We start from the raw sequence: 576,716 nt of genomic DNA on the forward strand, positions 1-576,716 counted from the left end.
GCTTAAATACTTTTTCATGAATAAACCCGAGCAAATCCCTTCCAACTCCACTGGTCTGAGACCACCCTCCACCTTTACGCCACTATCCCACATGGTGTGCCCTGAAATCTTGGCCTATGAAAATCGTATCCTTCTGGAAGTAAACCAACTTTTTGACAAAAAAATCAGATACCCAGATAATCTAGATAAAAAAGAACGTTTGGCACTCAACAACCTCGAGAACAATCTGGAATTCCTTATCAAACCCGCCGACAAAGGTGGAGGCATAGTTCTCTGGGCCAAAACACTGTACAATACAGAAGTCCAGAAACACCTGAGAAACACAAAATTTTACAGACAGATTACCACCGACCCCACTACTAGACTGCTCGCCGAAATAGAGAGCCTGATGTGCCATGCCTGGCAAGAAGGCTGGATCGACGATGACGAAAAATTCTTTCTGATAAACCGAAACCCAATCTTACCAGCTTTCTACCTGTTACCAAAAATCCACAAGGACGCCACCAACCCACCAGGCCGACCGATAGTAGCTGGAATAGGATCGATTCTAGAACCACTTTCCATCTACATTGATCACTTCTTAAGACCTTTTATTGGACAAATGCGCTCCTATGTACAAGATACAACGTCAACCATAAAGAAACTAGATACCCTCTCCGTAGGACACAATGACCTCTTGGTCACTTTGGATGTCGAATCTTTATACACCAGTATTCCTCAGCGCGAATGTATAGATGTCCTAGAGACTTACCTGAATCGCAGAACCAATATGGAGCCTCCAACCGCCTTCCTACTCGAATGCATTCGACTTGCCCTCACGGAAAACTACTTTGTCTACGAGAAAACTTTCTACCAACAATGCCACGGCACATCAATGGGAGCAACCTTTGCACCTGATGTAGCGAACCTCTTCATGGATTTTTTTGAAGACAAATCAATATATAACATCAATAACCCTTTCAAAGACCAAATAGGCTTTTGGGTTCACTACATTGACGATGTATTTATGACGTGGAAAGGTAGCGAAACAGATCTGCAAGAATTCTTCATCTGGCTGAACGGAAAAGACTCATGTATCCAATTCACGATACAGTCAGATACAACCTCAATTCCTTTTCTAGACCTCAGAGTGTATAAAACATCTACCAATACCCTAGCTACCACTCTCTATCGCAAACCTTCGGCAAAAAATACACTGTTGGAATTCCAAAGCTTTCACCCAGCAGCACTCAAAGACAATCTACCCCTAGGCCAATTCTTACGCCTTAGGCGCAACTGCACAACCCGAGAAGACTACGACACAACAAGCAAAGATCTCTCACTGCGTTTAAAAGAAAGAGGATACCCAAGCCATATTATTCGCCAGGCAAAGAAAAAAGCGAAAAATAGAAGTAGAGAATCCTGTCTCACACCGACTCCCCGTGAAACCAATACGGAAAAAATAACCTGTGTCACAACCTTCACTCCACTAAGTAACCAAATCAAGAAAAGCATCTTACGTCATTGGAACATCTTGCACACTGAGACCTTCAAACCTCTCAAACCTCGCTTTGCCTTCAAGAGAAGCAAGAATTTAAAAGACAGACTGGTCCACACATATACTGAAACAACTGTTGAAAGACAAAATACCCTATGGAACCTACCCCCGGTAAAAGGTCACTTCAGATGTGGATCCTGCTCCATATGTTGCTTAACAAAAGACATGAAATCCATTGAACTGAACGGCAAACCCTGGCTGTTCAACACTTTCACAAATTGCAAAAGTAAATGGACCGTGTACGCCATACAGTGCCCATGCAAACTTTTCTATATTGGCAAAAGTAAACGAGAGATACGACAACGCATTTGTGAGCATCGCTCATGTATCAGGAATGGCATTCAAGATAAACCAATGGTATCACATTTCCAAGAAAAGAAACACACACACAATGATATTTTTTGGTTCATTCTGCAAACAGCGAACCCTTTTAGAGGTGGAGACAGAGACTTGGCCCTACGGAAATTGGAGCAACAGTGGATATATCGCCTGAATTCAGTCAAGCAAGGCCTTAACGTGGCCATCGAATGGAACCTATTCTTCAAATAACCTACCAGTCCTCCCCTTCTAGTGTCCTATAGGTCATAGTGGCAATCACCTAGATTATCCAACCATGTGTTACTAAAAACAGGTCAGCACTACAATTGCAAACAATGCCTCTGCTGTTTTTGTTATCAAGAATAACGTCTAGACCTTGCACTTACTCTTTTGTACGATGACATAACTAGTGCCTTTATGCAACATATTTTTTGCCAAAACATTAAGAGTCTCTCTTATAATCTCTCTCACTGTTGTCTATCAATTTAATTAATTTGTCTTCTTTATAATGCTTCGAACTGCACCTACATGATTCATTGCTGTAGCTTCTCTAAATAATGTTTTTTTTTGACCTTGCACTTGCCCTTTTGTACAATGACATGACTTGTGCCCTTAAGCAACATATTCCGTGCCAAAACATTAAGAGTCTCTCTTATAATGTCCCTGATTGTTGTCTATAAATTTAATTAATTTGTTTTCATTATAATATTTCGCACATCCTACATGAATCAATGATGTAGCTCCCTATCTCACCATTTGTTACTGACATCCATGTGCGAGAATCAACAACAATACCTGATATACCTTTAGCCCAATAACACTTACTCTTCTTTTGCGATTCATTCCATCGCGCATGCTCCGCTGACTAGCATCACCTACTGCACATGCGCGCGATCAGTTTCACTGCGGCCCTAATACGCGCATGCGCACCTAATAGCTTTTCCTAGCTACCCCAGTCGGAGACAGCTCACTTTTCGTGCACCGCTCCCGGCTCACGAACAGAAGCGCTACTGTTCCCTGTAGCCCAGCTTTAGTTGGTAAGTTTTTACGGCCTCACTATCCGTGTTCCTTGACCCACTTACGTCCCGCGCGGCCCTATTACGCGCATACGCACCTAATAGCTTTTCCTAGCTACCCCAGTCGGAGACAGCTCACATTTCGTGCACTGCTCCCGCCTCACGAACAGAAGCGCTACTGTTCCCTGTAGCCCAGCTTTAGTTGGTAAGTTTGTACAGCCCTAGGCCTCACTAATTGTGTTCCTCGGCCTTTTACTAGGACATAGAATTCCCCCTAGCTTTCCATTAACAAGCGCCATTTTTCATCCCTCACGGACGGCCTTACTACACCGTCCACCTATGCGCTAGTCTTGATAACATCCCACTGTAGACATTTAACCGCGCACTTTTTAATTGTTTTCGGCTGAGCACCTTAATTAATTTTGTCACCATTTTTTCAGTGCCATCAACGTTCGGACACGGCATACCAGTGCCTCCGCCTTACAGCCTCATACCTGTATTTCCTTTTTTGATTAAGGTAACCCTTCAAATTCTATTATATGGTTGCCATCCTGTGGAATTCTTTGCACTTAGATAAATTGTTGTTATCCATTTTCCCTGTAGACTCCAGCTACAGCGTTCCGCCTAGCTCTTTACGCAGGCCTCCTTCAAAAGATTATTCAATCTGACCGTTCATGTTGCACAAGGTAGGCTCCGACCCCGCAGGTTTAGAGGTTCTTCCCCCTCCCCTTGTTTCTAAACACTATTCTAAACTTTCCTATCCTTTTCCAGAAACCCAACCCCTAAAACCTCGTCCTGATGAAAGTCCGGACCCTTCACTAAACTACACCACTACGCTCAAGTGAAGTCGCATTTCTATCCCGGACTGGAAACATATTCATGTGTCGGCAACCAATACTACTATATGTTCAAAGTAGTAATACAAACCTCTTTTTTCACTTAATATGTTACTAACCTCCACCTATTCCATACTGTGATGTCTAAAAACAATTTCAATGTTGTGTTGAGGTTCGACTCAAGAAAACCCTCAAATAGGTTTTGTGTTTAGACCCATTGTTTTAAAAGTGTGTAAATAAATTGTTGTTTTTGCTGCAATCTCCTCAGCTCCTTTCCTCTTTTTTCGCCAGCATTTATACACTGGCTACCTGCTCCCTCTCAGCCTACCTTTTCATATGGTTAGATTAGGGGTAGCCTATGACTCTTCTTTCTTCTTCCTATAATATTAGCCTTTTTGAGTCAGGCCCCCCTCCAACAAAAAAGAAGGCTCAAAGCCCCCCCTGTTTCTACTTATCCACGGACAACCCTTTGGTTGTTGGGCTTTAATCACCCCTCCCCTCCATTAAATGGAAAATGTAAATATCACCGTCTTTTCGGATGATACATACAAAAAACTGTTAACCACACCATCACTGCTCGGAAATAAAGCACCGACAGTTATTCCAGTTCAAGATCCATCCACCAATGATCTCGATACTCTATTCGCAAAAAAGAAAAAGCTTGTAAGGACAGAATCTCACGGACACCTGATGCTCGAATATCTTAAAGCAGGAGTTATCCCTGAAGGCCTTCAAGTCAGAAATATTCCACGTGTATTTCTAGACAATCCTAGGTTTATGAAAAAATTCAGTGGTGTAGGTAATAAATGTTCCCGCGACTGGGTGATTCTAGTCATAGAAACTGCGGAGGAAGAAACTAAGAGCCAAACAGAAGAACTTCGAGTTCTAGAAGAAAAAATCAAAACTGAAAACGTCATACCAGACACCAAAACCCATCTGGAAAAAATAGAGGAAGAAATCAAGAAATTTGAAAAATTTACAATTGACAAAAAAATATGGAAACTACAGAATGATATAAAAAATTACAAAGAGGACAAGACATACCCATACCTCGTACCAGGTTTTTACAACCAAGCTAACCAGAACATCCTGGAGAACAAGCGTAACCCACGCAGACCACAAAAGAAATTTGTCAGTTTTTCAAATAGCTCTAACAGCAGTGGATCTGGTAGCGACACAGGCTCAGCCTCCTCAGTAACATCGACCCCCAACCAACAACAGGGTTTTCAAGGACGTGGTCAAAGAGGACGACCGCGACAGTACCCCCAGCACCCAATGAGAACACGCCAATGGATGTCACCAGGGAACCACACTTGGTAATACCCATCTTCAACTTAAGCCAATATACACCCTCCCATGAAGAGATCAGCATCCTCAGCAAAGGCCTCAGCTTCGTTCCTACAACACCAGCAAACAGATTTCAAACCGAAGTCGAATTACGAAAATTCTTCCGAACCATCAGGCTTAAATACTTTTTCATGAATAAACCCGAGCAAATCCCTTCCAACTCCACTGGTCTGAGACCACCCTCCACCTTTACGCCACTATCCCACATGGTGTGCCCTGAAATCTTGGCCTATGAAAATCGTATCCTTCTGGAAGTAAACCAACTTTTTGACAAAAAAATCAGATACCCAGATAATCTAGATAAAAAAGAACGTTTGGCACTCAACAACCTCGAGAACAATCTGGAATTCCTTATCAAACCCGCCGACAAAGGTGGAGGCATAGTTCTCTGGGCCAAAACACTGTACAATACAGAAGTCCAAAAACACCTGAGAAACACTAAATTTTACAGACAGATTACCACCGACCCCACTACTAGACTGCTCGCCGAAATAGAGAGCCTGATGTGCCATGCCTGGCAAGAAGGCTGGATCGACGATGACGAAAAACTCTTTCTGATAAACCGAAACCCAATCTTACCAGCTTTCTACCTGTTACCAAAAATCCACAAGGACGCCACCAACCCACCAGGCCGACCGATAGTAGCTGGAATAGGATCGATTCTAGAACCACTTTCCATCTACATTGATCACTTCTTAAGACCTTTTATTGGACAAATGCGCTCCTATGTACAAGATAAAACGTCAACCATAAAGAAACTAGATACCCTCTCCGTAGGACACAATGACCTCTTGGTCACTTTGGATGTCGAATCTTTATACACCAGTATTCCTCAGCGCGAATGTATAGATGTCCTAGCGACTTACCTGAATCGCAGAACCAATATGGAGCCTCCAACCGCCTTCCTACTCGAATGCATTCGACTTGCCCTCACGGAAAACTACTTTGTCTACGAGAAAACTTTCTACCAACAATGCCACGGCACATCAATGGGAGCAACCTTTGCACCTGATGTAGCGAACCTCTTCATGGATTTTTTTGAAGACAAATCAATATATAACATCAATAACCCTTTCAAAGACCAAATAGGCTTTTGGGTTCGCTACATTGACGACGTATTTATGACGTGGAAAGGTAGCGAAACAGATCTGCAAGAATTCTTCATCTGGCTGAACGGAAAAGACTCATGTATCCAATTCACGATACAGTCAGATACAACCTCAATTCCTTTTCTAGACCTCAGAGTGTATAAAACATCTACCAATACCCTAGCTACCACTCTCTATCGCAAACCTTTGGCAAAAAATACACTGTTGGAATTCCAAAGCTTTCACCCAGCAGCACTCAAAGACAATCTACCCCTAGGCCAATTCTTACGCCTTAGGCGCAACTGCACAACCCGAGAAGACTACGACACAACAAGCAAAGATCTCTCACTGCGTTTAAAAGAAAGAGGATACCCAAGCCATATTATTCGCCAGGCAAAGAAAAAAGCGAAAAATAGAAGTAGAGAATCCTGTCTCACACCGACTCCCCGTGAAACCAATACGGAAAAAATAACCTGTGTCACAACCTTCACTCCACTAAGTAACCAAATCAAGAAAAGCATCTTACGTCATTGGAACATCTTGCACACTGAGACCTTCAAACCTCTCAAACCTCGCTTTGCCTTCAAGAGAAGCAAGAATTTAAAAGACAGACTGGTCCACACATATACTGAAACAACTGTTGAAAGACAAAATACCCTATGGAACCTACCCCCGGTAAAAGGTCACTTCAGATGCGGATCCTGCTCCATATGTTGCTTAACAAAAGACATGAAATCCATTGAACTGAACGGCAAACCCTGGCTGTTCAACACTTTCACAAATTGCAAAAGTAAATGGACCGTGTACGCCATACAGTGCCCATGCAAACTTTTCTATATTGGCAAAAGTAAACGAGAGATACGACAACGCATTTGTGAGCATCGCTCATGTATCAGGAATGGCATTCAAGATAAACCAATGGTATCACATTTCCAAGAAAAGAAACACACACACAATGATATTTTTTGGTTCATTCTGCAAACAGCCAAGAACCCTTTTAGAGGAGGAGACAGAGACTTGGCCCTACGGAAATTGGAGCAACAGTGGATATATCGCCTGAATTCAGTCAAGCAAGGCCTTAACGTGGCCATCGAATGGAACCTATTCTTCAAATAACCTACCAGTCCTCCCCTTCTAGTGTCCTATAGGTCATAGTGGCAATCACCTAGATTATCCAACCATGTGTTACTAAAAACAGGTCAGCACTACAATTGCAAACAATGCCTCTGCTGTTTTTGTTATCAAGAATAACGTCTAGACCTTGCACTTACTCTTTTGTACGATGACATAACTAGTGCCTTTATGCAACATATTTTTTGCCAAAACATTAAGAGTCTCTCTTATAATCTCTCTCACTGTTGTCTATCAATTTAATTAATTTGTCTTCTTTATAATGCTTCGAACTGCACCTACATGATTCATTGCTGTAGCTTCTCTAAATAATGTTTTTTTTTGACCTTGCACTTGCCCTTTTGTACAATGACATGACTTGTGCCCTTAAGCAACATATTCCGTGCCAAAACATTAAGAGTCTCTCTTATAATGTCCCTGATTGTTGTCTATAAATTTAATTAATTTGTTTTCATTATAATATTTCGCACATCCTACATGAATCAATGCTGTAGCTCCCTATCTCACCATTTGTTACTGACATCCATGTGCGAGAATCAACAACAATACCTGATATACCTTTAGCCCAATAACACTTACTCTTCTTTTGCGATTCATTCCATCGCGCATGCTCCGCTGACTAGCATCACCTACTGCACATGCGCGCGATGAGTTTCACTGCGGCCCTAATACGCGCATGCGCACCTAATAGCTTTTCCTAGCTACCCCAGTCGGAGACAGCTCACTTTTCGTGCACCGCTCCCGGCTCATGAACAGAAGCGCTACTGTTCCCTGTAGCCCAGCTTTAGTTGGTAAGTTTTTACGGCCTCACTATCCGTGTTCCTTGACCCACTTACGTCCCGCGTGGCCCTATTACGCGCATATGCACCTAATAGCTTTTCCTAGCTACCCCAGTCGGAGACAGCTCACATTTCGTGCACTGCTCCCGCCTCACGAACAGAAGCGCTACTGTTCCCTGTAGCCCAGCTTTAGTTGGTAAGTTTGTACAGCCCTAGGCCTCACTAATTGTGTTTCTCGGCCTTTTACTAGGACATAGAATTCCCCCTAGCTTTCCATTAACAAGCGCCATTTTTCATCCCTCACGGACGGCCTTACTACACCGTCCACCTATGCGCTAGTCTTGATAACATCCCACTGTAGACATTTAACCGCGCACTTTTTAATTGTTTTCGGCTGAGCACCTTAATTAATTTTGTCACCATTTTTTCAGTGCCATCAACGTTCGGACACGGCATACCAGTGCCTCCGCCTTACAGCCTCATACCTGTATTTCCTTTTTTGATTAAGGTAACCCTTCAAATTCTATTATATGGTTGCCATCCTGTGGAATTCTTTGCACTTAGATAACTTGTTGTTATCCATTTTCCCTGTAGACTCCAGCTACAGCGTTCCGCCTAGCTCTTTACGCAGGCCTCCTTCAAAAGATTATTCAATCTGACCGTTCATGTTGCACAAGGTAGGCTCCGACCCCGCAGGTTTAGAGGTTCTTCCCCCTCCCCTTGTTTCTAAACACTATTCTAAACTTTCCTATCCTTTTCCAGAAACCCAACCCCTAAAACCTCGTCCTGATGAAAGTCCGGACCCTTCACTAAACTACACCACTACGCTCAAGTGAAGTCGCATTTCTATGCCGGACTGGAAACATATTCATGTGTCGGCAACCAATACTACTATATGTTCAAAGTAGTAATACAAACCTCTTTTTTCACTTAATATGTTACTAACCTCCACCTATTCCATACTGTGATGTCTAAAAACAATTTCAATGTTGTGTTGAGGTTCGACTCAAGAAAACCCTCAAATAGGTTTTGTGTTTAGACCCATTGTTTTAAAAGTGTGTAAATAAATTGTTGTTTTTGCTGCAATCTCCTCAGCTCCTTTCCTCTTTTTTCGCCAGCATTTATACACTGGCTACCTGCTCCCTCTCAGCCTACCTTTTCATATGGTTAGATTAGGGGTAGCCTATGACTCTTCTTTCTTCTTCCTATAATATTAGCCTTTTTGAGTCAGGCCCCCCTCCAACAAAAAAGAAGGCTCAAGGCCCCCCCTGTTTCTACTTATCCACGGACAACCCTTTGGTTGTTGGGCTTTAATCACCCCTCCCCTCCATTAAATGGAAAATGTAAATATCACCGTCTTTTCGGATGATACATACAAAAAACTGTTAACCACACCATCACTGCTCGGAAATAAAGCACCGACAGTTATTCCAGTTCAAGATCCATCCACCAATGATCTCGATACTCTATTCGCAAAAAAGAAAAAGCTTGTAAGGACAGAATCTCACGGACACCTGATGCTCGAATATCTTAAAGCAGGAGTTATCCCTGAAGGCCTTCAAGTCAGAAATATTCCACGTGTATTTCTAGACAATCCTAGGTTTATGAAAAAATTCAGTGGTGTAGGTAATAAATGTTCCCGCGACTGGGTGATTCTAGTCATAGAAACTGCGGAGGAAGAAACTAAGAGCCAAACAGAAGAACTTCGAGTTCTAGAAGAAAAAATCAAAACTGAAAACGTCATACCAGACACCAAAACCCATCTGGAAAAAATAGAGGAAGAAATCAAGAAATTTGAAAAATTTACAATTGACAAAAAAATATGGAAACTACAGAATGATATAAAAAATTACAAAGAGGACAAGACATACCCATACCTCGTACCAGGTTTTTACAACCAAGCTAACCAGAACATCCTGCAGAACAAGCGTAACCCACGCAGACCACAAAAGAAATTTGTCAGTTTTTCAAATAGCTCTAACAGCAGTGGATCTGGTAGCGACACAGGCTCAGCCTCCTCAGTAACATCGACCCCCAACCAACAACAGGGTTTTCAAGGACGTGGTCAAAGAGGACGACCGCGACAGTACCCCCAGCACCCAATGAGAACACGCCAATGGATGTCACCAGGGAACCACACTTGGTAATACCCATCTTCAACTTAAGCCAATATACACCCTCCCATGAAGAGATCAGCGTCCTCAGCAAAGGCCTCAGCTTCGTTCCTACAACACCAGCAAACAGATTTCAAACCGAAGTCGAATTACGAAAATTCTTCCGAACCATCAGGCTTAAATACTTTTTCATGAATAAACCCGAGCAAATCCCTTCCAACTCCACTGGTCTGAGACCACCCTCCACCTTTACGCCACTATCCCACATGGTGTGCCCTGAAATCTTGGCCTATGAAAATCGTATCCTTCTGGAAGTAAACCAACTTTTTGACAAAAAAATCAGATACCCAGATAATCTAGATAAAAAAGACCGTTTGGCACTCAACAACCTCGAGAACAATCTGGAATTCCTTATCAAACCCGCCGACAAAGGTGGAGGCATAGTTCTCTGGGCCAAAACACTGTACAATACAGAAGTCCAGAAACACCTGAGAAACACAAAATTTTACAGACAGATTACCACCGACCCCACTACTAGACTGCTCGCCGAAATAGAGAGCCTGATGTGCCATGCCTGGCAAGAAGGCTGGATCGACGATGACGAAAAATTCTTTCTGATAAACCGAAACCCAATCTTACCAGCTTTCTACCTGTTACCAAAAATCCACAAGGACGCCACCAACCCACCAGGCCGACCGATAGTAGCTGGAATAGGATCGATTCTAGAACCACTTTCCATCTACATTGATCACTTCTTAAGACCTTTTATTGGACAAATGCGCTCCTATGTACAAGATACAACGTCAACCATAAAGAAACTAGATACCCTCTCCGTAGGACACAATGACCTCTTGGTCACTTTGGATGTCGAATCTTTATACACCAGTATTCCTCAGCGCGAATGTATAGATGTCCTAGCGACTTACCTGAATCGCAGAACCAATATGGAGCCTCCAACCGCCTTCCTACTCGAATGCATTCGACTTGCCCTCACGGAAAACTACTTTGTCTACGAGAAAACTTTCTACCAACAATGCCACGGCACATCAATGGGAGCAACCTTTGCACCTGATGTAGCGAACCTCTTCATGGATTTTTTTGAAGACAAATCAATATATAACATCAATAACCCTTTCAAAGACCAAATAGGCTTTTGGGTTCGCTACATTGACGACGTATTTATGACGTGGAAAGGTAGCGAAACAGATCTGCAAGAATTCTTCATCTGGCTGAACGGAAAAGACTCATGTATCCAATTCACGATACAGTCAGATACAACCTCAATTCCTTTTCTAGACCTCAGAGTGTATAAAACATCTACCAATACCCTAGCTACCACTCTCTATCGCAAACCTTCGGCAAAAAATACACTGTTGGAATTCCAAAGCTTTCACCCAGCAGCACTCAAAGACAATCTACCCCTAGGCCAATTCTTATGCCTTAGGCGCAACTGCACAACCCGAGAAGACTATGACACAACAAGCAAAGATCTCTCACTGCGTTTAAAAGAAAGAGGATACCCAAGCCATATTATTCGCCAGGCAAAGAAAAAAGCGAAAAATAGAAGTAGAGAATCCTGTCTCACACCGACTCCCCGTGAAACCAATACGGAAAAAATAACCTGTGTCACAACCTTCACTCCACTAAGTAACCAAATCAAGAAAAGCATCTTACGTCATTGGAACATCTTGCACACTGAGACCTTCAAACCTCTCAAACCTCGCTTTGCCTTCAAGAGAAGCAAGAATTTAAAAGACAGACTGGTCCACACATATACTGAAACAACTGTTGAAAGACAAAATACCCTATGGAACCTACCCCCGGTAAAAGGTCACTTCAGATGCGGATCCTGCTCCATATGTTGCTTAACAAAAGACATGAAATCCATTGAACTGAACGGCAAACCCTGGCTGTTCAACACTTTCACAAATTGCAAAAGTAAATGGACCGTGTACGCCATACAGTGCCCATGCAAACTTTTCTATATTGGCAAAAGTAAACGAGAGATACGACAACGCATTTGTGAGCATCGCTCATGTATCAGGAATGGCATTCAAGATAAACCAATGGTATCACATTTCCAAGAAAAGAAACACACACACAATGATATTTTTTGGTTCATTCTGCAAACAGCCAAGAACCCTTTTAGAGGAGGAGACAGAGACTTGGCCCTACGGAAATTGGAGCAACAGTGGATATATCGCCTGAATTCAGTCAAGCAAGGCCTTAACGTGGCCATCGAATGGAACCTATTCTTCAAATAACCTACCAGTCCTCCCCTTCTAGTGTCCTATAGGTCATAGTGGCAATCACCTAGATTATCCAACCATGTGTTACTAAAAACAGGTCAGCACTACAATCGCAAACAATGCCTCTGCTGTTTTTGTTATCAAGAATAACGTCTAGACCTTGCACTTACTCTTTTGTACGATGACATAACTAGTGCCTTTATGCAACATATTTTTTGCCAAAACATTAAGAGTCTCTCTTATAATCTCTCTCACTGTTGTCTATCAATTTAATTAATTTGTCTTCTTTATAATGCTTCGAACTGCACCTACATGATTCATTGCTGTAGCTTCTCTAAATAATGTTTTTTTTTGACCTTGCACTTGCCCTTTTGTACAATGACATGACTTGTGCCCTTAAGCAACATATTCCGTGCCAAAACATTAAGAGTCTCTCTTATAATGTCCCTGATTGTTGTCTATAAATTTAATTAATTTGTTTTCATTATAATATTTCGCACATCCTACATGAATCAATGCTGTAGCTCCCTATCTCACCATTTGTTACTGACATCCATGTGCGAGAATCAACAACAATACCTGATATACCTTTAGCCCAATAACACTTACTCTTCTTTTGCGATTCATTCCATCGCGCATGCTCCGCTGACTAGCATCACCTACTGCACATGCGCGCGATCAGTTTCACTGCGGCCCTAATACGCGCATGCGCACCTAATAGCTTTTCCTAGCTACCCCAGTCGGAGACAGCTCACTTTTCGTGCACCGCTCCCGGCTCACGAACAGAAGCGCTACTGTTCCCTGTAGCCCAGCTTTAGTTGGTAAGTTTTTACGGCCTCACTATCCGTGTTCCTTGACCCACTTACGTCCCGCGCGGCCCTATTACGCGCATACGCACCTAATAGCTTTTCCTAGCTACCCCAGTCGGAGACAGCTCACATTTCGTGCACTGCTCCCGCCTCACGAACAGAAGCGCTACTGTTCCCTGTAGCCCAGCTTTAGTTGGTAAGTTTGTACAGCCCTAGGCCTCACTAATTGTGTTCCTCGGCCTTTTACTAGGACATAGAATTCCCCCTAGCTTTCCATTAACAAGCGCCATTTTTCATCCCTCACGGACGGCCTTACTACACCGTCCACCTATGCGCTAGTCTTGATAACATCCCACTGTAGACATTTAACCGCGCACTTTTTAATTGTTTTCGGCTGAGCACCTTAATTAATTTTGTCACCATTTTTTCAGTGCCATCAACGTTCGGACACGGCATACCAGTGCCTCCGCCTTACAGCCTCATACCTGTATTTCCTTTTTTGATTAAGGTAACCCTTCAAATTCTATTATATGGTTGCCATCCTGTGGAATTCTTTGCACTTAGATAACTTGTTGTTATCCATTTTCCCTGTAGACTCCATCTACAGCGTTCCGCCTAGCTCTTTACGCAGGCCTCCTTCAAAAGATTATTCAATCTGACCGTTCATGTTGCACAAGGTAGGCTCCGACCCCGCAGGTTTAGAGGTTCTTCCCCCTCCCCTTGTTTCTAAACACTATTCTAAACTTTCCTATCCTTTTCCAGAAACCCAACCCCTAAAACCTCGTCCTGATGAAAGTCCGGACCCTTCACTAAACTACACCACTACGCTCAAGTGAAGTCGCATTTCTATCCCGGACTGGAAACATATTCATGTGTCGGCAACCAATACTACTATATGTTCAAAGTAGTAATACAAACCTCTTTTTTCACTTAATATGTTACTAACCTCCACCTATTCCATACTGTGATGTCTAAAAACAATTTCAATGTTGTGTTGAGGTTCGACTCAAGAAAACCCTCAAATAGGTTTTGTGTTTAGACCCATTGTTTTAAAAGTGTGTAAATAAATTGTTGTTTTTGCTGCAATCTCCTCAGCTCCTTTCCTCTTTTTTCGCCAGCATTTATACACTGGCTACCTGCTCCCTCTCAGCCTACCTTTTCATATGGTTAGATTAGGGGTAGCCTATGACTCTTCTTTCTTCTTCCTATAATATTAGCCTTTTTGAGTCAGGCCCCCCTCCAACAAAAAAGAAGGCTCAAAGCCCCCCCTGTTTCTACTTATCCACGGACAACCCTTTGGTTGTTGGGCTTTAATCACCCCTCCCCTCCATTAAATGGAAAATGTAAATATCACCGTCTTTTCGGATGATACATACAAAAAACTGTTAACCACACCATCACTGCTCGGAAATAAAGCACCGACAGTTATTCCAGTTCAAGATCCATCCACCAATGATCTCGATACTCTATTCGCAAAAAAGAAAAAGCTTGTAAGGACAGAATCTCACGGACACCTGATGCTCGAATATCTTAAAGCAGGAGTTATCCCTGAAGGCCTTCAAGTCAGAAATATTCCACGTGTATTTCTAGACAATCCTAGGTTTATGAAAAAATTCAGTGGTGTAGGTAATAAATGTTCCCGCGACTGGGTGATTCTAGTCATAGAAACTGCGGAGGAAGAAACTAAGAGCCAAACAGAAGAACTTCGAGTTCTAGAAGAAAAAATCAAAACTGAAAACGTCATACCAGACACCAAAACCCATCTGGAAAAAATAGAGGAAGAAATCAAGAAATTTGAAAAATTTACAATTGACAAAAAAATATGGAAACTACAGAATGATATAAAAAATTACAAAGAGGACAAGACATACCCATACCTCGTACCAGGTTTTTACAACCAAGCTAACCAGAACATCCTGCAGAACAAGCGTAACCCACGCAGACCACAAAAGAAATTTGTCAGTTTTTCAAATAGCTCTAACAGCAGTGGATCTGGTAGCGACACAGGCTCAGCCTCCTCAGTAACATCGACCCCCAACCAACAACAGGGTTTTCAAGGACGTGGTCAAAGAGGACGACCGCGACAGTACCCCCAGCACCCAATGAGAACACGCCAATGGATGTCACCAGGGAACCACACTTGGTAATACCCATCTTCAACTTAAGCCAATATACACCCTCCCATGAAGAGATCAGCGTCCTCAGCAAAGGCCTCAGCTTCGTTCCTACAACACCAGCAAACAGATTTCAAACCGAAGTCGAATTACGAAAATTCTTCCGAACCATCAGGCTTAAATACTTTTTCATGAATAAACCTGAGCAAATCCCTTCCAACTCCACTGGTCTGAGACCACCCTCCACCTTTACGCCACTATCCCACATGGTGTGCCCTGAAATCTTGGCCTATGAAAATCGTATCCTTCTGGAAGTAAACCAACTTTTTGACAAAAAAATCAGATACCCAGATAATCTAGATAAAAAAGAACGTTTGGCACTCAACAACCTCGAGAACAATCTGGAATTCCTTATCAAACCCGCCGACAAAGGTGGAGGCATAGTTCTCTGGGCCAAAACACTGTACAATACAGAAGTCCAGAAACACCTGAGAAACACAAAATTTTACAGACAGATTACCACCGACCCCACTACTAGACTGCTCGCCGAAATAGAGAGCCTGATGTGCCATGCCTGGCAAGAAGGCTGGATCGACGATGACGAAAAATTCTTTCTGATAAACCGAAACCCAATCTTACCAGCTTTCTACCTGTTACCAAAAATCCACAAGGACGCCACCAACCCACCAGGCCGACCGATAGTAGCTGGAATAGGATCGATTCTAGAACCACTTTCCATCTACATTGATCACTTCTTAAGACCTTTTATTGGACAAATGCGCTCCTATGTACAAGATACAACGTCAACCATAAAGAAACTAGATACCCTCTCCGTAGGACACAATGACCTCTTGGTCACTTTGGATGTCGAATCTTTATACACCAGTATTCCTCAGCGCGAATGTATAGATGTCCTAGCGACTTACCTGAATCGCAGAACCAATATGGAGCCTCCAACCGCCTTCCTACTCGAATGCATTCGACTTGCCCTCACGGAAAACTACTTTGTCTACGAGAAAACTTTCTACCAACAATGCCACGGCACATCAATGGGAGCAACCTTTGCACCTGATGTAGCGAACCTCTTCATGGATTTTTTTGAAGACAAATCAATATATAACATCAATAACCCTTTCAAAGACCAAATAGGCTTTTGGGTTCGCTACATTGACGACGTATTTATGACGTGGAAAGGTAGCGAAACAGATCTGCAAGAATTCTTCATCTGGCTGAACGGAAAAGACTCATGTATCCAATTCACGATACAGTCAGATACAACCTCAATTCCTTTTCTAGACCTCAGAGTGTATAAAACATCTACCAATACCCTAGCTACCACTCTCTATCGCAAACCTTCGGCAAAAAATACACTGTTGGAATTCCAAAGCTTTCACCCAGCAGCACTCAAAGACAATCTACCCCTAGGCCAATTCTTACGCCTTAGGCGCAACTGCACAACCCGAGAAGACTACGACACAACAAGCAAAGATCTCTCACTGCGTTTAAAAGAAAGAGGATACCCAAGCCATATTATTCGCCAGGCAAAGAAAAAAGCGAAAAATAGAAGTAGAGAATCCTGTCTCACACCGACTCCCCGTGAAACCAATACGGAAAAAATAACCTGTGTCACAACCTTCACTCCACTAAGTAACCAAATCAAGAAAAGCATCTTACGTCATTGGAACATCTTGCACACTGAGACCTTCAAACCTCTCAAACCTCGCTTTGCCTTCAAGAGAAGCAAGAATTTAAAAGACAGACTGGTCCACACATATACTGAAACAACTGTTGAAAGACAAAATACCCTATGGAACCTACCCCCGGTAAAAGGTCACTTCAGATGTGGATCCTGCTCCATATGTTGCTTAACAAAAGACATGAAATCCATTGAACTGAACGGCAAACCCTGGCTGTTCAACACTTTCACAAATTGCAAAAGTAAATGGACCGTGTACGCCATACAGTGCCCATGCAAACTTTTCTATATTGGCAAAAGTAAACGAGAGATACGACAACGCATTTGTGAGCATCGCTCATGTATCAGGAATGGCATTCAAGATAAACCAATGGTATCACATTTCCAAGAAAAGAAACACACACACAATGATATTTTTTGGTTCATTCTGCAAACAGCCAAGAACCCTTTTAGAGGAGGAGACAGAGACTTGGCCCTACGGAAATTGGAGCAACAGTGGATATATCGCCTGAATTCAGTCAAGCAAGGCCTTAACGTGGCCATCGAATGGAACCTATTCTTCAAATAACCTACCAGTCCTCCCCTTCTAGTGTCCTATAGGTCATAGTGGCAATCACCTAGATTATCCAACCATGTGTTACTAAAAACAGGTCAGCACTACAATTGCAAACAATGCCTCTGCTGTTTTTGTTATCAAGAATAACGTCTAGACCTTGCACTTACTCTTTTGTACGATGACATAACTAGTGCCTTTATGTAACATATTTTTTGCCAAAACATTAAGAGTCTCTCTTATCTCTCTCACTGTTGTCTATCAATTTAATTAATTTGTCTTCTTTATAATGCTTCGAACTGCACCTACATGATTCATTGCTGTAGCTTCTCTAAATAATGTTTTTTTTTGACCTTGCACTTGCCCTTTTGTACAATGACATGACTTGTGCCCTTAAGCAACATATTCCGTGTCAAAACATTAAGAGTCTCTCTTATAATGTCCCTGATTGTTGTCTATAAATTTAATTAATTTGTTTTCATTATAATATTTCGCACATCCTACATGAATCAATGCTGTAGCTCCCTATCTCACCATTTGTTACTGACATCCATGTGCGAGAATCAACAACAATACCTGATATACCTTTAGCCCAATAACACTTACTCTTCTTTTGCGATTCATTCCATCGCGCGTGCTCCGCTGACTAGCATCACCTACTGCACATGCGCGCGATCAGTTTCACTGTGGCCCTAATACGCGCATGCGCACCTAATAGCTTTTCCTAGCTACCCCAGTCGGAGACAGCTCACTTTTCGTGCACCGCTCCCGGCTCACGAACAGAAGCGCTACTGTTCCCTGTAGCCCAGCTTTAGTTGGTAAGTTTTTACGGCCTCACTATCCGTGTTCCTTGACCCACTTACGTCCCGCGCGGCCCTATTACGCGCATACGCACCTAATAGCTTTTCCTAGCTACCCCAGTCGGAGACAGCTCACATTTCGTGCACTGCTCCCGCCTCACGAACAGAAGCGCTACTGTTCCCTGTAGCCCAGCTTTAGTTGGTAAGTTTGTACAGCCCTAGGCCTCACTAATTGTGTTCCTCGGCCTTTTACTAGGACATAGAATTCCCCCTAGCTTTCCATTAACAAGCGCCATTTTTCATCCCTCACGGACGGCCTTACTACACCGTCCACCTATGCGCTAGTCTTGATAACATCCCACTGTAGACATTTAACCGCGCACTTTTTAATTGTTTTCGGCTGAGCACCTTAATTAATTTTGTCACCATTTTTTCAGTGCCATCAACGTTCGGACACGGCATACCAGTGCCTCCGCCTTACAACCTCATACCTGTATTTCCTTTTTTGATTAAGGTAACCCTTCAAATTCTATTATATGGTTGCCATCCTGTGGAATTCTTTGCACTTAGATAACTTGTTGTTATCCATTTTCCCTGTAGACTCCAGCTACAGCGTTCCGCCTAGCTCTTTACGCAGGCCTCCTTCAAAAGATTATTCAATCTGACCGTTCATGTTGCACAAGGTAGGCTCCGACCCTGCAGGTTTAGAGGTTCTTCCCCCTCCCCTTGTTTCTAAACACTATTCTAAACTTTCCTATCCTTTTCCAGAAACCCAACCCCTAAAACCTCGTCCTGATGAAAGTCCGGACCCTTCACTAAACTACACCACTACGCTCAAGTGAAGTCGCATTTCTATCCCGGACTGGAAACATATTCATGTGTCGGCAACCAATACTACTATATGTTCAAAGTAGTAATACAAACCTCTTTTTTCACTTAATATGTTACTAACCTCCACCTATTCCATACTGTGATGTCTAAAAACAATTTCAATGTTGTGTTGAGGTTCGACTCAAGAAAACCCTCAAATAGGTTTTGTGTTTAGACCCATTGTTTTAAAAGTGTGTAAATAAATTGTTGTTTTTGCTGCAATCTCCTCAGCTCCTTTCCTCTTTTTTCGCCAGCATTTATACACTGGCTACCTGCTCCCTCTCAGCCTACCTTTTCATATGGTTAGATTAGGGGTAGCCTATGACTCTTCTTTCTTCTTCCTATAATATTAGCCTTTTTGAGTCAGGCCCCCCTCCAACAAAAAAGAAGGCTCAAAGCCCCCCCTGTTTCTACTTATCCACGGACAACCCTTTGGTTGTTGGGCTTTAATCACCCCTCCCCTCCATTAAATGGAAAATGTAAATATCACCGTCTTTTCGGATGATACATACAAAAAACTGTTAACCACACCATCACTGCTCGGAAATAAAGCACCGACAGTTATTCCAGTTCAAGATCCATCCACCAATGATCTCGATACTCTATTCGCAAAAAAGAAAAAGCTTGTAAGGACAGAATCTCACGGACACCTGATGCTCGAATATCTTAAAGCAGGAGTTATCCCTGAAGGCCTTCAAGTCAGAAATATTCCACGTGTATTTCTAGACAATCCTAGGTTTATGAAAAAATTCAGTGGTGTAGGTAATAAATGTTCCCGCGACTGGGTGATTCTAGTCATAGAAACTGCGGAGGAAGAAACTAAGAGCCAAACAGAAGAACTTCGAGTTCTAGAAGAAAAAATCAAAACTGAAAACGTCATACCAGACACCAAAACCCATCTGGAAAAAATAGAGGAAGAAATCAAGAAATTTGAAAAATTTACAATTGACAAAAAAATATGGAAACTACAGAATGATATAAAAAATTACAAAGAGGACAAGACATACCCATACCTCGTACCAGGTTTTTACAACCAAGCTAACCAGAACATCCTGCAGAACAAGCGTAACCCACGCAGACCACAAAAGAAATTTGTCAGTTTTTCAAATAGCTCTAACAGCAGTGGATCTGGTAGCGACACAGGCTCAGCCTCCTCAGTAACATCGACCCCCAACCAACAACAGGGTTTTCAAGGACGTGGTCAAAGAGGACGACCGCGACAGTACCCCCAGCACCCAATGAGAACACGCCAATGGATGTCACCAGGGAACCACACTTGGTAATACCCATCTTCAACTTAAGCCAATATACACCCTCCCATGAAGAGATTAGCGTCCTCAGCAAAGGCCTCAGCTTCGTTCCTACAACACCAGCAAACAGATTTCAAACCGAAGTCGAATTACGAAAATTCTTCCGAACCATCAGGCTTAAATACTTTTTCATGAATAAACCCGAGCAAATCCCTTCCAACTCCACTGGTCTGAGACCACCCTCCACCTTTACGCCACTATCCCACATGGTGTGCCCTGAAATCTAGGCCTATGAAAATCGTATCCTTCTGGAAGTAAACCAACTTTTTGACAAAAAAATCAGATACCCAGATAATCTAGATAAAAAAGAACGTTTGGCACTCAACAACCTCGAGAACAATCTGGAATTCCTTATCAAACCCGCCGACAAAGGTGGAGGCATAGTTCTCTGGGCCAAAACACTGTACAATACAGAAGTCCAAAAACACCTGAGAAACACTAAATTTTACAGACAGATTACCACCGACCCCACTACTAGACTGCTCGCCGAAATAGAGAGCCTGATGTGCCATGCCTGGCAAGAAGGCTGGATCGACGATGACGAAAAACTCTTTCTGATAAACCGAAACCCAATCTTACCAGCTTTCTACCTGTTACCAAAAATCCACAAGGACGCCACCAACCCACCAGGCCGACCGATAGTAGCTGGAATAGGATCGGTTCTAGAACCACTTTCCATCTACATTGATCACTTCTTAAGACCTTTTATTGGACAAATGCGCTCCTATGTACAAGATAAAACGTCAACCATAAAGAAACTAGATACCCTCTCCGTAGGACACAATGACCTCTTGGTCACTTTGGATGTCGAATCTTTATACACCAGTATTCCTCAGCGCGAATGTATAGATGTCCTAGCGACTTACCTGAATCGCAGAACCAATATGGAGCCTCCAACCGCCTTCCTACTCGAATGCATTCGACTTGCCCTCACGGAAAACTACTTTGTCTACGAGAAAACTTTCTACCAAAAATGCCACGGCACATCAATGGGAGCAACCTTTGCACCTGATGTAGCGAACCTCTTCATGGATTTTTTTGAAGACAAATCAATATATAACATCAATAACCCTTTCAAAGACCAAATAGGCTTTTGGGTTCGCTACATTGACGACGTATTTATGACGTGGAAAGGTAGCGAAACAGATCTGCAAGAATTCTTCATCTGGCTGAACGGAAAAGACTCATGTATCCAATTCACGATACAGTCAGATACAACCTCAATTCCTTTTCTAGACCTCAGAGTGTATAAAACATCTACCAATACCCTAGCTACCACTCTCTATCGCAAACCTTTGGCAAAAAATACACTGTTGGAATTCCAAAGCTTTCACCCAGCAGCACTCAAAGACAATCTACCCCTAGGCCAATTCTTACGCCTTAGGCGCAACTGCACAACCCGAGAAGACTACGACACAACAAGCAAAGATCTCTCACTGCGTTTAAAAGAAAGAGGATACCCAAGCCATATTATTCGCCAGGCAAAGAAAAAAGCGAAAAATAGAAGTAGAGAATCCTGTCTCACACCGACTCCCCGTGAAAGCAATACGGAAAAAATAACCTGTGTCACAACCTTCACTCCACTAAGTAACCAAATCAAGAAAAGCATCTTACGTCATTGGAACATCTTGCACACTGAGACCTTCAAACCTCTCAAACCTCGCTTTGCCTTCAAGAGAAGCAAGAATTTAAAAGACAGACTGGTCCACACATATACTGAAACAACTGTTGAAAGACAAAATACCCTATGGAACCTACCCCCGGTAAAAGGTCACTTCAGATGCGGATCCTGCTCCATATGTTGCTTAACAAAAGACATGAAATCCATTGAACTGAACAGCAAACCCTGGCTGTTCAACACTTTCACAAATTGCAAAAGTAAATGGACCGTGTACGCCATACAGTGCCCATGCAAACTTTTCTATATTGGCAAAAGTAAACGAGAGATACGACAACGCATTTGTGAGCATCGCTCATGTATCAGGAATGGCATTCAAGATAAACCAATGGTATCACATTTCCAAGAAAAGAAACACACACACAATGATATTTTTTGGTTCATTCTGCAAACAGCCAAGAACCCTTTTAGAGGAGGAGACAGAGACTTGGCCCTACGGAAATTGGAGCAACAGTGGATATATCGCCTGAATTCAGTCAAGCAAGGCCTTAACGTGGCCATCGAATGGAACCTATTCTTCAAATAACCTACCAGTCCTCCCCTTCTAGTGTCCTATAGGTCATAGTGGCAATCACCTAGATTATCCAACCATGTGTTACTAAAAACAGGTCAGCACTACAATTGCAAACAATGCCTCTGCTGTTTTTGTTATCAAGAATAACGTCTAGACCTTGCACTTACTCTTTTGTACGATGACATAACTAGTGCCTTTATGCAACATATTTTTTGCCAAAACATTAAGAGTCTCTCTTATAATCTCTCTCACTGTTGTCTATCAATTTAATTAATTTGTCTTCTTTATAATGCTTCGAACTGCACCTACATGATTCATTGCTGTAGCTTCTCTAAACAATGTTTTTTTTTGACCTTGCACTTGCCCTTTTGTACAATGACATGACTTGTGCCCTTAAGCAACATATTCCGTGCCAAAACATTAAGAGTCTCTCTTATAATGTCCCTGATTGTTGTCTATAAATTTAATTAATTTGTTTTCATTATAATATTTCGCACATCCTACATGAATCAATGCTGTAGCTCCCTATCTCACCATTTGTTACTGACATCCATGTGCGAGAATCAACAACAATACCTGATATACCTTTAGCCCAATAACACTTACTCTTCTTTTGCGATTCATTCCATCGCGCATGCTCCGCTGACTAGCATCACCTACTGCACATGCGCGCGATCAGTTTCACTGCGGCCCTAATACGCGCATGCGCACCTAATAGCTTTTCCTAGCTACCCCAGTCGGAGACAGCTCACTTTTCGTGCACCGCTCCCGGCTCACGAACAGAAGCGCTACTGTTCCCTGTAGCCCAGCTTTAGTTGGTAAGTTTTTACGGCCTCACTATCCGTGTTCCTTGACCCACTTACGTCCCGCGCGGCCCTATTACGCGCATACGCACCTAATAGCTTTTCCTAGCTACCCCAGTCGGAGACAGCTCACATTTCGTGCACTGCTCCCGCCTCACGAACAGAAGCGCTACTGTTCCCTGTAGCCCAGCTTTAGTTGGTAAGTTTGTACAGCCCTAGGCCTCACTAATTGTGTTCCTCGGCCTTTTACTAGGACATAGAATTCCCCCTAGCTTTCCATTAACAAGCGCCATTTTTCATCCCTCACGGACGGCCTTACTACACCGTCCACCTATGCGCTAGTCTTGATAACATCCCACTGTAGACATTTAACCGCGCACTTTTTAATTGTTTTCGGCTGAGCACCTTAATTAATTTTGTCACCATTTTTTCAGTGCCATCAACGTTCGGACACGGCATACCAGTGCCTCCGCCTTACAGCCTCATACCTGTATTTCCTTTTTTGATTAAGGTAACCCTTCAAATTCTATTATATGGTTGCCATCCTGTGGAATTCTTTGCACTTAGATAACTTGTTGTTATCCATTTTCCCTGTAGACTCCAGCTACAGCGTTCCGCCTAGCTCTTTACGCAGGCCTCCTTCAAAAGATTATTCAATCTGACCGTTCATGTTGCACAAGGTAGGCTCCGACCCCGCAGGTTTAGAGGTTCTTCCCCCTCCCCTTGTTTCTAAACACTATTCTAAACTTTCCTATCCATTTCCAGAAACCCAACCCCTAAAACCTCGTCCTGATGAAAGTCCGGACCCTTCACTAAACTACACCACTACGCTCAAGTGAAGTCGCATTTCTATCCCGGACTGGAAACATATTCATGTGTCGGCAACCAATACTACTATATGTTCAAAGTAGTAATACAAACCTCTTTTTTCACTTAATATGTTACTAACCTCCACCTATTCCATACTGTGATGTCTAAAAACAATTTCAATGTTGTGTTGAGGTTCGACTCAAGAAAACCCTCAAATAGGTTTTGTGTTTAGACCCATTGTTTTAAAAGTGTGTAAATTAATTGTTGTTTTTGCTGCAATCTCCTCAGCTCCTTTCCTCTTTTTTCGCCAGCATTTATACACTGGCTACCTGCTCCCTCTCAGCCTACCTTTTCATATGGTTAGATTAGGGGTAGCCTATGACTCTTCTTTCTTCTTCCTATAATATTAGCCTTTTTGAGTCAGGCCCCCCTCCAACAAAAAAGAAGGCTCAAAGCCCCCCCTGTTTCTACTTATCCACGGACAACCCTTTGGTTGTTGGGCTTTAATCACCCCTCCCCTCCATTAAATGGAAAATGTAAATATCACCGTCTTTTCGGATGATACATACAAAAAACTGTTAACCACACCATCACTGCTCGGAAATAAAGCACCGACAGTTATTCCAGTTCAAGATCCATCCACCAATGATCTCGATACTCTATTCGCAAAAAAGAAAAAGCTTGTAAGGACAGAATCTCACGGACACCTGATGCTCGAATATCTTAAAGCAGGAGTTATCCCTGAAGGCCTTCAAGTCAGAAATATTCCACGTGTATTTCTAGACAATCCTAGGTTTATGAAAAAATTCAGTGGTGTAGGTAATAAATGTTCCCGCGACTGGGTGATTCTAGTCATAGAAACTGCGGAGGAAGAAACTAAGAGCCAAACAGAAGAACTTCGAGTTCTAGAAGAAAAAATCAAAACTGAAAACGTCATACCAGACACCAAAACCCATCTGGAAAAAATAGAGGAAGAAATCAAGAAATTTGAAAAATTTACAATTGACAAAAAAATATGGAAACTACAGAATGATATAAAAAATTACAAAGAGGACAAGACATACCCATACCTCGTACCAGGTTTTTACAACCAAGCTAACCAGAACATCCTGCAGAACAAGCGTAACCCACGCAGACCACAAAAGAAATTTGTCAGTTTTTCAAATAGCTCTACCAGCAGTGGATCTGGTAGCGACACAGGCTCAGCCTCCTCAGTAACATTGACCCCCAACCAACAACAGGGTTTTCAAGGACGTGGTCAAAGAGGACGACCGCGACAGTACCCCCAGCACCCAATGAGAACACGCCAATGGATGTCACCAGGGAACCACACTTGGTAATACCCATCTTCAACTTAAGCCAATATACACCCTCCCATGAAGAGATCAGCGTCCTCAGCAAAGGCCTCAGCTTCGTTCCTACAACACCAGCAAACAGATTTCAAACCGAAGTCGAATTACGAAAATTCTTCCGAACCATCAGGCTTAAATACTTTTTCATGAATAAACCCGAGCAAATCCCTTCCAACTCCACTGGTCTGAGACCACCCTCCACCTTTACGCCACTATCCCACATGGTGTGCCCTGAAATCTTGGCCTATGAAAATCGTATCCTTCTGGAAGTAAACCAACTTTTTGACAAAAAAATCAGATACCCAGATAATCTAGATAAAAAAGACCGTTTGGCACTCAACAACCTCGAGAACAATCTGGAATTCCTTATCAAACCCGCCGACAAAGGTGGAGGCATAGTTCTCTGGGCCAAAACACTGTACAATACAGAAGTCCAGAAACACCTGAGAAACACAAAATTTTACAGACAGATTACCACCGACCCCACTACTAGACTGCTCGCCGAAATAGAGAGCCTGATGTGCCATGCCTGGCAAGAAGGCTGGATCGACGATGACGAAAAATTCTTTCTGATAAACCGAAACCCAATCTTACCAGCTTTCTACCTGTTACCAAAAATCCACAAGGACGCCACCAACCCACCAGGCCGACCGATAGTAGCTGGAATAGGATCGATTCTAGAACCACTTTCCATCTACATTGATCACTTCTTAAGACCTTTTATTGGACAAATGCGCTCCTATGTACAAGATACAACGTCAACCATAAAGAAACTAGATACCCTCTCCGTAGGACACAATGACCTCTTGGTCTCTTTGGATGTCGAATCTTTATACACCAGTATTCCTCAGCGCGAATGTATAGATGTCCTAGCGACTTACCTGAATCGCAGAACCAATATGGAGCCTCCAACCGCCTTCCTACTCGAATGCATTCGACTTGCCCTCACGGAAAACTACTTTGTCTACGAGAAAACTTTCTACCAACAATGCCACGGCACATCAATGGGAGCAACCTTTGCACCTGATGTAGCGAACCTCTTCATGGATTTTTTTGAAGACAAATCAATATATAACATCAATAACCCTTTCAAAGACCAAATAGGCTTTTGGGTTCGCTACATTGACGACGTATTTATGACGTGGAAAGGTAGCGAAACAGATCTGCAAGAATTCTTCATCTGGCTGAACGGAAAAGACTCATGTATCCAATTCACGATACAGTCAGATACAACCTCAATTCCTTTTCTAGACCTCAGAGTGTATAAAACATCTACCAATACCCTAGCTACCACTCTCTATCGCAAACCTTCGGCAAAAAATACACTGTTGGAATTCCAAAGCTTTCACCCAGCAGCACTCAAAGACAATCTACCCCTAGGCCAATTCTTACGCCTTAGGCGCAACTGCACAACCCGAGAAGACTACGACACAACAAGCAAAGATCTCTCACTGCGTTTAAAAGAAAGAGGATACCCAAGCCATATTATTTGCCAGGCAAAGAAAAAAGCGAAAAATAGAAGTAGAGAATCCTGTCTCACACCGACTCCCCGTGAAACCAATACGGAAAAAATAACCTGTGTCACAACCTTCACTCCACTAAGTAACCAAATCAAGAAAAGCATCTTACGTCATTGGAACATCTTGCACACTGAGACCTTCAAACCTCTCAAACCTCGCTTTGCCTTCAAGAGAAGCAAGAATTTAAAAGACAGACTGGTCCACACATATACTGAAACAACTGTTGAAAGACAAAATACCCTATGGAACCTACCCCCGGTAAAAGGTCACTTCAGATGTGGATCCTGCTCCATATGTTGCTTAACAAAAGACATGAAATCCATTGAACTGAACGGCAAACCCTGGCTGTTCAACACTTTCACAAATTGCAAAAGTAAATGGACCGTGTACGCCATACAGTGCCCATGCAAACTTTTCTATATTGGCAAAAGTAAATGAGAGATACGACAAAGCATTTGTGAGCATCGCTCATGTATCAGGAATGGCATTCAAGATAAACCAATGGTATCACATTTCCAAGAAAAGAAACACACACACAATGATATTTTTTGGTTCATTCTGCAAACAGCCAAGAACCCTTTTAGAGGAGGAGACAGAGACTTGGCCCTACGGAAATTGGAGCAACAGTGGATATATCGCCTGAATTCAGTCAAGCAAGGCCTTAACGTGGCCATCGAATGGAACCTATTCTTCAAATAACCTACCAGTCCTCCCCTTCTAGTGTCCTATAGGTCATAGTGGCAATCACCTAGATTATCCAACCATGTGTTACTAAAAACAGGTCAGCACTACAATTGCAAACAATGCCTCTGCTGTTTTTGTTATCAAGAATAACGTCTAGACCTTGCACTTACTCTTTTGTACGATGACATAACTAGTGCCTTTATGCAACATATTTTTTGTCAAAACATTAAGAGTCTCTCTTATAATGTCTCTCACTGTTGTCTATCAATTTAATTAATTTGTCTTCTTTATAATGCTTCGAACTGCACCTACATGATTCATTGCTGTAGCTTCTCTAAATAATGTTTTTTTTTGACCTTGCACTTGCCCTTTTGTACAATGACATGACTTGTGCCCTTAAGCAACATATTCCGTGCCAAAACATTAAGAGTCTCTCTTATAATGTCCCTGATTGTTGTCTATAAATTTAATTAATTTGTTTTCATTATAATATTTCGCACATCCTACACGAATCAATGCTGTAGCTCCCTATCTCACCATTTGTTACTGACATCCATGTGCGAGAATCAACAACAATACCTGATATACCTTTAGCCCAATAACACTTACTCTTCTTTTGCGATTCATTCCATCGCGCATGCTCCGCTGACTAGCATCACCTACTGCACATGCGCGCGATCAGTTTCACTGCGGCCCTAATACGCGCATGCGCACCTAATAGCTTTTCCTAGCTACCCCAGTCGGAGACAGCTCACTTTTCGTGCACCGCTCCCGGCTCACGAACAGAAGCGCTACTGTTCCCTGTAGCCCAGCTTTAGTTGGTAAGTTTTTACGGCCTCACTATCCGTGTTCCTTGACCCACTTACGTCCCGCGTGGCCCTATTACGCGCATACGCACCTAATAGCTTTTCCTAGCTACCCCAGTCGGAGACAGCTCACATTTCGTGCACTGCTCCCGCCTCACGAACAGAAGCGCTACTGTTCCCTGTAGCCCAGCTTTAGTTGGTAAGTTTGTACAGCCCTAGGCCTCACTAATTGTGTTTCTCGGCCTTTTACTAGGACATAGAATTCCCCCTAGCTTTCCATTAACAAGCGCCATTTTTCATCCCTCACGGACGGCCTTACTACACCGTCCACCTATGCGCTAGTCTTGATAACATCCCACTGTAGACATTTAACCGCGCACTTTTTAATTGTTTTCGGCTGAGCACCTTAATTAATTTTGTCACCATTTTTTCAGTGCCATCAACGTTTGGACACGGCATACCAGTGCCTCCGCCTTACAGCCTCATACCTGTATTTCCTTTTTTGATTAAGGTAACCCTTCAAATTCTATTATATGGTTGCCATCCTGTGGAATTCTTTGCACTTAGATAACTTGTTGTTATCCATTTTCCCTGTAGACTCCAGCTACAGTGTTCTGCCTAGCTCTTTACGCAGGCCTCCTTCAAAAGATTATTCAATCTGACCGTTCATGTTGCACAAGGTAGGCTCCGACCCCGCAGGTTTAGAGGTTCTTCCCCCTCCCCTTGTTTCTAAACACTATTCTAAACTTTCCTATCCTTTTCCAGAAACCCAACCCCTAAAACCTCGTCCTGATGAAAGTCCGGACCCTTCACTAAACTACACCACTACGCTCAAGTGAAGTCGCATTTCTATCCCGGACTGGAAACATATTCATGTGTCGGCAACCAATACTACTATATGTTCAAAGTAGTAATACAAACCTCTTTTTTCACTTAATATGTTACTAACCTCCACCTATTCCATACTGTGATGTCTAAAAACAATTTCAATGTTGTGTTGAGGTTCGACTCAAGAAAACCCTCAAATAGGTTTTGTGTTTAGACCCATTGTTTTAAAAGTGTGTAAATAAATTGTTGTTTTTGCTGCAATCTCCTCAGCTCCTTTCCTCTTTTTTCGCCAGCATTTATACACTGGCTACCTGCTCCCTCTCAGCCTACCTTTTCATATGGTTAGATTAGGGGTAGCCTATGACTCTTCTTTCTTCTTCCTATAATATTAGCCTTTTTGAGTCAGGCCCCCCTCCAACAAAAAAGAAGGCTCAAAGCCCCCCCTGTTTCTACTTATCCACGGACAACCCTTTGGTTGTTGGGCTTTAATCACCCCTCCCCTCCATTAAATGGAAAATGTAAATATCACCGTCTTTTCGGATGATACATACAAAAAACTGTTAACCACACCATCACTGCTCGGAAATAAAGCACCGACAGTTATTCCAGTTCAAGATCCATCCACCAATGATCTCGATACTCTATTCGCAAAAAAGAAAAAGCTTGTAAGGACAGAATCTCACGGACACCTGATGCTCGAATATCTTAAAGCAGGAGTTATCCCTGAAGGCCTTCAAGTCAGAAATATTCCACGTGTATTTCTAGACAATCCTAGGTTTATGAAAAAATTCAGTGGTGTAGGTAATAAATGTTCCCGCGACTAGGTGATTCTAGTCATAGAAACTGCGGAGGAAGAAACTAAGAGCCAAACAGAAGAACTTCGAGTTCTAGAAGAAAAAATCAAAACTGAAAACGTCATACCAGACACCAAAACCCATCTGGAAAAAATAGAGGAAGAAATCAAGAAATTTGAAAAATTTACAATTGACAAAAAAATATGGAAACTACAGAATGATATAAAAAATTACAAAGAGGACAAGACATACCCATACCTCGTACCAGGTTTTTACAACCAAGCTAACCAGAACATCCTGCAGAACAAGCGTAACCCACGCAGACCACAAAAGAAATTTGTCAGTTTTTCAAATAGCTCTAACAGCAGTGGATCTGGTAGCGACACAGGCTCAGCCTCCTCAGTAACATCGACCCCCAACCAACAACAGGGTTTTGAAGGACGTGGTCAAAGAGGACGACCGCGACAGTACCCCCAGCACCCAATGAGAACACGCCAATGGATGTCACCAGGGAACCACACTTGGTAATACCCATCTTCAACTTAAGCCAATATACACCCTCCCATGAAGAGATCAGCGTCCTCAGCAAAGGCCTCAGCTTCGTTCCTACAACACCAGCAAACAGATTTCAAACCGAAGTCGAATTACGAAAATTCTTCCGAACCATCAGGCTTAAATACTTTTTCATGAATAAACCCGAGCAAATCCCTTCCAACTCCACTGGTCTGAGACCACCCTCCACCTTTACGCCACTATCCCACATGGTGTGCCCTGAAATCTTGGCCTATGAAAATCGTATCCTTCTGGAAGTAAACCAACTTTTTGACAAAAAAATCAGATACCCAGATAATCTAGATAAAAAAGAACGTTTGGCACTCAACAACCTCGAGAACAATCTGGAATTCCTTATCAAACCCGCCGACAAAGGTGGAGGCATAGTTCTCTGGGCCAAAACACTGTACAATACAGAAGTCCAGAAACACCTGAGAAACACAAAATTTTACAGACAGATTACCACCGACCCCACTACTAGACTGCTCGCCGAAATAGAGAGCCTGATGTGCCATGCCTGGCAAGAAGGCTGGATCGACGATGACGAAAAACTCTTTCTGATAAACCGAAACCCAATCTTACCAGCTTTCTACCTGTTACCAAAAATCCACAAGGACGCCACCAACCCACCAGGCCGACCGATAGTAGCTGGAATAGGATCGATTCTAGAACCACTTTCCATCTACATTGATCACTTCTTAAGACCTTTTATTGGACAAATGCGCTCCTATGTACAAGATAAAACGTCAACCATAAAGAAACTAGATACCCTCTCCGTAGGACACAATGACCTCTTGGTCACTTTGGATGTCGAATCTTTATACACCAGTATTCCTCAGCGCGAATGTATAGATGTCCTAGCGACTTACCTGAATCGCAGAACCAATATGGAGCCTCCAACCGCCTTCCTACTCGAATGCATTCGACTTGCCCTCACGGAAAACTACTTTGTCTACGAGAAAACTTTCTACCAACAATGCCACGGCACATCAATGGGAGCAACCTTTGCACCTGATGTAGCGAACCTCTTCATGGATTTTTTTGAAGACAAATCAATATATAACATCAATAACCCTTTCAAAGACCAAATAGGCTTTTGGGTTCGCTACATTGACGACGTATTTATGACGTGGAAAGGTAGCGAAACAGATCTGCAAGAATTCTTCATCTGGCTGAACGGAAAAGACTCATGTATCCAATTCACGATACAGTCAGATACAACCTCAATTCCTTTTCTAGACCTCAGAGTGTATAAAACATCTACCAATACCCTAGCTACCACTCTCTATCGCAAACCTTTGGCAAAAAATACACTGTTGGAATTCCAAAGCTTTCACCCAGCAGCACTCAAAGACAATCTACCCCTAGGCCAATTCTTACGCCTTAGGCGCAACTGCACAACCCGAGAAGACTACGACACAACAAGCAAAGATCTCTCACTGCGTTTAAAAGAAAGAGGATACCCAAGCCATATTATTCGCCAGGCAAAGAAAAAAGCGAAAAATAGAAGTAGAGAATCCTGTCTCACACCGACTCCCCGTGAAACCAATACGGAAAAAATAACCTGTGTCACAACCTTCACTCCACTAAGTAACCAAATCAAGAAAAGCATCTTACGTCATTGGAACATCTTGCACACTGAGACCTTCAAACCTCTCAAACCTCGCTTTGCCTTCAAGAGAAGCAAGAATTTAAAAGACAGACTGGTCCACACATATACTGAAACAACTGTTGAAAGACAAAATACCCTATGGAACCTACCCCCGGTAAAAGGTCACTTCAGATGCGGATCCTGCTCCATATGTTGCTTAACAAAAGACATGAAATCCATTGAACTGAACGGCAAACCCTGGCTGTTCAACACTTTCACAAATTGCAAAAGTAAATGGACCGTGTACGCCATACAGTGCCCATGCAAACTTTTCTATATTGGCAAAAGTAAACGAGAGATACGACAACGCATTTGTGAGCATCGCTCATGTATCAGGAATGGCATTCAAGATAAACCAATGGTATCACATTTCCAAGAAAAGAAACACACACACAATGATATTTTTTGGTTCATTCTGCAAACAGCCAAGAACCCTTTTAGAGGAGGAGACAGAGACTTGGCCCTACGGAAATTGGAGCAACAGTGGATATATCGCCTGAATTCAGTCAAGCAAGGCCTTAACGTGGCCATCGAATGGAACCTATTCTTCAAATAACCTACCAGTCCTCCCCTTCTAGTGTCCTATAGGTCATAGTGGCAATCACCTAGATTATCCAACCATGTGTTACTAAAAACAGGTCAGCACTACAATTGCAAACAATGCCTCTGCTGTTTTTGTTATCAAGAATAACGTCTAGACCTTGCACTTACTCTTTTGTACGATGACATAACTAGTGCCTTTATGCAACATATTTTTTGCCAAAACATTAAGAGTCTCTCTTATAATCTCTCTCACTGTTGTCTATCATTTTAATTAATTTGTCTTCTTTATAATGCTTCGAACTGCACCTACATGATTCATTGCTGTAGCTTCTCTAAATAATGTTTTTTTTTTACCTTGCACTTGCCCTTTTGTACAATGACATGACTTGTGCCCTTAAGCAACATATTCCGTGCCAAAACATTAAGAGTCTCTCTTATAATGTCCCTGATTGTTGTCTATAAATTTAATTAATTTGTTTTCATTATAATATTTCACACATCCTACATGAATCAATGCTGTAGCTCCCTATCTCACCATTTGTTACTGACATCCATGTGCGAGAATCAACAACAATACCTGATATACCTTTAGCCCAATAACACTTACTCTTCTTTTGCGATTCATTCCATCGCGCATGCTCCGCTGACTAGCATCACCTACTGCACATGCGCGCGATCAGTTTCACTGCGGCCCTAATACGCGCATGCGCACCTAATAGCTTTTCCTAGCTACCCCAGTCGGAGACAGCTCACTTTTCGTGCACCGCTCCCGGCTCACGAACAGAAGCGCTACTGTTCCCTGTAGCCCAGCTTTAGTTGGTAAGTTTTTACGGCCTCACTATCCGTGTTCCTTGACCCACTTACGTCCCGCGCGGCCCTATTACGCGCATACGCACCTAATAGCTTTTCCTAGCTACCCCAGTCGGAGACAGCTCACATTTCGTGCACTGCTCCCGCCTCACGAACAGAAGCGCTACTGTTCCCTGTAGCCCAGCTTTAGTTGGTAAGTTTGTACAGCCCTAGGCCTCACTAATTGTGTTCCTCGGCCTTTTACTAGGACATAGAATTCCCCCTAGCTTTCCATTAACAAGCGCCATTTTTCATCCCTCACGGACGGCCTTACTACACCATCCACCTATGCGCTAGTCTTGATAACATCCCACTGTAGACATTTAACCGCGCACTTTTTAATTGTTTTCGGCTGAGCACCTTAATTAATTTTGTCACCATTTTTTCAGTGCCATCAACGTTCGGACACGGCATACCAGTACCTCCGCCTTACAGCCTCATACCTGTATTTCCTTTTTTGATTAAGGTAACCCTTCAAATTCTATTATATGGTTGCCATCCTGTGGAATTCTTTGCACTTAGATAACTTGTTGTTATCCATTTTCCCTGTAGACTCCAGCTACAGCGTTCCGCCTAGCTCTTTACGCAGGCCTCCTTCAAAAGATTATTCAATCTGACCGTTCATGTTGCACAAGGTAGGCTCCGACCTCGCAGGTTTAGAGGTTCTTCCCCCTCCCCTTGTTTCTAAACACTATTCTAAACTTTCCTATCCTTTTCCAGAAACCCAACCCCTAAAACCTCGTCCTGATGAAAGTCCGGACCCTTCACTAAACTACACCACTACGCTCAAGTGAAGTCGCATTTCTATCCCGGACTGGAAACATATTCATGTGTCGGCAACCAATACTACTATATGTTCAAAGTAGTAATACAAACCTCTTTTTTCACTTAATATGTTACTAACCTCCACCTATTCCATACTGTGATGTCTAAAAACAATTTCAATGTTGTGTTGAGGTTCGACTCAAGAAAACCCTCAAATAGGTTTTGTGTTTAGACCCATTGTTTTAAAAGTGTGTAAATAAATTGTTGTTTTTGCTGCAATCTCCTCAGCTCCTTTCCTCTTTTTTCGCCAGCATTTATACACTGGCTACCTGCTCCCTCTCAGCCTACCTTTTCATATGGTTAGATTAGGGGTAGCCTATGACTCTTCTTTCTTCTTCCTATAATATTAGCCTTTTTGAGTCAGGCCCCCCTCCAACAAAAAAGAAGGCTCAAAGCCCCCCCTGTTTCTACTTATCCACGGACAACCCTTTGGTTGTTGGGCTTTAATCACCCCTCCCCTCCATTAAATGGAAAATGTAAATATCACCGTCTTTTCGGATGATACATACAAAAAACTGTTAACCACACCATCACTGCTCGGAAATAAAGCACCGACAGTTATTCCAGTTCAAGATCCATCCACCAATGATCTCGATACTCTATTCGCAAAAAAGAAAAAGCTTGTAAGGACAGAATCTCACGGACACCTGATGCTCGAATATCTTAAAGCAGGAGTTATCCCTGAAGGCCTTCAAGTCAGAAATATTCCACGTGTATTTCTAGACAATCCTAGGTTTATGAAAAAATTCAGTGGTGTAGGAAATAAATGTTCCCGCGACTGGGTGATTCTAGTCATAGAAACTGCGGAGGAAGAAACTAAGAGCCAAACAGAAGAACTTCGAGTTCTAGAAGAAAAAATCAAAACTGAAAACGTCATACCAGACACCAAAACCCATCTGGAAAAAATAGAAGAAGAAATCAAGAAATTTGAAAAATTTACAATTGACAAAAAAATATGGAAACTACAGAATGATATAAAAAATTACAAAGAGGACAAGACATACCCATACCTCGTACCAGGTTTTTACAACCAAGCTAACCAGAACATCCTGCAGAACAAGCGTAACCCACGCAGACCACAAAAGAAATTTGTCAGTTTTTCAAATAGCTCTAACAGCAGTGGATCTGGTAGCGACACAGGCTCAGCCTCCTCAGTAACATCGACCCCCAACCAACAACAGGGTTTTCAAGGACGTGGTCAAAGAGGACGACCGCGACAGTACCCCCAGCACCCAATGAGAACACGCCAATGGATGTCACCAGGGAACCACACTTGGTAATACCCATCTTCAACTTAAGCCAATATACACCCTCCCATGAAGAGATCAGCGTCCTCAGCAAAGGCCTCAGCTTCGTTCCTACAACACCAGCAAACAGATTTCAAACCGAAGTCGAATTACGAAAATTCTTCCGAACCATCAGGCTTAAATACTTTTTCATGAATAAACCCGAGCAAATCCCTTCCAACTCCACTGGTCTGAGACCACCCTCCACCTTTACGCCACTATCCCACATGGTGTGCCCTGAAAGCTTGGCCTATGAAAATCGTATCCTTCTGGAAGTAAACCAACTTTTTGACAAAAAAATCAGATACCCAGATAATCTAGATAAAAAAGAACGTTTGGCACTCAACAACCTCGAGAACAATCTGGAATTCCTTATCAAACCCGCCGACAAAGGTGGAGGCATAGTTCTCTGGGCCAAAACACTGTACAATACAGAAGTCCAGAAACACCTGAGAAACACAAAATTTTACAGACAGATTACCACCGACCCCACTACTAGACTGCTCGCCGAAATAGAGAGCCTGATGTGCCATGCCTGGCAAGAAGGCTGGATCGACGATGACGAAAAACTCTTTCTGATAAACCGAAACCCAATCTTACCAGCTTTCTACCTGTTACCAAAAATCCACAAGGACGCCACCAACCCACCAGGCCGACCGATAGTAGCTGGAATAGGATCGATTCTAGAACCACTTTCCATCTACATTGATCACTTCTTAAGACCTTTTATTGGACAAATGCGCTCCTATGTACAAGATAAAACGTCAACCATAAAGAAACTAGATACCCTCTCCGTAGGACACAATGACCTCTTGGTCACTTTGGATGTCGAATCTTTATACACCAGTATTCCTCAGCGCGAATGTATAGATGTCCTAGCGACTTACCTGAATCGCAGAACCAATATGGAGCCTCCAACCGCCTTCCTACTCGAATGCATTCGACTTGCCCTCACGGAAAACTACTTTGTCTACGAGAAAACTTTCTACCAACAATGCCACGGCACATCAATGGGAGCAACCTTTGCACCTGATGTAGCGAACCTCTTCATGGATTTTTTTGAAGACAAATCAATATATAACATCAATAACCCTTTCAAAGACCAAATAGGCTTTTGGGTTCGCTACATTGACGACGTATTTATGACGTGGAAAGGTAGCGAAACAGATCTGCAAGAATTCTTCATCTGGCTGAACGGAAAAGACTCATGTATCCAATTCACGATACAGTCAGATACAACCTCAATTCCTTTTCTAGACCTCAGAGTGTATAAAACATCTACCAATACCCTAGCTACCACTCTCTATCGCAAACCTTTGGCAAAAAATACACTGTTGGAATTCCAAAGCTTTCACCCAGCAGCACTCAAAGACAATCTACCCCTAGGCAATTCTTACGCCTTAGGCGCAACTGCACAACCCGAGAAGACTACGACACAACAAGCAAAGATCTCTCACTGCGTTTAAAAGAAAGAGGATACCCAAGCCATATTATTCGCCAGGCAAAGAAAAAAGCGAAAAATAGAAGTAGAGAATCCTGTCTCACACCGACTCCCCGTGAAACCAATACGGAAAAAATAACCTGTGTCACAACCTTCACTCCACTAAGTAACCAAATCAAGAAAAGCATCTTACGTCATTGGAACATCTTGCACACTGAGACCTTCAAACCTCTCAAACCTCGCTTTGCCTTCAAGAGAAGCAAGAATTTAAAAGACAGACTGGTCCACACATATACTGAAACAACTGTTGAAAGACAAAATACCCTATGGAACCTACCCCCGGTAAAAGGTCACTTCAGATGCGGATCCTGCTCCATATGTTGCTTAACAAAAGACATGAAATCCATTGAACTGAACGGCAAACCCTGGCTGTTCAACACTTTCACAAATTGCAAAAGTAAATGGACCGTGTACGCCATACAGTGCCCATGCAAACTTTTCTATATTGGCAAAAGTAAACGAGAGATACGACAACGCATTTGTGAGCATCGCTCATGTATCAGGAATGGCATTCAAGATAAACCAATGGTATCACATTTCCAAGAAAAGAAACACACACACAATGATATTTTTTGGTTCATTCTGCAAACAGCCAAGAACCCTTTTAGAGGAGGAGACAGAGACTTGGCCCTACGGAAATTGGAGCAACAGTGGATATATCGCCTGAATTCGGTCAAGCAAGGCCTTAACGTGGCCATCGAATGGAACCTATTCTTCAAATAACCTACCAGTCCTCCCCTTCTAGTGTCCTATAGGTCATAGTGGCAATCACCTAGATTATCCAACCATGTGTTACTAAAAACAGGTCAGCACTACAATTGCAAACAATGCCTCTGCTGTTTTTGTTATCAAGAATAACGTCTAGACCTTGCACTTACTCTTTTGTACGATGACATAACTAGTGCCTTTATGCAACATATTTTTTGCCAAAACATTAAGAGTCTCTCTTATAATCTCTCTCACTGTTGTCTATCATTTTAATTAATTTGTCTTCTTTATAATGCTTCGAACTGCACCTACATGATTCATTGCTGTAGCTTCTCTAAATAATGTTTTTTTTTTACCTTGCACTTGCCCTTTTGTACAATGACATGACTTGTGCCCTTAAGCAACATATTCCGTGCCAAAACATTAAGAGTCTCTCTTATAATGTCCCTGATTGTTGTCTATAAATTTAATTAATTTGTTTTCATTATAATATTTGACACATCCTACATGAATCAATGCTGTAGCTCCCTATCTCACCATTTGTTACTGACATCCATGTGCGAGAATCAACAACAATACCTGATATACCTTTAGCCCAATAACACTTACTCTTCTTTTGCGATTCATTCCATCGCGCATGCTCCGCTGACTAGCATCACCTACTGCACATGCGCGCGATCAGTTTCACTGCGGCCCTAATACGCGCATGCGCACCTAATAGCTTTTCCTAGCTACAGCTCACTTTTCGTGCACCGCTCCCGGCTCACGAACAGAAGCGCTACTGTTCCCTGTAGCCCAGCTTTAGTTGGTAAGTTTTTACGGCCTCACTATCCGTGTTCCTTGACCCACTTACGTCCCGCGCGGCCCTATTACGCGCATACGCACCTAATAGCTTTTCCTAGCTACCCCAGTCGGAGACAGCTCACATTTCGTGCACTGCTCCCGCCTCACGAACAGAAGCGCTACTGTTCCCTGTAGCCCAGCTTTAGTTGGTAAGTTTGTACAGCCCTAGGCCTCACTAATTGTGTTCCTCGGCCTTTTACTAGGACATAGAATTCCCCCTAGCTTTCCATTAACAAGCGCCATTTTTCATCCCTCACGGACGGCCTTACTACACCATCCACCTATGCGCTAGTCTTGATAACATCCCACTGTAGACATTTAACCGCGCACTTTTTAATTGTTTTCGGCTGAGCACCTTAATTAATTTTGTCACCATTTTTTCAGTGCCATCAACGTTCGGACACGGCATACCAGTGCCTCCGCCTTACAGCCTCATACCTGTATTTCCTTTTTTGATTAAGGTAACCCTTCAAATTCTATTATATGGTTGCCATCCTGTGGAATTCTTTGCACTTAGATAACTTGTTGTTATCCATTTTCCCTGTAGACTCCAGCTACAGCGTTCCGCCTAGCTCTTTACGCAGGCCTCCTTCAAAAGATTATTCAATCTGACCGTTCATGTTGCACAAGGTAGGCTCCGACCCCGCAGGTTTAGAGGTTCTTCCCCCTCCCCTTGTTTCTAAACACTATTCTAAACTTTCCTATCCTTTTCCAGAAACCCAACCCCTAAAACCTCGTCCTGATGAAAGTCCGGACCCTTCACTAAACTACACCACTACGCTCAAGTGAAGTCGCATTTCTATCCCGGACTGGAAACATATTCATGTGTCGGCAACCAATACTACTATATGTTCAAAGTAGTAATACAAACCTCTTTTTTCACTTAATATGTTACTAACCTCCACCTATTCCATACTGTGATGTCTAAAAACAATTTCAATGTTGTGTTGAGGTTCGACTCAAGAAAACCCTCAAATAGGTTTTGTGTTTAGACCCATTGTTTAAAAAGTGTGTAAATAAATTGTTGTTTTTGCTGCAATCTCCTCAGCTCCTTTCCTCTTTTTTCGCCAGCATTTATACACTGGCTACCTGCTCCCTCTCAGCCTACCTTTTCATATGGTTAGATTAGGGGTAGCCTATGACTCTTCTTTCTTCTTCCTATAATATTAGCCTTTTTGAGTCAGGCCCCCCTCCAACAAAAAAGAAGGCTCAAAGCCCCCCCTGTTTCTACTTATCCACGGACAACCCTTTGGTTGTTGGGCTTTAATCACCCCTCCCCTCCATTAAATGGAAAATGTAAATATCACCGTCTTTTCGGATGATACATACAAAAAACTGTTAACCACACCATCACTGCTCGGAAATAAAGCACCGACAGTTATTCCAGTTCAAGATCCATCCACCAATGATCTCGATACTCTATTCGCAAAAAAGAAAAAGCTTGTAAGGACAGAATCTCACGGACACCTGATGCTCGAATATCTTAAAGCAGGAGTTATCCCTGAAGGCCTTCAAGTCAGAAATATTCCACGTGTATTTCTAGACAATCCTAGGTTTATGAAAAAATTCAGTGGTGTAGGAAATAAATGTTCCCGCGACTGGGTGATTCTAGTCATAGAAACTGCGGAGGAAGAAACTAAGAGCCAAACAGAAGAACTTCGAGTTCTAGAAGAAAAAATCAAAACTGAAAACGTCATACCAGACACCAAAACCCATCTGGAAAAAATAGAGGAAGAAATCAAGAAATTTGAAAAATTTACAATTGACAAAAAAATATGGAAACTACAGAATGATATAAAAAATTACAAAGAGGACAAGACATACCCATACCTCGTACCAGGTTTTTACAACCAAGCTAACCAGAACATCCTGCAGAACAAGCGTAACCCACGCAGACCACAAAAGAAATTTGTCAGTTTTTCAAATAGCTCTAACAGCAGTGGATCTGGTAGCGACACAGGCTCAGCCTCCTCAGTAACATCGACCCCCAACCAACAACAGGGTTTTCAAGGACGTGGTCAAAGAGGACGACCGCGACAGTACCCCCAGCACCCAATGAGAACACGCCAATGGATGTCACCAGGGAACCACACTTGGTAATACCCATCTTCAACTTAAGCCAATATACACCCTCCCATGAAGAGATCAGCGTCCTCAGCAAAGGCCTCAGCTTCGTTCCTACAACACCAGCAAACAGATTTCAAACCGAAGTCGAATTACGAAAATTCTTCCGAACCATCAGGCTTAAATACTTTTTCATGAATAAACCCGAGCAAATCCCTTCCAACTCCACTGGTCTGAGACCACCCTCCACCTTTACGCCACTATCCCACATGGTGTGCCCTGAAATCTTGGCCTATGAAAATCGTATCCTTCTGGAAGTAAACCAACTTTTTGACAAAAAAATCAGATACCCAGATAATCTAGATAAAAAAGACCGTTTGGCACTCAACAACCTCGAGAACAATCTGGAATTCCTTATCAAACCCGCCGACAAAGGTGGAGGCATAGTTCTCTGGGCCAAAACACTGTACAATACAGAAGTCCAGAAACACCTGAGAAACACAAAATTTTACAGACAGATTACCACCGACCCCACTACTAGACTGCTCGCCGAAATAGAGAGCCTGATGTGCCATGCCTGGCAAGAAGGCTGGATCGACGATGACGAAAAATTCTTTCTGATAAACCGAAACCCAATCTTACCAGCTTTCTACCTGTTACCAAAAATCCACAAGGACGCCACCAACCCACCAGGCCGACCGATAGTAGCTGGAATAGGATCGATTCTAGAACCACTTTCCATCTACATTGATCACTTCTTAAGACCTTTTATTGGACAAATGCGCTCCTATGTACAAGATACAACGTCAACCATAAAGAAACTAGATACCCTCTCCGTAGGACACAATGACCTCTTGGTCTCTTTGGATGTCGAATCTTTATACACCAGTATTCCTCAGCGCGAATGTATAGATGTCCTAGCGACTTACCTGAATCGCAGAACCAATATGGAGCCTCCAACCGCCTTCCTACTCGAATGCATTCGACTTGCCCTCACGGAAAACTACTTTGTCTACGAGAAAACTTTCTACCAACAATGCCACGGCACATCAATGGGAGCAACCTTTGCACCTGATGTAGCGAACCTCTTCATGGATTTTTTTGAAGACAAATCAATATATAACATCAATAACCCTTTCAAAGACCAAATAGGCTTTTGGGTTCGCTACATTGACGACGTATTTATGACGTGGAAAGGTAGCGAAACAGATCTGCAAGAATTCTTCATCTGGCTGAACGGAAAAGACTCATGTATCCAATTCACGATACAGTCAGATACAACCTCAATTCCTTTTCTAGACCTCAGAGTGTATAAAACATCTACCAATACCCTAGCTACCACTCTCTATCGCAAACCTTCGGCAAAAAATACACTGTTGGAATTCCAAAGCTTTCACCCAGCAGCACTCAAAGACAATCTACCCCTAGGCCAATTCTTACGCCTTAGGCGCAACTGCACAACCCGAGAAGACTACGACACAACAAGCAAAGATCTCTCACTGCGTTTAAAAGAAAGAGGATACCCAAGCCATATTATTTGCCAGGCAAAGAAAAAAGCGAAAAATAGAAGTAGAGAATCCTGTCTCACACCGACTCCCCGTGAAACCAATACGGAAAAAATAACCTGTGTCACAACCTTCACTCCACTAAGTAACCAAATCAAGAAAAGCATCTTACGTCATTGGAACATCTTGCACACTGAGACCTTCAAACCTCTCAAACCTCGCTTTGCCTTCAAGAGAAGCAAGAATTTAAAAGACAGACTGGTCCACACATATACTGAAACAACTGTTGAAAGACAAAATACCCTATGGAACCTACCCCCGGTAAAAGGTCACTTCAGATGTGGATCCTGCTCCATATGTTGCTTAACAAAAGACATGAAATCCATTGAACTGAACGGCAAACCCTGGCTGTTCAACACTTTCACAAATTGCAAAAGTAAATGGACCGTGTACGCCATACAGTGCCCATGCAAACTTTTCTATATTGGCAAAAGTAAATGAGAGATACGACAAAGCATTTGTGAGCATCGCTCATGTATCAGGAATGGCATTCAAGATAAACCAATGGTATCACATTTCCAAGAAAAGAAACACACACACAATGATATTTTTTGGTTCATTCTGCAAACAGCCAAGAACCCTTTTAGAGGAGGAGACAGAGACTTGGCCCTACGGAAATTGGAGCAACAGTGGATATATCGCCTGAATTCAGTCAAGCAAGGCCTTAACGTGGCCATCGAATGGAACCTATTCTTCAAATAACCTACCAGTCCTCCCCTTCTAGTGTCCTATAGGTCATAGTGGCAATCACCTAGATTATCCAACCATGTGTTACTAAAAACAGGTCAGCACTACAATTGCAAACAATGCCTCTGCTGTTTTTGTTATCAAGAATAACGTCTAGACCTTGCACTTACTCTTTTGTACGATGACATAACTAGTGCCTTTATGCAACATATTTTTTGTCAAAACATTAAGAGTCTCTCTTATAATGTCTCTCACTGTTGTCTATCAATTTAATTAATTTGTCTTCTTTATAATGCTTCGAACTGCACCTACATGATTCATTGCTGTAGCTTCTCTAAATAATGTTTTTTTTTGACCTTGCACTTGCCCTTTTGTACAATGACATGACTTGTGCCCTTAAGCAACATATTCCGTGCCAAAACATTAAGAGTCTCTCTTATAATGTCCCTGATTGTTGTCTATAAATTTAATTAATTTGTTTTCATTATAATATTTCGCACATCCTACACGAATCAATGCTGTAGCTCCCTATCTCACCATTTGTTACTGACATCCATGTGCGAGAATCAACAACAATACCTGATATACCTTTAGCCCAATAACACTTACTCTTCTTTTGCGATTCATTCCATCGCGCATGCTCCGCTGACTAGCATCACCTACTGCACATGCGCGCGATCAGTTTCACTGCGGCCCTAATACGCGCATGCGCACCTAATAGCTTTTCCTAGCTACCCCAGTCGGAGACAGCTCACTTTTCGTGCACCGCTCCCGGCTCACGAACAGAAGCGCTACTGTTCCCTGTAGCCCAGCTTTAGTTGGTAAGTTTTTACGGCCTCACTATCCGTGTTCCTTGACCCACTTACGTCCCGCGTGGCCCTATTACGCGCATACGCACCTAATAGCTTTTCCTAGCTACCCCAGTCGGAGACAGCTCACATTTCGTGCACTGCTCCCGCCTCACGAACAGAAGCGCTACTGTTCCCTGTAGCCCAGCTTTAGTTGGTAAGTTTGTACAGCCCTAGGCCTCACTAATTGTGTTTCTCGGCCTTTTACTAGGACATAGAATTCCCCCTAGCTTTCCATTAACAAGCGCCATTTTTCATCCCTCACGGACGGCCTTACTACACCGTCCACCTATGCGCTAGTCTTGATAACATCCCACTGTAGACATTTAACCGCGCACTTTTTAATTGTTTTCGGCTGAGCACCTTAATTAATTTTGTCACCATTTTTTCAGTGCCATCAACGTTCGGACACGGCATACCAGTGCCTCCGCCTTACAGCCTCATACCTGTATTTCCTTTTTTGATTAAGGTAACCCTTCAAATTCTATTATATGGTTGCCATCCTGTGGAATTCTTTGCACTTAGATAACTTGTTGTTATCCATTTTCCCTGTAGACTCCAGCTACAGTGTTCTGCCTAGCTCTTTACGCAGGCCTCCTTCAAAAGATTATTCAATCTGACCGTTCATGTTGCACAAGGTAGGCTCCGACCCCGCAGGTTTAGAGGTTCTTCCCCCTCCCCTTGTTTCTAAACACTATTCTAAACTTTCCTATCCTTTTCCAGAAACCCAACCCCTAAAACCTCGTCCTGATGAAAGTCCGGACCCTTCACTAAACTACACCACTACGCTCAAGTGAAGTCGCATTTCTATCCCGGACTGGAAACATATTCATGTGTCGGCAACCAATACTACTATATGTTCAAAGTAGTAATACAAACCTCTTTTTTCACTTAATATGTTACTAACCTCCACCTATTCCATACTGTGATGTCTAAAAACAATTTCAATGTTGTGTTGAGGTTCGACTCAAGAAAACCCTCAAATAGGTTTTGTGTTTAGACCCATTGTTTTAAAAGTGTGTAAATAAATTGTTGTTTTTGCTGCAATCTCCTCAGCTCCTTTCCTCTTTTTTCGCCAGCATTTATACACTGGCTACCTGCTCCCTCTCAGCCTACCTTTTCATATGGTTAGATTAGGGGTAGCCTATGACTCTTCTTTCTTCTTCCTATAATATTAGCCTTTTTGAGTCAGGCCCCCCTCCAACAAAAAAGAAGGCTCAAAGCCCCCCCTGTTTCTACTTATCCACGGACAACCCTTTGGTTGTTGGGCTTTAATCACCCCTCCCCTCCATTAAATGGAAAATGTAAATATCACCGTCTTTTCGGATGATACATACAAAAAACTGTTAACCACACCATCACTGCTCGGAAATAAAGCACCGACAGTTATTCCAGTTCAAGATCCATCCACCAATGATCTCGATACTCTATTCGCAAAAAAGAAAAAGCTTGTAAGGACAGAATCTCACGGACACCTGATGCTCGAATATCTTAAAGCAGGAGTTATCCCTGAAGGCCTTCAAGTCAGAAATATTCCACGTGTATTTCTAGACAATCCTAGGTTTATGAAAAAATTCAGTGGTGTAGGTAATAAATGTTCCCGCGACTAGGTGATTCTAGTCATAGAAACTGCGGAGGAAGAAACTAAGAGCCAAACAGAAGAACTTCGAGTTCTAGAAGAAAAAATCAAAACTGAAAACGTCATACCAGACACCAAAACCCATCTGGAAAAAATAGAGGAAGAAATCAAGAAATTTGAAAAATTTACAATTGACAAAAAAATATGGAAACTACAGAATGATATAAAAAATTACAAAGAGGACAAGACATACCCATACCTCGTACCAGGTTTTTACAACCAAGCTAACCAGAACATCCTGCAGAACAAGCGTAACCCACGCAGACCACAAAAGAAATTTGTCAGTTTTTCAAATAGCTCTAACAGCAGTGGATCTGGTAGCGACACAGGCTCAGCCTCCTCAGTAACATCGACCCCCAACCAACAACAGGGTTTTGAAGGACGTGGTCAAAGAGGACGACCGCGACAGTACCCCCAGCACCCAATGAGAACACGCCAATGGATGTCACCAGGGAACCACACTTGGTAATACCCATCTTCAACTTAAGCCAATATACACCCTCCCATGAAGAGATCAGCGTCCTCAGCAAAGGCCTCAGCTTCGTTCCTACAACACCAGCAAACAGATTTCAAACCGAAGTCGAATTACGAAAATTCTTCCGAACCATCAGGCTTAAATACTTTTTCATGAATAAACCCGAGCAAATCCCTTCCAACTCCACTGGTCTGAGACCACCCTCCACCTTTACGCCACTATCCCACATGGTGTGCCCTGAAATCTTGGCCTATGAAAATCGTATCCTTCTGGAAGTAAACCAACTTTTTGACAAAAAAATCAGATACCCAGATAATCTAGATAAAAAAGAACGTTTGGCACTCAACAACCTCGAGAACAATCTGGAATTCCTTATCAAACCCGCCGACAAAGGTGGAGGCATAGTTCTCTGGGCCAAAACACTGTACAATACAGAAGTCCAGAAACACCTGAGAAACACAAAATTTTACAGACAGATTACCACCGACCCCACTACTAGACTGCTCGCCGAAATAGAGAGCCTGATGTGCCATGCCTGGCAAGAAGGCTGGATCGACGATGACGAAAAACTCTTTCTGATAAACCGAAACCCAATCTTACCAGCTTTCTACCTGTTACCAAAAATCCACAAGGACGCCACCAACCCACCAGGCCGACCGATAGTAGCTGGAATAGGATCGATTCTAGAACCACTTTCCATCTACATTGATCACTTCTTAAGACCTTTTATTGGACAAATGCGCTCCTATGTACAAGATAAAACGTCAACCATAAAGAAACTAGATACCCTCTCCGTAGGACACAATGACCTCTTGGTCACTTTGGATGTCGAATCTTTATACACCAGTATTCCTCAGCGCGAATGTATAGATGTCCTAGCGACTTACCTGAATCGCAGAACCAATATGGAGCCTCCAACCGCCTTCCTACTCGAATGCATTCGACTTGCCCTCACGGAAAACTACTTTGTCTACGAGAAAACTTTCTACCAACAATGCCACGGCACATCAATGGGAGCAACCTTTGCACCTGATGTAGCGAACCTCTTCATGGATTTTTTTGAAGACAAATCAATATATAACATCAATAACCCTTTCAAAGACCAAATAGGCTTTTGGGTTCGCTACATTGACGACGTATTTATGACGTGGAAAGGTAGCGAAACAGATCTGCAAGAATTCTTCATCTGGCTGAACGGAAAAGACTCATGTATCCAATTCACGATACAGTCAGATACAACCTCAATTCCTTTTCTAGACCTCAGAGTGTATAAAACATCTACCAATACCCTAGCTACCACTCTCTATCGCAAACCTTTGGCAAAAAATACACTGTTGGAATTCCAAAGCTTTCACCCAGCAGCACTCAAAGACAATCTACCCCTAGGCCAATTCTTACGCCTTAGGCGCAACTGCACAACCCGAGAAGACTACGACACAACAAGCAAAGATCTCTCACTGCGTTTAAAAGAAAGAGGATACCCAAGCCATATTATTCGCCAGGCAAAGAAAAAAGCGAAAAATAGAAGTAGAGAATCCTGTCTCACACCGACTCCCCGTGAAACCAATACGGAAAAAATAACCTGTGTCACAACCTTCACTCCACTAAGTAACCAAATCAAGAAAAGCATCTTACGTCATTGGAACATCTTGCACACTGAGACCTTCAAACCTCTCAAACCTCGCTTTGCCTTCAAGAGAAGCAAGAATTTAAAAGACAGACTGGTCCACACATATACTGAAACAACTGTTGAAAGACAAAATACCCTATGGAACCTACCCCCGGTAAAAGGTCACTTCAGATGCGGATCCTGCTCCATATGTTGCTTAACAAAAGACATGAAATCCATTGAACTGAACGGCAAACCCTGGCTGTTCAACACTTTCACAAATTGCAAAAGTAAATGGACCGTGTACGCCATACAGTGCCCATGCAAACTTTTCTATATTGGCAAAAGTAAACGAGAGATACGACAACGCATTTGTGAGCATCGCTCATGTATCAGGAATGGCATTCAAGATAAACCAATGGTATCACATTTCCAAGAAAAGAAACACACACACAATGATATTTTTTGGTTCATTCTGCAAACAGCCAAGAACCCTTTTAGAGGAGGAGACAGAGACTTGGCCCTACGGAAATTGGAGCAACAGTGGATATATCGCCTGAATTCAGTCAAGCAAGGCCTTAACGTGGCCATCGAATGGAACCTATTCTTCAAATAACCTACCAGTCCTCCCCTTCTAGTGTCCTATAGGTCATAGTGGCAATCACCTAGATTATCCAACCATGTGTTACTAAAAACAGGTCAGCACTACAATTGCAAACAATGCCTCTGCTGTTTTTGTTATCAAGAATAACGTCTAGACCTTGCACTTACTCTTTTGTACGATGACATAACTAGTGCCTTTATGCAACATATTTTTTGCCAAAACATTAAGAGTCTCTCTTATAATCTCTCTCACTGTTGTCTATCATTTTAATTAATTTGTCTTCTTTATAATGCTTCGAACTGCACCTACATGATTCATTGCTGTAGCTTCTCTAAATAATGTTTTTTTTTTACCTTGCACTTGCCCTTTTGTACAATGACATGACTTGTGCCCTTAAGCAACATATTCCGTGCCAAAACATTAAGAGTCTCTCTTATAATGTCCCTGATTGTTGTCTATAAATTTAATTAATTTGTTTTCATTATAATATTTCACACATCCTACATGAATCAATGCTGTAGCTCCCTATCTCACCATTTGTTACTGACATCCATGTGCGAGAATCAACAACAATACCTGATATACCTTTAGCCCAATAACACTTACTCTTCTTTTGCGATTCATTCCATCGCGCATGCTCCGCTGACTAGCATCACCTACTGCACATGCGCGCGATCAGTTTCACTGCGGCCCTAATACGCGCATGCGCACCTAATAGCTTTTCCTAGCTACCCCAGTCGGAGACAGCTCACTTTTCGTGCACCGCTCCCGGCTCACGAACAGAAGCGCTACTGTTCCCTGTAGCCCAGCTTTAGTTGGTAAGTTTTTACGGCCTCACTATCCGTGTTCCTTGACCCACTTACGTCCCGCGCGGCCCTATTACGCGCATACGCACCTAATAGCTTTTCCTAGCTACCCCAGTCGGAGACAGCTCACATTTCGTGCACTGCTCCCGCCTCACGAACAGAAGCGCTACTGTTCCCTGTAGCCCAGCTTTAGTTGGTAAGTTTGTACAGCCCTAGGCCTCACTAATTGTGTTCCTCGGCCTTTTACTAGGACATAGAATTCCCCCTAGCTTTCCATTAACAAGCGCCATTTTTCATCCCTCACGGACGGCCTTACTACACCATCCACCTATGCGCTAGTCTTGATAACATCCCACTGTAGACATTTAACCGCGCACTTTTTAATTGTTTTCGGCTGAGCACCTTAATTAATTTTGTCACCATTTTTTCAGTGCCATCAACGTTCGGACACGGCATACCAGTACCTCCGCCTTACAGCCTCATACCTGTATTTCCTTTTTTGATTAAGGTAACCCTTCAAATTCTATTATATGGTTGCCATCCTGTGGAATTCTTTGCACTTAGATAACTTGTTGTTATCCATTTTCCCTGTAGACTCCAGCTACAGCGTTCCGCCTAGCTCTTTACGCAGGCCTCCTTCAAAAGATTATTCAATCTGACCGTTCATGTTGCACAAGGTAGGCTCCGACCCCGCAGGTTTAGAGGTTCTTCCCCCTCCCCTTGTTTCTAAACACTATTCTAAACTTTCCTATCCTTTTCCAGAAACCCAACCCCTAAAACCTCGTCCTGATGAAAGTCCGGACCCTTCACTAAACTACACCACTACGCTCAAGTGAAGTCGCATTTCTATCCCGGACTGGAAACATATTCATGTGTCGGCAACCAATACTACTATATGTTCAAAGTAGTAATACAAACCTCTTTTTTCACTTAATATGTTACTAACCTCCACCTATTCCATACTGTGATGTCTAAAAACAATTTCAATGTTGTGTTGAGGTTCGACTCAAGAAAACCCTCAAATAGGTTTTGTGTTTAGACCCATTGTTTTAAAAGTGTGTAAATAAATTGTTGTTTTTGCTGCAATCTCCTCAGCTCCTTTCCTCTTTTTTCGCCAGCATTTATACACTGGCTACCTGCTCCCTCTCAGCCTACCTTTTCATATGGTTAGATTAGGGGTAGCCTATGACTCTTCTTTCTTCTTCCTATAATATTAGCCTTTTTGAGTCAGGCCCCCCTCCAACAAAAAAGAAGGCTCAAAGCCCCCCCTGTTTCTACTTATCCACGGACAACCCTTTGGTTGTTGGGCTTTAATCACCCCTCCCCTCCATTAAATGGAAAATGTAAATATCACCGTCTTTTCGGATGATACATACAAAAAACTGTTAACCACACCATCACTGCTCGGAAATAAAGCACCGACAGTTATTCCAGTTCAAGATCCATCCACCAATGATCTCGATACTCTATTCGCAAAAAAGAAAAAGCTTGTAAGGACAGAATCTCACGGACACCTGATGCTCGAATATCTTAAAGCAGGAGTTATCCCTGAAGGCCTTCAAGTCAGAAATATTCCACGTGTATTTCTAGACAATCCTAGGTTTATGAAAAAATTCAGTGGTGTAGGAAATAAATGTTCCCGCGACTGGGTGATTCTAGTCATAGAAACTGCGGAGGAAGAAACTAAGAGCCAAACAGAAGAACTTCGAGTTCTAGAAGAAAAAATCAAAACTGAAAACGTCATACCAGACACCAAAACCCATCTGGAAAAAATAGAGGAAGAAATCAAGAAATTTGAAAAATTTACAATTGACAAAAAAATATGGAAACTACAGAATGATATAAAAAATTACAAAGAGGACAAGACATACCCATACCTCGTACCAGGTTTTTACAACCAAGCTAACCAGAACATCCTGCAGAACAAGCGTAACCCACGCAGACCACAAAAGAAATTTGTCAGTTTTTCAAATAGCTCTAACAGCAGTGGATCTGGTAGCGACACAGGCTCAGCCTCCTCAGTAACATCGACCCCCAACCAACAACAGGGTTTTCAAGGACGTGGTCAAAGAGGACGACCGCGACAGTACCCCCAGCACCCAATGAGAACACGCCAATGGATGTCACCAGGGAACCACACTTGGTAATACCCATCTTCAACTTAAGCCAATATACACCCTCCCATGAAGAGATCAGCGTCCTCAGCAAAGGCCTCAGCTTCGTTCCTACAACACCAGCAAACAGATTTCAAACCGAAGTCGAATTACGAAAATTCTTCCGAACCATCAGGCTTAAATACTTTTTCATGAATAAACCCGAGCAAATCCCTTCCAACTCCACTGGTCTGAGACCACCCTCCACCTTTACGCCACTATCCCACATGGTGTGCCCTGAAAGCTTGGCCTATGAAAATCGTATCCTTCTGGAAGTAAACCAACTTTTTGACAAAAAAATCAGATACCCAGATAATCTAGATAAAAAAGAACGTTTGGCACTCAACAACCTCGAGAACAATCTGGAATTCCTTATCAAACCCGCCGACAAAGGTGGAGGCATAGTTCTCTGGGCCAAAACACTGTACAATACAGAAGTCCAGAAACACCTGAGAAACACAAAATTTTACAGACAGATTACCACCGACCCCACTACTAGACTGCTCGCCGAAATAGAGAGCCTGATGTGCCATGCCTGGCAAGAAGGCTGGATCGACGATGACGAAAAACTCTTTCTGATAAACCGAAACCCAATCTTACCAGCTTTCTACCTGTTACCAAAAATCCACAAGGACGCCACCAACCCACCAGGCCGACCGATAGTAGCTGGAATAGGATCGATTCTAGAACCACTTTCCATCTACATTGATCACTTCTTAAGACCTTTTATTGGACAAATGCGCTCCTATGTACAAGATAAAACGTCAACCATAAAGAAACTAGATACCCTCTCCGTAGGACACAATGACCTCTTGGTCACTTTGGATGTCGAATCTTTATACACCAGTATTCCTCAGCGCGAATGTATAGATGTCCTAGCGACTTACCTGAATCGCAGAACCAATATGGAGCCTCCAACCGCCTTCCTACTCGAATGCATTCGACTTGCCCTCACGGAAAACTACTTTGTCTACGAGAAAACTTTCTACCAACAATGCCACGGCACATCAATGGGAGCAACCTTTGCACCTGATGTAGCGAACCTCTTCATGGATTTTTTTGAAGACAAATCAATATATAACATCAATAACCCTTTCAAAGACCAAATAGGCTTTTGGGTTCGCTACATTGACGACGTATTTATGACGTGGAAAGGTAGCGAAACAGATCTGCAAGAATTCTTCATCTGGCTGAACGGAAAAGACTCATGTATCCAATTCACGATACAGTCAGATACAACCTCAATTCCTTTTCTAGACCTCAGAGTGTATAAAACATCTACCAATACCCTAGCTACCACTCTCTATCGCAAACCTTTGGCAAAAAATACACTGTTGGAATTCCAAAGCTTTCACCCAGCAGCACTCAAAGACAATCTACCCCTAGGCAATTCTTACGCCTTAGGCGCAACTGCACAACCCGAGAAGACTACGACACAACAAGCAAAGATCTCTCACTGCGTTTAAAAGAAAGAGGATACCCAAGCCATATTATTCGCCAGGCAAAGAAAAAAGCGAAAAATAGAAGTAGAGAATCCTGTCTCACACCGACTCCCCGTGAAACCAATACGGAAAAAATAACCTGTGTCACAACCTTCACTCCACTAAGTAACCAAATCAAGAAAAGCATCTTACGTCATTGGAACATCTTGCACACTGAGACCTTCAAACCTCTCAAACCTCGCTTTGCCTTCAAGAGAAGCAAGAATTTAAAAGACAGACTGGTCCACACATATACTGAAACAACTGTTGAAAGACAAAATACCCTATGGAACCTACCCCCGGTAAAAGGTCACTTCAGATGCGGATCCTGCTCCATATGTTGCTTAACAAAAGACATGAAATCCATTGAACTGAACGGCAAACCCTGGCTGTTCAACACTTTCACAAATTGCAAAAGTAAATGGACCGTGTACGCCATACAGTGCCCATGCAAACTTTTCTATATTGGCAAAAGTAAACGAGAGATACGACAACGCATTTGTGAGCATCGCTCATGTATCAGGAATGGCATTCAAGATAAACCAATGGTATCACATTTCCAAGAAAAGAAACACACACACAATGATATTTTTTGGTTCATTCTGCAAACAGCCAAGAACCCTTTTAGAGGAGGAGACAGAGACTTGGCCCTACGGAAATTGGAGCAACAGTGGATATATCGCCTGAATTCGGTCAAGCAAGGCCTTAACGTGGCCATCGAATGGAACCTATTCTTCAAATAACCTACCAGTCCTCCCCTTCTAGTGTCCTATAGGTCATAGTGGCAATCACCTAGATTATCCAACCATGTGTTACTAAAAACAGGTCAGCACTACAATTGCAAACAATGCCTCTGCTGTTTTTGTTATCAAGAATAACGTCTAGACCTTGCACTTACTCTTTTGTACGATGACATAACTAGTGCCTTTATGCAACATATTTTTTGCCAAAACATTAAGAGTCTCTCTTATAATCTCTCTCACTGTTGTCTATCATTTTAATTAATTTGTCTTCTTTATAATGCTTCGAACTGCACCTACATGATTCATTGCTGTAGCTTCTCTAAATAATGTTTTTTTTTTACCTTGCACTTGCCCTTTTGTACAATGACATGACTTGTGCCCTTAAGCAACATATTCCGTGCCAAAACATTAAGAGTCTCTCTTATAATGTCCCTGATTGTTGTCTATAAATTTAATTAATTTGTTTTCATTATAATATTTCACACATCCTACATGAATCAATGCTGTAGCTCCCTATCTCACCATTTGTTACTGACATCCATGTGCGAGAATCAACAACAATACCTGATATACCTTTAGCCCAATAACACTTACTCTTCTTTTGCGATTCATTCCATCGCGCATGCTCCGCTGACTAGCATCACCTACTGCACATGCGCGCGATCAGTTTCACTGCGGCCCTAATACGCGCATGCGCACCTAATAGCTTTTCCTAGCTACCCCAGTCGGAGACAGCTCACTTTTCGTGCACCGCTCCCGGCTCACGAACAGAAGCGCTACTGTTCCCTGTAGCCCAGCTTTAGTTGGTAAGTTTTTACGGCCTCACTATCCGTGTTCCTTGACCCACTTACGTCCCGCGCGGCCCTATTACGCGCATACGCACCTAATAGCTTTTCCTAGCTACCCCAGTCGGAGACAGCTCACATTTCGTGCACTGCTCCCGCCTCACGAACAGAAGCGCTACTGTTCCCTGTAGCCCAGCTTTAGTTGGTAAGTTTGTACAGCCCTAGGCCTCACTAATTGTGTTCCTCGGCCTTTTACTAGGACATAGAATTCCCCCTAGCTTTCCATTAACAAGCGCCATTTTTCATCCCTCACGGACGGCCTTACTACACCATCCACCTATGCGCTAGTCTTGATAACATCCCACTGTAGACATTTAACCGCGCACTTTTTAATTGTTTTCGGCTGAGCACCTTAATTAATTTTGTCACCATTTTTTCAGTGCCATCAACGTTCGGACACGGCATACCAGTGCCTCCGCCTTACAGCCTCATACCTGTATTTCCTTTTTTGATTAAGGTAACCCTTCAAATTCTATTATATGGTTGCCATCCTGTGGAATTCTTTGCACTTAGATAACTTGTTGTTATCCATTTTCCCTGTAGACTCCAGCTACAGCGTTCCGCCTAGCTCTTTACGCAGGCCTCCTTCAAAAGATTATTCAATCTGACCGTTCATGTTGCACAAGGTAGGCTCCGACCCCGCAGGTTTAGAGGTTCTTCCCCCTCCCCTTGTTTCTAAACACTATTCTAAACTTTCCTATCCTTTTCCAGAAACCCAACCCCTAAAACCTCGTCCTGATGAAAGTCCGGACCCTTCACTAAACTACACCACTACGCTCAAGTGAAGTCGCATTTCTATCCCGGACTGGAAACATATTCATGTGTCGGCAACCAATACTACTATATGTTCAAAGTAGTAATACAAACCTCTTTTTTCACTTAATATGTTACTAACCTCCACCTATTCCATACTGTGATGTCTAAAAACAATTTCAATGTTGTGTTGAGGTTCGACTCAAGAAAACCCTCAAATAGGTTTTGTGTTTAGACCCATTGTTTAAAAAGTGTGTAAATAAATTGTTGTTTTTGCTGCAATCTCCTCAGCTCCTTTCCTCTTTTTTCGCCAGCATTTATACACTGGCTACCTGCTCCCTCTCAGCCTACCTTTTCATATGGTTAGATTAGGGGTAGCCTATGACTCTTCTTTCTTCTTCCTATAATATTAGCCTTTTTGAGTCAGGCCCCCCTCCAACAAAAAAGAAGGCTCAAAGCCCCCCCTGTTTCTACTTATCCACGGACAACCCTTTGGTTGTTGGGCTTTAATCACCCCTCCCCTCCATTAAATGGAAAATGTAAATATCACCGTCTTTTCGGATGATACATACAAAAAACTGTTAACCACACCATCACTGCTCGGAAATAAAGCACCGACAGTTATTCCAGTTCAAGATCCATCCACCAATGATCTCGATACTCTATTCGCAAAAAAGAAAAAGCTTGTAAGGACAGAATCTCACGGACACCTGATGCTCGAATATCTTAAAGCAGGAGTTATCCCTGAAGGCCTTCAAGTCAGAAATATTCCACGTGTATTTCTAGACAATCCTAGGTTTATGAAAAAATTCAGTGGTGTAGGAAATAAATGTTCCCGCGACTGGGTGATTCTAGTCATAGAAACTGCGGAGGAAGAAACTAAGAGCCAAACAGAAGAACTTCGAGTTCTAGAAGAAAAAATCAAAACTGAAAACGTCATACCAGACACCAAAACCCATCTGGAAAAAATAGAGGAAGAAATCAAGAAATTTGAAAAATTTACAATTGACAAAAAAATATGGAAACTACAGAATGATATAAAAAATTACAAAGAGGACAAGACATACCCATACCTCGTACCAGGTTTTTACAACCAAGCTAACCAGAACATCCTGCAGAACAAGCGTAACCCACGCAGACCACAAAAGAAATTTGTCAGTTTTTCAAATAGCTCTAACAGCAGTGGATCTGGTAGCGACACAGGCTCAGCCTCCTCAGTAACATCGACCCCCAACCAACAACAGGGTTTTCAAGGACGTGGTCAAAGAGGACGACCGCGACAGTACCCCCAGCACCCAATGAGAACACGCCAATGGATGTCACCAGGGAACCACACTTGGTAATACCCATCTTCAACTTAAGCCAATATACACCCTCCCATGAAGAGATCAGCGTCCTCAGCAAAGGCCTCAGCTTCGTTCCTACAACACCAGCAAACAGATTTCAAACCGAAGTCGAATTACGAAAATTCTTCCGAACCATCAGGCTTAAATACTTTTTCATGAATAAACCCGAGCAAATCCCTTCCAACTCCACTGGTCTGAGACCACCCTCCACCTTTACGCCACTATCCCACATGGTGTGCCCTGAAAGCTTGGCCTATGAAAATCGTATCCTTCTGGAAGTAAACCAACTTTTTGACAAAAAAATCAGATACCCAGATAATCTAGATAAAAAAGAACGTTTGGCACTCAACAACCTCGAGAACAATCTGGAATTCCTTATCAAACCCGCCGACAAAGGTGGAGGCATAGTTCTCTGGGCCAAAACACTGTACAATACAGAAGTCCAGAAACACCTGAGAAACACAAAATTTTACAGACAGATTACCACCGACCCCACTACTAGACTGCTCGCCGAAATAGAGAGCCTGATGTGCCATGCCTGGCAAGAAGGCTGGATCGACGATGACGAAAAACTCTTTCTGATAAACCGAAACCCAATCTTACCAGCTTTCTACCTGTTACCAAAAATCCACAAGGACGCCACCAACCCACCAGGCCGACCGATAGTAGCTGGAATAGGATCGATTCTAGAACCACTTTCCATCTACATTGATCACTTCTTAAGACCTTTTATTGGACAAATGCGCTCCTATGTACAAGATACAACGTCAACCATAAAGAAACTAGATACCCTCTCCGTAGGACACAATGACCTCTTGGTCACTTTGGATGTCGAATCTTTATACACCAGTATTCCTCAGCGCGAATGTATAGATGTCCTAGCGACTTACCTGAATCGCAGAACCAATATGGAGCCTCCAACCGCCTTCCTACTCGAATGCATTCGACTTGCCCTCACGGAAAACTACTTTGTCTACGAGAAAACTTTCTACCAACAATGCCACGGCACATCAATGGGAGCAACCTTTGCACCTGATGTAGCGAACCTCTTCATGGATTTTTTTGAAGACAAATCAATATATAACATCAATAACCCTTTCAAAGACCAAATAGGCTTTTGGGTTCGCTACATTGACGACGTATTTATGACGTGGAAAGGTAGCGAAACAGATCTGCAAGAATTCTTCATCTGGCTGAACGGAAAAGACTCATGTATCCAATTCACGATACAGTCAGATACAACCTCAATTCCTTTTCTAGACCTCAGAGTGTATAAAACATCTACCAATACCCTAGCTACCACTCTCTATCGCAAACCTTCGGCAAAAAATACACTGTTGGAATTCCAAAGCTTTCACCCAGCAGCACTCAAAGACAATCTACCCCTAGGCCAATTCTTACGCCTTAGGCGCAACTGCACAACCCGAGAAGACTACGACACAACAAGCAAAGATCTCTCACTGCGTTTAAAAGAAAGAGGATACCCAAGCCATATTATTCGCCAGGCAAAGAAAAAAGCGAAAAATAGAAGTAGAGAATCCTGTCTCACACCGACTCCCCGTGAAACCAATACGGAAAAAATAACCTGTGTCACAACCTTCACTCCACTAAGTAACCAAATCAAGAAAAGCATCTTACGTCATTGGAACATCTTGCACACTGAGACCTTCAAACCTCTCAAACCTCGCTTTGCCTTCAAGAGAAGCAAGAATTTAAAAGACAGACTGGTCCACACATATACTGAAACAACTGTTGAAAGACAAAATACCCTATGGAACCTACCCCCGGTAAAAGGTCACTTCAGATGTGGATCCTGCTCCATATGTTGCTTAACAAAAGACATGAAATCCATTGAACTGAACGGCAAACCCTGGCTGTTCAACACTTTCACAAATTGCAAAAGTAAATGGACCGTGTACGCCATACAGTGCCCATGCAAACTTTTCTATATTGGCAAAAGTAAACGAGAGATACGACAACGCATTTGTGAGCATCGCTCATGTATCAGGAATGGCATTCAAGATAAACCAATGGTATCACATTTCCAAGAAAAGAAACACACACACAATGATATTTTTTGGTTCATTCTGCAAACAGCCAAGAACCCTTTTAGAGGAGGAGACAGAGACTTGGCCCTACGGAAATTGGAGCAACAGTGGATATATCGCCTGAATTCAGTCAAGCAAGGCCTTAACGTGGCCATCGAATGGAACCTATTCTTCAAATAACCTACCAGTCCTCCCCTTCTAGTGTCCTATAGGTCATAGTGGCAATCACCTAGATTATCCAACCATGTGTTACTAAAAACAGGTCAGCACTACAAGTGCAAACAATGCCTCTGCTGTTTTTGTTATCAAGAATAACGTCTAGACCTTGCACTTACTCTTTTGTACGATGACATAACTAGTGCCTTTATGCAACATATTTTTTGCCAAAACATTAAGAGTCTCTCTTATAATGTCTCTCACTGTTGTCTATCAATTTAATTAATTTGTCTTCTTTATAATGCTTCGAACTGCACCTACATGATTCATTGCTGTAGCTTCTCTAAATAATGTTTTTTTTTGACCTTGCACTTGCCCTTTTGTACAATGACATGAATTGTGCCCTTAAGCAACATATTCCGTGCCAAAACATTAAGAGTCTCTCTTATAATGTCCCTGATTGTTGTCTATAAATTTAATTAATTTGTTTTCATTATAATATTTCGCACAACCTACACGAATCAATGCTGTAGCTCCCTATCTCACCATTTGTTACTGACATCCATGTGCGAGAATCAACAACAATACCTGATATACCTTTAGCCCAATAACACTTACTCTTCTTTTGCGATTCATTCCATCGCGCATGCTCCGCTGACTAGCATCACCTACTGCACATGCGCGCGATCAGTTTCACTGCGGCCCTAATACGCGCATGCGCACCTAATAGCTTTTCCTAGCTACCCCAGTCGGAGACAGCTCACTTTTCGTGCACCGCTCCCGGCTCACGAACAGAAGCGCTACTGTTCCCTGTAGCCCAGCTTTAGTTGGTAAGTTTTTACGGCCTCACTATCCGTGTTCCTTGACCCACTTACGTCCCGCGTGGCCCTATTACGCGCATACGCACCTAATAGCTTTTCCTAGCTACCCCAGTCGGAGACAGCTCACATTTCGTGCACTGCTCCCGCCTCACGAACAGAAGCGCTACTGTTCCCTGTAGCCCAGCTTTAGTTGGTAAGTTTGTACAGCCCTAGGCCTCACTAATTGTGTTTCTCGGCCTTTTACTAGGACATAGAATTCCCCCTAGCTTTCCATTAACAAGCGCCATTTTTCATCCCTCACGGACGGCCTTACTACACCGTCCACCTATGCGCTAGTCTTGATAACATCCCACTGTAGACATTTAACCACGCACTTTTTAATTGTTTTCGGCTGAGCACCTTAATTAATTTTGTCACCATTTTTTCAGTGCTATCAACGTTCGGACACGGCATACCAGTGCCTCCGCCTTACAGCCTCATACCTGTATTTCCTTTTTTGATTAAGGTAACCCTTCAAATTCTATTATATGGTTGCCATCCTGTGGAATTCTTTGCACTTAGATAACTTGTTGTTATCCATTTTCCCTGTAGACTCCAGCTACAGTGTTCTGCCTAGCTCTTTACGCAGGCCTCCTTCAAAAGATTATTCAATCTGACCGTTCATGTTGCACAAGGTAGGCTCCGACCCCGCAGGTTTAGAGGTTCTTCCCCCTCCCCTTGTTTCTAAACACTATTCTAAACTTTCCTATCCTTTTCCAGAAACCCAACCCCTAAAACCTCGTCCTGATGAAAGTCCGGACCCTTCAGTAAACTACACCACTACGCTCAAGTGAAGTCGCATTTCTATCCCGGACTGGAAACATATTCATGTGTCGGCAACCAATACTACTATATGTTCAAAGTAGTAATACAAACCTCTTTTTTCACTTAATATGTTACTAACCTCCACCTATTCCATACTGTGATGTCTAAAAACAATTTCAATGTTGTGTTGAGGTTCGACTCAAGAAAACCCTCAAATAGGTTTTGTGTTTAGACCCATTGTTTTAAAAGTGTGTAAATAAATTGTTGTTTTTGCTGCAATCTCCTCAGCTCCTTTCCTCTTTTTTCGCCAGCATTTATACACTGGCTACCTGCTCCCTCTCAGCCTACCTTTTCATATGGTTAGATTAGGGGTAGCCTATGACTCTTCTTTCTTCTTCCTATAATATTAGCCTTTTTGAGTCAGGCCCCCCTCCAACAAAAAAGAAGGCTCAAAGCCCCCCCTGTTTCTACTTATCCACGGACAACCCTTTGGTTGTTGGGCTTTAATCACCCCTCCCCTCCATTAAATGGAAAATGTAAATATCACCGTCTTTTCGGATGATACATACAAAAAACTGTTAACCACACCATCACTGCTCGGAAATAAAGCACCGACAGTTATTCCAGTTCAAGATCCATCCACCAATGATCTCGATACTCTATTCGCAAAAAAGAAAAAGCTTGTAAGGACAGAATCTCACGGACACCTGATGCTCGAATATCTTAAAGCAGGAGTTATCCCTGAAGGCCTTCAAGTCAGAAATATTCCACGTGTATTTCTAGACAATCCTAGGTTTATGAAAAAATTCAGTGGTGTAGGTAATAAATGTTCCCGCGACTGGGTGATTCTAGTCATAGAAACTGCGGAGGAAGAAACTAAGAGCCAAACAGAAGAACTTCGAGTTCTAGAAGAAAAAATCAAAACTGAAAACGTCATACCAGACACCAAAACCCATCTGGAAAAAATAGAGGAAGAAATCAAGAAATTTGAAAAATTTACAATTGACAAAAAAATATGGAAACTACAGAATGATATAAAAAATTACAAAGAGGACAAGACATACCCATACCTCGTACCAGGTTTTTACAACCAAGCTAACCAGAACATCCTGCAGAACAAGCGTAACCCACGCAGACCACAAAAGAAATTTGTCAGTTTTTCAAATAGCTCTAACAGCAGTGGATCTGGTAGCGACACAGGCTCAGCCTCCTCAGTAACATCGACCCCCAACCAACAACAGGGTTTTCAAGGACGTGGTCAAAGAGGACGACCGCGACAGTACCCCCAGCACCCAATGAGAACACGCCAATGGATGTCACCAGGGAACCACACTTGGTAATACCCATCTTCAACTTAAGCCAATATACACCCTCCCATGAAGAGATCAGCGTCCTCAGCAAAGGCCTCAGCTTCGTTCCTACAACACCAGCAAACAGATTTCAAACCGAAGTCGAATTACGAAAATTCTTCCGAACCATCAGGCTTAAATACTTTTTCATGAATAAACCCGAGCAAATCCCTTCCAACTCCACTGGTCTGAAACCACCCTCCACCTTTACGCCACTATCCCACATGGTGTGCCCTGAAATCTTGGCCTATGAAAATCGTATCCTTCTGGAAGTAAACCAACTTTTTGACAAAAAAATCAGATACCCAGATAATCTAGATAAAAAAGAACGTTTGGCACTCAACAACCTCGAGAACAATCTGGAATTCCTTATCAAACCCGCCGACAAAGGTGGAGGCATAGTTCTCTGGGCCAAAACACTGTACAATACAGAAGTCCAGAAACACCTGAGAAACACAAAATTTTACAGACAGATTACCACCGACCCCACTACTAGACTGCTCGCCGAAATAGAGAGCCTGATGTGCCATGCCTGGCAAGAAGGCTGGATCGACGATGACGAAAAACTCTTTCTGATAAACCGAAACCCAATCTTACCAGCTTTCTACCTGTTACCAAAAATCCACAAGGACGCCACCAACCCACCAGGCCGACCGATAGTAGCTGGAATAGGATCGATTCTAGAACCACTTTCCATCTACATTGATCACTTCTTAAGACCTTTTATTGGACAAATGCGCTCCTATGTACAAGATAAAACGTCAACCATAAAGAAACTAGATACCCTCTCCGTAGGACACAATGACCTCTTGGTCACTTTGGATGTCGAATCTTTATACACCAGTATTCCTCAGCGCGAATGTATAGATGTCCTAGCGACTTACCTGAATCGCAGAACCAATATGGAGCCTCCAACCGCCTTCCTACTCGAATGCATTCGACTTGCCCTCACGGAAAACTACTTTGTCTACGAGAAAACTTTCTACCAACAATGCCACGGCACATCAATGGGAGCAACCTTTGCACCTGATGTAGCGAACCTCTTCATGGATTTTTTTGAAGACAAATCAATATATAACATCAATAACCCTTTCAAAGACCAAATAGGCTTTTGGGTTCGCTACATTGACGACGTATTTATGATGTGGAAAGGTAGCGAAACAGATCTGCAAGAATTCTTCATCTGGCTGAACGGAAAAGACTCATGTATCCAATTCACAATACAGTCAGATACAACCTCAATTCCTTTTCTAGACCTCAGAGTGTATAAAACATCTACCAATACCCTAGCTACCACTCTCTATCGCAAACCTTTGGCAAAAAATACACTCTTGGAATTCCAAAGCTTTCACCCAGCAGCACTCAAAGACAATCTACCCCTAGGCCAATTCTTACGCCTTAGGCGCAACTGCACAACCCGAGAAGACTACGACACAACAAGCAAAGATCTCTCACTGCGTTTAAAAGAAAGAGGATACCCAAGCCATATTATTCGCCAGGCAAAGAAAAAAGCGAAAAATAGAAGTAGAGAATCCTGTCTCACACCGACTCCCCGTGAAACCAATACGGAAAAAATAACCTGTGTCACAACCTTCACTCCACTAAGTAACCAAATCAAGAAAAGCATCTTACGTCATTGGAACATCTTGCACACTGAGACCTTCAAACCTCTCAAACCTCGCTTTGCCTTCAAGAGAAGCAAGAATTTAAAAGACAGACTGGTCCACACATATACTGAAACAACTGTTGAAAGACAAAATACCCTATGGAACCTACCCCCGGTAAAAGGTCACTTCAGATGCGGATCCTGCTCCATATGTTGCTTAACAAAAGACATGAAATCCATTGAACTGAACGGCAAACCCTGGCTGTTCAACACTTTCACAAATTGCAAAAGTAAATGGACCGTGTACGCCATACAGTGCCCATGCAAACTTTTCTATATTGGCAAAAGTAAACGAGAGATACGACAACGCATTTGTGAGCATCGCTCATGTATCAGGAATGGCATTCAAGATAAACCAATGGTATCACATTTCCAAGAAAAGAAACACACACACAATGATATTTTTTGGTTCATTCTGCAAACAGCCAAGAACCCTTTTAGAGGAGGAGACAGAGACTTGGCCCTACGGAAATTGGAGCAACAGTGGATATATCGCCTGAATTCAGTCAAGCAAGGCCTTAACGTGGCCATCGAATGGAACCTATTCTTCAAATAACCTACCAGTCCTCCCCTTCTAGTGTCCTATAGGTCATAGTGGCAATCACCTAGATTATCCAACCATGTGTTACTAAAAACAGGTCAGCACTACAATTGCAAACAATGCCTCTGCTGTTTTTGTTATCAAGAATAACGTCTAGACCTTGCACTTACTCTTTTGTACGATGACATAACTAGTGCCTTTATGCAACATATTTTTTGCCAAAACATTAAGAGTCTCTCTTATAATCTCTCTCACTGTTGTCTATCAATTTAATTAATTTGTCTTCTTTATAATGCTTCGAACTGCACCTACATGATTCATTGCTGTAGCTTCTCTAAATAATGTTTTTTTTTGACCTTGCACTTGCCCTTTTGTACAATGACATGACTTGTGCCCTTAAGCAACATATTCCGTGCCAAAACATTAAGAGTCTCTCTTATAATGTCCCTGATTGTTGTCTATAAATTTAATTAATTTGTTTTCATTATAATATTTCGCACATCCTACATGAATCAATGCTGTAGCTCCCTATCTCACCATTTGTTACTGACATCCATGTGCGAGAATCAACAACAATACCTGATATACCTTTAGCCCAATAACACTTACTCTTCTTTTGCGATTCATTCCATCGCGCATGCTCCGCTGACTAGCATCACCTACTGCACATGCGCGCGATCAGTTTCACTGCGGCCCTAATACGCGCATGCGCACCTAATAGCTTTTCCTAGCTACCCCAGTCGGAGACAGCTCACTTTTCGTGCACCGCTCCCGGCTCACGAACAGAAGCGCTACTGTTCCCTGTAGCCCAGCTTTAGTTGGTAAGTTTTTACGGCCTCACTATCCGTGTTCCTTGACCCACTTACGTCCCGCGCGGCCCTATTACGCGCATACGCACCTAATAGCTTTTCCTAGCTACCCCAGTCGGAGACAGCTCACATTTCGTGCACTGCTCCCGCCTCACGAACAGAAGCGCTACTGTTCCCTGTAGCCCAGCTTTAGTTGGTAAGTTTGTACAGCCCTAGGCCTCACTAATTGTGTTCCTCGGCCTTTTACTAGGACATAGAATTCCCCCTAGCTTTCCATTAACAAGCGCCATTTTTCATCCCTCACGGACGGCCTTACTACACCGTCCACCTATGCGCTAGTCTTGATAACATCCCACTGTAGACATTTAACCGCGCACTTTTTAATTGTTTTCGGCTGAGCACCTTAATTAATTTTGTCACCATTTTTTCAGTGCCATCAACGTTCGGACACGGCATACCAGTGCCTCCGCCTTACAGCCTCATACCTGTATTTCCTTTTTTGATTAAGGTAACCCTTCAAATTCTATTATATGGTTGCCATCCTGTGGAATTCTTTGCACTTAGATAACTTGTTGTTATCCATTTTCCCTGTAGACTCCAGCTACAGCGTTCCGCCTAGCTCTTTACGCAGGCCTCCTTCAAAAGATTATTCAATCTGACTGTTCATGTTGCACAAGGTAGGCTCCGACCCCGCAGGTTTAGAGGTTCTTCCCCCTCCCCTTGTTTCTAAACACTATTCTAAACTTTCCTATCCTTTTCCAGAAACCCAACCCCTAAAACCTCGTCCTGATGAAAGTCCGGACCCTTCACTAAACTACACCACTACGCTCAAGTGAAGTCGCATTTCTATCCCGGACTGGAAACATATTCATGTGCCGGCAACCAATACTACTATATGTTCAAAGTAGTAATACAAACCTCTTTTTTCACTTAATATGTTACTAACCTCCACCTATTCCATACTGTGATGTCTAAAAACAATTTCAATGTTGTGTTGAGGTTCGACTCAAGAAAACCCTCAAATAGGTTTTGTGTTTAGACCCATTGTTTTAAAAGTGTGTAAATAAATTGTTGTTTTTGCTGCAATCTCCTCAGCTCCTTTCCTCTTTTTTCGCCAGCATTTATACACTGGCTACCTGCTCCCTCTCAGCCTACCTTTTCATATGGTTAGATTAGGGGTAGCCTATGACTCTTCTTTCTTCTTCCTATAATATTAGCCTTTTTGAGTCAGGCCCCCCTCCGACAAAAAAGAAGGCTCAAAGCCCCCCCTGTTTCTACTTATCCACGGACAACCCTTTGGTTGTTGGGCTTTAATCACCCCGCCCCTCCATTAAATGGAAAATGTAAATATCACCGTCTTTTCGGATGATACATACAAAAAACTGTTAACCACACCATCACTGCTCGGAAATAAAGCACCGACAGTTATTCCAGTTCAAGATCCATCCACCAATGATCTCGATACTCTATTCGCAAAAAAGAAAAAGCTTGTAAGGACAGAATCTCACGGACACCTGATGCTCGAATATCTTAAAGCAGGAGTTATCCCTGAAGGCCTTCAAGTCAGAAATATTCCACGTGTATTTCTAGACAATCCTAGGTTTATGAAAAAATTCAGTGGTGTAGGTAATAAATGTTCCCGCGACTGGGTGATTCTAGTCATAGAAACTGCGGAGGAAGAAACTAAGAGCCAAACAGAAGAACTTCGAGTTCTAGAAGAAAAAATCAAAACTGAAAACGTCATACCAGACACCAAAACCCATCTGGAAAAAATAGAGGAAGAAATCAAGAAATTTGAAAAATTTACAATTGACAAAAAAATATGGAAACTACAGAATGATATAAAAAATTACAAAGAGGACAAGACATACCCATACCTCGTACCAGGTTTTTACAACCAAGCTAACCAGAACATCCTGCAGAACAAGCGTAACCCACGCAGACCACAAAAGAAATTTGTCAGTTTTTCAAATAGCTCTAACAGCAGTGGATCTGGTAGCGACACAGGCTCAGCCTCCTCAGTAACATCGACCCCCAACCAACAACAGGGTTTTCAAGGACGTGGTCAAAGAGGACGACCGCGACAGTACCCCCAGCACCCAATGAGAACACGCCAATGGATGTCACCAGGGAACCACACTTGGTAATACCCATCTTCAACTTAAGCCAATATACACCCTCCCATGAAGAGATCAGCGTCCTCAGCAAAGGCCTCAGCTTCGTTCCTACAACACCAGCAAACAGATTTCAAACCGAAGTCGAATTACGAAAATTCTTCCGAACCATCAGGCTTAAATACTTTTTCATGAATAAACCCGAGCAAATCCCTTCCAACTCCACTGGTCTGAGACCACCCTCCACCTTTACGCCACTATCCCACATGGTGTGCCCTGAAATCTTGGCCTATGAAAATCGTATCCTTCTGGAAGTAAACCAACTTTTTGACAAAAAAATCAGATACCCAGATAATCTAGATAAAAAAGAACGTTTGGCACTCAACAACCTCGAGAACAATCTGGAATTCCTTATCAAACCCGCCGACAAAGGTGGAGGCATAGTTCTCTGGGCCAAAACACTGTACAATACAGAAGTCCAGAAACACCTGAGAAACACAAAATTTTACAGACAGATTACCACCGACCCCACTACGAGACTGCTCGCCGAAATAGAGAGCCTGATGTGCCATGCCTGGCAAGAAGGCTGGATCGACGATGACGAAAAACTCTTTCTGATAAACCGAAACCCAATCTTACCAGCTTTCTACCTGTTACCAAAAATCCACAAGGACGCCACCAACCCACCAGGCCGACCGATAGTAGCTGGAATAGGATCGATTCTAGAACCACTTTCCATCTACATTGATCACTTCTTAAGACCTTTTATTGGACAAATGCGCTCCTATGTACAAGATACAACGTCAACCATAAAGAAACTAGATACCCTCTCCGTAGGACACAATGACCTCTTGGTCACTTTGGATGTCGAATCTTTATACACCAGTATTCCTCAGCGCGAATGTATAGATGTCCTAGCGACTTACCTGAATCGCAGAACCAATATGGAGCCTCCAACCGCCTTCCTACTCGAATGCATTCGACTTGCCCTCACGGAAAACTACTTTGTCTACGAGAAAACTTTCTACCAACAATGCCACGGCACATCAATGGGAGCAACCTTTGCACCTGATGTAGCGAACCTCTTCATGGATTTTTTTGAAGACAAATCAATATATAACATCAATAACCCTTTCAAAGACCAAATAGGCTTTTGGGTTCGCTACATTGATGACGTATTTATGACGTGGAAAGGTAGCGAAACAGATCTGCAAGAATTCTTCATCTGGCTGAACGGAAAAGACTCATGTATCCAATTCACGATACAGTCAGATACAACCTCAATTCCTTTTCTAGACCTCAGAGTGTATAAAACATCTACCAATACCCTAGCTACCACTCTCTATCGCAAACCTTCGGCAAAAAATACACTGTTGGAATTCCAAAGCTTTCACCCAGCAGCACTCAAAGACAATCTACCCCTAGGCCAATTCTTACGCCTTAGGCGCAACTGCACAACCCGAGAAGACTACGACACAACAAGCAAAGATCTCTCACTGCGTTTAAAAGAAAGAGGATACCCAAGCCATATTATTCGCCAGGCAAAGAAAAAAGCGAAAAATAGAAGTAGAGAATCCTGTCTCACACCGACTCCCCGTGAAACCAATACAGAAAAAATAACCTGTGTCACAACCTTCACTCCACTAAGTAACCAAATCAAGAAAAGCATCTTACGTCATTGGAACATCTTGCACACTGAGACCTTCAAACCTCTCAAACCTCGCTTTGCCTTCAAGAGAAGCAAGAATTTAAAAGACAGACTGGTCCACACATATACTGAAACAACTGTTGAAAGACAAAATACCCTATGGAACCTACCCCCGGTAAAAGGTCACTTCAGATGTGGATCCTGCTCCATATGTTGCTTAACAAAAGACATGAAATCCATTGAACTGAACGGCAAACCCTGGCTGTTCAACACTTTCACAAATTGCAAAAGTAAATGGACCGTGTACGCTATACAGTGCCCATGCAAACTTTTCTATATTGGCAAAAGTAAACGAGAGATACGACAACGCATTTGTGAGCATCGTTCATGTATCAGGAATGGCATTCAAGATAAACCAATGGTATCACATTTCCAAGAAAAGAAACACACACACAATGATATTTTTTGGTTCATTCTGCAAACAGCCAAGAACCCTTTTAGAGGAGGAGACAGAGACTTGGCCCTACGGAAATTGGAGCAACAGTGGATATATCGCCTGAATTCAGTCAAGCAAGGCCTTAACGTGGCCATCGAATGGAACCTATTCTTCAAATAACCTACCAGTCCTCCCCTTCTAGTGTCCTATAGGTCATAGTGGCAATCACCTAGATTATCCAACCATGTGTTACTAAAAACAGGTCAGCACTACAATTGCAAACAATGCCTCTGCTGTTTTTGTTATCAAGAATAACGTCTAGACCTTGCACTTACTCTTTTGTACGATGACATAACTAGTGCCTTTATGCAACATATTTTTTGCCAAAACATTAAGAGTCTCTCTTATAATGTCTCTCACTGTTGTCTATCAATTTAATTAATTTGTCTTCTTTATAATGCTTCGAACTGCACCTACATGATTCATTGCTGTAGCTTCTCTAAATAATGTTTTTTTTTGACCTTGCACTTGCCCTTTTGTACAATGACATGACTTGTGCCCTTAAGCAACATATTCCGTGCCAAAACATTAAGAGTCTCTCTTATAATGTCCCTGATTGTTGTCTATAAATTTAATTAATTTGTTTTCATTATAATATTTCGCACATCCTACACGAATCAATGCTGTAGCTCCCTATCTCACCATTTGTTACTGACATCCATGTGCGAGAATCAACAACAATACCTGATATACCTTTAGCCCAATAACACTTACTCTTCTTTTGCGATTCATTCCATCGCGCATGCTCCGCTGACTAGCATCACCTACTGCACATGCGCGCGATCAGTTTCACTGCGGCCCTAATACGCGCATGCGCACCTAATAGCTTTTCCTAGCTACCCCAGTCGGAGACAGCTCACTTTTCGTGCACCGCTCCCGGCTCACGAACAGAAGCGCTACTGTTCCCTGTAGCCCAGCTTTAGTTGGTAAGTTTTTACGGCCTCACTATCCGTGTTCCTTGACCCACTTACGTCCCGCGTGGCCCTATTACGCGCATATGCACCTAATAGCTTTTCCTAGCTACCCCAGTCGGAGACAGCTCACATTTCGTGCACTGCTCCCGCCTCACGAACAGAAGCGCTACTGTTCCCTGTAGCCCAGCTTTAGTTGGTAAGTTTGTACAGCCCTAGGCCTCACTAATTGTGTTTCTCGGCCTTTTACTAGGACATAGAATTCCCCCTAGCTTTCCATTAACAAGCGCCATTTTTCATCCCTCACGGACGGCCTTACTACACCGTCCACCTATGCGCTAGTCTTGATAACATCCCACTGTAGACATTTAACCGCGCACTTTTTAATTGTTTTCGGCTGAGCACCTTAATTAATTTTGTCACCATTGCCATACCAGTGCCTCCGCCTTACAGCCTCATACCTGTATTTCCTTTTTTGATTAAGGTAACCCTTCAAATTATATTATATGGTTGCCATCCTGTGGAATTCTTTGCACTTAGATAACTTGTTGTTATCCATTTTCCCTGTAGACTCCAGCTACAGCGTTCCGCCTAGCTCTTTACGCAGGCCTCCTTCAAAAGATTATTCAATCTGACCGTTCTTGTTGCACAAGGTAGGCTCCGACCCCGCAGGTTTAGAGGTTCTTCCCCCTCTTCCCCCTCCCCTTGTTTCTAAACACTATTCTAAACTTTCCTATCCTTTTCCAGAAACCCAACCCCTAAAACCTCGTCCTGATGAAAGTCCGGACCCTTCAGTAAACTACACCACTACGCTCAAGTGAAGTCGCATTTCTATCCCGGACTGGAAACATATTCATGTGTCGGCAACCAATACTACTATATGTTCAAAGTAGTAATACAAACCTCTTTTTTCACTTAATATGTTACTAACCTCCACCTATTCCATACTGTGATGTCTAAAAACAATTTCAATGTTGTGTTGAGGTTCGACTCAAGAAAACCCTCAAATAGGTTTTGTGTTTAGACCCATTGTTTTAAAAGTGTGTAAATAAATTGTTGTTTTTGCTGCAATCTCCTCAGCTCCTTTCCTCTTTTTTCGCCAGCATTTATACACTGGCTACCTGCTCCCTCTCAGCCTACCTTTTCATATGGTTAGATTAGGGGTAGCCTATGACTCTTCTTTCTTCTTCCTATAATATTAGCCTTTTTGAGTCAGGCCCCCCTCCAACAAAAAAGAAGGCTCAAAGCCCCCCCTGTTTCTACTTATCCACGGACAACCCTTTGGTTGTTGGGCTTTAATCACCCCTCCCCTCCATTAAATGGAAAATGTAAATATCACCGTCTTTTCGGATGATACATACAAAAAACTGTTAACCACACCATCACTGCTCGGAAATAAAGCACCGACAGTTATTCCAGTTCAAGATCCATCCACCAATGATCTCGATACTCTATTCGCAAAAAAGAAAAAGCTTGTAAGGACAGAATCTCACGGACACCTGATGCTCGAATATCTTAAAGCAGGAGTTATCCCTGAAGGCCTTCAAGTCAGAAATATTCCACGTGTATTTCTAGACAATCCTAGGTTTATGAAAAAATTCAGTGGTGTAGGTAATAAATGTTCCCGCGACTGGGTGATTCTAGTCATAGAAACTGCGGAGGAAGAAACTAAGAGCCAAACAGAAGAACTTCGAGTTCTAGAAGAAAAAATCAAAACTGAAAACGTCATACCAGACACCAAAACCCATCTGGAAAAAATAGAGGAAGAAATCAAGAAATTTGAAAAATTTACAATTGACAAAAAAATATGGAAACTACAGAATGATATAAAAAATTACAAAGAGGACAAGACATACCCATACCTCGTACCAGGTTTTTACAACCAAGCTAACCAGAACATCCTGCAGAACAAGCGTAACCCACGCAGACCACAAAAGAAATTTGTCAGTTTTTCAAATAGCTCTAACAGCAGTGGATCTGGTAGCGACACAGGCTCAGCCTCCTCAGTAACATCGACCCCCAACCAACAACAGGGTTTTCAAGGACGTGGTCAAAGAGGACGACCGCGACAGTACCCCCAGCACCCAATGAGAACACGCCAATGGATGTCACCAGGGAACCACACTTGGTAATACCCATCTTCAACTTAAGCCAATATACACCCTCCCATGAAGAGATCAGCGTCCTCAGCAAAGGCCTCAGCTTCGTTCCTACAACACCAGCAAACAGATTTCAAACCGAAGTCGAATTACGAAAATTCTTCCGAACCATCAGGCTTAAATACTTTTTCATGAATAAACCCGAGCAAATCCCTTCCAACTCCACTGGTCTGAAACCACCCTCCACCTTTACGCCACTATCCCACATGGTGTGCCCTGAAATCTTGGCCTATGAAAATCGTATCCTTCTGGAAGTAAACCAACTTTTTGACAAAAAAATCAGATACCCAGATAATCTAGATAAAAAAGAACGTTTGGCACTCAACAACCTCGAGAACAATCTGGAATTCCTTATCAAACCCGCCGACAAAGGTGGAGGCATAGTTCTCTGGGCCAAAACACTGTACAATACAGAAGTCCAGAAACACCTGAGAAACACAAAATTTTACAGACAGATTACCACCGACCCCACTACTAGACTGCTCGCCGAAATAGAGAGCTTGATGTGCCATGCCTGGCAAGAATGCTGGATCGACGATGACGAAAAACTCTTTCTGATAAACCGAAACCCAATCTTACCAGCTTTCTACCTGTTACCAAAAATCCACAAGGACGCCACCAACCCACCAGGCCGACCGATAGTAGCTGGAATAGGATCGATTCTAGAACCACTTTCCATCTACATTGATCACTTCTTAAGACCTTTTATTGGACAAATGCGCTCCTATGTACAAGATACAACGTCAACCATAAAGAAACTAGATACCCTCTCCGTAGGACACAATGACCTCTTGGTCACTTTGGATGTCGAATCTTTATACACCAGTATTCCTCAGCGCGAATGTATAGATGTCCTAGCGACTTACCTGAATCGCAGAACCAATATGGAGCCTCCAACCGCCTTCCTACTCGAATGCATTCGACTTGCCCTCACGGAAAACTACTTTGTCTACGAGAAAACTTTCTACCAACAATGCCACGGCACATCAATGGGAGCAACCTTTGCACCTGATGTAGCGAACCTCTTCATGGATTTTTTTGAAGACAAATCAATATATAACATCAATAACCCTTTCAAAGACCAAATAGGCTTTTGGGTTCGCTACATTGACGACGTATTTATGACGTGGAAAGGTAGCGAAACAGATCTGCAAGAATTCTTCATCTGGCTGAACGGAAAAGACTCATGTATCCAATTCACGATACAGTCAGATACAACCTCAATTCCTTTTCTAGACCTCAGAGTGTATAAAACATCTACCAATACCCTAGCTACCACTCTCTATCGCAAACCTTCGGCAAAAAATACACTGATGGAATTCCAAAGCTTTCACCCAGCAGCACTCAAAGACAATCTACCCCTAGGCCAATTCTTACGCCTTAGGCGCAACTGCACAACCCGAGAAGACTACGACACAACAAGCAAAGATCTCTCACTGCGTTTAAAAGAAGGAGGATACCCAAGCCATATTATTCGCCAGGCAAAGAAAAAAGCGAAAAATAGAAGTAGAGAATCCTGTCTCACACCGACTCCCCGTGAAACCAATACGGAAAAAATAACCTGTGTCACAACCTTCACTCCACTAAGTAACCAAATCAAGAAAAGCATCTTACGTCATTGGAACATCTTGCACACTGAGACCTTCAAACCTCTCAAACCTCGCTTTGCCTTCAAGAGAAGCAAGAATTTAAAAGACAGACTGGTCCACACATATACTGAAACAACTGTTGAAAGACAAAATACCCTATGGAACCTACCCCCGGTAAAAGGTCACTTCAGATGTGGATCCTGCTCCATATGTTGCTTAACAAAAGACATGAAATCCATTGAACTGAACGGCAAACCCTGGCTGTTCAACACTTTCACAAATTGCAAAAGTAAATGGACCGTGTACGCCATACAGTGCCCATGCAAACTTTTCTATATTGGCAAAAGTAAACGAGAGATACGACAACGCATTTGTGAGCATCGCTCATGTATCAGGAATGGCATTCAAGATAAACCAATGGTATCACATTTCCAAGAAAAGAAACACACACACAATGATATTTTTTGGTTCATTCTGCAAACAGCCAAGAACCCTTTTAGAGGAGGAGACAGAGACTTGGCCCTACGGAAATTGGAGCAACAGTGGATATATCGCCTGAATTCAGTCAAGCAAGGCCTTAACGTGGCCATCGAATGGAACCTATTCTTCAAATAACCTACCAGTCCTCCCCTTCTAGTGTCCTATAGGTCATAGTGGCAATCACCTAGATTATCCAACCATGTGTTACTAAAAACAGGTCAGCACTACAATTGCAAACAATGCCTCTGCTGTTTTTGTTATCAAGAATAACGTCTAGACCTTGCACTTACTCTTTTGTACGATGACATAACTAGTGCCTTTATGCAACATATTTTTTGCCAAAACATTAAGAGTCTCTCTTATAATGTCTCTCACTGTTGTCTATCAATTTAATTAATTTGTCTTCTTTATAATGCTTCGAACTGCACCTACATGATTCATTGCTGTAGCTTCTCTAAATAATGTTTTTTTTGACCTTGCACTTGCCCTTTTGTACAATGACATGACTTGTGCCCTTAAGCAACATATTCCGTGCCAAAACATTAAGAGTCTCTCTTATAATGTCCCTGATTGTTGTCTATAAATTTAATTAATTTGTTTTCATTATAATATTTCGCACATCCTACACGAATCAATGCTGTAGCTCCCTATCTCACCATTTGTTACTGACATCCATGTGCGAGAATCAACAACAATACCTGATATACCTTTAGCCCAATAACACTTACTCTTCTTTTGCGATTCATTCCATCGCGCATGCTCCGCTGACTAGCATCACCTACTGCACATGCGCGCGATCAGTTTCACTGCGGCCCTAATACGCGCATGCACACCTAATAGCTTTTCCTAGCTACCCCAGTCGGAGACAGCTCACTTTTCGTGCACCGCTCCCGGCTCACGAACAGAAGCGCTACTGTTCCCTGTAGCCCAGCTTTAGTTGGTAAGTTTTTACGGCCTCACTATCCGTGTTCCTTGACCCACTTACGTCCCGCGTGGCCCTATTACGCGCATACGCACCTAATAGCTTTTCCTAGCTACCCCAGTCGGAGACAGCTCACATTTCGTGCACTGCTCCCGCCTCACGAACAGAAGCGCTACTGTTCCCTGTAGCCCAGCTTTAGTTGGTAAGTTTGTACAGCCCTAGGCCTCACTAATTGTGTTTCTCGGCCTTGTACTAGGACATAGAATTCCCCCTAGCTTTCCATTAACAAGCGCCATTTTTCATCCCTCACGGACAGCCTTACTACACCGTCCACCTATGCGCTAGTCTTGATAACATCCCACTGTAGACATTTAACCGCGCACTTTTTAATTGTTTTCGGCTGAGCACCTTAATTAATTTTGTCACCATTTTTTCAGTGCCATCAACGTTCGGACACGGCATACCAGTGCCTCCGCCTTACAGCCTCATACCTGTATTTCCTTTTTTGATTAAGGTAACCCTTCAAATTCTATTATATGGTTGCCATCCTGTGGAATTCTTTGCACTTAGATAACTTGTTGTTATCCATTTTCCCTGTAGACTCCAGCTACAGCGTTCCGCCTAGCTCTTTACGCAGGCCTCCTTCAAAAGATTATTCAATCTGACCGTTCATGTTGCACAAGGTAGGCTCCGACCCCGCAGGTTTAGAGGTTCTTCCCCCTCCCCTTGTTTCTAAACACTATTCTAAACTTTCCTATCCTTTTCCAGAAACCCAACCCCTAAAACCTCATCCTGATGAAAGTCCGGACCCTTCACTAAACTACACCACTACGCTCAAGTGAAGTCGCATTTCTATCCCGGACTGGAAACATATTCATGTGTCGGCAACCAATACTACTATATGTTCAAAGTAGTAATACAAACCTCTTTTTTCACTTAATATGTTACTAACCTCCACCTATTCCATACTGTGATGTCTAAAAACAATTTCAATGTTGTGTTGAGGTTCGACTCAAGAAAACCCTCAAATAGGTTTTGTGTTTAGACCCATTGTTTTAAAAGTGTGTAAATAAATTGTTGTTTTTGCTGCAATCTCCTCAGCTCCTTTCCTCTTTTTTCGCCAGCATTTATACACTGGCTACCTGCTCCCTCTCAGCCTACCTTTTCATATGGTTAGATTAGGGGTAGCCTATGACTCTTCTTTCTTCTTCCTATAATATTAGCCTTTTTGAGTCAGGCCCCCCTCCAACAAAAAAGAAGGCTCAAAGCCCCCCCTGTTTCTACTTATCCACGGACAACCCTTTGGTTGTTGGGCTTTAATCACCCCTCCCCTCCATTAAATGGAAAATGTAAATATCACCGTCTTTTTGGATGATACATACAAAAAACTGTTAACCACACCATCACTGCTCGGAAATAAAGCACCGACAGTTATTCCAGTTCAAGATCCATCCACCAATGATCTCGATACTCTATTCGCAAAAAAGAAAAAGCTTGTAAGGACAGAATCTCATGGACAGCTGATGCTCGAATATCTTAAAGCAGGAGTTATCCCTGAAGGCCTTCAAGTCAGAAATATTCCACGTGTATTTCTAGACAATCCTAGGTTTATGAAAAAATTCAGTGGTGTAGGTAATAAATGTTCCCGCGACTGGGTGATTCTAGTCATAGAAACTGCGGAGGAAGAAACTAAGAGCCAAACAGAAGAACTTCGAGTTCTAGAAGAAAAAATCAAAACTGAAAACGTCATACCAGACACCAAAACCCATCTGGAAAAAATAGAGGAAGAAATCAAGAAATTTGAAAAATTTACAATTGACAAAAAAATATGGAAACTACAGAATGATATAAAAAATTACAAAGAGGACAAGACATACCCATACCTCGTACCAGGTTTTTACAACCAAGCTAACCAGAACATCCTGCAGAACAAGCGTAACCCACGCAGACCACAAAAGAAATTTGTCAGTTTTTCAAATAGCTCTAACAGCAGTGGATCTGGTAGCGACACAGGCTCAGCCTCCTCAGTAACATCGACCCCCAACCAACAACAGGGTTTTCAAGGACGTGGTCAAAGAGGACGACCGCGACAGTACCCCCAGCACCCAATGAGAACACGCCAATGGATGTCACCAGGGAACCACACTTGGTAATACCCATCTTCAACTTAAGCCAATATACACCCTCCCATGAAGAGATCAGCGTCCTCAGCAAAGGCCTCAGCTTCGTTCCTACAACACCAGCAAACAGATTTCAAACCGAAGTCGAATTACGAAAATTCTTCCGAACCATCAGGCTTAAATATTTTTTCATGAATAAACCCGAGCAAATCCCTTCCAACTCCACTGGTCTGAAACCACCCTCCACCTTTACGCCACTATCCCACATGGTGTGCCCTGAAATCTTGGCCTATGAAAATCGTATCCTTCTGGAAGTAAACCAACTTTTTGACAAAAAAATCAGATACCCAGATAATCTAGATAAAAAAGAACGTTTGGCACTCAACAACCTCGAGAACAATCTGGAATTCCTTATCAAACCCGCCGACAAAGGTGGAGGCATAGTTCTCTGGGCCAAAACACTGTACAATACAGAAGTCCAGAAACACCTGAGAAACACAAAATTTTACAGACAGATTACCACCGACCCCACTACTAGACTGCTCGCCGAAATAGAGAGCTTGATGTGCCATGCCTGGCAAGAAGGCTGGATCGACGATGACGAAAAACTCTTTCTGATAAACCGAAACCCAATCTTACCAGCTTTCTACCTGTTACCAAAAATCCACAAGGACGCCACCAACCCACCAGGCCGACCGATAGTAGCTGGAATAGGATCGATTCTAGAACCACTTTCCATCTACATTGATCACTTCTTAAGACCTTTTATTGGACAAATGCGCTCCTATGTACAAGATACAACGTCAACCATAAAGAAACTAGATACCCTCTCCGTAGGACACAATGACCTCTTGGTCACTTTGGATGTCGAATCTTTATACACCAGTATTCCTCAGCGCGAATGTATAGATGTCCTAGTGACTTACCTGAATCGCAGAACCAATATGGAGCCTCCAACCGCCTTCCTACTCGAATGCATTCGACTTGCCCTCACGGAAAACTACTTTGTCTACGAGAAAACTTTCTACCAACAATGCCACGGCACATCAATGGGAGCAACCTTTGCACCTGATGTAGCGAACCTCTTCATGGATTTTTTTGAAGACAAATCAATATATAACATCAATAACCCTTTCAAAGACCAAATAGGCTTTTGGGTTCGCTACATTGACGACGTATTTATGACGTGGAAAGGTAGCGAAACAGATCTGCAAGAATTCTTCATCTGGCTGAACGGAAAAGACTCATGTATCCAATTCACGATACAGTCAGATACAACCTCAATTCCTTTTCTAGACCTCAGAGTGTATAAAACATCTACCAATACCCTAGCTACCACTCTCTATCGCAAACCTTCGGCAAAAAATACACTGTTGGAATTCCAAAGCTTTCACCCAGCAGCACTCAAAGACAATCTACCCCTAGGCCAATTCTTACGCCTTAGGCGCAACTGCACAACCCGAGAAGACTACGACACAACAAGCAAAGATCTCTCACTGCGTTTAAAAGAAAGAGGATACCCAAGCCATATTATTCGCCAGGCAAAGAAAAAAGCGAAAAATAGAAGTAGAGAATCCTGTCTCACACCGACTCCCCGTGAAACCAATACGGAAAAAATAACCTGTGTCACAACCTTCACTCCACTAAGTAACCAAATCAAGAAAAGCATCTTACGTCATTGGAACATCTTGCACACTGAGACCTTCAAACCTCTCAAACCTCGCTTTGCCTTCAAGAGAAGCAAGAATTTAAAAGACAGACTGGTCCACACATATACTGAAACAACTGTTGAAAGACAAAATACCCTATGGAACCTACCCCCGGTAAAAGGTCACTTCAGATGTGGATCCTGCTCCATATGTTGCTTAACAAAAGACATGAAATCCATTGAACTGAACGGCAAACCCTGGCTGTTCAACACTTTCACAAATTGCAAAAGTAAATGGACCGTGTACGCCATACAGTGCCCATGCAAACTTTTCTATATTGGCAAAAGTAAACGAGAGATACGACAACGCATTTGTGAGCATCGCTCATGTATCAGGAATGGCATTCAAGATAAACCAATGGTATCACATTTCCAAGAAAAGAAACACACACACAATGATATTTTTTGGTTCATTCTGCAAACAGCCAAGAACCCTTTTAGAGGAGGAGACAGAGACTTGGCCCTACGGAAATTGGAGCAACAGTGGATATATCGCCTGAATTCAGTCAAGCAAGGCCTTAACGTGGCCATCGAATGGAACCTATTCTTCAAATAACCTACCAGTCCTCCCCTTCTAGTGTCCTATAGGTCATAGTGGCAATCACCTAGATTATCCAACCATGTGTTACTAAAAACAGGTCAGCACTACAATTGCAAACAATGCCTCTGCTGTTTTTGTTATCAAGAATAACGTCTAGACCTTGCACTTACTCTTTTGTACGATGACATAACTAGTGCCTTTATGCAACATATTTTTTGCCAAAACATTAAGAGTCTCTCTTATAATGTCTCTCACTGTTGTCTATCAATTTAATTAATTTGTCTTCTTTATAATGCTTCGAACTGCACCTACATGATTCATTGCTGTAGCTTCTCTAAATAATGTTTTTTTTTTACCTTGCACTTGCCCTTTTGTACAATGACATGACTTGTGCCCTTAAGCAACATATTCCGTGCCAAAACATTAAGAGTCTCTCTTATAATGTCCCTGATTGTTGTCTATAAATTTAATTAATTTGTTTTCATTATAATATTTCGCACATCCTACACGAATCAATGCTGTAGCTCCCTATCTCACCATTTGTTACTGACATCCATGTGCGAGAATCAACAACAATACCTGATATACCTTTAGCCCAATAACACTTACTCTTCTTTTGCGATTCATTCCATCGCGCATGCTCCGCTGACTAGCATCACCTACTGCACATGCGCGCGATCAGTTTCACTGCGGCCCTAATACGCGCATGCACACCTAATAGCTTTTCCTAGCTACCCCAGTCGGAGACAGCTCACTTTTCGTGCACCGCTCCCGGCTCACGAACAGAAGCGCTACTGTTCCCTGTAGCCCAGCTTTAGTTGGTAAGTTTTTACGGCCTCACTATCCGTGTTCCTTGACCCACTTACGTCCCGCGTGGCCCTATTACGCGCATACGCACCTAATAGCTTTTCCTAGCTACCCCAGTCGGAGACAGCTCACATTTCGTGCACTGCTCCCGCCTCACGAACAGAAGCGCTACTGTTCCCTGTAGCCCAGCTTTAGTTGGTAAGTTTGTACAGCCCTAGGCCTCACTAATTGTGTTTCTCGGCCTTTTACTAGGACATAGAATTCCCCCTAGCTTTCCATTAACAAGCGCCATTTTTCATCCCTCACGGACGGCCTTACTACACCGTCCACCTATGCGCTAGTCTTGATAACATCCCACTGTAGACATTTAACCGCGCACTTTTTAATTGTTTTCGGCTGAGCACCTTAATTAATTTTGTCACCATTTTTTCAGTGCCATCAACGTTCGGACACGGCATACCAGTGCCTCCGCCTTACAGCCTCATACCTGTATTTCCTTTTTTGATTAAGGTAACCCTTCAAATTCTATTATATGGTTGCCATCCTGTGGAATTCTTTGCACTTAGATAACTTGTTGTTATCCATTTTCCCTGTAGACTCCAGCTACAGCGTTCCGCCTAGCTCTTTACGCAGGCCTCCTTCAAAAGATTATTCAATCTGACCGTTCATGTTGCACAAGGTAGGCTCCGACCCCGCAGGTTTAGAGGTTCTTCCCCCTCCCCTTGTTTCTAAACACTATTCTAAACTTTCCTATCCTTTTCCAGAAACCCAACCCCTAAAACCTCGTCCTGATGAAAGTCCGGACCCTTCACTAAACTACACCACTACGCTCAAGTGAAGTCGCATTTCTATCCCGGACTGGAAACATATTCATGTGTCGGCAACCAATACTACTATATGTTCAAAGTAGTAATACAAACCTCTTTTTTCACTTAATATGTTACTAACCTCCACCTATTCCATACTGTGATGTCTAAAAACAATTTCAATGTTGTGTTGAGGTTCGACTCAAGAAAACCCTCAAATAGGTTTTGTGTTTAGACCCATTGTTTTAAAAGTGTGTAAATAAATTGTTGTTTTTGCTGCAATCTCCTCAGCTCCTTTCCTCTTTTTTCGCCAGCATTTATACACTGGCTACCTGCTCCCTCTCAGCCTACCTTTTCATATGAAAAAACAAAGAGGTGATGGCTGGAAGGTTTAGAATTAATCTTAACCACTGGCAATGCTCTGGGCAACCCTCCAGACCACCGTTCTTCGCCTGCCAAGCCATTACAGAAGGGAAAGACCATATGCAAATCAGGCTTGGCCCCACCCCAAAAGGGGCAGTCCAGCCCGAACTGCTAGGCCACATCCCTTCTGCACGAGACCACAAGCATCCCCAAACATGTTTCGCCCTTGTTGGGGCTCATCAGTGAGGAGTAGCTTGGGTTTCTAGGCCCAGCAGGCACGGGACCCACGTCTGGGCATACCCGTCCCACTCGGGGTGACATAGCAAAAACAAAGAGGTGATGGCTGGAAGGTTTAGAATTAATCTTAACCACTGGCAATGCTCTTGGCAACCCTCCAGACCACCGTTCTTCGCCTGCCAAGCCATTACAGAAGGGAAAGACCATATGCAAATCAGGCTTGGCCCCACCCCAAAAGGGGCAGTCCAGCCCGAACTGCTAGGCCACATCCCTTCTGCACGAGACCACAAGCATCCCCAAACATGTTTCGCCCTTGTTGGGGCTCATCAGTGAGGAGTAGCTTGGGTTTCTAGGCCCAGCAGGCACGGGACCCACGTCTGGGCATACCCGTCCCACTCGGGGTGACATAGCAAAAACAAAGAGGTGCCTGCTGGGCCTAGAGACCCAAGCTACTCCTCACTGATGAGCCCCAACAAGGGCGAAACATGTTTGGGGATGCTTGTGGTCTCGTGCAGAGGGAATGTGACCTAGCAGTTCGGGCTGGACTGCCCCTTTTGGGGTGGGGCCAAGCCTGATTTGCATATGGTAGTTTCCCTTCTGTAATGGCTTGGCAGGCGAAGAACGGTGGTCTGGAGGGTTGCCCAGAGCAACGCCAGTGGTTAAGATTCATTCTAAACCTTCCAGCCATCACCTCTTTGTTTTTGCTGTGTCACCCCGAGTGGGACGGGTATGCCCAGACGTGGGTCCCGTGCCTGCTGGGCCTAGAGACCCAAGCTACTCCTCACTGATGAGCCCCAACAAGGGCGAAACATGTTTGGGGATGCTTGTGGTCTCGTGCAGAGGGAATGTGACCTAGCAGTTCGGGCTGGACTGCCCCTTTTGGGGTGGGGCCAAGCCTGATTTGCATATGGTAGTTTCCCTTCTGTAATGGCTTGGCAGGCGAAGAACGGTGGTCTGGAGGGTTGCCCAGAGCAACGCCAGTGGTTAAGATTCATTCTAAACCTTCCAGCCATCACCTCTTTGTTTTTGCTGTGTCACCCCGAGTGGGACGGGTATGCCCAGACGTGGGTCCCGTGCCTGCTGGGCCTAGAGACCCAAGCTACTCCTCACTGATGAGCCCCAACAAGGGCGAAACATGTTTGGGGATGCTTGTGGTCTCGTGCAGAGGGAATGTGACCTAGCAGTTCGGGCTGGACTGCCCCTTTTGGGGTGGGGCCAAGCCTGATTTGCATATGGTAGTTTCCCTTCTGTAATGGCTTGGCAGGCGAAGAACGGTGGTCTGGAGGGTTGCCCAGAGCAACGCCAGTGGTTAAGATTCATTCTAAACCTTCCAGCCATCACCTCTTTGTTTTTGCTGTGTCACCCCGAGTGGGACGGGTATGCCCAGACGTGGGTCCCGTGCCTGCTGGGCCTAGAGACCCAAGCTACTCCTCACTGATGAGCCCCAACAAGGGCGAAACATGTTTGGGGATGCTTGTGGTCTCGTGCAGAGGGAATGTGACCTAGCAGTTCGGGCTGGACTGCCCCTTTTGGGGTGGGGCCAAGCCTGATTTGCATATGGTAGTTTCCCTTCTGTAATGGCTTGGCAGGCGAAGAACGGTGGTCTGGAGGGTTGCCCAGAGCAACGCCAGTGGTTAAGATTCATTCTAAACCTTCCAGCCATCACCTCTTTGTTTTTGCTGTGTCACCCCGAGTGGGACGGGTATGCCCAGACGTGGGTCCCGTGCCTGCTGGGCCTAGAGACCCAAGCTACTCCTCACTGATGAGCCCCAACAAGGGCGAAACATGTTTGGGGATGCTTGTGGTCTCGTGCAGAGGGAATGTGACCTAGCAGTTCGGGCTGGACTGCCCCTTTTGGGGTGGGGCCAAGCCTGATTTGCATATGGTAGTTTCCCTTCTGTAATGGCTTGGCAGGCGAAGAACGGTGGTCTGGAGGGTTGCCCAGAGCAACGCCAGTGGTTAAGATTCATTCTAAACCTTCCAGCCATCACCTCTTTGTTTTTGCTGTGTCACCCCGAGTGGGACGGGTATGCCCAGACGTGGGTCCCGTGCCTGCTGGGCCTAGAGACCCAAGCTACTCCTCACTGATGAGCCCCAACAAGGGCGAAACATGTTTGGGGATGCTTGTGGTCTCGTGCAGAGGGAATGTGACCTAGCAGTTCGGGCTGGACTGCCCCTTTTGGGGTGGGGCCAAGCCTGATTTGCATATGGTAGTTTCCCTTCTGTAATGGCTTGGCAGGCGAAGAACGGTGGTCTGGAGGGTTGCCCAGAGCAACGCCAGTGGTTAAGATTCATTCTAAACCTTCCAGCCATCACCTCTTTGTTTTTGCTGTGTCACCCCGAGTGGGACGGGTATGCCCAGACGTGGGTCCCGTGCCTGCTGGGCCTAGAGACCCAAGCTACTCCTCACTGATGAGCCCCAACAAGGGCGAAACATGTTTGGGGATGCTTGTGGTCTCGTGCAGAGGGAATGTGACCTAGCAGTTCGGGCTGGACTGCCCCTTTTGGGGTGGGGCCAAGCCTGATTTGCATATGGTAGTTTCCCTTCTGTAATGGCTTGGCAGGCGAAGAACGGTGGTCTGGAGGGTTGCCCAGAGCAACGCCAGTGGTTAAGATTCATTCTAAACCTTCCAGCCATCACCTCTTTGTTTTTGCTGTGTCACCCCGAGTGGGACGGGTATGCCCAGACGTGGGTCCCGTGCCTGCTGGGCCTAGAGACCCAAGCTACTCCTCACTGATGAGCCCCAACAAGGGCGAAACATGTTTGGGGATGCTTGTGGTCTCGTGCAGAGGGAATGTGACCTAGCAGTTCGGGCTGGACTGCCCCTTTTGGGGTGGGGCCAAGCCTGATTTGCATATGGTAGTTTCCCTTCTGTAATGGCTTGGCAGGCGAAGAACGGTGGTCTGGAGGGTTGCCCAGAGCAACGCCAGTGGTTAAGATTCATTCTAAACCTTCCAGCCATCACCTCTTTGTTTTTGCTGTGTCACCCCGAGTGGGACGGGTATGCCCAGACGTGGGTCCCGTGCCTGCTGGGCCTAGAGACCCAAGCTACTCCTCACTGATGAGCCCCAACAAGGGCGAAACATGTTTGGGGATGCTTGTGGTCTCGTGCAGAGGGAATGTGACCTAGCAGTTCGGGCTGGACTGCCCCTTTTGGGGTGGGGCCAAGCCTGATTTGCATATGGTAGTTTCCCTTCTGTAATGGCTTGGCAGGCGAAGAACGGTGGTCTGGAGGGTTGCCCAGAGCAACGCCAGTGGTTAAGATTCATTCTAAACCTTCCAGCCATCACCTCTTTGTTTTTGCTACCTTTTCATATGGTCAGATTAGGGGTAGCCTATGACTCTTCTTTCTTCTTCCTATAATATTAGCCTTTTTGAGTCAGGCCCCCCTCCAACAAAAAAGAAGGCTCAAAGCCCCCCCTGTTTCTACTTATCCACAGACAACCCTTTGGTTGTTGGGCTTTAATCACCCCTCCCCTCCATTAAATGGAAAATGTAAATATCACCGTCTTTTCGGATGATACATACAAAAAACTGTTAACCACACCATCACTGCTCGGAAATAAAGCACCGACAGTTATTCCAGTTCAAGATCCATCCACCAATGATCTCGATACTCTATTCGCAAAAAAGAAAAAGCTTGTAAGGACAGAATCTCACGGACACCTGATGCTCGAATATCTTAAAGCAGGAGTTATCCCTGAAGGCCTTCAAGTCAGAAATATTCCACGTGTATTTCTAGACAATCCTAGGTTTATGAAAAAATTCAGTGGTGTAGGTAATAAATGTTCCCGCGACTGGGTGATTCTAGTCATAGAAACTGCGGAGGAAGAAACTAAGAGCCAAACAGAAGAACTTCGAGTTCTAGAAGAAAAAATCAAAACTGAAAACGTCATACCAGACACCAAAACCCATCTGGAAAAAATAGAGGAAGAAATCAAGAAATTTGAAAAATTTACAATTGACAAAAAAATATGGAAACTACAGAATGATATAAAAAATTACAAAGAGGACAAGACATACCCATACCTCGTACCAGGTTTTTACAACCAAGCTAACCAGAACATCCTGCAGAACAAGCGTAACCCACGCAGACCACAAAAGAAATTTGTCAGTTTTTCAAATAGCTCTAACAGCAGTGGATCTGGTAGCGACACAGGCTCAGCCTCCTCAGTAACATCGACCCCCAACCAACAACAGGGTTTTCAAGGACGTGGTCAAAGAGGACGACCGCGACAGTACCCCCAGCACCCAATGAGAACACGCCAATGGATGTCACCAGGGAACCACACTTGGTAATACCCATCTTCAACTTAAGCCAATATACACCCTCCCATGAAGAGATCAGCGTCCTCAGCAAAGGCCTCAGCTTCGTTCCTACAACACCAGCAAACAGATTTCAAACCGAAGTCGAATTACGAAAATTCTTCCGAACCATCAGGCTTAAATACTTTTTCATGAATAAACCCGAGCAAATCCCTTCCAACTCCACTGGTCTGAGACCACCCTCCACCTTTACGCCACTATCCCACATGGTGTGCCCTGAAATCTTGGCCTATGAAAATCGTATCCTTCTGGAAGTAAACCAACTTTTTGACAAAAAAATCAGATACCCAGATAATCTAGATAAAAAAGAACGTTTGGCACTCAACAACCTCGAGAACAATCTGGAATTCCTTATCAAACCCGCCGACAAAGGTGGAGGCATAGTTCTCTGGGCCAAAACACTGTACAATACAGAAGTCCAGAAACACCTGAGAAACACAAAATTTTACAGACAGATTACCACCGACCCCACTACTAGACTGCTCGCCGAAATAGAGAGCCTGATGTGCCATGCCTGGCAAGAAGGCTGGATCGACGATGACGAAAAACTCTTTCTGATAAACCGAAACCCAATCTTACCAGCTTTCTACCTGTTACCAAAAATCCACAAGGACGCCACCAACCCACCAGGCCGACCGATAGTAGCTGGAATAGGATCGATTCTAGAACCACTTTCCATCTACATTGATCACTTCTTAAGACCTTTTATTGGACAAATGCGCTCCTATGTACAAGATACAACGTCAACCATAAAGAAACTAGATACCCTCTCCGTAGGACACAATGACCTCTTGGTCACTTTGGATGTCGAATCTTTATACACCAGTATTCCTCAGCGCGAATGTATAGATGTCCTAGCGACTTACCTGAATCGCAGAACCAATATGGAGCCTCCAACCGCCTTCCTACTCGAATGCATTCGACTTGCCCTCACGGAAAACTACTTTGTCTACGAGAAAACTTTCTACCAACAATGCCACGGCACATCAATGGGAGCAACCTTTGCACCTGATGTAGCGAACCTCTTCATGGATTTTTTTGAAGACAAATCAATATATAACATCAATAACCCTTTCAAAGACCAAATAGGCTTTTGGGTTCGCTACATTGACGACGTATTTATGACGTGGAAAGGTAGCGAAACAGATCTGCAAGAATTCTTCATCTGGCTGAACGGAAAAGACTCATGTATCCAATTCACGATACAGTCAGATACAACCTCAATTCCTTTTCTAGACCTCAGAGTGTATAAAACATCTACCAATACCCTAGCTACCACTCTCTATCGCAAACCTTCGGCAAAAAATACACTGTTGGAATTCCAAAGCTTTCACCCAGCAGCACTCAAAGACAATCTACCCCTAGGCCAATTCTTACGCCTTAGGCGCAACTGCACAACCCGAGAAGACTACGACACAACAAGCAAAGATCTCTCACTGCGTTTAAAAGAAAGAGGATACCCAAGCCATATTATTCGCCAGGCAAAGAAAAAAGCGAAAAATAGAAGTAGAGAATCCTGTCTCACACCGACTCCCCGTGAAACCAATACGGAAAAAATAACCTGTGTCACAACCTTCACTCCACTAAGTAACCAAATCAAGAAAAGCATCTTACGTCATTGGAACATCTTGCACACTGAGACCTTCAAACCTCTCAAACCTCGCTTTGCCTTCAAGAGAAGCAAGAATTTAAAAGACAGACTGGTCCACACATATACTGAAACAACTGTTGAAAGACAAAATACCCTATGGAACCTACCCCCGGTAAAAGGTCACTTCAGATGTGGATCCTGCTCCATATGTTGCTTAACAAAAGACATGAAATCCATTGAACTGAACGGCAAACCCTGGCTGTTCAACACTTTCACAAATTGCAAAAGTAAATGGACCGTGTACGCCATACAGTGCCCATGCAAACTTTTCTATATTGGCAAAAGTAAACGAGAGATACGACAACGCATTTGTGAGCATCGCTCATGTATCAGGAATGGCATTCAAGATAAACCAATGGTATCACATTTCCAAGAAAAGAAACACACACACAATGATATTTTTTGGTTCATTCTGCAAACAGCCAAGAACCCTTTTAGAGGAGGAGACAGAGACTTGGCCCTACGGAAATTGGAGCAACAGTGGATATATCGCCTGAATTCAGTCAAGCAAGGCCTTAACGTGGCCATCGAATGGAACCTATTCTTCAAATAACCTACCAGTCCTCCCCTTCTAGTGTCCTATAGGTCATAGTGGCAATCACCTAGATTATCCAACCATGTGTTACTAAAAACAGGTCAGCACTACAATTGCAAACAATGCCTCTGCTGTTTTTGTTATCAAGAATAACGTCTAGACCTTGCACTTACTCTTTTGTACGATGACATAACTAGTGCCTTTATGCAACATATTTTTTGCCAAAACATTAAGAGTCTCTCTTATAATGTCTCTCACTGTTGTCTATCAATTTAATTAATTTGTCTTCTTTATAATGCTTCGAACTGCACCTACATGATTCATTGCTGTAGCTTCTCTAAATAATGTTTTTTTTTGACCTTGCACTTGCCCTTTTGTACAATGACATGACTTGTGCCCTTAAGCAACATATTCCGTGCCAAAACATTAAGAGTCTCTCTTATAATGTCCCTGATTGTTGTCTATAAATTTAATTAATTTGTTTTCATTATAATATTTCGCACATCCTACATGAATCAATGCTGTAGCTCCCTATCTCACCATTTGTTACTGACATCCATGTGCGAGAATCAACAACAATACCTGATATACCTTTAGCCCAATAACACTTACTCTTCTTTTGCGATTCATTCCATCGCGCATGCTCCGCTGACTAGCATCACCTACTGCACATGCGCGCGATCAGTTTCACTGCGGCCCTAATACGCGCATGCACACCTAATAGCTTTTCCTAGCTACCCCAGTCGGAGACAGCTCACTTTTCGTGCACCGCTCCCGGCTCACGAACAGAAGCGCTACTGTTCCCTGTAGCCCAGCTTTAGTTGGTAAGTTTTTACGGCCTCACTATCCGTGTTCCTTGACCCACTTACGTCCCACGTGGCCCTATTACGCGCATACGCACCTAATAGCTTTTCCTAGCTACCCCAGTCGGAGACAGCTCACATTTCGTGCACTGCTCCCGCCTCACGAACAGAAGCGCTACTGTTCCCTGTAGCCCAGCTTTAGTTGGTAAGTTTGTACAGCCCTAGGCCTCACTAATTGTGTTTCTCGGCCTTTTACTAGGACATAGAATTCCCCCTAGCTTTCCATTAACAAGCGCCATTTTTCATCCCTCACGGACGGCCTTACTACACCGTCCACCTATGCGCTAGTCTTGATAACATCCCACTGTAGACATTTAACCGCGCACTTTTTAATTGTTTTCGGCTGAGCACCTTAATTAATTTTGTCACCATTTTTTCAGTGCCATCAACGTTCGGACACGGCATACCAGTGCCTCCGCCTTACAGCCTCATACCTGTATTTCCTTTTTTGATTAAGGTAACCCTTCAAATTCTATTATATGGTTGCCATCCTGTGGAATTCTTTGCACTTAGATAACTTGTTGTTATCCATTTTCCCTGTAGACTCCAGCTACAGCGTTCCGCCTAGCTCTTTACGCAGGCCTCCTTCAAAAGATTATTCAATCTGACCGTTCATGTTGCACAAGGTAGGCTCCGACCCCGCAGGTTTAGAGGTTCTTCCCCCTCCCCTTGTTTCTAAACACTATTCTAAACTTTCCTATCCTTTTCCAGAAACCCAACCCCTAAAACCTCATCCTGATGAAAGTCCGGACCCTTCACTAAACTACACCACTACGCTCAAGTGAAGTCGCATTTCTATCCCGGACTGGAAACATATTCATGTGTCGGCAACCAATACTACTATATGTTCAAAGTAGTAATACAAACCTCTTTTTTCACTTAATATGTTACTAACCTCCACCTATTCCATACTGTGATGTCTAAAAACAATTTCAATGTTGTGTTGAGGTTCGACTCAAGAAAACCCTCAAATAGGTTTTGTGTTTAGACCCATTGTTTTAAAAGTGTGTAAATAAATTGTTGTTTTTGCTGCAATCTCCTCAGCTCCTTTCCTCTTTTTTCACCAGCATTTATACACTGGCTACCTGCTCCCTCTCAGCCTACCTTTTCATATGGTTAGATTAGGGGTAGCCTATGACTCTTCTTTCTTCTTCCTATAATATTAGCCTTTTTGAGTCAGGCCCCCCTCCAACAAAAAAGAAGGCTCAAAGCCCCCCCTGTTTCTACTTATCCACGGACAACCCTTTGGTTGTTGGGCTTTAATCACCCCTCCCCTCCATTAAATGGAAAATGTAAATATCACCGTCTTTTCGGATGATACATACAAAAAACTGTTAACCACACCATCACTGCTCGGAAATAAAGCACCGACAGTTATTCCAGTTCAAGATCCATCCACCAATGATCTCGATACTCTATTCACAAAAAAGAAAAAGCTTGTAAGGACAGAATCTCACGGACACCTGATGCTCGAATATCTTAAAGCAGGAGTTATCCCTGAAGGCCTTCAAGTCAGAAATATTCCACGTGTATTTCTAGACAATCCTAGGTTTATGAAAAAATTCAGTGGTGTAGGTAATAAATGTTCCCGCGACTGGGTGATTCTAGTCATAGAAACTGCGGAGGAAGAAACTAAGAGCCAAACAGAAGAACTTCGAGTTCTAGAAGAAAAAATCAAAACTGAAAACGTCATACCAGACACCAAAACCCATCTGGAAAAAATAGAGGAAGAAATCAAGAAATTTGAAAAATTTACAATTGACAAAAAAATATGGAAACTACAGAATGATATAAAAAATTACAAAGAGGACAAGACATACCCATACCTCGTACCAGGTTTTTACAACCAAGCTAACCAGAACGTCCTGCAGAACAAGCGTAACCCACGCAGACCACAAAAGAAATTTGTCAGTTTTTCAAATAGCTCTAACAGCAGTGGATCTGGTAGCGACACAGGCTCAGCCTCCTCAGTAACATCGACCCCCAACCAACAACAGGGTTTTCAAGGACGTGGTCAAAGAGGACGACCGCGACAGTACCCCCAGCACCCAATGAGAACACGCCAATGGATGTCACCAGGGAACCACACTTGGTAATACCCATCTTCAACTTAAGCCAATATACACCCTCCCATGAAGAGATCAGCGTCCTCAGCAAAGGCCTCAGCTTCGTTCCTACAACACCAGCAAACAGATTTCAAACCGAAGTCGAATTACGAAAATTCTTCCGAACCATCAGGCTTAAATACTTTTTCATGAATAAACCCGAGCAAATCCCTTCCAACTCCACTGGTCTGAGACCACCCTCCACCTTTACGCCACTATCCCACATGGTGTGCCCTGAAATCTTGGCCTATGAAAATCGTATCCTTCTGGAAGTAAACCAACTTTTTGACAAAAAAATCAGATACCCAGATAATCTAGATAAAAAAGAACGTTTGGCACTCAACAACCTCGAGAACAATCTGGAATTCCTTATCAAACCCGCCGACAAAGGAGGAGGCATAGTTCTCTGGGCCAAAACACTGTACAATACAGAAGTCCAGAAACACCTGAGAAACACAAAATTTTACAGACAGATTACCACCGACCCCACTACTAGACTGCTCGCCGAAATAGAGAGCCTGATGTGCCATGCCTGGCAAGAAGGCTGGATCGACGATGACGAAAAACTCTTTCTGATAAACCGAAACCCAATCTTACCAGCTTTCTACCTGTTACCAAAAATCCACAAGGACGCCACCAACCCACCAGGCCGACCGATAGTAGCTGGAATAGGATCGATTCTAGAACCACTTTCCATCTACATTGATCACTTCTTAAGACCTTTTATTGGACAAATGCGCTCCTATGTACAAGATAAAACGTCAACCATAAAGAAACTAGATACCCTCTCCGTAGGACACAATGACCTCTTGGTCACTTTGGATGTCGAATCTTTATACACCAGTATTCCTCAGCGCGAATGTATAGATGTCCTAGCGACTTACCTGAATCGCAGAACCAATATGGAGCCTCCAACCGCCTTCCTACTCGAATGCATTCGACTTGCCCTCACGGAAAACTACTTTGTCTACGAGAAAACTTTCTACCAACAATGCCACGGCACATCAATGGGAGCAACCTTTGCACCTGATGTAGCGAACCTCTTCATGGATTTTTTTGAAGACAAATCAATATATAACATCAATAACCCTTTCAAAGACCAAATAGGCTTTTGGGTTCGCTACATTGACGACGTATTTATGACGTGGAAAGGTAGCGAAACAGATCTGCAAGAATTCTTCATCTGGCTGAACGGAAAAGACTCATGTATCCAATTCACGATACAGTCAGATACAACCTCAATTCCTTTTCTAGACCTCAGAGTGTATAAAACATCTACCAATACCCTAGCTACCACTCTCTATCGCAAACCTTTGGCAAAAAATACACTGTTGGAATTCCAAAGCTTTCACCCAGCAGCACTCAAAGACAATCTACCCCTAGGCCAATTCTTACGCCTTAGGCGCAACTGCACAACCCGAGAAGACTACGACACAACAAGCAAAGATCTCTCACTGCGTTTAAAAGAAAGAGGATACCCAAGCCATATTATTCGCCAGGCAAAGAAAAAAGCGAAAAATAGAAGTAGAGAATCCTGTCTCACACCGACTCCCCGTGAAACCAATACGGAAAAAATAACCTGTGTCACAACCTTCACTCCACTAAGTAACCAAATCAAGAAAAGCATCTTACGTCATTGGAACATCTTGCACACTGAGACCTTCAAACCTCTCAAACCTCGCTTTGCCTTCAAGAGAAGCAAGAATTTAAAAGACAGACTGGTCCACACATATACTGAAACAACTGTTGAAAGACAAAATACCCTATGGAACCTACCCCCGGTAAAAGGTCACTTCAGATGCGGATCCTGCTCCATATGTTGCTTAACAAAAGACATGAAATCCATTGAACTGAACGGCAAACCCTGGCTGTTCAACACTTTCACAAATTTCAAAAGTAAATGGACCGTGTACGCCATACAGTGCCCATGCAAACTTTTCTATATTGGCAAAAGTAAACGAGAGATACGACAATGCATTTGTGAGCATCGCTCATGTATCAGGAATGGCATTCAAGATAAACCAATGGTATCACATTTCCAAGAAAAGAAACACACACACAATGATATTTTTTGGTTCATTCTGCAAACAGCCAAGAACCCTTTTAGAGGAGGAGACAGAGACTTGGCCCTACGGAAATTGGAGCAACAGTGGATATATCGCCTGAATTCAGTCAAGCAAGGCCTTAACGTGGCCATCGAATGGAACCTATTCTTCAAATAACCTACCAGTCCTCCCCTTCTAGTGTCCTATAGGTCATAGTGGCAATCACCTAGATTATCCAACCATGTGTTACTAAAAACAGGTCAGCACTACAATTGCAAACAATGCCTCTGCTGTCTTTGTTATCAAGAATAACGTCTAGACCTTGCACTTACTCTTTTGTACGATGACATAACTAGTGCCTTTATGCAACATATTTTTTGCCAAAACATTAAGAGTCTCTCTTATAATCTCTCTCACTGTTGTCTATCAATTTAATTAATTTGTCTTCTTTATAATGCTTCGAACTGCACCTACATGATTCATTGCTGTAGCTTCTCTAAATAATGTTTTTTTTTGACCTTGCACTTGCCCTTTTGTACAATGACATGACTTGTGCCCTTAAGCAACATATTCCGTGCCAAAACATTAAGAGTCTCTCTTATAATGTCCCTGATTGTTGTCTATAAATTTAATTAATTTGTTTTCATTATAATATTTCGCACATCCTACATGAATCAATGCTGTAGTTCCCTATCTCACCATTTGTTACTGACATCCATGTGCGAGAATCAACAACAATACCTGATATACCTTTAGCCCAATAACACTTACTCTTCTTTTGCGATTCATTCCATCGCGCATGCTCCGCTGACTAGCATCACCTACTGCACATGCGCGCGATCAGTTTCACTGCGGCCCTAATACGCGCATGCGCACCTAATAGCTTTTCCTAGCTACCCCAGTCGGAGACAGCTCACTTTTCGTGCACCGCTCCCGGCTCACGAACAGAAGCGCTACTGTTCCCTGTAGCCCAGCTTTAGTTGGTAAGTTTTTACGGCCTCACTATCCGTGTTCCTTGACCCACTTACGTCCCGCGCGGCCCTATTACGCGCATACGCACCTAATAGCTTTTCCTAGCTACCCCAGTCGGAGACAGCTCACATTTCGTGCACTGCTCCCGCCTCACGAACAGAAGCGCTACTGTTCGCAGTAGCCCAGCTTTAGTTGGTAAGTTTGTACAGCCCTAGGCCTCACTAATTGTGTTCCTCGGCCTTTTACTAGGACATAGAATTCCCCCTAGCTTTCCATTAACAAGCGCCATTTTTCATCCCTCACGGACGGCCTTACTACACCGTCCACCTATGCGCTAGTCTTGATAACATCCCACTGTAGACATTTAACCGCGCACTTTTTAATTGTTTTCGGCTGAGCACCTTAATTAATTTTGTCACCATTTTTTCAGTGCCATCAACGTTCGGACACGGCATACCAGTGCCTCCGCCTTACAGCCTCATACCTGTATTTCCTTTTTTGATTAAGGTAACCCTTCGAATTCTATTATATGGTTGCCATCCTGTGGAATTCTTTGCACTTAGATAACTTGTTGTTATCCATTTTCCCTGTAGACTCCAGCTACAGCGTTCCGCCTAGCTCTTTACGCAGGCCTCCTTCAAAAGATTATTCAATCTGACCGTTCATGTTGCACAAGGTAGGCTCCGACCCCGCAGGTTTAGAGGTTCTTCCCCCTCCCCTTGTTTCTAAACACTATTCTAAACTTTCCTATCCTTTTCCAGAAACCCAACCCCTAAAACCTCGTCCTGATGAAAGTCCGGACCCTTCACTAAACTACACCACTACGCTCAAGTGAAGTCGCATTTCTATCCCGGACTGGAAACATATTCATGTGTCGGCAACCAATACTACTATATGTTCAAAGTAGTAATACAAACCTCTTTTTTCACTTAATATGTTACTAACCTCCACCTATTCCATACTGTGATGTCTAAAAACAATTTCAATGTTGTGTTGAGGTTCGACTCAAGAAAACCCTCAAATAGGTTTTGTGTTTAGACCCATTGTTTTAAAAGTGTGTAAATAAATTGTTGTTTTTGCTGCAATCTCCTCAGCTCCTTTCCTCTTTTTTCGCCAGCATTTATACACTGGCTACCTGCTCCCTCTCAGCCTACCTTTTCATATGGTTAGATTAGGGGTAGCCTATGACTCTTCTTTCTTCTTCCTATAATATTAGCCTTTTTGAGTCAGGCCCCCCTCCAACAAAAAAGAAGGCTCAAAGCCCCCCCTGTTTCTACTTATCCACGGACAACCCTTTGGTTGTTGGGCTTTAATCACCCCTCCCCTCCATTAAATGGAAAATGTAAATATCACCGTCTTTTCGGATGATACATACAAAAAACTGTTAACCACACCATCACTGCTCGGAAATAAAGCACCGACAGTTATTCCAGTTCAAGATCCATCCACCAATGATCTCGATACTCTATTCGCAAAAAAGAAAAAGCTTGTAAGGACAGAATCTCACGGACACCTGATGCTCGAATATCTTAAAGCAGGAGTTATCCCTGAAGGCCTTCAAGTCAGAAATATTCCACGTGTATTTCTAGACAATCCTAGGTTTATGAAAAAATTCAGTGGTGTAGGTAATAAATGTTCCCGCGACTGGGTGATTCTAGTCATAGAAACTGCGGAGGAAGAAACTAAGAGCCAAACAGAAGAACTTCGAGTTCTAGAAGAAAAAATCAAAACTGAAAACGTCATACCAGACACCAAAACCCATCTGGAAAAAATAGAGGAAGAAATCAAGAAATTTGAAAAATTTACAATTGACAAAAAAATATGGAAACTACAGAATGATATAAAAAATTACAAAGAGGACAAGACATACCCATACCTCGTACCAGGTTTTTACAACCAAGCTAACCAGAACATCCTGCAGAACAAGCGTAACCCACGCAGACCACAAAAGAAATTTGTCAGTTTTTCAAATAGCTCTAACAGCAGTGGATCTGGTAGCGACACAGGCTCAGCCTCCTCAGTAACATCGACCCCCAACCAACAACAGGGTTTTCAAGGACGTGGTCAAAGAGGACGACCGCGACAGTACCCCCAGCACCCAATGAGAACACGCCAATGGATGTCACCAGGGAACCACACTTGGTAATACCCATCTTCAACTTAAGCCAATATACACCCTCCCATGAAGAGATCAGCGTCCTCAGCAAAGGCCTCAGCTTCGTTCCTACAACACCAGCAAACAGATTTCAAACCGAAGTCGAATTACGAAAATTCTTCCGAACCATCAGGCTTAAATACTTTTTCATGAATAAACCCGAGCAAATCCCTTCCAACTCCACTGGTCTGAGACCACCCTCCACCTTTACGCCACTATCCCACATGGTGTGCCCTGAAATCTTGGCCTATGAAAATCGTATCCTTCTGGAAGTAAACCAACTTTTTGACAAAAAAATCAGATACCCAGATAATCTAGATAAAAAAGAACGTTTGGCACTCAACAACCTCGAGAACAATCTGGAATTCCTTATCAAACCCGCCGACAAAGGTGGAGGCATAGTTCTCTGGGCCAAAACACTGTACAATACAGAAGTCCAGAAACACCTGAGAAACACAAAATTTTACAGACAGATTACCACCGACCCCACTACTAGACTGCTCGCCGAAATAGAGAGCCTGATGTGCCATGCCTGGCAAGAAGGCTGGATCGACGATGACGAAAAACTCTTTCTGATAAACCGAAACCCAATCTTACCAGCTTTCTACCTGTTACCAAAAATCCACAAGGACGCCACCAACCCACCAGGCCGACCGATAGTAGCTGGAATAGGATCGATTCTAGAACCACTTTCCATCTACATTGATCACTTCTTAAGACCTTTTATTGGACAAATGCGCTCCTATGTACAAGATAAAACGTCAACCATAAAGAAACTAGATACCCTCTCCGTAGGACACAATGACCTCTTGGTCACTTTGGATGTCGAATCTTTATACACCAGTATTCCTCAGCGCGAATGTATAGATGTCCTAGCGACTTACCTGAATCGCAGAACCAATATGGAGCCTCCAACCGCCTTCCTACTCGAATGCATTCGACTTGCCCTCACGGAAAACTACTTTGTCTACGAGAAAACTTTCTACCAACAATGCCACGGCACATCAATGGGAGCAACCTTTGCACCTGATGTAGCGAACCTCTTCATGGATTTTTTTGAAGACAAATCAATATATAACATCAATAACCCTTTCAAAGACCAAATAGGCTTTTGGGTTCGCTACATTGACGACGTATTTATGACGTGGAAAGGTAGCGAAACAGATCTGCAAGAATTCTTCATCTGGCTGAACGGAAAAGACTCATGTATCCAATTCACGATACAGTCAGATACAACCTCAATTCCTTTTCTAGACCTCAGAGTGTATAAAACATCTACCAATACCCTAGCTACCACTCTCTATCGCAAACCTTTGGCAAAAAATACACTGTTGGAATTCCAAAGCTTTCACCCAGCAGCACTCAAAGACAATCTACCCCTAGGCCAATTCTTACGCCTTAGGCGCAACTGCACAACCCGAGAAGACTACGACACAACAAGCAAAGATCTCTCACTGCGTTTAAAAGAAAGAGGATACCCAAGCCATATTATTCGCCAGGCAAAGAAAAAAGCGAAAAATAGAAGTAGAGAATCCTGTCTCACACCGACTCCCCGTGAAACCAATACGGAAAAAATAACCTGTGTCACAACCTTCACTCCACTAAGTAACCAAATCAAGAAAAGCATCTTACGTCATTGGAACATCTTGCACACTGAGACCTTCAAACCTCTCAAACCTCGCTTTGCCTTCAAGAGAAGCAAGAATTTAAAAGACAGACTGGTCCACACATATACTGAAACAACTGTTGAAAGACAAAATACCCTATGGAACCTACCCCCGGTAAAAGGTCACTTCAGATGCGGATCCTGCTCCATATGTTGCTTAACAAAAGACATGAAATCCATTGAACTGAACGGCAAACCCTGGCTGTTCAACACTTTCACAAATTGCAAAAGTAAATGGACCGTGTACGCCATACAGTGCCCATGCAAACCTTTCTATATTGGCAAAAGTAAACGAGAGATACGACAATGCATTTGTGAGCATCGCTCATGTATCAGGAATGGCATTCAAGATAAACCAATGGTATCACATTTCCAAGAAAAGAAACACACACACAATGATATTTTTTGGTTCATTCTGCAAACAGCCAAGAACCCTTTTAGAGAAGGAGACAGAGACTTGGCCCTACGGAAATTGGAGCAACAGTGGATATATCGCCTGAATTCAGTCAAGCAAGGCCTTAACGTGGCCATCGAATGGAACCTATTCTTCAAATAACCTACCAGTCCTCCCCTTCTAGTGTCCTATAGGTCATAGTGGCAATCACCTAGATTATCCAACCATGTGTTACTAAAAACAGGTCATCACTACAATTGCAAACAATGCCTCTGCTGTCTTTGTTATCAAGAATAACGTCTAGACCTTGCACTTACTCTTTTGTACGATGACATAACTAGTGCCTTTATGCAACATATTTTTTGCCAAAACATTAAGAGTCTCTCTTATAATCTCTCTCACTGTTGTCTATCAATTTAATTAATTTGTCTTCTTTATAATGCTTCGAACTGCACCTACATGATTCATTGCTGTAGCTTCTCTAAATAATGTTTTTTTTTGACCTTGCACTTGCCCTTTTGTACAATGACATGACTTGTGCCCTTAAGCAACATATTCCGTGCCAAAACATTAAGAGTCTCTCTTATAATGTCCCTGATTGTTGTCTATAAATTTAATTAATTTGTTTTCATTATAATATTGCGCACATCCTACATGAATCAATGCTGTAGCTCCCTATCTCACCATTTGTTACTGACATCCATGTGCGAGAATCAACAACAATACCTGATATACCTTTAGCCCAATAACACTTACTCTTCTTTTGCGATTCATTCCATCGCGCATGCTCCGCTGACTAGCATCACCTACTGCACATGCGCGCGATCAGTTTCACTGCGGCCCTAATACGCGCATGCGCACCTAATAGCTTTTCCTAGCTACCCCAGTCGGAGACAGCTCACTTTTCGTGCACCGCTCCCGGCTCACGAACAGAAGCGCTACTGTTCCCTGTAGCCCAGCTTTAGTTGGTAAGTTTTTACGGCCTCACTATCCGTGTTCCTTGACCCACTTACGTCCCGCGCGGCCCTATTACGCGCATACGCACCTAATAGCTTTTCCTAGCTACCCCAGTCGGAGACAGCTCACATTTCGTGCACTGCTCCCGCCTCACGAACAGAAGCGCTACTGTTCCCTGTAGCCCAGCTTTAGTTGGTAAGTTTGTACAGCCCTAGGCCTCACTAATTGTGTTCCTCGGCCTTTTACTAGGACATAGAATTCCCCCTAGCTTTCCATTAACAAGCGCCATTTTTCATCCCTCACGGACGGCCTTACTACACCGTCCACCTATGCGCTAGTCTTGATAACATCCCACTGTAGACATTTAACCGCGCACTTTTTAATTGTTTTCGGCTGAGCACCTTAATTAATTTTGTCACCATTTTTTCAGTGCCATCAACGTTCGGACACGGCATACCAGTGCCTCCGCCTTACAGCCTCATACCTGTATTTCCTTTTTTGATTAAGGTAACCCTTCAAATTCTATTATATGGTTGCCATCCTGTGGAATTCTTTGCACTTAGATAACTTGTTGTTATCCATTTTCCCTGTAGACTCCAGCTACAGCGTTCCGCCTAGCTCTTTACGCAGGCCTCCTTCAAAAGATTATTCAATCTGACCGTTCATGTTGCACAAGGTAGGCTCCGACCCCGCAGGTTTAGAGGTTCTTCCCCCTCCCCTTGTTTCTAAACACTATTCTAAACTTTCCTATCCTTTTCCAGAAACCCAACCCCTAAAACCTCGTCCTGATGAAAGTCCGGACCCTTCACTAAACTACACCACTACGCTCAAGTGAAGTCGCATTTCTATCCCGGACTGGAAACATATTCATGTGTCGGCAACCAATACTACTATATGTTCAAAGTAGTAATACAAACCTCTTTTTTCACTTAATATGTTACTAACCTCCACCTATTCCATACTGTGATTTCTAAAAACAATTTCAATGTTGTGTTGAGGTTCGACTCAAGAAAACCCTCAAATAGGTTTTGTGTTTAGACCCATTGTTTTAAAAGTGTGTAAATAAATTGTTGTTTTTGCTGCAATCTCCTCAGCTCCTTTCCTCTTTTTTCGCCAGCATTTATACACTGGCTACCTGCTCCCTCTCAGCCTACCTTTTCATATGGTTAGATTAGGGGTAGCCTATGACTCTTCTTTCTTCTTCCTATAATATTAGCCTTTTTGAGTCAGGCCCCCCTCCAACAAAAAAGAAGGCTCAAAGCCCCCCCTGTTTCTACTTATCCACGGACAACCCTTTGGTTGTTGGGCTTTAATCACCCCTCCCCTCCATTAAATGGAAAATGTAAATATCACCGTCTTTTCGGATGATACATACAAAAAACTGTTAACCACACCATCACTGCTCGGAAATAAAGCACCGACAGTTATTCCAGTTCAAGATCCATCCACCAATGATCTCGATACTCTATTCGCAAAAAAGAAAAAGCTTGTAAGGACAGAATCTCACGGACACCTGATGCTCGAATATCTTAAAGGAGGAGTTATCCCTGAAGGCCTTCAAGTCAGAAATATTCCACGTGTATTTCTAGACAATCCTAGGTTTATGAAAAAATTCAGTGGTGTAGGTAATAAATGTTCCCGCGACTGGGTGATTCTAGTCATAGAAACTGCGGAGGAAGAAACTAAGAGCCAAACAGAAGAACTTCGAGTTCTAGAAGAAAAAATCAAAACTGAAAACGTCATACCAGACACCAAAACCCATCTGGAAAAAATAGAGGAAGAAATCAAGAAATTTGAAAAATTTACAATTGACAAAAAAATATGGAAACTACAGAATGATATAAAAAATTACAAAGAGGACAAGACATACCCATACCTCGTACCAGGTTTTTACAACCAAGCTAACCAGAACATCCTGCAGAACAAGCGTAACCCACGCAGACCACAAAAGAAATTTGTCAGTTTTTCAAATAGCTCTAACAGCAGTGGATCTAGTAGCGACACAGGCTCAGCCTCCTCAGTAACATCGACCCCCAACCAACAACAGGGTTTTCAAGGACGTGGTCAAAGAGGACGACCGCGACAGTACCCCCAGCACCCAATGAGAACACGCCAATGGACGCCAGGGAACCACACTTGGTAATACCCATCTTCAACTTAAGCCAATATACACCCTCCCATGAAGAGATCAGCGTCCTCAGCAAAGGCCTCAGCTTCGTTCCTACAACACCAGCAAACAGATTTCAAACCGAAGTCGAATTACGAAAATTCTTCCGAACCATCAGGCTTAAATACTTTTTCATGAATAAACCCGAGCAAATCCCTTCCAACTCCACTGGTCTGAGACCACCCTCCACCTTTACGCCACTATCCCACATGGTGTGCCCTGAAATCTTGGCCTATGAAAATCGTATCCTTCTGGAAGTAAACCAACTTTTTGACAAAAAAATCAGATACCCAGATAATCTAGATAAAAAAGAACGTTTGGCACTCAACAACCTCGAGAACAATCTGGAATTCCTTATCAAACCCGCCGACAAAGGTGGAGGCATAGTTCTCTGGGCCAAAACACTGTACAATACAGAAGTCCAGAAACACCTGAGAAACACAAAATTTTACAGACAGATTACCACCGACCCCACTACTAGACTGCTCGCCGAAATAGAGAGCCTGATGTGCCATGCCTTGCAAGAAGGCTGGATCGACGATGACGAAAAACTCTTTCTGATAAACCGAAACCCAATCTTACCAGCTTTCTACCTGTTACCAAAAATCCACAAGGACGCCACCAACCCACCAGGCCGACCGATAGTAGCTGGAATAGGATCGATTCTAGAACCACTTTCCATCTACATTGATCACTTCTTAAGACCTTTTATTGGACAAATGCGCTCCTATGTACAAGATACAACGTCAACCATAAAGAAACTAGATACCCTCTCCGTAGGACACAATGACCTCTTGGTCACTTTGGATGTCGAATCTTTATACACCAGTATTCCTCAGCGCAAATGTATAGATGTCCTAGCGACTTACCTGAATCGCAGAACCAATATGGAGCCTCCAACCGCCTTCCTACTCGAATGCATTCGACTTGCCCTCACGGAAAACTACTTTGTCTACGAGAAAACTTTCTACCAACAATGCCACGGCACATCAATGGGAGCAACCTTTGCACCTGATGTAGCGAACCTCTTCATGGATTTTTTTGAAGACAAATCAATATATAACATCAATAACCCTTTCAAAGACCAAATAGGCTTTTGGGTTCGCTACATTGACGACGTATTTATGACGTGGAAAGGTAGCGAAACAGATCTGCAAGAATTCTTCATCTGGCTGAACGGAAAAGACTCATGTATCCAATTCACGATACAGTCAGATACAACCTCAATTCCTTTTCTAGACCTCAGAGTGTATAAAACATCTACCAATACCCTAGCTCCCACTCTCTATCGCAAACCTTCGGCAAAAAATACACTGTTGGAATTCCAAAGCTTTCACCCAGCAGCACTCAAAGACAATCTACCCCTAGGCCAATTCTTACGCCTTAGGCGCAACTGCACAACCCGAGAAGACTACGACACAACAAGCAAAGATCTCTCACTGCGTTTAAAAGAAAGAGGATACCCAAGCCATATTATTCGCCAGGCAAAGAAAAAAGCGAAAAATAGAAGTAGAGAATCCTGTCTCACACCGACTCCCCGTGAAACCAATACGGAAAAAATAACCTGTGTCACAACCTTCACTCCACTAAGTAACCAAATCAAGAAAAGCATCTTACGTCATTGGAACATCTTGCACACTGAGACCTTCAAACCTCTCAAACCTCGCTTTGCCTTCAAGAGAAGCAAGAATTTAAAAGACAGACTGGTCCACACATATACTGAAACAACTGTTGAAAGACAAAATACCCTATGGAACCTACCCCCGGTAAAAGGTCACTTCAGATGTGGATCCTGCTCCATATGTTGCTTAACAAAAGACATGAAATCCATTGAACTGAACGGCAAACCCTGGCTGTTCAACACTTTCACAAATTGCAAAAGTAAATGGACCGTGTACGCCATACAGTGCCCATGCAAACTTTTCTATATTGGCAAAAGTAAACGAGAGATACGACAACGCATTTGTGAGCATCGCTCATGTATCAGGAATGGCATTCAAGATAAACCAATGGTATCACATTTCCAAGAAAAGAAACACACACACAATGATATTTTTTGGTTCATTCTGCAAACAGCCAAGAACCCTTTTAGAGGAGGAGACAGAGACTTGGCCCTACGGAAATTGGAGCAACAGTGGATATATCGCCTGAATTCAGTCAAGCAAGGCCTTAACGTGGCCATCGAATGGAACCTATTCCTCAAATAACCTACCAGTCCTCCCCTTCTAGTGTCCTATAGGTCATAGTGGCAATCACCTAGATTATCCAACCATGTGTTACTAAAAACAGGTCAGCACTACAATTGCAAACAATGCCTCTGCTGTTTTTGTTATCAAGAATAACGTCTAGACCTTGCACTTACTCTTTTGTACGATGACATAACTAGTGCCTTTATGCAACATATTTTTTGCCAAAACATTAAGAGTCTCTCTTATAATGTCTCTCACTGTTGTCTATCAATTTAATTAATTTGTCTTCTTTATAATGCTTCGAACTGCACCTACATGATTCATTGCTGTAGCTTCTCTAAATAATGTTTTTTTTTGACCTTGCACTTGCCCTTTTGTACAATGACATGACTTGTGCCTTAAGCAACATATTCCGTGCCAAAACATTAAGAGTCTCTCTTATAATGTCCCTGATTGTTGTCTATAAATTTAATTAATTTGTTTTCATTATAATATTTCGCACATCCTACACGAATCAATGCTGTAGCTCCCTATCTCACCATTTGTTACTGACATCCATGTGCGAGAATCAACAACAATACCTGATATACCTTTAGCCCAATAACACTTACTCTTCTTTTGCGATTCATTCCATCGCGCATGCTCCGCTGACTAGCATCACCTACTGCACATGCGCGCGATCAGTTTCACTGCGGCCCTAATACGCGCATGCGCACCTAATAGCTTTTCCTAGCTACCCCAGTCGGAGACAGCTCACTTTTCGTGCACCGCTCCCGGCTCACGAACAGAAGCGCTACTGTTCCCTGTAGCCCAGCTTTAGTTGGTAAGTTTTTACGGCCTCACTATCCGTGTTCCTTGACCCACTTACGTCCCGCGTGGCCCTATTATGCGCATACGCACCTAATAGCTTTTCCTAGCTACCCCAGTCGGAGACAGCTCACATTTCGTGCACTGCTCCCGCCTCACGAACAGAAGCGCTACTGTTCCCTGTAGCCCAGCTTTAGTTGGTAAGTTTGTACAGCCGTAGGCCTCACTAATTGTGTTTCTCGGCCTTTTACTAGGACATAGAATTCCCCCTAGCTTTCCATTAACAAGCGCCATTTTTCATCCCTCACGGACCGCCTTACTACACCGTCCACCTATGCGCTAGTCTTGATAACATCCCACTGTAGACATTTAACCGCGCACTTTTTAATTGTTTTCGGCTGAGCACCTTAATTAATTTTGTCACCATTTTTTCAGTGCCATCAACGTTCGGACACGGCATACCAGTGCCTCCGCCTTACAGCCTCATACCTGTATTTCCTTTTTTGATTAAGGTAACCCTTCAAATTCTATTATATGGTTGCCATCCTGTGGAATTCTTTGCACTTAGATAACTTGTTGTTATCCATTTTCCCTGTAGACTCCAGCTACAGCGTTCCGCCTAGCTCTTTACGCAGGCCTCCTTCAAAAGATTATTCAATCTGACCGTTCATGTTGCACAAGGTAGGCTCCGACCCCGCAGGTTTAGAGGTTCTTCCCCCTCCCCTTGTTTCTAAACACTATTCTAAACTTTCCTATCCTTTTCCAGAAACCCAACCCCTAAAACCTCGTCCTGATGAAAGTCCGGACCCTTCACTAAACTACACCACTACGCTCAAGTGAAGTCGCATTTCTATCCCGGACTGGAAACATATTCATGTGTCGGCAACCAATACTACTATATGTTCAAAGTAGTAATACAAACCTCTTTTTTCACTTAATATGTTACTAACCTCCACCTATTCCATACTGTGATGTCTAAAAACAATTTCAATGTTGTGTTGAGGTTCGACTCAAGAAAACCCTCAAATAGGTTTTGTGTTTAGACCCATTGTTTTAAAAGTGTGTAAATAAATTGTTTTTTTTGCTGCAATCTCCTCAGCTCCTTTCCTCTTTTTTCACCAGCATTTATACACTGGCTGCCTGCTCCCTCTCAGCCTACCTTTTCATATGGTTAGATTAGGGGTAGCCTATGACTCTTCTTTCTTCTTCCTATAATATTAGCCTTTTTGAGTCAGGCCCCCCTCCAACAAAAAAGAAGGCTCAAAGCCCCCCCTGTTTCTACTTATCCACGGACAACCCTTTGGTTGTTGGGCTTTAATCACCCCTCCCCTCCATTAAATGGAAAATGTAAATATCACCGTCTTTTCGGATGATACATACAAAAAACTGTTAACCACACCATCACTGCTCGGAAATAAAGCACCGACAGTTATTCCAGTTCAAGATCCATCCACCAATGATCTCGATACTCTATTCGCAAAAAAGAAAAAGCTTGTAAGGACAGAATCTCACGGACACCTGATGCTCGAATATCTTAAAGCAGGAGTTTTCCCTGAAGGCCTTCAAGTCAGAAATATTCCACGTGTATTTCTAGACAATCCTAGGTTTATGAAAAAATTCAGTGGTGTAGGTAATAAATGTTCCCGCGACTGGGTGATTCTAGTCATAGAAACTGCGGAGGAAGAAACTAAGAGCCAAACAGAAGAACTTCGAGTTCTAGAAGAAAAAATCAAAACTGAAAACGTCATACCAGACACCAAAACCCATCTGGAAAAAATAGAGGAAGAAATCAAGAAATTTGAAAAATTTACAATTGACAAAAAAATATGGAAACTACAGAATGATATAAAAAATTACAAAGAGGACAAGACATACCCATACCTCGTACCAGGTTTTTACAACCAAGCTAACCAGAACATCCTGCAGAACAAGCGTAACCCACGCAGACCACAAAAGAAATTTGTCCGTTTTTCAAATAGCTCTAACAGCAGTGGATCTGGTAGCGACACAGGCTCAGCCTCCTCAGTAACATCGACCCCCAACCAACAACAGGGTTTTCAAGGACGTGGTCAAAGAGGACGACCGCGACAGTACCCCCAGCACCCAATGAGAACACGCCAATGGATGTCACCAGGGAACCACACTTGGTAATACCCATCTTCAACTTAAGCCAATATACACCCTCCCATGAAGAGATCAGCGTCCTCAGCAAAGGCCTCAGCTTCGTTCCTACAACACCAGCAAACAGATTTCAAACCGAAGTCGAATTACGAAAATTCTTCCGAACCATCAGGCTTAAATACTTTTTCATGAATAAACCCGAGCAAATCCCTTCCAACTCCACTGGTCTGAGACCACCCTCCACCTTTACGCCACTATCCCACATGGTGTGCCCTGAAATCTTGGCCTATGAAAATCGTATCCTTCTGGAAGTAAACCAACTTTTTGACAAAAAAATCAGATACCCAGATAATCTAGATAAAAAAGAACGTTTGGCACTCAACAACCTCGAGAACAATCTGGAATTCCTTATCAAACCCGCCGACAAAGGTGGAGGCATAGTTCTCTGGGCCAAAACACTGTACAATACAGAAGTCCAGAAACACCTGAGAAACACAAAATTTTACAGACAGATTACCACCGACCCCACTACTAGACTGCTCGCCGAAATAGAGAGCCTGATGTGCCATGCCTGGCAAGAAGGCTGGATCGACGATGACGAAAAACTCTTTCTGATAAACCGAAACCCAATCTTACCAGCTTTCTACCTGTTACCAAAAATCCACAAGGACGCCACCAACCCACCAGGCCGACCGATAGTAGCTGGAATAGAATCGATTCTAGAACCACTTTCCATCTACATTGATCACTTCTTAAGACCTTTTATTGGACAAATGCGCTCCTATGTACAAGATACAACGTCAACCATAAAGAAACTAGATACCCTCTCCGTAGGACACAATGACCTCTTGGTCACTTTGGATGTCGAATCTTTATACACCAGTATTCCTCAGCGCGAATGTATAGATGTCCTAGCGACTTACCTGAATCGCAGAACCAATATGGAGCCTCCAACCGCCTTCCTACTCGAATGCATTCGACTTACCCTCACGGAAAACTACTTTGTCTACGAGAAAACTTTCTACCAACAATGCCACGGCACATCAATGGGAGCAACCTTTGCACCTGATGTAGCGAACCTCTTCATGGATTTTTTTGAAGACAAATCAATATATAACATCAATAACCCTTTCAAAGACCAAATAGGCTTTTGGGTTCGCTACATTGACGACGTATTTATGACGTGGAAAGGTAGCGAAACAGATCTGCAAGAATTCTTCATCTGGCTGAACGGAAAAGACTCATGTATCCAATTCACGATACAGTCAGATACAACCTCAATTCCTTTTCTAGACCTCAGAGTGTATAAAACATCTACCAATACCCTAGCTACCACTCTCTATCGCAAACCTTCGGCAAAAAATACACTGTTGGAATTCCAAAGCTTTCACCCAGCAGCACTCAAAGACAATCTACCCCTAGGCCAATTCTTACGCCTTAGGCGCAACTGCACAACCCGAGAAGACTACGACACAACAAGCAAAGATCTCTCACTGCGTTTAAAAGAAAGAGGATACCCAAGCCATATTATTCGCCAGGCAAAGAAAAAAGCGAAAAATAGAAGTAGAGAATCCTGTCTCACACCGACTCCCCGTGAAACCAATACGGAAAAAATAACCTGTGTCACAACCTTCACTCCACTAAGTAACCAAATCAAGAAAAGCATCTTACGTCATTGGAACATCTTGCACACTGAGACCTTCAAACCTCTCAAACCTCGCTTTGCCTTCAAGAGAAGCAAGAATTTAAAAGACAGACTGGTCCACACATATACTGAAACAACTGTTGAAAGACAAAATACCCTATGGAACCTACCCCCGGTAAAAGGTCACTTCAGATGTGGATCCTGCTCCATATGTTGCTTAACAAAAGACATGAAATCCATTGAACTGAACGGCAAACCCTGGCTGTTCAACACTTTCACAAATTGCAAAAGTAAATGGACCGTGTACGCCATACAGTGCCCATGCAAACTTTTCTATATTGGCAAAAGTAAACGAGAGATACGACAACGCATTTGTGAGCATCGCTCATGTATCAGGAATGGCATTCAAGATAAACCAATGGTATCACATTTCCAAGAAAAGAAACACACACACAATGATATTTTTTGGTTCATTCTGCAAACAGCCAAGAACCCTTTTAGAGGAGGAGACAGAGACTTGGCCCTACGGAAATTGGAGCAACAGTGGATATATCGCCTGAATTCAGTCAAGCAAGGCCTTAACGTGGCCATCGAATGGAACCTATTCTTCAAATAACCTACCAGTCCTCCCCTTCTAGTGTCCTATAGGTCATAGTGGCAATCACCTAGATTATCCAACCATGTGTTACTAAAAACAGGTCAGCACTACAATTGCAAACAATGCCTCTGCTGTTTTTGTTATCAAGAATAACGTCTAGACCTTGCACTTACTCTTTTGTACGATGACATAACTAGTGCCTTTATGCAACATATTTTTTGCCAAAACATTAAGAGTCTCTCTTATAATGTCTCTCACTGTTGTCTATCAATTTAATTAATTTGTCTTCTTTATAATGCTTCGAACTGCACCTACATGATTCATTGCTGTAGCTTCTCTAAATAATGTTTTTTTTTGACCTTGCACTTGCACTTTTGTACAATGACATGACTTGTGCCCTTAAGCAACATATTCCGTGCCAAAACATTAAGAGTCTCTCTTATAATGTCCCTGATTGTTGTCTATAAATTTAATTAATTTGTTTTCATTATAATATTTCGCACATCCTACACGAATCAATGCTGTAGCTCCCTATCTCACCATTTGTTACTGACATCCATGTGCGAGAATCAACAACAATACCTGATATACCTTTAGCCCAATAACACTTACTCTTCTTTTGCGATTCATTCCATCGCGCATGCTCCGCTGACTAGCATCACCTACTGCACATGCGCGCGATCAGTTTCACTGCGGCCCTAATACGCGCATGCGCACCTAATAGCTTTTCCTAGCTACCCCAGTCGGAGACAGCTCACTTTTCGTGCACCGCTCCCGGCTCACGAACAGAAGCGCTACTGTTCCCTGTAGCCCAGCTTTAGTTGGTAAGTTTTTACGGCCTCACTATCCGTGTTCCTTGACCCACTTACGTCCCGCGTGGCCCTATTACGCGCATACGCACCTAATAGCTTTTCCTAGCTACCCCAGTCGGAGACAGCTCACATTTCGTGCACTGCTCCCGCCTCACGAACAGAAGCGCTACTGTTCCCTGTAGCCCAGCTTTAGTTGGTAAGTTTGTACAGCCCTAGGCCTCACTAATTGTGTTTCTCGGCCTTTTACTAGGACATAGAATTCCCCCTAGCTTTCCATTAACAAGCGCCATTTTTCATCCCTCACGGACGGCCTTACTACACCGTCCACCTATGCGCTAGTCTTGATAACATCCCACTGTAGACATTTAACCGCGCACTTTTTAATTGTTTTCGGCTGAGCACCTTAATTAATTTTGTCACCATTTTTTCAGTGCCATCAACGTTCGGACACGGCATACCAGTGCCTCCGCCTTACAGCCTCATACCTGTATTTCCTTTTTTGATTAAGGTAACCCTTCAAATTCTATTATATGGTTGCCATCCTGTGGAATTCTTTGCACTTAGATAACTTGTTGTTATCCATTTTCCCTGTAGACTCCATCTACAGCGTTCCGCCTAGCTCTTTACGCAGGCCTCCTTCAAAAGATTATTCAATCTGACCGTTCATGTTGCACAAGGTAGGCTCCGACCCCGCAGGTTTAGAGGTTCTTCCCCCTCCCCTTGTTTCTAAACACTATTCTAAACTTTCCTATCCTTTTCCAGAAACCCAACCCCTAAAACCTCATCCTGATGAAAGTCCGGACCCTTCACTAAACTACACCACTACGCTCAAGTGAAGTCGCATTTCTATCCCGGACTGGAAACATATTCATGTGTCGGCAACCAATACTACTATATGTTCAAAGTAGTAATACAAACCTCTTTTTTCACTTAATATGTTACTAACCTCCACCTATTCCATACTGTGATGTCTAAAAACAATTTCAATGTTGTGTTGAGGTTCGACTCAAGAAAACCCTCAAATAGGTTTTGTGTTTAGACCCATTGTTTTAAAAGTGTGTAAATAAATTGTTGTTTTTGCTGCAATCTCCTCAGCTCCTTTCCTCTTTTTTCGCCAGCATTTATACACTGGCTACCTGCTCCCTCTCAGCCTACCTTTTCATATGGTTAGATTAGGGGTAGCCTATGACTCTTCTTTCTTCTTCCTATAATATTAGCCTTTTTGAGTCAGGCCCCCCTCCAACAAAAAAGAAGGCTCAAAGCCCCCCCTGTTTCTACTTATCCACGGACAACCCTTTGGTTGTTGGGCTTTAATCACCCCTCCCCTCCATTAAATGGAAAATGTAAATATCACCGTCTTTTCGGATGATACATACAAAAAACTGTTAACCACACCATCACTGCTCGGAAATAAAGCACCGACAGTTATTCCAGTTCAAGATCCATCCACCAATGATCTCGATACTCTATTCGCAAAAAAGAAAAAGCTTGTAAGGACAGAATCTCACGGACACCTGATGCTCGAATATCTTAAAGCAGGAGTTATCCCTGAAGGCCTTCAAGTCAGAAATATTCCACGTGTATTTCTAGACAATCCTAGGTTTATGAAAAAATTCAGTGGTGTAGGTAATAAATGTTCCCGCGACTGGGTGATTCTAGTCATAGAAACTGCGGAGGAAGAAACTAAGAGCCAAACAGAAGAACTTCGAGTTCTAGAAGAAAAAATCAAAACTGAAAACGTCATACCAGACACCAAAACCCATCTGGAAAAAATAGAGGAAGAAATCAAGAAATTTGAAAAATTTACAATTGACAAAAAAATATGGAAACTACAGAATGATATAAAAAATTACAAAGAGGACAAGACATACCCATACCTCGTACCAGGTTTTTACAACCAAGCTAACCAGAACGTCCTGCAGAACAAGCGTAACCCACGCAGACCACAAAAGAAATTTGTCAGTTTTTCAAATAGCTCTAACAGCAGTGGATCTGGTAGAGACACAGGCTCAGCCTCCTCAGTAACATCGACCCCCAACCAACAACAGGGTTTTCAAGGACGTGGTCAAAGAGGACGACCGCGACAGTACCCCCAGCACCCAATGAGAACACGCCAATGGATGTCACCAGGGAACCACACTTGGTAATACCCATCTTCAACTTAAGCCAATATACACCCTCCCATGAAGAGATCAGCGTCCTCAGCAAAGGCCTCAGCTTCGTTCCTACAACACCAGCAAACAGATTTCAAACCGAAGTCGAATTACGAAAATTCTTCCGAACCATCAGGCTTAAATACTTTTTCATGAATAAACCCGAGCAAATCCCTTCCAACTCCACTGGTCTGAGACCACCCTCCACCTTTACGCCACTATCCCACATGGTGTGCCCTGAAATCTTGGCCTATGAAAATCGTATCCTTCTGGAAGTAAACCAACTTTTTGACAAAAAAATCAGATACCCAGATAATCTAGATAAAAAAGAACGTTTGGCACTCAACAACCTCGAGAACAATCTGGAATTCCTTATCAAACCCGCCGACAAAGGAGGAGGCATAGTTCTCTGGGCCAAAACACTGTACAATACAGAAGTCCAGAAACACCTGAGAAACACAAAATTTTACAGACAGATTACCACCGACCCCACTACTAGACTGCTCGCCGAAATAGAGAGCCTGATGTGCCATGCCTGGCAAGAAGGCTGGATCGACGATGACGAAAAACTCTTTCTGATAAACCGAAACCCAATCTTACCAGCTTTCTACCTGTTACCAAAAATCCACAAGGACGCCACCAACCCACCAGGCCGACCGATAGTAGCTGGAATAGGATCGATTCTAGAACCACTTTCCATCTACATTGATCGCTTCTTAAGACCTTTTATTGGACAAATGCGCTCCTATGTACAAGATAAAACGTCAACCATAAAGAAACTAGATACCCTCTCCGTAGGACACAATGACCTCTTGGTCACTTTGGATGTCGAATCTTTATACACCAGTATTCCTCAGCGCGAATGTATAGATGTCCTAGCGACTTACCTGAATCGCAGAACCAATATGGAGCCTCCAACCGCCTTCCTACTCGAATGCATTCGACTTGCCCTCACGGAAAACTACTTTGTCTACGAGAAAACTTTCTACCAACAATGCCACGACACATCAATGGGAGCAACCTTTGCACCTGATGTAGCGAACCTCTTCATGGATTTTTTTGAAGACAAATCAATATATAACATCAATAACCCTTTCAAAGACCAAATAGGCTTTTGGGTTCGCTACATTGACGACGTATTTATGACGTGGAAAGGTAGCGAAACAGATCTGCAAGAATTCTTCATCTGGCTGAACGGAAAAGACTCATGTATCCAATTTACGATACAGTCAGATACAACCTCAATTCCTTTTCTAGACCTCAGAGTGTATAAAACATCTACCAATACCCTAGCTACCACTCTCTATCGCAAACCTTTGGCAAAAAATACACTGTTGGAATTCCAAAGCTTTCACCCAGCAGCACTCAAAGACAATCTACCCCTAGGCCAATTCTTACGCCTTAGGCGCAACTGCACAACCCGAGAAGACTACGACACAACAAGCAAAGATCTCTCACTGCGTTTAAAAGAAAGAGGATACCCAAGCCATATTATTCGCCAGGCAAAGAAAAAAGCGAAAAATAGAAGTAGAGAATCCTGTCTCACACCGACTCCCCGTGAAACCAATACGGAAAAAATAACCTGTGTCACAACCTTCACTCCACTAAGTAACCAAATCAAGAAAAGCATCTTACGTCATTGGAACATCTTGCACACTGAGACCTTCAAACCTCTCAAACCTCGCTTTGCCTTCAAGAGAAGCAAGAATTTAAAAGACAGACTGGTCCACACATATACTGAAACAACTGTTGAAAGACAAAATACCCTCTGGAACCTACCCCCGGTAAAAGGTCACTTCAGATGCGGATCCTGCTCCATATGTTGCTTAACAAAAGACATGAAATCCATTGAACTGAACGGCAAACCCTGGCTGTTCAACACTTTCACAAATTGCAAAAGTAAATGGACCGTGTACGCCATACAGTGCCCATGCAAACTTTTCTATATTGGCAAAAGTAAACGAGAGATACGACAATGCATTTGTGAGCATCGCTCATGTATCAGGAATGGCATTCAAGATAAACCAATGGTATCACATTTCCAAGAAAAGAAACACACACACAATGATATTTTTTGGTTCATTCTGCAAACAGCCAAGAACCCTTTTAGAGGAGGAGACAGAGACTTGGCCCTACGGAAATTGGAGCAACAGTGGATATATCGCCTGAATTCAGTCAAGCAAGGCCTTAACGTGGCCATCGAATGGAACCTATTCTTCAAATAACCTACCAGTCCTCCCCTTCTAGTGTCCTATAGGTCATAGTGGCAATCACCTAGATTATCCAACCATGTGTTACTAAAAACAGGTCAGCACTACAATTGCAAACAATGCCTCTGCTGTCTTTGTTATCAAGAATAACGTCTAGACCTTGCACTTACTCTTTTGTACGATGACATAACTAGTGCCTTTATGCAACATATTTTTTGCCAAAACATTAAGAGTCTCTCTTATAATCTCTCTCACTGTTGTCTATCAATTTAATTAATTTGTCTTCTTTATAATGCTTCGAACTGCACCTACATGATTCATTGCTGTAGCTTCTCTAAATAATGTTTTTTTTTTACCTTGCACTTGCCCTTTTGTACAATGACATGACTTGTGCCCTTAAGCAACATATTCCGTGCCAAAACATTAAGAGTCTCTCTTATAATGTCCCTGATTGTTGTCTATAAATTTAATTAATTTGTTTTCATTATAATATTTCGCACATCCTACATGAATCAATGCTGTAGCTCCCTATCTCACCATTTGTTACTGACATCCATGTGCGAGAATCAACAACAATACCTGATATACCTTTAGCCCAATAACACTTACTCTTCTTTTGCGATTCATTCCATCGCGCATGCTCCGCTGACTAGCATCACCTACTGCACATGCGCGCGATCAGTTTCACTGCGGCCCTAATACGCGCATGCGCACCTAATAGCTTTTCCTAGCTACCCCAGTCGGAGACAGCTCACTTTTCGTGCACCGCTCCCGGCTCACGAACAGAAGCGCTACTGTTCCCTGTAGCCCAGCTTTAGTTGGTACGTTTTTACGGCCTCACTATCCGTGTTCCTTGACCCACTTACGTCCCGCGCGGCCCTATTACGCGCATACGCACCTAATAGCTTTTCCTAGCTACCCCAGTCGGAGACAGCTCACATTTCGTGCACTGCTCCCGCCTCACGAACAGAAGCGCTACTGTTCCCTGTAGCCCAGCTTTAGTTGGTAAGTTTGTACAGCCCTAGGCCTCACTAATTGTGTTCCTCGGCCTTTTACTAGGACATAGAATTCCCCCTAGCTTTCCATTAACAAGCGCCATTTTTCATCCCTCACGGACGGCCTTACTACACCGTCCACCTATGCGCTAGTCTTGATAACATCCCACTGTAGACATTTAACCGCGCACTTTTTAATTGTTTTCGGCTGAGCACCTTAATTAATTTTGTCACCATTTTTTCAGTGCCATCAACGTTCGGACACGGCATACCAGTGCCTCCGCCTTACAGCCTCATACCTGTATTTCCTTTTTTGATTAAGGTAACCCTTCAAATTCTATTATATGGTTGCCATCCTGTGGAATTCTTTGCACTTAGATAACTTGTTGTTATCCATTTTCCCTGTAGACTCCAGCTACAGCGTTCCGCCTAGCTCTTTACGCAGGCCTCCTTCAAAAGATTATTCAATCTGACCGTTCATGTTGCACAAGGTAGGCTCCGACCCCGCAGGTTTAGAGGTTCTTCCCCCTCCCCTTGTTTCTAAACACTATTCTAAACTTTCCTATCCTTTTCCAGAAACCCAACCCCTAACACCTCGTCCTGATGAAAGTCCGGACCCTTCACTAAACTACACCACTACGCTCAAGTGAAGTCGCATTTCTATCCCGGACTGGAAACATATTCATGTGTCGGCAACCAATACTACTATATGTTCAAAGTAGTAATACAAACCTCTTTTTTCACTTAATATGTTACTAACCTCCACCTATTCCATACTGTGATGTCTAAAAACAATTTCAATGTTGTGTTGAGGTTCGACTCAAGAAAACCCTCAAATAGGTTTTGTGTTTAGACCCATTGTTTTAAAAGTGTGTAAATAAATTGTTGTTTTTGCTGCAATCTCCTCAGCTCCTTTCCTCTTTTTTCGCCAGCATTTATACACTGGCTACCTGCTCCCTCTCAGCCTACCTTTTCATATGGTTAGATTAGGGGTAGCCTATGACTCTTCTTTCTTCTTCCTATAATATTAGCCTTTTTGAGTCAGGCCCCCCTCCAACAAAAAAGAAGGCTCAAAGCCCCCCCTGTTTCTACTTATCCACGGACAACCCTTTGGTTGTTGGGCTTTAATCACCCCTCCCCTCCATTAAATGGAAAATGTAAATATCACCGTCTTTTCGGATGATACATACAAAAAACTGTTAACCACACCATCACTGCTCGGAAATAAAGCACCGACAGTTATTCCAGTTCAAGATCCATCCACCAATGATCTCGATACTCTATTCGCAAAAAAGAAAAAGCTTGTAAGGACAGAATCTCACGGACACCTGATGCTCGAATATCTTAAAGCAGGAGTTATCCCTGAAGGCCTTCAAGTCAGAAATATTCCACGTGTATTTCTAGACAATCCTAGGTTTATGAAAAAATTCAGTGGTGTAGGTAATAAATGTTCCCGCGACTGGGTGATTCTAGTCATAGAAACTGCGGAGGAAGAAACTAAGAGCCAAACAGAAGAACTTCGAGTTCTAGAAGAAAAAATCAAAACTGAAAACGTCATACCAGACACCAAAACCCATCTGGAAAAAATAGAGGAAGAAATCAAGAAATTTGAAAAATTTACAATTGACAAAAAAATATGGAAACTACAGAATGATATAAAAAATTACAAAGAGGACAAGACATACCCATACCTCGTACCAGGTTTTTACAACCAAGCTAACCAGAACATCCTGCAGAACAAGCGTAACCCACGCAGACCACAAAAGAAATTTGTCAGTTTTTCAAATAGCTCTAACAGCAGTGGATCTGGTAGCGACACAGGCTCAGCCTCCTCAGTAACATCGACCCCCAACCAACAACAGGGTTTTCAAGGACGTGGTCAAAGAGGACGACCGCGACAGTACCCCCAGCACCCAATGAGAACACGCCAATGGATGTCACCAGGGAACCACACTTGGTAATACCCATCTTCAACTTAAGCCAATATACACCCTCCCATGAAGAGATCAGCGTCCTCAGCAAAGGCCTCAGCTTCGTTCCTACAACACCAGCAAACAGATTTCAAACCGAAGTCGAATTACGAAAATTCTTCCGAACCATCAGGCTTAAATACTTTTTCATGAATAAACCCGAGCAAATCCCTTCCAACTCCACTGGTCTGAGACCACCCTCCACCTTTACGCCACTATCCCACATGGTGTGCCCTGAAATCTTGGCCTATGAAAATCGTATCCTTCTGGAAGTAAACCAACTTTTTGACAAAAAAATCAGATACCCAGATAATCTAGATAAAAAAGAACGTTTGGCACTCAACAACCTCGAGAACAATCTGGAATTCCTTATCAAACCCGCCGACAAAGGTGGAGGCATAGTTCTCTGGGCCAAAACACTGTACAATACAGAAGTCCAGAAACACCTGAGAAACACAAAATTTTACAGACAGATTACCACCGACCCCACTACTAGACTGCTCGCCGAAATAGAGAGCCTGATGTGCCATGCCTGGCAAGAAGGCTGGATCGACGATGACGAAAAACTCTTTCTGATAAACCGAAACCCAATCTTACCAGCTTTCTACCTGTTACCAAAAATCCACAAGGACGCCACCAACCCACCAGGCCGACCGATAGTAGCTGGAATAGGATCGATTCTAGAACCACTTTCCATCTACATTGATCACTTCTTAAGACCTTTTATTGGACAAATGCGCTCCTATGTACAAGATAAAACGTCAACCATAAAGAAACTAGATACCCTCTCCGTAGGACACAATGACCTCTTGGTCACTTTGGATGTCGAATCTTTATACACCAGTATTCCTCAGCGCGAATGTATAGATGTCCTAGCGACTTACCTGAATCGCAGAACCAATATGGAGCCTCCAACCGCCTTCCTACTCGAATGCATTCGACTTGCCCTCACGGAAAACTACTTTGTCTACGAGAAAACTTTCTACCAACAATGCCACGGCACATCAATGGGAGCAACCTTTGCACCTGATGTAGCGAACCTCTTCATGGATTTTTTTGAAGACAAATCAATATATAACATCAATAACCCTTTCAAAGACCAAATAGGCTTTTGGGTTCGCTACATTGACGACGTATTTATGACGTGGAAAGGTAGCGAAACAGATCTGCAAGAATTCTTCATCTGGCTGAACGGAAAAGACTCATGTATCCAATTCACGATACAGTCAGATACAACCTCAATTCCTTTTCTAGACCTCAGAGTGTATAAAACATCTACCAATACCCTAGCTACCACTCTCTATCGCAAACCTTTGGCAAAAAATACACTGTTGGAATTCCAAAGCTTTCACCCAGCAGCACTCAAAGACAATCTACCCCTAGGCCAATTCTTACGCCTTAGGCGCAACTGCACAACCCGAGAAGACTACGACACAACAAGCAAAGATCTCTCACTGCGTTTAAAAGAAAGAGGATACCCAAGCCATATTATTCGCCAGGCAAAGAAAAAAGCGAAAAATAGAAGTAGAGAATCCTGTCTCACACCGACTCCCCGTGAAACCAATACGGAAAAAATAACCTGTGTCACAACCTTCACTCCACTAAGTAACCAAATCAAGAAAAGCATCTTACGTCATTGGAACATCTTGCACACTGAGACCTTCAAACCTCTCAAACCTCGCTTTGCCTTCAAGAGAAGCAAGAATTTAAAAGACAGACTGGTCCACACATATACTGAAACAACTGTTGAAAGACAAAATACCCTATGGAACCTACCCCCGGTAAAAGGTCACTTCAGATGCGGATCCTGCTCCATATGTTGCTTAACAAAAGACATGAAATCCATTGAACTGAACGGCAAACCCTGGCTGTTCAACACTTTCACAAATTGCAAAAGTAAATGGACCGTGTACGCCATACAGTGCCCATGCAAACTTTTCTATATTGGCAAAAGTAAACGAGAGATACGACAATGCATTTGTGAGCATCGCTCATGTATCAGGAATGGCATTCAAGATAAACCAATGGTATCACATTTCCAAGAAAAGAAACACACACACAATGATATTTTTTGGTTCATTCTGCAAACAGCCAAGAACCCTTTTAGAGGAGGAGACAGAGACTTGGCCCTACGGAAATTGGAGCAACAGTGGATATATCGCCTGAATTCAGTCAAGCAAGGCCTTAACGTGGCCATCGAATGGAACCTATTCTTCAAATAACCTACCAGTCCTCCCCTTCTAGTGTCCTATAGGTCATAGTGGCAATCACCTAGATTATCCAACCATGTGTTACTAAAAACAGGTCAGCACTACAATTGCAAACAATGCCTCTGCTGTCTTTGTTATCAAGAATAACGTCTAGACCTTGCACTTACTCTTTTGTACGATGACATAACTAGTGCCTTTATGCAACATATTTTTTGCCAAAACATTAAGAGTCTCTCTTATAATCTCTCTCACTGTTGTCTATCAATTTAATTAATTTGTCTTCTTTATAATGCTTCGAACTGCACCTACATGATTCATTGCTATAGCTTCTCTAAATAATGTTTTTTTTTGACCTTGCACTTGCCCTTTTGTACAATGACATGACTTGTGCCCTTAAGCAACATATTCCGTGCCAAAACATTAAGAGTCTCTCTTATAATGTCCCTGATTGTTGTCTATAAATTTAATTAATTTGTTTTCATTATAATATTGCGCACATCCTACATGAATCAATGCTGTAGCTCCCTATCTCACCATTTGTTACTGACATCCATGTGCGAGAATCAACAACAATACCTGATATACCTTTAGCCCAATAACACTTACTCTTCTTTTGCGATTCATTCCATCGCGCATGCTCCGCTGACTAGCATCACCTACTGCACATGCGCGCGATCAGTTTCACTGCGGCCCTAATACGCGCATGCGCACCTAATAGCTTTTCCTAGCTACCCCAGTCGGAGACAGCTCACTTTTCGTGCACCGCTCCCGGCTCACGAACAGAAGCGCTACTGTTCCCTGTAGCCCAGCTTTAGTTGGTAAGTTTTTACGGCCACACTATCCGTGTTCCTTGACCCACTTACGTCCCGCGCGGCCCTATTACGCGCATACGCACCTAATAGCTTTTCCTAGCTACCCCAGTCGGAGACAGCTCACATTTCGTGCACTGCTCCCGCCTCACGAACAGAAGCGCTACTGTTCCCTGTAGCCCAGCTTTAGTTGGTAAGTTTGTACAGCCCTAGGCCTCACTAATTGTGTTCCTCGGCCTTTTACTAGGACATAGAATTCCCCCTAGCTTTCCATTAACAAGCGCCATTTTTCATCCCTCACGGACGGCCTTACTACACCATCCACCTATGCGCTAGTCTTGATAACATCCCACTGTAGACATTTAACCGCGCACTTTTTAATTGTTTTCGGCTGAGCACCTTAATTAATTTTGTCACCATTTTTTCAGTGCCATCAACGTTCGGACACGGCATACCAGTGCCTCCGCCTTACAGCCTCATACCTGTATTTCCTTTTTTGATTAAGGTAACCCTTCAAATTCTATTATATGGTTGCCATCCTGTGGAATTCTTTGCACTTAGATAACTTGTTGTTATCCATTTTCCCTGTAGACTCCAGCTACAGCGTTCCGGCTAGCTCTTTACGCAGGCCTCCTTCAAAAGATTATTCAATCTGACCGTTCATGTTGCACAAGGTAGGCTCCGACCCCGCAGGTTTAGAGGTTCTTCCCCCTCCCCTTGTTTCTAAACACTATTCTAAACTTTCCTATCCTTTTCCAGAAACCCAACCCCTAAAACCTCGTCCTGATGAAAGTCCGGACCCTTCACTAAACTACACCACTACGCTCAAGTGAAGTCGCATTTCTATCCCGGACTGGAAACATATTCATGTGTCGGCAACCAATACTACTATATGTTCAAAGTAGTAATACAAACCTCTTTTTTCACTTAATATGTTACTAATCTCCACCTATTCCATACTGTGATGTCTAAAAACAATTTCAATGTTGTGTTGAGGTTCGACTCAAGAAAACCCTCAAATAGGTTTTGTGTTTAGACCCATTGTTTTAAAAGTGTGTAAATAAATTGTTGTTTTTGCTGCAATCTCCTCAGCTCCTTTCCTCTTTTTTCGCCAGCATTTATACACTGGCTACCTGCTCCCTCTCAGCCTACCTTTTCATATGGTTAGATTAGGGGTAGCCTATGACTCTTCTTTCTTCTTCCTATAATATTAGCCTTTTTGAGTCAGGCCCCCCTCCAACAAAAAAGAAGGCTCAAAGCCCCCCTGTTTCTACTTATCCACGGACAACCCTTTGGTTGTTGGGCTTTAATCACCCCTCCCCTCCATTAAATGGAAAATGTAAATATCACCGTCTTTTCGGATGATACATACAAAAAACTGTTAACCACACCATCACTGCTCGGAAATAAAGCACCGACAGTTATTCCAGTTCAAGATCCATCCACCAATGATCTCGATACTCTATTCGCAAAAAAGAAAAAGCTTGTAAGGACAGAATCTCACGGACACCTGATGCTCGAATATCTTAAAGGAGGAGTTATCCCTGAAGGCCTTCAAGTCAGAAATATTCCACGTGTATTTCTAGACAATCCTAGGTTTATGAAAAAATTCAGTGGTGTAGGTAATAAATGTTCCCGCGACTGGGTGATTCTAGTCATAGAAACTGCGGAGGAAGAAACTAAGAGCCAAACAGAAGAACTTCGAGTTCTAGAAGAAAAAATCAAAACTGAAAACGTCATACCAGACACCAAAACCCATCTAGAAAAAATAGAGGAAGAAATCAAGAAATTTGAAAAATTTACAATTGACAAAAAAATATGGAAACTACAGAATGATATAAAAAATTACAAAGAGGACAAGACATACCCATACCTCGTACCAGGTTTTTACAACCAAGCTAACCAGAACATCCTGCAGAACAAGCGTAACCCACGCAGACCACAAAAGAAATTTGTCAGTTTTTCAAATAGCTCTAACAGCAGTGGATCTGGTAGCGACACAGGCTCAGCCTCCTCAGTAACATCGACCCCCAACCAACAACAGGGTTTTCAAGGATGTGGTCAAAGAGGACGACCGCGACAGTACCCCCAGCACCCAATGAGAACACGCCAATGGATGTCACCAGGGAACCACACTTGGTAATACCCATCTTCAACTTAAGCCAATATACACCCTCCCATGAAGAGATCAGCGTCCTCAGCAAAGGCCTCAGCTTCGTTCCTACAACACCAGCAAACAGATTTCAAACCGAAGTCGAATTACGAAAATTCTTCCGAACCATCAGGCTTAAATACTTTTTCATGAATAAACCCGAGCAAATCCCTTCCAACTCCACTGGTCTGAGACCACCCTCCACCTTTACGCCACTATCCCACATGGTGTGCCCTGAAATCTTGGCCTATGAAAATCGTATCCTTCTCGAAGTAAACCAACTTTTTGACAAAAAAATCAGATACCCAGATAATCTAGATAAAAAAGAACGTTTGGCACTCAACAACCTCGAGAACAATCTGGAATTCCTTATCAAACCCGCCGACAAAGGTGGAGGCATAGTTCTCTGGGCCAAAACACTGTACAATACAGAAGTCCAGAAACACCTGAGAAACACAAAATTTTACAGACAGATTACCACCGACCCCACTACTAGACTGCTCGCCGAAATAGAGAGCCTGATGTGCCATGCCTGGCAAGAAGGCTGGATCGACGATGACGAAAAACTCTTTCTGATAAACCGAAACCCAATCTTACCAGCTTTCTACCTGTTACCAAAAATCCACAAGGACGCCACCAACCCACCAGGCCGACCGATAGTAGCTGGAAAAGGATCGATTCTAGAACCACTTTCCATCTACATTGATCACTTCTTAAGACCTTTTATTGGACAAATGCGCTCCTATGTACAAGATACAACGTCAACCATAAAGAAACTAGATACCCTCTCCGTAGGACACAATGACCTCTTGGTCACTTTGGATGTCGAATCTTTATACACCAGTATTCCTCAGCGCGAATGTATAGATGTCCTAGCGACTTACCTGAATCGCAGAACCAATATGGAGCCTCCAACCGCCTTCCTACTCGAATGCATTCGACTTGCCCTCACGGAAAACTACTTTGTCTACGAGAAAACTTTCTACCAACAATGCCACGGCACATCAATGGGAGCAACCTTTGCACCTGATGTAGCGAACCTCTTCATGGATTTTTTTGAAGACAAATCAATATATAACATCAATAACCCTTTCAAAGACCAAATAGGCTTTTGGGTTCGCTACATTGACGACGTATTTATGACGTGGAAAGGTAGCGAAACAGATCTGCAAGAATTCTTCATCTGGCTGAACGGAAAAGACTCATGTATCCAATTCACGATACAGTCAGATACAACCTCAATTCCTTTTCTAGACCTCAGAGTGTATAAAACATCTACCAATACCCTAGCTACCACTCTCTATCGCAAACCTTGGGCAAAAAATACACTGTTGGAATTCCAAAGCTTTCACCCAGCAGCACTCAAAGACAATCTACCCCTAGGCCAATTCTTACGCCTTAGGCGCAACTGCACAACCCGAGAAGACTACGACACAACAAGCAAAGATCTCTCACTGCGTTTAAAAGAAAGAGGATACCCAAGCCATATTATTCGCCAGGCAAAGAAAAAAGCGAAAAATAGAAGTAGAGAATCCTGTCTCACACCGACTCCCCGTGAAACCAATACGGAAAAAATAACCTGTGTCACAACCTTCACTCCACTAAGTAACCAAATCAAGAAAAGCATCTTACGTCATTGGAACATCTTGCACACTGAGACCTTCAAACCTCTCAAACCTCGCTTTGCCTTCAAGAGAAGCAAGAATTTAAAAGACAGACTGGTCCACACATATACTGAAACAACTGTTGAAAGACAAAATACCCTATGGAACCTACCCCCGGTAAAAGGTCACTTCAGATGTGGATCCTGCTCCATATGTTGCTTAACAAAAGACATGAAATCCATTGAACTGAACGGCAAACCCTGGCTGTTCAACACTTTCACAAATTGCAAAAGTAAATGGACCGTGTACGCCATACAGTGCCCATGCAAACTTTTCTATATTGGCAAAAGTAAACGAGAGATACGACAACGCATTTGTGAGCATCGCTCATGTATCAGGAATGGCATTCAAGATAAACCAATGGTATCACATTTCCAAGAAAAGAAACACACACACAATGATATTTTTTGGTTCATTCTGCAAACAGCCAAGAACCCTTTTAGAGGAGGAGACAGAGACTTGGCCCTACGGAAATTGGAGCAACAGTGGATATATCGCCTGAATTCAGTCAAGCAAGGCCTTAACGTGGCCATCGAATGGAACCTATTCTTCAAATAACCTACCAGTCCTCCCCTTCTAGTGTCCTATAGGTCATAGTGGCAATCACCTAGATTATCCAACCATGTGTTACTAAAAACAGGTCAGCACTACAATTGCAAACAATGCCTCTGCTGTTCTTGTTATCAAGAATAACGTCTAGACCTTGCACTTACTCTTTTGTACGATGACATAACTAGTGCCTTTATGCAACATATTTTTTGCCAAAACATTAAGAGTCTCTCTTATAATGTCTCTCACTGTTGTCTATCAATTTAATTAATTTGTCTTCTTTATAATGCTTCGAACTGCACCTACATGATTCATTGCTGTAGCTTCTCTAAATAATGTTTTTTTTTACCTTGCACTTGCCCTTTTGTACAATGACATGACTTGTGCCCTTAAGCAACATATTCCGTGCCAAAACATTAAGAGTCTCTCTTATAATGTCCCTGATTGTTGTCTATAAATTTAATTAATTTGTTTTCATTATAATATTTCGCACATCCTACACGAATCAATGCTGTAGCTCCCTATCTCACCATTTGTTACTGACATCCATGTGCGAGAATCAACAACAATACCTGATATACCTTTAGCCCAATAACACTTACTCTTCTTTTGCGATTCATTCCATCGCGCATGCTCCGCTGACTAGCATCACCTACTGCACATGCGCGCGATCAGTTTCACTGCGGCCCTAATACGCGCATGCGCACCTAATAGCTTTTCCTAGCTACCCCAGTCGGAGACAGCTCACTTTTCGTGCACCGCTCCCGGCTCACGAACAGAAGCGCTACTGTTCCCTGTAGCCCAGCTTTAGTTGGTAAGTTTTTACGGCCTCACTATCCGTGTTCCTTGACCCACTTACGTCCCGCGTGGCCCTATTATGCGCATACGCACCTAATAGCTTTTCCTAGCTACCCCAGTCGGAGACAGCTCACATTTCGTGCACTGCTCCCGCCTCACGAACAGAAGCGCTACTGTTCCCTGTAGCCCAGCTTTAGTTGGTAAGTTTGTACAGCCCTAGGCCTCACTAATTGTGTTCCTCGGCCTTTTACTAGGACATAGAATTCCCCCTAGCTTTCCATTAACAAGCGCCATTTTTCATCCCTCACGGACGGCCTTACTACACCGTCCACCTATGCGCTAGTCTTGATAACATCCCACTGTAGACATTTAACCGCGCACTTTTTAATTGTTTTCGGCTGAGCACCTTAATTAATTTTGTCACCATTTTTTCAGTGCCATCAACGTTCGGACACGGCATACCAGTGCCTCCGCCTTACAGCCTCATACCTGTATTTCCTTTTTTGATTAAGGTAACCCTTCAAATTCTATTATATGGTTGCCATCCTGTGGAATTCTTTGCACTTAGATAACTTGTTGTTATCCATTTTCCCTGTAGACTCCAGCTACAGCGTTCCGCCTAGCTCTTTACGCAGGCCTCCTTCAAAAGATTATTCAATCTGACCGTTCATGTTGCACAAGGTAGGCTCCGACCCCGCAGGTTTAGAGGTTCTTCCCCCTCCCCTTGTTTCTAAACACTATTCTAAACTTTCCTATCCTTTTCCAGAAATCCAACCCCTAAAACCTCGTCCTGATGAAAGTCCGGACCCTTCACTAAACTACACCACTACGCTCAAGTGAAGTCGCATTTCTATCCCGGACTGGAAACATATTCATGTGTCGGCAACCAATACTACTATATGTTCAAAGTAGTAATACAAACCTCTTTTTTCACTTAATATGTTACTAACCTCCACCTATTCCATACTGTGATGTCTAAAAACAATTTCAATGTTGTGTTGAGGTTCGACTCAAGAAAACCCTCAAATAGGTTTTGTGTTTAGACCCATTGTTTTAAAAGTGTGTAAATAAATTGTTGTTTTTGCTGCAATCTCCTCAGCTCCTTTCCTCTTTTTTCGCCAGCATTTATACACTGGCTACCTGCTCCCTCTCAGCCTACCTTTTCATATGGTTAGATTAGGGGTAGCCTATGACTCTTCTTTCTTCTTCCTATAATATTAGCCTTTTTGAGTCAGGCCCCGCTCCAACAAAAAAGAAGGCTCAAAGCCCCCCCTGTTTCTACTTATCCACGGACAACCCTTTGGTTGTTGGGCTTTAATCACCCCTCCCCTCCATTAAATGGAAAATGTAAATATCACCGTCTTTTCGGATGATACATACAAAAAACTGTTAACCACACCATCACTGCTCGGAAATAAAGCACCGACAGTTATTCCAGTTCAAGATCCATCCACCAATGATCTCGATACTCTATTCGCAAAAAAGAAAAAGCTTGTAAGGACAGAATCTCACGGACACCTGATGCTCGAATATCTTAAAGCAGGAGTTATCCCTGAAGGCCTTCAAGTCAGAAATATTCCACGTGTATTTCTAGACAATCCTAGGTTTATGAAAAAATTCAGTGGTGTAGGTAATAAATGTTCCCGCGACTGGGTGATTCTAGTCATAGAAACTGCGGAGGAAGAAACTAAGAGCCAAACAGAAGAACTTCGAGTTCTAGAAGAAAAAATCAAAACTGAAAACGTCATACCAGACACCAAAACCCATCTGGAAAAAATAGAGGAAGAAATCAAGAAATTTGAAAAATTTACAATTGACAAAAAAATATGGAAACTACAGAATGATATAAAAAATTACAAAGAGGACAAGACATACCCATACCTCGTACCAGGTTTTTACAACCAAGCTAACCAGAACATCCTGCAGAACAAGCGTAGCCCACGCAGACCACAAAAGAAATTTGTCAGTTTTTCAAATAGCTCTAACAGCAGTGGATCTGGTAGCGACACAGGCTCAGCCTCCTCAGTAACATCGACCCCCAACCAACAACAGGGTTTTCAAGGACGTGGTCAAAGAGGACGACCGCGACAGTACCCCCAGCACCCAATGAGAACACGCCAATGGATGTCACCAGGGAACCACACTTGGTAATACCCATCTTCAACTTAAGCCAATATACACCCTCCCATGAAGAGATCAGCGTCCTCAGCAAAGGCCTCAGCTTCGTTCCTACAACACCAGCAAACAGATTTCAAACCGAAGTCGAATTACGAAAATTCTTCCGAACCATCAGGCTTAAATACTTTTTCATGAATAAACCCGAGCAAATCCCTTCCAACTCCACTGGTCTGAGACCACCCTCCACCTTTACGCCACTATCCCACATGGTGTGCCCTGAAATCTTGGCCTATGAAAATCGTATCCTTCTGGAAGTAAACCAACTTTTTGACAAAAAAATCAGATACCCAGATAATCTAGATAAAAAAGAACGTTTGGCACTCAACAACCTCGAGAACAATCTGGAATTCCTTATCAAACCCGCCGACAAAGGTGGAGGCATAGTTCTCTGGGCCAAAACACTGTACAATACAGAAGTCCAGAAACACCTGAGAAACACAAAATTTTACAGACAGATTACCACCGACCCCACTACTAGACTGCTCGCCGAAATAGAGAGCCTGATGTGCCATGCCTGGCAAGAAGGCTGGATCGACGATGACGAAAAACTCTTTCTGATAAACCGAAACCCAATCTTACCAGCTTTCTACCTGTTACCAAAAATCCACAAGGACGCCACCAACCCACCAGGCCGACCGATAGTAGCTGGAATAGGATCGATTCTAGAACCACTTTCCATCTACATTGATCACTTCTTAAGACCTTTTATTGGACAAATGCGCTCCTATGTACAAGATACAACGTCAACCATAAAGAAACTAGATACCCTCTCCGTAGGACACAATGACCTCTTGGTCACTTTGGATGTCGAATCTTTATACACCAGTATTCCTCAGCGCGAATGTATAGATGTCCTAGCGACTTACCTGAATCGCAGAACCAATATGGAGCCTCCAACCGCCTTCCTACTCGAATGCATTCGACTTGCCCTCACGGAAAACTACTTTGTCTACGAGAAAACTTTCTACCAACAATGCCACGGCACATCAATGGGAGCAACCTTTGCACCTGATGTAGCGAACCTCTTCATGGATTTTTTTGAAGACAAATCAATATATAACATCAATAACCCTTTCAAAGACCAAATAGGCTTTTGGGTTCGCTACATTGACGACGTATTTATGACGTGGAAAGGTAGCGAAACAGATCTGCAAGAATTCTTCATCTGGCTGAACGGAAAAGACTCATGTATCCAATTCACGATACAGTCAGATACAACCTCAATTCCTTTTCTAGACCTCAGAGTGTATAAAACATCTACCAATACCCTAGCTACCACTCTCTATCGCAAACCTTCGGCAAAAAATACACTGTTGGAATTCCAAAGCTTTCACCCAGCAGCACTCAAAGACAATCTACCCCTAGGCCAATTCTTACGCCTTAGGCGCAACTGCACAACCCGAGAAGACTACGACACAACAAGCAAAGATCTCTCACTGCGTTTAAAAGAAAGAGGATACCCAAGCCATATTATTCGCCAGGCAAAGAAAAAAGCGAAAAATAGAAGTAGAGAATCCTGTCTCACACCGACTCCCCGTGAAACCAATACGGAAAAAATAACCTGTGTCACAACCTTCACTCCACTTAGTAACCAAATCAAGAAAAGCATTTTACGTCATTGGAACATCTTGCACACTGAGACCTTCAAACCTCTCAAACCTCGCTTTGCCTTCAAGAGAAGCAAGAATTTAAAAGACAGACTGGTCCACACATATACTGAAACAACTGTTGAAAGACAAAATACCCTATGGAACCTACCCCCGGTAAAAGGTCACTTCAGATGTGGATCCTGCTCCATATGTTGCTTAACAAAAGACATGAAATCCATTGAACTGAACGGCAAACCCTGGCTGTTCAACACTTTCACAAATTGCAAAAGTAAATGGACCGTGTACGCCATACAGTGCCCATGCAAACTTTTCTATATTGGCAAAATTAAACGAGAGATACGACAACGCATTTGTGAGCATCGCTCATGTATCAGGAATGGCATTCAAGATAAACTAATGGTATCACATTTCCAAGAAAAGAAACACACACACAATGATATTTTTTGGTTCATTCTGCAAACAGCCAAGAACCCTTTTAGAGGAGGAGACAGAGACTTGGCCCTACGGAAATTGGAGCAACAGTGGATATATCGCCTGAATTCAGTCAAGCAAGGCCTTAACGTGGCCATCGAATGGAACCTATTCTTCAAATAACCTACCAGTCCTCCCCTTCTAGTGTCCTATAGGTCATAGTGGCAATCACCTAGATTATCCAACCATGTGTTACTAAAAACAGGTCAGCACTACAATTGCAAACAATGCCTCTGCTGTTTTTGTTATCAAGAATAACGTCTAGACCTTGCACTTACTCTTTTGTACGATGACATAACTAGTGCCTTTATGCAACATATTTTTTGCCAAAACATTAAGAGTCTCTCTTATAATGTCTCTCACTGTTGTCTATCAATTTAATTAATTTGTCTTCTTTATAATGCTTCGAACTGCACCTACATGATTCATTGCTGTAGCTTCTCTAAATAATGTTTTTTTTTTACCTTGCACTTGCCCTTTTGTACAATGACATGACTTGTGCCCTTAAGCAACATATTCCGTGCCAAAACATTAAGAGTCTCTCTTATAATGTCCCTGATTGTTGTCTATAAATTTAATTAATTTGTTTTCATTATAATATTTCGCACATCCTACACGAATCAATGCTGTAGCTCCCTATCTCACCATTTGTTACTGACATCCATGTGCGAGAATCAACAACAATACCTGATATACCTTTAGCCCAATAACACTTACTCTTCTTTTGCGATTCATTCCATCGCGCATGCTCCGCTGACTAGCATCACCTACTGCACATGCGCGCGATCAGTTTCACTGCGGCCCTAATACGCGCATGCGCACCTAATAGCTTTTCCTAGCTACCCCAGTCGGAGACAGCTCACTTTTCGTGCACTGCTCCCGGCTCACGAACAGAAGCGCTACTGTTCCCTGTAGCCCAGCTTTAGTTGGTAAGTTTTTACGGCCTCACTATCCGTGTTCCTTGACCCACTTACGTCCCGCGCGGCCCTATTACGCGCATACGCACCTAATAGCTTTTCCTAGCTACCCCAGTCGGAGACAGCTCACATTTCGTGCACTGCTCCCGCCTCACGAACAGAAGCGCTACTGTTCCCTGTAGCCCAGCTTTAGTTGGTAAGTTTGTACAGCCCTAGGCCTCACTAATTGTGTTCCTCGGCCTTTTACTAGGACATAGAATTCCCCCTAGCTTTCCATTAACAAGCGCCATTTTTCATCCCTCACGGACGGCCTTACTACACCGTCCACCTATGCGCTAGTCTTGATAACATCCCACTGTAGACATTTAACCGCACACTTTTTAATTGTTTTCGGCTGAGCACCTTAATTAATTTTGTCACCATTTTTTCAGTGCCATCAACGTTCGGACACGGCATACCAGTGCCTCCGCCTTACAGCCTCATACCTGTATTTCCTTTTTTGATTAAGGTAACCCTTCAAATTCTATTATATGGTTGCCATCCTGTGGAATTCTTTGCACTTAGATAACTTGTTGTTATCCATTTTCCCTGTAGACTCCAGCTACAGCGTTCCGCCTAGCTCTTTACGCAGGCCTCCTTCAAAAGATTATTCAATCTGACCGTTCATGTTGCACAAGGTAGGCTCCGACCCCGCAGGTTTAGAGGTTCTTCCCCCTCCCCTTGTTTCTAAACACTATTCTAAACTTTCCTATCCTTTTCCAGAAACCCAACCCCTAAAACCTCGTCCTGATGAAAGTCCGGACCCTTCACTAAACTACACCACTACGCTCAAGTGAAGTCGCATTTCTATCCCGGACTGGAAACATATTCATGTGTCGGCAACCAATACTACTATATGTTCAAAGTAGTAATACAAACCTCTTTTTTCACTTAATATGTTACTAACCTCCACCTATTCCATACTGTGATGTCTAAAAACAATTTCAATGTTGTGTTGAGGTTCGACTCAAGAAAACCCTCAAATAGGTTTTGTGTTTAGACCCATTGTTTTAAAAGTGTGTAAATAAATTGTTGTTTTTGCTGCAATCTCCTCAGCTCCTTTCCTCTTTTTTCGCCAGCATTTATACACTGGCTACCTGCTCCCTCTCAGCCTACCTTTTCATATGGTTAGATTAGGGGTAGCCTATGACTCTTCTTTCTTCTTCCTATAATATTAGCCTTTTTGAGTCAGGCCCCCCTCCAACAAAAAAGAAGGCTCAAAGCCCCCCCTGTTTCTACTTAAATCAGACTGGGGCATAAAATTGCCTCGGCACCAATTAAAAAGTGGCCCACCGTTGCAAATGGCAATTTTTTTCCTTTTTTGACAGACTGAGTAGTGCCCGGGGAGGGTGGGGGCGCTGATAAAATGTGATGCAAATTCTTCATTTTAAAGAATATTTATTTACTAACACTGGTCAATACTACTATCCGCATGCTGAAGTAATTTATCAAACTAACCACACTTGCTACATATTTTTAGAGATCTGTTAAGTGATTTAGACAACAACATTAATTTCACACACATAAAGTAAGCACATTATTTTAGAATGAATTGCCCAATTACAACATTTGTTTTCCATACCCCTGATGTATGTGATGTTTTAACGACTGGCTTGCATGCTCAACCTCCTAGAGCTATACATGGATATACCTTTAAGGAGGGAGGCAATAAATGGAGTGTGGGAGGTGGTTTGTCATCCCTGCTTTAAAATGTGATTAGCAGTGAGTGAGCCACACATGCTGGCTACCTGAACAAATAAAACATATCTCTTTATTGATTTTACTCGATAGTAAGAGAACCGCCCCAGAAATGGATATTCGTTCCTATTATTCCCCTGCGACAGTGAAGCGTCAAACAGATAATACTGGAAAGGAGCAGCAGCACGACAAGAGGGAGCAAAATGAGTCTTCTGAGGATGAGGATCAAGTGTTTGAAAGGAAAGATGTGGAATATAGTAACCCTATGAGTGCTGATGCTTTCTCAGAAGGTGTTGAACCCTCGTCATCACAGAGCCCTGGTTTAAGCATATTGCCTCCACCCACCAACCAATACGCTGCTTGTGGAAAAGTATGTAGTGACATTGATCGACCTCAGAGTGGAGTAATGGCTTTTGATGCTGTCAAGGGAAAGGCAACACTAGGTCCCAGTGATATTAGCCAGTGTGCTATTAAAGGGCCTTGACAGCCTGTCTTAAAAACATACCCTGATACAAAACTGGGATCACGCCTTAGATCATTCTGTTTGCATTGGTTTTAGGTATACACATGGCTAGAATACTGCATGTCCCAGGATGCAGCATACTGTTTTCCATGCCGATTTGTTTCTAGGTCCATATCTCATCATGGAGAACTTAAAAAAATATCTTTTTTCAGTGTAGGCTTCACCAAATGGAAACATGCATTGGAAAATGGCAAAGGAATATTGCAGCATGAGAAGTCTGCTTCCCATAAGGAAGGCTATATGAGATGGGAGGATTTTAAAAGAAACATAAAAGACGGCACATCAATTATGAAAGGTCTTGGTGAGGTATATACCAGAGAGGTGACTGAAAATCAGCATTGCATTAAAACAATTGCTCAAGTTTTACTCTTAACTGGCAAAACTAAAATTGCCCAAAGGGAGCATTGCTGCAACTCTGATGACATCAATCACGGAAACGTGAGAGAAATATTGTATGGATTTGCTGAAAGAGACAGTAGTGTAAAAAGGAAATTTAATGGGCCCAAAAATGTACGCTATTTACATCCGTCCATTCAAAATTAACTTCAGTCAATTACGGCTGCTCTCATTAGAAAGGGCATTGCTGAAAGCCTTAAAGGAAGCCCATTTTCTATTCTTGCTGAAGAGACTAAAGATCTCAGCAAAACCGAGCAGCTGTCTGCTGTTGTGAAATTCTTGCATGATAACTCTGTTCATGAAAGATTCATGAAATTCTACAAAGCAGATAGCCTTGAGGCAGAATTGTTAACATGCTATAAATTTAATGCCTATTATCATTGGGCATTGATAAAAAATGAATGTGTTGGTCAAGAGTATTATTAGGACTCAGTGACGAGTGATCGGCTTAATGGTATGCTAGCACGGGTTCAAAAAGAGGTGCCCTCTGCATTTTATGTTCATTGTAAGAATCACTGGCTTAATTTAGTCATTGTTGACACGGTTAAAAACCTATATGCAGCAACTGAGTTGTTTGGGAAATTGGAGAATCTTTATGTGTTTTGCAGTACATCTGTCGTTCACTCTGTGTTTGTAAGTGTTCAAACAGAAATGACAACATAGGTCATACAGTTAAAACACTTAAGTGATACAAGGTGGACATGCCAATATTCTGCCTGTAAAGCTGCCCCCCAAAACCTTGAGCCTCTTCTGGAAACCCTCAATGCAGTGGCAGAAGGGAGACATACAGAGACAGCAATAGGGGCAAATGGCATTCAGCAGTTCATTCACTTCAGCTTCATTCTAGCTTGTGCTTTTTGAAAACACATTAATAAGGACTGAGGCATTATCAAATATGTTACAGCAAGCAGATCTTGACTTGGCCTCAGCTGTCATCCTTGTACACACAGTCATAGAAGAAGTTGAGGAAGTGCGTAAACAAGACAAGGATGCAACTATACAAAATCTCTGGGACTAAGCAGACCAGCTGAGCAGTAAGTGTGGTATAGCAGCAACTACAAATGGTGAGGCTGAACCGCCTCACAAAAAGCGTGATTCTCGACTGCCTTTACACTTAAGAAATAGTGCCATAATGGACACTGTGGGACAGCAAACAAGACTGTGCACAAAAGATGATTTCACTAAACATTTTGTATATGTAGTTCTTGACCGAATAATCTCAGAACTAAAATCACGATTTTCAAAAGATTATTTGCTGATCATGGAAGGTATACAGGCACTAAATCCCAGATCTGATTCTTTTCTCAGTTTTCAGAAATTGTCAGAAATTGTCACATTCTACTCCTGTGATGTGGATAACTTGCTAACAGAACTAAAGCAGGCACTGGTAACCCTAGCAAGGAAGAAGGCATCTGGTGCCATTAAGGTGAACACAATTCTGGAGTTCACAAACTTTCTGGAGCCTTATGCTGTTCCATTCTTCAAACTGTACCGACTGTGTAAAATTGCTTGTGTTTTGCCAGTGAGTAGTGCTTCATGTGAAAGAAGTTTTTCTGTGCTGAAGTTAATAAAGTCATATCTGCGCACAACAATGACAGAGGAAAGGCTGTCAGATCTTGCCACACTGGCAATTGAGTCCAGACTTGCTGCCCAATTAAGCATGGACATTGTAATTGACAGGTTTGCATCGGGTCACAGAAATTCACGTTTGATTATTTATTAATGTAAACAGTTTTCAGTAATTTGAGACCACAAACACGCATGTTCAGTTTCAGCCCTACCTTGAACATTTTTGGCTTTCAAGTTAAGTTACATGTTGCAATTGAGGTAGGAAAAACATTTGACAATAAATTGATTTTAAAAAGAAATCTGATCTTCTAAATCAAGCCAGTTCTGCGTTTGTATGTGCTCAGGAGAAGTACTTTCTGCAGTGATACTAAAGCCTACACATTGGGTACTTAGCAGCTCTATGAAGGCACAATCTTGTAGGGGATTTTAGACTCTACTTTGTATATGATGCATCTACTGCAAGACTACATCTTGTACATGGAGACTTACCAGATATGATTTTATATTCTGGAACATCGGTACCCAATGTGTGCACTGCATGTACTCATCGGTCAATATCAAAACTAGTGTAATTTCTACTGATCTCTGATTCATGGCATGCTGCTTACAGCTGATGCCCTGGCTTAAGAAGTATTACAATTTTGAATCTGTTTCCAACAGAATTGCTTGCTGTATAAATGCACAATGTGTACCTCCCCTGGGCCACTTTGGACTACTTTGCCCATGTCAATTTGACAAAAGCATATACATTGGCCTTTTATAGACAGCCCCCTCACTTTTCTCTGTGGCTCCCTCTGTGACCCCCTAAATTTGATTTCTGGAGACGCCACTGACTGTGACTAAAGAAGGACAGATAACAGCTGAAGAATAGCAATGGTGTGAGAAGATTAAAGCCACTTTCCCTCAGTCTAGAGAAAACAAACAAGGGACTGGGAAGGAGTCGAATAAGTGAAATGTCTGAAGGCTGCTGTCGTGGCCAGGCTTACTGACGGCTGGCAGTATTATTGGTAAGCTGACCAGCAGAAGGTGTGTGGTATGACGGAGGGTATGGCATGTGCATTAAGGACAGAGACGGGCGATGAGAACAAACAAAATAAGTTGAGCAAAATATATCAAATGGGAAACTTGTACCCCTTAGAAGCTGGACCCAATTATATTTCATCTATTCTCTTTCCACATCAGCTTATTGGACCTTTTTCTTTGACCAAAGAAAACTGAGCAGTAGTGATGCTACAATACTTTTTGTATATGGACATTGTAGTGCCATGTTCTGTGCAATGTGTCAAAAAGGATCTTACAGGCAAGGAGTGTGTTGTGCAGTGGTGTGTCAGTAGAGTGACTGCCCCCTCTTCTTACAGGAATACATGAGTGTCTGCAGCTTCCTGCTCCTGCCCTGAAGCCCATTGTACAAGACTCAATGATTAGTAAATAGTTCTGAATTACTAAATTGTTGTCACACTTTGGTTTAATAGGTTACTCATTAATTAATGGTTCTTGCACGTTTGTTGCATATTCATTAGATATTCATGAATGCGTTGTTACTGCACCTTACTAGACATTGATATTGAGATGAGGGTATGAAGTTGATAGAAACTCATCATCCTTCTATTTCTTTTACTATATGTGTGTGGATGTTACTTCATCTTTCATTTTTGTTTATCTCAGTGATGTTAGTGTTGTCACTGGAGCCCCCACTACTACTATGCCTGAAGAATGCCAGAGCACCAGGCTGTTCACTGACACTACCAATAGATACACTACGCAGAAGTCCTTATATAACATTAATATGAATTAAGATGAATTGTGCATTAGATAAATGTTTTAGTTATGAGAGGAATTGTGCACATTATGATTGTACTATGGAGTTCATTTGTATGTAAGATTAGTATTGTGTGATTGTATTGTGGAATGTGTGCATAGATTGTTGTATTTGGTTAAAATACATGTGTTAAAGTTTATGAGACAATATATATTTATATATATATATATATATATATATATATATATATATATATATATATATATATATATATATGTCATTCCAATTGCATTATCATGCATCCAACTATTTAAATATGAATTCACCACAGCTTGCAGCCTTAAAGCCAATTCCAAGATATTTAAAAAAACAAAATATCAAAATAGTGTTTAGAGTAACACCCGCATTTAAAACTCTTGAGTGACAGGAGATTACACGCAGTGCCTTTAACTGAGCATGCCATCTTTTGTGGCCAGTGTACACATGTTAATAACCATGAATAGAAAGGCGTGTGAATTCTTTGGAGGTAGGAAGAGATTACATTATATCCATCTTGATTGCCGGCATGAAAGGCACACTGAAATGTCCAGGTGGGAGTGGGATGCATGTGCCTAAAGGGTGCCTTAGATAAGCTATGATAGCTGCTGTCTGCACAGCGGTAGGCACATTTGTATGTGCCCACTTAAAGGAATTATTGTTGTCTCCAGAAGCAAATGCTGCACAAGAGATAACACAGCACATGCTTCGATATTTAGGTCAGAGGATGAAGCTCAGCGCACTGTCTCCAGCGCAGAAGGTGGAGACGTGAAGATTGCCTCTAGTGATGAGCCAGGGCAAGCAACACACTGTGTAAAGGAGCAGGATAAAGCAGGGGACACACCATTTACTGTAAAGGACCATGAAAAGCTGGAACATCCTGTGCCAGAACACATGTAAAAGGGTGTAGAGGAGCATGATAATCCAGAACAAACACAGAGAGCCAAACAAATTAGAATTTGTTGGGTTCTCCGCACAGTATACGAGACAAGAGAGTCTCATACTGTTATGTTGTGTACATGTTGTCCTGTCCTGCTGGCAATCTATGTATGCTGATGGAAAGTTGTGCATGTGATTGACAGCTCAAGAGAATGTTGATGAGTCTTTGCCTGTGAGTTTTCTGAATGTGTAATTTGGGGGTCTGCGCTGGAGTGCAAAAGGATGACCGGTGGGTGGTCTCATATTCTATATACTTAAGAGTAACTGGAACAATACAGCAACTGTACACATGTGTAATAAAGCACGCCTGCTCTTCATTCTAAATGGCTTGCAGTTGGTCTGTGTATGAACTACCATCTATATCAGGATATGTAATGTTATTGTGACTTCTACCACACACTGCTGCCATTTTTCATGTTCTCGAGGAGCTCAGGCGGATCTAAAAAGGAAGGGGGTTGGGATGGTTAATTAGTTAGTAGGGTTGAGAGGGACAAGCACAAGAAAGCTTTGTTGTGCTGTTGGTAGCTTCCATTTGGAAAAACGGTCACTGCATGCTGGTATGGTTTTAATTGATTGCCATTGTGTGATGATTTGTGGGTGATGGTATGCAGGTGTTTTCATGTGCGTGTTGGGTGTTGTAGAGTTATTAGAGTGCCTGCAGTTTGGGAGTTTTGTGCTGAAGCTGTTGGTTGGGTGTTGGGTATGCCGAGTGTTAGAGAGTTATTATCAGGGTTAGTCAGGGGTTGTCTAGGTTGTTTTGCACTGGGTTAAGCATTTGTCTTATTTGTATTTCTTTTTTGTTTAGCGTCAGATATTTCTTTGGGTGGTCCATTTTCCTAGTGTTTCTTGCATTCCTGTGGTGGGTTTTCTCACTCTGGTGATTTCTTCATCTTGGTGCATTAAAGAGCCATGTTTTTAATAGCTTCCTTAATTCTAGATGATCTTCTGCCGCTCATTTTTCGTTTGGGAGCGAGTTCTGTAATTTCACCGCTATGCAATATTTGTTTTGTGTATTTTTTTTGGTTCGAGGCGGATATCTTTGCTAGATCTTAGTGTTCGTTTTGATTTGTAGATGGTGATTATCCTGTATGATTTCTGGTCCTTGGCCGTATATCACTCTGTATGTAATGCATAGTTTTGAAGATTTGTTTTTTGACCGGTAGCAAACTTAGTGCTCGGTTGATGTGTTCTCTCCTAGTGAGTCTAAGGAGTAGTCTTTCCCAAGATATCGTTGAGGAGTGGCTTGATGTAGGCTGTTTTGAAATCTCATGGCACGGCTCCTGTTGCTAGTGAGTGGTTGAAGAGGTTGACGTAATGTTCTTCCAGTGTTCTCTGGGTGAGGATGATCTTGTAGATATCAGGTGTGCACAGGTCTGCTGGAGAGCCCGCTCTGTTGCTTTTTGTCACCAGACTATTGAATTTATCTGACGTGATCAGCGGTAGGTGGTGTAGACTAGTCAGTGGTTGTGGTGTCTTTCCTGGTGCTGAGCATTTTGTGATGGCATTTATTCTCAGAGTGGTTCTATCCCAGGGAGGGTGCTATCACAGGGTTGGGCTTTTCTCAGTGGTGGGAGTACCTCAGGGGTGGGGGGGTTTCTAGCAGCTATGGCTTGGTCCTGGCTGGTAGTAACTAACCCAAGCAGTCTGGGGCTTGCCTCTCTGACTGAGACTAACCCTGATTGTTGGGGATTAACCCTGGTGGTTTGGTGATTAACTTTGACGGTTGGGGTTACATTTGCATGGTTAGTTCTATTACTGAAAACCTCCCTGTGGAGATATGTGGTTTTCTGCGGTTAGGTCTTTCCTTGAGGGTTGTTGTGGTAATTGTATCTGGTTGTATCAGGCTCATGGTGGTGAGAGCCTCCCGTGATTTTTGGTGGCCTGTATATATATATTTCCTTTGAGGTCATGCTTTGCTGTCTATCCTTGCGGGTTATCACAGTTCTGCAGTTGTATTTGTAATGGCTTCTCTTGTGTGGACCTGCAGGATTGTTGTTGTAGTTGTATCAGCTTCACAATTGTGAGAGCCTCCCTGTGATGCCCTTTGGTTTGATCTTCTCTTGTGGGGTCCTGTATAGTTGTCTCCCTCTCAGGGCTATTTTATTTGGATTGGGTTGAACATTGGTGAAAGCATCCCTGTGGTACCCTGTGATTACTTCTTCCCTTGTGGGTTCACGTTTGGCTGTCTCTCCTTGTGGGATCCCGTGATTTTTAAGTTGTATCTAGTTCACAGAGGCCGCACCAGGTTACAACACAGACATAACATATTTCTGGTGATCGGTGAAAGGTAGTACCTAAACTGAGGACAGATTACGGTCCAACATGGGGACCAAGTGTATTTACACAGAAATGTCAGCAAGCATATAGTGTCAGTCGAAGATTAAGGGGCAAGAATGAGCTGGCAAATTCTGGAACCCCCTCCAAGCATAGGAAATGGAATTGGGGGCTGAATTGTAAGCAAATATGAAACATGTTGCTGGTGTTTTTCATGTCAGGAGGTGGTGGGGGGGTGTCATTGATGAGCCTGTGGCAATGAGAAAGGAGTGGAAATGAGAGAATGAACAGGATGGGTGAGGGACAGAGAAGTTGAGGAAAGTGCTAAATGGTACAGTGCCAGGGAAAAGTGTTGAGAGTAGGAAGCATCCAGGTTGAGGTGAGGGGGGATAGTTAATGTAAAAATATGGAATGACCATACATCTGGTACAGCCTTTGAGGTGATGGACAGATGAGCCTCCAGAGCAGGAAAACAGTGCATTCCCTCTCCTCAGCTGACCTCCGCTCTGCAATGCAAGCAACGTGTGCCTGCTCTCCAACCTTGACTCTAAGACTCCCTCCATCCTTATCATACTTGATCTCTCCTCTGCTTTTGACACAGTCATCCATACCATCTTGCTCAACCATCTCAGTAACAACCTGGGTATCACTGATCAGGCTCTGGCCTGGTTGACTTCTTTCCTTTCTGATCGACCCTCCTAGGTACAACCTAGGTCCTTCCTATCCTCTTTCTCCATCTCTACCTGTGGTGTTCCCCAGTGGTCTAATCTCTCGCCCTGGCTTTTCAACCAGTATCTGGCAACTCTCGCCTACTGCATTTCCATTTTCTGCGCAAACATCCAGTGTTATGCTGATGACAGCCAACTCATTTTCAGGCTTCCCTCAGACAACGCCTCTCCTTCCCTCATCTCTGAGTGCCTAATCACCATTCCTAATTGGTGTGCCGCCAATGATCTTCCTCTAAATGCTAACAAGACTGAGATCCTCCTCATTGGTACTCCCTCACCATCCTTTCCCCTCACTCTCTGGCTGGCCTCCATTGCCCTCCTCTTACCTCTACCCGTGAGGTCATCTTTGACGCCACACTTTCCTTCTCCGCACACATCTCTGAAGTCTCTAAAAAGCCAAACTTCTTACTTCACCTCTTCAGAGGTACTCTGCCTTTCCTCTCCTTCCCTCAGAAGCTCATTATCTCCCAAGCTCTGGTTCTCACAAGGTTGGACTACTGAAACAGCCTCTTTCTAAATCTACCTGCCTCCACTCTCTGCCCTTTACAACTAATCCAGAACAGGACTGCAAGACTTGTCCTTGGCCTCAAGCCCTGGGATCGTATCTCTCCAGCTCTGAACTCTCTACATTGGCTCCCAGTGGATGCAAGGATTACATTTAAAACTCGCTGCATCATCCACAAGGCTTTCTGGGGCCTGGGTCCAAAATACCTTCAACTATCCCTCTGTAAATACTTCCCTTCTTGAGCCCTTCACTCATCTACTTCTAACTCATGCAGGGTCAATCGTTTTTCAAAGAAACAAGCTGGCGGTACATCTCTGTCTGTGGCTGGGTCCTCCCTTTAGAAAAGCCTCCCTGCCACCTTGAAAATTGAGGAGAACCATACCCGGTTCCGGAAGCACCTCAAGACCTTCCTTGTCGCTTCTGCCTCCACCCCTCTTCTCCCCTGCTGATTCTATTTTCTCTCTCTTGCACGGTGCACCTGGCCACCTTCTGTCCTTCGGGCCCAGGTTACCTGCCCACCTTGCCACCCTCCTGCACTGCCTCCAGGCCCCCCTTGCACTGGGGTCTGTGTCTGTACCCATACAGTCCCCCAACCCTCTTTTCTTCTGCACTTATCAGATATACCCTATCTGCTTTGTCAAACTGGATATTAAATTATGCCTCCTAGTGTAAACGATTTGGAATTTAGCCGCCCGGCACCACAGGAGGGATCGCCGGCGTTTACTATGTATTGTAAACATGGCATTGGAAGTGTAGTATTTAATCATATTTGGCACAGACAAACCAGACATGCCTCCGAACTTCAGTGGCCAATCAATGGTAGTTTTGAGATCCCTCGTATTGAATACTTAGAGTCGGTCTTGTCAAAGAAAAAGGCCAGACCTGCGGCATTTGATGTTCTTCAGAAATTGAAAAAAGAAGCGTTGCAGCAGCTTAAGACTAGGGAAAAACATGCGCGCCGTCATAAAACGAACGCTGAAAAGGCGTTGTTATATGATCAGGACAAACAGTCTGAGTCAGTTAAGAATATGGATAGGGCTTTCTCACTCGGTATTCAGAAAATCTGTCCTTCTAAAGACCTTCATGTTTCTGACGAGTTTCTCGACAAATTGTTAAATGAGCGAAGGCCTGGTGCCTCTGCACCACCACCGTATTATCCTCTTCCTGTTGCTTTGCCTCTTCCTGCTGTTATTCCTGCTCTCCCTGCTCAACCTGTTGTTCCTATTATTCCGGCTGTTGTTCCTCCGCCTGCTCTACTACCTCTTCCCATTGCACCAGTAATAACACCTCCATTGAATCTGCCTGCACCTCCACTTCTGAGTGGTTCTGTACCGACTATAGTCGATCAGGGTGCGGGGTCGAAGGTTGTTACTCGTAATGCTGTCCCTACAGATAAAAAGCAGGATTTGTTTGCATGGGCTAAGCATTGTATGGAGAGAGATGATCGAGCTAATGTTTTTGCCACACTGTCTAATATGGATAATTTTCCTGAGAAAAAGTTGTGGATCTCCCACAAGGGCTGAGGGATCTGAATACTTTAGCATTATCCAGAGATACTGTGGAGAAAGTACACAAGCATGTCGAGAGGTTGTTTGAGTATGGGAGAGATTTGGAGAAGTTACGGAATGAGGATGATGAAGAAGAGAGTATATATGTACAGAAACGATTTCTTCCGTGTCGTAAATGGGCATCCGAGGAAGCACAAATTTGTACAAGAGATGCGATTAGATGGATTTCGGATTTATCGATAACTCCGGTTGAGGTATATGACACATATAGTCAATATACGCTAGAAATGCAGAGGAAGGTGATTCAGGTAATGGTAGAGTACCTGCAGGATGAATGTGTGAGGAAGAAGGTTAGTTGTCCCACAGAGTTACTAGGTATTTATAAGAGAGCTTTTTCACTTGACACTTCTTCGACTGCCTTAGCGCTCGACTTAGCTCTGTTGGTTAGTAAGCGTTCGGAGTTGCCTATATCTCAGTTGCCTATGAGAGAGGTACCTCCGACATTTGTCCCAAAAGTTGAGATTGCTGCTAATGCTGCAGCAGATATAGCTGCTGTGGACATTCCTGCACATTATGTATCACAGTTTGTTCACGTCCCGTTTTCGCGACAAGAAGTGAACACTATTAGGCAATCTATTCCCGACATTAGGAAAAACCCGACAGGATTCTATAAAGAGATAGAGTCCGTCTTGCAGTCCTCAGTGTTCACCCTAGGCGATATTGACTTGTTATTCCCTGTACTCCTGCCCGTAGATTTGTGGAAGCAGGTTAGAACAATAGATGATGCACCTGGGTTGGGAGATACGTGGGCTAATATAACTAGGCTTGACGGGGAAAGGCCAGCTGGTGAGAGACCGCCTCAGGTGATACTCACTTTGCCTGACAGAATCATTGCGAAATTAAAACTATAATTCCCGAAAAAATAATTATTTGGGACAGGCTTACGGCCTGTGTCCAAGGAAAATCTGAGGGTGCCACCGAGTTCTTTAATCGGTTTGAACAAGTGTTCTCGGACTTCAGTGGACTGGATTTAGGCACAGAATCTGGGAAAAGGTTATTTGTGGACAAATTTGTGTGTGGACTGCTGCCTGACATCCAGTCACAGATTATGTCTTCCGAGAGCGCTTGGCAGGCAAAATCCCAATCAGAAGTACTGCACATGGCTCAGTACTACGACAACTGTGTCAATAATGAAAAAGATAGAGTAGAAAAGAGAAAAGGAGACTTAAAGACTAAAGTATTGTTACAAAAAATTGTTAGAGGCCCCAGAGGGGGTAGTTCGCAGATTAGAGGTCAGTATGTTCCACAAGGGAATGTGCCCTTGGGTCCTGTGAACATTAACCAGTGTGCCTATTGTTGCCAGGAGGGTCAATGGCATGCACAATGCCCCGTCCTTCAACAGAGGTCGAATAACACATTTGGGAGTATGGGTAGACGACCCAGAGGTCGCCCCGGGGTGGGAGGCCCTGGTAGAGGTCCGTTCTCACAGGATCCTCAGCAACCTTTTTCACAGGACAATCAGACTTCGAGTGTGGATACTAGAAACACATTCGATCACCCTTCTGCTGCTTACCTCTCTGAGGATCTTCCTTCTGATGATATTCTGTTTCGTTAGGATTGCCCGAAGCAGGGTTTGGAACCTACACCTATTCCCGTTAGTCAGAAAGGTCCCTACGTTGAAATGGTAGTGGGAAATAGGAAACATCAGTTCTTGAGTACTCCATTGATCATTCTCGGGTTCCGAACATTTCACTGTCAGGGCAAACAAATGTCTCCGTAGGGTTTTCTGGCACACCAGTCATTTGTCCAGTTTCTTCACCGGGACCTATTTCTTTGGGTCCCTTTACGGACCATTGTCTCTTTCTTTTGACTTCGAATTGTGGAGAGAATTTGTTGGGGTTGAATCTGTTGAAGGAATTAAATGCGGTAATTTATTGTTCACCTGATGGAGTGCGTTTGACGATTTCACCACAGCAGTTTTCTGTTTCACAATTCTTGACTAGACCTTTGCCACCAGAATTCAGTAATGTCCCGGAGTGTTTGTGGGTGGCTGACGACAATGATGTCGGTGTTCTACAGATTGAGCCTGTTAGAATAGTCTTGAAACATGGTATTAAGCTGCCACGTATTCCGCAGTATAAGATCTCAGTTGAAGGTGAGCGAGCTTTGAAGAGCATTGTTTCCGATTTTGTGCATCGTGGGGTGATTGAGGAGATTACGGGAAGTTTGTGCAATAGTCTGATCCTACCCGTGTACAAAAAAGGCGATAATGCTATTCTGTTTCGTTTTATAATTGATTTGCGTGCCATCGCAATAGAGTTGTCGCTCCACAATTTCCAATTGTGCCTGATGTGACGACGATATTAACTATGAATCCAGCTACAGCTACTTACTTCAGTGTTGTGGACCTGAAGAATGCTTTCTTCAGTATTCCTATACACAAGGACAGTAGATATTTTTTCACGTTCACCTTAGGGGGACGCTCGTTCACATTTACTCGAGCACCTCAAGGGTACACCGAGAGTCCTAGCATTTACAGTAGGGCCTTGAAAGAACAGCTTGATATTCTTGAATTAACCCCTACTTGTACGCTGCTTCAGTACGTTGACGACTTGCTTTTAGCAGCAGATTCTGAGAGCTGTTGTAAAGAGGGCACTGTATTGTTGCTCATCCATCTAGCTAAGCATGGTCACAAAGCTTCACTTAAAAAGTTTCAATATTGTTGCCAGGAGGTCGCCTATTTAAGCTACCTCCTGTCAAAGGAGGGAAGAAGATTGACACCTGAAAGAATAAAACACATTTCTGGCATGTCTGTCCCAAGTACACAGAAGGAAGTCAGAGCCTTAATAGGTATGGCCTCTTACTGTAGGTTATGGATCCCGAACTTTTCACTAGTGATAAAACCGATGTTGGCTTTGACAAAGAAGGGCATTTCTTCGCCATTGCCAAGGAAATCGGAACATCAACAATCATTTGAGCTTCTCAAGATTGCATTATGCTCTGCACCAGTTTTGGGTACACCAAATTACAGCAAGGCCTTTGTGTTGTTTGTGTATGAATGTGATGGATGTGCTTTGGCTGTATTAACGCAGGAGCATGGAGGGAAGAATAGGCCGTGCGGCTACTACTCTACCACCCTTGATCCTGTCGCATGCGCTCTGCCAAGATGTTTGCGAGCTGTCGGTGCTGCTGCCACATCTGTAAAGCAGAGTGAGGGAATGGTCCTAGGCCATGATCTAACCCTGATGGTGCCTCACTCTGTAGATGTTCTATTGAACAAAACCCGAACGCAACACCTCACTTCCGCACGACTGATGAGATATGAGTTAATTTTATTTTCTCCCCACATACAAATTAGGAGGTGTTCTGTTCTTAATCCGGCTGAACTCCTACCTTTCCTGCAAAATACTGTTTGCAGTGATGATGAGTCACATGACTGCCTGTAATACTACTGAACAAGAAACGAAGGGCAGAATTGATCTTAAGGACACTCCTTTGGATAATGCGCAAGGGGAGCTATTTTGTGATGGCTCCTGTTTCAAACTTCCGGATGGTACATTCACAGCTGCTTATGGAGTCACTACATTGAGCACGGTTGTAGAGACCAAGCGAATTACACATAACTCTGCGCAGGCCGCAGAGATTATAGCATAAACCCGAGCTTGTGAGTTTTCCGAAGGGCTAACAGTGAATATATATACTGACAGTCAGTATGCCTTTGGGGTGGCTCACAACTTTGGGAGACTTTGGTCGGAGCGAGGGTTTCTAACTTCACATGGGACCAAGATTCAACATGGCCCCCTGATAGTACAATTGCTCTCAGCGCTCGTGCTCCCTAGTCAGTTAGCGATCATGAAATGCGCAGCGCATCACAAGATCACAGACGATGTAGGAAAAGGGAATGCTTTCGCTGATCAGATAGCCAGACAAACTGCCACAGATCTTCGCACAGAAATGTATGCTCTAAGAGAAACTAGGGATGTCTATGTAATGGACGAGGATATTGGGTCTGTGCGGGATATCCAAGCTGATGCCACGATGGAAGAATCTAAGAAATGGGCTGAAGGCTTGGGGAAATTGGATGATGACGGGTGTTGGGTGGACACAGTTGAAGGGAAATGGTTACTTCCTAATGCCTACATAGTCATGATGGTTACTATGGCACACGGTCCCACACGTGTGTGCTCAACAGATTACAAAAATGTTAGAGTAAGTCTGGGTAAATGATAAGATTTCGAATATTGCTCAGCATTATGTCCAAAATTGCATGATTTGCCTACAGCACAATGTGGGGAAGGGGACGGTAACTCCAAGGGGTAGCTTTGGGCCTCCTTCTGTCCCGTTTGAGGTGATACATTTTGATTTTATTGAGATGGAGCGGCGCAATAGCTTAAAATATGTCCTTGTGGTAATTTGCGCCTTCATTAAATGGGTTGAGGCTTTCCCCGTCAAAGACGCTACAGCCATGACCAATGCAAAAATTATGATAAAAGAGTACTTCTCGCGGTTTGGGTTGCCAAGAGTCATGTGGTCGGACAATGGTCCACATTTTGTTGCTGCTGTAATTTTACAGATATGTACGGCACTACATATTGATAAGCGATTTCATTCGGCTAGACATCCTCAAAGTGCCGGGTTGGTGGAGAGACATAACGGTATCCTAAAGAGCAAACTCGCTAAGACGTGTGCCAGTACCAAACTAAAATGGCCGGACGCCTTACTAGGCCCAGTGACATTGAGATCATGTTATTAGCCATGCGCACTACCCCTCAAACTAAGACTGGGCTCTCTCCATTTGAGGTGGTGATGGGGAGACCTGCCAATATTTGGGGTCTTCCGAAACCTAAAGCACTGAGAAATGTTGAGAATGTATTGCTTTCAGACTACTGTAACCAGTTGACTAAACATCTGTATTTCATTTATCATAAGGTACGATCAGCTTTACCTGTACGTTTTGAAGGCCCAGGACACAACATTCGGCCTGGAAGCTGGGTCCTGGTGAGAGCATACGAACGGTCCTCTTGCCTCACGCCTCACTGGAGGGGACCATTTCAGGTCTTGTTGGTCACCCAAACGGCAGTGCGGGTGGCTGGAAAGAAGAACTGGATACACGCGACGCATGTCAAGAAACTTCCTCACCCAATGCCGCACGTTACAGAAGAAACAGAACCCCTCGCTAACGTTGCAATAGCTGATCCTGAAGCAGCAAATAGCACTGTGGGTGAATCGGTTAATCTCTCTGAGCCCGCGGGGCTTGGGGAACCGTCCATTTTGTCTCCACACTCTTTGGAAAAGTCATTTCCAGAAACCATTGCTTCAAATTCTGCAACTTCCGTTGCCTCTGATACGTTGCTTCCCTCAGGGAGTGACGTTACCTTATTTCCGGATCAAACAGTATCGGGAACCACCAGATATAATCTTTGACGGAGAAAATAGACCTGCAGCACGGTTCGACTGCGCATTCGAAAGAAGGAAAGAATCGTCAAGGGCTTGCCTTTTTTCCCAAATTTGAGAAAGGGGGTTCTGACGGCTAGGGTTGGGGAAGGACTAAGAAGCCGCACGACTGGGGGGTCGCCAGCAACAAACATTGGGATTTCCATCCGAAGACTGCGATGCCTGCCACCGCTACTGCCCGTATTGGACTTGTAAATAAGGGGGTGACCAACTTGGACAATGATCAATGTGCCTGGGCCCCGAAAACGTATTGCTGTGTTTTCATGTTAATAATTGGGTTTTTTATAGTAACTGCTTTAGGATTCTGGTACGTCGAGGAAATGTATCCTCTAGAGCCTCTTTTGCCAACTGAAATTGCACCTACTGTTTTTACTCCTTTTGTACACCTGCATACTCTGTCACTTAGGGACTCTCAGCATAGACAGAAGTATCACAATAATATTATGATGTTAATCATGAATTTAACACATGCCATTTTTAACAAAACCAATTGTTGGGTCTGTTCACATTTACCGCAACATGGGGATAAGGGGCTAGGTTGGTATATTCATCCATCACCTTTGACGACTGCTTGTTATGCCTCTCTCAAAGCACTGTTCTTTGGCCGATGGAATGATAGCATCTCGGGGAACTTCGATGGAAGTAATTTGAATGATTTTGAAAAACGTGTTCTTACTCCCCTGGGATGCTCGCTTTTCGCAAATAGAAGCAAACTCAACGTTGCTTCAATTAGGCCTTCTGATGGACTATCCCATCCTTTCCAATCTTTAGTTTCCTTTAAAATGGCTCCGATAGGCAATAAGGATGCCGTGTCTCCTTCTTATTCTGTTAACCATAGCCCCGATTCAGTTTCTTTCTGCATACAGAGGAATGGTACCCGGTCAATGGGAGATTTTAAAAGCTGTGCCAACGTTGCAAATTTGACTGGGGAACACCGACCTCTGTATGTGGGCGAACCTGACTATTTCGTTTGCGGTAATGTAGCATTTCCATGGTTACCCAGGGATTGGCAGGGAACCTGTTATTTAGGGATCCTGTTACCTGGGGTATTCATAGCATGTACTTTAGAATTTTCAAAGGCTCGTCCACGGAGAATGGTGATACCCCCGCACAAGTGATGGGAGATATAGCAAAATCAGTTGTGCCATTTTGGGGGCAGATAGCAAATTCCGAAGACATCAGGAGACTAGCGAGAGTACTGGAGAGAACCATCAAACGGACCACAGATATACTCTATAACATGACATTAGAGCAGAAAGCGATAAGATTAGTAGCACCCCAGAACCGGATGGCATTAGATGTCATTCTGGCTGAACGTGGTGGAGTATGTAAATTAGTGGGGTCCGCTTGCCGTGTTTTTGTACCAGACTCCTCCCCAACCATTTTCAAAGCAATTCAGAATCTGCACGTCCTTAGCTCAGAAGTGCATGTTCCCGAGGGGAACTGGAATCTTAGTGCTTGGTTTTGGGATTTCTTGCGATCTTGGGGTTGGAAGGTACTTTCAGTCTTGTTGATCATTTTGGGAGTTCTGCTATTCCTTTGTTGTTGTATCCAATGTCTGCCTAGTATATGTTCGATGCTAGGAGGATGTTGTGCTCAGGCGATAGGTACGATAAGACACAAAGTAAATGCCCCGGATAAAACTTCCAAGGAGTATGTGTTAAAAGAGATCTTAGTGAACGACCTGATGGCCATAGATATCTCTGACAGCGATTCAGGGTGTATGGACGATGACGTATGGAGTTACTTGCAAGGAGATCAGAAGTAGTCTTAGCACTTGGCATAGGCCAAAAGGAGGGTTTGTCAAACTGGATATTAAATTATGCCTCCTAGTGTAAATGATTGTATGTATATTGGCCTACGCCAAGTCACATAAAACTGCACGCGAATAACTCTCTACGGCAAGGTCTTGACCTTAGAAATTGATGTAAGTCGCCATCTTGAATCAAACCGCCATTTTAGGTTCTCTTGCTGTTTAAAAGTCACCCTGAACATCAAAATGGTGGACGATGCCATTCCGAATAGAACCTGGTCAGCATGACCTCCGTACAGCTAATGTATAACTTGCCTGCTTGCCACTTGTTAGTGTCATGAACTGAGACCGTGTCCTTCTGTTGACCTGCATGTAAATGGATTACCTGTATCAACGGAACTGATCTATGCACATACTAATGAATAAATTAGAGTTGACCTGGCAGAGACCCTAGACCTGTTACACATTCATGGAATGGTTAACCCGTGAAGGGGTTGGACAACAGGCTGGAGAAATGTATAAAAGCCTGAATGTCCCAATGTACAGTCTCTCACTGAATACATCGAACCCCGCTGCAGTTCGTTGTGTTGCACTCAGGCCCATAGCTATCTGACCTGTCATTTGACTTTGTTATTGCTTGACCTTAAAATAAAGTACTTTGTATGTTCCTTTGTAACCAGTGTTTGGTGTGTTTCCTTTGGGTTCCCCGGCCTCACATTATTTTTCTCTTTTCACAGCTTAACCTAGCACTTGCCACTTGCTGGCCGCACTACCACTTTTTTTTGCCTTATTTATTTTACTTATTATTATTTATTCTGTCTCTCGTCTGTTCCCCACTTTCCACCTCTCCCCCCTTGCATGCACTTTCCTCCCTTTTCCCTTTCCCATGCACTTGCGTGCTCTCATAGTCACTGGGCCTATTAAGATCGCTGTTTTGTTCTCCCTTGTTCCCCTCCCTTTGCCTGGTCGTGCTCTGAAACACTTGTGTACGAGCACAATATAAATAAAATATCATATCACATCATACTAGAACAGATGATCATAAGAGCTGCTAATGTATGGCACAGCTACCTTTCCCACCAGAGGTAGGTGGGGAACTAACTGAGGCACACAGGCCTGGCCGATGCAGGCTGTGGTTGTGCCTCTTTTGAAGGCTCCCAAACGCAACTTCATGGCAGGGAATGACATGAATTTCCAGATGGACTAGAAAATGCTTCCTTGGGGCCATTGAAGGAGGTTACCATGGTAGCAGATCTTAAGTGCCATGTTATAATACATCTGTTTTTTCCACAGTAAAATATGTTTTCCACAGTCAAATATGTTTACACTTTCCAGTTGTTCTCAATACAAAATGGTCACTCTTCTTGTTCCAACACCCTGACTGATTGCAGTGCTTGTAAAAAACTGCACAGGACTCTGCTTGTACGTGCGTCTAAGACAGGGGAAAATACTGCCACGTCAAGGAGGGGCCCAGACTAGAAAGTGTTTGGGCAGTCTCATATTATTTGTTCCCTCCTCTGCCCCATCTTGTCCGCCCCTACAGGAAGGAAGCCACCAGAATAAGCAACACTAACCTCGTATTCCTTCTCCGACTCCTCCTCCTGACACTCTTGACAGTTGTTGGTGTAGTGGGAAATTTGTAAGGTAATGTGAAGGAAAAATATTAAACGAAAGCTTTAAGGGAAGGGCTCACAAAGGGGTTAAAAACGTTTTTTATATGTTTTCCCTATTTTCGGAATGGAAGGTGGAAAGTTAAGAGAAAGTGATTAAAACACATTCTCAAAGGCCGTCTTAAAGGGCTCATTTTTTCATTATTTTTTTCTTTTTGGGGTGGAAGGAAAAAAGAAAAAAATTGAATAAAAAATTACCTGTCAGAAAAGGATTGCGTTATGCTGCAAATAGTATTAACATTGAATAGAACACATGAAGTGTCTGAAGGCTTTTATTGGTGTTCAAGGTAAGCAGGGTTCAACAGGCCCTCAAGAGCAGAGATGCATACCACCCAGATCCCTTTTAGAGATGGAACCCCACTTGTGATTACAATGCACTCCCCCTTGAAGGTGCCACAGATGAAAAGTAACTCCTGCACTGCAAAGAGATGGTGTATGTGAGGAATTCGACCATCCGCACACCGTGTGCGCTTGCCTGGGCTTTTCTGAAATTTTAAATGAAAATGAATGATGGTAGATCAACTCCAAAAAATGTGTTGGGCTAACCTGCACACATTTTCCCTATGCTCACCCCACAACAAAAGCATAGACATATGTACTCTGGGTGGACACAGCCTACAGATGCAGTTCCCCCTGTCAAATTTAGTTGGGACCCAACAGGTGGAGTACACAATGGGCCTCATTACGAGGCTTGCGCCCCCGTAATGAAGGGTGCCGGTACCGGACCGGCACCCTTCATTACGGGATGCACAATTACGAGGTTCTCTTTGCGGGACCCTGTAACGACGCCTGGTAAAACCAGGCGTCCTTTCTGGGTCCGGCGAGGGGAAGAGGGAGGTAATAACGGGCCATTTGTAATGTGCCCGTTATTACCACCCTCCCCATTCCCATTGAGCCCTATGGGGATGGGTTCCTGCAAGGAGGAATTACCGGGTCCTCCTATGTCGGAATGACCCGGTAAGTCCTCATTGGAGCCCGGTATGGAGGCAGCCATGGCGCCAATAGCACTATGGCTACCTCCATACTCGTAATGAGGCCCAATGCATCTCCAAAAGGGGAGGGCCAAACCTTTCCCCTGCCATGGCCAGAATAATTAATTAACAAAGGGTCCACGGATCCACCCAGAGCTTTTGTTGAGCCATGTGCTGGTGGCAGCATTCACATACTAATCAGAGTTTAATTCAAACAGGCCCACATGGGGCATGGCTGCCGAGGCTAACAAAAGAGACAGAAAACCCCAACAACCTTTCATATGCAACTGTGTCAACCAGATGCCCTCAGTATCGATTGACAGCTAAATGTAATGTCTGGAACTGCATACTAACAGTCGTCCTACCCGCAGGGGGACCCCATTCAGAAAGTACGAGTACGTGGTTTGGCAGAGCTAGAAAGTCTACTCTCACTGCAGCTTCAAGGGTGAATTGCTGCTTTAATCAGGAACCACAGAGAGACCATTTGCTCCACAACAGGCAAGAAGGTAGGTAGGACTTAGTAGTACATGTTTTCCCACCTTTACCTTTTCTGTTGCAAAGCACTCTGTTTATGACCTCACGCATACAGGGGATTGTTGGTGGGGACTGAGGATTGGTTCATTAGGGTAGACTTAGCCTACACCAATCCCTGCAGTCCATTTGACTTTAAAAGACGGCCAAGACCCTCTTTTGGCAGATCATCTGAAGGATTAACTAGAAGCAGAGAGAATAACGCATCATTTGGACCCTGGCTGAAGGTACAATCTGCTTACATCTTCCACCAGTGAAAGAAGGCCAGGACCTCCAAGAGGGAAGCAAGATCACTCCCCTATACATCTCCCAGGGAACAGAGGGAGAAATCGGATCCAGAGGCCCCTCTAGCAGTTCCAGAACCGGTAACCAGAGAGCACACACTATGCCCTGCTAGGCTCTGTGGCAAACGTCCTAGGTGGGAAGTTCCAGAGAGTCTCTGAACCAAACCAAGGACAAGGCAGCTGCCTGCAACACTCTCCTTAGCTTTGGGCCGTCCTCCTTAAAGGACGACACTACCTCAATGAAGAAGCTAGAAGTGCATCGACAAGCATCTACTGACATCTGCCATAAAGGACATTTTCAAGCCAGTCGAGCTGCAAACAGCTGCAACCAACTGCACCGCTGACTATTGTTGCACTGCAGTCGCTAAAGCCATCCAAGATGCGTTGACCAGTGCTCCAGAACCACCGACTAGAACTGAGACAATCATTTCTGACCCAGAGCCGCCGTGTAGACCAGCCTGCAGCCATCCATCCAGCTTTCCTCACCGAACTGCCTGCCGCCTGATAACCGCAGCTGTCCCCCATCTTCAACTCTGGTGCAGAAGCTGAAAATTGCTGTAAAACCTAAAACCAAGAACTCTGACTGACAGCACAAGGTACATTGTGGTTCTGTCTCCCTGGCCCTTCTCCGAAGGCCTCTAGTGACATATTACGGCACATTGCTCCCTTTATCCTGAAACCAAGTATCCTTGAACTATTCCGATTAATTGTATTTTTGATGTGTTGCAACTAACCAACGTTCCACGACCTTTCGGAGATAAGCCTGCCGTTCCGTCCACGTTAAAAAGATTGGACAAGGAGGTTTATAATTTGTTTGCGCTTCCAATCTGTTTGGATCCCTTCTGTTGTAATAGAGGTGTGGGGCTGATTGATGGTTTAGAAACAGATATTCATCCCTCGACCACTGGTGCCCCAGAAGTTCATTTGTCACAGTGTAAAGACAGGATACAATCATATATAAGCAGATTCACAAGTGGGTTTATAAATCTGGGGATCAAACATTAAGGACCATCTCACAACAAACAGGATAAAAAATAAAATGACACTAACAGCGAGTGAAATGTTGAAAAATATATACACAAAATGCTCTCAGTGGGTGCAGCACAAGCTCTCCTTGATCAGACCAGTTCCTCCCTCTAACAGCCAGGCAAGGCCCACAGTGAACCAAGAAGTGAGCTGGTCCTTTTATCAGTCCTCTGAACCTCACCATAGAGTTGTAGGGTTGGATTGGTCCCAGAACCTCTGAAGGGCACTCAGTGATTGTGATTGGTCAGCTAATTTATGTCACACATGTCAAAGCGCTTGCAGGTGTTTGGGAGTGGTTTTAGGTTGGTGACGGGCCCCTCAAAATCTTGCAGGAAAATCATAAATTGACGCTGGTACCCATCTCTTCCTGCGAGATCAGTTTGACAGATTTGCCGACTCTTACTTGGGAGCCACAGTGTGGGATATGTTGCAATGATCCAAATAGGCCTTTGTTAGAGCTCTAATCAAATCAATGCATTGTTTTGTCTATACGAGAGTGGAAATCCTTCTCTAATCATGAGTTGATCGTTTTGGCACACTGCAAAAAAGTGATCTGGTGGAAGAAGGGTAAATCTAAACCAGATTGCCAGGGATTTCCCTTTCTGAGTTGAGGAAAGAGAAGCTCCCAGTTCTCAAGGCCAGGGGAATGGGATCAGATTGTAGTCATGGTTGCCTTTGAGAAAGGTAGACAGTCTGAAATCTTTTGTTGAGAATGTTAGCACATTTGTTGTCCCAAGTGGTGGTGAATTTCGTCAGTATACATCTGAAAGGATAGCTGACAGTGGCTGAATACTAGTGGTTGCACACACATCTTTAGCATGAGCGTTGACAACAAAGATGGTTGGGGGATGCCGCAAGTTGCCCTTCTTGTCCCTGAAATGATAGAAACAATTCTGACCTATTGACTGTATTTCGTGTGTAAGAGTGGATCCACTGTAGTGCTGGATTTGAAATTTGCATCAACTGTGATTCCTATCAAAGCTCTCAACAATTAGTCGAGTCGGTGTTGCGTTATGCCAAGGTTAAATATACATCCCTCTAAAATTAACTTCTCAATATTGATCCAATCGAGGACCCCGAGTGGGGGGCACCACTCTGACAGTTTGCCTAGGGTGGAAAAATTACTTGCACCAGCCCTGATTTAGTGTACACACTGCTAATAAAAGAGATGTAGCAACGTGAATGTGAAAATGGAGGGGATGCCGGGATCCACTGAGGAAGTATGTGGGACATGGCCAGAAATGTATCTCTATTTGTTGCAGTTTTTATTAGCAGTGAAAGCCAAGGTAAACGTGTCTTTGGGATATGTTTCTTCCATTACATGTTTTTTTGATATACTCACAACTAACCAGAGTTCTCTGTATTTTGCCTTTGTTTTTGTTTTTATTTTCACTTTTGTCTCCATTTGTTGTCGTTTGGGCTCATCACCATCATGACTTGAATTTCATATGACTGAATATGGTTTCTTTCCTAATTTTCTAACCTATTCATGTGTATAAATGAATAGAGGGTTTTGCCCTGATGACAGAGTCTATCCGAAATGCAGAGGCACCTATTTGACCCTTGTAAACGCTTCACGGCCTCATCCCTTTACATATATGAAAACAACACTGTGTTGAAACTGCTCTTGCAACTTTTGATTCTCAAACCCTTATGGAAAATGAGTGCAGAATTTTGCACTAACTAGTGAACAATTGAAACTGTACCTTATCAGCCCAACAGTAGGGCATCACGAGAGCCTGTGGTTCACACAGGAGATTTTCTGTGGGTTTCAGCATGTTGGGATGAGATTTGTGGCCACAATATAAATGGTTGTTAGTTGAAGGGAGAAAATCAAAAAGTTGGTTGAATAATAGTTTAGCTCAGAAATAAAGCAAACAAAAAATACATCAATTACAGGCCCATAACACACCCACTATGGATTTGTGGTTTCATGCAGAGAGGGAAAGTGAAATAATAGGAGATCGGGGGCCGCAAGGGCAGACACCAAAGGCTGCCAAAGGAACAAGACAAGTTGTATGATGTATGGGCTTCAGACAGTTGCGCAGCAAAGGGACTGCAAAGGTGAAGGGCATACTGCCGGTGTTAAACGGGATATCATATCGTGCCTCCTTTGTTGTATATATTGGCCTAAGCCCAGTCGCTGTGCGAAGAAAACCGTGTTTCAAAGTTCCGATCTTAGATCGACTTAGCCGCCATTTTAGGTCTGTCCGCCATTTTGATTTCCACTCCAAAGTAGTTCTGTGTTCTAAAATGGTGGACAGTGTTTCCCGCTTGTAACTGAGCCGTCCTGACTTTGCATACAAGTTAATGTCTAAACTGTCCGTTGGCCGAATGTTTGGGTCAAGTAAAGAGACCTTGTCCCATCCCTGACTTTTAGATAGAGGATTATCAGCACCAACAAGTCTGATCCGCGGACATACATCAACTACAATGCTGTCTAAATACTGAACATGGACACTTGTTGAACTACATTGTATAGAACGTGTGTTAAGACTTACTGTTAAATCCGAGAATACACTGTTGCCATTGTGACTTGCTGTTGTACAAACTGAAGATGATCCACATGCATATAGTTGGACAAACTAGAAGTGAACTCGGCACAAACCCTAGACCGAATATCATTAACCTGTAGGGGGGGGGGGGCTGGACATTATGATCAGAAATGTATAAAAAGTGTAAATGTTTAGACGTCCAGTATCTCTCACTGGTATTCGCTGTGATGTACTGAGGGCCAGATAGCAATCTGATACTTTGTTTCTTTGTAAACTGTACAGTTATAGAATAAAGATCTGTGAATCTTTATAAGCCCGTGTTTGGTGAATTTCCTTTTGGGGTACACAGCCTCGATATTTCCTTTTGCTTTTACAGATGGTGCCCAAATAGGGACCCTCAAGATTGATGCCATCTCATTGAAGGTTGACGCGGCTATCAGACCAGGATCGGACGGTGTAAAAGGGGTCCCATTTCTTGGATGAGAAGCGACACCTCAGCAGCGCTGCACGACCCAATCCCTGGACGGTGAGCCTGCGGTCCGAGTCAGCATCTTGACGGGGGTCCATATATCGAGGCGGGCACATTTGCTGAAATCACCATCCACGTGGGACCTTAGTTAGCTCTTTGAAATTCCGATCGGACCTCCTAAGGATTTGATCAGGTGAGTCGTGACCCGATTCTTAAGTATCGTGATAATCTGTTTTGGCGCATTGCACTCACAAGCACAATTATTGACCAGGTAACACCAGTATTCTGATATGCCTGGGAAATTGTCTGCCTGCTTCAGGGCATTATTCCGCAGTGATAGACAATCTTTGGAATTTGGCCGACAGCACCAATGGAGGGGTCGCCGGCGTGTACTATGTACTGTAAGCACGGCATTGGTAGTATTGTGTTTAATGAGTTTTGGCACATACAAACTAGACATGCTTCCGAACTTCAGTGGCCAATCAATGATAGTTTTGAAATTCCTTGTATTGAATAATTAGAATCCATATTATTAAAGAAAAAGGCTAGACCTGCAGCATTCAATGTATTACAGAATTGGAAGAAAGAAGCTATGCAGCAGCTTAAGAGTAGAGAAAAGCATGCACGCCGTCATATGACAAACGCCGAAAAAGCATTGTTGTATGACCAGAATAAACAGTGTGAGTCAGTTAGGAATATGGATAGGGCTTTTTCACTTGATGTCCAGAAAATGTATCCTTCTAAAGACTTTCATGTATCTGATGGGCTGATCGAAAAACCTTTAAATGAACGAAGGCCTGGTGCCACTGCGCTACCTCCGTATGTTCCTCTTCCTGCTGTTATTCCTCCTCCCGTAGCTCCTCCTGCTCCTCCTATTGCTCCTCTTAATGTTCCTCTTCCTCCGGCTGTTGTTCCTCCTCTTGTCATCACTCCTTCACCTGCTCCTCCACCTTTGCCTGTTGTTGCGGGTCCGGTGGGTTTGCCTGCTGCACCAGTGATACCACCTCTGTTTCCGAATGTACAGAATTTGCCTACTCTCCCTCTTCCAAGTGGTTCTACACCGCTTGTAGTAGATCGGGGAGCGGGATCGAGGGTTGTAACTCATAATAGTGTGTCTTCAGAGAGAAAGCATGAATTGATTGCCTGGGCCAGACATTGTATGGAGAGGGGTGAACAAGCTGATGTTTTTGCCACACTTTTGAACTTAGACAATTTTCCTGAGAAAAACGTTTTTATTGAAGCTTTAGGAATTCATTTATATATAATGTGGAACAGGCTAAATGATATAGATCTCCCACAAGGGTTAAGGGATCTGAATACTTTAGCATTTTCTAGAGATACTGCAGAGAAAGTACAAGAGCATGTCGAGAGGGTTTTTGTGTATAGGAGGGAGTTGGAAAGGTTAAGGAATGAAGATGTAGATGGTGATAGTTTGGATGCTATATTTGTACAGAAACGGTTCTTTCCTTGTCGTAAGTCGATAAATGAGGAAACACGAATTTGTACAAAAGATGCAGTTAGGTGGATTTCAGGCACGTCGATAACTCCTGTTGAAGTATATGACACATATAGTCAGTATACGCCAGAAATGCAGAGGAAAGTGGTACAGGTAATGGTAGAGTACCTGCAGGATGAATGTATAAAGAAAAAGATTTGTTGTCCCGCAGAGTTACTGAATATTTATAAGAGGGCTTTTTCGTTTGACACTTCTTCAGCTGCTTTAGCGCTCGATCTAGCTCTGATGCTTAGTAAGCGTTCGCAGTCGCCTTCATCTCAGTTGCCTATGAGAGAGGTTCCTCCGACATTTGTCCCAAAAGTTGAAATTCCAGCTGATCCTGCAACAGGTGCAGCTGCTCAAGATATTCCTGCACATTATGTGTCGCAGTTTGTTCACGTCCTGTTTTCGAGACAGGAAGTGAACACCATCAAACAATCTATTCCCGATATTAGGAAGAATCCGACAGGGTTCTACAAAGAAATAGAGTCTGTCTTGCAATCATCAGTATTTACCTTAAGTGATATTGATTTGCTATTTCCCATACTCCTGCCTGTTGATTTATGGAAGCGGATTAGGACTGTGAATGATGTACCAGGGTTAGGAGATACATGGGATAACATGGTTAGACTCGATAGAGAAAGGCCAGCTGGTGAGAGACCACCACAGGTAATACTAACTTTGCATGATAGAATAGTTACAAAATTAAAAACTATAATTCCAGAAAGAAGGATTATTTGGGACAAACTTACTGCCTGTGTCCAAGGAAAGTCTGAGGGTGCTACCGAGTTATGTAATCGGTTCGAACAAGTATTTTCAGATTTCAGTGGGCAAGACTTAAGCACAGAGTCTGGGAAACGACTATTAGTGGACAAATTTGTGCGTGGATTTCTGCCTGACATCCAGTCGCAAATTATGTCTTCAGAGAGCGTTTGGCAAGCAAAGTCTCAGTCAGAAGCATTGCATATGGCTCAGTACTATGAGAATCTTGTCAATAACAAAAAAGAAAGAGTTGAAAAGAGAAAAGAAGACTTAAAAACAAAAGTTCTATTACAGCAAATTGTTAGAGGCCCTAGAGGAGGTAATTCGCAAGTTAGGGATCAGTATGTTCCACGGGGAAATGTGTCATTGGATCCTGTAAACATAAACCAGTGGGCTTATTGTAGACAAGAGGGTCATTGGCGTGCACAATGCCCGATACTCCAGCAGAGTTCGAATAATGCATTTGGTAATATGGGTAGATGATCCAGAGGCCGCCCTGGGGTAGGGTGTCCTGGTAGAAGTCAGTTTTCACAGGATTCACAGCAACCTTTTTCACAGGACAATCAGGCACCAAGTGTGGATAATAGAAACATTTTTAATCATCATTCTGCTGCTCACCTTTCTGAAGAACTTCCTTTCAATGAAATTCTGTTTTGCTAGGGTTGCCCGAAGCAGGGTTTGGAACCAACGCCTATTCCCGTTAATCAGAAAGGTCCCTATGTTGAGATGATAGTGGGAAATAGGAAGCATCTATTCTTGATAGCTACAGGGGCACAGAAGTGTTCCATTGACCATTCACGGGTTCCAAACATTCCATTGTCAGGGCAAACCAATGTTTCTGTAGGGTTTTCTGGTACACCAGTTGTCTGTCCGGTTTCCTATCCGGTACCTATTACCTTGGGTCCATTTATGGACCACTGTCCATTCCTTTTGACTATGAATTGTGGAGAGAATTTGTTGGGGTTGAATCTGTTGAAGGAATTAAATGCGGGAATTCATTGTTCTTCTGATGGAGTGCGTTTGACGATTTCACCACAGCAACTTTCTGTCTCTCAATTCTTGACCAGACCTTTGCCGCCGGAATTCAGTGATGTTCCGAGTGTTTATGGCCAATTGACGATAATGATGTCAGTGTTTTGCAAATTGAGCCAGTTAAGATTATTTTGAAACATGGAGTGAAGTTGCCACATATTCCCCAGTATAAGATCTCGGACGATGGTGAGCAAGCTTTGAAATGCATCGTCTCCGATTTTGTGCACCGTGGGGTGATTGAGGAAATTGCAGGTAGTTTAGTCCGATTTTGCCCGTATACAAAAAAGGTGATAATGCAATTCCCTTCCGTTTCATTATTGATCTACATGCCATCAATAAGATTGTTGCTCCACAATTTCCCATTGTGCATGATGTGACAACAATATTAACCATGATTCCGGCTTCAGCTACTCACTTTAGTGTGGTGGATCTAAAGAACGCCTTCTTTTGTATCCCTACACATAATGACAGTAGATACTTGTTCGCGTTTACCTTAGGGGGACGCTCATTTACTTTCACCCGTGCACCGCAAGGTTACACGGAGAGTCCTAGTATTTACAGTAGGGCTTTGAAAGAGCAGCTCGACACACTCGAGTTGCCTACCACTTGTACACTGCTCCAGTATGTAGACGATCTACTTTTAGCTGCTGAATCAGAGAGCGCCTGTAAGGAGGGTACCGTGTTGTTGCTTATCCATCTAGCACAACATGGACACAAAGCTTCGCTTAAAAAATTTCAATATTGTCGACAGGAGATCGCCTATTTAGGCTATCTCCTGTCAAAGGAGGGAAGAAGGTTGACGCCTGAGTGGATAAAAATCATTTCTAGCATGTCTGTCCCAAATACACAGAAGGAAGTTAGAGCCTTGATAGGAATGGCTTCTTACTGTAGACAGTGGATCCCGAACTTCTCCTTAGTGATTAAACCAATGTTGGCTTTGATGAAGACAGGCATTTCTTCGCCATTTCCATGGAACTTGTAACACCAGCAAGCATTTGATCTGCTCAAGACTGCATTGTGCTCGGCACCAGTTTTGGGCACACCAAACTATGAAAAGGCCTTTGTGTTGCATGTGCATGAATGTGATGGATGTGCTTTGGCTGTATTAACGCAGGAACATGGAGGGAAGAATAGGCTGTGCAGCTACTTTTCTTCCGCCCTTGATCCTGTAGCATGCGCTTTGCCAAGATGTTTGAGAGCTGTTGCTGCTGCTGCTGCGTCCGTAAAACAGAGCGAGCAAATGGTCCTAGGCCATGCTTTAACCCTGATGGTACCTCACTCTGTAGATGTTCTATTAAACAGAACACAAACGCAACATCTCACCTCCGCACGATTAATGAGATACGAATTGATCATGTTTGCACTGCACATCCAAATAAAGAGGTGATGTGTCCTTAATCCGGCTGAACTTTTACCTTTCCCGATAGGGTACTGCTTGCTGTGACGAAGAGTCACATGAATGCCTTTACAAAACAGAGCAAGAGACAAAAGGCAGAATTGATCTAAAAGACACTCCTTTGAACAATCCACAAGGGGAGCTGTTTTGTGATGGCTCCTGCTTCAAACTCCCGGATGGTACATCCATAGCTTCTTATGCAATCCCCACATTGAGCACGGTCATGGAGACCAAAAGAATCACGCATAACTCTGCGCAGGCCGCAGAGATTATAGCATTGACCCGAGCTTGTGAACTTTCCGAAGGGCTTAAAGTAAACATATATACTGACAGTCAGTATGCCTTTGTGGTGGTTCACAACTTCGGCAGACTTTGGGCAGAAAGAGGTTTCTTGACCTCACATGGCACTAAAATCCAGCATGGCTCCTTGATAGTACGGTTACTCTCAGCGCTTGCACTCCCTATTCAGCTAGCAATTATAAAATGTGCAGCACATCAGAAGATTGTAAATAATGTAGGAAAAGGGAACACTTTCGCTGACCAAATAGCCAAACAGACTGCCACTGATCTCTCTTCAGAAATGTATACTTCAAGGGAAGCCACAAATGCCTGTACTTTGGATGAGGGTATTGAATCTGTAAGAAACATTCAAGCCGATGCCACGTTAGAGAAATCTAAGAAATGGGCTGAGGGTTTGGCGAAATTGGATGATGACGGGTGTTGGGTGACAAAGTTGAGGGGAAATGGTTACTGCCTGACGCGTATATTATGATGATGGTTGTTATGGCTCATGGTCCCACCCATATTTGTGCTCATAAAGTCACCAAAATATTGCAAAATGTGTGGGTAAATGATAAAATCCCTAAAGTAGCTGAACGCTTCGTTCAAGGGTGTATGATTTGTTTGCAACATAATGTGGGAAAGGGCACATCGACTCCGAGGGGTAGTTTTGGTCCACCTTCTGTCCCTTTTGAGGTAATACATTTCGATTTCATTGAAATGGAGCGTTGTAATAACTTCAAATATGTACTAGTTGTTATCTGTGCCTTTAGCAAATTGGTCGAAGCTTTTCCCGTCAAAGATGCCACCGCTATGACCACGGCGAAGTCCATGCTGAAGGAATATTTTCCTAGATTTGGTCTGCCAAGAGTCATCTGGTCGGACAATGGTCCACATTTTATCGCTGCTGTAATTCTGCAGATATGCGGGGGATTACAGATCAATAAACGGTTCCATTCAGCCAGACACGCACAGAGTGCTGGATAGTAGAAAGACACAACAACATCATCAAGAACAAGCTCGCTAAGACGTGTGCCGGCACCAAACAAAAATGGCCGGAAGCCTTACCGATCGTGTTATTGTCCGTGAGGACGACCCCTCAAACTAAGACTGGGCTCTCTCCCTTTGAGGTGGTCGTGGGTAGGCCAGCTAACATTTGGAACATATCAAAGCCCCCTTCTTTATGTGAAGTCGAAAATGTACTTCTTTCTGATTACTGTGGCCAGTTAACTAAAAATCTGTATTTGATTTATCACCAGGTGCGAGAGGCTTTACCTGTTAAGTACGAGGGTCCCAGTCACAGCATACGGTCGGGAGACTCGGTCCTCACAAAGTCATTTGAGCGATCTTCTTGCCTCGCACCTCGTTGGCGGGGCCCCCATCAGGTCCTTTTGGTCACACAGACCGCCGTGCGAGTAGAGGGAAGGCGGCATTGGATCCACGCGTCTCACATCACGAGGATCCCCTACCCTGTGCCACACGCTACAGAAGACACAGAACCCCTCACCAATGCTATAACCAACAATCACGAAGCAGCAACCAGCATCGGGAGTGCTTCAGAGACTCTCCCTGAGCCCGTGGGGCCTGGGGAAACAGCCACTTCATCTCCACACTCTCCAACAGTTCCATTTTCCAAAATTGCTCTGAATCTTGTGTCCAATCTCGCTTTGCATTTGCTGCTTCCATCAGGAAGTGACGACACGTTGTTCATAGATCATTCAGTACCAGGGATCACAACGTACGATCTGCGTCCGAGGAAGTAGACTTACTGCACAGTTCAGCTGTGCTATCAAAGAAGAATCAGCAAAGGGCTTGCCTTTTTGGCCCTATAATTTGGGCATAAGTTGATTCTGTTGGCTAGTGTTTGTGAAAGGACTAAGAAGATGCGCGGTTTGGAGATCGCCAGCAAATAACTTTGGTGTAGTCGGTTGAAGAAACAATGCCTGCAGCCGCTCCCACTCGTACGGAACAGATAAGAGACTGTGTGACAAGCCGCGAAAACGTATTGTTGTCTCGTGATAATGTTAACTGGTTTTACAATAGTCATTACCTTAGGTTTCTGGTATCTGGAAGAAGTACATCCTCTTGAAAATTTGTTAACTACTGAAAATGTACCTACTGTTTCTACTCCTTTTGTGCATCTGCACACTCTATCTCCTAGAGACTCTCAGCACAGACAGAGTTGCCCCAACAACACTCTATTACTCATTATGAATGCTACATATGCCATTTTCAATAAGTCCAATTGTTGGGTCTGTTCGCATTTACCGCAACACGGGGATAAGGGGCTGGGTTGGTATATTCATCCTTTACCTTTGACAACTGCATGCTATGCTTCTATAAGGGAAGTATTCTTTGGCCGATGGAACGATAGCATCTCGGGGAACTTTGATGGAACTAACTTGAACGGTTTTGAGAAGCGAGTTCTAACGCCCCTGGGATGCTCACTCTTTGTGAATAGGAGCAAGCCTAATGTTCCTTCTATTAGGCCTTCTGACAGACTGCCCCGTCCTTTTTAATCTTTGACCTCTTTCAAGATGGCTCCTATAGGCAATTGGAATGCCACTCCACCTTCTTATACTGTTAACCACAGCCCCGATTCAGTTTCTTTCTGCATAGAGATGAATGGTACTCAGTCAATGGGTGATTTTAAGGGTTGCGCCAACATTGCGAATTTGACTAGTGAGGACAGACCTTTGTATGTAGGCGAACCTGTCTACTTTGTTTGCGGTAATGTAGCATCTCCATGGTTACCCAGGGATTGGCAGAGAACCTGTTATTTAGGGATTCTGTTACCCAGGGTATTCATTGCTAGCACTATAGAAGTTTCAAAGGCTCGTCCATGGCGGGATGAGAATTGGGATACTTCAGTGCAAATTCTGGGTGATGTAGCTAAATTCGTTGTGCCATTTTGGGGACAAATGCTGATCTCTGAAGATATCAGGAGACTAGCGAGAGTACTGGAGAGGACCATGAACCGGACCACTGACATACTCTATAATATGACTTTAGAACAGAAAGCAATAAGGTTAGTGGCACTTCAGAACCGGATGGCATTGGATGTCATCCTGGCTGAGCGAGGTGGGGTATGCTAATTAGTGGGGTCCGCTTGCTGTGTTTTCGGCCAGATTCCTCCCCAACGATTTTCAGAGCAATACAAAATGTGCACGTCCTTAGTTCAGAAGTGCATGTTCCCGAGGGAAACTGGGATCTTAGCGCTTGGTTCTGGGACTTCTTGCGATCTTGGGGATGGAAGCTACTTTCGGTCTTGCTGATTATTTTAGGTATTCTGTTGTTTCTTTGTTGTTGTATACAATGTCTTCCTGGTATGTGTTTGATGTTAGGAGGATGTTGTGCAAAAGCGATGGGTACATTAGGACACAAGGTATACGCCCCAGAGAAAATATCCAATGAATTTGTGCTGAAGGAAATCCCAGTATCTGACCTCATGGCAATTGATATCTCCGATAGTGATTCCGGATATGTGGACATTGAGACGTGGAGTTATTCGTAAAGTGACTAGAAGTAGTTTAGCGCTTGGCTTAGGCCAAAAGGAGGGTTTGTTAAACGGGATATCATATTGTTCCTCCTTTATTGTATATATTGGCCTAAGCCCAGTCGCTGTGCGAAGAAAAACGTGTTTCAAAGTTCCGATCTTAGATTGACGTAGCCGCCATTTTAGGTCCGTCCACCATTTTCATTTCCACTCCAAAGTAGTTCTGTGTTCTAAAATGGTGGATAGTGTTTCCCGCTTGTAACTGAGCCATCCTGACCTTTGCACATAAGTTAATGTCTAAACTGTCTGTTTGCCGAATGTTTGGGTCAAGTAAAGAGACCTTGTCCCATGCCTGACTTGTAGATAGAGGATTAACTGCGCCAACAAGTCCGATCCGCGGACATGCACAACTACAATGCTGTCTAAATACTGAACATGGACACTTGTTGAACTACATTGTATAGAACGTGTGTTAAGACTTACTGTTAAATCCGAGAATACACTGTTGCCATTGTGACTTGTTGTTGTACAAACTGAAGATGGTCCACATGCATGTAGTTGGACAAACTAGAAGTGAACTCGGCACGAACCCTAGACTGAGTATCATTAATCTGTAGGGGGGGCTGGACATTATGATCAGAAATGTATAAAAAGTGTAAATGTTTAGACGTCCAGTACCTTTCACTTCTCACGCCGAAAGGGCTGGTATTCGCTGTGATGTACTGAGGGCCAGATAGCTATCTGATACTTTGTTTCTTTGTAAACTTTACAGTTAGAGAATAAAGATCTATGAATCTTTATAAGCCTGTGTTTGGTGTATTTCCTTTTGAGGTACTCAGCCTCGATATTTCCTTTTTCTTTTACACCGGTGCTAACAGGAGCATTATGAGTGAACGCTACTTAGGTTACATTTAAGCCCATTTTACCCGCAAATTGACTACAGTGGTTTCGCTACCTGATTTGATGTAACCAAGTGGTAATAAACAATAAAATGCAGCAATCATGTAATTGTTAACAATATTGCTGTATGTAATATCAGCTAATTGTTGGATTCGGACAAACAACTGAATCCAAATGACCTACACCACCAAAAGTTATAAAATCGATACTCATAAATGTCCTATTGACTAAATATTCGTAGTACATTTTGTAGTATCTATTTGGTGGTGTAGGTCATTTGGTTAAAAAAAAAGAAAAAAACACCCCGCTCACTATACAATAGAGTAAAGTGAGCGGTGGTTGCGGGGGACATCCCTGCAGCTGACCCATCCAACAAAAAAAAAAAAGGCTGCGGGGGTGTCCCCCGCAACACCCAGCTCACTATACTATAGAGTACATACAGTATAGTATACAGTATAGTGAGCAGGGTTTTCTGGGGACATCCCTGCAGCTGACCCGATAAAAAAAAGAAAAGGCCCCTGCGGCACCGGTTCCCGATCACGAAAGTGAAAGGGAACCAGCGTCGCAGGAACACAGCGCGTCGCAATGACAGGTAAGTAGCGTGGCGGGGTGTGGCTGTGGTTGTGGGCGGGGGTTAGTGTTGGGATAGATTTGGGGTCGTTTTATCGTGGATCGAAATGTACGGACAATTTTGTGTTACGTACATTTCTCATGCAGTCATTTCCGTCGCAGACATTTCATCCGCGGTAAAACAACCCCAAATCTAATTGTTCAATCTGACAGATTAAACAGTGCAGAAGATTGATTTAGCAAGCAAAGGTTCCCATTTCTTTCTTGTCCAACAGGCCTTTAGTTGGCTCTTAAACACTGTCAAAGCCAATAGCCTTGGCATTTTTTATGGACGTTTATGTGTGGATGGATAAAATTGTGAGGATGAATAAAAATGCAAAGCTGGATATATGGAGGAGTACTTCTATGAAAGTGTTGTCAGGTGTATCGACCAACGTTCAAGTTATTATGCTGCAACATTTGGTGCTGTGGGCTTAGAAAATCCAAGATGGCCGAAAATCCCACAATTGCGCCAGAATCCAGGAAAACCGCACAGTTTTTGCGCACACCAAAATGGCCGCCACCCACCAGTGCAAGCGTGATGGGCCAGAAGCACCATGAGTGAAACGTTGTGCCAAAGGAAAAACAGCAGTGCCTGTTAGCTCAAAAAAGCGCTCGGAAATCACCTTTGTTTCTCTGAATGCAAGCTTAAAATGCCTATTTCAAACATTGCAAGATATTCAAAAATCTTACTGAACACCAGCAGACGTCTGGTAGAATGAAGTCTTGTGTGTATACCAAATCTGGAAAGATGAAGAGCCTAAAATAATGTTCATAACCAAACTGGCTGAGCTGTGGTTGTCAGCAGCTTAAGTGAAATGGGATTTAAGGCCACTTAAATCGAAATGTTTAAAATAAATGAGTGACCTACTTTTGGGTGTCACATAGGTTGCAACTGCTTAAATATCATGGTTTTGAACTTAGAATCAGCGTTCTAGCTGCATGTGTCAAAATTGTACGTTTGATTTGAATGAAGAAAAATGGGAACAAAAGTGACCTTTGGCTGAAGCCTGGCTTAAAGGAGATTGAATTCTGCCCGGCAACTACCCCCGACAGTAGTTGAAACTTGCCCAGCAACTGTATTCACAGGCCTGGCCTGCCTTCTGCTGCCCCACCGAAAGGAGATCATACCTCTCTGATTGAATCAGGGGAGGGGTGCCTGGGATTGCAGGGAAACAGAACAATGAACTTCCCTTTGCTCCAGCAATTCCTAAATCAGGGGGTCGTAAATGGCTTCCTCTTGGAAGGACATGGGAGGGGCACTGCCTCTGTGAGCCAGCTGAGCTTGGAGGAAGTGGACAAACCAGAAATTCCCCCATGTGCTTTGGGAAACCACACCCCTCTGGGCTAGAGCATAATTTTAGAAAGATGGATAATTCATCGTACATAATTGTCAAAATGATATCAATAATATCATTATTCCTGTGATTTTTCTGTGCACATTTTAAGAGGTGTTAGGACTCTGTGGTATGTTCTGGGGTGTAGTAGCGGAAAATAGGGTATTACTCCAAATGTCTGTATGTTAAAAATCTGACTCTTCATCATCTGATGCCCATATTCCTTGAGCACATTTGTGTAAATTCTGGAAAAGTTTAGAGATTGTGTTCTGGATGAAAAGGGCAGAATTCTGTCAGAAGTGAACACAACATGTTACAAAGACAGGGATCGGATGGTTTGGCGCTACAGAAAATATGTTAACCGGGCATATAATATTAGAAAAATTGTACATAGATAAATATGCATTCGAATCAAAAATAGATTTGTGTGCAAAGTGACAAGGGGAGTGTTCTTTCTGTATGCCATAAGAATTATGCCTGATGACACAGGATGACTCACAATTCAGTTCCCCAGTCAGGCAACAGAGAATCCTATAACCTATCAGGAGGGTTGGACATAGAAAGTCAGCCTTCTCACCCACTTTCAAAAGACATAAAAAGAACCATTGAAACCCAGATAGGGACTGTTCTTTCCACTTTCTTGCGAAGCACTTTGCCGGACCAGCCAAAATCCAGAAGGACCATAGACTCCAGTTAGACTCCAGAACTTGAAGCAGAGAGGCCTAACCAAAAGCTGAATCCTTCTCAGCAGGCCTCAGAATCCAACCACCTAACCAAACTATTCAACAGCCGGGCTGTGCTGTTCGCTTTTTGGCTAGAACTTTTTCCTGGAACCAGAGACCCAGACCAGACCGCGGTGCCAGTAGCAGACCCAGAAAGCAGAGCTGTATCCAAACCGCAGAACCAGAGATCCAGACCAGCAGAGCAGAGCTGACCCAGATAGCTGTGACTTCAGAACCACCCGCTAGAAGTCCAGTCTAAACCTGTTGACCAGATCTTGACGGCCTATTTCAAATTTATGGTGTGAGTATCCAGCCAGAACTGTGCAGAACCAATCTCTTAGTATAAAATAATCTCCTCCCATCCATTTCAACCTATTTAGAACTGCATAGAAATCGTGTGTCCATTCTGTGATTTCAAACCTGTGAAAGTGTCATTTGTCATTTGAATCGGTGTCCTGACAAGTGGTCGACTGTAAATTGGTCGAAAACCAAATGGTCGAATTTTTTATTTTTATTTATACATGTATTTTTTTGGTTTTCGTTTAGGGAAAAAAAGGGTTTTTTAGAAAAAAAGGGAGTTGGGGGGACCCCCCCCAAAAAAAAAAAAGGGGTGAAAATAAAAAAAAACAAAATTCGACCATTTGGTTTTCGACCAAATTGGTTTGACCATTTGTCCAGTCGACCAATTTTTTTCGACCAAATGTCTGGTAACCAGTTGAATCTTACTTTAGTTCTGAAAATATACCTCCACTAAATTCTCCGTATCTTTTGAACCATACGTGCTAGGAACGAGATTTCATTTTAAAGCTAAGATCCTCCGCTTTCCAACAAGCACACTACTCCTTATAGTTTTTCCGTAATCACGATCGACGCACTCGGGAAATGTGCCGCAAATTGCAATTTGATTTTCTTCACCTGTCAAAAATAGCTGTCTTTTGCTTCCATTGCTGAAATTCATTTTCAACCTGATAATCCCTCATGAATCATTGCTAGTGTTGACCTGAACTAATTCAAAATAGCTGTCACCCACCCTGAATCTCCTATAGGGAATTAAAATCATTTTTAGCATATTTTCACTTCATTGCAAATCACATTAAAAGTATTTTTGCATGTTTTAAAAGCATACAGGTTGCTCTAAGCTTGCTAGGGAGGAACTAGAATTTGTATTGCATTTGATTGTATTCCTGAAAACTGTGTGCTCTTCTTCCATCTCATTATATTGCATAGGGGTGGAGTGAATTGTCACAAGGAAAAGTAATCATATTATCTCTTGTTGAAACCATATCAGTTTATTTCTGTGCTGCATTCTTTTCCATCATTGCATTTCCTTGAAACCATAAAAGTATTCTCTACTACCTTATCCTTTCTATACTAACTCATCACTGATTGACCCATCTGCTCAGATTGAAAAAAGTGTGCTATTGTAATATTATCCATTGCTGATCACTGTCATATTCATAAGTGTGCTATCAAATATTAGTTTATTTATAAAAGTGTGATATATATCTTGTTTAATCTTTTAATTTGCAAAACAAACCTACTTCTTGGCTCAGTGAGGTCGGGGGGATTCAAAGAGAGGGGCGTTATATAAGGGTTTATCATCCAGATTATAACTTGTCATAAAAATATATAAATAAGGGCTTCCCTTGGGCATCCCAGACTAGGCATTGACTTAGTTGGAGTGCTGAATTGAAGTCACTTAACAGTGTAAAGATGGACACTGAATGCACATATGCATGTCTGAGAGGGTGTGATTCAGGGGTGTACTGACCTTCAGCTTTGAGTACGTTTGCAGCCAAATTTTCTGTCAAAAAAGGCTATTCAACTCCAGCCAAATACTAACTCTTTTCATTTTAATGAAATGTAACAACTCTGAGAGGCAAATATGGAGTGTAGAATACAAATCAAAATGCAATTAATCATTGCCTGATGGCTATCGTCATTAAATATAAGACTAAGGTGCATGTGCCTGTGTATTGTAGCAAAGGGTTGGTGAGGATGAGTTAGAGGTGAACATGGTTTGTTCCTATGGGAAATACCAAAGGAGAAACTTGAACAACTTACAACAGATAGTGGAGACGAGAAAGGCTGAGGTAGTTACTTATATGTCAAGCAGAGTGACATGCCCCCACCTAAGAGGAACTTCATGGTGGGAAATTGCTCCAGTTCCCCTGTGGGCTGCCAAAAGGAATATATAGTGATTTGTGCAAGGACTGGGTTTGTATGGGACACCACAGTCAGAGAGCTAGACTCTGCTTTTGAAATCTGTACGACGGATGGATGTTTAGAAATCAGAAGACTTCCAAACAGGCAATCCACCTCTTCTAGGCTCAATACGGCTGGGGATGAGTCTGTTACATGTCAAGCAGTGCAAGATGTGGCTGACTTTTCCCAAACCATATCAGCCTCTTGGGAAATCTTGCATATTGAGAAACCTCTGCAATAACACTGCAGGCTAGTCTGCTCTAACAGAAGAAGGAAGTGTGAATGAGGAAAGTACGTTTTCTGTGGACAGAATGATGCAGGGAGCACTGTATCAGCTAGTGGTCTGGGGAGGAGGCTTGAAGAGTGAGGGACATAGCCTTGCATCCTCTAGTGTGGCAAAACAATGTTTGAAACATTGCTTAGGTAATTCAGCATGTGTTATTGTATATTACAGCTAACCATGACTATTTCCCCTTAAATATGTACAGGTGTCATTGAGATACAAGTTGTTGACTCTAACAATAAAGTAAATGAAAACTATTTTAAAACAATATATATACTGCCATGCTGTTTGGAGAGTACTGCAGACAATTACGTTTCAAATGTATGTATGTGGTCTGTGCACAATTGCAAGATAAATCATTCAAAGTGTGATGTTTTTCTAAATATTTACCCACACATCTCCCAGAGCCGCACTTGCCCACTTCCTCCCCCCCTCTCTCTCTCTCTCTCTCTCTCTCTCTCTCTCTCTCTCTCTCTCTTTCTCTCTATCTTCTTTATCGTAACAGATGCAATACACCTCTAAATAATCCAGCTCTCTCACCACTGCCTAGTAAATGCAGTGATTCTCTCATGCATTTCTTTGGCAACATGTGTTGATGAATTTGCTGATGATGGGCAGCTGTGTGATGAGTTGGTGGTTTGACAGGTCATCCATGTCCACGTGAAGGTTTCTTTAATATAAGAAGAGTCTGACTGATCATCTGTGCATTGAGGATAATGCCTTGTGAGAGGCTAACTTTAATAATGTGGAGGACACGTTAATCCATCTCAGGAGATGAGCACATCTCCCGAGATGGATTTAAAAAAGGATCTTGTCATTGAATTAGGCAGCTGGACGAGAACTGAGAATGGATGACAATTCTCCTGTTGAGAATGTCTTGATATAGTCAATTTTAGCATGTTGTGAGACATGATAGTAGTGATGCTCGTAGGGAGGGCGCTTTTGTTGGCAAGTTGTCTAATCATGTAAGTCTTTTCAAGGACACATGTTCAGGTAGTTAATTGTGGTAGTGTTTGACAGGTTGGAAGACAACATGATTCACTCCCTCAAGGTTCTTGGTGCAGATGTAATATGCAGATGTAATATGAAACTACCACCCTATGACCCATCTGCTCAGCTGTTACCATTCAACCGATGGCCTACATAGAATCAGGTTTCAGAACGCAAATGCATCACCCAACACCCACCATTTAATTGATTAGAGGTATCTTTAACGTTCTTGTCAATAGTGATCCTTGCCTAGTCATCCTGGTGGGCTCTTCTGCTGCTTTCAATACTTTTGATCACCAGGAACTCCTTTATATCTTTTTCTCACAGATGAGCATAGTGAACAGAGTCCAATAATGTGTTTTCTCATTCCTAGACAATAGTCACATATTTATCAATGAGAAAAACTTTGCATCTCTTGTGGACTCCAATCTGTCACTTGTGCTCTACCTCAGGTATACCTCTAATTTCTCATAATATTTAATTTGCACATGAAACACTTAATCAACCTAATAGCCAACCAATACACATACATCAACATGACGACATTACTCAATTATGCATAAACATTTCATCATCGAATAACACCAGCAGACCCATGTCTACACACGTCACATTGAATGTTTACTTGCGTAAACCAATCAATTTTCTTCGAAACATTCACCATTCACCAATTTTAATACAGTTTTCAACCATGCATATTAGAAGTGTCATCCCCTCATTCTCACCCTAATATGGTTTCCATACTGACTGTCATCTCCTTTAGGACCTACATCACCAAGATGACACAAACTGTCTTGTATCAACCAGTTTTCCTTCTGAAGGTAAAACTTCTCAACCCTAAAATTAATTTCAAGGCCATCCGACAAGCAGTTATTCACTCCACCTACACAGAGAAGATGCACTTGTAAATGGACTGATGTAAGGGATTTCAATGAGGCACCCACCCAAGTCTCGCCTAGCATGTAGTGCACAAATGAAAAACTTATTATATTTTTGTCTATAAATTCAATATTCTGAATGATATACCACTCATTTCACACCCTTCTCAAAATACCCCCCAGGTCACACTGAGCCAGGAATCAGGCTAGTTTGTAAAGATAAATATTTAGTTATTTAATTTAATATTCAAAACACACATATGTTTACTATAGATATATATATGAGGCAGCAATCACCCCAAAGGGTGACAATACAATTCAGAAATAAGCAAAGCAATTGAATTCACTTATAATGAGCAGAATAGAAAAACAGGAAAAAGAACGGTTTTGTGTTGTGCACAGATAGCGTTCAGTTTAATGTTCCCCCTGCAAAGTTTTGTTTCAATACCAGTGAGCAGTCCTACACCAATGTGAGTAACCAGCAGGTCTTCAGGAATGAAATACAATGACTAGAGTTATAGGCAATCTTCCCTCCCTCAACAAGAGAGGAAAACCGTTTGGCAAATGACACTTTTGAGCTGGCAGTGAAAAATGGCTTTGTGAAATGCTGCAAAAGGGTGCAAAAATGCTTAATGGATAGAAATTCTAATGAAAGCAACACTAATCAGGTCCTAACATACATGAGCTATAATATAAACAACAATACACACTTGAGGTCAGGATGGGATGGAAAAAGCACTTTAAAATGGGGAAATGACACGTGTAAACTTGGGAATTTTGCAAATTCGCAGCAAACTTTCACTATGCAATATTGAAGAAAAATGGGTCAAATACACTGTTTCGTTTCTATCTTTAAAACTGAAGGAGTTATAGAGGTTTTAATGAGAGGCATTTTTGCAAAATAGGCGCGAACATGAAAACAGAAATGTGCTTTTGAAAATGACAGATGGGTTTGATTACACTATATCATGCCTATGAAAAAGAGAATGCCACTGCCACATATGGATCTTACAGTCACGTTATCAGCGTAACCCGTCCCGTTGTGGATACTCTACTTCTTCCTGGGATTTACTTTAGTTATTCAAAATCACTAGGGAGTTATGGTTTTGGAACACAGGTAAGATAGTGAGCGCAAGAAGGATTCTAACAATAATGAAGTTCTGAATTAAAGATGGGATGGGTTCAAGATTGGGATCATACAATGCAGATATGTTATGGGTCACTGTTCTTCCTATTAATACTTACAGAAGAAGTTATTAAATTGGAGCGTCAGCTCTGGTCAATGAATTGGATCTGGTTCACCGGCAGCAGGGCACCTCTAGCGGGATTGGATCAGCAAGGCAGTTCTGGTCAACGTGGACTGCACCTCAGACTGGATTTGGATGGGCCCCTTCTGGTTACTGGACACGGTAGATAGCAGGATGCAGGTTTTCAGCGGGCAAGCCTTAATGGTAGCGAGCCAAGCTGAATCAGAATTAAATCCCTTCCAGTTTGGAAAGTTTGCAATTGGGTCAGGCTAGCAATAATTTTGCAATGCTAGAGTCTGGATTCTGCAAAGAAATCTGGATCTTTTCAAGAATTCTGGAGTCAGCTACAAGTTGAAAAGTTCTGCAATAAGGTGCTGAGCGGACATCTGGATGGGTCCTGGAGGCAGTGTGTTCTGGAAGCAGTATTCTGGAAGCAGTCTCCCTATGTGTAGTGAAACTCCTATATTTATCCATTACAACCTTTATGGCATGGGCAGAACTTCAAAACACACCCCCATGTCTGTGAGTGGCTACAAGAATGTGCTTTGTTTTGGTTGGCAGCCTGAACAGAGCTGTCATTTTATGACAGGATTTAGGAACTCCCACCTGGATTGTTACCCAAAACATACTTTTGCACAAATGTACATTTCTACCATTATGTACTCTCATAAAATTGGACACATATACTTTATATTCGATTGTCTACATTTACATTCACTTCCCATCTTTGTGAGAGCTATATTGGTAATTTTATGGATTTTTATCAATTTTACCCATAACACTTTGGCTTATTCATTTCTAATTTGATACATCTCTGGGTGCTTATCAGTGGATCGTGTACATACAATTGTAAGTTTGCAACATTAATAGTTTTGCCACAATCAGACATTTTTCATAACTTTGGGTCTTAAGTGGTACAAGTTTCCTCAATGTCTTCAAATCACAAGGCTGAAATTAGTTTAATGTCTACCAAGTTTCAGATTTATCCCTCTTTAGGGTGTTCAGTTAAAGAGTTTTAAACTTTAATAAAAAATAAAGATTTCACACCAAAGTACTCCTGTGTAACCTCCCCTTTTCAGGCAGCAGCGGTCCAGTCCTTTGAAGTTCACTGAGAAACCTCCTCCACATCCTGCCCCTCCTGGCAGAGGTCAATGCTCAGCCAGTCCTTTGTTCTTTGGTCAGCCAGCAGACAAATGTCTAATGCGGCCCCATTGTGTTGTTTGCTGGCATCATGCGGGAACCATTAACAGCCATTAGCCTTCCTGTTCTTAAGGGAGTGTCAACCGGAGATGTCAGTTTTCCCAGGCCAGGCTGTCAGATCAGAATTACATAGTGGATTGGCCCCAGACTGGGCTCCTTGACATTAAAGTCTTTTCATTTCAAATATAAAATATAAGCACAGTTTATAAAGGATTTAAACATTTTAAAAGAATTAGCCCTTCACAAACATGCTTGAAATGGTGGATTTTGCAATTTCGTACAGAAAAAAACACCTTTAAATGGGTTTGACAGCTAGTTTCTTTAAGCAGCTCTCAGGCAGGGAGGCCTGGATTCCTCTGACTGCCTGAGAATACATGATTTCAGCACACTTTCCTTTCCATAATTCTCTGGGAAAATGACTGAATTTTTAAGGGCATTTTCGGATCAGGCCCTTCTGTGGCCTTGTTTCAGGTGACAGATGACAGCAGTGATTCCTGCTTTTAAACCATTTTGCCTATGTATGTGGCAGGGCGTGCAGCTATTTTGGTGGTTTATGAACTCTGCACAATTTTGCAGATTTAGTGCGCACAGGGGTTATTGCCTCCATTTCTGGCAGTTTTCTTTCCCCATTGGCAAAGGGGTGCAGTGTGGCGCAGTCGCGTGGATAAAAATACTCCACACTGACTTGGGCAGCTCTCATAAACAATTCTACACACTACATTTCAGCTTGACTTATCAAATATGCACAAATATAGGCACATTACACTCACTTTAGTTGCTCTCCACTGGGTTGCCCTAGTTTTCTACCTACTCGCTAATGTGTTGTGCATCTAAAAACAGTAATGACCAAGCAGCTCTCAAACATATTCTATCTACAACAGACCCAGCACCATGAGGAGTCACTTTATACAGCAAGGCTGTCAATCCAGAACAGGAAGCAAGCCTTTGTAATCTACACCCGAGACTCTGGAATAGCACTCGCCTCGCAATCAGATTACATTCCTCTTCCTAAATACAGGAATTTATCTCTAATTGCTCTAAGTACCTCTTTCCTCTCCACATGTATCCCATAGTTGTTTATTGTATCTCCCCCCCTGTGGTGTGCCCTTAACCTTACCGCCTTCTCATTTTTATTATGTGTGCCTTCAACATTCATCTTTGTAAATGGTCTCTAAAATATAGTGATATGATAAGTGAAATGAGGGAAAGCGAAGGAAAGAGTATTATAAACCGAATTTGTGGAGACTATTGGAAATGCAGATGCTGAAAGACAACAAGAGAACAACAAGAAGAGTACATTGAATAGGCTACAGAGGAAGAAGAAAACTCTACCAGAGTGAGCGACCTTACATTCTGTCTCTGTGAAAGTCGATTAATTACACTTAGGCCAGGGTCTGACAATGCCAGCAATCCAGCTAAAAAGCCTATGCCACAAATCTAACATGATCCCAAAATGTAATGCATGATGTTAGTGGTCTGTCATGTACACGGTGAATGCCAGACACATGTTTGTTTCACTTTAACTACTACTGCATCGTTGCCCACGTTCTTTTACGCTGTCAGCATTTTCCTCTTCATCCTCTTCCTATTTCTTGATCCCACGATTCTTAGGTGTTGTCGTGACTGGAGGATGTCACACAACTCCTCCCTAACCACAGAAGCCAAATGAAACACGACCCGTCCCACTGTGGTTGGCACAGGTTCCTGATTTTGGATTTAACAGGTCTCCGTGTGACAGCCAGTGGGTGGAAGAGGGTTAGGGAGATATTGTGGGTAGGACAGGAGGATTAGGGAAACTGGAAAGAGGATTAGGAAATTTGAATGGATGGGAATGGGGGAGCACAGGTAAAAACCTCCTAAGCACAGTAATTACAGGCACCTGATAACCAGAAATGTTTAACCTTGATTGTCTTGCACTTCTCTTGAAATGAACAGCCATTACTTCTGCACCTTGAATCCCCCTGACTCACCCTACATGAACTGTCCATTACTCATGCCACATACTGCGCAGAACTGTATAGACAGGAAACAAAGGATTAGCATTACACAAATGGAACACATTTAACATGATGAAATGGTATGAGATGAAACACACAAACACGTGAATGCATGAAATGGTGGCAAAGCACACACAGACTGACCAAATTCCCCTGTTTCCCTCCTGCCAATATCATACATGCCCCAACCATACTCAGAACCTCTATTTCCTTAGAGGTAAGCTCAGTGCATCATAAACATGCCCGTGAGTTATGAGCTCAGGTCCTACTGAAAAGGGTGGGCCACGTAACAACCCCCACTAGTGCCAAGAGTAACAAGGAAAACACAGTCACAGAGCTGTGACTCCAAGAGACCTTATCTGAAGCCCAGGAGGCCTTGTGACAACTTCTCTAGCACGTTGCTGCCAGTAGTAGTAATGCATACTTGCCAACCCTACAGATTTAGGCGGTAGGCTACCGCTATTTAAGCAGTCCTACCGCCTACCGATTTGTCCTGTCAACAATACGGATTTATGGGCCCGTCAGCCTGAGGCCTGGAGTAGAGCACTGCAGCATCCTCCAAGGTGGGTGTGACATGTTAATGGAACTTCATGTTGATTGATGACTGCATGGCCGACGTGAAACAGACATGCAGACTCTGCCCTGCACAGCCCTGATCCAGGAGTGTCTGTGTCAGAGCGTCAGCGTGACGCTGCCATGAGATCCTGTGACTCTATCGGAGCAGAGCTGCCTGCAGACTGCTGTGAGCTCCGAGCCGGTGTAGTCTCTAATCTTCGTTCTGAACTAAAGATTCCTCTGTGTTCGTCAGCTCTGCTGTACATTATACAGCTGGCTACTGCAAACACAGGTTGTCACCAATCTGTGCAGGTAAAATTACTTTAACTTGTGGCAGGCGAGGGCCGTGTGCACTTGACTTCATGTATCAGCTTTCAGCTCTAAAGTATCCCATCTTGAAAGAATTAGCCTATGCTTAGTTTCGTTAAAGCTTTGTAATTATGGTTAGTAAACGTGTGCCCGGTTGCCTGTGGCATTTGATTGTATGCATATTGTGGTGGTTGTGTTAACAAACTGGCCGTGCAAGTGTTGCCAACAGTGAATAAACAGGCCTAAAACAATGAGGCGACTGTGTTTGGTCGCAGAAACCTTTCTAGAGAAAACTGAAAATTGGTTGCTGTAAAAAAAAAACGTCTTGTTCTGGTTATTCGTTTTACATAAATGTGGTTTCACTTGATATAGCTCTACTTTGAGAGGTTAAGTAAGAAAAAAAACCATCTTCCTGTAATCCTGAAGTGCATGGCACGAGGCCCATAGCCATTTTGATATTGCTTGGCATTTCCAGAAGCCCTTATATTTGGAGATGCCTAAACAAAATGAAATGCACATTTCAGTTCCAAGGTTTATATCTTGCAATCAGGAGTAGTAACAGTGCGTGCATTGAGAGAGATCAGCTGAATTGAATATCCATGTGATTTAAGCAAAGCTCAGAACTATCGCAGAGGCATTTTTAGGCTGCTTGCTTTCTTTATGAACTCCCCACCCACAGTCCGTGCCCACTAGCCTTCCCTATGTCAGACACAAGGAGCTTTGTGCCATATATAACACCCTGAAAAATGATGTGCCCACCACCAAGCCAATGTCTTCAGACCCTGCAGCTGCGCACACTAATCATGGACCCATCCTCGCCCCAGTGCACTCGCTCCTTGCAGACACCGTATCGCTCAGCATGTGGGCTACTGAGCTCAGTGCTGTGGAGTATAATACCACTAAACCTAAGGACAGCTAAGTACATGGCAAAAGCTCCGGACTGCGAAGAATATCAGCAGCGGGTTTAAAGGAAGTAGTGTGGCTCCGTGGGTTGATTTGTAACATAAACACACACATTTGAAAGCGAGCAGAATAAACTTACTTTGGTGTGTAGAATGTACAGCTCCCTGAAGCCATCCCTAAGCGCTGATGCCATCACCGAAGCTCTTTTGGTGCATGACATGCACAGCTCTTGAGCAAGGGGCCAGGAAAAGCGAGTACTTTATTGGGACGTGTTCATTCTCATTTGGGACCGTATCTGTTGTCGTTGTAAACACTACAAAACAGTTGGTTTGGCGCTCATATCTTTCACAGTATGCTTGACGAATTGATGACGAAACAGAGTTTGCCCTAAAAGTCGTGTGCAACCTTAGTTTTCAACAGGAAGTGTGGCAGTGCCAGTTACCATGATGATTTTGCATGGTTCCTATGCAATGAAAAAGCAATTCTGCATGAATTGCATTGTAATACAGCGCACAATTTACCCAATTATTCCTAATCCCTGACCAAGTCAACAGCCTCCAACTGTACAAAGAACTCTGCTTTTAACGCCACAGCCAACTCATATCCGAGGCCTTGGAATCCTCTTACTTACTCCGCCCACCGTTTGCAACTACTGCAGTAGGTTGGGGTGACTGCTGCTGCTGCATGCTAAATTTTGGGGCCACACTGTATTTCCTTTGCTAGCTGTGTGCAGACCATTCCTGGTTTCAGTGTGCTCGCTAAGCAGAATGCTCTAGGCCACCACTACTCTGCACCTGCTATGGACACAGTATAAGGCTGCACCTGCTCCACATGTGTTAGGATGCAGGTACACACAACCATCTGATGTTTTATGGCACAGCTGCATTTCCTCTTCAGATGTTTGTGGGTACAGCGGCACAGATGCATTTATTTGTCAGATGTTTTTCTTGTGTGAACAGCATTAATGTGCTGTGGTTTTGGGGCAGTAGTTAGACGCACTACTCCCCCAAAACCACAGCACATTAATGCTGTTCACACAAGAAAAACAATTCTGTGTTTCTACAATGGTTCTATATGTTTTTCACAAATGTTGACTTGAATATGTACACTACAATATGTGAATTTCTTGGCAAACCCTAAATAGAGGTTGGGTTTGTTGTACACACACAACTTGGAGATTGTCCCAAAATATGTTTTGTGGCACCGTGTGTTGTAAATACTGTTTTGTTTTTTGTCATTTTGTTCTGGTTCAGCAAACCACTTTTGATGTCTTATTTTGCTTCAATTGTTGTTTTACATCCTATTTCACACAACTCTGATATATAAAGAATTGAGATTTATCTCCACAATATATTACTGAAGAGTGATTCCTTCTTTAAAAATAAAGAGGTTGATAATACATGAGGAGGTGTTTTTTGAGCATTTTTTCCTTGGACCTATTCACTTGTATGCTTTGTTTCCTAGTTAACCCTCCTGGGTAGAATAGGTTCCATACCAGGAGCCCTATTTTTTGATTATTATGCTAATTACTATGTTTGAAATGTTAAGATTCCTACAGATTTTTGGTCACAGAATGTTAGCATATATGGTAATGGCTCACTAAAGTTTCCAAACGCTTGTCCGCTGAAAGTGGCGTTTCCAAGACTCTCTGCTCGCCGTCCTGGCCAGCCTCAGGAAAGTTACTAGACGCCTCTATTTTCTTGTGCCATGCATGCCAATTAGTATCAATGACTAGCACTGGGCACGGGCGAGGGAGGCACACTTAACGGCTCCTGAGCACAACAGTCGACACCACGAAACACGTGATGCACCGCACCCTCACGCATTATGGGAAATGTAGTTCCCTCGCTGTCTGGAGCCAGAAATCCAACCGCAGAGGCCCCCCGCACTCCCCACAACACCACCATTCCTGACACATGTCTTCTAGCTTGATCACCCCTTTTTCAGTCTGCATCTTTTTGCTAGGTCTCTGATTTGCTTTTAATATTTTCACTCTTATTATTTTTCTCACCTGAATGTCTCACCTTCCCCTCCAACAAATGGTTAAAATATCCCTAATAGTTGGAAAATGACAAGCCGCTGAGAATGTGCGAAAAATAGAGTTGGTTTTAAGATCCTATTTAAGACTGAAAGTATCTTCACTTCCTGAAAACCAAAACCTACACAAACTACATTTCTTCTGATCACATCTTCACAATCTATCCTTACGTCTGTTCCTAGAATCACAGCTATGCCTGTACCCAATTGAATTTCAAGACACACATGTCTAATGTGATCCTGTTTTTTATTAGAATATTGTATGCTCTTTCATCATTTTTCTCATTTTATTTTAGCTCTGTCAAAAAGTGTTTTAATTTGCTTGTTTTATATTTTTGTAACCCTGCAACCCTGTAGTGCACCACTAGTCTCTCAGGGTGAACATGTGACCACTACATTAAAAGAAAGATGTGCAATGCTGCAGTCCAATTGTGTGCAAAGGTCCCAAAGCTTCGAAGTTGACATGACGTTTTGAGACTGTAGATAGTTGGCAGTATTTTATTTCCTTATAATACGCAGTGTCCAGTCAATCCTAATACAAAAGATATACGTATCCTATCCTGTCCCACCAGTATAAGCGCAGAGTGTGTTGCTGAGTGTTTTGGTGGGAGCTGAAGGCAGTGATAGCGAATTTCTTCTTTGGATAGTTTTACATGCTCATCACGGAAACAGATATTGACCTTTTAACTCTGTGATCTCTATATCACCCAGGAGGCAGTGCGAAGCATGTTGCCCGGGGTATGTTGCGGTGTGTTTCGGTGGGATCTGACGGCAGTGATAGTAGAACCGCTCTCCTTTGGATACTTTTACATGCTCAACACAGAAAAAGACATTGGTCCTTTAACTCTGTTATCTCTATATCACCCAGGAGGCAGCGCGAAGCGTGAGGCGCATTGCGCAGGATGTGATGTCGAATGTTTCAGTGTTTGGTGTTTTGGTGTTCTCGTTCTCCGCCAAAGGAAAGACACTGTGCCTCAGTCAACAAGAAAAATGATAACTTATTTTAAACACCAAACACTTGGACGCACTTACCCCTTGAATTTCTTTCACCATGTTCTGCCACAAAAGTGTTGGTCGGTAAATCTGGGATGCTCACCCCTTGGTTTTATTTAGTAGTGGTGCTGCACAGTAATTGACTTTCACCCTTTTTTCGCTTGGTGACCACAACAAACATTGTGCAGTGCACCAGTCCTAAGTAAACATTGTGAACAATGCCTGGAGAGGCTATAACCAAATCCAGAAACCGCAATCCTAGAATCCACAAGCCCTATGGCAAAGGCACTCATGCCGACACACGTTCGAGAGCTTCTCCCGACTAGGGGGGGTGCCCCTTTGGAGCTAAATGACAGAGTAATTATCACCACACATATACCTCCCCCTGTTTCAGGGAGAATTACAGACTAATAACATTCAGACAAAGGAGCAAAGTCCAAAACAGTGGAAAACTGAAAAAAAGCGGTTGTTGAAATTCTAAACGGCACAAACTCGGTTTACGCGCCATCGACAATAATTCCCTTTGGGGGCTTTGCTATTCCCTTAAAGGTGAAATGGGGTCCAGTATCGTGAATGTAGATCCACTGGTGGAAAATGGGTTTCGGGCTTCAAACAAAGAAGTAATACCCGATCACGTTCGCTCTTCTCCACCTCTCGAAGAAATGAACCAGCGCCTTTCGACCTCACCAAATTTCTTTCCTACCTCTACATACAAAGATGGAAGCCAAAATGTAACATGTAGTAGTGGTCATGGAGAACTAATGGACACAAATAACACCTCCACAGGTGTGGTGTACTTCGGAGTAAACTTTCTATTAAAACTCTGTGGGGTTATCCTGGATGAAGTGCAGAAGCAAGGCAGGTCTATGGAGTCACTCGACCACCGATTGGAAGCCCAGAGGAGCCTTAGGTTGCCACAAAGCATTCCTGTAATGCAGCAAAACCGCCCTGAAAATCCAGCCCAATCAGGTTTAATTCAGCCCCCACTTTCTTCCCAACCCGATATAAACCATATGGAAAAAAAACAGGATCTCTCTATTTATGTGATAAGAAAAGAAAGACGGCTTGCCAAGCGAGCAAATATCCTCCATTCCGCTATTTCTACAGTAGACCCACCAACACTGCATAAAACACAACCGTTAGAACAATTCTACATTCTACAACTTTATCCCCCGAGCAGCGCAACACCAAGAACGACTAGAAGAAAGCTGCATCCAAGAGAAACAGATAAACATCTGTTGGCACCCTAACCAGCTGGTTAATTGGGGACGGGGCTTGGCCTGGCCAACCTGACGTGAGAACTGATGTAGCATTACTATCAGCGGTTTTGGACGACCGTGTGCTACCACCTAGGCAAGCTATACAAGTTGGCCCACTGCTACTTCAGCCTTAACTCAGGTCCAGTAAGACAATTTCTCCCTCTCTGCCTAAGATTCCAGCAAAGGTTGAAAGCCCTGAAGGCGTGCCCCCCACTCCGGACACAAAAGCCTTCACATTTGGTCGAGGGTTGCAGACTTTTTCAGATAAACATACCAACATGTCTGACTTGCTGAATATATGTAAAAAAGATCTTGTATTGCATGTACTATCTCCCTCCGATTTCGATTTTGTGAAACCTGTTGAATTAAACGGGGGAAACTTTAAACATGTACATTGTGCAACACCCAAAGTTTCCACCTTTATTAGAGCGCACCAGGCGTCCATTGTGAATGCGGGCCACGTGGTTGATTGTTCCTCCCATGTGTGCCCCAAGAAACAAGCACAAGGGTGGGTAGTCCTACAGGTTGCAAAAGGGGCTGGAGCTGCTACAACACTTGGTGCCCCTGGAATAGGGGCACAACCTGTATCATTGCCTGAAGATGCATTGGGCTGGGAATGGTTTAAAAAAGACCTGCTAAGGCAACTATTGGAGTCAAATTGATCGCTAAAGGTGGCGTCCTGGAATAACCGGGGCTATAGCCACTTCTTGGGTCCCAAAGGCTCTCTCCTTCTCCTGCACAAGTACAACATAATATTCCTGCAGGAGACATGGCTCATGAAACCAATACATATGCAGGGGTACGTGTTGTTCCAGGAACTGGCTGTGAAGGGTACACGTGGGCGTCCCTACGGCGGTTTGATTACTGGAATAAAGCAGAATTTACCAGTGTAGAGGACCAGACGGATTATGGGTACACTAGATTTTGTGGCTATTGAGGTCTGGGGTGGGGGTTTGTTCACGGCAATGCTCTTGGTCAATATATACGTGACGTACTAGAAGGTACGTTCTGGAGGAAAATCCTAGACCTCCCACCAGTAAGTCCTATGGCCTATTTGAGTTTAGTGTTGGGGCTTGTCTCCTTGGAGGCCCAGGCCCTGATCTGCAGAGGATGACTTTATATTAAATGAAGGTCTGACCCTAAATGTCCACTATTGCGTATATTGGGAAATAGTTGCGAAGCTGTGTCCTCGGACAAAATAAGAACAAATGATTACCGGAGGCTGAATGAAGAGTGCTTCCAAATGATTGAGTGGTCACCGGATTTTGAACGTGGTACCGGTTTCGTAACCTTAAAGAGGAACAATAGGATTGATTAAAGAATTACACCCAGTGGGAAACCCTACATAATTACAAATATTTGTCTGGGATCTCCCACAAATACCTACAAACTCAATCCTATTTAATGAAGGGCCCCAGCCCGTCGGTACGTAGCTTTATACTACATCTTCGGGTAAATCAGCTTCCCTTACTTGTGATACGGGGTGCCTACACAAAAATCCCTAAGGAGCAGAGAATTTGCCGTATCTTCAAAAAGTTGGATAAGCTGGAACGTCCTACACATGTTCTAACCCAGTGTGAAAAAATGTGTACGAAATATATGTGTATTCTGGGACAGTTCATAAATCTGTACGACTCTATTAAATCAGATCAGTTTTGAAAATATTGCCTGAACACAGATTCTGAATCATTCCACATAGCATTACATAGCCTTTGGTGCCAGATTAGGTCTTATCTGTGAAACACTAGTGAAACATCAATGCAACCTAATTGCCAAGGGTGGTTCTACATGAGTATAAGATCAATTAACATTGTTTTACTGTTAACTATTTCTTTCACTAAGGCAAGTGTTTAGTTTTTAGTGTTTTGTGTTTTAAGTTTTATGCTTTTTAATAATTAACTATTTTATAATGTTAATGTTAATATAACTATTTACATATTTGTAAATATTCATTCATGAACTAAAACAAATAAATAAATGTCAAAAATATATTATAAACATGCATGTACACCGCAGCAAATTGACATTTTATTTTTAGGTTTGAAAGTAAACTAGTAGTACTTTAACATAATGTACTGACGACTTTTCAAATAAAGCACAATCATTTATGAATATTCTCCGCTCGGATGATGTTATGGCAAGATCGTTATCTAGATCGTAAAGCCCTCCTTGCTCCTTGCGTCATAAAGACGTTGCTTTCCGCACATCTTAGCTGGGGGTAGACCACATTCCCCACTTCCGCTCTGACTGCTGTGTTCGGCAACCGAGTGTCACCTTGTTCCCTTTTCTTTGTTGCTCGTAGAGGGTAACTAAAGTCTTTTCATAAGAGCCTTAAAGTCATAATTAGTCCATAATCATTTTAACACTTTGTTCTGGAGCCAGTGACTAATTGTAGGCTAACACTAACCTGTGAATGATACCCTGTCACTAGAAAATTACACCCTGCTTGTCCAGGAGAATGACTCTTCTCTTGATGACATCACACAGTGGTTATTAATGCAAATTCTTCTACTGCAGAATGATGGCACGACTGACTACCAGCACGTAGGAATACACTTCTTAGTGAAGTAATTTGGTACAAAGCATGGAAAGGTGTATAAGGAAGTAGGGATTAGTGTCTGTCATGCTGAAGGAAAGTGATGAAGCAAAGCTCTTGGGAAAGACACGTACACACATTAAGACTAATAATCGTGGGTCAGAATGGCAAGCGTATGTGATTCAGTGCTGGGCAGAGAAAAGGCATGGTATTGTATGATGTAACTATCCACAATCTAGTCCCTCCTTCTTCCATCAGTCTGATTCAAGGCACTATGGCCCCCACATAGAGCAATCGCATTCCCAGTGGGTATGATTAGTGCAAAGCTTTTCCTTTGTTGCTGTATTTCTGGCTATAGGGAGCCTCAGAAAGTTGAGGGGGGGGGGCTGGGGGGCTGCCCAAACACTGACTGCCCCTGTGCTTGGGGGATCAAACTACATCTCACTTGTGAGGCCCACCCACACCCAGAGACACTATGATTGCTTATGTTCCTGGCTTAACTGCTCCCATTGGCTCTAGGACCAAGACCTATTTGCGCCTGATTGGTCTCCTTCTGTGACGTTGTAGACTGACAGAAAAATGATGGAATGGGAGATACTCAGGGGAGTGCTCACGAATATTTCAAAGCTTTCCCTTCACTCCGTTTTGGTGCTAGCACTATGTGCCACAACATGCATCAATTTGTTTCTGTGCCATAGCGCGCTCGCCTGTCGGTTAATCTGTACATAAAGGCTGCCCATTGACTCGTTTCTTTAATTTAAAAGAAAATATTCTATTTCCCTATTCCCAGTTTACAGGTGTAGAAAAAGAAGGGAACAGATGCGGGAGGTCAATCCTCCTAATGGATCATGGGTGGTTTTTGACAACTATTTGCTACAACTCGCAGGGGAAACGAAGAGAAAGATGCCTATACAAGTAAAAAACAGTAATTGTATAGGTCGGCAGAGAGATCAAACAGTACATAAATAAATGCATTTAAAAAAAAAGAAATAAGAGCCCTCCCCTTCAGCTCCAGTTCCGCAGATTGGGTGCATAATGTTATTCGCTTGTCAGCATGTTTTCAATGCCCACCATATCACATCTGCTTGTTCTGTCCTGGTTTTTGACTTATACATTGTTCTGTCAATTGACGTAATTTCATGTTGTGCGGTGCGAGTAAAATGTGGTGGTGATGCTGCATACTGTTGCATTATTGCACCATCCAACTATGAGTTTGGTGTTAAGTTGGTGAATTCAGCTCCAGCTATTAGCTGGAGGTAAATCTGCCACCCTTCTGCCAAATTTCGGTGCAATTACCACTGGTGGAATTACAGTTGCAGTGATTCTGCCGAAATCCCCCATGGAGTCCTATGGACTCCAATTAAAAGGACACTTGCACTGCTACTAGTAATCTGACAGTAATACCACCAGACCAAGTGGCGATAAGGGCAATTTACTGCCCAGATACCACCAAACGTATATGATATCCAATGTATTCAAACTTTTGAGCTTCACTGGAATCGAGTGAAACATTGTAGTGCAGTCAGGCATATTGTCCCAGGAATTTATAGCAATGTCTTATTTTCTGATCACATCATTTATCTGGTATGTAAGGTTATGTTGTATTATACCACGTGCCGCTACCTTTTGCATGGTCTCCAGGTGCTCACGTAGCTTTGTAAAAAAGTGGGTAGGGTAGGTTAGTGAGGGAAGAGGGATAGGATAGAGGATGTGCTCTTACGATGCTTGCAGAACCAGGAGAAACTGGTGTCTCTGCGTGTCGGCTTTCTGAGTGTGGTTTGATTGTGTAGACTGGGCTTGTGTCCGGAGGAGTAAAGTGCAGTGTCTGGATTGTTTGTTGTTTGCAGCTGTTTGTTCTTGTGGTGGGTGTGTGGCTTGTCTGTTATTGTGTATAGTTTGGCTGGGCCTTTGGGTGTATTTGGCAAACTTCTCAGGGCAGCTAGATTTAACATAGTGGCAGACAGCCAGCTAGGGCAGCTAGATTTAATACAGTGGCAAGGTTCACAGGGCAGCTAGTTTCAAAGTGGCAAACTTCAGAGCATAGCAGGATTTAAAGCACTGGCAAACCTCACAGTGTGGCTCCATTCAACAAAGTGCACAATTCAAATGGCAGCAGGGTCTAAAAAAGTGGGAGAATACAGAGCGCAACTAGATTAAATATAGTGTCAAATGGCAGCAGGATTTAATCAGTGGCAAAGTACACAGGGCAGCTAATTTCAACACAGTAGCAAAGCTCAGAGTGCAGTAGGATTTAAAGAAGTGGCAAACTTCACAGAGTAGCAGAATTTATCACAGTGGCAAACATCATGGCTAGCTAGATTTAACACAGTGGCAAACCTCAAAGCAGAACAGGACTTAAAACAGTGGCAAAAATCCAATCTTAGTATTAAAGTATTGGCAAGATTTCAGAAGTACAGCACTGGCTGTGCGCCCAGTTCTTACCACCTTACCTGATTGTTACAGTAGACTGCTTTGCATGGTGCCCAGGGAGAACAGAAAACAGTCAATGGAGGTGTCGCAGTTATTGCTTGATCTAGATTGTCCCAATATTTTGATTGGAGGCGATTTTAATCTGGTTTATGATCCTTCTATTGATCGCTCAACTCAGAGGAAAGATATTCATTATCGTTCATTTAGGAATCTTATTGAGGATTTTGATTTGAAAGATTGCTGGAGGCTGCAACACCCTAATGTAAGGGAATTTACCTTTTATTCTGGCTCGCATTTGAGTTATTCGAGAATTGATATGCTACTCACGGCGGGTGGAGTGACCGCAAATTTGTTAGACAGCAGCATTGGCTCTATTGCTGTTACTGATCATGCTCCTGTCTTTATGAAGGTAGCTCTGAACTTTGAGTGCTGTAGATCGTTTCAATGGAAAATGAATACATCAATTTTATATGATGATGTCCTTTTGGAGAAGCTCCGGACTGAGGCTGAATTTTTTGTGTTGGAAAATACTTCGGGAGAACTCAGTAAAAGGACTATCTGGGAGGCCTTTAAATGTACAATGCGAGGTCTGGCTCTAAGTTTGTCTAGCAGCAAAAGGAAGAAAATGGATAGGTTGACTTCAGATATTGATGCTCATATTATTGGGGTGACGAGGGAATTGGTGTGTACTCCGAATGATGATGGTAAGAGGAATGAGTTAAGGAAGCTGAAGAGGGAACTAGATGACATTTTGAGTATGAAAGCTAATAACGATTTGTATAGGATCAAGTGTACTTATTTCGAACGAGGCGAAAAATGTGATAAGTGGTTAGCTTACAGATTGAGACAGTAACACTCTGAGGGTGCCATTACTTCAGTTCAGGACGGGAATGGTGCGACTACTTTTGATCCGCGTGAGATTAATGCAGTCTTTAAGACCTATTATGCTGATTTATATAGAGACGAATCTGATGTTACTGGTCAAGGTGAGCATTTTATACACGGGTTGGATGTTCCAAAGATTAATTGTGATGAGGAGGAAGAGTTGAACAGACAGGTCACGATTGATGAAATCAGATCTGCCATTGGTAAATTGAATTCTGGGAAGACTCCGGGACCTGATGGTTTACCGGTTGAGTTCTATAAAATTCTGCCGGAGGGGGTGTTGGGTCTTTTGAAGGATATGTATACTGAATCCAAGGAAGCTGGACTTCTCCCGTCGTCTACAAACCATGCTACTATTTCAGTCTTTTTAAAGAAGGGCAAGGATGGTAATTTGCCGTCAAACTATCGACCAATCAGTTTGATAAACACTGACAATAAGATTTTGGCTAAATTACTTGCTTTACGGATTGAACAACTCATGCCGAAGCTTATTCACACTGACCAATCTGGGTTTGTTAAAGGCCGTAGGACTTCCAGTAATATCAGGAATTTGTTATTGACCATGTCACATGCACAGGATTTAGATGAAGACGTGGCGATTTTCTCCCTAGATGCTGAGAAAGCATTTGATCGAATTAACTGGCAATATTTGTTTATGGTTTTACGAAATATGAACATGGGAGAGGAATACATTGCGTGGGTGGCCCTTTTATATGCTCGCCCCACAGCCAATGTTAAAACTAATGGCTTATTGTCGGAATCTTTTGATTTACATAGGGGCACTAGGCAAGGTTGTCCATTGTCCCCTTTGCTGTTTGTCCTAGCCATTGAACCGCTGGCTATTGCATTGAGAGGTGATTTGAATTTGCAAGGTGTTTCCTTTCACGGTGTTGAACAGAAGATTGGGTTCTACGCAGATGATCTTTTATTAGTTTTGAGGAACTTGGATTTGTCTTTGCATTCGTTGATGAACACACTTAATTGGTTTCATGAAGTGGCTGGATATAAGATTAACTGGTCTAAATCGGAGGTAATGCCGGTGACTGCACTTTGTGATAAGTCTTTGGTGGTGGGGTTTGGATTTCAATGGTGTGAGAAAAAGCTGAAATACTTGGGGGTTTGGTTGACTCCGGATGTTAGTGATATGGTTGAAGAGAACATGGGTATGGTTTGTAAGGAACTGAAATTGAACGTCCAAAGGTGGTCGGTACTGCACCTATCTCTGTGGGGTAAAGTAAATGCGCTAAAGATGAATTCTGCACCAAAAATTAATTATATTCTGAGTATGCTTCCCCTGAAAATTGGTCAATCCTTTTGGAAGTTGATCGATACCACTCTCCAGTCCTTTCTTTGGGATGAGAAACCGCCTAGACTGAAGCTTTGGAAACTCCAGCTCCCGGTCGAGAAGGGGGGACTAGGTGTCCCAAATTTTAAGGCATATCATATGGCCTTCTCGTGCCAATTTTTTCTTCCTTTTCTGAAGGATTCTCCTAGTGAATGGGCGATGGCAGAGGCAAGTGTGATGGGCCCACTCGCCCCAAGAGCGATATTCACGACTGTTAGCAAACGTGGTAATAGATGCCCCTTGACAGAGTTTCTAAGAGACGTTTGGAAGAATATCTATGATATGTGTGGCTCGGTTGCTCTGAAATCGCCTGATGCATCTCTGTGGCTGAATAAAGCTATAACGGACAATGGCAAGTTGTTGTTTTGGCCGGAGTGTTTTCTTGGCGGAATTCAATGGATTAGTGATGTTTTTAAAGATGGAAAATGGATTGACTTTGCTGAGTTAAGTGCTACTTTTATTGTTGAAAATTTTTCTATCTCGGACTTCAGGAAATTGAAGAGATGTATTGGTGAAGTGCATTGTGACGGGGATGTGAATGTTGAACTTTTCACTTCTGGCGTTCAGTCGCTTGCGAGTAGGGTGTATCATCGAATTGTATCGAACTATAAGGTGAATACTGAATTACTAGATGAATGGAGCAGAAGACTGGGTTGTGAAATCAATCCTGACCTGTGGCTTGTGATGTGTGCGAATGTGAAGCTTTGTTCGATAAGTTTGACTGAACGGTCGAGACAAATCAAAATTCTCAATAGAGTTTTTTGGAGCCCGGAAAGGCTTAAAAATAGAGGTTTGTCTGATTCTGATGTTTGTTGGTGTTGTTGGAGTGAGAAAGGCAGTATGGAACATTTGCTGTGGGACTGTGTGAGGGTTCGTGGCTTTTGGCATGAGGTTTGTATTATTTGTCTCGGGGTTCTGACTCAAAATGTTGACTTGGATTTTAAGACTATGGTGCTGGGCTGTGATGATTTACTGGACGACCTTTCACTGTCGGAAAAGAAATTTTTGTTCAGAGGTGCTTCTATTTGCAAAAAAATGATTTTGAGGAGCTGGAAATCGTGTGTCTCACCAATATTGGAGGATTGGATTACAGAAATGAACTGCTTAGCGAATATTGAGAAATTTATATACAGGAAAATGGGGAAATTGAGTCTACATACAAAGGTCTGGGGAGCTTTTTTGAGTAGGTACTAGTTCATTGCTTATTTCTTTCCTTTTTCTATTCCTACATGTATATATCCTTTATGCTGTGTTGTGATATTTTGTGATTTATTGTTCAGTTTTGTTCTAAGTACTAAAATTAAAAATAAAGAATTAAAAAAAAAAAAAAGGAGGTGCCCTTGCCTAGGCTATTAGCCGGCTGCCCAGACAAGACTGCCCTGAGAGAACAACTGATGAGATGGAGGCCCATTCAGCTGACTGAGACCACGGCCAATGGGAAGGAGGGGGTGGGAGGGGCAGTGATGAAAAGAAGGCTGGAGTGGAGAAGGAGGAAGGGAAACCAGCATGATGGAGACAGTGAGGTAAAAGGCCCACTTAGAGGAGGGGGATTGGAGGGAAACCAACGACAGAGCACTTAGCAGGTCGGCAGCAGCAGGTAAATGAGCTGAACAGAGAGTGGGCCTCGAAGGAAGCTCTTGGCTACTTTGTTGCAGGCCCGGTCAGCTGACCAAGAGCATGGCCAATGGGAAGGAGGGGGTGGGAGTGAGTGGTGGAAGGAAGGCTAGAGCGGAGCAGGAGAAACGGAATCTAATGTCGGAGCACTTAGCAGGTCGGCAGCAGAAACTTATTCCTTTATAGAGGGGTATTCAATGTTTTGTATGTGGAAGGAATGGGGTAAAACTTTACATTCTTTAAAAACTGAATAATACTTTAATTTAATTAGGTCCCCATATTTTCTGGGCTGTAGGTTTCTCTGTTTTGATTCTTCTCTCTGATTACGTAGAAGGGGAAATGGTAATGTGAATTCCGCTCGACAATATGTGAGTCTTTATACTGTAATTCAGTGTTATTCAAACTTTTTTATGTTCAGCCCTCACCCTCTTGAGTAAAGATATTGATGCTGAGCCCCCCCTTGAGTAAATATATTGTTGCCAGGCTCTCCCAGATGCCATACCGGCTTATATTTTCTGTTCGAATCAGTCACCATACTCCATATTTGGACATCCTTCAGGCCCCCCCAGGGGAGCCAGCCCCACAGTTTGAAGACCAGTGTAATCACATATCACTTCCTTAATGCATCAGACTATGAAAGGTTAAATAGCGAATGCATTTTTTCCTGCAGTGCGTGTATACCTCCCGATGCAGACAGAGGCTGCTTTCTTGGTGTCTGAAGAGAATGATGCCTCTAGCTGAGCTTGCCGAGTAGTTAAATGTCAAATCGTGTAGTGTGCAGCCTACTTTTAGTCTCAATCTCATTAGACTCTGCCAGGCGATTCTTGTATTTGATGTTTGCAGATACATATTTACCAAGCGTTTGGAATTTTCCCCCATAGCTTAGTTGCACCTTAACCGGTAATTATGTGGATATTAATATTAATTTTGTCTAGTGCAATACTTCCCACTATTGAGAGTGGTATGTCCTCCTCACTTCTGCAGCTAGCTATGTCGCTATCTATCTCTCATATCTGTTCTAACTGCTTCTCTATTTCCTACCCCTATCCTATCACTAAATCTGTCCGGAAGAAACTTAAGAAGGACATACTGGCCTCCAACTCAGGCCTTCCTATTGCAGATACCTATGTCACGCCCTCCGCCATAGAGACTCTCACAGACATCCTCTTTGTCATTCCCTCACCCGACTTGTGGACTCTCCACATGGTCACCTTTCTTTCTCCTATCACCTCTTCTCCCATTAATGGTGGCACCCGCTGGGAGGTCCTCCTTGACCTCTTTGCCATTTCCAGGGTCATCATTAATGTCTATCGGAATGGAACCATCATGGTTCAGGGTCCTCAACCCAACCTCTTCCTCTTTGACAGGCTCCTACTTCACCTCTCAAACCTTACCTCTCCCCCAGGAAAGACTCCCTTGCCTACTGGGCCTTCCTCCTCCTCTGCACAGGCTTTCTTGCCTGCTCTGCCTTCCCCCTCCTCCACATAGGTTGCCTTGCCTGCTGTGCCTTGCCCCTCATCCACACAGGCTTCCTTGCCTGCTGTACCTTCCCCCTCCTCTGCACAGGCTCCCTTGCCTACTGTGCCCTCCTCCTCCTCCTCTGCACAAACACTCATCTGACATCTGCAACCTCCTTGAACTCATGGATCTTGATGTGCTCGCCATCACAGAGACATGGTTCAAGGACAGCTCTGTTACGAGCTTTGACACACTCCTCCCAGAAGGATAAAAGATCCTCTCTGTGCCCAGGCCTAAAGGGACAGGAGGGGGAGTGGCCCTGATCTTCCCAGAATGGATACCTGTGTCCATCATCCCTACTCAGGCCTATTCCTCCTTTGAGTGCCCAGTCTGCAGATTCTCACTCTCTCCTAATTCTTCTCTCCTTAAGCCACCTTCTATTGGCCACCAGGACAGTTCACTCTCTTCCTTTCAGAATGGGCTGACCTGGCCTCCTCTCTACTTTCCTCCTCCTCTCAACTCCTCCTGCTGGGTGATCTCAACATCCATCTGGACTCTCCTGACTCCTCAGGACCCTTCCGCAACCTATGCGATTCGCTCTCTCTCTATCTTACCGTCTGGCTTCATGCACACAGTGGGCCACACTTTGGATGCTTTCATCTCTACCGACATCCATCTCTCTATCCCTTTCACTACCTCTCTCTCTTGGATGGACCACTCTCTTCTCTCATCACACCTGAAGCTCTCCTCTCATCTTTCATCGGCGCACCCGGCACCGCCACTTGGTCTCAAAGTCACCAGACCCATGAAAATAGTGACTGTGGCTGCCTTTGCCTCCACCTACTCTAAGCCTCCTACTCCTGTGGCTGACTCCCACCCTGACACAGCCCTCGCTACCTTCAATCTCTCTATCTCTAACACCCTTGATACTCTTGCCCCTGTCAAGAGGGTCCGACTGAAGTCTTCCAAAAAGTGCAACTCTTGGTACGACTCCGATCTGACTGCCCTTAAACACAAGTGTAGGGCAGCTGAGTAGATAATGGAATTCGTCAAGCGGACCCTCTGACAAACTGCCCTGCTGCCTCCTTCAAAGTTAATATCGACTCTGCATCCACACCAAGAAAAGAGTCTTTATTCAAGCCTGCATCTCTGCCGCATCAAACAACACGGCCAAACTTTTCAAAGTCTGTAAGGAACTGGCCAATCCTGCAGCAGCCTCCTCTTCTGTCACACATACCCAGGGCCCTTGCTCGGCCCTGGCTGCACATTTCACTGCAAAAACCCAAGACATCCTTTCCTCTCCTCCACGCCACCTCATTTACTAACACCTCCGGAGCCTCCCTTGGCCCCTCCACCATTTCTCCTTTCTTCTCTCCCTGCCATCAGACCTAATGAGGTCGCCAGACAAGTCCAGTCTATGAAGGCTTCATCCAAACAGGTGGGCCCCTGCCCCTCCAAAACCATTAAGGACAGCATTGGCTCTCTCGGTCCAGCCTTGGCTGATCTCTGCAATCTCTTTTTTGCCACTGGAGTTTCCCCAACTTTTCTTAAGCACTCCCTTGTGCACCCTCTACTGAAGAAACCCTCTGCTGACCCCTCCATTCCGGAAAACTACTGCCCTATCTCTATCACCCCTTCCCTGGGCAACCTCCTGGAGAAGCTGGCTATCTCTCAGCTCACCATCCACACTGAAACTGCTGGTTGCTTCCACGACCATCTGTCTGGTTTTAGAGCATCCAGAGGCATGGAAACTGCTCTTCTGAACATCCGTCAAGACCTGCTCTCAAATCTCGACACTAACACTCCCTCTGTCCTCATTCTTCTTGACCTCTCCTCTGTCTTTGACATGCTAAACCACAACATCCTTATCGCACGTCTACATGACACCCTGGGAATCACATGTCAGGCTCGGACGTGGTTAATCTCCTTCCTTTCCGACCGCCCATCCCAGGTGGAACTTGGGTCCTTTCTCTCTACTATCACTCTTTCAACCTGTGGCATTCCCCAGGGTTCTAAGCTATCCCCCTGGTTCTTCAATGTCTACATGGCTGCCCTTGCACGTGTGAATGCCACTTTCATCTCTAACTTCCAGTGTTATGCGGATGACACGCAACTCGACTCAGGCTACCCTCAGCCACCTCGTCTACCTCGCTCATATCTGACTGTCCGCAATTCAGTCATGGTGATATGAAATGGCATTTGTAACGGTGTGCTGCAAACAACCTCTGCCTCAACACCAGTAAAACTGATGTTGTCTGCATTGGGACTCCTGCTCCCGCTTCCCCACTCTCACTCTGGCCAGCCTCCCTTCGCCCTGCGCCTGCACACACCTGCAAGGCAAAAAACCTTGGGTCATCTTCGACTCAACTCTCTCCTTCTCCATACAAGTTTCGGACATATCTAAAAAGTCCAACAACCAGCTACACCTCCTCAGGGGTGCTCTTCCTTTGCTCACCTTCCCCCAGCGGCTCACTGTATCCAGAGCCCTGGTTCTCTCAAGGCTGGACTACTTATTAATTTAATTATTTTAATTTTGATAATGCGCCAACTTACCCAAGGGCCTCAGGGCGCACAAAAAACAAACAAGACAAGGCAACAGACCTATTTGCTGTTATCTAAACCGATACTGCAACAACCTCTTTCTCAACCTAACTGCCTCTGCAACCCATCCAGAACAGAACTGCAAGACTTATCCTTGGCCTCAAGCCCAGGGACCACATCTCTCTGTCGCTGAAATCCCTCCACTGGCTCCCCGTGGCTGCAAGGATCAAGTTCAAGACCCTCTGCATTGTCCACAAGGTTTTCTGGGGCCTGGCACCTACCTATCTGCAACGTTGCCTACCTAAATACTGTCCTTCCCAAGCCGTCCGCTCATCTACCTCCAACCTTCTGTGAGTGAGCTGGTTCTCCAAGCAGATATTCAGAGGGAGATCTTTACCGTCTGCAGGGGACTCCTTCTGGAATAGCCTCCCTGCCGCACTCCATCTTGAGCCTGATCTCCTTAAGTTCCGGAAACTCCTCAAGACAGTCCTCTTCTCCTCTTCCTTCTCTCTCCGGCTACCCTGCTAACCTTTCTCACTGCTCTATCCCTCTCTACCTCCTTTTCCGCGCAGTCTGCTGATTGGCCGCCCGGTGTACCTCAGAGCCTCACAGGTCCCCAGCACCCTTGTCAGTCCTCTCACACTTGCCTCCGGTCCTTGCACTTGCCTCATCGTTACTGCACTTGGTCAATGACCCATGAGAGTGGCATCTCTCCGCACTTACCCCAGCTTCTGACTGACTGGGCGCACTTGGTCCCCTCCCTCAGCCCCCGTCCCCTGCACTTGCCCCCTCTCCTGCACCTGTTTGCGCCCTTGCATGATCTGAATGCACCATGCCTTGAAGATTGTCTATCTGTTTTCCCTTGTCTCCCCTCCTTGCATGGTGACACCTCAATGCACTTGGAAAAAATGCAGAATCATCGTCAGACCTATTTTCTGTTATCTACACCATTAATTGTATTATATGCACTTGTTCCATGCACCCACTTTGCCCATGCAAACCTGTAGCGTCCAGAAATTCAAGGGCTCTGAATGACTGTTGTTTTTTTCCCCTCGTCCCCTCCCTCCTGAAGCGCTTTGAAACACTTGCTTTGTGTGTAGGCGCTTTACAAATAAACAATACCATAGCATCCCATAGCAGTACCTCTGGATTTCAGTCATTTGGTTTTGTACAGTTTTCCCTAAATGTTTCCCCCCCATTTTGTTGTTATTTAAATGTAAAAATACCTTAATTTCTCTTTGTTATTACTGCCATCATTATCTTTTATATTCCCTGTCATTATCTTGTGCCTTCCATTCTTATTTATCAAACCAGAGATGCCTGGAAATGTTTAGATGTTCTCCCCTTTTTTAACTTTGCTTAAATGGAATGTGAAAAATCGAAAAATGATTCCCCCAGATAATGATTGTGTTCTGTGAAATGTGTCAAGTTGAACCCCTTTATGTCTAAGCAATTTCTTATAAAGGATATTAATAGCTCTAAGTGTACAGCATGGGGCCCAGGAGAAGGGGCAAACGTGTCTCCTGATGCTTTCATTCTGGACATCCTCTGAGAGAGATGGTTGACTGCTGCTCTAGCCCCTGGATTTGTACACAGGAATCTAATAATGTATATGTGTGCTTGGGTGCTCAGAGAAGGGGTCTGCAGCCTGTAACTCTGCGTTCTACGACTCCACTGATACATGACCCTAACTATGCTGGTTCGGGCTTATGTGAGCTGTAGTCCAACACTTCTGGAGAGCCAATGGGTTCCGGCTCCATGGATCATAAACCATTCATAATTCGAGTGAGCCCTACCAACCAGAGTTTCAGGTTGCAGTTTGTCGTGCAATGGGGTCGGTAAAATGCCTATTCTCTAGGGCTTTGCCCTTACTTTTGTATTATTGAGATTAAAGAATCCCCACATGTTGTTGGGCCATTTGTGCATCTGTGAATGAGTTTTCTAAAAGTCATTTTCCATTCCTAAATATTTTGAATAATTTGAATGGAAATTCAACCCAGGCCCACTGATTTGGCATTAGAAAGTGTCGCTAAAATGTCATTGTGTATAATGTTTTTTTGATGAGATTTATTAATCCTGAAAAATTCAATACCTCCAGGTATCAATATGCCATTCATTGTCTGCACTTGCATCCATTGTATGTAACACTTATTAGCAATCCTTAAAGCATTTTTTTGTCGTCTTACTTTGTTTTGGTGGCTTTCTTTCGCTGGATTATTATTCACTAGTATTATATGTGTGGAATGCTATTGCCTTGCCTGTAATGCTAAAATGGTCCCGGGTTAATATAATGCTCATGCTGCATAGTTTGCCATTGGTGACTAAATCTTCAAATATTTTTGTTGGCCTGCATTTGCATAGCTTTGTTCTGGGTGAAGGAAGAGCCTTCGTATCCGCACATACGTGGTGGGCTCTTGCTCTAGTTCTAGCAGGTTAGTGCTTAATTCTTTTATGGGCATGTGGTTTTCTTTCCGTTTTGAGAGTGGGATGGCCATGATATTTCCTGTTACAGAGTCTTTAAAACAATTCCAGATGGTAGCAGTATTTTCAAGACGCCATTAAAGAATTGGACGGTCTTACTGTTGTCCCATGTCTCTTCTGGTAACTTGGATCCATTAACAGGGTTCTATCTAGCGTTCATTTTATGCTTCCCTTACTTTGGGTTCTAACAAATAGTTGCCAGAAACCAGTCACGATCCATAAGGAGGATTGGCTTCAATAGATATTTTATGACTTCTATATTTTGAAGAATACAATATTATTGTCTCGTTCTGAGCCTGGAGGAATAAGCCAGGTATGCTATTGTTAGAGGTGAGGGAGTCAGCACTGTCTATTCCCAGGGTGAAAGTCTTCATAATACCTCTCAAACAATTCCAGGATTTGCCCATTGCCGAAGGGAGTGTGAACCTGGAAGAATGTGCTCCCTAATAGTAGGAATACAGGATAATACAATCTGTAGCACCGGTGCTTCCAACGAGGAGGAGCTGCCACAGAGGATGTGAGCTGAGTCCTGCTCCCGGAACACACATGCCTCCAATGCGTGGAAACCAGTACAACAATGTGCTCAATAATAATTGGTTATTATAACATCTCTTGGCAAGACCTTTCAAACAGGATCCCCCATGAAGTGGTGCTCTATAAAACTTGAATTTCCGGATTCACAGAGCGTTTTCCAATGGGATTTTGCCATTATAATACACTTCTGTGAAGTAGGCCCTAAATATTATTATTTGATTGGGACTTGCCGCTACTTCATTTTCAAACTTCTGGCAGTCTCCAAATAATCTGCATATGCCTGTAAAATCATGCTAGAGTAATGGTTGCTCTATGATTTTCAGTTTGGATATCACCCACGTGCCACAGACTGATTTGATTTCTCAGTGAGTCTCCCTAAGGTATACCCATAGATTGGAAGCTTAGCGTAGTTTCCCATGGGCGTGGCCTAGTCAAATGGGGCAGGTACCGTAAGAAGTATAGCGTTGATTTGTGGATGTTTCTTCAAAAGCCTTCATAAACAAGACAGCAGCTAGTCAAGCCGTACGGCAGAGAGAGATGTGTGCTTTCACTCCCTGGTCCCCTCTGCACTTCCCACTGCACTCTTGGCCGGTTGCACTTTTCTGCCTACCTCCCTCCCCGCCCTCTGTGTCAAGACCAATGAGACCAGGGAAGGCGACCACAGTGATTCGAAAAATGGATACCCAGAAGTGCTGTTTGGTGCATGCATGTGATTGGGAGCAAAGCAAAAAGAACTGCTGCAAATCGCAGATGCACACAACAGATAATCTGTATCAATATGGGATGTTTTGGGCCGTGCTGCATGTCTCCCACGGTGTTCAAAATGTGGCATTTGTTCTATACAAAAGAGAATGCTTCAAATATTACAATTTCCTGCAATAACATTATTGGAGGTCGACACGTGTAACTAAACAACAAAAGGCCAGAAAAGAGACATTTGGATAAGAAGGATTTTGGAGTCATGGCCAGCAGGATGTTTTAATTCGTATTTTTTTAAGGATTGTCAGTATTCGCAATTTAATCCACCAAAAGGAAAAAAGAACGCAATAAAGATGATTTCTTAAATGTAACTGCCATGGGTTTTCCCCCCCCAGTGCCAAGGCCTTTTTTGGTGATTTTGGTATTTCGCCATTCAATGCCTTCAAACGTTTTCTGTTTCATTAACCCCTTAAGTGGCAAGGATGAGGTATCTCGTCCCATTTATTTTAAATTAATTTACAATGGAAGGTGGGTATGGTAAGTGGATGGAATGGGGTTGTTTGTTTGTCTGATAATTGTTTGCAGAGAACTGTCAGCAATAAATCTGCTCACATTAGAACAATTATCAGACGAACAAACAAGCCCAATAAATATGAAGCCGAAATTCGCCGACCCCCACCCACCCTCCCCTAGTTACCTGTTGCTCACCTCCACATCTTCTGCATCCCTGTGGCGTCAGATCTTTGCCTCTAATGCGGTCGGATCGGATGCCAAATGGTCCCCATTTCTTTTCTTTTTTCAGTCCCCCGCCTCCCATGTCGTGGAAGTGGGGGTCAGCTCCGAAACCCCATTAAGGCACAAAATACTGAATATGGGGAGAGGGGGACACTCCCGCAATCCCAACTCCACATGTTCGGTATGTTTTATAATCGATGGAATGGTACTGGTCGAATTCAGTCAAATGTACCATTCGATCAATTACATTCGATCAAGTTGGCTAATACCAAGTAGATACAATTATTTGCACCTTCTTGATAGGAAATAATAGCATGCCCCCAGTGCAGGGTGTTACTAGGTTATTGGAAGCTATTTAACCACTTGTAGGTGTTACTAGGTCGTTGGAAGGTAGTTTACCATAACTGCTGGAATCTCGATTATCATCTGACCAGGATCCCACTGGCCCTTAAGAAATATAAGCACTTGTGGTTCACCGCATGGATAATCAGATTGTCTAAATTGTGGGCCCTTATCTCAGGGTTGGGCTTGCATCTTATCTGCATTGTGTTCATGGAGTTCAGCCACTGGCCATTCCGTCAGGCATGTCCCTTATCTGCCCCCTTCCTCCATCACCACAGTGACTCTGCTGCCTCTGTTGGATGCTGACTGATGCAGAATTTCCTCCTGGGCTGGCCCTGGACACCACGTTCCTACCTACACTGGACTTCCTCTACCCTTCTCTCTGGAGTCCATCTTGTGTGTCGCCTGCTCTTAGGCTGTAAAGACCCACATGTGCTTTGGGTACCTTGCTCCCCACCGCTCGGTATTAATAACCCAGGACTCCCACCAAATAATGATTGTCCCAGGCTACTGATAGCTGCACCCAGACTTTTAACTAGGCCAGTAAAGCCCCGTCTCAGGGTTTGTAGTAATGCGTTGTATTTCATAGCTTTTGTTACTGCAAGAATCACCAGCTTTTATGAAGACCATGAGATATGGGAATGGGAAACACGGCATGGAAGAAAGTTCACAGCTCGAATTTTTACTGCATTTGTTATTGGTTTGCTCGTTAAAAAGGACAATGACAATGGTGGCCTGAATCTGCTACTGCTAAGGAAAATAGTGTCGGCTCATTTTCAGAATTGCTAAAATATTATTAAATGATCAAACAGGTGGAGGAAAATGAAAACAGAAAAAGCATGTAATGCATATTGCGGGGTGTTTAGGTCCAAAGGAAATGAAGTCAACCCACAAATTAAGGAAGATCGTGATATTTTTTTTTTATTATTATTTGTTTTAGTTGAATTAAATCAACCTTTCAAATATAAACATAACACGCTATATACATTAAAATACAAACTCAACACTCATATACATATTGTTTACATTTACATAAAACAATATTTCATATCAACAAAACACCCCAGAATTTTGCAAAAAACATGATAAGTGCTCATTTGATCAGAAGACAATAAAATCAACAAAATATTTGTCACGCATATTCGGTCAATATCAATGCGGGTCACTCTCAGTAGTCTCCAATTCCAAAGATATTAAGAAATTAACAGTAGCAATTTGTAAAGGTAAGTAACAGGCACTCAAGTTTAAAGACCAACATAAACCCTGATTAGTTTGGCAAAGGTATTTACAGTGTCTTGTATAGTATATTTCATGCAAAGGGCATAAAGCACAGCATTCTGTGATGTTATGTTCCATTGTCTCACAACTGGCCTTTAACAAACAAAACCGGCAGAAATTGTCATTTATAGCTATTTGCTTCCACTTGGTTTGCCGGTCCCTGGTATTCCACAAATTAAAGCGTAGTCTTAATATTCCATTACGGAGTTTAAGTGAGGGACATCGAATCAGATAGGATGGTAGAGTTCGTAGTTTTTTATGTGGGAACCTAGCCTCTTCCCTATTGTAGTATGAAAGACACAGGGTTCTAGTTGTTATCCAGTCGAGCTCAAACAGTTTTAGTTTTGCTTTATCAGAATTTTGAATCAATAGATCTATAGACACATCCGCCGATTTTAGTAAGAGATAGACCCTTGTGAGCCATTGTCTGATGAATGCATGATCGGTGGTAAATATATAATTCGTCATGATTTTCAATAAGATGTTCAAGGGTGTTGAAATTAAACATTTCCGGAAAAGTCCACACAGAGGCCACTGATATATGGCATGTATTGAATACAAGCCTAATTCATACCTTATCCAGGCGGCTAGTATACAGTTCGGAAGATGTAAGATACTCCGCCAATATTTTGCTTCCCATTTGTCATACGGGAACGGTGAATTGGTGTGTAGTGTTTCCAAGCCATATAGCAGTGCTGGGATCGTTTTCATATTCCAAAAATATAACGCGGGCTTGATAGAAAATTTCCCATATTTAAACATTATTATTCTGGCTTGTGAGATAGAAGTTTTAAGTTTTGCCTCTAATTGTGCTATATGACCTTTGGCGTGGTACTGGCCCTCAAACAATATACCAAGATAGGTGTACTGGGGAGCCATTTGTATGGGTAACTGATCAAAGGTCCAGACAAATGATAAAGGGCCTTGGCGCTTGGGCGAGTAAGCAACAATTTGTGTTTTAGTTAAATTTATTTTCAACTCGTTTCTTTGGATATAATTATGAAACGCGTTGAGCAAGCGCTGCAGACCTAATTGAGTTTTTGAAATAAGAACTATATCATCTGCGTACATGAGGGCCTGGATTGGTTTTGGAGAGTCTGATATGACATCAGTCATAGCCAATCTAATGTCATGAATGAAATAATTAGAAATGAAAGAAGCTAAGAGACAACCCTGCCTGAGACCCCGGAATGTATTAATCTGACAGGATAATAATCCATCTAGGGTTAACCTAACTCTGATAGAAGTTTGCGAGTGCAGTGAATGGATAACATCATACAATGTGGCCGGACAGTTGTCTTTGCGGAGTTTGAAAAATAAAAGGACTCGACTCATCGAATCAAAAGCGGCATTAAGGTCAACAAAAGCAAAACAAAACTTGTTGTTTGGACATATGACATTGTTGTTTGATTGCAGTGAGGGCAAATAGATTTATGTTAGTGCCCATACCAGCAACGAATACTGTTTGATTAGGATCACGGAGCTGGGCTTGTAAAGTCCAAGTATTAAATTCACAGAGTAATAATTTGGAAACATTTTTTCCAGGTGCGTCCAATGGGCCTGTAATTAGCTGGCACGCTACGGTCCCCCTTCTGGAAAACAGGAACGATTATAGAGGTTTTCCAGGATAGGGGGATGGTGCGAGATGTTAATATTGCCTTAAAGATGGAATTGAGGATGCCAGCCCATTCCTCTGGATGGGATTTAAACATAAAGTTAGAAAGGCCATCTGGGCCCATCGTCCTGGAGGAACTATCCTGCTTAATGATGGTACAAATGCTCTCTATCGAGAAAATTGTAATTGCCATGGGGAGACAGATGTGGGTGAATATGTCATTTTTGAAAAGACTGGGTCAGCATACAGGGAGGAGAAATGGGAAGTCCAGATAGATTCTTGGACGCCATTGATTTGTGCATCTCCCTGCAGTTGACATCTACAATCATTTAATAAGAGCAACATTGCGGCAGAGTTTTTATTGGCCATAGCATGCATCATTACTTCACTGTCCCATTGGAACTGAGCCGCCTTAATGCTCTTTAGCCAATTTTTGTATCGACATTTGGCTGTTTTTAGATGTTTACAACACATTGGATCATTCGAGGCTGCTATTTTTTTCCTTAAAGTTTTATTCTCTGCTTTGATGTGGTGAATTTCCGCATTAAACGTGTGTGGATGTCTTATTTGCTTATGCCGCAAAACTGTGATCGTCTTCCTAAATGGTTGTAAAAGATCCAGGTATTGTCTAGTGTCCTGCTGCTTTATATTATAATCCACACTATTTTGCAAATTGATTAATTTATCCAATTTCCACCAGAGACGATTTATAGATGTATTAACTCTCGCCTCTATAGGGAAGTTTAGTTTGTCTTTCGTTGTTGCAAAATTCCATGAAGATTGTACAAGTAACAATCCATGATCACTATGGGATTGATCAATAATGTGCAATTTATTCACATCCTTTAACAATCCAGCACTCATATAGATGTAATCAATTATACTAGAGCTAGACTCACGATGCCATGTGTGTTGGGGAGAGATGCCTCCTTCAATTAGAACCATTGAGCATGTAGAGGTTAAGGTCCTGCATAAGGTTATTCCATCTCCCAGCGGCCTGTGTGCAGCCAGAGGGCCTCCAACAATCCATGTTGAGATCACCCGCAATGATGATGCCTGAGATTATAGTGCTCATTTGGATCATATCTAGGAGCTTGGTTAGACCATCGTAAAATGTGTCATCCGACATGACTGCAGTGTTCCTATAAATGTTGATTAATGCTATTGTCTGCGTGTGACTAACCACCTGGAGTAGTTGGATTTGAGCCCCCACGGAGGACCAAGGCTTGACACGCAGACCACTAGAGATTTGGACTGCCACCAGAATCCCCGTAGATGGTCTGCCTCCACTGGGAAGCGCAGGCAGCAAAGTGATCTCATAGCCATCCCATAAAGGGCATGAAGTCAGCCAGGTTTCCTGTAATACTAAAACTTGGCAAACGTTGGGCAACTTGGTAATGGAGAATTGTAAATGAGAATTGCCCCTCGTATTCCAACTGGCCATAACAAAAGGGGCGGAGGTGAGACAATTTGATGGTTAATGTTGTTGAGAGGCAACACTTTGAGTACCAACATTGTCCAATTTCATTCCTTGATAATTATTTGGTCTTATCTGAGTGTTTTGATTTTTAAGATGGACACATGCTGGGTCCTCTGCTAAAAGGAATCCCATATCAAACAACTGCATCCTACATCTCCAAATGGAATCCCGCACTAATCCTGATGGGAGCCATAGTCTCACAATTGTGCGTGTTAAATCCGAGATGAATTCTACATGGTCAATGTCCCGTGATGATACATTGCATAGCTCAGGCACATCTCCAAATATATTCAGAACACTCTGACGATTCAAATCGTAGGATGGAAAATTCCCATCTCGACATTTTAAAATAAAGGTATGAAACTGGGCTCTACGTGGATGCAAGTGACGTTACACTGAATTCAAAATAGATTTCTGCTGCATCCATTTTAATTTTGACATCTCGATGCTTGTTTTACAATAAATATCATCAGTTTCTTCTTGTGCTTGTTGTTCTTCATATAAAGAATTTTGCACTTTTTTCCCACCCTCAGAGGCTACCCCGGATGGCACCAAGTTTTGCAACTTGGCCATGTTGGTGGCTAAGTAATCGTCTACTTTCAGTTTGAAATTCTCAAACACATGTTGTGTCAGTATGGCATCTGGTATCGATGCAGACACTTTGGGTGTAGATGCACCCAGATGTGTTAAATTAGCCATTGCCGGATATGCCACAGGATCTGATAGCACTTCATTCGGTATGACATGAGCTGTACCGAACAAAACAGCGTTTTGTCGCTTTAAAGCTGAGAGTTTGTTCTCGGCCTCCGTAATTCGCGCTATCGATAATACTAGCTGTGAGAGAGGAGACAAAGAACCACCCAAGCAATCTTTATTACTTAATTCGCTACTGACTGGAAACGCCAGGAGCGGAATTGCTGGTGCTATTAGAACTTGTGGTGGAATAGGAGCTGTCGCAGCTGGCCCAGGGACTTTATTTTGAGATGTACTTGTTTTATGCAAGGCTTTAAAAAATGAATTGAGTGTTTTTTTAGTGTGTTTAATATTTACCATGTTTTTTGTTTTTTTATTTAACAAAGCAAGAGGTTTCTTTGGAACAATTTTACGATTCCTCGCTTTAAAAGCCTCTAGATGGCTTAAACCTTGTCCTACTGGGCGTTCAGGTTCCAGTCCCACCTTCATCTGTTTGACTCCCAAAACACTTCCTTGAGGGAGGTGTGCTGTAGTAGCACTCTGTCCCTCATTATTCGGGGTAGAGCACAGAGTTGTTATGGGGCGCATTATGCCAGAGATTAGAGGTAAAGCACACGACACTGAATTCATCTCTGGATGTACGGTCTGTGGATGTTGACTAATCGTGATAGGATTGTGTACAGTATCATCAACAATTGGATTTACACATGCCGCTGAGTTATTCAGTGCATACATATCAGTTGGCACAAAAAGACTTTTAGGTTGTATAGATGAAAAATAAGCTGATAGCCACTTTGTTAAGTCATCAAATTGTTTTGATTGTTGTGAGAACTTTGTATCAAGTAACTCAAAGAGTTTGCACAGATTCATAATGGAGGTGTTTATGGCAGTAAGAGTTGGTTGGATCATGGTTGGGTGCTGCAAAAACCCATCAGCAGGAAATGATTTAATTACCCTAGGCGTGGGTTGAGCAATGGACTGTAGCATGGGGTTACGAAAGTATGCTCGAAAATGTATTTGAATTGAGTCCTCCTCCCCCACATGAAAATCATCACTAGGGCAGTTAATATCTCTCCATAGTATTGGGGATTCACATTGGCTTGCATGAATAGACAAGCATGTTTGATCAATGCACAAAGAAGGAAACTTTATGGGTGAAGTGTCAATACGGGAGGATGAAAACTTTGGGGTATGTTTGATCGAGGCTAACATCGTATAATCAGATAAAGGTTGTGGATTTCCTATATTACCAGGGGTGTTTGCAGATAGTGGCAAACATTTGACATCTGCCCCACCTGATTTATTATGATCAACCAGGTGGGACATGGACATGGATGAAATAGACACAATGGAGTCATTCATGTGGTTATCAAAAGTGAAAATTGGTTTCAGCGGGGACCATCTCATTGGTGTAATTGAAGTAGCGGAATAGAATTTCGGCTGTAGAGGTTCTAGGTCACTCTGAAAAGATGATTTTCTTACTGATCTTAAAAGAGGAATATGTGGTGGCATACACATTGTTAATTTGTATGCCATTATGAATTCCTTAACTAATATACGACTGATACAAGTTCCACCACCAACCCACAAATACCTTGTGGACCTTATGCACCTTCAACAGATTCTACAAAACCTCCTCCTAGGAATGCACAACTGGCAACAGGCGACCGCAAAGAAGGACACCAACTCCTATAACCTCTTGTGTCAAAACAGAATGAAATTAAATTACTATAATGCAAGAATAAACTTGACTGCTCTGAAGATCTAGCCCCACAGTCCTAGTCAAGCAGAATAGATTAGGCAGGAATCAACACTTAGTCTCTCTTCCATGCATTCAATGATGTTTAAGGCAATGCCTACACAAGAAACTGAGCTTGACTGCTCAAAGGTACGAGCCCCGCAGTCACAGTCAAGCAAAATTAGATTGGTCAAATATCAGCAGTTAGTCTCTCTTGCATGCATTCAATGCTGTTTAGGGCAATGCCTACACAAGAAACTGAGCTTGACTGCTCAAAGGGACGCGCCCCGCAGTCACAGTCAAGCAAAATGAGATTAGTCAAATATCAGCAATTAGTCAATCTTGCGTATGTTTAATGGGACAGTACGTGGGTCCGAGGCTGAAATTGCCTACTCACAAGGTCCTGTTTCAGAGAGACCCACGCAGGATCTACCAGCTGTTTGTATTTGGAATCCTCGATGGTGCGCCACAGTAATTTAAGTAATTTAAAATAAAAGAAAGGAGAAAAAACAGGCGCACAGTCAGTGGTATGCAAAATTCAAAGTTTTTGCGTGCAATGCCCGCTCACCTTTTCTCTTGCTGCGGTAGATGGCACACTTGCGTGCACTGTTCTCAGAACACGCGGATGGAGTCACAGATGGGGAACTGTTACGTCTTGCACATCACATAAGCATAAGGTGGCAGCGAGGCTACTACGTGCTTCTGGAACTCCCGGAGAACGCGCCACAGGATTCACCCTAATACCGTGTCCCACACCTCCAGAGTCAAAAAGCAGCCTAACAGCTTCTCCTCACAAAAGGACGCTGCCCTTAACACCACAGCCGGGCTTCACGTCACGAGGGCTGGGTGTGCTGAATTTAACTTCCTGGAAGATCCAAGGGGCGTGACTTCGCTCACAAAGGATATTTTAATGGTGCATATAAGATAACTATAAGATGTTCTTATATTTATAAAGAACACTGGAGATTTCCAGATTTCCAGTCGTTGCAGATACTATATGCTGCCTACAGGGAGAGCACAATCCTCACAGTGGGCTGTGAATTGGGGTTCAAACAAGTTCAACAGCAGAGCCACAAAAGCCTAACAGCTTCTCCTCACAAAAGGACACCGCCCTTAACACCACAGCCGGGCTTCACCCGAAGCTTGTGATATATAGCAGCGGCATTCAGGAAGGTGTGCTGTCAATCCTGGCAATGTCCTCTGAAAAAGCCTAGAACTGGACACAAACATAAGATGCAACAAGTAAGCAGAGTACAGTGAATTTCTGAAACTGTTTTCAAAGTAAACAGCAGAGTGAAAAGAGAGTTTGGGTGGCTCATTAATTCACTTCTATAACCTTCTCCTTCCGAAACTTATTCAGTTCATCAAATAAAATCACCCAGTATAACGGGAGCTAATAAAAGAACACGCAGGAAACTTATTTTCAATTTGCCAGAGCCACCAATAGATGAAAACCACTAATAAATTATCAAAGAATAGACATTCACGCACAATGGATGATAATAGCAGATTACTCCATAACATGATACCCACATTCTTTTTTCCGAATAGAGAATTACTAATGCTGGTAGCATAAAAGCAAAACATAAAACATACTGCCAATCTAAGCCACCAAGAAGGCCTAGTTGATTTATTTATTTATTTGGTGTTCTCTAACTTGGTGTGACAGAATGCAATTTAGGAGGTGGACTAGCCTGATCTGTTATTGTTTTTTTGTAACTCAAATTGATGGTGGGAATTCTGCCTGTGCAAGTGGGCTCTATTGCTCTGCCTCACTTAAATAATGCTGCATTCTGAAAAGAATGGTGCCAACATATAACTCTGCTAAGGCTGTCTACTGACACCCCTAAGCGGCTTGCTTGTAGTTTGGCAGTATGGCAGTTACAGAGCAGCATGTGCAGTTTGACAAACATCCATGGGCTGCCTTTAACCAAGAGCAGGTTTGATCCAAAATATATATTTGTGTTCTCCCAGGGCTTGGTGACAGATTACAAAATAAACATTAGCCACGTCTAGCGCATGCACTGAATCCAAACCTTGATGCGCCTTGCTAACAATAACTCAATCACAAATATCAGTAATTGTCAAGAACAATAATTTAATAGGTATAACAATGCACTTATGGTTGCAAGAAATAGAAAAAACAATATATATGCGTGAGCAATCGTTTAATCAACAATTCATCTGTAACAATATATCTCTATTAAACAACACAATGGAGGCAGTGTTTTCTCTGGTAGCCCATTATACAACACAATCAAGGCAATCACTTGGTCAGTGTAGTGCATTAAACAAATGTTCTCTCTGGTAGCCGACACATGTTTCTCTTAGCATCCATGGTTGAATGTATAAGGGAGTGAATCAAAAGAAGAGCATTTCACCTGGATCTTTATCAGGGTACTGTCGGCCCAAAGACATCTGCCATAGATTTGAAGATGAAAACTCCAAGGAGGGACAACCACTCTCCTCGCTGTTCCCAGAGGGGCATTTAGGGTGAAATGATGTGTGTACAATGCAAACCTGCTGCCTGAACACTGGAATCAGGATCCTTCTCAAAGGAGCTAGAAGCCCATGCAATTGCTCCCTGGCAACCGTTCTTGCTTAGAGAGGCAGAGCAGGTACTCCCCTTATCCCTGGAGACCGTGGAAAGGGTCTCCCTGCAACAGAGGGATCAAGGAACATCTCTGGGCTCTGTTTCCCACCTCAATTCTCTTTTAAGCTTACTCAAGCACTTACAAGTCATTTGTGAGCTGCTGTGAGCCCACAGAGCTACTTTAGGCACTCACTGCTTTTCGATCTGATTCAAGCTGTCGAGTCAATGACTCTGCCTTCAACTGCCTGTGCTCCTGCTGTTTTCAAACTGATCATCATTGAAGAACCATATTGCATCCCTGGATCTCACAAAGCCACTCAATCACTTTGGCATGCTGATTTGACCATCGCCTTGCTGTTCTTGATCTGATTCGAGATGATTAATGCTGCATCACCGGATCATACTGACCTGACCCAACCATCTTCACGCACTCGATCCATTTGGAACAACCGAGTCGAACATCTCAACCCTGACTCAACCCATTGTAAAGTGCCCAGAATCTTGTATCGATGCTATTGAATTCCAGCCTCAAAAACAAGCATAACATATATTTGAAGTGACCTTCAAACGGCCTGACCTAAAGGGTCCTCGTGACATTTAAGACCTTGCAAGAACATCCTCATTGAACTTGAACATTGCTGCTTAGTACATCATATGTTGCATTTCTCCCCCGTCTTCAGATCCAGAGCGCCTTTTTCATCTTAAAGTCTGCACATTCTGTGCTTTCTCTTAGAGGGGTGAGTTATATTGCTTTGATTAGTTTATGTGTACTGTTAGTTTCATTAAAGTCCCATGTTTGTTATGAAGCTTGGGTTGATCATTTCTTTTTTTTTTGGTTATCACAGTACTATTATTGTTTGGATGCTTCTTTGCTGGCTGACATCTCTCTAAACGAGAATAGCCCCCATGTAATCTTAAAAAAGCAAAGGAAGTATACCATTTGTGCTGTGCTTATTTCACCTTTATGATTGAGATCGCAGCTCGTTTAGAGGTAGTGTGACTGAGTAGTAGTTTCATGCATTAATAATCCCTGTACTCCTGCAGAGTCAGAATCATTGCATCACAAGTGCTCCTAATTAAGCAATTGACCCCGAGCAGAGGGGGCATTACCACTAGAGGTAATGCCCCGGGGCCATAGTTTGTTTGTATGTTTCTTTATTTGTATGGCGCACCGAACTCTGAGGTAACTGGGCGCAAAGGTTAAAAGTTTACTTTAAGCTTCATGTTTACAAATATTGCAGATAGGGAAATACGTAGGGTACAGCATGGAGGCATGGGAGTACAGATATTACCAATAATGAAATGCGTAAGATACAGAAAAGGGTATAGGAAATACAGGACAAGTGCAGTATAGGACATGGTAGTACATACATCTGTGAAGGATACAATCAGGCATCAGTATGGCCGTAGGTAAGGTAGAAACTATATTCCGTAATACGTATTCAGTAGTAGAGTGCATCAGAGATCATTTGTCATTAGCTCTCATCCAATTTAAGGTGTTACGTCTAAAACTATGGAAGGATTGTTCTTCCCTTAAGGAGAGTGGGAGTGCATTCCAAGTCTGAGCAGCCTTGACTGGGAAGCTACTTCCTCCAGATTTTTTAAATTTCAATCTGGGTATGACGAAGCAGAAGGAGTTGGCAGTTCTAGTAGGGCGACTATTCTCTCAGCTAGGTAAGACGGAGCAGCATTGTTGAGGCATTTGAATGTGAGGGAGACTGTTTTAAGTAAAATTCTGTCATTGATGGATAGGCAGTGGTTTTGTCTCCTCGACTCTGAGATATTAGGAAAGGCCTACAGGCTCTGATTAACTTGCAGGTGTACGCAGTTGCTGATGCCATAGTATTGACCTGTTTGCTCAAGGTTAATGCGGAATCAAGGTAAAAACCAAGGGTTTTTACTTCCTTTACCACCTTAATGACATTTTCATCAATATTAAAGGCAGTGTAGTTTGTGCTCAATATTTTTAGGTTGGCGACAGTTCCAAGTATCAGGAGCTCATTTTGTCATCATTCAGGCATAGGCCTTGGGCTGCCATCCATGCCTGAATGATTAGGTAGATTTTATTCACAAGGGCCGTGTCCTTATTGTAATCAGGTGTCATCTGCATAATTAGTGTAGGTGGCACCCAGACTGTCCAATTTATCAAACAAAGGCTTTGTGAATATATTGTACATTATTGGCGAGACACAAGAACCTTGTGGTAAAACACAGGTTATTGGTATAGGTTCTGCAGAAGATGACGGAGAGAAGACTCTCATGGTCCTATTGTTCAGAAAGAATTGGACCCAAGCTATTGCGTCCTTAGAGAAGTAGGCCGCAGAGGCAAGATGTTTGCATAAAACTTCATGGTCCACCAAGTCAAAGGCGGCGGACAGGTCGAGGAGGAGTAGCAAGACAGTTTCCCCTTTGTCCTTGAGCTCGTCAATTTGGGTTTTTAAGTCGATTAGTGCCGTTTCAGTGCCATCTTGTGGCTTGAAGCACGACTGGCATATGGTTAGTTTCAAGATACTTCTATATTTGAAGATAAGCTACTTTATCGAGGATTTTAAGTAGAGTTTTCTTTTATTAACAAGGGTAAGACCCATGACTCTTTTAGGTTAGTTGGGAACATATTTGACGAAAAGGAGGCATTGATGAGCTTAGATATGAATGGTGCCAGGTCTCTGGCTGCATCTTTAATTATCTGGGCCAGACAACTGTCTCCCTGGCACCTCGAAGGTTTCAAGATAGAAATCATGTTTCAACTTCATGAGTAGAAACTTTAGAGAATCTAAATTGTTCTGGTATGGTATATTAATAGAATGATTTGGCATTCTGATTTGTGTGTCAATGTTAGGCAAGGTGACTTTCTTCGCAGCAATCTTGTTTTGAAGTAAGGCAATTTTATTCGTATGGGCGTTCTGAATGTTCGAACCCCAGAGTTTGTCTTTTACAACGTTGTCTGTAGGTGGAATTGGAGCTTCCATTTCTCTTCGAATCACAAATAATTCCTTTGTGCTGGAACTTGCTTTAGTAATTCTTTCATTGTACATGTCTTTTTTTGTGCAGATTATTTCTTTTTTACAATTGGCAGTGAAATTAATCAGGTAAGTCTTATTTTCTTCAGATGGGTGGTGACGCCAAGTGGCTTCCAATGTTCTTTTTCCTAATCTAAGAGCTTTTAGTGGTGGTGTGGACCAGGCGTTCAGATGGGCCCTAGGTTTAGTTTTGCGCATTTTGGGAGGTGCTATAATGTCTAGAGCTTTGCTCATAGTACTTTTATAGGCCTCGACTAGGGTATCAGGATCAGTGGCACTCGATAGTGAGTTGAGAGATGGGATGATATGTGGTAATATCTTATCCACCGTAATGTTTCTTTTATTCCTCGTTAAGAGGGGTGGTGCTAAGGGTATATCATTGGACACACAACAATTTATTACTAAGGTGAATGCAATCAGGAAGTGATCTGTCCAAGGTTGAGGCGTTATAGAGGTGATAGTACTCATAGCTCTCAACCATTTATGTCGCAAAAGCGGGTGAAAACACCCGATTGTACTTTTGGCGGGTGAGAGGCCCATTGAAATGAATGGGCGTGCATGAGGTTTGGCGGGTGAGTCCGCTTTTTACAAGGCGGGTGACACCCACCAAAAGCGTGTGAGTAAAATTCTACCTTTGACATGGGTGGGTTGAGTCACTCTTTGGATAAGTCCCTGTTCTAAGAGTATGTTTGAAACTGCCTGAGCATATTTGTCGGTGGGATCATTATGGCCAAGATTGAAATCTCCCAACAGTAATATTTGTGAGGAGTCTGTGGTATTGTCCAATAGAATTATAGAGATATCATCCTCAAAGGTACCAATAGTTCCCAGAGGGCTGTACACTAGGTGGATTGTTAACGTACGCGAGTTGGAGATAGGTACTTTAGCTGTGAGAATTTCACATGATTTAACTATAGGTGATGGGACTAATCTTATGGCTAGGTTCGATTTCGCGATGAGGGCAATGCCTCCTCCTCTGGCGTCAGTTCTTTCAACTCTGAGGATTTGGTAATTGTCAGTGACTGCCAGAGAGAGTGCCGGACCTGCAGCTAAGTACAACCACGACTCTGTGATTGCTAAGAAGTCAAGGTTGTCCATTGAGATCCGGTCTGCTATTTCATTGGCATGTGCCACTAGGGATCTAGCATTTATTAGGGCACCCAGCATATTGGTGGACTTTTTAGGTTCCTGGAGGTCTGTAGGTTTAGGTTGGCTTACTTTAGTCTTTAAGTGATTATTAATTTTGGGATTCTCGGTATTAGAAATGACAGTATTGTTTAGTCTGTGGAACGAGTTAGCCTGGAGGGAGTTCTTTTGGTATGGTGGCAGGGGTTAGATAGGCTGCTATTCCGTTGCTCATGGAGACATGGTAGTCTGGCACGGTATTACCCAAATTGACCTTTTACAATTGACCTTTTGCACAATTGACCTAATTATAGTGGTCCTAATTGACCCTCTGCACAATTGACCTTTATATTATTTTTGTTATTTTATATATGTATTGGGTTGGTTTCGGATTATAAATAATATAAGGGGATTGGGTGCGGGGATTGTAGGGGATTTTGGATTGGGTGGGGGATTGCAGGAGGTTTCCCCCACATATATGTCCTAATTGACCTTCTAAATTAGGTCAATTCTCCCGAGGTCAATTCTCCTGAGGTCAATTGTGAAAAGATCAATTAGTATACAACCGTCTGACACAGAGTCTGTTATTTGTTAAGGATTGTAGACAAGGTATGTTTGAGGAGATTATAGGCGAGATTTGTATAAGGACCGGTGGTGAGGAGGTATTCATATTATTTCTAGAGTTAAATTGGTCTGAACTGAAGTCAGAAGGTAGCGTCAGTGAACATTTTGTCTGATTACTAGCTAATGATTGTAAGCCCATTTTAGGTGGAGGCAGGCATGGCCTTAATTTAGTCTCCTGTGTGGGAATCGTTGTGTTGGTCATAGTCACAGCTCGCTAGCCTGTGGTATAGGTGTCTATGATTAAAGTCTGCTGAATGACCGCTAGCGTGGTATACAGTACTAATATCAGCTGGTCAGTCATGGGATGCATATTTCATATAGGATATAGCAATTGTGGACTATAATGAACCTTCTAGGGAAATAGCAATCTTTCAGTCAGTATTGCAAACGAGTCAAAGAATCACTAGCCAGTAGTAGTACTGGTATTATACATGCAGATTTGGAGACCACAGAAGATATTGTAGATCTAGAGATGGCAGATATATGCGAATTGTGTACAAAGGTCTAAGCGTTAATAGCACAATGATAGATCACAAATTGCCTTTCGTGAAATGCCTGTATTTGTAATGTGGGCTGATGTGCATATTGTGGTTCTTATTTGGGGGGGATGAACGTTATACGTTTACTTGCGGTGGCTAGACTGTTTGGATGTTTGTTGTAAGTGACTTTCCTGTTATGGGTGAGGATGTATTTCTCATTCCTGTTTGGCAAATGAAATAACGCATAATTTCTTTCCATTTTGACACCATTCTGTGGTTCCGGTATCATAGTAAGCACAAAATGCAGGACATTGGTACTGTCCTCCAGCAGGGGAGACTATATAATCCATGTGGAGATTTATTTTTTTAATTACTGGTCTCCCCACGGAGAGGAAAGCTGCACTTATGAGGAAGCGAGAGAGGCGGGAGCGAGATGAGGAGGACGCCTGACAGGTTCTGAGCACTGGCGCAAATGTAGGCCTGTGCGAGGCCTACATTTGGCATCTGACCTATTCGCTCTCAACCCACTTCCTTGAAGTTGGGAGCTCTCGATTATTTGCAAAGAGAGAGCGAGAGAGCGGTAGACAGGGACGTCATTTAGGGGGTGCCAGGGGGGCGCAACTGCGACCGCTGAAGTCTGCCTTGCTACCCCTGTGATCTCCCTTGCCACCCCTAAAAACAAATAGTTATAAAAAAAAAAATTTGTTGGAGGCTCCTGGGCTGTGGACAGCAGCATGTGGCTCTTTGCTTCTGGAGTGGCTGGTTTTCTGGTAGCTGTAGCCGGTAAGATAGCTCATTGGGTAGAGCGTTTAATGCTGCAATGTGTGTGTGATCTGCAGGTTGCAAGTTCGACCCCCGCAATGTCAAATCAGCCTTTCTTCCTGCTGAGGTTGATAAATGAGTACAAACACAGGTTGGGTGATATTGTATGTATATTCGTTCGATCTGAAGCGCTTAAGCGTAAGTGCTATATTATAAGACATCATTATTGTTTGGACTTGGCCATCTGCTTGCATTCACGTAATTTAGTTATATGGGCCTATACGTACTGATATTAATGATAGATACGGTGATCCATTCTTGTTTGTGATGTATATTACTTTACAGTGATGCCGTAACCATATTTTTCATATTGTACTTAGAAACAAGTTCCTGTTTTGTCAGGGGGCGAAAGGTCGTGTTCCATCGCTTCCGTGATGTCACTACGGGATGGGGTCAGATTACGTCACTTCCTGGGATGTCATCAGAGGTCAAGGGTTGTGTGATGTCACTTCCGCTACCCCAGGCATTTTGGTGAAATGACGTCCCTGGCGGTAGAAGAAAAAAAAAAAGGGAACACAGAGGGCACCTTTCTCTGTGTCGTTGGCAGCTACTTCAGTGAACCAGAACTGCCTCAGGCATATGCCAGTTACTTTGGCAATTTAGCACACTCCCTGTTCAGGGGAGGTGTTCACTCTATTCCTAAAACGGGAGTAGGGCAGCTGGGCTGCCTGGTGGTCTTAGAGGTAGTCCAGGGCATGTTCGATCAGCCCTCATCGTAAAGCAACACTGGTGGAAAGCCTTGGGTGTTTCAGTTACTCCCAGGGTAAGGTAAGAGAGGCTGCTGGGTCGTTGGGGTTCCTTTCTCACACCCTCCACCGCGCATATAATAAAGTGTAATGTGATCAAAGTGACAGACATCTGGACACATGTCTCTCCTGTCATGCTGCCATTGAGTTCGGGCTGCATGGTGTACTGCGTGTGAGACCCAGCCCATTTAGTAACGGAAGTGCGGTTAGTAATGTCATCCCTTGTTTGCATAAGGAAGTGGTTAGTATGTCGGTGACGGGGGTAGTGCGTGATATGGCGCCAGACACCTCTGGCGCATGAAGAATACGAAGGGCATCCCGGGGGAGCCAAGAATAGGGACGTTCTTCGATACAAAGGCCCTGTTCCGTTCTCATTTGAGTGTTCCAGGGATCGCTGCTAGGCATCTATATGTTAATTTTTGGGGGGGGGGGAGGTGACGCTCATAATTTAGCAAGACGCCATTGACACCCACAACGTTTTTTTGTTTTGTAGGGGTTTTCAGGTTCACTCAGCCATACATCCTATGAGGGCAGGCTGAGTGGGTGGCAGATCCAGCAAGAGGAATTTTGACACAGACCTAGTTTCTTTTGTTTTGCTGATCAGAGGGGAAGCTTTTTTCGGTGAAGCGGTGTGGTGTTTTACCACTTTTCCATTTTAATCTCTTCTGTCCCTGTTTTACATTGAAAATTAAGGGCCAAGGATTTTCGTTTGGAGTGATGTTTCTGTTGGTTCAGCGAGATGAGAAGAACCTTAACTCCTCCTGTTGTTTCTCCCAGAGGGCCAATCTGTCATCCGTATCAGGGAAAGGGTTACTTGTGACTTGCAGAGGGAGCTTTCCCAAAGCCTATTTTCAGTCAGGGTTCCTCTGGCGCCAGAACAAGTGATCGCCCAGAGAGGAAAGGGGGTGTGCATATTTACAAGTTATGTGGAGAATATGGGAAAACTGAACACTCCCAGTGGCCATAATTACAGTTTTATTTTTGCAGCCAGCTGGGTTTTGCCCCTGCAGTATAAAGTTTCATTTTAGGAACGAAATCTCTACCAAAGGTATCCGTGTGCAATACCATGCCCTTTAGGCTCGGTGAGGGAAGGGGCTGGTATCCTTGGTTCGTTTTGTCACAGCTCAGTCGGGTTTGAGCCAGCCGCTATTTCTGTGGCTGTTAACATTGAAGGGGTTGTCTGCAGGGGTTTTTTAGGCGTCCCGTCCAGTGTGTAATTTTGTGTCTGAGTGGTGGCCTGCAGCTACCATGGGTTCTTGGAGGCATTTACCTACTGAATTTTAGTTTCCAATCAGTTTGGGAAAATGTGGGTTTTATTGCAGGTACTTGTTTCAGCATAAACGGTCAAAAAAAAGAGTTCCACAACTAGCTACCCTACTTTTCCATAAACAGGTCGTCAATGCCAGCAACCAGTGCAACTAAAATACTATAATCAATTATGTATACAGCCAGATACCAGGTCCGGTTAAATAACCACATATTTCAATCAATATACAAATCTTAAAAAAGGCTCAAATGTATTAAAAAAACAAGCCTCACATACAAAAGAAATTGTATCAAAACAAGACGTTCTGTATAGGATGATAGCAGTACAGGCGAAAAGAGAACAAAGAATGTTGACATTGTTTTCAATTACTTTTGTAATGTTAGTACCAAAAGTGAGATACATTAAATATCTATCTCCATATATTGGTCTTCTCTATGGGGCGTCAGAGAAGTCCAATATAGGGAGATAGATATTTAATGTATTTTTCAACATTCTTTGTTCTCTTTTCGCCTGTACTGCTATCGTCCTATACAGAACATCTTGTTTTGATACAATTTCTTGTGTATGTGAGGCTTGTTTTTATATATATTTTACCCTTTTGTTAAAATTTGTATATTGATTAAAATATGTCATTATTTAACCTGACCTGGTATCTGGCGTGTAATAAAACCGTGACTCCTGTGCTGATCCCTGTTGGTTTTGTTTATAATAAACCGCAGCTTGAACTTGCCATTGACCGACTCCTCTGTTTGTCCTGTGGAAGGTGTTGGGCCTTCCGAGAGTCTGCAAACTCCTAGTGGCCCTCTGGCATACGTGGGAGTTTGTCCCAACAATTCCTACCCACTTTTAGTTCTAAGACCTTCGGCCACAGTTTTTTCTGGGTGGTAAAGAGATGTAATTTTTCCACGCGTATGCTTCCCCTTTTGTGTTCCTGCGCTTGCCATAACCATCGCTTCCGACACCAGCACAGGCACTTCTTGGGGTGATTTGTTAACCTGCTCGGTGTCATGGGTTTTGCTTTTGCTGAAAGGTTTACGCAAATTGGAGTAACAAGATTTGTTAACTACCTTCCCTGGCATCTCCCGCAGTCTCGGGCCACACTCTCTCACTGACTGCCCAAGCTGCCAACTCCCTGTTAAACGGTTGTCACGTTGTAGTTACCCCAAACTACAAACTATAAAAGCTCTGTTCAGAAATGGCTGTCGGACAACGATACTCAGACACTGTTGACTTTACTTTTCCACGTAGAGTGGGCAATGCTGCAGTGCCGCACAAAGCAAGGCAGGGTAAATGCTGTTACCATCAGCAGGCCTGGAGAGGGGCAGCCCAACCTCTCCCCCTCTCTGCTCCTCTCCTCCCCCCCAAGTCGAAGAGACACGCAGTCTGTGCAACAAAATGCTGAGGAAGGGTGAGGTGTGAGCAATCAACTCACCCTTCCTTCAGGCAGCAAGGTGCTAAGCACCGAAGGAAACCAACAGGCAGGCAGGGATCAGGTTCAAAGACCTGCCCCCCCAGGGGGCCAGATAGTCGGCTATCTGGCCGGGGGCTGAAACATAACAGCCCCCACTACTATACATATCAAAGACCGAGGGCTCCCTGGGTCTTATAAATACAGAGCAGCATGCTCTGAGAAAACACAGTTTGTGGACCCTGAACGGGGACCCAAACACACAGGAGGTGCACTGTTTACTCAGTGCCTCCCAAACCTTTGCTTCTTTACCACAAAACCCTCCCACCCTACAAATAAGGGAGAAGAACAAAGGAAAAGAAGTACAGGGCACTGTACGGTGCCCACAAAAATTCGTGGGACATGAGAAGGCGGGCACGGGCCAGAGGGGGTTACCCCAAGACCCAGTGCCCAAAAGTATGTTACTATCATGATATGTGATTATTGTTATCTGCATAACCCTATCTGTACAACTGTACAATAAAACCTACAGCCTTTTATTGCCAACACCTGACAAACAATGTGTGAGACAATATTCTGGGTGAGGGTATGGGATTGGCAAATTATAAGTATGCATGCATATGGGTTCAGCAGAAATAACCGCATATGCTGGATTACCATCCCCACAAGGGGTAGTTCAGTCGGGAAATGTAATTAAGGCACTCTCAAAGTATGGCAACAAACAAAGTGAACTTACGTTTTTTTAAGTGCCGATAGGAAAGTTGAATACCACCTAAACACCAAAACACTTTGAGCCCAGCACTTCGCGCCCACGCTTTGCGCGCAGGTAGGGATTAATGTTCTTTTCTCCTTAAAGGGACAGCCAGCCATTAGCCGCAGCGTAGAACGCTGCTCCAAAGGAAAGTGTACTGTATCCAAAACCGATCACCAAAACATTTTGAGCCCAACATTTCGCACCCACTCGTCGCGCAGGCAGAGCTTAATGTACTTTTTTCCTCACAGGGACAGCAAGCTGTTATCCACAGCGTAGAATGCAGCTCCAAAGGAAAAAGTACTGTCTCCAAAACCGATCACCAAAACACTTTGAGCCTAACACGTTCCTTCTGGTGTAATAAAAATGCCTTAAACCAGTGCACCTTCAGCCACTTGATTTACATCTCTTCCTTAAACTGAAGTCCTGTTAAAAACAAGCATGGACAAAGCAAACAGTTTTGGCTTGAGGCATTAGATAGGCATGTTTCAGGTACTGTCATGATATGCGCATGTAGTCCCTTCATTTTCCAGCTGGTGCAATCTTATGGCCAGGTAGTACCATTATATCAGCAACTAGCAAATGCCTTTCCCATACCTACACAAACGCCCAATTTGTTGTATTTGCCAATGTGTGTCGAAGCTTGGAGCAGTGCTGTGTTTTGCTAACTGCTGTTTTGAAATCATTATTCATAGAACTGCTACAAACCAGAAAAACGTGTTTATTAAGCGGATTGCCACATACATTCTTATCACAAAGTTCATTGCACAATGTTGTGCAATGTGTTATCTCTGTGCCAGGAAATATGTTTTCTCACTTCAGGTTGCATAGTGCGGCCCCTTCTAAGATGAGTGCAGTTGTGCATCTACATTTGAGCAGCCAAAGCACAGAAATGATAGCCTTCAGCAGGGCATGGAGTCCTCGATGGACTTGCTGTTGAATGCAGAAACACTAAAAGCTCTGTTTGAAGCAAGGCACAGGACTATCCCTGCATGTGTGAACTCACAACACACATTGATATAGCATGATGCGAGCTCCCTCTCTGCCAAAATTGTAAGAGTTCAGAAAGAGGTTGACCTCTAGTATTAAGCATTTTGCACACTAACATGGCCTGGTTTGATATGGTGTGTGGGCCCTCTTGATTGTACTGTATCAAGAGGGTTGTCATTTACTAGTGTGGGCACTGTAGTGTCTTCATTGCCATGTGTCATGTACCTGTATGGGCACTGTGGTATTTGAATTTCAATTGCATCTTTACCTCTACAGCTGGTGAAGAGCAGGCCATGGTTTAAATGCCGCCCGTGGTATGAAAGCAAGAGCGAGCGAGAAGCTCCACTAGCAGCGATGGTGTGTCAGAATGAAGATGGGGCCTAGATTTGTCTTTGTGTGTGTAAAGTGAATTCTAACCATCTTGGGTGTTAGGCTTTTTATTGGCATCTGAATACCTAATCAATTGTACGTATGCCTATCAATTGGTTTCACCTGGCCAAGATAACACACATAGGTCTTCAAATGCAGGAGTATTTAGAGACCAGGTGCAATGGAAACACATTTAACACATTCAACGGGTTTAAGGGCACATCTGAGGCATTCCAGAATAAGCAGGTGGGGTGCATGCTGGGGTGCCAAGACACTTTATTAAACAGAAGTTACTAATGTTTGGCTATCCAACCATTTGACGCAACCTATATGCCCACTAATATTCTGCCAGTGTTTGGGTTTGATATATTGCTGGAAATAGCAAAGAGAAAGAAAGAAAGAAAGAAAGAAAGAAAGAAAGAAAGAAAGAAAGAAAGAAAGAAAGAAAGAAAGAAAGAAAGAAAGAAAGAAAGAAAGAAAGAAAGAAAGAAAGAAAGAAAGAAAGAAAGAAAGAAGAGCAAATGTATATGTATGGCCAGTCAGTCTAGTCAAAATACAAAGTAAACAATATGCATTTGTCATTTGTCAGGGAAATGATGAGTAGCACACCCAATGTTAGTGTTGGGTGTAATTATTTGCATTATGGTTACATTGTTTCATCATCATGTCATTTATAAAATTGTTTCATAATGTGACAGAAATCATATGTGTTATATAGTAAGTGGGCAGTACAAAGACTCATCTATCAGGAGTCTGTGGGATGTTTTATCAGTCCGGATAGATGTAAAGTATGCATTCTATCGTTATACCTGTATGCCATGTGTCCAGTCAGTCAATTCACAAAGATTAACACCATCTGAGGAGTTGGCAGTTCCACCCCCTTAATGTAATGTCATTTTAACTTCTTTAATTTTAAAATATTTGATTGTGTGCTTTTTTCTTTGCTTCATTCTTGTGTTTGGCTAAAGGTATTAACCTTGTCCTGGCTGCTGCATTGTCTTTCAAACCAAGGATTGTTTTGCTTTAAAGAGTCTGTGACCTCTTGATCAGTATTGTCATTGCATTGCATGCATCAACTTGCTAGAACTATAATGAAAATAGTAGCAGAAGAGCACACGACTTCACAAACCTATACAATATCTTCTTAAACAAGATAAAGCTCTGACATCGTTTTATCATTTGGACAAGGCCCTCAAGCTAAAACACACCAGTTCTTATGAAAGTGATAGATAATGGCAAGATTGGCTTTAGTTCAAATGTAAACAAACAAGATATTCGGTTCCCACTGATTACATAAATGACATCATTATCTGTTTGAAAGTGATTGGCCAACAGGAAAACAGGGGTGGGGCTTAGCCTTTAAGAAGCAGCTGATTTAGCAGACTGGCAGGAGTTCCTGAGAATTCACAGAAGGCTATTGAGAAAAAATTAAGGGGAACAGCCTGGAGGTGGAGGACTGCTGTCCCACAATATCTTGACCTGCCTCTGTAAAATAAACAAGTAGATTTAATAAGTAGGCCAACACTGTAATTCTAGACTTTGGGTCTAAAACTGGCACTTTGCCAATTTTCCCAAATTGTGATTTTTAATACTTGTTTCAATAGTTTGGCCCCCGGGTCCTCCTTTATCCCCCTAGATCCCTCAAAACTTTGGATAGTCTTAAGCAATACAGATTTCTTAACCTTACTGTGGCATGGGGAGTCCCCTTTTCTGACAGAGCTCACGAAGGGCACAGATATTCAATTCCTGTACAGAGATCATGTCCAAATCAATTTTATGAAAATTAAAAAAAAGCTTGTCAGTGTTTCTTACATTAACTGCACAATTGTTTATTTTAGATGACTAAACTGTAGGCACAATCTGTATCACATCCCACCACTGCCAGCCAGTGTGACAAAATTGCTACTGCTCGTCCTTCTCAGCACTACACTACTACTAAACCACCAGTGATCCAAATCATTAAGGTGAAACAGGCACAGCCTGAAAGGTAGGCCCCCATCACCTTATGTGCAGTGTAGGCCAAGGACAGGCTATATTTTCAGGATTGGTGTGAGCTAATCACAATAGTAAATGAAACAGCAACTGTGCAAAGACTCCAAAAGAAAGGAATGTTCAACCAAGGCTTTATGGTTTTTAGTTAAACAATAAAAATGTAAAAAACTAAATTAAAAACAGAAGCATAAACCCACTGTGTAAAGAAAATAGCAAAAACCTACATTTCCCAGATTACCATTTCCCCGAATGGGAAATCTTTGAAGTTTTTTTCTTCGAATTTGGTAGGGTAATTGGTTAGGTTAAAAAAGATAGATGGGGGGTGGGGTAAGTGTGTAGGATATGGTAGGAGGAAGTGGGGGGTTCTCCCCCGCATAATAAAAACAAATATGAAGAAAAAGAAAATCAAAGATTTCTCCATTACGAGAAATGGATTCAGTGAAATCACATACATCCGTAAAATAGCACTCCGGGTAGAAGATCAGTGTTGTTCAGGCCCTCAGTTGTCACAATTCCAATGCACACAAAGTTGCCTTGTTAGAAAAAGGCAATGAAGGGTGTCTTAAAAGTGACTAGGGCCCCAAACAGGGGCAAGAGGATGGAGCTTCTTTGCAGTACCTTATTTCTTTGTTGTGGGTGCTTGACAGTGTTGAGTCGGCATCAACGTGCTTTCTAGCGGTCAAGCCAGTGTTGAGATGGAGTGAGTCGCTTTGATCCATTAGTGAATCGGCATCAAGTTGGTGTCGAGGCAGGGCTCTTTGTGGATTGAGACGAATCCAAATAGAAAACTGCACACCTAATTTTAAGATATGAAAAGAGTAATTAAATATTTCTTGGGTGTAGGGATTGAGTCAGCACTCAGGATGGTGTGAATTGATGGCGCCCAGCAGGAACAATTCAGCAGTTCAGCCTGTCTTCGGTCAATGTGCTGCTCAAAATGTGGAGAGTGAGATGCTTCCACAGCAGTGAGCTGGTACTCGAGTTGAGACAGCAGTGATCTTCCTTGGTGAGAGATGCCACTAAAAGGAGCAGGTAAGCAGCTTGAAGTTTGTGGGGTGCCAAAAGCAGCACTACAGATGCTGTGTCAGCTCGAAGGGCTTTGTGCATGGTCAAAGTGGCTTGACGATGGCTTGAGGCTGTGAAACATGATTACAGCTGCTCCTGGACTTCTAGGTTACAGTGAGCCCCAACAAAGCACCTCCAGGACAAAGTTAGTCCTTCTGCTACACTCCCACTCCAGGAAGCTTGACTGGCTCCTACAGAGGTACCTTCACCTCCAGTGACAGGGTTATTCTTTCAGTATAGCCAAAGTGAGGCTTTGATCCATCAGTAAACACCTCCACTGTTCCCTGAGTGTTTCTCTCTCTTGTGCTCTTCTGTCTTCACTTCTCTGTGAGAAGACTTCAGGATAGAGTCTATCCCCAACAGTGGTCAAGATTAATTATTCTGGTTATTGTGACAGTCAAGAGATGAATCAAAGAATTAGGGGCACCCCTCTGCCTTTAAAGGCAAAATGGCTTGGTCCAAAGCAAGCCTCCTGTAACAGGTCCAATTCCTGTTATTGTAACAAGTGTGCTTTGCATTATCACATCCCACACAGAGTGCCTTGCGTGCAGGGGGGACAGGAAAGGGAAAAGAACCCCTTTTCCTGGTTTACCTTCCCTCTCTGGTTTCTCTAAACCAACCCCCTTCCCATTCCTGCTAGCTTCAAAAGGATGTTTATGAACAGCACTCTGGTGTGAGTCGGTCTTTTTTATGTTGGTACTGCCTCTGGAGCACCATTTCCACTGGCCTCCTGGAGGATATTTATATGCCCTGGGGAAAGGTGTGACCCTTCCTGCAGAAGAATCAAAGAGCCAGCATCCTGACTATTTTTCCACATGGCAGCTGTGGAGACGGTCAGCCTAGTCACCAATAAATATCAGTCCTATAATAGTTAGGTCCTGCGCACAGATCTGACACTGGTGCGTTATCACATTGATGTGGCTGTAAAATTGTGTGTCCTTAGCAGTCACCATATAAAAACTTGAAACAAAATCTGGAACGATAGATGAATGAAACTATTTGATCAAAAGGTTTATATGAAATTAGCGTAATTAAACAAATCCATAGCCAATTGGAGACCAATTAATTGGCTACACATTTGTTTAAATATGCTATTTGTTGGAATTGGGAATTATGTGTTTATGCAATTTACATTTTCCTCTTCTTCGTTTATTTGAGTTAGTTGATATACACAGTATGTTGTGGATGTGATGTTTGTGAATATGGTGTGATTTGGTGAGATGTATGTAATTAAATTCTAGGTTTTAATGATTCAATTGTTGCATTTATATGCACTGATGATGTATTGTTGTGTTCATGAATTGTAAAATATATTTCATATAAACATTTTGATCAAATAGTTTCATTCATCTATTGTTCCAGATTTGTGTTTTCAGTTTTTATATTTTTGTTCCCAAATTCTAGAAGACAGAGACTCCTGCCTTTCTAATTACCTGCTTAGCAGTCACCATTCCACAGCCAGGCATGGCTCATATTAAAAATTGGTGTGCCGCCAGACTGTCTAAGGAATACATGGATCAAAATTTAGATCAGAGAACCAGATAGTTAAAATGCCATCTCTGCCTGCTTGCAGCTGTTAGGAATGCACAGATGACCTTTGAAACTGTTCTTTGTCACAGCAGAACTGGAGTTATAGATGTCAGTAGACTGGCTACAGTAGGGCATATGTGTGCACTATAATTGTGGCATTGAGCATTTTGAAAGGGGAGCCTGATTAGCAGACCTCCCTTTCAGAAAAATAATTACCTGCATCAATTTGCTAATAGAAATCAAAGAGTTCTGGGGCTATCCTACCCTTTCTGTGGGGGCTGGGGGTGGGATGACCTTGGGAGAGACATGGTACCCCCTTTTCCTAAACATGACGAAACCAACGCTTCCCTGTCTTCATGGGGTATTACAAATTGACTTCCTCAAACATAACTACAAAAAAGTACTGAGACGAGGAAGATGCAACTGGGAGTAATGAAGACCAGTTGCTTTCACCACTTAGTTACTGGGACAAAGAAGAGGTCTGCTGACAGGGTATTTTGTGAGGATTCCTAGCTTGCCACAAAACACGGGGCTAAGCATTCATTGGGATCATCTGCTAAAACCAAGAGCAGGATGTAGTGCTGCACCAGGTACACAATTTATCTATCTTATTTTTATTGATTGCTAGGTAATTACCCTACATAGTATTAACAAGTCACTTGTAAAATGATGTATTCATAACATGGGGAAGCAGTTTGCAATTTCCTTCACTTTATCTGGGGGCTCTTTAAAAATCTTTATCATCGGAAATATACTCACAATGAACAGCCTCATGTTTCTTTAATTTTAAAACCGTGCTTTCTCTGGCACTGTCTTCCGCCACTTCTCTGGCACCCTCCTCATCTTCTCTGGCTGCTCTGCCTCCTCCCTCCTCTGCTACCTCTCTGGCACCCTCTTCTTCCTCTCTGACTACTCTGCCATCTCCTTCCTCCTCTGCTCACTCTCAGGCACCACTAAAACCTGCGCGGGGCATACCTCATGCCTGTACCCCTACATGGAAGTCTTTCAAATGTGGCAATCTGCTCCACGTTGCTATTCTTAACTCTTGCTCTGCTGTCAAACACTCCTCTGACATATGCCGACTCCTCGAAGAACTTGATCTGGATGTCTTCGGTCTCACTGAGACATGGTTTCCAGCCAGCTCTGTCACGTGTTTTGACACTCTCCTCCCTGATGGCTACAAGATCATCTCCGAACTGAGAACCAACCGTCCAGGAGGTGGAGTAGCCTTGATCTTCCCGGAGTGGATCCCTGCTTCTGTCATTCCTACGCAGGCTATTCCTCCTTTGAATGCCTGGTGTGCAGACTCTCCATCTCTCCTGGCCTCTCTCTTACTGTGGCCACGATCTACAGGCCACCTGGCCAGGTCACCCTCTTCCACTCTGTGTGGACTGACCTCTCCTCCTCTCTCCTTGCCTCTACCTCTCAACTTCTCCTCCTCTGAGAACTCATCATCCACCTTGGATGCTTCTGACCCCTCATCTGGGCTCTTTCGCAATCTCTGCGACTCTCTCTCCCTTTCTATTCCTCTCTCTCTCTGCCCGACACACTCTGCCAGAGACACCAAAGATGTTCTTATCTTGTCAGACATTGCCCTCTCTAACCCTCTCACCCCTCCTCTGTCTTGGACTGACCATTTTCTTCTCTCCTCTCACCTGTCACTCTCTGTTGGCCAGGTAAAGCCGACCCTAGCACTACCACCCACCTCTGTCATTCGGCCCATTAAGCGTGTGTAAGTGGAGGCTTTCACCACTACTTTCTGTCCTCCTACTACTCCTGCATCTCACTCACACTCTGACACAGCCCTCTCCAACCGGCATCTCCCTATCTCTCACACTCTCGATGTCCTTGCCCCTGTCATGAGGATTCATTTGAAGCCCACATTCAAGTGCAACTCTTGGTATAATTCCGACCTTGTCACCCTTAAACGCAAGTGTAGGGTGGCTGAGAGGAAGTGGACAGCATCAGGCTCATCCTCTGACAAACTGGCCTGCCGCCTGCTCCAGAGGCAATACAGACTCTCTGTCCTGTCCAAGAAGAGAGCTTACATCCAAGCCCATGTGTCTGCAGCCTCTAACAACACAGCTGAAATTGTCAATATCTGCAAGGAGCTGGCCAATCCTGCTTCAGCCTCCACCTCTCCTGTTCCCTCCCAGGCCCTTTGACGGCACTGGCTTCACACTTCACCTCTAAAGCTCAGGACAGCCTGTCCTCTCCCTCTACCTCTCCCGGGCCCCGCTCCGGTCGTCTCTCCTCCTCCTTTCTCCCCCTTCCCCTTGTTCACTCCTGACAATGTTTCTAGACAAGTCCGATCTATGAAAGTCTAGTCCAAACAGAAGCTCCCCAGCTCCTCCAGAACCATCAAGGACCACATCGACACGCTCGCTCCAGCCTTGGCCAATTTCTGCAATTACTCTTTTGCCACTGGAACCTTCCCTTCCCCCTAAAGCACTCCCTTGTGCACCCCCGCTTTAGGAAGCCCTCTGTTGATCCTTCCTCTCCGGCAAACTACCGCCTGATCTCTATCACTCCTTTCCAGGGCAAACTCCTTGAAAAGCTGGCCATCTCCCAGCTTACTCTCCATACTGAATCTGTTGGTTGTGTCCATGACCACCAGTATGGCTTTATAGCAGCCACAAGCATGGAAACTGCTCTCCTGAACACCCATGAAGACTTGATCTCTTATTTCCACTCTAACCTTCCTTCTGTCCCCATTCTCCTTGATATAACCTCTACTTTCAATACGGTGAACCACGTCATCATGATCAATTGTGTGCCTTCAACAATCCCTGCCCTAATGCCAGTAAGACTGTGATCCTTCTCATTGGGACCCCTGATCCCGCTTTCCCTCTTTCACTCTGACCGCCCTCTGTGGGCCTTCTATGCACACCTTCCTGGGTGGCAAAAACCTTGATGTAATCTTCCACTGTTAAACGGTAATTATATAGTGCCTCCTTAGTAGTTATATTGGCCTAAGCCTACTCACGCTACACAGAAAACCACGTTATAAAGTTCCCATTTGGACTATGTTTTCCACTTGCAACCAAGACTTCCGACCTTTGAGTTCTGTTAATGTTTAGGCTGTCCGAGAGCCAACTGTTTAGACTGAGCAATGAGACCTTGTGCTTCATATGAACTGTTGTTTAAGTGTTGTCTGCGCTCACAAGACTCATCCTTGTATAAACATTGGGACAATGACGAACAAACCTCGAGCGTATGCATTGGTCGAACTGCATAGTAAAGGAACTTGGTACAAGGCTTATCGCGGGATCCGAGAACATACATCACTATTGTGTCTTCATGGAAATGCAAACCTATGTAATTCTTTGCATAATTTTGTATAATCTGTATGTGAACTAGGCACGAACTCTAGACCACGAATTATTAACGTGAGGAGAGGCTGGAGAATATTACACGAATTGTATGAAACCACAAATGTTTAGATGTCCAACTCTCTCTCACCTCTCCTTGTTGGCTGGTACACATCGCAAGGTGTTGGGAGCCAGATAGCTATCTGTTTTGCTTTGTAAACTGTACAGTAATAAAAGATCCGTGAATCTTTTTAGCCTGCGATTGGTGTATTTCCTTTGTGGTACTCAGCCTCGATATTCATTTGTTCTTTCAGATGGTGCCCGAATAGGGTCCCTCAAGATTGATGCCACCTCGTTGAAGACTTGACGTGGCTATCACACCGGGATCGGACAGTGAGAAAAGGAGGCCCCTTCTTGGATGAGACGCAAAACCTCAACAGTACTGCACGATCCGATCCCTGGACGGTGAGCACGCGGTCCGAGACGGCATCTTGACGAGGTCCATATATCGAGGTGGACAGTTTTTCCAAAATCACCAATCACGTAATCCAATCAGACCTCCCTTTGTCCTTTGAATCAGGTGAGTCGTGCCCCGATTCCTAAGTATCCTGATATTTGGTTGTAGTATTGTACTCGCAAGTGCAATCGGTGCCAGGTAACACCAGTAACCTGACATGCCTGGGAAATTGTCTGCCTGTTTCAGGGCGTTATTCCGCAGAGACAGACAATCTTTGGAGTTTGGCCATCCGGCACCACAGGAGGGGTCGCCGGCATGTACTATGTACTGTAAGTACGGCATTGGTAGTATAGTATTCAATGAAATTTGGCACAGACAAACTATACATGCTTCCGAACTTCAGTGGCCAATCAATGGTAGTTTTGAGATTTCCCTGAATAGAGTATTTAGAATCCATATTGTTAAAGAAAAAAGCTAGACCTGCAACATTTGATGTAATACAAAATCTGACAAAGGAAGCTATGCAGCAACTTAAGAGTAAAGAGAAGCATGCACGTCGACACATGTCAAACTCAGAAAAGGCGTTATTGTACGATCAACAAAAACAGTCAGAGTCCGTTAGAAACATGGATAGGACTTTTCAACTTGGTATACAGAAAATATATCCGTCTAAAGATTTTCATGCCTCAGACGAGCTAATTTATAAACTTTTAAATGAACGTAGGCCTGGTGCCACTGCACCACCTACTTATGTACCTATTCCTGCTGTCTTACCTCTTCCTGCTGTCGGTTCTCCTCCCGTAGCAATTCCTGTTCTTCCTGTTGCTCCTCCGCCGCCAGTTATTGCTCCGTTCCTGTTGTTGTTCCTCTGCCTATACCTCAACCTTTACCGACTGTTACGGTTCCAACAGATCCGTCTTTGGTGCCAGTGATAGTGTCTCCACTACCTGTTGTACAGGATTTGTCTACTCTTTCTTTTCCAAGCGGTTCTGCTCCGCTCATAGCTGATGAAGGAGTGAGTATTGAATCAAAAATTGTAACTCGGGACACAGTTTCCAAAGAGAAGAGGAGAGATTTGAATGCATGGGCTAAGCAATGTATAGAGAAAGGTGAACAATCTACTGTCTTAGCTACACTCTCTAATCTAGAAAGTATTCCCGATCAGAATGTCTTCATTGAGGGGATGGGGATACATTTGGCTGTAATGTGGAATAGATTGACGGACACAGTTGTCCCACAAGGGTTGAGGGATTTCAATGTTTTAGCTTATTCAAGGGATACTGCGGAGAAAGTACATGAGCATGTCGAAAGGTTTTTTGAGTTTAGAAGGGAGTTAGAACAGTTGCAGAATGATGAAACAGGTGGTGATAGTTTGGACGCTTTTTACGTGCAGAAACGATTCCTTCCTCCTTGTAAGTCAATGAGTGAAGAAACGCGAATTTGCACAAGGGATACGCTTAGATGGATTTCAGACATGTCGATATCTCCCGTAGAAGTATATGATACGTATAGTCAGTATACTACAGAAATGCAGAGGAAAGTGCTACAGGTAATGGTAGAATACCTGCAGGATGAAAGTATAAAGAAAAAGGTTTGTTGTCCCGCAGAATTATTGAATATTTATAAGAGAGCTTTTGCGTCTGATACTACTTCGGCCACTTTAGTGCTCGATTTGGCTCTGTTGCTTAATAAACATTCGGAGTTGCCTACTTCTCAGTTGCCTATGGGAGAGGTTCCTCCGACATTTGTTCCCAAAGTTGAGATTCCGGCTAACGTTGCAACAGGTGCAGCAGCCTATGATATTGCAGCTCACTACGTATCACAGTTTGTTCACATCCCGTTCTCAAGACAGGAGGTGAATACTATTAGACAGTCGATTCCAGACATAAGGAAAAATCCAACAGGATTTTACAAGGAAATAGAATATGTCTTGCATTTGTCAGTTTTCACTCTGGGAGATATAGACTTGTTGTTTCCTGTGCTCCTACCTGCTGATTTATGGAAACAGATTAGGACTGTAGATGATCCAGCAAGGTTAGGTGACACATGGGTTAACTTGGTCTGGTTAGATGGAGAAAAGACAGCTGGTGAAAGACCAGAGCAGGTGATACTGACTTTGCCAGATAGAATAGTAGCAAAATTGAAGACTTTAATCCCAGAGAGAAGGATTATTTGGGACAAACTCACTGCTTGTACCCAAGGAAAATCTGAAGGTGCTACCAAATTTTTTAATCGGTTCGAACAAGTATTCTCAGATTTTAGCGGATGGGATTTAAGCACCGAGTCAGGAAAAAGATTGTTTGTGGACAAGTTTGTGCGTGGATTGTTGCCTGATATCCAATCACAAATTATGACTTCCGAGAGTGCTTGGCTAGCTAAATCACAATCCGAAGCGTTGCATATGGCTCGGTATTATGAGAATAGAGTCAACAATGAGAAAGAAAGGATTGAAAAGAAAAGGGGAGATCTGAAAACCAAGATATTATTGCAACAGATGGTCAGAGGGCCTAGAGGTGGAAGTACACAGTTTCAAGGTCAGTTTGTTCCACAAAGTAATGTGCCGTTGGGTCCAGTACACGCGAACCAATGTGCTTATTGCAGACAAGAGGGTAATTGGCGAGCACAATGCCCGATCCTCCAGCAAAGGCCGAATAACACATATGGTCCCATGGGTGGACGATCCAGAGGCCGCCCTGGGGTAGGAGGTCCCGGTAGGAGTTAGTTCGCTCAAAATCCTCAGTCTTTTTCGCAAGATAATCACCAACCTAGTGTAGATAGCAGTGAAGGATTATCAAAGATATTTCTGCTATCTTTCTGAAGATCTTGTCTTCGATGATATATTGTTCCGTTAGAACAGCCAGAAGCAGGGTCTGGAACCAACGCCTATTTCTGTTAATCAGAAAGGTCCCTACGTTGAGATGATGGTAGGGAATAGGAAGCATCTATTTTTGATAGACACCGGAGCACAGAAGTGTTCCATTGATCATTCACGGGTTCCAGACATTCCACTGTCAGGGCAGAATAATGTTTCTGTAGGGTTTTCTGGTACGCCTGTGGTTAGTCCGGGTTCTCTGCTGGTACCAATTTCACTGGGTCCATTTACGTATTACTGTCCGTTTCTTCTGACAACGAACTGTGATGAGAATTTGTTGGGGTTGAATCTGTTGAAAGAATTAAATGCAGTAATTCATTGTTCTTCGGATGGAGTGCATTTGACGATTTTACCACAGCAATTTTCTGCCTCACAGTTTTTGACTAGACCATTGCCGCCAGAATTTAGTGAAGTTCCGGCGTGTTTGTGGGGGATTGACAACAATGATGTTGATATTTTTCAAATTGAGGCTGTTAAAATTGTTTTGAGTTAAGTTGCCACGAATTCCACAATATTAGATTTCAGTTGATGGTGAGTAAGCTTTGAAATGTATAGTTTCCGACTTTATACATCGTGGTGTAATTGAAGAAATTGCAGGAAGTTTGTGAAATAGCCCAATTTTACCAGTGTATAAGAAAAGGCATAATGCGATTCCTTTCCGTTTCATTATCGATTTGCACACTATCAATAAGATTGTTGCTCCACAATTTCCAATTGTACCTGATGTAACGACGATACTAACAATGATTCCAGCTTCTGCTACTCATTTCAGTGCTGTGGATCTTAAGAATGCCTTCTTTAGCATTCACATACACGTGGATAGTAGATATTTGTTCGCGTACAAGGGTACACAGAGAGTCCGAGCATTTATAGTAGGGCTTTGAAAGAGCAGCTCGATACACTTGAGTTGCCTTCTACTTGTACATTGCTACAATACGTCGACGACCTTCTCTTAGCTGCACACTCAGATAGTGCTTGCAAGGAAGGCACTGTGTTATTGCTTATTCATTTAGCAAAGCATGGGCATAAAGCTTCATTGAAAAAGTTTTATTATTGTTGACAGGAGGTCGCCTATTTAGGCTATCTTCTGTCAAAGGAGGGAAGAAGATTGACACCTGAATGAATTAAGAGCATTTCTAGCATGTCTGTTCCAAATACACAGAAGGAAGTCAGAGCCTTGATAGGAATGGCTTCTTACTGTAGACAGTGGATCCCTAATTTCTCACTAGTGATCAAACCAATGTTGGCATTGACAAAGAAGGGTATTTCTTTGCCACTACTGTGGAACTTGAAACAGCAGAAAGCTTTTGATCTGCTCAAGACTGCACTGTGTTCAGCATCAGTTTTGGGCACATCAAATTATGATAAGGCCTTCGAGTTGTATGTGCATGAACGTGATGGATGTGCTTTGGCTGTGTTAACGCAGGAACATGGGGGGAAGAATAGGCCATGCAGTTATTTTTCCTCCACACATGATCCTGTTGCATGCGCTTTGCTGAGATGTTTGAGAGCTGTGGCTGCTGCTGCTGCGTCTGTAAAGCAGAGCGAGGGTATGGTCCTAGGCCATAGTTTAAACGTGTTGGTACCTCACTCTGTAGACGTTCTATTAAATAGAACGCAAACGCAACACCTTACTTCCGCACAATTAACAAGATATGAACTGATCCTATTTGCACTGCATATTCAAATTAAAAGGTGTTGTGTATTGAATCCGGCTGAATTGTTACCTCTTCCGCAAGATATTGCTTGCAGTGACAAAATGTCACACGACTGCCTTTATACCACAGAGCAAGAAACTGAAGGATGGATTGATTTGAAAGATACACCTCTGAATGATCCACAAGGGGAGCTGTTTTGCGATGGCTCCTGCTTCAAATTTCCGGATGGTACATCCACTACTGCTTATGCCATCACTACACTAATCACGATTGTGGAAACCAAGAGAATTTCGCATAACTCTACGCAGGCCGCAGAGATTATTGCACTGACTAGAGCTTGTGACCTTTCCGAAGGGCTTAGAGTGAATATATTTACTGACAGCCAGTATGCCTTTGGGGTGGTTCACAACTTCAGTAGGCTATGGGCAGAACAAGATTTCTTGACCTCACATGGAACGAAAATCCAACATGGCACCTTGATGGTTCAGCTACTCTCAGAACTTGCTGTAAAACCAAGAAAATATTGAAAAAGGAAATACACCAATCACGGGCTAAAAAGATTCACAGATCTGTATTCTGTACAGTTACAAAGAAACACAGATAGCTATCGGGCTCTCAACACCCCGCAATGAGTACCAGCCCGTCAAAGAGAGGAGAGAGAGTGCTGGACATTAGAAACATTCATAATTTTATACAATTCTGAGTAATATTGTCCAGCCTCTCTGCATGTTAATAATTCGTGGTCTAGAGTTCGTGCCTAGTTCACATACAGCTTATACAATAATATTACATAGGTTTGCATTTCCATGAAGACACAATGACGATGTATGTTCTCAAATCCTACAGCAAGTACTGTTTGTTGTCTCCTCACAATTGCATTCAGCCTGTGTCCATGCTCAAAGTTTGCATTATATTGTCCCAATGTTTATACAAGGATGAAGATTGTGTGCCAGTTTATATGGAGCGCAAGTTCTCTTTATCCAGTCTAAACAGTCGGCTCTTGGACAGCCTAAACATTGACAGAACTCAAAAGTCAGGAGGCTTGGTTGCAAGCTGAAAACACAGTCCACCATTTTAGAACAAAGAATATGCGAACAGAAATCAAAATGGCAGATGATTCTGAAATGGCGGCAAAGTCGATCCAAAATCGGAACTTTGCAATGAGGTATTCCCCATAGAGCGACTAGGCTTAAGCCAATATAAATCAAAAGGAGGCACTATATGATTTCCGTTTAACAAACCCTCCTTTTGGCCTAAGCCAAGTGCTAAACTGAAAACTAGTCCCTTCATGAGTAACTCCACGTTTCAATATCCATACATCCTGAATCACATTCATCAGATATATCAATTGCCATAAGATCTACGGCAGAAATTTACTTCATCACAAATCCGTTGGTCATTCTTTTCAGTGCGTGTACCTTTGGTCCTAATGTTCCCATAGTCTGTGCACAACATTCCCCTAACATTGAGCATATGGCAGGAAGACATTCTATACAACAACAGCAGAATAACAGAATACCCAGAATTATCAATAAGACCGAGAGAAGCTTCCATCCCCAAGATCGTAAGAAGTCCCAGAACCAAGTACTAAGATCCCAGTTTCCCTCGGGAAAATGTACTTCTGAACTCAGGACGTGCAGATATTGTATTGCCTTAAAGATGGCTGGGGAGGAATCTGGTATGAAAACACTGCAAGTGGACCCCACTAATTTGCATACTCCACCACGCTCAGCCAAGATGACGTCTAATACCATCCGGTTTTGTAGCACCACTAATCTGATTGCCTTTTGCTCTAGAGTCATGTTATAGAGTATGTCAGTGGTCTGGTTGATGGTTTTCTCCAGTGCTCTTGCTAGTCTCCTGATATCCTCGGAATTTGCTACGTCACTCAGAACTTGTGACAGAGTATCGCCATTCTCGTCCCGCCTAGGACAAGCCCTAGAGATCTCAGTGGTACTGGCGACATATAACCCTGGTAGCAGAATTCCCAAATAGCAAGTTCCCTGCCAACACCTAGGTAGCCATGGATAAGCTTAATTACCACAAACAAAGTAGACAGGTTCGCCTACATACAAAGGTCTGTCCTCACTGGTCAAGTTTGCAACACTGGTGCAACCCTTGAAATCGCCCATTACCAGAGTACCATTCCTCTGTATGCAGAAAGAAACTGAGTTTGGGCTATGGTTAACAGTGTAGGAAGGTGGCGTAGCATCCCTGTTACCTATAGGAGCCATCTTAAAAGAAATCAGAGATTGAAAAGGTCGGGACAGTCTATCAGAAGGCCTAATAGAAGCTACATTAAGCTTGCTCCTATTTGCGAAGAGTGAGCATCCGAGAGGCATCATGACTCGCCTTTCAAATTCATTCAAATTCATCCCATCAAAGTTCCCTGAGATGCTCTCATTCCATCGGCCAAAGAATAGTGCCCGTAGAGAAGCATAACATGCAGTAGTTAAAGACAAAGGATGAATATACCAGCCCAACCCTTTTCACCATGTTGCGGTAAATGGGAGCAAATCCAGCAGTTTGTTCTATTCAAAATGGCATGATTTGCATTCATTATTAGCAGTAATGTATTATTGTGATAAATTTGTCTATGTTGAGAGTCTTTAGGAGATAGAGTGTGCAGATGCACAAAAGGTGTAGACATAGTAGGAACATTCTCAGTAGGCAAGAATGTTTCAAGCGGGCCTACTTCTTCCATATACCAAAATCCTAAGGCAGCTAATATTATGAAACTGGTTAACACATTTACAAGAAAACAATACGTCTTGCAAGACCATGTATTTGATCGTCCATTGTCATTGTTGGCCACACACGCGATTGTCTGTACCGCACGAGTAGGGTTGATAACAGGCATTGTTCCTGGAAGCTCTTCACTGATAAGTTCCTGCAAAAATCTCCATAGTCCGTTTGCTGGTGATCTCCTGATCACGTGTTTTCTTAGTCTTTCCCAATCCCCAGCCACCTACTTTCCTTCAGTGCAGAAAGTGGCAAAGGACAAGCTCCGTAGTAGTTCCCCGGTGGGCACAGTCATATTCATACAGCGTGACTAGTGCCGCAGACGCAGATTGTACCTTGTGACTCCTGGTACCATGTGATCTGTGAACAGTGTGTCATTGCTTCCTGATGGAAGTGATGAATTTGCAGCAGAACCAGACAAAGGTGCAAAAGGATCTGTAGAAGAGTGTGGAGATGAAACAGCAGTTTCCCCAGGCCCCGCGGGCTCAGGGAGTGTCTCTGAAACACCCTCAGTGCTGCTTGATGCTGAATGATCGCTGGGAACAGAGCAAGTAAGTTTCTCCTTATTTTCTTCATCGTATGGCAAAGGGAAAGGTATCCTCTTGACATGTGAAGCGTGGATCCAGTGACGCTTCCCTGCTACTCGTACAGCAGTCTGTGTGGCCAATAGGACCTGATGGGGCCCTCTTCACTAAGGTGTGAGACAGGATGCTCTCTCAAACGATTTAATCAGCACCCAGTCACCAGGTCGGATGCTGTGACCTGGCCCCTCGTATTTGGCTGGGAGGGCTTCTCGCACCTGTTGATTAATCAAATACAAATTTTGAATTAACCGTTCACAGTATTCAGAAAGAAGTACATGCTCTATATCCCTCAAAGCCCTAGGTTTAGGAAGATTCCAAATGGTAGCTGGCCTCCCATTACCATCTCGTACTGGGACTGCCCAGCCCTAGTCTGTGGGGTCGTGCAAATAGAGAGTAGCACTATCGGTAAGGCATCCAGCCATTTCAAATTGGTGCCGGCACACGCCTTAGCGGGTTTGTTCTTCAAGATTCCATTGTGCTGTTTTACCAATCCAGCACTCTGAGCATGTCTGACCGAATGGAACCGTTTATCAATTTGTAATCCCGCACATATTTGTAGAATTACAGCAGCGATAAAATGTGGACCATTGTCCGACCAGATGACCCTTGGCAAACCAAACCTAGGAAAATATTCCTTAAGCATGGTTTTCGACGTTGTCATTGCTGTGGCATCTTTTGCAGGAAAGGCTTCAACCCATTTACCAAAAGCACAAATAACAACCAAGATGTATCACAGATTATTACAACGCTCCATTTCAATAAAGTCAAAATGGATTACCTCAAAAGGAACAGAAGGTGGACCAAAACTACCCCTTGGCGTTGATGTACCCTTCCCCACATTGTGCTGTAGACAGACCATACAACTCTGGACAAAACGCTCAGCAGTTTTCGGGATGTTAACATTTACCCAGACAGTTTCTAACATTTTGAAAATGTTCCTAGCGCATACGTGAGTGGGACCATGAGCCATTGAAACCATCATAGTGATGTACACGTCTGGCAGCATCCATTTTCCCTCTGAGTTTTCCACCCAGCACCCTTCCTCATCCAACCTTGCCAAGCCCTCAGCCCATTGCTTGGTTTCCTCTAGAGTGGCATCGGCTTGGATATTCTTTATAGAATCAATTCCTTCATCTATAGTACAGACATTTGTGGCTTCCCTTGTAGTGTACATATCTGAATAGAGATCAGTAGCAGTTTGTTTGGCTATCTGGTCAGTGAAAGCGTTCCCTTTCCTACATCGTCTATGATTTTCTGATGTGCCGCACACTTCAAAATTGCTAGCTGAGTGGGAAGTGCAAGCGCTGAGAGTAGCCGAACTATCAAGGTGCCATATTGGATCTTCGTTCCATGTGAGGTGAAGAAACCTTGTTCTGCCCAAAGTCTACCGAAGTTGTGAACTACCCCAAAAGCACACTGACTATCAGTATATATGTTTACTCTAAGCCCTTCAGAAAGTTCACAAGCTCGAGTCCATGCAATAATCTCTGCGGCTTGTGCAGAGTTATGCGAAATTCTTTTGGTTTCCACAATCGTGCTTAGTGTAGTGATGGCATAAGCAGCAGTGGATGTACCATCCGGAAGTTTGAAACAGGAGCCATTGCAAAACAGCTTCCCTTATGGATCATTCAAAGGTGTGTCTTTCAAATCAATCCTGCCTTTAGTTTCTTGCTCTGTGGTATAAAGGCAGTCATGTGACATTTCGTCACTGCAAGCAATGTCTTGCGGAAGAGGTAATAATTCAGCCGGATTCAGTACACAACATCTCTTTATTTTAAAATGCGGTGCAAGCAAGATCAATTCGTATCTCGTTAACCGTGCGGAAGTGAGATGTTGCGTTTGCAACAGAACGTCTACAGAGTGAGGTACCAACAAGGTTAAAACATGGCCTAGGACCATACCCTCACTCTGTTTTACAGACGCAGCAGCAGCAGTGACAGCTCTCAGACATCTCAGCAAAGCACATGCAACAGGATCAAAGGTGGAGGAAAAGTAACTGCACGGCCTATACTTCCCCCCATGTTCCTGCGTTAACACAGCCAAAGCACATCCATCTCGTTCATGCACATACAACTCGAAGGCCTTTTCATAATTTGTGTGCCCAGAACTGGTGCTGAACACAGTGCAGTCTTGAGCAGATCAAAAGCTTCCTGGTGTTCCAAGTTCTACGGTAGTGGCAAAGAAATGTCCTTCTTTGTCAATGCCAACATTGGTTTGATCACTAGCGAAATGTTCGGGATCCCCTGTCTACAATAAGAAGCCATTCCTATCAAAGCTCTGACTTCCTTCTGTGTATTTGGGACAGACATGCTAGAAATACTCTTAATCCATTCAGGTGTCAATCTTCTTCCCTCCTTTGACAGGAAATAGCCTAAATAGGTGGCCGCCTGTCGACAATATTGACATTTTTACAGTAGAGCTTTATGTCCATGTTTTTCTAGATGAATAAGCAACAACATAGTGCCTTCCTTGCAAGCACTTTCCGAATCTGCAGCCAAAAGAAGATCATCGACATATTGTAACAATGTACAAGTAGAAGGCAATTCAAGTGTATCGAGCTGCTCTTTCAAAGCCCTACTATAAATACTTGGACTCTCTGTGTACCCTTGTGACGCACGGGTGAATGTAAACAAGCCTCCCTCTAGGGTAAACGCAAACAAATATCTACTATTCTTGTGTATAGGGATGCTAAAGAAGTTTTCTTAAGATTTACAACACTGAAATGAGTAGCAGACGCTGGAATCATCGTTAGTATCTGTGAGGCTGGAAATGCATCGGAGGGATAGGGCCTCCGTATCCTTGTCCTTTACTGCTTTTTATCATGTGTTCTGTTGTGTTTTCTGCGCAGGTGTTCGTGTGGGACTCCTGGTGGTGCAGCTCTCTCTTTTGGTTTGGTGAACAGACCCATGGGATACCCATATGGCACCCATGGGTGGGGGTACAACCCTGTGCCCCTAGTGTATGTTTTTGGACACCTGTGTGTGGCCCACAGAGCAGGGTATTGGCTGGTGGCAGCTCCATGCTGAATTGACTGGTGCCCTGAGTGTCCTCCATTTTGGGATGCCTAGGCCCTGTCATTGGAATCAGTAGATTCCTGATGGAGACAAGATGGCCCCCGTGGCATCTTGCCTTCCATTGCCTGTTACCTTGATCTTCCCGAAGTCCCGGGAAGCCCTGCCTCGTTAATAATTTTTGGTCTAGAGTTCGTGCCTAGTTAACATACAGCTTATACAATAATATGCAAAGGATTCCATAGGTTTGCATTTCCATGAAGACACAATGACGATGTATGTTCTCAAATCCTGCAGCAAGCACTGTTTGTTGTCTCCTCACAATTGCATTCGGCCTGTGTCCATGCTCAAGGTTAGCTTTATATTGTCCCAATGTTTATACAAGGATGAGGATTGTGTGTGCAGACAATACTTAGATGACAGTTCATATGGAACGCAAGGTCTCTTTACCCAGTCTAAACAGTCGGCTCTTGGACAGCCTAAACATTAACAGAACTCAAAGGTCAGGAGGCTTGATTGCAAGCTGAAAACACTGTCCACCATTTTAGAACTGAGAATATGCGAACAAAAATGAAAATGGTGGATGAATCTAAAATGGCGGCGAAGTCGATCCAAAATCGGAACTTTGCAAGGCGGTTTTCCCCATAGAGCGACTAGGCTTAGGCCAATATAAATCAAAAGGAGGCACTATATGATTTCCGTTTAACATTGCGCTTCCTACTCAACTAGCAATTATGAAGTGCGCAGCACATCAGAAAGTAGTAGATGAAGAAGGGAAAGGGAACGCTTTTGCTGACAGGATAGCTAAACAGACAACTACTGATTTATACTCAGAAATGTATGTTACAAAGGAAGCCACAAACACTTGTACTGTAGATGAAGGGATTGACTCGATAAAGAATATTCAAGCTGATGCCACTCTAGAAGAACGCAAACAATGGGCTGAGGGTTTGGCAAGGTTGGATGAGCAAGGGTGTTGGGTAGATAATTCAAAAGGAAGATGGATGTTACCCAATGCATATGTCACCACCATGATCACAATGACCCATGGTCCCACTCATATATGTGCTAGGAAAATCTGAAAAATCTTAGAATCTGTCTGGGTGAATGTTAACATCTCAAGAACTGCTGAGCGTTTTGTCCATAATTGTATGGTTTGCTTACAGCATGATGCGGGTAAGGGTACGACGACACCGAGGGGTACTTTTGGTCCCCTCTCTGTGCCTTTTGAAGTAATTAATTTCGACTTCATCGAGATGGAGCGCTGTAACAACTACAAATATGTCCTGGCAGTCATTTGTGCCTTTAGCAAGTGCGTTGAAGCCTTCCCTGTGAAAGATGCTAAAGCAATGACAACGGCGAAAACCATGCTTAAGGAATATTTTCCTAGGTTTGGTTTGCCGAGGGTCATCTGGTCAGATAATGGTCCACATTTTATCACTGCTGTTATTCTGCTGCAAGTATGCGCAGGATTACAGATCGATAAACGGTTCCATTCGGCTAGACACGCTCAAAGTGCTGGATTTGTAGAACGCCACAATGGTATCCTGAAGAATAAAATTGCCAAGGTCTGTGCTAGCAGTAATTTCAAATGGCCAGACGCTTTACCTATAGCACTACTTTCCATGTGGACAAACCCACAGACTAGAACTGTGCTCTCCCCATATGAAATTGTGATGGGGAGGCCAGCTAACATTTGGAGCCTGCCCAAGCCAAAACAGGATGTAGAGCATTTGCTTCTTTCTGAATACTGTGACCAGTTAACTCAAAACTTGTATTTGATTTATCAGCATGTGCGAGAAGCCCTCCCAGTTAAATATGAGGGGCCAGGTCACAGAGTTCGACCCGGTGACTGGGTGCTCACAAAGTCATTTGAGAGAGCATCCAGCCTCGCACCATGCTGGAGAGGACCATTGCAAGTCCTGTTGGCCACACAGACTGCTGTACGAGTAGCTGCAAAACGACACTGGATACACGTGACACACATCAAGAGGATACCTTTCCCTTTGCCACACGACGGAGAAGAAAAGAAGAAAACTACTTGCTCTGTTTCTGATGACCAATCGGTCTTGAACGACACCAAGGGTATTTCGGAGACCCTTCCTGAGCCTGAGGGAAATGGGGAGACTGCTGCTTTGTCTCTGAATTCTTCTTTGAATCTTTCTGCACCTTTGAATGAGCTTGCCTCTTTTTCACCACTTCCATCAGGAAGCAACGACACGCTGTTCACAGATCATGCAGTACCTGTAGTCTTAAGGTACGATCTGCGTCTACGGCACTAGACTTACTGCACGGCATTGCTGTGACCAGAGGAATCGACTGTTGAGCCCGTCCCTTGCCACATTTGCGCTGAAAGATAAGTAAGTGGCTGGGACCGGGAAAAGCTATCTTCAATCATGATCACGTGATCAGGAGATCACCAGCAAACGAACTACAGTGTTTTATCACAGGAACTTTTCGGGAAAGAGCTTCGAGGAACAATGCCTGTCGCTATCTCTACTCGTAGGGAGCAACCGATCGATTGTGTGGCTAACAAAGAAAAATATATTGTCCTTGAGGACGTATTGTTTCCTTGTAATTATGTTAACCGGTCTAACAGTAGTAATTGCTCTTGGCTTTTGGTACATTGAAGGGGTGCGTCCCCTTGAAACATTTTTACCTACTGAAAGTGTTCCTACTATGTCTACACCTTTCGTGCATCTGCACAATCTATCTCCTAGGGATTCCCAACACAGACAGAGTTATCACAATAATACACTTCTGTTAATTATGAATGGAACTCATGCGATCCTGAATAGAACTCATTGTTGGATCTGTTTGCATTTGCCACAACACGGGGAAAAAGGGTTGGGCTGGTATATTCATCCTTTGCCTCTAACTACTGCATGTTATGCCTCTCTAAGGGCAGTATTCTTTGGTCGTTGGAACAATAGCATCTCAGGGAACTTTGATAAGACTAATTTGAATGAATTTCAAAGGCGAGTCCTGACTCCACTGGGATGCTCTCTTTTTTCAAATAGGAGCAAGCTTAGTGTTGCTTCTATTAGGCCTTCCGATAGACTGTCTAGACCTTTTCAATCATTAATCTCTTTCAAGATGGCGCCCGTAGGCAACCGGGATGCTACGCCTCCTTTCTATACTATCAATCACAGCCCCAAGTCTGTTTCCTTCTGCATACAAAGGAATGGTTCTCAGTCAATGAGTACCTTTGAGGGTTGTACTAATGTTGCGAATCTGACCAGTGAGGACAGACCTTTGTATGTAGGTGATCCTGTTTATTTCATTTGCGGTAATTAAGCTTATCCGTGGCTACCTAGGGATTGCCAGGGTACTTGTTATTTGGGTATCTTGCTGCCGGGGGTATATGTAGCTAGCACCACTGAAGTCTCTAGGGCTCGTCCAAGGCGGCACGAGAACAGTGCTACTCCTTCTCAAATCATGGGTGATGTAGAGAAAACCTTTGTGCCATTTTGGAGTCAGATCATGCATTCCAAGGATATTAGGAGACCAGCAAGAGTATTGGAAGAACCATCAACCGGACTACCGATATACTCCTCAATATGACGCTAGAACAGAACGCAATTAGATTAGTGGCTCTACAGAACCGGATGGGGTTAGACGTCATCCTGGCTGAGCGTGGTGGAGTATGTAAATTGGTGGGATCTGTGTGTAGCTTTTTCTTACCTGATTCCTCCCCGACCATATTCAAGGCAATACAAAATCTGCACATTCTAAGTACAGAAGTGCATGTTCCCGAGGGAAACTGGGATCTTAGTACTTGGTTCTGGGACTTTTTACGGTCTTGGGGATGGAAACTTCTTTCAGTCTTAATGGTTATCCTTGGTATTCTGTTGTTCTGTTGTTGTTGCATACAATGTCTTCCTGCCATATGTTCGATGTTAGGGGGATGTTGTGCGCAAACTGTAGGAACATTATGACCGAAAATACACACACCTGAGAAGATGACTAATGTTTTTGTAATGAAGGATACTACTGTTAAGGATTTGATGGCAATTGATATATCTGATGAATGTGATTCAGGATGTACGGACATTGAAACGTGGAGTTACGAGTAAAGCAAATATTTTTAGTAAGGCTCTTGTCTTAGGCCAAAAGGAGGGTTTGTTAAACGGTAGTTATATATGCCTCCTTAGTATTTATATTGGCCTAAGCCTACTCGCACTACACAGAAAACCGCGTTACAAAGTTCCGATTTTGGGTTAACTTTGCCACCATTTTAAGATTCATCCGCCATTTTGATTTCTACTTGTGTGTTCTTCATTCTAAAATGGTGGACTATGTTTTCAACTTGCAACCAAGCCTTCCGACCTTTCAGTTCTGTTAATGTTTAGGCTGTCCAAATGCCAACTGTTTCGACTGAGCAATGAGACCTTCATATGAACTGTTGTTTAAGTGTTGTCTGTGCTCACAAGACTCATCCTTGTATAAACATTGGGACAATGAAGAACAAACTTTGAGCGTATGCATTGGTCGAACTGTATTGTAAAGGTACTTGGTACAAGACTTACCGTGGGATCTGAGAACATACATCACTATTGTGTCTTCATGGAAATGCAAACCTATGTAATCCTTTGCATAATATTGTATAATCTGTATGTGAACTAGGTACGAACTCTAGACCATGAATTATTAATGTGAAGAGAGGCTGGACAATATTAGACGAATTGTATAAAAGCACGAATGTTTAGATGTCCAACTCTCTCTCACCTCTCCTTGTCGGCTGGTACAGATCGCGTGGTGTTGGGAGCCAGATAGCCGTCTGTTTTGCTTTGTAAACTGTACAGTAATAAAAGATCTGTGAATCTTTTTAGCCCGTGATTGGTGTATTTCCTTTGTGGTACTCAGCATTGAAATTTCTTTATTCTTTCACTACTCCACCCTCTCCTCACATCTCTGACATATCTAAGAAGTCTCACTACCAGCTGCACGTCCTCAGAGGTATTCTTCCTTTTCTCACTTTCACCCAGTATCTCACTGTCTCCAGAACCCTGGTTCCCTCTAGGCTGGACTACTGCAACAGCATCTTTCTAAATCTGCCTTCCTCGACGCTTCGCCCTTTGCAACTAATCCAGAACAGGACTGCAAGACTTGTCCTTGGCCTCAAGCCCAAAGATCATATCTCCCTGCCCTAAAATCTCTCCACTGGCTCCTGGTGGCTGCAAGGATCAAGTTCAAGAACCTCTGTATTGTACACAAGGCTTTCTGGGGTCGGGGTCCACACTACATCCAACTCTCTCTTCCTAAGCATCTTCCTTCTCGAGTCCTCTGCTCATCCACCTCCAACTCTCTGAGGGTCAGTTGCCTCTCTGGGCAGAGAGTGGGGGGTAGATCTCTGTCCTCGGCTGGGGACTCCCTCTGGAACAGCCTGCCCACCTCTCTCAACTTGAGCAGTACCACCTAACTCAAAACCTCCCTTTTTGTTTCTGCTTTCTCTCTCCCTAACCCCTGCTGATGCTCCTGTATGCTGCGCTAACTGGTAACTTGCCCACTTAGGGACTGGATCTGCAACCCTACAGTCCCCTGACTCCCTGCACTTACTTGAGCCACCACCCCAGCAGCACTTACCACGCTTTCTGCCATTGCACTCTCCCCTCCCCCTGGCACTTCTCCTCTTCCTTCCCCCTTGCAATTGCACAATCTAAATGACACAAGGCCTAGTAAGATTGTTTGTTTCGTCCTCCCTTTGTCTCCCCTTCCTTGTCTTGTTACGCATAGAAACACTTGTGTACAGGTGCCTTATAAATGACTTATCAGATTGACTTAGACCATCTGGTTCCTATGGAGGCACTATTGGTACGATTTGTGGCCTCGGCATCCTGTTCTTGGTATTTTTTGGTCTGTTACAGTGTTACAGACTCCCTGGGTCGGCTACCGCGTTTCTTGATCCATGTGTGAATCTTGTTGCGGTGCTACAGGTGAAATTTGCCCGCTGAGTTATTTTAGGTGATCTCAATGACAAATTTAACTTCCCTTCGACCTCCTATTGTTAGCGAGTTTTTTGATGGTATGTTAAATATGGGTCTTAATCAAATTGTAGAAGAAGCTACTCATAGATTGGACAAAATATTAGACCTACTGTTCGCAAAGCTTGCTGATCTGAGGATTCTATCCATTGAGCCCGTCCTATGGTCAGATCATTTTCTGGTCTCTTTTCAGTGTCAACTCCCTAAGCCACCTCCTAAGATCTCCTTACCTAAGACTTTGTAACTAAAGTGCCGCGATGCAGACCTGGCGACTCTGGTTGGACTGGTTAATACTAGCTGTAGCTCCACACCAGTAGTCAACCTTTTGGCGCTGACCAGCTCCCTGCAAAGGGCAGCAGATATAGTTGCTCCTCTGAAGAGCATTCAGACGCACAAACGCCTATCAGAACCATGGTTTTCTGCTGAGCTTAAGGCTGCTCGCCTTCTTCTGAGGCAAGCAGAGCAAAAATGGCCCGCTGTCTATGGAGAGGCAGAAAAAATAGCCTTTAAACAGTTTACTAGAGACTCAAGCATTAATTAGGGAAACCAAAAAATAATTTCTGTCTCACAAGATTGATAAGGCACTCAGCCAACCCAGAGAGCTTTTTGAAGTGGTAAAATCACTCTCTTCAGTATCAGACTCGGCCAACTCAATGATTCCAACTCAGGAATTCTGCGACGTGCTGTCTAATTTCTTTACCAGCAAAATTGAAAATATTCGGTCTAATATTCAGGCCAGTCCTGTAGACAGTGATCTCCTGACCAAACCCCAGGTGGAGATAAGTCCCGAGCCCCGTTCTACTTGTTCTTAGTTTCCCTTTTTCTCTGAAGCAGTTATCAGCAAAGCCATTGAGCGCCTGAAGTCAGCATCCCCCTATGATCCCGTTCCCCTAATGATCCTGAAAGACATTTCCTCTGGCATTTTACCTAGGATCTGCAAAGTAGTTAATGTCTCCTGTCAGACGGGCTATATTCTGCTCGAGCTAAAACAAGTGACAGTTATCCCACTGCTTAAAAAGCTATGCCTTCACCCTTCACTTCCGTCTAGCTTCCAGCCCATCTCTCTCTTACCTTTCTTTATGAAGTCATTGGAAGCACTGGTGTCTCCCTTTCTGTCCTCGTTTCTTGAGTCTTCTGGATTCTTTGACCCCTTTCAGTCTGGTTTCCGGCCTGGCCATGGCACAGAGAGTGCCCTGGTCTCAGTGATGGACGACATGGCCAGATTGGTTGAAAAAGGCGGTGTCACAGCCCTGATATTATTAGAACTGTCGGCGGCCTTCAACACCATCGATCATCCTACCGTGCAGTCTCGGCTATCTGCTGCTGGCCTGGAGTGTACCATCCTGGCTTGGTTTACGTCCTTCCTGGCTGACAGGGACCAAATAATCTCTTTGCCTCCATTCATCTCTTCCCGCTCTTCACTTTCCTCTGGTTGCCCCAGGGTTCCTCCTTGTCCCCAATACTCTCTAACGTCCATATTCAGCCTCTTCTGGGTCTCATCTGCTCTTACGACTTCAGGTACTATTCATATGCCGACCACACACAGATCCTGGTCCGTTTAGATCTTGACACATGCACAGATGTCGTTGTGCCTGTGTCAGTGCTTGGAGGCCGTGGGGGTTTGGATGAATCAGAACTGACCGAAGCTCAACAGGGAAGTCTTGGTTGTGGGTGCTCTGGCGGGGCTATCACTCTGGGTGCCTGCTTTTTGGCCATCATCGCTGGACAACCTCCCTGACTCAGCAAGTGGCAGCAGTTTTTAAAGTGGAACATTTCCAACTCAGGATTTTGCGTATGGTACTCCCTTTCGTTCCTCCCCTTCTTCGTCCACCAGTGATAGCTGCCCTTATCTTTAGTCAAATAGACTATTGTAACTCGCTGTACCTAGCCCAGCCAAGGGGAGTGACCCAGCGACTACAGTGGCTGCAAAATCTGGCAGCACGGGTGGCCACTGGCTCCCCTTCAGAGCCCATATCCGGTGTCCAAGCACATTGACTTCAAATTACTGTGTCTGGTTCACAGGGCCCTACTGGGTTTTGGGGCTGGCTATTTGCAGGAAAAATGTGTTTGCTACCGCCCGATGCACAATCTGCGCTCACGGACAGCTGGCCTTCTGGTGATTCCCACTTATAGTTGTGCTAGGATGGGGGGGCCGAGCATTCTTGGTGGCAGCGGCCAGATTGTGGAATGCCCTGCCACACTTATTAAAACAGATCACTGCTCATCTGGAATTTAGACAGTCCCTGAAAACTTTTCTATTCTAGAGCATAATGAGTCGGACAGTATTGTGGTTTTCTAGAGCCAAGATGCCTTGTGGTGGTAGTGTACTCTATAAATCCTAATAACATAACATAATAACATAACATATATCATATATATTCTCAAAATATGCACAATTCATTAATGCAATTTATCAATGTCATTAGAAATACAGAGAGAAAGCACATTTAGCAGGAAACAAGGTGAATTCATATTTCACATGTTGTCATCTGCATTTCACATAGCTCAATAAAAGAAAAAGTATTCTGAAACCCTTTTTTTACAAAGCCTCCCACAAGAAGCTTGGCAGGTGAACACAGAATTATCTGTGGAACTTTGACCTACTTTCAGTGGATTCGCCAGCTTGCAACTGAATACCCACATGTAACACTCACCACACAATATTCTGTCGCAACCAAACACGATGTAATGTCCTCATTCGATTACCTATATGCTTACCCAGTTGCATGGAGGTTTTGCCCAGTGAAGGACAGGCTCTGCACCTTCGGTCTCAGCACAGCTTTGAATTCCCCCTTTGTCTCTTTCCTTTTCTCTTCTGCAGAAAATGTCTCTTTAACACGGTCACCCATGGTCTGTCTGCATCCGATCGTGTCCAATTTATCTGCTCTTTCTGCAGTTTTCCTTCTGCCTTTTTTGGCAGCCAAAAGCAAAAAGCCCCTGCCTTTCTCTCTGTGTCTTCTTTTTAAAGACTCCTTTCCACCTGCCCACTTCATGTATGTTCCCCTACACAAAGAGTAAGAACTGCCTGCCCCTGACTGGCTTGTCATATGTCAATCAGACACCTCCTCTGGATAGCCAAACCTCCTGGAAACTTCCAGAAGTCCCTATTCTTTTCCACCCCACCTTTGAGCAGAGTTTTAGTACAATGAATTCCGGAATTGATGATTTACATTTCTTTCTGCACTAGAACATGGACAATGGGCCTACTTTGAGCAACATAATTTTGCACATTCCACATTGCAAGAGCAGCTTTAATTCCTGCATTTATTTCCTAAGCAGCATTTCATGCGTGCGTCTGCAGTCCCATTTGCATTCCAGTTTGCACCCTAAGTTTGCACCACCGATATGCACAAAGTGCTCTGGACTCAGCTGTCCCTTCTAAATACTAATTGTATTATTGGGTTACAGGTTAAGATTAGTAATTAGTCATGTTAGAAGTTAGTAATTAGTCCCTGTACTACCTGAAAATGTGCACCTCCCTGACTGGGTAAATCCCAAGTTACCTCTACACTCTGGTTTGTATGAATTCTCAATACTTTCTCACACCAGTGTCTCCCATATACCCTCTAAGTTATGATTCCGGCATATTGAAATTTGCACCATCTAAAAATGTGCACCACCTAAATCTCCTACAGCACATATAAAGGCCAATTTATATGTAACAAATTGAACAAAGACAACAAAGCTACTTACCTTGCAACCTTCACACATTACTATAGTACCGAATGGAAACGAATATTTAAACCATAAATCTGCACCATTCTGAATACTGCACCAAAGGAAAATCCTTTAATATGAAGAAAATAAGAGAAATTAAGCTTTTTCCATATAACTAAATACATAATGTGCTAATTCTTATAGTGAAGCAAACTCACATTGCAAGCAACTTACAAATATGTTATTTCTACCGAACAATTAAATATAATTACAAAGAAGCCAACGAATAATGAATTACAATTTGAGTGTAACTTTAAACCAGACCAGCGAACCCAATGGGCATTATTACCCATAGGCCCGGCGGTGGAGTGGCCCTGATCTTTCTGGAATGGGTCCCTACTTCTGACATTCCTACGAAGGCCTACTCCTCCTTTGAATGCCTAGTCTGCAGGCTATCTATCTCTCCTGGCCTCTCTCTGACTGTGGCCACCATCAACAGGCCACCTGGCCAAGTCACCCTCTTCCTCTCAGAATGGGCTGACCTCTCCTCTTCTCTCCTTGACTTGACCTATCAACTTCTCCTCCTCTGAGATCTCAGCATCCACCTGGAAACTCCTAATCCTTCCTCTGGGCTCTTTCGCTATGTAGCGCTCTCTCCCTTTCCATTCTACCCTCTGTTCCAACACACTCTGCTGGCTAACCCTTGGATGTTCTCATCTCCTCTGACATCCCTGTCTCTAACCCTCTCATCCTCCTCTCTCTTGGACTGACCACCTTCTGCTCTCCTCTCACCTGAAACGTCTTATCTCTCAAGCAAAGCCTACCCCAGCGCTGCCACCTTCCATCTCGTTCATTTGGCTCAAGAAGCGATTGTCAGTGGACGCCTTTGCCTCTACTTTCTCTACTCATCCTACTCCTGTGACTGACTCGCACCCTGACACAGCCCTCTCTGATCTGCATCTTTCTATCTCCAACAGTCTGGACATTCCTGCCCCTGTCATGAGAATTCATCTGAAGCCTACCTCCAAGTGCAACTCTTGGTATGACTCTGACCTCGCCACCTTGAAACGCAAGTGCAGGGTGGCTGAGAGGAAGTGGAGGGCTTTCGGCGCATCCTATGATAAACTGACCTGCCGCCTGCTACAAAGGCAAGACAGGCTCTCTGTCCTCTTCAAGAAAAGGGTCAATATCCAAGCCTGTGTCTCTACGGCCTCTAACATCACAGCCGAACCCCTTTAAATCTGCAAAGACCTGGCCAATCCTACTGCAGTCTCCATCTCTCCAACTCCCTCCCAGGCCCTCTGTATGGCTCTGCCCTCTCACTCCACTACTAAAACTCAGGGCATCCTGTTCTCGCTTACATCTTCCTCTCCCCCTACCTCTCTCAAGTCCCCTTTGGCCGCCTTTCCCTCCCGTCTTCCTTTATCCTCCCTCTCTATTACAACACCTGACAATGTCTCTAGACAAGTCCGATCTATGAAAGTGTCATCTGAACAGGTGCTCCCCTGCTCCTCCAGAACCATCAAGGACCATATTGCCACCCTCGCTCCAGCCTTGGCCAATTTTTGCAATGATTTATTTGCCGCTGGATCTTTCCACTCTCTCTTCAAGCACTCCCTTGTGCACCCCCTCCTAAAAAAGCCCTCTGTGATCCTGCATGTCCAGAAAACTATCAACCAATTTCTATCTCTCCTTTCCCAGGCAAACTCCTGGAAAAGCTGGCCATCTCCCAGCTTACTCTCCACACTGAATCTGTTGGCTGCCTCCATAACCTTCAGTCTGGTTTCAGAGCAGCCAGAGGCATTGAATCTGCCCTCCTGAAAACTTGTGAAGATCTGCTCTCTAACCTCGACTCCAACTCTGCCTCTGTCCTCATACTCCTTGACCTTTCCTCTGCATTCAACATGGTTGATCACACCACCCTGATCAACCGACTCTGTGTGAACTTGTGCATCACATATCAGACCGTGGCTTGGCTGACATCCTTCTTCCTGGAACGTCCCTCTCACGTCCAACTTGGGTCCTTTCTCCCCTCCACCTCTCTCCACATGCGGTGTCCCCAAGAGCTCTATGCTCTCAATCTGGCTTGTCAATGTCTACCTGTCCCCTTTTGCCCACCTGATCTCTACCTTCTCTTCTAGCTTTCAGTGTTATGCGGGTGACACTCAGTTCTCTTTCAGGCTTCCCTCAGCCTCCTCTTCACCCTTGCTCATTCGTGACTGTCTATCCGCGATTCAGAATTGGTGTTCCTCCAACAATCTGCAAGTAAGATGGAGATCCTTCTCATTGGAATCCTTGATCTGGCTTTCCCTCTCTCACTCGGGATGCCCTCCTTGGGCCCTCCACCCTCGCCTTCCTATGAGGCAAACAAACCTTGCATCATCTTCGACTCCACTCTCTCCTTCTCTCCTCACATCAAGTACCTTGCCAAAAAGGCCCACTTCCAGCTACACCTCCTCAGAGGTATTCTACCTTTTCTCACTTTCCCCCAGAAGCTCACTTTCTCTAAAGCCCTAGTTCTCTCCAGGCTAGACTACTGCAATGGCCTCTTTTTCAATCTGCCTACCTCTACTCTTCGTTCCATCCAGCTAATCTACAACAGGACAGAAAGACTTATCATTGGCCTCAAGCCCAGGTGCTGCATCTCTCCAGCCCTGAAATCTCTCCACTGGCTCCATCCCCTGCATCATCCACAAGGCTTTCTGGGGCCGGGGCCGGCACTACATCCAACTCTCTCTTCCGGGATATCTTCCATTTAGAGCCCTTTGCTCATCTACCTCCAAATCTCTGAGGGCCAGACACTTCTTCAAGCAGAGAGTGGGGGGTAGATCTCTCGCCTCTGCAGGTGCCTATTTCTGGAACGGCCACCCTGCCCTTCTCAGACTTGAGCCAGACCACCTGAAGTTCCAGAAGCAGCTCAAACCCTCCTTTTCTACTCTGCCTTCTCTCTCTCACTCCTTTGCTAACTTACCTGTCTGCGGCTCCCCGCAGTGCCTCACTGTGTACCAGGCTCCTCCATGACCAGTCCTCCTTTGAACTACCTCCTGGCATACCGCCCATTTAGGGGCTGTAACTGTAACCTCTACAGCCCCCCTGCTTCCTTGAACTAACCCAGAGCTGCGCTGCCCTGGCTGCACTTACTCAGAGCCATGCTGCTCAGATCACACTTCCCCCTTTCCTCTCCCTTGCACTTCCCCCATTTGCCGCCCCTTGCACTTCTTTATTTATTTATTTTTATGTATTTATTTAAATGTATAAAGCGCACAGCGGCCCTTGGGTATCATGGCACTGTTACAGTATGCTTGCTTAGTTGATGTTGGTAGCAGTTAAATGACAGTGCAGACAATACTGACAACAGGCGAGAAAACAATAAATGTTCCTTGGTTACAGTGGAACATGATACCAAGAAGGGTCCAGGGTTACAGTGGTGCCGGGACAAATAGGCAGGAACAGTTGTTAAACATTACATAGAGGTGCTGGAGCTGTTAAACAGTACAGACAGGCATATTTAATGGAAGAGTTTGGTTTTCAGTACTTTACGGAAGGATGTTTCTTTTCTGAGTGATGTGGGAAGGGTTTCCAGTTTTTGGGTGCTAGGTGTTGGAAGCTGGAGCCTCCTGCTTTGGTTCTTTTGAAAGATGTTATGTAGATCTGGTTGGAGTGGTGCATTCTGAAGGGTCTAGATGATGTGATAAGGGTGATCTTATCAGATAGATAGGGGGGGGGCAGTGCGGGAAAGGCACTTGTGTGTGATGGCCATGGTTTTGAATAGGATGTGCTCTTTGACTGGCAACCAGTGTGCATCTCTTCTCGCTTGAGAGATGTGTTCTCTTTTGGGGATGCTTAGTGCTGCCCTGAGGGTGTTGTTTTGTGTGACCTGTAGCTTCTATAGGTTTTTGGAGGCGGTACCCAGGAAAAGGGCATTACAGTAGTCGAGTTTGGCGCCGACTGTAGCCCTGGCTATAGCGAGGCAGTTTTTAGTTGATAGGAAGGGTTTGACCACGTTGATTATTTTAGTGGTGAGTGCAGCCGAGGAGGCAATGGCACAGACTTGGAATCTCATGGACAAGGAAGAGTCAAGGAATAAGCCTAGAGTTTTGACTGAGGGTGATACACTGATAGGTGTATTGTCAATGTTAAAGGTACTGTATTAGGGTGTGGGGGGCGAGTTTATTGAGCGTTTCTTTGGTGCCAACCAAGAGGATGACTGTTTTTTCTCCATTGAGACAAAGACCGTTTGCTGCCATCCATGTCTGGATGGCTGCGTAGATGCGTAGATGCTGGTTAGTGCAGCTGAGTCTTGTTCGTAGGAGCTGGTTAGTGGCAGTAAGACTTGGGTATCGTCAGCATAGTTAGTATATGCTATGCCGCGATGGTCCAGGTCATTGAAGAGTTATAGGGTGAAAATATTATATAGGGTGGGTGCCGTGCAGGAGCCCTGCGGGACTCCACAGTGTATGGTCGTGGGTTCTGCTCAGGCAGTGTCTGAGAAGACCCTCGCAAGTCTCCCCTTGAGGAAGGACGAGATGCAAAGTATGGCTTCAGAGGAGAAGTGGGCAGAATTTTTGAGTTGCTTACAGAGGGTATCATGGTTAACAAGATCAAATGCCGCTGATAGATCTAGCAGGAGAAGTGCCGGCTTGACTTTGTCCATAATGTTACCGAGTTGTATCTTGAGATCAAGTAGGGCAGATTCTGTCCCATGGCCTGGGCGAAAGCCAGATTGCCTCTTGTCTAGGATGCTGTTTGCTTCCAGATATTGCTAGATTTGGGTATAAACTACTTTGTCCAGGATCTTAAGCAATGATGGGACAGTGGTGATGGGTCTGTAGTTGTTGGCTATCTCGGGGTCTAGTGAAGGTTCTTTCAGAAGTGGGTGAACCCAACCCTCCTGTAGGGACTGTGTTAGAGTTGAATGAGGCATCGATGAAAGTTTTAAGGAATGGGACTAATGTGTCTGCACATTCTTTGACCAGTTTCTTCTGCAGGAGTTTAATTTATTAATCAGGGATGTTTGCACACTGGTGCACCAGGCTTCATCTTTAACGACTTCTTGTGAGTTGGTGACTGGTGTGGACAGTTCCTTAAAGATGGCATAGAGCTCTTTAAATTCAGAGGTAGTGTTGGTGATCCTATCGATGTAAGAGGAGGATTTTGCTCTGACTATAGCTTTTTTGTATTGAGTGGCTAAAGTATTCTAGTGTCACACTTGCACAATCCAATTGACATAAGGCCTAGTAGTATTGTGTGTCTTGTCCTTGCTATGTCTTCCCTCCCTTGTCTTGCGCTCAGAAACACTTGTGTACAGGCGCGTTATAAATGCCTTATCATATAATATCAAAGTGAATGGAACTTTGGGAAAGTAAATCTTAAGAAGTTTAAAGTTTGAAAGGTGAACTTAACTGAACTGTTAATTTTAAACCAAACCTTTTAGGGTATAAAGCCCAGCAAGAAGCATATGGTGCAAGTGTGGCACAGAACATCAAGGAGGCACCCTCATATTAACACATCATTTAAATTGTGTCTTGATGGAAGGGATCCCAGAGAATTAAGCTGTTTATTTGTTCTGAGGACGGCGCCTCTGGATATCTTGTGTTTTGAGGGTGCACGTGTGGCACAGAATGTTAAGGAAACACCATCATATTAATACATCATTGAAACTGTGTCTTGGGGAAGGGATACCTGAGATTGGAATTGTTTATTTGTCCTGGGGACGGTTCTCATGATATTTAGTGTTTTGAACTGTGTTTTGGAACTTGGGGAAGGGAACCCCTAGTATTCGACAAATCTATATTACTTTGGAACGCAAGGCAATCATAAGACTTTTTATAAGAACTGCTTTATTCTTGGGAAAAGAAGCTGAAAGAAAGCTGCAAGCTGAAACAAGCTCCGAACTTTATATTGAACACTATTTTGTTGGTTACTGACATCCATATGCGTTGTATAAGATTAGTTGTGAGGGCAAGTATAGGTTTTGGACACAGACAGATTCTTAAGTTGAACTTGTTGACTTTGACTTTCCTTAGTTTAGGTTTGGTAAGGAAATCCCACCATAGTACAGGGATAGATAGGCATTTCCCCATCCTGACATTTAAGTTAAAAAAAGTATTTGTTTTGAACTTTGAATCTATTATTTGTATCTTACTCCAACATGCCCTCACAGATGGGGTCAGAGTGGGATGCCCGTCAACTGATACAAGTTGTGAACCATCAAATTTGAGAAGTTGTGTGCCAGAGCATTGGACTCCTCAGTAGCCGCTAAGGGCTCTATCCGGTGTGATATCTCTATTAGTAGGGATGAAACAATTTCCCCACGAGAGCACAAACTAATACCTACGGACTTGAAATTAATTCCACCCCTGATACATATATTAGACTAGCACCCAGGTTAGGGTTGGCATGTCGATTTGGGATTGATGTCTTATCAAGGGTCATAGATCTGAAATTCAGAGGCAAAGTTAAAGTATTGCTACAAAATCAAGGGAAGAAGCCCTTCCATGTTTAACAAGGCCATAAGATTGCTCAAGGGCTGATTGAGATGTTAATGTTTCCCAGAGTAGCAGTGAAAGAAGACATTGAAAGGGGGACCCATGATTCCAGGGAGGAGAAGGAAGCTACAAACGATTCCGAAAGAGAAGGTCACAGAGAATTGAATGCTCCTCCAGTTTTAGCCATGGCCCAGAGAAAAGACCCTTTTCTAACTAGAAATGTTTTCACAAGTGGTTTCAGAAGAGGAGGGCTGTAACAAAGGAGGACCTTTTTTTCTTCTGAAAGAAGGAAGAAATAGGGGAAAGGCCACCCCAGAAGATGAAATGAAACTACAATTGGTGATTCCAGAAAGTCAGAAATAGATGGTCTTGGGAAGAGCTCAGTCCAATCTGACTAAAGATTACACAGACCATGGGAAACTTGAAAAGTATTTAAGAGAAAGGTTTTTCTGGATTGGGATGGAGGCCGATATTAAAAACCTGAGGCAGGCCTGTATGACTTGCCAGAAAATTGGTACATCCATACTATCTAGACATTCCTCTAATGAAGGAATAGAAACAATCCAGAGGTTTTGTCATGGGTCAATCCCACAAAACTTGAGTTATGAAGAAAAGAGAGATTTGCCCAATCCAGGGGCTCATCGGGTAGGGGTAACCTTTCAGGCTTTTAACACACAGACCATTATTCCCATCAGGAAGTCTGTAGAAGGGAATGATTATCATCTTTTTTTTCCTTATAAATGTCGAATACCGGAAAGAGATAAGCTAATAATCTCTTTGCGTTTACAGTTTGACTTTCCCCATGCTGTAGGCATTTATATATTACTACCTAAAGGGAAAAGATTAAAAATACAGCCTATACTCTCATGGGGGGATTAAAATATGTCCTTTTGAATTGTTCTAATGACGCTATTGAGATCACAAAGGGTCAGCTGAGGTATGACATTTTGGGGAACCTTTCTCCTATCCAATTTCAAAAGAGAATTATCGGAAGAAAATATCCCAGTAAAGGAATGGGGTACAAGTCTTGACCTTAACCCTTTTGAAGCATAGACCCGATACTCTCATGGGGAATTCTTGTTATCAAATTCAGCTACTATCTAAGAAGGTTTAGGAATATCAAAAATCAGGGAAGAAGAGGGGACGACATAGCTCTGGAAAATCATTTTGAGGAAAGCCCAGAGTGTTCTAGTTAGTCAACAAGTAAAGCTATACCTTCCTCATCAGAGCTACTTGACATTCATGTTCCCCAGATAACAACCTTTTTAGAACCAGGGCTTGTAAGAGCTGAAACCTGAGGACCGAGGAGAACCAACAGAGGAAGGAGGGTATCCTTCAGTAATAAATCCATTTCTTGATCCTTATCGGAAGTGTTATTCTTGCAAAGGGTATGGACACATTGCGAGAGGTTGTCCATTGAATGTGGTTGATCTCCCCAAATCTCTATCATCCAATAAACCCGATCAACCTCATAGGAGGCTTGATGCCTTTTTGTATACAAAAGAGAAAAACACATATAAAATTCCTGTTAACTTCAAGGAAAAATTGATTTGGGCAGAATTGGACACCAGAAGTAAAGAAAGTGCTATAAGAACAGAGGTACTTCCACAGGGGTGGAGAGAAGGGAGAAAGGGACAAGTAACTTGTGTACATAGCCATTCTCAGAAATACCCATTAACTCAAATCCCTATTTTTATTCTAGGAAGGAAAAAAGACTTGACTGTAGCAGTAATATCATACTTGCCAACTCAGTTAATCTAAGGGAGAGATGTACCTCACTTTGATCAATGAGTTTCGCGAACAGCCCAAACAAATTCTAAAAATCTTGTAGTTGGGCCTTCTTCCCCTTTGAAGGTAAAATCTCCCCAATTGAAACAAAAAGCCGGTGCAGAGGTCCAGATTACATCTTTGTAAACTGAGTCATTCACCCAAATAAGAGGACCTAACCGTACACAAATACAGGATTTCTTCGACCGTCAAACTGGTGGCTCCACAATAGAACCTCGAGAGGAACAAGAGCAAAATAAGGTAACTCTCCCTCCCTCCCTCCCTCCCTCTCGGGTTCCTTGTGAAGTATCTCGATCAACCACACATTGGGGAAGGATATGTGAGAAACCTGACGGTGTTCTCACTCCTATTCCCCATGGATTCTCTGCTCAGGTGGCCAGGGAAAGGCCATTGCTCTTGGATCCTGACCCTGGGGATGGACAAGCAAGGGAGAATCACCTGCGTGGAGGTCTGTTGGGACTGTGAGTGGGATGCCCTTGGGAGAGACATGGTACCCCCCTTTTTGTAAAGATGACCAAACCAACCCTTCCTCCATCTTCATGGGGTATTACAAACTTACTCCCCTGACTTTCTCATACATAACTACAAAAAGTAGTGAGACGAGGAAGAGACAAACAGGCGTAATGAAGACCAGCTGCTTTTACCAGCTGGTCTTCATTACGCCACTTAGGTACTGGGACAAAGAAGAGGCTTGCTGAGAGCAGTAGAGGTCAGGTATGTCACCTTAATGATGTTCAGGCAGGGCTGATTGTGAACTCGCACCTGCAGCCTGTTAAAAGGCTACAGGTGTATAAAAAGCCCCAACAAATGAGTGTAGAGGACAGGAGCAGTTGTGGTGAATTTGCAGCAGCAGAGAGGCCAAGAAGAACAGCGAGGAGCTGCCTGTGTGCATCACGCGTATGGTTCAGGGAAGAATGGCCCAGGAGCTGGGGCTGCGTGGAACCCGAAGGAACCGTGAAAGGGGAGCCATGCTCGAAGTCTGCCCCTTTTCCTGTTGCTCGAGGTGCTCATTCTCCTGGGGCCAGAAACCAACCCTCGTGTGCCTAAGGGGCAGGAGGTGGAGCCCTGAAGTAAAGACCCGAAGGCCAGAAGATCTGCGCTGCAGGAACTCGCATCAAAGCAAGCAGTGAGTTTCTAGACAAACAGAAACCCAGTATGCCAGTGTTTGATGCTACGTGTAAGGATATTTTGTATCGGAGTGGTCGTGTGAATGAAAGGCACATTTTCAAAGGTATCCGATTAAAATCCTTACAAACTGATGAACATTAAAACTTGTTAAATAGCAAAGCAGTGTGAATACTTTGTTACAGACTGGTCACATTCTGATTAAAGCACGTTTTCGAAGATCTCAGAATGCTATGCACATATAAAGGCCAAATTTAAAGACAGATTATACGTAACGAATTGAACAAAGACAACAAAGATACTTACCTTGAAATATTCACACATTACTGAAGTACCCAATGGAAAAGAATATTTAAACCATACATCTGCATCATTCTGAATACCGCACTGCAGTAAAATCCTTTCTTATGAAGAAAACAAGAGAAATTAAGCTTTTTCCATATAACTAAATACATTGTGCTGAGTTCCGAGTTCGGCTGTAACCCTGCCGCTGCTGTGGGATGTTTTTATCCACGCATCCAAGCCCTACCTCAAAACTGTGCAGTACTGACATGGAAAACATCATGATGGCCAGAGCTTCCCAGAAAATGCACAGGGAAATGCATGAAGAATAGGCTGCCACTCATTTTTGCCGATGTTATGGGCACAGAAGGACACTGCCTAAAACCACCATTGGACTACCCACACAGTAGTCTGAAACCATTGGGAATGGCAATGCTGATTGCCAAAAGCAAACCCATAACTGTTGGGAATTCATTTTCTTAAATCCCAAAAAGGGGTGCAGTACCAGTACTCACCACTATCCAAAAGCCGGCGTTTTAAAACCACCAGATTTTACTTTTTGTAAAACTGAATAAATGAACCCAAAACATGCCAAAGAAAGACTTACTGAGAGGTGGATCCAATGTAAAGTTATATTCTGAAGTGACTTGAAGGTTTATAACAAGACTGGCTGAGCTGTGGATTTCAGCAGTTTAAGTAAATTTGGACTGAAAGACATTAAAAATCTCAATGTTTAAGAGAAATGAGTGACCTACTTTTGAGTGTCACATAGGCTGCAATTGTTTAAATGTCATAGTTTTAAACTTAGAATCAGCATTCTAGCTGCATATGTGAAATTGTTAGTTTATTTGAATGCAGAAACTGGGTAACAAAAAGTGACATTTTATCTGAAACCTGGCTTAAGGAACTGAATTCTGCCCACCAGCCACCCCCATCAGGAGTGAAACTTGAGTCACAGCTGTGTTCCCAGGCCTATCTGCCTTTTGCTGGCCACACTAAGGATATGCCATCTCTCTGATAATTGAATTAAGGGGAGCCCCCACAGAATACATGAGCTCTGAACAAAGCCCTGTCCTGACCCAGGCAGATGGTTTATTGCAGATGTCATAAATGGAGCTTCCTCCTGGAAGCAAAGGGGAGGGGCACTGCCTGTGAGAGCAAGCTGGCTTGGCAGAACTGGAAAAACCAGAAATTCAACCTTGTGCTGGAGGAAAACCACACCCCTTTGGGGCCAGAACATAACTCTAAAAAGATGAATAACTCATAGAGCGGACATGTGAAAATGTTATAAATGACACCATAATTCTTGTGATTTTTCTGCCCACATTTTAAGAGGTTTTTAGAACCGGTGGCATGTTCAGGGGGGTTTTAGCGGAAAAGAGGATATTACTCAAAATGTGTGCATGTGAAAAATCTGACACTTCATCAATTAATGTCCATACTCCTTGGGCACATGTGTGTAAATTTGGGGTAATGTCCGGTATTGCAAACCAGTTAAAAAGTGCAAAATATTGCCATTTCTGAATGCAAGCTCTCAGGAAGAGCAGAGTTTGAACAGGGTATACCTCCTGTAATGCATGATGGGTGCATGTAATTGTAAACAATATGTACCTCTGCAAATATGTATTTGATTCAAATCTAGATTTGTGTGCAAGTTGACAGGAGGAGTGGACTTTCTGCAGGCTGTAAAATGACATCACTCTGACACAACTTAGCTTCCCCAATCAGGGGAGAAATGAAAGCTTGGCCAATGATAAGTGGAGAGGGGTAGGGTCTAGTGATGCTGCACACACACCCATTTTGAAAACACATAAAAGCAGACAGACAGGACAGATAGGGACCTTCAAATCCATTTGCAGCTGGAAGCTCTGCCGGGAAAATCCATACTTTACCTCCCTCAGCCTTCAGAGAGCAGACATAGAGACTTCAATCTATCCACCTTCAGAGACCCAGACCAGACCAGCAGAGTAGAGCTGACCTGTTAGCAGAACCAGAGAGAGCTGACCCAGATCACTGTGAAGTGCAGAGACCAGAGTCCAGTCCTAAACCTGACCAGATGCGTGGCAAGGCATATTTCTAAATATATTGTGAGTACATAGCAAAACTGTGCAGAACCAATCTCTTAGTTAAAATAATATAATTCAATCTATTTTAATCTAAGTAGAACTGTCTCCTAACTGTCACCTGTCATTTGTAAAGCTGTCACTTGTCATTTTGTAGTTGCAAGCTGCACTTGTCTTTTTGAACTTTAAAATTTCAAATCTGAAAAACGACCTTTATTTAATCGCTCATATCTCCGTGACCGTTTGTGCTAGAGACTTGCAGTGACTTTCATCTGGAAGCTGAGATCCTAGGCTTTCCTAGGACCCCGAAACGATAGTGATAGTCCTTGTAGTTCCTCTGTAATCGCGCTCGGCGCATTCGCAAATTTAGCCGCGATTTGACATTTTACCGCGATTTGCAAATTTCTCCACGTGTAAAAATCTGCTGCTGCTTGCCTTTCAGTTGCCAAAAATTCGTTTAACCTGCTAGTTACACCCTAGATCCTTGCTAAAGTGAGCCTGGACTAATATTAACTAGATACCACTCACCCTGAACCTCTAGAGGGAATTAAAAGCAATTTAGCATATTTTTCACTTAATTGCCAGCACATATAAAAGCATTTTGCCTGTGTTTTAAACTTCTGTAGTCTAAGCTGCTGGGGTGAACTGAATCACATTTGAGTGCATTTCTGAGAACTGTGTGCCTTCCTTCCCTTTCCTTGCATTGCATAAAAGGGGGGGTGAATTGTCCAAGAAAGTGATTACATTGTCTTTGCTGAAATCCTATCAAGTTATTTTCTGTACTGCATTTCATTCCACATTGCATCCATTTGAAACCATAAAAGTATTGTTGCTACCTTATCCATTTCATGTCAACTCCTTAGTGATTATCAAGAAGTGTGCTAGTGCCAGATTCTCCGTTGTTAATCTTCATCATATCAGATTAAGTGTGATATTCAATTATTAATTTATTATAAAGTGTGATAGATATATATTGCTTTACTTCTCAAATAAACCTTTTAATTTGCAAAACAGAACTACTTCTTGGCTCAGTGGGGTCAGGGGGATTCTGAGAGAGGGGTGTTATATAGGGGTAGTCATCCAGAACGCATGAACTGGACATAACGATATATCAATAAGGGTTTCCATTCAGTATCCCAGACTAGGCATTGACTTAGCTGTAGTGTTGAATTGAATCCTCTTACAAATTGGGGGCTCGTAGCCGGGATTCTGGGTTAGAATACCACTTGTGCAGCTTAATACAGTGTGCTAACTGACGGGATACATACATCCAGTCGGATCACCACGCTGCCTTACGCTGTGAAGCATTCCTCAAAAGGGACACTCCAAGAAAAGTTCTGTTCTGCAAAAATAAAATACAAACTTCTGTAAGTCAGGACAGAGATCAATCTCTAGAATGACGACCTTAGTAGACATGAAAATAGCCAGAGAGCACTTCTTACAAAAGTTATTTGTGAGAGGTGAGTGGACTCACCAGGACCAAACAGTCTGGTTGCAGGCCATCACACCCCAGATCACGGAAACAGGGTCAGATATATGGAGAGACCAGGGTCCCTTACTTGTGGCCCTGAGTGAACTATATATGTCCTCTAAGGCCAAGGATGAGCACAACAAGATTGCCAGGGTAGCGGCATATTTATATTTACATATGGGAGCCATGCAGGATAAATGTGCTGAGGGCCATGATCTGGCAAAAAGGCAACAGATGGCGTTAGAGAAGGCCCAATCTGATCTGGACTCTTCTGAGCAAAGGCTGCACAGAAGCCAGGAGTCAGAAAATAAGACCAGACAGTACATCACTAAAATAAAGGAGGATATGGATGTGCTGCAAAAGGAAAAGTCAGAACAGGATACCAGATTTCTGGCCTTGCAGAAGGGACACCAAGAAGGTTTGGACTCCCTACTGCAAAGCCAGAAAAAGCTGGAGCAACAACTGGACTTCAACAGGGTGTGTGCTGAGCAGGTAGTCACCCTGCAAGGCCACCTAGATAGGGAAAAGGCAGAAAGCAATAAATTGATTCTGAAAGACCTGGATACCCAGGCAGAGTTTGATGAAGAGCGCCGGAAAGCTGGTGCCCTTCAAAGGCAGAGGGATGACCTGGCGGCACAGATCCAGGCTCTTAGTCAGGAAAGGGACACCTTAGGCCAGGAAGTCTGCCAGTTAAAAAGAAAAACGGAAGAAAATCACTTGGCCCTCCAGGGGCTGGGTGATCTCCAAAAAGAGCATGCAAACTTGTTAGAGCACACCAGAAGGGTGGAAGATGCTCTGGCAAGAAAGGAGCAGGCCAGTAGGGATGGGAATCAGGAGGTAACCCTCCTGCAGCAAAGACTGGCCCAGTGCTCCAGGACCAATCAGGAAGCACAGAGGGAAAATGAGGCCCTCTGTCAACACAATGATAGGCTCCAACAACAGGTAGCGATGCAGGAGAGACTGATAGAGTCTAGTAAGGCCTTAACTGAGGAACTGAAGGCACAAATGCAGGCTCTTGCATTGCAACAGGGAGCAGGGGCGGATAGAGATGAGGTTCGCTGGGAAATGGAAACTCCGGAGCATAACCTCAGGAGCCCTAGTACCAGAGGCCCTCATACCTTTCAGTCCCTGGACTCTGCCACCCCCATGTCCCCTGGCGCACATGAGCACAGGGCCACAGGGATGGCAGATTACTATCCAGCCAGAAGCATGGGGCTCATAGGCCAGTACCACCCAAGAATGGAGGGGCGGGCATCCGGGTATGGGCACCCAAGCACAGTGCAATTTAATGGGGAACCCCAGGAGAGTAGGCCCATTAAGGGCATCCTGAAAACCTCTGTCCAGTTAGGTCAGTGGAGGGGGTACCCATCAAATCCTGGCAGCAAGGAGGAATCTGAAGACTCCTCTGAACTGCGCAGGACACAGGAGACCAGGTCCCCACATTCTGCCAGCCATTCCCAGGCTCGCAGAATCCGGGAAAACCTGGAAGAGCAGACAGGAACCTCTGGGAGCAGTGCCTCTGAGTCAGAGGATGAATGGACAAGGGTTACCCGAACCAAAAAGGCCAATAAGGCAAAAAGGGCCTTGCTTAAGGACCCCTTAAAGCAGATTAAGGCGATCAGGAGCGTCATCACGCCTTACCATAAGAACGCTAAGTATTCTGTTTGGGAGCACTTAGAGTTGTTTGAGCAAATGATGGAGACTTTCCATTTGAAGGACAGCCAAAGCTGTATTCAATATGTAAAGTGGACCTTCTCCCCGGAATACTCCAGTTTCTTTGCGGGGCTGGAGGACCAAAATCATTTAAGATGGTCCACCCATAAGGCGGCCATCTTGAAACATTTTTCTGATCACAGAAATCCTCAAGAGGCTCGCAAGGCAGCCTACAATTTACAATGTGGGGAGGATCAGGCCCCACAAGAATTTGTGCAGGAGTTAAAGCGTGCTTTTGCACAGACCACCAGAAGGGTGCGCACAGACAGTAGAGAATTCATTAATACATTTTTTCATGCCTTGCCCAAATACATAATGACCCAGCTCGTGAGGGATTTTCACGAGAAAAGATCTTTAGACTGGGTCATTGAACAGGCTACCCGGATCTATGAGGTGCAGAAACCGGTAGATAGCAAAAGTAATGCCCAGAAAAACCCCAAAGCCAACAGCATCCCTGCTGCTGCCAAGGTGGCAGAGGTAAAGGTCACTCCCGTTTTGGATTTGGAGATGGGGGGGCCTACAAACCGACCTGCACCTAATAATCCTAGGCCCAGGAGGTCCTCGGGCCAGTCACAGCCAGGGAGTGAAAGAGGTGGTCCCCCCAATGGGGTCCCTCGCTCTCCTGACTATGTAAGTCCTCGCTACAAAGGTAACAGTCCAATCCTGGGTTATGTGTGGACTCCCCCAGCCCAAGGGGGGGGTCCAACCGAGCACCGAACCCAGGGAACTTCCCTCCAAACTTCCCACAGGAGGGCAGAAATTTACCAAACCCTGGGCAGAACTTTTTCCCCAGATATCCACCCGACTTTCAGCCCTAAAACCATCCATCCTTCTTTCCCCAATTCCCTGAGCCCAGACCACTGAATCCGGGAGAGGGGAGGCCAAGGGTGGAGGGGTACCCAAATCTTCCCAACCCGGGGTATTACCAGAGGAGGGACAGCTACCCTTCCCGGGATCAGCCCAGGGGAGAAAACAGGGCCCCGTATCAGCCTGAGCGGGTTTCCCAGTTAGAGCGCCAGGTTCAAAACATGGCGCGGGATCTGGGTCACATACTGAGGGCTCAGCAGAACCCTCAGATGGGCGTGCCGGCGCAGAACGCACCCAACTCTGGACCTGGTGCTCCAGAACAATGACGGGGGCAGCACCCCGATAACTCACCGGTTCCCAGGGAGGAGGCACAAAGGGAAGGGGGGTGTAAAGCCTTGGAGGAAGCTTCCTTCCTCACTTGTAAACAGCCCCTGGAAACCCAGGAACCGGAAACAAAATCTCTTGCCCCTGAAAGTCTGCCTCCTAAGGAGCAGAGGGGGGGTAGGAGAAACAAAAGACCCAAACAGACTCAGTTTGAGGAGGAGGTACAGATCTTCCAATTTGAGGGAGAGGGATCCTCAGAGGATCCTGGGAAAAGGATCTTCTCCTTCAGAGAGGGGGGAACTCCTCCCAAAGAAAAAAGGGTCCCTAGGGATGCAAATCCAGGCTGGGGAGATGTGGAGACTGAGCTACCGCCGCCCACCATCTCATCCCAGAACCAACAGCAAGAAAATCCCCTGGTTCAAACCCATCCTGGTGACTGCCTCCAAAAAGGGGGGGGGCGGCCCAGAACCGGAGCCAGGGGAACCCACAATGGCTCTGATCTCCAGTTGCCAAATTTTTCTTTCAGATTCCCAAGGCTCTCCACAGAATTCCGCCCAAATCTCTTCGCTAGCGATGTCCAAAACCAGAAAGCTAGCCCACCAGTTGTCCAAAAATGTGCATTATCTGTGCCCCCTTGAGGAGAAGGAGGGAAGATATTATGCCCCGGTACAAGTACAGGGGCAGGGTACAATTTTGGCACTGGTGGACACTGGATCTCAAGCTACCCTTCTGTCCAGAAGGGCCTTTGATGAACTGAATGCAGGAAGGGGAGAGAATTACCAAATTCCTCTCACCTCTCTTCCTGGACAACTGCAGAACTTTGACGGGAAGGAAATTCCCGTTGAGGGGACTGCAGACTTGGACATTAAGATCGGGCGACACAAGTTAAAACACCCAGTCATAGTAGTGACTCCAGAGGGCACCCCTTGTTTACTGGGGAATGACCTCCTGAGAAGGTTGTCACCCCTAATAGATTGTGTAAACAAGGTCCTCTGGACCCAGACTAGCCGACCAATAAAATTAAAACAGAGTGTCAACCATGTTAGTTTAAACGGCACCTGCCACATGGTTGAACAAAAATCTGACCAAGTAGAGTTTCACTTCCAGAACAGCCAAATTCCAGACGTGACAGTAATAGCAGTAGGACAACAGACTGATGATGGGGGGTCCTCTCTATTTCTGAAAATCAACCTTCCTCCCAGTTTAAAGTGGTATTCCACGCTGGAAGGAAACACTCTGAAATTCTATACTAATCCACAATCAGAAACTCCCACTCCTATAGTCCAGAAAGATGTGAAATCAGCTCAGAGCCTGGCTGATATTCAGCAAATTGGAGAGCAGTTGTTCATCCCTGTTCAGTTAAATGATGGGAAGGACTCTGTTCTCGCTCGAGTGGGTGTGAACAACGGTAAGAGCTTCATCAGCGAAGCCATGTTCCGCCAACTCCCAAAAGATCCAGCCATTCCCACCTTCAAACTGATAGACAAATGGGAAATGGACCTGGAAGCACCTAATTCCAAACATCTCCTGCCAAGCAGGTGTATGCTCAAAATCTCCATTGGCAACAAGAGCATAGTCCATAATTGTTGGGTCGTGCGAGACGTCCCTGCCGCCTTTTACTTAGGCAGTGACATTCTCAATCGCTTTGCCATTAGTTTGGACCTAATAAACTTCAAAGCTTGGTCCCGATTAGCGGATAATCCCATGGGCTTTGATGATCCAGAAAAAGCATTTAGGTCAGCTCAATTGCTACCTTATGCAGTTGAAATTCAGATCAAAGAGGAAGTCACCATCCCAGAAAGGACCCGACAATTCTCCCTGGAAGTGAAAGTTAAAAGAGGACAACATTTGAAAAACCCTGATGCTTACATACATCTAAACGCTTCTCTCCAACAGCAAGGGTTGGGGGTAAACCCAACTCCATTAGTCAACATAGAACATGACACCATTCCAATAGAGGTGGATAACAGCGACTTAAAGAGTATTACTCTAGCCGCAGGCACCATTATTGGAATGGCGGTTGATGACCGACATTTTTCCATAGATTTAGGTAATGAACTGTTAGGGCCAATCCCCAAGGACTGCTTTGACAGTGACAGTGACGACAATACAACACCAGACAGGATTTTTACCCGGCATGGGGGGAACTTCCTGGTGTACACTTCCTGCCCCTATGGTAAGGAAGATGTGACTTGTGACTTCAGGAGGGATGAGGTGATTTTCCAGGTCCATGAGGGCTGCCTTTCCCACCTGAAGCCTCCAGTCCAAATCAGCACTCTGACCAGGGACTTCTCCACCCAGTTGGAGGAGGCCGCGGAGATAGCCAAACCAGAAGTCTTTCCAGGCTTCAGGCAGATGGTGGAAGAGAGAGTCAACCTAGCTGATGCCTGTGTGACTCTGGAAAAAAAAGCAAAAGTTGAAACAAGTTTTCTTGGATTTCCAAGATCTCTTTGCGGTAGACTCATATGACTGTGGTCGCACTGACATCCACACAACAACAATCCCCACGGACCCTGGCATGACTCCAGTGTTTGTGAAGCAATATCGCTTGCCTCTCGCATCAATGGAGTCCCTTACTGAAATAATTAAGAACCTTGAGTCCCGGGGAATAATCCGTCCAGTCCACAGCACCTTCAATAATCCGGTGCTGGGAATATTGAAGCCAAACGGCCAGTGGAGACTCTGCGCCGACCTCAGGGAGCTCAACAAACGGGTCCATACTTCCCGATGGCCTCTGCCCTACATTGACCAAGGGCTGGCCCAGATCCAGGGGTCACAGGTATTCACTGCAATAGACCTGACCAATGGATACTGGACCGTGCCTGTCAGTAGGGAGGACCAATACAAGCTGGCTTTTACCTTTGGGGGCCAGCAGTACACATGGACCCGGACTCCCTTCGGATACCTTAACTCCGGTAATGAGTTCAATATTTTCCTACATCAGGCCATGCCCGACCTGGGTGCGAGGGGTAACCTGGCTTATGTAGATGATGTCCTCATCAAAAGTTCATCTGTGGAGGAACACATAGCGGAGATCCGTTATGTTCTGACGCAGTTGAGGGCCGCCGGAGCAAAACTTTCCTTTCAGAAAGCACAGTGGTGTAGAACCCGTGTTAATTTCTTGGGGCATGAGATTACTCCTCAGGGCCTCTGTCCCCAGGAAAAGAAAGTGGAAGCACTTTAGAAACTGAAAGACCCCACAACTCTGCGAGAACTAAGGAGCCTCCTTGGACTGACTAATTACAGCAGAAAGTTCATTGAGGGCTACGCAGAGATCACCAGACCCCTGATTCATCTCCTGAAAGGGGGGGTCAAGTGGGAATGGGGTCCAGAACAAGCCGAGGCAGTAAGACAACTCAAGAGAAGCCTCTCACAAGCGCCTTGCCTAGCTTACCCTGTCAGAAACAAGGAGTTCTTCCTGGAGACGGGGTTCTCTAATACGTGCTTGACGGCAGTATTATACCAAAAGCATGACAAAGTCAATAAAGTAATCTCTTATGCGAGCAAAACTTTATCCTCTGTGGAGGAAAAATTCAACGATTGTGAGAAGGCACTCCTGGCAACGGGTGTGGGCATTGAAGAATTACCGCCCGTTTATCCAGGGGGAACACATCATAGTGGAGACTCCACACCAGCCTCTGCAATATCTCCAAAGTGATAGAATCCGGGCCGGAAATGTGAGTAATTCCCGAATTACTTCCTGGATTCTGTCAATGCAAGGCTTTCCTGTGGAGGTCAGATATGGCCAAAACAAGAAGAGTCCCCTCGCGCAAGGTCTGGCTGACTTGCATGATTGTGCCAGAGAAAACTGTCTCGAGGACGAAAGTCTAAAAATAAAGGACAACACGGAGGCATACCTTAATTCCCCACACAAAGTCTTTGAAGAAGACAAGTGTGAGGGAATGCCCACTGTCTCTGTGGATGGATGCTCTTACCATGTTGACAACGACGGGGAGAAAGAACTGGTGGCCGGCGTAGGGAATGCATGGGTGAATGAGTCCCCAGAACCCTCTGCTGGATACAAAATTGGTCCCCGAAGTAGTCAGGTGGCAGAATTGATGGCTGTGCATCAAGCCATCCCCACTGCTGTCCAGCATCAACTCCACGAACTGGTCATAATCACAGATTTGGATTATGTACGGAACGGGTTCGTGGAGCACCTGGTTAATTGGAAAACCAGAGGCATGTTATGTGCTAACAACAAACCCTTGAAACATGGGAAGTTGATTCAAAACATTGATGACCTGGTCACCTCGAATGAGATGACCATCTATTGGAAGAAGATCAAGGGTCATTCCAAAGTAGAGGGACCAGACAAAACTGGAAATGACTTAGCTGATCAGCTGGCCAAAACCGGGGCCATCCAAGGGGATCTAATTGAGATTGAGTCCCTGTTGGGGGAAATCCAGGTCACTGCTATCACTAGGTCCCAGACAAATGCTCACAACGACCTTTCAATTGCACAATGGAGTAAGGAGACCCCTGATGCTGATTTGATTACAGCTCAGAAGGGGGATCCAATAATTGGTCAATTTTACCAGCACCTTGAGGACCCTGAGAACTTTCCCCTGACGGATACCGATTACATTGGGAAAGAGGACCTAAGAGTGTTGATGAAATGTCCAAAAATGTTCCGAATCCAAGACGGTTTGCTGGTAAGGAAATCCAAAGCTGGCCACGATCAGTGGGTGGTTCCTACCTCATTCCGAAGCCTGATGTTAAGTCACGCCCATGATGCGGCCACCGCCGGTCATAGGGGGTTTCACACAACACTGGAAATCTTAAGAGAGGTTGCATACTGGCCACACATGGGGCAGGACCTCGACCAATATTTGAAGGGGTGTCTTGTGTGTGCACAATTTCAGCCATCATCCCTCACGCACCGTGCGCCTCTCCAAAAGAGGGGGATGACACTGGCATGGTCAGATTTACAAATCAACTTTGTAGGCCCTGTGATTCGCTCTGCTAGGGGGAATAAGTACATGTTGACTGTGACATGCTTGTTTACCAAGTGGGTGGAATGTCTCCCAGCCCCAAATTGCAAGGCAGAAACTGCAGCTGCCCTGATGATTAACCACATCTTTTCCCGTTTTGGTCTACCTCAAAGGATTGAGTCAGACAGAGGTAGCCACTTCACCAGTGAAGTAATGACAAAGATGTGGGAGATACTGGGGGTCAAAAGGAAGTTACATATTGCTTACAGGCCAGCTTCTTCTGGGGCAGTAGAGAGATATAACCGGACAATTGTGAGCATCTTAAAAAAGTTTGTGGCAGATTCTGGGCCAAGTTGGGATATCCGATTACCTCTGGTCCTAATGGCCATCAGATCTACCCCTTCATCTGCAACCAAAATGTCACCATTCAAGTTGATGACTGGACGCAAGATGGTGCTTCCTCAGCATTTGCTCTATAGGACCCAAGAGCAGACACTGATAAATGCCTCCACTACTCATGAGTATGTGGAGAATTTAAGGAAACACCTTCAACATGCTTTTGCTTATGCTCAGCGGAATCTAGAAAGATCAGCTGATCGCATGAAGACCCACTATGACCTGAAGACTTCCAGGAAGGAATATCAGGTGGGAGACCGGGTCTATCTATACAACTTCCAGAGGAACCAGGCCAAACAGCGAAAATTTTTGCCTACATGGAAGGGACCCTTTGAGATCATCGACAAGATCTCCCCTGTGGCCTACAAAATCCACATCCCCAAAGGTCCGTTGGCAGCGGGGGAAGACAAGTGGGTCCACATAAACCAGTTGAAATGTTGCCATCCCAGGCACACTCTGCAACAACTGGAGGAATCCTCTGGAATCCTAGCGGGTACTGTCTCAGACTAATTCAGTTCCAACCATAAAACATACCACATCTAGTCTCTAAAATATTGTGATTTGCATGAAACACTGTTTTTTTTTTCAAAATTAGAATGTAATTTTCGTTATGATGAAATGCATATGCTGCCCCACTATCTCAACAGTGGTGGAAAAACGTCTATGAATAGGTATTGCCGCTCTTCCTTTGTCGTCCTAGGAGAAAGAAAACCTTGAGACGGGCCAAGGAGGACGATCCGGAGACGGGAACGAAGATCCAATGGGCCCGGGGTACCGCTCAATATTCCCATCAGGACCGGCGAGGAGAACCGATCGATCCGACCGGATGGAGGAAAAGATGCTGAACTGTGCCATCTATTGGAAGAAGATGAGGAAACATCCCAGGTCTTGCGAGTCCCATCAGTGAAACCGAATGGCCATCGCAAGAGGGGGGCTTGTGGGATGTTTTTATCCACGCATCCAAGCCCTACCTCAAAACTGTGCAGTACTGACATGGAAAACATCATGATGGCCAGAGCTTCCCAGAAAATGCACAGGGAAATGCATGAAGAATAGGCTGCCACTCATTTTTGCCGATGTTATGGGCACAGAAGGACACTGCCTAAAACCACCATTGGACTACCCACACAGTAGTCTGAAACCATTGGGAATGGCAATGCTGATTGCCAAAAGCAAACCCATAACTGTTGGGAATTCATTTTCTTAAATCCCAAAAAGGGGTGCAGTACCAGTACTCACCACTATCCAAAAGCCGGCGTTTTAAAACCACCAGATTTTACTTTTTGTAAAACTGAATAAATGAACCCAAAACATGCCAAAGAAAGACTTACTGAGAGGTGGATCCAATGTAAAGTTATATTCTGAAGTGACTTGAAGGTTTATAACAAGACTGGCTGAGCTGTGGATTTCAGCAGTTTAAGTAAATTTGGACTGAAAGACATTAAAAAATCTCAATGTTTAAGAGAAATGAGTGACCTACTTTTGAGTGTCACATAGGTTGCAATTGTTTAAATGTCATAGTTTTAAACTTAGAATCAGCATTCTAGCTGCATATGTGAAATTGTTAGTTTATTTGAATGCAGAAACTGGGTAACAAAAAGTGACATTTTATCTGAAACCTGGCTTAAGGAACTGAATTCTGCCCACCAGCCACCCCCATCAGGAGTGAAACTTGAGTCACAGCTGTGTTCCCAGGCCTATCTGCCTTTTGCTGGCCACACTAAGGATATGCCATCTCTCTGATAATTGAATTAAGGGGAGCCCCCACAGAATACAGGAGCTCTGAACAAAGCCTTGTCCTGACCCAGGCAGATGGTTTATTGCAGATGTCGTAAATGGAGCTTCCTCCTGGAAGCAAAGGGGAGGGGCACTGCCTGTGAGAGCAAGCTGGCTTGGCAGAACTGGAAAAACCAGAAATTCAACCTTGTGCTGGAGGAAAACCACACCCCTTTGGGGCCAGAACATAACTCTAAAAAGATGAATAACTCATAGAGCGGACATGTGAAAAATTTATAAATGACACCATAATTCTTGTGATTTTTCTGCCCACATTTTAAGAGGTTTTTAGAACCGGTGGCATGTTCAGGGGGGTTTTAGCGGAAAAGAGGATATTACTCAAAATGTGTGCATGTGAAAAATCTGACACTTCATCAATTAATGTCCATACTCCTTGCGCACATGTGTGTACATTTGGGGTAATGTCCGGTATTGCAAACCAGTTAAAAAGTGCAAAATATTGCCATTTCTGAATGCAAGCTCTCAGGAAGAGCAGAGTTTGAACAGGGTATACCTCCTGTAATGCATGATGGGTGCGTGTAATTTTAAACAATATGTACCTCTGCAAATATGTATTTGGTTCAAATCTAGATTTGTGTGCAAGTTGACAGGAGGAGTGGACTTTCTGCAGGCTGTAAAATGACATCACTCTGACACAACTTAGCTTCCCCAATCAGGGGAGAAATGAAAGCTTGGCCAATGATAAGTGGAGAGGGGTAGGGTCTAGTGATGCTGCACACACACCCATTTTGAAAACACATAAAAGCAGACAGACAGGACAGATAGGGACCTTCAAATCCATTTGCAGCTGGAAGCTCTGCCGGGAAAATCCATACTTTACCTCCCTCAACCTTCAGAGAGCAGACATAGAGACTTCAATCTATCCACCTTCAGAGACCCAGACCAGACCAGCAGAGTAGAGCTGACCTGTTAGCAGAACCAGAGAGAGCTGACCCAGATCACTGTGAAGTGCAGAGACCAGAGTCCAGTCCTAAACCTGACCAGATGCGTGGCAAGGCATATTTCTAAATATATTGTGAGTACATAGCAAAACTGTGCAGAACCAATCTCTTAGTTAAAATAATATAATTCAATCTATTTTAATCTAAGTAGAACTGTCTCCTAACTGTCACCTGTCATTTGTAAAGCTGTCACTTGTCATTTTGTAGTTGCAAGCTGCACTTGTCTTTTTGAACTTTAAAATTTCAAATCTGAAAAACGACCTTTATTTAATCGCTCATATCTCCGTGACCGTTTGTGCTAGAGACTTGCAGTGACTTTCATCTGGAAGCTGAGATCCTAGGCTTTCCTAGGACCCCAAAACGATAGTGATAGTCCTTGTAGTTCCTCTGTAATCGCGCTCGGCGCATTCGCAAATTTAGCCGCGATTTGACATTTTACCGCGATTTGCAAATTTCTCCACGTGTAAAAATCTGCTGCTGCTTGCCTTTCAGTTGCCAAAAATTCGTTTAACCTGCTAGTTACACCCTAGATCCTTGCTAAAGTGAGCCTGGACTAATATTAACTAGATACCACTCACCCTGAACCTCTAGAGGGAATTAAAAGCAATTTAGCATATTTTTCACTTAATTGCCAGCACATATAAAAGCATTTTGCCTGTGTTTTAAACTTCTGTAGTCTAAGCTGCTGGGGTGAACTGAATCACATTTGATTGCATTTCTGAGACCTGTGTGCCTTCCTTCCCTATCCTTGCATTGCATAAAAGGGGGGGTGAATTGTCCAAGAAAGTGATTACATTGTCTTTGCTGAAATCCTATCAAGTTATTTTCTGTACTGCATTTCATTCCACATTGCATCCATTTGAAACCATAAAAGTATTGTTGCTACCTTATCCATTTCATGTCAACTCCTTAGTGATTATCAAGAAGTGTGCTAGTGCCAGATTCTCCGTTGTTAATCTTTATCATATCAGATTAAGTGTGACATTCAATTATTAATTTATTATAAAGTGTGATAGATATATATTGCTTTACTTCTCAAATAAACCTTTTAATTTGCAAAACAGAACTACTTCTTGGCTCAGTGGGGTCAGGGGGATTCTGAGAGAGGGGTGTTATATAGGGGTAGTCATCCAGAACGCATGAACTGGACATAAAGATATATCAATAAGGGTTTCCATTCAGTATCCCAGACTAGGCATTGACTTAGCTGTAGTGTTGAATTGAATCCTCTTACACTGCTACCGGCGGGTTGCTGCCAGACTCAGAATGAATTACCGGTGCCTGACTTCCTGGTGCCACCAGGCTATTCTAAGTCTGGCGGCCGGGAAGTAAGGCCCCTGCAATTTCGTTAATCCCCATTAACATAAAGACACGGGAGCACCGGCAGCGTTAGCAACAGTGCGGGTGCTCCCGTGACAAGTCTGCCTACCATGGACGCTGCGCCCGGCAGTGTCAGACCTGTCGGGCACAGCGGCTCCGGCAGGCAGACTTGTAGTTTGCTGTTCTGGAAACAACAGTGCTGGTAGGCTTACCGGTACTGTTGTTCCCAGACCGGCAAATTTATAATGAAGCCCACTGTGTGCTAATTTCTAAAAGTGAAGGAAACTTACATTGAAAGCAACTTTCAAATATGTTATTTCTATCGAACAATGAGGTATCATTACAAAGAAGTCAACTAATAATTAATTACAAAGTGAGTGCAACTTTAAACAAGACCAGTGAAGCCAATTTGCAATATTTCCCAAAGTGAATGGAACTTTGTGGAAGTGAACCTTAAGAACTTTAAAAGGCGAATTTAAATGAACTACTTTAAAAAGGTGAATTTAACTGAACTGTCAATTTCAAAACAAACATTTTAGTGTACAATGACGAGTGACAAGCAGAGGGTGCAAGTGTGGCACAGAACTTCAGGGAAGCCCCCTCATATTAATACATCATTGAAACTGTGTCTTTGGGAAGGGATGCCTGAGATTGGAGCTGTTTATTTGTCCTGAGGACAGCGCCTCAGGATATCTTGTGTTTTGAGGGTGCAAGTTTGGTACAAAACGTTATGGAACCACCCTCATATTAATACATTATTCAAACTGTTTCTTGGGGAAGAGATCCCTGGGATTTGAATTGTTTATTTATCCTGGGGTGGCGCCTCAGGATATTTTGTATTTTGAACTGTGTTTTGGAACTTGGGGAAGGGAACCACAAGTATTGGAAAAATCTATATTACTTTGGAACTGAAGGCTTTTTATAAGAACTGCTGTATACTTGGGGAAGGGAGCTGAACGAAAGCTGCAAGCTGAACTTTATATTGAACACTATTTTGTTGGTTACTGACATCCCTACACGTTGTATAAGATTAGTTGTGAGGACAAGTACAGACAGATTACTATGTTGAACCTGTTGACTTTAACTTTCCTTAGATTTGGTTTGGTATGGAAATTCCACCACAGCATAGGACAAGATAGGCGTTTCTCCATCATGACATTTAAGTTGCTAAAAGTATTTGTTTTGAACTTTGAATCTATTGTCTGTGTCTTCCGCCAAGATGCCCTCACAATTCCCAGATAAAACAGGCTTTTAAGAATTGTTACGCACCAGGTCGACCCACATCAGTGCAGCTTTATGCCACAGAAGGGTACTAGAATGAATGTTAGTAGTCTGTGTACTGGATTGGCAGTAGTTCATCTGATCCAGATATTAGCCAATATGTTGTTAGACTCTGAAAAAACATTTGACTCTGGTTTGGTCCTTCCTCTGGGTGGCAGTGTATAAGGTGTAGTTAGGTCACATCTACACAACATGGGTCCAGCTCTTTTATAAGAATCCCATGGCCACAGTGGAAATCTACAGCAAGATGTCCTGTCTGTTTATGGTGCAACGGGGAAAGAGCCTGGATGCCCCCTGTGTCTGTTGCTGCTGCTGCTGGTGCTGAAGCTGCTGGCTTTTTTTTCTTCAGATTGTTTAGATGCCATGGAAGAGGTCAGAATAGGATCTCACTTTATGAGGATGAACTCCTGCGTTATCTGGGAGAACAAATGTGCCCTGTCCCGAGAATAAAAGACATTCTCCAAGAGCATGGACATCACAGTGGCCATGGAACTAACTGGGATAAATGGTCCTTTTACTAGTACAGGATGAGAAGGATGCCATTCTGGAGAGTAGTGTGTTTTGCAGGGGGCTCCTTTGAATATCTGGGCATGACAATAACCCAGGACTGGTCTGACTTCCTGGGGATCAATTTGGAAGCAATCACACAGAGGTTCTTGATGGAATTGGGACATTGGCAAAACCTACTATTATTCAATATGGGGAGGGTTGACATGCTTAAGACTATTACTGTACCCCCCAATCTATACATTCTCCAAAATACCTCCTTGAAAAATCCAATTCTGAATTTATAAAAATGGAAGGTGCAGGTTGGAAGCAGCAATGGCAAGTCACAATACAAATGGTCTCCCTGGCCCCCTTCTATATAGCCTTTTGGAAAGGAGGTTTATGGCTTCCTCACGTCTGAATCCACTGGGATGCACCTTCCCCAAATGGTGCTTTAGAAAGGAATCACAGAAGGAAATATATCCAACTGGAGTGCTTCCCTGCCACCAACGTTGAGACTAGTGATAAAGATATAGAAGGAAGTGATGGCAGTTTTGAGCTGGAAGAGGAACATGACCCTGTAAGTCCCATCACGGGGGAATGTGGATTTGCGTCAGAATTGAGAAGCTGAGGGAGGCTCAGGGCCCGAAGTAGAAAGGTATCCGACTGGTTGAGGGCTACCATGCAAGATACATTTCAACTAAGTAGCCTTGATTTATTTAGGTGCATGCTGATATGACATACCCCATGCATCCACTAGGGGGAATTCAATGTGCTTACATTCTGGTGTGCAGGAAAAAAAATTGACACTCAATAAAGTAATGCTAGGTTTTACAAATAAGCCATTAGATCAGCTAAAAACCAAATTGGAGGCAGCTGTTTGTCCCGTGGACGAAGTGGACTGGAGAGAGACTTCAGCAACCCCATGAGAGCTGGGGATCATGAGTAGATTTAGATTACTTCACAAAAATGTCATATGTAGAATCTGCCCCTCAATGCTGCACCAGATGGGCACGGCCGGCTGTCAAAACTATCTCTGCTATATTGGGGAAGAAGGCACATGTATCCATAAAATACCATCATGTCCAATATTGCACATCGGCTGGGGATCTATATGTGCTATAATGGACAGAATCATGTGCCCCGAAATGGATATGGACCCTAAACTGGGTCTCCTTTGGGCTTCTGGGGTGGATCAGGGCTCACAAGATAACGTATTTGCAGTCACAGCCTGATGGCATCCAAGAGAGAGATTGTGGCAAGCTGGGCATTGGAATATTGCCTGATGTTCACATCTGGAAACAAGGGGGTGCTGGAATGGAGTCTTGTTTGACCAAGCAATCCTGTGGTTCCTGTGTGAATGGTCTGAGCTGAAATACGAAGATGCTGAGGTGGACAGAAGTCAACGGTGCAGTTTTGCTCTATTATTCTTAGGCACATGATTCAGATTCTGAGGTTAGTTTCAGCTAGAGGACACCCAAGGGAAGAGTGAATATTGGGAGATAATCACCCAAAGTAAAACCAGAGAGGAGACATCCATGGAAGAAGCACTGAGCAGCAGGTTTGGTGGTGTGGTTGCAGACAAAGGGCAGCACACTTTGCCTGGTGCTTCCTGGATGGGGGAGATGTAAACAGTGTGCTTGTCTGATGTCTTAGGATGAATAAACCAGGACCAAATGGCACAGGGAGTCCTTAGGGTCCTGATGGGGTGCACACTTCTGGATCTATAGATGCAGGCATGCCAAGGAGCTTCAGAGAGTCAAGACCTTTGAGTAGGAGCTGTGATCAACAGGATCAAGGGGAAGGAGTGCCGCGGCTAGTTCTTTCGGGTCTTCTTTGAGAAGCAAAGCTTCTGTCATGATGCCTACCCCCGGGCATCCGGATCAAGCCCATAAGCCCCGGGAGCAGGCATCCAGACATTTACAAAAACCCCAGCAGCCCCAGCTAGGGGCTGTCTGGGTTCAGTCCTGGCGCCGTAGGCACCAGGCTCATAATAAAAATCAGTCCTGGCGCCATGGGCGCAAGGCTCATAGACATTACTTACTTCATGCAGACCATGCTGCAAATAAATCCAAGCCAACGTGAGGCCTGGATGGGACTATTTTACTACAGGGACTATTTTTTACTCGGGTGTGGTCCTGGGGAACTTCTTTCCTCGGACTACTTTGGAGGCTATTTACACCACGCCCGAAAAGCAGCACATGCTTCGTGTTATTCTGCATCCAGCAGCGTGACTCTCACCATGCCTGCAGCCAGCATCCAGTCTTCTGCCACGCCCGCGTGCCTGCAGCCAGCATCCAGTCTTCTGCCACGCCCGCCTCGAATCCGGAGCTCCTAGAATAAAGAGGAAGAAAAGGACAAGGTTAGAAAACAAACTTATTTCAAATTCCTCACCTGATTCTGGATCCATTTCATCTCCCGACCTGGAAAGTACATCAGTCCTGCACGCGTCGCTTCGCCAGCTCCAGCACGGTGCCATACTCACCAGTTCTCACAGCATCTTTCGATCCAGCACTGTCTCCATCATTTCTTCGCCGTACTCCGGCACCTAGGGGCACAAGAACAACAAGGTGAGCCAAGGGAATCAAAAAATACCTCTTACCATCATAGACTTACCTGATTTACCACCGGCGGTATTATTCTCTATATCTTCATATGCCGCATCTGTAAAGAGGGAGAAAAACAAAACGTTAACGCATGCAATAGTTACCGGACAGCATTGGGTAACACAGACTCTTACCTGAACGCCAGCAGCAGCTACGAGACATTCTTCTCACGAACTCAGTTGCAATTTAAGGAAGGAAGGGGATAAGAGTGAACATCGGGCATATTGAACTCTTTGAACTTGATACTTACCAATCCCGCCTGGGACTTCAGAGTCAATGCTTACCGGAACTCTCCCAACGTCTTCAAACCAGTGAAGTAACTGGTATCTACGCGCCCCTGCAAGACACGCAGGATGGAGAGCTCATCTTTTACAAACATAAGGTGAGGTTACTAAGGGGATATCGGAGTTGATTAGTGGGGGAGAGCGAGAACAGTTGGGAGGCCATCACTAAAACCCACAGGTGGCTAATCCCTGTCTCCACTTGCAGGAAAATACTTCTTCGGGTCCAGCGAACAAGACTAGGTGGGCCAGTCCAGACAGTCATCTCTGCACTACGCATCACGTTGACGGAGACTGCAGCTGTCCGGGTCCGATCGACACCCCTGTGGGGTCCAGGTGAGCGTAACAGCTTCACAGTTGGATTCAGTGGCACACAAAAGGGTGCTGGTGCAGAACTTCTGTCCCTCCTCAAGCAGCAGGGCCTATCAAGAGAGCAAGGACAGTGTTCCAGTGACAGAAACAGTGAATGGGTAAACAGGCCTGCTTTTATCTCCATTAGGAGTCAATTGGTGAACAAAGAACCCTGTTACACACCAGGTATCATTCTAACAGCCAATGGCAGATCATCACTCCAAGCATTCCCATGTCTCAAGAAGGGATCATATACAGAAAGGAAGTGAATCCACACAATTACACAAAGGCATCTGCATATGCCAGTTACAATCAGCCAGCCCTCAGTCCTGGGATATAGCCACCCAGTGGCCGAAGTTGGTAACTTCTTTTTATGCAAAGCGTGACAAGGGATATTCAAGTGATTCCTAAGGTCTTCGAGGCAACCTCCATTTTGTGAACTAAAGGAGTTGGTCAAAAATGACCCAGCCAGGTAAAATGGTTTCCACCAAATTAATCAATTTACACTGAGTAAAAAACTACCACCAGTTTAGCCACATGACTAACAGAGAACTGGTGAGCTCTCCCGGCCACAATGGGGTACCTTTAGTTTACCCCTTCCTTCTTCATGCCAGTTGTCTGTTCTTGTGATGTGATGCCTTCTTTACCTCTGTGCCACTTGTGATCTAATTCTGACCCCAAGACTAATCCTGCCATATTCACCAGATGCCGCCTTGGCAGGAAATTCTAACAGGTGCAAATGTTTGGAATGACCTGCCAAAAACACTGCATGATTACAATGTGTTTTCTATTTTCAAATGTAATTTGTAAACCATGGCCTAATTTTACAGTAGTGGGACTCGACGCTTTGTATTTTACCTGCCCCAACATTTGACAAGAACAAGTTTATTGTGCCTATCTGAATGTATCTTAAATGAATTTTCCTCTTGGTTTGTAAAGTCTTGATGACTGATTTTTCTGCCTGTATAAATAGTAGCTCATTTCAGAACATTGAACATTGAACGCATCACATTATTATTTTCAGAACCATTAGGTATGACATGAGGCAATATTTGTGCTTTATAAATTGAAAACACTCGCAATGCTTTGCTGAGTGTTATTGTGTGCATCTCAGCCTCCTACCTTGTATCCAGAGTGAGAGTCTGCCTACAGTTTCTATCTTCAAAGAAGGCATTATACTTCAAATACCATCCCGGGAGCGGAGCATGGCTGAGTGTTATTGTGTTAACCTCAGCCTGGTACGGTGTTTCCAAAACGAGAGTCTGCCTACAGTTTCTATCTTCAAAGGAAGCATTACACTTCAAATACCATCCCGGGAGTGGAGCGTGGCAAGGTGCTTGGCTGAGTGTTATTGTGTTAATCTCAGCCCGCTACGTTGTATCCAGAGCGACAGTCTGCCTATAGTTTCTATCTTCAAAGGAGGCGTTACACTTCAAATACCACCCCGGGAGCAGAGCGTGGCAGAGTGCTTGGCTGAGTCTTTATTTATTTATTGGACATTTGTATGGTGCCTATACAAAAGTGTTTCAAGGCGCCGCAAGACAAAAAGGGGTACAGGGGAGAAACAACAATAAATGGTCCTAATAGGCCTTGTGACATTCGGATCATGCAAGTGTAGTAACAATAAGTGCAGTGGGAGGGGAGAGGGGAGAAGTTCACGAGGCCCAGGGGCGGGGCATGTGCTGAGGGGAGCCCAGGAGTGCAAGTGCCAGGGCAAGCAGGGTTAAGGTTTAGCTGGTGCCAAGACTCATCTCAGGCTGCTACGTTGTATCCAGAGTGATAGTCTGCCTACAGTTTCTTTCTTCAAAGGAGGCGTTACACTTTAAAAACCATCCGGGAGCGGAGCGTGGAGGAGTGCTTGGCTGAGTGTTATTGTGTTACCGTGGAGCTGCGAAGTTGTGCTGGAACATGGTTCAAAGCTTTCATGAGTAGTGCCAGTGTAGCGGGATCAATCAGCTCACTGGTCGGTGGCATCCATTTATGGGCTGTTCTGGCCGACGGTTCCATCTGTGAAGCCATTTAAGGAGAAATCATAAATAATGAAAAGATCAAGAAGCCAGCAAGTCTTTTGACGTGATTGTTAGATGGCAACAGGTAACCTACCTTGACTAGTTGTTTATTGAAGGCAATAGTAGAAGCTGTGCGCAGGAAACATGTAAAGCAGCACAAGGAGGTTTCCACACACAATCCTTTGATCTTGGCAGAACCCGATATTAACAAAGAACGTGCTATGGCAGAAACTATTTTCTTTACACTAAAGCCCTCAAAATAATATAAAATGACCTCCTTCTGTCAACCAATGGAGGAGGAGGCAATTGATTCTAATATACAACAATTGTAAGAATAACCTGTCTGAACCAATTTCTATCCCTTCAAATGTGGATGAATCGGAGAGGCTAAATGGGGGGCAAAATATGCTTCTTGGGTCATTGCAAACTACAAATGATAACAATGGCTGTGGGCTTAGCAGTGAGGACCTTTGCATTCAACGGAACAAGTCCATTGTTTTGGATTAATCTTTTTTGAGACTTTGTAGGCACATGGGCAATATAACAAGCAATGCAGACTCTCCTGTTATTACAGCTTTATCTGGTCTGAGGAATGATGTCCTCAGCCACTCACAGGAGAGGGCTTTTTTACAACCTGATGTGCCAATATAACGTGATCCTTGTCACCTATGGATTATTTTACTCCAAAGAATATACAATCCAGAACATCATTGAACCTCTTGCATAACATGGACTCTTTTGGGCCGTCTTGCATTTGGCCTCTTCAATTAGTGTTGGAGTCCTAGTTACTCCTTTACGATAACATCAAGAATCTCATGCAAGACAATGGGGGTCATTCCGAGGTTGGTGCGAAGGGACCAACGATGCCGGTAAAGGAATACCGGCATAGAATACCGTTACGGGCTATTCTGACCAGCCCGACCGCTATTGACGGCATTGTAAAGTACGGTGCCATTAATAGCGGTATGGGCGCGGGCACGCGACCCACCATGCCAGCAATAGCGGCATGCCATAAACTGGAGTAGATCACAAGGTAAGCGGACATGCAAATTACGGCTTCATGAAGGTGTTAAAAGTGCCTACCGGCATGCCGTAAATACCGGCATCGCAGACCTACCGGAAAATGCCATGTGCAGTGATCCCAAATGCCACAGGTGCACACAATCAACACAGGTGTAGGCAGTGGAGTTTGCCCCACTACAAAATGAGCACACCCACACACCACACCCCTTACCGCACCAAGATCAATACAAGAGCAGCATCAACACTTCAGCTGAAGGACATGCATGCATTGCAACACCAGCAACAACACCAACGAAAACAGCAGGCACCACAGAGCATACGCAGCAGGAAAAGGAGGGTGAGACAGGCCCTGCATGCCCCACCAGTGCAGCCAGCTTAACCATCCATGCAGCCCCCAATCCCAAACATCAGAGCCAGTCCCTCCAACCCAACCCTGCAGCACAACCGCACCCTGTACCGTCTGGACTGTGACACCATCAACACCATTGTGAACATGATATACGACTGTCAGTCTCATTGAAATATGCACCGCCATCCCCCCTCTACTGAAGGTAGTGTCAGTGCTCCACCTCAAGCACACAACAGATTACATATCTCTACCACGGACTCCCCAAGAGATACTAGAAACAAAAGGTGGCCTCCATGCCATGGAAGTGGTTTAACGCAATCACAAACTATACCACCACAAACAGGTGGGGATGGAAGGTGACGCAAGCAAGATCTTCACACATTGTGGTGCCTATTGTCCCGGATCAACCACAGGAATGCTGCATGTCACCATGAGAAAAATCAGCGCAGAATGCCAAAAATTGCAGAGGCTACTGCCCATGCTCACCATCAGAAAATCCTACACAACACAACAAATCACCAAATTCACACAATACACAGCAATAAGCGTACACAATGCATGAGCTACAATACGGCAGAGCACACTGTGTATCATTTTGAAGATGCAACCCACACCATTATTCCATGGCACAGGACACATCGAGGGCCAAAATATTGCTTGCATACAACCAGGGACATGTGCATGTGACCAACAATCATCTGCCGGCATGTGTGACTAGTACAGCTGTCCATCATAATTCGCATGACATTTACCTTTAATTGCCTCGCATGCGGGTGACAGTGGATATCCCTTCAAGCCGTGGCTCCTCACACCTGTCCGAAACCCACAGAACAGGCACGAGGAGGACTACAATTGTTCCCATTCCCGTACCCGTGTGGACATCGAGCAGACCATTGGCCTGTTGAAGGCATGATTTGACTGCCTCAGCCGGTCGGGTGGGGCACTCCGCTACAGGCATGAGAAGGTGGCCAAGATCATCATGGCATGTGTCAAGCTGCACGATATGTGCATCCGCCGGAATGTGCCCCTGCCCCCTGACATTGAACTGCTACTACCTGGTGATGATGAAGGGGAGGAAGAAGATGTGGCTGGACATCATCACGGTGGCGATGCACAGGAGGGCCGTACTGTGCGCAAGTCCGTGATTGCACAATATTTGTGACACACATGGCAGCAGTGGGTGACATGATGGTTGGACAGAGGGCACTGGGTGTGGGGGTACAACTACAACATGCACTGTAACTGAATAATTGACACATGCGCAATGATGAATGTCCACTCAGGTCTTGTTTTTCACACAACCGGTGTATTAAATGTAACAAAGTAAACTTAAGTGACAAAACCCTCAACCACCCATCCCCTTCCCCCCACAACTCCCCCACACACCCTCCCCCCTCCCGCCACAACTCCCCCACACACACTCAACCCCCTCCCCCCACCCCCTCTCCCTCCCACCACAACTCCCCACACACCATCCCCCCTCCCCTGACCCCATCCCCCACAACTCCCCCACACACCCCCACCCCCCTCCCCCTCCCCCCACAACTCCCCCACACACCTCCACCCCCTCCCCCTCCCCCCACAACTCCCCCACTCCCCCACACACCCTCCCCTCCCTCCCACCACAACTACCCCACACAAGTCCCATTGAGTCCCCAAAGCCTACATGAGGCCGCCATGACAATTACTCGGCACTCCCTGACCCAGGGGGCTGCATGTCTTGTCGGCGCTGTGTACGGGCCGACCTGCGAAGCAGGCTTGTTTGCGTGGAACTGCTGGACGATGGTGTGGCCGCCTGCTGAGGTTGTGTGGCGGGATGCCCTGCCTCCATGGCATCCGCGATGTGCCCTAACACCTGCCGGAGGGCCGAGACCTCCTCGCAGAGGTGGCTGGTGTTGCCCGAGAAAGATCTCACCATGGAGGCAGTGTTGTCCGTAATGGACCGGCCTAGTGCAGCTAACTCAGTACGCCACTCCTCCCAGGCCAGCCTGTTGTCCTGTACGAACTCACACACAAGGGCAGTTAGCAGGTCAGCTCGCTGCGGCCCTGCAGGTGCACCTGTGGAGGTATTGCTCCCCTGGCTGTCATGCCCAGCCTGCTCAGCCTCCCCAGCCCTGAAAACTGGACTGAAGTGTCCCTCTGTGTGATCATGACCAGACTGCTCTGGGGTGGTGGCGTTCCCTGTATCGAACGACGATACTTGGGGGGATGCAAGTTGATTTGGGGTATGGCCCACATCTGAAATATCGTCCTCCATGGTGCCCCAGATGTCCTCCTGTGTGTCATCCACAGTCAGGGGTGCCGGGGCGGCCACCTCCCCAGCCAAACTCGACTCCTCCGAATGTGGTGCCTTGCATGTGTCATTAGGCTTACCAGTGGGTGGAGGTGGAGGTGGTGGTGGTGCTGTGATCTCCACGGGCCTTGGTGGCACAGGTGCAATGGGTACCTGGGGTGGCTTTGATGCTGGTACACGGCGCCCCCTGGCTTGTCCCCTCGAGGTTGATGGCCGGTTGCTGTCCTCCTGAGACCTCTTCCAGGGTATGGCCTGTGCAGGGGTTGCATCCTGCCCATCGCTGTCATGGTCAGTGCCTGAAGGGGGTGGAAGAGAGGGACGAATGAGTGATGTTTTGATAGGCATCATACATACATTTGGGCAATTGCTCATCCACACAATTGGGGTTAATAGCCATTTGTATTTGGAAAGGCACGTCATTTGATACATGGGTGGTTAATGCAGGCATATGTCGGCATCACTCATGTTGGCCAGGAACAGTGCTGTCTGACATGCATACTATTTTGGACATGCACGCTGTGTGACTCGTGGAATTTCCTACTTTGTGTGGAATGTGTCATGTACGATATTGCCTTGCACCAGGCATCTTCATGTGTCTGTGATGCATCGGCCTACTTTGCAGGGAGTGTGAGTGTGTGTGTGTGTGTGTGTGGGCGACCATAGCTTGACTCTTCGAACTGACATTGGGGTTGACTTTCATCAGATATGGCCTAGCAGTGTTTACTTTGGACTCTCACCTCCATCGCCTAATGATGTGGCGCCACACTTCATCTTGCCTACACCTTCGATAGATTCCGTCCCAATCGTACTCGTGCATATGTCCTCCCATGGGGTGAGCCTTATCGGGAAACTGTGACCTCCTGTTCACAAGGCCTGGCTGCGATTGACAGAGAGGATGTTGCGCACCCTTAGTCGCAGGTCGTCCCATCGCTTGCGACAGTCTTTAACTGTGCATGGTGTGTTGCCCACAGCACTGACCTTCTGGGCAACAAGTGCCCAGATCTCTTTCTTCCTTAGCTCTGCCTCTCTCCTCATGTTGCTAGAGAAGACTGTGGCAGCATGTTCGAGCAGTGTGTCCACCAGCATCTGGAGCTCATGCTCGTTGAAACGTTTTTTTCTCAGTCGGGCAGTTCCCTTCTTCAGGGCCTTATGCATTGTGGTCTTGGAGGTGGATGTTTTCAAACAGTCAGCAGTGTCCCAGGGGTCCTGTATGGTGAGGATGGCAATGGATTGTGTTTTTAAAGATGGCCGCCATGCTCCTTCCCGTTCCTGTGCGATGACGCCACTTCCCGTTCCGCTTATTAGCGGTGACTGTAAATATCAGTGACCGCTAATTACGGTCACCGTTATTTACGGTCACCGCTAATGACACATTGAACAATGTCGGTAGTGTTATCTGCACTATGCTTGATGCCGGTAAGGGCTTTTTGGGAGCCTTTTGCGGCATGGCGCTAGATACCTTACCGGCATGGCGTAAAGCTCATGTCCGCGAAGTCGTAATAGTTCTCTATTAGCGGACTGGTGCCAGCACGGACACACTATTTGCGCCATGCCAGTAAGGGACGTTACTTACCTCCAAACTCGGAATGACCACCAATGTGGGGAAAATTGCCATGGTGGAGTACAAAACACAAAAAGTGTTGGATCTTTTGGCAAAGGGGTGTAGGACCCAGGTGGTCTGACAGCCTATAGGGCTAAAGGTGGATCAGGAACTGTCTTCCGTCCTTAATCTTTATCTTATCTTAATGAAACTTGTAGAGCACAACATAAGCCCAAAGGCATCTTGGCGCTAAGCTAAAGGAGGTCAGTCCAATCAACAGGAAAAAAAACTGAAAAAGAAAAATCTTTAGTGCTCGACGGAAAGGTAAATGGGCCTCAATATTGCGCAAAAAGAAAAGAAGCTGGTTCCAGGCCTTTGCAGCAGCCACACAGAAGGCACGCCCACCAATCCGGGCAAGCCTGACCCTCGGGGGAGATATGGTCTTCAGATCTTTTGAGCAAAGAGGACTGGTAGGTGCATACATACCAAACTTATTCTGAAGAAATTCAGCACCTAATCCATAGAAGGCTTTGTGTACAATGCACAACGCCTTAAACCTAATACATTTCTCAACAGGGAGCCAATGAAGATAACGCAGCAAAGGGGTCAAAAGGACATCCCAGGGAGGGCGAAGAACAGCCCTGGCTGCTGCATTTTGCAGCAGCTGAAAGTGCTCCAGTAGATGTTTTGGGAGGGCAAAATAAAGGGCATTGCAATAATTCATATTGCTAATGACCAAAGAGGAGACAACAGGTGCATGGAACTTAGCGGCGATACAAGGCAAGACTTTCCAGAGAGTCCACAGCTTAAAGTGTGCTTTTTGGCAAGCGAGAGCGACCTGGTCGGCTGTAGAGAGGGAGACTGAGATTTTAACACCTAAGTCTTTCCGGAGGAAACCAGCTGGGGAAAAGGGCCAAGACTCTACGGCCAGAACTATGGGGTCCAAAACAAAGAGGTTGTTGCTGTACCCACCACCAACACCTCTGTTTTTTCTCTGTTGAGCTTGAACCAGTTTCTAGCCATCCAATCATCAATAGCTAACAGACAATTTTTCAGTTGGCCTGTTGATTTAGAATGAGTGAGATCCAACCGCACAATGATTTGGGTATCATCGGCGTAGGAATAGCACAGCAGGCCAAAAGAATTAAATATAATCATAAGAGGTTGAATGTATGAATTAAATGAAGTGGGAGTAAAGGAAGAGTCTTGTGGAACACCACAAAGAAGGGGAATAGTCCGAGAGCAAAATGGAGGAAGAGAAACAGACTGAGAACGTCCCATCAGGAAGGAGGAAAACCAGGCCAAAACTTGGCCAGAAAGGCCAGCGGTGTAAAGCCAGGAGATCAGGGTAGGGTGGTCGACGGTCGCAAAAGCCACTGATAGATTGAGAAAAAGCAGGGCTCCCATCCTGATCAATAAGGCGTGTCAAGTCATCAACAACGGAGACCAAGACCGACTCCCTACCCCTACCAGGATGGAACCCAGATTGAAATGGGTTGAAAAAACCTGACGATTCCAAAAAAGTGCTAAGAAGAGGGAACACCAGGGATTCAAGGAGCTTCATGAGACAAAGAAGTAGAGAAATAGGTTGAAAATTAAACATCAGCGCCGGGTCGAGGCCAGGCTTTTTCAGCAATCGAATGACAAGGGCATGTTTTAGGTTATCAGGAATAATCCCAGAAGTGAAAGAAACATCGAGAGCCTCAGTGAGTCATACAACAATGTCCCCAGAACTGCTTTTAAGTACAGAAAGCGTGAGAGAGTCCTGAGGAGAAGCAGACTTAAGGCCATTAAGTGCGACTAACACTTCGTCCTCTGAGAACACTGGAACTGAGGACCACTGCCAAGCCAAATTGGCTGCAGTGATAGAGCCAGAGGAGGGAAGTACATTCTGCAAGTTAGGGGGGCGGGATGTAGCAATGACTTTGCAGATGTTAATTATCTTCTCCTAAAAAATAAGGGACAAAGAGTCGCACAATTCCTGAGATGTGGGGATACCAGGCTGGGATTTAGCCTGCACAGACAGAGCCTGGACAACCGCAAAAAGAGCCCTGGGTTGGTTGATGGCCTGTTCAATCTTACTACTAAAATAGGTTTGTTTTGCCACCCTAATCGCTTTTTGATATTCAAGGGTGGCAAGGCAATAAAGAAGACGATCCTCAGGCACATAGGCATACCTCCATGTCCTCTCTGCCTGTCTACGGTGAAGTTTGAGAATTTTAAGCTCAGCAGTGAACCTTGGCTCAGAAAGATGCGTCCATATAGGGCGGCATTTACAAGAGGCCAGGATGTCGGCAACAGAAGTAAATGTCTGGGAAATGGTTGTCAATGTGCAGCCAGTATCCTTATTATAACCCTCGAGAATCAGGGATGTAAGGTTTGAAAGAACTTTATGCCAGCTTTGCTTAAAGGCAAACGGTTGAGGAACAGGAATAGGGCGTGTCATTATTGGCATGGAGAAAGGAACAATTAAATGATTGGACCAAATAATAGGCATTGCCGAAGCAACCTGCAAGGTTGTAGGCAGAGCAAAAATAAAATCAAGAGTATTTCCAAGCTGACGCGTTGGATAATTAACCAGCTGGGGGAAGCCCAGATAAAATATCGAAAGCATATATTGCTTAGCCAGTGAACAGCTAGTTTTATTTATCGGGAAATTAAATTCGCCCATAATAATCAAATTAGAGTATTTTTGGTGCAGTGTGGCAATCAGCCCTGTAAACTCCTCACAAAACCTCCCGTCATAACCTGGAGGATGATAAATCAGCAATACGCCAACCAAAATTCCATCCATATTGAAGCCATGAACCAACGGCACAGCACGGATTTGAAAACTAGAGTTAAAAATGAGGAAGAAGTTGAATAATGCTGGGATCCGAATGAGGACCCAACCAAGTTTCAGATATAAAAACAAGATCAGGTTGATGATCTTCTAACAGATCCCGGCAGCTCTGTGCATGAGCTGCAAGAGAGCAGGCATTCAGTAGAAAACTATACACTCGGGGTATAACCCCAGGGACAGGCCGTAATCCGAAATTATTGGTAAATACAGTAACAGCTGGGGCTAGACCAGGAGCCAGGATCCTCTGAATGTTTTGAGACTTATATCTTTTGCATCAGCACAGAGTCAAACTCCCAATAGCCCTATCCCTCTTTTTAGCTATGAAAACAGATTGAGTGTATCTCCAATGTTGTTTGAGTCAGCAGTGGAGGACAGAGCCATTGTGATTAATATTCCAACCTCCCCCCCTCCCCAGGTCTGTGGAAATCAGAAAAATAAAACTATGAAAAAATGACAACAAATAAAAAAAAATGCCGCCCCTCAATCTGAATAAACACAAATCATCACTGAAATTCTTGCAGTCCTTACCAGTTGAGGGTGAGATCATTGATTTGAATGTTCAGGCTACAGAAGCTTTTAAACCTGCACCAACACCTTTACTAGGGTCAGAGATGCAGGGGGGTAAGTTAGCCTCTGAAACCTCTGTTTTGGCTAATAATCAGAGAATAATTACCACCTGTTTGCGGTTAACTAAAGATGCAGCCTTTGACCCAGTAATCGAACCCTGGGATCCAGTCAATCAGGAAATGCTCTAGATCAATGCATAGTTATCAAGAACTTGGTTACCAACAGCGTGCCAATTATAAATGCAGCTCCTATGGCACAGCTGTCTGGGTATATGACAATTGAGGAATCAACAGGTCTCTTGTCTTTCCAGTGTGGGCCAATAATTAGATCAAATGTCCAAGTTTTGGTCATTATTGGAAAATTTGGCACAGGAAAATGGGTCTCAGCAGATGGACCGGCAAAAACTGTTGGACATTTTTCATCAGATCCCATCATTGAGACTTATACATTCAGGAGATATTGACTATGTAGCTCTATCTGAACATGGATCAGATCGATTGGTCAGCTACTTTTTTCACCTTTAGTTGCTCGGTTTGTCTTGCATGAGCAACCAACTTTAAGATCTTTGGGTTATGTCCTTTACCCACTGTCTACCCAAGAAAATATTAAAACTTACTTTTCAGTATTAACCCCTTCAATGGACGTAGCCTCTGGTAATTTGTCCATCACTGTGGAATCATGCACAGCTCTGGCGTTGCCTCATGATTGAGCTTGGTTGGAGGGGGCTATCAACATTTTTACCAGTAAGAGGGAGACAAACTCTTTGCCCTAAAGCTTATTCTTTCCCAATTTTTTCTTGAAGTGCTTGTGGTCAGGCAAATCAAAAATTCTATCTAATTCAGATTTTTTAAAGACAAGAGCATCATTATGATTCGGGAGACTTCAGCACTTTGACCTAGAGGGATACAATGTTTTTACCAAACCAGCCATTAGAGGAGCCATAGGACGACCCAGTGGGGGTTTGGCCATTTCTTTAGATTTAAATTTGAGAGTCAGAATGCATCTTACTAATTAATCGCATGACTGTTGGTTTGGTGATTGAGCCAGATAACACAGAAATCCTTTTAGCCAATATCTACTGGAATACATCCAGTTCTTCCATGGCGACTTTACAAATTGCTTTAAGCTTGCTAATGGGCGAGTAGTTGGAGCAGAGTTTCTCTCACTTTGCCTTCATAGGTGGGGATTTCAATTCGAACTGCCCAGACGGTGCTAAAAGAGCACTTGATTGTTCCTCTATCAATGACTCCTCTCAATGCATTGCGAGTAGATTGAGACTCATTTTGCTGAGTTGGAGTTTGTTCCTTGTACACTGGATGATGCAGTGGAAAACAAAAGCCCCAATATGTGGCACAGGGTGACTAGGCAGCCATGGATCGATTATGTATGTGTTTCGGACGAGGTAATGAATTTGTGTGGCTCTCTACAGCTATATGATCCAGCTGTGGGGGACCACTTTATTCTGCATTTCCAAATGTACATCAAAGCAGGATCCCAGGATTTGAATCTTGCTATGGCTATGGTAACACCTGACCGAGGGGGGCTAATGATTAAATAGAACTTGTCGAAAATGTTACACGCAGAGTAGTAATGGTACATTTGTCTCCCTCCTTTCACTGGAGACCTTTTACTTGGTGATTCAACAGTATTTAAGTAGGTTATTCAATAAAGGTAGGATGTTAACAAAGGTACCTTACAAGTTTACTTCATACACACGAATAGCAAAGTCAAAAATGACAAAAAAAAGCTAGATTCCGAGACTTACAGGCCGATTCATGGAATTAAGGTGTGCCGAAAATCTTCGCGCAAGTGTGCGAAAGCGTGCAAAAGCCACGCACATTGATTCATGGAAGCCTGTGCGTGTGTAAATTGTGGGATGTGCGCGAAAATTCTGCGTGGTGCACACGGGCACACACGTCATCAAACGGCATGCGCTAGGTGCACAGCGAAAGCGCACATAGCGCGCCGCACACAACAAAAGTAGGCGGAACACCGAGCGTAACACGCGGAATGGGGAACAAAGCGTGAAAATGTGGGCGTTACGGGGAAGTACAGGAGGCAAATGCGCGGAACGCCCACACGCGCGCCTACAACACGTATTCATGGAATCGAACAGGGCAAACGCGTGCGCTAAAAAAGATGCGCTAATCCAGAAACACGTATGCCAGAAGGAAGCAGGCGTACGCGGACCCGCGCAGCATAATAGTGCGCACAAACAACAAACAAGCTCAGGCGCTACGATGAATATACCGTTCCTCGCAGCAGTGGTCGTGGGACACCGCAGGAGGAGGAGGATAGTCCGGGCCAGAATGTTTACACCCAGGACCATCCTTTTTGGGATGCCTGATGACCAGGTGTATGGGAGGTACAGGTTTCCACCTCAAATAATACTCGACCTGGTGAGTGAGTGGTAGGATGACCTGACATCACCCACCCTGTGCTACCAAGCACTGAGCCCCTTGGAAAAGGTGCTCAATGTACTGCACTTCTTGGCCACTGGTTCATTTCAGCGGACAAGTGCCATAGTGTGGGGGGGGGTGTCACAGGCCACGCAGTCACGCTGCCTGCACCAGGTGTTGGACATCATGACTGCACACCCATCAGTCTGCAGGCACATATACCTGCCCAGAACACCTGCAGAAAGGCAGGCTGCCGTCCAGGATTTTTACAGGGTGGCATACTTCCCCAAAGTGCTAGGCGCCATTGATTGCACCCATGTGGCTCTACGTCCTCCCAGAGCAACTGAGCACATCTATAGAAACCGCAAGCACTGGCATTCCATCAATTTGCAGGTAGTATGTGATGCCAAGGGAATCATCACCTCAGTATATGCCAACTATCCAGGGTCCACCCATGACAGTTTCATTTACAGAATGTCAACCCTAAACCGGGACCTAGAAGCTGGGCGACAAGGTGACACATGGCTGATTGGTGAGTATAAATGCCGCTGCACATGCATGCATGTCAGATACTGAGTAATGTCACAACCCCACTAATGATACCCATCATCACCTCACCAGGGGACAGTGCCTACCCTCTGAGCACCCACATGATGACGCCAATTGGGAACCCCACCACACCACCCGAGGTAAGATACAACACAGCCCATATTGCGACCCAGGGCAAAGTGGAGCGCACATTTGGAGTGCTCAAGTCACGCTTTCGCTCCCTTGACCGCTCAGGTGGGCAGCTGCTATACGCGCCCCCAGTAGTGTGCAGGATCATAGTGGCAGCATGTGTTACTGCGTAAGCCACTGTCACTTGGTCACACCCTTTGCAAGCCCATGGAAACGGGAAGCAGGAGGGGTGTGTGTGTCAGGAACCCAAGCTTCTAACCCAAACACAGGACAAGCCTGCATGTGCCCAGCCGGAATACACAGTAAATACATTTTTAAAAAAATTAAAAATGGCCATGTGGAGGTCAGGGTGGGGCACCCAAGAGGTTCGAGGACAGGGTGCACACCAACACCCACCTGCGTGGATGTTGCAAGAAAAAAAAATACCTCCATGGGCTCATGACCTGCACGGCTACGCTAGTGTCGGAGAAGTGCTGCTGTTGCTCTCATCACCCTCTGCTGCTGCATCAGGAGGTGGTGGTGCTATGGGAGGTAGCCCACAAAAAGCCCTTGTATGGTCCTCCATGGCAGCAAGCATGCAGGTGTGGAAGATCTCATTCTGGAGGATGATAGTACGGAGATCCACATGCAGCACCTGACGGGTTGCCTGTATTTTTGCACGCATGGCCTCCCGTGATGCCCAGATCTCCTCCCGAGTTGCCTGCAGCTCAGCTGAGAGCGAACGTGTGAGCTGCTCCAGCTGCTGTTCTGACATTAAATTTCGGTAGCCTCAAGTTCACCCAGAGTCTCCCTGAGGTTATGGAGTTCAACCCTCAGGGCTTCCCTGTGGCCCTGTGACTCTATAGATATGGCTTCGCGCAGAGTCTCCAGTGCCGCCCATCGGTCCCTGTTGGACACCAACATGTCTTCCCTGTGTGATTGGCAAATGGAGTCTGTTGCCTGCTGTTGTTGCTCCATCTGCCTTTCAGGGGGGAGAATGGAAGTGTCCACCATCTCCATTGCCTGAGCCATCATTTCAACCGATGCTCCCTGTTGGGCTGCTATACCATAAATGGAGTTTTCCCATACAGTATTGCCTGGTGGCGTACGGGCACCGCATTGGCAGGCACCACAGCTGTATGGGTCAAGGCGATCTGCACCTTGCTATGCTGGCACTGCCTGAGGCTGCAGGACTGCATTCCGCCTCCGATCTGCTGGCCCAGGAACAGGATCAGATGTTGTGGAGTGTGACCCTGCATCCGTAACCGCCAAAGGCGGAGTTACCAACACTGACATCCCCATAGAGGGGTCTACCCCCGGTGCAGGTGGGTCGGCTAGAACATCATCCCTGCCAGAAACACTCACCTGCAACGCCACATATGTTTCATTGTCCGATTCAGCACCTGAATCAAAGAGGTCTGCAGAGCCACACCCATACTGGACAGTATGGTCTGCAGTAAGATTGGGTTTTCACCCACCACCACACCACATCCCCCACTGGTGCCTGGTCATGCCTGAGTTTCCTCCTGGGTCTGCACCATCACCTCAACAGCATCAAGTGCATCATCACCTACAAAAACATGAAAGACAACAAATATAAACAGGCATGCGCACCATAGCACGCACATAGGCCTGACAAGCCAGAGAATCAGTACATGAATTACACATGTCCCACATGACTATAACCCGGGCATGCATGCACTGTCAATGAGTTGGAAGGGGAGGCAAAAAGCAGACACTGAGGACACCAAGATGGAAAAGCAACACATTTGCTGCATGCTGGGTAGCACTGGCATCACACATTAGCCTGTGAGTGTCATGTCCAATACACATACATGACACATGCCAGCACACAGATGGCATGTAGAATAGCCATGGTACATTTGACAAGTACAGCCATATGTCAGTGAATGAGTACTGTCACCCATCCATGTGAGATGGACGTGATGAGATGAAAAATGCTACATAGTGTGACAAAATACGCATGTGCCACAAACTGCAACACATCCAGTATACAATAATACAGTGATGGCAGGCAGATGTACACATCAATGGTTGGTCACTTCAACATGACAGGAAACAACTATCATGTACCATGAACGAAGTGAATGGCATAGATGATATAGTTAGAACTGATGAAGCCGGTAGAACAGATGAATGCGCCGAATCGAAAAATGCATGAGTGGAAGAACAGATAGCTATATAGCGAATGAGTGTGGAAATCAAAAGAATGAGTAAATCGGATGAGTGTATAGAATGGATGAACATGTTGAACGGATGAGTGTGCAGAGCGGACGGGTATGTAGAGCGGACGAGCGTGTAACATGGATGAGTGCGTAATATAGATGAATGTGAAGAACAGATGAGTGTAAACCGAATGAGTGTGTTGAACAGATAAGTATGTGAAATGGATAAGTGTGCAGAGCATGTGACAGCTCCAGGTCATATCTACAGGTTTCCGCAGGAGAGGCAAGTAAAGCGCATGATTGTGCGGATAGCGGATGAACTCAGAAGTGCAGAGCGGATGAATGTATGGAGCAGATGAGTGTGTTGGAGCGGATGAGTGCGTTGGAGCGGATGAGTGCGTTGGAGCGGATGGGTGCGCAGAGGGGATGAGTGCGCAGAGGGGGTTAGTGCGCAGAGGGGGTGATTGCGCAGAGGGGGTGAGTGTGCAGAGGGGGTGAGTGCGCAGAGGGGGTGAGTGCACAGAGGGGATGAGTGCGCAGAGGGGGTGAGTGCGCAGAGGGGATGAGTGCGTAACGCGGATGAGTGCGTAAACTTCAGAGAAGGGAGTAGAATGCAAGAATGCACAAACCGGATGAATGTGCAGAACGGATGAGCAAAAACAGGATGAGTGTGTAGAACAGATGAGAATGTGGAGCGGATGAGTATGTAGAGCCATCGAGTCTGGATAGCTGATGAATGTGGAAGTGCGGAGAGTGTGTTAATCGCCGGATCGGACGATTGTACAGACCTGGTGAATGTATGGATTGAATGATTGTAGGAAGCGGATGAGGGTATGCAGCGGACGAGTGTAGGGAGTGGACGAGTGTAGGGAGTAAATGAGTAGGGAATGGATCAGTGTATGGAGTGGATGAGTGTATGGAGCGGATGAGTGCATGGAGCGGATGAGTGCCTGGAGTGATCGAGTGCCCAGATTGAACTGACGCGTCGCGTAGAGACGACGAGTACGTAGACCGAACGAGCACTGACGCATCCGGTACTGATGAGTGTGTAGAATGGATGAGTACGTTGAGCTACTGAATGCGTAGAGCATGAAGCAGTCAGGAGTACATGCCTGGGGCAATCAAGAGTGCATGCCTGGGGCAGACAAGAGGGCATGCATGGGGCAGACAAATGGACAGTCGTGAGGCGAACAAGAGCGCATGCGCGGAGCTGACTACACCTTGCAGGGCGGACCAGAGTGTATTGGACCAAACTGGGGTGCATAGAATGGATAGGTGTGCACGGTACAGACTTGAACGCATAGAATTGCGTGACATATATAGTATGGTCTAGAATGCAGAGAACGTTTGAAATAGCATATAACTCTTCATATCACACCACCACGCTTACTCTCTCCTTTACATCACCACTCAACTAGAACACAGAGATACTATGACACCATTCGGTATGACTGTTCTCATACCAACATCCGCCGCTCACTCCACATCATTCTATGTTGACCCTGCTGGTCTCACACCCCCCAGCCAGGCGTTCTCCTCAGGCCTAATGCAGCCGCAGCCGTTCTGGATAAAACCTGCCTGAACGAACACATTCTCCTAATCTCTCAACCACCACACCTACTGCCAAGAAGCAGCTACTACACGGATATTGCACGTGCTGCACACATACCCGGTGCTCACATGCACCTTTTGACTCTCTCTACTCTCTCTACTGATCTGAACTTCGGTTCCCAAGGGCGTTCAACCTACCAGCGCCTTCAGACCATACCAATGGTATATAAGGCGCTATATAAATGCAAAATAACATAACATAACATAACATTCAAACAGGCACCAAACATTTATGTGAGCAGGCCAATACTCAATCAGCCTGAATGGTCTAATCATTCACATAGCAAGGTAACAAATGTGGCCCAATGTGGGGTGTAATCAATGACATAAGCATGTCACATATGTGGCATTAGAGCTGAAAAATGCATTGCAAAAATGGGAGAATTGAAACAATCAGCCTGAATGAACACTGAACAAATCAGAACCATGTTGTTGCAAGATGATAGTTCAAGGGCAACTGCAGTAATGTGGCGCTAATTGGCTACTGTGGGCAGAAGGGATACTGTCATACCCAAATCCAAGGCCGGTGAATGTTTTGGAGGAAGCATATGGGTGACCCATACCACTCAGGAGTACACACCCTCACCTGGCACTCAATCAGAACCCGTCACCTAAACAACATACACATGGATTACACACAAATGCATGGGCACTCACTGGACAATGCATCGTAATCTGGTAGGTCTCCCACGCCTTGGATCTGTTCCTCTGTGACGAAGGTTCCAGCAACAGACTCATGCCAGTCACCAGAGTAGAGGCATGATTTGAGGCCAGCTTGTTCTTTGCTCTGCGTTTCAGGTCAATCCACCGCTTGTAGCAATCATCAGCTGTGCGCCTCACAAATCCAAGGGCACTAATGATGTCCGTGATGGTCTGCCAGTGTGCCCTACATTGACCAGGTGTGGTCTTGCACCCTGCAATCACCACCAATTTGCGGCTATGTGCCGTCACATAGGCCACAAGTGCATCAAGTTCGGTATCATTAAAGCTAGGCTTCCTTGACGTGCCGGAGTGTGTAGGCGTGTCTGGGGTCACAGCCTGTAGTGCCAGAGCACCCTTCTTCTTCTTTTTCAAAGGTGGTGCGGATCCTGAGAGGCGTACGCCGCTCTGGTCAGTAGGGGCAGAAGCGCAGGTGGACTGGGTACTAGGAGTGTGCGTATGCACAATGACCATAGGTCTTGGTGCAGGTATTGGCTGCAGGGTGATGTTGGCAGGGCCAACGTCGGTTTGATGGACCTGGACCGACACTGTCCCAGCTGGGAGACTCAGAGCTGGGGTGGATAGAGCTACAGCTGCCCCTGCAGCCTCTCCACCCTGCCTACTTGGGGCAGCAGATGACATTGCTGCCCCAGATCCACGTGGCCTGGTGACAGCAACTTGCACCGCCACACGTGGCTTAGACTTGCTGACCTGGAAGTCAGCCTGGGAGTCATCCTGTGCCGGTTCAGGTGCCAAAATGGGCCGGTCCAACAAGGGCTGAGCTGGTATGGTGACAGCTACGTTTCCCACAACCATGGGGGGGGCATGGGTGTCCCTGATTGGTGCTCCACATATGGGGTCTAGGGGCACCCTGCAAATCCTGGCCACATCCCCTACCATGCCCACCTTTTGGAGGTCGGCCACCTTTGCCTCCCTTACCGCTTAGTCGCCTCCCAACCATGGCACTGATGTTCTTGTGCATATGGGAGCTGCAGTAAACTATTGTCCTGGGCAATTGGGCATGAAAGGGGTAGGGTACTAGATGGAATTCGTACCCTAGTGCTCTAGCAAGGCTGTCTGTGAAGGGGTCCAGTTGCTGTGTCCACCCCTGCTGGAACAGAAGACTCCCGACTGGGATACCATCACTCTACAGCCCAGCCCCAGGACCCAGTTGCCCACCCACGCCTTCCTCAGGGGTTGCCATGTTGGGGCAAACACCATCTGAGACCAATGGCGACCCCCGGCCAGAGAGGCAGAGGGCCAAGAGCTTCAGTGAGGAGGAAGTTGGTGTGCTGGTGAGGCATGTCCTGGGGCATTATGATGCCCTCTACGGAACATCACGCGCCAACAAGGAAGGACGGGAGAGGATCTGGGAGGACGTAGTGGTTGACATCAACGCGGACGGGGTGGCAACCCGCGACATCAAGCACGTCAAGAAGCACTGGGAGGACTTCAGGTCCAGGACACTCTACAAGGCCCGGCACCTCGCCGAGGGGGGCCGGGGCAGCATGAGTGACATCCAGATGAGGGTCCTGGAACGCGTATGCCCAGCACTTCACGCCCAGATCCTTCGGAGGCAGACCCATCCGGAGTTGAGCGGTAAGTGGCCAAGCATTGCTGTGAGAGACAGGGCATGTTGCAGTGTACTGGTAGTCTGATACTTGCCTGTATGTGTGACATAGGCCATGTACGTATGTGTGTGTGCAGGGACATCATGGTCATGCATGTGAGACCAGTAATGTGTGAACCACATGGATGGTGCATGTGTTCCAATGCAACATGGGGAGCTGTATGCGGAATGCACACATGAGAGCATGCCAGTGTCTGTTCTTGGACAAGGAGGGGGTGTGAGGGATGGGTGCTGCTGTCATGTACATGTATGGTGCACATGTGTGTGTGTCTGAGAAGTGTGTGTGTGACTTTGAAACACCATGGATGCATGACACATGTCTGTGATGATGTATAGATTCACTCATGCAGTGCCGTCACCGTTGTATCCACTGTGTCGATCCACTGTGTCTGTGGTGTACAAGCCATGATGCATGACCCTCCAGTGATGTGTGTGCATGGGATCAGTGTGAGCCATGATGCATGTGAGTTTGAAGGCAACATTTTGGTTAAAAGAGGCCCTTGTACATGGATGCTGATGTTGATTGCAGGCGCCGTGCCTGTTTCTGCATGTGTGTTGCGTGCATTCACCCATGTGTTGTGGAGGGACAGGATGGAAGTGACGTTTGACAGTGCCACTCATGTGTTATTGCTTCCTGTCTAGGGGACTATTCTACAGTAACCTGATGCTTGTGTTCTATGTCTCCCTCTACGCAGCGTCGAGTGAAGAAGAGGGCGGAGGCGGCGCTGTGGAGCCAAGAGGCGGGGATGCCTCCACCGGGCGGCGACGCAAGGCCCAACCACCCTCCCAGGAATTTCCATCATCCAGGAGCGAGGGGACTGGAGCCGCGTCTGCCACTACAGCTGTAGCGGAAGTGCCGGGTGAGCCCCCACAGGGGCTTGCAATGGCAGAAGACAATGCGGAGACATCCAGGTTGGTGGTCTCCACAGAGGAGGAGGAGCCCGCTACTGATCCGCACATGGGGCCTGGTGGGGGTAGTACCACTGGTGCAAGTGGTGCAGTCCAGGGCCAGCATCAGGAGGCAGCACAGGTCACCGCAGAGGGGACTGTGCATGTCGCTGTCCCAGACCCTGTGACAGCAGCACCATGCACCAGCAGGGATGCCCTGTCCCAGGCCCGTCCACAGGTAGGGGGGAGGCCCACGTCATCTGGCTCTCCACTACCTGCGGACGAGGGGACCCCTGACCGTATGGGCACCGTCCTGATTGGTGTCGCGTTGCACACGCGTGACATTCGTGATGACGTGCATGCTTCCTGGGGGGAGCACGCACGCCATCACGAAGAGCTGCGTGGCAACGTGACACTGTTGGGCGGGGCCATGGTCGGTGGTTTCTTACATGTGTCGCGCACTCTGGCGGACCTATCCTCCTCTGTGGAGACTATGCGCCAGTCGTTCTCCCTGCCGTCTTCCGGCCCAGATTCCACCAGGGCCCCCTGTGGACCTGGCCCGACCAACACAGCCAGCTTGGTGGAGATCCCATCCCTGCCACAGTCGGGAGTCGGCGGTCCAGCAGGGGTGGACACCCCAACAACTGGAGACCAGCAGATGGAGGATGTGCAGACATCATCAGACAGAGCACATGGACAGCAGCAGCAGCAGCAGGCTCTAGTGGGAGCAATGAATGCTCGGGCCATCAACATCAGAGGGGCAGGCATCGGCCAGAGGGCAGGAGGACCCTGGAATGGGTGTATCTTCCGTGTGGCTGCGGTTGGGCCAGCGTATAGATGCGGAGCGGAAGCGGGAGGAAGAGGCGCGACTCACCATGGTCAGGACGGAGTTCTCCATGCGTCGGGCGTTGAGGCGGGCTGAGTGCCTCGAGGCAACTCACAGGGAGTTGGAGGTGGACATGGCGTTATCCCTGCGAGACCTCGGGGCCAGGACAGAGTCCCGCCTCCAGGACATCGACAAGGAGTTCGATGATGCCCTGGCCCACGACATCACAGAGTGAGCTGCAGGACTTGCCCGCTGCCATTGTATATAGTTCTTTAGTGTTAAGTTTCCTTTCTGTTTTCATTTGTTTTGGGGTGCTTGGACAATGCCCCACCTTTTTGTATATAGTTCTTTATTAGGTAGGGTTTTTGTAGGCTTTATTTCTATAGTTGGGCTCATGGACCCTGGATTTCGTATTTGTGCATAGTTGAACAGTGGATTTGTCATATTTTTTTTCCTTCAATTTTTTTCACCATGGAGCAATGGATTTTTATTATTTCTTTCCCTTTGGATTGGCTTAGTTGGATTTAGACTTTGCACACATTTTCATTTGGATTCATTTGGATTCTGTATTCATTTTTTTTTTCATCTTGGGACATGCTGCATTATTTTTCTTTTTTCTGTTATTGTGTGTTTTGATTTGATTCACTTCATTTTGAGTTCAATACATTTTTGATTCTTACTTCAATGTGTGGTATTCTTTCATTGGTTTCAGGCATCTCACCATGTGGGTTTTCACATTCACTGGCACCCATTGTGTGTGTGTGTGACATACATGTGTTGATGTACATAATTGCCATTTGGGTTGTATCATGTAATGGCCATTTCAATGTGGGGTGGATGTAATACTCGGTTGGTTATTTGGGCAGGGGTGGGGTGCCGTGGAATTTGGGTGGCCATAGGGCCATGATTGTAGATCATGATGACGTGTTGGGTGGGGGACATGTGTCGGGGCCTGCTGGCAGGTCCCCCTCACTGCTGGGGGGTGGGGGTGCAGGGGAACATGAGTGGGGGCCTGCTGGCAGGTGCCCCTCACTGCTGGGTGGTGGGGGTGCAGGGGAACATGAGTGGGACATGAGTAGGGGCCTGCTGGCAGATGCCCCTCACCGCTGGGGGGTGGGGGTGCAGGGGAACATGAGTGGGGGCCTGCTGGCAGATTCCCCTCACTGTTGTGGGGTGGGGGTGCAGGGGAACATGAGTGGGGGCCTGCTTGCAGGTGCCCCTCACTGCTGGGGGTGGAGGTGCAGGGGAACATGAGTGGGGGCCTGCTGGCAGGTGCCCCTCACTGCTGGGGGGTGGGGGTGCAGGGGAACATGAGTGGGACATGAGTGGGGGCCTGCTGGCAGGTGCCCCTCACTGCTGGGGGGTGCGGGTGCAGGGGAACATGAGTGGGGGCCTGCTAGCAGGTGCCCCTCACTGCTGGGGGGTGGGGGTGCAGGGGAACATGAGTGGGAGTCTGCTGGCAGGTGCCCCTCATTGCTGGGGGGTGGGGGTGCAGGACTACAAGAGTGGGGGCCTGCTTGCAGGTGCCCCTCACTGCTGGGGGTGGGGGTGCAGGGGAACATGAGTGGGGGCCTGCTGGCAGGTGCCCCTCACTGCTGGGGGTGGGGGTGCAAGGGAACATGAGTGGGACATGAGTGGGGGTCTGCTGGCAGGTGCCCCTCACTGCTGGGGGGGTGGGGGTGCAGGGTAACATGAGTGGGGGCCTGCTGGCAGGTGCTCCTCACTGCTGGTGGGTGGGGGTGCAGGGGAACATGAGTGGGGGCCTACTGGCAGGTGCCCCTCACTGCTGGGGGGTGGGGGTGCAGGGGAACATGAGTGGGGGCCTGCTGGCAGGTGCCCCTCACTGCTGGGGGATGGGGGTGCAGGGGAACATGAGTGGGACATGAGTTGGGGCCTGCTGGCAGGTGCCCCTCACTGCTGGGGGAGTGGGAGTGCAGTGGAACATGAGTGGGGGCCTGCTGGCAGGTGTCCCCAACTGCTGGGGGGTAGGGGTGCAGGGGAACATGATTGGGGGCCTGATTGCAGGTGCCCCTCACTGCTGGGGGTGGGGGTGCAGGGGAACATGAGTGGGGGCCTGCTGGCAGGTGCCCCTCACTGCTGGGGGGTTGGGGGTGCAGGGGAACATGAGTGGGACATGAGTATGGGCCTGCTGGCAGGTGCCCTTCACTGCTGGGAGGTGGGGGTGCAGGGGAAGATGAGTGGGACATGAGTGGGGGCCTGCTGGCAGGTGCCCCTCACTGCTAGGGGGTGGGGGTGCAGGGGAACATGAGTGGGACATGAGTGGGGGCCTGCTGGCAGGTGCCCCTCACTGCTGGTGGGTGGGGGTGCAGGGCAACATGAGTGGGACATGAGTTGTGGCCTGCTGGCAGGCGCCTCTCACTGCTGGGGGGTTGGGGTGCTGGGGAACATGAGTGGGGGCCTGCTGGCAGGTGCCCCTCACTGCTGGGGTGTGGGGGTGCAGGGGAACCTGAGTTGGTGATCACTAGTGCAAGGTTACACGTGGCCTGGCTGGGGGGCATGGCCATGGTGGATGGGCTGCCTGCGGGACATGACCAGGGGTGCAGGGTAGTCCCCTGTGGTGTGGGCTGCCTGCAGGGGCCGTGGAGGGGGTAGAGGGCACACCTGGGAGGACCCACACTGCCAATTCACGTGTGGGACTCCCCGCGCACCCCCGAAATCCACGTACCCCGCCCGCACAGGGCCAATCGCGTGTGAAAGTCCCTGCGAACCCCCAAAATACACGTAGCCTGCTTGCACAGGGCCAATCGCGTGTGAAACTCCCCGCGAAGCCCAGTAATACACGTACCCCGCTCGGCCAAGGCCTATCACATGTGAAACTCCCCACGAACCCTAGTAATACACGTACCCCGCTTGCACAGGCCCTACCACGTGTGATAATTCCAGCGCACCCCACGCATACACATACCCCACTCGCACAGGCCCTATCGCGTGTGATACTCCCCGCGAACCCCAGTGATACACGTGCCCCGCTCACACAGGGCCTACCGCGTGTGATACTCCCTGCGAAGCCCCCAAATACACATAGCCTGCTCGCACAGAGCCTACCGCGTGTGAAACTCCCCACGAACCCCCCGAATACACGTAGCCTGCTCGCACAGGGCTTACCACCGCATGTGCAACTCCCCGCGAACCCCAGTAATACACGTACCCCGCTCGCACAGGGCCTACCACCGCGTGTGAAACTCCCGGCATACACCCCAAATACACGTACCCCGCTAATTCCAGCACACCCCAGGAATACACGTACCCTTCTCTGCGTTTGCTGTGTAGCGGCCCTGTTAGCTGGTCCAGGGTTAGCGCTGCCCTTTGCACTGGATTGGGGATTTTGATGGCTTTTACTTGCGCGAGGGTTGTTCTCGGGGGGCGTAACTGGCGCTGCGGTATGTCCTCTGCGCCAGGGCTCTTTTTGCCTTGGGAATTCCATGAATTTTATTTATTTTATTTTATTTATTTATTACGTGCCGAAGCTCGCTAGCATCAGGGCACGACGAAAAGACTCCGGGACCAGAGATTCACGGGACAACACAAAAGAAAGGAGAGGGGAAGCAAAAGTAGCGACCCGATGTGATGTAGTAAAAGCCTAGTTATTTGAAGAGAAAGGTCTTCAATTGCTTCCTGAAGAGTTGGGTATTGCTTTCCAGTCTAAGGCTGCAAGGCAGTTTATTCCAATGAGAGATCGCCAGGTTGGGGAATGCTCGACCAAGGCCGGTGGCTTTGCCTGGGAGACTGGGGTTGATTAGTCCTTGTTTGGTGGATCTTAAGCATCGACTCGGCTCATACCAGCTGAATTTTCTTCTTAAATATGCTGGCGCCGTACCGTAGAGACATCGGTGGGTTAAGGTCAGTGATTTAAACAGGATCCGTTCCTTCACTGCCAGCCAATGAAGATCGTTTCTGTCCTTGGTGATGTGTTCGCGCTTAGATTTGTTTACGATGGACCTAACGGCATTATTTTGAATGATCTGGCATTGTTTCAGGCAGTTGTTACTGGCGCAAAGCATTAATGCATTGCCATAATCCAAGCGAGACAGAATAGTAGCTCTCCCTATCGTAGCACTATTCATGATGTTTAGGAATGGTCTGATTCGGCAGAGGAGCCTTTGATAGTAATGGCAATTTTGCTTAAGATAAGCGGTTTGGGCTTCTGCACCTAGGGAGGATTGTAGGTAAATACCTAGGGTTTTAACCTTACTTGATACCTTGATGGTAGAGTCTTTTATGGTGAATTCGGAGTAATCCGGGCCAAGATTGTTTAAGGCTTTGGCATTTCCAAAGGTCATAAGTTCCGTTTTGGAACTATTAAGACACATCCAGTGTATTAGCATCCAGTTTTCAATGGTGTTATAGATGACCGATAACTTGTCGTTGTCTATGGAATGATTTCCACTCAATTCCAGAATGAGCTGTTTATCATCAGCGAAATTGGTGAAAAAGATTCCAAGTTGTGATAGAATGTTGCAGAGGCAGCGAATATATAAGTTGAAAAGTAAAGGGGAGAAACTAGCTCCCTGGGGAACGCCGCAATCTACTGGTTTGGGAGAGGTGGAATGGCCTCCCCAATTGATTTTAGAATTTCTGTCTTCCAAGAAAGATGAAACCCAATCTATTGCATCTTGGGAGTAATTTCCAGCTGCGCCTAGAGCCTCTCGGAGCTTGCCGTGATCTAACAAATCGAAAGCAGCCGAGAGGTCTAAAAGGATTAACAGACCTGTTTTACCTCTGTCTAAAATGCTCAACATTTCGGTCTGCAAGTCCAGCAAAGCTGACTCTGTGCTGTGGGCACTTCTAAAGCCCGATTGTTGGGGGTGTAGCAGGCAGTGTTGATCTACATACTCTTGCAGTTGTTTAGTTGCTACTTTGTCGAGTACCTTCAGCAGGAAGTTGCAATTGGTGATGGGTCTAAGATTAGCGGGGTCTTGTTGATCTAGTCTGGGTTTCTTAACTAGGGGGGTGACTGTGACAGTTTTAATTCCAGTTGGTACTTTCCGATCTCTAAAGGAGGCATTTGTCATACGACAAAGAAAAGGGGAAAAGATGTCAACGTTGTCTAAAATCAGTGTTGGGGGTACAATGTTTTCGGCGCATGTGGTGCAATTCATGGCGGAAAGAGTGTCATTCATGTCTTTAGTTGAAACTGGGGAGAATTTGAATTTAGGAATGTTTAAGTCCGGGTTAGTTGTCTTAGGCTGCACAGATGGTAGTGGGATCGATGTATTACAACTTATGATGGAGGCTCTGGCTTTTTAAATTTTATTTGAAAAGGCAAGTTGAACTGCGTCGCAGTGTGTCAAAGTTGGTTGGAAGGGAAAGGAGAGTGTGGGTGGTTTTTCGAAAGATTTTAGGATTTGGAACAATTTCCCAGTGGAATTAGAGGCGCTAGTGATTTGAGTGTTGTAGAAATCTTTTTTTACTTCACTCAGTTTAGCTCTGTATAAGAGATCGCATTTTTTCCAGTTGTCTTTATTTTCCTCTGGAGGGGTTTTATGCCATGTTCTTTCTAATTTTCTTTTAGCTGTCTTGATAATGCTCAATTCGGGCTTGAACCAAAGCTGATGGTTTGGATTAGGGCGAACCTGTTTATTTTTGAGTGGTGCGTGTTTGTCCAGTAGCTCCAGGAAGTGATTATTGTATTTGCGGATGATATTCTCGCAAGAGTCGTTATCTGTAGTGTTTTTCATGACATATGTAAGACCTTCTTTAAGGATGTCATGTGTGATTTTTTTAAAGTTTCTGCTTGAGACTGATTTAGGGGAATTGTTAACATGATTAAGTTTGGAAGTGTAGGAGAGTGTGGCGTCAACTTTATGATGATCTGTCCAAATGCATGGGATGGTGTCGGTCACTGTCAGTTGAACGTTATTGATGATGATCCAGTCAAGTCAAGTCAAGCGGTGCGCCAGAATGCTGTTTAGCGCACACGGCTGGCGCACGTTCCCTCTCTGCGCTGCTTGCGTGCGCTGCCTCTGCGCTGAAATCTATGAATTACCCCGTTAGTTAAACAGGTCTTTCTCCCTGGGAATATATGTCTTGCAGGAGGACTATCATACAGATTCATAAAAACGATGTCAAAAGTTTGAAAATGGAAATGCACACAAAGGAAAATCGGATCATCTTGAAGCGTCTAATGGGTAATGACACACTGGGTTTTTGAGCTAAGATCACCTATAAATTGGGCAATGTGCGGCCCCAATTGGCATGTTCTGTTCCAGAAGAGATCTGGCCAGAGCATTTTACAAATGAATACTCTTATCCTGCTGCGTTTACCTCTGGAGATAGATCTATAATGAGGTATATAGCCCTGGGGGATTGCCTCTGGGAAGAGGAGGTCCTCCTCTGGGCTATATCTAAGGCAAAGGCTTCCAGGGCCCCTGGCCTGGATGGCCTAGCCCCTATTACGAGTAAAAGTGCTCAGGACTTATGGCTTCCTCTTCTGAAGGCTTTGTTTACCAACATATATAAGATGCGCGCCATTTGCCCCACATGGAGGGAATCCATACTTATTACGATATATAAAAAACGCAATCGCAGCAAACCAGAAAATTATAGGCCTATAGCCTTACTGGATGCTGCTAGCAAGGTTTTTCGCTCACTCTTGCTAAGAGATCTTAATGGCATTTTCTCAAAACTGGGGGCCATCTTCCATTCCAGGTGGGCTTTAGGCGCCATATGGGGACACCCTTGAATGCAACCATGTTGGCACACTTGCAAGCTACTGTAAGGAAGGCTTCAAATGAATCTATATATGTGGCATCCATTGATCTAAGCAGCACCTTTGATCGGGCCGAGAGATCTACCCTGTGGAATAAGTTATTGGACCTACAGGTGCCCCTCAAATTAGTTCAGTTGATAATGTTAATGCATTCTGCCACGACCATGAAGGTTAGGCTCTCCTGGGATGGTTTGCTGTCAAATCCATCACTACATCAGTGGGATTTTAAAAGGGAGGTGTTTTGGACTCTGCTCTTTTCAACGCTTATACTAGTGACATCAACCTTCTCTGGGAGAACAGTAACATCTTTCCTGTGAAATTGGGCCATTTGTAGCTAAACTGACTAGCCTTTGCTGATGACCGGGTATTATTCGATAAGGCGCCCATTGGTCTTCAGCAAAGGCTCACCCTGTTTTGCTACAATGCTTGTTCTAATAATTTACTGGTCAATGGAGAGAAAACCAAAATCGTCATTTTCACTACTAGGAAAAAGCCCAAGACCATGTACTGGGAAATTGGTGGACAAAAGATTGACAGAGTATCTTCCATGAGATACTTGGGCTATAATCTCACAAATGACAATTCGATGGCTGGTTGGAATCAATCTGTGAGAGACAAGGCCCGGCCTCTATCTCCCAGTTTAAGAGGCTCTATGGTCAGCTATGTACATTTACCATCTTACCATGATTCAAATTCTATTTGGCAAAGATAAAACCGATCCTGTTGTACGGGTTGGATATGTCGACAATGAACTTGGGTCTTTTTCTTAACATGATACAGGGTAAAACCTGGAAGCAAACTTTGGGTCTATCCTCGGCTGTTCCTAACGTCATCCTCAGACATTAATGGGGGCTAACCTCTTTGCAAGCAAGATTTTTGTGAAGACAGTGGTCTTGCTATGCAAAGATAATTTTCCCCCTCAGTCAAATTTGTTGTATGTTGAACTGAGGAAAATCATGGGTCATGGATCTGTTGTGACCATTAACATCTTTAAGAGTAAAATGGCAAACCTCTTCGACAGTATTAATTCAAGCGATGAAGAACTGGTATCCCATCGCATCAGCACTAAACAGACATTATTTAGACAGGACTGGTCAGAAACCATTGACCAACGGAATATTTACAGTTCTTATAAAGAATATGCTAAATTTATGTTAAAAAAGGGCGAACTGCCCAGGTACTTACAACTCTTTCCTTGCAACAAAATGCTGAATATGTACCTTCGCTTTGACCTAAACCAGATGCCCATGCTGGAACGTATAGGCTAATGGAAAGTCCATAAACATCTGGGGCGTGATTGTCGCCTAGGCAGAGGTGTGGACATGCCAGAGAAATGAAAACACTTGGTTACTGTTTGTCCAATTTGGATTACTAACAGGGTGTTCCACTTTAAGGGCAAGGGGCGAAGCAGGAAATTATTTTGCATGGAGATGTTCTGGTCTCACCTTATATGGGGTGAAAACGTCTCGTTGACATTAGCATTGTGTAGATTTTCTCTGGAAATTTTCGAAAAAAACCACTCTTTCCTGAATTGTAAGGTTATATGATGTATGCCACTGGTGTATGTTATGTATGATTTGTATTTCTTTTTGTAATTTTTTTCATTTCTTTTTCATTCTTTTGTACTGTTCATTTTAAAGGTTGTGAAAGGTTTTTGTAAACCGAAACACTATTAAAACAATTATAAAAAATGACACCGCGGCCAATAACAACTTGAGTTCTCCCACCCCTGCCTCATCCAGACTATGCTGTCATATTCTTACGGGAGGGTGCCAGCTCACACTATGATGGTGCTGTGTGCTGAAATAAAACTATCAGACACGGAGCGTGTGTCTAGCTAACTTCCTTATTCAAACGTTAGCACGGCTCTGCTTTCCTCCACCCCCACACGTGACATGCCCCACTCACGTCACGAGCTGGAACGACAGAGACGTGGGGCCTGGTACGGGCAAAGTGCAAGACAAAGAAACAGGACACTACATATGCTGTCTCAAGTTTTTTGATCGAAGACAGGCCGATCCATTTTTAAGAGAGTGGGGTCATTTTGCAAGTCCAACAGGTGAAGAAGGTGTTAAGGCGGGCATACATAATTTACGCCTATCTTTCACTATCCGTGGGTTTCTTTTTGTTTTGAGGCAGAGTGTGGCACTGAACAGACACACCGTGTCTGCTTGCTCTGCCTCGAATTAACACATGGTTTAAAGCCACCACGTGTTTTCAAGCTGGTGTTAAACCAATGGATTCCCATGGAATCCATCCGTCTTTTGCACCTGATTGCAGATCCCATAGGAATCCATTGCAAATGCCAGCTGAAATCATCAATTCCGGGAGACGTTGACCCTTTTCTCAAAAGTGTAGAGGAAAAGAAAAGTGTAAAAGCGATTTTGGGCATGTTTTACTCTAGTGTTCCACTGTGTGGTAGGAAGGATGAGTTGTGCAGAGGGGACCTTTTTTGCATTAGGGTGCAAACAGAGTTTGTCCACTCTGTACAATATCCACTTTGGGGAAAGGGGACCCAAGGGTCTCCTAGTGGAAATCCCTCTATTTGCAGATGTGTTCTTCAGGATCCAGTTGCTCACATATGAGCTTTTGAAGATCCCTTGAACTGCACTAAAGTAACATTCAGTGGAAACTTGTTTCCCTTCGTGTGCACTGCCCCACTCTCCCTTTATCTGTCCACACACCTGCAGGCAGCCCTGTGAGCTCCACTCCTGTGTGCCCTCCCCGGCTCCCTTTTTCTCACTGTACGCAGCCCCTCCCCCTCCCTTGCTCCTCGCCCCTCTTCCCCTCACTCCTTGCCACCCATTCTTACATCACTCCTCGCAGATCAGATCCTATTTCTGATGCCAAATCCAAAGGCAATTCTAGTGCTTGTTTTAGCTCCAAAGCTAAAGACACATGCTCAGTCAACCAGATCTCATGGTCCCTGGTGATGACGTGGATCTCTGGCATCCACCACACAGGCTTGTGCTGGCATGCCAGTTTCAGAGGAGCGTCACATTACAATTCCGACCCGCACCTTTTACCTTACATGCTATCAGGGAGACTTGTAAACAGTACCATCAATGACCATCATTTGTCAATCACTACGAGATCACTCAATGGGGTTGCATTAGTATACTGAAAAGCTCCGATTGGTTAAATAATGTGTTTTCATCCCTTTCTGCTTTTCTGATGACACTGATCAGGTGAACATAGCTGCGATTTCAGAGGACAGTATGAACAGGTGCGAGCAATCGAATCCCGAGCCAGGAATTGCAATAGGTCGTCATGCACCAACCTGCATTTTTAGAACAGTGTTTGCTGTATCACATGAATGCATGGCTCAGAGCGGTTCCCCTTCACTGCCATCATTGAAAGAGACATGTTTCTAGTTTCAATATTTGACTTCAAATCGAGTTGTTATTTTCTTGTAGCTATGTACGTTTAAATAACATTAGGATACAGCATTTGAGACAGTATCAGAACAGGTTTACATGGAGTCCTTTAGAGGAATATGCATTGCATTTCAAGTTAGAACATGGAAGCATTGTATGCCTTTCACATCTGACACCATTCCTCTTTAGGAGGGTGGGGGGCCACATTCATTACTATTGTGCCTCTCGTGTATCATATTACTTATGACTGTAACCTCACCTGTGTCCTTGCACTGCAGTCCTTCAGAGCAGCAGCCAGGTAATCCCACTGTGTCTGGATTTAGAAGTAACCCTCGGAATCCTCTATGGATATGGATTAAAATGTTCTTTAAAACATACTTTGCATGTCATGTTTTCTTTTTCTGGAGGGCTGCTGCTTGTCTTCGTGTCTGGCCATCTGCAAGGTTTGATGGAAGAATGCATTCTATGCCCCCTAACTTGGCTGTAATGTGATACAGCAGCAGCTTGAGAGGTGGAGACAGGGGCTTGCACTTTCAAAGAACATAACTAAGAAACCATTAAGGGCCACTATTTTTAACTAATGGAGTACACCTCGTGGAGGGTACCGCCTAAGTCAGTATCCTAACCCTCTTGCAATTTTTCACATTTTCAAAACATAATGCAACAAAAAGTGTTAACAACAGTGACATTGCAATGACACCTCTGGACAAAGTGTAATGCTGCCTGCCATGTACGCATGGCAGGCAGCATTTATTATAGAATAGTGGAACAGCACGTGTACACGAGCCAGAGGGCGCGAAGAAATACATTTCAGAGGGTTAATAGAGACTTTGTGGAGGAGTGATATGCTGACAATAATTGCATTTACAGAAAGCCCTATGTATGGGGGAAAAAAGGAATTAATTTTGTTATATCAGAGAAAATACTCTGCACTTTCGGTCTGCAATTAGTGAGGATTTATTCTGCTATTTTGCAGGTGGCTCCTTGCCCATGGAGTCAAGAATTTTCCACCCGCCTTTGTCCTTGCCCTTCGATTTTTGCTGCAGAGTCTGCATGTGTTCGTTCCTTGGCCTGTAGCCTCGTGCCCTTTCACTACACTTGTTCTTTGGTATCTCTATGCCTCTATATGTATTATTGTGTTGCTTTCTCTTGAGGTTAGTAGTATTCGGTTCCTTATATGTCCCTGACGTTCCATATGGTTAGTTGCAATATGCGGCTGCAAGTTTGTCTTGTGTGAGTCTGGTTCTCTTGCGTTTCTGCATTTGGCTAATAAAAGAAAACAAGAAAGACTTTCGGCAGTATGTGCATGTATCCGTTCTCTATAGAACTGTCTACGCATGTGTAAAGACTGGTAGGGGGTGTCTGTACTTCCGCTCGCTATATGGTAGAGGAGAGGCACAGCGGACCCCAGCCAAGATTCTCTATATGGTAGCAATGGATGAGCAATCAAGGCCTAGCTTCTCAGGAGGTGATGCGGGCTGGTTCTTAAGTACAGTGTAGTCCCCGAACCCCCACAAAGGAATGTCCACACACTGTATTACTGAAAATACAGTCTTTATATAATTAATATTCAAAGGTATGTACACGATCACAATAACGCACTTTGTACTCGGAAGTCAATAAAGATAAATATGTACGATTCTAAAGTGGTACCACTAATGTTATCGAATCTCATTAAAGTGCATCAACTGTACGGTTAAAATGTCACACAGATTAATAACGAGGAAACCAGCAATAGAGATAGGCAGGAACGTAAGATGGTTGAAACAATAGGCAGAAGGCTGACCCTTACCCCTAGGCACAGTTCTGTGTGGAGATCCCCCCACCTGGGCAACCTGTAAAATAAGGATATATCGCACAAGCCCAGTCCATATGTTCAATAGTCTCACTTCTTCCTATTAAGGTTTTACCCCCCCCAATGTACCTGGTGGAGTAGAGTTCTCTGACGATGCGTCGACCAATCCTTCTTGAGTGCCTCCCTTTCATTCATAAACATCACCAAATCATATAATGCACTAATAAAAACCCCTTACACTGCAATCGCTAAATTTAAAATCGTTAGTCAACCTGGTCCAGTGTTGAGGCACCTGTGTCCACAAAGACATCAGCTGGATAGGGTTTGAATGGTTGTTTAAGAGAATATCTGCTCACATGTATAGAATTTACTGGCCCTCCTGGGGGCTGGCCAAGCAGTGACTGGCCTCTCTCTTTCCTCTGCCTTCCGGCTGCCATGCATCTAGGGGTCACAAGGGCCATTCCAGGGACACTCTCTTTAGCTGGCTCATCAGGATTTTCCTTCCATTCTTTGTGCGATGACCATGGAACCTTTGACATGGGTGATTGTCAACAGTATTGGGTCAAAGAAAGAGTCTGACTTTCTTTCCTGAGGCCTGTGAATCAATAAAGTCTCACCTATCCTCAGAGAGGATGATTTCCCTCCTCACCTTCGATCTGAATTCTCTTTCATTTTGTTTTTTCACATTTAATCCTGGGCAGCCACTTCCATATGATGAATCATGTTTTTTACTGGCATGTGTGGTCATTTTGTTCTAGGTTTTCTTCCCAGCATTAACTGCGCCGGGCACTTGCCAGTTGTACTGTGAGGTGAGTACCAATAGTCACAGAGAATGTTACACATAGCTTGATTCAATGATATGGAGCTGTGTTCAAATTGTTGAACATTGTTTTGGGAGCGTCAACATAAATCATTCAACCATGCCATTCACATTTACTTATTAATTTATTTATATATACAGAGAAGAACAATGCTCTTTTGATTTCAAATAGATAAGATATCAGATTTGATTAGAAGGAGTGAGCTTCTTACAAAGGTGTGAGCTTGAGTGACATTCTGACCAGGTTGTGGTGGAGAGTAAATGGAACAGTGACCGGGGACAATACATGGGGGGACTCCCATAGGTTAAGGACAATCAACATTTGATATTTTTAAGTGCAGGTAGGCGGTACAGCCAGTTATTTTAGGGATGTGACCCTGATGGGTGAAATGCAAGAGTGGTGGCAGAGAAAATGAGTGACAGAGGCATGCTAGAGGTTAGGGAAACATGTTACCTTGAAGGCAGTTGAGATGTAGGTTAAGAGGGTAACTCGAAGGTGGGGAGGCAGGCTTTCAATTTGGCCTTGAACAAAACGGTGTAGACTTTTTCTCATATGTCAGGCTTGCAGCCACAGCAGCGTTATCCTTTGGTGCTCAGTGCCCATGTATCACATGACTCAGGCAAATTTATGACACTGAATGGAGGGCTAATGTCTGATTTGAGGACTCATGGAATGCCCCATTATGAAAAGATAGCATTTAGAATTGGAATAATTGTTGCTAAGTACATGGACGATATTGAATGAATAATGGGGAGTCTGCAATATTCGTCCATGAGGACTAATAGATATTTGCCATTGCTTAGGGGAGCAAAGAAACTAGCAACCATTGTTTCCCAGACAGAGTCAGGCAATTTTGACATCAATAAGGGTTCTGATTGAAAGCGATTAAGTCACTAAGTATTATGCTCTCATCAAGGTGAGAATCAGAAGAGATGAGTCGCCACCTTCTGCACACCACCATATGTTTTACTTTGTACAGCATGGGGTCTGTCGGGGTACTTGCTGCAATGAGAAGTGGTAATATCGGTCAGGCTGGCAGCCTCTCACTGAGAAGATTGATGTACTCTAGAGCAATGGATGCCGATTGTGAAGTATAAGGCATAGGGCGGCTGGAAATTAAATCCATAGGATTAAACTCCTTTCCTGGCTTGTTCATGATGTGAAAGTCATATTCCTACAGTCGCAGACCCCACCTCTCAATTCACCTTGCATTTGGGACTTCCATATATGGTAAGTAGTGCCTGGTGATCCGTGACGATTGTGGCCGGCTTCCCGATGAGAATCATGTGGAAGTATTCACAGGCCCATGCTACTGCTCGGCCTTCTTTTTCAGGCTGAGAGTATGCTCTTTCTGTGCCAGAGGGACTCTTGCTGACTTAGACAATCACTCCTCTTTCAGAGTCAGAGCCAGGCTTGTGTTGAGCAAGTATCATGCCCAGGCCAACCAGACTTGTATCCATTGGAACTTCAGTGCACAACGATTGGTCAAAATAGGACATGTTATTTGCAGACGATATGTCCTGTTTGACACACTGGAAAGCTTCCTCACATTGAAACAACCACCTAAAAGGAATTCCTTGTTGGTGATTTCATGCAGTGGAGTACTTGCTGTGTCAGAATCTCCAATGTACCAGCTGCAATAACTGTCCATTCCCAAAAATTATCGAATGTTGCCAACATCTGCGAGTGCTGAAATATCCGCAATGACTTTTACCTTGCTTGGGTCAGGCTTCATTCCTTGTTGAGAAAAACGATGTCTGAAGAATTTGAGATGAGACTTATGGCACTCACACTTTTCATCATTTAGGGTGAGTCCTGCAGACATGAGGGTGGAACACTTTCAACAGGCCCTTATCATGTTTTTCTAGGTTAGCCTCAAAACCCAGAAAGTCATCACTATAGTTCAAACAATTTTGAATATGTTTGAGGAACTCCTGAATGTGTCCCTGAAATATGTCAGCTGCTGAAGAAATGCCAAAGCTTAGGCCGGTAGAATCCCATGTGGATGGAGAATGTTGTTATGTACCGAGATTGTGGGTCAGGTTGAATCTGGTGAACCCTTTGTAGAGGTCCAGTTTCCAGAATACTTAAACACCATTTATTAGAGCTATCATGTCATTTAAGTGCATGCCAGGGTCTCTCTCTCTATGGCTTTGTTAGCTTGCCTAATGCAGACGCCCAATGAGATATCATTCATGGTGTTCCTGTTTGGTACATCCACTATGTGAGAAACCCAAGATGTCGGATCTGAGGTCGGGTTAAGAATGTCACTTTGGAGGAGCTTTTTGATCTCTCATTCTGCCTGGGATTGAACATGTATGGGCACTCGACGGTGGTGTTGAGCTACAGGTCTCACTGCTTTATTGCTGTAAAGAGGGATAGGATCACTTTTTATACATCCAGGCTCTTGAAATAGTGGCAGGACCTGAGGCTAGTCTGTGTATGTGCTTCATGGTTAGTGTTGCGGCTGCAAAGTTTATGGCAAGAGACGTGGAGTGTCCTTGCAGGTTACTCTCTGGCACTTCTCCTTGAAGGACGTGAACCTTTGTGCGAGCTATCTTCTCTTCATATTTAAGTGGGTTGAGATTTTCCCATTATTGATGACTGGACCCTTTGCAGCCCATTGGAAGACTTGTAATTCTGAATGTGCTACTTTGGGTTTGATGACCATTTTCTTGAATTCGGAGATGCACATGATGTTCAGGATGGCCCCTGTATCAATTAAACATTTAGCAATATGATCTCCCACTAGAACGTCAATATCACTCTCTTAGGAACTCACCAGGTCCATCATCATGTAGGCGTATACGTCAGAGTCACTGATGTGTGCGCACAATGTTGTAGGAGGTCTCGACAACATAATGTGAATTTGACTCTGCGCTTCCATTTTGACATGGCCATCACGTCTTGCTGGCACCGAGTTACATACTGTTTCAAGATGATTTTCTTTGTCGCAGTTGCTACACCTCTGACCAAGAGCCGGACAGGTCCCTTCACATGGAAATGGCTGAAAACATTTATAGAACTTTCCTTTCGATGGGTCTTTTTGGCATTGAAGTTTTGTTGACGTCTCCCTCTGGCGAGATGAGAATTGTAGTATGTCGATTCAACCTCTGCTTCCACCCTGGCTTCAGTTCACGTCATAGTGAGGATGGTTGCCGGCAGTACTGGCTCATTGAGAATTGTTTTTCGAAATAAGGACGAGCTGCAACCTCTTTGTTGGTGAATCTGTGAAAGTCACAGTGAGCCACTTGTTTGTGATGTCTGGTGGCAAACATGTCCATGGTTTCTCCCAGGTTTTGGTGGACAGTGTCGAATGTATGCCTCTCATGGTTGATGTTCCTCTGTGGATCCAAGTAGGTGCTGGGACACTCCTTTAGACCTTTAAATGAGTCAATTTGATGAGGCGGTAAGTTAGGGGTTGAGTTTTCCTCTTCATCCCCCACCAGGTTGAGTAAAATACGCCAATTTTCGTTATGTGCTTATAAGTAGTTGTCAAAACTTCTCATTCACTTCTCCCACTTGGGGCTCAGAGCTTGAGGATCTTACATGTCAAACGGTGGTGGGCAGCAGAAAGCAATTGCGCCCAGCTGTTCAGTTTCTCTGTATCAGATATGCTGGGAGATGATTTGATATGAGCACTGAATCAGAATCTTGGTAATAGGCGATTTCTGGGGGGATTATTTTTGCAGAGGCTCCCACTTTCACTGTTATTGAAAGTCCTTGTCCTAAAAACGAAAGGTAGACTGACATTTTTGGAGAGGATCGTTTTCAGCATCTATCCCAGATAATACGTGATTTGTTCTTCATTTGTATAGGCGTGCCGAATGCTTTGTGTAGCAAGTGTGAGCTTGATTGATCATCTGTGAGGCGGCTGCTGGTTACTCTGTGAGCTGGGCTTACTGCTGGCGTGCGTAACACGGAGAGTATCCATTTCCATTTCATGGAAGGCTGGATCAGTTTCATCAGCGCTTTTCACGCTGCAGACGAAGATCGCGTAAATCACCAACTACCAATCTTGTCACCAAATGTACAGCCTGATTCATTGAATTATTTGCGTGAAAAACGCAGATTTGCGCGCCTTTCTGCCTGAAAATCCCTGTTTGAAGTATGGGGATTTTCGGGCAGAAAGACGCGCAAATCTGCGTTTTTTCACGCAAATAATTCCATGAATAAGGCTGTTAGTGTCAGATCGGCTTTGAGATGACCCATTGGGGAGAAAGAAACACAGTGCCAAGAATTGTGTTGTGTACTTCTGTATTCTCTCATATTGAATGCACACGTTTTATATATATTAGCGCCTCCCTATGCACCCCTGAGTCTCTTCCTATTGGCCAAGCATGCATGAGTCATCACGCATGCATTTGAAATAAAGTCAATCATTGAAGGACAGACATGACATCGCCCGCCATATTAAGGATCTAAGTACCTTTTCTATTTCTATGTCGGGTTGGCACAGAAGAGGAGGGAGCATGCTGGAAAGAGCTGGAAGCCCTCGGTAACAGGTAAATCTGTGGGAATGGGGAGGGAGAGAAAGGGGCTGAGCACTATCATGGGGATCTGGGGTGAGGTGCCTGGGGCCGAGGGCACAAATAAATGGATGGGATGTGGGTGGCTGTGAGAACTGTCTGCTTGCACCCAAGTTTCCAGCCACCTGATTGGCTGTGTGCCCTTCCCTGGGTGCACACTGGTTTTATGCCAGCCAACCCTTTTTGTTCCATTCCATATTAGCTAAGCAGCAAAACTGGTGCCACGTGCATTTATTCCGTTTTTACCATGGGTACAAATATTGAACAATCTGGCACTAACGGGAGAGATTATATAAACGTTGCACTTATGGGAACAAATGGAGGAAATGTATTTGTCACCAGTTCTTTCATCTTAGATATATGGAATGGCACAAATAGGTTTTGCGACAATCTGTATTGACTTAAAAAACCTCTCTAAGGGAAAAAAACAGACTTTTTAAAACTATATTTGGTGTGCAGTATGAAAATATATGAAGTAATGTTTTTCTTTTTTAGCTACTCAGCACACATAGTACAAAAACATTTGGTTTCATGCTTACCCGATATGCTCCAGCTGGCCTTCAGGGCAATACGGAACTAGAGCAATGCCCAAAGTGCTTGCCGAACATGCTACTGTGGGCCAGTTTCTGGTCAAAATCAGCCCGTTTTTTGCCAAAAGATGCCAGTTTGATGAGTTACTTCACTGCACAGCTAGTAATTTTGCCCAGTGTAACTGAAATGTTCTTTAAAATGCACAGTTTACAGACATTATAACAAATGCAAATCCGTGGACTCTTCCCAGCAGTCTGTTACAAAAGGAGCAAATTGCCATTTGTTAATATGGGTCACTTTTATACTAGCGTCAATCCAATGTTATGCTCCAGTCTGACCCTGTTGCCCTAGTGCAAACGTTTTTAGATAACATTGATTTGCTGCCCAATCGGTGTGCTCTATTAAGGGGAACAAAATGGTTGCTAAGTGTATTTACTCCATTTCTTTGCAACATTTACATGTTTCTGTGTTGTTCAGCAGGTATAGTACAACAACAGTCTGGCTATTTCTTTTCCCAGTGTGAACATTTTTAGAAAATATGCATTGGGACAACCCCTGTTTGGTCAATTCCTTATTATTGAAGTAGAAAGACAGTGCTAACTGTATTTGCTCGCTTGTAGCACTGGTGAAAATGTTAGATAAACTGGCACCAGGTGATCTCTGTCTTTGCTTCCCATAACGTATCCTTTCCATTCAAGTCTTTCCCTGCTGAGGGTACCTCTCTGTGTAGTGCCCTATAAAAGGCACTCCTTGAAACGGTGCCTGTATCAACCAGACCTATTATCCTGCATTGAGCAGATGTGAAATTGAAAGATTCAACAGTAGTCCCGTTGGTTCTCTCTTTATGGAGTGAATCTTCTTCATTGGAAGATGAAATGATCAACTTTGAGAACAAATCTGCAACCACAAAAATTCCATGGTCTGAGAAGGACTTGTGTCGGAATCTGTATTGTTTTACAACACACCCCAATATCTGCAGGAGCTACCCATCTACTGCACGTGTTTCAGGGACTCCTGTCGAGAGTAGGACATTATCAAAATATCCTCGAAATAAATCCGAGGTTGAATTCCATTGCCTCTCCGTGCTGCTGCTAGGGGTAACACGAACTTGGTGAAAAACAAGGGAAAGGAGGAGAGATCGAATGCAAGGCAAATTAATTGACCAGTTGTAATGTATTTGCCTTTTCCCATTGGTATGGTCTCAAAGCGCTCTAGGTAAACGCCCTCAGGGACCGAAGTCCAGGTATGGGAAATTCATCAGAGGAGTTTAGAATGCGTGTGTGCATTTCAGCCAATGCAAAGGTAGGGAGGGGTGGCCAAGTCCCTGCTAGCTATCCATGTCGAGCTGGCATGTGGATGGGTGCTGTGAGGTAGTCTGGAAAGTATGCAAGAGCAGGAGAATCATTTTGTGTGCAGCAAGACCGGATTTTCGTCATGGGCGATAGCTGCATTCTTATGGCCGAGGTGTTGTGCAATGTGTATTAGAGTAGGGTATGGTAGCAGATGTGTGCGAGTGGGTGGCCGTGCCTTCGGCTATCTTCTATAGGCATGGGGTGTGATATGTACCTGTGTGTTCTGGCTGGTTTCGTAGATGCAGCTGAATTTAGAAGGGGGCGAATTCAAAGTGCGGCTACATTCTACACAGTGGCTATATTGAAAATGCGGCGGAATAAACTTTGTGACTATAGCTAAATATAACAGAGGCTAAACTCAGAATGTAGCTGAATATACCCCAGTGGCTAAAGTAAAAAATGCAGCAAAATCTAACACTGTGGCTTTACTCAAAAGCTGCTAAATATAACACATTGGATATGCTAGAAAATGCAGCTACATTTTCAATGCAGGATAAATAGGAGCTTCTAGGATGAGAAACAAAAGAGAGAGATTAAAGTGAATGCAAGGAACAACATAGAGACTGAGAACATGAAAGTGGTTGAGGGGTTTAAGCACGTTGCTTGTCATGTCGGCCAATCAGACTGTTCAATACACAGGCTGCATCTGGTGGCACAAGTCTGCAGAAGAAGCAGTCTGGGGCTGCTCGCACCTGCACATCCCATTACCTCCTATACATCCTTAACCACCACGCACCCCTTATGTTGTTTTTACAAAATATAGTTTACTTGCAATTCCTGTTCTACCCCTTCACTCCCAGCGATAGCACTTCTCATTACCATAACACTCCTTTTCATAAAAATAGAAAGAGGGATCTTTCTGTCGTGAAACAGCTCTCTTTCCTTTTTTTCGTTGGTAATGATTTTTAAATTATCAAGTATGAAGCACATGTGGGTTAGATCATGAATCATTTCTTCAAAAAGAAGGCACCCCTTCATCTAGAGGAGCCCAGATGTTTTGCCACGGTGCTAATGGATATATAGGCCAATGTGGTGGGCTACACTGGCCGGAAGTGGAGCCACCAGCAGACATTAAGGGCTCTTAATTTGCTCGGGTCTGTCGGGCTAACTGCAACCAAGAGGTACAGTCCATCCTTGTGGCCATTATCACCTCGTAAGGGAGAAAGGACGAGCCAGAGATGAGGCTACAGACATGTTGGGATATGCTGCAGTGCACGGCCCGTGGAAAAGCAGGAAAATGCATAGAGTAAGGGTTTGTAGGGCCTAGAGAAGCACAGTGATGATCTTTGACTTTTTGACAAAACATGATCTGACATAAATGACATCACTGGGAACAAAGCAAAATGACCTATGATGATATCGAGAGGAGTCAGCTGTGAAGGAGTGGAGTGTAACTGAGTCCCAGACTCACTCAGATATCTTACTAATGGCTAGACGTAAAATAATTAATATTCACGCTTACGCATTTTGTTTGATAGTGCTCAATTCACTGAAAGATAATGTTCAGACCTGTAATATCAAGACTCATTTAGGCAGTCTGAGGCTACCAACACCCCTTGAGAGGCCACGATTGACTTTACTACTATTCACACTCCCCCTAGATTGAATCATACCAAACACAGTCGCTCAGCTCTCTGTGAAATACCCAAACTTACTGGTACACAGAGAAAATATCTGTGAAAACACAAAAACCATGGAAAAATACTAAATAATTTGAGTAAAATACCTCGGATACAAATTAACACATCAAAACATAAAGAAAACAAAATAAAATTAAAAAACATGTGGCCAAGACCAATAGTTTTTGCCCTATTTCTGAAGACACTGGGACACATTAGAAAACCATTGCACCATGACATGTGCAGTTTGGCATGTTATAAGCAGCTGGACATAAATTGCCCCAGTGCAAAAAAAGATACATTTTCACTGCATTTCTGTGCAAGGGCAGAGTATGACCTAGTTCTAATACAGAATGGTGTTACCACCAGAGCAAACTTTGCTCTGGTGCAAATATGCATCGGCAATGTTGTATTGTTGTATTAGAGCACATTCTGCATGGGAAGGAGCAAAACTCCCTTAAAACCAAAAAAGACAACTCTGTTACAAGATCAAGATTTAGAAAGGAAGAAATAAACAAGCATGATGCAAGTGAAGACAAGTGAAGAACAGGATTACAAATAGATGCAGTAAAGGTGGAAAGGGAAGTCCAATAGAGCTGTGTGGGGAGGAACACATCAAAGAAAGCAAAAAGGAAGTTATAGTTTAAAAAGCACAACCTCATGTTAATATTTCCTCCACAGACGCATTCAGGAACAAAACACAAAGATCCTGATAGACCAACATTGTATAACATATTTTAACACCTTCACATAATATGACATAGCATAACATATCATGGCATAACATAACATGTCCAGATTTAAAAAGCACAGCATTTCAAAGATTACATAGGGTAGCATAGTCCAATTACAAACCAAAACGTTGGCATAGAGCAGCATACCAGAAAGATAATAATATTAACGTTGTTGCTGGGAGAGTGGCTTATAGGAGACCAAGTTTAAACCCAGCCCAACATGGGGACCTACAAGTGGGCTAGAAGCACCCAAGAACCAGGAACATTTTGTTGCAAAAACACTTTCATTCCAACTGCCCAAACACAGCATGGGCCACCCATGTCCAGCACACACAAACCCACATGCACACCCTGCTCCAAACTCCCCACTTACAGTTTTGATGTTTGCTTCTCTGATGTTTTGCTGGCAAAATGAGACTGGGGAACTGTAATGGCGAAACAGGCCCAGAATTATAGGTTGAGGACTCAAACCTTGATAGCTCTGCTTCCTAACACACAGAGGCACAGTATCTTCCCTTTCATCTAGAGGTGTTCTGTCTTACCTATTGCAGTCCCTTTACTGCAGAGAGCCACTCCGGCCACTGGGGCATATCATATGAAAGAAATGGTGGCTTCCGGAATATGTAATTGTTTGTTTTTATGTTTTGTGTAGTGCTAACATGCTGGCTCCAAGTTGCTTCTTAACACTTTGAGACACAGAAGCATTCCGCAAAGCCTAGAAATAATGTATGATTTAGGAAGCAGCACCAAACAGAAGAGCCCTTAGTGCACCATGGGGACGATGCCTGGCCCGGGCCCTTGGATCCCTGGGAGGGGCGCGAGAAAGGTCTCATACCCTTAAAAGAGTTTCTGTGGTCGAGCTACTTGGGTGGCACTGAAGACAAGTAATGGAATTTAATTAAATGCATTGCAATTTAATAGGCATTTATATTATGCACAATACCACTGCAGTAGTCTCACAGTACCAAGGCTTCTCTTGGAATTGTTGTACTGTGCCCCCTCCTGAGATATCTGGAGTGTGGTCTCTGGAGGAAATGCAAATGGGATGAATGTGCCATAGGATAGAGGACAGAGTGTATCTAAGTGTTTGCATTGACATGGCTTCTTGAAGCTGACCTCTTCCAGGAAGATGAGATGGTATTTCTCCAGGGCACAGTTGCCCTCAGGAAGGATTTCCTCCAGGGGTGAAAGTAGTTGAGCTACATCCCCTAGAGCCTGGCATACCTTATGTTATTTTCTGTTGTGTTAGAACTCTTTTACATTGCACTGAAAGAGTGCAGTAGAGGCTTTCAAGCACTCAGGCATGCCTGGACATTGGCATATTGTGCCCACGCATTGGGTATACAGAGGACAGAGTGGAGAGGAAACGAAAATGGAAGCAATGGTGGAAGAGGGTACAGATAAAAAAAATGAAGGTTGCAGCCTAACTAAAGTAGTGTGTGGCTCTATGAAGGGATCGATATATGCTTGAGTGGACCTTTGAAGCATCTCTGTTTTTAGTGCCCAAGAGTATATTTAAATATTTCCCATTAAAATCGTAATAGTAATTCTGAGGATGCCAGGCATACTGGCCAAGTATTGGCAAGTCAAAAGTCGACTCTGTGAGAGGTGAATATGGACAGAAAGAAAGCGAGCTAGCAGAAAGGGAAAGGGAAGAGATCTGCCCATCCGTTTCAAGTGACAGCTTTGAACCTTTTTGTGTGAAATGTTCTAGTGATGTGAGTAGCTATGACTCATGGGTGGTCTGGGTGCGAGGCCTTTGTAGCACCTAGGTGGCATTGTTAGTGTGGTTCTGGCATAGTTTACATTTCTCTAGTTTTAATTTTATAAGTATACATATCAGTTTTATAATGTCATTGTTGCTACTTATTTCATCAATATGTCAATAAATATTGTTAATAGAAAGAACAGTTCCACCAAACAACGTCTGAATGGAACTGAACTCAGTAAAACCTCTACAATTATTAAATCTGGTACATTTACTTAACAAAACATGTATTCAAGATAAATAAGTGAAGCATAATATTAAAGAAATATATCAAATACAGTCTGTTTAGTAATAGAGAATCTTAATGTGGTACAAGGAATTAATATGCATAATTATAGTGCAATCAATATATTCAATGCAGATGTTTCCTTTCTTCGACAGTACAATATTTACGAGAAATGGGTACCACAATGGTCAGGAATGCCATGAAATAATAACTCCTCTATATGTTTCATGCTAAAATGGGTCCTTCATCAGGAGAGATGCCACTGAATATCTTATTAATGTAAAGACATGAAAATAGTAAATCAAAAACTACAATACTAAACGGTAGAAATCTGTGATAATAGGGTCTTGAATAAACATGAACATCGCTAATCTGAAATTTCATAAGTAAATCAAACATTAAGTACAATCTGCAATACATAGGTGGGGCAAGCAATATATTTTCAAAGTGCTGTAATTGTATTCCATTAAAAAAGAGCAATCAATGTATTTACTTAGCCAGAAAAATCCCTGAAATCAAAGGTAGAGCCAAAAATTAGGTAAACCATATCTGTTTAATCTTTAAAAGGCAGTAGCAACACTCCAATAAGTAGATTAAATGGTAAATGGGCATCAATCACGACAGTGTCTATTTGTTTTCAACTGTTCTAACAATACAAAAAGTTATAGCTATAACTCAACAAGAAAATAATAATGATTGATAGGTGTAGACCTGCACTTAATCCTAAAGGTGATATTCTCTTGATTTATGATTACCAAGTCACTTTACTATAACTATAACTTTTGTGTCTGTCCAAAAGTAATAAATAATGGAAACAAATATGTAGATACTGAGTGGGAAAGCGCCTAATAGGCAGTTTCTATGGATTCAATTTTCAACTTTTCAATAAATCAATTCAAGATTTATTTTCCAAAATTGTGATTTTGTAACGTTCCCCAATGGATGACAGCAAAAGATTGCAAGTTTCAATAATTGCAATACTAAGTTTGTAATATATGGGATCAAATGTCATTGCAGTAAATGGTACATAGGCAGCACTATTCAGAAACCTAAATTCAGGATTATGGAACACATGAGAGCGATTAAAAATGGATGATCAGAAGAATCCGATGGTTGTTCATCATCAGAAAGAACAATCTCAAACTTATGGGTCTGGCTACAGTCAATATGATGAAAACAGGTGGTAACAGAGAGTTACGATTAGGGCAAGAAGAAGCAAAATGGATCACATATATGGATACCAGTTATACTGGCCTCAATCAGGACAATGAGTTCTGGTCATATTTGTTAGACATCATAATGTTAAAGTATATCTTATATTGATTCATTCATTCACTTTAAGGATTTTTTCTTTTATTTAGTCCGCTTTCACAATGCATAAGACATTTTTGAATGTTGAGGTTGTGTCTACATAAGTGTTTAAGAATTATCAGAGGACGCAGAATAGGATTTACTTGCAGAAACTTAGGCACGTCATATTGTTGGGTAGAGTCCCTTTTATAAATTATAAGATGGACACAATCTATGTAAATTCCATTAATCAACAGTATTATTGCCTTTACATTTTTGCTGAGCTATTTAAATAGGTGTCTAAGACATATTCAAAGAGATGTCACAATAACAAACAGCGTTAATTTTTCTTTTCCAAAATGGCCATCGGGGACGATAGCGATGACGTCAGCACATAGAATGAATGCGCAATGATGTCACTACATAAATCAATAGTGAGCGACATTTTGAAATGCCAAAACCACACGGCAAAATAGATGGGTTATCCTTGGACTTTCAGATCCAGTGACCATATAAATTAAGGCAAGAACTTATACCTATGATGAACAGAATAGATTTAAAACTAAATCTTCTGTACTGATGAGGTTATCAAGCAAGGACATATCCACTGAGACATTGGGCCTCATTATAAGTTTTGCGGTAGCCTTGCCGGTAAAACCGGCAGGCTGCCGCCAACCTTGCGAAACATTCCAGCACCCGCAAATGGGCAATTACCGGGTCATTATGGCCCTGCCGGACTCGGTATTTGCCCATTCACGGGCACCGGAATGCATTACTCCCCATTCCCATTGAGCCCCATAGGGCTCAATGGGAATGGGGAGGTCAGATGCACCGGCACCATTGCGAATGGTGCTGGTGCATCCGACATGCTCTGCTCGCGGGTGCCGGTACGACAGCCAGGACAGACCTGGCAGCCGTAATGGCACCTGCCAGCAGAACTCATAGTTTGCGGGTTCGGGAACTATGGTACCAGCAAGCTTACCGGTACCGTAGTTCCCGGACCGGCAAACGTGTAATGAGTCCCATTCTCTCAATTGTATAATTTCAGGACTTTGAACATATCACATGGCTCCCTTGTGAGCGCTGTCACCATTACGGATATAGATGATGGTGAGTAATAAGAACAAATACTGTAAAATAATGAAAGGACTTTACATAACAGAAACATTTTTTGTGATTATGGTGCCAAGTGAAACTTCTAATTTTAATTATTTTTCTTATTTTGTTTATATTTTGACAGATTACTTTATCTGTTTTAATAATCAACTCATAAACCCTCCTGAGGATTCACCAAAGGGCGGTGAAACACGTGTAGAGGTGTTGTTGAAATTTGAGATGCTGTGAATTTGAAGACAAACATGTATAATTTAGATTTATGAAAGGGACCCACCAATGAGGTTGTCACAATTTGGTTTAAGACATTTTTATACATTTCTTCGGATGATGAAGATATGAATTACAAAACAAACAACAATAGAACATTGCAATTTTGGAAAACAAATATTGAATTGCTTTATTGAAAAGTTCAACATTGATTCATAGAAACTGCCTATTAGGCACTTTTCCCACTCAGTAACTACATATTTATTTACAAGAAAATAATAATCATCATCTTGAAGTTCCTAATAAATGCATGCACATATTGACAACTCCCCTCCTAATATACCTTCTGCCAAGTAGAGAGCATGTGTAATAGGGAAGACTAACTACCAGATAAGAAATTACAAAACGCACACAAAGTGTAAGAACATCAGTCAAGTCACAAAAACTAATCTTAACAAAGTACTAACTTTTCAAACAAAAGCAGTAAGACACACTTCGACAAAATGTAGCTGTAGGATGTATTAATCGGGCGACATCTAATTCAGGGGAACTTTCCACCCAGCCCAAAACAGGCATGCACAATTTTCCTTTCTTTAATAAAGTTATTTTTATGAATCTGGTACCCCCAATTTAATAGCATTGATTACTTACAGCTTTCCTCCCCTTTCCAGGAAACAAACAGGGTTGCAAAGAAGGTCTATTTATGAACAAAATATAAATAATTGAATCCGTTTAAATATAAATACATTGTTTCCTCATGAAATGAAAATGTTAAGGAATAATCAACACACCATAGGTATGTATACATTTAATTCACCCAGAGCGTGCATGCACCATGAATTGGATGCTTGAGAGTACAGGAAGAATCTTTCTCTTGTGAAAAACCACAAATTAGTTTAAAATATATTTGCCTATTCAATTGTCACTACTTACCCTTTATTCAAAATAGATACTATCCCTTCAGTCAAAAGACATGTCAGAATTTCGGCAGCATGCTAGGAATTCAATTGCAACAGACTACTAGACCTTAATGTATGCAAATGGCTTGTAGAAAGGACAATGGGCCTCATTACAACCCAGGCGGTAAGTTACCGCCTGGGTCGTACCTTTACCACCATGGCGTAAACTACGTTTACGCCAGTGTGGTTGGCGGACTTACCGCCCCATTCCGAGGTTGGCGGGGCGGTAAGTCCCCAATCCCCATTTACCCTTCCCCATTCCCATTTTTGCCCCATAGGGCATAATGGGAGTGGGGAAGGCGTTAATTACGCCACCGTAAATTACGGTGGCGTAATTAACAACAAGGTCCCTTAGCGCCATGGATTTTAACACCTGCTAATAGCAGGTGTTAAATCCTCCATGGCTCTAAGGGACCTCAGAATCAGGCGGTAAGGGTCGGCGCTGTTTACGCTGCTGTAAACCCCTTACCGCCTGGGTCGTAATGAGGCCCAATGTATGTTCAAAACATATGTAGGCTAGATTCCCTTCAATTATGTTTTTTATTAATTACTTGGGAAAAGAGTACCTAACTCACTCTGAATGGACACCTTAAACAACGAGAGAATGGGTAGCACAAAAATCACCTTCTCCCTTTTGTCTGGAACACCCTATCTTTAACAACAATATTCTGCTTGATGGTATACCCAGAAATAACTTCAGTTATATTCTTTTTCTAGGGATTGTGGTGCATCACGGTGCTGCGAGCCCTGCATGAGACTTGCCCAGGACTGGATCGGGATGGTGACAGTAGTGGCACTACCCAAAACATGGGAAGAAACAAAGGGGCATCTACCCCTTAGCATACCTGTGCTGCAACACTGGGAGCTGGTAGGCAGCGTCCTCTGCTCTGAGGGATGGAAGTCGAGGAGAGAGGATGGTGGAGATAAACTGCAGGACCTCAGAGGAAAGGCCCTAGTCTTTTCCTTCCACAGCACAAGGAAAGGTCCTGAATGTTTGGGAGGGCCTGGGTTCAAATCCCCATAGAGAAACCTGGGTACTAAAATTCATTAAATAAAGGCCTGAGCCCTAAGGATTGGACAAATAATATTTTAAAGGAGCCCAGGATAAAACAAGATTACAAAAAGCAACAATTGAAGTGATCGAAGCCCAAATGGCCAATAGAAAGAGCCTAAACACAGGAGGACCAGAGTGTAAACACCCTTCCAGCCAATTCTGGGTGGAAGAGCTGACCTGTCTGTGAAGACTAAGAAGAGGATAAGGACACTAGCTGACACAAGGGGAAGAAGGACAGTACCCCTGCAGCCCACCTAAGCCAAAGGGGTAGACGAGCTGACCTACTTGGAAAGCCTGAGAAGAGACTGAGGAAACTGACTAACCGAGGGGGAAGTAGGAGAGTATCCCTACAGCCAGAAAGGTGAAAGAGCTGACCCAACTGAGAAGACTGGGATGAGACTAAGGCCAAACCGTGGTAAGATCCTGGTAGGCAGAGACCAGAACAGAAGCAGAACCCCTCAGGAGAAGAGGGGGAATGCTCTCATGAATGTATCCAACTTCATTGCCTATGCTAGGCACTCCAACCTATCCTTTATCTTAATTGATCACGCTTATCTCCTTAATATTCTCTTTCTTCATGGGATTTGTGATCAAGCCCTTGCCTGGATTGAACCCTACCTTGCACCTTGCCAGTTCTCTGTCTCCTGGAGAAACAACGCCTCTCAACTCACTGCTCTAACTGTTGGGGTTCCAAGCCACTGCCATGGGTCCACTCCTCTTTACACCCTACACAGCTTCTCTTGGGGCACTAATCTCCTTGTTTGGGGTCTCGTAACAACTCTTTGTGGACGACACACAAATCGTCTTCTCTTTTCCTGAACTCTCCTCTGATCTCCCTATCAACATTTCCAACTGTCTCCTTTTCATTAAATATTGGATGGCTTTGCACTCTCTGGTGTTAAACTCTACCAGGTGCTCTTCTTTCCTGCCAACACATCTCTCTAATCTCTTCCTCTGTATGTCTAGTACCTATCAGACACTCTCTCCTACTCTTCTTCAGCTAGAAACCCATGCAACATCTGTGACCCTTCTCGTAACTTCTCTACTTTCATCTCCAAAACTGGAACAGCAGCTTGCCTCAACCTCCTAAATATTTGAAAAATCAGTCACATCCTTTCCTTCAACACTACTAAGCATTTCTTAACCACTCTTGTCTTGTCTTGTCTGGACTAATCTGCAAGCATCCTCTTTGGTCTCCCCAACTATGCTTTTTGTCCTCTCGACAAGATCATTACATTTGCTACCAGGACTCTTTTTGAACTCCCTCACTTCACACCGACTTCCTTGTACCGTCACCAGGCTGGATGGCTGACGTTGCAAAACAGGGCTGGATTTAAATGTCTTCTCATGGTTCTCAAATCTATCCATGGTAAGGCACCAATGTATCCTTACTCCTGTTTCCAGCTCTGCAAACCTTCTCGTAATGTCTGCTCTTTCTCCTCAACTACCCTTGTGGCTACTTGCCCTCTCTGTGCTTCCTCTCGCTTCCACTCTTTCTCTCTTCTTGCTCCACTTGCATGGAATTCTCTTCCCCCTGACATCCAAGAAACAGTCCACATTGATTTATTCAAAACCAAAAAAAGAATACCTCCTTGCCTCCGAGTTACCCTCTTAACCTACCTCTCATCTGCCTGCTAGCTAACATTTTTCCCTCACCTCTAACCCGCATCTGTCCCTCACTTCCTCTGCATCCACTCTAGCACTTCACCCATCATGGTCACATCCTGAGAACAGATGGTCATACCACCTACCTGCACTTAAAAATGCCCAATGTTTGTTGTCCTTAATCTGTGTATGTCCACTTGTGTATTGTCCCTGGTGACTGTTCAATTTACTCGCCTCCACAACCTGGTCAACATATCCCCTAAACTCACACCATTACAGGATGCTCACGGATGCTCACTGCTTCCCATCAAATGTGAGTTTTCTTATCTATAGTACGTTGTTTTGTGATCGAAAGGGAACTGTTCCTCGTGTATATAAATAAATTAACAAATAAATAAATAGAAAAGTCCCCTGAATTGAAGAGTTTCAAACACTTTGATAAGACCCTGGTGATGAGACCAAGACAGAAGCAGGTCCCCTGAATAAAAGAGGGTCAGAAGCTAAAGGCTGCAGAAGAAAGTGAGAGAAACCCAAAAGCCCAACTGGAGGTTGGACAACATACTAGGCAACCAAGTGGCAGCCAGAGATTTTAAGAGGGATGATTCAATCAAAGGATTATGTTATAGAACCAAAGAACAGGACACTGCTGATCCCTCACCTATGAGGTCCTGCACTTGGAAGGCAACTACAGTTCCCAGTTTGAGTTTTCACATAAGCAGACCTATTGGTTGTCTACTCAATGAGACCCTAAAAGAAGACCTCCTTGAATTGATGGACATTGTTATTTAGGGATAGACTTTAAGTTAGATATTCTACCCTCCATACTTTTCACCCAAGTGAAGGACTTTAAGTTTATATTCTTCATTGCACCATTTAATTTAGCTACTCTCACACTTCATTTTAAAATAACATTTGATTGAGGAAACCTTTATTTTCAGTTAAAGGATTAGTTGTCACAGTAGAGTTTACTTTATGGGTTTTAGTACTTTGGGCACCTTTTTGTTTCATAGGTGAGGTACAACCTCAGTTTGCATTATTCACTCACGGATGGACTTTTAAAGCATTTATGTTTGAACATTTTGCTTTATTCTTTAAACCCTGTTTTGATTACACCTGTTTAAAAATGCAATTTCTGTAAAAAGACACAAAGTCTGAGACCCTTCTGTTCGCCATGTTGTCGCAATCGTTACAGTATGCACACAGTGAGATGTCCATTTAACTCCCTGATAATTCTTCCGTGCTAGATGTCATTACACAGAGAATGAGTGAGGGGATCTCACTGTAGACTCACCATGGACCAAAGACAATCGTATCTTTCTATCTTTGAGAAAAAGACAAGGTAAGGAGTGGGTCTCCTTAAGTGGAGGGAGAGAAGCAGTTTCTTTACTTTTCTTAAACGTATAGACCTTTTGAACAAGCAGGTCTCTTTCTGACCAAAGTTAAAAGTAACCCTGGTGGAAAAATGGAAGATACATTTATTTTCTGCAAGGGTCTAGATCTAAGAGCACTTACTGAAACTTGGCACGGCAAATTTAGAGCTAAAAAAAGGAAATTAGATACTGAATATATAAAATACTTACAACAATTATAATTCATTTCTAAAGGTATCTGAACACAGAAGACACAATTGAATCCAACAGTAAAAACATTAAGGCTTATCTTGATTCCAAAAAAAATTTAATATTCCGGGTGAGTATCCTAAATCAGATAAATCATGTATCTAAATGTGTAGAGAAAAATTTAAGAAGTGCACTTATATGCATTACTCATAAAAAACTTTCCTTTTTCTCTTATTTCTTGTTTTTTTATTCTGTTTATTGATGTTCATTACCTTTCAAGTTAGTCTCTCTCCTGATGTACCATGGGAACCACTATGGGGAAGCACGTGTTAAGAGATGTACAGTAGGAGTACATGAAAAGGAAACTGTATGAAAATAATGCAAAACAACTAAAGAGAGATTCATGAACAAATTGATTGACAAAAAATAGAATACGCATGAAGCAATAATTTCTGAAAATACAAAATAAAAAAGAACTATGTCAAGCACATGAAAATGTATATGTGATTATTAAAGACAAATTAAGTTTCAAACAGTTAGCGCACAGTCTAAAGGCACCATATTAAGTCATTATTACGGTCACAATAAGGGTGCAAGATGTGCTGATAATAGTGGAACAACAACAACAAAAACATACATTATTGTTGTGGACTCACCCGTGGGAGAAAAAAGCAGAACGTGACCGGAAATATTGTACGCAAACACCCCATGCACCTAGTCTATAAAATATTTTATCGTCAGAAGCTTATCCATTTCTGAAATGTTCCCCAATTTCTCGGGAATGCACAATCAATGTATGTATTGCCACCCCTCAGTAATGATGAATCAGAGGGCCAGGATTTAATCCAAGTCCTTTTATGGTATCACTCCCCCTCAGGATTATTTCCCCTTTATATTACACTCACATATGCATTTCTTTTTGGCCGTATCACAGACACGTGGGCACCCTCTTAAGGACTGATTGAATTCTCACTCTCTAGGAACAAGTGGTCATCAGTCAGCAAGATGGGATCAGCTTTCCTCCACAGCCTGTCTGTTATTTCCTCCACTGAAGGCCTGGGGCTTTAACTCCAGGTAGGTCTCACATACAGACTCTGATAATAATCCATCAAGGGGTCCAATAGGAGAGCAATATATTTCTTTTCCATCCTGTTGTTATCAATCCTCCTGCTTCCTGCTTCAATCCTCCTGCTTCTCCATCAGTCAGTGGGAGAGCTAGTCGGTCTGTCCTTGTCCGTCAATCTCTCTCTTTCCCTCGGTGAGTGTGTGTTTAATCTTATATAGATGAAATGGGAGAGAAGCCACTGCTGTCCTCTATATCAATATCAAAAGTGGCTCCTCCTGCACTGGGAGCCAAACCAACTATATTATATGATATGATAGGTCATTTATAACGCGCCGGTAGAGAAGTGTTTATAGGCACAAGTGTAGTGTACTGTTACTTGATTAGTTAACCAAGAAGATTGGAAGGACCTCATGTGTCAAAGAAACAAGCTTCAAATTGATTTCTTAGAACTTTATAATATTGCTCAGTCCAACGGGATTATAAATCGAAGTGATTATATTTAGTAGACCAGTTCTCAAAGTAGTAAAGAAATGGTGGATCTATTCCAGAGACAAAGGCAAAACATCAGGTCCAATGCATTTCAGAGATGTGTCTGACTGTGTATGTCCAACTATTCTAATTGGTGCATATCTGCATTTTCATCAACATTCCCTAATGAGATTCAACAGAATGTTGCCAAAGGATCCATTGTTAAATCCTATTGGAGGGAAAGGGTTGTACATAGTAATGAACTGTAGAGAAACGTTACCTGTGTGTTCTTAGAGGAATGTCATTCTGTGCGTTCTGTTCGGAAATGCATTGAGAACTGGTCTCCTAAATATACTCACTTTGATTAATGATGCAGTTGTACTGAACAAAATTGTAATGTTCTAGTAAATCTAGTTGAAGTGTGTGTCTTTGACACATGAGGTCCTTCCAATCTTCATGGTTATCTAATCAGTACACTATTGAATCTTATGCAGAACAGTAACCCCATCTTTTTGAGATGTGTACGCTTTTTCAAATCTAGTTGATCAATGTAGGCAATTGGCCAGTGTTCCAAAGGGACATCACAGCAGACATACCCCTCTGCAGTCTTTGCACATATTAATGAAGGATGCAGTCTTATGGGAGTAGAACCTTTGGCATCTTGTATCAAATGCCAAGTGTGTTAATAAATAACGTTTTTTTAAAAAGAATTCAAATTGTCATAAATCACATAAAACAGTAAATGTGGAACAAATATTGGTATAAAAGAAACATTATACTACATTATAATACATCTCCAGAATAGACTTTGATTGAAAGAATATTCAAGACACAAAATGAAGGTTGTCCATGCAATTTTACAATATATTTAATATTGTATCAGCAGTATGAAAACAATATATATAATTAAAAACAACTACTAAACTAATGAAAAAGGGCATATACATTAAATTTCAAATTCTCCTTAGACATAGCAACATAAATCGAATTGCATATTTATCCCCTTATGGAGCAGTGCTGCACATCAGTCAATCCAAGAACTTTCCTGTTCAGCTAATAGTATCTCTCCATTTCCTCTTTATTATAGATTAGTCATATCTTTCAAAGTAATTATTTTCACTTGTGCAATTGTATCCCGAAACTGACTGAAATGTTTAGCAACGGGCGAGATACGTGATCTAGTATGTATGTTAGATTTATTTTTGATCCAGCTGACTTTTTCTTTTCTCATTGTGCTATCAACATGAGATATATTCCACATGAACAGCAAAGTACATAAATACAATTTCTGGTATCACAAGTTGCCTACTTTCTAATTTGAATAATCTATTGTGTATAAGGATGCCTTCTGCATGGCCCGCAAATAGATTTATGTCAACGTTGACATGACATTCAAGCAAATGTAGTCATTTTTTGGTTAAACTCGTCAATGGTGTGTTGGCATAATCTGATCTAAAAAGTGTTTATCTCAAAGGGACACGCTTCCCATATGCAAATATAGGTAATTGAATACACAATTTAGGCGGTATTGGTTCATGCTAACAGATTCTCCAATTATTCATAATAATTCTCTTCATGCGATAACTCTGTTGATAAAAAGTAGGGATATATATACAATCTGCAGAGGCCTTGGTCTCTTTTTTACATTGCAACAAATGATTTCTCTCTAATCCTAAGGCTTTACTAGAAGCTGTTTGAAGAAGCTTTTCAATATAAGATTTTTTTCAAAATGATACATACATTTATTCACATAAACAGGGGCCACACTTGAGCCCATTCAAGCACCTGATGTTTGTAAAAACAAACCGGCCTAAAATCTATTGACGTTATTAATCAGAATACATGTAACTAAGGGAATAACACATATTGTATTCTCACTATAGTATCTAGTTGTAACAGAAACCAGTGCAGACCACCATCATATGGAATAGCTGTATAAAGACTTGTTACATTCATAGTAAATATGCTGCCCGTCTATGCTAGTGATATTTTCCTGGTGAAAAGTTACTGGTGAGTTTCAGCTATGTTAAAGAATATTGCACAAAAGGTTGTAAAACAGAGTCAAAATATTGAGTCAAAGGTTCCAACAGACTACTACTTCTACGTGCCCCAGAGGATCAGTAAGAGATTTATGTATTTTCAATAAACATTAAAACATTGGAGTTAAGGTATAACATTGAGTTAAATTGTCATGTGTTGTTGATGTAATCTATTCTTGATTACCAGCTTAATCTAACATTGACTTTATCAAATATTGTAAAGATTCAGTATTGTCCCTACTCAGCAACAAATAGGCAGATACATCATTCAATTGTCTGTCACATTCTTGTTTATAGCCAGCAGGCTTAATGATAGTTTAATGATTGTTAGATAAATCCTGCAGTAGTTCACATTTATTCCATTGCAAATTAGGCCTCTTATTCAAATGGTAATGAATCTAAATTAATTCATTACTAGTTGAATGATGTAAGTAGCCAAACCATCAACTTGAAATTGAGTGAGGAATCTATTGACTCAGCCCAAGACTACTGCCTAAGGTGCAAGCAAATAGCACCTCCAATCTGTCAGGAGAATATATTGGATGACACCCCACTCTCTTGTTCAGTTATGGAGGAATGTATACGGCTGGCTCAATTTGTGGAGCAAGAGGAGTGTCAAAGCCCTATGGATGAACCGGAATCTGGAAAAAATGAATCCAATCTTAAGATTCGGTGTCGGAGAAGACATAAAAAAGAATGGAAAATAGAGGATCAAAGGAGAAAACTAAACAAAACTCAAGGAGAATTAGACCCTCTGGAAATTTCTGACTAACGGAAACAACCTAAAAGAAATTGTGCTGCAAATATCAATCGATCTAAAACCGGTGAATGCTGATGAGATTAGAAAGAAGATGAGCAAGCGCCTGGATCCTACTGGTGGAAAAACCAGAAAGAGAAGACGGAAGAGAAAGGTACGGCAAATGACTCCCTGGATGATATCCCTGTTACAATAAAGGCAACAGTTGGGAGTCAAACTGAGCCGGTCCAACCACCTAGGAAAATTATTCCAATCTTTCTAGAGCAAAAACAAAAAGTGAAAATACAGCTGCCGGATGGGAAAATTGCGCCTATTTTCATGATTACAAAACCCCCCATAAAGATGGGCGGGTAAAGGTCTTAGATAATGTGCTCCCAAAGAAAGCCTTATTGCACGTTGGAGAGAACACATTAGATGAGAACCTGCAAAATGAAAAGGTTTTTAAAAATTTGGAAAGTAACAGTTTGAAACAAAAGGAGGATGACTTGAGAAAGAGACTTAATTCCAAACCATTTACATCCAGTAACCCAACAAAAATGACTTGGACCTAATATTGGGGGGAAGAGTTTTTCTCTTGAAAAAAATGATCGCTTAGCACAATCAAATACCCTTAAATCGATCAAGAGTCATGACAGAAATGAAACTAATTCAAGCTTTAAAATATCTTTCCTCCTCTGATATTCCTTTAGTCCCTGAGGAACACAAGACTAAGGGAAGGGGTAGTTGACCTATCAACATTGTTTTTTGTCATATAGTCTCCCATTTGATAGAGTTGACGCCCGATATAAAAAAACAGGGAGTACCCATTCTTTCAAACACTCCTCTGATATTGACAGGCTGAGTTTCCCCTTTCGACCAAATGCAAATATTATAGAACTTGTTATGAAGTCACGATTAGCCTTGGAAACAATAATGGGTGCAAAAGAAGATTGGTATAAGAGATGCTTCTTGATTTCAAGAGTCTGTCCGCGACAAGATAATAGCTCTGAATCTTTACAAACAACTGAATCCCTACGATCACAATATGCTCCTGAGAGAGTTCCAAGAGAGACTCCCAAGGTTTGGGAAATGGTTCCTGAAATCATATCCCAAGTCCTTCTTAAATTGGGAATCTCCGATCAGAAGCTCTAGTGAAAAATGAGATAAGACTTTTATCCTGGAACACATGTGGGTATAAATCTTTCCATGTTGAATTTAGAAGGATGTATATCTTTCAGAATCTTTATCTCATAGTCTTCCAGGAAACTTTGATCACCTAATCTATAGGATTGGATGCCTTTATCTTGTATCAGCAGAAGGCAGTAAGCCGGAGAAAGGGTCGCCCAAGTGGTGGACTATTGATTGCCTGTAGAAAGCATGTTTTTCCATGTTCTTGTCTCTTATCTAATGACTTTCCGGGTATACTTGTTATTAGGTTACAAAGTAGAGCTGATTTAGTCGGGGGCCACTGGATTATTGTTAACATATATTGGAACTCTGTGTTGCTCTCGTTAATAGGTTTTTTGAATAATCTCTCTGAGTTACTGGTGGAGTTATCACAAAAGTTTCCTTTAGACTATCTTATTATAATGGGGGATTTCAATTCGCAATGTACCATAACTAAATCGATTACCTCCCACTGCAAATTTAAAAATAGAAATGGGCAGGTTTGGTCCAATTTTATGTTGCAATGGGATCTGATGATGTGTAATGGTAATATAAAAGGTGATATGCTGAGTGCCTCTACATGGCACAGAGGAGTATCCTTCTCAACTTCGGATTACATCTTTGAATCCCGTTCGATCTTTGATAACTGTATCAAATGTATTGTAACTGAAGGCAACTGTAATGATCATTCTATTCTAGAAGCAAGTATCAAATTTGAACATAATTGTCAGATACCGTGTTATGCTCAGGATTTATCTATTAATAATGCTGGTACCTGGGGGCGTGGCCAACTGCGAAGTGATGCGGACGTGAGCCCACTCTGCTCCGTGAGCCGTCAAAAGATACTGCATCATCGAGCCTGTATTCCCTATGGTAGTCGATATATAAACAGTCTTGCTGAAAGCTGATCGACTGCGGCATGATCCTATGAAATCTGTCGACTGAGGGAGCCCGTAGTGCTGACTTCTGATGATTTGAAAAGTAAAGGCGAGGTGGAACATAGCAGTCAAGATGACCGCCGAGTGATCCTCACGCCCGTGGTTCGTATCACTTGGGGAAAGCGGGCTGACATCGCCGACTGGAACACTGCGAGGCAGAGACCCACTGTAGAGCTGTGAGACATGTGCAAGCCCTTGGCAGCCCTCGTGCTGTGCTGCCGCGGTGCTGTGCTGTGGTTGCGCGGAGGGGCTGGAGGAGGGAGCCGGCACCCGCTCCTGAGAATGAGCAGCCCTGCAGAGCTGAGGGCAGCAGTACAGACGGCCAGCGCCGGTGAGTGGTCTAAACATCATCCGCGAGCCCTGTCGACAAGAAGATGAGGCCATGCAGGGCACATCCGCTACCGCACCCTGGGGAAACGGGGCAGTGTGGGCAGCGGGCCCACGGGTGACGGCTCTGCCTGCTGGCCCCTGTGCAGGTGGGGGGCCCGGGAATGCCAGGGGGCAGCTAACCCTTCCCCATCCATAAATGGTGAACTAACAGAGGTGCCCTGGCCTGAGATCACCGGCGCTCTCTGTGGCTGACCGGGCCCAGAGCCACGCAACGATAGTGGCCGACGAGCAGACGAACATCGGCCGAGTGAAACGCCCCCAACTGTGCACCAGCACCAAGCAGTATCATCCGGAGAGGGGGTTACACGTCACACTGCCTCCTAACAGACGGAAAACAGATGTGACACGCCACCCTGATGGAACCTGGTGGTGATCGGGTGAGGGAGCGGGCGCAGTGACCAGACCAGCTGCACACGATCCACCTAATCTAAGGTACAGCGCAGCAATGACAAATCTAAAGCTGGCGAGGGGAGGGAATGGCCGCTACTCAGGAGCTGTGTACTGGCACAATGTACTCGGCGCAGTGAACACCACGCAGCAAGAACCAAGGGCCCTTTAAAGGGAACAACATTTTCTACACAACAGTCTGGATCTAGACGCCTGTGTCTCTCGGGGGCTGTGTTGCTGGGCGCAGGGAGGTGATACCAAAGAAATATAGGAGCACACAGCAACGCAGGGTACGGTGGGGAGCACGAGTGGCACCAGCGCTGCTTGCTCTCCCCGCCATTACGACTGTGCTACTCGGCTGCACTACATGCCTCGCCATAAACTGGGCATGTTGGACAGCGAACTTCAGGGACGTTGAGGTGGATCCAGCAACCGAAATATGCAACTGGTTCCTAACTGAAGTCGTTCATCCGGCCTAACGGCACTCACATTGAATAAGTGAATTCTAAAGTGAGACCCAGGTGGAACCACCAAGACCCCTCTTACAGTCTGTAAGACCATAACCGCCAGAGACCAGTGTGACAGCAGTGCTGGCACAAGAGGAGACCAGTCATATGTGGTATCAGTGGTGAGGCAGATGGACGAGGAGTGTGGTCGCTCGCGCCCATGATTGATCGGCCCAGCGCGCAGTACCATTTGCCCTCCGTGGGAGGATACCATTTGCCCTCCGTGGGAGGAGGAGATTAAGGGGCGCGAGAGGTGGACGCCTACCCCGGGGGGGGGGGGCTGGTTCTCACTACGGGACCAAAACCTGGAAAAGACGGCGAATATAACAATCTGACCCATAGGATCACAGTGTAAGGAGTCTTGCACCCGGAAAAGGCACGAGCGGGCGTATTGGCACACAGCAATCCCGTACTATCACACGGACAGATACATAAACACACGCCCTCAACTCGGAGCTGGACGGGCACCCCGATCGACGTCTTCAGTTACCATGGGCAAAGACAAACAAAAGAAGCATTCTATGCAGAGCAGAATCGATCAGTTTACAACGCAGCCTACACAGAGCCGAGAGGAGCCTGATCTAGATAATCACACCAGCAGTATGGAAAAGTCTTTGAAGGACATCATGGCTGCCATAGCGGATTCATGCACCTCCATGGAGCAGAAAATGGACGGTATAAGTATGGACGTCCCACTCCTCTGTCATGATCTACAAAAACTTACATCCCTCACTGGTGAGGCGGAGCAACGCATCTCGGGTGCAGAAGATGGAATACGAGAGCTACAGCAGCAACTGGAGGGCATTAAGTGGAAGCTTAAAACAATGGAAGACAGGGTAGATGAAGGAGAGGGGCGCTCGAGTCGCAATAACGTTAGATCATAGACACATTTGAATCGGACTCCTTTTTGAAAAAAATTTCTATAGAGAGAGCTCACTGAATGCCAACGTGCAAACCAATACCTGGAGCTCCACCACGTACTGTAATTGCGAAACTAATGTTCGGGCGACAGATGCTTCGAGTTGGAACGAAGTATGGGGTGGGGAATGGGTAAAGGGAAGTTTATTGTGGTTTAAGTTCCAGTATGCTTGTTGCAGGTTGGAAGAAAGGGAGGGACCTATTGGGACAGACATGGATTCGGGCAATACCTTATGGATGTTTCCCTGACATAGCTCGGCAGCAAAGCAACACTAAGAGATATCGCACCTACACTATACAATACGGATCTCACTAATGCCTGCATCCACCTGATGGCTTCACATAATAAAGCGACCCGTGCCCTAAAGCTCCTGACCTGGAACATTAACGGACTGGGAAATAGTCTTAAGAGGAGACTGGTACTGCAGCTCCTGAACAGACACGCTTCGGATGTGGTCTTTCTGACTGAAACCCACCTGGCGGGCACAAACTGCACTCTTTTCAAACACACTAACTATCGTACTGCAATACAGGCTGGTTTCACAAGGGTCTCACGAGGGGTGCTCATACTAGTACATAAAAGGCTCCCATTTACCCTCTCAAAGGTACTGCAGGATACTGGCGGTAGATTCACATATGTCACGGGCACACTATGGAATAAAACGGTCTCCCTAATGGCAGTCTACTCTCCTCGTACATTACTAACAAAACTAATGCACGATATTTCACCGGTTCTGGTTAATGACATGGCAGATATTCAGATTCTGGGGGGGATTTTAACAAAGTTTATCAACGTGGCCCTAGATCGCACACATCTATGGGGGCGGGACCCCAACACCCATACTAAACTTGCCACCTTTGTTGAGGCGCTGGGGCTTCGAGATGTGTGACGCGACTTACACCCTGACAAAAGAGAATACTCGTATCAGTCCAGGGTACATTCTTCACTGTCGCGACTGTACTATTTTTTCCTACCAGTGACAGTGATACACACAGCAATTCAAGCAGAGTTCCTTCCGAGGCGTATCTCGGACCACTCCCCCCTGTTTATAGAGATAGAGACCTCAGCACCACAACCTCCATCTATGTGGCGATTGAACGGCTACTATCTGGGCTTCCCGGAACTAATTGAATGCATGCACACTGTTACTAAGACATACTTTGAACTGAATGAGGGATCAGTGGATAGCCCAATAACACTGTGGGAAGCTTATAAGCCGGTGCTCCAGGGAGAAATTATCTCCTGGACCACAACACACAAGAAAGCACAACTGAAGACGTTGGAGGAGGCGTAGGAGAATGTTAAACATGCAGAGGGGGCCCACCTCGCATGTGATCAGCCAGACACACACAGATCCCTGGTCCTGGCCCAAAAACGACTACAAAATATAGCAATGTATAACGCTAGACAGGCCCACAGCACAATGAGAGCCAGGATCTATGAAACTGATGATAAGGCAGGGAAGATGCTAGCATGGATAGAACGCAGGGATGAAGGCGAAAACACTTTGTCTTTGAAGGAGGTCATGGCTGCCATAGCGGATTCACGTGCCACCATGGAGCAGAAAATGGATGGTATAAGTATGGATGTCTGACTCCTCCGTCATGATCTACAAAAACTGACAACCCTCACTGGTGAGGCGGAGCAACACATCTCGGATGCAGAAGATGGAATACGAGAGCTACAGCAGCAACTGGAGGGTGTTAAGTCGAAGCTTAAAACAATGGAAGACAGGGTAGATGAAGGAGAGGGGCGCTCGAGACGCAATAACTTTAGAATTCTAGGCTTACCGGGAAACACAGAAGGTCCGAGTATAGAGCTCTTTCTGGAGCAATGGATGATAGACACATTTGAATCGGACTCCATTTTGAAAAAAATGTCTATAAAGAGAGCTCACCGAATGCCAACGTGCAAACCAATACCTGGAGCTCCACTATGTACTGTAACTGCGAAACTCCTCAATTTCAGAAACCGGGACGTGCTACTGCAGAGCGTGCACGCTAAAGGCACACTGACCTTCACAGCTCCAAAATTGCTTTCTTCCCTGACTACACAAGGGAAGTACAAAAAGCCAGGCAAACGTTCGACCAGCTCAAGAGACAATTACAAGCACTAAATGTCAAGTATGGTTTGCTGTTCCCAGTCCAACTCAAAATCTACTACAAAGGCACAACGGTCCACTTCACCGATCCGAAGGAGGCATGGAAATGGGCAGGGCTCCTCATTGAGGGGTACTGGAAGGCCTTGCGCAACAATAGAAGTGGAAACCAGCGCGTCCGCCCAGGCAGAAGGCCAACACCACCACAACCGCTGGCTATGGACCCCCTTGTGGAGGCGGGGGAATGAACGTTAGATATGTTTTTTTGTTACATCTTCTGCCCCCCTCCCTCTGCTATATACAGATGTGGAAACATGTTAGAAGCTGTACATATAGTTATGGCTCCCGGTGGAAAAATCAGGATGCCCAAAGATGGAGCCGCCTCCTAGAGGGTTTATAGTTGGTGAACCCGGTGAGCTGGGTCAATTACATCTGTTGGAGGGACCAGAGGCAAATGTTTGTAAGGGGCTCATGCTCTCAGTGGGTGTTTGTAGAGTTTTAATTATAGTCGCAAGCAAGTATTAGCTGTTTCCCAACTAATGTTCGGGCGACAGATGCTTCGAGTTGGAACGAAGTATGGGATGGGGATGGGTACGGGGAAGTTTATTGTGATTTAAGTTCCAGTATGCTTGTTGCAGGTTGGAAGAAAGGGAGGGACCTATTGGGACAGACATGGATTCGGGCAATACCTTATGGATGTTTCCCTGACATAGCTCGGCAGCAAAGCAACACTAAGACATATCGCATCTACACTATACAATACGGATCTCACTAATGCCTCCATCCACCTAATGGCTTCACATAATAAAGCGACCCGTGCCCTAAAGCTCCTGACCTGGAAAATTAATGGGCTGGGAAATAGTCTTCAGAGAAGACTGGTACTGCAGCTCCTGAACAGACACGCTTCAGATGTGGTCTTTCTGACTGAAACCCACCTGGCGGGCACAAACTGCACTCTTTTCAAACGCACTAACTATCGTACTGTAATACAGGCTGGTTTCACAATGGTCTCACGAGGGGTGCTCACACTAGTACATAAAAGGCTCCCATTTACCCTCTCGAAGGTACTGCAGGATACTGGCGGTAGATTCACATATGTCACGGGCAGACTATGGAACAAAACGGTCTCCCTAATGGCAGTCTACTCTCCACGTACATTACTAACAAAACTAATACACGATATTTCACTGGTTCTGGTTAAGGACACGCATATATTCTGATTCTGGGGGGGATTTTAACAAAGTTTATCAACGTGGCCTTAGATAGCACTCATCTATGGGGGTGGGACCCCAACACCCATACTAAACTTGCCACCTTTGTTTAGGGGCTGGGGCTTCGAGATGTGTGGCGCGACTTACACCCTGACAAAAGAGAGTACTCGTATCATTCCAGGGTACATGCTTCACTGTCGCAACTGGACTATTTTTTCCTACCAGTGACAATGATACACATAGCAATCCAAGCAAAGTTCCTTCCTAGGGGTATCTCGGACCACTCCCCCCTGTTCATAGAGATAGAGACCTCAGCGCCACAACCTCCATCGACGTGGCGATTGAACGGCTACTATCTGGGCTTCCCGGAACTAATTGAATGCTTGAAGACTGTTACTAAGACATACTTTGAACTGAATGAGGGATCAGTGGATAGCCCAATAACACTGTCGTAAGCTTAAAAGCCGGTGCTCCAGGGAGAAATTATCTCCTGGACCACAGCACACAAGAAAGCACACCTGAAGACATTGGAGGAGGGGGAGGAGAATGTTAAACAAGCGGGGGGGCCCACCTCGCAGGTGATCAGCCAGACACACACAGATCCCTGGTCCTGGCCCAAAAACGACTACAAAATATAGCAATGGATAACGCTAGACAGGCCCACAGCACAATGAGAGCCACGATCTACGAAACTGGTGATAAGGCAGGGAAGATGCTAGCATGGATAGAACGCAGGGACGAAGGCGAAAACATTTTGTCTTTGAAGGAGGTCATGGCTGCCATAGCGGATTCACGTGCCACCATGGAGCAGAAAATGGATGGTATAAGTATGGATGTCTGACTCCTCCGTCATGATCTACAAAAACTGACAACCCTCACTGGTGAGGCGGAGCAACACATCTCGGATGCAGAAGATGGAATACGAGAGCTACAGCAGCAACTGGAGGGTGTTAAGTCGAAGCTTAAAACAATGGAAGACAGGGTAGATGAAGGAGAGGGGCGCTCGAGACGCAATAACTTTAGAATTCTAGGCTTACCGGGAAACACAGAAGGTCCGAGTATAGAGCTCTTTCTGGAGCAATGGATCATAGACACATTTGAATCGGACTCCTTTTTGAAAAAAATGTCTATAAAGAGAGCTCACCGAATGCCAACGTGCAAACCAATACCTGGAGCTCCACTATGTACTGTAACTGCGAAACTCCTCAATTTCAGAAACCGGGACGTGCTACTGCAGAGCGCGCACGCTAAAGGCACACTGACCTTCACAGCTCCAAAATTGCTTTCTTCCCTGACTACACAAGGGAAGTACAAAAAGCCAGGCAAACGTTCGACCAGCTCAAGAGACAATTACAAGCACTAAATGTCAAGTATGGTTTGCTGTTCCCAGTCCAACTCAAAATCTACTACAAAGGCACAACGGTCCACTTCACCGATCCGAAGGAGGCATGGAAATGGGCAGGGCTCCTCATTGAGGGGGACTGGAAGGCCTTGCGCAACAATAGAAGTGGAAACCAGCGCGTCCGCCCAGACAGAAGGCCAACACCACCAAAACCGCTGGCTATGGACCCCCTTGTGGAGGCGGGGGAATGAACGTTAGATATGTTTTTTTGTTACATCTTCTGCCCCCCTCCCTCTGCTATATACAGATGTGGAAACATGTTAGAAGCTGTACATATAGTTATGGCTCCCGATGGAAAAATCAGGATGCCCAAAGATGGAGCCGCCTCCTAGAGGGTTTATAGTTGGTGAACCCGGTGAGCTGGGTCAATTACCTCTGTTGGAGGGACCAGAGGCGAATGTTTGTAAGGGGCTCATGCTCTCAGTGGGTGTTTGTAGAGTTTTAATTATAGTCGGAAGCAAGTATTAGCTGTTTCCCAACTAATGTTCGGGCGACAGATGCTTCGAGTTGGAACGAAGTATGGGATGGGGATGGGTACGGGGAAGTTTATTGTGATTTAAGTTCCAGTATGCTTGTTGCAGGTTGGAAGAAAGGGAGGGACCTATTGGGACAGACATGGATTCGGGCAATACCTTCTGGATGTTTCCCTGACATAGCTCGGCAGCAAAGCAACACTAAGACATATCGCATCTACACTATACAATACGGATCTCACTAATGCCTCCATCCACCTAATGGCTTCACATAATAAAGCGACCCGTGCCCCAAAGCTCCTGACCTGGAAAATTAATGGGCTGGGAAATAGTCTTCAGAGAAGACTGGTACTGCAGCTCCTGAACAGACATGCTTCAGATGTGGTCTTTCTGACTGAAACCCACCTGGCGGGCACAAACTGCACTCTTTTCAAACGCACTAACTATCGTACTGTAATACAGGCTGGTTTCACAATGGTCTCACGAGGGGTGCTCACACTAGTACATAAAAGGCTCCCATTTACCCTCTCGAAGGTACTGCAGGATACTGGCGGTAGATTCACATATGTCACGGGCAGACTATGGAACAAAACGGTCTCCCTAATGGCAGTCTACTCTCCTCGTACATTACTAACAAAACTAATACACGATATTTCACTGGTTCTGGTTAAGGACACGCATATGTTCTGATTCTGGGGGGGATTTTAACAAAGTTTATCAACGTGGCCTTAGATCGCACACATCTATGGGGGTGGGACCCCAACACCCATACTAAACTTGCCACCTTTGTTTAGGGGCTGGGGCTTCAAGATGTGTGGCGCGACTTACACCCTGACAAAAGAGAGTACTCGTATCATTCCAGGGTACATGCTTCACTGTCGCAACTGGACTATTTTTTCCTACCAATGACAATGATACACATAGCAATCCAAGCAAAGTTCCTTCCTAGGGGTATCTCGGACCACTCCCCCCTGTTCATAGAGATAGAGACCTCAGCGCCACAACCTCCATCGACGTGGCGATTGAACGGCTACTATCTGGGCTTCCCGGAACTAATTGAATGCTTGAAGACTGTTACTAAGACATACTTTGAACTGAATGAGGGATCAGTGGATAGCCCAATAACACTGTCGTAAGCTTAAAAGCCGGTGCTCCAGGGAGAAATTATCTCCTGGACCACAGCACACAAGAAAGCACACCTGAAGACATTGGAGGAGGGGGAGGAGAATGTTAAACAAGCAGGGGGGCCCACCTCGCAGGTGATCAGCCAGACACACACAGATCCCTGGTCCTGGCCCAAAAACGACTACAAAATATAGCAATGGATAACGCTAGACAGGCCCACAGCACAATGAGAGCCACGATCTACGAAACTGGTGATAAGGTAGGGAAGATGCTAGCATGGATAGAACGCAGGGACGAAGGCCATAGTCAGATAAGAGCGATCAAGCATGACGATGCTGACCCACTCCTAACGGACACAGATATTGCAGAAGGATTATGCAGATCTGTACCAAGCCCCTGGTGTCCCTACAGATACTTCCATATTAGACACAACTACGCTTCCCTCCCTGAGCGCCGAACAGAAAGCCACCTAAGAAAAAGAAAACACGGAGGAAGAAGTGCTATCGGCAATGGCACAGCTCCAATCTGGGAAAGCACCTGGTCCGAATGGCTTCCCGATCGAGACTTGGAAGAAGATGGATGGCATTGAGGTAGCCCTGCACCTTTTAAACATGTACCGTCAAGCTAGGGAACTAGGCAGTCTGTCAGCAGATCTTAGAAAAGCCACCATAATAGTGATACCCAAAGCAGACAAACCCCCAGACAAATGCAATTTGTATAGGCCGATCCCCCTCATTAACAGCGAGGCAAAACTTCTGGCCAAAGTGCTAGCTATGCGTCTGCAACGCGTTATAACATCATTGATTCACCCAGACCAATGCGGTTTCATGCCTGGCAGATCCACAATAATGAACATACGTAGACTGTATCTGGCGCTTGAGCATGCACAGACCATTCGTGACCTTTAGCACTATTGGCAATAGATTTCGAAAAGGCATTCGATTCAATATATTGGGAGGCACTCTGGGAGATTATGCGCCGGATGGGATTTGACGAACAGTTCTTGAGCTGGGTACAACTTCTCTATAACTACCCAATGGCTGAAATTAGAGTGAATGGCTGGCCATCATGGTCCTTCAGGCTGGGAAAAGGAATGAGGCAGGGTTGCCCCCAGTCGGCGCTACTCTTTGCGCTAGCAATAGAACCCTTGGCTGGGCTGTTGAGGGATGCGCAGACATGGAGTGGTTTTCCCGGGCCCACCAGGGTGGGAAGACAGGGGTTCCTTGTATGCGGACGACCTGCTTATATATTTAAAAAACCCAGAAGTCGTATTCCCTATATTGACGCAGCTTCTGGAACAGTATGGGGCCTTTAGCGGTCTAAGAGTATATTACACCAAATCAATACATTTCCCGCTCAACAGATTAGGGGAGGGGGTCCCGGAGGGCTGCCACTACAGAGTTGAAAAAGACAATTTCCGTTACCTAGGTATCCGGATCACGAGGGATCTTTACGATTACACAATCGATAACCTACAGCCAATTACGGAGAGATTCGCGAGGGATGTGCAGCATTGGATATCCCTGCCCCTGACCCTCTTGGGACGGGCGGCTCTGTTAAAAATGTTAGCACTCCCCTGCTTTTTCTGTATGTCTTACAAAATGCCCCACTCCATATCCCAACAAAGGTGTTTCTGAAAATAGATTGCACACTCAGGAAACTTCTATGGGGCAGTGGGCACCCGAGGATAGCGCTCTGGATGCTTCAGAGACCTATATGGGAGGGCGTTATTGGTTTACCACGACTGCAGACATATTACTGGGTGAGTCAAATCTCTGTGGTCAACGACATACTGCATGCCGACATATCGCTACCACATGTGAGAGCATCGACTGCCATGAGGTTGTACCAAAAATCGTCCATACCACTCCCTTGGAAAATGATGATGCAAACACCCCCAGTCTGGGCAGAGATTCATGCTTTTATAGGCTGGGATAAGAAAGTTACGCCACTGCAACCAGTGTGGCAGAATGGGTACCTCTCCGAGGTAGATAAGCTGCCTAAATGGTCGATCTGGGTGCCATGTGGCATAGGAAAAGTGGGAGATGTGATAGTAGATGGTGGTATTATATCCTTTGAGAATTTGACAACGAAATGTAATCTCCCTGCAACTGAGAGATACCATTATACAAAGCTCCGGCACGCACTGCAGCAACACCTACCAGCCTTATCCAATATGCCAGAATGTACCCCCATGGAAAGGAATATAGTTATGGAACGCATTAATACTAAGGTCACTATGGTTATGTACAGTGCTATCACCTCCTTTGCTACTCCTGAGCTGTTAAGTTTGAAAGCCAAGTGGGAAAGAGAGGTGGGAGATATCATGCCAGAAGACTGGGTCACGATCCTAATGTATCCGCGTGAGGCGGCCATTTCAGCCAGAAGCTTCGCTTGGTTCAATGGAAAATATTGCATAGAATTTACTATCCGAGGGTAGCCCTCTACCGTTGGGGCAAGGTCACGGAACCCAATTGCCTGCGGTGCCGGAGTGAGGAAGGAATGTTTTTCCACATATTATGGGACTTCCCGCATATACAACACTTTTGGCAGCAGTGCTGTGATACACTTTCAAGAGTTTTGGGTCGGACGATCCCCAGAGATCCCAAAATGTTGTTGCTGCGAGTGGAGACTGAGGGGGAAATGTCACGGTTTGAAAGACTGTATTTTTCAACCGCTACTGCAGTGATCAAGATGAACATTGGTAAATTATGGGGTTCCCCAGTGTTGCCACAAGTTGAACAATGGCTCACGGATGTCCAGATATGCATAGCCATCGAGCAAAGAGTGTACAGGGTGCGAGGATGCCCGTAAAAGGCTGGGAAAATCTGGCAGAGATGGGAGGACGCTATATGAGCTCCATAACATGATTATTGTAAACGGTGTGTGATGGTAAAGATGCTGTAGCGAATGTCGCGATACATGTACTGTAGATGATTTGCTTGAATCCAATGTCTCCTGACTGTTGTTGAGGTTCGAGTCCAGAAGGAGTCTGTTGTTGTATGTTTAAACAAAACCAATAAAATGTGTTATAAAAAAATAATGATAATCCTGGTACCTATTTGGTCAGATTTGATAGAGGTGGTCTAACACTTACAAATAATCTAGGTTTAGTCACGAAGGATCTTTCTGATGAGCAGTTATTGACATACTGTAACCCTAGTAGTTTCAGTGAATTCCTGTGGGACCTAAATCCCCCTAGTATCTGCCTTCGGAATCAATCTAAGAAGCATAAGCATTTTTTTGACTCGGCAATTCATGAAAGAAAAAAGCATAATATAACTGAGAGGATTAGACTAAGGAAAACCATAAAAAATCCGTAAGAATACAAAGAAAAGATGAGACTCTTAAGTAATTCTCATAGAAACTGGTTGAGGTCTCATAAGTATCTGATAAACCATTTACTGGGGGAGGAGATGTTAAGAGCTATCTCCATGAGGAATTCTAGACATTTCTGGGCAATTGTTGGTCAAATGAAACCCTCTGCTAGTGATATGCAAGACCCTCTAAACCAGGAGCAATCCTGGATAGATAATTTCTCTAAAATATATGGGCCCTCAGCTATCCAAGGGCCCAGACCTGAATTAGTATCAAACTGGTCCCTAAACTTCTTAGTTGCAGATGTAGAAACATTGATAAAAAAAAATCTTCTACATCAAGGGCTCCAGGATCTAACAGACTCAGTAACTCTATCCTGAAGGTAAATCCGCCCCTTTGGGCAAGAGTTCTTACCGCTCTCTTTGGTAATATAATTACCACAAATATTATCCCAGATTCATGGAGAAAATCTATCATAATCCCCATTTACAAAAAAGGGGATCGCCTGCCTGCGTCTAACTATAGACCCATCTCACTCCTTGATGCGGATGGCAAGATTTGCTCAGGCCTCATTTTGGGAGAGTTAGAGAAATGGGCACTCTATAAAGGAATAATACCAAAGCAACAGACAGGCTTTAGAAGGGGACTTTCAATGTCTCTAAATACTCTATTGATTAGCTGCTTGAGTATAGACTCTGTGATAAAGAGTGGCACCGTGCTATTCGGTATCTGGGTAGATTTGTCCCAGACATTCAATACCATTAATAGAAATCGATTATGGAGAAAACTGCAAAATTGGGTCCTCCCTGATAACTAACTGTCTATTTTAATAGAATTACACCAAGGATCTTCTTTAAGAGTCAGAACATCAAAATCAGGGACTTTGTCCCAGTCGATTGATATTGAAAAAGGAGTTTGTTAAGGGTGTCTGATGGCTCCTTTTTTGTTTATTCTTTACTTGTCAGACCTATTTCAATGGCTGAGGGAGATTGGTTTGGCTTGTCCGAAGGTTGGAAACATGAAATTTAATTGGCTAGCATGCGCAGATGACGTTGTAGTCTTGGATCACAGACAAGTTGGACTACAGCATCTTATAACCGCTCCTTCGGAGTATGCTATAGCAAACGATCTGAAAATAAACCCAACTAAATCAAAAATAGTTATATTCAAACACCCGTTAAGAAAACTAAAATCTTTCACTTGGGTCTTGGATGATTCACCAATTATTATTGGCAAAGAGATTACTCATTTGGGGATTCAAATTACAGTCTTTCCTACCATAGCCCATTTCCTTTCGGTTATTGAAAAAAAAATGATGAATCTGGGTAATCAAATGAAGAAGATATATATGCAATACTGTAAGTTTTCAATTCTTCCTGTTTTGAAATTTTATATAGGTAAAGTGGTCCCGATCATTCGTTTTGGGCTAGAATCTAATTTCCAGGTTTTTGACATTGACTGGGATAAAGTTGAAGGCAAACTTTGGCGAAGAATTCTAGCATTGCCAAATGTTCTTCTTATTGCCTGTATTAGGTTTGAGCTAGGCCTCACTTCTATGCTAGCATGGATAGAGTGAAAGTAGGTGTCCATCTACAGGTTGATCGTCGATCCCGCAAAATTTTCACTTTATGTGGAGTTACATCTTACTATGCATAGTTCGAATAACTTGTTTTTGAATAAGTTGAAACTGAAATGTGATGATATTCTATTTGCCTCAGACAGTTCTATCGAGCTTTTGCTACAAAATCCCTTAAAAGTGAAGGAGCAGATGAAACGCTGGGATTGGATCAGGACTAAGGGGAAAATGAGAATGGCCAAACTCTCTGCGTCTCTCACTATAACAGATAAACCGAGATCATGTCTTCCAACCTATTTGAAAAAATCCCCTCATCCACATACACGAACAGAATTCCTAAAATTCAGATTAACAGGGTAATTCATAGAATTTCGCAGAAAAGTGTCGCAAGCGGCTGGCGCAGAGTGTCCGCGTGCGATTGTGTGCGCCAGGCACGTGCGCTAAAACCGATTTCCGCGCACAGCGTATTCATGGATTTCATGCTCCCAAACCAGCCGTGGCGCAGAGTATCGCAGCGAGCCTGCAGCAGCGCCAGTAACGCCCCCAAGAACGCCCTCGCGCAAGGAAAAGCCATCAAAATCGCTAAATCTTCGCAAAGGGCTGCGCTAACCCTGGACCAGTTTACAGGGCTGCCAAACAAGGAACGCAAAGCGGGCAACCTTCATATCAGGAGTACGCGGGAAGTTTTACACGCGATTAGCCAGGGTACGTGTATTACAGGGGTACGCGGGAAGTTCAACACGCGATTGTCCAGGGAACGTGTATTACAGGGGTACGCGTGAAGTCTTACATGCGATTAGCCAGGGCACGTGTAATACAGGGGTACGCGGGAATTATCACACGCGATTTGGCAGGGTACGTGAATTACAGGGGTGCGTGGGAATTATCACAAGCCATTTTGCTGGGTACGTGTATTACAGGGGTGCGTGGGAATTATCACACGCGATTAGGCTGGGTGGGTCCTCACAGGTGTTCCCTGTACACCCTCCACGGCCCCTGCAGGCAGCCCACAAAACAGGGGACTACCCTGCACACCTGCTCATGTCCCCCTGCACCCCCACCCCCCAGCCACCAGGGGCAGCCTCCACCAGGCCCCCACCCATGTCTCCCACCACCCCCACCCCCCGGCAGTGCAGGGGCAGCCTCCACCAGGCCCCCACTCATGTCTCCCACCACCCCCACCCCCCAGCAGTGCAGGGGCACCCTCCACCAGGCCCCCACTCATGCCCGACTCATGTCTCCCACCACCCCCAGCCCCCAGCCACCAGGGGCAGCCTCCACCAGGCCCCCACCCATGTCTCCCAGCACCACCACCCCCCAGCCACCAGGGGCACCCACCACCAGGCCCCCACCCATGTCTCCTACCACCCCCACCCCCCAGCGCTGTGGGGCACCTGCCAGCAGGCCCCCACCCATGTCCAACCCATGTCTCCCAGCACCCCCCTGCCACCAGGGGCACCCTCCACCAGGCCCCCACTCATGCCCGACTCATGTCTCCACCACCCCCACCCCCCAGCCACCAGGGGCAGCCTCCACCAGGCCCCCACCCATGTCTCCCACCACCCCCACCCACCAGCCACCAGGGGCACCCTCCACCAGGCCCCCACCCATGTCTCCCACCACCCCCACCCCCCAGCAGTGCAGGGGCAGCCTCCACCAGGCCCCCACCCATGTCTCCCACCACCCCCACCCCCAGCCACCAGGTGCAGCCTCCACCAGGCCCCCACCCATGTCTCCCACCACCCCCACCCCCCAGCAGTGCAGGGACAGCCTCCACCAGGCCCCCACTCATGTCTCCCACCACCCCCACCCCCCAGCCACCAGGGGCAGCCTCCACCAGGCCCCCACTCATGCCCAACTCATGTCTCCCACCACCCCCACCCCCCAGCCACCAGGGGCACCCTCCACCAGGCCCCCACCCATGTCTCCCACCACCCCCACCCACCAGCAGTGCAGGGGCAGCCTCCACCAGGCCCCCACCCATGTCTCACAGCACCCCCACCCCCCAGCCACCAGGGGCACCCTCCACCAGGCCCCCACCCATGTCTCCCACCACCCCCACCCACCAGCAGTGCAGGGGCAGCCTCCACCAGGCCCCACCCATGTCTCCCAGCACCCCCACCCACCAGCCACCAGGGGCACCCTCCACCAGGCCCCCACTCATGCCCAACTCATGTCTCCCACCACCCCCACCCCCCAGCCACCAGGGGCAGCCTCCACCAGGCCCCCACCCATGTCTACCACCACCGCCACCCCCCAGCCACCAGGGGCACCCTCCACCAGGCCCCCACCCATGTCTCCCACCACCCCCACCCACCAGCAGTGCAGGGGCAGCCTCCACCAGGCCCCCACCCATGTCTCCCACCACCCCCACCCCCCAGCCACCAGGGGCACCCTCCACCAGGCCCCCACTCATGCCCGACTCATGTCTCCCACCACCCCCACCCCCCAGCCACCAGGGGCAGCCTCCACCAGGCCCCCACCCATGTCTCCCAGCACCCCCACCCCCCAGCCACCAGGGGCACCCACCACCAGGCCCCCACCCATGTCTCCTACCACCCCCACCCCCCAGCGCTGTGGGGCACCTGCCAGCAGGCCCCCACCCATGTCCAACCCATGTCTCCCAGCACCCCCACCCCCCAGCCACCAGGGGCACCCTCCACCAGGCCCCCACTCATGCCCGACTCATGTCTCCCACCACCCCCACCCACCAGCCACCAGGGGCACCCTCCACCAGGCCCCCACCCATGTCTCCCACCACCCCCACCCCCCAGCAGTGCAGGGGCAGCCTCCACCAGGCCCCCACTCATGTCTCCCACCACCCCCACCCCCCAGCCATCAGGTGCAGCCTCCACCAGGCCCCCACCCATGTCTCCCACCACCCCCACCCCCCAGCAGTGCAGGGGCAGCCTCCACCAGGCCCCCACTCATGTCTCCCACCACCCCCACCCCCCAGCCACCAGGGGCAGCCTCCACCAGGCCCCCACACATGCCCAACTCATGTCTCCCACCACCCCCACCCCCCAGCCACCAGGGCCACCCTCCACCAGGCCCCCACCCATGTCTCCCACCACCCCCACCCACCAGCAGTGCAGGGGCAGCCTCCACCAGGCCCCCACCCATGTCTCACAGCACCCCCACCCCCCAGCCACCAGGGGCACCCTCCACCAGGCCCCCACCCATGTCTCCCACCACCCCCACCCACCAGCAGTGCAGGGGCAGCCTCCACCAGGCCCCCACCCATGTCTCCCAGCACCCCCACCCCCCAGCCACCAGGGGCACCCTCCACCAGGCCCCCACTCATGCCCAACTCATGTCTCCCAGCACCCCCACCCCCCAGCCACCAGGGGCAGCCTCCACCAGGCCCCCACCCATGTCTCCCACCACCCCCACCCACCAGCAGTGCAGGGGCAGCCTCCACCAGGCCCCCACCCATGTCTCCCACCACCCCCACCCCCCAGCCACCAGGTGCAGCCTCCACCAGGCCCCCACTCATGTCTCCCACCGCCCCCACCCACCAGCAGTGAAGGGGCAGCCTCCACCAGGCCCCCACCCATGTCTCCCACCACCCCCACCCCCCAGCCACCAGGTGCAGCCTCCACCAGGCCCCCACTCATGTCTCCAACCACCCCCACCCCCCAGCCACCAGGGGCACCCTCCACCAGGCCCCCACTCATGCCCAACTCATGTCTCCCAGCACCCCCACCCCCCAGCCACCAGGGGCAGCCTCCACCAGGCCCCCACCCATGTCTCCCACCACCCCCACCCCCCAGCCACCAGGGGCAGCCTCCACCAGGCCCCCACCCATGTCTCCCACCACCCCCACCCACCAGCCACCAGGGGCAGCCTCCACCAGGCCCCCACTCATGTCTCCCACCACCCCCACCCCCCAGCAGTGCAGGGGCACCCTCCACCAAACACCCCACCAACCTGGATGACTCCGTGCCATCTTCCCCCGTTGGGCCCTGTGGGGTCCCAGCTGCCCCTTCTGCTGCCGAGGAGTCCAACTCCGACCTCCGCCTCTTGGACCTCCCCTCGCCAGCTGCGGGCTGGGACGCCGCACCAGACTCCTCACTCCCCGACGAGATCACAACTTGGGAGGGGATCCGGGGCTTGCGTCTCCGGCTGGTGGTGTGACCCCTGCCGCTGTGCTCCACAGCACCTTCTCCGCCCTCTTCATCAGTTGACGCTGCAGACAGGGAGAAAGAAAACACAGGCATCAGGACACTGTAAAATGGACTCATACACACATGACAGTTATACATGAGTGGCATTGGTAAACCTCACACATGGCATCACAATCCCCAACACACATATCATTTCAACTTGCACACATGAGCCATACCACAGCCATAATGCAACAGCCAGCACCATGCATTCAAATACAGCAGCATGGGCAGCCAAAGGTCATCCACACATCACATGCAACATAGGGAGTACACTACACATGCACACACAACACCAAACCTGCATGCATGTGTACACCTCCGCCAACTGTCGCAGTGTCTCGATCGGCATCCATGTCACACCTGACAATCATTCCTCCACATCCTGTGCCATGCAAGCCCACACACACAAGCACCATCCATGTGTCACACATGAGACCCCTCGCATGTGTCACCCTCACAGCCCTGTACAACCCCCCTACTTGGCCACATAAAAATACATGTTCAACCTGCACACTCCTGGCACACCACCACATGCACAGCTTACAATCAGTATGCATGTACACTTACCGCTCGACTCCAGACGAGTCTGCTTCTCAAGGACCTGGATGTGGAGCGCTGGGGATATGCATTCCAGGACACTCATCTGATCTTCCGACAAGTGGCCCCGCCCGCCCCTTAGCATCTGCTGCCATCATGAGGCGCCGGGCCTTGTTGAGGGTCCTGGACCAGAAGTCCTCCCAGCGCTTCCTGACACGTTCGTAGTCGCGGACTGCCACCTCCTCCGCGTTGATGGCAGTCACGATGTCCATCCAGATCCGAGTCTGTCCTTCCTTGTCGGCGCGCAACCTTCCGAAGAGGGCATCATACTGCCCCAGGACATGCTCCACCAGGACACCAACTTCCCTGGCACTGAAGCTGGTGCCCCTCTGCCTCGTTGGCCGGGGGTTGCCACTGGTGCCAGATGTTGTAGTGCCCGACATGGCAACCCCAGAGGCAGGAGTGGGTGGGCAACTGGGTCCTGGGGCTGGGCTGTGGGGCGACGGAAAAGCAGTCGGGAGCCTTTGGTTCCAGCAGGGGTGGTCACAGCAACAGCACCCCTGGCTGATGTGCAGGCAGCAAATGGCAGGGCACGTGGGCAGCAGGCAGTCAGGCAGCAGCAGATGGCAGGTGGGAGCGTGCTCAGGGCTCTGGGGGGCAGTAATTTGGCCTCCTGGGCAGGAGCGTGGTCTTTCGTGTGTGAACGTGTGGACAGCTTGATACGGAGTGATTTTGCACGTGAAAATCCCACACGTCTGCGTGTAAATCGATGAAAGGCCCTTAGCGCGTAAACGCGTCACTAGCATATGCGCGTCTATGAAGTCACGTGCACGCGTAGGAAAAAGTTGCGTGACACGTCCGAGTGTCAAAGCGTGTTATTGGTGGAAATAGCCCTACACGCAGAAGTTACAAAGCGTGTAATTGGTGCAAATGGACCTACACGCAGAAGTGTCAAAGCGTGTAATTGGTGGGAATGGGCCTAGCACGTACACGCAGCGTAAGTGACGCTGTACGTGTGGGCCTGCATATAAGGTACGTGTAGAACACCAATTCCTTGTACGTGCTTTTCGTGGAGAGCGAGTGGGTGAATTCTGTACTTCTTGTCGTTTCACACGCGATTTACTTCACGGCGTTTCAAGTTCGTACTCCCTGTTACCTCTGACAGCTTTTTTCTATTTTTTCTCTTGTACTGGTTTACCTGGGCCTGTTCCCTCAAACAGTGTTCCCTTCTACTGTTGTCCTGTCTCCTCAGACAGCGTACATATCTTCTTTTGGCAGGGGTGTTGCCAACCAAAGTCGCTCATTTTTCACGCTCTTTTACCTGGCAGACGGTGAGTCACGCACGTATCTAACATCTGTGCTTGCCCCGTGTGTAGCCTACCCCTTCAGAGGTCATTGTAGGCTGCGTGTGACACGCATACGTTCATTCTTGTGTTACTGGGTGCCACAGCGTAGTGCAGGTTTTTCTTTCTGCACACGTGGTCTAGGAGGGGTTGCGTGCACGTCATCTCCCTTTTTTGGGCCTCCTGTGCGATGCGTGACCCGTCATCATTCCCCAGGGGTTACATTCAGCCTTGCTAGAGCCCTAGGGTACAATTACCATCTGGTACCCAACCCCTTTGACCCCCAAATGCCCAGGACAATAGTCTACAGCCACTCCCATACGCACATGAATATCAGTGCCATGGCTGGGAGGCGAGGATTCCGTAAGGGTGGCAAAGGTGGAAGAGCCACAAGTGGTGGCCGTGGTGGATCCGGTAGGGGACGTGGTTGTAACTTGCAGGGTGAGCCTGTCCCCCCATGTGTGGAGGACCAGTCAAGGGCACCCATAATCCCCCCCTCCCCCCCTCCCGTTGAGGCTGATGTGGCTGACACCATCCATGCTCAGCCCTTGTTGGACCAGCCCATTGTGGCACCAGACCTGGCTGACTCCATGGCTGACTTCCAGGTCAGCAGGGCTACGACACGTGCGCTGGTGCACGTTGATGCCATCATGCCACGTGGATCTGGGGCAGCAAGGTCATCTGCTGCCCCAAGTAGGCAGGGCGGAGAGGCTGCAGGGGCAGCTGCGGCTCCATCCACCCCAGCTCTCACACACCCAGCCAGGACAGTGTCGGTCCTAGTCCATCCTGCTGACATTCCCCCTGACACCATTACACTTGAGCCAATGCCTGCACCAACTCCCATGCTGAGTGTGCAATCCCACACACCTGATACAGAGCCCACCAGGGCTCCTGCCCCTAGTGTCCAGAGTGGCGCAGGACACTCAGGATCACCACCACCTTCCAAGCGGAAGAGGAAGAGTGCTCATCCGGCACAGGCTGATGCCCCAGACACGGCTACACAGTCCGGCCCGTCGAGGAAGCCCAGCTTCACGGATGACGAACTGAATGCACTTGTCGAGTATGTGTCCGGACATGATAACGAGATGGTCATTGTTGCAGGATCCAAGACCACACCTGCACAACGCCAGGCACACTGGCAGACCGTTGCGGACATCGTAAGTGCCCTTGGAATCGTGAGGCGCACAGCCAATGATTGCTATAAGCACTGGAATGACCTAAAGCGCAGGGCAAAGAAGAAGCTGGCCTCAAGTCATGCCGCAACTCTAGTGACTGGAGGTGGGTCTCCAGTAGTAGACATGGAACTCACTCCACATGAGTCAGTCGCTGGGACCTACGTCACGGAGGAACAGATCCAAGGCGTGGGAGATCTGCCTGATTATGAGGCATTGTCCTGTGAGTGCACATGCATGTGTGTGTCATCCATGTGCATGGTGTGTGTGTGAGGGCTTCTGTTTGTGTGCCAGGTGAGAGTGTGTGCGCCTGAGTCGTATGGGTCAGCCATGTGCTTCATGCAATAAATCCTGCGCAGCTGCATTTGGCCATTGCAGTATCCCTTCTGCCAACAGTAGACATCTAGCCCAACAGCACGCCAGTTGCCCTTGAAGTGTCACCTTGCCACAACATTGTTGCTTATTTTTCTCTGTTCATTCAGACAGATTGTTTGCATTCCACCACTTATACTAGGCATTTCTCAGTCCTCTAGTCACATGTCTGGCATGGCTATGGTAAAGTGGAGTGACTTTGTTACCTGGATATCATATGTTCACACATGTCCCTGTGCAATTGGACCATTTAGGACTGCCAGCTCCAGGTGAAAATCAGACCTGTTTGAATTAGAAAAGCTATTACATGCGGGAACTGGACTGAATGAATAAGTGCTGCCCTCCTCTCCATCTTGCCTCAATAGCAATGGTACACGCCATCTGTGTGATGGCATGTGTGTGTCACCTGGCAATCACAGGCCAATGTGTGATGCCACTGCCAGGCAGCATGCAGGAAATGTGTTCATCTTCCATCTTTGTATCATCAGTGTGTGCCATTTGCCTGCCCTTCATACGCAGTGAGGGTGCATGCATGGGAGGGTCTTAGTCATGTGGGACATGTGTCAATCAAGTACTGGTTCTCTTGCTTCTCAGCCCTCATTGTGTGCCATGGTGCTAATGCCTGTTTCCATTTCTTTGTTATTATGTCTTTGCAGGGGAAGACGCACCTGATACTGCTGGGGTTGTGGAGATGGTGCAGAGCCAGGAGGGGTCCGAGGGCCGACCAACCACCAGTGAGGGACGTGGTGTGCTGGTGGGTGAGAACCCACAAGTGCTGCAGGTCGTGCTCTCAAGGGGTGTCTCTGGCTGCACCTCCCCCGAGCTGTACTCAGCTGTTGATTCGGATGATGAGACCTACGTGCCGTCGCAGGTGAGTGTTCCAGGGAGGGATTCTGTTCTGTCCCACCCACCTGCACCAGGGTCAGAACCCTCAATGGGGATGTCAGTGTTGGCAGCTAGGCCTTTGGTGGTTACGGATGCAGGGTCACACTCCGCGACATCTGATCCTGTTCCTGGGCCAGCAGATCAGAGGGGGAATGCAGTCCTGCAGCCTCAGGCAGTGCCGGCACAGCAAGGCGCAGTCCGCCTTGCCCCAGACAGGTGTGGTGCCCGCCGACGTGGTGGCCGTACGCCACCTGGCAATACCGCATGGGAGCAATCCATTTACGGTATGGCTACCCAACAGGCAGCATCATCCGAGATGATGGCTCAGGCCATGGATAGGGTGGCCACTTCCATTGTCCCCCCTGAAAGGCTGATGGAGCGACTAGAGCAGGCAACCGACTCCATCTGCCAGTCACACAGGGAGGACATGTTGGCGTCCAACAGGGACAGGCGGGCGGCACTGGCGACTCTGCAGGAGGCCATCTCCATAGAGTCCCAGGGCCACAGGGAAGCCCTGAGGCAGGAGCTCCATCAACTCAGGACGACTCTTGTTGAGCTTGAGGCTTCAACACACCAAAGGACAGAACAGCAGCTGGAGCGTCTCACCCGTACGCTCTCAGCTGAGATGCAAGCAACGAGGGCGGAGGTCCGGGCATCCCGTGAGTTGTTGCATGGGGACCTCCGCACCCTCATCCTCCAGAACAAGACCTACCACACCCGCATGCTTGCAGCCATGGAGGAACAGAGTAGGGCCTTGCGTGGGCTGCCTCCCATAGTGCAACCACCTCCGGATGCAGCTGCACAGGGTGATAATAGCGACAGCAGTGATACTCCCACAATAGGGTAGCCGTGTGGGCCATGAGCCCATGGAGGTTTTTTTTTCCCAGCATCCACACAGGTGGGTTTTGGTGTGCACCCTGTCCTTGGACCTCCTGGGTGGCCTCCCCAACCCCCCCGGGCCCATTAATGGCCATTTTTGAGTTTTTTTTATTTTTATTTTTATTTTTTCCCAATTTTTTTGGGACAATTTGTTGGCTTCCGTGGTTCCTGTGGGCATACGCTGCATTGTGGCTGGGCACATGCAGGCTTGTCATGTATTTGGTTCAGATGCCTGGGTTTGAGTCACACACACCCCTCCTGCTTCCCGTTTCCATGGGCTTGCAAAGGGTGTGCCCAAGTGACATTAAAGTACATGGTGACATTGGACTCCCACTACATGTGTGGGTAGTCTAGTCAATACTGTGTATACATTCCTAGTGCATATTGCTGTTCTGTTGTTCACTGCATGTTGCATTGATGTGTAACTCATCATCTGTTTCTGCCTCCCAATTTGCAGGTTCCTTCCTCATGTCTACACAAGGCCCTCTAGTCTGGAGATGGGGTCCTTGTTGGCAGCAGTGCACCTACAACTCTACATGGCGCCAACACTGTACAGTTGGAAGTGGTGGGAGTGCAGGTATTTCCAGGTGGTGAGACTACTGATTTATTACATTAGTGAAGTCATGTTAATGGTAGTACCTGCTCAAGTTTGTTGTTGGTCCTGCATTACAGTGAGCATTTCAGGTGTAGCAAGTTTCAATTGGGGACACTGTACATCGTGACACTTGTCATGTTGTGGGGATTACTTTGTTTACCTGCACATAGCATGACATGGCACGGTGTGTTGTGTGGCGGTGCTGGGGATGGGTTGGGTGACATGGCACTGTCCTCTTGTTGCATTTAGCAAGTGGGTATTCATTTTAGCTGCTTGAATGTGTTTCTTCACAAAACTGCATTGGTGGTGTGTGTGGGTAGGGATGCACACATTGTAACACTTCCAGGTGAACAATCTCAGGGTGATATGCTTTTCACGGTTGAATCTCCAGACATTCAGGATCAGTGTCAGGTTGAGTCATCATTGATTGTCAGATGGAATGTGCCAGGCCAGTGTGCACTCCACAGGGGTGTGATCACTATGTGAAGTAATTAGCCACTAGCTGTGTACGGGCTGCCTCCCCCCGTGCCCTTTCCCCTCCCATGCGCAGCGGCTGTGCATGTGGTTGGGGATGTGGGGCCGCCACCATGTCCACGGCCAGGCCCCGGCGTGTTACAACGTTGTGCAGGACACATGCTGCCACTATGATCCTGCACACTACTGGGGGAGCGTATAACAGCTGCCCGCCAGAACGGTCAAGGGAGCGAAAGCGTGACTTTAGCACTCCGAATGTGCGCTCCACTATGCCCCGGGTCGTTATGTGGGCTGTGTTATATCTTACCTCGGGTGGCGTGGTGGGGTTCCGAATTGGCGTCATCATGTGGGGGCTGAGAGGGTAGGCACTGTCCCCTGTGGAGGTGGTGATTGGTATCATTGGTGGGGTTGTGACCTTGCTCAGTATCCAACATGCATGCATGTGCAGTGGCATACATACTCACCAAGCAGCCATGTATCGCCATGCTGCCCAGCTTCTAGGTCCCGGTTTAGGGTGGACATTCGGTAAATGAAGCTGTCGTGGGTGGACCCGGGATAGTTGGCATATACTGAGCTGATGATTCCCTTGGCATTACATGCTACCTGCACGTTGATGGAATGCCAGTGCTTGCGGTTCCTATAGATGTGCTCAGATGCCCTGGGGGGACGTAGAGCCACATGGGTGCAGTCGATGGCACCTAGCACTTTGGGGAATCGTGCCACACCGTAAAAATCCAGGGCGGCAGCATGCCTTTCTGCAGGTGTTCTGGGCAGGTATATGTGCCTGCGGACTGATGGGCGTGCAGTGATGATGTTCAAGACCTGGTGTAGGCAGCGTGACTGGGTGGCCTGTGACACCCCACCCACTATGGCACTTGTCCGCTGAAATGATCCAGTGGCTAAGAAGTGCAGTACATTGAGGACCTTCTCCAGGGGGCTGAGTGCTTGGGAGCACAGGGTGGGTGATGTGAGGTCATCCTCCCACTCACTCACCAGGTCCAGTATTATGTGTGGTGGAAACCTGTACCTCCCATACACCTGGTCATCAGGCATCCCGAAAAGGATGGTTCTGGGTGTGAATATTCTGGCCCTGACTATCCTCCTCCTCCTCCTTTGGTAGCCCACTGCCACTGCTGCTAGGAACGGTATGTTCATCCTGGCGTCTGAGCGTGTTATTGTTAAAGTGCGCAAATGTATGCTTTGCGCGTGTCCTAGGCGAGCGTGTGACCCGCGCACCCCTGGAATCCAGTTCCCAGTCCAATAGCGTGTGGAAATTCCCACGCACCATGGGATACAGGTGCGCTGACGTACTTGCGTGTGTAAGTGCCCGCGCACCCCTGAAATACACGTACATAGGCCAATCGCGTGTACGCGCACTTTTGTCCAATTACACGCGATGACACTCTGACGTGCAGTACTTCCACGTGTGCTCCGTCATCACGTGCTGAGTGGGGAACACCCGTGCGGGTCACGTCACAGACGCGCTTACGCGCTGAGGGACTCTGGTCCAATAGAATTGCGTATGCGTGCTGACGCGCTTACGCGCTAAGGGCCTTTCCTCGGATTTCACGCTGACGTGCAGGATTTTCACGTGCCAAATCACTCCGTATCAAGCTGGCCACGCGAAAACACACGGAAGACCACGTTCCTGCCCAGAAGGCCGAGTTACTGCCCCCCAGTGCCCCGAGCAGCCTCCCACGTGCCATCTGCTGCTGCCTGCCTGCCTGCCTGCCTGCCTGCCTGCTGCCACCGTGCCCTGCCATTTGGTGCCTGCACATCAGCCATCTGCAGGGGTCCAGTTGCTGTGTCCACCCCTGCTGGAACTGAAGACTCCCGACTGGGATTACATCGCTCCACAGCCCAGCCCCAGGACCCAGTTGCCCACCCACACCTGCCTCTGGGGTTGTCATGTCGGGCACTTCCACATCTGGCACCAGTGGCAACCCCAGGCCAGAGGGGCAGAGGGGCACCAGCTTCACTGCCACCGAAGTTGGTGTCCTGGTGGAGCATGTCCTGGGGCAGTATGATGCCCTCTTTGGATCGTCCCGCGCCAGCAAGGAAGGACGGGAGAGGATCTGGGCCGACTGTGTGGTTGCCATCAACGCGGAGGGGGTGGCAACCCGCAACGTCCAGAAGATCAAGAAGCGCTGGGAGGAACTGAGGTCCAGGACCCTTTTGAAGGCCCGGCGCCTCGTGGAGGGGGGCCGGGGCCGCATGAGTTCCATCCAGATGAGGGTCCTGGAACGCGTACGCCCAGCGCTCCACGCCCAGATCCTTGAGAGGGAGGCCCGTCTGGAGTTGAGCGGTAAGTGTCCAAGCATTACTGTGTGAGACAGGGCATGTTGCGGTGTGCTGGTTCTATGATACTTGCCTGTATGTGTGCCATAGGCCATGTATGCATGTATGTGTGCAGGGACATCATGGTAATGCATGTGCGACCAGTGATGTGTGACCCACATGGTTGTTGCATGTGTTCAAATGCCGCATGGGGAGCCCTATGCAGATTTTGAACATGAGAGCATGCCAGTCTCTGTACCTGGACATGGGTGGGGGTGAGGGATGGGTGCCGATGCCAGGTACATATATGGTAGCCATGTCTGTGTGCCTGACCTGCGTGTCTGTGACTTGTGCATGCCATGGATGCATGACACATGTGTGTGACAATGCACAGATTCAGTGAAGCAGCCAAATTACCCTTGTATCCGCTGTGTTTGGTGTGTTTGGGGCCAGATGGATGTGACTGAGGTGAAGTGTGTGCATGTGATAGGCATGAGCCATGATGCATGTGAGTTACATATCATTGAATGTTTCAAGAGTCCATTGGACATGCATGGAAATGTCCATGGCATGCACCATGCCTGTTACTGTGTGTGTTTTGCCTGGACTGACCCATGTGTTGTGGAGGGAAGTGTACTTTGACAGTGGTGCTCATCTGCTATTGCTTCCTGTCTAGGGGACCATTGTACAGTACCCTGATGCTTGTGTTCTTTGTCTCCCTCTACGCAGCGGCTAGTGAAGAAGAGGGCGGAGACGGCGCTGTGGAGCAAGGCGGCGGGGATGCCCCCACGGCTGCAGCGGAAGGGGTGGGTGAGCCCCCACAGGGGCCTGCTACGGTGGGAGACGGTGAGGAGCCATCCAGGTTGGTGGTTTGCACAGAGGAGGAGGAGGCTGCCACTGGGGCACACATGGGGCCTGGTGGGGGCATCCCTGCTGGTGCAAGTGGTGCAGTCCAGGGCCAGGGGCAGGAGGCAGCACAGGTCACCATGGAGGGGCCTGTGCATGTCGCTGTCCCTGACCCTGTGAGTGCACCACCATGCACCAGCAGGGATGCCCCGTCCCAGGCCCGTCCGCAGGTAGAGGGGATGTCCATGTCACCTGACTCCCCTCCACCTGCGGACGTGGGAACCCCTGGCCGTGTGGAGAAGGTCCTGATTGGGGTCGCGATGCGCACGGCTGTGATTCGTGATGCCGTGCGTGCTTCCCGGGAGGAGCACGCACGTCATCACGAAGTGCACCGTGCCGACGTGGCCCAATTGGGATCGGCCATGTTCGGGGGTTTCCTGCATGTGTTGGCCAATCTGGCGGCCCTCTCCTCCTCTGTGCAGGCTATACACCAGTCGTTCTCCTTGCCGTCTTCCGGCCCAAATGCCACCAGGGCCCCCTGTGGACCTGCCCCGACCAATGCAGCCAGCTCGGTGGGGATCCCATCCCTGCCACAGTTGGGAGTCAGAGGTCCAGCAGGGGTGGACAACACAGCAACTGGACCCCAGCAGATGGAAGATGTGACAGCATCATCGGGCAGGGCACGTGCACGACGGCGTCGGTGGTTTCCATCAGCCTGGATGCCGTCGTGCTGTTAGAGGCAGTGGCGTCGGAGGCAGCAGCAGGCTCGACGTGGGAGGCATCATGGCTCGGGGCCATCAAGATCAGAGGGGCAGGCATCGGCCGGAGGGCAGGGCAACCCTGGGATGGTGGTGTCTTCCGTGTGGGAGCAGTTGGTCCAGCGGATAGGTGCAGAGCGGCAGCGGGCGGAAGAGGAGCGGCTCACCATGGTCAGGGCGGAGTTCTCCATGCGTCGGGCGTTGAGGCGGGCTGAGTGCCTCGAGGAAGCTCGCAGGGAGTTAGAGCTGGACATGGGGTTATCCCTGCGAGACCTCGGGGCCAGGACAGAGTCCCGCCTCCAGGACATCGACATGGAGTTCGATGATGCCCTGGCCAGCAACATCACCGAGTGAGCCGCAGGACTTGCCCGCTGCCTTTGTATATAGTTATTTAGTTAGTTAGTGCTAGGTTTCCTTTATTTATTTTTATTATTTTGGACCGCTCGGACAATGGCCACTTTTTTGTATATATTTTTTTCATTAGGTAGTAGTAGGTTTCATTTATGGTGTTGGGCTCATGGACCCTGGAATATTCGTGTATATAGTTTGCTTTTTGAAGAAACATTTTTTTTATTAATTATTGTGTTCACCATGAGGAAATGGTTTTTCATTATTTTCCTTCAACATGATATTGCTTTGGACAACATTTGTTTTTGGATTACTTTGTTTTTTTTATTTTTACATTTGTTCTCGGACATGGACCATTTATTTTGTTATCCCCATTGTTGTATGTTTGATTTGTTTACTTATTTTTCATCTTTAATACATGTTTTTTTAACTTTCACTTGTGGTATTTTCTCATTGGTTTCATACATGTCATGATATGGGTTTTGACAGTCACTTGCACCCATTGTGTATGTGTGTGTGACGGACATGTGTTCATTTACATACTTGCCATTGGGGTTGTATCATGTAATTGCATTCACTATGTGGGTGGATGCAATCCTTGCCTGGGTGTTTGTGCTGGGTATGCTGCCCATTACTGCCATGATTGAGTATCGTCAGGACCTGGGGGCAGGGGGACATGTGTGGGTGCCTGGTGGAGGGTGCCCCTGCACTGCTGGGGGGTGGGGGTGGTGGGAGACATGGGTGGGGGCCTGGTGGAGGGTGCCCCTGGTGGCTGGGGGGTGGGGGTGGTGGGTGACATGGGTGGGGGCCTGGTGGAGGGTGCCCCTGGTGGCTGGGGGGTGGGGGTGGTGGGAGACATGGGTGGGGGCCTGGTGGAGGGTGCCCCTGGTGGCTGGGGGGTGGGGGTAGTGGGTGAGATGGGTGGGGGCCTGGTGGAGGGTGCCCCACAGTGCTGGGGGGTGTGGGTGGTGGGAGACATGGGTGGGGGCCTGGTGGAGGATGCCCCTGCACTGCTGGGGGGTGGGGGTGGTGGGTGACATGGGTGGGGGCCTGGTGGAGGGTGCCCCTGGTGCCTGGGGGGTGGGGGTGGTGGGTGACATGGGTGGGGGCCTGGTGGAGGGTGCCCCTGGTGGCTGGGGCGTGGGGGTGGTGGGTGACATGGGTGGGGGCCTGGTGGAGGGTGCCCCACAGTGCTGGGGGGTGGGGGTGGTGGGAGACATGGGTGGGGGCCTGGTGGAGGGTGCCCCTGGTGGCTGGGGGGTGGGGGTGGTGGGAGACATGGGTGGGGGCCTGGTGGAGGATGCCCCTGGTGGCTGGGGGGTGGGGGTGCTGGGAGACATGAGTTGGGCATGAGTGGGGGCCTGGTGGAGGGTGCCCCTGGTGGCTGGGGGGTGGGGGTGGTGGGTGACATGGGTGGGGGCCTGGTGGAGGGTGCCCCACAGTGCTGGGGGGTGGGGGTGGTGGGAGACATGGGTTGGACATGGGTGGGGGCCTGCTGGCAGGTGCCCCACAGTGCTGGGGGGTGGGGGTGGTGGGTGACATGGGTGGGGGCCTGGTGGAGGGTGCCCCTGGTGGCTGGGGGGTGGGGGTGGTGGGTGACATGGGTGGGGGCCTGGTGGAGGGTGCCCCACAGTGCTGGGGGGTGGGGGTGGTGGGAGACATGGGTTGGACATGGGTGGGGGCCTGCTGGCAGGTGCCCCACAGTGCTGGGGGGTGGGGGTGGTGGGTGACAGTGGTGGGGGCCTGGTGGAGGGTGCCCCTGGTGGCTGGGGGGTGGGGGTGGTGGGTGACATGGGTGGGGGCCTGGTGGAGGGTGCCCCTGGTGGCTGGGGGGTGGGGGTGGTGGGTGACATGAGCAGGTGTGCAGGGTAGTCCCCTGTGGTGTGTGCTGCCTGCAGGGGCCGTGGAGGGTGTACAGGTAATACCTGGGAGCACACAGCCAAATCGCGTGTGGAACTTCCCGCGCACCCCTGCAATCCACATACCCTGACTAATCGCGTGTGGAACTTCCCGCGCACCCCTGAAATCCACGTACCCGGCCAAATCGCGTGTGTAACTTCCCGCGCACCCCTGAAATCCACGTACCCTGACAAATCGCGTGTGGTACTTCCCGCGCACCCCTGAAATCCACGTACACGGCCAAATCACGTGTGGAACTTCCCGCGCACCCCTGCAATCCACGTACCCTGCCTAATCGCGTGTGGAACTTCCCGCGCACCCCTGAAATCCACGTACCCGGCCAAATCGCGTGTGGAACTTCCCGCGCACCCCTGAAATCCACGTACCCGGCCAAATCGCGTGTGTAACTTCCCGAGCACCCCTGAAATCCACGTACCCTGACAAATCGCGTGTGGTACTTCCCGCGCACCCCTGAAATCCACATACCCTGACAAATTGCGTGTGGTACTTCCCGCGCACCCCTGTAATGCACGTACCCTGCCTAATCGCGTGTGGTACTTCCCGCGCACCCCTGAAATCCACGTACCCGGCCAAATCGCGTGTGGAACTTCCCGCGCACCCCTGAAATCCACGTACCCGGCCAAATCGCGTGTGTAACTTCCCGCGCACCCCTGAAATCCACGTACCCTGACAAATCGCGTGTGGTACTTCCCGCGCACCCCTGAAATCCACGTACCCTGACAAATCGCGTGTGGTACTTCCCGCGCACCCCTGAAATCCACGTACCCTGCCTAATCGCGTGTGGTATTTCCCGCGCACCCCTGAAATCCACGTACCCGGCCAAATCGCATGTGGAACTTCCCGCGCACCCCTGAAATCCACGTACCCGGCCAAATCGCGTTTGTAACTTCCCGCGCACCCCTGAAATCCACGTACCCTGACAAATCGCGTGTGGTACTTCCCGCGCACCCCTGAAATCCACGTACACGGCCAAATCGCGTGTGGAACTTCCCGCGCACCCCTGCAATCCACGTACCCTGCCTAATCGCGTGTGGAACTTCCCACGCACCCCTGAAATCCTTTTACCCGGCCAAATCGCGTGTGTAACTTCCCGCGCACCCCTGAAATCCACGTACCCGGCCAAATCGCGTGTGTAACTTCCCGCGCACCCCTGAAATCCACGTACCCTGACAAATCGCGTGTGGTACTTCCCGCGCACCCCTGAAATCCACGTACACGGCCAAATCACATGTGGAACTTCCCGCGCACCCCTGCAATCCACGTACCCTGACTAATCGCGTGTGGAACTTCCCGCGCACCCCTGAAATCCACGTACCCGGCCAAATCGCGTGTGGAACTTCCCGCGCACCCCTGAAATCCACGTACCCTGCCTAATCGCGTGTGGAACTTCCCACGCACCCCTGAAATCGATGTACCCGGCCAAATCGCGTGTGGAACTTCCCGCGCACCCCTGCAATCCACGTACCCTGCCTAATCGCGTGTGGAACTTCCCACGCACCCCTGAAATCCTTTTACCCGGCCAAATCGCGTGTGTAACTTCCCGCGCACCCCTGAAATCCACGTACCCGGCCAAATCGCGTGTGTAACTTCCCGCGCACCCCTGAAATCCACGTACCCTGACAAATCGCGTGTGGTACTTCCCGCGCACCCCTGAAATCCACGTACACGGCCAAATCACATGTGGAACTTCCCGCGCACCCCTGCAATCCACGTACCCTGACTAATCGCGTGTGGAACTTCCCGCGCACCCCTGAAATCCACGTACCCGGCCAAATCGCGTGTGGAACTTCCCGCGCACCCCTGAAATCCACGTACCCTGCCTAATCGCGTGTGGAACTTCCCACGCACCCCTGAAATCGATGTACCCGGCCAAATCGCGTGTGGAACTTCCCGCGCACCCCTGAAATCCACGTACCCGGCCAAATCGCGTGTGTAACTTCCCGCGCACCCCTGAAATCCACGTACCCTGACAAATCGCGTGTGGTACTTCCCGCGCACCCCTGAAATCCACGTACATGGCCAAATCGCGTGTGGAACTTCCCGCGCACCCCTGCAATCCACGTACCCTGACTAATCGCGTGTGGAACTTCCCGCGCACCCCTGAAATCCACGTACCCGGCCAAATCGCGTGTGGAACTTCCCGCGCACCCCTGAAATCCACGGTCCCGGCCATATCGCGTGTGGAACTTCCCACGCACCCCTGAAATCCACGTACCCTGACAAATCGCGTGTGGTACTTCCCGTGCACCCCTGTAATCCACGTACCCGGCCAATTCGCGTGTGAGACTTCCCGTGCACCCCGGTATACACGCACACGTTTTTTTTCTCTCAGCGCGTGTCTGTGTTTGTGGGTACCCCTTTGCACGTCATTTGTCCTGGAGGGCCACAGTATTGGGCATTCATCATGGCTGTATATAGGTGCTATTTGTTGGCGCACCTTTTGGCGCACATTTCTTACAGGCGCAGAGACGCTACCGCCTGCTTTCTTGTGGCGGTCGTGTTTGTGCCTGTGCGCTGGTTTGAGCGTGCGCTTTTTTGCCCTATTCTATTCCATGAATACGTGTTGTAGGCAAGCGTGTGGGCGTTCCGTGCACTTGTACCCTGTGCTTCCCCCGTGACGCCCACATTTTGGCAAGTTGTTCCCCATTCCGAGTGTTAGGCCCCGTGTTCCGCCTACTTTTGTTGCGTGCGCCGCGCTATGTGCGATTTTCGCTCTGGCCTGTGCGATTTTCGCTGTGACCTGGCGCACGCTGTTTGATGGCCTGTGCGTCAACGTGTGCCGCACACTTTTTTATCGCACATCCGCTGGTTTTCTCGCGCACGGACTTCCATGAATCGATGTGCGCTGCTTTTCGTGCGATTTTCGCACTTGCACTGCGATTTTCGCTATTCCACTGCGAATCGCACGTTTTTGCCCACTTGCGCCGCGCAAATTATTCCATGAATCGGCCTCTAAATATTCTACCTACTCTGGAAATCCAGCATATTAGGGATAAAGAGAACTATTCCTCGAATATTTGTGACAAATGCAATGAAATAGAAATACAATCAGTCTATCATCTTCTATCCCAATGTATAGGGACATTGACTCAGAGAACCAAATGATTTTCAAGATGTATGCACAATACTCGGTTTCTTGTTTCATACACCTTCTGGCAGAGACTATCATCTGGGAATTAAATCTTTCTCATGGCTGAGGTGGTACGTGTTCTCAAAGATTTGAATTTAGTTGGAAAGAGGGAGATACTCAATTCTGAAACTTGATTACTGATGAAGTTCATATGTGATTCTGTTTTCTTCTGCGCTTCGTTCCGATTGTGTGTTTTAGGTTATGTTTTGATAAATAGTTGACTGTCTCTTTTTTTTTGGGGAATGTAAGAAAATATATTTGTTCTTTTTTCTTTTTTAATTGATACTTTTCTTCTCTTATGGAATAGAAATTTTGAGTTTTATCAATCTGTGTAAAAAGTCATGTTTACATTTGTATTTCTGGCTAGTACACAATAAAATAAAAAAATAAAAAAGCTACAAGTAAGCAGCAAGCTAAAGATTATCTTTTTTGTTTGCAGTATTTTTATTTCGTTTTCTTGTTGTTACTCATATATGAAAGCATGAAAAAATTAATCTAAATAATAAAAGCAAAAAGAAACAATAACAACCCCAACCTTCAGAGCATTTTCACTTTCCCCGCCATTTCCCCCTCTAGCAAGAGTAGATTTACCACATCACAGTATTATACAAATATTTGCCCATGCAGCATAGCCAAATAGCCTAATATCCCAAAGCAAACCCAAAACTAGACCATTATTTTAATTATTACATCCTTTTAACAACTGCTGGTGTATTCGAATCCTGGTTAGTGTATTATTAGAACATCACAAATTCAAATGTCCGCGCTGTTTGCTTAGTTCCCATGTACAATCTTTTTTATGTACTTTTAGGGGTTCTACAAAAAAGCCCCAAATAACAAAAAAAGATTTCAGATCTCCCCTTACAACACAAGTAATCTTTTCATTAACTTTTATCAGTAATATCTGGTGTCAATCTACTACATTGATGATTCTGTTATACTTCCAATGACAGGCTATCCAAAGTCATGAAGCCAACATAGATTTTGTCATCAATTCATGGAATTATGAGCCAGCGGAAGCAAAACTCTACAAGGTTTATCCATCAGTTAAACAGGGGTGTCCTTTGGAGGTAGTTGACCTTTGATCTACCTAATCTTCCAAGGATAGAGTCCCAAAATGTCCTGAATTTAGGGCAAACCCACCAACTCACCAGGAACGAGCCTATTGGCCCCACACTCCTCTCCTACTTCATTGACCGGGAGGAGGAGAGGAGACAATAGATGCTCAAAATCGATCATTTCTAAGAAGGGATTGAGGAAATTAATTCCTCAAATACCCTAAGTGGTTGCCTCAATTTCCTTTAATAACAGTCAGTGCCCAGGTATCTGGCCCCTAACCCTAAATAGGCCCTTGAGCTGAAGAAAAGGCCTGATGGAGTCACCCTTAAACATGTGAGAAGTACAGTTGCAACCCCCAGTTCTCTTAACCCCAAAACCACTAGAGGTGGGCGTAAATTGCAGGTTCCCTTGAATGGGGTGGTCAGGCCAGAGAAGGTATTAAATAGTAGTGTGGAGGCCAGTCTATCGCATACCAACGTAGTTGTCATAATTGAAAGAAGCATGCAAACCAATGAAGGCCTGATCTTTTTGTGAAACTAAATAATACCAGGCAAAGAGATAACCGCAATGTAACTTTCCCCCACTTTGTGGATTTGTGGGTATTCCTATCTGCTAATGCCTTTAGTTGTGCTGTTTGAAATATTTTTACTATTTCTGTACAAGTCAGGCCCCCTTGTTTGTGATGTAGGAAGAGGGTGTTTTAGATACCCTTGGCCTAGACCCCTGCCATGTGAAATGCATTATTTCTCTTTGTAGAGTAAGCAGTGTCTTGTCAGGTACCTGACTTGGTGCACCTCAAATGCATAGAAAAGCCCTGCATTCATTTTTTCTAAGGAAATCTTCCCCACCCATGTGATCGACAAAGATGTCCATAATCTCATATCCAGCCTTATTTTTGCAAATAGCCTATGATAGTTTTGTGCATACAGATCAGTAAGTTTAGGCATGAAATGGACACCTAAGTATTTTAAACTGCTATTTTGAATGGAGAGATGCCGCTAAGTGAATCCCATTGTGAGGGCAATAAGTTTGGACCAAGTAAATAGAATGTATTTAGGTTAACCCTGAAACCAGACATAATTTCAAATTCTGCTAAGATTTCCAGAATGGTGGGGACGTAGATAGTCAGGTCACACTGGGAAAGCAAAATGTTTTCTGCAAAAAGAGATATCTTAAAGGCCTGGCCTCCATATTTAATACCTTGCATTGCAGCACTATCCTGCAAGACAAAGATATTTGTTTCTGGAGCTGAAGGATTGCATTTGGGCTCATGTGCATACCCATAATGCTTTGTCATGTGTTACTGAACTGGACACAGCATTACATCAGATAACGGGGGTTCCAAACTATTTGTCAATACTTTAGCATAGATTTCCTGTCTATAAGAAGTGATATGTATCTATAGGATTAGCAAAGCTCTATATCCCTACCTGGTTTAGGGATGATTCAAATCATGTCACCTCCCATGGTGCTATAAAATGCCTTTACTTTTCTGATGAAATTAAAAAGACTTACAAAAGTGTGAACTATAAGTTTCTGTAACATCTTATAAAACTGTGGAATAAAGCCACCCAGCCCAGGGCCTTCAGCTACCCCTTTGCAGTAATCGGTGCCTCCAAGGATTGCTTGTCTGCCTGAGAGGCTCAAGTCTTGTGGGCCTGGTTTAAAGAATACTGAATATCTCGTGCAGCGCCCTCACAGGTTCACTGAAGTATATGTTATTGTATAAGTTCCTGGAGGTGGACCATTTTCCCTTTCTTTATAGATTCCCCCCCCCCATTCTCATTTCTTAACTCTAAGACTATGTTTGCTTTCAACTGGGTTTGTAAACTGAAATTCCAATATTCTTGAGGTTTGATTGCCAATTCATAAAATCTGTAGTTGGCTTTGTAAATTCAAATTTCAGGGTTTTTTCACAGGTAGTGCCGACAGCTACTTTCTTTCCAATTGCAGTTGTCTAAAACTCTTCTTAGAGCCTTTCATGTGTGTTGCAGCTATAGGTAGTTAATCAAAGTGAGCAAGGATGTTTCTTCTTTTGCTTGTAATGTTTTAAGCTTTACTGTCTGCTCTTGCAACTGCCCCCTAATGGTGACTTTAAGCACATCCACTCTTATAGATTCCAAAATGTCCATATTTTTATTTATACGCATACATACCTCTATCCCCTTCAACGAATCCAGGAGGAAAATTGGATTAAAGAACAGCCTGATATATGGATTCCCTTTTAAAGAAATGCATTAATGAACTATTGACAGCAAATACAGTGCCATGCTGCAGGCAAGGGGCTACTCTGGTCCCAATACACAAAAGGGTGCCCTTGATCTACCACACAATTATTGCCGTATTTTGCTGCTGGACTTCTTAGGGAAATTCTTTGCAAAAAGGTTGTTGTGAGTCCCGCAACATAGTATTTCCCCTACAAGCGGGCTTTAGAAAAGGAGTCTCAACCACTGATCAACTATTTTGCCTATTATTGATTTTAAATAAGTTTGTTTTAATTAAGGGGCAATCCATATACCTGGCTTTAGTAGATATCCAAACAGCTTCAACGTGGTCTCCCAGTCAAAACTATGGCTTGTAATGGAGAAATTAGCAATTCCGGCAAACTTGGTCGGTGCCATTAGGTTGCTGTATACAGTCAATTTTGCAAGGGTGATAGTTGGCTGTGATGTGGGACTTACGGAGTCCTTCAAGATTGATGTTGGGGTTTGATAGGAGTGCATGTTGGCACCCGTAGTGTTCTCCCTATATGTGAATGACATAATTACAGCCATCTCGAACCTAGAGGCGGATTCTCCGCATCTTGGTGGCCAGATCCTGAAAATAAGGATTCGGCCCTTCATTGTGTGCATAAACTTTAGTACATGTGAATTCCCCCTGCCTAATCGAGCCACTAAGAATTAGGTATTACCCTCTTAGTCCAATAATTGTTCAGGTAGTTTGAATGGACAAATGCCCATCCCACATTTCTAAAAAGCCTATTTTATGCAGCCAGCATCACATGATTTTAATACAAAACATAAGCATTACCTCAACAATTATTCTGAATAAATCAAAAGTAAGTCTTGCAGTCACACCACTTTTCTTAATTAATAGTGCAACTATATACGTGATGTAATTTTATTATCATAAATTGCATATTTCATGTAGTGATATGTCACCAGCGCATTGGTTGGTATTGCTCCTGCACATTAATTGGTGACTCTCTTGCCTATTACCTGGAGCCTCTCTGTGTCAGGAAATGCTGTGTCTGCTGTACATTGTTTGGTATCTCCCTTGGACTGTGCTGTTACAGCAGTGTCATGGCTTATATACATTGCTCAGTATGTCTCCTGCAATGTCAGCCTGTTCCCGTAGCCGTATTTGCCACCAGACATTCCAAGGGATGGTGCACCCCAATTTGGAGGACAGCTTTCACCTTTCATGCACTGAATTTAATCTGGCCATTTCCCTGTGAACACATTATGGAGCTGCCTCAACACACCGTGAATGAGGATCTTTGAGCCTGTGGCTGTGAGTCACTCGAGACCGGTTTTTATTTTTGCATAGAGAACGATATGGCTGCTTCCTGTTAGGGAATTTGGGGCAGGTCTTCCGGGGTGAACGTCCATGGATTCTGGCTCTTAACCAGTCAACTGACAAGCACCGTTCGTTACCTGATGGTCAATGCTCGGGAGGTCTCCCTGGGCACATAAGCTGTGCAGCATGGGGTGAAGTATGAGAGTGGCAAAATGGAGGCTGTTTGTTTTATTTATTTGCATCTCTTTCTCAATCAAAAGGTCATGCCCTGAAGAACCCTTCGCATGGAATCTAAGCTAATCACGGCAGCCGCTGACTCCTATCTGTCATTCTGTCATCCTTTGTATAATATATCCATTTCAGAGATAGGCAGAGAAAGAAAGAGAGAAAGAAAGAGAGAGATAATTATATTACTGTCATGCTATATCCATGCCTCCCTATGCCTTGTATGCCTCATCATGCCTTCAAATGCCTTTCTGTGCATTAAGCTGTGTTGTATGATGTTATGCTATGCCATGCTATGCCAGGTCATGCTATGAGAGGGTGCAAACTCTTGGCCCCCAATGTAGAGTCAATCGGCTTTGGCCTCTCTTCCGACTACTTATTAACACCTCACAGTTACTTCAATCTCAGCATTACCCAGTCTTACATGGGGTGACAAAATAAGGACACACCCACAATATATATCAACAATTGACATACCTAACCACACACCACATTGCAACCATGCACAGTTTAAATGCATCATGACTATACTGCCAGTTATTATTCTATTGTGCATGCAATGCTATGCCAATGCCCATTTGCAATGTTGTAACTCTCTACCATGTCCAACATGCACCCAAATGTACAATATCAGCGAAATACTTGACCAGTACAGTTCACTTGCACAAACAAAGTATTAACTGGACCCCACTGCTCCCTCTGATCCAAATAACTGACATATAACCACACCATTTTAAGGGGCCAGATTAACATTTGCACTAGTTTTGATGCTTAGCCATAGGAAAACCGGTTTCAACCTGATTGATATTTTCTAAAAGTGTTTGCAGTAGGACAAAAATAAATCAGACCGTTTTTTATTTACTTATTGTGATATGTTTGCTGCGTAAAATAAAAATACATTTGTTTATTTCAATTGTTTTTATGTTAAGTAGCCAGCATAGTTCAAAAGTCAGTCTGCTATGTTTTTGACCTAATGACATTTTTTTAAGATCATTTGGAGCAGGGCAAACCTATTTACCACATGCTCTAATAGCGCATTTGCAAAACTGGTGCTAAATTAATTTGCTCATTTTTTTACACAAGGGCCACATTTAGATAATCTAACTTGGAGTTCAGGCAAATTGCAAAAGCTGCTCTATAGCAAGATACGGTAACATTAAATTACATTACGTTACTGTCTCGGGAGGATAGGTCAGCGGCAACGTGCTTGCCTTGGAAACAAGACGATGTGAAGCAGCGCAGGTTCGATCCCCGGGTCCTCGCTTAGAAACCTCTCGGTATTTAAGCACGTTACAAAGACGACAACAAAAAAACAATTACTGAACCATAGCTAAATTACTGTGCTTAACGAGTAGTAAATAACAGAGTATCAACAGGATAAAATATATTTACTTTACTTTATTAGATTTATATTGCACACCTAATGACCCAAAGGCTTGAGAGCGCATACAAGACAAAGCAACAAATACATATAAGCAACTATAACCGAAGATCAAAAGTGGGCATTAGGCATATGCTGATAACTGCAGATCAAGTATTAAACCAGTAAGGTGAACATATTAACAATGGACGAGCCATGCAAATAGCAGAGTCTCCAAAAGCCAAATTCATAGAATCAGATTACAGTTCGAAGTCCCGTTGGGGATATATTTGCATTGTCTAAGATAAGCAGGTAAGGTGCTAATTCCACAGCCTACTAAAATACAGTCATTATCGGGTATTGAGCACCTTTCACTTAAATCTATCTTCCTGATGATCGTTAGATCATTGAATCTGACTACTCCTGGGCCTCTTCTCTGGCATAGCCATGCAAGAACCTTATAGCGCAATGCTTCTCTGGTCTCTTTTTCTCTGGTTTTATGAATGTTAGTTATAATGAAGTTTCTCTGGTCCATTAAAAAGTCATATGAGTTCACATCCCTTATCGTTGGCATTTGTGATTTTTTTTAATTGAAGATTTTGCAAGGATATCCTTTTCAGTTTAGCGTTCATAGCTCTGGGCTGTTTATCTTCTTTATGGCCAGCGTTTGACTCATGTAATGATGAGGATGGAGCAATTTTGTGTGTTAGATCTACACTAGAGGTTTTTGCCCTGTCCTTATATGCCAATGTTGGCTCAATGGATCCCAAAGTATCCTTAATACATACATCAGTTTGAGTGGCTTGATCTGTCAATTCATTTTGTATGAGAGTTCGACAGGCAGTATTTACTCACGATGCCTGTGGCACAGCATCAGCACTACAAGGCCCATAAGTCTGAGAGTCAGAGTTCACTTTCGGCGGCCGTGGGTCCTTTATCCAGTCGTTTGAAGCATTTGCCAAAAGAGCACGCTCAAATGATTCCTTACAGAGGAGTAGCTCTTTAGCAATATTGGCCATAAGTACAGGCCATTGGGAGAGGGCTATGTCCTCAGGTTGATAAAGTTTAGGTGAACCCATCCCTTGAGGTGCAAGAGATGGTAGGGTTATGGGTGTCTCAGACCTTGTCAATAGTGGAGCATTTACGGTCAGCATAGGCACCAGACAATCCATGATGCTGTGTGAGCTTGCCATTGGTACAGGTAATTTATGACTTGCCTTCGGATCTGGACTCTCCATGTCCTGCATTAGTGTTAAAGCTTTACACAGAGAGATAGAGGGTTCCGGTAGAGACATTTTTGTCAAAGGAAATTTGCTTTGTTTGTGTTGCACTCTTAGTCTTCTGCGCTCACTGAGCGCTAAGACCTCCAGTACACGGTCTCTGTTAATCACTGGAGAGGGGGCCATGGAATCTCCTGGGCCCCCTATGGCCATGCTTGGTTTTGGCTTAGTGCCCAACTTGTCCATGCTTGGTATTGGCTTAGTGCCCAATTTCTTATGCTCAGCCATATTATTGGCAATATTATTGGTCCAATTTAGTACGCAATGAAAGAAGTCAATCGAATGGAGCCCAACGGCAATACAATAGTACCAAGACTACCCCCAGGGATCCCTCTCTCAAAGGGCTGGTAGCAGTAGAATCATAGGAGTCTTACTGAGCTCTAGATTCTTACCGCACCGCACCACTTCCTCCGGGTTAATCCAGGACCTAGATGCTCACCAGCTGTGACGTGAACAGTGCATCCTATGGCCACATCAGGACTCTCAGAAAGCCCCTCGTGGGCTTTCCTCACGGTCGTAGTCTGATCATGGTCAAGAAAACGCAGATCACAGATCCAGGGAGGCTCAAACGCAGCTGCAGCCGCGAGCCGCGAACCGCGAGGGACGCCGACAGCGAACGTTCAAGCGAGCGAGATGGTTTCAAGAAAGGGACCTTGTATCAAGTCACATCAAGCCGCACGATAGCCTAGAGCTAACACCGCTTCCGACGTTTGCTAGGCCAGTCAACACTGACCTGGGTAATAGGAAGGATGAACTTGAACAGGACTAGCAATCATTTTTCAAAAATACCTCCAACTTTCTCAGGTGTTTTTGGCTGATTTGGCAGGTTTAGAAATGCTACTTGAGAAGTTAATCCTTAACCCATGTTCATCTCTTGAAATTCCATTGTTTGATCACACCAACTCCATAATCCTAATTACTGTGACAGGTATATATCAGTGGTGGTGTATTGTGCCAGGAAATGACTACAATTAACTACCTGTTGATACTTCAATATTTAGTTAGAAAAGAAAGACCTGACTACCACTACAAATCTACTTAAAACACTCAGAGATTACTAGGATATCGCAGGCCCTTATAGTCCGCTGGTAGAGCGGCAGTGAATCACCTTAGGCCGTGTGCTCGTTGAGGCTCTTTGAGGGTCGACGGAGCACACGTCTTTCAGTGCGGGTTGCTGCCTGCTTGATGCCATATCCTGACTTGGTTCCTGCTCTGCTTAGTATCCTGCTGTAGCAGTCCTGGTGGGGTCGCAAAGTCTGAGGAGCACTGCGAGAGGGGTGCAGTGTGGGACAAACTGCCTTGTGACTGGGTGTGCTGGTTGGCTGTTTCCCTCGTCTGTTTCCCACAATGCAGTCATCACGGTTGCTGGCCATTCATCCTTCTTCCATTTCACCATATAATGGTGCTGTGGTTGGCGTTGCTGGAGGCGCGCTGGCTGTAGAGAGCCCTGAGAGCCTGCCTAAGGTATTTGGATATTTAGGCATGTGATATGTGGCAGTTTGGTTTGGGGTTGTTTGTTCGTCTGACAATTGTGGTGAACTGTTTCAAATAAAACTGCTTGCCTGCGAACAAACTTAAACCAAAATGCGCCCACCCCCTCCCATTCCCCTACTTACCTATTTGCTTGCCGCCACATCCCCTTCTCCCCTGCGACATCAGATCCATCTCTCTAACATGGGTCAAAACCGACGCCGCAGGGTCCCTTTTTCTTTCTTTTCTTTTTTTTTTCAGTCCCCTGTCTCCCATGTTGAGGAAGTGGGGGACACCCCTGCAGCCCCCCCAAGGCCAATACATACCGAACATGGCGACGGGGGACACCCCCGCAACCCCCGCTCCACATGTTCAGTATGTATTAGCCTAATTGTTTGTTTATAATTGATCGAATGGTACTGGCTGAATTTGGACAAATGCACCATTCGATCAATTAAAAATGAACAATTAGGATTCCAAGATGGCGGCCGCGGCTTAGAGACGTATCCGAGTGTCTCCCCCGCCGGGCCACCTGCATAACGGTGGACAATATGCCAGCAACCTGCCAGCAATAATCTCGGCTTTCATCTCCCTTGCTTTTTTGGAACCGGAGACCCAAGGGAGTGATTGCGTGTGCTGTGGGATCTTGGATAAGGAACTCTCTGGGAGGTGAGAGCCCGGGCTGAGGGCTGCCCATCCCCCAACACTACGGAGGAGCATTGTTGCCGCAGCGGCGGCGCTTCGTACCGCCGGAGGGAGACATTCGATCCCCGCCCCCCTCCCTCAAACGCTACTGCCTCCCCATGGAGGGGGAGAGATTAGGAGCGGCGGTGCCATGGATTCAGGACCCCGCAGTGAAAATCGGCACTGCCGTGACTGGCTCTGGGCCGCACGCCTACGGCGGCCGGTGGTGCGGTGGTTGGAGTCCTGAAGGTGGTGCCGGTGGGCAGGACAGCGCCTGGAGGACACCGGTAACGTGTGGCTGACCACCAGTTGAGGAGAGGGTGCAAAGGAACGGGCAAGTACAGGAACACCTTGTGACCCTCACGCACAACTTGGAACTGCAATGTCAAGATCTGGAGAACCGGTCATGGCGATCGAATATACGGATCAAGAATATGGTGGAGTCAGTCCTGGATAAGGACCTTTACTCCGCCGTTCAGGAGGTCTTTAGGGACATCCTGGGGGGCTGACAGAGAGGAAGAAGTGGGAATTGACAGGGTCCACAGGGTCGGCCCGAGAAGATTGGGTGAACCAGGGGAGCGTCCTAGAGATGTGCTGGTCGCCCTCACTTCTTTCCAGCAAAAAGAAAGGATCCTGAGGAAGGCGCGAGATATAGAGCATATCCAGATGAACGGAGTAGACCTTCAATTGTTCCAAGATCTTGCTCTGGTCACTTTGCAGAAAAGAAGACGAATGGCTCCAGTGATTAAAGAATTGAACGCAAGAGATATTAGATATAGGTGGCCTTCCCATTTGGTCTTTTGTTCACGTGGAATGGCAAGCAGAAGAGAGTGCAAACATGTGAGGAGGGCCTGCAGATTTTGGGGCTTCAAAAAGCGTGTGATGAGGAAGACCTCTGTCGGGAGAAGGAGGCCCGTTGTAGAAACCTGGCCGGATGGAGAACGGTGCAGAATAAGAGGAAATTGCAAAAAGGGGGAAAAAGGAGGACTGGACTGCTCTGGATTGGACTTGATGATAGCTCCTGAAGAGACTTAGGAGGGGGTTAGTTATTGATAGTTGGGGTGCGACAAGGGAGGGAAGGGAGGGGGTAGAGCGGGGGGGTCGCCGGAGGGGAGTTCGGAGCCTGCTGGTAAAGGGTGATAAGTCTCCGCCAGGATATAAGACCAATGGGTAATTTGCAAATACTAACATTCAACGTCAGGGGGCTTAATCATCCGGTTATAAGGAAAAAGGTTGAGGGCCTTCTGAAAAGAGAAGGGGGTGACATTATTATGCTGCAAGAGACCCACATTAGGCTGCGGGATAAAAACAAACTGAGCATAAGGGGATATGACCTGCTGGGGCAGTCTAACGCTCAGGACAAGAAGGCAGGAATTCTGATTGCGGTACGTAAACACCAGAATTTCCGCCTTCATGGAATGCTAATGGATACGTTGGGGAGGTACTTGTTTGTACGGGTATCGATTGACGGATTCCGCTGCACGTTAGCAACTATATATGCGCCAAACACTGGGCAAGACGGATTTCTGAAGGAGCAGTTGGGAAATTGGAGGGCTTTGCAGAGGGGGAAATCGTTCTGGGGGTGACTTAAACATGGCTTGGAATCCGACTGTAGATAGGAGCTCGGGTGGCAGTCAGGGTCTGGGGGCCCCTTCAAAACGGCTCCAACAGTTAACGAGCCACCTGTCACTGGTAGATGTGAGGAGAGAGCGTAATGTTCTACAAAGTGGTTTCACTCACTACTCCCATGTCTATGACTCAATGTCACGAATAGACTATCTTTGGGTGACGACAGGTCTGTTGGTGAAAATGTTTAACATAGAAGTTGGGCCGATATCGATCTCTGACCACGCCCCCTTAATGATGGAGGTGGTAGTGCCACATAGGCACTCAGGTCTGTGGAGATGGAGGCTCCCACAGGAGGTCCTACAGGACCCGATATTGGGAGAGGAAATTAGGGGGAAGATTCAGGAGTTTCTAGCCATCAACGATACATGGGAGGTCAGGTTGGGAGTAGTCTGGGACACCCTAAAGGCGGTTATAAGGGGGCAATTTATTGAAAAGAAAGTGACCAAAGACAAGCAGAGGCAGGCTTGGGAAAGAGAGTTGGAATTTTTTTTTTACAGACATACAAAGGGAATGTGCAAAAAATCCGACACGCTCTTTGAGAAGGGCCATGAGGCACGTGCAGGGACAGTTAGATGTATTACGCACGAAGAAAGCAGAGATGGGTCTTCTGCGCATCCGACACTGGTACTATGCTAAAGCCAATAGGGCAGATAAACTGCTTGCGAGACAGTTACGCGCATAGCAACAGAAGGGGATGATCATGGCACTTTATAATAAGAAGGGGGTAAGGCTCACCACAACCACTGACATAGGAGAGGAGTTCAGAGCCTTTTACAAAGATGTGTATTCCACGGGAGGCCGAACGGGGTAGATCAGGACAGTTTTCTTGACTCTCTTCCTCTACCACAAATATCTGAAAAGGATAGGATAACGATATAAGGGAGGAGGAGGTGCGTCAAGCAATTCAGAGTCTCCAGACGGGTAAGGCCCCAGGGCCTGGCGGCTTTACTGCGGCCTTCTACAAGAAATACGCAGAGGTTTTGGTCCCATTCTTAACCAAATTATAAAACTCCTTTAGAGAAGAGGGTAATGTGTCTCAGACAATGAATGAGGCGAAGGGGGTCGTTTTTCATAAAGCAGAGGAAGACCCGACTTCCGTGACCTCGTATCGTCCAATTGCCCTGATAAATCATGACGCCAAAATCTACGCTAAAATTCTGGCCCTTAGACTATCTCCGTTACTTCCTGAATTGATCCATGTGGATCAATCGAGTTTCATCCCGGGCCGGCAGACCCATGATAATTTGAGACGCATGGCACATTTGCTTGAGAAAGTGGAAATTCAGGGCATCTCTGCGTCTCTCTTAGCGGTCGATGCCGAAAAGGCATTCGACCGGGTGGAATCGTCAATGCTATTTAAAACATTAGAGAGAATGGGTTTTGGGGACAACTTCCTCCAGATGATCAAAGCAAATTATAATACTCCCTCGATCAGGATAGCCGTCAATGGGGAGATCACAGGCAGGGTAGACCTCTCCCGAGGTACAAAACAGGGGTGCCCCCTGTCCCTGCTACTGTTCACCATTTCTCTAGAACCGCTGTTAATAAGAATACGGGAGTCGAGTGCGATTGAGGGGGTTGTGATGATATGATATGATATGATATGATATGGTATTTGTAACGCGCCTATACACAAGTGTTTCAAGGCGCGACGAGGCAGGGAGGGAGGGAAACAAGGGGAAGACGGACAAGCGATCCTACTAGGCCAGGTGTCATTCAGATCACGCAAGTGCAGAGGTAAGGGGAAAAGGAGAAAGTGCAGGGGGAGGAGGTGGGGGGAAAAGTGCAGTACAAGGTAAGTGGCGTAATAAAATAATAAATGATAAATAATAAATAAAAAGGGCCAGCTGGTGGCAAGTGCGAGGTAAGTGCAGAGCAAGTGCTGGGTAGGGGGCTGTAGGGATACAGTGACAGTCCCACAGTGCAGGGGGAGCCAGGGGGGCAGTGCAAGTGGAGAGTGGCTGGGCCCTGGACCGAGGTCGCTGAGAGTGGCCCAGATGCAGGTTAAGTGCAGAATTCAGTGGGGAGTTAAGCAGGTTTAGCAGGGGAGAGGGAGAGAGAAGGCAGAAGCGAAGAGGAAGGTTTTGAGGTGCTTCCGGAACCGGAGATGGTTCTCCTCAAGTTTCAGGGAGGCAGGCAGGCTGTTCCAGAGGGAGGCCCCTGCTGCGGAGAGAGATCTACCCCAGCACGTTGCTTCGAGAAGCGGCTGACCATGAGGGAGTTAGAGATGGATGAGCGAAGGGCTCGTGAAGGAAGATATTTAGGAAGAGAGAGTTGAAGGTATTTAGGCCCCAGGCCCCAGAAGGCCTTGTGGACAATGCAGAGGGTTTTGAACTTAATCCTCGCAGCCACTGGGAGCCAGTGAAGAGATTTCAGTCCTGGAGAGATACGGTCCCTGGGCTTGAGGCCAAGGACAAGTCTCGCAGTTCTGTTCTGGATAAGTTGCAGAGGGCGGAGAGTGGAGGCAGGGAGATTAAGATAGAGGCTGTTACAGTAGTCCAGCCTTGAGAGAACCAGGGCTCGGGAGACAGTGAGCTTCTGGGGGAAGGCAGGGATTCAAAGTAAAGTGGTCACCTATGCGGATGATTTGATATTGATATTGGGGGATCCGGCCCATACTCTCCCTGAGGTGATTAAGGAGTTAGAAGAGATTGGGGCATTAGCGGGTTTAAAAATAAATAGGAGTAAGTCAGAGGTTCTTCCTCTGGCGGGGGACATGGGAGAGTTGAGGAGAGTAGCCGCGACTCTGGGGTTGAGCTGTGCAGTTGAAGGTATAAAATATCTGGGTGTTTCCCCTGATGAGGGGGGTGGAGGGTATGTATGGGGCGAACTTCCCAGGGATTCTGGGGGAGATTAAGAGGGACCTTGAAAGGTGGGGACCACTGGTGATTTCGTGGCTGGGGAGAGTGGCCGTGATTAGAATGTCCATACTACCGAAGCTGCTTTATTATTTCCAAGCCTGCCCGACAAAGATCCCCGGCTCCTTTTTAAGGCCGCTGATCCAAGCTACTATTTCATTTATTTGGAGGAAGAAACCCCCAAGGATTTCGAGGATGGTGTTAACAGCCCCAGTGGAGGAAGGAGGGTTGGCCCTCCCGCACTTCTATAAGTATTATCAAGCAGGACACAGAAGTACTGCCCTTCGAGAAGTGTGTGGAGAACTTGAAGATTAAAAAAGCAGATAGATTCAAATGAGCAACTAAAGCATTGGGTGAATACCCCCCCATTAAAACATGCGGCTACACATGAGTTTACACGTTTTGAGACCTTTGCGATAACCAACCTGGGCACAAGGAAATTAGTGTCCACCCTCCACAGGTTGATTGTCGGACACGATGAGAGAGTCAGCTGGTCATATATGAGCAAATGGGAACAGACCCTGGGGGAGCCCATCGACAGGGAGCACTGGGAAATGCTGTGGGGAGAAATTCCAAGGTTGACTCGCTCGGTGCAGATGAGGGAAATGTGGGTTAAGGTGATGACGCAATGGCATCTGACCCCAGATTGGTTGCATGCAATATTCCCTCGATCAGTGCTGGAGGGAGTGTGGAGGGGTGGGCACCTGGAAGCACGTTTGGTGGGATTGTAATAAGTTGCAAGGTTTTTGGGGAGATGTAAAGGTACAATTTCAGAGGATTTTTCCAAAGGCTGCACTTATAGGGGAGAGAGTTTGGCTATGTGGCCTTAAGGACACCTCAGCTAAGGTACTTAGCATGGCTCATTGGAGATGTTTTATGGGCCTGCTGATAGCGGCTTGGGCGGCCATAGCCCAGAACTGGAAGAACCCAAATCCCCCTCTGATCTTTAATTGGTTACAAAGGGTATGGACACTGTTAATGATGGAAAAACTGTCAAATTTATTTTTGTTTTGGGGGGGTGATGAATGTTTTGAAAAAGACTGGGGAATGGTACTGGAATACCTCCAATCGGACTATATGGTGCAATGGTGCCCGCACAATATAAGAATTCTGGATCTATTTAAGGCGTGAGAGATTTTAAGGACTCCTAGAGTGACTTCCGGTGGGTGAGGGTGGGGGATGGGTAGGGGGTAACTTCATTTGTTGTTGAATATTATGGAAATGAAAATAAAAGTTTAAAAATTATTTTTAAAAAAATGAACAATTAGGCTAATATCAGCAGATTATATGATGCTTGTATGAGGCTTTAGTTTGCAGGCTTATTTATAGACTTTACGAGTGCCCTAAGTGGGCGGTGGGTGTAACACTCCACCTAAGCTAACTTTGAGAACACAGAATGCCTATTACCACATCTCATAATATTAAAGCAATGTCTGAGCATTTAGCGGAATTACCCTCTCAGCACAAGCTTTTTGACCCTGGGACAAGAGGGGAGGTTTCTTCAGGAAGGGTCTAAATCTAGGATATTGGAACAGGCTCCATTGGAGCATGGTACACCGTTTGCTTCCATGGTGCCTGGAGAGAGTCGGTGTCTGAGGTTTTTATAAGAAGTACGCAGAGGCATCTGCGTCTTATGGATCAGAGTGGGTGCTTCTGGTGATGAACCTGTCTGACGATGGGTACCTCAATTGATTTGGAGAAGGAGGGAGCGGGTAATCAGGACGGTCAATGGCTCTCAATGGCGAAAGCCTTAATTGGAGGTTAAGCTAGAATTTCAGATTGTATAGAATCGTCCTTGGTTATTTCATCACAGTCGCCTATTAACATGTAGAAAGTTACATCTCTGGCTCCTTTACAGACCCCTCTAGGTTGTGTTTTGAGGGATGGGGAGTTAATCAATCCTGGGAGCTGTCAACACACTAAGTGGAGCATTATGCTCAAGCTCAACCAGTGTGAAGGTATTATGGAGTTCTGCCAGTGGTTGCAATCTGTTGACAAAAGTGTGTCTCAGGCACATCTGGGCAGGTTCAGTAAATTTTGTCAAACCGACCGAGAGGATGCTAGCAGTAGGATAATGGCTGGTAATGAAATTAAAGTCAGGTAGATCTGACACATTTATCTTCTAGACTAGTGTCATTTCAGCATTAGCAGAGCCTCCTTGTGTAAAGGTATCATTGTTTCAAGAGTCTGCCGCATCTGCAGGTATTACACTCAGGACAGTCAGGTCTCTCATCCTGAAGGACATCCATATTGGAAAGTGTTCTAGGCCGGCTATTAATGACACAACCCTAAAATGTTGTATTATCGAATGGAGGATATTTTATAACCAATGTGGTTTGAGAAGAACAAGCCTAGCGAGGCACTCAGGAATAAAGACTTAGCTTGGTTACATCAAAGAGTAGGCTGAGGATGTATCAAAGTGCAGGACTTGAGAGTTCTTCGAAGGGTTCAAATCACTGAATACTGTAAGTATCACAGTTTGTATAGTGATAGGGTGTGGAGAGAGAAACTCGCCTCCTGACTCCAATCTGAGGATTGTATTGGATTAATTTTTATTACATAAATTAAGCCTGTTTTTGGTCGCTTTTTTTTCTTTTAAAATGATAATGCTTGAATGTTTTATTTTGTCGACCATATGGGGAGTTTCCTCATGCATGATATTTTTTTTGCTGACTTTATTGGGTGGCCTTTTAAATGGTTCTCTTTTCTCTTGGTGTTCATTAGTGTAACAAGTGTTGTATTGTTTTTTGTGTAATTGTTTATTATGTATTAATGTTATTCATTGTATGTTTTCTGTGAGCACTCTGATTCCTCTGGGTTTGTTGCGCTATAAAATTAACAATGCAATACTCACTTTTGTTGGTCTTGCTCAGAAATCATCTGAGTGCACATCCATGTTGCAGGCCACATACTTGTCAGCATATATTGTAACTGATAGCTTTACCAAGAATGGGAAGATTGTCCATTCATCTTGGGGAGACCACCAAACCATTATTTTCTCATTTAATGTCCCTGCTTCGATTCCCACCTCGAACATGTTTTCCATGTGCCTCTAGCAAAGTCCACTTTTGTCACATCTTCCTTTCCCATACTTCCTTCCCTATACTATCTTTTGACTGCTGCTCCTATCTCATACACCGACATTCAAGGGTGATGCCCACGGCCTCTAAACCCCGTACCCACACTCTCCACCTCCTTCCTATGTGCAGGGTAGACTTCCTAATCCCCTAATGTTGATACTACTCACTCATTCCCCCTCCATCACCTCTATTCTGCAACGTACCCTTCCTCTTTACCAGGGGCTGCACTGCCACACTACTCACCAATCAGCCTTCTGTCACACATAGTTGCTCTTCACACTGCCAACTCTCCAACATCATTACACCTGACATGTACAAAACATGTATGCAAAATTCTCAAAATATGAAGCCTTTTTGACAATTCTAATGGGCTGTGCTGAAGAGCCTCAACAGGAGAATGAGACTGGTAGAACCATCATGGTGCCTTAATAATGAGAGTGGCTGATAAACTAAACAAATGTGCAGCTAAAACAATATGATCAAGTATTTTGTAAACTATGTCAAACTATTACACTAATTAGGTAATCTCAGCCTTGAATATATCATGGGACATTTTTAAGGTATTAGACATACTCAAAATATTAAAGCTACTAATGCTTTGATCATGCCTTGCCACAAATGCAACGAACAGATTTAAAATTGTATTTCTTAAAAAGTAGCCAATTCAGAAAGAGTTCACATTTTGCTGCCCTGAATTACATGCCAATGCCTATATGCTACCATTTCCTTTTCTGAACAATTGCAGGTACTCAGACGCTTTGAACCCTTGACTAGTGTCTTAAACAGCAGACATATACCTGTGATTTGAACAGCTCTCAACCCAAGACACAAAGCAAGTCATATATGCCTGGACCATTACTATTGAATTTGACAGTGATGCATTTCACGTATGTGCATTCACAACTATTGTCCTTGACACCTTCCATTTTCAAGCACAGTTGGATAATCTGCAGACTGTTAATAAAGCCTCTCAAATTGCATCATAGGGCTAAAATGGTGTTGACTGTAATTGATGTGAGAGTGAGATGAAAGAGCCACACAAACTTGGTGCGTTTAAAGTACAGTTTGGCAAAGAGTACATTCTAACTTATAAATGTTTAAAAATCATTTTGTCAAAGCAATGTTTGTGCTCTGACAAAATGACTGCACATTGCAATATATCTGTGATTGTCTTGCTTTTGTATTAAAATACAGTAAGGTAGTGCACAGAAATTCAAATCAAAGAATTGAAGAAATGTATTTTGAAAAGGCTTCACTGAAATAGGAACACATGTATAATCTCACACATAGCACAGCTTGTAAAGTGCACAGTAGTCCGTGTTAAATGATGTTTACTCCAAGCAAATCCATGCAACTCGAAAAATAAGAAATCTGCGATATTTATTTATTTTATTTTTTAAATTTGACGTCATGCAAATAGAAAATGCCAACTCATGCACAGTGAGTTGTAAAAAGCAGATGTTCGCAGGCTCCAATTATAATAAGGGCTTGTGAATCGTTGCTTACGTAAACAAATGGAGGACTTTTTGAGAACTGGCAGTTATTGAATTATGCTGTTACTACCAGAAATTATTTGTATTATGGGTGACACTGCCGCTCTGGTCTCTTTGGCAAGGTAAGTAGATAATAAGCTAAAATGGGAAACACTGGTCTTGTATTTCCTTGTTCAAAGACAAACATGCATGATTTTCTCTGATAAATGCCAGATATGTGTGCAACAGCAGTGCAACATTGGCTTCTTTTAAATGTAATCGAACAGGACGATGAGGGCAACTGTTTACATGAATGATACCCATCTGTTAGTATTGGATAAGGGAGCAAATTAAGATGAAGGGGAACATCTGATCCTTTATAAACCAACTATTACAGACATCATGGGGCTTCACTTCTTAGAAAAGCTTGGAGACTACATCACTGCAGATCCTGAGGGGGTGAGTTAGAGGACAATGAACTGATCCGACAAGACAAGGCTAATCGGGCAAGAGTGCGAGCACCACATTTAATGACTAAACCTAGACTTTAATTCTAAAGTATGGACCTAAAAGTACTTCAATAATTTGCAGGCAAAACTAAATTACAGAGCTAAAATTCTTTGGAAACATAAAGTAAACAGCTTTCAGATGCCTCCACCCTGCGACAGCAAACTCCTCATGTGGCTAAAACATGACACTTTGCTGATTTTTCCAAATTCTAAATGTTTGACTGTTTCAATATTTTGGGGGCAGAAATTCGACATTTTTACCCATTTTTGCAGTGTATATATTTTTCTTTCCCTTGGTTACACAATCAAGGGACACCATGGTGTATATTTGTTAGGTAAGCCTTCTAACTTTACTGTGCTGGTGAAAAACTGTGTTTAGCATGGTACTCAGTTTTTTCGGCACAGCATCCAGATACCCTTTGCCCCACTTGTACTTCTTTAGCCATAATAAGTGTGTCTATCAAAGCACAGAGGAAGGGCGAGAGGATTCTTTGCAGGGGGATTTAAATGCTTTACCTGCAATCTTTTATCCATGGGGTTAGATTGTTTTAAGGTTGTTCTTACTTAACTGCCCATAAAAGCCATGCACTTTTGGCAGAGTTTTTAACATATTCCACCTAATTGGTTATACAAGGGTTGGCGTGTATAACGTTGCCTATCTCCTGTTTCACAATCCACAGCATCATCATTGTGAGTATGATTTAAGTTTTACTGTGCCACAATCGCTGTACACATACTTTGTTGATTGGTTGTAGGTAGTTTTAAAAAAAATAATTTTAGAAGTGAATAGAATTGGGTATCTACTCAAATACTTTGTTGTGAATATTAGGAACTGCATATTGTTTGCCTATACTATTTTAAAGCTCATATATTATCTCTACAATAGACTAAATATACATAAATGCTAAATAATAGAGTGAGCGCAATTTAATGTGTTTCTTTGGTATCCAGTGATTTCAGCTCTGAAAACAAACATCGTTGTGTAAACAATTTTTTTTTTCACCCACTATCCAACAGTTTCGCCACATATTCTAGGACAGAAGTGTGTTTATATAATTGCACCAGTCCTAAGATATGTTGGGAAGGGTGTTTAGTGGATGAAAACAAATATAGTTTACAGAACAATATTTGTTTTCAGCGCTGAAATCACATACAACCGTTTCTATTGCAAGTCAAATACCTGTTGCTTTAATGACAAAACTGTGAGGGAAAATATTGATAGAATCTTATGTTTATCATACACACATGGGTAATATGCACTGGTACATAGATAGTCTATAGGTTGACCTGTGACAATATTGCTGTCCAATAGTAAGCCTGTCACGGGTTCAGCGGTAGCAGTTTTTCTTGCACAAAGCACAGAGACCTAACTTTCTCCAGAGCCTTGCTTCGGATATAGCACTATTATCGGGCGCAGGGGTAGAGGTTAGGCTCTGGCGTGCAGGGTATGATTGAAATTATGACAGTAGAGGGCAGTGCCATCAAAATGAAATGGAAGTCAAACCTTCAGGTTTCCCTTTGGACCTCTGTTTGTCATGAAGGCGATCCAATTAACGATCCTGTCAAATGTATACAAAATTGTAAATATTTCCATAATGTGAGGTGTCTATGCATGTCTTCAAATGACTGTGATCTTAGTTATCATTTATATTGGCAAATTTTGAAACTGTGGTATATCGAATCTTACACCATTTATTCAACAACATGGGCTGCTGGACGGTTTTGCGGCCAGGTTAAAACCAGGAAGATGCACCATATATGTCTGGGATCATTCTTTTCTTTTTCAAAGGAAGCAAGTTGTTGACATTTGTCCTTTCCTTTTTCAACCCAGTAAAATTTGTCGCAGCGTCCAACAAATTTCAATCATTCTCACCTCCTTGTTTAGTTTAAAGTCAATTGTATAATGCAGACGTATTCCACTAAAGGCACTATGGTGCTGACAAAGGCTACAAGCCAAAAGCTGAGCATTGACCAGTGCATCTGAAAAGGAATAAAGAAGAAGGTTGTCCCTCAGAAAGGATTTTTTTTTTAAATGAAGGTCGTTCTTCGATTAGGGAGGGAATGCATTGAGCAGGGACCCGTGATAAAACAGATACGTCCAAATGCGCTGCCTGCCCCATTTGTGTGTGATATTTTATGTGGAGTGAGCAATTTGAAGTTTTTTGATCGAAGAGAGTGACCAGGTGTATATGTTTTAAATGTTTTGCAAAGACACCTGGAGCCTTTCAGAAAGATGGCATTATCGACTAAGATTTGGGGGTCATTACAAGGTTGCCGGTCCAGAAACAACAGTTCCTGTTAAGCTTGCCGGTACCGTTCTTTGCGGACCGGCAAACTACGAGTTCTGCGAGTGGGTGCCTTTTTGCCCGCCAGGCTGACCTGGCGGGCGGAAAGGCACCCGCTTGCAGACCTTGACGGATGGACCGGCACCATTCGTGAATGGTGCTGTTGCATCCGTCCTCCCCATTCCCATTGAGTCCAATGGGACTCGAATGGGAATAGGGAGTAATATTTTCCAGCTCCCGGCAACGGGCAATTATCGGGACCGCCAGGGCCGTAATGCCCTGGTAAGTCCCCATTGCCGGGCACTCATAATAAGGTGGTACTCTTAATGAGGCCAGAATAGGGAGCTCGTGGAGTTGCTCAAGTGGTGTGGAAGTGAGAGGTGTTTTAGGGAGTTTAAGGGCCGCCATAGCAAGAGTGTTCTGAAATCTTAGCTCCAGATACTTGGAGAGACACAAATAAATAGCATTACAAATAGCACTGCTGTAGGAGACATAGGTCTTTACAGTGAAACTTGTGACGGAAGGACAGAGAATAGAGGAGTATTTTTCATTTGCCAAATCTGGCCAACGCAATCTTTCGCCACTTTATTAATCTGCACAAACAAGGAAATCTTAGAGACAAGAGTGACTCCAAGGTGACAGACCTAGTGAGGTGGAGGGGGTGTAGCCAAGAGCAGATGGTCAAAAGGAAGCATCCTGGTACATTATTTGTTGTCCACTTGGCTAACATTCACACTTATTAGCGTTACATTTCAATTGGTTGCTTTCCATCTGCTACCAATTAACACGGCATTAGAAAAACATGCGTTCCCTGTAGACGACACCCCATCTAGACCTAAAATGTGGGCATTATCAGCGTAGGTGTAAATGGCATATGTGTGCAAAGGTCGGCAAGTGGTTACAAACTGCAAATAAGTAGCAGAAACATATGGCATCAGCTAGGGAACACTGCAACAAAGATGATTCAAGCTCATCCAAAATTTAGAAAGCCAGTCAAGCCATGGGCGTAATTTTAGGGGGGGACGGGGGTGTTTGTCCCCCCCAACTTTCATGGCACACTATTTTGTCCCCATTCATTTGAATGGGGCATCTTTTCTTCAGAGGTCATGTCCCCCCCCCAACATTTTCAACAAAGTTTCTCCACTGAGTCAAGCACCACACTGGAGATCCCAAAGCATCCACGTGACCCAAACCCAGGTGAACGCTTAGAAGACCGGTTGCTATACACCATCAAACTATCAACTATGACTGCAGGTGGATACCCATTTGTTCTCCCTCTTACCCTCCGAGTTCGTCATATGAAACATTGAGCCTCATTACATCTGTGCCGGACCGGAAACAACAGTGCTGGTAAGCCTACCGGCACCATTGTTTCCGGACTGGCACAGTACAACTCTACAGCTGGGTGCTACACTGCCCGCCAGGGTCAGACCCGCCGGGCGGGACAATACCCGCTCGCAGAGTTCTCACGGGAGCACCAGCACCATTGTTAACAGTCCCGGTGCTCCTGTGTCCCCATTCCCATGGAGTCCTATTGGTCTCCATGGGAATGGGGACTAACAAAATTGCTGGCACCTGCTTTCCCGGCCACCAGACTTGGAATAGCTCGGTGGCACTGGGAAGTCAAGCGCCGGTAATTCATTATGAGTCCGGCGGCTACCTGCCGGTTTTACCGGCACAGTTACCGGCGGCACGTAAAGAGACCCATTGTCTATATCCAAACATTTCCCTCCAGGTGTGCCTCTGCCAAGAGGAGGAACAGAAAACATCAAGCGGACAGGATCCTTGATGCATCAGGGAACAAAATATGAATGCCAATTACGGAATGAAAATGAGAATAAAAATGACACCTCACACCTTGCATATTTTCAGAATGGTTTTAACTAGCTCTTTCTCGAGCGTTTTATGCATTCGCCATATATAATGGCCAGCCTTGCACCTATCAGACTCCAACCACCAGTCAGCTGCTAACAGACAAAAGCCCACCCTCCCATTCTGTTGGCTCCACCCCTCATCAGCTCCAAACATGAACTCTTTCATTCATATAGAAAAGAGTCGGCTTGTACCTGCTGTCCAATGCCTCTGTACTCCATTGCACACAAGGGGGCTACACTAGCAATTGGTGGTATAGTTACATAAACTATAGGCTGTATGGCTTGTCTATTTCCTAGGTATGTCTGGAGTGCGTATTCAGCAGGAGTACCTCGGACCACTGCTTGCTGGATCATACCACTGAGATATCTCCCTCACTCAGCAGCTCTAATGTTTAGCCCCCGATTGCAAATAGTTTGGGAATTTCCCATCCTTTCCATGTTTACTATCGATTCTTCGCTCCTGTGATCTAAAATGTTTAAAGACGCGCTATAAAAGAAAACTTACACGTATTGTTTAATAGTAGCATGTGTATGGAGGTTGTTTTCGATAAAATCGCATACACATTTTAAACAATAAGTAGTAGCCTTGCTGGAAAAACAAGGGGGAGACATCCCACATCCACAAATGTCTCCAAGGCGCAGACTCTGTTCTGTTTCTTAGGAATCAGAACAGTCCTCTGACAGATTCTGGCAGCATACCTGCTCTGCAAGGAACCAGTACAGTCCTGTTGCTAAGTGATATTCCAAGGCCTTTGGCATCTGAAGTATTCTTTTCCATCTGATTAAAACAGAACAATCAGATTCCTTCTACCGCACAGGCATTGCGTCAGTCTATCCGGTTATTTCTGAACTGTTTTTGCCAGCATATTCAATTACCGTGAATGTAATTGGTGCACACAGGAGGTCCAACATATTCCGCGAAAGCCAGAGGTTAAAACCGAAGACCCTTGTTCCTATTTCTAGAGCACAAGGACGTTTTATACACGTATGTAACTTGTTTAGGAAATTCATCTTGGAAGATAGCCTGCTGCAATTTGAGATTTAACACAATATAAATCAAGATGCATTAGTATTGGCCTGGTCTACAAATTGCAAACAGATATTACAGGACATTGATTCCAGTGAGGATCAACTGAAAACAAACCCTAACGAAACAAAACTTAAACTGTGGTGTGCTGATTGGAATCACACTGAAAAACAAATGTAATCATCGAAATTGGGGAGTCTGGCAAAGATGCATGGTAGATTGGCAAACTGAATACCCAAGTATCTGCTAAAATGTCTGTGCCCGCTGAGGAGAAATGTATTCCTCTGCGTCAGGATGAATGTGACCCACACGAAAGAAGTCCTTTATGCAAGGAAACAAGAAGGAATTCTTGATCCAGCATGTAGATTTTGCTGGGGGCAGACCGAAAATTTGAAACATCTTCTATTGAACTGTGGGGCAGTGAAACCACAAAGAACAACACACTTGGGCCACCTAATATCAGATGCCCTATCGACTAATGATGGGGAGTGGTGGGAGCGTCTCTATGGTGGAAACGACTTCAAACTCATTTTTGGGCTAGTACATTTTTTAATGGGCATTTATCCAGAGATAAAGCAATTTCAAGGTAAAAGGAAAAACTCAAGATACTAACTCTTGGAAGATCCAGAAATGCTAAGATGCAATTTTATAACAGAAGGAGGTTTTTCTTCTTTTCTCTTGTTTTAGTTGTTTTGTTATTTTTTTTGCAATTAATTGATTTTTGTTTGGTAAAAGTTTGTTGTAAATTATATACCAATAAAGAAAAATAATAATAAAGTAAACTACAGAAAACGGTCAAATATCATTATTTTATTTTATTTTGTTGAGCAATTGTAAGGCGCTTTATACTACGCAATTGTGTTTCAAAGCACCACAAGGCTAAATGGGAAAGGAACAGGGGAAATACTAACAATGGCAAAAACAGTGATACACAGTAGTGGTCCTACTAGGCCTTGTGGCATTCGGCCATGCAAGTGCATTATTGAGAAGTGCAGGGGAAGGGGGAACAGAGGAGTGGACAAGTGATGAAGGAGGGACCGACGGGGAAGCGGTAAGGGAAGGAAACCTCAGGCAAAGTGCTTCTACAGGCGACTCTCAAGGTGGGATGTTGAGCCACCAAGCTAGGGGCCGGGAGGACAGTGTAGTGGGGGGCAGGGGTGCTGATGTTGACTGGGAGGAAATGCCTGGGATCCTGTGAGATTCATGAGGATCAGGCTACCGGTCACAGGGGAAGTGGAGTGATTAACAAGGAAGGCAAAGATGTAAGAAGAGCAAAGTTTTGAGCAGTTTCCAGAGCATAAGGAGTTCCGGCTCAAGTCTGAGAGGGGCAGGGAGGCCTCACTCTCTGCATGGAGAACTGGTTGATAGAGAGTTGGAATTAGAGGAGCGTAGGGTAGCAGTGGAGTATTTATGGCAGGAAAGCTGGAAATAGCGTGGTCCCAGGCCCCAGAAGACCTTGTGGATGATGCAGAAGGTCTTCAATTTGATCCTTGCAGCCACCGGGAGCCAGTGGAGAGATTTTAGTGCTAGAGAGATATGGTCCCTGGGCGTGAGGCCAGGGATAAGTCTAGGTGCACTGTTCTGGATTAGCTGGAGGGGGTGAAGGGAGGAAAGAGGGATATTGAGAAAGAGACTGTTGCAGTAGTCCAGCCTGGTGAGGACCAGAGCTCTGGGGACATTGAGCTTCTGCGAGAAGGTGTGAAAAGGAAGAATGCCTCTGAGGAGGTGGAGCTGGAAGTGAGACTTCTTGGTGAGGACCATGATGCGAGGGGTGAAGGAGAGAGCAGAGTTGAAGGTAAACCAGAGGTTTTTGTTTTGGTCTCACAAGATGGTGGGGGTAGAGGGCCCAAAGAGGGTGGGCAGAGAGTAGGATGAAAAGATTGTACTGGTGTCCAGATGAGAAGGATCTCTGTCTTACTGGCATTGAGACAGAGATCATTTGCTGCACACCATGCCTAAATGGCGGACATACCGTCAGGGATAAGAGAAGAGGGAGAGGTGAAAGTAGAGGGAAGTTTGAAGGAAAGCTGTGTGTCAGCGTAACACACGTAACACTGGAAATGAGTTGAGAAGGAGGAGATCAGGTGAGCAAGAGGGGCGAGATAGAAATTGAAGAGCCATTGTGATAGGATAGTGTCCTGGGGTACACCACAGGTAGAGAGGGTGGTGATGGGGGGGAAAGGTCCCAGTTGCAGCTGGTAAGGGTGGTTAGTGAGGAAGGAGGTCAGCCAATCCAGTGCCCGGCCAGTGATGCCAAGGGTGTCACTGAGTCATTTTATGATGATGGAATGGTTGAACGTGTCAAAGGCAGAGGAGCAATCGAGGAGCATGAGAACAGAAGGAGAGCTTGAGTCGAGATTTGTGAGCATGGTTTTACGGGTGTTCAGGTGAGCAGTTTGCATGCCTCCAGGTGCCCAGAATCCAGATTGATGGTCATAAAGGAAACCAACAAGATCAGTGTGGAGGGTCAGTTGGGGGAGGCCCACATTTTCCAAGAGTTTACCCAGGAAGGGGGTAGTAGAGATAGGGCCATAGTTAGCCGGGCGGGAAGAATCAGCAGATGGCTTTTTTAGGAGAGGGTGCAAGAGGGAGTACTTGAGGGATAGAGGGAAAGAGCCAATGGCAAAGGAGTGATTACAGAAGTCAGAAAGAGCTGGGGCAAGAGAGGAAATGTTGTCCTTTATGTTTCTGGAGGAGCAGGGGGGCACTTGTTTGGAGGAGGCCTTCATAGAGTGGACCACTTTAGAGACATCCTCCGGTGCTATGGGCAGGATGGAGGTGAGTGAGGTGGGTGGGAGGAGGGGGGGCCAAGGTAGTCACGGGAACAGGTGCAGGAGAGGAGATGGGGTGGAGGAGAGTGAGGACAGGATGTCCTGAGTTTTGGATGTGTTGAGTGAGGCCAAGGCAGCGCAGAGAGCCTCAGAAGGGAGTCATACCAGCTGTTATCGTTGGTGGCAGGTTTTAGGCAGAACCTCACGGCAAGGGCAATGATATCAAGGGTGTTAGAAATGGCAAGGTGCAGGTTGGAAAGGACAGAGTCAGATGGAGAGCCAGGAGCGGGTTGTGAGAGGGAATGAAAGTGAAGGCAAAAGCAGCAACTGGCACTCGCTTCATCGGTCGCATGATGGCGAAGGAGGCTGGCAGTGCAGGGGAAGCTCGGAAAGAGGTCCCAGGTGCCATAGGTGGGAGGAAAGGAGAGAGTGGTCAGACCAGGAGAGGGGGTGGTTACAGGACTATATCATAGGGATGCCACCAGAGATAAGGGAATCAATAGTGTGGCTGGCAGAGTGAGTCGGGCCAGAAGGAAGAATAGTGAGAGAGAGAGAGTCACAATGGACCCTGAACTGAGAGGTGGATGATTCAAGAGAGTGGAGGTGGATATTGAAGTCACCAAGGAGAAAGAGTTTGGAGGAAGAGGTTGAGAGGGATGCAGCAAGGTCGGAGCATTCAGAGAGGAAGAGGGAGATAGTGCCAGGGGGTCTATAGATAGTGGCAACAGTGAGAGAGAGTAGGCGAGATCCCAAACCTAAAGATGAGGCATTCAAAAAAGAAGTTGGATTGAGTAGGAAGATGGAAGCAGGGACCCACTCAGGGACGATCAAGGCCACTCTACCTGCAGGCCTGTTGGTTCTGGGATCGGAGAGGCTTTTGTAACCCTCAGGAAGGAGAGTGTCAAGAGCAGTGACAGAGCTGGCATTGAATCACATCTCGATAAGGTCAAAGTTTTCGAGAGGGAGACAGGTGTCAGATGAGTGTTTGAGAGCAGAGTGAGCATGCAGAGAAGCTAAGTGAAGCTGGTTATCACCTTTGAAGGTTTTCCGAGGCGGTGTACACACCCATCAGTGGTGGTGGAGAAGTGAGGGGACAGGAAGCAGGCGTTGCAGGAGAAGAGAGGAGGTTTATGAGAGAAGGCAGGCACTGGTTGAGAAGGAGAAGAGTAGGTTGAGAACCTTGGGCCATGATAGTACCATTGTGATAGACATTAATCATACACCTAGAAGATTAGAAGTATGCAAGGAGTACTTACCACCTGGTGCCACCATTAATGGGTGAGGAGGAGAAAGAGTGGAGACCCGATGGGGGTCCAAAGGTCAGGGGAGGGGACAGTGAAGATGATGTCCATAACGGTCTGTCTGGAAGTGGCATTGACATAAGTGTCAGCGATAGGTAGGCCTGCATTAGAGTCCAGGCGAGATTCTTTCAGCTTTTTTTCTTCCAGACTGTGTGAGAGAGGTAGGATAGGTGGTAGAATAGCAGTTAAAATAGATGGGAGAGAAGGAGAGTGCCATGGGGGTAGAGAGGGAGAGAGAGATAAGCAGGGGAGCTGCACAGTGCACAGGAATTCACCAAGTGGCCTACCAGCCAGGAATGTGCAGAGGAGGAGGTGGGAAAAGGAAGGCAAACAGTGCAGAGAATAAAAAGCACACCTAGATTCGTAATTGCCAAAAGCACTAGAAACAGCACAAAATGGACGATGTGGTGATTTCAAAAGCACACCTAGATTTGAATTTTGCCCAAAGCATTAGAAACAGCACAAAACGAAGACAAGTGTGAAGACACCGTGTTGGAATTCATGTTATGTTATGTTATGTTATGTTATGTTATGTTATGTTATGTTATCAGAGCGTATTAAAGCGCACGTACGCCGAAAAAGACAGCATTATTAAACAGATAGAGCCGTGCCTCAAGTATGGGGGCCGCGGCCATTAATTGACACAATTTAGAGCAATACCTATCCATAACAAGGCCTTACTCTTTTGGCCCTTTCCTCACAGTCTTTTTGTGCCAGCGGTTTTAGGGATTCAGAGGCCTACAGCTAAATTGTGACCCTTTTGGTGTTGTGTGGACTAGTGATAAAAGGAAGTACTGTAATAAATGACATCATACAAATATGGACCATAGCACCCTTGGTAAGAGAGCAACATCCCTTTGTGTTTATCATTGTGTACCGCACTCTGCATCTTAGAAGAATATTAGAAGTACAGTATCACAGAGAACAGCTTGTAAACGCTTGTTTCTTATACAGAACCCATCATCATTATTGGAGCTCATAGACAGGAAGGCCCCACTACTTGTGGAAAGACGACACCGACAACAGATGAGTCTGGAGATGGGTTTATTGGGGGGACCGCAACAATGGTGCGGGACAGCTGCTTTCTCTGCCATCCCTCGAACCCTAATGCAAAGTTCCACGAGGTAGAGCTTTGGAACTTGCATTTACAACATCTCCTCCCCATATATTGACAGGTCGGTGAGGATGGACGGGAGGGGTGCATCATGCATGAAAGGAAAGTGGGGGAAAGTATGGGGGAAAAATAAAACGTGGGATAGGGAAGGAAAGGGAAAACACGAAAGGCATTTTAATAATATATATAGTCCTTCCTCCGACAAGGAACTATTCTTCTCGCCCTTCTCGATGAGCCTTAGCCACTCTTGGGCGTTGTAGGCATGTCACTTCTTGAATCACTCTCCAACCACCTTTCATGTTTCGCTGGGGGAGTTGATCTGGCACCGTGCAAAGTCTGGGTGACGGTTGTGTCCTTCGGGGCAGAAACCACATCATGACACTTTTCCATCCAACATCTCTTAATTGTTGACATTCCAGGTATCTTGACAAACCTTTTAACACTCTTTGAAGGTTCTTGACATGCACCCAGTCGCCTTTATGAAACTACGAATTGTATGTTGCCTTCGTTTTGTCATAGTATTCCTTATATTTGCATTGGTTTTTGTGGACCCTGTTGAGAATTTCATTTTTTTTGGTATGATTTCTCTATACCCAGAATGGATTTAAACTACTACATGACACTCTTCCTCTCATCATTATAAATGGTTCAACACCGGTAGTGGAATTAGGGGCCATACTGTAAGCATTGAGTGTCTCTTTTGACACTTTGCTCCATGGCAAGGCATTTGCCAATGCTAACTGTATAGTATTTTTGACAACTCTGTTCATACGTTCAACCAAACCATTTTCCATTGGCTGATAGAGAGATGTACATCTGTGGTTGATGCACCTAACATTCAGGAAAGTTTGCATTTTCTCTGAGACAAACTGAACTCCATTGTCTGTCACTATTTCTTCCGGGTCTCCTTTTCTATAATACTACTAAAAATGTGATAACTTTCCCGGTGGTAACGATGTCCTCAGTGACTCCCCATGTAGTCCACTAGACATAGGATGAAAACGTTGTAGTTCCCTAGAGTGACAAATAGGCTGGTGATGTCCATGGCTAGTTTACACCAAACCTTATCGGGGATCTATATCGGTATTAATGGAGCTGTGTGTGGTTTCTTAGACTTATCACTATTGGCACAAGGTTGACATGCTTTCACCTACCCTTCTGCCTCTTTCATCATGCTTGGGCACCAATATTTCTCCCTTGAGCATTGCTTGGTGAGGTTCTTTCCTAAGTGGCCTGCATGTGCAAGTTGTAAGATCTTCTCGCTGAGGCATACTGGGGGAACTAACCGTTCATCTATGAGCAAACATCCACAGTTTACACGTATCTCATTGCTCACATGTGTATATCCTTGGAATTTGTGTTTTCTGTCCTTCCATCCCTCTCGGACCATGTGTTTCAACCATGCCATTTCCTCATATCCTCTCACAGCCTTCTTCCTTTCATCTTTTGAAATGGCTTGTTGAATTGTTGCTATGACACATTCCTCTGCTTCATCCCCTTGCTCTTCCTTGTCGGTGTCATCCTATCGCAATCTTGATAAACAATCTGCCACTAGATTTTCATGGCCAGGAACATACATCACCTTGAAATTGCACTGCATTATGTCTACCAACCACCTGTTGATCCTTGGTGAAGTAGAAAGAGTCTTGGATGAACATATGATATGGACAACAGGTTTGCGGTCTGTCTTAATTGTTACTGGCAAACCGCAGATTAGTGTACACAAGTGCCGCAGTGCCCAGTCGATTCCCAATGCTTTTCTTTCAATCGTGGAGTAATTCCTCTCTGCTTTGTTTAATACACATGAAGCAAACGCTATAGTCACATCATTTCCATCTTGGATCTGCTTCAGTGTGCATCCCAACCCTATGTCACTCGCATCTACAGTGAGTATGTTGGTTGCTGTTGTAGAAAACATTTTGAGTGTAGGGACTTCTCTTACCCTTTCTTTGATTTCTGTAAACTCCTCTTGGCATTGTTCACACCATTGAAATGATGCATGCTTCTTCATTAGAGCCCTCAGCTTTTCTGTCTTGCTCGCAAAGTTTGACAAACTTCAAATAATATTCTGCCATGCCCAAAAATGAGCGCAGTTGATCTTTGTTTGCTGATGGAGGTAATTTTGAAATAGTTTCTACCAGTTTGGCCTTGGGTTTGATACCATCTTGTTTGATGATGTGCCCCAAGTATGCCACCTCCATTGCCTTAATTTGACACTTTTCTAACTTCAGGGTGATTCCTCTGTTATGGATAGTTTGCAGCAGCCCCAAAAATGTTGCATCGTGTTCTTTTTTAAAAAAAAGAGTGTACTTCTTCCTCCGACAGAAGCGATCAATATATTGTCCTCAAAATAGTACACTCCATCTAGACCCCCAAACAACTGTTGCATCAGTCTCTGAAAAACAGCTGCTGCTGATGCTAATCTGAACGGCATGCGTCAAAATCTGAATGCTCCCAATGGTGTCACAAAGGAGGTGAGATGTCTTGATCCTTCGTCCAGGATGATTTGATGGTATGCTGATGATAGATCAAGAGTCGTGAATATCCTAGCTCATTTCATTGTCAACAGCATTTCATTAATGTTGGGAAGATGGTGTCTTTCAACCCATATGTTGGCATTGAGGTCTCTCAAGTCCACGCACATACTGATACTATTATCTGGTTTCCGACAATAACGATTCGGGGCCAACCACTGAGATGACTGAATGGGTCCGATGATGTCTTCGTTGCACAATCTCTTCAGTTCATCCTGCAGGGCATCTTTCATTCCAACCGATATGTTGCGTACTTTGTGTACAATGGGCTTTGCATTTCTCTTCAGGATTAGGCGATGTTGAAAACCTTTGAGTTCTCCTACTGTGTTGGTAAACACATCAGGGAATATCTTCATCAAGCTATCTTGTGAGAGGGTTGCATGTTCAGTAATGCTCAAGATGAGCCGGGCCTCTCCTGGATGTATTGTAATGTGTAACATGGATTGCTCTCCCCGGCCTTCTATGGAGGATCCGTTTTTTCCTACATATAATTTGCAATATACGCATCTATCTCTGAACTTTAGATGGACCCATTGGTAGCCAACAATAGAGATTGGGCTTTTGCCATAGCCAACAGCTTTGACATTCGTTGGTCTTAGTTTCTCGAAATTTCCACCCAGAATATTGGTGTAAATATCATAGTCTATCATTGTGTAGGGGGAACCTTTATCGATCATTATGTCTAGAGTGTGTCCCTTAACTTCCAAACATTCAAATGGGCCTTTCTTCGTGTTGTTGTTAATTGACAAAATTAATATGGAGCTATTCTCTTCTTGTGTAATGGTGAGTAGGCTGTTCAGGCCACCAATTTCTTCTAGAGCTTTGATGACACTTTTCTTTGTGTTTCTCCCTCGTAAAATCCTGCAAACCCTTTGAAAATGCCCCATTAAACCACATTTGAAACACTCTGCAGTGCTGTCTGGGCACTCTTTCTCTCCTTCAGCATGCCTGGAGTGGCCGCATCGATAGCACCTGGGTATCTGGTAGTTAATTGCTCTGTTTGTGTTTTCTGGCCAATTCGTCTTCGTCCTTATGGGCGTGGGACCCCTTCTAATTAATGCCACATCTGTCTCTTCTCCCTCAGTTTCTGTGAGAGACTGCTCTTTCTCCATTATGGAATGTTGTTTGTTCTGTTGAACCATTCTAATGCATTTATTCCCTAACTCTATTGTTCTGGCAATGTCTATTGCTTGTTCAAGAGTGGTATCTTTTGCTTGCCATATGCGTTGCTGAGTGTGCAAGTCTGCTGTATGCAGCACCAATTGATCTCTTATATATTAATCCAGTGAACTTGCAAGTTGCTATCAGCCCTCTTAAAGCTGGAATGTAATTGTCCACCGATTTGCCCTTATTTTGCTTCCTCATGAACAAATAGTATCACTCCAGCACTACATTTGTTTAATTGCCGAAGTGCTGCTCTAGTTTTGCTATGGCTATTCCATATTTCTTGGAATATGCAATGACTGCTTCACCTGAACCTTCCTGCGTTATTACATCTGGCAGGGTTTAAAAGATGTGCAGGTCCTTGCTCCTCATCTTTCTTTTTATGTGTTCCTTCCTCGTCTTGAGACACTCGTTTAGGATTTGTATACCCTGCAGGTGGTTTTAATAACAGATATATTGAATACGGTGGTGGCGGTACACTTCCCTGCTCCTCCTCCTCTTTCCCTTTATCTGTTTTTTTCTCTCTCACTTCGTATTAATTTAGGCCCAGAATGTTCTGTCTCTTTTTAAGTTGTGGACCTTTGTATGTAGCTGATAAGTATGAGTACATACTTTCTATAATATCTTTATCGAAGGTTCCCTCTCCGGGCCACTCTTTATAACCCTTGCCCGCTGTGTCGTTTACCCACTTGAAAAGGTACTTTGCTATTTTATCGCTTAATTGGGGCAACTTCTTACACATATGATTAAATGGAGCATATAACCAACAGTCTGACATTGTCTGCGCCTTATTCTTTTCTATTTAAAATATTCTCCTCTTCGCACCCCTTCCTTCCCTTTATTATTTTAATCTCTTGTCAGACAGTCCCACTCACTCAATTTTTATGCTTATCACTTCACTCGATCGCCTTAGTTTCACTCACTGCGGCCTCCTCCTCTCACTCAGTACTTGCACCCAATGGCCTTCTAAACAGGCCTGCCTTGTAATATAGTATTAATATAGAAGTGGCCTGCTCCTCAGGCCCATCACCATAACAATGAAGCCTGATATAAGTATGTTAGAAAAGCGATTACTCCTCTTTTCGCTCAACTACACAGCAACTTGCGCTATGCAGCTTTGTGCAGTTTATAAGTTAATTTGGCTCTGGCTCTCACGTTCTTTCCACAGCCACATAAAAACAAACACTTTGATTACTTTTCACAACACCAAAAAATGAACTGCTGCTACTCACAAAAACCGACACGCTTTTACCCCAAATAAACACTTCCCTAAAGAAAATAGAAAAATGCAACTATACCAATTGCCAGCACTACACCCAACTCTTGTCTAATAAAGTTTGCCACCTACTACGCAACCCTCTGCTCTAGCGCAGATGTGCCACCGTCTACCTGCCCCCTATCGGAACGGCAGACCTAATATCTGATACTACTATGGCCAATCACCCTCTTCACCACTAATGAGGGTGCGTCTTATAACCAATAATAAGAGTCCCTCCAGCCCATGGCATTTTCATGCATGGGTACAATCATGTATCCTTCTAGGCGATTCTTCACTTCTTTCGACCTCGGAGCATCCCTTTAAAGACCTGCACTTTCGGTCGTAGTGAAGGCAGCGCCGGACCAGGCGGACCTTTGGGAAGTGGCATCCAAGGACCTCTCAGCTTGAGCTCTTTGTACCAGCCAACGGACGCTGTCCCGCACTCCTGCGGGAGCACGGATGGAATTCTAGAGCCTCGGTCGACCGGCAGAGATTTCCCGCTCACACAGCCAAAAATGTATCGGGGTGCCCTCGTAGAACTCACCAAAAAATTACAAAAGTAGTCAAAAAGGAGCTGTGGGTTGAGGCTTCTAGGAATGGAACCTGCCTGTGCTGTGCAACAGTTATATTTAGATTGTGAGTTAAGCAAGATCACAGGAGCTGATTTGGGGTTAAGCCTGAGCCCCAATTTGGTACGTGGAAAGGGTTTTTTTGCTCCCGGTTATCTTGGTTGTAAAGATTAGAAATGATATCCATAACACTTTGGTTAGTACAAAGTGATTCGTTTATTTGCGGTCAGCCGACACGTGTTTCGACCCGTACGGTCTTTCTCAAGGCTGAACAGTGTTCAATGGTGACAAGTGTTAATGTGATTTGTGACAATTGTGTGACAGATTATATTATGTTCCATTGTGGTGTAGGGGTGATGTGCAGTAAGTGACAAAAAATAGCAAAAAGTAGCATCACGTCAAAAAACATTGACGTGTTAATTTATAAAAAGCATTGTTGCATGCAAACAAGGAGAAGGGGAGGAAAAGAAAAGGGAGAAGGTTAGCAAGTGGGCAGAAGGGGAGGAATTGGTTTTTCTTTTCTTTAATGAGGTAAAATCCTCTTACCTAGTCTGTTTGTTGATTGCCCTCAGTGGGGTTTTGTTCAATTTGGAACCGTCCTTACGGCAGTCCTGGCTCCTATTGGGCCCTGTGATAAGGAGGTACAATAACGGTGGATGAAAAAGCATTGTGGTACGATCTGCCTGATTGATTTCTAGTTGGTTCCCAGCTAGTGAGTGTACTTAGCGGCGTCGAAATCACATCACGTGCAAATTCCGGCTCGTGTGTGTTTCTTGGCCGTGTGGGTCTTCCCTAGCGATTTCTTTGGTCCATTATGGGGCCCCCTGTGTGGGTGCTGTGAGCTGGTCTGGATTGACATCAAGAGCTCTTTGGTAGACGCTCTTGTGTGTGGCCAGCCACTCGAAGGGTTGGTGTTGTTCCGGGTCGCTCGAGTGGGGAGCTGGTCTATGGGAATGTCCCTGCTGGTTAGAAGTCTGCTAACCATGAGGGCGGGCGGGGAGGCTTACCTTTGTATTCTGTCTGCGTTCCAGGGCAGCGGTCTGCTCCTTTACTCCACCGCTCTGGTGGCCGCCATTATAAGGCGCTTGTGAGCTAGCTGAATCGCGTTATGTGACGAATGCGCATGCTCAGTGGCATAGCATACTGCGAATGTCACTGAGCATGCGCGTGTCATGTCGTGTCTAGAAGTAACGCGATTTTAATCAGGGCCCCAGTAGCAGCTGGGACAGCAAATTCAAACAGATTGCGGATCAGAGCTGCACGAAAAGGTGCTGTCAAAGAAATGCCCCTACACTAAGAACTTTTATAGTAAACAAAATAATTAGCATTTGCGATCATACAACATGAAAAATCTCCCCACACAAGTTTGATTGGATCTTACACTTTGAACCCATATAGAGAAACATACACTGCAAGCAATGATTGGTTTGTGAACCTTCCCACACCTCCCTCAATTATCCCCTGTGATGTTTAAATCCACCCCCAATTCACACAACACAAAATGATGTCATTGAAACATTTGAGGCGACCAGTGGAACTTTAATAATCTGCCCTGGTCACCTCATCGTGATTCACATGAGAACGGCTACCCACCATGTCACCATCAGAGCCTTAAACCACAGACATACTGCTGCACAGAATGTGCATATTGGATACACTCTAACCCTTTTCCCACAGAAAACGTTCTATGGGGTGATTTGAAACTGCTGTGGTTCATGCCGGCTTCACTAAAGAATCGCATTACATTAATGATTTTGAATAATAAAATGGTCATGTATTCATTATTTGCTGGCTAAACCTGGGAACTCTAACCTGTTGATCTCGAAAAATAACAACCATTGTGTAATTCTCTTAATGCTGGCCTGGCATCACACACTGTGCACTAATTTACCAGCTGCAGCAGCCTTTGCCGCAAACAAAATGCTCACATACGTTTAAAGCTGAAGCAAGATTTTTAGGGCCTAGTTACTGCGTTTCATTCTACCACTAGGCATGATTATATTTACCTATGCGCCAGCATTTATGGATTCATTTTTATTAAGCCTTTGATTTTCCATAAATCAGAAAGAGCCCCCTCTCCTTTTACAGTGCTATTCTCTCAGCTGATAAGTGCGTTCCACTATACTGCGCTGAACTTGCATTTTTCTTACACAAGGATGATCAAGGGGACATGCACACAAACAGACATGTGGCCCAACTCAAATCTTCAGTGACAGTCACCCTCACCAAATCACATGCTCCATGCAAGCCCTACGTGTGTCACTGCCTGTCACTATTGTGATGCAAACATCCCCAGCCATGAACATGTTTGACAGTGCACAACCTAACATGCTGGTAGAGCTGTTCTGCGGTTTTTCCCTCACCACCTCCACGTAACACTGTGCCTCTGCACTGGTGAATGGAGGACCAGAGTCTGGCAGAGGGTATGGGGATTATGGTGGAAAAGGGGTGCTGGTAGACCGCTCACGTAGTACAGGTACTGTATGGGGCAAGATACCTGCAACAATATACGACATTATAGATTGCTATTGGCACCTTTGAGTTAGGACGTTGCAGTCCACCTAACCATGGCAGTTGCCTCCACTGTGCATGGCTGTATGTCTAGTCCCCCAATCAGGAAGGCTTTGAGAGGGCAATGGCTGGCAAATCACTCAAGGGGACAAAAAAAATAGAAAATGTGTGTCCATCTTGAACTGGGGTAAATCAAAATATGTCCACCCTGGTGGGGGAGGGTGTGTCCACATAAGTGAATAAAAAAAGGTCAACAGAAATAAATATATAATTATACTGCGTCCATGGTCTCATGGACTTCAGGGCACAGGTGGAAGAGGTGGTGTGGGTGGTCTGGGACTGCCATCCTGTGGTCGATCCTCAGGTGGGGTTGGGGGTGGTGGTGCATTTTGTCCACGTAGTGCCAAACCATGGTCTTCATTGGCTAGGGCCACTTGTGACACAGATGCATGCATGAGTAACTCAATGGCAGAGAAGTTATCATGAACAGTGACGCATCAGAATGCTGTGAGAGCGTCTGCCGCAAGGTGTCCATCTCCAAATGGAGGTGCGTCCTTGTAGCCAAAAGCTCATCATGCAGTGAACCCCTCGAGCTCTCCATCTCGCAGCAATCAGAGGTTCGAGGCGCCAACATCTCCAGCTGCAGGCCTTTTCTCTGTGCCACCGCGTCTCGATGCAGGGAATCCCACAGAGACACCAGATCAGCCTGTTAGATTTGATGTTGGTCACCATGCCCAGTTTGTGGGAGAGCCTTGAGGTCTGCATCTCAGTATGCAATGTCCTTGTCAGGCTGTCCATCAAGTGCTGCTGATGGTCCTGAGAGGCCAGATGCTGTGCATTATGTGCAGCTGGTGAGGAGATGTTCTCAGTCAGGAGATGGATTTCCCTGGCCATCCCCTGCATGACCTCCCCATGTCAGTTGGTCGCACACAGCATGTGCTGCTCCCACTCTGACTGTCTGTCCTGCATGTGTCTACCACGTGTGTGGGCCGATGGCAGTGGGATGCCGGGGTTGAAGCCTGTTGCAGTGGGACCTTTGTCCTTGTCCAACAGAGGGTTGCAGATCTGCAGCCAACAGCTCCTGCTGCTGATCTCAACAAGGCTAAGGCGATCTTGCAGCCGTAACCACCATAGATGCAGGGCGTCCCACTGACCGGAACCGTGACTCCTGGCTCACCTCCTCTGACTCAACTGCCCCATCCAGACTGCCCATTGGGGAACCCTCCCTGTCCCTCATCCACATCAGATTCGCCAGCTTCATAAAAAGAGTCTGAAGAGTTAGGAGAAGAGTCTGCAACCCTACCAAAGAGTGCCTGCAGCACCTGGGGATTCTCACGCGGCATGACACCACGGCCTCCACTGGTGGCCTGTCATGTGTCCTCCTCATTGTCCTCCTCAACCTCTTCATCTGCTGCATCATCACCTGCACAAAGAAAGACAACAATATTCCGAGGTATGAGTACCTGGCAGTACATGCATATGTGCATTACAATGCATACAGACACATAATGTCCAGCCACACATACATCACACATTTTAATGGAATTCAGTGACCTGTGCAATGATGGCAGGGCATATCAAGCTGTGCAACATGGCATGTTTTGTGGCATCAAGAGTACATACATACACATGGACAAGATTGAGAGTGATTCCCATCAGTGGAAGGATGGAGGTCTGAGTATCATCAGTGCGACCCTAGTCTACTCTGACTTTTTCTTGTTGCAACTTGTACATTTGCTGACACAATGTTTCATGCAGGCATATGTGTTGCCATAATCTCCCCAACGACCATTGCAACATTTCCCCCAGCAAGATACGTTGTTGGTCAAAATCACATGCATGGCAACCATGAGTGCAGAGAGTGTGACATGGAAATGGCGAAGGCATGCTTGTTGACACTAAAAATGTGGAATGTTCTCCACTGAAACATCCATTGGCCATCCACATCTTGTCCCGTCTGGAAGACAGCCTCATGCGTCTATGCACAGACATTGTTGTTCGTCCATGTCCACCGGTAGCCAGGGCCAGGGCCAGGGAATGGATGACTGTGACATCATGCACACATTGTTGTGATTGTATGTGAGTCCTGATTGGTATACACAATAGACAATACGCATGCATGACACTGTGTATGTGGACAATGTGGACAATGGCATATATGATGCATGCCATTGCCACACATACGAGTACTGGTACAGCAGTGAAAGCAATGAGACTGTGATGTATACTGTGACACCAACATGTACCACACACAGAAACCACACAACCACCTCCCTGAATGCTGGCCAGGTGATCGAAGTGTACACTGTAGCCTTCATGCAGTGCCCATGGATGGCTGCCAACTGCGGCCAACTGTACTCCAACACATATGTGAGCATGTCATGCATAATTTTCAGCACATACGATACACACAAATGCCACTCACCAGATGAGTCGACATAGGCGTCCATGCCACCCATGCCAAGCACCTGCTCACTGCTGATCATTCCACTTGTGACCTCTTCGAAAGGACTCAGCTCCTCCTCCTCTGGTGGCCCCCCTCCAGTGGCCTAGGCAGAGGCCAGGTTGCCACTGAGCTTCTCCTTTGTCCTTTGAAAGAGGTCCTCCATCCTCTTACGGACCTGTTTAGCCACAAGCGTTGATAAGGTCTGTGACCTCCTCCCACATCCTCATTCTCTGAGTGGGAGCATGGGTGCTGCCAGCTGACGGTTGGAGGTTCACATGGTGTTCCTGTGCATAGTCCATGAGAATTTCAAGCTCCGCATTGGTGGAGTGCTTCTACCTTGGTGGCCCCTTCTCCATTACCTGTGCCTGATCATGGGGTAGTGCCTCTTCCTGCTCTGCAGAGTGTCCCCTCCTGGCCCTAGAGGCCCTTGGTGGTGCTGGGCACCTCTAGACCTAGGGCCATGTCCTTATCCTGGTGCCGGGCCATGCGTGTCCACATCCTCCTCCTGGGGCAGGGTCATCTGTGTCCTCACCACGCCCCCGTCCTCTACCTTTCAGAGCCTTCACACTAAGTTGCCAGCAAACAGAGAAGCCCACACCAAAAAATATACAGGCTACATGACGGACTACGTAGAATGGTCCTGTAAGGCTCTGAGGCACCCCACCAAAATAAAAGTGTACATGATGCATAGAGGGCCCCTCAGCAAACACAATGTGTAAGCGATGCCGTAGAGGCACCGCAAACCCAAAAAATGCATTATGTGATGCGTAGAGGGCCCCTCAGCAAAGAAAATGCATACACGATGTCATTGTGGCAACCCAAACCCCACAAATGCGTTACACGATGCACATTGGCCCCTCAGAAAAATAAATGCAGACACAATGCCGTAGAGGGATCCCAATCCATAAAAATGTAATACATGTAACGTGAAGGCTATGGCTTGTGAAGCACCCACAAATGCATTTCAGCGATAGTAAAATCCTCTGTCTCCATACCTTCTCATGCACTACTGGTAATGCACATCACACCTCTTTAATCTCCCCATCACTGCGTTTGCAGCATAGGCGTTCTGCGTGCAGCACATAGGACGTAAATTACACACTAAAGCCCCTTTCTCTGTTATCTGCTGCCTCAAATGCGACATGCAACACAAACCATGCTTCTGCCTCTGTGCCATTATATTTGCCGCCTCCTGCCGTGTATTGCCTCCAAACCTAACCATCTCCTGCTGCCTGGTATAGTGCTGCCCACCGGCGCTGCCTTGGAGTGTCAGTTGTTGACCCATTGATTGTTCTCTTGTGTTGGCCCTGTGACCACCTCATCTGGCATCTTGGGACTTCCACCTCTCTGTGCCACCACCACAGCTCCACAGCACATTTTCAAGACCCAGCTAGCCCACACCTCCCTCAGGGGTTGCCATGTCTGCTCCATCCTCCTCCTCTACATCGAGCAGCACCCCCACGGCAGGAAGGCAGAGGGCTGCCAACTTCACCTCCACTGAAGTTGGCATCCTGGTGGATCGGGTCCTGGCACATTTTGATTCCCTCTTCAACCCAGCAACACAGCTTGGGGTAAATAGATGTAATTGGATCTGGGAACTCATCACGGCTGCCATCAATGCGGAGGCGGTGGCAGTCCATTCCGTGAAGGACCTGAGGAAGCTGGGCGCATATCCAGCACGGGAGCAATGATAAGGCAAACGCAGCCCTCGAGACAGGTGCTAGCATGGAGGTGCACCGTGCGGACTGCCATCGGATGTAATCCCTTCAGCTTTGGGTCCTCGAGTGGTTCTACCAAGAGATCCACTCCGAGATCCTTGCATGGCAAGCATGCCTGGAAGCTGTTGGTGAGTACCCGTATGGTGCATTGCTCTACAGTGTATGTGTGTCGTGCACGGGTATGCTTGATTGCAGGTACTCTCTTCTGTACCCAGCATGTGTGTTGCACTGATCTACACCTGCGTGAAGCCTCCTGCCTATGCTGGGTGCATTTGAAGGCAGGCATTTGTGAAGTGGACAAACTGAGGTATGTGCACTGTGAGTTCTTGGTGATTTGGTGCACGGGTGCACATGCAATGTGCGTTGGTGACAAGAAGTGCTCTGACAGGTACAGTTGGCAGATTATGATGTTGAGGGCATGGGAGTAACATGCATGCATGACACCTCTGTATACAAGTGAAGATTGCATCGTCCACACTCAGCAGCTGAGACTGACACGTGTATGGATGTCTGGAAATGTCATGTTGGTGCATTGACCTCTCAGGGTCGGGGGTGAGACCTGTCCGCCCACTGAATGGGGAGACAGCGATGATGGGTGATCATGCAATGTGTTTGGGCTGGGAGCATCAGCATATGTGCATGTACCTCAGCAATGTGTGCATGTACGTGTTGCATTCTTACAGGTCAAATTGTCAGGGGTGCATGTTGCTACATGTAATTGGGTGTACAGGTGCCCAAGCAGGTATCGAGAGACCTCTCACCCATTTGCATTGCCATCCTGTGCGTAATGAAATCATGACAGGCTTGTGTGGTCCTGCATAGAACAGAATGGTTTGACAGCTATGGTGTTCCAAGCAGTGCACCATGCATGCCTGGGAGGGTCACCCAGACCAGCTATGCTCCCATGCATTCAGTGTTTTGCCACCCTACCAAGACACCCACTGCCCACCGCTCTAACCCTGTTTTGCACCTCCCAGGGCCACACAACTTGGAAGAGTGGTATTTATCAGTAGGCCAGGGCAGTGGGCTGCATGTGCCTATTGTGATCCTTTCGTCTGCCAAGTCATCTGATGGTGGACCTTGGGAATGCATATTAGGTCCAGAAGGTTGGCTGGCTACGGATGTCTGGATGAGCCATGATCTGCAATGTGACATTATGTGGCCATCTTTCCAGCACCAGTCAGGGGTCACAAGTCAGTTTGATGGGTCTCAACCCACAGACTGTGTTATGCCACTAGCAAACCCCAAACATTGTTAGTGGATGAAGGCCAGTGCCAGGATGATGGCCTTATGGCTAGCACTGCCTCATGGCCACAGATGCATCTGTTCCTTCGGGCAGTACCTTCGGCCAGGCACAACTGCCCATATGGCTACGCCAGGTCCTGCAAATGGCCTGGGTCACACCTGGCCCAGCTGTGTCCCACATTTGTCTGCAGCCGAGCTCCATGGATCACACTTTCCATATGCATTGTAGAATGTGGTTGGTGTCTCCCTGTGAGTTTGACATGTGGCAGCTTAAAAAAGCTTTAAAAAGCTAAAAATCACACAGTGATAGAAAACTTGTTCTTGATGCTAAGTGTCCTTCTACTTGTTGGCGGACATCTTTGAGGCATGAGATGGCTCATGCCTGGCAAGGTCGACCCGTTTCGACAATCTACGATAAAGATAAGAAGTAGAAGGACACTTAGCATCAAGAACAAGTTTTCTATCACTGTGTGATTTTTTGCTTTTTTAAGCTGTTGCACTCTATTTTGAAGAGTTCAATTACAACATCTTCATCAGACAAAGGTCAAAAGCCTAAGACAACAATCATGTTTTGTGGTGATTACAACAAAGAAAAAAAATCCAAGAACAGATTATGCCCTAAGGACATAGATTGAGACACAATATAATCAAATTTGAATCTCAGGAGATCACCATTTTCTTTGACATTATATGATTTTTAATGTATGCTGATTCAGCTAAGCAGAATGGACCAATGGACAATCTGCCAACTCTGTCTCCGAAGACACCCCTGTTGAATACAAAAGCAGCTCATTTATATAGGTGGGGTCAGCCTGAACAGGCTTAACCTGTGTTCTTTCTATCTAAACAACATATTATATATGTATTATATATGCATCATTCTCCAAAAACCATTCTCTTGTGGTAAGACTTGAGAGAGGAGCCCAGGGAATGGGTGGTGGTGATGTGGAGTATTTTTATGCACGCCACTGCACCACACTGCACCCCTTTGCCAATGGGGAAAGGAAATTGCCAAGAATGGAGGCAATAACCCCTGTGAGCACTAAGTTTAAAAAATTGCGCAGAGTTCATAACCCATCAATGAGGCTGCATGCCCTGCCCAATACACCGGCAAAGTGGTGTAAAAGCAGGCCTCACTGCTGTTACCTGTCATCTGTCATCTGTCACTAGAAACAAGCCCACAGAATGGCTAAAATCCGAAAAAATGCCCCTAAATACAGTTTCCTAATCAAGAGCAACCTTCAAAGTTCTGTTTTGGCGCTAAAGTCAGTTATTTTCCCCAGTGAATTATTGAAAGGGGAGTGTGCTGGAATAATGGGTCCTCAAGGCAGTCAGAGGGATCCAGGCATCACAGCCTGACAGCTGCCAAACGAAATTGGCTGTAAATCGTATCTTAAATGTATTTCTTTGTCCTGAAAAGTTGCAAAATCCACTATTTCAAGGATGTTGGTGAAGGGCTGATTCTTTTAAAATTGTTGAATCCTTTATACTCTGTACCTATATTTTATATGTGAACTGAAAAGATTGTAATGTCACAGAGCCCAGTCTGAAGCCAATTCACATGTGATCTCTACTCGGATCTGACAGGGCCTGCCCTGGGAAAAATGACATCTCCTGTTGACACTTTCTTGAGAACAGGAAGACTAATGGCTGTTAATGGGTCAAGCATAATCCCAACAAGCCATTCAAAGGATTCGCATTAGACATTCGTCTGCTGACTAATCAAAGAACAAAAGACATGCTGAGAATTGGCCTCTGCCAGGGAAAGCAGGAAGTGGGGGAGGTTCACAGTGAACTTTAAACGACCGGCCATCTGTTCACTTTGGGAAGCAAGAGAAAACAAAACCTGGACTGGATTTTGAAGAGAAATTACTTGTGTTTGCGTCAGAACTTTATTACATTTAACATGACAGCCAAAATAAGTAGACAAGTGAAAAGTACAAACTTATAAGTCTGAATTCATGCTAGACCGTTGAAGAGGTGGTAGGAGTTTTTACTACATAAGGAACCAAAGATACACTAAAACACTGATTGTGGCCAAAATATTAATGCTGCAAGCGTAAAATTGTATGTACATAATCCACTGATCAGCACCCAGAGGTGTATCAAATTAGAAATAATTAATCCAAAATGTTCTGGGTAAAATGGATGAGAATCCATAAAAGGACCAATACAGCTCTCACAAAGATGGAAATTGGATGTAAATGTAGACAATCAAATGTGAAAAATATGTGTCTAATCTTGTGAGAGTACATAATGGAACAAATGTACATTTGTGCAAAAGTATGCTTTGAGTAAAAATCTAGGGGGGAGTTCCCAAATCCTGTCATAAGATGGCAGCTCTGTTTAAGTTGCCAACCAAAATGAAGCATATGTCTGTAGCCACTCACAGATAGGGAGGCGTGTTCTGAAGTTCTGCCCATGCCATAAAATGTATAATTAATACATATAGGAAGGGCACCACACATAGGGGGTACTCAACTGAACTCTACTCTACACACTGCTTCCAGAACACCCTGCTTCCAAAACCCATCCAGATGTCCATGCAGCACCTTATTCCAGAACTTTTCACTTTGTAGCTGACTCCAGAATTCTTTGAGAGATCCAGATTTCATTGCAGAATCTAGACTCTAGCATTGCAGAATTATTGCTAGCCTGACCCAATTGCAAAAATCCCAAACTGGAAGGGATTTAATTTTAATTCAGATTGGCTGGCTACCACTAGGCTTGCCCACTAAAACTTGTATCCGGCTAGCTACTGTGTCCAGTCACCAGAAGGGGCCCTTCCAAATCCAGTCTGAGGTGCAGTCCCAACTTGACCAGAACCGCGCCGCTGACCAAAATCCCTCCAGAGGTGCCTGTTTGCCAGTGGACCTGCCCAATCCCTGACCAGAACCGATGGTCCAATTAATAAATTATTCTGTGAGTATTAATAGGAAGAACAGTGACCCATAATATATTTTCATTGTAGGATCCCTATTTTAAACCTATCCTATCTCTAATTCAGAACGATCGTCTTGCTAGAAATATTTTTGCGCTGATTTCTTTTCTCATCTGAAGAAGTAGACTTTCCACAGCGGGTGGGTTACGTTGATCACGTGACTGTAAGATCCTTCTGTGGCATTCTCTTTTTCATAGTCATAGTCTATTGTGATCAACCCATCTATCTTTCCAAAGTGCATTTCTGTTTTCCATTCTCACGCCTATTTTACAAAAACAACCTTTACTAAAGCCTCTATAACTCCCTCAGTTTTCATGATAAAAAACGAAATTTCAACTCCTACTTGTACCTTACATCCATAGCTATCCATAACATCAGCGCGATTCTTCCGTTATCGCGAATATTGCGCAAGGAAAGGTTTGCCGCAAATTATAATTCAGAAAGGTTTTTAGACGTGTGAAATAGCTTTGAATTGTTTCTGACTTGGACTTTGAGAGTTCAAATACTTTCTTTGCACTAAATCATTATTTGTAACTGTGTGCAACTGTTCAAAGCGGCTCCCATAGGAATTTATAACAATTTAAGTATTTTGATCACATTTGGTGTTTTTGCCAAGTCAATTCTAAAGACAGTTTAAAAGCCATGCTGACAGCCGAAAAGTCAATTCCGTTTTTCTCTTGTGTTTTAAAGGTGGAAGGGGGGACTGATATTATGTTTGATTTGTGCTATTCCTGAATACCTGCTCTCTTCTCACATCTATTAATTGCCTATTGGGGGGTTGAGGGGTGTTGCAGGGGGGGGCCTCTAACCATAGTGCCATCTGTCCAACCCAACATCAAAGTATTCTTTTCTCTGTTGCATTTGTTTTTGGGTGTTCATTCCTTAATCCACAGTGTATTAAATATATTATTTTGTGTTCTGTCATCCCATTGGTGATCGTTGTTTACCTATTAAAATATATTGTGATTAAATTTTAAATACATAAATAAATATTTACCTTTGCAAACTAGCCTGATTCCTGGTTCAGTGTGACCGGGGGGATCTCAGGAGAAGCGTGTGATATGGTTGGTGTATCGTTCAGAATATTGAACTTAGAGATAAAAATTAATAAGGGTTTCAGTTGCGCACTACATGCTGGGCGAGACTTGGGTGGGTGGCGGATTGAAATCACTTACAGCTTGGGGGCTTGTCGCGGGATCCTGAATTAGACCTACCATTCGTGACAGTCTAACACAGCGTGCTGGCTGACGGGGTACATACACCTTGTTAGGTTACCATACTGTGCTACACTGTACAAGCACCTTTCAAAAGAAATACTCAAAGGAGTTGGGCCTGTTTGCAAAAGTAAAGTAACCCTGAGATAATTCAGAAGGAAATCAATATTTCCGGAATGGCGACCCAAGTGGAAATCAATATTGCAAGGGAACACCTACTGCACAAATTGTTTGTCATGGGTGAATGGCTAGAACAGGATGAACAGGTATGGCTGCAGGGAATAGAACAGCAAATCACTGAAATCAATCTTGATATCTGGCAGGACAAGGGGCCATTACATCAAGCACTTAGCGAATTGTATATGACCCCTAAAATAAAAGAGGAGCAATGCAAAATTGCCAAAATAGAGGCCTACCTGTACCTCCACATAGGAGTCATACAGGAAAAGTATGCAGACCATATACACTTCACAAAGAGGCAAGGGGAAGCAATGCAGAATATCCAGAGCAATCTGGACTCTGCAGAGCAAAGGCTCCAGGGTAGACAAGAATCTGAAACAGAGGCTAGGCAGTATGCCACGAAACTCCAAGAAGATCTGGCTCTCTTACTGCAAAAGAATGCAGAGCAAGATGCCCAGGTACAGACACTGCAAAAAGAGTGTCAGGAAAGACTTGACTCTTTAAAACAGAGTCAACAAAAACTGGCGCACCAATTAACTTTTAACAGAGCATGCGCAGAACAGATAGTTACTTTAGAAAACCACCTAGAATCCTTGAAAGGGGAAAATAATAAATTAATCATTAAAGACCTAGAATCCCAAGCAGAGTTTGATGAAGAGCACCAGAAAGCTGGGGCACTTAAAAAGCAGAGGGATGACCTGGCTGCACAGAGGGCAGCTCTAAGTCAGGAGAGGGACGCCTTAGGCCAGGAAGTCAGCCATTTAAAAACAAAGTTAGAAGAAAATCACCTGGCTTTTCAGGAACTTGGTGAAATCAAAATGAATTACAAAAAGCTACTAGAGCACACCAGGTGGGTGGAGGATGGGCTGGAAAAGAATAATCAGACCAGTAAGGACCAAAATCAGGAAGTGAGTCTCCTGCAGCAAAAATTGGCCCAATACTCCCAATTCAGGCAGGAAGCACAGAGAGACAATGAGGCTATCTGTGAAAAGAATGACAGGCTCCACCAACAGATAGCCATGCAAGAACAACTCATAGAGACCAGTAAGGCCTTAATAGAGGAGCAAAAAGGTCAGATATTTGTATGTCATCAAGAATTAGGGGCTGAAAAAGATTAGGTAAATGGGAGAGAGAACCCCCTGAGCATGACCTCAGGAACCCTGGCAAAATCCCTTCAGTTCCATGGACTCTGCCACCCCCATGTCCACTGGTTCATATGAGCCAAGGGCCACGGGGATGGTAGACTTCAACACAATGGGAAATATGGGACTGACGGATCAACGCCTCCCAGAAATGGATGGGCGGGCATCTATGTACAGGTTGCCAAATATTAGGGCCAGCCTCTCTGATCAGGGAGACTCCAGTGAGGGGAGAATCAGAGAACTGGATCCTCAGAAATATCACCTACCTAGAGATCAGTCAGTCAAATTTGGTGGGGAATTCCATGAACATAGGCCCACTAAGAGCATCTTAAAAACCTCTTCACAGCTAGGACAGTGGGGAGTGGGGGGTACTCAGCCAATCCTGGGAGCAAGGCAGAGTCAGAAGACTCTTCTGAGCACCACATGTCTCAAGAGACTAGGCCCCCAAATTCTGCCAGCCATTCCCAAGCTCGCAGAATCAGGGAGAGCCTAGAGGATCAGACAGCCACCTCAGATAGCAGCCCCAGAGTCAGAGGATGAGTGGACATGGGTGACCAAAACTAAAAAGGCCAACAAATTTAAAAGAGCTTTACTGAAAGATCCCCTGAAGCAAATCAAGGCTATTAGGAGCATCATCACGCCCTACCATAAAAATGCCAATTATTCAATTTGGGAACACCTTGAGCTGCTTCAGCAAATGATGGAGACTTTCCACCTGAAGGACAGCCAAAGTTGTATTCAGTATATCAAGTGGACATTTTCACCTGAGTACTCCAGCTTCTTTGCGGGGCTGGAGGATCAGAACCACTTAAGATGGTCCACATATAGGGCGGCCATCGTAAAGCAGTTTTCAATCCATAGAAACCCTCAGGCAGCCTAAAACCTGCAATGTGGGGAGGACCAGGCCCCACAAGAATTTGTCCAAGAGTTGAAACGTGCCTTTGCGCAGACCGCCAGAAGGGTGCGCACAGACAGTAGGGAATTTGTCAATACTTTCTTTCATGCACTCCCTAAATACATTATGACCCAGCTGGTGAGGGACTTTCATGAGAAAAGATCACTAGACTGGGTCATTGAACAAGCAACTCGCATTTACGAAGTATAGAAACCAGTAGAAAGTAAAAGTTCTAATGAAAACCCAAAACCAACCAACACCCCTGCTGCTGCTAAGGTGGCGTAGGTGAAGGTTGCCGAGATGAGGGGGCCCAAAAACCTTCCAGCGTAGAATCGTACTAACCCAAGACCCAGAAGGGCCTCGAGCCAATCCCAAACAGGTAGTCAGGGAGGTAATGCCACAAATGGGACCCCTAACTCCCCTGACTACATCAGCCCCCGTTACATTGGCAACAGACCCGTCCTGGGCTATGTGTGGACTCCTCCAGCCCAAGGGGCGGGGATCCAACCAGGCAGCTGCCAACCCAGGAAACTTCTCTCCACACTTTCCCCAGCAGGGCAGTAATCCCCCACCCGCCAAACCTCAACCCCCAAAACAACCCTTCTTTCTTTCCCCACTTTCCTGAGCCCAGACAGCCCAATCTGGGAGGCCAAGGGTGGAGGGGTACCAAAACTATCCCAACCTGAGGTATTATGGGAGAAGGGACAGTTAACCTTCCCGTGATCAACCAATGGTAGACCAGGGAATCCCGTACCAGCCAGAGCGGGTCTCCCAACTGGAGCGCCAGGTCCAGAACTTGGCACAGGATCTGGGTCGCTTGTTCAGGGCACAGCAAAACCCTCCAATGTACATGGCGACTCAGAACTCCTCAAATCAAGGGTCTGGTACTCCAGAGCAATAACGGGGAGAGAACCCCGACAACCCGCCGGTTGCCAGGGAGGAGGCACAGGGGGAAGGGGGGTGCAAAGCCTTAGCGGATGCTTCCTTCCTCACTTGTGAAAAGCCCCTGGAAACCCAGGAACCGGAACCAGAATTTCCTGCCCCCGAAAGTCTGCAACCTAAAGAACAGAGGGCGGGTAGGAGAAATAAAGAGCCTAAAAAGGCCCATTTTGTGGAGGAGGTACGAATCTTCCAATTTGAAGGAGAGGGGTCCTCAGAGGATTCTGGGAAAAGGATCTTCTCCTTCAGGGATGGGGGAACTCCTCCTAAAGAAAGATGGGTCCCAAGAGATCCTGATCAAGACTGGGTAGATGTGGGGGGCGAGTTAAAACCGCCCATCATCAAACCACAGAATGACCAGCAGGAACATCACCTTGTTCAAACCAATTCTGGTGACTGCCTCCAAAAAGGGGGGGGGGGTGAAAGGGGCCCCTAGGGATCCCTCGTGCTATGGAAAAAAAAGGCAATGACCATACACGAAAAGATGCGCCAGACGCGAGGTTTCAAATTCCCAATGCTAGGGTTTATTGCAAGCAAAAGATAGTATCAATTGGCCAATTCTGATCTCACGCCCCGTGACGTGAGTTTCCTAGACCTCGAGGGACGCAAGAGAACGAATTACGTACATCAGTTACATATATACAAAATGCATATCATACAATCAGCAAAGTCATGTTCAACACCCCTCTGTATTAAGTTCCTTTGAACTCGGGATGACGATGGACATATCTGACGAGTATGACGATTATAATGCTTTCGATGTCTATTCTAGTAACAATGTGAAATTTAGAAAGTGCGGAGGCATCTTTTAGAACACGGTGGTTCTGTTCTTGGAAGCAATCTGTACACGGGGGAAGAGCCACATTCCAAGCTTTGCTATCTATGAGGTACTATTCGTGTACTGGGAGCCGACAAGTTCTAAAGGGTTTTGCGAAGGGGGACCGTAAGAGAAGCATAATTCAAGCCTTTAACTGTATTATTCTAACATATTCTACCATCGTACGAGACTGGCTGGCAGCTGTGAAGTGATTAAATGCCCTGCAGCTTCCTCCCAAGGCTACAGAGAGGGAGTGTGGGCATTCCTCTCTGGGCTACTCATGAGGAGTTCAGCAAACTCTTCATGAGTCCCGCGACCTTGTACTTTCATATTCAGACAACAATGTTAACAGTTGAGCAGAGTAAGCAGAAACCGCAAGAATTGCAAGCTGCAAAGCAGTTTTTAGACAGAAAGCAATGAGCAATGGTTAACAAGCAAAATGGCGATTCTTACTACATTTAAAATGGCCGCTCATCGGTCAAGCATAGCAGTTCATATTTCTCCAATTAGGTGCATAAGACGGTTGGCCCACGGCCATCAAGTTACGTCTATCATTCAAATGAAGGGTATTCATTTTTCCAGATTGATAAACCCTCCTTTTGGCCATGTGCCAAACGTCTTATTTATCCATTGTATCCTCCTCTTCTGAGGAGAAGTCTGGGGTATCTGCATCTGAATCATCTCCATCATTAATGTCTATCGCCATGAATTGTTTTACTATTTTTGTTTCCTCAGTGTCTCTGTTATTCTGGCCATGCGTTTGTTTTCCTCTCAACACCATGTGCATACATCCCTTAGTACATCCATCAGTTATTTCAGTGCATATTATTGGTAAGCATTGTATGCAACAGCAGCATGTTATGAATATCCCGAGTACCATCATTAGTATCGAAATTAACTTCCATCCCCAAGACCGCAATAATCCCCATAACCAGGATTCTATCCCCCAACCCCCTGCTTCAGTAGAGAGTGTGGAACTTATGACATGTAATTTCCGGATCGCTTTAAATATCGTAGAGGAGTAGTCATCTATATACACACAGCATGCAGTTTTTACGAGCTTGCAAACTCCCCCGCGATCAACTAATATTATATCGAGAGCCATCCTGTTTTGGAGTGCCATCAGTCTTATTCCTTTTTCTTCTAACGTCATATTCAATAAAATATCCGTTGTGGAATCTATTGTTTTTTGTAATATCCCAGACAGTTTTCTTATATTGTAAGAGTTTTCTATTTGGGACAAGAACGGTATAAATGATTTGGCTATATCCATTGCTATCATTCCATCCTCACTACTCCTTTGAGTTCTACCTTTTGTTCGTCTGGCTACTTCTGCTGTCTCCAAGAGGAACACTCCTGGAAACAGTAGACCTAGGTAGCATGTACCTCCCCAGTTCCTAGGTAACCATGGATATGCTTTTTCTCCACATATAAAATAAACAGGGTCTCCCACGTACACGGGTTCTATTTCATGTTTTAAAACCACTATGTTCAGGCAGTTGCTAAACGTTCCTACTTTATAGGAACCCTTTTTCTGTAGACATAGGGGAGCAGTTTTGGGGCTGTGATCCACTGCATAGGCAGGGGGCACAGCATCTTTGTTCCATTCATCCCTCATCCGAAATGTCATTATTGATGTTCTTTCTGCTGGCGGGGTTGGTCTATTCTGCCTATGTAATCTATCTAGTCTTGTTATTTTTCGTGTATTCTTTCTCATGGGTTCTAGTGCAAATACGCGAGTTTTTTGGAATATGGAACAACCCACAGGTCTCATGATTACTTCCTCAAATTCATTCATATTGGTCTCATCTAGCTGACCCGTATTACTCTTGTTCCATTTCCCAAAGAACATTGCACTTAACGTTACTTCACAGGAATACATCAATAGCAATGGTTGTGCATACCAGCCTATCCCTTTCCCACCGTGCTGTGGTAAATGGGCGCAAACCCAGCAATCTTTTTTTTTTAACACCGCATGGGTCATGTTCATGATGAGCAACAATGTATTGTTGCCGTAACCTTCTCTATGTCTTTCTTCCATTGGGGGCAAAGTACCAGTGATTACATGAACCAGGCTTTCAGTAGCTGTTTTTGGCAAAAGTGTTTCTAATGGGTGTACGTACTCCAGGAACCATAGTGTAGTAGCTGTTATTGTTGGTACTATCATACTTAAGAAACATAGGACCAATGTCCAAATCAGTACCTTATTCCTTTTACCATGCTTTTTCCCTAAATTTACAGTCTCTATATCTATTATTTTTTTAGCAGGGGTGCAGGAGGAGGCTGAAACCGGTCTTGACTTGTTCTTCATCGTCCATCTTCTTGCTGGCGAAGTTCGTCGTGAATGTCTCTCGTTTTTGATGCCAGAAAAGTTCAATGAAAAATGTCACAGTTCAATTCTCCCAGCCTTTTCACAGCCTGGATCATTTATCCACTCCCAAGCAAGATTAGTTGTTCTTTCTCCCACTGCTCAGACGATTTCTGAACAGTTCTTTATTGATAGAGTACCATGTGCATCCAGCTTGTCCCGCTCTGGCTTAGGACACATGTACTGCATCAGCCTTAGTATTTATGTGCGTCCAGCTTGTCCTGCTCTGGCTCCTGACACATGTACTTTATAAGCGCACCGAGGAGCCGTGAGTTTTGAATTGTCCGACTTGCACAATTCTCACACTTCTCTCCTCTACGCCCCTGGTTTCCTACTCCGTCCGTGAGTAGAACCAAAGGCCAAAAAGAAAAGCACCAAAGATCTGTGGATCACTTTGCCTTTCAAGGCCGCAGATTATATCGATTCACTCCTGCTATTGTATGATCCGTGAATAGTGCCCTTGCATTTCCAGTATCAGGCTCAGTATCAGCCTGTGGCACAATGATGGGCAGCGATGGGCGTCATGGCAATGATGTAGTTTCTTTCTCTGACTTTGGTGCATTCGCGAGAACTGGTGGGTGCCAAAAGGGGTGCACGCGTTTTTTCTGCTCGTGTTTGCAATGCAGGGTTTGTGTCGTTCGGCAGTGATGTTGTTTCCGCTGAGCAACGTTGGGGCACTTTTCGCCCTTCCCCACTACTGGCAGCCTCCTCAGGCTCTGTTTCGAGTTTCACTTCTCGTTTGCGCTTTGTTTCAACTTTCACTTCTCGCTCAGGCTGATGCTGTGGCACTGGACTGGCAACAGTTTCTTTCATTTCCGAGACCGTTGTCTTTTTCTCGTCGTCTGGATCAGGCAAAGTTTTCAGTGACGCTGGGAACCTTTTGGCATGGGTAGCATGGATCCATGCCTTGCGTCCGTCCACTCGGATGGCCGTCTGTGTTGCCAAAAGTACTTGATAGGGGCCGCGCCACCTGGGTGCTAATGCTGTCTTCCGTTCAAAGTTTCTGATTAGCACCCAGCTCCCAGGCTCCAGTGAGTGCCCCGGTCCTGTATATCGCATCGGCAACGCCTCCTGCACCTGCTGATAAATCAAACGCAACTTTTGTATTAAAAGTCCACAGTAAGTGCTTAACATAGGATGCTCGACCTCACATAATTTTCTGGGCTGCGGTGCGCACCATACATTTGCTGGTCTCCCCATTATAATCTCATAAGGGGAGACCCCAGTCTTAGTCTGCACAGACGTGCGCATACACAACAGTGCTAGGGGTAATGCATCCACCCAACTCTACTTGCTCCCAGCGCAAATTTTCGCTATCTTTGACTTCAGGATTCCGTTGTGTCTCTCCACAAGCCCGGCAGAACCAGGATGCCTGGAACTGTGGAATCGCTTCTCTATTTGCAGACCTGCACAGATCTGTAGCACTACTGCGCCCACAAAGTAGGGGCCGTTGTCTGACCACAGGACACAAGGCAACCCAAACCGGGAGAAATACTCCTTCAGCATTACTTTTGCTGTGGACATGGCAGTACAGTCTTTTAAAGGATATGCCTCCACCCACTTGCTGAATGCACAGATTACCACTAACACGTACTTGTAGTTCTGGCACCTTTCCATTTCTATGAAATCAAAATGGACCACCTAAAACGGCATAGAGGGTGGGCCGAAACTACCTGCTGGAGTCACGTTTCCCTTTCCTACATTGTGTTGCAGGCACGTGATGCAATTCTGCACTAGCCTTTCTGCATTCTTTTTTATGTGCTCATTCTTCCATACTATGGATAAATGCTGTACCATTTTCTTTGCGCAATTGTGGGTAGGGCTATGCGCCATTATAACCATTGCAGTTACGTAACAATTTGACAACATCCAGTTCTTTGTTTCCTTGTCCACCCAACATCCTTCCAAATCTAACTCAGCAGAGCCCATAGCCCACCCCTGAATCTCTTCGGTCGTGGCCTCAGCCTGCATTTCTTTCACTGTTGTAACTCCATTCTCTATCATACAATGTACTTCCTCAGTCTGTACTGTCATCATTCTATTCCCCAAATCTGTGGCTGTTTGCTTCGCAATCCTGTCTGCAAACGCGTTTCCCTCTCCCACTCTGCATGTTACTTTCTTATGCGCCTCGCACTTTACTATAGGTAGGCATTTTGGAAACGTGAGCGCAGACAACAATCGCACAATCAAAGGGCCATTCTGAATCCTGGCTCCATGTGATGTCAAGAAACCCCTCTCAGCCCAAAGTCGGCCAAAATTGTGAACCACGCCAAAGGCGTACTGGCTGTCAGTATAAATATTTACGTTCAGATTCTCAGAGAGTTCACAGGCTCGGGTCAGTGCTATTATTTCTGCGGCTTGTGCCGAATTGTAGGGGATCCTTCTGCTCTCTACAACTCTCTTTAGGATAGTAATTGCATATGCAGTCGTTGATGTGCCATCAGGTAATTTAAAACAAGAGCCATCGCAAAATAACTCCCCATCTGGCTCTTTTTGTGGGGTATTGCTCAAATCAATCATTCCCTTTGTTTCTTCTTCAGTGATCATTAAACAATCATGGGGTGGTGATTCGTTGTCACCAATTTCTGCTATGGGCATTAATTCTGCAGGATTCAATGCGCTACACCTCATAATTTGGATGTGGGGTGCAAACAAGATGAGCTCATATCTTGTCAGTCTAGCTGAGGTGAGGTGTTGCGTCTGCGTCCTATTTAATAGAACGTCTATAGCATGTGGCACCATCAGAATTAAAGTGTGCCCCAATACCATTCCTTCCCTTTGTTTCACTGACGCAGCAGCCGCTGCGACGGATCGCAAACATCGTGGTAGTGCGTGCGCTACAGGGTCCAACGCGCAAGAAAAATAGCCGCATGGCCTATTTCTTCCACCTTGTTCCTGTGTCAAAACCGCCAATGCACATCCTTCACTCTCACTCACAAATAGTCTGAAGATCTTTTTATAGTTGGGAGTGCCTAAAACTGGCGCAACACATAATGCAACTTTCAATTGCTCAAACGCTTTCTGACATTCCTCATCCCACTGTAAAGGGATCTCTGCATCCTTTTTAGTCAATTTTATCATCGGCTTCACAATCAACGCAAAATGACTGATCCACTGCCGACAATAAGAGGCCATGCCTATTACAGCTCTCACTCCTTTTTGAGTTTTTGGAATAGGCATACTAGAAATACTTTCTATGCGTTCTGGTGTTAATCTTCTCCCTTCTTTCGAAAGTAGGTATCCCAAATAAGACACCTCCTTTTGATTATACTGGAATTTCTTCAAACTTGCCTTATGACCATGGGTCACTAAATGTGTCAAGAGTAATACAGTACTTTCTTTGCAGATCTCTTTCGTGTCAGCAGCTAATAACAAGTCATATATGTACTGCAAGAGTATGCAACCTTCGGGTAGTTCTAGCATGTCTAGCTGCTCTTTTAGCGCTCTGCTGTAAATGCTCGGGCTTTCTGTATATCCTTGTGGAATGCATGTGAATGTGAATGATCGACCTCCTAGAGTGAATGCGAACAGATATCTACTGCTTTTATCCACTGGGATGCTAAAGAATCCGTTCTTCAAATCAACTACACTAAAGTATTCTGCATTGGTGGGTATCATTGTCAGTATTGTTGTGACATCTGGGACCAAAGGGAATTGTGGGTCTACCACTTTGTTTAATGCGCGCAGATCAATTATGAAACGATAAGGTACTTCATTGCCTCCTTTCTTGTAAACTGGAAGAATCGGGCTGTTGCACGTGCTTCCTGCAATTTCCTCAACCACCCCCAATCTCACCAGGTCAGTAACAATGCTTTTCAATCCCTTCTCACCTTCAACAGAAATTTTATACTGGGGAATTCGTGGTAGTGTTACACCTTCTTTCAAAGTTATTTTTGCTGGCTCTATTTTCAAGCATCCTACATCATTATCATGCATTGCCCACAGACAGGTTGGTACTCCACTTAACTCTTCTGACAACTCTTTTGACATGAATTCCGTCACCGGTGCATCGTGAGGCCACAACGTGAGGAACACCGCGTCTGCCGTACAATGTATGACTGCCCCCAATTTTCTCAACAAATTTAATCCTAGCAAGTTCTCTCCACAATTCTCTGTCAAAAGAAATGGACACTGCTCCATAAATGGTCCTATTGTAATTGGGACAGCTTCAGACATGGGGTTAATTACTGGTGTACCTGCGAACCCTACAGAAACATTCTTCTGCCCCGACAGTGGTATCTCCGGAACCAAGTGGTGGTCTATCGAACACTTCTGTGCCCCTGTATCTACAAGGAAACGGTGCTCCTTATTCCCGACTCTCATTTCTACGTAGGGTCCTCTCTGATTCACGGGAATAGACACTGGTTCCGACCCCTGTCGTGGGCTGTCCTATCGCGAAAATAACACATCGTCCGATGTGTAGTCACCGCTACTGCTATAATACGTGTTTGGTTGTGTATCAAAAATATTCCCATTTCCCCCTCGATGTCCTCCACTCTGATCATTTCTCTGTTGGCCCTGCCCGCCCTGATTTTGGTTCGAAACACTTTGGTTCAATGTCTGGTTCTGTTGTGCTTGGTTTTGGCCATATAATTGGGTTTGAGTACCTCCATTGGTATATCCCTGCTGCTGCTGCATGTTACTTCTGCTTGGGCCCTTCGACCCCTGATGTCCTCTATGAGGCCTTCTCTGACCAAACCCGCCTCTATTCTGTAGGTGCGGGCATTGCGCTCGCCAGTGTCCTTCCTCCTTACAGTACGCACATTGATTTAATCCCAATGACACCCCATGCATATTATTCAAATTTCCCCGGCCTTGTGCATTACCTCTACCTCTATTGTATCCAATGACCTGCTGCAGTAACACCCTTGTTCTTAAATTTACTCTATCCTTCACCTCTCTTTCTTTCGCCACATTTACCCTGTTCTCGTAATATTGGGCTATGTGTAATATCTCACTCACCGGTTTTGCTGCCCAGCAACTTTCCGACGTCATTAACATATCTTGAATTGGCGATATTAGTCCCCTCACATATTTATCAACAAATAGCCTTTTCCCCGACTCTGTGCTCACATCCTGCCCACTGAAGTCTGTGAATACTCCTTCAAATCTATTGAAATAATCCGTTACTGGCTCATCCTTGCCCTGTACACATGTAGTTAATTTGTCCCACTGAATCCTTTTTTATGGCATTATTTGCCTCAATCTCTGCATTATCCGTTCTGGTAGATCTGCCATGCGGGTTCCTGGATTTCCCCCTACTTTTCTATTTTTATCCTCCAGTAGTAACTCCGCTCATGTGGCGCCAAAAACCCCCCGAGTCATCTACCGTCCTCATCTGTTTCCATATATCTGCTGGCAAAATGGCTGGGAAAATCAAATCTATATCGCTCATGGTAAGCACTGCTGATCTCAGGGTTGACTCCACTTCCTTGTAGAACCCTGCTGGATTCTTTCTTATATCGGGAATCGTCTGTTTTATAGTATTCACCTCTTGCCTGGAAAAGGGGACATGCACATACTGGGCAGTGAAATGGACTGGTGTTACCTGCGCTCCTACTGTTCCCGTCGCAGGGATCTCTACTTTTGGTACAAACGTGGGCGGGACCTCTCTCATTGGAAATGCCCCACTCACGATCCCTCCCCCTTCTCTTAGGTTCAATAGTATTCCTAAATCCAGTGATAGGCCCGTTTCTCCTGTACTTCGCTCGAATGCTCTCCTGTATACCGCTAGTATCTCAGGTGGGCTGGCCTTATTATTTTTTTTTTTATATCCTTCTCCATCAAATGTTCAGCCATCGATTGCAGTGCCTTTCTTTTCATTGGTATGGAATATTCATCAAATATATCATGTATAACCATTGTTGGAATACTAGGATTTGACACCCATTTTACCGCTTCTCGTATACATACTTACAATTTCTCGCCCTTCTGTACAGATGACGTTGAATGTCTCCGCTCTATGTATGATTCTACCGTCCCCCTCCCCTCTCTTCTAATATCGCAACCACAGTACCCAGGCGCAGCAAACATTTCAGCATACTCATTATCCAACTCATTTTTAAGATCAAAAAGTCTATCCACATGTTCCTTCACTTCTTCATCTTTTATTCGACAACATGCTAGTTGGTTCAAATCTAACAATCGTTGTGGTGGTAATTTGTCAAGCAACTTTTTCCATTCTCCCACCAAAAATGTCCCCATGCATTCCAACACTACCTGTCTCTCGTTGCTTCTTCGGTACCCATACAATGAGGCCAATGCTGCCGTCTCATCATTTCCTTCTTTGTACATTTCTGCCTCTTGCCGTAATTCAATCTTTCTCTCTTTGCTGATCGCGCTTCAAGTTACCCGTCCAAATCCTGTTCCTTCAGCCCCGCCTCTCGCCTCCCCAGTCTCAATCTCGACTTCGGGAGGGGCGGATGGTGCTGAATCTGTCTCTAGAGCGGGAGGTGCGGATGGGACAAGTGACACAGGTGGCATCTGTGAAGGGCCTTGCTGGGAAATTGTGTGTCCGCGGTCTGCGCTTGTGGGAGTGCTCATGCTGTGGGCGGGGCTTCGGTTAATGCTTGCGTGAGGGGAAGTGCTCGGGCTGCGGGAGGGGGTATGAGAGCTATTGGTTGGGCCAACGCAGTCACTGCTGTCGTGTTTGGTTTCGATTCTGGTTTTGGGCCGCGACCCATGTTAGTTAACAAATGTTCCATTAATTCATCTGCTATGTGTAGTTCCCGCTGCGGGTATATTCTGTCTATGTTCATCTGTTCCCGTCTCCCTTCCCATCTTAGACTCTCAGTCCACTCCTCCTCTTCCTTCTCTTGTGCTATCTCAAGCTTCGTTTTATGCCTACGTGCATGCTTCTCTATACTCCTTAGTCGGAGCATTGCTTCCCTCCTCCAATCTTTGACGGTCTCAAAAGCTGCAGGTCGCGCTTTCTTTCTAATCAGCACCCTCTCTAGGTTATCTATCCTCCCCATCTCAAAACTACCATTAATCGGCCACTGATGGTCGGGTTGCTTTCTAGTTTGCCTATGCCAAATTTCACAAAATATTATCGCACCCACACCATATTTCGCATACATATCATAAGCCGGCGTTCCCCCAGGCGGTGCACTTTGGCCATATTCCAAGGACTGCCTACTGCAGCTGAAAAGCCCCGCTAAAGTGGACAGTACTCCAGGCATGTTTCTTTAACCTTCCCCTTTGGTTAGCCACTTTTACCTGGACGTTTGAGTTTGCAAAATCAACACTCTACCAAAAATCAGGCTTCTCTTTGAAACGGGGAATGACTCATCTGATAAAACAAGTCGACTGTTCTAACGCAACCTCTCCCCACATCGTGTCTGCGCTTTTCTGGCTTCTGCCTCATCTCGAGACCCTCGCCTCCTTTGCCCTCTGGCCCGGTACGTCGATCAGGGATCAGATGTGTGCAGATCTGCGGAAGGAATCTCTCCTCTCTTCTACAGGGTGCCCCGTACACTTCTTGATCCCGGCTCGACCGTCCCGTCATCGCCGTTTTTCCGCCTTTACTCTGTTACAACGTATACGAAGGGGCAAGTGGGGGAGGGTCCCTATTCGGGCGCCATCTTGAAAGGGGCCCCTAGGGGTCCCTCGTGCTATGGAAACAAGGCAATGACGATACACGAAAAGATGCGCCAGACACGAGGTTTCAAATTCCCAATGCTAGGGTTTATTGCAAGCAAAAGATACTATCAATTGGCCAATTCTGATCTCATGCCCCGCGCCGTGAGTTTCCTAGACCTCGAGGGACGCAAGAGAGCGAATTACGTACATCAGTTACATATATACAAAATGCATATCATACAATCAGCAAAGTCATGTTCAACACCCCTCTGTATTAAGTTCCTTTGAACTCGGGATGACGATGGACATATCTGACGAGTATGACGATTATAATGCTTTCGATGTCTATTCTAGTAACAATGTGCAATTTAGAAAGTGCGGAGGCATCTTTTAGAACACAGTGGTTCTGTTCTTGGAAGCAATCTGTACACGGGGGAAGAGCCACATTCCAAGCTTTGCTATCTATGAGGTACTATTCGTGTCCTGGGAGCCGACACGTTCTAAAGGGTTTGCGAAGGGGGGCAGTAAGAGAAGCATAATTCAAGCCTTTAACTGTATTATTCTAACATATTCTACCATCGTACGAGACCGGGTGGCAGCTGTGAAGTGATTAAATGCCCTGCAGCTTCCTCCCAAGGCTACAGAGAGGGAGCGTGGGCATTCCTCTCTGGGCTACTCATGAGGAGTTCAGCAAACTATTCAATCCCGCGACCTTGTCCTTTCATATACAGACAACAATGTTAACAGTTGAGCAGAGTAAGCAGAATCCGCAAGAATTGCAAGCTGCAAAGCAGTTTTTAGACAGAAAGCAATGAGCAATGGTTAACAAGCAAAATGGCGATTCTTACTACATTTAAAATGGCCGCTCGTCGGTCAAGCATAGCAGTTCATATTTCTCCAATTCGGTGCATAAGACGGTTGGCCCACGGCCATCAAGTTACGTCTATCATTCCAATGAAGGGTATTCATTTTTCCAGATTGACAGAGGCAGCCCAGAATCAGAACCAGGGGAGCCCAGAACTCCCCCCATATCCAATTGCCACCTTTTTCTTACATGTTCCCAAGATCCCAAACAAAATCCTGCCCAAATCACCCCTCTGTCAGAATCCAAAGCAAAGAAATTAACCCACCAATTGGCTAGAAATGCGCATTATCTTTGCCCCCTTGAGGAAAAGGAGAGAAGATGTTATGCCCCGGTCCAAATACAGGGGCAATGTACATTTTTGGCACTCGTGGACTCTGGATCCCAAGCCACCCTTCTGTCAAAAAGGGCCTTTGATCAGCTGAATTCGGGAAGGGGGGAGAAATACCAAATCCCTCTCACTCCTCTTCCTGGACAACTTCAGAACTTCAATGGGAAGGAAATTCCTGTCAAGGGGACTGCGGATTTAGACATCAAAATTGGGCAACACAAGGTGAAGCCCCCGGTCATAGTTGTGATTCCAGAGGGCACACAATGTTTACTAGGGAATGACATTCTGCGTATATTGTATCCCCTCATAGAGTGTGTAAACAAGGTCCTCTGGACCCAGATTAACCAACCAATAAAATTGAAACAGAGTGTCAACCATGTTAGTTTAAATGGCACATTCCACGTGGTTGAACTTGAAGTCCATTTCCAAAATAACCAAATCCAAGACGTGACAGTAATTGCAGTAGGACATCAAACTGGTGAAGGGAAGTCCTCTCTATTTCTGAAAATCAACATCCTTCCAGTCTCAAGTGGCTTTGCACACTGGAAGGGAATACTCTGAAATTCTATACTAATTCACAATCAGAAACTCCCACTCAATAGCCCACAATGATGGGAAACCAGCTCAAAACAGTTGTTCATCCCTATTCAGTTAAAAGAGGGGGAAGGCTCTGTTATCGCCAGAGTGTGTGTGAACAACGGTAAGAGCTTCATCTGCGAGGCCATGTCCCGCAAACTCTCAAAAGATCCAGCCATTCCCACATTTAAGCTGTTAGACAAATGGGAAATGGACCTGGAAACGCCCAATTCCAAACATCTCCTGCCTAGCAGGTGTATGCTCAAAATGTACATAGGCAACAAGAGCATAATCCATAATTGTTGGGTCATGCGAGATGTCCCTGCTGCATTTTATTTAGGCGGTGACATTCTCAATCGCTTTGCCATTAGTTTGGACCTAATAAACTTCAAATCCTGGTCCCGATTAGCGGGCAATCCCATGGACTTTGAAGACCCAGAGAAAGCATTTCAGTCAGCTCAACTGCTGCCATATGCAGTTGAAATTCAGATTGGAGAGGAAGTCACCATCCCAGAATGGACCCGACAATTCTCACGTGAAGTAAAAATTAAAAGAGGACAGAAACTGAAAAATCCTGACGCATATGTTCATCGCAATGCCCATTTCCAACAGCAAGGGTTGGGGTTAAACCCAACGCCACTAGTCAACACAGAACACAACACCATTCCAATAGAGGTGGATAACAGCGACGGGAGGAGTATCACTCTGGGCACAGGCACCATTATTGGAATGGCGGTTGATGACCGACATTTTTCCATAGATTTAGGTAACGAACTGTTAGGACCAATCCCCAAGAACTGTTTTGACAGTGATAGCGACAATGACACAACACCAGACAGGATCTTCAGCCGGCATGGGGGGAACTTCCTGGTGTACTCATCCTGCCCTTATAGTATGGAAGATGTGACCTGTGACTTCAGGAGGGATGAGGTGATCTTTCAAGTCCACCAGAACTGCCTTCCCCACCTGAAGCCATCAGTCCAAGTCAGTACTTTGACCAGGGACTTCTCCACCCAGCTGGAGAAGGTTGCTGAGATAGCCAAACCAGATGTCTTTCCGGGCTTCAGGCAGATGGTTGAAGAGAGAGTCAACCTAGCTGATGTCTATGAGACTTTAGAACAGAAGCAAAAATTGAAACAAGTTTTCTTAGATTTTCAAGATCTCTTTGCGGTGGACTCAAATGACTGTGGTCGCACCGACATCCACACAACAAAAATTCCCACGGACCCTGGCATGACTCCAGTGTTTGTGAACCAATATCGCTTGCCTCTCGCATCAATGGAGTCCCTTACTAAAATAATTAAGAAGCTTGAGTCCCGTGGGATAATTCGTCCAGTCCACAGCACCTTCAATAATCCGGTGCTAGGGATTTTGAAACCAAACGGCCAGTGGAGACTCTGGGCTGACCTAAGGGAGCTCAACAAACGGGTCCATACTTCCCGATGGCCTCTCCCCTACATTGAAAAAGGGCTGGCCCAGATCCAGGGTAAAAGGTATACACTCCCATTGACCTGACCAATGGGTACTGGACTGTACTTGTCAGTATGGAGGACCAATACAAGCTGGCCTTTACCTTTGGGGGGCAGCAGTACACTTGGACCCGGACTCCCTTCAGATACATCAACTCCGGCAATGAATTTAACATCTTTCTGCATAAGGCCATGCCCGACTTGGGTAAAAGGGGTAACCTGGCCTATGTCGATGATGTTCTAATCAAAAGCTCAACTGTGGAGGAACACATAGCGGAGATCCGTTATGTTCTGACACAGTTGAGGGCTGCGAGAGCAAAACTTATTTCCAAAAGGCACAGTGGTTCAGGACCCATGTCAATTTCTTGGGACATGAGATAACTCCTGAGGGTTTCTGTCCCCAGGAAAAGAAAGTAGAAGCGCTCCAGAAAATAAAAGACCCCACAACTCTGTGGGATCTAAGGAGCCTCCTCGGACTGACTAATTACAGCAGAAAGTTCCTTGAGGATTACGCAGAGATCACAAGACCCCTGATCCATCTGTTGAAGGGGGGGTCAAGTGGGGGTGGGGTCCAGAACAAGCCGAGGCACTAAAACAACTCAAAAGAAGCCTCTCACAAGCGCCTTGCCTAGCTTACCCTGTCAAAAACAAGGAGTTCTTCTTGGAGACAGGGTTCTCAAATACATGCTTGACTGCAGTATTATATCAAAAGCATGACAAGGTGAATAAAGTCATCTCCTATGCGAGTTAGACTTTATCCTCTGTGGAGGAAAAATTCAACGTTTGTTAGAAGGCACTCCTGGCAACGGTGTGGGCATTGAAGAATTACCGCCTGTTTATCCAGGGGGAACACATCATAGTGGAGTTTCCACACCAGCCTCTGCAATATCTTCAAAGTGACAGAATCTGGGTCGGAAACGTGAGTAATTCCCGAATTATTTCCTGGATTCTGTCAATGCAAGGCTTTCCTGTGGAGGCCAGATATGGCCAAAACAAGAAGAGTCCCCTCGCGCATGGTCTGGCTGACTTGCATGATTGTGCCAGAGAAAACTGTCTCGAGGACGAAAGTCTTAAAATCAAGGACAACATGGAGGCATACTTTAATTCCCCAAACAAAGGGCCTCATTACACGGATGGCGGTAAGGGTTTACCGGTACCGGTAAGGGTACCAGTGCCGGTAAACCCTTACCGCCTTACTACGAGGTCCCTTTGTGGGCAACCTACCTTAATGGCTGGTTTCACCAGCCGTTAAGGACGGGACCCGCAAAGGGACCTTGGAGGTAATTACGGTACCACAATTTGCAGTACCATAATTACCGCCTTCCCCATTCCTATTGAGCCCTATGGGGGCAAAAATGGGAATGGGGAAGTGCCATGGTGAATGGGGAATTACCACCCCCACACACCATGGAATAGGGTGGTAATTCTGCCATTCACCTTGGCGGACTCAGTAAAATACCAGCGGCAACCATGGCGCTAATAGCGCCATGGTTACCTCTGTCCATGTAATGAGGCCCAAAGTCTATGACAAAGACAAGTGTGAGGGAATGCCCACTGTCTATTTGGATGGGTGCTCCTACCATATTCACAACAACGGGGAAAGGAACTTGTGGCCGGCGTGGGAATGCATGGGTGAATGATGCCCCAGAACCCTCCGCTGGGTACAAAATCGGTCCCCGCATTAGTCAAGTGGCAGAGTTGATGGCTGTGCATAAAGCCATCCTCACTGCTGTCCAACACCAACTCCACGAACTGGTCATAATCACTGATTCAGATTATGTACGGAACGGGTTTGTGGGGCACTTGGTTAATTGGAAAACCAGAGGCATGCTATGTACTAATAATAAACCTTAAAAACACGGAAAATTAATACAAAATATTGATGATCTGGTCACCTCGAATGGGATGACCATCTACTGGAAAAAGATTAAGGGCCATTCTAAGGTAGAGGGACCAGACAACACTGGAAATGACCTAGCTGATCAGCTGGCCAAAACCAGAGCCATCCAAGGGGATCTACTTGAGATCGAGTCCATGTTGGGGGGAATCCAGGTCGCTGCTATCACCAGGTCCCAGACAAATGCTCACAATGAACTCTCAACTGCACAATGAAGTAAGGATACCCCAGATACTGATTTGATTATGGCTAAAACAAGGGATCGAATAATTGGTACGTTTTATCAACACATTGAGGACCCAGAGAACTTTCCCCTGACGGATACTGATTACATTGGGAAAGAGGACCTCAGAGTGTTGATGAAATGTCCAAAAACGTTCCAAATCCAAGACTGTGTGTTGGTGAGGAGATCCATATCTGGCCATGACCACTGGGTGGTCCCTACCTCATTCCGAAGCCTGATGCTAAGTCACGCCCATGATGCGACCATAGCCAGACATCGGGGGTTTCATACAACATTAGAAATCTTGCGAGAGGTTGCATACTGGCCAATACTTGAAGGGGTGTCTTGTGTGTGCACAATTTCAGCCAACATAACTCACACACCATGCTCCCCTCCAAAAGAGGGGGGTGACACTGCCTTGGTCAGATTTGCAAGTCGATTTTATCGGGCCCGTGATTCGCTCCTCTAGGGTGAACAAGTACATGTTGACCGTAACATGCTTGTTTACTAAATGGGTGGAATGTCTCCCGGCCCCAAATTGCAAGGCAGAAACAGCAGCTGCCCTGATGATCAATCGAATTTTCTCGCATTTTGGACTACCCCAAAGGATTGAGTCAGACCGAGGTAGCCACTTCACTAGCAAAGTGATGACAAAGATGTGGGAGATACTTGGGGTCAAAAGGAAACTACACATTGCCTACCGTCAGTCCTCTTGTGGTGGAGTTGAGAGGTACAATAAAACTATTGTGAGCATATTAAAACAGTTTGTGGCAGATTCTGGGCCAAGTTGGGACATTCGATTACCCCTTGTCCTGATGGCCATCAGATCTACCCCTTGTTCTGCAAGCCATTCAAAGGATTTGCATTAGACATTTGCCTGCTGACTAAACAAAGGACATGCTAAGAATTGGCCTCTGCCAGGGGAAGCAGGAAGTGGGGGAGGTTCTGAGTGAAGTTCAAAGGACCGGCCATCTGTTCACTTTGGGAAGCAAGAGAAAACAAAACCTGGACTGGATTTTGAAGGGAAATTACTTGTGTTTGCCTCAGAACTTTTTGACATTTAACATGACAGCCAGAATAAGTAGACAAGTGAAAAGTAAAAACTTCTAAGTCTGAATTCATTCTAGACGGTTGAAGAGGTGGTTGGAGTTTTTACTACATAAGGAACCAAAGATACACCAAAACACTGATTGTGGCCAAAACATTAATGTTGCAAGCATAAAATTGTATGTACATAATCCACCCATCAGTGCCCAGAGGTGTATCGAACTAGAAATAATTAATCCAAAATGTTCTGGGTAAAATGGATAAAAATCCATAAAATGACCAACACAGCTCTTGTAAAAGCAAAAGGAAATATCGAGGCTGAGTACCCCAAAAGGAAATACACCAAACACGGGCTTATAAAGATTCACAGATCTTTATTCTATAACTGTACAGTTTACAAAGAAACAAAGTATCAGATAGCTATCTGGCCCTCGTCTAAACAGTTACACATTTTATACATTTTCAATCATAATGTCCAGCCCTCTACAGGTTAATGATACTCGGTCTAGGGTTCGTGCCGAGTTCACTTCTAGTTTGTCCAACTATATGCATATGGATCATCTTCAATTTGCATGTCAGCAAGTCACAATGGCAACAGTGTATTCTCGGATTGAACATTAAGCCTAAACACATGTCCTATACAATGTAGTTCAGCAAGTGTCCACGTTCAGTATTTAGACAGCATTGTAGTTGATGTATATCCGCGGATCGGACTTGTTGGAGCAGATAATCCTCTGTCTACAAGTCAGGCATGGGACAAGGGGCCTCATTACGACCCAGGCGGTAAGGGGTTTACGGCAGCGTAAACAGCGCCGACCCTTACCGCCTGAGTACGAGGTCCCTTAGCGCCATGGAGCTTTTAACACCTGCTTTTAGCAGGTGTTAAAATCCATGGCTCTAAGGGACCATGGAGTTAATTACGCCACCGTAATTTACGGTGGCGTAATTAACGCCTTCCCCACTCCCATTATGCCCTATGGGGCAAAAATGGGAATGGGGAAGGGTAAATGGGGATTGGGGACTTACCGCCCCGCCGACCTCGGAATGGGGCGGTAAGTCCGCCTACCACCATGGCGTAAACGTAGTTTACGCCATGGTGGTAAAGTCACGGCCCAGGCGGTAACTTACCGCCTGGGTCGTAATGAGGCCCAAGGTCTCTTTACTCGACCCAAACATTCGGACAACGGACAGTTTATACATTAACTTTCATACAAAGGTCAGGGCGGCTCAGTTACAAGCGGGAAACACTGTTCACCATTTTAGAACACAGAATTACTTTGGAGTGAAGAACAACATGGCGGATGGACCTAAAATGGCGGCTAAGTCGATCTAAGATCGGAACTTTGGAACACGGATTTCTTCGCAGAGCGGCTGGGCTTAGGCCAATATATACAATAAAGGAGGCACAATATAATATCCCATTTAACAAACCCTCCTTTTGGCCTAAGCCAAGCGCTAAACTACTTCTAGTCACTTTATGAGCAACTCCACATCTCAATGTCCATACATCCTGAATCATTATCGGAGATATCAATTGCCATGAGGTCAGATACTGAGATTTCCTTCAGCACGTATTCATTAGATATTTTCTCTGGGGCGTATACCTTGTGCCCTAATGTACCTATCGCTTGTGCATAACATCCTCCTAACATCGAACACATACCAGGAAGACATTGTATACAACAGCAAAAGAACAACAGAATACCTAAAATGATCAGCAAGACCGAAAGTAGCTTCCAACCCCAAGATCGCAGGAGGTCCCACAACCAAGCGCTAACATCTCAGTTTCCCTCGGGAACATGCACTTCTGAACTGAGAACATGCAGATTTTGAATCACCCTAAAGATTGTTGGGGAGGAATCTGGCACAAAAACACAGCAAGCGGACCCCACTAATTTACATACCCCACCACGCTCAGCCAGGATGACATCTAATGCCATCCGGTTCTGAAGTGCCACTAACCTTATTGCATTTTGTTCTAAAGTCATATTATAGAGCATGTCAGTGGTCCGGTTGGTGGTCCTCTCCAGTACTCTCGCTAGTCTCCCGATATCAGAGTTCAGTATTTGCCCCCAAAATGGCACAAAGGATTTAGCTACATCATCCAGAACTTGTGCTGAAGTATCGCCATTCTCGTCCCGCCGTGGACGAGCCTTTGAAATTTCTACAGTGTTAGCAATGAATACCCCGGGTAACAGAATCCCCAAATAACAGGTTCCCTGCCAATCCCTGGGTAACCATGGAAATGCTACATTACCGCAAGCAAATTAGACAGGTTCGCCTACATACAAAGGTCTGTCCTCATTCGTCAAATTCGCAATGTTGGCGCATCCCTTGAAATCACCCATTGACTGAGTACCATTCCTCTGTATGCAGAAAGAAACTGAATCGGGGCTGTGGTTGATAGTATAAGAAGGTGGTGTGGCATCCCTATTGCCTATAGGAGCCATCTTGAAAGAAAACAGGGATTGAAAAGGATGGGACAGTCTATCAGAAGGCCTAATAGAATCAACATTAGGCTTGCTCCTATTCGCAAAGAGTGAGCATCCCAGGGGTGTTAGAACACGTTTCTCAAAATCATTCAAGTTAGTTCCATCAAAGTTCCCCGAGATGCTATTGTTCCATCGGCCAAAGAATAGTGCTCTTAGAGAAGCATAGCAGGCAGTTGTCAAAGATAAAGGATGAATCTACCAACTCAGCCCCTTATCCCTGTGTTGCGGTAAATGCAAGCAGACCCAACAATTGGACTTATTGAAAATGGCATGTGCAGCATTCATAATGAGTAATAGAGTATTGTTATGGTAACTCTGTCTGTGCTGAGAGTCTCTAGGAGATAGAATGTGCAGATGCACAAAAGGCGTAGAAACAGTGGGTACATTTTCAGTGGGTAACACATTTTCAAGCGGATGTACTTCTTCCAGATACCAGAATCCTAAGGCAATGACTATTGTAAAACCAGTTAACATTATCACAAGACAACAATACGTTTTTGGGGCCCATACATTCGATTGTTAATTTTCACGCCCTGTCACACAGTCTCTTATCTGTTCTGTACGAGTGGGAGCGGTTGCTGGCATTGTGTTCTTCAAACGATTACGCCAACGTTATTTGCTGGCGATCTCCTGATCGAGCGTCTTCTTAGTCCTTTCACAAACCCTGGCCAACAGAATCCCCTTATGTACAAAAGATCAGGCCAACGAGACAAGCCCTTCAAAGATTTTCCTTGATGGCACAGCCGAACCCTGCAGTAAGTCTACTTCCTCGGATGCAGATCGTACCTTGTGATCCCTTGTACTGAGTGATCTGTGAACAATGTGTAGTCACTTCCTGATGGAAGCGGCCAGTTCAAAGCAAGATTTGGCACCAGATTCGGAACAATTGTTGAAAACAGAACTGTTGGAGAGTGTGGAGATGAAGTGGCTGTTTCCCCAGGCTCCACGGGCTCAGGGAGAGTCTCCGGCGCACTCTTGATGCTGTTTGATGCTTCGTGATCGTTGGTTATGGTATTGATGAGGGGTTCTGTGTCTTCTGTAGCGTGTGGTAAAGGGTAAGGAATCCTCTTGATGTGAGACGTGTGGATCCAATGCCTCTTGCCCTCTACTCGCACGGCGGTCTGTGTGACCAGGAGGACTTGATGGGGGCCCCGCCAACAAGGTGCGAGACAAGAAGATCGTTCAAACAACTTGGTCAGGACCCAGTCTCCCGGCCATATGCTGTGACCTGGGCCCTCGAATTTAACAGGTAAAGCCTCTCGCACCTGGTGAGAAATCAAATACAGATTTTTAGTTAGCTGTCTACAATAGTCAGAAAGAAGTACATTATCAACTTCACGTAGAGAACGGGGCTTCGGTAGGTTCCAAATGTTAGGTGGCCTACCCATGACCACCTCAAATGGAGAGAGCCCAGTCTTAGTTTGAGGTGTCGTCCTCATAGATAATAACACGATTGGTAAGGCATCCGGCCATTTCAGTTTGGTGCCGGCACATGTCTTAGTGAGCTTGTTCTTGATGATGTTGTTGTGCCTTTCTACTAACCCAGCACTCTGTGCGTGTCTAGCCGAATGGAGCCGTTTATCGATCTGTAATCCCGCGCATATCTGCAGAATTACAGCAGTGATAAAATGTGGACCATTGTCCGACCAGATGACTCTTGGCAAACCAAATCTAGGAAAATATTCCTTCAGTATGGTCTTTGCCGTGGTCATTGCTGTGGCATCTTTGATGGGAAAAGCTTCAACCCATTTGCTAAAGGCGCAGATCACAACTAGTACGTATTTATAGTTATTACAACGCTCCATTTTAATGAAATCAAAGTGTATGACCTCAAATGGGAGTCAATGTGCCCTTTCCCACATTATGCTGCAAACAAATCATACACACTTGAACGAAGCGCTCGGCTACCTTAGGGATTTTATCATTTACCCACACATTTTGTAACATTTTGGTGGCTTTGCATGCACAAATATGGGTGGGAACATGAGCCATAACAACCATCATCATAATATACGCGTCAGGCAGTAACCACTTCCCTTCTACTTTGTCCACCCAACACCCGTCGTCATCCAATTTTGCAAAACCCTGAGCCCATTTCTTAGATTCCTCTAACATGGCATCAGCTTGAATGTTTTTTACAGATTCAATACCTTAATCCAAAGTACAGGCGTTTGTGGCTTCCCTTAAAGTATACATTTCGGAAGAGAGATCAGTGTTAGTCTGTTTGGCTATCTGGTCAGCAAAAGCATTCCCTTTTCCTACATTATCTATAACCTTCTGATGTGCTGCACATTTCATAATTGCTAGCTGAGTGGGGAGTGCGAGCACTGAGAGTAACCGTACTATCAAGGAGCCATGCTGGATTTTAGTGCCATGTGATGTCAAGAAACCTCTTTCTGCCCAAAGTCTGCCGAAGTTGTGAACCACCCCAAAGGCACACTGGTCCTCATTACAACCTTGGCGGAGGACCATGGTGCTATTAGCCATGGTCCATGCCACTAAGGTTGCAATTCCGCCATGGTGGATGGCGGAATTACCGCCCCATTCCAAGGTGAGTGGGGCAGTAATTCCCCATTCACCAATGGCCCCTTCCCATTCCCATTTTTGCCCCATAGGGCATAATGGGAATGGGGAAAGGTGATAATTACGGCACCGTAAATTACGGTGCCATAATTATCGCCAAGGTCCCTTTGCGGCATGGATTTTAACGGCTGCAAAAAGCAGCCGTTAAACAACCATCCCGCAAAGGGAACCTTGTAATCAGGCATTAAGGGTTGGCGCTGTTTACGGCGCTTTAAACCCCTTAATGCCTGAGTCGGAATAAGGCCCACTGACTGTCAGTATATATATTTACGGTAAGCCCTTCGGAAAGTACACAAACTCGGGTCAATGCTATAATCTCTGCGGCCTGCGCAGAGTTATGCGTGATTCTTTTGGTCTCCACGACCGTGCTCAATGTGGTGATTGCATAAGCAGCCGTGGATGTACCATCCGGGAGTTTGAAACAGGAGCCATCACAAAACAGCTCCCCTTATGGATTGTTCAAAGGAATATCTTTTAGATCGATTCTGCCTTTTGTCTCTTGCTCTGTAGTGTAAAGGCAGTCATGTGACTCTTCGTCACTGCAATCAGTACCTTGTGGGAAAGGTAAAAGTTCAGCCGGATTAAGGACACAACACCTCTTCATTTGGATGTGCGGTGCAAACAAGATCAATTCATATCTCCTTAATCGTGCGGAGGTGAGGTGTTGCGTTTGTGTTCTGTTTAATAGAACATCTACAGAGTGAGGTACCATCAGGGTTAAAGCATGGCCTACGACCATTCCCTTGCCCTGTTTAATGGACGCAGCAGCAGCAGCGACAGCTCTCAAACATCTTGGCAAAGCGCATGCAACAGGATCAAGGGCGGAAGAAAAGTAGCCGCACGGCCTATTCTTCCCTCCATGTTCCTTGGTTAATACAGCCAAAGCACATCCATCATATTCATGCACATACAACACGAAGGCCTTTTCATAGTTTGGTGTGCCCAAAACTGGTGCCAAGCACAATGCAGTCTTGAGCAGATCAAATGCTCGCTGGTGTTCCAAGTTCCACGGCAATGGCGAAGAAATTCCCTTCTAAGTCAAAGCCAACATTGGTTTAATAACTAAGGAGAAGTTTGGGATCCACTGTCTACAGTAAGAAGCCATTCCTATCAAGGCTCCAACTTCCTTCTGTGTATTTGGGACAGACATGCTAGAAATTATTTGTATCCGTTCAGGCGTCAACCTTTTTCCCTCCTTTGAGAGGAGATAGCCTAAATAGGCGACCTCCTGTCGACAATACTGACATTATTTAAGTGAAGCTTTGTGTCCGTGTTGTGCTAGTTGGATAAGCAACAACACGGTGCCCTCCTTACAAGCGCTCTTGGAGTCAGCAGCTAAGAGTAGATTGTCTACATACTGAAGCAATGTACAAGTAGTGGGCAACTCAAGTGTGTCGAGCTGCTCTTTCAAAGCCCTACTGTAGATGCTAGGACTTTCCGTGTAACCTTGCGGTGCACGGGTGAAGGTAAACGAGCGTCCCCCTAAAGTGAACGCTAACAAGTATCTACTGTCTTTGTGTATAGGAATACTAAAGAAGGCGTTCTTTAGATCCACAACACTGAAGTGAGTAGCAAAAGCCAGAATCATGGTTAACATTGTTGTCACATCAGGCACAATGGGAAATTGTGGAGCAACGATCTTATTAATGGCACGTAAATCGATAATGAAATGGAAGGGAATTTCATTATCGCCTTTTTTGTACACAGACAAAATCAGACTATTGCACAAACTGTCTGCAATTTCCTCAATCACCCCTCGATGCACAAAATCGGAGACTATGCATTTCAAAGCTTGCTCACCATCGACTGAGAACTTATACTGGGGAATACATGGCAACTTTACTCCATATTTCAGAATAATATTAACGGCTCAATTTGCAAGACACCGACATCATTGTCGTCAATTTCCCACAAACACTCCGGAACATCACTGAATTCCGGCGGCAAAGGTCTGCTTAAGAACTGAGAGACAGAAAGTTGCTGTGGTGAAATCGTCAAACGCACTCGATCAGAAGAACAATGAATTACCGCATTTAATTCCTTCAACAGATTCAACCCCAACAAATTCTCTCTGCAATTTGTAGTCAAGAGGAACGGACAGTGGTCCGTAAATGGACCCAAAGTAATAGGTACTGGCGAAGAAACCGGACAGACAACTGGTGTGCCAGAAAACCCTACAGAAAAATTGGTTTGATCTGACAGTGGAATGTTTGGAACCCGTGAATGGTCAATGGAACACTTCTGTGCCCCTGTATCTATCAAGAATAGATGTTTCCTATTTCCCACTATCATCTCAACATAGGGACCTTTCTGATTAACAGGAATAGGCGTTGGTTCCAAACCCTGCTTCGGGCAATCCTAGCGAAACAGAATGTCGTCGAAAGGAAGTTCTTCAGAGAGGTAAGCAGCAGAAGGATGATCAAAAATGTTTCTATTATCCACACTTGGTTCCTGATTGTCCTATGAAAAAGGTTGCTATGAATCCTGTGAAAACTGACTCCTACCAAGACCCTCTGCCCCTGGGCGGCCTCTGGATCATCTACCTATATTTCCAAATGTATTATTCGACCTCTGCTGGAGGATCGGGCATTGTGCACGCCAATGATCCTCTTGTCTGCAATAGGCACACTGGTTTATGTTTACAGGACCCAATGGGGCATTTCCATGTGGAACATAGTGACCCCTCAATTGCGAATTACCCCCTCCAGTGCCTCTAACAGTTTGCTGCAATAGTACTTTTGTTTTTAAGTCACCTTTTCTCTTTTCAACTCTTTCCTTTTCGTTATTGACACGATTCTCATAATACTGAGCCATATGCAATACTTCTGACTGAGTCTTCGCTTGCCAAGCGCTCTCTGAGGACATCATTTGTGACTGGATGTCAGGCAGCAATCCACGCACAAATTTGTCCACGAAATTGTCCACTTTACCAGACTCTGTGCTTAAGTCTTGCCCACTGAAATCTGAAAATACTTGTTAGAACCGATTAAAAAACTCGGTAGCACCCTCAGACTTTCCATGGACACAGGCAGTGTCACCCTGCAGCCCAGGGTGGAGAAGTAACGAGAAGTAACGAGAAACTAGCAATTCATTTACATTTGAACTGTTGACTTCGCTTAGTGTGTTTGATTGACATCTTGAATAATTCGCCTCTCCAGGGCATTATACATTATCTTCCTGCATTGTGTTTTTTCACTGTACCTAATTGCGGTTTGGTTACCTTGGAATAACGTGCAACGAGCAAGCACTCGTACATAGATTTCTGTGTGCGCTTTACCAAATGGGAACTACAGTTCCCAGGAGCACCACAGCCTATTTCTAGAAACGTCAGGCGCTTCAGCGCCGGCGCTTCTGAGACAAGCTGGTCTGTGCCGGTCCTCGCCGAGCCCGTCGCCCTCGACCAGAAGCTCTGCATTTTCCAGGTTCCTCAGCACCAAGTCTAATCTCTGGTAAGAATGGGCATTGCAAAAGTGAACGTACTTATCTCAAAGTTACAAGAGCTGCAAAAATCAGAAGCCATACATGCTCGTATGCTAGGGATTCTCGACGAGCCTGACAGCAAATTGGCATGCACGGATCAGGACTCCATTACTGACGCTAGTCTGATTCCCTCTAGCACCCGGACTACTTCTATCAAAGCACATACTAAACACACTATTAATAAGAATATCAAGTTGCAAAACACACACAAACAGAACGAGAAAAATATGACCACTCAAAATTTTAAAGAACTAAAAATATGCCTACTGAATACACGATCTCTTAATCAACATGCACAATGTGTCCATGATCTGATGCTGTCAGACAACATAGATATCATGTGCATTACCGAGACATGGATACAGGACCCCATTGGTCCTACATGTTCCATAGCAGTCCCCACAGATTATAAAATCTATTATACCAACAAAGACAGTGGGAAAGGGGGCAGGGTAGCCATAATATCACGAGACTCGATACCCATCTTCCCTACAACATCAACATGTTTAGGTTATGAAACCGTACACCTTAAATACTGTCCAACAAACAACAACTGTATCAACTTTCTACTTGTCTACAGACCACCTTCACTTGAGTCTGAGTTCAATGATGAAATCATACTCCATGGCGACTCTTTAATAGGAAAGAACAAATCCACGATAATTCTTGGAGATTTAAATCGATGGCGCGGCGATACTAAAGACAAAGAAGCAATCCAACTTGAAAAAAATCTTCAAAAGATCCAGTTTAATGTGCGGAACCACGATCCGACTATGGCAAATGGTCACCATTTGGACTGGGTTATCTCTAAAAACATAGAGACAAACAATGTTATTACTACCCCATGCATCTGGTCGGACCATTATAAAGTAATTTTCAATTTACTTACCCCCCAGTTAGCAAAAAAACCTGCTACCGATGCTAATGAAGTGCACTCAAGAAATGTTTAAAATATCGAAAGTGCTGACTTACAAACCTGTGTCAACAGTATTCTAGCTGACATAACGGAAACGACTCCTGTGACACCATCATTAGCAAATATAACCAACAGATACTAAGTTTAATAAACCAAAAAGCCCCAAATCGCAAAAAAACAGTCAGGCCTAACTCCAACCATCAAAAATGGAACAACCTGAACTAACCAAAAAAGGAAAAAAAAACTCTGAGAAGTACAATGGCAAAAAAATCCAACAGATTACAATAAGTTTAGATGGAAATCATTTGAAAAATCATATAAGAACAGCATTGCCGAAGCCAAAAGGAATTACTTCAATAGCCAAATTGAAGAATCCTCGAATTCAGAAAGTAAACTTTAAGACATCCTGAAATCCATTGACAAACCTCAGGCTTTGGTTCCCAATTTCAACCCAACCCAACTAGAATGTGAAAACACTCAGATAGCTTTCGCTAATAAAATCACAAAAGCTAGAGAACGAATTGCCTCCTCTCTTGAGATCAAGTACCAACCTAACCCCTCAGTCGATCTGGCGACCAACAAGGGGAAAGAGAAATTTCAATTTCAACAAATTTCTGTCGATGTTATGAAGAAAACACTGGCATCCATGAAACCATCGTCTTGCGCTGAAAACAAGCTTCCCCCTAAGATAATACTGGAACACTCTGACTTCTTCGCTCCTCTATTTACTAAAATTGTAAACTCATCTTTCTACGACAATACAGTTCCGGAAAACATTAAAAAAAAATACCATTACCCCACTTGTAAAAAAAGCCAACTTAGACCAACGCGACCCCAACGACCTGAGGCCAATCACGAATTGCAATGTCACCCTTAAAGTCACAGACAAAATCGCTACAGCTCAACTACAGGAATATGTAGAAAAACAAGAGTTACTACATCCACAACAATCCGGATTCAGAGCCGTACATAGCACAGAGACAGCAATGCTAGATTTACAAACGAAAATGGTGGAAATCATGGACAAGGGCAAAACAGATTTACTATTGCTTTTAGATCTAAGCGCCGCGTTTGACTTGTTAGACCACCAGCTATTACATAAAGCACTCGCTGAAATTGCAAATTGCTCCAAGGAAGCTCACATCCTTCCTCGAGAATAGAATCTCTCATGTCCACTGGGGAGATACATTTTCAACCGAACATAATATCACATGTGGAGTTCCACAGGGAGCTAGTCTATCACAGCTGCTCTTTAATCTTTACATAAGCCTTCCGTGTGAATTATTAGAGCAACTCTAGGTGTTTTTCACTAACTACGCTGACAACACCCAGCTGGTCATGGAGTTGAGCGGTGATTATGTTAAAGACAGTATGACATTGAACACCCTACAAGAATATTGAAGAGTGGATGAACAACATTTGTATGTGCCTTAACAGCAATAAGACCGAGTTAATGGTATTTTGATCCACCCACGCGCGTGCCAAACTATCACCCGACTACCAGGCATTTCACATCAATGAATCCCGTATTGAAGTGGTTGGAAAGGTTAAAACACTTGGCATGACTCTGGAAGCATCTCTCAACGCAGATGCTGAAACGATGTATGTTAGCAAAAATTGCAACTACTACATTAGACTCCTTAAGGTAATTAGACCCCTACTCAGCGAAAAGAATTGCGCTGCTATTGCCAGAGCCACCATTTTATGGCGTTTAGACTACGGTAACGCAGTTCTTGCTGGTGCCAGCAAGCAAAGTTTGCACAAGTACCAAATGATTCAAAATCACGCGATAAGAGTTATCAAACAAAAATTAAGGAAAGATCATATTAGTGAAGCCAGACGCGACCTACACTGGCTGAAAATGGAAGACCGGGTACAATTCAAGTCCTTGTGCCTAACCCATAAATGTCTATATGGCAAAGCACCTGCCTACCTAAAGACTAAACTCACACCCGATAATAAGACCAGAACATTAAGATCTAAAGCCAAGGGCTTGATAACAACTTTGAAATATAAAAAAGAACTCGGATTAGGAAGAGCCATCCCCATCCGTGTGGCAGCCAGCTGGAACAAACTTCCGACTTGCCTCAGACTGGAAACAAACTTCTACTCTTTTTGCAAAAAACTTAAAACCATGCTCTTTAAATAACTTCAGATAGGATCCCTTGACGTCCGCGGGCCTAATACATCCATATTCTGACTAGTCCCGTCAATTTGTCTGTTCTTTTTGGTTGTTCCTGTCTTCACGTGTGCTCCCCGATGCTGGCGAGCAGTCGGCGCAATACAAATAAACAAATAATAAATAAATAAGGCAGTAGCCTTGTCCTAAATAATCCTTCTTTCAGGAATTATAGCTTTCAATTTTGTAACTATTCTATCAGGCAAAGTTAGTATTACCTGTGGTGGTCTCTCGCCAGCTGGCCTTACACTATCGAGTCTAATCATATTATCCCATGAATCTCCTAACCCTGGTACATCATCTACAGTCCTAATCTGCTTCCACAAGTCAACAGGCAGGAGTACAGGAAATAACAGATCAATACCACTTAAGGTAAATACTGATGATTGCAAGACAGACTCTATTTCTTTGTAGAACCCTGTCGGAGTCTTCCTAACATCGGGAATAGATTGTTTAATGGTGTTCACTTGCTGTCTCGAAAACGGGATGTGAACAAACTGCGACACATAATGTGCAGGAATGTCATAGGCAGCTGCACCTGTTCCGGCATTGGCTGGAATCTCAACTTTTGGGACAAATGTCGGAGGAACCTCTCTCATAGGCAACTGAGAAGTAGGCAACTCCGAACGCTTACTAAGAAACAGAGCTAGATTGAGCGCTTAAGCAGTTGAAGAAAGGTCAAACGAAAAAGCCATTTTATAAATACTCAACAACTCTACGGGACAACAAATCTTTCTTTTTATACATTCATCCTGTAGGTACTCTGCCATTACCTGTATCACTTTCCTCTGCATTTCTGGCATATACTGACTATATGTGTCATATACTTCAACGGGAGTTATTGATGTGTCTGAAATCCACCTAATCGCATCTTTTGTACAAATTCGTGTTTCCTCATTTAACGATTTACGACAAGGAAAGAACCGTTTCTGTACTAACATACCGTCCAAACTATCACCATCTACATCTTCATTCCATAACCTTTCCAACTACCTTTTATACACAAAAACCCTCTCGACATGCTCATGTACTTTCTCTGCAGTATCTCTAGAAAATGTTAAAGTATTCAGATCCCTTAACCCTTGTGGGAGATCTATATGATCTAGCCTGTTCCACATTATACATAAATGAATTCCTAATCCTTCAATAAAAACGTTTTTCTCAGGAAAATTGTCTAAATTATAGAGTGTGGCAAGAACATCAGCTTGTTCACCCCTCTCCATGCAATGTTTAGCCCATGCAGTCAATTCATGCTTTCTCTCTGAAGACACAGTATTGCGAGTTACAACCCTTGATCCTGCTCCCCGATCTACTACAAGTGGTATAGAACCACTTGGAAGAGGGAGAGTAGGCAAATTTTGTATATTCGGAAACAGAGGTGCTATCACTGGTGCAGCAGGCAAACCCACTGGACCCGTAACAGCAGGCAAAGGTGGAGGAGCAGGTGGAGGAGCGACAACAAGAGGAGGAACAACAACCAGAGGAAGAGGAACATTAAAAGGAGCAATAGGAGGAGCAGGAGGAGCTACAGGAGGAGGAATAACAGCAGGAAGAGGAACATACAGGGGTGGCGCAGTGGCACCAGGCCTTCGTTCATTCAAAAGTTTGTCAATCAGCTCATCAGATACATGAAAGTCTTTAGAAGGATACATTTTCTGGACACCTAGTGAAAAAGCCCTATCCATATTCCTAACTGACTCAGACTGTTTATTCTGGTCATATTACAATGCTTTTTCGGCGTTCGTCATATGACGGTGCGCATGTTTTTCTCTACTTTTAAGTTGCTGTATAGCTTCTTTCTTCCAATTCTGTAATACATCAAATGCTGCAGGTCTAGCCTTTTTCTTTAATAATATAGATTCTAAATATTCAATATGAGGAATTTCAAAACTACCATTGATTGGCCACTGAAGTTCGGAAGCATGTCTAGTTTGTCTGTGCCAAATATCATTAAACACTATACTACCAATGCCATGCTTACAGTGCATAGTATACGCCGGCGACCCCTCCATTGGCGCCGGTCGGCCGAATTCCAAAGATTGTCTGTCACTGCGGAATAACACCCTGAAGCAGGCAGACAATTTCCCAGGCATATCAGAATACTGGTGCTACCTGGTCAATAATTGCACTCGCGAGTGTAATACGCCAAAACAAATTATCAGGATATTGGGTCACGACTCACCTGATCAAATCCGAAGGAGGTCCAATCAGATTTCAAAGTACTAACAAAGGTCCCACGTGGTTGGTGATTTTGGCAAATCTGCCCGCCTCGATATATGGACCCTCGTCAAGATGCCGTCTCGGACCGCATGCTCACCGTCCAGGGATCGGGTTGTGCAGCGTTGCTGAGGTGTCGCTTCTCATCCAAGAAAGGGGCCCCCTTTTACACCGTCCGATCCCGGTCCGATAGCCGCATCAAAATTCAACGAGAGGGCATCAATCTTGAGGGTCACTATTCGGGCGCCATCTGTAAAAGCAAAAGGAAATATCGAGGCTGAGTACCCCAGAAGGAAATACACCAAACACGTGCTTATACAGATTCACAGATCTTTATTCTATAACTGAACAGTTTAAAAAGAAACAAAGTATCAGATGGCTATCTGGCCCTCAGTACATCACAGCGAATAGCAGCCCTTTCGGTGTGAGAAGTGAGAGGTACTGGACGTCTAAACAGTTACACATTTTATACATTTCCAATCATAATGTCCAGCCCCTCTACAGGTTAATGATACTCGGTCTGAGGTTCGTGCCGAGTTCACTTCTAGTTTGTCCAATTATATGCATATGGATCGTCTTCGATTTGCATGTTAGCAAGTCACAATGGCAACAGTGTATTCTCGGATTTAACATTAAGCCTAAACACATGTCCTATACAATGTAGTTCAGCAAGTGTCCACGTTCAGCATTTAGACAGCATTTTAGTTGATGTATGTCCATGGATCGGACTTGTTGGCGCAGATAATCCTCTCTCTACAAGTCAGGCATGGGACAAGGTCTCTTTACTCGACCCAAACATTCGGCCAACGGACGGTTTATACATTAACTTTCATACAAAGTTCAGGACGGCTCAGTTACAAGCAGGAAACACTGTCCACCGTTTTAGAACACAGAATTACTTTGGAGTGAAGATCAAAATGGCGGATGGACCTAAAATGGCAGCTAAGTCGATCTAAGATCGGAACTTTGGAACGCGGATTTCTTCGCAGAGCGATTGGGTTTAGGCCAATATATATAATAAAGAAGGCACAATATCATATCCCGTTTAACACTCTCACAAAGATGGAAATTGGATGTAAATGTAGATAATCAAATGTGAAAAATATGTGTCTAATCTTGTGAGAGTACATAATGGAACAAATGTACATTTGTGCAAAAGTATATTTTGAGTACAAATCCAGGGGGGAATCCCCAAATGCTGTCATAATATGACAGCTCTGTTTAAGCTGCCAACCAAAATGAAGCACACGCCTGTAGCCACTCACAGATAGGGGGGTGTGTTCTGAAGTTCTGCCCATGCCATAAAATGTATAATGAATAAATATAGGAATGGCACCACACATAGGGGGTACTCAACTGAACTCTACTCTACACGCTGCTTCCAGAACACCCTGCTTCCAGAACCCATCCAGATGTTCATCCAGCATCTCATTCCAGAACGTTTCACTTTGTAGCTGACTCCAGAATTCTTTGAGAGATCCAGATTTCATTGCAGAATCCAGACTCTAGCATTGCAGAATTATTGCTAGCCTGACCCAATTGCAAAAATCCCAAACTGGAAGGGATTTAATTTTAATTCAGCTTGGCTGGCTACCACTAGGCTTGCCCACTGAAAACTTGTATCCAGCTATCTACTGCGTCGTCAACAAAAGGGGCCCTTCCAAATCCAGTCTGAGGTGCAGTCCCAACTTGACCAGAACTGCGCCGCTGACCCAAAACCCTCCAGAGGTGCCTGTTTGCCGGTGGACCTGCCCAATCCCTGACCAGAACCGACGGTCCAATTAATAAATTATTCTGTGAGTATTAATAGGAAGAACAGTGACCCATAATATATTTGCATTGTAGGATCCCTATTTTAAACCTATCCCATCTCTAATTCAGAACCATCATCTTGCTAGAACTATTTTTGCGCTGATTTCTTTTCTCATCTGAAGAAGTAGAGTGTCCACAGCGGGCGGGTTACGCTGATCGCGTGACTGTTAGATCCTTCTGTGGCATTCTCTTTTTCATAGTCATAGTCTATTGTAATCAACCCATCTGTCTTTCCAAAGTGCCTTTCTGTTTTCCATTCTCGCGCCTATTTTACAAAAACGACCTTTACTTAAGCCTCTATAACTCCCTCAGTTTTCAAGATAGAAATGAAATTTCAACTCCTACTTTTACCTTACATCCATAGCTATTCATAGAACCTGAATCAGTGCGATTCTCCCGTTATCGCGAATATCGTGCAAGGAATGGTTTGCCACAAATACAATTCTGAAAGGTTTTTACACGTGTGAAATAGCTTTAAATTGTTTCGGACTTGGACTTTGAGATTTCAAATGCTTTCTTTGGACTAAATCATTGTTTGTAACTGTGTGCAACTGTTCAAAGCAGTTCCCATAGGAATTTATAACAATGTAAGTATTTTGATCACATTTGGTGTTTTTGCCCAGTCAATTCTAAAGACAGTTTAAAAGCCATGCTGACAGCTGAAAAGTCAATTCCGTTTTTCTCTTGTGTTTGAAGGGGGATGGTGGGACTGATATTCTGTTTGATTTGTGCTATTCCTGAATACCTGCTCTCTCCTCACATCTATTAATTGCCTATTGGGTTGTTGAGGGGTGTTGCAGGGGGGACCTCTAACCTTAGTGCCATCTGTCCAAACCAACACAAAAGTATTCTTTTCTCTGTTGCATTTGTTTTTGTGTGCTCATTCCTTAATCCATAGTGTATTAAAGATATTATGATGTGTTTTGTCACCCCATTGGTGATCGTTGTTTACCTATTAAAATATATTGTGATTAAATTTTAAATACATAAATAAATATTTATCTTTGCAAGCTAGCCTGACTCCTGGTTTAGTGTGACAGGGGGGGTCTCCGGAGAAGGGTGTGATATGAGTGGTATATCGTTCAGAATATTGAACTTATAAATAAAAATGAATAAGGGTTTCAGTTGCGCACTACAGGCTGGGCGAGACTTGGGTGGGTGCTGGATTGAAAGCACTTACAGCTAGTGGGGTGGTGGGAGGTGTGAGGACTAAAGGAGGCAGCCTGGGAGAACAGGGCATAGGTGAGTGGGGGTGGAGGGAGGTGTAAGGACTTGAGGGGGCTGTCTGGGGAAGTGGGTGTAGCTGTCTGGGGTAATGCAGGTGTGAGGACTTGAGGTGGCAGCCTAGGGTAATGGGTGGCATTAAGTGGGGATGTTAAGAGGAGTGAGGACTTCAGGCAGCTGCCTGGGGAATGGGCAGAGGTGAGTGGGGGTGGGGCGAAGCGTGATCACTTGAGGGGCTGCCTGCGGTAGTGGGGGTCTGTGAATGGGCATGGTGGGAGGACTTGAGGAGCCAGCCTGGGGAATAGGCAGAGGTGAGTGTGGGTGGTAGTAGGTGTGGGGGCTTGAGGGGGCTGCCTGCGGTAGTTGTCATATGTGAGTGGTGGTGGTGGGAGGTCTTGAGAGGGCTGCTATGATTTAGGGGTGTAGGCCCACAAAGTAGGTGCCTTGAATCTACTGGTGACAGTCTGCACTTTTGCCGGGGTGCTGACTTCAGTTACGGTGGACGGTCTGCAGTTTCACCAGGGTGCTGCAAGCGTTACGTTACGTGTGATGGTTCCCAGTTTTGCTGCAGTGCTGCTTTCAGATACGGGGATGGTCTGCAGTTTTCCCGGGGTACTGACTTGAGTTACGGGGGATGGTCCACAATTTCGCCATGGTGCTGCCTTGCGTTACGTGTGACGGTCCACAATTTTGCTCAGGTGCGGTCTGCAGTTTTGCCAGGGTGCTGCTTTCAGTTATGGGGAATGGGCCGCAGTTTCACTGGTGTGCTGTCTTGCATTACGTATGACTGTCCACAGTTTTGCTGCGGTGCTGCTTTCAGTTATGGGCACGGTCTGCAGTTTTGCTGGGGTGCGGACTTCAGTTACGGGGATGGTCCGCAGTTTCATCAGTGGTGCTGGATGGTGGTGCAAATGCATGCGCAAAAGATGTTTGTTGGTGCTAGTTTTTGTTTGCGTGAGGTATGCTGTTGCAGTTCCAGGAGCAACTCATTCTGTTGTTTACTTTGTGCTTTGGAATCCATAATTAAGCGAACAGTGCTAAACTTTTTGCAGGCGCGAGTAGGCGCTATGTTCTTTATGGTGCAAAAGTAGTTGGCTTTGGCCCATAGGGTCAATGACAATAGACTCAAGATCGAAAGAGGAAAACACACACAGCCATTGAAAGCACAGAAAGCCTGCCAACAATAGGATCTGGGAGTTAAAGAGAATGAAATCCATGTTCTCGTGCACTGCTCTAAATATGACAAAAACGGTAAGTATTATGATAAAGAATTCGCCCACAAAATCACTAACTTCACGAATCCTGCTAGGAGAACATACAAAAGCAACCGAAAACTCTGCGGAATACATTTCAACCTATGACGCCATTAGCGGAACACACGTACAGATGTTAAACTGTTGTAATCCCTTTGACAATACGTTGAATATAAACCATGAACATAAAGCATTATTCTCTGTCCGACATTGTTTTTTTTTTAAACAAGTTAAGAAAAAGTTTAAACCAACTTAAATTCACAAAGTTTACAAGCTTAACCACAAATGGCATTACTAAATGGTGGAACGGTCACCTAATCACCCGGAATTGACCTCCACCGACGTAATTCCCTCTTAATTAACTTGTTGCTGCGGGCAATTATCATCTCTTTATTGCCTCTTGGATGGGCAGCAATGAGCAGTTGCATGGAAAAAGAGAGAGTAGGCTGTAATCGGGATATACTTTTTGAATGTAAAGACTAATCTCCTGGATAAAGTGGTAGAGACAGTGAACTAAAGTGGCGACTCGGTGGGGGAAGGGATACCAAGTGAGCAGCAGGCGCAGCTATGTCTGTGTGTTATACTTTTGAAGAGTAAACTGTTGGCGGGTGGCTTTTATCTGACAACTGATTCTGTGCAGACATTCGTGCCCTGGTCCAATTACTTCTTGTCTTGTTCCGGGCTTGCTGCCCAGCCCTTTGCTCTGGCCTACAAATATAATTGCGCCATGGGCGCTCAAGGAGACCTGGCCCAAATGGGGATTCCGTGCTGGCGCGGGTCTGGGCCCAGGACAGGCAAACACATGAGGCAATCCATTCTAAGAAATTATAAGAAAGCGCCAATTCGTTAAGAAATGGCGCCAACATACACGAGATAAGCCCGAGAAAATGATCTGACACAATATGCTGTCAAAAATGGTCGCAATAATGCCCAGAGACTACGGGTACACGGAGAAAAAAACGAGATGGCAGCATTGGTCTGAGGTAGAGAAATGTGAAGAAGGGAAGGCCACACTCTATTCTTAGGGCCTGATTTACAAAAATGCTTTAACATGGGAAAATCCCATTGAAAACCTGTCTATCAGGCTGCTGCGTGTACCTTTCCACGCACGGAAATAGCTCATCGCAGTCCACATGTAAATTAAGTCGTTCCATTGTTGTGTGACAAATGCCGCTAAGAAAAAATTCCCAATGACGCGTGCATTTGCCTACTAACAAAACCCCTCCTTGGCAGGGGTCCGTTTTTGAACCCACCCACGAAAGACTGTCTAGCGGAAGAGCCCCTGGACGGCGGTTCCGCTCTTGCGATGTGCGGTGTGAAGCCAATTGTGCTCACACAACCGCTTGCAAATTGACCACTGAAAGGATTTCTCCTGGAACAAACATACGTTTCCGGTCCCCGTTAAAAGGACGGTGGCGGTGTACATAACGTTACTTTGGAAGGATATTTTATTCTGGGGCGAGGATAGCCTTGACACATCCCGACTGGACGGGCCTTCTGTTGCTGCTCTGCCTGCAGCAGACCGTGCCACGGGGAGCGGACAGAGCTGGTGACCTGTGCTAAACAAACACTTCATTAGGGCTCGTCCTCCAGCAGGGAGCGGTGGGTAGTCCTCCCGAGCTTGGACCTTGGAGCCCTTCCTTGTGCGGGCGGGGGTGGGGGTGGGAGGTGCACCCATGGCCCGAGGCACGCTTTCTGCTGATTGGCCGGCGCTCCTGGCAGGGGGTGGGTCGACTGCAAGGTGTGTTGTGGTGGTGCAGCAGAGGTGAGCAGGCAGACCTTGCCAACAGACAGCACAGGGCAGCAGCGTGGAATTCTGAGGAGACTCCTCCTGCGCATTACTGCCTCTTTTCTAAACGCAATCTCTACAGGAGCAGCTGCTGTACATGCACCGAGTGGGCACTGGAAGGTGCTAGATTTACTGAGGTGCACGCCGTACAGCAGAAGACCGGAACCCCACCCCCGCTTCATCCAACGTGGACATGCCCATGGAGGTGGCTCCCGCGGGACGGGGGCATGCTTTCCCCGAGTATCGCTCCTCTCCGGCAGGGCGAATGCTGCACCGGGGACCCGACTACCTGCGGCGGCAGATGGAGGGGAGCAGCGGCGCCCGCGTGAGCGCAGTGGAGCGCCTGGCCGCAGACCGGCTAAAGTACGTGAAGAGCCCACAGGTGGCGGGCACGGGGGTGAGCACGCTCAGCTCGGCCTCCGGCAGCAGCAGCGGCGCCTGCTCGACCCGCAGCGGCGGCAAGGGCGCCGGTGGCGCCCAGAACGAGACCCCGGAGCCCACGCCACCCACCGGCGAGTCTGGCATCCCCCGGCGGAGCAGCTCCAAGAGGCAGACGCGGCCGGACTCCCTGCTCATCTACCGCCAGAAACCCAAGGGCGACCCGGCCAAGGGGGGCGACCCCTCCCGCGGGGGCTTCGTGAGGAGACTTTTCCAGGGCTCTGCGAAGGAGAAGGGCACCTCTCCGGACACAAGAGTGGCCCCGCAGAAGGAGGACAGCGAAGAAGCCGCCCGGGGGCCCGTCCCGGACGCCCCCCAGAGAGCGACACCCGCGACCCCCGAGGATGCCCGGCGGAGGGCCGGCGTGCACCGCTCGCAGTCCGACATCAGCTCGCGCTACTCCAAGGCCTTCTCGGAGTTCGACACCTTCTTCCGCTACTGCGGGCTGGAGCCCGAGGTCATCGAGGCGCTGGGCCGAGAGCGCTTCTCCCCGGAGCCCCCCGCCGCCCGGGTGCGCAGCGTCAGCATGGCCACGTCGGACAGCGGCTTCAGCCGGCACAGCGGCGGCGAGCAGGGGCTGCAGGAGGACGAGCTGCAGGGGCAGCCCCACGGCGGGCCCTCGGTCATCGAGCGCAACGCGCGCATCATCAAGTGGCTGTACGGCTGCAGGGCGGCGCGCCAGGCGCAGGGCCCGCGCGAGCTGGCCTGAGGCCCCTGCCGCGAGGCGAGGGAGAGACTGCTGGCGCCCAGAGCCGGCCACCGGAGGAGGGACCTGCGGCTCTACAGGCTGCCATCTCCCGAGGGGGGGGGGGGCGCGCGCACCCGGCCTGTGCTGGGCTTGGTCCAGCGGTGTACGATTGGTTCCTGACAGGGCCTGCATCTGATATTGCTGACATTATCTGCTGAGGAAACAACCGGCCCTGCCAATTTGCCATCGGGCAACACCTGTTTGCTCATGGAGGCATATGTGAGTGCCTTCATGACCCTGAGAACTAAGAAGCGGGCCGTGTGCACGCACCATTTTAGTTATCAGGACCGTGGGTGCCATGCGTGTGCTAACCCCTTTCTGTAGATAGCTACATACTGTGTATGTGTTTTATTTATTATGAGTTTATTTGTAAGTTATGTGTTCTTTTAACCAACGGCTTTAAATATGTACAGCGACTATATAGCAAATCTTGTATCTTCGGCTCCCGATGTTCTGCGGTCCACACAGCCCTGCTTTTTGGGTCTGATTCATGGAATTTTGTACACGGTTGAAAGTGACCTTGCACTGTTGGAAAGTGACTTTGCACTGCCGACACAAACCCTGATTCATGGGACTGTGCAAAGTGTATTTTTGCTGTGCAAAGTCATTTTGTACTGCAACAATGACACTGTACTGACTTTGCACAGCAAAAATACACTTTGCACTTAATGGAAGTTCCATTAAGTGCAAAGTCACGTTGAACCGAACACAACAATTCCATGAATCGAGCCCTAAGTCTTTTGTGCAAACAGTAGTTTGACTTCTACTCCCAACCCATAGATGTGGTTGCTTTCGTTTGGTTGCCATTGGCCACCTCCCTGAAAACCAAATATATGCTTATTTATCTGTGAATTAATTCTACATTTGCAGATTAACAGTTGGAGCCATGAGGGTAGGGAGGGCGCAGTACCCAATTCCGGAAAATGCAGCAGTTAAAAAACAACCTCCCGTGGCAGAAGTGAAATCCTGCAGGGCATTTTGCCCTTTGCAGCAACGCAGGTCGTCCAGCTCAGTTCGAAAGTGGCCCATGAAACATAAAGGTTGCTGATTCTGCTGCTGGGATAGGCCCTGGTAAAAAGCCTGATTCACAAACCATTTTTCAATGGCATTTGCGAATTGAAAAATCCCATGTGAATCCGGCCCACAGTGTGAATGCTATGGGTACAATGCCCCTTCAGTGTGTGCTTATAGCCTTGCCACAGGATCGCATAGCTGCCAATTCACCAGGCAACTGGCGGCAACTGGCACCGAGATCTCCGACCCTGCATATTTCCTGCGATGTGGTCCCACCCGTTTTAAATGAACCCCCTCAAAGATCCTTAGAGAGCGGCCTTCGACGAGCATAATCACGACAGGCCTGTATGTGAACGTCAGCCTGCTACCAGAACTTTGTTTTCCTTGTGCATTCACCGATTCTATTTAAAATCAGAAACGGTATGGTGCTGTTTTGGAGGGCTACACCTGTGTTGTATGCATGCAGCGCAGACCACCGCTAAGCTTGCACAAGACAATAGCAAGAAGGGTTGCCTCATTCTCTTGAGAGGTCGTTGGCAGTTTTTAATGTCATTTGTATTTTATTTTCATTTCACAGTCGATTCCCAAATGATCTGTCTGGTAAAATATAATGTAAGACAGGGCATGCAGTGACGTGTGTCAGACAATTGCCGAGGACGTGTCTAGCAAACACTTCTCTGGTTCGTCCGTGTGTTTTATAGTGTTTTTGTTTATGCACTTTTTTGTCTGCCTTCGTTTATAATGTTCTGCCAGTCACGGCCCAGTTAGTGCCCCCCTCAGCGCCCTTCAGGGGGTATTCGACAACTGTTAGACCCTCGAGTTGTAAAGCCGAGGACTGATGGAAAGCGCCTGGCGTGAAGTGCTCCAGAGGGCCAGCATACTTACCTTCCATTGAAACACGTTGGTAACTGACACTTCAGAGCACAACAAATGTCGCTGCACACGTTCATATAAACGAACACGTTTTTATTACAGGGGTTTTCTATTCCATACCGTGTGTAGCACGGGACCAGCATCGCTCACGCAGCGCCGGTTTCACAAAGCGTTGTTCAACGGGGACAGCTCCTTGAAAGCCGCGATGTGGCGCTTTGTAAATCAGGCTGACAGTGTCATCAGCTTCTGTGCAAGGGGGCGATTTGCTAATTCCCAGAACGTTTTCCAGTGGGGTTTTGCCATTATAAAACTCTTCTGTGAATGATGCCCTTTGCCTCCTCCGTTCCTGTCTCCCTTTTCAGTGTGTGCCCCGGGGTCTATATGTAACATACATTGAAATGCATGCATAGACTACTTTCCAACAGAGTAACCAACGTATTCCTTAAATCCGCACTGAATACTCTTTTTCAGGGCAATTTGCAACTAATTATCTGCACCGCAAAACCACATCACGTCATGCTTTGCAAAAGCTGCCAGGGACTGGAGGGCAAAGCAGGGAGCAGGGCCGTGGCGTCTGCGCGGTGCACGTGGCCGGTGATCCCGCAGAGGAGACCGGCTGGGGGTTGGGGGCACACGTTAATTGTGGGAATTGTTAGTGGGCTCTTGCGTAGCTGCGGGAGCGTTTACACACTTAAAAGCAGATAAGCAAATGGAACGTTGTACATTTTCGCACATGTCTTTTGCATTTCTGGCTGTATAGGCCGTGGGCCTGCTTTGCTTATTCTTACTTGTACAACCAATGCACAAAACAAACGTAACATTCCCACCACCTGGATTCCATCCGTGTAGACACTCTCGAGTCCAATGTGGACTCCTCTAGTGCACTGGTATCTTTGTAGTAAGGGTACCCGAAGCGGTGGACACCATTTCGCCTGTATTTCGCCGCTGCGTATCTGGGAAGCGTGCATGATGTGTCGGTGCGTCCATGCATGTGTGTTATACTGTCATTATAAGCTAGTTCTACAAGATCACAATGCGGGCCTCTCTAGTTCCTCCTGCCACCGCCTTTAGCTAAGAACCATTCCTCAGACAGGCTGCAGCTTGCTTGGGACTGGAGGCGGCAGTGGCACTGCTCTGCCTGTGTCCTAAACCTAAGAGCCCACGTGACAGGAAGCCCCTGTTGGCCAAATACCCACCAGCAGCTTGCCTTGTATTCAAGTCAGTGTAAATACCACGCGGGCTTTCAAGTTTGCTTTGATGGGGGGTGTCATTTTGTCACTTGTGTAGAGCCTGTTTCACACGCAGCGGCTACCGATGCTGGATGCCGAGCAGGCCTGTGACTGGGTCTGACGGCCCATTCACAGGGCCGCAGCCCCTCTCCCCGGGGTGCTGATTATTAGCTGAGCCTCTGGATGCCCCGGGCTCTGTCTACAGGGGGGCGTGCACACTATTCAATGACTACCTTGTTAAACAACAAGCACCAAGGAGTACGGCTTTTGCATGGCGCCCGTGCAAAACAGCCTGTAGGCGCCAATGGGGTACTTTTTAAAAAGCGGCCCCCACTGCCTTCACTCACGTTCGCGCTGCCCAATGTACGCGTGTAGCTTTATTATTCTGCTTATAAGTGCACTTTTGCAGGATTTCGAGGTGACTTGTCCCTACTTTGCAATTCACCGAAGCAGCAGCGCGGGAATCCTTGTTGTGATTTGTTTTGCCACAGGTGGATCATGTTTTCGAAGTTGTTTATGGAATTTCCTCTCTTTGGGGTACATCTTCACTTGGGGTCCGGGTAACACTTTTAAGTTATCAAGTATATGACTATATTCTGCCAGCAAGAGGACTGGCAGTGTGCACTTTGTAAAATAGGGCGCGTGCACTCCGCACACCTCCACTTCATAGAAGATCTGTGCTGCTCAATACTCGTGTTAATGTGGGATCATACAACAATTAGGAAAGTAGCTTTCTGGGCCATTAGCGACAGAGCCCCGCAAACCGCGCGTAGCCACGGGATAGGGCTGAGGCGCCGCTGACAGCAGTAATTGCCCAGGCAATCTGTGATGGCTGCCTGCAGGCCTGGCTCCTGTGTCTACACACCGAGGCACAGCACACTTAAAGCTGGGGCACAGGTCATCATCCTTCGTGTGTGTTGTGTAAACATGAGCAAATGTTACTCTGCTGAGGCAGAGCACTTGCAGAAACGCTGTCCTAATTAGACCCACACTTTAGCCTGGAGTTGGCATCTCTCAAGGTCACTTGCTAAAACACAGCCGTGGGACATAAAAGCTAACAGGCTCAGGCCAAGCCAGGGTGCTTATTGTGTTTTAACGAACCGTTTCGGATAATTGATTTAGCGGTGAGGTGCTAAAAACGTTTTAAAGGCCACAATCAAAGATGTGAAGTTCACTTTTCTGTTTGCCTGCGTTCTTTTCACACCACACCCCCGTGCTTGCCCCACAGACGCCCCCTGCTTGCATGGCCCGAAGGCGCAATTCTGTGTCCCAGCCTGAGATCATTAAACAGAAGAGCCCGCGGGGCAGGGGGGAGCGGGGGTTCGGCGTCAGCATGTGCTGGTGGCCGTAAACAGCGCTTCCTTATCCGTGTCTTGGCATTTCTAGCTGTATAGGACATGGACCTGGTTTATAAAGGGTTTTCTAATGGGATTGCGCCATTGTAAAACGTCTTTGTAAATCAGACCCGTATCCATGAAACACGTGTCCCCTTAAACCTCTCTTCCACACACCGCAGGGGTACGAACGTACTTTGAAGGTATTTTGGTACCTCAAAATCGGCATATGTCAATATGGAGTTTGGACCCCAGTTTCCACTTTGCTTGTCTGTCTCATTAGACGTGTTCTGTTGAGGCTAATTGTACGTTGAAAACAAAGTAACATAACTGTCATGCGCAAAGAGCAGCGTACATTCTACCTGCACCCCATCACCAAGATACATATATTGGTATTCTGCACACGTCTAATTTCATAATTTCAGTTACCTACGCATATTTCATGGCCTTTCTGTGGGCTGCGATGTTGCGCTGCTATTGTTTAGACACTGGGATCCTGACGATTGTGTAAACATGAGAGAACAAACGCTGCTTGTGTCTGTATATTGTGTTGCATTATTTAAAAGCCACCGTCTCTATGCTCTGCGGAGACTCGGTTGCAAAGTCTGTTGCTCCAAGCCAGCGCCAGCTGTTACTGTATAACCAGTTTGGAAAACTGTGCTTTGACTGGAAGAGGTCAATGTCCAACATTTCATCACATGGCATGGAGAAGGGGGCAAAGGCCCGGTCTACGCACAGGCGAGGCGCGACTTGTACAGTATCTGTAACTTGTAAATACAAGTGCACACGTGTGTACTGCACATATTTTGTAAGCAGATTTATATATTGTAAATAAATGAGAACAAAGATGTATTTTGTTTCAAATAAAATATGCTGCTCCTAAATGCTCAGGATTCTGTTTGTAGCGAGTCACTTTCACTTTTTGCACGCTTTCTTGTTCGGTGATATTGCTTGTACTCCGTGTGGTCGTTGGAAGGCACAGAGATGAAAGCGAGGTTCTAATGGTAACTGTCAGCTGTGGTGAGTAACAGGCGCCCCTGCACTAGCAGCCCCCACCCCGCACCCCCATCAAAGAATGCACGCATTCGTTTACTGCTGGCACACAAAAAGTAACAGTGTTGAAGGTAGATTACTAATTAAGGTATTACACACTATATTGTTGGCCTAGTTTTCAGATCTACAGAACAAACCAAGGATACCATGCAGGGATGGTGTTCTAGGTATTCAAGCCCCCTCCCTGCATTCCAATGTATGTAACCACTCCATCTAGTCCTGGTCTTCACTGCGCACATGGTTGTATAACCACAGTGATAGCACATAGAGGTAACTGGTAAGCACTGGCTACAATCTAGGATACAATACATATAACTATGCAAGGGGGTGGGGGGGGCGTCACTACACATATTTAAGGAACTGTTTTTGGAATAATGTTAAATATTTCCACTGATTGTAAACCACAGACTGTTGCTCGTTTTGGGGCACCTTGTGTCTTCTGTCATAAGCCAAAACTCTAAAGCGAAGGTGTCCCGGGCCTTGATCCCAAGCGCTACCTCCCCGGGTTTGCTGTAGTCTCAGCTAGGGTTCCTGCTGATCTTTAAGTCGCTCATATCTGCCCAGAGAGCATCCACTCAACTGCATGTGGACCTCTTGGCCCCCGTCCATATAATGGTCAAGCCTGTTATTGAAAATGTTCCTACCATTCTGATCAAATTATGGAAGTAAGTACATCTGAGTGATATGCCTAAAACAAGTGCTATGCGCTACTGCCTGAGCAGGATAGTACTATGACCACAGTTTGATGCCATGTAAATGTGTAGTGGGGCCACCATACCAAGACCAGCCATACCAATGACATTTCTCAGCAACCCCCAGGCATTAAGCAAACCACAATCCACCCCTAAAAGTGGATGCAAGCTGCTTTGAAATATTGGAAGAATTCCTCCTTTTTCAAAAAACACTCCGGCTGGTTGCTCGCACGCCTCCTTAGTTCTTGTTTCAAGTTATTCAGATTGGGTATACATTGGTTCAAGTGCTAGTCAATAGAGGGTGTGATTAGCAGCAGTCAAGCAAAACCCTTTCATGAACTATGCACTGCCCGTTCAGGCAAACAGTGGTTTACAAATGTGGCCTCAATGGAACTGCACTCCCATAGAGTTATAGCTTTGGCATGCTTTGGCTGGGTCACCGTGCACGTGTGATTATTTTAATTCTGTAGTCTTACTCATCTCTGCTGCAAAAGGCAGAATGTGGCACTCTTTAGAGGTGTCATCTGGTATATATGTGTTTCTTATGTAAAATAGGTTCACCTTTCATCAGAGGGAGAGTACTAACATGTTGTCATGTATTCGTGGAAACAGGATGTATTTATAACTGCATTTATCATGCTATATGCCACATATCTCTTGAATGTTCAGCCTCTGTGCCAGTAAAATATTTGTCTCACATGTTTAAATCTCAATTCAAAACCCATCTAATGAATTTAATAATTACAAGTATTTCGCTGTTTAGCTGCTCACAGTCCCTATTCAATTATGTTAGTGTCATAACATACTTCCAGACGTTCCCATCTATATCCTTATGCAATTATATGACTATGCCCTCACTAGGCAAACTGCACCCATGGCACCAAACTTAAGGCCCCAAACCTCTCATACTGCTATAGTCACACAGCCCGTGACTCCCTTTAACTCCCCACCGCACATAGCCCCCATCTCCATTCGGTAGGTCAACTACTCTACCAGCTACTTGCAATGCCCATTATTCCCAAGCCGGAGAAGGCCATCTAAACACTGTGTAGCCTTCTTTGCCTGGTATCCCCCAAGGAGCCAGCCCCAATGCAAAATGTCTCTGTTCAGGCCCCCCTCTGCCATAAATAATATCTTTAACATCTGGATCCTCATAGAAACCCTCAACATTATACCAAGCCTGATATCACCAAGACCTGGTCTACTTGACAACTTCCCCATTTCTCTCATCACTCTACTCCCCTTAGAATATGGCACCATCACCAAAAACAGGCAGACCAAACTAGTAGGATGTTCACAATGATAATGCCAGACACAGTACAATAACTTATATTGCATCCTCCACTTACCAATCCCTCAAACACTTTATGATCTTAGCCTTTCCCATGCTAATACTCATATCACTGTAGTCGTCGCCTGCCTGCCTGCCTGCCTGTGAAAAGACATTGGGGGTCATTAATAGTTTGGCGGAGCAGTAAAATCTTTTGGGTAATTCTGTTACTGTCATTTTTGGTGGTAACAGAATTATTGCAATTTTCACCACACCACCACACTTCGTGATTGACCCCGCTGTAGGTAAATCCTCCACTAAAATGCCAAAAATTGGTAGAATTACCACCCGCAGAAAACCTGCCAAATCTTGCATGTAGTCCTTTGGACATCAAACATGGTGATTAACACCACCATGTTGCCACTTAAAATCTTGCGGTAAATACAATAGACAGAGCGGAGGCAACAGTTACTGAATTTGGGGATATTTCTGTGGAACTACTGCAGGAATTCTACCAAACTCCGAATGAGGTCCCTTGCATGGACTCATGAGACACATGCTGTAGTTGTCCCGAAATCTGCTTACATGCGGCAACATCAGCAATGAACATGTGAGTAGATCCCTCTTTCAAACCTGCTCGAGACCTCCTAAACAACATGAGCTTATTGTACTGGGTCAACTTATCTACTCACAAGCCATAAGGAGGATAATTTTTAAAAATACTTTTCTCTTATAAATTAATTTTTACGAGAACATGTGCACATTCCCTCTGTTCTGGCCAGATCTCAACCTCATCACCTTTATGGTACTTAACCCTAGGGGTAAATCCAAGATAAAGAGAAATAAGCCACTACATTTGACAGTTTTCAGACCCCTTAAGAATGTCTCTGGAAGCCTCTCCAAGTCACACATCCACCAAAGCACTCTGAAAACGAGAAACCCTCTCCTGAAGTCATTCAATAGATCCCCGGACATAGTGGCACCAAATGTAACCCACACCGACACATATCCTAAAAGCAAATTGTTGACAGGCATTTGACAGATTTGAAAAAAGCAGGTAGAAAGTTTAAAAGGAAATAGCACAAATCTCTCTCCTGCATGTACTTGCATGCAGCAGCCATACACAGCATGCAGAAGGTGTACTATAGCATTCCAGGATCATGCAGCACGAAACAAGACCTTAGAGCGCCACACAATAAAGAATGAATTGCCTAAATCCAACATACTCAAAATCAACCTGAAAACCTCACAGAACCTCAGAAACAATCTGTCCACCTGCTTCATCTGCAAAAGTCTAGCCCGAGAGCCAACACTTCTCTGCAAGGAAAACGCTTTCCGCATATTATTAATACTTTCTCCTTATGCCATAAAAAGAAAAGACTCGAGGAGAATACATCTTTTCACATTTTAAACTTTTACATCCACATTGCTTTAGAATACCAAAGGAGCACCATACACTTGGCTATTGCTGATGCCTCACTACCCAGTTCACAAATAAAGATATGAGTGGCTTTCTGCATGTATTCCCCGCACATCCGATTCCTCTTATGGATAGATCATTCCTTCCAACTTAAGACTGACCTCTCCCTCAACATGATCATTCTAGGATACACCTACTGCTACTGAAACACCTAGTCCACAAAGGATCATGTTGTGCCTTGCTGAGCAGGCAGCATGAAACACCTGTTGGCCTCTACATGGCAAGCTCTCCCCTGTGTTTTGAAGAATTGTCTATTTACTCATACTCAAGCACATACAAAATATGGAAACATACACAATGGTTTGGACAAAGCAAACCTGCAATTAAAATGTAATTCGAAATTACTGTTAATGTTAAGTGGAAGTTATAAAAAAAACATTTGCCTTCATGCAATATCTGTACAGTATATCTGAACACGTCTTGAAACGTACGAGGAATATCCATGATCTGTTTTACCATAACTTTACAAAACTGTCTATACCTACCCCACATCCAACATCTCACAGAAAGCCAGCGATAACAAATCATCTAACATATTTAAATCTCACAGGCCAATTTCTAAAGCAGATTTCATCAACATAATTAAGCTTTATAGACATTGCCTGAGAGCCATACCGGCAGTTATGGGCACCACAAACGGAGTTAAAGACTTGATACGTCCCGAACAGGCTTGCCCAACAAGTAAGGTGGCAATTGTGAGGCCTCATCCTGAGAAACTCCAGAATAAGGTGCGGTGGAAAGTAGGAAAGAGGAAGAAGCTGTCAGGGTTAGCTCCAAGAAGTGAAGGAACGCCAGTGTTTTGTGTACATCTTCAGAGTGGAGGGATTCCAGAGACCCTGCACGGCTATTTCAGTCACCATGCCATCAGATGCAAGCCCCTCTTCTATAGCGGATGAGGAAGAGTAGCTTGAGGGGGCAAGGAGAGAGAGCGAGGGCCCAATGAATGTCTGACAACACCCCCTTCAGTAGAGATAAGCATAAACCTCTCTGCCAAGCAGAACCCACTGCAATGACGTTGGACTCCTCCCAGTGGACCCTGGAAAATTTGGGGAGGAGAGAAGACTTCTAGGAATCTGAGTGGCCTTGAAAAGGAGAGAGAATCCAGACCCCAGTCCAGTGGATCCCGATGCCAAGAACAGCAAGCACAGAGCTGGTTGGACCCTGAAAACAAAGAGGTACAGAAGAGATCTCTTGCTGATGGAGCCAACATTCTCCCAGTCATCTCTGAGGTAATTGGGAGATTTTGTTGAGGGTTTTGGTCCTTACATTCTCTGACACTGGGAGGCAGGAGGCCTTTAATGAGAACACCTGATTCCCCTGCTCAGCTCTTGATAGCAGAAGCCACATGTGCCAGGGCTTTGGACCTGTCTGTCAGGTTTCATTGAAGATTGTGGAGCTTTTACCCTAGGTGGAAATGAGGAATCCGAGTAAGAAGATTCTTGTTAACATAATTTGCATTTATTACATTTAAAGATGGCCATAAGGCTTATTGTCCCAGGAAGCAGAGATCCTCCTGTTTTAGATGATACAGAAATAGAACTTCACAGGACAGCATCACAGGAGGCAGACAATTGCCAACAAGTGTGTCCTAGGTAATTGCCCAAGGATTGCTCTAGTCTTTGTTTTGGATATTTTCCTTTGTTAATTCTTTATGCGTCCTGCTGGCTGTTAATGCTTGGCTCACGGGTGAGTCCAGTACTTCTTTTATCCCTGAGTCCCCTGTGTGTCTGCCCAGGTCTGAGGAGGGTTTTCCTGCCTACGCTATTTTGCTGATTCTTGGAGTCCATTTCAGTGCACCCTGCTACTCTTCGTATCTCCTCTGCCTTCTCCCTTGTGTCCTACTTCGTTTGGGGGCCTTCAACGAGGATCAGTAGGTGCAGCCTCCCCCACCCCCTCTCTTGCCACCTTGGAGATCACTCTTCTGCTCTGCCATGCTTGCATTTCCCTTGGGCCAATTGTCTCCTCTATTGGGCAACTTTCTGCTTCTATTGCCTCATTTGGGTGTTATGATTTCGGCATGATGCACCAAGGCAAATAGAAATCTTCATAGCGGCCTTATTGTTCTACTCTGCTCACTATATGTTTCTCTTGTGGTATTTGCTGAACTCTCCCTCTCACATGTTAGTCAGGTTACTTTTCCCGGTTTCATTTTCTACCCCTTTGTTTTAAGATATCTGTGCCATGTTATTTTCCCTGGACAAGTATTTTATGGGGCTACCGGGTTAGTGACTGTAGTTCTATATTGGAACCCTGCAGGACCCACTGAAATTCAGTCACTGTTGACTTCACATCGTGTAAAACTTAAAGGTTGGATTTGCGGGACAGAGAAGGGGCAAGCAGATATCTATAGCGAGCATATGGTAATTTATACATTTGTCTTTCCTAGGTCTTCCTGCAAGTAGCATGGGCTGGCCTCTTCAACTAAAATCCTCCCCTCGGTTATTGTCTTGTTCTAACCAGGTCCACGTTGTTGGCAAGAAGGAGGCTGGAGTGCATGGGAGCCTAGTACACCACTGTAAACTCCCCCCATTTGGAAGATACCACTGCCTCCCAAGAAGACCAGAGCTCCTGGGCCGAATCCTGCCCAGGGCAGCTCTTAATCCTTTGGTATTGGCTGCTGTGGTTCGAATCATGAGAGGTAAAAGCATCAGCAGAAGCCCCCTGAGTAGGTTTGGTGTGCCCAGACATCACTAAAGCTCTAAAATGATCTTGAGATCCAATATGATCGGGGTGCAATATGTCAGAAGGGCCAATGCACTGGGATGTGGGCTGCCAATGGCGTGAGGTCGGCTCTGATCCATGGAATATCAAAGTTATGCCCCAATTAGTACTGAAGGCCAAGGACGAAGAGCACACCGTTTGGAATGGAGCCTGGTAGCTCTGGCTAGTGGAAGGACAATAGCCTCCCATTTGGGTCTGAAAGCTCACTCCCTTGAAGTCCAGATCGGGAATCAGGACCAGGTTGCCATAAGCGTCAAGTTCCAATCAAATTGAACAAGGGACTGGCAAACGGTGGTTATGCGTCTCTGTACACACTCCATTGGAGGAGAACGGTTAAGCCAGTTTTAGAGGTAGGTATGAACCAGGATGTTCTGACTGTGGATAATGCATTCCCGGTCTTGGTGAAAACAGAGGGATCCTGAATTGGTAATGACCCTCCCTTGTGGTAAACCCAAAGAACCTCTTGTTCCCCTGCAATGTCTCGATTGGTATCCTACAGGCCCCTAGAATATAGGCAGTCCCCAAACTATCACCGTGATGATAGATTGGAGAGTCTCCATCTTACTTGAAGGAATCCTTCAGGAGACATCAGTTTAACCCCTTCAGGTCGATGAACAGCCGGAATTGCCACAATATCTTGGGGACCAAGATAGAACACATCTTTCTTCTCCAGCTGTGTCTGGGGGGACCCCATTTAGGGTCCTCTTCCTTAGAAGGGACTTGATGGAGAGAATCAAATGTCACTGGGTCTTTGGGCCATACCATGATATTAGTGCCAGAATTTAGGGGATCGGAGGTGAAATCAAGGGACATCCCATCTCCGACCACTGATTGTGCACACTCACCGTAAACCTTTTGGTCCCAGAACTGTGTGAAATGACAGTGTCTTCCCCCACCTGGGAGATCTGGCTGGGGGAAGTGTGGAACTGATTTGCATAGCAATGCCCCTGGGATGGAGGAGGCAGAAGAGGGTCGCTGGCAGACTTTAAGGATGAAGGAACCCACCCTGTCATGCCCATGACCTTGGAAATCGCCAGTTGCAAAACTGAGGTTGGGTGAGAGATGGCCGGTAGCAGTAGGAGAATCTTCTAAAAGTGGAAGTCTTTGGTTTAATGTGGAGCGCAAAGCCAGATTCCTCCTTAACCTTGTTCGACTAACTCCTCCATCTTCTCTGACTGAAAAACATTTGCCCCAGAAACAATAGATGAAGGAAGAACGATGATGGTGAGGAGCACACCTAAAGTAAATGTAACGATCAAAGCTTACTATTTGTGGAGGGTGCAAGGGAAAAAAACAACCCTGGCACTGGGTTGAACACAATATCAACATGCAAAAAAATGACCTCAATCTGTGGGACACTTGCATCCCCTGCACACCTATAACATCTGGGTACCAGTCAAAACTTCAGTTTCTAGTTGAGAATTTTGAATCCATTATCCCCCAACTGCGAATCCACATTTTATCGCAACAGTTAAAGTCTATCTTTAGATGTCTAACTTTCTATGGGTGTAAAGAATCACTCACACTCTGTTTTAGCATAACACGGAATCCATATATTTGCTTTTTTTGTTGCACATTAAAGCATTCAGACTTATGGTGATATTGTACAGAAACTTAATAGACATGATTACATTTTCATAAGCTCTACGCATTCCTGGGACATTCCCTTTCATCAGGAGCAATCAGTCCTTCTTTAACCATTCATATTTTTCCTATCCTGGTAGAATCTGAAAAACATATGTGGATCACATTAGATGTGTGTATTGCCACCTTTCATTATGCATTTTACATCAATATCGAGCACTGATACTGTTTATCTGTCATGATTAGTATGAAACTCATATACATGGTGAGGGTCTATGACTGTAAATATGAAATATGACATATTCTACTTGTGCCCCATTCAGGCCACTCCTATGGAGGAAAACCGTAACCCTGTCAAAAAAGTGGCTACGTTTCAAAATGTATCCAACATGCCGTAAAGACTGACACAGTGATAAAGTCACCAGAAATCGAAATTCACCACAAAAGGATATACATTGGCTGGACCAGCAAACCCCACCTTGTAAAAATCTGTACAGCAAGGGTCCAAAGAATTACACTCGGGTGTTCTTGGCTAAAAAATGAGCGGTCTGCGAGCAATTTTCTCTATCTGGAAACCAACGTGGACTACCCTCTTCTAACCCCACAGCCAATAGTACCTGTAATAGTGCCTGAAACCCATGTAAAGTTCCACACGCTAATACGGAGCTGTATGTTTGTAATTTGTACAATGTTCTGCCACATGTTACACCTCTATGTATGCTCCATGTATTTATGTAATTTCCGGTATCAGGTAATATTATCCCCATATATATGGTCGCCGTAAATAAAAAAGGTTGTGGCGATATTATATGGGTGACCATATATATGGGGACAAGGGCAAAAAAAAAATAATAATAAATCAAGTTTGGGGGTTGCAGGCGTGTCCCCCGCATGTTCCATGCAATAATGTCGCCACAAAAAACGGCCATTTTTCGGCGATATTTTTGCATGGCGAGATTTTTGTGGCGACATTATTACATGGAACCTAATTTCCTTGTAACAGCGCTTCAAAGCACTTGGGCTGTTTGTGCGCTTCATACATTTAAAAAATAAATAAATAGTGCATCCTGCCTCAAACCACTAACTTTAAGACAAAGGCACCCAAAACATTCCACGTAATGTCAGAGGCAAACACGAGCTCCCTATCGATGGGCTCTAATAGGGAAGGATAGTCAGACCCTTAAGAGGGTTTGGAAATCCTTGAGGATTGACTGAGTGATATAAGCTGCGTAAATGCCGGCTCTCATACCGAAGGAGGATGCAGTGTTAGCCTTCCTCCCTTTTATTCATTTGATCTCTAGAGGAGGCTTCTTTGAAGGTGATAGAGGTCTTTGTGGTAGAGCAGGAGAGGAGGAGGTCCATTTTAAGGTAGTCTGGGAACTGTGCCTCAAACCCCTGCAGTAGTTATATATTGGGCTAGTGCCTGGGGATGTTCACTTTTTCTAGTGCCTTCCATTCACTGTACACAAAGTTGCACACACTCGGAAGGATTGGCAGCCCTGTCACCACAGTGTTCACATAGCTGCTAGAGGCAGGCTCAGTGGTGGGCTGAGCCTCCTCCTCTGTGGGGAGTGTAGCCAGAGTCGGAAGAGGACACATGTGGGGAGGAGCAGGAGGCAGAGAATGAACAGAAGCTAAAAGATGAGTGCCTGATAATAAAGGAAGTCTCTTGTCAAATGCTGCAGCGACTGTCCTCCCAATCAACATTTTCAGGTCCATTACTGGCAACGTAACGGAGGAGGAAGGAGGCACTGCTGGTGCTGCCCCTTTGTATAATGGTGGTGTCTGCCAGAGGAGCCTACATCTCTCCATTTCCAGGATCTGCTCCTCTCCTGAACCCAAGAGGCAGCCCAACACCCCTGCACGCTGGAGCAGGACCACTCCTTGTTGAGTAGACGCTCCTCTAGAGCCTGCTCTTTTAATGATGCGTGTGGCAAGTGAGAGTGGCTGAGATCCTGACTGCCTCTATTCACAACGGCATAAGGACTCCAGCGCTTGCCTGAAAGTTGATGTCCTCTTTACTCTGACGTTGCATAAAGTATTGCCGATTTAGCAGGGCTTTTACTGTGATCATGAACTTAACTTCTGGTCCAGATGGCCGTTGCACAAAACAAGTGGGAGGTGTGGGACAGAAGCCAAGGAATGTGCTCTACCCACAGTGGCAGCATGTAACGTGGCATCCTGCCTATGTGAAGAGGTTCTGCCCTGAGTAGCAGGCGTTTAGGCGCCTTGTTAAACAGGAGATTAAAAAAGAGATGAGGTAGTCACACCTTACCTGTCAATGGAAGATTGAAAGAACAAGTGGCTCTAGAGACAGAGCACTCACTTATCCACTAAGGTGGAGTGGCGGGCCTCCACTTGTTAAGTTATGTTATTAGGATGTGTACTTCACACTGCTGCCATTTGCACTGACACATCTGAAAGAGAGTGGGTGGGCTTGGTTAGTTGAGAGAAGAGGGAAAGGCAAGATTGCAGTGTTTTGCCTACAGGTTTCAGTTCAGAAGTATATTGAGCACTCCATCCTTGTACGCCTTCTAGGTGGGAAATGTAGGATAGAAGGGTAAGTACAACTATATATCTAGCTTTTTACTTTGGCAACATACTAGCCTGTCTGGGAAGTAGGTCCAGGCAATTCCTGATGACTGGGACAAGGAATGAAGAAGGGGTGCTGTGGTGGTGTCCAATGGATCCTAAGTGTGGCTGCCTTCCTCTTTATGATAATTGGTGAAGGGCAAAGCTGAGAGATGCTGCATATCTACCCGGGAACAGAGAAATAGTCTGACACAAGCAGTACTAATTGCTGCAGGTGCACAGGGAGCAGGGCAAGAGCAATACCACTGCCACTAACCATACTAACAGCTGCAGTACACCATGTTTCTTATAGTGACATTCAACAAAACATCGTTGGTAATGCCTCCATTAGGCATTATTAAACAGACTAACAACAGAATATCTGCTTGAAATGTGGAGAGACTTTAGATGTTAATAATAAATATACTTAAAGTTACATTATCTCCAGACCTAGAGCCCCCACCTGAATGTTATGCTGTTTCCCCACAATCCATTGTGGTGAGAGGTGAGAACGCCGTCACGATAAATAGACCCCCCAAATGGTGCCCTCTTCCCTTGTGACTAGCGTTTTGCACCACCGCCATGCAACCATCCAACATTGGCGGAGATATCAGCCATCTGTCATGTAATGTGATATTGTCAAACCCTTTTCGCAGTGTCCCCAGATCCTGGCTTTCATACAGTTGAGTATGCCCTCTCTGGTTCCAAGATACCAACTTCACACAACTGTAAAAGAGGACATACATCTGAGCGAGACCCCATGGGAACTGGGCATAATGCCAGTGAAACCCAAGACCAGTCGGTCACCGTAGCTTTCTTTGGTTGCACTTACTGCGGCAGACAAACTTCATATCTAAAGCCTTCACCCTGGTGTTTAACTGTTAACAATGCTCTAGAATGAGTTAATCCCCCCTGGTGCCCCTACCATACTTCTGGCTTTGGGATAATCTCACAGGGAATCACATCACATCCCAGTTGTCGCAATAAAGCAGTTTCTTTTAGAATGACATCAAAAACAATTTTTGATCGACTGTGTAGTGTCACCCGGGTACACCTGAGCATCCTCAATAAAGTCTACTCTCGCAATGTCTTTGGTGGAGGTGACTCGCAAATTGGGGATCTCTGCAAATAAAAGCAAAGCATTCTTTCTATTCATGACATCTGGATCCATTTCTCTATAAAGACACTCTCATTTCAATGTAGGTTCTCTGCCTATACACACAGGAGGCTCCACTTGCACATTAGTCCCCTCTTCCTCATGGTCCCCACATGCTAAGAGAGGCATCCACAGGTCGTGCCCCCCTCAGGATACTAAACATACATCCTGAAGAACCAACGTCATGTATCTGTTTTACAGTGTGTATGCTAGAATCATCCCCCTGCCAATCACTCTTACCACCCAGTGCCAGACTATCACCCATTCCACAGCACAAACTAGGGGGTGGCCCTTCATCATCACCGTTTTGCACCACTGGACCCTTTTGATGTGTCCTGTTTGACTCAGTTCCCCGTGTTGTTTTGTGCATCTGGGAACTGTTTCATATTAAGCAGTCCCCCAGAGGCAAAGCCAATGTCAGTAATAAAGGACTGTAGCCAAACTTGCTGTTCTTTATGCTGTTGTAATGTTCTTCCCATTTTACCTACAAGTGACTTAGTGGTCTCCTGATGCCCTTCTACCACATCAGCATATGAGGATTTTGGCCCCATATCCCCTGCTGAGCAACCAAACCACTTTCTACTGGCGCTTCGGGAGACTCCAGAATTGAGCCTTCTGGGCCATCTGCGGCAATAACCTGTTGCCGCCCACACGCTACTCTTCTCCTACCAATTGCAGGGGGAGTTACCAACTTAGTCACAGTTCTTAAAAATGTCCTCGACCCCTTGCCCTTTGTTCTTTTTGCCTTAAAATTCTTAGTTTTCTTTTCACCTTGAACAACCTTCTCGCATACTTGCTGCATATTTGGTCCCTGAATTAACAGCGAGCCATTACTATTTGTGACACTACCAGTTTGTACAGAGTGTACTGGTTGCGCGTAAGGTACTGTAGGCTCAACAAATCCCCCCTCTTGCTCACAAGCTGTTTCAGTCAAGTCAATCTGCGTTGTAATTGGAAGACATTCCTGAGAGTCTTTATTACTGGTGCCACCTCTATCCATTGTACCAGCCGTAGAGGAAAGGACCTGTTTCTCCAAAGCACAAAACAAACATTTAGGCTGTCTAGTCACGTGATTATTAAATCGTGCACAAACTTCCTCCACTTTAATTAATGAGTCCAATTTCGAACTAACTGAGTCCAAAATAACACTTCTATTTTCATTCAAGTTCAGGAACGATGAAAACACATAATTCAGAGTACTGTCTTCCTCTCCAGGATGATTAAAGCTCCTCACAAAGGCATTGTAATCCTTGCTTCTAATGGATCTTGGTGTGGACCCGTTCTTACTGTCATCCCCGTCATGTTCCACTGCATCCCGTGAATTATCAAAAGTGGGAGGAGTATCAGGAGACGATTCTTCTGTAATATCAGAAATGTCACAAGACAGTTGCTCTCCCTCCCCTTCTTCTCCCACTTGGATATGGCTCAGGTTGATATCCAAAAGCTCTGTGTCATAGATGGATAATTCCCCTTTTCCCTCCAATTTGAGTGGGTCATTGGCAAAGCTGTTTTTTTGCTGAAAAACAAGGGAATTTTAGCCACACTGATTTACCTTCTAGTCTCCTGAATCTACCGCCGAACAAAGCACTAGTTGCCAAACTCATACTCACAACCTCAAGTACTTTTAGTCCCTCTTCCACCTCTTCCACTTCCTGCCCCGGCAGAACCCCAGATGTTATGGGTGTCCTTTTGGACCCTAGACCTTCCAAAGTCACAGGGTAAGGGGGAAGTGGGAGAGCAGGGGCTAGATCCATTAGGGCACCTAGGCCATTGCATAACCAGCTTTGATTTCTTTGACATACCCTAAGCTGTCACCACTGCTGTAGATGAAGCTGTGATTTTATCCATACATCCGGAGGTATTGCATCATCCAAAGTACTCGATTAATCCGATGTCTCTGACCTTGACTCTGCGGTGCTCCATGCCTGCCAGGCGCTTTTAAATATATAAGGTGTTATACTTTTGCAAGTCCATGTAACAACAAAGGCAAGCACACGCTGGTCCACCAACTCCGCAGGCTGTCTGCACTCACCGACACCCTGTCTTTCCGTTCCTTGCCGGGGTGGACTTTGTGTGATCTCAGCACGCACACCAAGCATTGGAGGGTCCTTTTCACACAACCTTCACAAAGACATTTCTTTCGCTGGGACAGAGCGCCAGATAAGTGCAGAGGCCCGGATCGGCATTCTACACAGAGCCCCTCACAGCTCTGGGACATCCAGCGGCACTGCCGATGTCCTTGGCATTATGGAGGACACTGAGCCACTTCCTGGATCCATCACCATCAACTGCTCCATCAGGTCCACTCCTGCACACTCAGCCACACTGAGATAGGCATTTCTTCATACCAGGCCGTGCCACGATCCCTTGGATAGTGTAGAGACACCTCTGTGCTCAAACTTCCTTCAGATTTCACTGAATTTCCAGCATTGTCGAAGGCACTTGTTTTATCATCCTTATTGTCTATTCCCAGGTTTTCACCTATTTCTTCACATAAATGGCTCAGTAGACTTACAATGATGCCTCTTATTTTGTCTTTAACTTGCAGCCTCACTAGCTGACCACACAGGCAGCTTTCATTTATTCTTTCTTCACCCTGGGTCCTCTCCAACAGACTGTAGCAGGCCTGTAGCATCACCAGGCAACATCTACTTTCTTTTGTTGGGATATGTTACTTTTGGGGGCAGTGGGTTGTATGAGACAGGCACGGTATCAAGAGAGACACAGACTCAAAGATGTTAGTTTCAAAACCTTTATTTAGTAAGGTTCCTGGGTTGGTGCAATGCCTAACTGGCCCTAACACTAAACGGATGGTTCCCTTAACTGATGTTTGTAAAGGCCGTCAAATGGCCTCAACTCGGGTCCTGGTTCCCTGAATGGGGAAATACCGGGCCATTCCGACCTTGGAGGGCCCGGTATTTCCCCATTCAGGGAACCTGGACCCGGTCCATCCCCATTCCCATTGAGCCCTAATGGGGCTCAATGGGAATGGGGAGCATGCTAACAACGGCCCCGTTAATGACGGGCCCGTTGTTAGCATGCTGGGCCGCTCGCGGGACCCGCTAAGACGTCTGGTGAAACCAGGTGTCCTGAGCGGGTCCCGCGAGCGTACCTCATAATAGGGCAGTAAGGGGTTAACATCTCCAGCACCTTTACCACCCTCCTCGTAATGAGGCCCAATATCTGATAGTCCAAAATAAAAGTCTGTCTGTTTTTAATCCTATGCTTGCACTCACTCTTTACAAAAATGTGATAGGTCGTCTTTAAAAAGGAAGAAAACAGTGGTTCATCAGAAAATAGAAACCAAGGTTGGTTTAAGGTAGTCTTCTCATCAGGTGTAGTTTGGTCAATGTAACAAAAATGAGTTCAATCAAAAAGTGCGGTTCGTACATATTAATTGCGACAAGAGTCATTTTGTGTGTGTGTGTGTTTGTTTGTGTGTGTGTTTTATAATTGATGGGTTCCATGCAGTCCTAAAATCACGTATGTTGGCATAGAGCTAGTATGGTAAATCCGCTGTACCAGTTTGAGTGCCAAGACCCACGGGGTAAGACATAATGCTATAGAAGAATATATGAACCTAATGAATTGATTATTCATGATGAAGGTAAAAGGTGTAACGCAAGGAATTGGTCAGTAATTATGATTGTGAAAAGATACAAAAATGGTCAAAATACACAACTTGATTTAATTCCCACAATTGTAACTATTTTTTTGGTGCAAGTTGTTTGACCCATGCTCAGGATTTATTGCAGGCCCTTTGGTGGTATGGAGCAGAATGTGGGCAGTAGAGTGGAAACAAAAGTACCACGCAGGGAGGGAGCCCTGAATCCTGTCTCTGTTTCAGGAGCCAACCATTACACATTTTTACAAAACAATAAAAAATAAAAAAAAACATACGTGCCAGAGAAACCGTTTTCGCTATAAATCAAGGGCAGTGTGTGTTTATGTGGCTGTGGCAGTACAACGTTTATCTGTGCTGTCATTAACAGACGTTACTATTTTCACCAGCCCCTTAGTCCTGTATTTCGAATGCATCAGAAACCATGTAAAAATGAGTATGCATTAAGGAATGAGGAGTTTAGAGGGCCGCAATGTGTTCACTCGCCTTGTAGCGTTGAGGGATTAGGTTGCCTTCAGATAATGAACATTAAGGTTGATAAAGCGAAATAAACATTGTCAATATTTCTGCAAAAAATTCAAATCCAGAGAATGTATTATTTGCGTTATATGAAGTGTGCTGTTTTACTGGGACTGCGGATCGTGGGGTCCACTACAAAAACATGATTGAACAATGAAAAGTTTAGGTTGGTGTAAAAAATGGGATTCCATGTTCAGAAAGAATCCTGGCTTGAATGCATTTCCAACAATCACTGTTTTGACAGGGCGCCTTAAAGTCAGCAAGGTTGACAAGAGACATTCCTTTGCTGGGGCGCCTCGTAGGGTGGTCCCACCAGAGGCAAAGAATGTGCAGTTTCAGACTAAAGTAATGTATAGTGGGGCCGCTATGAACACGGCCGCACTGCACCTGCAGCCTCGACTGGGCTTGGAAAGGTGCTTGCACATCGGCAAGTGGGGTGGCAATCTCAAGTGAGAGCTGCATGCAGCATGGCCCGAAAGGCTTCATACATCATCCTCTCTGCTTTGTCTCCAGTGATTGGACATCATTAAACACATTAAACACTATCTGGAGGATAGCCCAGCAGCAACGTGCTCGCTTTGGAAGCAAGATGACATGGAGCAACACAGGTTCGATCCCCGGGTCTCCGTGTGGAAACATCTGGGTATTAAGCGCGTTATAAATGCCCTCTCATATCATAAACCTGCTCGGCTTTCTGCATTGTTTGGTGTCCATTAGCAGTAAACCTTGTTTAAAATACTGGCATTACCCCCATGCCCATATTTTTAAGGCCAACCACTCCTTCATCGTGAAGGTGTAAAAACTCTGTATCCCACAATCGACCAGTAAAAAAAAGTCTCGTCCTCAGACAGGAACTATGGTGGGTAGCCGGGAGGCAGCCACACTGCAACCCCTACACTGTGTTTTTGTGGAGCAATACATTGGGGTTCCCTTCCTGTTATTATTAATATTATAATTATCCTGGTATGTATTGAAGGGCAGAACTAGCTTCAAGAAGCAACAGAGCGCTTTACAGAGGTATACAACAGTACATATGCATAACAGAGTGCGTTTCAGAGGTATCAACAGAACAGAATTACAGTAGGGTGTGTGGGATAGAGAGGGGCTCAGAGGAGTGGAGCAGATGTACAGGGTGGCGGGGAGGAGAGGGGCAGACGGTGTCTAGCAAGTCAAGTAGGCACAGGGACGGCGTGATGGCCTAGGTGTTTAGGAGCAGAAACTCCTTGTCTTGACTTCTTCCTGTCTGGTCCTGCCTGGTGGGAAGGTACGAATGTACCTCCCAGATTATCTGATGCGTGCTCCATTTGAGGTTTCGATTACAAGGTCCAAAGATGAGGGGAAACTACAGGACAGATTGGCAAAAGTGAGTATGAGTAGCAAAAATCCCCGAAGGCATTTTGGTAGAGGAGGTACTATACCGATCGGCAGGTCAAAATAATAATTTGAGAGCTGCAGATGGCAAGGCTAACTACAGGCCTAGGACAGAGAACCGCTCCACTCGTGGCCTCCGGTGAGGGCCGATAATGATGGCACATAATGTTTGGCTCGAGGTATTTCACCTTTCAGGTGTTTTTATCAATTACATACATTGGGTGTTCAAAATTAGGATGGCCATGTGGAACTGGGGATGGCACATTAGTTCCATGCTTAGGTGCGTGTTATGATAAAAATGCTGGCAGTTGAGGATTATGTTGTTACATTCCAGACCTGTAGACAAGGGAAGGCAGGTTGGTCCTCACACAGTGAGAGGGGCTGTCATTCAGAGCTTAGCTGCTGTGCTCATGGTCATCACTCTGAACAAAGGAAATCTTCCATCTTGCAAAAGCCCTGTTTACACAAGATGGAACCCCTACAGATCCTTTAAAGGGAGAGGCTAGCTGAATGAGGTTCAGGCTATATGGTAGTTTTGAAGACATGATGTAGGATACAGGTGAAAAGTTAAACATGGTTAGATATATGTATGTATGTCTTGAGGATGTGACCTACAATTCTACAAACATTTAAATGCTCTGCACTCATGAAGGGAAAAATGACCTCAATGCCTGTTAAAATTCAGACTGGTAAGGAACGCTGGGTAGGCTCAGGAGAACTGTAATATTGGGTAGAAAAGATACACATCCTTCTCTCAACATGCAAATGGTGAAGAGGGTCCTACAGGAGGATCATCACTCAGAATGTATGTTGCATCATACTTTGTGATCAATAAGTGGCAACCCCGAGATGTCATTGTTGGAATCCCACAGAGTAGGCAGCAACAAAAGAGGTGAGGAGTCATGAAGAAGCCGGTGGGACCAGTATGCTTGATGGGATGGCATAAAACAGTTCTTAAAGTACAATATTGAATTTAGCAAAAAGGGAGCGATTATATGCATCAGAGATAGAATGGGGATCTGATATAGGAACAGATCTTGCTCAGCTGGATGAGGGCTGTAAACAATTGTGGGTCTAGTTTGTATGATCCCTTGAAAGTCCACAACACCATCTTCCAGAAGTAAAGAGTGAAGTTAAGGACACTGCAGAAACAGTGGAAGGATGTATTATAAGGCTTATTATCCTAAAAGCAAAACTAACTACAGCTTAGAGCTAACCCGCTTTGGTTACCTAGATCAGCATCAGAGTTACTGAAGGAAATTGAGCAGATTTGCCTTTTGTTAGTCCTGAAAGGATAAATGCTTAGATGATGGATACAGGATACAGGTGTTTTTACATGCTATCTTTAGATTGTAAGCAGGGGTCTGTATACTTGAGCCCTTCGCTCTGGCCTACTGGGGTGGTAACACATGGGGACAACACTATGAGGAGGCACACCTCTCCCGCAGGGAGGGCGCATCCACTCAAGCAAATTACAGACAATCCTGGAGGGAATTTTCAAATACTTTATGAAGAATTTCTGGAGGGATGGACGTTTCCACCTGCCGTGTACTACATATAAGACTGGTGGTACTCTAATCTGTTAAATTCCTAGAAGAGGTAGCAGTCACTTCATATTTCAGCATAATCCTTGGTGAGGGTTATATCTTCTCTTGCCATGCGGTAGCGTGCTCTTCCAAATAAAATGTCTACATCCCGTACAGAGTAGGTTGCCTGGAAGATCACAGTGAGACATAATCCATTCTGATTTGTGGAATATTCTGATAAGAAGTGATCTGAATGAAGGTCCTCAGTATTTTGAAGTCATACGCACAGCCTTAGTCAACCTGAGGTGGTCCGAATCCAATGTAAAATTCCTAGATACATCCAGTAGGAAACTTTATGAATGGGAGTTTTAAATCTGACCATGTTGAGAGCACATGTTTTGAAGATCAGGGACATCAATGCTATCTTTCCTTTTACCTGACACTCAGACTAGCTCAGGCTAGTTCTGATGAGGCTGCAATACGCATGACCACCTACTAAGCAGGAGAAGGTCAATCAACATGAATTGGCCCAGCCATTCTCTTGCAAACAGGAGTTGGAGACTATCATTAAGAATGTTTATATTATACAGCCATGGGGTATACTAGAAAGTTCTGATTCTGGGTAGAGCATTGTCACTTCAGGAATGGTCTGGACTGCATTCTGGGTGGTTGATGTACTTTCTGTTACAATGATGAGCTATTAGTGATTCACCATAGGGACTCGACTCGACTGATCTCTTGAAATTATTGGGGTTATTGGAGGTATTCTCAGAGAAAAAAATCACTCAATATGGTTCCTCTTTAGTGTATTTAGTGTTGTTTGATTAGAAGGGTGGATGAGGTGTAGAAGACTCCAGTCTCTAGATTGGGACCATGTTCCAATCAAGGCCTGTCTTGTTCCCATGACAATGATACAGTGGATTACAGGGTTTATCTGGGTGGACTAATCTGAAAGGGTGGCTCCTGTACATCTCTACGGATAACGTGTACCTTGATATGTGTATATGGCACCTTGAAACACTTGTCGCGCCTTGAAACACTTGTGTATAGGGGCGTTATAAATGCCATATCATATCATATCATATCTGTTTCTCAGGTGATCAGTGATAAGCTTGACAATTGCACCACATACTTCAGTCAGGGTGGTACCTGGTTAAAGCCTTGGGCAAGCATGCTTGTGGAGGAAAGAAGGGTGTGGGACATGTACATGTAATAATGCTGTTCAACCTTATGAGTTGGACAGTGAGATTCTCAACCCCTGGATATAGGGTCCTTGGAATGCCTCTCCTCACCCCCATGAACATGACAGCACGACGAGTCAAGAACACACAAAGCAACTCACTGTTTGGTCGGCCCACAGGAGGGCAAGTGACATCCACATATGCAAACAGATATTCTCTTAGACAGCCATTCAAACATTATCCAGTCAATGGGCCTCATTACAGGTCCAGCGGTTACCCTGCCGGTGCTACCAGTGGGTTGCCACCAGACCGGTAAAAGATAACCAGCACCTGACTTCCCGGTGCCACCCGGCTATTCCAATTCCAGCGGCCGGGAAGTCAGGCACCAGCAATTTCATTACTCCCTATTCCCATAGAGTCCTATAGGACTGTATGGGAGTGGGGACCACGGAAGCACCGGCACCGTTGCTAACAGTGCTGGTGCTTCTGTGACGGTCTGCCTACCATTGCCGCCGTGCCGGTACAGAAACAATGGTGGCGGTAAGCTCACCGACACTGTTGTTTCCAGACTGACATACTCATAATGAGGCCCATTAATGTCTTCAGTGGTAGTTATGAAGCAAACTCGCAGCCATGCACAAAGTTACATGGACACACATGTGCATACATGAAGAACAGGCTTACAAAGTTCTGTAGATTGAGGACAGATACATATACATACTGTCGAAACCTTTTATTATTGTTGTTATTGTTGTTATGTTCTCATTATCCAAGTGCAGAAACGCTGATTGCAAGGCAAAAGACAAGATGCAGAGCAAGCTTGCAGACGCTCATCGCAACTAACCCAATGGAACTACATCATCACATAAGAAGCCTGGAGAATTCAAATACTACTAACCTATATGAAACATAGCACGGTATAGATATTTAGAAATCATAGTATAACTATAATAAGGTTACATGAGGCCACAAGCCACAGGACGAGAGACGAAGTAAACCAGAACTAGGCTGCACAGAACAGCAGGCCAGGGTTCACAGCCAAGGTCAGGGACAAACAGAACATTCCGAAGCTAAGAGACACAGAGCCATCTGCAGAAGAGCAGAATAAATCATGATAATTTGCAGACCAGAGAGCTCCATTTCGCAGTCCTCAACCATGTGATGTGGCCGAGCCAGACAATGGTCATTCACCCTCGGTTCGGAAGACGACCGGGTTCTCAGCAACACAGACATGAAGTGAAACATGGATTGTTTAACAACATTGCAACACTGAGGGCACTCGAACAGGCAAAAGTGGTGGCACTAATGTTACATTGGGAACACATAGGGCCTAATTCACAGGGCGTTTTCCAATGGGGTTTTGCCATTATAAAATGCTTCTATGAATTAGGCCCATAGTCTTTCTCATCACCTTGAGAAGGTACACTGCACGCTGAGAATAGAACTGGGTCCCAGGCCTGAAGAGATCAGCTCCAGCCAATCAGAGAACAGTAATGCAGGGTTGAGTGGCAGAGCACAAGGGCCAGTGGCAATCCTGCGACCCTACAACAATGTAATAGATAGTTTCTTGGGGAAGGGGCAGGCAAGCCACCTGACAAATGAAGACCAATAGAGTAGTACCTATAGATGCCATGCATAGGCACTACCACCCCAACTACCCAATCCTGTCTTCTTGTAGGTTTTTGGGGAAGAGCCCACGTTGTGATGTAGAAATGAAACAAAGTGGCCTGACATGGGTGTAGGAGCTCTGAGTACAGGAGATTCCAAATGTCTTGTATGATCCCTGCCTGTTTGTGTAATAAACAACAGTTCTAACCTGCCCTTGGCTGAGTCCTCCATCTGTGCTCTGGGGGAGGGTTTGCTGGGCCCCAATGAGCTGGAACAGTGAGCTCGTAGTGTGACCCCAGTCCCTCTGGTATACCTAAGCCAACAAGTTGGTAGCAGAGGAATGATTCACTACACCCGTTCAAGTAAGCCGCCTCTTCCACCACAGTACCTGGAGGACTGTGAGGCGCTTCATGGAAAGTGGGACCAACAGGAGGTGTATTCCTGTGCAGAGGCTGTCAGGAGCCAGTTTGGAAAATATCCTACATGTGGCCGTGAGGTGCTCAGCAGACCAGAAGGGTGAAGCAGCAGCTTTGAGGGAGCTGGTAGATGAACAGTGTCAGTGGATCACAGGGTGTATGTATTGACTTGGTAAAGTAATGTCGGGTGTGGGGTGGTGATGAGTTTGGTTGAAGTATCCTTGAAGTATGGTTGAGTATCGTTTAGTAGTGTTGATTAGTGGGAAGTATAGTAGGGAAAGGAGCAGAGCTAGGTTGTTTTTGTGACTAGGGAGCATGCAATCGTAAGGTAAAAGGTTCTGGTGAATAACCTAGACTATTGACTTAAGGGTATGGATGATAAAGGATGTCTAAATATTGGATTCCATGTGGATTGGGTGTTTTAGCTCAGATCCTGGATGATAGTATCCATGTCTAAGGGCTTAGTAAAGGGAGCTATCTTAAATTGTGGAAGGTGTTCTTCTGGTTAAGTCTCACAGAGACGAGGCATTATATCTACAAAGCACTCCTGTATGTACAGATTGAACACACAAAATATTGGTATCCCCGGTTAGGAGGCAGGAAGACAGCTGCGGGTATATGTTGGTTCATAAAACTTGTCTGTGTGATGGAACAATAGCATTGTGAGCTCTGTTAGGGATTTCTATTCTTCCCCTGTGTAGTGAAGCAGTGACATCACCCAGAGGGCCTGTGCATAGGACTAGGACAGCACGAAGAGGTACAGAATTTGGTGTTCACGATTTGCAATTGACAGAGTAAGCTGTTCAGTGGCGGTGCATGGAAGGGGCATGCTCAGGATTGGTGGGTGTGCTTGAGGCGGCAGAGAGGTGTAGAAGGGTGGTGCGCGGAGCACGCCTGAAAGGTTGGCTGAGAGCCAGAAAGGCTCAGGAGAATTGACAAGAACTAGTATTTGTGAAAGGGAGAAAAACAGAATTAAACTTTTTTTGTGTTTGTATAATAACGGAAGTATCGAAAGCCTCAATTTGAGGTCAATTGAATAAAAAGCAATGTATTAAGGGCAGTGCAGGGGGATATTTCCCTACAGCACCTGTGTAAGGCCCTTCAGTGATATAAAGACAAGATTTGTAAAAATAGCATGGAATGGACGAATAACACAGAAGGCAAATCGACTAGGCCATGGCCACAATGGGGAAGTTTCTCCAAGTACGTTCAGCAATCATTACGCACACACACACACATACAAGAGACTTATAGGGGGGAAAACTGAGCAGTCGTATTGAGATAGTCGAGCTCTGAACGATGTTTGAGGTGGACAAGGGGGAAGAGGCAAAGCACAAATTTACTTATTAAATACCATTAGATGAGAAGGAAGAGACAATAGTGCCACTAGAACTAGAGGCAGTAATAGTGGGGATGACTGGATAGCAGTGCATAGGACATATGACACAAGGTGACCATGGCGAGCAGTGATCACCATGGCAGAAGGATACAGGTTGACCACAGTTAGAGATGAATAACTATTTAAAGACAACAGATCAGACCACAGGATTGTGTTCAAAATGAACATTACATATTGGGTGAGAATACATTACAGAGAGGTACCACAGAGAATGGCGATGATGCTGAAAGCACTGCTGACATTTCTCCAGAATGATTTGGCAAAGGTCCCCATCATGTTATGGACCGCAAGTCCCTATGACTTGGGGCTTCTGAAGGAGAGCAGTGAAAATAAAGTTGAAGCCAGAAGCCATTTTATCAAGAGTTAGGCAGTACCCACTATCGTGGGGGACAAATAAAGGCATCTATGAGACCATTGCAGCACTAGTGAAGCAGAGCATCCTAGTACCATCAGAATCACCATGCAACACGGCTATGTACCCTGTCAAAAAGGCAACAGGGGGTCATGACATTTTATACAGGACTTGCGCACTCGTAGCCACATTGTAGAAGCAGAATTTCCTTTAGTTCAGAATCCAGCGACAATTTAGTGTAGCATCCCGACAGAAGCTGTCTACTTCACAGTCATATATTGGAAGAATGCATTCTTCTCTATACCATTAAAGCCAGACTCACAGGACTTGACTTAATTTCATATAGAAATAAGAAGTGGAAACATGCAAGACTTCCTCAAAGGTACTGTGACTCACCTGCCATATTCAACAGGGTACTCTAAATGGACTTAGGCAGCGTACAGATGGAAAGCACAGTTATACAGTACGTAGCCGACATATCGATGTGCAGCCAGACAGAGGAACAGTGTAGACAGGGCTCAGTTTTAGGGATCCCAGATTATCAGATTATCAAAGTGAATTATTCCTATTCTCACACTCTGATGGAGTGGTTATGACTGCAGTACTGACACAGAAGACGAGCATAGGGCACAACCCTATAGCATACTACAGTGGGAATTTAGACCCAGTCATGAGAGGACACTATACATGCGAACAGGCATTGGCTGCAGCCACATTCACAGTGGATAAATCAGTGAGTATTACCATGAGATGCAGCACCACTCTTTATATGGAGCATGCTCTCTTTGCAATACTGGACAGAAAGAAAAGTACATTGACAACACAGAGGGCTTTGGGGTACAAGGTACTACTGTCAAAACCAGCTCTCAAGATAGTGAGATGCAGACTTGCCAACCCAGCAACTTTCATTGCAGACGTCTTACAGAACAGTGACTATGCACACGACTGCAGAGCAAACATAGAAGAATTTGGTGACACTCGGAAAGTACTTGAAGGGGGAGACGTGCTTTACGTTGATGGGTCATCAACGATTGCCCAAAAGACGGGGGAAGGACAAACTGGGACAGCAGTTGCAAGAATGAGAGAGGACGGGACACGTGAGATGGTGACAAGTGCACATTTACTGTTACACTATTCAGCACAAGCAGCAGATTCAGCCTACTTGACATCCACAGTACATTCTGGACTGTCACATTGGATGCGGAGGGGCTTCAGGCCTGCTGATGGGTCACCAGTGTAGCACGCACTCCTGTTGGGCAGATTGATAGAAGTAATAGACCTCCCAGAGCGAATAGCAGTAGCGAAGTGCCAAGCACAAACGTGAGGGGAGGATCCCATCTCCAGGTGCAACGAAGCAGCAGACACAGAAGCTTGGGGGCATTTTAGAAATAGAAGCATCTTCCCACGCGTGCATCATAATGGCCGCCGGAAAGCATGCTGCTCGCCAGAAATCACCAGAAAGTGCGCAGTGAAAACATGAAAAATAGGCAACCATCCCCTTTTGCTTATGTCAGTGGTAACACAGGAGACCACTGCCAAAACCCATCATTGGGATGCTCACAGAGCAAAATCATTGTAAAAAAAACAGAGCTGGTTTCAAAAATCCGTTTTTATTTGGTGTCAAATTTGCAAAACATCATGGCTCACAAAGCACCTAAAAAGATCCAATCTCCTTGTTGGGTGGTCAACATCATTCTCCCGCAAGAATCTACATAAATATTAGGTCCAAAGAAGTGTATCTATATCTGAACAAAGTATACTTTTCAGGATTGTTTGCTGGAAGAAAGCTGTCAAAATGGGTGCAATACCGGTACTCACCACTACCAGAAACCGGCGTTTTAAAACCATTTTCTTTGTAAAGTTGAACATGGAACCCCAAACTATGCCAAAGAAATACTTGCTATCAGAAGCCTAAGGGGTGGAGACAATTTAAAACTATATTCTGAAATGGCTTGAAGGAAGAAATTGTTTAATGTGTGTGTTAAAAATGTGGGTTATATTGTAAGAAAAGACAATTTGTAGACATTGGTTGCAGAGTTAAAAAGTTTCCCACACTGGGATCAAACAGATTCCACACCTTCCCCCTGGACAAAGGAAGCTTTCCCCAGCCCTTGGCCAAGAGATTGACAGACTGCTGTGAGCAGGAACTAGCCAAGGCACCCTGGCATGTTGCTCTCAGTCAAGACAATAGATTCTTTGGGATGAATAGGAATATGCTGATTCGGGTGTGACTGGTCAACAACTCCTGGCAGGAAACAAGACATGTGACCCTCTGAGTCAGCCAGCTCTGGGGGAGGAGACACACCATTGTGTGAATTGAATTGAAAGCAAATGTATGTTTTATAAAAATGCTTATAACAAATTGTACCAAGCTGACAAAAATATGAAATTTTGAGGTTCTTAAAATGAAAAATTCCCTCACGATTTAAGACTAAGCTGGACGCTGTGTGATGTTCTGAGACCAAACCCCGGAATTTATTAATATTGCAACTGCAGTGGTTTTGCTATGAACATAAGAAATTACAGAGATATGCTCAGATGGAGTGTGTATGCCTGTGTAAAATTTGGAGCAGAATGAATATTGGGAAACCCACCAAAAGTGCAAATATGTTGCCATTTCTGAACCCAAGCTCGTAGGAACATGGGACTTGAAAAGAGACATGCCTTAATTAATCTGTGATGTGTATATGTCTTATGAACAACCTGTGTATCTGGGAAATATGTTCTTTATGGGAAAACTAGATTTCCATGTAAAAGCAAAGGGGAGGGATTTCAGTTAAGCCATAAAACACAGCATCACTCTGACACATATGACACACTGCTCCTGTGTCAAATCGGGGGACAGGGAATCCTTTAATCTATCAAGTCCTTAGAGGGTTGGGTATTGCAGTGTCAGAATTCCCACCCACTTTGGAAACACATAAAGAGAGACTGCTTAGGACAGATAAGACACACTCTTTTCCACTACTCAACTATTCTTGGCGCAGCACCCTGCCGGAGGACTCCAGACTCCAGATCTAGAACCAACTCTAGAACCAAACTCTAGAACTTTGAAGCAGAGAGGCCTAATTCACAAGCTGAACCCTTCTCAGCAGGCCTGCAGAATCTAGCAACCTGATTCTAACCCCTAAACTACCCAGGGGCTCTCACCTTCAACAGCCGGGCTGAGCTGTTTTGCTTCTAGCCAAGAACCCTGTGCTAAACCAAGGTCCAGACCCAGAAAGCAGTGCTGTATCCAGAACCGTCAGATCCAGTCCAAGAGGCCACCCAGACCGCTGTGCAGTGCAGAGAGCAGAACCCAGAGTGCCTGACACCTGTCTGGGGGCGAGAGAACCCAGCCAAACCCTTGACCAGATCTTGACGGGCCCTTTCCATTCCAAAGCCTAGGAGTGAGTATCTAGTCTAGAACTGTGCATAGTCATCTCTTAGTTTAAAGTAATCTTATTCGAACCATCTCAACCTGTCCAGAACTGCATTATAGAATCCTGTGTCCATCCTGTTGATTCCAAATCTGTAAAGCGCAATCTGTCATTTGAAATCTTGACTTTATTTCTGAAAATCTACCTTCACGAAAACCTCTTTTGAACCGTACGTCCTAGAACCGGAATTTAACTGTCATTTTGAAGCTAAGATCCTAAGCTTTCTAACAAACCCAAAAGGACATTCCCATTCCTTATATTGTTTCTGTAATCGCGATTCACACACAAGGGAAAGTTGCCGCCAATTGCAATTTGGCTCAATTTAATTTTCTGTCAAAATAGCTTTTCTTGCTTTCCACTGCTGAATTTCATTTTCAATCTGATAATCATTCATTAATCATTGCTAGTGTTGACCTGAACCAATCCAAAGTAACTATCACCTATCCTGAATCTCCTTTAGTGAATGAAAACCATTTTAGCATATTTTTCACCTTCATTGCAATCACATTCAAAAGTATTTTGCCTGTTTGAAATCATACCTGTTTTCTCTAAACTTGCTGGGGGAACTGGGATTGAACAACATTATTGATTGTATTCTTGAAACCTGTGTGCCCTAATTTCCATCTCTTCATACTGCATAGTGGGGGGAGTGAGTAGTCACAAGGGAAAAGTGATCATATTATCTTTTGCTAAAATCATATCAACTTTATTTCTGTGTTGCATTCTTTCCATCTTGCATTTCCTTGAACCATAAAAGTATTCTCTGCTACCTTGTCCTTCCTATTCCTACTCCTTACTGTTTAAAGAGATTGTTGAGACTGTAATATTACCCATTGCTGATTACCGTTCATAGTCATAAGTGTGCTATACCGATATTATTTTATTCATAAAAGTGTGATATATATATTGTTCAATTCTTCAAATAAACCTTTTAATTTGCAAAACAAACCTGCTTCTTGGCTCAGTGAGGTCAGGGGGATTCAAAGAGAGGGGCGTTATATAAGGGTTCATCATCCAGATTTAAAGAACTTTGACATAAAAATATATAAATAAGGGCTTCCATTGGGCATCCCATCCTAAGCCTTGACTTAGTTGGACTGCTGGATTGAAGTCACTTACAGATTGGGGGCTCGGTAGCCGGGTATTCTGGATTAGATCTACCATTTGTGCAGCTTAATACAGTGTGCTAACTGACAGGATACATAAATCCTGTTGGGCTACTACGCTGTGTTACACTGTAAAAGCACCTCTCAAAAAGGAACACTCTCAGGAAACGGTCTGTTTTGCAAAATAAAATAATAAACTTCTGTAAGTCAGGAAGGAAATGAATTTCCAGAATGGCGACATTGGTAGACATCAAGATAGCTAGAGAGCACCTTTTACATAAGCTATTTGTGAGAGGTGAGTGGACTGAGCAGGACCAGAATGTGTGGTTGCAGGCAATCACACAACAGGTCACTGCAACTGGGTTAGATATCTGGAGAGATCAGGGTCCCTTACATGTGGCCCTGAGTGAACTATATATGGCTCCTGAGGCCAAGGATGAGCACAACAAGATTGCCAGGGTAGCGGCATATTTAAATGTATATATGGGAGCCATACAGGACAAATGTGCTGAAGGCCAAGATCTGCAAGTAGGCAACTGATGGCATTAGAGAAGGCCCAATCTGATCTGGACTCGTCTGAGCAGAGGCTGCACAGGAGCCAGGAGTCAGAAAAAGAAAGTAGGCAGTATCTAATTAAAATAAAAGAGGACATGGGTCTCCTGCAACAGGAAAGGGCAGACCAGGATACCAGAATTCTGGCCTTGCAAAAGGAATACCAAGAAGGTTTGGACTCCCTACTGCAGAGCCAGAAAAAGCTGTAGCAACATCTGGATTTCAATAGGGCATGCACAGAGCAGGTAGTCACCCTGCAAAGCCACCTGGATAGAGAGAAGGCAGAAAGCAACAAATTATTTCTGAAAGATTATTTCTGAAAGACCTAGACACCCAGGCAGAATTTGAGGAAGAGCGCCAGAAAGCTGGTGCCCTTCAAAGACAGAGGGACGACCTGGCGGCGCAGAGGCAGACTCTTGCTCAGGAAAGGGATACCTTAGGCCAGTAAGTCAGTAACTTAAAAGGGAGGCTGGAAGAAAATCACCTGGACCTCCAGGGACTGGGTGACCCCCAAAAAGAGCATAAAAACCTGTTAGAGCACACCAGAAGGGTGGAAGATGCTCTGGCAAGAAAGGAGCAGGCCAGTAGGGATGGGACTCAGGAGGTAACCCTCCTGCAGCAAAGACTGGCCCAGTACTCCAGGACCAACCAGGAAGCACAGAGGGAGAATGAGGCTCTCTGTCAGCACAATGATAGGATCCAGCAACAGGTAGCCATGCAAGAGAGACTGGTAGAGTCTAGTAAGGCCTTGATTTAGGAACTGAAAGCACAGGCTCTTGCATGGCAACAGGGAGCAGGGGCTGATAGAGACAAGGTTTGCTGGGAAAGGGAATACCTGAGCATAACCTCAGGAGCCCTAGTACCAGAGGCCTTCATCTCCCCCAGTCCCTAGAATCTGCCACCCCCATGTCCCCTGGCGCACATGAGCCCAGGGCCATGGGGATGGCATATTACTATCCAGCCAGAAGTATGGGACTCATGGACCAGTACCTCCCAGGCATTAATGGGCAGGCATCTGGGTATGGGCACCCAAGTACTGTGAAGTTTAGTGGGAACCCCAGGAGAGTACGCCCTCTAAGGCCATCCTGAGAACCTCTGCCCAGTTAGGTCAGTGGGGGGGTACCCATCAAATCTTGGGAGCAAGGAGGAATCAGAAGACTCCTCTGAGAGTCCCAGGACACAGGAGACTAGGTCCCCACATTCTGCCAGCCATTCCCAGGCTTGCAGAATCCGGGAAAACCTGGAAGATCATACGGGAACCTCTGTGAGCAGTGCCTCTGAGTCAGAGGATGAATGGACCAGGGTTACCCGAACCAAGAAGGCCAATAAGGCAAAAAGGGCCTTGCTTAAGGACCCCGTAAAACAGATCAAAGCAATAAGGAACGTCATCACTCCTTATCATAAGAACTCCAAGTATTCTGCTTGGGAACACTTGGAGCTCTTTGAGCAAACGATGGAGACTTTCCATTTGAAAGACAGCAGTAGCTGCATTCAGTACGCAAAATGGACATTCTCCCCAGAATACTCCAGTTTCTTTGCGGGGCTGGAGGACCAAAATCATTCAAGATGGTCCACATATAGGGCGGCCATCTTTAAGCACTTTTCTGTTCATAGAAATCCCCAAGAAGCTCACAAGGCAGCCTACAATTTGCAATGCGGGGAGGATCAGGCCCCACAAGAATTTGTGCAGGAGTTGAAGCGTGCCTTTTTGCGCAGACTACCAGAAGGGTGCGCACGGACAGTAAAGAATTTGTAAATATGTTTTTCCATGCCTTACCCAAATACATCATGACCCAGCTAGTGAGAGATTTTCATGATAAAAGGTCACTAGACTGGGTCATTGAACAGGCCACCCAAATCTATGAGGTGCAGAAGCCCATAGAAAATAAAAAATAATGCTCAGAAAAGCCCCAAACCAACCAGCACCCCTGCCGCTGCCAAGGTGGCAGAGGTAAAGGTTGCCCCCATTTTAGATTTGGAGATGGGGGGCCTAAAAACCTGCCTGCACAGAATAATTCTAAGCCCAGAAGGCCCGCGGGCCAGTCACAGACAGGGAGTCAAGGAGGTAGTCCCACAAATGGGGTCCCTCACTCCCCTGACTATGTAAGTCCCTGCTACAAGGGAAACCGACCCATCCTGGGTTATGTGTGGACTCCTCCAGCCCAAGGGGGGGGATCCAACCAAGCACCTAACCAGGGAACTTCCCTCCTAACTTCCCCCAGGAGGGCAGAAATTCATCAAATCCTGGGCAGAACTTTTTCCCCAGGTATCCACAAAATTTCCAACCCCAAAATCATCTATCTTTCTTTCCCCACTTCCTTGAGCCCAGACAACCTAATCTGGGAGAGGGGAGGCCAAGGGTGGAGGGGTACCCAAATCTTCCCAACCCGGGGTACTACCAGAGAAGGGATAGCTACCCTTCCCGGGATCAGCCCAGGGGAGAAAACAGAACCCTGTATCAGCCTGAGCGGGTTTCACAGCTTGAGCACCAGGTCCAAAACATGGCACAGGATATAGGTCGCATGCTGAGGGCTCAGAGTCTCCACTGGCCGTTTGGCTTCAATATCCCCAGCATCAGACTATTGAAGGTGCTGTGGACTGGACGGATTATCCCACGGGACTCAAGGTTCTTAATGATTTCAGTCAGGGACTCCATTGATGCGAGAGGCAAGCGATATTGCTTCACAAACACTGGAGTCATACCAGGGTCCGTGGGAATTGTTGTTGTGTGGATGTCGGTGCAACCACAATCATATGAATCCACCGCAAAGAGATCTTGAAAATCCAAGAAAACTTATTTCAACTTTTGCTTCTGCTCCAGAGTCTCACAGGCATCAGCTAGGTTGACTCTCTCTTCAACCATCTGCCTGAAACCTGGAAATACTTCTGGTTTCGCTATCTCAGCGGCCTCCTCCAGCTGGTTGGAGAAGTCCCTGGTCAAAGTGCTGATTTGGACTGGTGGCTTCAGTTGGGAAAGGCAACCCTCATGGACCTGGAAAATCACCTCATCCCTCCTGAAGTCACAAGTCACATCTTCCTTACCATAAGGGCAGGAAGTGTACACCAGGAAGTTCCGCCCATGCCGGTTGAAGATCCTGTCTGGTGTTGTGTTGTCATCACTGTCACTGTCAAAACAGTCCTTGGGGATTGGTCCTAACAGTTCATTACCTAGATTCAAACGAAAAATGTCGGTCATCAACCGCCATTCCAATAATGGTGCCTGCGGCTAGAGTGATACTCTTTAAGTCGCTGTTATCCACCTCTATTGGAATGGTGTCATGTTCTATATTGACTAATGGTGTTGGGTTTACCCCAACCCTTGCTGTTGGAGAGAAGCATTTAGTTGAATATAGGCATCAGGGTTTTTCAATTTCTGTCCTCTTTTAACTTTCACTTCCAGGGAGAATTGTCGGGTCCTTTCTGGGATGGTGACTTCCTCTCCAATCTGAATTTCAACTGCATAAGGTAGCAATTGAGCTGACCTGAATGCTTTCTCTGGATCATCAAAGCCCATAGGATTATCCGCTAATCGGGACCAAGCTTTGAAGTTTATTAGGTTCAAACTAATGGCAAAGCGATTGAGAATGTCACTGCCTAAGCAAAAGGCGGCAGTGACGTCTCGCACGACCCAACAATTATGGACTATGCTATTGTTGCCTATGGAGGTTTTGAGCATACACCTGCTTGGCAGGAGATGTTTGGAATTGGGTGTTTCCAGATCCATTTCCCATTTGTCTATCAGTTTGAATGTGGGAATGGCTGGATCTTTTGGGAGTTGGCAGAACATGGCTTCGATGATGAAGCTCTTGCCGTTGTTCATGCCCACTCGGGCGAGAACAGAGTCCTTCCCTTCATTTAACTGAACAGGGATGAACAACTGCTCTCCAATTTGCTGAATATTAGCCAGGCTCTGAGCTGATTTCACATCTTTTTGGACTATAGGAGTGGGAATGTCTGATTGTGGATTGGTAAAGAATTTCAGAGTGTTTCCTTCCATTGTGGAATACCACCTTAAACTGGAAGGAAGGTTGATTTTCAGAAATAGAGAGGACCCCCCATCACCAGTCTGTTGTCCTTCTGCTATTACTGTCACATCTGGAATTTAGTTGTTCTGGAAGTGAAATTCTACTTGGTCAGATTTGGCATGTGCCGTTTAAACTAACATGGTTGAAACTCTGTTTTAATTTTATTGGTCGGCTGTTTACACAATCTATTAGGGGTGACAACCTTCGCAGGAGGTCTTTCCCTAGTAAACAAGGGGTCTCCTCTGAGTCACTACTATGACCGGGTGTTTCACCTTGTGTCGCCCAATTTTAATGTCCAAATCCGCAGTCCACTCGACGGGAATTTCCTTCCCATCAAAGTTCTGAAGTTGTCCAGGAAGAGAGGTGAGAGGAATTTGGTAATTCTCCCCCCTTCCTGAATTTAGTTCATCAATGGCCTTTTTGGACAGAAGGGTAGCTTGGGATCCCGTGTCCACCCGTGCCAAAATTGTACCCTGCCCCTGTACTTGAACCGGGGCATAGTATCTTCCCTCCTTCTCCGCAAGGGGGCACAGATAATGCACATTTTTGGACAACTGGTAGGCTATGTTTTTAGTTTTGAACATGGAGAGAGAAGAGATTTGGGCAGAATTCTGTGGGGAGTCTTGGGAATCTGCAAGAAAAAGTGGGCAACAAGAGATAGGAGAGGTTTTGAGTTCCCCTGGTTCTGGGCCGCCCCCACTTTTTGGAGGAAGTCACCAGGATGGGTTAGAACCAGGGGATTTTCTTGCTGTTGGTTCTGGGATGAGATGATGGGCGGCGCTAGGTCAGTCCCCACATCTACCCAGTCTGGATGTGAATCCCTTGGGACCCACTTTTCTTTAGGAGGAGTTCCCCCATCTCTGAAGGAGAAGATCCTTTTCCCAGGATCCTCTGAGGATCCCTCTCCTTCAAATTGGAAGATCTGTACCTCTTCCACAAAATCGGTCTGTTTGGGTCCTTTGTTTCTCCTACCCCCTCTCTGCTCCTTGGGTGGCAGACTTTCAGGGGTAGGAGATTTTGTTTCCGGGCCCTGAGTTTCCAGGGGCTGCTTACAAATGGGGAAGGAAACTTCCTCCAAGGCTTTACACCCCCGTTCCCCTTCTGCCTCCTCCCTGGGAACCAGTGATTTGTCGGGGTGCTGCCCCCGTCATTGTTCTGGAGCACCAGGTCCAGAGTTTGGGGCATTCTGCACCGGCATGCTCATCTGAGGGTTCTCCTTGTTTCTGACAGATCTGGCTGACTTGCATGATTGTGCCAGAGAAAACTGTCTCGAGGGCGAAAGTCTTAAAATCAAGGACAACATGGAGGCATACCTCAATTCCCCACACAAAGTCTTTGAAGAAGACAAGTGTGAGGGAATGCCCACTGTCTATGTGGATGGATGCTCTTACCATGTTGACAACAACGGGGAAAAAGAACTTGTGGCCGGCGTACGGAATGCATGGGTGACTAAGTCCCCAGAACACTCCGCCGGGTACAAGATTGGTGCCCGAAGTAGTCAAGTGGCAGAGTTGATGGCTGTGCACCAAGCCATCCTCACTGCTGTCCAACATCAACTCCATAAACTGGTCATAATCACAGATTCGGATTATGTACGGAACGGGTTTGTGGAGCACCTGGTTAATTGGAAAACCAGAGGCATGTTATGTGCTAATAACAAACCCTTGAAACATGGGAAATTAATTCAAAATATTGATGATCTGGTCACCTCAAATGGGATGACCATCTACTGGAAAAAGATCAAGGGTCATTCCAAAGTAGAGGGATCAGACAAAACTGGAAATGACTTAGCTGATCAGCTGGCCAAAACCGGGGCCATCCAAGGGGATCTAATAGAGATTGAGTCCCTGTTGGAGGAAATGTAGGTCACGGCTATCACTCGGTCCCCGAAAAATGCCCACAATGATCTTTCAACTGCACAATGGAGTAAGGAGACCCCAGATGCCGATTTGATTACGGCTTAGAAAGGGGATCCAATAATTGGTAAGTTTTATCAACACAACCCTGAGAACTTTCCCCTGATGGATACCGATTACATTGGGAAAGAGGACCTCAGAGTGTTGATGAAATGTACAAAAATGTTCCAAATCCATGACGGTTTGTCAGTAAGGAAATCCCTAGCTGGCCATGATCAGGGGGGTTTCCTACCTCATTTTGAAGCCTGATGTTCAGTCATATCCATGATGCGGCCACAGCCGGTCATAGGGGGTTTCATACAACACTTTAAATCTTAAGAGAGGTTGCATACTGGCCACACATGGGGCAGGACCTCGACCAATACTTGAAGGGGTGTCTTGTGTGTGCACAATTTCAGCCAACATCACTCACACACCGTGCGCCTCTCCAAAAGAGGGGGATGACACTGCCATGGTCAGATTTGCAAGTTGACTTTATCGGGCCCGTGATTCGCTCCTCTAGGGGGAATAAGTACATGTTGACAGTGACATGCTTATTTACTAAATGGGTGCAATGTCTCCCGGCCCCAAACTGCAAGGCAGAAACAGCAGCTGCCCTGATGATCAACCACATCTTTTCGCGTTTTGGACTACCCCAAACGATTGAGTCAGACCGAGGTAGCCATTTTACCAGCGAAGTAATGACAAAGATGTGGGAGATACTTGGGGTTAACAGGAAGCTACATATTGCTTACCGGCTAGCCTCTAGTGGTGCAGTACGTTACAACAAAACCATTGTGAACATCTTAAAAAAGTTTGTGGCAGATTCTAGGCCAAGTTGGGATGTCCGATTACCTCTTGTCCTAATGGCCATCAGATCTACCCCTTCATCTGCAACTAAAATGTCACCGTTTGAGCTGATGACTGGAAGCAGGATGGTGCTTCCCCAGCATCTGCTCTATAGAACCCAAGAGCAGACATTGATCAATGCCTCCACAACTCATGAGTATGTTGACAATTCAATAAAACACCTTCAACATGATTTTGCCTATGCTCAGCGAAATCTAGAGAGATCAGCCGACAGCATGAAGACCCACTATGACTTAAAGACTACCAGGAAAGAATACAATGTAGGAGACTGGGTCTATCTATACAATTTCCAAAGGAACCAGGCCAAACAGCCAAAACTTCTGCCTACCTGGAAGGGACCTTTTGAAATTGTAGACAAGATCTCACCAGTTGCCTACAAGATCCACATCCCCAAAGGCAGTTTGGCGGAAGGGGAAGACAAGTGAGTCCATAATAATAAGCTAAAGTATTGCCATCCTAGGCACACTCTGCAGCAACTAGAGGAGTCCTCTGGAACCCCAGAGGGGGCCACTCCAGATCCATAAAATTCCAACCCTAAAATATTCCACACCTAGTCTATAAAATGCAATAATGCAAATGCCTCCTGATTTATAAAATATATATGTCTGCCCCACTACATTAATAGTGGTGGGGAAATGTCTACAAATATGGTTTTGCTTTGTCATCCTAGGAGAGATAACCTATAGTTGACTGGAAACCACGGAGACTGACCAAGGAGGACAATACCCCCATCAGGACTGGTGAGGAGAACCAATCGATCCACCCCTGATGGAGGAAAAGATGCTGAACTTTGCCATTTGTGGAATCCGGAGAGATGAGGCTGACATCCCAGTCTTGCGAAGTTCCATTGATGAAAGATCAACGGCCATCGCAGGAAGGGGGCTTGTGGGATGTATCAACCCACTCATCCAAGCCCTGCAACATCACTGTGCATTGCTGGCAGCAGAAACATCATAATGGCCGCCGGAAAGCATGCTGCTCGCCAGAAATCACCAGAAAGTGCGCATTGAAAACATGAAAAATAGGCCACCATCCCCTTTTGCCAATGTCAGTGGTAACACAGGAGACCACTGCCAAAACCCATCATTGGGATGCTCACAGAGCAAAATCATTGTAGAAAAAACAGAGCTGGTTTTGAAAATCCGTTTTTATTTGGTGTCCATTCTCCCGCAAGAATCTACATAAATATAAGGTCCACAGAAGTGTATCTATATCTGAACAAAGTAAACTTTTGAGGATTGTTTGCTGGAATAAAGCGGTCAAAATGGGTGCAATACCGGTACTCACCACTACCAGAATCCGACGTTTTAAAACCATTTTCTTTGTAAAGTTGGACATGGAACCCCAAACTATGCCAAAAAAATACTTGCTCTCAGATGCCTAAGGGGTGGAGACAATTTAAAACTATATTCTGAAATGGCTTGAAGGAAGAAATTGTTTAATGTGTGTGTTAAAAATGTGGGTTATATTGTAAGAAAAGACAATTTGTAGACATTGGTTGCAGAGTTAAAAGGTTTCCCACACTGGGATCAAACAGATTCCACACCTTCCCCCTGGACAAAGGAAGCTTTCCCCAGCCATTAGCCAAGAGATTGACAGACTGGTGTGAGCAGGAACTAGCCAAGGCACCCTGGCATGTTGCTCTCAGTCAAGACAATGGATTCTTTGGGATGAATAGGAATATGCTGATTTGGGTGTGACTGGTCAACAACTCCTGGCAGGAAACAAGACATATAACCCTCTGAGTCAGCCAGCTCTGGGGGTCGAGACAAACCATTGTGTGAATTGAATTGAAAGCAAATTGTATTTTTTATAAAAATGCTTATAACAAATTGTACCAAGCTGACAAAAATATGAAATTTTGAGGTTCTTAAAATGAAAAATTCCCTCACGATTTAAGACTAAGCTGGACGCCATGTGATGTTCTGAGACCAAACCCTGAAATGTATTAATATTGCAACTGCAGTGGTTTTGCTATGAACATATGAAATTACAGCGATATGCTCAGATGGAGTGTGTATGCCTGTGTAAAATTTTGAGCAGAATGAATATTGGGAAACCCACCAAAAGCGCAAATATGTTGTCATTTCTGAACCCAAGCTCGTAGGAACATGGGACTTGAACAGAGACATGTCTTAATTAATCTGTGATGTATTATGAACAACTTGTGTATCTGGGAAATATGTTTTTTGGGAAAACTAGATTTCCATGTAAAAGCGAAGGGGGTGGATTTCAGTTAAGCCGTAAAACACAGCATCACTCTGACACATATGACACACTGCTCATGTCTCAAATCAGGGGACAGGGAATCCTCTAACCTATCAAATCCTTAGAGGGTTGGGCATTGTAGAGTCAGCCTTCCCACCCACATTGGAAACACATAAATAGAGACTGCTAAGGACAGATAAGACACACTCTTTTCCACTACTCAACTATTCTTGGCGCAGCACCCTGCCGGAAGACTCCAGACTCCAGATCTAGAACCAACTCTAGAACCAAACTCTAGAACTTTGAAGCAGAGTGGCCTAATTCACAAGCTGAAACCTTCTCAGCAGGCCTGCAGAATCTAGCAACCTGATTCTAATTCAACCTGATTCTAACCTGATTCTAACCCTAAACTCCCCAGGGGCTCTCACCTTCAACAGCGGGGCTGAGCTGTTTTGCTTCTAGCCAAGAACCCTGCGCTAAACCAAGGTCCAGACCCAGAAAGCAGCGCTGTATCCAGAACCGTCAGTTCCAGTCCAAGAGGCCACCCAGACCGCTGTGCAGTGCTGAGAGCAGAACCCGGAGTGCCTGAAACCTGTCCGGTGGCGAGAGAACCCAGCCAAACCCTTGACTAATCTTATTCCAACCATCTCAACCTATCCAGAACTGCATTATAGAATCCTGTGTCCATCCTGTTGATTCCAAATCTGTAAAGCGCAATCTGTCATTTAAAATCTTGACTTTATTTCTGAAAATCTAACTTCACGAAAACCTCTGTAACTTTATAACCGTACGTCCTAGAACCGACATTTAACAGTAATTCTGAAGCTAAGATCCTAAGCTTTCTAACAAACCCAAAAAGACATTCCAATTCCTTATATTGTTTCCATAATCGCGATTCACGCACGCAGAAAAGTTGCAGCCAATTGCAATTTGGCTCAATTTAATTTTCTGTCAAAATAGCTGTTTCTTGCTTTTCACTGCTGAATTTCGTTTTCAATCTGATAAACATTCATGAATCATTGCTAGTGTTGACCTGAACCAATCCAAAGTAACTATCCCCTATTCTGAATCTCCTTTAGTGAATTAAAATCATTTTAGCATATTTTTCACCTTCATTGCAATCACATTCAAAAGTATTTTGCCTGTTTAAAATCATACCTGTTTTCTCTAAGCTTGCTGGGGGAACTGGGATTGAACTACATTATTGATTGTATTCTTGAAACCTGTGTGCCCTCATTTCCATCTCTTCATACTCCATAGTGGGGGGAGTGAGTAGTCACAAGGGAAAAAGTGATCATATTATCTTTTGCTGAAATCATATCAAGTTTATTTCTGTGTTGCATTCTTTCCATCTTGCATTTCCTTGGACCATAAAAGTATTCTATGCTACCTTGTCCTTCCTATTCCTACTCCTTACTGAGATTGTTGAGACTGTAAAATTACCCATTGCTGATTACCGTTCATATTCATAAGTGTGCTATACCGATATTATTTTATTCATAAAAGTGTGATATATATATTGTTCAATTCTTCAAATAAACCTTTTAATTTGCAAAACAAACCTACTTCTTGGCTCAGTGAGGTCAAGGGGATTCAAAGAGAGGGGCGTTATATAAGGTTTCATCATCCAGATTTAAAGAACTTTGACATAAAAATATATAAATAAGGGCTTCCATTGGGCATCCCATCCTAAGCATTGACTTAGTTGGAGTGCTGGATTGAAGTCACTTACAGTACAGTGTCTCGGACAGATGCCTTATGGTGGCCAAACAACACAGGGAAAGTGGTAATGCCATTTTCATTATTGCACACTGCAATGACACAATTACACTATCCCACCCATACAGGGAAGGAGGTGCTTGCTGCTCATATTGGACAAACATTGTTCTGTCCTAACTTGGTGGAACATGTAGCTGAATTCATGACTAATTGTGTAGTGTGTAAACAATTTACTGCAGGTCATATATTGAGGGTAGTGAGAGGGGCAATGCCTTGCCTAGTGGTTCTGTTCCAAAACCTGCACAGTAGTGGTTGTATGTCCATTTTCCCATTGAATCAAGGCCGGGCCTTGTTCTCATCCTGATGCCATTAGAGCGGCAAAGTTCTGGGTCCAAGAGATATTCCCACAATGGGACGTGTGTGAGGTCCTGTGGTCTGACAATGGCCCTCACTTTGGCAATGAGATGTTGCAACACATCACAACCTTGTTAGTAATCCAACAAAAATTCTCATGTGCCTATCACCCTCAAGCAAACGGGTTGTGTGAGCACCTCAATGGCTTGCTCAAGGAATATATAGCCAAAACAAAAAAGACGCTGAATGAAAATTGGCTCAATTGTCTTCCCTTGGCCTTGTTTGCACTGTGCACCATTTAACCCCACATGAGGTGGTATTAGGATGGCGCATGCGACTTTCCCTGCCTCCTTCCACTAGAGCAATCAAAGATGCAGAGAGCATGCCTGATGTATTGTGTCAGGAAATGTACGAGTATACCACTTCCTTGATTGCTAGTGCCTCTTTTATTTCTCATCAGCTGCTGAGTGAGACAACAGGAGTGTGATGCTGGAAATGCATTCGAGGGACAGGGCCTCCATATCCCTTTCCTGTACTCCCTTATCATGTGTGTTCTGTGTTGTTTTCTGCACAAGGGTCCATCCTCTTTTTGGTTGTGGTAAACAAACCCTTGGGATACCCTTATGGCTCCCATTAAGGGGGGTACAACTCTGTACCCCTAGTGTATGTTTCTGGGCACCTGTGTGTGGCCCACAGAGCAGGGTATGGGCTGGTGGCAGCTCCATGCTGATTTGACAGGTTCTCTCAGTATCCTCCATTTTGGGACACCCAGGTCTTACCATAGGAATCAGGGGATTCCTGATAAGAGACAAGATGGCCCCTGTGGCCTCTTGGTTTCTATTCCCTATTACCTTGTATTCCCAAAGTCCCGGGAAGCCCTGACTCTGTCTGTTCTCCTGACTGGCTGTTGGGTGGAAGTTCCATATATGGTATTGTGGGGAAGTCCAGGCCAGACTGGCTGGAGTCTTCCCAATGACTGTATGTTGTGTGTACATCCTTGGGGTGGGACCTTCGTGAATGGAGTGTGTGACCAATATGCACTTCATGTCATGGGTGTCTGTTATCTGTGTGTGTAACAAAAATAATGAGACAGCCCTGCCCGAAACTGACATGCATGGAGTGTGGTATGCTGAAAGGCTGGGTGCTTGCCCCAATCCACATTCCTTGTTATTAATGTCTGGATGGAAGGGAATGGCCTGAATGCACTGTGAGCCTGAATGGCTGCCTGCCTGCATGAATGCCCTTCTGAATGATTGGCTGCCTGCGTGTGACTCAGCAGTGTGAATGAGAGACAGAAAAGTATATCTGGGGACCTCTCACTTACCATAATTGTTCAAAAGCTGAAGTTGAAAGTTGATGCTTAACCTTGAAGCCCAGCTGAAGAAGAAGATCTTGCTGCTGCTTGCCGTCATTGAACTCTTTAAGCTGTCGTGTCTGTCACAGACTGATCCAAGAGAGGACCTGGCTAGGAGATTTCTTCCCGAGATACGAGGGAACATTGTGCAGAAATCTAATCTTCACCCAGGCACCCTGGAAGTCAGCCTGAAAGGCTCCTGACTGGAGATGGGGACCGCCGAGGAACCTGAAGTGAAGCACCAGGATGTTGAGTCTGTCGATGACCATCATCGTTGACTGGAGTTCGGAGGACCACTGTTACATCGTTGACCGGAGCCGCAACGCTCCACCTTTTGCTCAAGACATTTGAATCAATGGTCTCCCTTACCATCACCGTCGGCCGTTTGTCCCATCAGAGAAAGTCAAGGTTGCCAATGAACTGATGAGAATCTGCTGGTGGGTTTCCCACCACCCAAAGTCTACAAAGACAGACCAATGAAGATCTGAAAGCCATCCATGGTCGAGTCCCGATCTTCGACGCCAACGCCGACACCCGCCACCTGCTGCCCAGCCCACGTTCTTCATTGAATCTGCTTTGTGTCAACGAACTCTCATCATCAATGTGCATCGCACATCTTCTCTTCACAGGACATCCACGACCAATCGTCGATGAGTACCACAAAGGTTGAAGCTGCTATCTCAAAGACCATGTTCACATTTTCTTCAAGGAATCTCAAAGACCCATGGCTCCTGCTTTAAAGGGAGTCCACTCAAGAGGGATCTATCGATAAACCATCGAAGAACTCTGCTAAACCAGGTACATTGGGGTAGTGGAAAATCTTTAACCAGCAAACAAGACTATTTTAACATATATGGACTGGGCTTGTTGATACACTTTATTTACAGATTTCCCCGGTGGGGGGGATCCTCACACAGAACTGTGTCTTGGTAGTGGGACAAAGTATTCTGCCATTTGTCTAACCTAACTTGTCTTTCTTCCTATGTCTGGTGTTGATTCACATGTCTATTTGATTTGTATTCCATTGAGACTGTCAGCAGTTGGTGCATTCTAAAGCTGTCAAGAGTGTACTGTGGTACCACATAGACATTGTACATTTACCATATTAGTATTGCCAAAGCACAAAGTGTATTATTGAGTGTGTATATATATTGAATCCTATTTATATAAAGAGCTGTGTTATCACCTAACATAGTGTGTGGACATTCCTTTGTCGGGGGCTTGAGGACTACACTGTACTTAAGAACCAGCCTGCATCACTTCCTGAGACCTTAAGCCTTGATTGCTTGCCCATTGCTACTGCATAGAGAATCTTGGCTGGGGTGCTCTGTGCTTCTACTCTGCCATATAGAGGGTAGGAGTACAGAAACCCCCCTCCAGTCTTTACATAGACACAAACCAAGATGAATGACAGGTTCCAATAGGAAAGTGAACGTGCCACAACTGCAACCTGATCCATCCATGGGAGACTTGCCACAGGGGCACAGGGGTGGGTAGGGAGTAAACTGGTATAATGCACACACGCCAAATGCATGGAAGCAGTGATGTGCCATACCACTGCCGTCGACACATTTTGAACAAGACACACGTTGGAATCCTGACCACCAGTACCCAACACCGATTGAACAGCACCCAGCATGGTCATGCAAAAACCTGTATGGGCACCTCTACACACAATCACAACAAACAACATGCTTCTGTCACAACCCGTCTGGTGCACATGCAACACATACATGCCTCAATAGCACAGCCACGCGTTGGCATGCCATAGCCTCAGGCACATACACATCTCATGCTCACACATTAACTCTGAGTGCACATTCAGCACCATGACCAATCACATCCGAGTCCCTTCAAAAACAATGCAGCAACGTAACAACTCCAAACATCCAAATGCATGTGTCACCTACAGAAATGCGGTGCATTGTCCAGAGACTGCATGGTGCTGTAGAACATTGATAAAAACATGCAGCCACCACAAGGGTTACAAACCAAACATGGATGCACATGCACGAAACACATGCACCATCAGGCATTTCACCACATGCTACTCATCAGCAGACTCCAGACGTTCTTGCCACTCACAGACCTGGACGTGCAGCGCTAGGTAGAACTTGGCCAGGACCTTAATGTTGTCTGGTGATAGCCTGCACGGATGGTGCCCCTCCACAGTAGCACTGTGCATAATGGCACGCAGGGTCTTGGAGTGGGTCCTGGATTTGAAGTCCTCCCAGCGCTTGTGGATGGACTTGAATCAGCGGACTGCCACCCCCTCCACGTTGATGGCAACTGTTATGTTCTCCCAGATCTGGCAACGTCATTCCTTGCCACGTTGCTTCGCTGGTTTGTTTGAGGGCATCATAGTTCTCCAGGACCATTGCCACCAGGATGTCAACTTCCTTGTAGCTGAAGTTGACAACCCTCTGCCTCGCTGCCATCGTGTTGCCACTCTGGTCAGAAGAAGATGATGCGGATATGGCAACTCCCGAAGCAGGTGTTGGTGGGTAAACTGGTCCTGGAGATGTGCCGTGGAGCAGTGGTGGTAGTTTGTTGTGGTGGGAATCCGGTACAGGAACTGAGATGATCACATGGCTGGAGACAGGAGCACAGGCAATGGCAGGACGACAGACACTCACAACACAGTGCAGGTGGGAGGCAGGCACAAGCACAGGACTTGCAGCAGCAGATGGCAATGTGGGAGGCAGCACAAGCCAGGAGGAAGCAGGCAAAATGGAACGTAGGCAAGAGAGTGGCTCTTCCGTGTCTCACTACGAAGGCAGCCGAGAACAGAGTAAAGGCCCTCAGCAGATAAGTTACGTGACGCGTGCAGCACAGAGTGTGCCTACATGGCTCACGGCATTGACAGGGATATATAAGGACCAGTAAACACATCACTGGCTGTGCGCACAATGGAACAAAGATGGAACATTGTCATTTCCATGTATTTTCGGGGGCCACGCAATCCGTTCCCTTCAGATAGCGTACTGTTTTTTTTGGGGGGGGTTAAGCCTCTGCGCATATGTCAATATTTTCTATCCCCATTTTGAGGCCTGCGGTCTGTCACTTATGCAATTCTTCTGTTTGTGGTTGCCACTACATATCGCGTAGATATTTTTCTAATTTCGGGAGCTTTCCGGTGTCGCGTACGCACTTTTTGTGTGTTTGAGTGCCACTGTGTATCACGTACTGCATATTCTTCCCATTTTGGATATATTTTAACCTTGCTGTACTACACATCTACATCATAAATCACATTGACTGTTCCCTCACTCACATTATCCTAGGACAATAACTTTCTGTACCTCCCATTCATCCCTTAAACCTGTGAAATTAGTGGAAAGGCCCCAAGAGGGAAAGATGGGGTCTGGGTGGGGGTGATGGTGGTGAAACACCTGCCCCAGCAACAGGGGGTCGGGATATCTTGGTGAAATACCTCCCCAGCCCCAGGGGGTCAGGGACATGGTGTGAAGATATCAGCTGCAACCCCAGCCATAGGAGGACATGGCAGGCCCCAGTCCAAAGGTGGACCGGTACCTGGATGCCAAGGTGGTTCCAGCCAGACATGGGCAGCTCTAACCCCCCGTGCCACTCGTGGCAGGAAGGGATGCCCTGCATAGTAGGAAGAGGCTCAACCCCAAGACACGCACAGGACACTGGCTTGCACAGGAAGAAGAACTGTGATGAGGAGCTCCAGATCCTCATTGACTACGTGACCGATCACCATCATGACATGTGCCTGTATGCGAGGGAGCACACATACAACCGTACAACGTATGGTGCATTGGCAGCGCATAACGGGCCAGATAAATGTCTTGGGGGTGGAGATGCACACAGCGGAACAAGTTCTGAAGCGCTGGAATGATCTCACAAGTCGCACCAAGCGCAAGCTGAGTGTCAACCTGCCTCTGCAATGGCAACTTGAGGGGGGCATGCAGAGGAGGAGCAGCTGACATTGCATGAAGAGGCCACAAGCCAATTCATCCTCATTGAGCATGTGCAAGGCATGGGAGGCCAGGATAATTATGAGGACGCATCAGGTGAGTGTCCGTCATTGCGCCTCCTGTGTTTTGCCAGTCATGCATCACCCACATCAATTGTGCATTGGCACATCTGGCTGTAATTCGTATGACAGCCCTGGGTAAAGCATGTCATGTGACATACAGACTCATGTCAATTGACCATCATACCGGGCGTAGCCCATGTGGCAGCCATTTGTGGCACATATCTGTGTGACAGGACACATCCCCCACAGGGTTTTCCCCAGCACATGTGCACCATGTGACACCTAAAAGTACTGTTCATTGCTACATTCCTGTTGCATTTCACTCTGCACTACTAGACCAGTGCATGCAGGCAAAAGTTTAACTTACAAGCCATGTCATGCAGAGTTGCATGTTCCATTTGTCACCTGCTCCTATGGGTTCCTTGTCACAATGCATATCTCAGCTGTCTGTCAACACACATTGTCGTGTTCCGAGAGTGTAGTTGCATGAGTGTCTACAGACCACATACAAATTAACTCAATTCCAGTGACACAAAGAGCCTACTCATTGTGATGCATGATCCCTCTTATCCTCCCACACTCTGGGCCCACTCCATGTGGCCACTGCACTCACCCTCTTGCAACGCAATATCCCAGCTACGATGCCCAGATGCCCTTGCTGTCCCTGCAACTGAAATCTGCTTTGGCGCTGTGTTTCCGGCCGAAATTGCGACCGTGTGCATGCTTCCACCATTGCTCAACATGTGGAGCCCAGCACACTCAAAGATGGCTGCCCGTCACCCATTTGAGGCATCCACTGCCTAATCCACCCAGCAGACGCTGCTGAGTCCCGATTGGCTGGTGACCCTTCTTCAGCTACCTATCCGCCCACTCTCACCAAGGCCCAGTGAAACAAGGCTGACTCCTGTCCTAGCCTGTCCTCAGCCTTACTCGCCGTTCGCCTGGTCACTATGCCCTTTTTCACCTCGCACTAATCCCTGCTTGTGGTTACACAGCTGACTCTCCTCCTCGTGAACCTATGGACTAGCGCTCTCATCATCCTGAAAGTAAGACTAGTAACGTTATCAACTATTTCAGCGCTTCCGATTGCTATGCTTTTTCCCACAAGCTTGATACCTAGTATAGCTATATAAGTTGTCAGCTCTGTGCCTACTGCCCTACAAGCATTTATCTTGCCTGTTGAACTAGCTGACATACTATCTATCCTGATGTTGATAATGCTAATATAATCACATACGCCACTTGACGAGCTGTAGCAACGTAGCAACGTGCTCCATGCACACCTCTGTACTAACTCGGCACATCTATTACGAGCGTCCTGACTTTAATCTACTGAGCCGACTGCATATTTGAGCCCCTAGTCGCTACCTATTCGCGGTTGCTTTCCACCAAGTGATCGCACCATTTCAGTGCCTTATTTGCTTGCATTGCCTATGTCTGTTCTCATTGCCGCCCAGCTCATACCCTCCCATTGCATGACCACGGCACCGCTTTCATTTGCGGCTTTGTTCGCCTGTGCTTGCCTTGAAATTACTATGCTGCCAACCCCATGCTCGCTTTTGAAATGACTGAGCTCTTGCTCAGAACCGCAACGTGGACCCACTTGTTAGCTCCATGATATATGCTACTCTGCCTGCCTGATACGCTCATTGTGTATTCCCTAATTTGTTGCGCCACACCTTGACCTATGCCTGCATATGTTGCACCGCTCCACATAAGACATGTCCACATGATCTAAGCTAACTCCAGGGTACCTGCCTTACTCTGCCGTGCCTTTCAACTTGACATTTGTCTGATCTGCCAATATTTGCTGACAACACTAGAATGTCTTCTCTGCCTGAATTGTTGCACCGTTACAATTAGAGCACACTTCTTGCATTCTGCATTGTTCCCTGCCTAACATGCTAATGTATATGCAAGCTTTGGTATTTTCTTTGCCTCTGTACCCTGATCTGATGCACCCCCATTGCTTGACTCTGAATAAGTAGACTTAACCTGTCTTAAACTCATTAGCCTGCATTGCTCGTACAGAGCACACACTGCCTAGCCAAATAGTGCCTGTAGCGCTTACCTACAGACCCGGCGGCCCTTCCTCTCTAATCTCGGTAACATGCTACCACGCTGGTCCTCCCTAAGGTCACTGCTCTCCTCATTACAAGTACTACTCTCAGTGTGGTCAATTACCAGGTCGTCACACCTACCACCTCCCAACTTAGCTGCACCTAGCTCCTTGCACACCTCATCCATGGCCACCTCTCACAGATCTCCTGATACCTACCAAAGTACTGCACCTCAATACCACAACATCTACCTCAACGATCCAGCCCTATGGCACGACCATTTCACCAAAAAACCCTCACCCAACCAACCATGTCCTATCACTCTTAGAAACCTAAGATTAGGATCTAGACTCATGGGTAAGAAGGGACACCCATGTACCTGAGCCCATACCTCAAAACTCATACGCACAGCCCGCCTCCACAAACGGCCACCTCACCCACGTCCCATCACCCTCAAACCATCACAGCTTCATCAAACAACATTGGTTTAATTAAAGCTGCCCTGATTAATGCAAGATCCTTAGCTGCGCACGCTCTGGACATTGCTGATCTTATCAAAACTCAGGAACTCGACTTCATCGCCATCTCCGAGACCTGGCTGCACGCGGCTTCCGGCCCGGCACTCTCATTGGCCATCCCCACTGATTACTCCATCATCAGATGTGATCGCACCTCGAGAGGTGGAGGAATTGCTTTCATCGCTAGAAACTCATTAGGACTTAGAACCATCCCAAGCACTAAGGTGGAAACTGCAGAGTTACTCTCTGTCAAGCTCGGACTCTCAGCTAACCAAACGGCTACCATCCACCTAATATACAGACCCCCTGGTCCGCCCACATCCTTTGTGGATGATATCTCTATGTTAGTACTCAACAATGCTAAATACAACTCCCAAACCATCATTCTTGGCGACCTCAATCTAGGACACCAAGACCCTAATGATCCTGCGGCCCTCGACCTAGCTAATACCTTAACAGATTTAGGTTTCACTCACCACATACAGGATCCCACCCACATTAAAGGGCGGTCCCTTGACTGGCTTAGTGACACCAATTGCAATATTAGCGTAATCTCCAACGTCCCTTGCTTGTGGTCTGACCACCATGTCATCACTTTCAGCATCGAAGCAGCCCCACCACCCAGGCCTTTGGTCGCCCCAGCCACCCTCACTAGAAATAAAAAGAACATTACGACAGAAAAACTACTCCCCCTTATCCTTCCCACACTAAATAACGCTCCTGACACTTGCTCATACCCCACCAACCTAGCCGATATGTACAACCAGTCACTGCTTGCAGCCATCAACTCTATCGCCCCGCTCAAACTGAGGAAACCCAAACAACAAGCAGAACTTAACTCATGATTTACTCCCCAGCTTAGAGTGTTACGCAAAGAGAAACGCACAGCAGAGTCACGCTGGAGAAGTCACCACTCAGACCCCACAAGGACAGTCTTCTGATAGCCACCCTTAACTATAAAGAAGCTGTCCTCCAGGCAAAAAAAGATTCTTATAATAACCGCATTATGTCAGCCCAGTCCAATACTAAGGAACTCTTTAATATCCTTAAGGAACTCGAGACACCTGCAGCCCCCCCGACTCTTGCTCCAAAGACAACACTTGGTGCACCAATAATCAGTCAGCACTCCTGGGTAAAATTGCTACCCTCCAATCTAAAATCAGGGACAAACAGAAATCCCTACAGCTTGACCAACCACCGACCACACCTACACTTAATACACATTTAACCTATCCGCATGAACCTTTCTCCTTCTCCCCACTCACTACTCTCGAAGTAGAAAACATCATAAACAATTTAAAACCTTCCAATTGCCAAGGCGACCTCTGCCCAGCACCTATTATCAAGGAAGCATCTCATGAGCTAGCCCCGTTCATTACAGCATTCATAAATGCTTCTTTCAAGACGGGTATGGTCCCTGACAACCTAAAGGATGCATGGGTTATCCCACTCCTCAAAAAACCCTCCCTTGGCCCTAATATCCCAACTAACTTCAGACCTATCACTACAGTCCCATTCCTGCTCAAGATCCTGGACCGCGCAGCCTACCTGCAGATTCAGGATTACCTCGAACTAAACAATCTCCTGGGCTTAAGACAATCAGGGTTCCGCCCTAAACATGGCATGGAGTCAGCTCTGATCAACTTGAAAACTCAGATGGAGTCACTGAAGGACAATGGGAAGCTAGCTCTTCTCCTTCTCCTCGATCTCTCCACGGCTTTTGATCTGGTCAACCACCAAATACTCTGACAGCATCTCAAATCCGCAGCCCACTTCTCCGACTCTGCCAATGCCTGGATCCACTCATTCCTGAGCAATAGATCCATGAGGGTCTTCTCACCGCTGGCATCAGCGGATCCCTCCCCTATTTACTGTGGCGTTCCTCAAGGCTCGTGTGTATCCCCTACGTTGTATAACGTATTCACCAAGCCCCTCTTCGATGTGCTTGACTATCTGGGTGTCTCCTACACTAACTACGCGGACGACACCCAGATACTCATCCCTATCACAGGAGACTACACAGCTGACACCAAAGCCCTTAACGATGTTTACTCGGTCATCCAGGCCTGGATGGCACAGCACGAACTTTGCCTTAACGATGATAAGACTGAGCTCTTACTTCTAGGATCAAATCATCGGCTCAACAAACTAGACCAAACCTACAAGTCCTTCATTATTGACAGCAATGACATTAAAGTCTCCAAAGATACTAAGACGCTCGGGTTCTATCTTGACTCCTCCCTTTCTCTGAACAGACAAATAAATGCAGTTAGGCCAGTTTCGGCCTATACCTGCAAACTTATCACTGCCTGTAGACCCTTCCTAAATTCCACCAACTGTATCACACTCGCCAGAACTCTTGTTATGGCCAAAATCGACTACTGTAGTGCTCTCTACCTAGGGACCAGTCAGTCTAACCTTAATAAATTGCAAACTGTACAAAATAATGCCTTAAGGGCAGCCTTAAACATCCGGAGACGCTCTCATATCTCCTCCGTTAGATCGGACTTACGCTGGCTCCCGGTAAAACAGAGAATTGCCCTGAAAACCCTAGCTTTGACTCACAAATGTCTGAGCAACAATGCCCCACCTTACCTGTCCGCTCGCTTCTCACGCCACACCTCCACTCGACCTACCAGAGCAGCCCAAACTCACAGCCTCATCGTGCCTAGATGCAAACTCCAAAAAGCTGGTGGGGTGAGCTTCCCCGTCCTGGCCTCCAAACTCTGGAACACCTTGCCCACACCTATCAGAATTGAACCATCATTCCGCTCCTTCAAGAACAATGCTAAAACATGGCTGCTCTCCCAAGACTCATGAGACCTTGACACAGTCCAGACTCCATGTGGGGTACAGGACTGAATATACATTTTCTCTCTGCTCTGTCCCTGTATTATACGCTGTTAATGGTACCCTTCGGTACATGTATATATGCTGTATATTTTCGTAACTCACTGTAACTACTGCTTTTTGTAACATGTTTAAGAGTATGCGCCCGGTTGCCCCTGGGCCTGTTTTTTTTGCGTTTATAAATCAAATCATATCAAATCAAATCAAAATCAAAATCAAATCAAATACTCCCACTTTTATAGCACACTGTGAACCCACACTCCACAGCGGGAACAGGGGATGACAATGCACAAGGATCTTGTCCCATCTGAACCAACTAGCCATGGCACGGACACCCGGCCACACATAGCAGCCACTAACAATAGACTTAAATGTGCCCTGATCAATGCTCGCTCCATAGGAGCCCATGCCATTGACATCCATGATACATGATATGTTACTTGATGAACAATTTGACCTCTTAGCCATCACAGAATCTTGGCTACACCCTGCGTCAGGCCCATCTCTTTTTTTTGTCAAACTATATTTATCTTGTTTGCAGTGGGTTACAGGGAGATCGTCTCTTCACACATGAATTCTTGTTATTGTGCATACCATCTATGATACATTCTTATCATTACCATTGTTCATAACATTTGTACTACATGGTTCGTGCTAGTTGGCCTTCACGATACATTGACAATACAGCATTTGTTAACATATTTCAGTGTCTAATTTTGTAGATTATTCATATATTCCCTCTACAGGTCCCATATATCTTTTGGTCTGCTAGATGTTACAACTATGCACACATATCCCTCTTCCATGCCATTAGCATACGTCAACTCCTTAAGCCAGTTCTGAATTGTTGGTACCACACTTGACTTCCATTTAAGTAAAATAAATGTTTAGGCTATTACACACGCCATCTTAAAGAGTCAACATATTGTTATTTTTGGTTTCCCTATGTCCCCAAATAAGTACTTTAGGGGAAGTAGTGTTGGGGGCATATCAGTTATGTCATGCAATACCACCGCAACCTGTTGGCAAAAGTTCTTAATGGAAGGGCAGCTCCAAAACATGTGGATGGTATCTGCATGTTCGTTACCACGCTTTAGACATTTTTGAATATTATTGGGGTAAAATAGGGAGGTCTGCGCCGGTGTGTAGTGAAGTCTGTTCAACACCTTAAATCGTATTAATCGAAATTGTGCATTCAGTGAGATTTCTTTAGTGAGGTTTCAGAATTTCTGCCATTTAGTCTTGTTTATTTGTTTTCAGTATCTCTATCCCATTTTAGTCTTCTTGTATTATTTTGGACTTTCCCAATATGCACTTTGGCGTATATCCTTGCTAGTAGACCCTTTTTACCATCTCCCAGCGTCACTATTTCCATACATTCATTTGGATCCGGTTCCTGTGGGACTGATGGCCGTTTCTTTTTAATAGCTGCCCTCATATGATAATATTGCAGAAACCGTACTGGGTTATCGCCTAGCCTAGTTTTAAATTCTTCTATTGTGACAAAACTGCCCCACGGGTAGAGATAGCCAAGTTTAATTTCCCCGCCCGGGTCCCATGACGCTTGGATATCTACATCAAGTGAGGGGGTGGGGAGATCGGGGCTATTTCACAGTTGGATGCTGCTGCAATATGGATTGTTCGCACCCAGCCTGTCGTTTAGTCTCCTTCATGCATCCACTGTGGTACGCACTGGGTCGTACGGGCATGAATCTACATAACAGTCACTCAATATGATCGATTTGAGATCGATCGGGGATGCCCCATAGGCCTCCAGTTTCTTGTGCTTTGCTTCAGTGTCTGGCCCATACCAAAACCCTGCATAATGTGCTTGGGCTGCCAAGTAGTATAACTCGATGTCTGGGGCAGCTAGCCCGCCCCTATTATATGGTTCCGTAAGGGATTCCCATTTCATGCAGGCTGTTCCGCCTACCCACACGAATCGCACTGCCAGTGTTCGTTATTCGCCAACACATTTCCGCCCTGGCCATATTGGGATAGTGTTAAAAAAGTACAATAATTTGGGTACTACCACCATTTTCAGAAGTGCATTTCCGCCATATAGTGAAATAGGATGTTTGGCCACCAGGTTCAATTTATGTTCTAGTGTGTTTAAATATTCTTTATGAATATTTTCAAGTAGTAGTTTGCATGTTCGTGACACCATTACCCCTAAGTAGTTGACTGTACTGTGTGCCCACCGCAATCCATGCAGGTCCACTGGTTCTGTAGTGTATTCTGTTAGGGGGAATAATTCTGACTTTACTGTGTTAACCTTGTAGCCGGAGTGTTGTGTGAATATTCCGATCTCCCTCAACATTGTCCCAATGTTGTCCTTTGGGTTTCTAAGATACAAAAGTGTGCCATCCGCATACAATGAAATTACCTGCAGGGGGGCCGTATATTTATTCCCTTTTGGCCGTAGAACTCTCTTATCTGGCTTGCTAATGGCTCTGTGGTCAGTGCAAACAGCAGGGGAGAAAAGGGTCAACTCTGTCGTGTGCCTCTCGCGAGTGTAAATGGATCAGAGTAGTTCCAGTTTGTGTGCACTCTGGCCTTTGGGTCAGTGTACAATATTTGTACATATTTTATGAATCCACCCCTGAAGCCAAAGCTTCGCAATACTCTGAATAGAAAGTTCCAAGATACTGAATCAAATGCCTTTTCGCCGTCTAATATAACTGCAGCAGCGGACACTCCTGGGTTCAACTGAGCCATCGTTCCAAATAGCCGGGGCAGATTAAGGGAGGGCGATCTCCCAGAAATGAAGCCTTATTGGTCTGAATGTACTAGACAAGTCATATATGGGAGAAGTCTATTCGCCAATATTTTTGCAAATATTTTTGCGTCCGCATTTATCAACGAGAGTGGACAGTATGAGGACATCTCGTTGGCAGGTCTGCCAGGTTTCAAAAGAACCGTTATAACTGCCTCCGTGAGTGAGAGTGGGAGCCTGCCAGCATTGCATGATTCCTCCCATACTTTTAATAGTCAGGGAGCAAGGATATCTTTATATGTTTTATAAAGTCCGATCCCCAATCCATCCGGGCCAGGGGCTTTACCGGATGCAAGAGATAACATAGCATTGGTTACTTTTTCAAGTGTTACTGGGCTATTCAGTTTCTCTTGGCTCGCGATCCAGACTGGGTAAAGTGGTCCCTGCAAGGTATCCGTCTACTTCTTCTTTGAACACTGTATCCAAGATGGTGTATAGTTTTTGATAATAGTTCATAAACATCATGTTTATTTCTCCTGTTTTCATAGTATGGCCCCCATCCGGGCTCGTAATGCCTGTGATATGTTGTATTTCGCTTTCTTCCTTGATTATTCCCACCAGGAGGCAGCCCGGTTGGTCCACTTCACCGTACCTTCGGGCTTGTGTATTCCTAACTATGAATCGTACTTTGTGTTCCTCTAAATCCAGGAACTTTTGAAGGTTGCCCTTAATCAATCCAAAGAGTGCTCTGTCCCCGGACCCCCCATATTCATTCTCTAGCCTCTTTAGAGATTCCTCCAATTCACCCAGTTCCCTACACGTGTTTTTAAGTATACCTGACGTTGAGGCAATCATCATGCCACGGAACCACACTTTAAATGATTCCCATATATTAACATATTTCATCACAGATCCTTCACTAGTCTCAAAGAAAGATTCCACTTCTACTCTAAGGGCATCGGCCAGCATGGTGTCTGTCAGCGCTGATGGGGCCATTCTCCATAATGGCTGGAATTTTGTTTCAGGTGTCTGCTTTACCTGGAGCACAACGGGCGAGTGATCTGACCAGGTGCACGGTAATATGGTGGAGCTATAGGATTTATCTAACCACGTATCCATTATTAACCAAAAGTCAATCCTAAATAGTGCATCATGTACAGTGGAGTAATACTTAAATTTTACTTTGTCTGGGTGTTCCTCCCTCCAAGTGTGACTCAATATGTACTGTGTCATAATCTGATGTATCATCTGGGCTGCTCTTGTGTTGCCACGGCTTCTAGCGTTAGATCTGTCTTTTGTGATGTCAAGTATTGTATTGAAATCGCCTCCCCATAACACTGGAATATCAGGCACCTTCCCAATCAGTGTGGCCACGTGAATGTAGAATGTGGGGTCATCGATATTCGGTCCGTATGTATTAACTAATATTATTTCTTCGTTGTTTATAGCCCCTGTTACAATAACATATCGACTGTCAGTGTCTATGTGAGTAAACCCGACCTTAAAATGTATGGATATATGTATTAATGTAATCACCACTTCTGCCTGTGATGAGTAACTAGTGTAGTACCTATGTTTACCCCGCCTTGGTGCGATGTGTTTGTGTGTTGCATTGAAGGCGTGAGTTTCCTGCAACATCACTATGTTGGGTGTGTGTCATTCCAAGTCAGCCCAGACCTTCCTGACTTTTATCGGGTTATTCAGCCCATGCACATTCCATGATATCAATTTCAGACTGTCAGCCATTCCTGTCTGACGTGTGTATAATTCCTTTAATTATCTTAATGTATATTCTGTATTCCTCAATTTGTCTGGACAACCCCTTCACCCACATGGAACTTTTCCCGCCAACCTTTTTATTCATAACATTTGAGACCCAGAAGGCTCCACACACCCACATCCTAAATGTCACTATAACTTGTTGAACTGCCCCCCATACCGCCACCCTCACCATCTACCCCAACTTGATGATTTACTTATTTTAATTCTTATAACGCGCTGCATGCCCGTAGGCCTCAGGGTGCACAAAAAACAGAGACATAGACAGGACAACAAGAGAGAGCAAGCAGGATCAGAAGGGGTCATAGGGATTACTCCATGTTAAAAAAGTAGGTTTTTATGGCTTTTTTAAATAGGAGGTAGTTTTTGATTTGTCGTAGCCCTGCCGGCAGAGCATTCCAAAGTAGAGGGCCCTGAACGTCAAACGTGGTGGCTCCAAATTTTGCGGTCTTAAATCTGGTGGAAGCAAGGACTGTGGCAGAGGATGAACGAAGATTTCTTCCATTGCTCTTGATGTTAATGCGTTCAGACAAGTAGATGGGACTGCTGAAAGAGAGGCATTTATGTGTCGTAGTGAGCATTTTATGTCTAATGCAATGTTTGACTGGTAGCCAATCAAGCTTCTTCCTGAAGATGGAGATATGGGAGCGACGAAATTGAGTGAAGATGGTCCGCACGGCATTGTTCTGGGCCACTTGTAAGGATTGGATATTTGCGGCAGTAATACCAGACAATAGGCTATTGCAATAGTCCAGTCTGGAGTTTATCAACGCTGTGGATAGAAGAGCACAGTTTTCAGCTGTTAGAAATGGACAGATGTAATTGATTTGCTTATTGATCAGTCCGCAGCTAGACCTGATGTAAGAGACATGCGGCATCATGGATAATTCGTCCTCTAAGACAACTCCCAGAGTTTTTACCTTCCTCTGGACTGTGATGATGTTGCCTGCAATAAGGAAGTTGGAGTAATCAGTATCTAGGTTGCTCGGGGTGTTCTTGGAGGATACTATCATTAGTTCAGTTTTATTGTTGTTTAAAGCTAGAGAGTTACAAGCCATCCAATCCTGGATGGCTTTGTAGATGTTATTGATGGCCTCAACATCATTTCTGTACTGATCACTAAGCTGCATGACCACCTGTGTGTCGTCTGCGTAGTTGGTATACTGAACACCAAGTTTGTTTTAGAGATCCAAGAGAGGGCGAATGTACAAATTAAAAAGCAGTGGCGACAGGCAGGAGCCTTGTGGAACACCACAGGTTTGAGAGATAGGAGTGGAGTGGTGACTCCCTAAACAAACCCTAACCATGCGAGGGCCCAGAAAGGAGGCGATCCAGTTAGATGCCATGGAGGAATAATTTGCGACCTCTCCGAGCCTTGTCACTAGTAAGCTGTGATCTACCAGATCAAAGGCTGCCGAGAGGTCAAGAAGCATCAGTAGTGCGGATTGATCCTTGTCAGCAATGCTTGCTAGTGTGGACTTAAGGTCGAGCATCGCTGTTTCAGTACCATGCCGAGCCCTATAACGCGACTGTCGAGTGCCGAGGATCTTGTGTTCTTCAACATGAGCCTGGAGTTGTATGTAGGCAAGTTTGTCCAGTATCTTTAGTATAAAAGGCACATTGGTTATTGGCCTATAATTATCCTTATTGGTGGGGTCTAAATTTTCTTTTTTCTGCAAGGGTGTTATCCAAGCTGATTTTAGCACATCTGGTACCACACCTTCGTCAAAAGATAGGTTTATCAACTTGGTGATCCAGGGTACTAGCAATTCAGTCAATTCTTTGAAAATGTTCGTGGGACAATCGGCACCAGGGCAGGAAGTAGATTTAAGATCTTGTATGACCTTGAGCACTTGCTTTTCAGAATAGTTGGAAAAGGAGAATTGGGGTACTTTATCTTCATTGTTATTGAGGTGCTTGCCATTTTTTGTGGGCAGTGGTTGTGTTACGTTGCTAAGGGCTTTATTGATTTTGGGCCTCATTACGACTCCGGCGCTGGACCATGGTGCTGTTAGCACCATGGTCCATGCCAGAGTCCGGCATGGTGGATGGCGGAATTACCGCCCCATTCCAAGGTGAGTGGGGCGGTAATTCCCCATTCACCATTTGCCCTTCCCCATTCCCATTTTTGCCCCATAGGGCATAATGGATATGGGGAAAGCGCTAAATCCGCCTTAGACTTTAACGCCTGCAAACAGCAGGTGTTAAAGTGTGAATCAGGTGTTAAGGGTCAACGGCGCCGACGGCGCTGTTAAACCCTTAACGCCTGACTTGTAATGAGGGCCTTTGTCTTTATAAGAGTCCATTTTCGAAAGGAAAGCATCGTGGATGTCTTGACACCATTTGGAGTCTTTAGTTAAGTTTTGGAAGGTTGTGGCTGGTCCTGAAAATCAGATAGGATTTTAAACAGTTCACCAACATTGGATCTAGCATTTATAATTCTTTTATTGTAATGTGTGGCTTTGGCGTTAGTGATAAGTTTCTTGTATTCATGGGTGGATTTTTTGTAGGCATCTAGTGTGTTGTTGTTAGGGTCCTTTCTCCAGGATCTTTCCAGAGCCCTTTTGATTTGTCTGGTCCTAACAATGTCATCTGAGAACCAGATGTACCATGATGTATTGTCCAAAAAACATTGGAAACTCCCCAGGGCGCTACGTTGACTGCCATGTTCTCCTGACTCGGTTCCAATGTGTCCCACCTAACCTTCTATAACTTCATTCCTGTGTGCCTTGTTTTTGCGCTGTACGACTGGATAATAGTGTGCATCATAGCGCAGGTTTAGTCATTCTCGTCTCCATGGTCCATTCCGTCTCCCGGTGGGCTATTCAGTTCTCTATTCTGTCGAAGCGGGGGAGCAGGTATGGAGGCCTCAACATAGGATAGCGCCTCAGCTGGACTTTCAAAGAAGTGAGCCCTGCCCCCGTATTGAATCCTCAGTTTGGCAGAGAAGATCAGAGAGTATGGCACTCGACACGCTCTGAGGAGATGTTTAACCGGGTCGTATGTTTTCCTTTGTGCCTGCATTCTAGCAGCAAAATCCAGGTAAATGTGTATGTTGCCTGATTCATAGCGCAGTGTCCCCAATTCTCTAGAATGCTTCAGGATTGTGTTGCGGTCTGTATAGTTCAGCATTCTTGCAATTATTGTATGCAGAGGCGCACCTGGGCATGGCAGGGGCAATTGTCTGATGCGCTTTTTCAACCAGGAATTGCGCCTGATCTTAACTCTAGGTCATCACATTTATTCTTCATCCTGTTGAGTTCTGTTTTAATAGTTGCTATGTGGCGATCGTGACAGTCGAGTGTGTCTTCCATGGTGCTGACCCTTATTTCCAACTCATTTATACGGCAGCTCTCTTTCTCGAGCTCTGCCTTCAGGGATCACATTGTGGTGACAATGTCATCAAGCTTAACATTAATCGCCAAAGATCCACTTTGCATAATATGTAGAAGGTGATCGTCATGTGTGCTGCCTTAAAGCCTGCTCTTCCCCTGGCTTGTGCTGGGCAGGGTGGTTGTTTCAGGTGGCAGGGATGGTGAATGAATCCATGGGACCCCTCTTCTTATTGGCATCCTTCGTCATGTTATCTGGGGATGTGGAGGACCAGAACAGCAGCGCAGGTCTGCCACCAGTTCCATTCGCCTAATCTAGGTTCACAGTGTCCAGAAATAAAACAATGTGTATGCACAGCATTGTAGTTGGATGGACGTGTTACATGAATCAATTTTATCGACCACCTCATCTTCCACTAAGGTTCTATTATAGGTGTGGACCGCGAACAGAACCCTCCCTCCAGACCTGTGGCCAAGCTAGTGTATTATACCATGTGTTGTTCCAGTATCGCTAACAATTGGTGGAGGTGTCTTGATTATTTGGCATTCAGTTCTTTTAAAGTTTGGCATTGTCTGGGTAGTCTGAATTCCTCTCCTGGGGCATCCCCACTGTGGGAATATGTCAGGCCTCTGTCTCAACTTGGTGCTATTATTATGGCTCGTTGTCTACCGAAGGATTATTTGCCACGCTTCCTGTATGGGTGCTGTGGGATCTATGCACGCTATCACTTTCACAGCAGGATATTCTGTGACCAGTTCAATTATTGTCCCTGTGATGCTACAATGGCCTTGTTATTAGTCAGGGAACACTTTCATGTAGGCATTGGCCACCTGCCTCCTTCTCAACCAGGCCGTAGAGAATGATGTCTGTAATCCAGCACATATCTCCCGACTGTTGAGAAGACCGCCGGAGCAGCCTGTTATTTTCCCCAATTTCTGATAGCTCTGACGGGTGTGTGTGCAGTAGCCTGTCATGCACGGTATAGCCTGATTTTCTTATGTTCTTCACACGTGCGCCTCCCCCGCCGGCCTAGAGAGCTCCGTAGTGTGAGTTATTCAATCACAGGGTCCGAAACCCGACCAGGAGAGAGAGCTGTCACGCAGGAGCAAGGCCGTATTCCAGTGAGGCAGGGCCAACACTCAGGAGCAGGTCAAGGCCTCCCTCCAGGTTCCACACTCGCCATCCAAGGGAGCCCTCACGGCCGTATGCGTGGGTGCAATGTTCCTACCTATGGCGCTGCAGAGCCCTCCAACAGCCCTTCCAAATCTCTCCTTTCCAACAGCGTCTGTCTTCCAGGGGGGAACGGTTATATGTTGCGGTTCCCTGAGTTCTGTCGGCTGCTCAGGATGACAATGGCACGCTTTCCCTCAGCATGGGCTAGGGTAGCGGGGATGCACCCACAGGATTTACACCCTTCTTGGGAGCCGTCACCTCCTCACACCGCACCTCACAGGATCGCAGTATCCATGCCGATAAGTGGCGGCACATGGTCTCCTCAGACCGGGGGCAGGGTGGCACTGCAGGGGTCTCTCCTTGTCCCGAATGGACCTGCTGGATCCAACGAGGGCTCCAGTTCTCTCCTCCCCACGCTTCTCCACTGCACCAGTTATTGCTTGTACGGTCCTCGGTTGCAATGATTACCTCGGATCTGACTTTTCCGGGGGCCGGCTCCCACCAGTCTCATTGAAAGTCAGCTCCTCCCCTCCTCGGGCCGTTATCTGCACCGCAGTCGCTGGGCCACCGCACCATTCTTCAAATATTGATATCTTCTGTATTTTGAGATCGAAGGGACTTGCAACTGGACCGCAGGCGCACAGTCTCGTGCTTTCACCAAATCTTTGTTCAAAATTGCTTTATTAGGCATGGATGAGGATTTGTTTGTTTGTTTATTTGTTTTATTTGCTTATATAGCATGCTGAACCCAGAGGTAGCTAGGCACTTAACTTGTGGAGGTGGTTACATACATGAAAAACATACATTAGCTCAAGGATTGTAGATGGGGCCGGAGCCTTGCGATCAGGCAGCCATTATGCTTGGCTGCTCAACAGCACCCCACCAGCCCCATCTCTTGCACTAGCCATACCTCCTTACTACAGAATTTGCAGGACAGGCCAAGAGGCCATAGGGGGTGGAACAGCAGTAATTGTCAAAACCACCATCCAGCTTAGACCATGCCCTATAGAACTTGTTCCAGGATATGAATTCCTGTTCTTGAAGCTCACTACTAACCCTAAAACCACATTCAACTTCCTCCTTATCTACAGACATCCTAATAGCACTAACAATCCCGATCTCGACGTCCCTCTGCTCATCACTCCTCTCTTGAAACCACTCACCAAATTCTTTATCCTAGGAGATATCAACCTTGGATTTGATGATAAATCCGACTGCAAAGCCACTGCTCTCACCTCTGCCTTCTATGACATGCATTTGAAACAAATTATCAATTCTCCCACTCATATTAAAGGAAGAATCCTTGACTGCATTATGACGTCTAACGTAACTGTAAAGTTAGACTCAAGTTCTGAAGTTACCTGGTCTGACCACTTCCTTATACGTTTTGACCTCCTCACCAGTAAGGCACAGGCCACACCATCGCCAGTCTCAACCCTACCTCCATCAGAAACACCTGAAAGCTCACTACAGAAAATCTCATCCCTCTACTTGCTGACACGCTCAAGACACACTCCCCCACAGATACTAACCCTGATAGTATCTCTATGCTCTATCACACATGCTTGAAATCCATTTGTGGTATAGTAGCCCCCATCACTTCCAAAATACTGCACAAACCGAAGTGAGAGAACTTCTGGTTTAATGAAGAACTCATTCTCTTATGCCACAACAAAAGAGCTTTGGAGCACCTCCACGAAAAGAACCCTTCCACCAATACAACTAACACACTTAGCTTAGCTAATAAAATGTACAAATTGACAGTTGTAGCTCACGAAGCTAACTCTCTTAATACATGCATCACTAATGCATCTTCAAGTACTAAAAGAACTATTCTCCATACTTAGGGAATTAGACTCACCCATCCCTACAGTAGCACTGGCCCACACAGATAAAGCTTGGTGTACTACCATTAAACATGCACTGGCACATAACATCTCCACCTTACAAGGGAAAATAAAGAACAATAGAAAACATCTAGCTGGCAAAAGTATGCCATCACACTTACCTAGTGCTAACTCTGACAGCACTGTACTCCAATTCAAATTCAGCAGAGTATCCCAAGACCAGGTCTTGGCCACCGTCACCACCCTTGAACCCTCCAACTGCAAAAGTGACAGCTTCCCCGCCCGGTTGGTCAAACTCTATGCACCTGCCTTAGTGCCCATTATCAACGACTTTATCAATGCTTCCTTTACCTCCAACTCAGTCCCATCCAGCATCAAATCGGCTTGGGTAACCCCACTACTCAAGAAACCCTCCCTTGATCCTGCCATCCCCACTAATTATCGCCCCATCACTACCGGCTCATTCCTACTGAAAATAGTTGGCCAAGTAGCCTACACACAAATCCAACACTACCTGGAAAATAACAACCTGCTAGGAGCTAGACAATCAGGTTTCCACCCCAAACATAGCACCGAAACAGCGCTACTAGATCTAAAAATCCAGATGGACGGCATCCAAGATTCGGGTAACATAAGCATCTTACTATTACTTGACTTATCAGCTGCATTTGACCTGGTAGATCACGACAAGCTGTGCCTTGCACTGGACGAAAACTTCCCCAGAAGCCACCCTGTGGATCAAATCATTCCTTTATCATCAAGGAGGTGGCTGACCCCATCAGAGTTCCTTGAGGTGTCCCTCAAGGCTCCTGCCTATCACCTACACTATACAATACATACACTAAACTACAATTTTCAGCACTTGACGCCATGGCGTCATCAACACGAATTTTGCAGATGACACCCAGATACTGATCCCTACCACTGGGGAAAACAAACAAGTTACTGCCGCTATCATGTACACAATAATCCAAAATTGATGGCCAGCCATAGCCTATACCTGAACGATGAGAAAACAGAGACCATCATTGTAGGCTCCCTGCCTGCCTAAATTCTCTAGATGATAGCTACTCTGCTATAAATATTGATGGTATATCCATCCCAGTCCTAAAACAAGTAAAAACAGTAGGCATCCATCTAGATGCCAATCTCTCTATGACCAAGCACATCAACGCCCTGTCATCGTCCACTGCCTATACTACAAAACATTCAGCCGTCAATTCCTCACACCTCAGAATTGCCTTATACTAGCACGAGCCCTCATCCTCATAAAACTAGACTACTGTAACATCCATTTACTGGGTACGACAGCAACAAATCTTGCCAAACTGCAACTACTCCAGAATAAAGCCCCATGTGCCGCCTTTGGATTAAAACGGAATGAGCATATCTCCCATATTAGAAGATAAGTGCATTGGCTCCCTGTCAAAAAAGAGAATCCTCTTCAAGAATCTGATCACTGCTCACAAATGTATCCTTAATGACGGTCTCTCCTATTTGAACAACAGCGTAACCCAAAAGGTTTCAACCCGATCCCTTAGATCATGTACCAGCATACACCTGAACGTTCCCCGCTATAAGAACAAAAGAGTGGGAGGATCTAGCTTCCCAGTAGCCGTGCCCATGCTTTGGAACACATTACCGCCACATTAGAAATGAGCAATCAAAACAATGATTAACACTTGGCTCTTTGACAAATGCGACTAAGGAGGTAACAACCCCCGTCATTGCTTCTTAATATGTTGTAACTGAATATATGCAGGTTACCTGTACCCAAGTCTGTAATAAGTGAAGGTTCTCAGTAACCAACACCGTGATACCCATGGGCTTGGCTGTGTAACAAATGCAATAAATGAATAAATAAATAAAACAGTTCATTGTGTGGCAGACCACCAGTGGGGGGCATGGTGTGCTAGGTCATGAGAACCCACTGGTGCTCCAGACCATCCTGAGTTGTGCTGCAGACTCTTCGGACTCTTCTGACTCAGCTGGCTATGATGCTGAACCTGATATTCATATCTCAAAAAGGGCAAACGTGAGTTGCCCAATGGGCAGATCAGATGGGGCCCAGGAGTCTACAGTGGGGAAGCTGGCTTCTCAAGACCAGTCAGTGATTGTCCCCCTGTCTGCTGTGTTTACGGTTGCACGGCCACCCTCCCATGATTTGGCTTCAGGTCCTGGGGCTGATGTCCAAGGAATGGCTGCAGACCTGCAGCCAACGACAGGGGCACCACAGCAGCGGCCATGGAACCATGCATCTGGCCACTGTGGGCACCGCACACGTGGGGACATGTGCAGGCTGGGGAGATAGGGTGGGCGTGCTGCCCTCTATCATGGGAACGTGTTGGACAAGATATCTGAGGGGATGGAAAAGATGGCCAAGTCCATGCCCCCGCCAGCAGCCTTGGTAGAGCAATAGATGCAGGTCATGTGCATGGAGGCGAGCTTTAAGGTCAGACGGGATGATCTTCAGTCACACAGTGAAGCCCTGAGGCGTGAAATGTTCGCCATGCGGACTGCCATCCATGATAAGTGCTCTCAGCCACTAGGACAATGATCCATAAGGAGATGGATGCCTTCAGGCAGACACTCTCCGAGCAACTGAGTGCATCACAGGTGAGCGTGCATACAGACTCTGCAACCACCATGAGGAAATGCATGGAGACCTCACCAACCTCACTCTGCTGGTGCATTCATCTATGCCATGGCTGGCTGCGGTCAGTGAAGACCAGGCCAAGGCACTGTGTGGTGTAGCTCCAACACCATGTCCTCCTGCAGATCAACCACAGGATGGTGGTCCCATCACAGACCAGCCTCCATGTCCACCGTTGCTGTGAGGTCCATGACCCCATGAAGGTTTTCTTTTTCTTTCTACTTTTGGTCCACTCATGTGGACATTGACATGCACCCTGACCCGGCCCCCTCCTGGATGGACACCCTCCCTGTCCATGATGGACCTTTTTAAAAAACGATTTTTGTCAAAGGACAGTTGTTCATTTCTTTTGTTTCTCCTTTACTCCGAATACTTGTCCAACTATCCAGTATTTGGCCAAATACTTCAATCTACTATTAAGTACACTCCTAATCGGAAGGTGGCAGAAAATAGATCCTTGTCGGAGGTCGAGCAGAGCAATCGCACCTTGTGCAGCAATTTCTGGAAAACAGCCATACCACTGTACAAGGACAAAGTCTGGGGACAATACTGTTTGTGCAGCAACCAATCTGCCAACACTGGTGCCAGGTAGAGCAGCAGCTCTACGACACTTCTGAAAAACAGAATCTTTTTGGATCCAAGAAAGGGACAAGGTTGCAGTACCAGCAGCTTCAGTATATGCTGGATCATCATCCTCTGTTGCAGCACCTCTTCCAGCAGCACCAGCACCTCCTGTGGCTGAATCATCTGTGGCAACTGCAGATGGGCCATGGATTACTGCCCTACTTGCTCAGGTCATAGGAGTCCAGAGGGGGCAAAGATGACCTGTCCTCTCTGTCACAGCCCAGCTATCATAGCTGCGAACGGATTTAAGGAATAGGGAGAGGAATTGGACGTATACCACACAAAAGGCCATTACTGTTCTTTTGTTTTGTAGTAGAGCTGTTTTTCTTTTAAATATAACACTGAAGTTTATGTTTGTGTTGAAAACAAGTCACATTTTTTAAAAAAAATGCTGTGCTTTGTGTCCTTGTTGTTTTGTCCTTCCCAGCCCCCCTAAATGTAAACAAAATATGAGGAGTGTATATTTTATATCCCCCTATTTGATTTTTTGATTAAAAGTGGCAAAGTTAAAAAAATAGTGAGTAATGTGTTCTCAAAGCAAAAAAAGAGGAGGAAGCGGTGGAGGAGGAAATCAATTCACCTGTAAGCAGCGAGGCCTAGAAGTCGAGGAGGCGGTGGCTTGAGGGAAGGAGCTGCAATGGTTGTAACGGGGGCACTGGCCGCGACCAACTATGTTTTGCTGCCCTGCCCTCAGAGGGAATTGCCTTTTTTGTGATGGAGGTGCTACCGGGTCCTGGAAGACAATTTATTGGCTCTGGTGGAGAAAGTAAAGTACACTGATCACTATGAAGTACAGACATGCTACAGCTCAAGGACAAAGCCTGGACATTTTGCTGGGCAGCATCTCATTTGCCATAATTGGGGTCATGTGAAGTGACAGTTCCCTGAAGCAGAGAGCAGCTTGTAGTGCAAACGTTGAGATGTGTTTCTCTCTTGTGAGAAGTTTGTTGTGGGTGATCACCTGATTGTACCCAAACATATTAGGTGTTTTGGCAAAAGAAACATGTATCTTTTTGTTTCAGTACTGATATGCCGAATCACCAACAAAAGTGTAAATCATGTTTCCTCTTTCTAGTACTTGTTTTATGTTGTAAACATGTTAGCATTAACTTGTCATTTTGGACATTCCATTAAAATAGCTTGAGACAATTCATTGTAAGTGTATTGTCTTCATACTAGGTAGATAGAGAACTGCCAAGTCTAGTGAACAAGATAAGGGGATTCTTTTTTTCTATGAAGCAGTGAATTGAGTTTTAATTTTTTACGTGCCTATTTTCAATTTGTTGTATTAGCATTTAAAAAACACCGTCACTATGAGTTGACGCTGTGTAAATGTTAGTAACTCCAAACACCCTGCCTGTAGCTTATCAAAAGAATAAGGTTTGCATGGGCATTTTCAGTGAAAACATATTACAAATCAAAGGGTGGTGTTACTTTAGTAGGGGATATATAATAGCAAACCCTTAAAATTCAGTGAAACAGCTTCAGTTAAAACGCAGTTTTTTTTTTTTAAATATATTTTTTTATTTTATATAAACCAAACAACAATACAACAAAACATAAATAAACACATTTAACAACAAAAGCACTGCAATCCCCATCCCTCCCCCCTATGAGCCTGTATGGTGTCCGCCATCGGTATCCGCTGCGAGCGGAGGGGCGTCATCGCTCTCAGATTCAATTTGAGCCGACCCTGTTCCAAACAGCTCGGCTATCATCAATTTCCATGCCGCGAGGGAGCACATTTCCTCCTCCTCCCCTGCAATACTGGTATCCCGCCACACCGCCGTCTCGGCCTCCGCCCATTTTTGGAGATCCCTCCACCAGACCTCCACTCGTGGCTTATGACACTCCTTCCATCCCATGGCAATCCTACGTTTAGCAAGCACATAAGCCAAATCTTTCAATTTCTCAACATGTCTGAGTTTACGCGCTCTGGGATATCCCCCCAGTAAGCAGGCCCAGGCTGAATCCACTTTAAGCGTGATACCCTTTCCTGCCAGCTTCTGCGCCACTTCTCCCCAGTAGCCTGCAATTACTGGGCACGCCCAGAACATGTGTATCATGTCTGCATTCTCCTCGTCACACTTGGGGCACGCCTGGCGTCCAGTGTCCCGAAATTTGGATATTCTCAAGGGGGTCATGTATGCCCTGTGCGTTATATAAAGCTGTATTTGCTTAAACCTGGCATTCCTCGATACTTTTTTATGATACCCCAAGGCACGCTCCCACAACCCATCTGCCATCGGGGCCCCCAACTCTGTTTCCCATTCCAGTCTCAAGTGCACTAAATCACTCCCAACCTTTGTCATCAACATCTCGTACAACCTAGAGACCTCATGCCCGCCCTCCGATGTGTCGTATAGTATCTCCACCGTGGCGTCCGGTTCATCGGCCAAGGTAGTTTCAGGCCACCTACTCCGGATCTCCTGCACTATCCTGTGATATGTTACATATTGACCACTGTGCAATCCCGACACTGCCTCTAGTTCTTCGAACTCCATGATGGTCCCATCCTGCCAAATATCTCCCATGGTGACCAACCCCACTGACTCCCAGTATGTCCGGATGATTGCTCTGAGCTGCCCGTCTCCTTTCGCCAGTGCGACCAGTGGTAACTGCGGCACACACGGCAAAGGGTTACCCATCATCCGGCAGGCCCGTCGCCACATGTTCCGTCCCAAAGTTAGCATTCTAGGACGTTCCCTCATGCATGCATTAGTCACCCAGATCACCTCCCGCAGATAAAAAGGGGAACAGTCCCTCCCAAACAGCCTGTGTTCAGGGGTCTCGTCGTCAGAGAGCCACCTGGACACATATTGCAGCTGCGCTGCCACATAATAGGCCTCAAAGTTCGGCAGTTTAACTCCGCCCTTCTCGTAGAAGTTCTGCAGCTTCCACAGTGCGACTCTGTTACGCGTGCCGTGCCACAGGAATTCCCTGCAAACACTATGTAGCCTCACAAAAAACTTCTTAGGTATCATATAAGGGATGTTGTTAAAATAGTGCAAAAGCCTGGGCAGTACCACCATTTTAAGCATAGCTCCCCGGCCCATCATCGCTAATGGCAATCTTTCCCAGAACCTCATGCATTTCTCGATCTTCCCCACGGCAAGTTCAGTGTTGTGCTTGTGTTCTTCCTCAGTCGTGTGATACACGTCTATTCCCAGGTATCGGAAAGAGCTCGTCGCCCACGGGATCTGCAACACTGGCAACCTCTCCACCGGAGTCCCCACATAGCCACCCAGCGGAAATAGAGTGGATTTCTGGGGGTTTACTGCTATACCGGACAACCAGGCATACCTCCCCATCACCTCTAAGACATACTGCACATTTTCTTCTGGATATCTCAGGTATAGCAGCATATCATCTGCATACAGGGATATAAGGTGACACTCTCCTCCTACATCGATGCCGACCGGGTCATATTGCTGCCGGAGGTAAATTGCTAAGGGTTCAAGGGCCAGGATGTACAACATTGGGGACCAGGGACACCCCTGCCTAGTGCCTCTGCCCAACTGCCATCTCTCTGACACCACTGCACCCGTGCGGACCCTAGCCAGTGGTGCACTGTATAGCATCTCGGCCCACCTAATGTAACCTGGTCCCATCCCATACCGTCCCAGAGCCGCCAGCAGCCACGGCCACCGAACAGAGTCGAACGCTTTAACCGCGTCCAGTGCCACTATCGCCATTTCGCCGTCGTCACTACGTCCCCATTCGACCACCCTGTGGAGGCGTCTGTGGTTGTGAGTAATGTTCCTGTTTGGGACATAGCCCGTCTGGTCAGGGTGGATCAACTTGCCGATCACTCTTCGCATTCTAGTAGCCAGGACAGCTGTCAGGATCTTGCTGTCCTGGTTCAGCATCGACAAGGGCCTGTAGGAGCCACAATCGTGTCCCGGTTTATTTGGCTTGGGGAGCGGTATTATAATCGCCTCCCTGAGTGACTCCGGCAGCCGTCCCACCTCGTACGCTTCGTTGAGCATTTCCAGCATGGGCGGGAGCACTTCCTCTGCATATACTTTATAAAATTCACTGGGGAACCCATCCGCCCCTGGGGCTTTGCTGGTGGGTAACTGCCTCACAATCTCCTTCAACTCTTCCAGGGTGATCGGAGCATCCAGCTCCTCTCGCTCCTCGTCACTGACCCTGGGCAGGCCTACGTCTTCCAGCACTTCGTCTATCTCCTCCTGGCTGCCCCCCTCACAATCTTCGTATAAGACCTTATAGTATTCCACGAATGCCCTGTTTACGCCTTCTTGGGTGTCCGCCTCCTCACCCTTTTCATTGATTACCAATCTGATCGGGGATCGTGGGGTCTCGCTCTTGTACAGCCAAGCTAGAAGTCGGCCCGTTTTGTCTCCCCCCGCATGCAGTCTCTCAATATACTTCCTATAGTTCAGATTACAGAGCCTGTCCCAATGTTCCGCACACTTCTGTTGCAATTTGGAGACCGCCTCCGTATCTATCCCACCACCTTCCAGCTCCTCCTCCAGCTCAGTCTCAGCTCTATGCAGATCCGCTAGGACTCCCCCCATCAATCCCTTGGACTTCGCAATGGCGATCCCCCGCATTACGACCTTAAAGGCCTCCCATAAGGTGCCAGCCGACTTAACGCTACCTGTGTTCACCTCAAAATAAGCAGTTATCTCCTCCCTCATATCCTCTCTGAAGGCAGGATCCTTGAGCGCCTCCGCCCTGAGGCGCCATGTTGGTATACGCGCTCGTGGGGGGTAAAGCTGCCATCGCATGACCAGGGGCGAATGGTCAGAGAGGACTCTCGCCCTGTAGTCTATATGGTCGCACTCCGCGACTATGTCCGGCGTGGCGAAGAAGTAATCAAGCCTCGTGTGCAGTTGATGCGGGGCCGAATAATGCGAGTATTGCCTCCTGCCCGGGTGTTTCGCTCTCCACACATCTACCAGGCCAAGATCCGCCAGCAGCGTCTGCAATACCTTGGCCGCCGGGCTGGGCTTAGCCATCTTGTCATCCGACCTATCCTCCCTGGGATTCAATACACAATTGAAATCGCCGCCCCAAATCACCGTACCCCCCATCCCGACACTGAGCTTGGTGCACAGCGTCCTAAAGTATGTCGCCGTGTCCTGGTTAGGCGCATATGTGTTTACAATGCACACTACTTTGTTCTCTACCAGCCCCCTCACCATAACCAACCTCCCATCCACCTCCACAACCTCCTCAATTAGCTTAAATGGGACATGTGGCGCCACCCACACCAGCACTCCTCTGGCATAGGCGGAGTACGTTGATCCCACCACTGTCCCCTTCCACTTCCTCCCTACCAGCTCCAGTTTCTCTCGCTTTAGATGCGTCTCCTGTAACAGGGCTACGTCTATCTTTTGCCTCTTAAGATACAACATAACTTTATTTCGCTTCAGATAACTGTTAAGCCCTCTAACGTTCCACGTTAATATCCTAAGGTCCCCCATGGTCTATCAGTAGTTTCCTCCCCCCATCCGAGGCAATCCCTCCCCACTATGCAGACACCCAATCCCGATTTCACTCCCAGGCTCATACAAAAACTAAAACACCCCAAACCCCTAACCCAAACAACTGCCCAGCTCCATCCCTGGATCTCAGGCATCCCTGTGTTCGGTCCTCTCTGGGAAACCCAAGTAGAGAACCCGACAGGGTGTCACCCCACTAACAGTGACTAAACTAAACACAAAAAAGGGGGTGTAAAGAGCGGCCTTTGGAGGCTCCTCTCCCTCGCAGCCATGTCCGTGCTCACGGACCACGTTTCATAACCACTGACGCGCACATGTTCTCCAGCGAGTTCAATGACTATATTCAAGTACCAATGTTCGTAACCCGACCGGGCCCACAGCGTTACTTATCTCGTCTTTTTTTCGCCAGCCGTCTGAACATCTGGCTCCTGAGGGCAGTTTTGCGCATCCAGCCACTCCATGGCATCCTCCGGAGTGTCAAAGAACAGCAGCTTGCTCTTAAAGAAAACCTTCAGTTTGGCCGGATAGAGCAACATGTATTTATACCCCGCTTCCCGCAATCTCCTCTTTACCGATCCAAAGTTCATACGACTGCGCTGTACCTGCAGGGTATAATCGGGATAGGCAGTTATGTTCGCCGCTCCTCGTTGTATTGTGCCTCCCTTGCGGAAGTGTTCGAGGATCCTTTCCCGGTCCCGGTAATTAAGGATCTTGGCGATCACCGGCCTGGGCGGGTTTCCCGGCGGTGGCTTCCTAGTTAAGGCCCTGTGCGCTCTCTCCACCGCAAAACCCTGCGACAGGGTGCCTCCTGTGATCTCCTGCAGTAGCATGTTCTCGATAAATTCCGTGGGATTATGGCCCTCAGCTCCCTCCGGCAGGCCCACGATACGGATGTTGTTCCTCCGGGCGCGTCCTTCCGCCTCCTCCGCCCTACTCTCTAAATTGCCCACTCGTTGCACCAGGGCATGGAGTTCACGCTTTTGCACGGCGCAGTCCGCCGCGGTAGGGCCCATTTCCTTTTCCAAAGTCTCCGTGCGCTCTGCCAAAGCACGCACGTCCTGCCTTAGGAGGTTCACGTCTTCCTGCACCGCCCCAACCTGGAGTTCCATTGCGGTCTTCAGTTCAGCCACAGCGAGCTGGAGCTTAGTCTCCCAGGTCGCTTTCAGGTCCGCGATCGCAGCGAGGACCTCATGGTTCGCACCCCCGGCGGCCATTTCCTTGGCCTGAGTTTTATCTTTGCTTCTGGCTCCGTCTGGGCCGGGCGGCATCTTAGCGTATTCGTCAAGCGTGGGCTGTTTGTTCTCCGCTCTTAGGGGCTTATTAGACATGTCTCCCGTCCTTCTGTCCCCGCTCGGATCTGGGGCAGGGTGTCACAGTGCGCTCTTCGGGTGTCCCCTCGCTATCGCCACATCTCCGACATCTCCCCCGGCCATCTTGTCTACTGCATTTGTCTTTCGCTGGCCCAAGATAGGCCAGGTCGCGTCTCACCCTTTGAAGCGCACTTTAGGCCACGAAGAGTCAGGGGCACAGTTTCAGGTCACACCGCACGCTCCCCTGCTATCCGCACGTCCGGTTACCTTCGGCCCGGCCCTGCTCCCTTTCCAGGTCCACGCCGTCGGCCTTGCGGGCCCGGGTGTCCTTAATGACCACGATGCACGCGAGTCATGCTCCTTCACTACCACCACGCTCCAGTGCGATCGTCAGGCGCCCAGATCAGTCACTCCTTTGTTCCTTCGTTGAGCGGCGGCGGCCATTTTCTCGTTCATCGCACTCTCTCCTCCAAGTCTTCTCTTAGCTTCTTGTTGCGCTTTCACGGTGCGGGCCCGTATCAAAATGTGTCCACACGTGCACCCGAGATTCATGTACGCAGCCATCTCAGTCTCAGCCAAATTACATCGGTCCTTGCACGGTTTTCGGTCGGATAATGTACGGATCTGCGGGAGCCCCCGTACAGACACGTCCTTTCACATGGCTTCCTAGCCACACCCCGTTAAAACGCAGTTAAGGTCAATCATTCCAATGCAGCATCGCCCTTGACATACAGAGAAACATTTTAGTTTAAGGTTGAAGGGATGTTAAGATGCTGATTTAATGGAGAGAGAGAGAGAGAGAGAGAGAGAGAGAGAGAGAGAGAGAGAGAGAGAGAGAGAGAGAGAGAGAGAGAGAGGTGTTTGGCAGGGTACGTGGTCCTGATGCGAGGGCCCCACCTCCACCTGTCTCCAGTGGGTGAGTGAGGAGACTTGTATACAGGGCTGGACTGACCCACCGGGACACCGGGACATCCCCCGGTAGGCCTCTGCCCATAGGGCCTCTTTGCAGCGGAAGGATACACATTGAGTGAACCCGCCTCTGCCTGGGTGGTTTTCTATGAATTGGCTGCCTGCAGTTCCGGCAGCCACCACCGACTAAGGCAGGCGCTGCCCACTTTTTTTTTCTTCCCAGCAGGGCTGGGCTTGGGCAGCTGGGCTGACGGCCCCCGCCTGCACTGTGCACACATTGCTAGCGCAGGTCAGCAAGGCAGGGTGGCGTGAGGCCTAGCAGATGCTGAATAACCAGCTATATCCTGAGTTTCCCGTTAGACCTTGGGCCTCTTTTCTTGGGGGAATGACAATGTATGGGCCCGCTTGCATTGCCCATGCTGCCTGCAGGTTACGCGTAATCTTGGCAAATACTCAATTGAGCTGCCTTACCGATCGAATTTTAAAATTGGGATATTTGACAAGGCTGTTTCCCAGCTCCAGTTGAGCAGCCTGTTGACCAATTATTGAAATTCAAGGACGGAAATTCAGCCATCCCCGGAATGCCTTAGATGCGTTCCATGGGTGATAGTTTCAGTTAGCGGGACCATCAGGGACATGTGGCTCTGCAGGTCCTTGTAAAATGGATTTCCATCCAAGGGCGCGCCACCTCCTTTGTTAGACCTAATTTTCGCTCATTTGAGAGTATAATTGTCCGGTACATCGTGAAATCCAGGAAGGCCAGTGAGGCCCTGGAAGACTTCTCCGTAGCTGGCAAAAGCGTACTGCCATAAAATACGATAAACCATCCACGCCTATGGTTTCTGCTGAGTGCTTGCAGGCTGCCACCAGACGGTCTGCTGCAGTTCACATGTTCGCAGGGCAGGGAGAGTAGGAAGCAGGAAGGCAGTAAGTGGAAACGGCAGAGTGACCTGATGTACCTTCAGACCCTGCATCCAGCCCCTAGACGGTCTTCTCTTGTGCAGGATAGTGGAGTGACACACATGCCCCAACACCCTAATGCCATGAAAGGGCTATGGTCAGGTTGAAGACCATAGGGAGACACAATACAAGGTAAGCTGTTAAATATTTTCTGAATAAAGATCGGACAGTATAATATGCCATACTTGAAATATGAATATGCTGTTTTGCTGTAGTGCTTTATGCTGGCTTCCTACCGCTACATTAAGGGCTGCATGAATAAGTGTTATTTTTACCCAGTTTAACAGTAGTAATCCATTTGTCGACCTTAAAAGGTCTAAGTTTTCTGATGCAGGATTCGAACTGTACTGAATTACTGAACATTAAGAGCATGTGCAATTGCACATGTTCTTGGAATGTTTTTGTGGTAGTCTTGTTTGTATAGAACATGCACAATTAGTTTTCCCCCATAAATATATGGTAATCCGACTGCTGGTGCTTTATTTGCTGAAAACTGAAGCGAGGCCTTAACCCAGAGCTAACGTGCTGTCATAAATGGATAATTCTGACGTCAGAATCCAACTGTAATAAGAGAATGACTTTTCTTGTCTCCTGAAACAAAATAATTGAGCTTTTGACACCAGAATGCGCTTGGGCCCAGGTGCTGTGCAGAGCGGGCACCCACCTTCTTTCAGACATTGGATGGGGTGATTAGGTTTGGTGTGCCCAAACTCTGTCTGCACACAAGTAAGATGTTGGGCATGCTGCTTCCTGGGCACACAGCCATCACTATCTTTCCTCCCAGGATTTTATAAAAACCTGTGTGATTGTTCTGTATATATTTTTTGTTACTCTAACCCACCACAACTGGGGCATCACCACATTCTTCCTGCCCATTCCCCTGAAAAAATAATTTCATGAACCAGCTCAGTTTGTATTTAGCAGAGGAGACATTCTTGAGGTGGCAATTCACGCATAACAATCACTTGGCCCTGAAAATCAGTGGTCGAAGTGGGCGGGAGCGGTCGGAGCGGTGCTCCTATACTTCTTTTAAATAGGTTTTACCGTTCCTATACTTTTATTTTAAAAAGAAACCATTCCGGAACGGTTTCGTTTTAAAATAAAGGTGTAGGAACACATTGAAACTTGCACTTTCAGTGCACTGCACTGGATGTTCCCTTAAACATCAGGCGCATGTGTTTTGGGGTTTGTATTGTGCATGGGATGGGGTGCATCAATGGGGTTTGTGGCGAGTGGGTGCAGGCCAGTAGGGAACATAGTTCCACTACTTCTTTTCGTACACTTCGACCACTGCTGAAAAGCCATTCTTCATAAGGCATGTTCCCTGCGCCGTGCCATATGTTGTATGGTTCAGCCCACTACGTCGGTTCAAGCACCATGACAGCGAGGTTTGGCCCATACTGTGTATATGCTTTACATTTTTCATTTAATTTCCTCAACGCTGTTCTGGGGGATCACTGGCAGCAGACCCCTTGCACGCGTTACATGCTGTGAAATTGTTCTGCATCATTCGGACACATATTCCGCCGTCTGAATTGGGTGAGCAGCGATGCTCAGCCACGTGTACATTTGCGATGTGGTACAGTACATCATGCTGTAGGTGCAAGGGATACCTAACTGCGACGACGTAGGTGCAACTGGAGTTGCCAAGCATTAGTTGGCCATGCTTAATCGTTGCAGGCAGCTCTACAGATCAGGAGCATATCGGCCACCTTTACTCCCTAAAAACCATAACTACAACAACAACAAAGTGAAGTAAAAAAATATTCCCACGTAAATAAACTGAAAACGGCGGTAAATAGGAACCAGCACACTGTTTCTACCCAAACAGTCCTGCAAATATGTCCAGCTCTGTGTTGTCAGCAGTGGAGATCTGATGTGCTCTGAAGAGGAGCTTCAAGTAATAAATGGATCTTTTCAATTTGCATATAGTTCTGGGTACAAAGAGGTATGGCTTAAAAATGTTTTAGCACTAAACACATATTTATAATGAGGGAAATGAACTGCAATTGAAAGTGTTTAAACTTATACCTGTATCGCTGACCGGTGGGAAAGGCCCACTCCCTCCCCCTAAAACTCCCATTCCTCCCACCACCACCACATTCCTTCCCCGTCGGCTCTAGCAATTCTCTCACTGACGTATCAGGATCTATTGGTATGAACAACTCTTTCAGACATTTCTTCTGACTTGGATGTATTGCTCCACACTGAATAATTAGTGAGCCGTAAGAGCTCAGGATATGTCCTGCCCTATATTGGTTTAAGCGTTTATACTTTGGGAGTTCGTGCTCACCACCAGCGGTGGACTGTCCTACAGGGAACTCGGGAGATTTCCTGGTGGGCCTCTTGAGTGGGAAGAATAAAGAATTTCTTTAAAATATTCTATTTTATTACTATGGGGCCACTTTGAAAAACATTTCCAGGGCCACTTTTGGTTGCCAGTCCAGCCCTGCTTGTATAGCGCAAAAGCTAACTTGCTTCTAGGCACTTCAGGGTTTGTTAGGAAACATGGAGGGCTCTCTCTGATGTAGATAACCAAAGCAGATTTACAAATATCCATAGCATAAGCTAGGAAGTGAATCAGAATCACACATCATTACAGAGCTGCAGATAAGACGCAGTGCAATTAAATGATTTGCCCAGGGTCACACACTTTGATTTTAGCAAGCAGACAATGTTGCAATATGCAGTTAGTTATGTAGGCCTGACCACCCCTCTGCATTTTTACATGTTTGTCTTTAGGTCACGCCCATCTTTAGGCTACGCCCATCAAGTATTAGACCATGCCCACCAGGCAAGCTACGCATCCAAATGAGGCCCCCCTCAATTTCTTACTTCACTTAAAGCTCTGGTTTTACCTACCTACAATATGCATTTATACATATATAGACATATTTAAAAATGTTGCTCCAAAAAAGACAAGGTGATAGTCTAACAGAGTTATTTATCCACAAGCCTTTGTAATCGTCAAATGTCCTGATGAAGTATCCTGAAGATTACAAAAGCTTGCAAATAAATTACTTTGTTCGCCTAACTAAGGTATCATCTTGTCTTTTTCGGAGCAACACTTTTTATATTACCTTTTGCTAACATGGTACAAGAAAACTGAACTCGACATATATGTATAAATACATCAATATTATATGTATATTTAAATTTACATATATTTACATTAACAAAACAAACACATGTAAAACAAAATTAAACCAGTCTGTATTAAGTGAACTCGGAATCTAGACAGGCAATAAGTGAAACGGGGTCCCCCAATTAATCCTCAAAGTCCCACCTCAAAAGTAAGTACTGTGACCAGGGGGAGCATCATTCCAGTCAGGCCACCAACAGGGCAAAATACAAACCAGAACCATTGTCCTGTATGTAAGCCTAGCATGCCCCGAGGAACCACTAAACGCGTACTCTGGGTAGCACGGAGGACGGCAACACAATGGTCTTCAGCTCAAGATACATGATACCCCTGAAGAAACATTTTATTTACAACTCCAAATGTGTCAGCCACGCCAACAAAAAGAAATACATTTGGGGCCGATTCATGGAATGTTTTGTACGGTTCAAAGTGACTTTGCACTGCTGAAAAGTGACTTTTAGCTGCCAGCACACACCCTGGTTCATGGAACTGTGCAAAGTGTATTTTTGTGGTACAAAATCAACTTTGCACTGACTGCACGGCAAAAATACACTTTGCACAATTCCATGAATCAGGGTTTGTGTAGGCAGTGCAAAGTCACTTTTCAGCAGTGCAAAAAAATTCCATGATATGATACCCAGAGGTTTCTAAGCACGGACCCAGGGATTGAACCTGTGATGCTCCCGTTGGTCTTCCTTCCAAGGGAGCACGTTGCCCCTGAGCTATTCTCCCGAGACTCGCATGAATATGGCCCTTAAACTCAACATGAATTAGGGATGACAATGAATCAATAAACCTTTGGATCAAGCTCAAAATAAAAGATGTCTATATTAGGGTGTCCAAGTTCATAAAATATTGGGTAGCACTCCAATTGAAAAAAGCATTATCTAAATATGAAAAAGTGCAGTTGAGTTTGTTTTTGAAATGTATTTCTCAGACCTTTCCTGTAAAACCTACACCCACTCAGAACAGTTCGCATTGCTTGATCAATTGACATCGGAGAAGGAAAATAATGAGCGCGGCTTTCTATTGCACCAGGAAGTGACATCACCGTATGGCTTACTGCTATCCATGTAATAAACTAAAGTAGAAATCATTGCGGTCAGGCCGGAAGGGGAAGCCGACATAGTTCCTGCTTTCTCAGAAGACATGCCCTTCATGAGCTTACAGCCCAATCAAGAGCATAGCTAAGGCCACCTTTAGCAATAATACTTATTGAGTCATTTTCTGCAGAATGTAGTCAAATCGATTTGTATCTGTTCATAAACTTGGTTAAATAAAAAAACAAACACCACAATGGGCCTGATTTTACAAAAACGTTTTAACTTGGGAAAGTCCCATTGAACACACCTTTGCAATCCGGCCCAATGGACCACAGGATCACCCACTTCTGAGTCTGTGTTCTCTATGTTAATGTATTTCCAATTGCCACTAAATATATGTAAAATATTATTGGTATTACAGTGAATTATGCTGTGCAATGTAGAGGCCCTGTTACAGGGGTGTTGCTAGGTCTGGAAAACATCCCTGGGACTGTCGGGGCTTTTGGTTGTATCCCCAAAGCTTCTGTCCAGGGCTACAACCAAAAGACCCAGGGCTATAGCCCTCTCAGCCCCTCCCCCCACTTCCCCAGCAACGCCTTTTGAAACCGAAATACAGCTTAATTGTATCTTCCGGTTTTTTCTTTGAACCGCCCCTTGTTTTTGAACAGCAGTACAATAGAGGAGGTTTTCATTGGCTCGATGGAAGTGGTGCTGAGGAAACCTGAGTTGGCGATGTCACGAGCGTAAAAGGCCCTCGCCATCTCTATATTTCCCTTTCATCCCCTACATCTGTTTCAGGGATTACGGGGCAGCGGGGGTTCTGTCCTTCTGTCTCTCTGGTCTGAAACCTATCTCCTGCCAACCCTTCATCCGTGAAATCTACTACCCCAGTGCGATCAGGTTCACGGTAACAGCTTTCTCTGCGCAGCTTAAATAAATAATTGATGTAAAAGCAGTTTCCACAATGAGGTACTAATCTGGCATCACCTTATAACGATTGATATTGTGAAGTTTTGCAAAGTATTAAGACAACAACAATCGACACAACCTATAGCGAATGGAACTAACGAAACACTACAACCATGTCAAACAAAGATTTAAAAAGCAACGGTTTTAGCGGCTGCATGGTAAAGTATGTTCTGAGTTCTGAAACGCCGGTACATGTAGGGAGATGTGGGATACATGTCCAGGGGAATGCAGACACAGAGTGCAGGGAAGTGTCAGGGCGGGTGGATGAATGAATACGAATGTGAGGATTGATTAATGAATGAGCAGGGGCGGCTGGTGCATTTTTGAACTGGAAGGGTGTAAATGTATATGCCTAATATGCAGGAGTGGTCTAGCACAGCGAGGGAGCCCGAACCAAACAATGAGGGAGCATTGGAGTCCACTGAGAACATTTTTAAAAATAATGAGTTAAAACTGTGCCTTTTAAAGCGATTTCTGTGAAAAAATTATTAAACAGTCACACAGTTTGCAATTGGTTTTGCATGGTAGCACATGAAAAATCTCAATAGATGCAGGTCACCAACAGTGCACTGGGCCATTTCCAACACATTTTCATAATACCTTGCCCACAACATATGACAGATTTAAAAACATTTCATGCTGGCTGTTCCCACACATGTCCATGCAGGCTGCACCAATATATACTAGTATTACCATATAAGGACTCCCATTCAGTAAAAAATGCCATTCCATAGAAAGAACGTATAGCTAGACGGGCTACACCCACATGGGCCAGTGTACCCCATAATAACACTTATGCTTGCTTTTGCCCTTGATTAAAAGTATAAACATGCTATGTCACACAAAGACTATATGGCCAAACTGGAGACACCAATGTAAGGCAGTTTAGCCACATAATAACACTCCTCATGTTTCCCTTACCCTTGATGCCCAATAAAAAGTAACAAATGTCGTGCCACAGTTAGAAGGTATATGCACACTACACCACCAATGTAGACAAATCTAGCTACGAAATGGTATGTTATGTTATGGTATGTTTTTCGATTTGCAGTGTACCAAAGCCTGTGGGCATCCAGGCCCCGAGAGACAGAAAGGAAGGCGAGAAGCTGAGCGGGCAGTTCTAGTAAAATAGCATCGTCTTCAGCTGTTTACGAAAGACAAGATGGTCCTCTGTCTTTCGTAGCAGTTGTCGATGGGCATTTCATGCTCGAGCCCCTTGGACGTGGAAGGTGCGACCTAGACCCCGAGATCGTTTTATCCGGGGTAGTTCCATCAGGGAAACTTCAGCAGATCTTAAAGATTTCCTAGGTCGGTAAATGCTAATCCTTTCCTTCAGGTATAGGGATGCATTACCATAGATACATTTATGACAGATCGTGAGCAGTTTGAACTGGATACGTGCTGCCACCGGGAGCCAGTGGAGTTTTTTTCTGGCTGCACTGGTGGGTTCTGAGTGTTTCATCTGGTAGATGATCCGTACAGCAGTATTCTGTATCTTCTGTAGCTGTTGTATGTCAGCCTTATTGGCACCTCCCAGTAGGGCATTACAGTTATCTACACGTGGCAATATCACTGCCCTTACGAGCTTGATACGATTTTCCACCGGAATTAGTGGTGCCACTTGTCTGAGGACCTTAAGGTGGTAATTGGTGTTTGTGGAGATTGCTGCAACATGCGCTTCATAGTCTAGACTTTCCTCCATGTATGTACCTAGTGTCTTAACTTTTTGCACTACTTTTATTTGGTTTCCCTCGATGGTAAAATGGGCGTACCTGTGATCTAATTTAGTTTGGGCCTGTTGAGGGCCAAAAAGCATTAGTTCAGTCTTGCCCCTGTTTAAACAAAGCCAATTCGACGACATCCATTGTTTTATACCCTGGTAGGCTGCTGCTAGTTGGTCAATGTCATGGTTCCCCGTGATATTCAGCACCAGTTGAAAATCATCGGTGTAGTTGCAGAAGAAGATCCTCAAAGATTCTATTTCAAAACACAGAGGGAAGATGTAAAGATTGAACAGCAGGGGGGAAAGACAAGCCCCCTGCGGGACTCCACATGTCGTGGTCTGTGACTCAGAGCACAGTCACCCCAATAAACCCACAACTGGTAACCCTCCAAAAAAGACCCGAGCCAGGTGGTGGCATTTTTGGATAGTTCACCGGCAGTGGACATCAGATCGAGCAAGATTATATGGTCTAGCAAGTCGAAAGCTGCTGATAGGTTCAACAACATCAGCAGCCCCGACTTACTATGTTCCAGTTTGGAAAGCATGTACGTCTGCAGATCCAACAATGCAGTCTCGGTGCCATGAGAACTCCGAGACTGAAACCGGATTGCTTCATGTGCAGTTTGCCGGTGTCTAGTACATAGGATTGCAATTGTACAGCAGCTACCTTGTCAATGAGTTTGAGGAAAAAGAGGGTGTTAGTGATGGGCCTTAGATTTGCTGCATCCAGTGGGTCCAAACCTGCTTTTTGCATGAATGGAGTGACGGCTATGTTTTTACTAGACTGCGGGATAGTGCCAGTGTGAAAAGAGGAGTTAAAGAACGGACAAAGGAAGGGAGCAAACAAGTCCCGGCACTCTAGAATAAATTTAGAAGGAAGAAGTTGACCCGGGCAGTTAGTAGGATGCATAGTTTTAAGCAAACCCAAGATTTCAGTTAGTGAAGTTTCTTTAAACTCAAAACCGGCAGGTCGGTCTGATTGACCAGCTGTTGCAATATTCTGACTAGCATGATCTTTTAACGAGTAAATACAGGTAGCTGTTTTGGACTGGTGGAGTGTAAATGTGAGACCTAACAATGAGGATATTTTTATCTCTTGCTTGATTTTATTTTGAGCCGTCAGGAGCTTCTCAGCAAAAGCTTTCTGAACTCTATTGTCAGCTGTAGGTTTTATTAGGGGGTTGCAGACGATCGGTTTCTCCTATGTTCAAAATAACCGGAAGAGTTCTTTAGTCTTGTCTCCAGATTGATTTATTTGATCATCATAGAAAGTTTTGTTGGACTCAATAATCGTCCTCTTATACTGCTTTTCGATGAGTTTCCATGCCAGCAGGTTTTCATTGGATTTGCCTCTAAGCCAGGTGTGTACCGCCTGTCTTTTACTGGTTTTCAGCTCAGCTAATGCAGTGGAGAACCATTTGTGGCGGTTGAGCAGGTCTTTGACGGTTTTTGTCCTTCATAGGGGCATGTTTATCAAATTTTTCGAGCATTACTTCATTGTAACTACTTATAAGGCTCTCGAGGCCATCAAGGCTGTTAGTTCTAGTCATAAGTGACTCCATACAATCCGTTAAGATGTGAGGGGTACATTTTTAAAATTTCGGGCTTTATCCGAGTGTGCCACCACATGTACTCTTGAAGCTTTAATAGGGAGCTTCAGGCAACATGACACAATAATGGTCGGACCAAATACATGGGGTCGTGGAGATAGGTCCAAACTGAACATTTCCGGCTCCAATCCGATCAAATATATGACCCTTGTTGTGTGTGGGTTCTGTGTTGTGACATATGATGTGATGTGTTTTCAACATTTTTTCTAGTTGGAGTTTTTTTAAATCAGATTTGTCATTTTTTGACCGGTTAAAGTCACCCAAGACGACTAGTCCTGAGTTTGTGGTCATCATGGGCGCTACTGTATTGACTAAATCGTCATTAAAATTGCATGTGTCTCCTGGTGGGCGGTAGAGTAGTACCACATTTAGACTGTAGTTGGGATTAGAGGTCAATTTCACATGAATGATGTCACTGCCTGTGCATTGTATTTTGGCCTCATAGAATCCCAACTCTTTTTACAAATAATTGCCACTCCACCCCCAATGTTATCATCCCTGTGCCTCCCAAAGAACACGTAACCTGGGGGAGTCACCTGCTTTATGGTTGGCCCATGGGCTTCGGTAAGCCATGTCTCCATGAGGCATATGATGTCAGGTTCTTGTTCTTGAACATAGTCATGTACTTCTATGGCGTGTTTTACCAGAGAGCGAGTGTTTAGTAGAACAATGGTAAATTCAGTGAGAGAAGTTCCATTGGAATTTCTGTTATGGTTGTCTGTGGTAATATGATGAGATACGCTGGTCGATCTGACATTAGGGGAAACTCCCATGGTCTGTGGTGTAGGTTCCTTCTGGGGATCCTTTGTCACACATATCCCATTTGATTTACCGGTAATCGCCATAATCTGATGATTCTGACTAGCAGAGTAGACAGCTGAACTGCACGAATGCGCACAAACCTGCACAGACTCGCTGGTCTTGTTCGCGCCGGCACGTTCGCACCTGTGGACGGAACAAGTACTGCAAGAGAACTATAGTCCTTATGGGGACTGTAGTTCTATCTCCTGCTGCGTGTGTGCCGAGATACAATCTCAGATTCAAAATCACCCGTGCTTTTGATTCCCACGTCTCGTCTCGTTAGTGAGCGAGTATCAGTATGCAAATCAAATCTAGGCAATGTTACAATTTTATAAAGTGAGCAGGTAACTGTCACAATGATTAAAACAATTATAGGTGATACCTTGAGTTGCACAGCTAAAGCGAAAGTAAAAAGGCTACAACACCTGCATCTATTTAACTTTCTCTGAGTGAAACCAAGCGCCGCCTGGCAGATATACCCGCACAGACTCACTGGTCTTGTCCACGCCGGCGCATTCGCGCCTGTGGACGGAACAAGTACTGCAGGAGAACTACAGTCCCTCTATGGGCTGTAGTTCTATCTCCTTGCGCGTGTGTGCCGAGATACAATCTCGGATTCAAATCACCCGCGCTTTTGATTCCCAGGTCTCGTCTTGTTAGCGAGTATCAGTATGCAAATCAAATCTAGGCAATGTTACAATTTCATAAAAGTGAGCAGGTAACTGTCACAATGATTAAAACCATTATAGGTGATACCTTGAGTTGCACAGCTAGAGCAAAAGTAAAAAGGCAACAACACCTGCACCGACTTGTCTGTCTCTGAGTGAAACCAAGCGCTGTCTGGCAGAAATACCCGCACAGACTCGCTAGTCTTGTTCGCGTCGGCGCATTCACGCCTTTGTACGGAACAAATACTGCAGGAGAACTACAGTCCTTCTGGAGGCTATAGTTCTATCTACTGATGCATGTGTGCCGAGATACAATCTCGGATTCAAATCACCTATGCTTTTGATTCCCACATCTCGTCTCGTTAGCGAGGGAGTACTATGCAAATCAAATCTAGGCAATGTTACAATTTTATAAAAGTGAGCAGGTATCTGTCACAATGATTAAAACAATTATAGGTGATACCTTGAGTTGCACAGCTAAAGCAAAAGTAAAAAGGCTACAACACCTGCACCCACTTGTCTATCTCTCTAATACTTATCATGTTTCCTTTACCCTTGCTGTGCCAGTTTACAGTTACTTTCTTAATCTGGGATGACATTTTTTACTTGGCATCAAGGCTAAAACAAACAGGTTCTCTGTGTGCCAACACTAAGGCTCTGTTCACTTCCACCGCCCAAATATTTGCGTATGTTCACACACTACATACACCAATTTAGTCGAAAGAGGGTGATTATGGAGGACAGTGTGCTGAAAATGTCTTACTTCAGTGTTGGGCTGCAGTGATATGAAAGGGCAAAATCTAAACTGCATGTGGGATAGTACAAATGTCTCCTACCATGAGTGTGGGGGTGCAGGCAGAGATCAGATAAGAGCATAGGACCTCATCCAGATGAAGTACCAATTTTGCCCTAGATTTTTGTATGCATGCATGAGTTTATATATAAATTCAGTTAACCACTCAATCACACCAGACCGTTTGACTGAAATTATGTATCTGTAAGGTGTGGACAGATGATTCTACTTTCAACCCTTTGTATTTTGAGATAATCACTAGATGTAACCAAATGCGTCTTTTGATACTGTGTACATCATTTATTGAAACTGAAACATATTTTGCAATTAAATAATGAAAAGTAATTAAAAGGCACATTTCTTGATATGGTCTTAAGTTCTGCTGTGCCAGTAACAAGCTGGCAAATAGGATATCCTTCTGGTATACCTTTGTCCCCTTAATAATGACAGATTTGAAGGACACATCTGACAGGGTGTTATGTCCATGCTCACCACGGTGCACAGCGACAATGTGCTGCGTGTTTTTGGGTTCTGAGGTGAACACCTGGTGAACGTTCTAACTTCCTCTCTCGGAGTTGGCTTGTGAATTGCGCATGCGTGCACTCTTTCTGACTCTGCACTGCTCCAGCTTGATGCAACCTGCTGGCTAACCAGTAAACCGCCTGCTGAAACAAACAGACTGAACTCTCTGTCATTATGTTTGGCACCTGGACATTGTGCCAAAGCTTGATTATTGCTTGTGATTGGCTGCGCACTGGTTCCTGCAATTGCACAACACGTTTCCATCTCCATTTAGCCCTTTCAGAAGCCCTGTATGACTAGTCCTCGCCTTTGTCAATATCTCAATCTTGCCATTGGTATTCAATGATACCTTGGTACGCGGAGCCAACCTATTGATTTGACCGGGCCAATTTGAGCGGGAATATTCAGCATGCATTATTCAAATGAAACACCCTTTAATCCACTTAAGCATTGTGTTAACAGCATAAGGAGCACCGGTGTAGGCTAAGCATTGCAGAGGCATCCTACAGGTTTCTAAGTAAACATATCTCTACAAACCAGAAGAGCAAAGCATTTCTACTGTACTGGTGATCTGGAGAAACATACACCTTGAGAACCTCCATTCTCTCACACACAAAGAGATACATTAAGCTGAAACATTGCATTGAATGTTTGGGGCACTTTCTAAGAGCCGCACTTTCCTCCACCATGTAGGCTCTGATGAGCATTTACTTAAGTCGTTATAAGAACGCATTTTTTATTTCATGCTTTCATACTATTTACTCAAAAATCCTAAATCTGCAAAATTATTAGCACCACGAAGCTGCTGGGCGATGCAGCACCTGGGCAAGGCTGCATCCATTTTAATTAGAACATGTTTCTTAGCTTGGATCAGTAACTGTGAAGTCATCTGACACATCATCTTTAAATAACAGCAAGTCAGTGTTTGGCACCTTTGTATTATGGGAGATACACGATACTTTGCTTCTGTCGTTCATGGAGTTCCAGGAAATCCCTTCAGCACTGGAGATTAAAGTCAGTCTGCTATCAGGTTACTTAGTTTCCACATGCAAAACAAATGCTCATACATGCTAAGCACAGCAAGCATAGGTGTATAGCTTAATGGTATTGTAAAGTAGCCTGGATTCTTAAAATGTGTTTCCATCAACACATCATATTTAATTTAAGTGCTGGAATTTGGACTAGGTTGTAATTCCAGACCAAAATGTACACCCTTATTAGATAGGGGTTAAAAACATGCAAGTGGGAAGTGCGCAGTGGCATTCAGAGGAATGAGCAAAGAGATTTACTAGTGTTTTGTGAGCCTTGCGATCTCGCCCTTTTAAATGATTTACAAAACTAATGATAGTGTACAAACACAGACACACAGTTCTTCTCTTTTGTGCAAGTCCTTCTTCTCCTTGGTCCCAGTCCTTTCCCTTCTCTGACTTCCCCATCCTTCTCCTTATCTTTCATTCCAATCCTCGTCCTTCTCCTTTGTCCCAAGCTTTCCCCTTCTTCTTCATTCCAGTCCTTCCCCTTCTCCTTTTCCCCCATTTTTCTCCTTTTTCATCCCAGCCCTTCTTCTCCTTCTTTACCCGTTTCCTTCTCCGTTACCCTGCCTGTATCCACCTCCTTTGTCCCGTTCTTTCTCCTTCACTCCGTACTTCTATTGTATCCCATTATTTCTCCTTGTAACCAGTCCTTCTCCTCCTCCTCCTCCTTCTTCTTCTTCTTCTTCTTCTTCTTCTTCTTCTTCTTCTTCTCCTTCTTCTTCTTCTTCTTCTCCTTCTTCTTCTTCTTCTTCTTCTTCTTCTTCTCCTTCTTCTTCTTCTTCTTCTCCTTCTTCTTCTTATCTTTGTCACAGCCCTTTGTATTTTCCTTCTTCCCAGTCTTCCCCCTACTCCTTCACTCCAGCCCACCATGTACTTTTCCCAATCTTCTTTATCCTCCTCTTCTTTTGTCTCACACCTTCTTTATCTTTGTCGCAATACTTCTTCTCCTTTGCCACAGCCATTAACCTCCCCCAGTCCTGCTTCTTCCCAGGACTTCTCCTTCTCCTTTGTCCCGGTAAATTCCCTTGCCCTCCCTAGCACTTCTTCTCCTTCATCCCGGTCCTACTTCTCCATCACCCCAGTTCTTTTCCTTAATACGAATCCTTTTCCTTTGCCTTCATCCAAACTTCTCCTTCATCCCAATCTTTCTAATTCTCCTTTGTTCCTGTAATTTTCCTTTGTCACAATCATTCTTCACCTTCTCTTTTACCCCAGTCCTCCTTTGTTGTCCCAGTCATCCTTCACCTTCTCTTCATCCCAGTCATTCTACTTATCGTTCATTCTGGTCCTGCTCTACCATTGCAGTCCTTACCTTTCTGCTTGATCCCAGTCCCTCTCCTTGTCAGACATCTCAACCCTTTTGCGCCTTTACCTCAGCCCTTCTGCTTTATCCCTGTTCTATTCTCCTTTGTCCCAGTCCTTCTCTTTCTTTGTGCAGGATCTTCTCCTTCTTTTAATCAGTGTTTTCCTTTATTCAACAAAGTCCTTCACCTTCTTAAATCTAGTCCTCCTTCTTCCTCACAGTCCTTCTCTTTCATCCCAATCTTTCTACTTCATCCCAGTCTTTCTTCTCTTTCACCTTATTGTTCTCCTTCTCCTTTGTTGCAGTCCTTTCTCCTTTTTATGTGTCTCAGTTATTTCTCTTCTTCACCTTTTCATTACCAGTCTTCCTCTTTACTCCCTGTCCTGCAGATTCTCCTGTGTTCCATTCTTTCTTTTCCTCTGTCCCATGACTTTATCTCCTCCTCCTTTATCCCATCCCACCGCATCCTTCTCGTTTTCCATCCCAGTGCTTTTCCTTCTCTGTCCTAGTCCTTCCCCATCTCATTTGTTCCCATCCTTCTTCTATTCCTTTATCCCAGTCGTTGTTCTCCTTCATCCCAGCCCTTCTCATTTAGATTTGACCCAATACCTCTCCTTTTCCCCAGACCATATCCGTGTCCTTCTTCATTTCTTTATTCCTCCTTTGACCCAATTGCTCAACTTCATACAAATTCTTATAATTTATCCCAGTCCTTTTTCTTTTTTCTACTCTTTCTCCTTCACCCAAGTAATTCTACTTCTCCTTGCTCCCAGGCCTCTCCTTCTGCTTCACTCCAGTGTTCCCCTTCTCTTTCTATCCAGTCCTGCACCTTCTCATTTATATCACTCCTCCTCAATTGCCTTCTCCTTTGTGCCAGTCCTTCTTCCCCTTCAACCAAGTACCCCTTCCCCTTCATCCAATACTTTCTCCTTCATCCCAGTACTTCTACTTTTTCCACTCCTACTTATACTTCATTAAAGTTCTTCTCCTTCTCGTGCTTCCCAGTCCTTCTCTTGACCCTTTACCTTACTCATTCTCTTTCTCCTTTATCCATATCCTTCACATTTTACCCAGACCATCTCCTTCTCCTTTATTCCTGCCCTACTCCTCGTTCATTCACAACCTTTTCCTGGTGCTTTGCCATGGTCCTTCCCTTTGGTTCTAGTACATCGATTGCAGTTCTTCTCTTTTTCCTGCGCTAGAGTCCTTTTCCTTCATTACAGTCCTTGTCCTGCATCCTAGTCGTTCTCCTTTGCTCCGGTCCTCCACTTTTGTCATAGTCCTTCATCCTCTTCCTAGTCATTTTTTGTAGTGTCTCTCCTGCCTTCGAGTCCTGCTCCTTTGTTCCAGTCTTTCTCATTCTTTGTCACATTTCTTCTCATCATTCCATTCCAGTGTGTCCCCTTCTTCATCCAGACCTTCTCCTTCTTCTTCCCAGCTATTCTCCTTCATCCCAGCCATTTTCCTTCTTCATCCCAGTCCATCTTATTCTTTATCCAAGCTTTCATGTCTTTTAGTCCTGTCCTTCTCCTTCATCCCAGTCTTTCCTCTTCTCCATTGCTTACACTCATCGCTATCCCTCATCCCAATCATTCTCCTTGGTCCCATTCCCTCTCCTTCTCCCAAATGCTTTCCTTCCTTTTCATCACAGTCTGTCTGCTTCTTCTTCATCACAGTCCTTCTCCTTAGTCACAGTCCTTCTAATTCTGCTTCCCCATTAATTCTCCTTTTTTTCTCATTCTTGAGCCCAGTCTTTTTAACTCCTCCAAGTCCTTCTCCTTTATTCTAGACTTTGTCATTCTTCCAAGCCCATTTTCTCCTTCTTCCCACTCCTTCTTCTCCTTCATTCTAGTCTTTCCACTTCATCCTACTGTACAGGTAGGTGTATTCATCCTTAATGCTAGTCCCTTTCCTTCATCTTAGTCCTTTCCATTTGCCCTGGTGTTTCTCCTTCATCTTCATCCTAGTTCCTCTCTGTCAACCTAATGCTTTATTGTCCTAGTCCCTCTCCTTCCCCATAGTCATTCTCGCTCACCCTAGTCCTCCTCTTTCATTCACACCTTCTCATTTGCCCTAGTCCTTCTTCTCATTCATCCTAGTCATTCTCCTTCTCTTTCTCCCAGGTCCCAGCCCTTATACGTCTCCACATGTTCTTCTGCTTCACCTGTGCTTTCTCCTTCATCCCAGTCCTTTGCCTTCACCTTCTTCCCACTACCTGTCCTACTCCATCTCCACAGTTCTTCTCCTTTTCTCCTTTTCCTTCTTTGTCCAAGTCCTTCTTTTCCTATGTCCTATTCCTTATCCTTGTAGTTCATCGTAGTGTTTCACTTTTGTCCCAGTCCATTTTCTCCTTCTCTTTTTCCACAGTTCTTCTGCTCCTTCATCATAGTCCACAGTCCTAGCCCCACTCCTTCTCATCCATGTTGGTACTAGTCCTTCTACTTTGACCTACCCCATTCCCTTTGTCCCAGTGTTTCTCCTTCGCCTTCATCCTGGCACTTTTCTGTCATCCTAGTCTCACATTTTCCAAGTACTTCACCTTCTCCAAGCTCCTTCTCTTTCTCCCCAGTGTTCTTCTTCATCCTATTCCTCCTCTTTTGTCCCTGTTGCTCTCGGTTCTCCTTCATAATAGCCCATCATCCCAGTTAGACTGTCTCTCTGTCACAGTATCTCAGTCTATCACAGTCTCCAGCTTTATCACTTCATGTATCCTCTTTTCATCTCTCGCTCGCTCTTTCACTCTCTCTCCTATTACCTTTCTTAATCTTTCTCTCTCTCTCTTCTTCTCTCTTGCATACTCTTCATTCAAGAGAAATAGATACTATAATTCACGGTTGCATGGAGAATTTGCAAGGAGGTAGGGTACTATCAGCATAAAATGTGATGTCATCAATGAGAAATTCCCTCTGAAACAACTACCCTTAAACCTGCATAAGGATCTGCATATGGTATTTCTACATTTTGCAGCTAGTGGGCTTTGCTTGGTTGGAGGTGAGGTATGCATCAAACGGAAGCTGCATTAGTAAGTGTGAAACTTACTGACAAGAGAGGATGCTTCAGTTGTCCAAGAGGAAAATTGTGAGGTATAAATGCTGCTCAAATGTTTCTCAGAAGACAAAAATTGACATATGCCATTCACACTGTCAGATCTTCCTTACAGAACTCATAAGTGGCATGTTGTATATGAATGTTGATGCCCTCTTTGCATGGGCATGAGTGGTAAACTGATGATGGGCCCTGTAGAGCACCATATTCACCTTGCTGTAAACAATAGCTATCAAGCAGCACATGCCGTCATAAACATAGTCTCAGATGTCATTATCCATGTATTCTATTTTATAGTGGTTTCAACCAACTCGTTATGCCTTTAGTAAATTAAAGTGATTGTTAGGCGTTAACCAATTGTGATGCACATCATTTACAACCGTGGGTAATTAGGTCTTGTTTGTTCGTTTTAACATTACTTATGGTGCTTGTTGGATGATAAAAAGTTCAAAAGCATGTATGGGCCTCGATAGCAACCTGTGTAAGGTGCAGGGGTTCTACGTTATTTCGCCGCAGTATTTTTCATCGCAGGTTTTTTCATCGCGTTTTTTTTTAAAAAACTCATCGTTTTTTTTTTACATTTTATTCCCTTACACCCACAACCATATATTTAATTTTTTAACCCCCCCAAAAAAAATAAAAAAACCATGAGTTTTTTTTCGAAATAAAAACGGTGATGAAAAAACACGCGATGAAAAATACCATGGTGAGATGCGTGTATACCGGTGCAGGTTGTGTGCCTTAGCTACCATTTTAATATGCTAAATGTCTAATCAGCCAGAAGAGGCATATTAAGGTGCCCTCTGAAAGTAGTGGCATACTCTGTCCACCCACGTGTACCCTCGACTTGAGCCCTGGCAACCATTACTCCCTGAGCAAGGGTAGTCAAGGAGTACTGTGATGGGAGATACGAGACTCGGTGTTATGAAGATTACCATATTTAATCTGGTCATTACCCCTGAATTTCATTCCCTTGTCGCCGTCCTCAATAAATAACGAAATACAAAGCCATGGCCAAACAGTGCCAGCAAACACGCATCAGATAACAAAACACCAACATACCATAATACTGCAACACCCAGGTTTATTATGAAGGAAAACAGATATCTTTTGACCCCACAACATAGCATAAAATAATCAACCACACTTGACATTCCCTTCCCGAAATCAGCCAACAATTCCAAACGTAACAACATGACACATGTCACATCTAAGGAACCAAGGGCATCTTCATTATTGCCAGTCTCAAATCTGAGGACCAGCAATACCATACATAACCTGATTCAGATTCATAGAGGAACACATTTTTGGCAAGACATCAGGGCCTGGCTTCAAAACAGTGGTCTCCTTGAGAATACTCAAGCAGGGCACGTACATGCCAAGGTGCTATGATCAGTGAGCTGCCAAAAAGAAGTCTTTGCCATCAGAAATGGTGTTTCATACGGAAGACAAGAAATATGAACTTGGGATGGAGGTTGAAAGGGATGGTCGCTGCGCTAATGCTAAAGACAGATCCCAGGATGAAAGGCAAGCCTTTCTCAGGGTGGGGTGGGGCTGGGCTATTAAGAAGAATGAAATTGTTAAGTAGTCCATATATCAAAATGTCAATACTGCACAAGTCTTCTGAGGGTTACCTAAATGCTTTCACAGCTCCCGTGACAGAATCTCTCTCCGTACACTAGTCATTACTCACAAATGTCTGACAAATTCAGCCCCTAAATACCTATCAGACAAATTCACCAAACACCAATCAACCAGACCTACTAGAGATCTGTACTCGCACTGCCTCAACATCCCGAGGCTTAAACTAAAAAGAGCTGGAGGAGCTAGTTTCCCTGTTCTGGCCGCCACATATTGGAATGCTCTCCCCTTCACCATCAAAATTGAACCCTCCTTCTGGACCTTCAGAGCCAAAGTAAAGAGCTGGCTCTTCGATAAGAAACACTAACTGACAATCTGCTTGCAAAAAGACCTATGCAAAACTCTACGTACCTTGTTCATTTCTTCTGTATTTCTATATGTAACTCTGCCAGTAACTCTGCCAGCCTATAACTGTTGCCTATAACTGTAACCTCCAGTGACCTGTCTATTGGCTTATCTGTATTTTCTTGTCTTGTATCAATTCCCGACCTCCCTGTAACCACTAGTCGACTATCACTTTATTTGTTAGCTGTAATCCTGTGTATGCCTGTAACATTCTCTTAAGTTTGGCGCCCAGTTACTCCAGGGTTTGGTGCATGATACAAATACATAAACTAAACTAAGCAGCTGCTCATAGAGATGCCACCAATAAGCTTATCTGGAAACTCTCCAGTAGAATATGCACACACATGATGTAGTCCCCTGCCCAAACACTACGGCTGGTGGGGTTGCGGCTTGCTTTGACTGTTCCACAGCGCTGCTACTCCTTCCTTCCCCACAAATAAACTTCAAGAACAGAGGGCCCTATTTCAATCTCCAGACCATCCTCGTTTAACAGTACACAATGATGCTAGCATACACTGGGACGGGATGAGAGCAAGAGCTGTCCTAGGCTGTGACCCAGTCCTAGTAGCAGGATAAACAGAAGCAGACTCCTCTGAAATAGAAGGGGGTGATAAAAAGAATCTATGCCCTGACCTAGGCCAGAGCCTGGGTGAACAACAGGAATGGAGAGAAAGCGCTGAGGAGCCCATGAGGCTGCTGAAAAGAGAGGGCATCCATTCTCCAGGTCACGGGATCGGAACTCTAGGCACAGAAAGAGGGATGTGACTCTTGAGTCTCGAGATGAATATGTTCTTAAAAGGAGTTCTGAACGCCTTTCAGATCACTTGCCATACCCCCATGCCCCCCGCTTGCGCCCCAAAGGATGCATTACTCCAGCAATGATGGGAAGATCAAACTACCTTGGTTACCTCTGACATTCTAGATTCCACAGTATGAGCTGCTGCCAGAGAACTCAGGCGAGAGACTGTTAAAGAAGGTGAGCAACCTTATAAAACGATTTTAAAATAAAAATAAAAAATAAAAAATATAAAAGAATGTGAGCAACCAACAATGCTAAGGGCCTGATCTTCGCGCCACCCTGACTGTTGAAGTTGGTATTTGCAGTAGTATTGTCTGTGTGGCCCAGCACCTTTTTTGCCTGCCAACGTTATGTGCATTTCCAAAGTCACTTCAGAATCGCTCTGTTCCTGGCAATCAGGCGACTGCAAACATGTAAAACTGCAGTGATGGAAGAAAAAATCAATTATTTGTGCAAGCGAAATGCCAATGTGGCAAAGGAACCTTTACCAATAGTGAGCACGCTCAGCAATCTCCACAAACTAACACCTACTATAGTTCCCTCCCAAACAATGGTTCAGGATGTCACTGACTTTACATATAATGAATTGAGGAAAGTGCACTTGTAAAGTACAACTATCTTGTAGGAGAAAGGAAGTCTGCCTTTTCATTTTATTGTCACGTAGTTTGGATGCTGAATCCTGGATGCCATCTACCATCTCTGCATAAAGGGTTAGGTGGCACTTGCCCTTGCAAAGTGATATAGTCTTCCCATCTAGCTGGAAGGCTGTGGCAGGTGTGGCAAAGTCTGGAGAGATACATTCACTGATTCATTAAACTGTTGAACGGTTTTCATAATACCATGATGCTAAAATATCCCCTCCCATAACTGCATCACAGTTTGCTGACCAGAGGAAAACCCTTTGCTTTACTTGGCTGGCCCAGTCCAACATACAAATAGATACTCATCTATGAGCTTCTTGGACCACGCGTTTTGTTTGAAGATAACACAAGCTTCAGCATAACAGTGCCAAGGTCAAAAACATTCGTCCCAACTCTCTGATAGGTTCCCGTCCTCTTTTCAGCTCCTACACTCGCCTCCCTCTGCACACCTGCCAGCTCTGCTTAGAAAAAAAACGCATGCACCACCGTTGCTGGAAAGTCATTCTGGCTATTTCATTCTCAATTGCTATTATATTCACTGCCAGAGCTCCAGAAACTTACCCGGTGAAACCACAGTTGGTGTCTGGCCTAAGCCCTCTGTGAGGCTCTCCTCCCATTGGAAAATATTCTCTTGGAAACAATTAATTAGCTACTACATGCACCCCAACCTTTATGAACTAATCTCCACTGTTTTATTGTATCAGCAGAAACTCAATGTTACTGTGTGTTGTGGCCTCTTAACTAAAATATAATAATGGCTCCTATCAAGTATGCCTTAGGCATGCTCCAAAATGACTGCACTATGGTTCATTAATACACATAACACTAATCCTTATTATGCTTCTATTTTACTGCTACCATTACCTCTGACTAAATGTCAGAATTATGCTTTACCTACACTTATAAAAATAAACAATAAGCAGAACTCTATGCGCATATGTGCAAAAACGCCTGCACACATATTCTCTAAAAAATGAAAACAAAACCCAACTATTGCTACATGGGTGATTATTCTTTGCAATCACTGTGCTCTCACACCCCTATATAGCTGTGCCTTGGAACTGCATCGTCACTGTGTGGTTTTGCTTGTGTATTTCTTTTCGTTGCTCCCTACCTTCTGTCATGTGGCACTCTAAGTGTAATGTACGTGCATCATGACATCATCCTACATGTGACTTTTATTTCACTAAGTCATTTTCATAGATGGTGCCTGTGCCACCCCCCTCTTGACGACACTACATTTACCTCTCTTCAGGCTTGCACATCTATTTGATGTACCATTACATTACTAGACTACCTCCTCCTTGGAAATGACAATCAAAAACTCACCAAAACAACCCAACGTTCTCCCTGGATACAATCTCCAAAGTAAGATGGGGCAAGGTGAACATTTTGACTCACAGGCCATAGTTACACTCATGAATAATAATTCAATTATACATCAAGACATAGCTTGTGAAACAGTTACCACTAATCTGGACAATAAAAATGTGGCTCTTGAGTCAAGTAAGCAAGCAATCTCCTCTAAAATCTCTTCATTTTTCCCAGTGAGGAATTTTTGAATAGACAGACAAATCTGCTCTCTGCTTCTAGGGGTAATGCAAATATGACAAATATATATAGTGCAATAGAAAGAATCAAGTAATGACTTTGAACCTGCATGTTAACATAGGGTCCTTGTCACTGTGATTAAGGACAATTTGAATACGCACGTGTCAACTCTTTCTAAGTAATCAAAATCTAAGAGAATATATACAAAAAAAGGTATGGACTATCAGACTGGTCAAGAGGAGAAGCAAATAATTCCCACACCTGTACAGTCTCTGCCTGACTTTGACCATGCCGAGGAATACTCTAGTGACTTTGATTTATTATTTAGGGACACAGAGAGTACTACTTGGAACAACACTCCTCTAAGAAGGCCTCTTTTATCACGCACGTAAGTATTTGGTTGGTGGGTGATCCCCTAGTTATTAGTTTTGATGCAGTTACTAAAGACTCCAAGAGTTATCCACTCAAATTAGTCAGGTTTTTCAAATTCTTCATGAGGTTCCAAGTCTAAGAGTACTCCCTTCAGAAGACATTGATCTCATATAATTTCCAAATCATTATAATGTCACACATGTTCATGTTCATTTAATAAACTTTGTGGTGCCTAAAATGATATTATTGGAAGTTGATGCCATTCTTATCATGGGCTATAATGTATGCATATATAGAGAGACTCCAGAGAACAGGGATCAGCCTCTATCTCTTGGAACCAGTTTGGGTAATGTACATGATCAGGAAAGTGGAGAACTGTTTAATAATTTCATCAACTTTTATGTCAACTGTGGTGTTGGTATGAAAGATGAATGAGCGGTTAGATGAACATTTTCTCATACTGTTCATACGACTTCTGATTGATCCTGGCTTTTGACACTTGATACAACCTGATTTCAATATAAGGCCCTAGTGGGGAGTTCAACTTGATCAAGTTGGTCTTTTGGAACTCACAAGTATTTAATTCCTTCATGAGGGGTAAGGAGATCTTCTAGTACCGATTATTATATGTTTGCAAGAAATGTGGGTTGTTGATCTTCTATACTTTGATTACTAAAATTGTTTGCTTAAAAAGATGCTAAGGGAAAAAAGGGTTGACCATCAAGTGGTCTTGCAATAATAATTTGAAATTTGCTACCAGTCAAATCTATTGAAATTCAACATCCAAGTAGAAGTTCGTTTGGGCCTTATTTAATATGGTCACACAATGTATCATATAGGGCTACTAATTATACATTTTCACAGTCCTCCACGAATCCAGGATACAATGCACACCATGTGAGAGTTCATGTGGCCAATCCTCTTGAACATTGGCCTGTGGCTTTCCAATATCATAGTATTATTGGCAAACTGAAATGGTTGATTTCCAGAAATGTCTTTACTGTGAATAAAGGAGGAATTTCATACATGGACTACTTTGCCAGAAGTTCAGATGTATCATAAGGGGGCTAATTAATAGGGTAATAGGGTAATGATTGGGAAATACTTCTCGCTTCTATTTTGCCTATATTTTGGAAACCGGAAAATTGTGACATGCACAACCCCAGTGATGGTACCTATACCATGAAGAATCTTTGAGGCAAGGTATCAGTTGAGAAGACCCTATGTGAAGTATCCCTCGAAAGACTGATGGTCTCCTAGGAGAAGCGTCTGAAGAAGTGTGAAGATGTGAAAAGAAGAAGCTGGTGACATAACGAGAAATGAGTGTGACGCATTGGGAAGGATAACGAAAGAAGATAATGCATAGTTGATATAGAATTTGATGATGATATAAAGAATCGAGAAGGCTTTTATGTGCCGAATGAAGATTGCATGTGTGAAGAGCACTGCAGAAAACACAAGTTGTTTTACAATTGTACAGATGCTGGAAAGCAAGTAGATTAAATATTTATAAGGCTGGCTATGCCTAGTATATAGACTGCAGGCATTACCGCCAACACATATGTATATAGAGTTCTGGACATTCGATGATACAATTTTAGTAAGCAAGTCTCCATGAAGGAAGACGGATTGAAAGCTATGCGTGTGTCACAGCAAAGAATAGGTCTGAATTCGAGCCTGTTTGGTTTGATGTCAAAGACTGGAAGCAGCCAAGAACTGGTTATCAGCCTGCGTAGAACAGCATACGTGAGAACCAGGAGCATCCCTTGATTAGTTGCAAAGAGAGAACACTGTGAGTGGCAAGTTTCTTTATTAAAGACAATCAAAGGCCATAATACGAGTAAATTCATGGTCTCTGATCACGTGAGATGAAGGTGCAAATAGACGATGGGCATGGTGCACCATATTGAAGATAGCAAGTGCTCACACTCCCTTATATTTCCAGAGGTGAGAAGCTACTACAAGGCTGAGTTCAAAGACAATGTGAACGGTAGACGGCATGAGTGATGAGAGATGTTGGGCTAATTGGGTTGGGAGACACAGTCAAGTTCACCCACCAGCACCTGGGGTGCCATCTTACATGCTGCTAGAGCATTGAATGTTCCAGAAGGGTACAAGCATGCCAGGTTATTATAGAAGGTCGTTTAACGAAGAGCCTTTCAGTTTGAGAGCCAATGAAGTGTTGCGTTTCTAATTACTGTCGAAGATGACTTGCACTATGACTTGCACTAGGGGAGGGCGTGAGTGCCCACCTGACTATAGAGACCCAATCACAATCCTATCCCATGTAGAAAGTATACTTAGACGTTCTCCTTGAGCCAACTACAATCTCCCGTAGGTTTCCTTAGTTTGCCACGTAGTATGACATCGCATATGACAAACATTTAGTATATAAGTGTAGTTTGTTATGAGATGCTTTGAGATTATGCTGTGCAACGTCTGTTGATATCCGTTGTACTCCCTGTTTTAGACAATTGTTAATAAAGCAGAGTTATTTGCCAACTTCCTGAATCGGTCTTACTCCTTCGTGTAAGAATGTATTCTCTGTCCCATCCATAGTATGATGTGTTACCTTGAGTAAAAGGGCCTTTAGGGTTCACGTGGTAGCATGTTGGATGTTTGACGTAAAGACCCATCGACTTATAGACTCCAGTGCTTCGGACGATCAAGTGCCCTTTGCCAGGAAGATCACAAGGTTTCCTGTGCAGAGCGGCCGATATAGAATTCTTTCAAGAAAATCGATACATGCGGGGACGGGTCCCTCTCTGACAAAATCCCTCCTGGTTTCCACAGGCGCCTTGTAGACGGAAGGCAAAAGTGGTTGATTGGAGAGGTGAGACGATAACGAAGGTCTCGAGCTGAAAGAGCGAATGGTGAGTAGACTAAGGGGAATCGCAAATTGAAGGGATGGGATTGTGATTGTTTAGAAAGCAACGGGGGACTTAGCAAATAGTATAAGAAAGGTAACGAGTGGTGGTTTTTGTGTATATAGATAAGAGAAAAGGGAGATAAAAGGCCCGGAGAAGTCCTGGTCCCGGGATTTCAGAAGAAGTCATTATACACTTCAGTCGAAGTAATCTAAGCTACGTACAGGACAGGTACCTGTAAGATGATGACTTAAATCCTGATTATCAGGGTATATTTAGGGGAAGAGATAAGCAATAAAGCGCTGATTATTAATGTGAAGAATCGACTGTCTGTTTGTATTTGTGTTGTATTGTGGTGTCAAAAAGCGACAAGAGCATAAATAAAACTAAGAAAAGGTTGAGAAGATATAGCATCTAGTTAGAGAAGTTGGTACAGATTTAAAACTAGATTAAGATTGTGTAGAAAATAGAGGTTTTGGGCAGCGATTTGTTTGAGCGCGCTCATATTTGTTGGTTTCATAAAAGTATTTTTTGTAAAGCACTGGTAAGTATTGACAGTCAATTGAGACTTGTCACAATGGAAGATGTTACTCCTTTGATGCACTTGTATAAAACCCTGCCAAAACACATGCCCAAGCTCAAACAGTATAGTGTGGAATGAGTGAAAGGCACAGCAGCCAAGATGTTTATGCTGTGGACACAAGGGGGATCTTTGGCAAAGGCGGTATTGCAACACATGACCACATACTTGCACGCTGCGTACAGGGGAAAGAAATTAGGGAAGAGATTAGCTATTTCAGAGCTTTGGAAGATGTACCAGGAATAGAAAGATGATCCGCCACCTGAGGATAGGATGCTTAACCAGTGTGAAAAGGAAGGTGCCAATCCTTCTGCTGCCCTAGCGTTGTTTGAAGTAAAAAGTGTTAGTACAGCGAGCGCTATATTGTATCAATTGAAGGAACTGAAAGCGGCGACGGGGTATAGCAATCCAATATATGAAACGCATGCCTATAGCAGTGACGATAGTCCAGAGGAAACTAAGAAGAAAGAGGAGACTTTTAAGGCCTTACAAAACAGGGAAGAGAAAGGTGAGCGATCAAATGTATCGATAGACATAGAACGAGAAATTAAGAGATGGAAAGAGAAAAGGATCAAGCAGATGTGGTAACACTCATAAAGAATGAATAGATGGGAGGACAGATATTGCTTAAACTAGATGGAAAAGCATAGAGGAAGGGAAGATTGAGATGAGCGAGATAGAAAAAACAGGGAATGAGAAAAGAGATTAAAAGAAGATGAGCAAAAAAGAAAGATCCGACAGCAGCGAGAACAGCTGTATCAGGAGGAGCAACAAAAGAAAGAAGAAAGGGCAGAGGAATAAAGAAAGTATGATAACAGACAGAGAGCAATGGAAGAACGGGATAGACACGACAGGAAGAGAGAAGAAGAGGAAGCACATAAATTAAGAGATAAGAGGATACAGAGACGAAAGGAAGAGGAAGAAAGAGGAGCAGGGGAAAGAAGAGAATAAATGAGAAAGGAAGAGGAAAGAGTTAGATGGGAGGCCATAAAGCGGAGAGAAGTAGATGAAGAATTAGAACATAAAAGGAGACAGCCAGAATGCGAGATTGATCGCATTCAGATTGAATTAATGGAACCAAGTCCAGTGATACAATGGAGCGACATAGAAGAGTTCCTACTCTTACAGGGAGCCATGTCAGGTGCATCTAAAGTTACATTAGATGAGGATTTCGATATAGGGAGCATCGGAGATACGATCGATAAAGCCTATCAGGATTTAAGAGAAAGAGGCGAATCGGGAAGCCAAGGAAAGGGAGATTGATTTATAATCTTCCAATCACGACATGAAGAGGGAAGCTCATTTGGTTCTGAGCATAGAGTTCTTTCTTTAAGTAGGCTAACTTTAGACAAGGGTGAAAGTGAGCAGAGCCACACTAGCTGGGGACTAGAAATGTCAGACGAAGAGAGAGACTCCTTCAGTGAGGAGGGAAGGAGTGTGTGTGCTCTCAAGGGAGGCTTCCAGGCAGACAAGGGAGTAAGGTGGTCTGATTTAGAACAACCTAAGGATAGGACACCAGATCCTATAGCATGTCCAGAGCACCCTAAAGGATGATCGTATAGCGAAGGAGGAGAATAGCCACCATATGTAAACCGGTTAAGGTCCCTGCCAGGAAGGAAGCGAACAGGAACTATTGTTCGCACTATGGATAGGCAAACGATGGGAGCGGATTGCGAAATAGGATTTATGCAGTTTCCCTTGTTGGAAAAGGGGGGGGCGAGACCACAGTATATTCCATGGCCAAAGATGGACAAGAATAACTTAAGGCGCAAACTCCCCAGCTTAACGGTGGGTGCAGGAAAATGGATTTATGAGTTAGACAAAATGAACGGAGGAAATACCTTGGCAAAAGGGGATATCAAGGATCTCCTACCAGCTAGTCTTGGGGAAGGAGCAGATGAAATTTGGACAAGATCAGGTTATTCGAGTGTCATGGCACAAAACACAGAGCACAATGGAGCGCCATTTAATAACTGTAGGGCAGATGTTTGGAGAGCATAATATCCTGATGTATCAGGTATGGGTGCGATTATGACATGAAAGATGAAAGAAGATGAGGATCCACGCGCTTAAATTCAAGACATTCAAGAGCGTTGGTCTCTTGAAACGCGCAAGCCGTGGAGTAAAACAGTGGTGGTATTTAACCACATTTTGTGTCAGGACTGCCTGAGCCAGTACAAAGACAGCTTAAGAAATTAGTGGGGATGAAAGCAAAACCGTGGCCGGAGATACAGTTGACTATAGTGCATCACTGCCGGCTGTTACAGGAGGAGAATTAAAAGAAAGACAATGCTAGGAAATTAAGGAAGCTTAGTTAGTCCAGAAAAACTGCCAAAATATGCCATAGAAGAGGCGGTATTGACAAGTGGAGAAAAGCTAGAAGTACAGCAAGCAGTGGACACAACGTAGGTTAATAATGAGCGTCCGATGAATCAAGGGGGAAGTGGGTTTTTAGCACAAGGTAGAGGCGTGGGCTACAGGGGAAGGGGTGGATTTAAAAATACTCAAAGTGGGTTTCAGAATGGGCAGAATGAGAATCAGAATGTGCAAGGAGGATTTAACCAAGGAGGGCTAATTAGATGAAACCCGCCTATATAGGTATCAGGTAATAATATCCCTATATATATGGTCACATTATATAATGTTGCTGAGAAAAGGTTATGGCGACATTATATAGATGACCATATGATATAATAGGTTGTTTATAACGCACTTAATACCCAGAGGTTTCTAAGCGCAGACCCGGGGAACGAACCTGTGTTGCTCTGTGTTGTTTTGCTTCCAAGACGAGCGCGTTGCCCCTGGTCTATCCTCCCAGGACTAAATATACCCGGACCATATATATAGGGACAGGGGGAGCGGGGGTTGCGTGGGTGTCACCCACTCCCCTTGAAAAAAAAAGGGTTTGGGTGTTGCAGCGGTGTCATCCGCATGTTGCATGTAGTAATGTCCCCACAAAAAACTGCCATTTTCAGCTTTTTATTTGCATGGCAAAATGTTTGAGAGCACATTATTACATGAAACCCCTATATGTTGGACGTGTGGAATGACAGGGCACATTGCACATACATCTTGGAGCCAAGGATATGTATACGAAATGGTCAATACTCAAGAGGGGGGACAGTTTATCCTCCAGCAAATAGCTCACGGGCTAGGGAAGGATTTGCCCAGGATCAGAAAGTGTATCAGGCACAAGCACCACAAGTGCAACAGGTAAAGCAGCCGCAGCAATCACAGCAAGCACCATTGAAAACACCCCAATGCAGATACTGTAGAATGTAACCACACGACAGTTATTGACTCCTAGAATAGGGGGTGGCACAGTGGTAGGGGGGAATCCTTTTACAGGTACAGGGGTATCTTTGTATCCACATAGAACAGCTCACAGGGAGACTTGATGTGTTCAGTACTATCCATGACACCAGACCCCCAAGAGGAACCAAGGGTTGATGTGATGATAGGAGGCAAATCCTTTAAATTTTTACTTGACACTGGGGCTACTCGTTTGTGTATACGAGAGGGAAAATACCCGATGTCGGGAAATGTCATGAATGCTCAGGGATTCTCTGGAGCTACAAGTCGAGTTCCTTTTACTGATGAATTGCCAGTCTCTATAGGAGAATGTGACATGTCTATTCCATTATTATATTCACAGCAGACACCAGTTAATATTCTGGGAAGAGACTTAATGACCAAACATATTATGACGATTTCTTTTACTGATGAAGGTATAGTGTGCTCCATGCCTGGGATACACTATATGAATGGGGTGAGTTTATATTGGCATTTACAGGGCAATGGCTCCTCAAGGAGTACTGATGGAGTCAGACGTTTTCCTTTATGGGGTGAGCATTCTGTTAACATGGCTACCTGTCTTAGTGGGAAGGACTATGAGGATACCCAATTTATTTTTGTTTGGACCACAGGTACCTATGGACGAAGAGGGGGGGCAGACTATCCCCTTAGAATTAGATGCAGCCATAGCATGAGGGGAAATGGTAAGGCTTGAAGGCACAGATGATGAGGTAAGGCCATGAAGAACATTGATTGCCATTGTGGAAGAGTATAGATTGACTGACGTCACTGACAATGACATGTTAAGAGATGATCCATCAGACGCTGATGTGGTGTTCTTTATGAGCATTATGTATTGGATTAGAATAGAGAAAAGGGAGATCCCACAGCATATGGCAATAATGCAACAGCGTCTACCATTCTTTGACGAAGACTTGGAGAAAGTGCCAAGTGTTTTATATACAGGCCCTTATGTTGTAGGCCTATTAAAAGAAGTGGGAGAGCATTCCAAGATGGACTGCGGCACTGAGTAGATGTGCCGTCGGCTGCTCCAGGGCTCTGCGTCCTCTGATCAGGCGGTCCCACCACCCCCCAGCAGACAGGAAGCAGGTAGAAAGCATGGCGTACCCTGGGTGTATCTCAGTGGTACAGAGAAACCCCAAGAGTACGGCTTATAAACACCTTGGGGAGTGATCGAACGGAGGTGGCGGCCGCGGGAAAAGAGGCTCCAAATGTGACCCAGTCAGGCGGGCTGGTCCCGCGAACACCAACGGAGAGGAAAGCATCTCGGTCACGCAGCTGGCCCACCACAGGAAGACCCCATGAGGGCCGGACGTAACTGCTTTGAAGACAGGCTGCTGAGCGGGGGGGTGGCCGAGGAGAAAGGAGCCCCCGGGGACATCGCTGGGCGGCTGAGGGAGCAGTCCGGAGAGCAGTGGGAGAAGGCGGACCAACGCCCAGAGGGAGAGGGTGAGCTGAAGTTGGGACGGGAAGAGGAGGCGCCCCTCAGCGAGCCACTGCAGCATCCCAGACCCCCAGCTGGGGAGAGGTGAGGAGCTGGCTATCTGAGGCAGATCTCCAGGGCAGCATAAAACAGAGTAGAGTCAGAGCAAAGAGGAGACACGAGGCGCAGGGAAGTAGGAATGAAGAGCCTCGGTTGGGAGAGGGGGCTGGGACACGTATCGAGGGTGACGGGCGAGCAGCCCCGGTTGCCACAGCGGACGCCAGCAGGAGCGACGGCAGCACAGTGCAGGACACCCCCCTCAAATTGGAGCCTTGCTGGGGGCACTACAGTGGTACAGAGGACTTGCAAGAGACCGGCATATAGTCACCTAGGGGAGTTATGTTATGTTATGTTATTTTGCATTTATATAGCGCCTTATATGTACCATTGGTATGATCTCAAGGCGCTGGTAGGTTGAACGCCCTTGGGAACCGAAGTTCAAGTTAGTAGAGAGAAGAGAGATAGTCATAAGGTGCATGTGAGCACCGTATATGTGTGCAGCAGGTGTGGCATTCGTGTGATAGCTGCTTCTTAGCAGTAGGTGTGGTGCTAGGGAGATCAAGAGTATGTGTTCGTTCTGGCAGGTTGTTGTCCGGACCGATTCTGGCTGCGTTAGGCCTCAGGAGAACGCCTAGGCTAGAGGGTGTGTAACGAGCAGTGTTTAGTTAGAATGATGGGGAGTATGAGGCAAGTGATGGTATGAGAACAGCTATACCGAATGGTGTCATAGTATCGCTGTGTTGTAGTTGAGTGGTGGTATAAAGAAGAGAATAAGCGTGGAAATGTGATATGGTGGTTTACCATAGGTGCTTGAGATCGAGTGTCTGTACTGAGGTGGTGGCTGCTAGTTAGTGGTTCCAAAGGAGACCCAGCCAGGTGGGCTGGCCCAGAGAGCATCAGCGGGAGTGGAGAGTACTTTGACCACGCAGCCGACACCCAGGGTCAGACACAATTATTCCGATGACAGGCTGTGGAGCGGGGGGCAGCTGAGGAGGGAAGAGCTCCCGGGGACACAGCCGGGTGGCTGAGGGGGCAGTCTGGAGAGCTGTCGGGCGAAGGCGGATCAGCGCCCCAAAGGAGACTGAAGGCTGGAGTTGGAACGGGAAGAGGTGGCACCCCCCAGCGAGCAATTGCAGCATCCCGGACCCCCGGCTGAGGAGAGGTGAAGAGCCGTAAATTGGGGGCAGGTCACCAGGACCGGTTTGCAGTGGAGGAGCGCCTGAGCAAGGAGGAACAGGAGTGAGGAGCCTCAGTAGGGAGAGAGGGCCGGGATGCGCAACGAAGGGGCTGGGCGAGCAGGCACGGCAACCGCAGCGGTCGCCAACAGGAGGGACGGGGGCACAGCGCAGGACACTCCCCATGGACAGGAGCGCGTGGGGGCCTTGCTGAGGGCCAACACCCACTCGTCTACAGGGCGACTCTTTTGAGGGGGAGAGGGGCAGAATCTGAGAACGGACCCAACAGAACACCTGCCCCCAACGGTACCATCTGGACCGAAGATATCACTGCACCCGGTGGTGCGAGCACAAATATGCACTCATCAGCGCAGTAGTGCAGGAAACTTCCACGGCAGCCACGATCAGCGGTAGCGCCAAAGCCGGCCACGACGAAGAGGATAAGCGGATTCAGAGATAGACCCACACAAACCACAACCAGCTGCCTTTACCTGGAGAAAACGTTATGGTTGTGTAGGGCAGCTGGCAGGCTGGAGACACAAGGAGAGCCAAGTAAGCAGGAGGGGCCAGCCAGGCAAAGATAAGACCCCATGGAGGTCTCCTGACAATCCGAAACCCACAGAGTGCACCCCCTGGAGGCATCAAGCAGGGGGGACAAGGAGACAGAGATTGCCCACTGTTCTGGGGAGCCGGTACTCAGAATATCATTAGTACCCAACACAACCATTATCAGAAGCATACCCTTGGGGGAGCCCAGAGGCTACCAGGCTCCCGAAGTGAGCAGGATTAAGGCGTCCTGGGAGAAGAGGTGATCCACATAGAGCCAACGCTGCACAACACTGGAAGAGAGACGCCTCCCACAAAGGATGGGCTAATAGGACCAAGGCAAAATCAAGGCGACTCCGGGCCACAAGGACATAACCAGGCCCTGGACAGTCGGGGGGGAGCACAGTAACGGCGTGAATTGTGACAAACATAGATGACTTCCAAGGCCAGGGGCAAAATGGCTAAGGCTGGTCAGCACGTAGGGGACACCCAAGGAACTCTCCTTGCACTCTGGCTGGCCATGGAGGCCAAGGAGTCAAACAAGGGTGGCGATGGGCTCCCGAAGGAGTGGCGGGACCACAACACAGATGACGATTCGGCTCAGATGACAAGACAGGATCTCAAAGGAGTAATGCAAACTCTGAGAGAAACCTTAGCAAAAACATTTCACAACCAATTTCAGCTGATGCGAACCAACCTACGATGTCCCTAGGAGAGATGAGAAAAGAAATGGCTCAGTTAGGAGAAAGAACAGACCTGCTCAAAAGAGGTCTCCAGGAAACCGAAAAAAAGGACACTACGGCAAATAGTGAGGCTATAGACCGGTTGGACATTGCGACACGGAATATGGAAGCAAAAGTGGAGAACCTCGAGAATAGATCCCATAGGGTCAACATCAGGATCAAAATGCTACCGGAATCGGTGTCGGACCAGGAACTGAAGGAGGAAACCCAGCGTATCTTTGCAGACCTCTTGGGTGAAGGGACCCCAGAGACAACAGAACTGGACAGAATCCACAGAGTTGGTCGACCTACCAGGGGCCCCAATGCTAGGCCTTGTGATGTCTTGGCTGCATTTGCAAGATACGGGCGGAAGGAAGCTGTGCTGCGAGCAGCCAAGCAACGTGAACCATTACTAACAAAGGGCAAGCGATATCCCTGTTTCAGGACCTTGCAAACAGCACGCTAATAAAAAGGAGGATCATGGGCCCGGTACTCAAAGAGCTGACTAGGAAGGGGATAAAATACAAGTGGACTTTTTCCTTTAGTCTACTGTTCGAGTGGGAGGGGGCTCAAAGGTGAGCAACTACGCTCCAGGAAGCGGCAAACATAATAAATCTGGAACTCGAGGGCGAAAGGGAGGGCCAATGAAGTGAGGCCCCTGCCACACCAGGACAAAGTGCAAGGTCAAAACCATGGGAGTGGTCGACCGCAGGAGAAAGAAGCAGGAGAGGAGCCACCCTGAGAGGCCACCCCGGGGTAGGAGGTGACCGGGGGGCAGAAAAAGAAGTGGGGAGTGGCTCCAGATCACTCAGGTGAATAAGTCTGATAAGATATTCAGACGGGGTGGTGGGCTAATGGGCAATACACTGGGCCTAGGAAGGGGGGAGTAGAAAACACATTGGAACAAGTAAGGATGGGAGCGTCCGAGGGATGGTAAACGAGGAGGGGGGGTAGATCACACTCCAAGTTGGGGTTAGAGGGTGTGAGGGAAGGAGAAAGGGTGGCAGGGAAGGGGGAGGGACCAGAGCAGCTAGGCAGGGAGGGTAGGAGGAACTGAACAGGGGGAAACATAGCACCACAACAGAAGCAGTGGCTAGTGTATGGGGCGCCACATCAGGTGATGGGAGGCAAGTCATGACACGAAGGGAGACCGGAGAACGGTGCCCAGGAGAAAGGAACAATGGGGAGCCAGAAACTTAGTCTGGGTTCAGATGGATAACGCATAATGTGAGGGGGCTCAATACCTCCCTCAAACGGGCCACAAAAAGGTGCACAAGGGCGCATGCCCCGGATGTTCTTGCCCTACAAGAGACCCACCTTCTGAGGAAAGACCAGGGTTGCTTGCGTCAGAGGGGCTTTTCACAGATACTTTTCGCATCAGGCCCCACAAAAACAGGGGGAGTGGCCCTTGCTTTCAGAAGCAGCATCGACTTCAGAACGCAGGACATCCTCAGAGATAAAAACGGCAGGTACATCATGGTGAGGGGGGAATATACGGGAACACCCAATACCATAGCCTCAGTCTACACTCCAAATATGGGGCAGGAACATTTCCTGCGCGAGACCCTGGGAGCATTGGAGAACTTCGCAAGGGGACAAGTCATTATGATGGGGGACCTCAATCTGGCATGGGGCAAATGCCTGTATCGGACATCGCACAAAGGTGGAGGGGGAGGAGCGGTGGCCTCCCCCCAACTCTGAGAAAGTATAGAGGGGGCTGGACTGAAGGATGTGTGGAGAGCTCTGCGGGGCAGAGAGGAGGGTCATACGTTCCTCTCTGGGGTCCACGGGACCCAATCAAGGATTGATTACTTCTGGGTCTCAGTGAGTTTGGTGGGTAGGGTGGAGTTGGTTGAGGCAGGGACCCTGGGCATAGCAGATCACAAAATAGTGCAAATGAAGATGGGTCTAGGGGTGCGAAGGCCAGGGGTCTGGAAATGGAGGTTCCTGGAAGAACTAATGAGGGACCAGGTGATCCAGGAAGAAATAGGGGACAAAATTAGGGCCTTCTTTGAGCAGAATAACGGCACAGACACAAGCCTATGCACAAGGTGGGACGCCTTTAAGGCCACACTAAGAGGAGAACTCCTTGATGCCTTGGTCCTCCCCAGCCTACCCCAGGCGACTAGGGAGGAATTGTGACAGGAATTTGTGGAGGATGAGGTGAGGGTTATCATAGTGACACCTCCTCGCCACAAGGCCCCGGGTCCATCATTTTACAAAGCTTACTCCCACATACTGACCCCTCATCTCATACAGTTGTTCAATACATTTAAGGTAACCGGCCACATCACACCGACAATAAAGGAGGCCAAAATCACACTAATTCATAAGCCAGGGAAAGACCCGGAAGACTGCACTTCCTACAGGCCCATCACACTTATTAACACAGATGTTAAGCTATACACTAAAATACTGGCGAAGCGGCTCAAGGGGCACCTCCCTGCACTGATCCATTAGGATCAGACAGGGTTCGTGATGGGAAGGCAGATGGCTGACAACATTAGGC

General features: G+C 45.1%; 1 protein-coding gene across 1 annotated transcript; it reads left to right on the top strand.

Annotated features, from left to right (window-relative positions):
* The first annotated feature begins 461,585 nt into the window (after positions 1–461,585).
* FAM110C (family with sequence similarity 110 member C) lies at positions 461,586–468,181 on the top strand. Its single transcript, XM_069606063.1, has one exon. The coding sequence runs from the start codon at positions 461,846–461,848 to the stop codon at positions 462,797–462,799; it is 954 nt and encodes a 317-aa protein (XP_069462164.1). The 5' UTR covers positions 461,586–461,845; the 3' UTR covers positions 462,800–468,181.
* The last annotated feature ends 108,535 nt before the right edge of the window (positions 468,182–576,716 follow it).

Source organism: Ambystoma mexicanum, chromosome 4p (genome assembly GCF_040938575.1).
Source record: "Ambystoma mexicanum isolate Mex_15411 chromosome 4p, UKY_AmexF1_1, whole genome shotgun sequence".
NCBI classification, from domain to species: Eukaryota; Metazoa; Chordata; class Amphibia; order Caudata; family Ambystomatidae; genus Ambystoma; species Ambystoma mexicanum.

What these genes read in the sequence shown, in the direction of transcription:
- FAM110C (XM_069606063.1), top strand. Translation starts at nt 461,846, where the DNA reads ATGCCCATGGAGGTGGCTCCCGCGGGACGGGGGCATGCTTTCCCCGAG.